A 576,716-nucleotide genomic window follows, 5' to 3' on the forward strand; every position below is an offset into this window, starting at 1 on the left:
ACGCACCGATGCCAGCGCAGGCCCCCTTTGCCGCAGCTTGAAATAAGAGGTCCTTAATTCTTAAAGGAATCACCAAGACTGAACTGGGTTCTCAGGATATCCAAAATGAATATGTATGAGATAAATTTGCATATTATGGGTCTTTACACCCATTTATCCCATGCATATTCATTCTAGATATGCTGTAAACTTCCCTATTTTTGCTGTCACCAGGACAGATTTGTGAGCCCTGCCCTAGGTTGGCATGATTCTAAGGGTGAAGTTGTCCCCTGACCCCAGAACAGGGAAAAAAAAGTTTCAATTAAAATGTATTGAGTTTGTGATTTAGGGGTTTTAGAATATCCTGCTCTTGAAGTTCTTCCCGAGCCTTGTGTGTGTGGGGGGGGGGAGAGTTGACATGTTCCCGGGGGCTGTATAGCACTCTGGTTTTATACATCCAGAAAGTACTACAGCTCAGACATATCCATTTTCCCTTCACATATCCAGGTTATTTTCCTAGGATTATGGGGTTTTTTTGTGGGGGAGGGAGGGGTGACAAAATGATAATAAGAATTGGATTTTAAATGGAAAAATGGGAACAAAACGTAGGAGCTGCTTCCCCAATGGTGTGCTGGAGCTGGCTCGCAAAGGCTCAGGGTACCTGTATGTCATATGTAAACCACTTTGATTATAACCACAGAAAGGCAGTATATCAAGTTTCATCCCCTTTCCCTTAATTTCATGAGACAGTTCATTCCAAAATTTTGGCAAATGGTTCAAAGCAGAAATAAGTCCGATGTCATTCTGTGATGGAATATTCGGCCACATCTCCATTTGCGAATTATGTATTCATCATGGCACATAATGAATACTTGTTTGCAAATAATACAGTCCAACGTTAGGTAAATCTTAAAAGCAAATGTCAGCAGCTTAAATGCTAGAGATCAGTGCGTGATTTAAAGCATTCTATACGTAGCATGTGTACGTGTAAGTCCTGCCCAGAATCCGCGCTTCAGTGTACCCACCTGTCAAATACATGCTATGTGAGATATGTGCATATTTGCAGAGAAGTGATTAAGTAGGTTTTCATGTGCACAGATATGCTACATAAGTGTAGCCATACTGGGACAGACCGAAGGTCCATCTAGCCCAGCATCCTGTTTCCAACAGTGGTCAATCCAGGTCACAAGTACCTGGCAAGATTCCAAAACAGTACAATACATTTGTTTTTAAGAATTTGGGAGCTGGTTGTTAAAGTAGGCCTCTTGTGGTTACTCTAACAACTGCCTCCCAAAATTTGGGCTTCAGCCCCCTCCTGAACTCCCTTTTACTTTGCTGGCAAAGATGTTGAGCCCCGCCAGCCAAATAAAGTGACTGCCGCTGCTCCCCACTGCTTGTTTCCAGCTCTGAACAGCATGCCGGGACTTCTTGCGCATGCTGTGAGCATGTGCGAGAAGTCCCAGCATGCAGTTTAGAGCCAGAAACAAGCAGCGGGGAGTGGCAGCAGTCCACTTAATTGGCTGGAGGGGCACTGCCAAAAAGGATATGCCTAGCGAGCCTGCACAGAGTGTGGGGGGGGGAAGAGAGTAATGTGTTGTGCTCCCCCCTCCTCAATTTGTAGAGCTGGCTATGCCCAGAAAGCCCATTGTTAAAACTTTACCAGCACACCACTGTGCTTCCCTGTCTTTTAAAAGCTTCTTCCAATATTTTAGAAATATAGGAGTCAATATTTAGAGGTCAATACCTGGTAGCAGTGGTATAGCTACGGGGGCCTGGGGCCCCCCAAATTGGATCTGGGGCCCAGGTTTCACTAAAACCGAGCATGCATGTGATATGAGGGTGAAGCAGGGCAGACAGGCAATGTGCAGAGAACAGTGCTGGAGAAAGGCTTCAGCTGGCGGGGGTTAGGGACCCCCACTAGCCAAGGTATGTGGGGTTGTGGTGCGGCAGGAAGGCAGGCCAAACTGTGTCCCCACACACACACTTTGGGCTCTGGACCCCCCCCCCCCCCCCCCCCCCCAACATTGAGGTCTGATTACACCACTGGGAAGCAGCCTCTGTTACCAGATAATGAGCACTCACTGGGACCAGGCAGTGTTTTTCAGCAGCATTACCTGGAAAATGTCACTGAATATTATATCTGCCTCAGCACTGTCTGAGTAGTGCTGGAGTGGTCTGAGGTTAGAGCTAAGGTGGGAACCAGAAGTTATCCAGGAATGGCTGATATTTGCACCACCGCTTGGCTAATTATCCAGGCAAATTAGCTCAGAGAAATAGCTGTCCTAACTTAGCTATCAAGGTACAATCCAGCATTGAATATGCAGGAATAGAAAACCCATGGCAGCCAGTGTTTAAAAGAAACACTGACCGCTGTGAATTTAATATTATTCACAGTCATTACCACATCCTCAACTGAAAAGGCTTTTCTCAGGGGTGTGCTTTGTTTTGGGTGTTTTATGTGCAGGCAGCTGTGGGGTCTCCCTTCAGCTCTTCAAGAGCTAGAATGATTCCTTCTGGTCCTTGTTAAGATGGCACTTAAAATGCTACAAGACCTGGGGAAACAGTCTGCAAATAATAAAGGTTTACATTTCTTCTTCCTGTTCACTCATTTTTACTCCTACAGGCGTGAGTTCTTCTTTTAAACATTTTTTTTCTCTTGTGAAAGCTAGCAGAGCTGCTCCAGAGTGCTAATAACCACTGTTTTAACCTACAAGGGATGTTTATTCTATATATGTTCGGTTTAAGTTTACAGGAAGTTTTGTCCAGTTTGGCTATGATTCAGTTTCATATCCCTAGTAAAGTAGCGGTGTGCTAGCAACTTTCCCTGCCACATTACACAAAAAGGCCAAGAAGAGACCATCCTCATCATTATATACTGATCTTAGACAAACAGCAGCAGCCCAGTGGAAGATTGCCTGTGTTAAAATGCTGATTCAGAAAAGACATAAGTACATAAGTACATAAGTAGTGCCATACTGGGAAAGACCAAAGGTCCATCTAGCCCAGCATCCTGTCACCGACAGTGGCCAATCCAGGTCAAGGGCACCTGGCACGCTCCCCAAACGTAAAAACATTCCAGACAAGTTATACCTAAAAATGCGGAATTTTTCCAAGTCCATTTAATAGCGGTCTATGGACTTGTCCTTTAGGAATCTATCTAACCCCTTTTTAAACTCCGTCAAGCTAACCGCCCGTACCACGTTCTCCGGCAACGAATTCCAGAGTCTAATTACACGTTGGGTGAAGTGTATAGTGTATAGTGTATAGTGTATAGTGTTAAAGGAAACCTACCCTATTCTCAGGCTGGAGCTAGTGTGTATAGTGTTAAAGGAGATCTGCCTTTCCCTCTGGCTGCAGCCAATGGGTATAGAGTTAATGGAAATCTACCCTGTCCTTGTGCTGGAATCAGTGCATTTAGATATAAAGGAGACCTGTCTTTCCCTCCAGCTGCAGCCAGTTTATATAGTGTTAAAGGAGACCTACTCTGTCCTCAGGCTGGAATTGATGTGTCTAATTATAAAGGAGACCTGTATTTCCTTCAGGCTGGAACCAGTGCATCTAGTCTTAGAGGAGGCCTACCCTGTCCTCAGGCTGAAGTCAGTGTGTGTAGCTATAAAGGAGACCTGCCTTTCTCTTGGACTGGAGTTGTTTTGTGTAATTATAAAGGAGACCCACTGTTTTTTTTAGGGTGGAGCCAGTGTGTGTAAGGTTTAACTATTGTTTTATATCTGAAGGACAGAATTTCAAGCTTAACAACATAGACAGGCAAATGACATTAACAGTACTGGAGTTTCTAAAAGACCTTTTTATTTTATACAAAAGAAACCAAAAATCAAACACATAGGAAAAGCAGCATACAAACAGCATTTGAATACCAGTATTAATAAATCAAAGTTTCTGATACACTATGGACCAGATTCTATATATGGCACCATAAAAATCGTCACTGAAAAAAAAATGCACCTAGGCGTATTCTACAAACTATGCCGAAAGTTAGGTGCGGTTTATAGAGTACGCCTAACGAATGTAGTCACAGGTGTATATGCTGGCGACTAAACTAGGCACAGAGCGGGTGTATTCTATATCAGCGCGCATAGATTTTAGAAACACCCATGACCCGCTCAGTCTGTGCTCATGGCCACGCCCTCTTTTCAGTTCTGTATGTAAATTCTACTTAATGCCAATTAGTGTCAGTAATTGCCTGTGAAGTGGCAATTACCGGCACTGATTGGCTTGTTAAGATAATTAAGTTGCGTACTCAAATCAGAATACGATCTAATTTGCGCACGCAACTCCAGTCACACAATATAGAATCTGGGGGTATGTGTGTTACAGGATACATATTTAAAAGAGGACATTAAATAAGTCTAGATTCCAAGTTCCAGGTTGGAGCTAGCTGGGATACAGCTACTTGGCTTTTACTGAGGTTAAAAGGGTAATTAGGCACAGAAATCCCAGAATACAACAAAAAACACTGACTTAGCCTTGGCTTTCATGGCCCAAGCAGAAGTTTCCAGAGTGCTTTGAAATGTGGGCAGGAAAATCAGAACATAGACTCACCTGCCCCTGCTGACCTGGTGCCAGGCAATCACTCAGGACAGTGGTTCTCATCCCAGTCCTCAGAGCCCTCCCAGCCATTCAAGTTTTCAAGATATCCACAATGAATGGTGCATGAGATAGATTTGCTTGCACTACCTCCTTATTTGCAAATCTATTTTGTGCATATTCATGGAGAATATCCTGAAAATCTGACTGGCTAGATGTGACCTGAGGACTGGGTTGAGAACCTCTGGTGTTCTTTAGATAAACCCAAATCCAGCATTTGGGATAGGGAAATGCAATGGAATCATTTTTTGGTTCTGGTTATTAGTGGGTTAATTGCATGAAAGCCAAACTTACAAAGATTTTTATTTTTAAAAAGCACAATTTAAACAGCAAAACACTAAAATAACAAAATGAATGGAGAGTTGAAAGAATAATAAATAAAAGTGGCAGTGTTGAAGTGTTCCTCCTGCCTCTGGGGTCCCTATATTTCTCATTGTCTTCTCCACAGCAGACAATCACATCACCTTCTTAAATATAATACAACTAATGAAAGTCAGCAAAATCGTCCTGTAAGCAGAGAGTATGGCAAGGCACATGTTAAAAGGATGCAGGGTACATGCACGGCTGCCTGCTCCCAGGGAGATGACTCCTAGGCTTGATATCTGCCTCCCATGCCAGCAGTGTTCCATGGAGGGGAAAAAGCCTGAGAGAGGAGAGGTGGAGGAATGGGGGGAGTCTGGATAGATGAGGCTTGCCATCATGATTTGCAACAGAGACTGCATCCCTTCTGGTTTATACAGCAATTGCAGCAGAACCGACATATGGAGAGATGGGACTGTCTCTTTGGGCGTAGCAATGACATCTGGGGGAGCAAATAAGAGAGAGAGAACCCAATGAGACTGCTTCTCTGCACTTATTTATTGCTTATCTATGTTCTATGAAGTTTAAAAGTCATCACATAAAAGAATAGTTAAGATAATACAATTATAAAAATTACCAATTTTAAACCTAATCAACAACTGCTGAAACCAAAATGTTTTCAAAATCCTTTTAGAATTCACCAACCTCCCTCACCCCAGCTGTTCTTCAAACCTATTCCACCAATGTGGTGCCATTTACTGAGAACAGGCTCAGGGTGCCTGGCCGATCTCATTCCTTTATCCTCGGTAGCTTTAAAGAAAATCTCTTTCCTGAGACCTTAGCACTGCAATATAATCACTCATTTTCTTTTCTTGCAAATACTTTGGGCCCCACGCAGTCCTGGCCTTAAAAATCACTAGCGTGATCTAAAACTGAACCCTGAAGTTTGCCAGTATAATTGCTTCACAACTGGTGAAACTGATCTCACTCAGACTGCTGTGGACAAACTGTAGCCTCCGCAGCCTGCACAGCGAATGGTCTACATAGACTGTATTGAAATAATCCAGGCAGGAGAATCTGAACACATGGGCCACTCAAATCCTAATAAAGGGACCCTTTTAATAAAAGGCTGCTGCGTGGCAACCCAATGCAGGTGATGGCGGGAGTTCCACCCGCAGCACACGCCATTTCTGGCGCTAGTGAAAATATTGAAAAATATTTCAGCAGGGGGCGTATACCGCTGTTACCGCCAGGTTAGCGCAAGAGCCCTTACCGACACCTCAATGGAAGGCGGTAAGTGCTCCCCACTGAAATGATTGTGTGGCAAGTGCAAACTTACCTAATGGCAATTTCATTTTGGGCTATTTTCACCTGTTGTGGTTAAAGGGGCCCTAGCGCACAGCAAAAATGTCTGCCGCCGCTAATGCAGAGCCCTCTTTACCACAGCTTAGTAAAAGGACTCCGGTGCAACTCAGTCCTCAGGACCCCTAGTATATTCCACTAATATGAGACGTTAACTCTGAATCCATCTATACCCTGAAGCTTCATGCAGATGTCTTAAGAGTGCTTCAGTGGGCTTCTCCCCTATAACCAATAGTCTAATAATGGTGTAACTAAGCATTGTACAACTGTTCTAAAGTTTGCTGTGGATAGAAGACTGTTCAACTATCTGATCAATTTTAATTTAAAGAGAATCTTCTGAATCGTACTGTTGAGGAGATGACTTCTCTGTACTTTCAAGCAATCAAGCTCATTTGTGAAAAATGAGGAACAGAGCTAAAGCCTTTTTGTGCTATGAAATTACAGTGTAAAAAGGTGTTATAGCAAAATGATAAATGAAGCTGAACTCAAGCGCTCTGTTATTGGACCTCAGAGTGGAGATTGAAACTAGACCTTTCAGAATTCAGCAAAGGCTGAAGACTTGGGCCCCCTTTTACAAAGCCACACTAGTGGCTGTCTGTGCTGGAATGCCGACACAGCCCATTCACTTTGCACAGCCTTGTAAAAGGAAGCCTTGGTTATTTCAACAAGCTTTTACTATTATTGACTAATCTGTTTTTCTGATCAATTATATTTCTGTTCCTGTGCTTTGCTGGATTGTGTTATTATTGCTGTATTTGTACATGAAATACAGTTGTTTTATATTTTATTGTTATGGGATCCTTTTTTTTTTTACTACGGTGCTCTAATGCATTTAGCAGGTGGTAAATGATAAGAAACCCATTATCCCCCCCCCCCCCCTTCTACAAAGCTGCACTAGCATTACCGCATCAGCAGCCAATAGCATGACTTTCTAAAAGGGGGTCCATATTCCAATGGATGTGAAATCCAATGGGGTCTCCCTGTGCAAGTTCATACCCTGCTCGCAACACTATTTCTTGTGGAGGAGTAGCCTAGTGGTTAGTGCAGCAGACTTTGATCCTGGTGAACTGGGTTTGATTCCCACTATAGCTCCTTGTGACTCTGGGCAAGTCACTTAACCCTCCATTGCTCCAGGTATCTGGTATACCATGTAAACTGCTTTGAAAGTAGTTTCCAAAACCATATCAAGTCCCTTTCCCTATGGGCATCTTGTCTTAGCGTGCACTAAATCAATTAGCACATCTTAGTAAAATTACCCTTATGTTATTTATGCTCTACCCTGCTTTGTGATAATCTTTTAGGCACTACAGAAATTAAATAAAATGAAATGAACTAAAAACTGTTAGTGTGACAAATCTAAGACTGAACTATAGAGTTTATACTCCTGAACATTACTACAGAAATATCATCATACTAGAATGTTTTGAACAGCGTATTATACAGCAGTGTAGCACTTTCATAAACAGTTATAAGATATATTTGAGTTTTAGCAAATGGTTCTGTTATCACCTGAATCATAGAGCAGTGGATGGAGAGATAAAAAATCAGGCTGAGAAGGGGCCAGAGTGCCATTATTATCAGCACAATCTGTGACTATTGATTAGGAATTGCACGTAGAGAACTGGCTGACCGTCTCATCGATCCAGAGAACTGTGTCACCCTTGTCACTTTTACCATGGGAAATCTGGAATCATTCCAGGCTCAGTCCCCCTCTTCCAGGGGTTCACTGAAATTGTACTACAGGTGTAGGACACCAGGTCTCAGTGGCAGAAGTTCAAATTCAGGGTCCCCCATATTGGAAAGGACACAGAGCAGGGGAAACAGATCCACATTCAACAATATGTGAAAGGTGGAAGGTAATAAAATGCATTAAATCAGATCAAATCATTATGGGAGCTGTTATTTGTCCTCCCTCCTTCCCTGGGCCCTGGGGCTGCTTGGGTGGAAGTTACTCCACTAGCTTATACCATCCCAGCAGTTACCTTACTGTACATTTGAAGTCCATCTCCTGTCAAACCCATTTGAATGGAAGGAAATAAGGGGAAAGAAGAGTCTTTCTTAACAAGCAACCATAAAAACATTCAAATGACATACCAGCTGGCTGGGCTTTGCCTCGATTGGGATCTGTGACAGACTTGTAGAGTGCTCCTTGGCTTCTTCCTGTAAAGTACAGAAAGAACAGGCGGTCAGTATCCTCCTCCCCTGCTAATCCCCACCACCAACCCACCGTGCAAAACCAGCTAGGGACAGGTAAAGAAAAGGAAGTCAGCTAACAAAGTGACTCTGCTTATTTCATGCACAGCTTTGGAACATTTAGATTGAGGAACGTTCCACACATCTAGAGAAAAGGACTCCAGACTGACAATATATTATTGCAACGTGTTTGATATGCAAACTAGAGTTATGGAAAAGAGGGATTTGGATTGAACTACTTGTCTGTTCCAAATCTGAGCTCAGGGCGAGTTACAAATTAGGTACTGCAGTTGTTTCCGTGCAGAACCGGACTTGGGACGGAAGCAGCAAAGTTTTCTTTTAGTCAGAGAAAGACTGACAGACGCAGGCCACAAAAAATGAATAAAAAGTGTGTGTTGGGGGGGGGGGGGGGGGGGGAACCGCAGGAAGAGAGAGAGTGAGAGTGAACATAAAGAGGCATATTTTCAAAGCACTTTGGGAGGCTAAGTTCCATAGGTTTCTATGGAACTTTGGGAGGCTAAGTGCTTTGAAAATAAGCCTATAGGTGATCCAAGTATGTACGTACAAGCGGACACATACAGGGGGAAAAAAGCATATACGCAGAGTCCCTGTTCATCTGAGAAAGACTTGCAAATGTTTAAATATACCTGAGTTCCAGCATCTGCAAAGCAGAAACTGAGAATGACGGAGGAACAGAGAAAAAGGAGACAAATTGCAGTTATGTTCCTCATTCTTGATGCTGTCTTTGCAGGGCGTTTGTCCTCGAGGTGTCTCCGGCTGATCTCTCCTCTCTCTTCTGCTGGATCTCCGCGTTGATGGTCCTGTACTTATAGTCCATTCAGGAAGGTCATCGAGATACAGTCACCCTTCTGGGAAGCGGCTGCCAGGGACTTATCGCTCCCGAGATCTCATTTAGCAATCATCACCTGTTTCTAACTTTATTCACCTCCCCCCTCCCCACCCCAAAGAAAATCAAATGTAAGCAATAGTTTGACAATTCTTCCCATAAGGAAGAAAACAGACTTTTACAGTAAATTTCAGTGAGGAATTGAAACGGGAAGTTTAAATCCAGCCGACTGGTCTGAGCCATAAGGTACAAAAACAGATCCAGAGAGCTTCGGAAACATTAAAAATGAGTAACAGAATAATCTTTCACCCTCAACTACAATTCTACAATATTATACGAGAGACTTTACGTTCAATTATGTATGGTCATTTATTATGATGATTATTGTGGTGTGAATGCAGCAGAAACCGTGTCCAGTTGGAAAGGATGGGGGGGAGGGGGTTCTATAAAATACATTTAGACTTCTCAGCTCCAGTAACACATGTGACTAATTGCTGATCTGTCACACGCATGTAACCAGTTGCAGCTACATCCCACGTGTAGCCACTTGCAAATAGTAGTTCTCGTTTCCAGTCATTTACCGGGTAATTTCTTTTTTTATTTTGCACGCGCGTTTGTGGCCTCATAAGGTTCTGACCAGTGTGAACAGAGTTTGCAACTGAGAGATTATAAAGTACAATAATTGATACATGCCCTTAAAAAATCTAGATATGAACATTTACACCTGCTCTTCTTTGAGGAGAAGGAAAGTTGAAGCATCGTTTCCTATTTATTCATCTCAGTATATTTGGGCCAGAAGGGCTTTACCAACAAGTGGATGGGGCATGAAGCCCTTGGGGGTAAAAATGACTGAAAGGCATGCATAGGCCAACAGTAGATGGAAAGTTAGGAAGTATGCCACTCATCTATCATCTGGCTTATGGGGTGGGGGTGGAGGGGGAAAGAGGGAAAAAGGACTGGGGATAAGAATGGAGGAAATAGTAGAAAGAGCAGGGGGGGGCTCAGAGTAGGGTGAAAATATGGTTATCTGGTTCAGATGCTAATATGCTTAGTTTTGGCTTTGCAAGGGGCACTGCATTGTGAGCTGGCCAAAGCTGGGGATGCTGTAAAAGGCAACATTTATAGCTCCTGAGGGGGAGGAGTTTCAGCTACTTCTGAACAGTGACCTCTACTGCCCAGACTCAGAATACACAGGAACCAAGTTCTAGCAGAGTGCAGTCTGTGGCCCCTGGTCAAGGACCAACACAGCAATGACTAGACTAACTGTGAGGATGAATGCTTCTAAATGGGGGGGGGGGGGGGGAGAGACAAGTAACTTACCAGGATAAATTAAACTAGAAGCCTAAAAAAGCAGGATAACTGTGTAAACTACTTTGAATGTAGTTGCAAAAAAAAAAAAAAAAACACAGAAAGGTAGTATATCAAGTCCCATTCCCTCCTCTGGGTTCCCTTTTAGTTTAGTGGCATGAGGGAGGAGTGATCCTCCTCTACTCTTGCCCCATCTAGATCAGGGTTTCAAAATGGTGCTGATGACCCCCCTATAGGTAATCTCATGGTACTACCTCTAAGAGTCACCCTTACAGATAAAGGCAATCATTCCTTATATGAAAAGATGACCTATCATGGTAGTACCACAAAACTGCTGCTAGAGGTCTTTGGTGTCATTTTGAAACCCTGAACCACACAGGGCAGGAATGAATGGGGATTCATCCTGCTCCGTACTGCAAGACTACCAGGCAATTCCAAGGGGATTGGGAAGGTTTGGGCTATGCTGTTGGGAGGTGTCCTGTTCAAGGGAATTGAGTGTGGGGGCTGCATTGTGGGGGCACATTTTTTGTTACATTTGTACCCCACGCTTTCCCACTCATGGCAGGCTCAATGCGGCTTACATGGGGCAATGGAGAGTTAAGTGACTTGCCCAGAGTCACAAGGAGCTGCCTGTGCCTGAAGTGGGAATCGAACTCAGTTCCTCAGTTCCCCAGGACCAAAGTCCACCACCCTAACCACTAGGCCACTCCTCACATTCTGTATGGAGGGAGGATACTTATGGTGGGGGAAGTGCTAGGGGGAATCAGAAAAGGGGAAGTATTGGGGGGATAGAAGAGTGCTGAACTGTTACCTTCACACTCCTTATTTTGTTTACTTTGAGCATCACTGGGATCCATGTTCCATGACTTGGCAGAAAGCAAGAGTGCACCTGCTATCTACTGAGGCATGGAATGTGAGCCCATGTGATCAGTATCTTCTCTGTGCATAAACAGGGCAATTCTATAACTTGGCACCAAGATGTAGGTTCCACAATAGGGCACACTCAGTGCCAATATTTTTATTTATTTTTGTTACATTTGTACCCCACGCTTTCCCACTCATGGCAGGCTCAATGCGGCTTACATGGGGCAATGGAGGGTTAAGTGACATGCCCAGAGTCACAAGGAGCTGCCTGTGCCTGAAGTGGGAATTGAACTCAGTTCCTCAGTTCCCCAGGACCAAAGTCCACCACCCTAACCACTAGGCCACTCCTCCACTCACTTCAGGGCAAGCCTAAGCTGTTATAGAATACTATCGTAAAACCTTGTTGGCCACCCAAATACAGGTAAGCCTGTTTACGACAGGTCAATGACTAGTGTAAGCTGGTGCACCTAAGTGTGCCATGCAATGTGCCCAACAGATAGTGTTCTTCAAGTGGCTCATATCACTTGGTGACACGCCCTTGGCCCACCAAGGCTCCACCCACTTGTACACCCCCTCGCAGTTATGTATTAACCCCGGGATTCTAAACATCATGCCTCTATTTCCATGTAGAAATTAAAGTATATTCCATAACAATGCGCATAACTTACCCCCTGTTTACTAAGTCATGCTAGCGGCTGCCATGCACTAACATTGCCATGTGGCAGCTGCTAGCGCAGCTTAGTAAATGGGGGGGGGGGGGGTTAATTAGTTAACAAGCTAATCAGAACTGATAATTGGATGTTACAAGCAATTATCAGTACTAATTGGCATTAATTTGAATTTACGCACAGTACTAGCTAATTGTATTCTGTAATGTGGTGTGCATAAATTCTAAGTTGTATAGTCGAAAAGTGGACAGGCTTATGAGACTGGAATGGGCAGCTTGTGGACATTTCTACAATCTATTCACATTGTTATAAAATACACCTGTTCCGCACCTAATGTAGGTGTCGGGATTTACACCAGGATTTAGTTGACATAATGGATCATGATTAAACTTAGTCATGTGGAACAGCACTTGGCATATTCTATATCATACACCTAAATTAAAGTGTACTTTATAGAATACGCTTTAATTTCTGTGCGATAATCGAGGCGCGATATATAGAATCTAGCCCTAAGTGACTGTGGCACATACATTATAGAATAATGCCTGCCTAGTATTTACACATGTAACTGCCCATTATTGATGCCTCTGACAATTTAACTGTTATTATAGCACTTGCCCCGGATTCTATATATGGCGCTTTGAGTTGTGCATGCAAATTTGGATGCACATCCAATTTGCATGTGCAATTTAATTGAACAACAAGTCAATCAGCACTGATAATTGAGCAAAAACAAGCAACTATTGGCACTAATTGGTAATAATTAGAAGTTACATGCACATCTTTTTAGGCGTATTCTATACAGAGGTGTGTGTAAATTTTAGTGCCCCCCCCCCCCCCCCATCCAACACTCTCACACTCAGTCATCAAGTCCCAGTCATCTTCTGCTCTGTTCCCCAACCCAGGTTGCATTCATCTTCTGCTATTTCCAGGGTCTCTGATCCATTAGAGATTTCTTCTCTCTCCATATTCCCTGTCATTCCCTCTGCGTCTCCATCTGTCCTGGCTCATATTCCCCCTCTGTATCCCTGTTCTTATCCCTTCCCTATGTTCAGAACCTGCCCTCTTTATCCCAATCTCTCTGACTGAGTTCAGCATTACTCTTCTGTCTCTCTGTCCCTCCTTGTCCAGTTCCCCCCTCTTCTCCTGCACCCCAACTCCAGGAGCAGTATCTCTCCCTCTTTCTACCCTGCTTCCCTTCCCACAGTCCAGCAGCTCTCTCTGTACCTCTCTCCATCTTTGGGTCCAAGTCTCTCCCATTCTTCCCCCCTCCATCCAGTCTTTCTCTTTTTCCTCTGCTCACACCCCCACCTTCATCCTAGCATCTATCTTTTTCTTTCTCCACCCCCCCCCCCCCCACCGCTGTGGCTCAAGCAGTCTTCCCCCCAAGTCTAGCATTTCTCTCCCTCTCTGCCACCCCCATGATCACCCCTTCCCTGCCGCATTTCTCTCTCTTCCCCCACCCTCCCCCTATCACAGACTGGCACCTCCTTTCATTTCCCTTCGCTATTGCATTTCTTCTTTCTCCACCCTCCCCCCATCATGGACTGGCACCTCCTCTCATTTTCCTTCACTGCTGCATCTCTCCCTCTTCCCCCACCTTATCTCTGCCATGTTCTGCCTATTCGGGAATAGGATGTAGCATCAGCATGGGCGGGATGCGACAGTGACAAAGTTTCTGAGATTGGCCAGTAATCAATAAGACTGCTTACCACAAGCTGGAAGGTTGGAGGACCACCGCAGTCAGGGCTGGTCCTAGGGTCTCTGGCACCCCCCAGCAGACTATGAGTTGGCCCCCCCCCAATCTCCTTTCTCTCTTCTCCCACTCTGCCCCTGTCCAGCGATTCTCCTTCGCCCCATCCTCCGCCATACCGCGCCACCCTTGGTACTTTAAATCTTTAATTTACCTCCATTCCAGCAGCCACATCATTTGAAAGCCCTGCCCTGTCTCTAGCCTTCCTTCCCTTCGTGAGTTCATTCCCTCGAGTCCCGCCCTCGAGGAAATGACGTCAGAAGGTGGGACTGCGGAACGAACTAACGAAGGGAGGGAAGGCTAGAGACAGGGCAGGGCTTTCAAATGACGTGGCTGCTGGAACTGAGGTAAATTAAAGATTTAAAGCACCAAGGGCGGTGTGGTATGGTGGCGCCCTTGAAGGCAGGCGCCCCCCTGCGGTACTTACCCCGCTTACCGGGTTTGACCGGCCCTGACCGCAGTGAGGGGGAGGAAGGGAAATGAGAACGAGGTGCCGGTCTGCTCTAGTAGGCGCATGAGGAAAGATGGCAAGATCCCTGATTTTGAGGAACAGTGGAAGATGCCAGGAAAAACTGGGGTGGCAAAGGGGTAATAAGCCATTTTCTTGTGGTGGCACTTGTCACACCTTGCCACCCTATAGTGACATCTATGCCTCAGGGCATCTAAATGGAGGATCCCAGAAATAGATTTGCCCCCTAATTGTGGGGAAGATGATTTGCAGACCTCCTGCATTTACCACATAGGCTTTATACTTGCCTTGGTGACCTGGTGGGAAAAAATCAGGAGCAGCACAAAGGTACCAGAACAAAACACCAGTATGGCACATTGTAAAATGTTTATTGGAGAAACCGAAACCCGACACAGCCACATTTTGGTAGATGCCTGTATCTGGTGTATAATGTCCCCAAAGCAATTCTTTGTGTTATCACAATAGGTTCTCAGTAGCATTTTACCAGTTGAATGAGCAGTTCTCCTTACAGAGAATCCAGGATCTCTCTACCTCTAGACAACACCACAGCCAAGATGTTCCATTGAACATCTTCCAGAGTGAAGTCATCTATCCATAGCACTTCCTCTTTCATGACATTATGAATGTCTTACATTAAATCTCTATTTCTTCTGCCTTTTAATAGGCCTGTAAATCACACTAGTGTAAATAGATGTTTATTTATTTGTTAGGATTTATTAGCTGCCTTTATGAAGATATTCACCCAAGGCAATGTACAGCATATGTATAGCTCAATATATAAATCTTGTATTCTATTAACAATATAACAATAATAAAATAACCACAGTTTTTATTTATTTATTTATTTTATTTATTGCATTTGTATCCCACATTTTCCCACCTTTTGCAGGCTCAATGTGGCTTACAATACATCATGAATGGTGGACATATATTAGAAAATAGACATTTAATGTTACAGAAGGATCTTGGGCAGTATGATGAAGAAAAAACATGATAATAGTATAACAAGCAAGTATTAAATAAGTAGTAATAAATAAATAAATAAATAATATTATAAGACAATTCAGAATATATGTGGAGTAGATGTGTATATTCACATTGGTTGGTCTTTGTGGTATGCCTTGTTAAAGAGATGGGTCTTCAGTAGTTTGCGGAAGTTCATTAGTTTGTAAATCGTTTTTAAGTTGCGGGGCAATGCATTCCATAGCTGTGTACTCAAGTAGGTGAAGTTTGACGCGTGCATTAGTTTGTATTTTAGGCTTTTGCAATTTGGGAAGTGAAGATTAAGGAATGTGCGGGATGATCTTTTGGCATTCCTGGGTGGTAAGTCAATCAGGTCTGACATGTAGGCTGGTGCGTCTCCGTGAATGATTTTATGAACTAGTGAGCATATTTTGAACGTGATGCGTTCTTTAAGTTCAGCTTAAAATACAAAAGAATGAGATAAACTGAGATGGACAAATTAAATTTTAGTAATAGCAATAATATGATACAGTGCCAGCAATATACACATTAAAACAGCACAGTAGAACATTCACATTATACTGTTCTCATATCATGTATTCATGCATTACTAAACAGCTAGCTAAACCAGCCCAACATCCAAAGGAGGACTCCCTTTTCTTAATTTTCAACTGTTTACTGAAAATAAAAGCAGCTATCTTACCTCATGCAAATAGTTGAAATAAGAGGTCTGTCAAGATGGGATGAGTGCTTGAAAACTGGACGCAATAAATTGGCTGACAAACTGCCAGACTAAAGGATGGATGTTGAGTAACTGGAAAGATGGATTCTGAATTATTGCGGAAGTGGAAGTTAAACTTTAGTGGGGAAAAGATGTCTGTTGATTGGATAGATGCAGGGTTCGTTGAAAGAAGAATGTTGGATTTTGGTAAAGAAAAAAAATATACTTTTTCCAGAGGAGATAAAAGGGTCAGAGCTGGGGACAGCTTGCTCTTGAGCGCAAGATGGAGAAATATGGAAATTCCCTCCTTCCAGATTAATCGACACTGCTTCCTCCTTACCTTAGTCCTGTGACTTTAATATTATTTTTTATATATAGTGCCACTCCTTCTCCAGTTATAGTTTTCTGTGTACCACATTTCTGTGACCACCACTAAATCCAAGTCAGCCTCCTGATTTGGAACTTTATTTCCCATTAGAATACACAAATTTCCAGACGTTGATCTTTTTCCAATTTCTATGCCAGTGTTAAATGCTTTACTTACCTAAAGCAAAGGGAGTATCCACTCAGGACTTAAGTGCTGATCCTACCTAGGAAGGTTTTCAGAGCAAAAACAAAAGTCTTCCAAGCTCCTGGAACTTCTTCTTGAAACCTTAGGCCTCCAGGACACAGAACTTCCATCCACTGAGTCTGGAGTTCAAACTGTGAGACCCCCAAATCCCATAAAGCCAAAAACTCCTTTTTCCTACATTCTGTGCCCTTTGTAACACAGAGTGGCAAAAAAATGGACAGAAAAAGACAAAACGCCCTCCCACCCTAAGGTTACTTACTCTTTCACTACCTCATCACACATTATTAGCTCCTCCTACAGTCTTCCAAGGAAGGGATCTACCTGCAGATACACTCACACGTTATCTCAGGGCTTCCCAAACTGTGGGTTGCAAAATCCACATTTTGGAGTGAAAATTGGGTGGGTAGTCTATATACACATCATCAGCCTCCAGATGATCTCATATTTTCTGTGGCTATGATAATAGAGTCACAGCCACTGAAATCTTGATAAACAGGAAGAAGAGTGATGCCAATAATACATTTTTCCAGCAAAGACAGAGAATTTCTGAGGCTGAAACAAAATTAATTTTGGAGCATATGGAGGGTAATTCTATACAGGGGCACCTAGTTTTAAGAGTCTATTTTAAGCCTATTCTATAAAGGAAAGTAGGTATTTACTTTCCTTTATAGATTACTAGCTTAACAGGTAAAATATGCAAGGAATAACAGTTCAGAATTCTCATGACTTCAGCTCATACAAAACTCTGCAGTAACATCTATTGACAAAGTCATGCAAAAATGATCATGTTAAACCCCATCTTAAGAATGAGTATTGGTTGCCAGTTACTCATTGTATTACACATAACTTATTCTTTTGAACTTTTAAGATACTGCACTCAGGACAACCACTCTATTTATTGAGGCTAGTAATACCATATGCACTGACTAGAAGCCCAAACTTTATTACTTGTACAATTGTTTAGGAAGATTCTTTTTTATACCATTCCCTCAAAGCTATTCAGTATTAATGGACCTGCACTTTGGAATTCACTGCCACTTTATCTTTGATTGGAATCACGGGCTTAGACAGACCTCGAAGTGGGAGAGGGCAAGAGCCCAAGGTGCAGGGGCGTAGCCAGACAACAGATTTTGGGTGGGCCTAGGCAAGAAGTGGGTGGGCACCAAGTGTTCTTCCCTTCTCTCCCCCCCCCCCCCCCATCAAAAAAATTTCAGCTGGCAGGAAAACGCTTCTTTCCACCTTGGCAGTCAGCAGTAGGCATGCCCGGAAACTGAGCATACACAAGTGCCAGTATCATGGAGAGTAGCATTTTTGTTACCATCAGGGGGAAGTCTTCAGATGGTGGAGAGATTGGGATCCCCACCAGCTACCGCTAAACATGTGCTACTGTTGAGTGGGCCTGAGCCCTAAGTGGATAGGCCCTGGCCCACCCAGGCCAACCTGTGGCTATGCCATTGCCAAGGTGGTGGGGCACATTTTGGTTGCCGCCCTGCCGCCACCCCCCTTCTCCGCCGCTCCCCTCTCAGCCTCGCCGCACCCCTCCACAACCCACTGCCGCCCCTGTAACATCTTGGCTGGTGGGGGTCCCCAACCCCCGCCAGCTGAAGCACCACCACTGCAAATACTCGGCTGGTGGGGGCCCCCAACCCCCGCCAGCTGAAGACTTCATCCAGCACTGGTTTCCATCGCCACCGCATTGCCTGCCCTGTTCTCTCTTCCCCTCACATCTGGCATGCTTCTTTTAGTGAAACTGTGCATATTCAGTTTCACTAAAAGGAGCATGCCCGACGTGAGGGGAAGAGAGAACAGGGCAGGCAAAACGGTGCTGCTACCGCAGACCAGCGCTGGATGAAGTGTTGAGCTGGCGAGGGTTGGGGACCTCCGCCAGCCAACCAGGGGCCCAGAGCAAATTTGGGGGGCCCAGGCCCCCATGGCCCCACCTAGCTACACCACTGATTGGAATGTAGCCTTGACAAGCTTAAATCGGGTCTAAAAGCATTTCTTTTAAAGATACTTATAACTCCAAGGCCTAGTAATTTTCCAACTGGCTAAAATAGAGGATTTTTCAGCATTCAGTTATTGTAAATCTCTGATCCCTTCTTCTTCTACCTAATTAACCTCTACACTAATTTTCTTTTCTATTTTTTATTCCTTTTCCTTTTCCTTTCCTAGTTCTTTTCCTTTTTCTTTGTCTATGATATTGTGAACCGCCCATAAGGCGCATGTTCTTGGTGCGGTATATACAAACAAATTTGAATGTGTATTTTAGAGGCAACCTCTTAACCAGTCATAGGGCTGGTACAAATGCTCATGACTAGACTGTGAAAGGTGCATGTAAATCATTGTATTCCTCTAATTACATGCGCAATGGAATGCTTTGGCCACAATCTACCCAGACTCCCCCCCCCCCCCCCCCCCCACCATATGAATGCTCACCTGTGAATTATTTGCCTTCCCACCCCCAATCCCATCCAACAGGCCAAAAATAAATCTCTGCTAGTAGAGGGGTCCATGACCCCCCCCCCCCCACACACCACCACAACCATGGTTTCACTGGGCCTCCTAAACTCCCATCATATACCTTACTTAATTACATTCACATTTATCACATAAATGTAAGGAAATACAGAAATTAATATAAAAAGGAAAACATTTTCTCTCAACAATATATATTTACATAATTGTCCACAATTCCATCATGTACCTTGAGCAAAAGACAGGAGTGATGCCCACTCACTCCTGCTTCTATGCTGCCGTCTTACAAAATGATGGCAACTAACCTCAAGCGGTGCATCCTGGGGGGGACTCACTGTCAAGTTCAGTCTGTCAAATAAGGGAATTTTCTCTTATTTGGTAGTCTCCACTCACTACCAAACAAGGGAAAAATTTCCTTATTTGGTAGACTGACAGTGCTTCCCAGAATGCATTGTGTGGGGTTATAGGTGTGAAACAATGCTTTATACACTTTTTGCTGTACACCAAGCAGAAGTTCTGAGATAGCTAAGAAGATTAGGGGAGATGAATCTAATGGTTCCTTTATTAAGGACAGAAGTAGTGGAGAAAGAAAATAGCATTGATGTTTGCTCATACATGAAAAATTAGACATGTGCTTTTCTAGGATTAAATTTCCCATTTCTTTTCTTTTAAGAAAAAAAAAACAAAGTTTAAAATAAACAAAATTTCATTCATTAAAATAAAATTATTCTAGTACAAAAATAAAATCCTCAGTGGCTCTACCCTGCATATGCTGGGTGCCAGTCTCAAAATGGCTGCCAGAAATCTCTGTGGCAGTCTTGTGAGGCTGCTGCAGGACATCTTGGCAGCCATCTTAATCCAGTGGTGGCAGCAGGCAGAAAAGGCCACTACACCACCAGGGTTTGTTAAGATAGGCCCAGGGAGGGCTTATAGGATGGTCGGGCAGACATTCACTGCTGGGGAGCAGGGGGGGCGGCGGCACAACTTGCTTTCTGTGTGGTGGGGGTAGGAGTGAATCAGTAGTGCAGAATGATTGCAGGTGGGGGGGGGGGGGGAAGAGCAGATTTTTGGCAGAAACCCCAAACCCATATTTTGGGTTGGTTTCGGTGACAAATCCGAAACCACAGCCAAAATTCAATCGGCTTCTACCCTTCTCTGTATTTTTTCTAATTCCACTATATATTTTTTTGAGGTGTGGCTATTGTTTGCACGCAGTTTATAGAACTACCCTTTTAATTTCTACTCCTCCAGACGTACCTGTCAGATGATGAAAGTGATGGAGAGGAAGTGACATCATCGCCCAAGATAGAATCCAGAAGAGAGAGAACCACTGTAGGAGCTTCGGATATTGCTACAAGAGATAAAACAAGATATCAAAGCGCTACAAGAGGAGCCAACAGCGCTAGCAGCGGACCTCCGAGGGGAGATAAGAGATTTAGGCCATCGAGTAGAGGATTCGGATATGTGTATTGAGGAACATCAAGAAGCCTTCACAGGCCTAGAAGCCTCATTTGTCAAGCAGAGCACAGACCATATCCTACTACTGGATAAAGTTGAATATCTAGTAAAATTGGAGCCATTGCTCGACTATTCGGATTCGTGGGGTCCCAGAAACGGAGGACTATAATAATTGTGAATTGGTGGTACAAAAGATTGCTAGTATGTTATTATCAGAGGAAGATCAAGCAGTGATGCCGGAACACATTAAATGGATAGAGCCCATCGTGTGGTAAATCGCCCAAGGGCAAATCTACCCAGAGACATCATTGCATGTTTTACCAATTACAAGACCAAGGAAGCAGTCCTGCAAAAAGCTAGAATGAAAAGTCTGATAATATGGGCTACATACAGCATGGAACTGTATCAGGACTTGGCAGTATTAACCCTATGCCGCAGAGGAGAACTTAATCCTCTAACTGCATACCTCAGAGAAAAGGGGTTGAAATACAGTTGACAATATCCCTTTGCATTAGCCTTCTATGTAGAGGGGAAGCGCTATACTCTAAAATCGCTGAATGAGGCAAACACCTTTTTTTCTGACTTGACGCTTTCTGCTTCATCTTCTAATTTGACAAAATCATCGTCACGTTATGCTCTGAAGTCACACAGTTCTCGTCCCAAATGGCAGCAGGTTACCAGAGGCAGAGGACGCCTGACACATCAGGAATCAAACTCTACGTCAATAGCTATATCTGGAACATGAGAAATATTGTGACTGTTCTGGGAAAAACTTATATGAATCAGTAGCAGACACTTGGCTGTGCTACATGAGGAGAGTCCGCATCTCAAGGATATCAGGATTATTATCGGAACCTAAAGTTGGACATGTTGGCGGTTTAAATAGTTGGAACTTGATATGGTTGTGTGAGTTGAAAAGTTATATAACATGGATAGTAATTTAGTGAATAAATTATGCTAGTCAGTGCTGGGGAAGGGAAAGACATTCTTATGGTTGAAGCGGTGGCGTTCCTAGCCTCGACGACACCCGGGGCAGATCGCCGATGTGCCCCCCCCCCCGGCGAAATGACACCCCCCCCCGGGTGCACGTCGCTAGGGGGGCATGCAGAGGCGTGCGCCTGTCGGCTGTGAGTTTGAATCGCTACGCTAAATTCTCTCATTCGCTGCAGCTCCCTCCCTCTGCCCCGGAACAGGAAGTAACCTGTTCCAGGGCAGAGGGAGGGAGCTGCAGCGAACGAGAGAATTTAGCGTAGCGATTCAAACTTGCAGCCGACAGGCACGCGCCGCGGCACCCCCCCCAGCGGCGTGCACCCGGGGCGGACCGCCCCCACCACCCCCCCCCCTTTGGTATGCCACTGGGTTGAAGGCAAAAGTATCATGGTATTATGTTCCAAGATTGCATCATATAACTGCCCTTATGAGGTTGGCAAGACAAGTTGCCGACTGCCCTATTTATGATACCAGTTCCACTAAAACCTCTTTCCCTGCTTGCTCACCATTGCTAGAGGCAGAAAGTGACGCTATTGGGCTCATTTTTGAAAGAGAAGGGTGCCCATCTTTTGACACAAATCGGGAGATGGGCGTCCTTCTCCCAGGGTCGCCCAAATCGGCATAATCAAAAGCCGATTTTGGGCGCCCTCAACTGCTTTCCGTCGCAGGGATGACCAAAGTTCCCGGGGGCATGTCAGAAGCATAGTGAAGGCGGGACTGGGGCGTACTTAACACATGGGTATCCTCGGCCGATAATGGAAAAAAGAAGGTTGTCCCTGACGAGCACTTGGTCGACTTTACTTGGTCCATTTTTTCTTGCGACCAAGCCTCAAAAAGATGCCCGAACTGACCAGATGCCCACTGGAGAAAATCAGGGTTGACCTCCCGTTACTCCCCCAGTGGTCGCTAACCCCCTCTCACCCTAAAAAAAAAAAGTATTTTTTGCCAGCCTCAAATGTCACACCCAGCTCCCTGACAGCAGTATGCAGTCCCTGGAGCAGTTTTAGTGGGTGCCGTGCACTTCAGCCAGGTGGACCCAGGCCCAGGTGAAGCCTGGGAAACACAGAGAACCCTGCCATAATGGTAGAGGAATGAGGGATAAAGCCTGGGATGGGCACAGATGATCCCCAGCAGTAGGAAATGAGGGGTACAGTCTGGGATGGGCACAGAAGATCCTCACTGGTAGAAGAGCCAGGGGTAAGACCTGGGATGGACACAGAGGATCTTCACTAGTAGAGGAGTGAGAGATGAATCCTCGGATGGGCACAGGGTAAAGCCTGGGATAGGTATACAGGATTCTCAGTAGTGGAGGAACAAGAAGGGGGAAAAGTATAGGATACACATGGAAGCTCCTCAGTGGTGAGGGAGTGAGGGCGGGTAAAGCCTGGGGCAGACATATCAGCTTCTCAGCAGGGTCTGTGAAAGTGATACTATAACAATAACATGAAAAGGTACAGACCAAAGGCACCTGTAGATGTTTATTGACCATTATATTCTTTCTTTCTAGTAACATTTAGCAAAGCAGGCTTCAGAGATATGTAATGTCTCATCAGTGCTTAAATTGAAGCAGGCAAACACCATGAAAATGCATAGCTGCTAAGGGAATGAAGGCTGGGAACATTTGGACCAAAAAAAAGTTAGTTCCTTATTTCAGCCCAGAGAAAGAGTGAAACAAATAATATTGTTACTCATTTCCTGTATGTTCAAGCACCTTTTTTCATTTCAGGGGGTGGTTTGGGGGTGAGGAGCTTTCCCGATACTAAATCCGACCTTGGGATGCAATACCAGCAGCATTGGTAACTGGTGACTGGTTTCCAGGATGCCTGTCCCCAGGCTCTTGGCCAGCCTGCATGTCGCCTGTCCCTGTGGAGAGGCGCCAGTCCGGCCAGCCTCTCTGTTTGACGTCTGTGAACCTTTAACTTAACTCCCCAGGTACCCTCCCCTTAGCCTTACACTTCTGTCATTTGTGATTGATCTTTCCAATGCTATAACCCCTTGCTCCACCATGCAAAAAAATATTCCAAATCCTGCATTTAGATGGATCTTGGCTTGTGCACAATACCAGCACCTATATTCAAAAACTCGGAGTGTGTCTGTGTATGTGCAGGTAGAAAACTGTATAAGTGAATTTGTGTGTTTTATTCCAAACACCAATAACATTTTTCATCAGATTACTTTTATTTTGTAAACTAATTTTCTTGATCTCTTCCGAGTTGAGTTTTGGCATGGTTTGCTTCCATCTCACTTAAATTCTGATTAAAAAAAAAAAACATCAATGCAGTTTACAATAAAACATACATATTATGTATTATAAGTCAAGAACAAAACTATTATAGCACTGTTTGTCAGGATAATAGCAATCAACCACAAAAAGAGCAGCATTTTATAAAAAGGTTAAATAAAACGTTATTAAGTGTGGGACAGGAATACAGTGATAGAGGAACGAAAACGCTCCTGTGAGCAGTCAGCTGTAACTAATGTCACTAAGGGGCCCTTTTACTAACCTGCATAAGCAATTATTTTTATATATTTTATTTGTTACATTTGTATCCCACATTTTCCCACCTACTTGCAGGCTCAATGTGGCTTACATAGTACCGTAAAGGTGTTCGCCAAATCCAGTATGAACAAATACAGTAATGTTGTGGTTGAATAAGGATTGTGTGTACAGACACATTAGGGAATTGTAGAAAGGAAGAGTTATTATATGTCCATTACGAGCTTTGGTTTCGTTGTGTTGCAGGGTTCAAGCATTTAAGTTGGGTCAGTAGGGTATGCCTTTTTGAACAGGTTAGTTTTTAATGATTTCCAGAAGTTTAGGTGATCATAAGTTGTTTTCACAGCTTTTGGTTATCAAGAGAAATCAAACAAAATAAAACATGGAAAAGAAAATAAGATGATACCTTTTTTATTGGACATAACTTAATACATTTCTTGATTAGCTTTCGAAGGTTGCCCTTCTTCCTCAGCGTTTGGTAATGCATTCCATAGTTGTGTGCTTATGTAGCAAAAGCTGGATGCCTAGGTTGATTTGTATTTGAGTCCTTTGCAGCTTGGGTAGTGGAGATTTAGGTATGTTCGTGTTGATCCTGTTGTGCTTCTGATTGGTAGGTCTATGAGGTCTGTCATGTATCCCTGGGCTTCGCCGTAGATAATTTTATGAACCAGGGTGCAGATTTTGAAAGCAATACGTTCTTTGATTGGGAGCCAGTGCAGTTTTTCTCGGAGGGGTTTGGCGCTTTCGAATCGCGTTTTTCCAAATATAAACCTGGCTGCCGTGTTTTGAGCGGTCTGAAGTTTCTTTATAATTTGTTCTTCGCATCCCGCATAAATTCCGTTGCAGTAGTCTACATGGCTTAGTACTTAGTTCACGAATTAAGGTATACTGTTAGCACATGAATGTGATAATTGTTACTGTGCTGGTATGACAAAGCTTGTTAATTCATGTGTTATCTGCATGCTGTATTAGGGGGGCCAGAACTGTGTTAGGGGCAGATAATGGGCACAGATTGGACACTGCAGCTAATGTACACTACATACCGGCATTAAGGAGGAGTTGTGTGAAGGGCAATTTTATAAACCAAGCATGCAAGTTTATGCATGCATTACCTGCATAAATGATCAAATTAATGTCATTAATATTCTGCCTAAGTGCTATGCTGTGAATACCCTCTTAAATTACATAGCAGATATTTGCAAGGGGGTGTACACAGGTGTGGAGCATGGGAGGGACATAGGTGAGGCTCCAGGAGCATCGCAAGCAGCAAATGTGCCCTGAGTGACACCCCCCCCCCCCCCAAGTGCTTGCATCATGGTCCTGCCCTGCCTACTTCTATTACATCAGCAAGGAAATCCAACGCATCCTGTTTGGCTGCACCAGCCATAAAGCTAGCCATGGACCTGTGGGGCTCCCAGTTACCTATGTAACTTACAGAACACTGTAAGTTACAAAACATCCTTTCTGCATTTAGGTGCCTTCATGTACCCCAGCGCTATGGATGCTATAAAACAAGTGCCTAAACGTAGGCACGTTAATACCATGTTGCACTGATATTCTGTAATAGAACCTGGGTACCCATATGTTATTATGAAAGTGCCAGATATAGAATGATTCCCTACCTGCATCCATACTAATTCTGAATAATCTTAATGTGAGGTAAAGTACATTTCAGTGTACTGCATAGCCTTTGCACTTACTGTACATTAATATTTGCTGTTACAACAGTATGCGTGCCAACACGTGTTGCACTTAAGCAAAAGAGCCCTTAACATACATAGTAAATGACGGCAGATAAAAACCTGTACAGTCCAAGACAGTATCTTAGCAAGTTAAGATCACAAAGACACTCTGACTGGACTTACATTAAAGTGTTTTGTAAATGAATAACTCCTGGGTTCTATGTATGGTGCCAAAATTTCAGCACAGCTTCAAGATGCACATGCAAACAAATTGGTTAACAAGCCATTAACTATCAATTAATTGATGTTAATTTATTGAAGTTATTTGGCACTAGCTTGTCTTTCTCCATGCATGCTATTCTGTAACACTGGGTGCCTAAATCCCATACTGCGTAACTCAAAAAGGGGGGTGGCCAGGGGAGGGGCATGGGCAGGTCAGGGGCATACTGAAAATAGCGCCATATATGTACCAAAATGCTTTGATTTGGATATTGGTATATACACCAGGTTTCAGCTGGCCTAAATACAGGCACTCAACTTTCAACATAGGAATCGGGTTCTATAAAGGGTGGCCATCTCAAAGTACTCTTTATAGAATAGTGCTTAACAATTTGTCCAGCACTGATTTTTTAGCACCATTTATAGAATTTTCCCCTTAAGCGTACAATACTTGGAATAAAAGATTAGATGAGCCCGAAAGATCATCTTGAAGGGCTCCCATTATCCTTGGGTTGGGTTCCTTACCTCTGACCTTGGCTATTGATTCTAGCAAGGCCTCCCAGTAGAACAGTGGTCACTGACGAGGGGTCGGCCTCCAGGAGGGGGTCTCGGGATTGCCTTCAAATGCAAATTCCAATTTCCACTGGACACCCATGCCCCCATTGGAGTGGAGGAGTGGCCTAGTGGTTAGGGTGGTGGTCCTGGGGAACTGAGTTTGATTCCCACTTCAGGCACAGGCAGCTTCTTGTGACTCTGGGCAAGTCACTTAATCCTCCATTGCCCCATGTAAGCCGCATTGAGCCTGCCATGAGTGGGAAAGCGCGGGGTACAAATGTAACAAAAAAAATTGCCAGTATGGGCAAGGCTATGACGGCTGTCACTGGTGTCAACCAGTCTTTTCATTCCCAGGGGATGGGGGGGGGGGTAGAACTTCAGCCCTGGGATCTGGATCGGATGTTTGGGCATGGGATAAGGATTTCCTGGCTGAAGGAGCGATGTATGAGATGGCGCCAGTTGCTCCTTTTTCTGTATAGGCTATGAACCAAGCCCAGCATTCACACCTACTGATCATCCACCTGGGAGGCAATGACATGGACAACTGGATGAGAAAGAGGCTTATTGATACAATCAAGGATGATTTGAGATTCATACTGTCCTGGTACTCATCTTCCCGGGTGGTGTGGTCAGACATAATACATAGGCCTCCTCATATATCAATGCAAAAATGGACTCATGATTTGGTAAAAGTCAATAGACAAATGGGTGTCTGGCTGTTGGCATGGGGGGTTGCCAGATGAATGGGTTGATAGGGAGTGTATGGGGTTATTTGGTAGAGATAAAATTAATTTATCTAACATTGGGATGGATCTTTCAAGGTTACAGTATTATAGGCCACAGCTCTGACTATTTTGGGGGTGGGAGCCTTTGACTCATATCAATTCCCCCCTCCCCCCCCCCCCACCACCACCACCGTCGTGGACACCCAAACTACAGGGGTTGTGACTCATGAAGTATGAGTCATAACAACATGCAAGGTACAAAATTGGTTTATTATGGTGGGTTGCAAGACCTAGTTATCGGGTATAGAGGCCCATGCCTGCTCCAAGGTTTTTGCTGCCAAGGTGAAGCTAAGGGGTAGGAGATTGGCAGAGAAGGAACAGCGATGGACTAACTACTTAGCTGAAAAGGCAAGTAGCTTGTGTGGGGGGGGGGGAGGAGCTTTGTCATAATATATTAAGTGTAGCTCAGGTTGTTACTGTTCAATTTTATGGCTACCAGTTTATAAAATTATTAAATAAACAAAGCTGTGGCCTACTGTTTATTGCCAATTAGTGTGTTGTGAATGATATTAAGCAGTTTCAATGAATAGAAGATATGAGTGGGGAAGGAGTTATGTGTGTAATGATAAGGATGGGGGGGAGGGGGAATTAAATAGTGGTGAGACAGTCCCAGCTCCAGTGGTTAATATTCAAGCCACACAAGAAATGTTAAGTATGTTTATAAACAAGTTTCCTGTGACTTATTCAATGTGAGGGAAGAATTTTCCTTTGCTAACTTGTTTGGTTACTTACAGATTATAGGAGTACTTCTGCCTCCACTCCTGATTGGTAAGAATGATTTGAAATACCAGCATCACAGTACCATTCTAATGCCACCAGCACCTGGGCAAGTGGCACTCCACTTATTTAATTTAGAAATGAGCCAAGATAGTGCTGTGCAGGCCCGTTCCCATAGAAGGACATAATATAAAGAGGTTCTTTCACCAAATTGTGATATGTTTTTGCACTTTCTGCACTTTAACAGCAAATATTAACAAGCGGTAAGTGCAAAGGCTGAGTGGTAATTGTTGGGGGCATGTCCTCCACAGTTATCATACTGAAGTTTTCTTTACCATGTGTTAAAATTGTTTGCAGTTAGGTGGATGAACTCAATGCCGCCTCAATAGACAGAGACTGGTTGAGGGCAAGAGAGGGGAGAGGAGTGACAGCATGTTGTATGTACCATGTGTAACAACAATATGCAGTCCATGCCCATTCTCCACCCATAAACTGGCCAGTTCATATCCCCTAACACAACATGCAGGTAATACATGAATTAGCGCACACACTATTATGCCCCATAGTTCATGTAAGACGAGCTGGAATCATTCAGATGACAAACATAACTAATTTTATTTCATGCTCAGTGTGCGGCAGCAACCAAAAAAGCAAACGGGATGCTAGGAATTATTAGAAAAGGGATGGTGAATAAGACTGAAAACACTATAATGCCTTTGTATCGCTCCATGGTGTGTCTGCACCTGGAGTATTGCATTCAGTTCTGGTCGCCGTATCTCAAAAAAAGATATAGTGGAATTAGATAAGGTTCAAAGAGTGACTAAAATGATAAAGGGGATGGAACTCCTCATGAGGAAAGGCTAAAGAGGTTAGGGCTCTTCAGCTTGGAAAAGAGACAGATGAGGGGAGATATTTTTGAGGTTTACAAAATCCTGAGTGGTGTAGAATGAGTAGAAGTAAATTGATTTTTTACTCATTCCAAAAGTACAAAGACTAGGGGGCGTTCGAGGAAGTTACATGGAAATACTTTTAAAACAAATAGGAGGAAATATTTTTTCACTCAACAAGTAGTTAAGCTCTGGAATTCTTTGCTGGAGGATGTGGTAATAGTGGTTAGCGTATCTGGATATAAAAAAGGTTTGGACAAATTCCTGGAGGAAAAGTCCATAGTCTGCTATTGAGACAAACATGGGAAGCAACTGCTTACCCTGGGATTTGTAGTACGGAGTGTTGCCACAATTTGGGTTTCTGCCAGGTACTTGTGACCTGGCTTGACCACTGTTTAGAAAACAAGATACTGGGCTAGATGGACCACTGGTCTGACCCAGTATGCTTACTCTTATTTTCTTATGTTATGTGGAGTGTGAGAAACAAAGTACATTTTGAGATCAAGTTTCTAGATCAATTGAATCAGGCTTCAATCCCAGCTCAGCTGTAATTAAATTCTGTTTTTTTGCTGTTAAAAATGGTCTCTGAAGTCAGCAGTTAAAATAGCAAGATGAGAAATCAAGGAAGCTAGAGTTCAAATCTTACATCTCTCACTGTTGTTCCTTGTGACCTGGGGCAACTCACATCACCCTTTCTTGTCTCAGGCACAAGCTTACATAGTAAGCTCTCTGGGGCAGGAAAATAACTATGCTACCTGATTGTAACTCGCCTTAGGGTTGGGTTCTGAAAGATAAGGACATTTAAACTTAAAATCCAAAACAATACCTTTCTGTGTTTCTCTTGCGTTATTCTGATTTCCCTACAACCTTTGTTTCTCTTTCTTAAATTTGTCAGTGTCTCTCTGACCCTTTTACTTCTCTTCTTTCTCTGTGTCTCTTCCATATCATCAATTCAAGAGAAGAACAGCAACAAAGATCTGTAAATCACAGCAGTCAAGGAAAAGAATGGATCACAATTAAGGTTAAAAAAACACACAACTTTATTAAATAATGACCCAACGTGGCCATGTTTCGCTTCCCAAGAGGCTGCTTCAGGGGCTTTATTTCACACTACTAGACTCCCTTAGATAACATAACAAGTAGCAGCACTGAATCACTCCCAGCAGCTGCAAGGGTTCTGACAAAGTTTCTCCTCCTTCTTTTACTACTAGGGACCTAAGGGATCCTCTTGGGAGGTGAAATGTGGCCATGTCAGGTCGTTATATAGCAAAGTTGTGTGCTTTCTGAACCTTGATTGTGATCCGTTCTGTTCTTTGTCTTCCATATCATTGCCAGCATCCTGTGTTCCTGCTAAATCTCCCCTATGGCATCTTCCTTAGCTTTGTGTATGTTTCTCTACCCCTGTTATGTCTCTCCGAACCTGTAATGGTCTCTGTGTCTCTTCTTTATCATTATCAGTATAATTTTGTCCCTGTTATATCTCTTCTATAGTCTTTTCCATACTTTTGTCAATGTCTCTCTGCCTCTGTTATGTCTCTCCTTCTTACCTTTGACAGTATCTCTCTATCCCTATTATCTCTCTCCTATATTGCCTTCCTTAACTTTGTCAATGTCTCTCTGTCCCTATTATCTCTCTCCTATATTACCTTCCTTAACTTTGTCAGTGTCTCTCTCCTATACTCTTTCCCTTGCCTTTGTCAGTCTTTCTGCTCCTGTTACGTCTTAACTGTACTCTTTCTTACTTTTGTCAGTGTCTCTCTGTTCCTGTTTTGTCTCTCCTGTATTCTCCTTATTTTTTTTCAGTGTCTCTGTCCCTGTTATGTCTCTCCTGTAGTCTCTTATTTTTTTCAGTGTCTCTGTCCCTGTTATGTCTCTCCTATACCTTCTTCCTTACCTTTGTCAGTGTCTCTCTGTTCCTGTTATATCTTTCCTGTAGTCTATTTGTTACTTTTGTCAGTTTCGCTCTGTTCCTGTTATGTCTCTCCTATAATCTCTTTCTTACTTTTATCAGTGTCTCTCTGTCTTTGTTATGTATCTCCTGTAATCTCTTCCTTATCTTTGTCAGTGTTAGTCTGTCCTATAGTCTCTTCCTTACCTTTGTCAGTGTCTCTCTGAACCTGCTACTTTTCTCTGATGGTTTCTGTGTCTCTTCTTTACCATTATCAGTATCTTTCTTTCCCTGTTATGTCTTTCCTCTAGTCTTTCCCATACTTTTGTCGGTGTCTCTCCACCGGTTTCTTTCTTACCTTTGTCAGTATCTCTCTGTCCCTGCTATCTCTGTCCTGTATTCTCTTCCTTAGCTTTGTCAGTGTCTCTCTGTCCCTGTTATGTCTCTCCTATAGTCTCGTTTTTTGTTTTTTTTTTACATTTTGTCAGTGACTCTTTGTCCCTGTTAGGTCTCTCCTGTATTCTCTTCTCCATTTTGTCAGTGCCTCTCCTGTAGTCTCCTTCTTACATTTTTTTTCAGTGTCTCACTGTCCCTGTTATCTCTCTCCTATATTCTTTCTTACCTTTGTCAATCTCTGTCTGTTATGTCTCTCTTAAAATCTTTTTCTTTCCTTTCTCATTAACTCTCTGTCCCTGTTATATGCCTCTTCTATAGCCTTTATTTTTTTCACTGTCTCTTTGGCCCTGTTATGTTTCTCCTATACTCTCTTCATTACTTTTGTCAGTATCACTGCCCTTGTTATGTCCCTAGACTTCTACAGTCTCTTCCTTACTTTTGTCAGTGTCTCTGTCCTATAGTTTTATCCAGGCTCTCTCTTCCTTATGTCTGTCAGTGGCTCTCTGACCTGCCAGGTCTCTTATATGTTTTGTGTCTTTTCTACTTTTTTTTTTCTCTCATATCCTGAGCAGTTCTATTGCCCAGTGTTTATAGATGAATCTCGAGGTTACTGATAGCAGTGGCGGCAATGTCGGGAAGATGCACAGTCTGGCGCCTGGGCATCTATGATGAACGCCTACCGGGAGTCACACAGGAGCTGAATTTCAGCCAGAGACACGCTGTATGCAGGAGAGACCTGAAGGTGATCACCAGGAAGGAGGGGTTAGAGCAAACAGAGCTCTCTCCATATGGCTTTCGATGTAGCAGCACAGTTCGTACCTGCACCATTCTCAGAGCCCAGTAAACAAGTCATGGCTACATTCCTAGTACAGAGCAACTTTAGACCCCTGCCCTACAAAAATAACAGCTCTCTACCAGTAAAAAAAAGCGCTGTCACTATTCATGTTTACTGATGACGTTCGGCTTTTCAGATGTTTTCACTTGGTTTAAATCGTACCTGACTGGCCGAACGCAGTAAATTCAGATTTTAAATCACCTGTTATTGTCTTATCCTTTAAAGGCTGGAGTGGCCCAGGGCTCAGCTTTACCAGCAACTTTATTTCATCTTCGAAATGTTGGAGTACAATACCGCCTTTATATGGATGATATTGTTATCCATTTTGACCTGCCTGACAGAATTGTGCAGTGTATCAAGTTTAAATAAATGATACATGAAATAATATACAGTTTTTCTTTGCCTTCAGTGGTGGCATTTCCAGGGCTTATTTTAGGGGGTACTGGTACTTTTTTTTTTTTTTTTCAAACTGCCTTCCAAAGGGGTCCCATCAACCCCATTACATTTCTCACGCAAAATCTCCCGATTTATTTATTTTTTTCCCCCCCGTTGGTGCACCAGCCAGTCTCATACCTGTGACCCTCATAATCCGAGGCCGCTGCCTTCTAGGTAGAGCCACTCTGGGCCACATGGCTACATATACCCTACCGGCTGGAGAAAAAAAAAAGCCCTGGTTAACCCGCTCCCTTCGGTTGGCTGCCTGTACCGACCCCTTGTTTCCTAGAAGGTGGGGGGGGGGGGGGGGGGGGGGGGGGGAAACCTCTGGTTATTTCTACGGCACTACTGAAGATTATGCCTTTTAAAAGTTGTACAGTGAGTGAAAACAAATGATTTGATACTGAACCAACAGAACACAGAAATGTTATATGTATGTTGGACATCTCTTGACTAGCGATGCACTTCATGTTTGAGGTATCAAGATGTGAATAAAAAAAACAAACCTCTTGTGAGATTACAAATCTAGGTATTACACCCGATTCCGATTGTACTTCAGTTCAGTGGTACAAGTATTGTTCTTTAAGCTGTTGTGCAAAGTATCATTTTGACTAAATTGGACTAATGATAATTCTTTATTTTAGACCTTCCAGTGTATAGGATTAAAGCACTTCAAATTATTCAAAATGCAGCAGCCTATACCACAAGATTTCAACATATTACAGCAATATTGCCTGAGATGTACTGATTTACCAGAAATGTTTAGAATGCAATTTAAAATTCGTTTTTTAATTCATAAAATGTTATAGAAATAAGCTCCATCTAACTGGAATGCAGCTTTATAGATTAGACAACCCGCTTCCTCGCTTAGATCAGATTGAACTAGGTTGTTGATGATTCCAGCAATTAGAAAGTTGCATTAAAACAACAAAAAAACTAAAAAGATGGCTCTCTCACTTGCAGCCTCAATTTAATGGGTGATGACAGAGATGACGTTATTCAAAAATATTTATAAGACTCATCTATGTCTACAGGCTTTTAACCATGTTTAATAGATGTGATGATAAGTGTGTTGATGTAACATCTCAAGAGTTGAAAACAGAGAAGAGAAATGTGTAATTTTTATATTTGATGCACAAATGTTTTTTTATTTTAATTTTTTTATTCATCCTTTTAAATTTTCAACCAAGAAATCCCTTGTACAGAAAAGTATAGCTATCCAATATAATTGATTGAAAGAAAAAGAAAAATTTCTTAGTATTGAAGATGTCCTCTAAAGTAGCTTAATTCCACAACTCTGGATCCAAGATTACATAGAGTATTAATTATGAAGGAAATTTAAAAAAAAATTAGAAGAATTAACACCTGCGATAGTAGAGGTAGCCGTGTTAGTCCACTCTTAAGGTTATCAATAGAAATCAAACAAAATAAAACATGGAAAAGAAAATAAGATGATACCTTTTTTATTGGACATAACTTAATACATTTCTTGATTAGCTTTCGAAGGTTGCCCTTCTTCGTCAGATCGGAAATAACAAGGATCTGGGGTTCCTAACCCATTATAAACCATAAAGCTGTATGTCTCTGTTGATCACCCCACCCCTCACCTATCCACACCCATCCTGTTAGAATATCAATGATATGCTTTAATGTCCCCATGCATACCTCCAACCCACCCCCATCCTCCCACCCTGTCAGACTGTCATAGTAATGCTTGAATGTTTTCACTTATATACACTGTCAGCTAGCACATTTGCTTATTTCCGATCTGACGAAGAAGGGCAACCTTGGGGATAGTGTGACCATAGAATCCTTGGGAGAAGTATTTGGGGAGATTCCTAAGTTAACACCTAATGCAGCGCTGCAAGATATTCAGTTCCGCATCCTCCACAGGGTACACATCTCAAGAGACAAAGGTCACAAGATGGGGCTTTGGCCAGATGCTATGTGTCTTAAATGTCAATCTAAAGTAGGAACATTGCTCCACTCCTTTCTGGAGTGCCCTAAGCTAGCAGCGCTTTGGACAGGTGCGCTGAAAGAAATAGAGCGCATTGTACGAGGAACATTCGAGTGGTCCTATTCAGTAGTGTATTTGGGCAGCTCTGCAGGATTAAGAGAACAGGGTTTGAATGAGGCACAATGTAAATTCATTTTAGTAGCTACGATGTTAGTGAAAAAAAGTATCTTGATGGCTTGGGTGGACAAAGCCCCTCCGCAACTGGGGGTGTGGATGGGAATTATGAAAGAAATGGCGAGCTGGGTGATAGCCTCCCTCAAGTTCTCTACTTCACTGGGACATGGTCAATATAGAGCCTTGTGGGAGCAGGTTGGAAATGTACCCTTATTGGATTTGTAACATGGGAAGGGCGGTGCAGCGAGTAGTAATGACTTTCCTAGCTCCTGATGGTACTAACTGGGGAATGGGCATTCTTGGTTAACTTATCCAAGGAGCAGAAATCTAGGCTCCAGAGTGGACGGGGGTGGGGAGAAAACAGTAAGAGGAGGCTTACTTTCTACATTAATGTTCTGGGGGGGGGGGGAGAAAAGAAAAAAAAAGGGGAGGGTCAGGGGTGGTTCTATTAAGTGTTGCACTGTTGCTGTTGGTTAGCGGTTTTTGTTGCACTTGAAGAAACGTGTAACTAAATTATATTGATGTACGAATAGCGTTGTATCCAGTTGTCTGAATAATGTTGTTACTGTAATTGCTATGCCTTTGACTCAATAAAGATATTCTCAAAAAAAAAAAAAAAAAAAAAGGTATCTTATTTTCTTTTCCATGTTTTATTTTGTTTGATTTCTATTGATACACCTGCGATACTAAGGAATTGCCTTTCTTAATTACAGCTATCATGAGGGTACAATCACACTCCCACAATCCATTTACCTGCAAGAAAAACAGTGAGTCATAAAAAACATTTTACAGATTGGTGCTTAACTGCACATTTACAGGGGTAACGTAAGTAAAATGTGGCTCCCATCTGAAGGACACCAGGTTTAAGTAGGAGAAACTGTCGACGTTTCCTCTGAGTTTCTCTTGTTACATCTGGAAAAATCTGGATTTTAAAACCCAAAAAAAGGTTTTTCTCTATTTTTGAAAAATAATTTCATCAACCAACTTTTATCTGGAGCAAGAGTAACAGTTGCAAGCAAGCAATGTTACAATTTCAGGAATAACATTTATAAAATGTTTGTACGTTTGGGTAGCTTGCCAGGTGCCCTTGACCTGGATTGGCCGCTGTCGGGGACAGGATGCTGGGCTCGATGGACTTTTGGTTTTTTCCCAGTATGGCATTACTTATGTACTTATGAAGGTGTTGCAGTTTCAGTGTCCGAGGACTCTAAAATATCTGAGACATCCAAATGTAAATTATCTTTAGCCAAATCTTTTTGTTGACCCTCCAAAACTTTTGCTGGTAGTACACCTGAGAAAATGAAGGTATATTATTTTCCAAAACCCCAAGGATTTCCTTAATATAAGGTTTTAACATCTCTCTAGGAGATTATAGATAAAACCTTAGGAAAATTCAGAAAACGTAAATTATTAGCTCGTTATATTCCCCAGTGTTTCTACCTTCCTGTGAAGATCAGTTGTATCTTTAAATATGACTGCCTGTATCTTCTGAATATTTTCCATTTCTTTCTCCTGTTTTTCAACTCATTATTTTAAATTCAGAGTCAACAGTTTCCAGCTTTTTCTCTTGAGGGGGAATTCATTGCTCCAATTTTTGAACCTGAGGACATAATTCCTTGCCCAAGTTTACAATTAGAGCCCAAAGACTATCCAAGGTCACTTCAGATGGTTTACTATACAAAAATGAAGGAAATTGTGAGGAAGGCACCACCTCCTGGACTTTAGAAATTACTTCCTGCTCACTATCTGCAGTAATAGGCTCACCCACAATAGTTGTAGTTCCCACTACCACAGCCTGGGAGTCCGGATAAATCATTGGTACCTTGTCCAACGTTGGCTGGTTCAGAGCCTCTCGGTGTCGAAACTCCTCCACGCTTCCTTGCAGTGGAATCTGTACTGCCGACAGCGGCAAACTGCTGGCTTGCAGCTCTGAGGGAGGGAGCTCTAAAGTCAGGGCTCAAGGTGATGTCCAGCCCAAAAGATGCCACAGGATCTCCACCTTCCACAGGCATCTCAAGCAGGCTTCTTCACAGCTGAACAGGAATTCCCGGCCTCACCATAAAGGACTCTATAGAGTCAATAGCCTGCAGGGGCAGTCGCAGCGAGGCTTCAGCCGCCGACTTTCCCCTACACTTCAGCATCGCGGTCACAGAAAGTTTGCAGAGAGGAGAGGCTCGGTGTATGTCAGGTGTGTGGCACCATCTTGAATCTTGCTCCCTCAAGTCGTGCTTTGTGTACATTATTTTTATTAAATTATATATATTACACATCTACAAGAAATTGGAAATGCCACTTAAAATATTCAAAGCTATCCATAACTGAAATAAATTCAACTCTTTCATCCACTATACATTAGGTAAATTGGATCCAAGAAAGGAAAAATAATAATAATGCTTAACATTGTATCTAGGAAATAATTAATAGATTAATGCTACCCAGGTAGCGTACTCCAAGCTGTCTTACAGTGTACATCTGTGTCTAGACAATAACATTAACCTCTTCTTTACACTGCAAAAAGTCTTCTAACTGCTTGGGGTCAAAGAATTGAAATTGCTTAGACTGAAATAATATACGACATATACAAGGAAATTTAAGTACAAAATTTGCACCTAATGCCAAAGTCCTTAGGCGCAAAACCAAAAAGGCTTTACGCCAAAGTCCTTAGGCGCAAAACCAAAAAGACTTTACGCCTTTTCTGTGTTTCTCTAGACAAATCTGGATAAATTCTTATTTTAGACCCCAAGAATAAAGAATCCAAATGACGAAAGGAAAGTCTCAGTACTGCATCCCTTGGGTGACTCCCAGGTCCACTCCGATCCACTCAGGGCCTCTGCTCTAGGTGCCGCGTGCCTCATGGCACGCGGGGCATTTCTCTCTTTACATTTATTTTTCTCCTATTTACTACTTATGGCTCCAGTACACTTTTTCTTCTTGGTACTGTCCCTTCCTAATCTGTTTCTCCATCTGAAACCACTGTACACTGCAGGAACACATTGTCCACCTTCTGTATTCATCTCACCATCTCTTTTTTCCTCTTCCTTTTTCTCAGCTCTCAACCTTCAACTTTTCCTTCCTTCCATTCATCCATCTCCTTTCTATCTGAGTACATCTCACCTTCGTCGTTGTCGTCATACCTCTCCTACTCTTCTCCGTACTCTCTTGCTCCTTCTCCTGCTCTCCGCTGGGGACATTAATCCCAATCCTGGTCCTCCACATCAGCTCTCATCCTATTTGTGCAGGTCACACCGTGATATCTCCAATCTAATTTCTGTTCCTCTCCGCCCCCCTTCTTCCCTGCCTTTCTCTTGCACTCTGTGGAATGCCCGCTCTGTCTGTAACAAACTTTCCTACATCCATAACCTCTTTATCTCTCATACTCTTCATCTGCTTGCCCTAACTGAAACTTGGCTTTATCCTGAAGACTGTGCTTCAGTCGCAGCCCTATGCTATGGAGGTTATCTTTTCTCCCATACTCCTCGCCTGGTTGGCCGCAGAGGTGGTGTCGGGCTACTACTTTCACCCACTTGTAGATTTCAACCTCTTCTTCCACCTCAGCCTCACTGTTTTTCTTCCTTCGAAGTCCACTCCATCCGTCTATTTGCCCCTCTGCCTCTCTGAGTAGCAGTCATTTATCGACCCCCTGATAAGTCCCTTTCTTCCTTTCTCACTGACTTTGATGCCTGGCTTTCCCTTCTTTCTTGAACCTCCATCTCCTTCCCTCATTCTTGAGGATTTTAACATTCATGCTAATGATCCCTCTGACTCTTATGCTTCTCAGTTTCTTGCTTTAACATCTTCTTTCAATCTTCAACTGTGCTCTACTGCCCTCACTCACCAGAATGGCCACTGTCCTCTTATCCTCTTCTCAAACTGCTCACTCTCCAGTTTCTGTGCCTCAACTCTTCCGCTCTCTGACCATCATCTGATAACTTTCACACTTAAACACCCTCCTCCCCAGTCCCATCCAATCTTAACCAATACATTTAGGAATCTTCAGGCTATTGACCCTTCTACTCTGTCCTCCGTGTTTCAAATCTCTTCTCTACCACTATGTTATCCAAGTCTGTCAATGAGGCTGTCTCTTCCTATAATACTATTCTCTCCTCTGCTCTGGATACTCTCGCTCCTCCCATTCCCCGTTCTGTAAAACGTACCAAACCCCAGCCTTGGCTGACCTCTAGAATCCGCTACCTACGTTCCTGTGCCTGCTCTGCTGAACGCCTTTGGCTGAAATCCCATGCCCATGCTGACTTCATACATTTAAAATTCTTGCTGACCTCCTTCCAGTCTGCTCTTTCACTTGCCAAACAGGACAATTACATCCAGTTGACAAATTCTCTTGGCTCAAACCCTCGAAGTCTCTTTCCCACACTGAACTCTCTCCTCAAAGTGCCTTCACCTCCAACTCCACCTTCACTTTTCCCCCCAGACTCTGGCTGAGTTCTTTCATGATAAGGTTCACAAGATTAAACTTGAATTCTCAACCAGGTCACCTCCACCTCTCCTTCCCTTAGTCCATTCTCTCAACCCTCCAACCCCTGCCTCCTTTTCTTCCTTTTCTGAAATCACTGAAGACGAAACTACACGTCTTATTTACTCCTCGAAACTAACTACGTGTTCCTCTGATCCTATTCCCACCCATCTACTTAACACTATCTCTCCTACTGTCATCCCTTTTATCTGTCATATCCTCAATCTTTCACTGTCCACTGCAACTGTTCCTGATGCCTTCAAACATGCCGTAGTCACACCACTCCTTAAAAAACCTTCATTGGACCCTACCTGTCCTTCCAACTATCGCCCCATCTCCCCTCCTCCCTTTCCTATCCAAGATACTTGAACGTGCTGTTCACCGCCATTGCCTTGACTTTCTTTCATCTCAAGCTATTCTTGATCCACTTCAATCTGGCTTTCGTCCCCTTCATTCAACTGAAACAGTGCTTGCTAAAGTCTCCAATGATCTGTTCCTGGCCAGATCCAAAGGTCTCTATTCTATCCGCATCCTTCTCGATCTATCTGCTGTTTTTGACAGTGTTAATCACAGCCTACTCCTTGATTCGCTGTCCTCACTTAGATTTCAGGCCTCTGTTCTTTCCTGGTTTTCTTCTTATCTCTCCCAGCGTACCTTTAGTGTATACTCTAGTGGATCCTCCTCTACTTCTATCCCACTGTCAGTTGGTGTACCTCAGGGATCTGTCCTAGGACCTCTTCTTTTCTCCATCTATACTTCTTCCCTTGGAACTCTGATCTCATCCCATGGTTTTCAGTATCATCTTTACGCTGATGACTCCCAGATCTACCTCTCCACACCAGAAATCTCAGCCGAAAACCAGGCCAAAGAATCAGCCTGCCTATCTAACATTGCTGCCTAGATGTCTCAGCGCCATCTGAAACTAAACATGACCAAGACTGAGCTTCTTATCTTTCCCCCTAAACCAACCTCTCCTCCTCCCCCATTCTCTATTTCTGTGGATAACACTCTCATTCTTCCTGTCTCATCAGCTCGTAACCTTGGGGTCATCTTTGACTCCTCCCTCTCCTTCTCTGCACATATTCAGCAGACTGCTAAAACCTGTCGTTTCTTTCTCTATAATATCACCAAAATTCACCCTTTCCTTTCTGAGCACACTACCAGAACCCTCATCCACACTCTTATCACCTCTCGCTTAGACTATTGCAACTTGCTTCTCACAGGTCTCCCACTTGGCCATCTCTCTCCTCTTCAATCTGTTCACAATTCTGCTGCACGACTAATATTCCGCCAGTGTCGTTATGCTCATATTAGCCTTCTCCTCAAATCACTTCACTGGCTTCCTATCCGTTTCTGCATACAGTTCAAACTCCTCTTATTGACCTATAAGTGTATTCACTCTGCAGCTCCTCAGTACCTCTCCACTCTCATCTCTCCCTACACTCCTCCCCGGGTACTCCGTTCACTGGGTAAATCTCTCTTATCTGCACCCTTCTCCTCCACTGCTAACTCCAGACTCCGTTCCTTTTATCTTGCTGCACCATATGCCTAGAATAGACTTCCTGAGCCGGTACGTCAAGCTCCATCTCTGGCTGTCTTCAAATCTAAGCTAAAAGCCCACCTTTTTGATGCTGCTTTTAACTCCTAACCCTTATTCACTTGTTCAGAACCCTTATTTTATTATCCTCACTTTAATATTCCCTTATCTTTTGTTTGCCCTGTTTGTCTGTCCTAATTAGATTGTAAGCTCTGTCGAGCACGGATTGTCTCTTCATGTTCAAGTGTACAGCACTGTGTACATCTAGTAGCGCTTTAGAAATGATAAGTACATAAGTATTGCCATACTAGGAAAGACCAAAGGTCCATCGAGCCCAGCATCCTGTTTCCGACAGTGGCCAAACCAGGTCACAAATACCTGGCAAGATCACAAAAATGTACAAAACATTTTATACTGCTTATCCCAGAAATAGTGGATTTTCCCCAAGTCCATTTAATAACGGTCTATGGACTTTTCCTTTAGGAAGCCGTCCAAACCTTTTTTAAACTCCGCTAAGCTACCCGACTTTACCAAATTCTCTGGCAACGAATTCCAGAGTTTAATTACACATTGAGTGAAGAAAAATTTTCTCCAATTCGTTTTAAATTTACTACATTGTAGCTTCATCGCATGCCTCCTAGTCCTAGTATTTTTGGAAAGCGTGAACAGACGCTTCACATCTACCCATTCAACTCCGCTCATTATTTTATAGACCTCTATCATATCTCCCCCTCAGCCGCCTTTTCTCCAAGCTGAAGAGCCCTAGCCGCTTTAGCCTTTCATCATAGGGAAGTCATCCCATCCTCTTTATCATTTTCGTTGCCCTTCTCTGCACCTTTTCTAATTCCACTATATCTTTTTTGAGATGCGGCGACCAGAATTGAACACAATATTCGAGGTGCAGTCGCACCATGGAGCGATACAAAGGCATTATAACATCCTCATTTTTGTTTTCCATTCCTTTCCTAATAATACCTAACATTCTATTTGCTTTCTTAGCCGCAGCAGCACACTGAACAGAAGGTTTCAACGAATCATCAACGACGACACCTAGATCCCTTTCTTGGTCCGTGACTCCTAACGTGGAACCTTGCATGACACAGCTATAATTTGGGTTCCTCTTTCCCACAAGCATCACTTTGCACTTGCTTACATTAAACGTCATCTGCCATTTAGACGGCCAGTCTCCCAGTCTTGTAAGGTCCGCTTGTAATTTTTCACAATCCTCCCGCGATTTAACGGCTTTGAATAACTTCGTGTCATCAGCAAATTTGATTACCTCACTAGTTACTCCAATCTCTAGGTCATTTATAAATATGTTAAAAAGCAGCGGTCCCAGCACAGACCCCTGGGGAACCCCACTAACTACCCTTCTCCATTGAGAATACTGACCATTTAACCCTACTCTCTGTTTTCTATCTTTTAACCAGTTTTTAATCCACAATAGAACACTACCTCCTATCCCATGACTCTCCAATTTCCTCTGGAGTCTTTCATGCCATTCAGAAATAGGATATCAAGCTTTTTAATAAAGATAAAATAAGACATTAGAACTGCCATATTGGATCAGACCAAAGGTCCATCTAGCCTAGTATCCTGTTTCCAATAGTGGCCAATCCAGGTCACCTGGTAAGATCACAATATAACAAGATTCCATGCTACTTACTCCCAAATCTAAGCTGTGCCTTTGCCCAGGTCTACTTTAATAATGGTTTTTGGACTTTTCCTCCAGGAATTTGTTCACCCCCCCCCCCTTTTTTTAATCCAGATACATTAACTGCTTTTACCACATCCTCCAGCAGTGAGTTCCAGTTCACAAAGTAATGCGCATCCTCTAACAGCTTGTCAGAGAGCCAGCACACCCCTTCCTATGGAAATATAGCCCGCGTTTTCTTCCTGCTCTCTTTTAAAACATTTCCTTAAACAAACCCCAAAATTAACAATTTAGAAAAACAAAAGGAAAAAGTGCCATTCTTTCCTATCCAGAAAAAACCCCAGATACTGTTCCCACAAGCATACACAAGAAAAAGCTTCAGGTTTTGCACAGACAAAACCATGTTTTGATTATGCAATTAAAAAAAAAAAAAAAAAAAAAAGACTATAACCATCCATGCAACCATCCCAGGCTCTTGTAAACTTCTCAAAGCCCACCTCTTCAATGTCACCTTCGGCACCTAACCATTCTACCCCTATTCAGGGAAACTCTAGACTTCCCCAATTTGATTGTCTGCACATATTGTCCATTAGATTGTAAGCTCCTTTGAGCAGGGACTGTCCTTCTTTGTTAAACTGTACAGCGCTGCGTAACCCTAGTAGCGCTTTAGAAATGTTAAGTAGTAGTAGTAGTATTAAGGTACACCAATTTCTCTTTAGGTGCTAACTCTAAACACAGCAGACATCCAGTCCTCTCCCAGTGGTGCACAGTGGCATCTCTACACAAAAGTACTTGGAGTGACAACAGAAGGGAAAGCTAGATATCATCAAGCTGATCCATCCTTGTCATTTTCAGGGTTCAGACTATAAAAAAAAGTCTGCCCTGCACTGGTCCTACAGTGAAACCTCGGTTTTCGTCGATAATCTGTCCAAAAACAATCGGCGAAATCCGAAACCGATGAAAACCGAGGCAATTAACGAGGACGCCCAAAATCAGGAGAAGGACATCCATCTTCCAATACAAATTGGGTGATAGACGTCCTTCTTTTTCGACGAAATCCAAGGCAACCGACGAAAACCGAGACAAATTTCTAGTCGAAAACATCAACGAAATCCAAAACCAACGAAAACCAAGGTTTCACTGTACTTCCCAGCTACTGGATTTGTCCTCAAAATCTACTCCAGCCCATCCTGATCTGTCTTGCCATATACAACATAACTGGCTTCCCATACTTTCTTCCAATCACCATCAGAAGGAGGGTCACTGCTGAGTGAGAAGAAGGTAGTTTCTTAAAAGAAAACAGCTGAGGTCAGTAGCTGTAAGAATTCTCCTTAAAAGGTTTTTCAACAGGAAATCCAAACCTAGGAAAAAATTCAGGACATAACACAGAAGCAACATATTCTGCAGATTCAGGGCACATGAAATGCCAACCCATTTTGAACAGGGGCAAACACATACCAGCAAGGGAAACGATCTATGTGCCAAAGTTACAGAGAGACACACAAGACATGCATGTACATACTGCTGTAACAAAAGCTTCATATTAGGAATCCACCATTTCCCCTGGAGCTGTTACATCATACTCTGTACAGAAGTATGCAGAAAAATTTGGTTGGAGAAAAATAGACCAAGTCACTGACAACTAGAATCAAAATATAAAGAGCAACAAATAGTTCAAAATTAACATCTCTTTTAAGACCTAACAATTAAATCATTCAATTATTTTTCCCTCTCTTTTTCCTTGCCCAAAGCACCTCTATCGGCAATCAGTGGCAGAATTCTCTGTTATCTTTTCCTATCATCAAAGTAGAAAACTATAACCTTAAAATTAAACTGACGTTTAAAAGTTTAGTATGAGCCCTCCCCTTCTTCTTTCCACTCTCTGGCTGCAGTTCAGGGAAAAGGAAGAAAAGACTTCCTCAAATCAGATCTAAGCTAGATTTTAGTTAGCAGACCCAGAAATAGGGAGAAAGGACAGACCAGGCAAATAAAACATTTTGGTGCTAGCAAAAGTGTGTCCGCTAGATTTAGTGTAGAAAACGTATGCGCAGATACATTGGGCATAATTGGAGGCCCAATCTCAGCAGAATTTTTGCAGTCTCAGAACTGCTCTTAATTATCAGACAGTTTGGGGACAGAGATGTTCAATAGTTCCCTAATTTGATAACATACTGGGCAAGTAACACTACTTGATAAAGTTAAACAGAAACAGGCTCATTTTCGAAAGAGAAGGACGCCCATCTTTAGACACAAATTGGAAGATGGGCGTCCTTCTCCCAGGATCATCCAAATCGGTATAATCGAAAGCCGATTTTGGACGTCCCCAACTGCTTTCCGTCGCAGGGACAGCCAAAGTTCAAGGGGGCGTATTGGAGGCGTAGCGGGTGGGACTTGGGCATGCCTAACACATGGACGTCCTATAATGGAAAAAAAAAGGGCGTCCCTGACGAGCACTTAGACGACTTTACCTGGTCCTGTTTTTCTTACGACCAAGGCACAAAAAGGTGACCAAAATGACCAGACGACCACCGGATAGAATCGATGATGCCCTCCCCTTACTCCCCCAGTGGTCACTAATCCACTCCCACCCTCAAAAAACATCTTTAAAAATATTTTTTTGCCAGCCTCAGATGTCATACTCAGGTCCATCACAGCAGTATGCAGGTACCTGGAGCAGTTTTAGTGGGTGCAGTGCACTTCAGGCAGGTGGACCCAGGCCCATCCCTACCTGTTACATTTGTGGAGGAAACAGCAAGCCCTCCAAAACCCACCACAAACCCACTGTACCCACATCTAGGTGCCCCCCTCACCCATAATGGCTATGGTAATGGTGTACAGTTGTGGGTAGTGGGCTTTGGGGGGAGGTTGGGGGGCTCAGCATACAAGGTAAGGGAGCTATGTACCTGGGAGCAATTTATGAAGTCCACTACAGTGCCCCCTAGGGTGCTCGGTTGGTGTCCTGGCATGTCAAGGGGACCAGTGCACTACAAATGCTGGCTCCTCCCATGACCAAAGGGTTTGCATTTGGTTCTTTCTGAGATGGTCGTCCTTGGTTTCCATTATTGCCGAAAATCAGAAATTACCAAGTCTAGGGACGACCATCTCTAAGGACGACCTAAATTTCAAGATTTGCACGTCCCCGACCGTATTATCGAAACGAAAGATGGATGTCCATCTTGTTTCGATAAAGCGAAGTTTCTTACCTGAAGCAGGTATTCTCCAAGGACAGCAGGCTGGATATTCTCACGTGTGGGTGACGTCACGTCGGCCCCCGGAGGATTTCTAGCAAAATAAAAGTCTCTTCTGGAGCGTTCCATCGCGCGTGGCATTCGTACTGCGCATGCAGGCACTTAGTTTCCTGCCCGTTGCGCGGTCACGCTCCTCAGTTGAATCCAATAGATGAAAAGAAAGATAACTCCGAAGGGGAGGTGGGAAGGTTTGTGAGAAAAACAATAACCATTGGTCCATTGGACCTCGCAACGGCGAGGGCATAACAAGGATTGACCTGAAACAAGAAATATCTAACTGAGAGTGTAGCCTGGAACAGAATAAAATGGGCCTAGGAGGGTTGGAGTTGGATTCTAAACCCCAAACAGATTCTGCAACACCGACTGCACAAACCGACTGTCCTGTCGACTGTCCTGCTGAAGGCAGTAGTGAGATGTGAATGTGTGGTCTCATGACCACATCGCAGCCTTGCAGATCTCTTCAATAGTGACTGACCTCAGATGAGCCACTGACACAGCCATGGCTCTAACATTATGAGCCGTGACATGGCCCTCTAAAGTCAGCCCAGTTTGGGCATAAGTGAAGGAAATGCAATCTGCTAGCCAATTAGATATAGTGTGTTTCCCGACAGCAACTCCCCTCTTGTTGGGATTAAAAGAAATAAACAACTGGGTGGACTGTCTGTGAGGGCTTGTCCGCTCCACGTAAAAGGCCAATGCTCTTTTGCAGTCCAAAGTGTGCAGCTTGCTTTTGCCAGGACGGGTATGAGGACGGGGAAAGAATGTTGGCAAGACAATCAAATGGTTCAGATGGAACTCCGACACCACCTTCGGCAGGAACTTAGGGTGCATGCGAAGGACTACTCTGTTATGATGAAATTTAAGATATGGAGCATGAACCACTAGAGCCTGAAGCTCACTGACCCTACGAGCTGAAGTAACAGCCACCAAGAAAATGACCTTCCAGGTCAAGTACTTCAGATGGCAGGAATTCAGTGGCTCAAAAGAAGCTTTCATCAGCTGGGTGAGAACGACATTGAGATCCCATGACACTGGAGGAGGCTTGACAGGGGGCTTTGACAAAAGCAAACCTCTCATGAAGCGAACAACTAAAGGCTGTCCAGAGATAGGCTGACCTTCTACACGTTGATGATAAGCACTAATCGCACTAAGGTGAACTCTTACTGAGTTGGTCTTCAGACCAGACTCTGATAAGTGTAGAAGGTATTCAAGCAGGGTCTGTGTAGGACAAGAAAAGGGATCTAGGGCCCTGCTGTCACACCAGACGGCAAACCTCTTCCATTTAAAGGAGTAACACCTTTCAGTGAAATCTTTCCTGGAAGCAAGCAAGACTCGGGAGACACCCTCAGAAAGACCCAAGGAGGTGAATTCTAAGCTCTCAACATCCAGGCCGTGAAAGCCAGAGACTGGAGGTTGGGATGTAGCAGTGTCCCCTCGTTCTGAGTAATGAGGGTTGGAAAACAGTCCAATCTCCACGGTTCTTCGGAAGATAACTCCAGAAGAAGAGGAAACCAGATCTGACAGGGCCAAAAGGGCGCTATCAGAATCATGGTCCCTCGGTCTTGCTTAAGTTTCAGCAAAGTCCTCCCCACCAGAGGTATGGGAGGATACGCGTATAGAAGGCCTGTCCCCCAATGAAGAAGAAAGGCATCCGACGCTAGCCTGCCGTGGGCCTGTAGTCTGGAACAGAACTGAGGGACCTTGTGATTGAGTTGAGTGGCAAAAAGATCGACCGAGGGTGTGCCCCACTCTCGGAAAATCTTTCTGGCTGCAGCCATGTTCAGCGACCACTCGTGAGGTTGCATTATCCTGCTCAAACTGTCGGCCAGACTGTTGTTTACGCCGGCTAGATAAATGGCTTGGAGAAACATGCCGTGTTGGCGAACCCAAAGCCACATCTGTACGGCTTCCTGACACAGAAGGCAAGATCCGGTACCCCCTTGCTTGTTGAGGTAGTACATCGCAACCTGATTGTCTGTTTGAATTAGAATAATTTGGTTGGATAGCCGATCTCTGAAAGCCTTTAGAGCATTCCAGATCGTTCGCTTTTCCTGAAGGGACCAAGCTCCTTGAGTATGAAGCCCATCTACATGCGCTCCCCACCCTATGAGGGATGCATCCGTCATCAGCACTTTTTGTGGCTGAGGAATTTGGAATGGGCGCCCCAAAACCAGATTGGATCGAATTGTCCACCACTGAAGGGAATTCCGAAAGTCGGTGGACAGCTGGATCACATCCTGTAGATCCCCTGTAGCTTGATACCACTGGGAAGCTAGGGTCCACTGAGCTGATCTCATGTGTGGGCGTGCCATGGGAGTTACATGAACTGTGGAAACATGTGCTCCAGAAGTCTCAACATCTGCCGAGCTGTGATCTGCTGAGATGCTTGAACCCTGGAGACCAGAGACAGAAGGTTGTCTGCTTTTGGCTCGGGAAGATAGGCACAAGCTGTCTTCGTGCACAACAGAGCCCCTATGAATTCCAATTTTTGAACAGGGCTGAGATGGGACTTTGGGTAATTGATTACAAACCCTAGTAGCTCCAGCACTTGAATAGTCATCAGCATGGACTGTAAAGCTCCTGCCTGGGAGGTGCTCTTCACCAGCCAATCATCAAGATAAGGGAACACATGTACTCCCAGTCTGCGTAGAGACGCTGCAACAACTGCCAGGCACTTGGTAAATACCCTGGGCACAGACGCCAAGCCAAAAGGCAGCACACAGTACTGAAAGTGCTGCGTTCCCAGTCGAAACTGCAGATACTTCCTGTGAGCTGGAAGTATCGAAATGTGAGTGTAAGCATCCTTTAAGTCCAGAGAGCATAGCCAATCATTTTCCTGAATCATGGGAAGAAGGGTGCCCAGGGAAAGCATCCTGAACTTTTCTCGAACCAGATATTTGTTCAGGCCCCTTAGGTCTAGGATGGGACGCATCCCCCCTGTTTCTTTTCCACAAGGAAGTACCTGGAATAGAATCCCAGCCCTTCTTGCCCTGGTGGAATGGGCTTGACCGCATTGGCGCTGAGAAGGGCGGAGAGTTCCTCTGGAAGTACTTGCCTGTGCTGAGAGCTGAAGGACTGAGCTCTCGATGGGCAATTTGGAGATTTGGATTCCAGATTGAGGGTGTATCCTAACCAGACTATTTGAAGAACCCACCTGTCGGAGGTTACAAGAGGCCACCTTTGGTGAAAAAATTTTAACCTCCCTCCGACAGGCAGATCGTCCGGCACGGACACGTTTATGGTGGCTATGGTCAACTGGAGCCAGTCAAAAACCCGTCCCTGGTTTTTTGCTGGGGAGCTGCAGGGGCCTGTTTCGGCGCACGCTGAACCAGCTGTCGAGAAGCAGGAGTGTACCTACGGCCCCTAGAGGCATAGGGAGCACTTCTCTTCCCTTTAAAAACTTCCTAGATGAGGAAATAGATGCAGAAGGTGCCCGGTGGGAGAGAGAGTCCATAGCGTTATCACGCTGATAGAGATGATCAATCAGCTCTTTGATTTTCTCACCAAAAAGATGATCCCCCCGGCAAGGATATCCACAATCTTCTGCTGAGTCCTTTCCTCCAGGTTAGAGGCATGCAGCCATGAGAGTCTGAGCATCACTATACCCATAGCAGAAAATCTGGATGTCACATCGCAAGTATCGTAAATGCCCCTGGACAGGAATTTGCAACACGCCTTCTGCTGCCTGACCACTTGACGAAAAGGCTCGGCCTGCTCCGGCGGGAGCGCGTCAACCAAGCTCTCAAGCTTCCTCACTGAGTTCCGCAAATGAATGCTCGTAAAGAGCTGGTACGATTGAATTTTGGATGCGAGCATGCCAGCCTGATACGCCTTTCTCCCAAAAGAGTCCAAGGTTCTATGTTCCCGCCCCAGGGGCGCCGAGGCAAAGTTCCTAGAACTCTTGGCCCTTCTGAGAGCGGAATCCACCACCGCAGAATCATGAAGCAACTGAGGCCGGACAAAACTGGGTTCCCCATGGATCCAATACTGGGACTCAGCCTTTTTTGGGGATAGTTGGACATGAAAGAGGCTTCTCCCAGTTCCTCATCAGCACTTCCCTGAGTGTATCATGAAAAGGAACTGTGGTAGAAGATATAGGTGGAGATGGATAATCCAGGACCTCGAGCATCTTGGCCCTGGGCTCATCCACAGTCTCCACAGGGAAGGGAATGGCCTCAGACATTTCACATACAAAAGATGAAAAAGACAAGCTCTCCGGAGGGGAGAGCTGCCTCTGAGGTGAGGGAGTTGAATCAGATGAAAGACCTAGAAAATCCTCGGCAGAGAAAACTCCATGCCTGCCATCCTCATCAGATGAGTAATCATCGGATGGGGCCAACAGCTCAGAAAGAGCAGCCCGGATCCGAGCCCGTCTCAACATGGAGGTGCGGTGACCTTGATGACGGTGTCGAGAAGTCGACTCCCCAGGAGACTCTGGTGAAGCTTCCTCCACCGATGGCAATGGAGAGTCGACCCGGGAGGCTGCCGACTCCGGTAGCGCAAGTGGTACCGGTGAAGGAGACCTCACCACCGGCAAAAGGCTAGATGCCACAGGAGCCTCTGGCACCGTCGGTACCGGTACCTCCGGTGCCGGGCGCAAATGGTGCAGCACCGCTTCCATAAAACCAGGAAAAATAGCCTTGATGTGCTCATCTAGAGAAGCTGTTGAGGAAGGCTGCGGTGCCAGTGTGAGCTTCGGAGACAGAATCTGCAGAGGCTGGGGAGCCGGTACCGGGCTGCCAGACGACCGTCACATTGACACCTCCATCACAAAGGGAGAGCGAACCTCTCGGCGTCGACGCTTCTTGGGTGCCGAATGCTTCGATGACCCGGAGCTCCCGGTACCGTGTCGAGAAGGAGAACGATGATGGTGCTTCTTGTCCTTCGCCCAACACCCGTCATCGAGACTCCTCGGTACTGGTGAGGAGGACGTGGAATCCACACGCCTCCTCGGGGCTGGGTCCGATACAGTTCGATGCATCACTGCTCCCAGCGTGCTTCGGTCTTTTAGCAGCCTTCACCTGGTCTCCCGATGCCAAAGCTGCCCTCAGTGTCGATGGTACCGATGTCAACGCCAACGCACCGGACCCAAAAAGTTTTTCTCTCTGGGCCTCTCTGGAGATCTGAGTGTGCTTTTTCATTTTTAGGCACAACTTACAGGTCTCCTGAAGATGGTCGGGCCCAAGGCACTGAAGGCACCAGGAGTGCGGATCAGTGCCAGAGATGGTCCAGTTGCAGCGGGCGCATGGCTTGAAGCCGCTGGGCGTCTTCGATGACATGGCAGGAAAAATAGCCTCCGCAAAATCAAAAGACGCGATTTTGTCAGAAAAATCAAGACAAAGCAAGGAGAAAAAACCCGACCGAGTTACCTAACCACGGTTGCAACGAAAAAATAAAGGAAACTTATAATGTGGGGAAAAAAACTGAAAAATAAAGGGAAAAAAATTTTTTTTGACAGTCCTCATAGAAAGGAACGGAAAAATGGTCTTCGACGAAGATGAGAAGAAACTTCACTCCGGGAGCAAGGAAACACAAAGCGCTCAAAAAGAACTCCGTCTCCTCAGACGCGGGGAAAAAAGAAACTGAGGAGCGTGACCACGCGACTGGCGGGAAACTACGTGCGCGCATGCGCAGTACAAACACCACGCGCGATGGAACGCTCCAGAAGAGACTTTTGGAGAATTTTGCAAGAAATCCTCCAGGGGCCGACGTGACGTCACCCACACGTGAGAATATCAGCCTGCTTGTCCTCGGAGAATACGGGTTTTCCCTCTCCTCCATTGGGACGTCTTGTGAGGACGTCCTCAACAAAACTTGGGCGTCCCTTTTGATTATGCCCCTCCATGTGTCCTTGTACTATGGCATAAAATTTAGTTATAGGGACTGCATATAAGGTTAACCACAATACATGTTAAAAATCATCTTGCTACTTCGGTTGAGATGTTCAACCAATATATTTAAAACCACAAGGCAGAGCACTGCCAGACATCCTAGAAAGGCATATATCCAGGGCTTTTTTTGAGGGGGTACTGAGTACCGGCACCTTTTTCATTGTCTGCTAAAATTGATCCATGGTCCCCAAGTTTTATTGAAAGAGCTCAGGCCCTACACACCAATTGTGCTTTGTCATAGGTTCTGTGACTGGTTGCAGGGGGCCTAGCTATATGTGGGGTGGGTCCCTCAGTGATCACCCCACCCCTGAAGGGTGGCCTGGTATTTGAGTACTGGCACCTTTTACGCTAGAAAAAATGCACTGCATATATCATTCTCTTAAATAACACCTATTTTTATTTATACATATTCTTTTAACATCGCCTGGTTAAATAATCAGGACTACATTCTCTACTCCAGTCAGCCCAGTCTTTATAGCTCCCCGACACATTCACACATACATTTAACAGCTAACAAATCACACTGACACAAGACCAACAAGACACTGTCTAAAATGAATATCTCAACTGCTAACATCCACTGTTTCTCTGCTCCTGGGGATTCAGAAGATCCCACAGGCAGATAAAACTGGAAACTTTGGAGCTATAGGACTAGATCTCATCTCCCCATAAATAGGATTTTTTTTATATCCCCCACTACAGAGGTCTCACTCCCAGGCTCTGTTTTCTCTTTTATTTTATCTAGCCCTATATCACAAAAAGGGCCATAATGTGGGACTTTGAATGAAGCTTTAATAATATAATCTTTTCTCAGTCGTCATTTTTATTACCAATCACTAGGCGTACAGGAAAATATATCTACAGGGGCTAGGAGTCTGGGGAAAATTGGCCTAGCAGCCCAATGGCAGTGTATAAGAATGGCTCTCTTTTATGAAGATGACAGACTTAGGGTAGAACAGGACAAACAATGGGGGTGTTCCGAGAGAGTGCTCGCATAAAGACCACAATCTAGAGTTATGTTGAAAGAGGGGTCACGTGATGCCGTGGTAGCGAGCGCCGGTAAGAGGAGAGCGCTCCCGGGCCCCATCCCGCAAATCGTTCTAAAACAAAGAGTTTGTCGAAGACCTTATCCTAATAAACAGCACATTTGGGATTATAACGTGACGAGGATACAAATTGACTTGTTCGAGGACGATGGGGTCGCGTGTGCCGAGAAAAGAGAAAGAGAAGCCGCGCCAGAACGAGAGTAAGATGGCGGAGGAGGGCGACTCAGGACAAGGCACAGTAGAATCCGTATGGGTCGCAGAGATCGTCAACGAAGTAAAAATGGCAATCGATGCATCGTTGGACAGGCAATTTCAAGGGGTCACCGACAAACTCGATATCATGGATGGTAGGTTGGAAGCATTAAATGGAGAATTCGCCACTTGTTGTCAGCGGGTGTCGGATCTCGAAGATAAGGTCCTACAGTTGACTACTGGGCAGGCAGAACTACAAAAAAAGGTACAAACCTTAGAAGACCAGCTAGATGATGCAGAGAACAGATCCCGGCGGGGAAATCTACGTCTAGTGGGTCTGTCTGAAAAAATTGCGGAACCGGAGCTTCGGAGCTTTCTGGAAACATGGCTCAGTGAGAGTTTACAGCTACAGTCGGAAGCGGGAGAGCTGCAAATCGAAAGGGCGCATCGACTAGGTCCACGGCGGTCTGCGGAGGCACATCCACGAGTGGTCATTTTCAAGTTATTGAACTTTGTCCATAAAACGGAAATTTTGAGAGCCATCAGAAGTAAAGGACCACTAATGTTTGAAAACCAGCGGGTACTATGCTTTCAAGACTTTTCTTCCAGGGTCTCGTTATTACGTAAGGCCTACGCTCCGATTTGCGGAGAGTTACATTGGAGACAAATTCAGTTTGCCTTGCTCTATCCTGCCCGTCTAAAAGTATTCATGGAAGGGAAACCGTAACTATTTGAAACGGCTGATAGGGCAAAAGCCTTTCTCCAGACTCTGCCCTCCCAATGATCTGGCCATGTAATACACAGAGGACGAGTTGGGAGTTGAACTAGAAGCAGAAAGAAGTAACAGCACCTTATGGATTATAGTGAGAGTCGTTAAATATCTGGTTGTTGGAGAATAGATGTAATGGAAGATTATAAAGATCCACGGTGATTTAGCCTATGTGCAGCCCCACTGGTTTCAACTGACTTTGCTGGGTGGAAATCTGGTGGAAGATACAACTTTTCTGAGCTGGAGCATTATTTGGTGGGACATCCTACTAAACTTTTGTGTGCTAACTCGGCTGGACTGCGACTAGACGATATCGATATTGGCCTAGAGGGTCAGAACATGGATCTGTAGTGGACTATTTATAACTGCGTGACATTCGGACCCAATCGAGCAGAGGCAGTCCGGCGGGCACTGAAGTTGTCGTGGGATGGTTTACTACACTATAACTTTCTTTTGAGAGTGAATCTGGAGAAGCTCCGGTGCAGTGGACAACACAAATGGCGGTAAAGGGATGAGACTATTCCACCACTGAAGTAGGGAATAAAATTAAGCTACAACAACATGGGGCCGGATGCTTAAGGGAGGGGTTTATGGGATGAGATGATTGAGATAGAGTGTTAGAATATGGAAGATGCACGAAGTAAAAGGGGTCTCTCCCTAGTAATGAGCAGATTAGCAGGTATAAATGTCTGTAAAAACTCTATTATGTCATTATAACGCTGCAATCACATTGTATGGTTATGCTATATAATTTAAGCTCTGATGGAGGATAATTATATGAGAGAGTACAGTTGTGACAGTCTAGCGAAAGCGCAAGCGGAAGAACAAATGGCTAGAAAGGTAAGGAGGGGTGACAAAAATTTCTTCAGGTATATTAGTGAAAGGAGAATGGCTAAAAAGGGAATTGTGAGACTAAAAGATACTGCAAACCACTATGTAGATAATGATGAAGAAAAGGCAAATTTGCTAAATAGATACTTTTGTTCTGTTTTTACTGAAGAAAATCCGGGAGAAGGACCACGATGGACTGGCAAAAGTTCATTTGAGAATGGAGTGGATATAGCACCGTTCACGGAAGAGAGTGTGTATCAACAACTAGAAAAACTAAAGATGGACAAAGCCATGGGACCGGATGGGATCCACCCCAGGATATTGAGGGAGCTCAGAGAGGTTCTGGCGGGTCCTCTTAAAGATTTGTTTAATAAATCCTTAGAAATGGGAGAGGTTCCGAGGGATTGGAGAACGGCGGAGGTGGTCCCTCTTCACAAAAGTGGTGATAGGGAAGAAGCTGGAAACTACAGGCCGGTAAGCCTCACTTCGATTATTGGAAAAGTAATGGAAGCGATGCTGAAGGAAAGGATAGTGAATTTCCTGGAAGAAAATGAGTTGCAAGATCCGAGACAACATGGTTTTACCAAAGGGAAATCGTGCCAAACGAATCTCATTAAATTCTTTGATTGGGTGACCGGAGAATTGAACCGTGGACATGCTGTAGACGTAATCTACTTAGATTTCAGCAAGGCTTTTGACACGGTTCCCCACAGGAGGCTCTTAAATAAACTGGATGGGCTGAAGATAGGACCCAAAGTGGTGAACTGGATTAGGAACTGGTTGACGGACAGGCGCCAGAGGGTGGTGGTGAATGGAGTTCGCTCGGAGGAGGGAAAGGTGAGTAGTGGAGTGCCTCAGGGATCGGCGCTGGGGCCAATTCTATTCAATATATTTGTGAGTGACATTGCCGAAGGGTTAGAAGGTAAAGTTTGCCTATTTGCGGATGATACTAAGATTTGTAACACAGTGGACACCCCGGAGGGAGTGGAAAACATGAAAAAGGATCTGAAAAAGCTAGAAGAATGGTCTAAGGTTTGGCAATTAAAATTCAATGTGAAGAAATGCAAAGTGATGCACTTAGGGAGTAGAAATCCAAGAGAGGCGTATGTGTTAGGTGGTGAGAGTCTGCTAGGTACGGATGGGGAGAGGGATCTTGTGGTGATAGTATCTGAGGATCTGAAGGCGATGAAACAGTGTGACAAGGCGGTGGCCGTAGCTAGAAGGTTACTAGGCTGTATAGAGAGAGGTGTGACCAGCAGAAGAAAAGAGGTGTTGATGCCCTTGTACAAGTCGTTGGTGAGGCCCCACCTGGAGTATTGTGTTCAGTTTTGGAGGCCGTATCTTGCTAAGGATGTAAAAAGAATTGAAGCGGTGCAAAGAAAAGCTACGAGGATGGTATGGGATTTGCGTTACAAGACGTATGAGGAGAGACTTGCGGACCTGAACATGTATACCCTGGAGGAAAGAAGAAACAGGGGTGATATGATACAGACGTTCAAATATTTGAAAGGTATTAATCCGCAAACAAACCTTTTCCGGAGATGGGAAGGCGGTAGAACAAGAGGGCATGAAATGAGATTGAAGGGGGGCAGACTCAAGAAGAATGTCAGGAAGTATTTTTTCACGGAGAGGGTGGTGGATGCTTGGAATGCCCTCCCGCGGGAGGTGGTGGAGATGAAAACAGTAACGGAATTCAAACATGCATGGGATAAACATAAAGGAATCCTGTGCAGAAGGAAGGGATCCTCAGGAGCTTAGCCTAGAATGGGTGGCAGAGCTGGTGGTTGGGAGGCGGGGCTAGTGCTGGGCAGACTTATACGGTCTGTGCTGGGGCTGGTGGTTGGGAGGCGGGACTAGTGCTGGGTAGACTTATACGGTCTGTGCCGGGGCTGGTGGTTGGGCAGTGGGGATAGTGCTGGGCAGACTTATACGGTCTGTGCCAGAGCCGGTGGTGGGAGGCAGGGATAGTGCTGGGCAGACTTATACGGTCTGTGCCAGAGCTGGTGGTGGGAGGCGGGACTGGTAGTTGGGAGGCTGGGATAGTGCTGGGCAGACTTATAGGGTCTGTGCCAGAGCTGGTGGTTGGGAGGCGGGGTTGGTGGTTGGGAGGCGGGGATAGGGCTGGCCAGACTTATACGGTCTGTGCACTGAAGAGGACAGTACAAATTTATCTTCTTGGGCAGACTGGATGGACCGAGCAGGTCTTTTTCTGACGTCATCTACTATGTTTACTATAGGGGGGGGGGAGTGAATGTGAAAGTGTGAATTGGTTGATATACATGTCTACAAGGTATGGGCAAAACTAGATGTTGTTCCAAGGACTGATGCAAATTATAATGGGAGGTCGGATAAAGGGAGAGGGGGGGCCTTGGGGGCGGGCTCTTCACACGGACCTTAGGTTAGACTGGGTGAAATAGGATGGGAGAGTAGGCAAGTAGGAGGGGGAGGGGGAAAGAAACGGTTCATCAAGGGGGTGGGGGGGATGGAGGGTGGGGTCTATGTTTGGTAAGGGATTGGTTATTTTTGTTGGGTTTGTTAATTTGTGATTTGTTTTGTAGTAGAAAGACGTGTGCGGCGGGGGAGGAGGTTGAAGATGGAACACTTTTGGAAAAGGATATGGGTTGGGGGGCCATATGCTGGGGTGGCCCTGAAGCCCGGCTTATAGTAATGGATAGTTGGATGTACAGTCATTTTTGTTACACATGACTCCAATTAAACTAATATCTTGGAATGTGAATGTAGTATCTTCACCTGTTAAGAGGCAAAAAATTATGCAGGCCTTAAATCGGCAGAGAGCAGATGTGGTGCTTCTACAAGAAACTCATCTATCTACACTAGAACATATGAAATTTAAAAAATGATGGTTGGGTGATTTAGTAGAAGCCCCAGCAATTAATCGCACGGCAGGGTTGATGATTCTATTTCGGAAAGGGTTGGAGGTACATAAATTACAAACATGGAGGGACCCTAAGGGAAGAATCCTAATTGTGAGAGCTATTATTTGCAAAAAAGAGATGCTCCTATGTAATGTATATGGACCGAATGTCTATGACCATAAATTCATACAATCTATCATGAATAGGCTTTTAGAGATGCCAGATATCCCAATATTAATGGGAGGAGATTTTAATATGGTACATGACCCAGGTATGGACAAATCTCTGGGCTCTGCACGAGAGGTGGGGAATCAGAACAGAGGGATCCCATTACTTTGCTCTACTTTGCACATTTTAGATGTTTGGCGGATGCTACATCCCAAGGATAAAGACTATACACATCTTTCAAGGGCTCATGGGTCGCAATCACGCATTGATTATTGGTTGGTGTCGACATCTCTTTTTTCAGTGGTGTTGGAGGCCGGAATTGGTACATATGGAGTGTCAGATCATGCCATGGTGTGGTGTTCGGTAAGAATAGGACCGGAAGAGGTGGGGCCCTATCATTGGAGGTTCCCAATTCAACTCTATTGGGATATTGAATTCTGAGAATATTTAGTTAAAAATGGAACGAATACCAGGTTAACAACGCTGAACATGCGCATACTCCAGTGCTTTTTTGGGAGGCGGCCAAGGCAGTACTTAGAGGGGATATTATAGCCTGTACTGCATTTAAGAGAAAGGCAAGTGATCGAGAAATCCTAAGACTTGAAAAACAATTGATCAAGGAACGGATACTCTATGGAACATCCCCCTCAGAGGATAGACGTAGTTCCCTGATAGCATTGCAAACTGCGTTGGGGGAGTTGCTTCACGCTAGGGCAATAAAGTCGATGCAATATTTTAAGTTTCAATTGTACTGACATGGCAACAAATCTGGGAAATTAATGGCAAACTTAGTTAAAGGGACAAGAGGTACTTCCAGGATTGTTCATATAGACAGAGGAGATGGGGTCTTGGTGAGGGAAGACTCAGAAATTGTGGAGGTGTTTGTGAATTATTATAAAAAAACTTTATACCAGGCCGGAGGAGGCGGCGATGGAGGGAGATGTATTCTTAAATAGCTTAGATCTCCCATGAATACCAGAGAAGGATCGGGATAAGTTAGACGACCCAATAACAGAGGAAGAGGTAGCCTTGGCCATCCAGCAAAGTGCACTGTGTAAGTCCCCAGGCCCAGATGGCCTACAAGTCGAATTCTACAAGCTTTTGTCTCCGTCTGTGGTACCTTTGCTACAATAGTTACTTACGCAGTTTGTTCAGGATAGGACTTTACCTGGATCTCTTAGGTTAGCTCAGATTATTTTGTTGTTGAAACCTGGGAAAGATCCCAAACAGGCTGCCTCGTATAGACCAATCTCTTTACTGAACACGGAAGCTAAGCTATTCGCTAAAGTTTTGGCGAATAGACTGGCCAGGGTATTGCCTGCTGTGATAGCTGAACCACAAGTGGGATTTGTGCGTGGATGAATCATAACCAAAAATATAAGAAGAATCCTCATTTCTTTAGAACAGGTGGAACGGACGAAGGTACCATCTTTACTAGTAAGCTTTGACGTGGAAAAAGCCTTTGACCGTGTTGATTGGAGGATTTTATTCAATACCATGCGACATTATGGGATAGGAGAGTTTTTCTTAAAAGCAGTGCAGACCTTGTATAAGTCGCCTCAGGCAATGATTGGATTAAATGGGACGCTTTCTACCCTGTTTGAGATCAGTAGGGGTATGAGACAAGGTTGTCCCCTGTCTCCTCTATCCTTTGTGCTATCCATAGACCCCCTGGTGCGAGAGGTTGTGGGCAATCCTGAGATAAAAGGGGTTGATGTAGGGAAGCAATAATTTAAAGTATCTGCGTTTGCAGATGATTTATTATTTCATATTACAGAACCCCAGAGCTCCTTAATGACATTGATGGATAGCTTGAGGGAGTATGGTGAGTTTTCTGGTCTTAAATTAAATTTCACCAAATCTTTGGCACTGCCAACCTGTACGTCGGTGCGCCAAGAGTGGAGGGGGGCATTCCCACTAAAGTGGGAAGATCTATCTTTCAGATACTTAGGGATCAGACTTTGTAATAGAAGTACCTTGTTATATCGGTATAATGTAGATAAGCTATTACAATCTACAAAAGACTGGCTGCTAAAGTGGATGCATTTACCATTATCAACTCATGGTAGAATACAATTATTTAACATGGTCCTATTCCCTAGATGGCTGTATGTGCTCCAAGTGTTGCCGATTAGGTTGTTGAAGTGGGACTTGCAAGCATTAAGGAAGCTAGTATCCAGATTTTGTTGGGCAGGGAAGAAAGCAAAAATGACATTTAAATATCTTATAGGTTCCTGGAAATACGGAGGCATGGGATTGCCCAATCTGCAAATATATAACCAAGCTTGCTTACTACGACATCTTGGGGACTGGTTTTTAGAGGAACATGAATATACACCCATAGAACTCGAAACAGAGCACTATAGTCCTTGGCATATTAATTACTTACTTCATGAAACTGGGAAGATGCTCCCAAGAGCGATGAGGAATAGTTTTCTTTTGAAGTCAGTGCGGGAGGAGTGGAAATATCTAGTTCAGCTGTTGGGAGGGGACCCGGGAATCTTGGACCAGATACCCATTCGAGGCAATATGCAATTTTCCCCAGGGCAAGAGAACATTAGTTTTAAAAGATGGGCGGACCAGGGCCTGACCCTTTTACAGCATGTGATAGATGCGGAAGGTAGATTGCTTGGCTGGGCTCACATGCAGGCAAAAGAAGGAGTAGAGGCCAGGGATGTCTTAGCTTATATGCAACTGCAACATAATTATAAGTCTTTGGATAGCGGGAAACTGGCTATTAAACTGGGCAATCAGTTGGAAGAATTTTTTGGCCAATTTCGAGAGGAGGGAATGTCTGTTTCACAAATTCATAAGGCAATACAACAAAGAATAGTGGCTAAACCCCGAATGGCGCTGTCAGCAAAGTGGAGTCGAGACTTGGGGGAGCCACTTACTGGGTCGGATTTATTGGCTTTGATAAGGAGAATCCCAGAAATTTCCATAAGTGCAGAGTTGAAGGAATGTCAGTATCGGGTACTGCATAGAGGGTACTTTACACAGGAACAGATGTTTCGTATAGGGGGAGTTGAAACACCAACTTGTCCAAAGTGCAAGCAAGATATTAATTCCTTTTTCCATGCCTTTTGGAAGTGCCCTATGGTGCAGGCATTTTGGTGGAAGGTTCTGAGATATATGGGGGGGCTATGGGGATGCTCTCTGCCGATGAAACCTGAAGGAATACTTTTAGATAAATATGAAAAATTTGGAGTTAACAAGAGGGAAATAAATTTATTTGTGCGGGAAGGGGTAATATTGGGGAAAAGAATCATCCTAGGTGAATGGATAGGAGATGGGAGACCTTCTTTTTGGGCGTGGAAAAATTGGCTACATACATTGATGTTACAGGAGAGGAAGAGTGCTGGTAACTCTCCTAAGCAAAAGAACAAGTTTCTCAGTATATGGGATGCACACATACGGGCCTTATCTCATAGGGCGAGAAGCCAGATTTTGAATACTATGTAACATACCTCCCATAAGATGATATAAGCTACATTGGATGATGTTGGATCAGGAGATTATGCCTGCTGCACACGTCTAAAAACATTTATTAGGTGAAAAATGTTTTTTTTTTTTCAGTTTAGGGAGTGTTAGATAAGGGAAGGGGGGGGGGGTATAGAGGATTAGATTTAGGACTATCCCGTTCATCGTCTCAGGAGGTTATCAGAGACCAAACCTCCAGAGGCATAGATGGGGGGAAGAAATACAGGGGGGAGATGAGAGATTAAATATGAGACATCAAAAAAAATTATTTAGTAATTTGTTGGGTCTTCTGTTTCCCAAAATGATAGTTTAACTCAGTGGAGCTTTAACTCTGCTGACAGTTATGTTCAAAGTTTGCAGTATTGGAAGGAGGTGGGGGGGGGGGGGGGGGGGGGGGGGGGGGGGGGTTTCGGGTGAAAAATGTATAAGTTTTCAGAAACTGTTTTGTATTTGCAAATTACTGTATTGTCAAGGTTGTAGTTGAGGAATACACTGCAAGTATTATCATTGTTCCTTTGTTGTAATATCAATAAAAACCATTTCAACATTGAGTTATGTTGAAAACTCAGAGAGGAAATATAATTAGGAAAGAGTCATGTTCAAAAGCATGTTTCACCAAGATACAGACTGATGAAAAATAGCAGAGTGAACTCAAGGTAAATTACACAAAAGACATGAGGTGACTGCTTAAACACTTGGTAACGAGTATATTCTGCCATATGTAATCACTAAACAAACAAAACATGAGAAGCAAGTAGCAATTGTACCAGTATTAAAAACTCTTTTGGCACTATCACCTTTGGCAGGTGGTATAGAATCTACAATGTTTGATAGTGGGGACCCTAGGGGTAACTCAACCTTCTTAGGCATTTTCTTAAAAAGATAGGAAGGACAAAGTAGTAGTAACCAGGATGTTAGGCACAGGAGTCCAGCATAAAGACCACACCCAGAATACTATCATTGGAGGGTTGCCTCCTTTATGAGAAAGCAGACTTAGGTACAATATTCAATGCTAGCGAAAAATGTCAGAAAGCCCTCCTACACTACAATGACCACTCTAAGCAAAAACAGAAATGAAAAAATTATATGTTACCACTGAGGTCTTCCTACAGAGTATCTACACCTCTGACAGGATCACTTACTTTCCAAAGTGCACAATCCAGAAGGTTGAGGGACCTTGTGATTGATCTGAATGGCAAGAAGATACACCGAGGGGGTGCCCCACGCTAGGAAGATCTTGCTGTCAACCTGTCGGCCAGACTGTTTACGCCCGCCAGATAAGTGCTTGGAGAAACATGCCATGATGACAAGCCCAAAGCCACATCTGGATGGCTTCCTGACAGAGAAGGCGAGATCCGGTGCCCCCCTGCTAGTTGGTATAAAATATTGCAACCTGATTGTCTGTCTGAATTAAGATAACTCGGTTGAAGTAACACTTGATTGCCTTTAGACACTTATAATAGATTTGGGCAAAGCCTTAATACCCCAGATACAGAAGGTTAAACAAGATGTTGATAGGGTGGAAGATAAAGTTAAACAATTGAACTTACAGGTCGAACAACAGGCTAAAGATATACAACAACTACAAGAAGTTCAAAATACAGTTTTAAAAGACTTAACTAACCTAAGACGAAAAGCAGAGATAATGGAAAACTTCTCTAGAAGCAATAACCTTGGGTTTGTAAATTTTCCCTATTTGACTACTATCCTGCTTATTTTCGAAAGAGAAAAACGCCTATAGTGCGACCTAACTCAGGAGATAGACGTTTATCTCACAAAAACGATTAAATCAGTATAATGGAAACAAAACTTTAAGTGCGTCTGTTTCGCTCGTACGCTCAGATACAAACGCCCAAATAAGGGGCGTGTCAGGGGCGTGTTAAGGGCGGTGTTACGAGGTGGGCATCTACAACGTATAACGGATAGCGAAATGACTTAGGGTGGGCGTGAACATGGGCATCATTGCTTAGACCCGAAATAAAAGCGACCAGAGCAAGGGGGAAATCGTCTTTAGACCCAATAGCGATTGTGTGCAGTTGGAGAGTGGCGCGATCGGTGTTGGGAGAGCTGAATTGGTGGTTGCAGAGAAAGCTGAGTGTGTGGAGTACCTGTAACGTTCGTATGTCTGCCCTAGTCGGAACGTTGTCACCCTCACCTGCCTCTTTTGTGTCTTACCTTTTGACCTTTCCCTACTCCTCCTCCTTGCTCTATCGGTCCCTTCCCCTTCCCTTCCCCCTATACCTCTCTTCACTGTTCCCACGTGTATATTGTATTGCCTGACTTCCCTTTGTCTCTGTGTTCCCTGTACTGTTTGGGGAGTGACTGGCCAGAGGGTGTGTTCGGAGTGAGATTCTGTGTGCTGCTGTTGTTTCAGTACTACTACTAATACTTGCACTGGTGGGGAAATGGATGCACTAAATTCACTGGTGGCTTCCATGTTAGAGGAACAGGCCACACACCACAGGAGCTATTCACGGCCCCGAGTGTTCAGGCCCCGCACCACCTTCCTACAACTCACTGACCAGCAGTGTCTGACAAGGTTCAGGTTTGATAAAGCGACCATTGTGCAGCTTTGTGAGCAGCTGAAACTCCTCCTTCAGCCCCAGACCCATAGGAATAACCCCATCCCTGTCCACCTCAAAGTCACTGCATCCTGGCCACTGGGAGTTTCCAATCCGTATTAGCTGCTAACACAGGGCTCACCCAGGCTTCTATTTCACACTGTCTCACCCAGTTCCTGGATGCCTTTCTAACTCACACCTCTCACTACATCACTTTCCCCACCACCCCCCAGGCCCTGCACAACAACATGGCCGCCTTCTATGCTGTTGCTAGATTCCCCTCGGTCATAGGTGTGATTGACTGCACACACGTCCCACTCAGGCCCCCCCCCGGCCACACGAAGCCACCTACAGAAACAGGAAGGCATTTCATTTGATGAACATGCAAGTTGTGTGTGATGCCCAGGGGGAGATATTAGACGTGTGTGCCAGGTACCCCGGTTCCACCCACGATGCCTACATCCTACAGCACTTGGGCATCTTCCGCAGGTTTGAGCGAGGGGAGTTCACCGGTGGATGGCTACTAGGTAAGTGCAACATGGACGTACCCATACTATATCTCCTCCACTGGGCAACCCTCCGCCCTGCCTTCCTCCACCTCACTCCACAACCCACTATCCTAATCCCCCCTCCCCCCCTGTACCTGCTCCAAGCAATACACACTCATCTATTTCATTCTGCTTCTCTCCAAAGGTGACCGAGGCTACCCGCAGAGGACATGGCTCATGACCCCCATGATGCATCCACAACCAGGGGCAGAAGAAACCTACAACAGGAGGCATCGGAGCACCCGGGGGATTATTGAGCGGACCTTTGGCTTCTTGAAAAACCGGTTCCGCTGTCTGGACCAGTCTGGAGGAGAGCTGCTCTACAGTCCAGAAAAGGTGGCCAAGATCTTTGTGGCGTGCTGCATGCTGCACAATTTGGCCCAGCGCAGAGGACAGGCCCTCCTAGAGGAGGGCTGCAGCACCTGGTTCTGGCCATCTACCAGGTGCTGCAGGAGGCGCACAACAGTCGCAGGGCCAAGGGCTGGAGGTGGCCCAGGGGACCCAGATGATGGCCCAGGGGATGAAGGTGGCCCAGGCGATGGCGCTACCTGAGGCGATGGAGCTGCCTCAGGGGATGGAGACGACCGAGGGGAGGGAGATGGCTCAGATGGAGCTTCAGGTGGGGAGGGATCTTCCTGAATGTCCTCATCAATGATGAGGGCCCCCTCCTCCTCCTCCTGGTGAGCCTCCTGGCCTGGCTCCTCCTCCTCCTCCTCCAGGTGCCCCTCCTGGCCTGCCTCCTCCTCCTCCTGGCCTGGCTCCTCCTCCTACAGGTGGCCCTCCTCATCAGCCTGCTCCTCCTGCTGGTGATGGAGCCCTGTGTATGTAAACAGAATATGGATGAGATGAGCACATGCAACATGGCTTGCATAGTGCTGTAGCTGGGTGACCTGAGCCAGGGGATGGGGGAAGGTGTGAGGAGGCGTGGCCTATACCCATGGGGGACTGAGATGCATCAAATGACATGACAGGGAACCCTGGAAGCTGCACTGACAGAAAACACACAGGACATGTTGGCAGACCACACTCATTGGGGACCAGCATGTTTGCATTGTGAGATGCGACGAGGGTTTGGTGACCTGTTTTTGATGTTTTTAAGGGGGGGCAGTGGGAAGGGTGTTTAGCACATTACTTTTATGTGAGGGAGGCCATGACATCCAGTAAAAGTAGGGCTTCAGGCAGGTCTACCAGGACACACTATCCACCCACCACAGAAAGGGGGAGACTAAAGTGAGGCATGTCATCTCATTCATCTGGGGGGGGGGGGGGGGAGATGGTCATTGGAAGTTGCAGCCAAAGTCATGGGAGGGCACCTGCAACCTGCATCCTTGATCTGGGACCAATAAATATGTTATTACTTATTAGTTGGCTATTAGCCACATATTGTACAGGACATTTGCATTAATCAATAAATATATTTACAAATCAGTACAGGTGTCCTGTTTTTGAATACTTACGGCGAGCCCTGAGGTGCCGTCGCTATGCCCGGATGAGCTCGGGCCTCTCCCGCCTCACACGGCGGAACCTCCTCCGTAGGGACTCGAGGTCCCGGTGAACACCGAAGCGTCTGTAAGATATAAGTTTGTAGAGCAGGAGTCAGGGGATGGTCCTTCTTGCCCTCTGCACACACATTCATTTGTTATTCAAATAGCAGAGAGAGGGTCAACACTGTTGGAGGGGGGGGGGGGGGATCACCTCCATTGGTCCACATTCATAGAAGCTACCTTTGTACAATTTTTGGGGGTGCTACCCCCAGTGGAGATCACCCCTCCCTGGATCCATACAAGGCATTTATTCTATATTGGGGGTGCTCAAGCACCCACAGCAGCCACCGAGTTGGCTCCTATGCAGATGATGCCATAGAGGTGGCCATGAGGCCAGAAAGTACCGTTTGTATGCATTATAATTTATGCTTGTAAAACTACTTTATATGTGTTATCATTACCCTGTTATCAAGTATAGTATACGTTTAATTGGTATAATGTTTCCACTATTCCAATGTGTTGTAAGCCACATAGAGCCTGCAAAGAGGGGTGGGAAAATGTGGGGTTCACAGGCAAGAAATAATTAAATAAGGAAATACATTATTGTAGGGATGTGGGAATAGTCGTCCTTTCAAGAACATACATTTTATTAGTGATTGTGTATGTACCCATAATACTCATTATCCTTGCATGCACACTCCAGTTACTGGCTACATTGATGAGGGAGGGAGCTGTTATATGTGTAAGTACAGGAGGGGGGGGGGGGCAAACACTTACCTCTTCAGCCTCTCCCTGATGCAGGACCAGGCTCTCATGGCCTGGAGCCTGGGGGGCAGGTGGTGGTGGGTGATGAAGAGCCTGTGCCGGTGCCTAAGGCATAGCCGCACCAGCAGCAGGTTCTCCTCCTCACTGAAATTTAGCTCCCCCCTTAAATGCGCCATTTTTTCAGTGAGAATAGGTGTGGGAAAACAAGTGCCTTATATGGACGTCCTTGCGTGATGGACGTCGTTTCATGCACAGCTCCATATATGGATGACCATCCCATATATGGCCCTATCAGCACGTGGACGCCGTCGAAAGCATAGACGTCTTTGACGTGCATGCCTGGTTGTTATGCGTGCGGAACTTGCCTTATATAGCTGAGTTTGAAGCACCCGACCCTTTTCACATATACACAATATGCATATAGCTGCATGCAGTTCCGGACATCCAGAAAGGTCACATATGAGGAATATTCGGTGGAGCAGCATGATCTTTCTGTAGTTGACGCGTATAAACGTTCCTCATATTTTCCCGTACCTGGATGTCCAGAACAGCATGTACTGTACTTGCGGGACACCTATGTACATTCTTTTACACACTTTCTGATTTGGTCGTTTGCACCTGCGATAATCGAACGTGTTAGGGCGCCCAATTTAGTCACGCTTATGTGCTCCTCGTTTGGTGGTTTTGCTACAGGGCTAATCGATTATCGAAAATCGCCCATACTATATTCCGATTATACATGCCTGATTTTTGACGTTTTCGTAAGGACGTCCTATTGCGTACCTGGACGCCCTTTCGATTGTGCCCCTCTATGGGTCCTAAAGAGATGTTAAAATTATACCTCAAAGAGATTCTTCAAATAAAGGAGGAGAATATAGCTCCTTTTGCACAAGTGTTCTATCTTCCTCCCAGGAATCAACAACAATCAGAAAATCAACCCTTGGATGTATCTGCGTTGTTAGAAATGTCTGATACAGAACAAGTAATACCTGCTACTTTGGTGGCTAAGGTGGTTTTGACGCCGGATAAGCTTTGGATATTAAGACTATTCTATAAAAATTCCGCAAAGCTTTTTAAGGGTTTAAAAATTAATATCTTTCCGGATGTATCTAGGGAAACACAGCTGCGCCAGAAAACATTTCTACAGAAGAAGCAAGAAGTGATTAATTTGGGAGCAACTTTTTTTCTGAAATTTCCCTGCAAGTGCTTAGTCTCCTATCAATCCGAAAAATGTGTGTTTTTTGAGCCTGCCCAACTTGAGACTTTTATAACTTCTAGAAGGACAGTTGGAATATCCCTTCCAACTAGTAATAACGTTTGATAATATAGTATGACGACCAATATGCATCCCCTTGCTCTCTTTATGTGATAATTGCTTGTTTAATTGCTTCAACTTTATTGTATTTTTGATCTCCTCTAATGTGGACTTATATTGGTTTGAGGAACATTTATGTGGATAATAGATTTTCCTGAATTATGGTAACCTCAATTTTCCAATTTTTCTTAAAACAGGTTTGTGTACTTGTAAAATGAAAATTGAATAAATAAATAAATTAAATTAAAAAGATAACTCGGTTGGATAGTCTATCTCTGAAAGCCTTTAGAGCATTCCAGATCGCTCTTAATTCCAGGAGGTTGATCTGCAGACCTCTTTCCTGAAAGGACCAGGCTCCTTGAGTGTGGAGCCCATCTACATGAGCTCCCCACCCCAGGAGAGATGCATCCGTCGTCAGCACTTTCCTTGGCTGAGGAACTTGGAATGGTCGTCCCATGGTCAAATTGGATCGAAACATCCATCACTGAAGAGAATTCCAAAAGTCAGTGGACAGTTGGATTACATCCTCTAGATCCCCCGTAGATTGAAACCACTGGGAAGCTAGGGTCTACTGAGCTGATCTCATATGTAGACATGCTATGGGCGTTACATGAACTGTGGAGGCCATGTGCCCCAGAAGTCTCAACCTCTGCCGAGCCCTGACCTGCTGAGACGCTCAAATCATGGACACCAGGGACAGAAGACTGTCCGCCCTTGCCTTGGGGAGATAAGCTCGAGCTCTCTGAGTGTTCAGCAGAGCTCCAATGAATTCCAATTTTTGGTCTGGGGTGAGATGGGACTTGGGATAATTTATGACGAACCCCAGTAGCTCCAGCACCTGAATAATCATTCGCACGGACTCCAGAGCACCTTCCTTCGAGGTGCTCTTCACCAGCCAATCGTCAAGATAAGGAAACACATGCACTCCCAGTCTGCATAGCGACGCTGCGACTACAGCTAGGCATTTTGTAAACACTGTGGGCGCAGATGCCAGGCCAAAAGGCAGTACACGGTACTGAAAGTGCTGTGTTCCCAGCTGAAATCGAAGATACTTCCTATGAGCTTGAAGTATCGAGATGTGTGTGTAAGCATCCTTAAAGTCAGAGAGCATAGCCAATCGTTTTACTGAATCATGGGAAGAAGGGTGCCTAGGGAAACCATCCTGAACTTTTCTCGGATAAGAAATTTGTTCAGGGCCCTTAGGTCTAGGATGGGACGCATCCCCCATGTTTTCTTTTGCACAAAGAAGTACCTGGAATAGAATCCCAGCCCTTCTTCCCCTGGTGGTACGGGTTCGACTGCTTGGGCCTGTAGAAGGGCGGAGAGTTCCTCTGCAAGTTCCTGCTTGTGCTGGGAGCTGTAGGACTGAGCTCCTGGTGGGCAATTTGGAGGCTTGGATTCCAGATTGAGGGTGTATCCTAACCAGACAATTTGAAGAACCCACCGATCGGAGGTTATAAGAGGCCACGTTTGGTGAAAAAATATTAACCTCCCCCCAACCAGCAAGTCGTCCAGTACAGACACGTTTACGGAGGCTATGCTGATGTTACAAGGAATTAATTTATACTTGGGGATAGCTAGAGCACTCTCTAATGTTTCTCCACCACTTACCTATAAGGTAAGAATGATTTACAATTGCAAGAATAAAAGGAATTAAGTGTATTTATTGGATTGCATTAACCTGCATTACCAGGTTTAAAGAACAAGAACACTATATATTTAGATTCAAAAGGTTTATTAAGTTACAATATGATTAATGCAATCATATAAGCGAGAGATAGTTCTTTTAAGAGATCTTTACAGATAATCTGTGCTTAAGTAAAGTAGCCAGTTTAAAAGTTAAGGTTACAGTTTAACTTACAGGAGTCTTTGTTACTGAGCATGCTGTGGTCCAGCTGATTGATAAGCACATGTTCAAGAGCAAGGCGTCTGCAGAGATGGATCTGGATTGCAGCTGAAGAGAGAATCTGCCTCTTGGGGAAACAACTTTTTCTTTTATACTCCTAGTTTGCAGGGAAGAATGAGTGCATGTCCTGTGTGCATTTTCTTCCTGGTTTTTGCACACGACCCGGAGTAGTTGCAAAGCATTGTGGTATTTTGGTCTCAGCTGACAAATGGTTTATTGTAGTGCAGGGCTTCCTGCTTGATTCTCTGTGAGATACTCCTCTGATAAGATTTGTCTGGGGCAGCCAGTAGGTGTCTTTTGTCCTTAGTAGCTGGATTTTACACCTTTCCTGCCTGCATGTCTCCTTGCCTTTACTGGTTACCTTTGATATTTGTTGTGTTGATCAGCCAGGCTTTTTGATCAGAGGAAGATAGTCAATTTAAAACTTTGAGGCAGTCTCTTACTTGAGAAGTCTTTTGTTAAAGAGGGAGAAAGGGGGAGGTGAGGTCCTTGCAGCAGTACCTTTTGTCTTTTAAATGTTCCCAAAGGGAGGGGGAGAGGAGCTTGGAGTTCTGCTGCAGTTTCAAATATATTTTTAAAGCTGTATTTTTGTATCTGATTCAGCATAATCAATATTATGCTACACATTTAATTCTGATGATTAGACTCATATCACGCTACACTGAACTAGAGCCAGTCAAAAGCCTGCCCCTTGCTTTTGCTGGGGAGCCCCAGTGGCCTTAGGCGCATGCTGTTGACGAGTATGAGCGCGCTGGGACTGAGCCTGGGCAGGCTGCTGAGAAGCAGAAGTGTACCTACGCCTAGCATAGGAATAGGGTGCACTCCTCTTCCCTCCAAAAAACCTCCTAGATGAGGAGGTAGTAGCAGAAGACGCCCAGCGGAAAAGAGAATCCATAGCATCATTGTGCTTCTTGATATGGTCAACTAGATCCTCTACTTTCTCACCAAAAAAGTTATCCCCCTGGCAAGGAACATCTGTCATCCACTGCTGGACCGAATTATCCAGGTCACAGACAGGCAGCCATGAGAGTCTGCGCATCACTATACGTTGGGCAGCGATTCTCGATGCTACATCAAAAGTGTTGAACGTACCCCTGGCCAGGAATTTTTGACATGCCTTCTGCTGCCTGACCACCTAGCAAAAAGGCTCGGCCTGGTCCGGAGGGAGTGCATCAACCAAGCTGGACAGTTAACTCACCGAGTTCTGCAAGCGGACGCTCGTGAAGAACTGGTATGTCTGGATCTTGGCAGCGAGCATAGCGGCCTGATATGTCTTCCTCCCAAAAGTGTCAAAGGTTCTAGAATCTCTGCCTGGGGGCGTCGAGGCATAGTCCCTAGTGCTCTTGGTTCTTCTGAGGGCGGAGTCCACCACCATGGATCTGATATTGGGATTCCGTTTTTTGGGGGGATCACAGGATTAGACAGAGGGAACGACCAGTTTTGCATAAGGCCTTCCTTCAGTACATTATGCAAAGGAGCCGTTGCAGCCTCTCTAGGCGGAGAAGGATAATCCAGGACCTCGTGCATCTCAGACCTGGGCTCATCCTCAACCTCCATAGGGAAGGGAATAGCTGCAGCCATTTCCCGGACAAAGGAGGTAAAGGATAGACTCTTCGGTGGAGAAAGTCTCCTTTCTGGTGGAGGGGAAGGCTCATAGGGAATCCCATAGGACTCGTCAGAAGAAAAGTACCTGGGATCTTCCTCTTTCTCCCATGAACGCTCATCTTCAGTATCGGACAAGACATCCCTCAGAGCAGTCCGAAACTGAGCCTGCCTCGACACTGAGGAATGATGTCCTTGATGGCGGTGCCGAGAAGTCGACGCCTGCCTGGACTCTGGTGAAGCTTCCTCCACCGATGTCGAAAGGGAGTCGACCTGGGTGGCAGCCAACACGGATGCCGCAGGCGGCACTGAGGTCGGGGACCTCACCACAGGTGAAGGGCCAGATGTCGCTGCAGCAGACGGTACGGAAGGCGCAAGCCCCCCCGACAATGAAGCAGACTGGTGCAGCAATCCTTCCAGAAGCTCTGGAAGAAGGGCCCTGATGCGCTCGTCGAGAGCCACCGTCGGACAAGACTGTGGGGTCGGTAAAGGAGCCCATGGCAGAATCTGTCGAGGCTCAGGAGCAGGTACCAGGCTGCCAGAAGACCGACGCATCGACACCTCCTGAATAGAGGGGGAGCAATCCTGTCAGCGCCGACTCTTCTCAGGTGCCGATTCCCTCGATGCCCCGGAGCTCCCGGCACCGTGTGTCGAAGAAGGATGACGGTGCTTCTTTGTCTATGCTCGACGCCCGTCATCGAGACTCCTCGGTACCGATAAGGAGGAATAGGAATCCTCACTTCTCCTCGGGGCCTGCATAACAGGAGGCCTCGAGGCAGGTGGAGACTCACTCGATGCCTCACTGCTCCCAGCGCGAATTGGTCTTTCAGCAGCCATTACCTGCGCTCCCGACGTCGATGCTTCCCTCGATGTCGACGCCACAGACCTCGGTACCGATGTCGAAGGACCTGACTGAGCCCCAAAAAGCTTTTCTTGTTGGGCTTTTCATGACGCTTGGGTCCGTTTCTTCATACGAAGACAGACAAGCAGCTGGGCTATGGTCGGGCCCAAGGCACTGGATACACCAGGCATGGGTATCGGTACCTGAGATGGTGCGGTTGCACCAAGTACAATCTTTGAAGCCGCTAGGTGTCTTCGATGACATGGAAGGAAAAATGGCTTCGGCAAAATCAAAAGACACGATTGTGCCTGTTAAAAGAAAAAAGGGCACAAAAAATAAGGGAACTCGGCTGCGTCGAAAAACATAGGAAACTTTAAAAAGTGAAAAAATCTAAAAGACACTACGGATTTTTTTTTAACTGCACAAAAAGTAAAATAAAGAACAAAATGAACAAATAGCGAAAAATTCACGGAGACTCTTTTTCTGGGCCTGAGAGGAATGGAGATAAAAACCTGCCACACCTCAACACGGAAAAAAAGAAAACTGGGAGAACACGTTCAAGCGACGGGCAGGAAATCAGTCCGCGCACATGTACCAGAAGACTCTGGCAAAACTTTTTTAAAATATTTTGCTTGCAAAATGCCGATTCCTGGGCCAACGCAGACATAGACCCACATGTGAGAACAAGCAGCCTGCTTGTCCTCAGAGAATAGATTATACAGTTAAAATACATTTTTTAACTCACGGATTGCAGGTTTCTGGTTCTGATATCCTCGGATGGTCCAATGTGATATCCTTGGATGGTCCAATTGATGCAGGTTGCTATAGGCTTTTTCTTTGTTGTCCAGGAGGGTTAGATGTAAATAAAGATCCAGCTCCAATCACAGGGCATGAGGAGAGTTATATTTGTAATGTGAAGGGAAGATAAAATTTCCTCTCTTTCTCCAGCCAAAATAAGTTCAAGTAAAATTGAAGACTAGTGCCTCAACACAGACTGAGCAGAAGTCAGTAAAAGTTTGGGTTGTAGAATAAACAGAAAATGTAATTATTTAATCTAAGTTGCAGAGTCTGATGTGAACCCAACCAAATTGTTGCATGGTCTGGAGCTTTTAACAAGCTTAAAAGAGTTTGTAGAGCATGAGACATGCATCATTGCGAATGCCTTCTTGCCCACCACAAAAGCGTGGTTACCACAGTTAAATACTACAGCAAGAAAAAGCCAAAAATAGGAGCCAACTCCAAGGGGAGGCGGGAGGGATTGTGAGAATATAAGGGCTACTGTCCTTGGAGAATACCTGCTACAGGTAAGTATCTTAGCTTTCTCAGAGGACAAGCAGATCATTAATTCTCACAAGTGGGGTATCACTAGCATCCAGGCTCACCGAAAACAATAAACATTGGTCAATTGGGCCTCACAAGCGAGGACATAACTCAGATTAACCTGAAACTATATACAAACTGAGTGAGAGTGCAGCCTGGATCAGAATAAAACAGCCCTAGGGGGTGGAATTGGATTCTAGACCCCAAACAGATTCTGTAACACTGTCTGCCCAAACCGACTGTTGCGTCAGATATCCTGCTGCAGGCAGTAATGAGATGTGAACGTGTGGACTGAAGACCACGTCGCAGCCTTGCAAATTTCTTCAGTGGAGGCTGACCGCAAGTGGACTACTGATGCAGCCATGGTTCTGATATTGTGAGCCTTGACATGACCCTCCAGAGTCAGCTCAGCATGGGCATAAGTGAAAGAAATGCAATCTGCCAGTCAATTAGAGATTGTGCGTTTCTTGATGGCTAACCCAATCCTGTTGGGATCAAAAGAAACAAAACGGGTAGATTATGAGGCCTTGTCTGCTCCACGTAGTGGGCCAATGCTCGCTTGCAATCAAAGGTGTGCAAGGTGCTCTCACCAGGATGGGCATGATGAGGTCGAGGAAAGAATGTTGGCAAGACAATGGACTGATTCAAATTGAACTCAGACACAGCCTTCGGCAGGAACTTAGGGTGTGTGCAAAGGACTACTCTGTTATGATGAAACAATATAAGGTGCATCCACTACTAGAGCCTGAAGTTCACAGACTCTACAAGCTGCAATAACAGCCACACACAAAAAAAAATAACCTTCCAGGTCAAGTACCCCAGATGGCAGAAAGTCAGTGGCTTGAAAGGAGTTTTCATCAGCTGAGAGAGGGCAATGTTGACCTCCTATGACACAGGCAGAGATTTGACAGGGGGCCTTGACAAAAGCAAACTTCTCATGCAGTGAACAACTAGAGGCTGTCCAGAGAATGACTCACCTTCTAAACGTTGATGACAATCACTAATTGCACCGAGATGAACCCTTATGGAGAGAGGTGTAGAAGGTATTCAAGCAGGGTCTGTGTAGGGCAGGAAACAGGATCTAGGGCCTTGCCCTCACATCACATGGCAAACCTCTTCCATTTGAAAGAGTAACACCTCTTAGTGGAATCTTTCCTGGAAGCTAGCAAGATCTAGAAGACACCCTCTGACAGACCCAAGGAAGCAAATTCTAGGCTCTCACCATCCAGGCTGTGAATGCCAGACAGCAAAGGTTGGAGAATGCAGAAGAGATCCCTCATTCTGCGTGATGACAGTCTGAAAACATTCCAATCTCCACGGTTCTTTGGATAATAACTCCAGAAGAGGAAACCAGATCTGTCAAGGTCAGTAAGGTGCAATCAAGACCGTGGTCCTGCAGTATTGCTTTTATTTCAGCAAAGTCTTCCCCATGAGAGGTATGAGAGGATACACATATAGTAGATCCATCCCCCAATGCAGGAGGAAGGCATCCATCGCTAATCTGTTGTGAGCCTCATCTGGAACAGAATCAGGGGACTTTGTGATTGAGTGGCAAAGAGATCCACTGATGGGGTGCCCCACACTTGGAAGATCTCTTGGGCAACACCCATGCTGAGAGACCACTTGTGTGGTTGCATAACCCTGCTCAGCCTGTTGTTTTTCCCTGCCAGATAAGTGGCCTGAAGGAACATGCTGTATCGACAAGTCCAGACCATATCCAGACCATATCCAGACCGCCTGCTGACATAGGTGTGATCTGATGCTCCCCTGCTTGTTGGTGTAATACATGACAACCTGGTTGTCTGTTGGAATTAGCAAAATTTGATGAGACGGCTGAACTCTGAAAGCCTTTAGAGCTTTCCAGATCGCCCGGAGCTCAGAAGGTTGATCTGAAGACCTGTTTCCTGGATGGACCAGGCTCCCTGAGTGTGAAACCCAGCCACATGAGTTTCCCAACCTTTTGAGGCTGAGGAATTTGGAATGGGAGTCCCAGAGTCAAATTGGATTGAATGGTCCACCAGAAGAGACAGTGACCAAGCTCTGGAGACACTCAGATGATATTTTCTAGATGTTCCATAGCTTGGCACCACTGGGATACTAGGGTCCATTGAGCTGATCTTATGTGAAGGCATGTGTGTTGGAGTATAATACTTATGATATGATACTTATGCTGACCCAGAATATTTGTTTTCTGACATGCAGAATGTTTGTTTTGACCTGTTGCTACCAGAATATTTGTTTGACAGGTTGCTACCACAACGCTCCGTTGCGGTGGGTAACTCACTACAGGATTGTGCTGAGAAACAAGTCCAAAGGCTGGTGTTTTCATCAGAGGGTGCCTGGGAGAGAGGAATGTAGATTGGCCACTCATTGTTCTGTTCCAGGCACACTTGTTTGTGAGCTGTTATAGTAGAGAGGTGTGGTAGCCGTGTTAGTCCACTCTTAAAGGTTATCAATAGAAATCCAACAAAATAAAACATGGAAAAGAAAATAAAATGATACCTTTTTTATTGGACATAACTTAATACATTTCTTGATTAGCTTTCGAAGGTTGCCCTTCTTCGTCAGATCGGAAATAAGCAAATGTGTTAGCAGATAGTATATATAAGAGAAACATCAAAGCATTACTTTGACAGTCTGACAGAGTGGGAGGGTGGGGGTATGCATGGGGACATCAAAGCATTTCATTGATATTCTAACAGGATGGGTGTTGGTAGGTGAGAGGAGGGTAATAAACAGAGAAATACAGCTTAATGGTTTATAATGGGTTAGAAAACCCAGATCCTTATTCCTGTAAGGAACGTAAGACCTTTGAAATAAAAATGATTGAATATTTTGACACCCAACAAACAGGACTTAATAAGGCTCTGGGTTTTCTAAACCATTATAAACCATAAAGCTGTATTTCTCTGTTTATTACCCTCCTCTCACCTACCAACACCCATCCTGTTAGAATATCAATGAAATGCTTTGATGTCCCCATGCATACCCCCACTCTCCCACTCTGTCAGACTGTCAAAGTAATGCTTTGATGTTTCTCTTATATATACTATCTGCTAACACATTTGCTTATTTCCAATCTGAGGAAGAAGGGCAACCTTCGAAAGCTAATCAAGAAATGTATTAAGTTATGTCCAATAAAAAAGGTATCATCTTATTTTCTTTTCCATGTTTTATTTTGTTGGATTTCTATTGAGCTGTTATAAAAAGAGGGGAGGCCCTGGCTGAAACAGAAGCTCTGTACCTGGTTGAGGGACGCCTCTCCAGTGTGGAATTGTCCTGCAGAATCTCTGGGCGGTCATCGGTGCTTCCCCGATTGATGTTGCAGCTCAGATGAAGGCTACAATCCTGTGGTGATGTATGTATACTGCATAAGAGTGTTATGTAATATGTGGGTGCCTATAGATGTGTGAACAGCATAAGAGTGTTATGTAATATGTGTGTGCCTAATGATGTGTGAATAAACAATCTTTAATGCAAAATCCGAACCCTTGATTTGCTACAGCATGTCATGGGTGTCACATAAAGTGCGGAAGCCACGTGGCCTAACAGCCTCAACATCTGCCAAGCCGTGACCTGCTGAGAGACTTGAACCTGAGAAGCCAGAGCAATTATAGTGGGTCCCAATGAACTCCAATCACTGGGCAGGGTGAAGATGGGACTTGTGGCAATTTAAAATGAACCCTAGTAGCTCTAGAACCCGAATAGTCCTCCGTATGGACTCCTGAGCACCGTCCTCTGATGTGCCCTTTACCAGCCAATCGTCGACGTAAGGGAACACATGTACCCCCAGTCTGTGTAGCGACACTGCGACTACTGCTAGGCATTTGGTAAAAACCCTGGGTGCTGATGAGAGGCCAAAAGGCAACACATGGTACTGGAAGTGGTGTGTTCCCAGCTGAAATCAAAGATACTTCTGATGGGCTGGAAGTATTGGGATATGTATATATCCCAATACTTAATGTGCATCCATTAAGTCCAGAGAGCATAGCCAATTGTGTTTCTGAATCATGAGAAGAAGGGTGCCCAGGGAAACCATCCTAAACTTTTCTTTGACCAGGAATTTGTTCAGGGCCCTTGGTCTAGGATGGGATGCATCCTCTCTGTCTTCTTTTGCACAAGAAAGTACCTGGAATTGAATCCCTACCCTTCCTCTGCAACACCTGCTTGTGCTGAGAGTTGAATGAGCCCTTGGTGGGCAATTTGGAGGTGTCTGAAGCTAATTTAGGGCATATCCAAGGCGGACTATTTGAAGAACCCACCGGTCGGAGGTTCCAAGGGGCCACCTTTCATAGAAAAACTTCAGCCTCCCCCCCCCCCCCACCTGGTACAGACTCTTTGACTGAGGCTAAGCCCCGCTGAAGCCAGTCAAAAGCTCGCTCCTTGCTTAGGCTGGGGAGCAGCAGTGGCCTTAGGAGCATGCTGTTGATGAGAACGAGCATACTGGGGTTGAGCCTAAACAGACTGGCAAGAAGAAGAGGCATACCTACATCTCTGGGAGTAGTAGGCAACTAGCCAAAAGACCTCCTAGATGAGGAAGCTGATGCAGGTGCCTGGCGGGAAAAGAGATGGTAGTGTGCTTTTTGATTTGGTCAGAGACCTCCTCAACTTTCTCTCCAAAAAGATTATCCCCCTGGCAAGTGGCATCCACTAACCTCTGCTGAACTGATTGTTCCAAGTCAGAAACACGCAGCCATGAGAGTGTCATAGGCACCCCTGGCCAAAAATTTACGACACACCTTCTGTTGCTTGGCCAACTGGCGTACCAACTCGGCCTGCTCCAGTGGGAGAGAGTCATAGTAGATGACGGCAGAAAAAGACCTGCATGGTCCATCTAGTCTGCCCAAGACAAACTCATATGTGTATACCTTACCTTGAATTTGTACCTGTCCTTTTCAGGGCACAGACCATATACGTCTGCCCAGCAGTATTTCCTGCCTCCCAACCACCAGTCCCACCTCCCATCACCGGCTCTGGTACAGACCGTATAAGTCTGCCCTCCCCTATCCTCGCCTCCCAACCACCAACCCCTCTTCCCCCCACCTGCTCCGCCACCCAATTTCAGCTAAGCTTCTGAGGATCCATTCCTTCTGCACAGGATTCCTCTATGCATATCCCACGCATGTTTGAACTCCGTTACCGTTTTCATCTCCACCACCTCCCGTAGGAGGGCATTCCAAGCGTCCACCTCCCTCTCCGTGAAAAAATACTTCCTGACATCTTTCCTGAGTCTGCCCCCCTTCAATCTCATTTCATGTCCTCTTGTTCTACTGCCTTCCCATCTCTGGAAAAGATTCGCTTGCGGATTAATACCTTTCAAATATTTGAACGTCTGTATCATATCACCCCTGTTCCTCCTTTCCTCCAGGGTGTACATGTTCAGGTCAGCAAGCCTCTCTTCATACGTCTTGGAATGCAAATCCCACGAGTCTGCCAAGTCTAGCACCTTGCGAACAGAGTCCTACAAGTACACGCTCATAAACAGCTGGTAAGATTGTATATGGGTTGCAAGCATTGAGGCCTGGAACATCTTCCTCTCAAAAGAGTCCAAGGTCCTAGATTCTCTGCCTGGGTGCACCGAGGCATATTCTCTAGAGCTCCTGGCTCTCTTGAGAGCCGATTCCACCACCATGGAATTGTGAGGCAACTTGGGCCAATCAAAACCAGGTGTGCTGTGGATCCAGAACATTATGTCGATCTTCTTGGGCAGGACAGGGCCCGGACAGTGGGGACTCCCAATTCCGTTCGAGGACTTCCTTGAGTACCTTGTGGAGAGGGACAGTCACTGCCTCCCTAGGAGACTCGTAGTCCAGGACCTCGAGCAACATAGCCCTGGGCTCGTACACCTCCAAACGAAATGGAATAGCTTCTGCCATTTCCTTCACAAAAGAGGGGAAGGAAAGGCTCTCTGGAGGAGACCTTCTCCTTTCCAGTGGTGGGGATGGTTCAGAGGGGATGCCATAGGAAACATCCTCTGAAAATTACCTTGGATTCTCCTCTGACTCCCATGAGTGTTCCTCATTGGTGTCAGTCAGAAACTCCTCGTGGGAGGGCTGAGACAGAGCCTGCCTCGACTTTGAGAAGCCACTTCCTCGACAGGGGTGTCAACGAGTTGGCTCCCACCTCGACTCCAGCACAGCTTCTTCCACTGATGTTGAGGGAAAACTTGCTTGGTATGGCAGTCGACACCAGGACCGCATGAGGCGCTGGCATCAGAGGCCACACGACAGGCTGAGGGCCAAGTGGGGCTGCAGGGTAGGTGCAAGCACCCCCGATACCAATGCACAGCATTGCAGTAGGCAATCTAGCAGCTCAGGGAGGAAGGCTTGGATATGCTTGAGGGCCAACACCAGGAAAGACTGGGGTGCCGGCTCCGAGACAGGCTGAGATATGACAGGCGTCGGGTCCTGGCTGCTAGGGGTCCAATACAGCAGCACCTCCTGAACAGAGAAGGAACAATCCTCCCGACGCAGACACTTCTCGGGTACTAAATCCCTCGATGCCCCGGAGCTCCCAGCACCATGCGTCAAGGATGACCGATGCTGATGCTTCTTGGCCTTCGCCTGAAGCTCGGCATCAAGGCTCATTGGTGCAGATGAGAATGACATTGAATCCTCACATCGCCTTGGGGTCAGGTCCAACACAGGCCGGTCCCAGGGGTCCTGTCCAGCAGTCAGCATCAAGGCAGATGAAAACACTCTTAACACACTACTGCTCCCAGTGTCTACAGGTCTAGAAGTCATGTGGGCCGATGCAGTTTTCAATGTTGATCCCGTCGCTGACCTTGACGTTGAGGACTTGGACCTGGCTCCAAAACTCATTTCACATTGAGCCTCTCTGGATACCCGAATCCTCTTCTTCATCTGAAGACAAAGGACACAGTAGGGCTATGGTCGGGCCCTAAACACTGAAGAATGGGTGTATTTTTCAGAGATGGTTCGATTGCACCGGGTACAGCACTTAAAGCCACTGGACATGGACGGAAAAATGTCTGCAGCCAAATCAAAAGACGTGATGGTGCCTGAAAAAAGAAGCAAGGCACCAGAAAAAAGGCAAGAGGAAAACCCAGCCGAAGTCAAGATCTAAAAGTGGCCTAAGACACGAGAAAACAAAGAAAACATAAAACTTGGCAAAAAATAAAACTAAGAGTATGGGAAGAAGGAAGCGAAACTTGAAAATAGGCACAGCAAAAACTTGCATTTAAAAAATTGCCAAAGGGAAAGAAAGAAGCTCTTCCAGACGAGCAGTGAGTAGACCACATACGCATCGTTCCCTCATTGTGGTAGAAAATCAACTGTGGTAACCACACTCTTGCAATGGGCGGGCATCGACTTGCACATACGTGATGGAGCATGTCTTACGCTCCACAAAGCTTTGTAAAACTTGTTTAGACGCTTCAAACCGGGCAACACAGGATTGCGTTACCTATTTGTGAGAATTAATGGCCTGCTTGTCCTTGGGATAGCCATTTACTAAACTCTTTTGTGCTCAATGCGTCTATCTTTTAGGATCATTTTTGAAGAAAAAAAAGTCCAAGGTAAAAACCCACAAAACAAGCCAATGGGATGTATTGGGGGGGGGGGGGGGGCAGCATTCTTACTAGATTGGCCACATAGACAACCCAGCAGAGCAGTGGGGCACCCTAGTGGGCACTGCAGTCCCAGGTACACATCTCACTGTTACCCCCATCATACTATATGGTGAATAATGACATGGGGACAGGGACCTGCAGTAACCACGGGGATGACAGAACTCGCAGGGACGGGGTGCAGATGGGGACAGATTCCACAGGGACAGGGTGGGGATGAAGACAGAGCCCATGGGGATGGGGACAAACTTTGTCCCCGTGTCATTTTCTACTGTTAATGAACTGGACTGTTATTTATGTTTAAGTGATGCAGATGACGATATTTTGGAAAAACAAGCAAGCTGGCCACAACTAGCAAAATTTGCATGGGGGATCCTGTACATCCTGCTACCAGCACATCTTCTACTGCAGGAAGGACTATGGAAGACAGGAGAGCTAGACTGAATCCTGAGATTGTTGATGACTTCTTACTCATCCACAGATTAAAAAATCATAACAGTGCTTCATAGGGCATATTTTTCCCCTCTAGGGCATACAGAATAGGTTGTATTTTATAACCCTGGACATTTTAAGTGTGAATTAAGATTCCATGGTGTAGTAGAAGTCAGCTATTGTTGGGGTTGGAAGGGTAAAGGGTGGTGGTAAAAAGGAGGGCTATTATAGCTGCTCATTGTTATTGTTTTCCATTTGTAATTTATACACAATTGCACAGCATACTGTTCCTTTTATACTTTAATAAAAAGATTTAAATATAAAATCATAAGTGTTTGAGGATTCTGCAGATGAGCCCACGGGGATGGGGACAGAGACAGAACCCACAGGGACAAACTTTGTCCCCGTGTCATTCTCTAATGGTTAGCCCACCATAAAACCTACTGTACCCAGCTGTACACCACTATAACAGTACTTATGCCTGGTGTCACCTCTTTGTAGGGATAGTAGGTTTTTGGTGGGATTTAGAGGGCTTACACTTTTCACAAGTGTACCAGTTAAGAGTGGTATATGGGCCTGGGTCCTCTTTTCAAGTCCACTGCACCGACCACTAGGCTTCTCCAGGGACCTGCTTGCTACTGTAATAGGGCTGGACATCATATCTGAAGCTGTCATTGAACCTCATATGTACTGTCACACCTTAGGGGGCTGGGGGGGTCAATGACCACTGAGAGAATAAGGGGGGGGGGGGTTTATGCCTTAATCCCTCGTGATCATTTTGCTCCATTATCGCAGAAAAATGTTTGTTTTGGTGACACTCATAACCCCCCCCACACACAAATGTGCCACCCTTGAAACTTGGGCACAGTGTGGAGCAAAACATCTAAACTCAGGGTGTTGAAAATTGCAACTTAGATATATATATATATATATATATATATATATATATATATATATATATATATATTTTTTTTTTAGAGAAAAAACATCTTTCAGCCAATAATGATAGCAGTGGTAAAGGTGGGGGCTCAGTCCATGCAGTCAGGTCCACAGAAGGTATTGGGGCCGAATCAGAAGCCTGATTCCAACCTTGATGAGGCTGGTGTGATGGCACCAAATCACTGGAGGAGGAACTACTCTCTTGGTACAGACACTGATGGAGTCTAGCACAGACCAATCTCCCAACTTCTTCTTGAAGCTTCTGGAGGAATTACTGCACATGCACAGTCATAAGCTGTGGAGAGAAAGAGAAGTGCATCTGCCCTGATCCATGAATAAGAAAATGACTAGTCCCAGGTGGTGGGCAAGAAGCTGGAAGATTGGTGTATGCTGGGCTCCGTCAGATGACTCACCCATATGTGAGAAATGATGTCGTTTGTCCTTGGAGAAAATTATTTACAGAAAGGGTGCCAAATGCATTGACCCCCCCCCCCCCCCAATGGAGGCAAGGATAGCATCGAGGGTAAAGAGTCATGATTTGGAAATGCTGCCTGTGGTACAAAGTGGTTTACACTTATTATATGCAGGTACTTTCTCTGTCCCTAGTGGGCTCACAATGTTTTGTACCTGGGATAATGAGGGGTTGACTGACTTGCTCAGGAGGCACAGCGGAAAATGATCCCAGTTCTCAGCCCACTGCACTAACCATTAGGTACTTCTCTACTCCTAACATCAAGAAAAGTACAGGATAGCAGAGGAACTGAGGGAGATAAAGGACTGTAGAAACAAACTGCTCATATGGATGGACAGACTAGATAGGCCTTACTGTTTTTTTCCCCTGCTGACAAGATCTATGTTTAAACAATAACATCACAGAAATAAGAAGGGCGTCCTGGGGCTAGTGATACCACAAAGCCTAAGAGGTAGTAGGAAATCCCGGAGACAGTGTAATATCACAGTGCTTTGGAACAAACAGGGAGTTCTGGTGATAGTGTGGCATAATAAAATGGAGAAGCAAAGCTTGACAAAATCTAAAATGGCACTAGCAAAAACACCTATGTAAACTTATGACAAAACCTTGAGAGAGAATAAAACAGTAAAACTCAATACTTCAGTAGTCAGCACTCTCTAAACACAGAAAAGTTGGCTATATAAGAATTGGTTTCCCTCTTAGAAAGACACATGCTACACTATCCCTGTAAAAATGAAAAGAAAAACTTCCTTCTTGAAAACAAGAGGGTCAAAGGGGGGGGGGGGGGGGGGGGGGAGGGAGCTGGAGAGAAAAAGAAAAAAATTATGTCTAATAAAGGAGAAGAACCAAAAGATTGTTTTTGTCAGGCACACAAAAAAGTACATGTATATATTAAACTTTTATTTTTTTTAAATTTATTTTATTTTCTTAAAAAACAGTAATTTTATAGCACATTAGCTTTTTATTCTCTCTTCAATCAATATTTACTAGTTTATACAAACCCAGATGGATTTCAGCTGTTGCTGTTATAACATGGTTACAATGTTCAGCTAACACTTTACTCTTACTTTTGATATATGCAATTTTTATTTCTCAACTGTTGTTGATTTTAGGTACATATTTCTACATGTAAGTCCACTTATCGTTCCCCCTTAATGGCTGAAAAGTGCATTCTTTTTTAAATATGACATTTCTTTTGCCCAAACAAACAAACCCCCCCCCCCCCCCCAAAAAAAAAAACAAAAAAAAAAAAAACTTCAAATGAGTAGGTGATTTCCTTGCACAGGGAAGCACTTAAAAAGCTGGCTTGCCACTTAAGTGGAACTCATTCTTTTCAAATCAAAGTTCTGAAAATTATTTTGACTTTTTTTCCCCCCCACACTTTTGAGTTCGTTCAAGCTGCATAATACATCAAATACTGGTGTCCACTTGGCTGGTTATTACTGTTCAGCTAACTGCAGCTCACAATGTATGATACAGGTGAGGCTACAAATTTGAAACCTGGACTAGTAACCACATTTAAATTGGATTTTCAATTATTTTTAAAGTATCTAGACACACACACATATATATATACACACATTTGTTTCCCTAGTCCTGAGAAACCTGGCAGCAAAAGAATCAGCTGGACAACAAACCAGAGTGGGGTGGAAGACTGCAGTCTCATTTGAATGTGACTAAGATGTAAGTACAAGTGCCATGGTGTTGCTATAAAAAACACAGGGAACACAGAAGCCCCTCTTTTGCTAACACACAAGTTACAAAAATCTTGCAGAAGGTACAACAAAACAAGATAAGTGCTACAGTGACAATCAAGTTACTTACCTGTAGCGGGTGTTCTTGCACAACATGATACATATCCTCACAATCAGTGACATCCTACAGAGCCTGACCAGGAAAAGCACCAACACAGGATAGATCTGGAAGTTTTTGATTGGCACTACTGCACATGTGCAGGATTACCTACTTTGTGTCATCACACCTCCTTAGTAATTCCAATAATTGGTTTTAGGAAAAAATGCCTAAGGGAGGTGGAAGAGTATGCAAGGAATTGTATCCTTCGTAGCCGGTAATTCCTATGGACAAATTACTAACTTTGTTGTCTCCAAAGAAAAGCTGGAGCAAGTCCTCAGAACGGGAGCTTCCTAGCTGCAGGTTGCCTTCGATACAAAATGGGGGATAAAGTGAAAGGCACTGGCAAAAACTTCAGGTGGCAATGAACATTTTCTAGCTTTATGTCTCCCCCCCTCCTTTTTTTTAATGAGGGTAACCTGGAAATGAAGAAAATAGGCCCTTGGAAGGATGGAGATGGATTCTAAACTAGAGGACCAACTGACAAAGTCTATTCTCTTGTTCAAAGTCCCTTTCCAAAAAATGGTTTACGAATGTCCGTATCACAGCTTTGTAGATCTCCTCCAGAGAAACTGACCTTAAGTGGGTTAACAATGCAGCCACAGCTTTGACAAAATGAGCCACTGACATGAACCTGTAAAGTCAAGTAAAACACAGCCTGCTAGCCAATTTAATAGTGTATGCTTGGTAAAGGCAGCCCCAGACTTTTGGAATCAAAATAAAATAAAAGATCGGTAGGCATAAGGGCTTCACTACTTGTAGAAGAAAAAGATGCATTTGCAATCCAAAGTGTGTAAGATGTGTTCATTATTGTGGGGTTTTGTCTTAGGAAAAATGTTGGAAGGCTGATACCACCTTGATAAGGAACTTTAGATGGGTGTGTAAAACCACTATAAAAAATTTTGATATATGGTGACTCAGTCACTGGGGACTGTAAAATACTAATTATGCATGCTGAAGTGATTTCCAACAAAACATAAGATCTTCCAGGTCAGGAATCCAGTGACTTGATGAGAAATTTCACCAGCTGTGTTAGAACAACGCTGAGGTCCAAAGACATAGCAGGTAGCTTGATGTGCTTACATTCTATATGATGATGATAAGCACTTATGACACAAAAATAAACCTTAACTGAATTACTTTAAATCTAACTCAGAGATTCACAAGGTATTCAAGCACATTTTGTGAGGAACAGAAGGGCAAGAATCTAGGGTCTATCCATTGCACCAAAGCAGAAGACCATCTACAGGAGTGTCTAGAAGGATCCAACATTCACAGTCAGGCAGATTTAGGGCAGCCACAGTTACCCTCTTGACATCTAAACTGGTAAGTCCATGGCCCTGATATAGGGATGCTACATTGTCCCCCAAGCCTGCATGATCACTGTTGGAGAATACCATGGTCTAATTGGCTTCTATAGGTATAGGTAAAGTCCTGAAGGAAAAGGGAATCACATCCTGTTTTACCAATAGGCAGCTATGAGACTCATAGCCCCCTGATTCTGTCTGGAGCTTTAGGAAAGTCTTCACTATGAATGGAATACATATATGGAAGACCCTCCCCCAGTTCAGGATAACAGTATCTGTGGCTAGTTTGCCATTAGCCCCTATTCCAAAGCAGAATTGCTTTCTGTTGAGAGGAGATACAGTTCCACCATGGCTGTGATTCACTTGCAAAACTCTTCACTAATCCTGAGGTCAGAGATCACAAGTGGGGTCAGAGTACATGGCTCAACTTGTTTACTAGTACACTGCCTTTCTTTTCAAGTAGTTCTGGAAATTATCCTGAGACATGGCCTAGGTTCCATATCCCAACAGCCTCCTACCACAAGACCCAGTTCCTCCATGCTTGCTTATGCAGTTCATGGCTATTTGGCTGTCCATCTGGACCAAGATTATTTTACTGGTCAACCGATTTCTGAACGCTTTTATAACATTCGATACTCCTCTAAATTTCAGGAAATTTATTTGATTTTCTTGAATGGACCAAAGGCCCTAATTTGAAGTCCATTTATATTTATTTATAAAATCTTATATACTATCCTCTCTGACCCAAACTGAGCGATCAAGGAAGAATTCACAATTGATCATAAAAACAAATCCAATAAACTTAAAAACATAAAATCTACTGCATCTACCTACCCCATCATAATTTCACTAATATGTTCCCTCAGCTCAGTTTGGATACATCTAGGATAAGGAAAATTTGTACAGAAAGAATATTTCTTTTCCAAATAGAATTGATCCATGCGTTAGGGATAAAGGGTCCCTGAGAGGTTATGTGATCCAAGCTATGTCCTGTATTATCTGAATGGTCTAAGAGCTCAAGATCCATTGGGCCTGTCTTATTCTAAGACATGCCAAGGGAGTTATTTGTATTGTTAAGGTGATTTGGCCCAATAACCTTAAACTGCCCATGCTGATGACTGGTGACCTATCAATCTCCTGACCAATGGAAAAATCAAGATGGTGATCCTTTCCTAATGACTTCAGGACACAGCTGGTTATTTGAATGAATCTGTTGAGCTCCTTTCTCAACCAATCAGCCAGACATGCACTCCCTGTATGCAGCCACCAAGGCTAGACACCTCAAACATGTACTGAGCTGATACCAGGCTACAGAGCAAACTATGATTCTGGCAGTAATGATTCCCTACAACTCCACAAAATTCCAGTTACTAGGATGGATCTCTATCAGTAAAATGTATCCTTCAGATCAGAGAATATAACCAATCTCTTTTTGGAAAAGGGGGAGAATTAAGGTGCCAAAAGAAAATCTTCAACTTCATCCAAACCAGAAACTTATTCAAGGCCATTAAGTCTAAAGGGACAGCAGGCCTATTTCCTTATGCCCCAGAAAATACTTAAAAGTAAAATCCTCACTATTTTTTTCTTGGTGGAACGGGTTCAACTACAGTGAAACCTCGGTTTTCGTCGATAATCCGTCTGAAAACAATCGGCGAAATCCGAAACCGACGAAAACTGAGGCAATTAACGAGGACGCCCAAAATCGGGAGAAGGACATCCATCTTCCGATACAAATTGGGAGACGGATGTTCTTCTTTTTCGACGAAATCCGAAGCAACCGACGAAAACCGAGACAAATTTCTAGTCGAAAAAAATCAACGAAATCCGAAACAGACGTCAACGAAAACCAAGGTTTCACTGTACATTTGTCTTTTAGAGGGAAGAGAGCACTGATGTTCTCCATGAGCAATATGGTAATTTCAAATAAGCCTAGTATTTCTAGCTTCCTTGCTGCACAATGCACCCTACTGTCTGAAAAAAAAAAAAAAAAAGAGCGAGATTGTTGTTGCTTTTGCCTGGAACATAAGGGAGGAGAATACTTATGCTTCCGAGAGTAGTAGGCTCTCCTTTGCCCTCCCCCCCTCAACCATTTGTATACCTCCTGGAAGGTGGGTCAGAGGTGGAGCAGGACTCAAGTGTTTCAAGTGCTTTTTAATAAGAGCAGCTACTTCCTTGACCTTGTCTCCGAAGAGCTTCTTTCCCTTACAATGAGATGTCAGTGATCCTTTCCTCACATAGGTCTGAACCTCACAACCATGAGAATTTGCAAGCTCCAATGGCAACTTTCAAAGTCATTTTGAAATCATCAAACAGCAACCTGACCATGTGCTTTCCACACCCATTTCCTTTGCCCACTCCTAACTGGAAGTGAGTAGATTCTCTCCCTAAGAACAAATTATTAACTCCTCAATCTTACATAAAGTGTTTTGCATATAGTGGTCTATGAAGGGCTGGGTAAGTAGTGATGCAGGAATGGAGCACAGCATTCATAAATTTTCTTCTCCCACTACAATCCTAAATCAAAGCATCTCTCCCTATACCAATTAGTAGAATTTGAAACATTTGGCCCTTTTGAGGATTTGACCACCCAAATGGTGTGGAAGTTTTTGCTTCTTGTAACCAGGAGCCCTCTATACATAGAGTCTGCTCTCTAATTAACAGAGTGAACAGATGGGGGGAGGATGCTACCCCATGTTCTCACTTGTACATCCTTCTGGCTCTTGAGAAAGAGCACCAACACACCTTCCTCTGGGCAAGGAATGGAGGCTTTTGAACATTTCTGCCTTTGGTCCTCCTACATGTCTGACTTTATCAGCAAAACATTTGATGTTTTTCCTTTTGAGTCAGGAAAAAAAAAAAAGGAGAGATCTTCTGGAAGAGGCTGTCTCCTTTTGTGTGGAGGAGAGGGATCTGAGGGCTGTATAGGCTCATATTCAAGATCCCTGAAGTGAGCTTTGATGGTACTACAGAAAGGCAGCATATCAAATACCCTACCCATTACATACTCTAATGGAGATCTCCACAACTGGCTAGAGATCAAGGCCTCTGCAAGGGCAGTCCTCGACTGTGGCAGTGTAGCTTGCTATGTACGCTGATGTTTCTGGCAAGTATCCTCACTCAATGCATGGGAGATGAACCATGGGAAAGTTGACACACACTCCAAAAGGTCCCAGTGTTGTTAATTCAGAGCATGAAGCTCAAGGTCTAGCTGTAGAATTCTATGCATTGATATCAATGTCAAAGCTGAGGCATCATGTCAAGCTAGTAATTGAGCAAACCATATATCAAGCCTCCTATTCATCTTCTCATCGAAGACTACTGATGCCAATGTTGAAGAGGGTGTTGCAGTTGAGGCAAAGTCCTTTTGAGTCACCCAAAAGGTATCAGAGGTCTGGTCTGGGGTACTTAGAGGCTGGAGCAACCTCTATGACATTGATGATGAGCAGTCCTCCATTCAGGAATGTACTGAGGATATAGCAAGCCAACGGTACCTTGAGGCTCAATATCAATGCTCTGGGCCTCCATCTGACATCTGTGGCCCCAGGTGTCAACAAAAATGATGAATCCTTTGTGTGGAATTGGTTGCTATTCATTCTTGATTGCCTCAGTTACTATTTAACGTGAAGAGCGATGTATCCTCAGCATTGCTTCTGTTACCCTCAGCACCAGTGCTAACGGATTGATCAAAGATGCCGAAGATCTTTTCTCACAGCTCTTAATTTTTTTTTTTTAATGGAAGCTTTTGGCTCCTTGCACCTTGGCTCTGATGATATATGTGTGTGTTCCTTAGTATGCTTATTTGGCTTAACAGCATTCTTTTATTGTGTGGCTTTTAGTCTATACACCGCTTAGGTCTTTTGTTAGGTAACATGGTATAATAAGTGACCTATTAAACACACAATTACAAATTTCTTTCAGTAATTTAAGAACACAAATATTCCTGAGAGGATTCATGATCAAGTCTAAAGCATTGCAAGCACAAACTGTGATTATGAAGCTGCACCACTTACACTTATTAAGAATCACTTGGGGCTCTTTTTTAGGCTCTTAGGTAGAAATTTGAAATCCAGAACCTCTAGGGTAGCAATTTCAGAAGTGCTCTCCGGTCCACACACAGAACGCAAGAGGCAGGCAGAGCTCCAGAGTCTCAATGCGTTGACAAGACAATGGTAGTGGGAGGAGGGGTTTAGATTTTTTAGGAACTGGGCAACTTTCTGGGGAAGCAGGTTACTGGCATCAACATTTAAAAAGGAGATAGATCAGCTTTGAAACTAGAAACTGGGGGAAGGCAGAAAGTAATTCAAAAGTGCATGGTTGAGATCAAGCATCTTTGAAGATATTACTAAAACAGGAAGACAGGGGCATCCCAATAGTGAGGCTGCAATAAAGGCCATAGCAAACCAGGTGCCCTTAAATAAAGGACAGACATGAAAGACTAATTTATCACCATCAACTGCTAAGCAAGTTGTTAATAAGAATAAAATGCACTGTTTGAAGTGCCTGTATGCAAATGCTAGAAGCCTAAAAAAATATGATGGGAGTTAGAATATATTGCACTAAATGAAGATAGATGAAATACGCATCTCTTCAACCTCATGGAAGGAAGATGGGACAAGTCCACAGACCGTTAATAAATGGACTTAGAGAAAATCCACTATTTCTGGGATAAGCAGTATAAAATGTTTTGTACATTTTGGGGATCTTGCTGGGTATTTGTGACCTGGATTGGCTACTGTTGGAAACAGGATGCTGGGCTCGATGGACCTTTGGTCTTTCCCAATATGGCAATACTTATGTACTTACCATACCAGGGTACAAATTATATTGTACTAGCAGGGTGGATCATATTAGTGGAGAGGTAGTGTTATATGTTAAAGACTGAAAAATACAGCTGCTGTGAAATCAAATCACTCAGTTTTTCTTTTTTTTTTTTTTTTGGGGGGGGGGGGGGGTGGAGGAGGAGGAACAGGATGCCAAGTATCCAAAAAGCAGTGAACTACGTAAACACAATAAAAATTAATGGCTGTAAACCTAAGGAAAAGATGTCCATGGGCGACAAGTATAAATTAAAACAAAATAACAAATTATGTATTTCCTGAAAGAACAGATACATTTTACCGGCTTCTGTGAATAAAGAAAGAATGAGATTGACACACAAACAAATGGGGTGGGAAGTCACGTACACATGCAGTAATCTCTCTCAAAAGCTTCTAGATCTTTTCTTGGAAATTCTTTTTCCTGTATATGCTCTGTTGGATGCCATCACAGGAGCCAGCTCTGTGGGTGCCAGTGGGTATCAAGCACCCCCAATATTGAAGAAGCTCCTTCACCGTATCCAGGGAGGCTTAACTGGTATTATATTTGCCACCTCCAATCATTTTGAAATGTTGTGGCCTATGTAATACATCACCCAGTTCTGTGGCCTTGCTATCCTTTTTGCCCTCGAAGAACTTAAAAATCCTCAATTTAACTCTGCAGTTTTAAGTTTGAAACGTGTTAACACCCTCACATTGAAACTGCAATACTCTCTACCTAGATAACTTGGAAGTGCTGACAGTCACCTACCACTATTCAAATCCTGATAGACAGTATGCATGCTGGAAATACTGTGTTTAATAACAGGGTTTGAGTGGTCTCCATAATCAAGAAGAGAGATTCACAGAAAACCCTTCTCAGCTGAGAAACATGGATACCCGCCCTCTCCTACCAGCAAAATTGCTAGCAAACAAAACTGTGACATAATTCAAATATTTCTGGAAAAGAAACAGAAGCAATAAGCACAAGGTACAGATAAGACAAGAAAAGAGCAAGGCCTGTAGTGACATGGTAAGCAGGAGCAACTGGGCAAGCCAACAGGTTCTTATCTACTGACACTAATTATGCTACTCTAAGTGTCCACTACCCAGTTCATTTTCTTACAAGGCTCTTCTCCGATTGCATCCTATTCAAAATGTACAAATCTGAAAGGAAAAAGAGTGGAGGAGGACGATTTCAATAAAAGTCTGGCTAGAGCTCAAACCTCTCTGAGAGCAGGCTACACAGATTATCTCCACCCACTTAGCAGGACATATTGGATTGTGCAAAAGGGTCTACTCTGTAGTTTCAGTGACAATAGAAGCATTTAAACACATATTTTTATGCATTTGTCTGCTACTGCACACAATCTCAGAATGAGGATTACTTTTGCACAGTATTATGGGATGAACACAGAAACCAGAAGGCAAAAGATCTTTTACAGATATGGAAATGCCATTAATTTGTAAAATTCTGACTGGCAACAGCATAGTTAAGACAGATAACTGAATATCACTGCAAGTATTACTTCCCTGGATCGGTTACTGTGCTTCTTTTAATGCTGTGGCTGCAGAAGCATAAGAAAGAGGGGAAACAGCAAGATGAATTATAGTAGTTGACAAGAGACCCATCTTACACACACACACATTTAAAATGATATAACAAGCAAAATCTATTTGTGACACAATTCTTGTATCTGAATTATCAACTTTGTTGTGCATCTAACGTATGCAAATCAAATATTGAGAATTAGATTGGCAGCTTTTATCTGACACCGATAAGTGAAAACCTTTGCTGCTGTCCAGCACCTAATAAAGCAAAAGCATGCCAGTGAAGTAGAGGAATACTTTGAAGAGTACCTTAGAATACACCAATAACTTTAGAGACAAAATTGCAGAAATGTCAACAGATATTTCCAGCCAGAAGTTTCTGCAGACATCGCTGCCAGACCTAATTTAGGGTTTATGTGCTTCTTAAAATCAAAGTTAGGAAAATACATCAAAAGCACTGTAAGCAAATTTGTACAAAACAGCTTTGGATTAATATGAGTGGGGTGTTACAGACAACCTTCTATCTAGTATATGTACAACATAATTGAGAACATACATTTCTTTAAAACTTTTTTTTTTTTTTTGCCAGATTGAACCCTAAAAATGCGACAGCCTAATCAAATACTGGGAGAGAAGCTTGCAAAGAAACTATGAAATGCCAGTTTCTTCTCATGCTGAGGATCTGAACCTCTTTCTGTGCTTCCTTCTTTCCTTCCCTCATGGCAGACCACAGTTAAGGGAGACCCAAACAGCAGCAAGAAGCAAAACTTCCAGTTTTCTTCAGCTATATTTCTTTTGAAGACATTCAATTAGTGCATTCTTAAATTAAGGAAGTGTGAGATAGTTCTTCTCTAAACTGATATCACACTGTGATGCCACAATTATTCTAATCAATGGCTCAACGAGTGAAAAAAGGAAATTTGTGTGTTTGGCTAAAAATCAACCACCATAATGAGCTAAACTTCCATTGCTGACATGGTCTGTTCCACATGCGCTGATTTTCCACATATGTCAAACTGTGCTGTATCACCAACTCTGATCTTCTGGAATGCAGTTTTATAATTAATTTCCATTTAAAAGAGGAATTTTTATAACTGCAAAGAAATAAAATACATTTTAAAAGGTGAAGAGAAACATGATAGGTTTTTCAAGGGCTATCTCGAGCAATAAGAATATTAGGATACAACCATTTCAGCAATGTTCCTTCCCAATCTATATAAAAAATATACAAAATAAATAATGACACGATGCTAATGGTGAGGTTACACACCTCTGTGTTAATGCAGCTGACATCACAATTAGAAGAGCACAGCATTCTGCCTGGGACAGATACAGAGAGCAATAGGGCATACGACAACAAATAGGGAAGGAACCAGGTGTGCTATGACACAAGCAGCAGGGAGCAATTAGGCGAACTAGATGGGCCAAAAGGACCATATCGGCATTGAATTTGCTGTTACAACAAAAGACTCTGCTCTTGGTTTCTGAAAGATTCCCAACTGCTTTAGGATACTGAACTCAGGGTAACCAATATATGCTACAAGCAACACAACTTACTTATATTTTTGTTTTAGCCCCTAGGAAGTGATCAAACTACGCAAGTATTGTCTGCCAATAGCTAGAATCATCTTGTATCCTGCTTCTATGGCCTAATACAGTTTGGGCCATGAAGATACAAGGCTGTTGTCCTGCTGCACTAATACACATGCCTCTGAAAAGGATTACATTCCTTTTTTTTCTTAAAAAAAAGTAAATAACAAATCCTTGCAGGGTGGAAAAAGATGCCTCGTAACAGCTGCTTGCTACAATATACACTGATGTACCTCTCTATACCAACATAGACCAAGTTCAACTTAAAATTATAGCTTCATTGCAAAAATGGGAAAAACTTAAGACACCATTCTCCTTAAAGCACAAAACAGAGAGGCTGGGGAATCAAAGTGATTAGCCAGTCACTGCCAAGCAAAACGCCAGAAGCTACAGACTAAATGTATTTTATGTGGTAGTCATGCATGTCATTCAAATTGCTGCTTTAGCCAGTGTGGAACACAGTGATTGGTTGTTTCCACTCTAGGTTTAAGGGAAGAAAAGGAAAGGAGAATGTAAAATAACCCATCTTTCTAAAAATGTTATATATATATATATATAAAAAAAAAATTCAGTTCCTTAATATAATCATACATGGCAAGGAGCCCAGCTGTTGGCTACAGCGAACATGGCTATTGGCTGAGATTTTCCATAAAGATGAAAAAATTGTTCTCTTGCATACACCCAATGTTTGCAATCAATATGGAGTTCACAAAAAAAAGGATCACAGAAGGTCTCCTTGCACTGCTGAAGGTGGAGAAGGCGAGGGTCTTTAGAACTTTTATATCCCAGGTTTTGAAGCAAGAAAGTCAGTGGAGGAGGGAGTTACTGTCCAGTTGCATCACCTACAATCTCAATACCGTGCTGCTGTAACTGTGCACGGAGCAGGGCATTTTCATTTTTTAATTCTTCAATCTGGAAGGAAAAAAAAAACAGAGCAGATATAGCATAAGCAAATAGTAGTGGTGACATTTCTTTTCCACATACACACAAAGTATATCTATTACCTGTTGCCGTAACAGCTCATTGTCCATCTGCAGTCGTTCAGCTTCCTTAAAGGTCTCCTGCATGCGCTGATTTGTCTGGCGCAACTCCCGGATGTAGTCACAGGCTTTAGAGAGAATGCCACCTTTACTCTGCAACAGAAAAAGTCACAGAAATACTGATGGACTCGTCCTTTCTCCCCTGGTATTTATGTAAATTAACTTTATGCAGAAATAAGGGTTCCAAATCCTATGTCAACTGCTTGACCATGAACCAGGGTAACCCTTCAGCTTTACCACCCCTCCCCCAAATTTGTTACCTTTCAGGTCCCTAATTTGCCTTCCTCTTCCCAAGATGGGAAAATTAGGTCCTTACCTGATAATTGTCTTTCCTTTAGTCACAGCAGATGAATCCATCAACTGATGGGTTGTATCCGCCTACCAGCAGGTGGAGATAGAGAACACTGAAAGTACACAGTGTGATCCTGGACGTCCAGCCCCTTCTACCTTCAGTATATGAAATTTCCAAAGCAGAGTAAAGAAGAAAGGCAAAATAACATGAACTTTCCTCACAGTAAACAAACGCTCCCTGAACTGGAGCAAGAACAAAGCAAAGGAGGGACCTTCTCAACCTCCTGCTATATAACAGCATATAGCATTTCTGAGAGCTTGTCTTCACGCACTCCTGATGAGACAAAACATCCGTACAAAAACAAAGTCAGACAGGGAGGGATCATGGAATCATCTGCTGTGACTAAAGGAAAGAAAATTATTAGGTAAGGACCTAATTTTCCCTTCCTTGTCATCAACAGCAGATGAATCCATTAACTGATGGGATGTACAAAAGCACTCCCTAAAATAGGGTGGGAACATGCAACCCCGCGAGCAAGAACTTGCGCCCCAAACTGTGCGTCCTGTTGCGCTGCGACATCCAGCCTGTAATGTCACACAAAGGAGAGCTGAGAAGCCCAGGAAGCCGCACGACAGATCTCTTGTCAGATCTCAGACACCCGTTTCAGCCCATGAAGAGGACATCGCCCTCGTGGAATGCGCTCTAAACGCTTCAGGCGGAGACCGACCTGAAAGCAGGAAAGGAGAAAAAATGATTTCCTTAAGCCAACGGGCCATAGAGGCTTTAGACGCCGGAAACCCGTGTCGTGAACCTGCCAACAAAACAAATAGATGGTCAGAATTCCTGAACTCATTTGACATCTGTAGATACTGTAACAGAGCCCTGCGGACATCCAAAAGGCGCCACTGCCCAAAGGATTCCGGAAAGTCTTCCTTACGAAGGGAAGGCAGAAAAATGGGCTGGTTAAGGTGAAAAGCTGAAACCACCTTAGGCAGGAAGGAAGGCACTGTTCGGACGGTTACACCGGACTTCGAGAACCATAGAAAAGGATCCCGGCAGGAAAGAGCCTGCAGTTCAGACACTCTTTGTGCCGACGTCATTGCCACTAAAAAAGACTATCTTGAGAGTCACATCCTTCTCAGAAGCACGGCTAAGTGGCTCAAAAGAAGATTGCTGGAGTGCTTTCAATACAAGCCCCAGTTTCCAAGACGGACAAGGCGACCGTAAGGGAGGACGGAGATGTAGCACCCCTCTGAGAAAATCGGGCAACATCCGGATGAGCAGCTAGGGACAAGCCGGAGACTTCCCCCCGGAAACAAGCCAACGCCACTACTTGAACTCGAAGGGAATTGTAAGCCAGGCCCTTCTGTAAGCCGTCCTGTAAAAAGTTCAACAATTGTGAGGCAGAAGCTAGAGTTGGAGTGATAGACTTCTTAGCACACCACGCCTCAAAGCTGCGCCAGATCCGTGCATAGGCCGCAGGGGAGGACCGCGTGCGAGCCTGAAAGAGGGTGGCAATGACCTTGTCAGAATAGCCCTCGTGTCTCAATTGCGCCCTTTCAAGAGCTAGGCCGTAAGACTAAAGCGGCAGGGATCTTCCATAGCCACCGGACCTTGATGAAACAAGTTGGGACTAGAGGCAGAGGAAGCGAAGCCTCCACCAGCATTCGCCTGAGGTCCGCGTACCACGGACGCCTCGGCCAATCCGGGGCGATGAGAATCACCAATCCTTGGTGCAGACAAATCGGAAGCAGAACCCACCCTACCAAGGGCCACGGAGGGAACACGTACAGGAGGCACGAAGACCAAGGTTAAGCCAGTGCATCCAACCCTGCAGCGCGAGGGTCTCTTCTTCTGCTGAAGAGAGGGACTTTGGCGTTTACACTTGATGCCATGAGATCCAATCCTGGAATCCCCATTTGGCACAAAACTGAGGAAAAACTTCCTCGGCAAGTTCCCATTCCGCCGGGTTGAGTTGATGCCTGCTGAGGAAATCGGCTTGCACGTTGCTTTGACCGGCAATGAGAGCCACGGACAGCAGCTCCAGGTGGCACTCGGCCCAGTTGAAAATCTCAAACGCCTCCGTGGCTAAGGCTCTGCACAGAGTGTTGCCCTGATGATTGATGTAGGTCACCACTGTCGTGTTGTCTGAAAGAGCTCGGACTGGGAAACCCTCCAGAGTCCTGTGGAAGGCCAGAAGAGCTTGGAATATCGCTTTCAGCTCCAAGAGATTGATGGACCACCCCGCTTCCACAGTTGTCCACTGACCCTGAGCATAGTGTCCCAGGCAATGTGCTCCCCAGCCTGATAGCCTGGCATCCGTTATCACCAGGCGCCAAGAGGGGAGAGCCAGCGGCATCCCTCATCGTAGCATGATGTTGGAGAGCCACCAATTCATGCTGCGCTGGGCTGCAGGGAGCCACGGAAGCCTGCATTGGTATTCCTGGGAAATCGCATTGCTTCAGCAGGGAAAGTTGCAGGGGTCTCATGTGTGCTCTCGCCCAAGGAACCACTTCTATGGTGGCCGTCATCGATCCCAGGAGCTGGACAAAGTCCGAAGCTCAACGGTGGGGCATCCGCAGGAGCAGTCGGACCTGATTCTGAAACTTGAGTCGCCTGTTGTCGGAGAGAAAGACGAACCCCGAGGCTGTGTCAAACCGGAACCCCAAATACTCGAGAGACTGAGAGGGGGTCAGGTGACTTTTGGGCATACTGACCACCCAGCCCAGAGTCTGAAGAAATGTTATAACTCTGGTTGTGGCAAGTCGGCTTTCGTTCACCGAATCTGCCCTGATGAACCAGTCATCGAGATAAGCACCTTGGAAAAGGTGCGAGGTGCTGTTGCCAGGCCAAAAGGCAAGGCTGGAAATGTCGGCTCAACACCGCAAACCGCAGGAACTGCTGATGCGGGGGCCAGATAGGATTATGCAAATATGCTTCCTTGAGGTCCAGAGACGTGAGAAACTCCCCTGGCTGTACCGCCGCAATGATGGAGCGCAGGGTTTCCATATGGAAGAGTCGCACTCTTAAGGCCTCGTTGACTCTGCATAAGTCGAGGATCGGTCTGAAAGCCCCGCCTTTTCAAGGCACCACAAAATAAATGGAGTAGCGGCTGCAGCCGTGTTCGGCGGGAGGAAGTGGAACCACCGCTCCGAGCTTCAGTAGTGACTGCAAGGTCTCCTCGATTGCTGCCCGTTTGACGGCAGTGCCGCATCGGGGCTCTAAAAAGGCGTCTCCAACCGGAGTAGCAAATTCCAACCGGTAACCTTCTCTGATCAGGTCCAGGACCCATTGATCAGAAGTAATCTTGGTCCACTCCCCGAGAAAGAGGGAGAGGCGACCCCCTACTGCAGGAACCGAAGAGTGGACCAGCGTCCCATCATTGTGGAGGACGCCCCTGAACTCCTGGGCGTTGACCGGATGTCGCAGACCGCCTGTCCGTACGAAAGGAGTTCCTCTGCTGAAAGCGGGAACGTTGTGAAAACCCCAACGAACGCCCGGGGTGGTATCTTCGAGCTTCTCGAAAACATGTTCTGGAAGAGGGGGGAAAAGAAGGGCTCTTGGAAGAAGGCCTCGGCCTATCCTCAGGCAACCGTTGGGATTTAGAGTCCCCTAGGTCCTTGACGATCTTCTCCAATTCCTCCACAAATAAAAGGAGGCCCCGAAAGAGTAACCTCATCAGCTTTAGTTTAGAGGCCATATCAGCCGCCCAATGACGAAGCCAAAGAAGGCGGCGAGAAGAAACAGCTAAAAACATCTGTTTAGCAGATGCTCTGACCAGATCATAAAAGGCATCAGCCAAAAAGGCCAAGGCAGACTCCACAAGCGGGGCGACCTCAGAGAGGGAACCCGCTCCATCCGTGGGATGTTCGACCGCCTGCTGTAGCCAGGAAAGGCAAGCCCATGCTGCATAGGAACTGCAAATAGCTGCCCTTAAGGAAAAGGCCAAGATTTCAAAGGACTGCTTCAAGGTGGATTCTAGCCACCGGTCCTGCATAACCTTCAATGCGACTCCACCCTCCACAGGAAGAGTAGTTTTCTTAGTCACCGCAGTGACCAACACGTCCACCTTAGGCATCCCAAAGAGGGACAAGTGGGATTCACCCACAGGGTAAAAGTGACACATAGCCCTAACCACTTTCAAGGGGCCATCAGGTTCAGACCATTGAGCTGTAATAAGCTCTTGGAAGGAGTCATGCTCCGGAAAAGCCCGAGAAGGCTTTCTAGTACTGGCCATCTTAGGGTTAATAGAAGAGGCTGTGGCCACGTCAGGATCGTCAATACTGAGGGCCTGTAAGGCATCAGAAATGAGAGTTGGCAGCTCGTCGTGGTGGAAAATCCATACCGCTTTAGGGTTATCCAACTCCTGTGGCAAGCAGCTACCCTCCTCTGCATCATCAGTCCGTGAAGGCCTGCCAGACCCATCAGGATCCCCAAAACCAGACAACGGGGGAGAAAGGGGTGACGGAGAAACACCCTCAGACGGTGTGGTCACTCGTCTGCGTTTAGCCTCAGCCAAGAGCTCGGGGGAAGAGATAAAGTCTCCAGCAGACACTGGGCTTTCAAAACCTGGAGGCAATACAGGTCAAGAAAATTTTCAGAAGGTTCAGGCAGGGCTCTTGTTTTAACATAAAGGCCCTATGCATCAGCAGCACAAATTCAGGAGCAAAAAACACACCCTGACCATCCGATGCTATATTCGGGGAAATGGAGGCATGAGCCTCTCTAGAAACCTCAAGGAGAGGCGTCCCCCTGTACTCAAGACTCCTCAGCCACAGCGAGGGTCGAGTCACGCGGCGCAACCAAAATGGCACCCGCTGCAAACTCTGTTGGATGGGAAGAATCACCGCCAGCCATGCTCATGCCAGCATTAGTGTCTAAGCAGCACGTGCTGCAAAGCCCCGCTGCTGTCCTGCGTTTTCCACATTGGGAGCAGTGCTTAACCGCTTCAGCAGCCATTGCCCTTCTTCGGCGGAAAATAGAAACAAAATGGCGGCGTTGCGCCAAAACTTACCCTCCACAGGAACGCTGTCAGCGGGAACCTCCCTGGAGGAGCTGGGCACCACACCTCTGGAGACCGAGTCAAACGAGCTCCGGTCAGGCTGCAAAGTTCCAGGAGTGCAGGAGAAAGCCTCAGAAGTTGCTGCGCTGTTAAAAGCGAGCTTCTTTTTTTTTCTTTTTAATACTGTGAGGAAAGTTGGAGGCAGGCAGCCACAGAGGGAATCCGGGAGGAGGGGGAATGGGGTAAGGCAGGGACAGGGAAAACCAAGTATGCCTTTAAAGTGGGCACCACCAGCCCTACACCCCGGCTCGACTGGCAAAGCACAGGAGCCACCCCAGGCAGAAATCCAGGAGCTGAGAAAGCGACGTTCACACCTGCTGGGAGATAGAGATATACTGAAGATAGAAGGGGCTGGACGTCCAGGATCACTGTGTACTTTCATTGTTCTCTATCTCCACCTGCTGGTAGGCAGATTACAACCCATCAGTTAATGGATTCATCTGCTATTGATGACAAGGAAATGATGCTTTTTGGTCTGCATATGCATGTATGTTCAATACATACACCCACTCCCCTACAAATAAAGGTAATTTCCAAAAGTCATTACACAAATAAATGGGTACTTGAAAATTAACCACCTCAATTTCAAGTAAAAGTATGCATTGGTGGTTCTCTGAGTTTGTGTGGTTATCAGGATCTACTGTTTTGCTTTTATTGTCGCTGCTCTTTGCTGCCTACCAGAGGCTGTTATACTAAGCTACTGCCTAGTCTTGTTTAATTATTGGACAGGCCCTGCTCTAAGCACTCTCTTAACATTCCCAAGTTCCTACTGTAAGTTCTTCAGAACACAAACAATATAAATAACCCTATATAGCACCATCAACTCTTCAGTTTTTAAGTTATGAATTTGATTTTCTCATTCTTTTTTTTTTTTTTTTTAATTTTTAGTATTTAGCGCAAGCCTTTCCAGTTGCAATTCAAGGCAAGTTACATTCAGGTATAGTAGGTATTTCCCTGCCCTCAGAGGGCTTACAATCTAAGTTTGTACCTGAGGCAATGGAGGGTTGAGTGACTTGCCCAAGGACACAAGGAATGCCAGTAGTATTCCAACCCTAGTTTCTTTGGTTCACAATCTGCTGCTCTAATCACTAGGTTATTCATCCACTCTAAAAGAAGGAAGGAGACACACTGCCACTGAAAGAGAACGAAGCCATGAGGCTGGATGAGATCCATCCCAAGATATTGAGGGAACTATGAGATTCTGACAAGACCTCTTAAAGATCTATTTAATAAATCCTTGGAAATAGGAAAGGTTCGGCAAGATTGGAGAAGAGTGGATGTGGTCCCCTCTTCATAAAAAGTCCCTTTATCATACAGGCCGGTAAGCCTCACTTCAGTGGTCGGAAAAGCAATGGAGACGACTCTCTTAGGAAAGGATAATGAACTTTTTGGACTCCAATAGTTTACAAGATCTGAAGCAATAAGGTTTTACCAAAGGAAAATTATGCCAAAAGCATCTGATTGATTCCTTGGACTAAGTGATCAGAGAACTGGATTGACACATTCTAGATATTGTCTACTTGGATTTAAGCAAAGCCTTTGACATGGTTCCTCATAGTAGGCTCATAAATTCAGTGGTGACCTGGATTAGAAACTGGTTGACTGACATAATAAAGAGTGGTAATAAACGGAACTTGCTTGGAGGAGTAGATGAGTGCATCAAGGATCAGTACTAGGACTGAATCCATTCAATATATTTGTGAGCAACATCGCTGAAGAATTAAAAAGAAAAAAAAAGTTTGCCTTTTTTCAGATGAAGATTTGCAACAGAGTGGACACCCTGGAGGAAGTGGATAACATGAGAAGTGATCTACAAAAACTATGAGAATGGTCTAATGTTTGACAGTTAAACTTCAGTGCAAAGAAGTGCAGAGTGATGCACTTGGATAGTAGAAATTCAAAAGAGTTGTATGGTACTAAGGGACAAGAGAGAGATGCATGGACAAGGAAAGGGACCTCGGGTGATAAGTGTCCAAGGATCTCAAGGCAGCAAAATGATGCAACAAGGCAGTGGCTGTAGCCAGAAGGATGCTATGCTGCATAAAAAAGGCCTAACCAAAAGAAAAGGTGTTAATGCCCCTGTACAAGAAGTTGGTGAGCCCAGCAGACTTCTCATGTCTGTGTTCTGACTGAAAATGGTAAAGACAAATCAGGATCAAGTATGCGTTTTATATCATATTCAGCTATGAGTGGTGGTGCTGTGTAACTCAAAGGATGAGGGGAAGACATCTTGTTGAAATTAATGAGTAAAACCTTAGTTGGTAATATTGTTGGATTGATCACATAAGACCATTTTTCAGACTACTGCCATGCTTGTGATGCCATTGTTTAATCATGAAGGAATATAGCCTGCATGTAACTGGAGTTACAGCTCCGGTCACCTTCTTGAGCAGACAGGATGGACCACACAGGTCATATCTGTTGTCATTTACTATGTTACTATTAGATCAGTATTTAGATTTATTATTTATAACCTGCCCTAACTCAGGGCGGCAAACAAAAATCCATTGCCTCAGGTACAAACTTAGATTGTGAGCCCTCCAGAGACAGCGAAGATACTTACCTGTAGCAGGTATTCTCTGAGAACAACAGGCTGATAATCCTCACAAGTGGGTCGGCGTTCTGCGCCGACCTGGGAACCGGCATTTTAGAAGCAAACAAGTTTGCTGGAGTCTTCTAAGTGCGCCACGCGTTCGACAGCGCGTGTGTGAAGTGCCTTCCCGCCCGCCACGCTTCTCAGTTAAGTGAAAAGTAAAAAGAAAAAGAGGAGACAACTCCAAGGGGAGGAGGGCAGGTTTTGTGAGGATTATCAGCCTGCTGTCCTCGAAGATTCACTTTCTCAGAGGACAAGCAGGCTGAAACAATCCTCATAAGTGGGGTATCCCTAGCATCCAGGCTCACTTAAAACAATAAACATCAGTCAATTGGGCCTTGCAATGGCAAGGACATAACATAGATTAACCAGAAACTATATACAAACTAGCTGAGACTGCAGCCTGGAAAAGAACAAAACGGGCCTAGGGGGTGGTTGGATTCTATACCCCAAACAGATTCTGCAACACCGACTGCCGCATCAGGTATCCCGCTAAAGGCAGTAATGAGATGTGAATGTGTGGACTGAAGACCAAGTCGCAGCCTTGCAAATCTCTTCAATGGGGGCTGACTAAGTGAGCCACAGAAGCAGCCATGGCTCTGACATTGGGCATAAGCGAAGCAAAGGCATTCTACTAGCCAACTGGAGATTGTGCGTTTTCCGATGGCGACTCCCCCTCCTGTTGGGATCAAAAGAGACAACTAACTGGGCAGACTGTCTGAAGGGCTTCGTCTGCTCCATGTAAAAGGACAATGCTCTCTTGCAGTCCAGGGTGTGCAAGCTGCTTTCGTCAGGGTGGGCATGAGGTCGGAGAAAAAATGTTGGCAAGACAATCGACTGGTTCAGATGGAATTCCGACAGGAACTTAGGGTGCGTGTGGAGGACTACTCTGTTGTGATGAAACTTAGTATAAGGTGCATGCACTACTAAGGCCTGAAGCTCACTGACCCTATGAGCTGAAGTAACAGCCACCAAGAAAACAACCTTCCAGGTCAAGTACTTCAGATGGCAGGAATTCAGTGGCTCAAAAGGAGCTTTCATCAGCTGGGTTAGAACGACACTGAGATCCCATGACACTGGCAGAGGTTTGACTGGGGGATTTGACAAGAGCAAACCTCTCATGAAGCGAACAACTAAAGGCTGTCCAGAGATAGGCTTACCTTCTACATGTCGATGATAAGCACTAATTGCACTGAGGTGAACTCTTACGGAGTTGATCTTGAGACCAGACTCTGATAAGTGTAAAAGGTATTCAAGTAGGGTCTGTGTGGGACAAGAAAGGGGATCTATGGCCTTGTTGTCACACCAGATGGCAAACCTCCTCCATTTGAAAAAATAACATCTCTTAGTGGAATCTTTCCTGGAAGTCAGCAAGACCCGGGAGACACCCTCCAAAAGACCTAAGGAAGCAAATTCTAACCTCTCAACACCCAGGCTGTGAGAGCCAGAGACTGGAGATAGGGATGTAGAAGCGATCTGAGTGTTGGAAAACACTCCAAGCTCCACGGTTCTTCGGAGGACAACTCCAGAAGAAGAGGGAACCAAATCTGTCACAGTTAGAATGGCGCAATCAGAATCATGATTCCGCGATCTTGGTTGAGTTTCAGCAAAGTCTTCCCCACCAGAGGTATGGGAGGATAAGCATACACAAGGCCCATTTCCCAATGTAGGAAAAAGGCATCCGATGCTAGTCTCTCGTGGGCCTGGTCTGGAACAGAACTGAGGGACTTTTTTGTTTAGTTGAGTGGCAAAGAGATCCACCGAGGGGGTGCCCCGCTCTTGGAAGATCTTGCGGGCTATGCCCATATTCAGCAGCCACTCATGAGGTTGCATTACCCTGCTCAGTATGTTGGCCAGGCTGTTGTTTATGCCCGCCAGATAAGTGGCTTGGAGAAACATGCTGTACTGGTGAGCCCAATGCCACATCCAGATGGCGAGATCTGGTGCCCCCCTATTTGTTGGTGTAGTACATCGCAACCTGACTGTCTGTTTGAATTAATATAATTCGGTTGGATAGCCGATCTCGGAAAGCGTTCCAAATCGCTCGGAGCTCCAGGAGGTTGATCTGAAGACCTGTTTCGTGGGGGGACTAGGCTCCCTGGGTGTGAAGCCCATCTACATGAGCCCCCCACCCCAGGAGAGATGCACTTTCTGCGGCTGAGGAATTTGGAATGGTCGCCCCATGGTCAAATTGGATTGAATCGTCCACCACTGAAGAGAATGTGCAAAGTTGGTGGACACAAGGATGACATCTAGATACCCTGTGGATTGATGCCACTGAGAAGCTAGGCTCCATTGAGCAGATCTCAGGTGCAGACGTACCATGGGCGTAACATGAACTGTGGAGGCCATGTGCCCCAAGAGTCTCAACATCTGCCAAGCTGTGACTTGCTGAGACGCTCAAACCTTGGACACTACGGACAGAAGTTTGTCTGCCCAGGTCTCGGGAAGATAGGCTCGAACTGTTCTCATGTTGAGCAATGCTTCAATGAACTCCAATTTCTGGACCGGAGTTAGATGGGACTTGGGGTAACTTATTACAAACCCTAGTAGTTCCAGCACCTGAATAGTCTGCATGGACTCCTGAACACCATCCTCCGAGATGCTCTTCACCAGCCAATTGTCGAGATAAGGGAACACATGCATTCCCAGTCTGTGTAGCGACACTGCAACTACCGCTAGACACTTTGTGAACACCCTGGGAGCTGACGCTAGGCCAAAGGGCAGAACGCGGTACTGGAAGTGCTGCATTCTTAGCCGAAATCGAAGATACTTCCTGTGAGCTGGAAGTATTGGGATATGAGTGTAAGCGTCCTTTAAGTCCAGAGAACATAGCCAATTGTTTTCCTGAATCATGGGAAGAAGGGTGCCCAGGGAAACCATCCTGAACTTTTATCGGACTAGGAATTTATTCAGGGCCCTTAGGTCTAGGATGGGATGCATCCCCCCTGTCTTCTTCTGCACAAGTAGCACAAGTACCTGGAATAGAATCCCAGCCCTTCTTCCCCTGGTGGAATGGGTTCGACTGCATGGGCCTTTAGAAGGGCAGAGAGTTCCTCTGCAAGTACCTGCCTGTGCTGAGAGCTGAATGAATGAGCTCTCGGTGGGTAATTTGGAGGTTTGGATTCCAGATTGAGGGTGTATCCTGACCGGACTATTTGAAGAACCCACCCGTCGGAGATTATGAGAGGCCACCTTTGGTGAAAAAAGATTAACCTCCCCTAAACCGGCAAGTGTTCAGCCCGGACACTTTTATGGCGGCTATGCTCTCCTGGAGTCAGTCAAAAGCCCGTCCCTGGCTTTTGCTGGGGAGCAGCAGGGGGCTTGGGCGCACACTGTTGACAAGAACGAGCGCTCTGGGGCTGAGCCTGAGTAGGCTGGCGAGACGCTGGAGTGTACCCATGCCTAGAATAGGAATAGAGAGTACTCCGCGACCCACCAAATTACCTCCTAGTTGAAGAGATGGAAGCAGAAGGCGCCCAGCAGGAGAGAGAAGCTATAGCATCAGTATGCTTCTTGATCTGATCAACCAGATCTTCCACCTTCTCTCCAAAAAGATTATCCCCCCTGGAAAGGAACATCTGCGATTCTCTGCTGGACCAAATGGTCCAGGTCAGAAACACGCACCCATGAGAGTCTGTGCATTGCTATACCTTGAGCAGAGATCCTAGATGCTACATCAAAAGTGCTGTATGCACCTCTGGCCTACAACATGCCTTCTGCTGCTTGACCAGCTGGCGAAAGGGTTCGGCCTGCTCCCAAGGGAGAGCATCGACCAAAGTAGACAGCTGCCACAACAAGTTCCGCAAGTGGATGCTCGTGAAGAGCTGGTATGACTGAATACAGGCAGCGAGCATGGCGGCCTGATACATATTCCTACCAAAAGAATCCAAGGTCCTAGCTTCCCTGCCTGGGGGCACCGAAGCATAGTCCCTAGAACTCTCGGCCGCTTGAGAGCAGAGTCCACCACCATGAAGCTGTGAGGTAACTAAGACTTCATCAACTCAGGCTCCCCGTGGATCCAGTATTGAGAATCTGTCTTCTTCGGGACAATGGGGACAGACAGAGGGGACGCCCAGTTTTGCATAAGGACTTCCTTGAGTACCTTATGCAAAGGAGCTGTAACTGCCTCTCTAGGTGGAGAGGTGTAGTCCAGGACCTCAAACATCTCAGCCCTGGGCTCACCTTCCATGTCTATGGGGAATGGAAAGGCTAGAGCCATTTCCCGCACAAAAGATGAGGAGAGGCTCTCAGCAGGAGATTGTCTCCCTTTCAGGTGGAGGGAAAGGTTCAGAGGAAATCCCAAAGGACTGAGAAGTACCTGGGATCTTCCTCTGACTCCCACTAGCGTTTATCCTCGGTGTCTGAGAGCACTTTCCTCAGTGACTTCCGAGACTGAACCCGCCTCAATACCGAAGACCCGTGGTCTTGATGGCGATGTCGAGGGGCCGACCCCCGCATGGACTGCAGCGAAGCTTCCTCCATCGACGTCGATAGGGAGTTGACATGCGTAGCAGCCGATACCGGAGCCACAAACGGCACCAAGCTTGGGGACCTTACTGTGGGTGGAGGGCCAGACACAGCTGCAGCAGATGGCAAGGTAGGCGCAAGCACCACTGACGCCGATGGAGAGTGATGCAGCAGTCCTTCAAGAAGTTCTGGAAGCAAGGACCTAATGCACTCGTCGAGAGCCGCCATGGGAAAAGGCTGCGGGGCCAGTGCAACAGTTGGTGACAGAGTCACTTGGGGCTCAGGAGCAGGAACCAGGCTGCTGAGAGACGCGTCGGCACCTCTTGTATGGAGGAGGAGCGGTCCTCCCGGCGTAGATGCTTCTCGGGTGCTGATTCTCTCGGTGCCCCGGCACCATGCGTCGAGGGAGAATGGTGTCGGTGCTTCTTAGCCTTCGCTTGATGCACCTTACCGAGGCTCCTCGGTGCCGACGAGGATAACGTCGAATTCCCACGTTGCCTCAGGGTCGGGTCCAACGATGGACGGTCCCAGGGGGCGTGCAAAGCAGGAGGCCTCGAGGCAGATGAAGACCCACTCAATGCCTCGCTGCTCCCAGTGTGTCGTGGCCTCTCAGCTGCCATGCCTACCTCCACTCCCGACGTTGACGCGTCCCTCGATGTCGACGCCACCGACCTCGGAACCAATGTAGATGCAGGCGTCGAAGGACCGGACCGAGCTCCAAAACGATTTTCTCTCTGGGCTTCTTGAGCCAGTTGAGTCCTTTTCTTCATACGAAGACAAAGGGCACAATGAGCTGGGCTATGGTCAGGCCCAAGGAACCGAATACACCATGAATGGGTATCAGTATCCGCGATGGTCCGGTTGCAGAGAACAGCGTTTGAAGCCACTGGGAGTCTTCGATGACATGGATGGGAAGACTGCCCAAGCCAAATCAAAAAATGTGATTGTGCTGAAAAAGAGAGCACAAAAATGGGAAAAAACCCCGGCTGAGCAGGCCTAAGGGTGGCCGCAACTAAAAGAAAATAAAATTTGACGCAGGTCAAAAATATCTAAGAAAAATAAAGGGGGCCACTTTTTTTTTTTTTTTTTAAACACAACGAGAAATTAAAGAAATTTAAAAAATACAGGCGAAACGCCGTGAAAAAGACACTTAAGGCTCTCCCGGACAAAGAAGCGGAGACAGCAACCGCTCCTCACGCGTGAAAAAAGTAACTGAAGAGCGTGGCTGCGTGGTGGGCGGGAAGGCACTTCACTCACGCAAAGTTGAACGTGCCGCTCACTTAAAAGGCTCCAGCAAACTTTTTTGCTTCTAAAAATGCTGGTTCCCGGGCCGGTGGGGAACACCAACCCACTTGTGAGGATTATTTCAGTCTGATGTCCTTGGAGAAAGCGAATGCTACATACCTGTAGAAGGTATTCTCCGAGGACAGCAGGCTGATTGTTCTCACTGATGGGTGACGTCCACGGCAGCCCCTCCAATCGGAAACTTCACTAGCAAAGCCCTTTGCTAGCCCTCGCGCGCCCGCGCGCACCGCGCATGCGCGGCCGTCTTCCCGCCCGAAACCGGCTCGAGCCGGCCAGTCCAGTATGTAGCAAGACAATACACTTCAAGGGAAGACACAACTCCAAAGGGGAGGCGGGCGGGTTTGTGAGAACAATCAGCCTGCTGTCCTCGGAGAATACCTTCTACAGGTATGTAGCATTCGCTTTCTCCGAGGACAAGCAGGCTGCTTGTTCTCACTGATGGGGTATCCCTAGCCCCCAGGCTCACTCAAAACAACAACATTGGTCAATTGGGCCTCGCAACGGCGAGGACATAACTGAGATTGACCTAAAAAATTTACCAACTAACTGAGAGTGTAGCCTGGAACAGAACAAACAGGGCCCTCGGGGGGTGGAGTTGGATCCTAAAGCCCAAACAGGTTCTGAAGAACTGACTGCCCGAACCGACTGTCACGTCGGGTATCCTGCTGCAGGCAGTAATGAGATGTGAATGTGTGGACAGATGACCACGTCGCAGCTTTGCAAATTTCCTCCATGGTGGCTGACTTCAAGTGGGCTACCGACGCTGCCATGGCTCTAACATTATGAGCCGTGACATGACCCTCAAGAGCCAGCCCAGCCTGGGCGTAAGTGAAGGAAATGCAATCTGCTAGCCAATTGGATATGGTGCGTTTCCCTACAGCCACTCCCCTCTTGTTGGGATCAAAAGAAACAAACAATTGGGCGGACTGTCTGTGGGGCTGTGTCCGCTCCAGATAGAAGGCCAATGCTCTCTTGCAGTCCAATGTGTGCAGCTGACGTTCAGCAGGGCAGGAATGAGGACGGGGAAAGAATGTTGGCAAGACAATTGACTGGTTCAGATGGAACTCCGACACAACCTTTGGCAGAAACTTAGGGTGAGTGCGGAGGACTACTCTGTTGTGATGAAATTTGGTGTAAGGGGCCTGGGCTACCAGGGCCTGAAGCTCACTGACTCTACGAGCCGAGGTAACTGCCACCAAGAAAATGACCTTCCAGGTCAAGTACTTCGGATGGCAGGAATTCAGTGGCTCGAAAGGAGGTTTCATCAGCTGGGTGAGAACGACATTGAGATCCCATGACACTGTAGGAGGCTTGACAGGGGGCTTTGACAAAAGCAAACCTCTCATGAAGCGAACAACTAAAGGCTGTCCTGAGATCGGCTTACCTTCCACTTGGTAATGGTATGCACTGATTGCACTAAGGTGAACCCTTACGGAGTTGGTCTTCAGACCAGACTCAGACAAGTGGAGAAGGTATTCAAGCAGGGTCTGTGTAGGACAAGAGCGAGGATCTAGGGCCTTGCTGTCACACCAGACGGCAAACCTCCTCCAATGAAAGAAGTAACTTCTCTTAGTGGAGTCTTTCCTGGAAGCAAGCAAGATGCGGGAGACACCCTCTGGCAGACCCAGAGAGGCAAAGTCTACGCCCTCAACATCCAGGCCGTGAGAGCCAGGGACTGGAGGTTGGGATGCAGAAGAGCCCCTTCGTCCTGCGTGATGAGGGTCGGAAAACACTCCAATCTCCACGGTTCTTCGGAGGATAACTCCAGAAGAAGAGGGAACCAGATCTGACGCGGCCAAAAGGGAGCAATCAGAATCATGGTGCCTCGGTCTTGCTTGAGTTTCAACAAAGTCTTCCCCACCAGAGGAATGGGAGGATAAGCATACAGCAGACCTTCCCCCCAATCCAGGAGGAAGGCATCCGACGCCAGTCTGCCGTGGGCCTGAAGCCTGGAACAGAACTGAGGGACCTTGTGGTTCACCTGAGATGCGAAGAGATCCACCAGGGGGGTGCCCCACGCCTGGAAGATCTGTCGCACCACACGGGAATTGAGCGACCACTCGTGAGGTTGCATAATCCTGCTCAACCTGTCGGCCAGACTGTTGTTTACGCCTGCCAGATATGTGGCTTGGAGCACCATGCCTTGACGGCGAGCCCAAAGCCACATGCTGACGGCTTCCTGACACAGGGGGCGAGATCCGGTGCCCCCCTGCTTGTTGACATAGTACATGGCAACCTGATTGTCTGTCTGAATTTGGATAATTTGGTGGGACAGCCGATCTCTGAAAGCCTTCAGAGCGTTCCAGATCGCTCGCAACTCCAGAAGATTGATCTGTAGATCGCTTTCTTGGAGGGACCACCTTCCTTGGGTGTGAAGCCCATCGACATGAGCTCCCCATCCCAGGAGAGACGCATCCGTGGTCAGCACTTTTTGAGGCTGAGGAATTTGGAAGGGACGTCCCAGAGTCAAATTGGAGCAAATCGTCCACCAATACAGGGATTCGAGAAATCTCGTGGACAGGTGGATCACGTCTTCTAGACCCCCGGCGGCCTGATACCACTGGGAGGCTAGGGTCCATTGAGCAGATCTCATGTGAAGGCGGGCCATGGGAGTCACATGAACTGTGGAAGCCATGTGGCCCAGCAATCTCAACATCTGCCGAGCTGTGATCTGCTGGGACGCTCGCACCCGCGAGACGAGGGACAACAAGTTGTTGGCCCTCGCCTCTGGGAGATAGGCGCGAGCCGTCCGAGAATCCAGCAGGGCTCCGATGAATTCGAGTTTCTGCACTGGGAGAAGATGGGACTTTGGGTAATTTATCACAAACCCCAGTAGCTCCAGGAGGCGAATAGTCATCTGCATGGACTGCAGGGCTCCTGCCTCGGATGTGTTCTTCACCAGCCAATCGTCGAGATATGGGAACACGTGCACCCCCAGCCTGCGAAGCGCCGCTGCTACCACAGCTAGGCACTTTGTGAACACCCTGGGCGCAGAGGCGAGCCCAAAGGGTAGCACACAGTACTGGAAGTGGCGTGCGCCCAGCTGAAATCGCAGATACTGTCTGTGAGCTGGCAGTATCGGGATGTGTGTGTAGGCATCCTTCAAGTCCAGAGAGCATAGCCAATCGTTTTGCTGAATCATGGGGAGAAGGGTGCCCAGGGAAAGCATCCTGAACTTTTCTTTTACGAGATATTTGTTCAGGGCCCTTAGGTCTAGGATGGGACGCATCCCCCCTGTTTTCTTTTCCACAAGGAAGTACCTGGAATAGAATCCCAGCCCTTCTTGCCCGGATGGCACGGGCTCGACCGCATTGGCGCTGAGAAGGGCGGAGAGTTCCTCTGCAAGTACCTGCTTGTGCTGGAAGCTGTAGGACTGAGCTCCCGGTGGACAATTTGGAGGTTGAGAGGCCAAATTGAGGGTGTATCCTTGCCGGACTATTTGGAGAACCCACTGATCGGAGGTTATAAGAGGCCACCTTTGGTGAAAAGCTTTCAACCTCCCTCCGACAGGCAGGTCGGCCGGCACTGACACTTGGATGTCGGCTATGCTCTGCTGGAGCCAGTCAAAAGCTCGCCCCTTGCTTTTGCTGGGGAGCCGCGGGGCCTTGCTGATTCGCACGCTGCTGACGAGAGCGAGCGCGCTGGGGCTTAGCCTGGGCCGCAGGCTGTCGGGAAGGAGGATTGTACCTACGCTTGCCAGAAGTATAGGGAACAGTCTTCCTTCCCCCGAAAAATCGTCTACCTGTAGAGGTAGAAGCTGAAGGCTGCCGGCGGGCGAACTTGTCGAATGCGGTGTCCCGCTGGTGGAGAGACTCTACCACCTGCTCGACTTTTTCGCCAAAAATGTTATCCGCCCGGCAAGGCAAGTCCGTAATCCGCTGCTGGACTCTATTCTCCAGGTCGGCGGCACGCAGCCATGAGAGCCTGCGCATCACCACACCTTGAGCAGCGGCCCTGGACGCAACATCAAAAGTGTCATAAACTCCTCTGGCCAGGAATTTTCTGCACGCCTTCAGCTGCCTGACCACCTCCTGAAAAGGCTTGGCTTGCTCAGGGGGAAGAGCATCAACCAAGCCCGCCAACTGCCGCACATTATTCCGCATGTGTATGCTCGTGTAGAGCTGGTAAGACTGGATCTTGGACACGAGCATAGAGGAATGGTAGGCCTTCCTCCCAAAGGAGTCTAAGGTTCTAGCGTCCTTGCCCGGGGGCGCCGAAGCATGTTCCCTAGAACTCTTAGCCTTCTTTAGGGCCAAATCCACAACTCCAGAGTCATGAGGCAACTGAGTGCGCATCAGCTCTGGGTCCCCATGGATCCGGTACTGGGACTCGATCTTCTTGGGAATGTGGGGATTAGTTAATGGTTTGGTCCAGTTCGCAAGCAATGTCTTCTTCAGGACATGGTGCAAGGGAACAGTGGACGCTTCCTTAGGTGGAGAAGGATAGTCCAGGAGCTCAAACATTTCAGCCCTGGGCTCGTCCTCCACAACCACCGGGAAGGGGATGGCCGTAGACATCTCCCGGACAAAGGAGGCAAAAGACAGACTCTCGGGAGGAGAAAGCTGTCTCTCAGGAGAGGGAGTGGGATCAGACGGAAGACCCCCCGACTCCTCGTCAGAGAAATATCTGGGATCTTCCTCTTCCTCCCACGAGGCCTCACCCTCGGTGTCAGACACAAGTTCACGGACCTGTGTCTGCAACCTCGCCCTGCTCGACTCCGTGGAACCCTGTCCACGATGGGGGCGTCGAGAGGTAGACTCCCTCGCCCGCATCGGCGAAGCTCCCTCCGCCGACGTAGTCGGGGAGCCTTCCTGGGAGGTGGCCGCGGTCGGTACCGCACGCGGTACCGACGTCGGGGACCTCAACCTGGGCGATGGGCCAGCCGGCGCCACGCTCGACGGTACCGGTGGCGCAAGCACCGCCGGTACCGGAGGGGTAGGGCGCAACAGCTCTCCCAGAATCTCTGGGAGAACGGCCCGGAGGCTCTCGTTCAGAGCGGCTGTAGAGAAAGGCTGAGAGGTCGATGCAGGCGTCGACGTCAGTACCTGTTCCGGGCGTGGAGGCTGTTCCGGGCTGTCCAGAGCGGAGCGCATCGACACCTCCTGAACAGAGGGTGAGCGGTCCTCTCGGTGCCGATGCCTGCTGGGTGCCGAATCCCTCGGCGACCCAGAGCTCTCGGTGCCGACACGGGGAGGAGACCGGTGTCGATGCTTCTTCGATTTCTTCCGAAGCATGTCACCGGAGCTCCCCGGCACCGACGAGGAGGACGTCGAATCCACCCGTCGCTTCCTCGGGGCCGAGACTGAAGAAGGTCGATCTCGGGGGGGCTGTACCGCAGGAGCCCTCAGGGTAGGCGGAGACCCACCCGAGGGCTCACCGCCACCAGCAGGGGAATGGACAGCCCTCACCTGCACTCCACCCGATGCACCACCGTCCGACGACATCAGCAGACGAGGTCCTGGTACCACCGACGTCGATGCAGCTATCCGATGTCTCGGCGCCGATGCAGAGGCCCGATGCCTCGATGCACTCGATGCAGGGGCGGCCGAGAAAGATGGTCTGGACGCTGACGACGTCGATGCACTCGAAGATCCCGGTGCCGATGCCGACGAAGAGCCCGAGAACAACACGTTCCACTGGGCTAGTCTCGCTACCTGAGTCCGCCTTTGAAGCAGGGAACACAGACTGCAGTTCTGAGGGCGGTGCTCGGCCCCCAGACACTGAAGACACGACGAGTGTCGATCAGTGAGCGAGATAACCCGGGCGCACTGGGTGCACTTCTTGAAGCCGCTGGAAGGCTTCGATGTCATGGGCGGAAAAATCACGCCGGCGAAATCAAAAGCCGAAATGGCGAAATTCGAAGCACCAAATTTAGAGGGAGAAAAAATCTCGACCGAGGCCGAAAAAAGGCCTACCCCGACGACGAAAGAAAACTTACCGGGGCAAAAAAGCTGGAAGTACGGGGAGGATTTACACGAAACCCGGCGGGGGGTTTGCGGAGCACTTCCCGACTAGGACAAAGCTTTCTCGAAGGAAAAGAACACGTTCAAACAAATTGGACGCGCGAGGTCGACTTTCCGGGGCTCGACACGGCGAAAACACGACCGTACCGAGTGCGGACAAAAGAAGACTGGCCGGCTCGAGCCGGTTTCGGGCGGGAAGACGGCCGCGCATGCGCGGTGCGCGCGGGCGCGCGAGGGCTAGCAAAGGGCTTTGCTAGTGAAGTTTCCGATTGGAGGGGCTGCCGTGGACGTCACCCATCAGTGAGAACAAGCAGCCTGCTTGTCCTCGGAGAAAGAGAAAAACCCAGTGTACCTGAATGTAACTCACCTTGTGCTACTACTGAAAAGGTGTGAACAAAATCCAAATAAATAAACATACCCAAACAATATGCTCTGGTGATAACTGGGGTAATCGCAGTTATTTTCCAGCATTATTAGTAGATTTTAAAGGACTTGCAATCTGTTCTTGTACACAGAAGTGTAGCCAGGTTGTGACGCCAGGGGGACCCTCACCTAGCTATGCCACTGCTTGTACAGTATTCAATGAGGAAAACAAAAGCAAGGTAGACTTCTAATAATGGATGAACAACTGAGTAAACTGAAGGCCTTGCCGGGAAGGATTGTGAAGTAATCTGCTAGCGCTATAAAAATGATTTATAGTAGTAGTAGTAATCAATCACAAGGTCTTTGGGGGGGGGGGGGGGGGGGGGGGGAAGGGAAGGATTGTAGGCTATCCACCAGCAAGTTTCCGCAACAAAATTGAGTAAAGTGGTGTGGTAGCTGGTAGCTGTGTTAGTCTACTTTTAAAGGTAATAAATAGAAATAAATCAAAACAGAGAAAAGAAAATAAGATAATACCTTTTTATTGGACTAACTTAATACATTTTTTGATTAGCTATTGAAGGTAACCCTTCTTCATATCATAAATATGCAAAATGTTGACAAATGCAGAAAAAGTGACAGTCAAAGCCAGAAGGATGCTTGGGTGAATAAAGAGAGGGATGACCAGCAGGAAAAAGGAGGCGATAGTTTCCTTGTATAAGTCTCTGATGAGGCTCCATTTAGAGTACAGTGTGCAGTTCTGGAGACCGCACCTATGGAAAGATATAGACAGAGTGGAGTCGATCCAGAGGTCGGCTACAAAATTAGTAAGCGGTCTTGAACACAAAAATTATAGGGATAGGCTTATGAACCTCAACGTGTTAGAGGACAGGAGGAAGAGAAAAGATATGATAGAGACATTTAAATATCTCGAGGGCATTAATCTACAGGAAGTAAGCCTTTTTCAACAGAAGAAAAACTCTGGAACGAGGGGGCATACGATAAAGTTAAGAGGGAATAGGCTTAGGAGTAATCTAAGAAACTATTATTTCACGGAAAGGTTGATTGAAGCGTGGAATGGGCTCCTGGTGAAGGTTGTGGAGTCGAGGACTGTGTCTGAATTTAAGAAGGCATGGGATAAGCACATGGGATTGCTTAGGAAAAGAAAGAGAGGAGTTACAGAGGATGGGCAGACTGGATAGCCATTTGGCCTTTATCTGCTGTCATGTTTCTAAATATCAGAATATATAAGTGAAACACAAAAGCATTCCAATGACAGTCTCACAGGAAGAGGGTGGGGTGGGTTAGGTAAGAAACAGGGAGAGCTGGGTGAGAGAGAGACAGGGAAAGATGGAGAGTGACAAAGCAGTATAATGGTTTATAGCCACCTACATTGAAACCCAAATTAGTGGAAAGCAAGCTCCTAATACAAGCTCAAAAAGAGAATGGCACACATCCCTGCAATATACCTAGCTGCAAATGTGCCAACACGCCTCACAGGAATCTACAGTCACTCACATGAGAAAACATTCAGCATAAGGGGATCCTTCACATACTCACCTTCAAATGTCATATATTTCATTCAATGCAAAAAGTGTGAAGCAATGGCATAGCCACAGGTGGGCCTGGGTGGGCCATGGCCCACCCACTTAGGGCTCAGGCCCACCCAATATGTTTAGTGGTAGCTGGTGGAGAACCCAAGGTCCACCAGCTAAACACGTCCCTCTGATGGTAACGAAAACACTACTCTCCATGATACTGGCATCTGCGCATTCTCAGTTTTCAGTGCATGCCTGCTGCAAACTGCCAAGGTGGAAAGAAGCGTGCTCAGAAATTTTTTTTGGTAGTGTTGGTGGTGGAGTTGAAAAGAACACTTGGTGCCCACCCACTTCTTGCCTAGGACCACCCAAAATCTGTTGCCTGGCTACGCCCCTGGTGTGAAGAATGGTGCTATGTTGGAGAAACAAGCCAGATGCTAAAGACAAGACTCAATTTACATAGATACAATATTCCAATGCCAAACAGGATGTCACCTCTGTGGGACAGTACTTTACAAAACCAGAACACTGCATCAATGATCTTATGGTGAGAATATGAAAAGGAATTTTTAAGACAATCCAAGAACGTAAGACCTTTGAAGTCAAAATGATGAAATATTCTGATACCCACCTGACAGGACTTAAAGTTCTGGGCTTTCTATCCTACTATAAACCAAAAAATTATGCTGCTTTGTCACCCTCTTATCAGCCATCCATCTCTCCCTGTCTCTCACCCACCCAGCTCTCCCTGTTCCTCACCTAACCCACCCCACCATTCCAGTGAGAAAGTCACTAGAATGCTTTTGTGTGTCACTTATACATTCTAATATTTGTCAACATTCACTTATTTCTGATTTGAAGAAGGGTTACCTTCAAAAGCTAATTGAAAAATGTATTAAGTTAGTCCAATAAAAAGAGTATCATTTTATTTTCTATGTTTTGATTTACTTCTATTTAATACCCAACTAAATTAAATTGTTATTTTTGCAAAACCTCACCAGTTGTCAGTAGATAACATAAGATCAGGAAGGCCTGAAAATGTACTGCTAGGAAAAAAAAGAGAGAAAGGGGGAAAAAAAGGCTAAACAAAATTAAGATCTAGTCATAAAAAAATATATATATGCATTTTGTTTAAAAATATAAAGCCATTCATTTCTCTAGCTCTTCATTCAATATCAGAGGTCAATTTTATGAGTTCAGAACTTTTGAAAATTTCTCCTAGTTAACCAATCTCTTTATTAAGAATTTAAGTAAACTGAGAGGGTGCCAATGAGCTGATCATTGTCAGAAACCCCATACATGGCCACATCAACACAAAGCACGAACACAGCACAAATGTGCATTTTCTTGCTATACACCAGCTGCAGTATTCTTATAATGAGGTGTTTACAATTTAAGAGGGAAATAATTAAAAATGCCTACACTGCTGCACACATAGGGCCAGATGCACCAAACTTTACGAGCCAATAACGAGCAAGTAGTAAACCCTGGCATGCACTAAATACTTTTTTCCGACGACGGTAGCAGCTAACGCAAACAGAATACAGATGAGCAAATTGTGTAGAAACTCTATTGAAATCTAACGAGAGGTCTGTACCTCTCGCTGGGGCTGCGCGGGCTTGGAAAACTTATAAAATGTAAAAAAAATAAATATATAAAAATTGGGAGGGGGCAAAAACGACCAAGCGCTCGTGAGGAACGTCCTTTATGGACGGCCTTGCCCCCCCCCCCGAAGTCGCCGCCGCTCCCCCCTGCATTGAAATCAGAACTTTACGCAGCCCCGGCCCCCCTCCCTTCCTTGGAATGACAGCTTCCCCGCCATCCTCCGCCCCCCATGGCAGGGGGGAGGGGGGAGCGGAGGCAGCCACCTCGGGCGGGGAGGGGGGGACAAGGACGTCCATAAAGGACATGTTTTTTTTTTTACGTCCTTGGCATGCGCAGAGTAGCCAGCATAACGCTTGGCTGCTCTGCGCATGCTCTAACTGGCCGATTATCCGACGGTTTTACGAGGGATTAGAGAATGCAAGTGAGCTGCAACGAGGAGCTCATTTGCATTCCCTTTCCTTCATGCATTGCCGTTCCCTACCGATTTGCTATGGAATTCGGAACGGCTCTAACGATGACTTTAGTGCAACCCCCCCCCCCCCCCAATCGTCTGTACATTTTACCTGTGGTATCTGCACCACTAATCAAAGTGAAACTACAGGCAAACTTCATTTGATTAATGAAACAGAGAAGAGAACCCAGAGAGTGGCATCTACTCTTCTCTGGGGACTTTTCTCACATATAATATGCTGCATTTATTTTTGAAAGTGCATTAACTATGAACATTGTTGCCTCCCTTGTCTTAGTGCAACCGCCATACAATGCAGTTTGAAGTATTTGCTTTGCGGGAACAATGGTACTTTTACCCACACTAAAGTAGGGCAACTTTCTAGCAGTTTTTTGTGGCTCAAAAGCTGTTGTCTCCATGGCAATGCCTCTAAAAACTGTCCTGCCCATTACACAAATATATGAAAGAAAGGATCTGATTTTTATCAACATCCCATGAAGATGTTAAAATGGATGTATGTAAAGCTAATGATACATACCTGTAGCAGGTATTCTCCGAGGACAGCAGGCTGATTGTTCTCACGACTGGGGGTGACGTCCACGGCAGCCCCCTCCAACCTGAAAAACTTCTCGCGGGAGGTCCCACGCACGGGGCACACCCACCGCGCATGTGCGGCCGTCTTCCCGCTCGTGCGCGACAACTCCCGCTCAGTTAAGTAAAAAGCAAAAGAAATAAGGATAAGAAAAACTCCTCCAAAGGGGAGGAGGGAGGGAAGGTGAGAACAATCAGCCTGCTGTCCTCGGAGAATACCTGCTACAGGTATGTATCATTCGCTTTCTCCGAGGACAAGCAGGCTGCTTGTTGTCACGACTGGGGTATCCCTAGCTCCCAGGCTCACTCAAAACAACAAAGAGGGTCAGAAGAGGAAGTGACGTCACGGAGGAAGAGGAAGTGACGTCACGGAGCTGAATGGCCGCTTAGACTACTAGCTCCCGAGCCTCCCTACCTTTTTACAGCTATAAGCACTATATTATCCTTTGATATTATCTCTGCACGACGCTCGGAGACTTACCCATGGACCGGGGTGCAAAATGAGTAAGAAAACCTCAGCGCTCACACGGGACAGCGAGCGGGCGACAGTCCGAAAATCAGTGCGGGGCTCATCACGCCATGCTTCCCCTAGGGCGCGGGAGTCTTCGGGGTCTGACTCTGGCTCTTCGCATGTAGAACGAGGCGAGCGTGCGGCTAAACCCAAGAGCCCACAGGACTTGACAAAGTGCTTAGAGGCAATACGTGCAGAAATTCGCGCCTCTAAAAATGAGATTCTGGAGCACGTGGATGCACTCAGCGTCGACCTGTGAGAACTTGGAGGCAGAGTGGAAGCGCTTGAAGAGCGAGCGGACGAGCAAGCGGACAAGCATGAGGCCATGGAAGTGAGCATGGCTAAATTAGCTGCACAAGCCGAAGATCTGCAATACAAATTGGATGACATTGAGAACCGCGGACGTCAGCAGAATCTTCGATTTCGGGGCGTGCCGGAAAATGGCGACAAGGAGAATGTTCCAGCTGTAGTGCAGGCCCTATGTACGCAACTCATGAGGGAGAACTTTGACGCTGAAAAGCTGGGAATAGAGCGTGCCCACAGAGCTTTGGGTAAACCCAAAATAATAAGCCGAGAGACATTGTAGTGCGCTTTTCTACCTATGCGTGTAAAGACCAGCTCTGGCAGAAAGCTCGTCAGAATCCTGTTTTACAGTATAATGATGCCCGCGTTTACATCTTTCAAGACCTTTCTTTGTTTACCTTAAACCAAAGGCGGGCTATGAAGCCAGTACTCGAGATTTTGTTAAAAGAAAAAATTGCATATCGCTGGGCTTTCCCCTTTGCAATCTGCTTCGACCTTAAAGGGGAGCAACATCGTTGTCGATCGGTAGGAGCAGCGTGGAAAAACCTGCACGAGGCTGGATTAGCCCCTAAGGAGTCTGTACCAGTGGTGATGGCCTCCTCTACTAAGAAACGGCTTCAAAAGTGGCAGAGAGTGGAAAAATCAGCAAAAAGCCATGGTACCCAATCTTGAGACTGGTAGTCTGAACTGGTTTGATAAGAGTTAGATGGCTGTTAACATGCAAAGGGTACTTGACTTTGAAAATTTGAATGTTTTCTTGAGTTGCTTTTGCAACACATATTGAAATGCATGAGAAAGGAGAAGGATAATATAAATGTGAAAACTAAAGGTACGAGGGGGGCAGTGGGTGGGGGGATTGAGGGGTATGAGTTTGGCTCCTGGGTCGCTGTTCCTCTGCTATCCCATTCAGTGGCTTAGTGCACTGTTTGGTGGGGGGTCGAAAGGGGGGAGGGGAGGATTGGGAGGGTGGGTTTAGGGAAGAAACGGGGGGATAGCTGGGGGGGGGGGGGATGTGGGGGGAGTTCAGGGGAGTAGAGGGGAAGGTAGGAAGCAAATTTTTTATCCAGCAAGTGTTCCATACATAGTGAGGTAGATGGTTGACTTTAAAATTCTCACATATAATATCAAAGGTTTAAACACTCCATTTAAAAGGCATTCATTATTTAGGGAATTACAGCTGATGTGCCCCCAAGTGGTATTCTTGCAAGAAACTCATTTTCATAAAAAGCATGAGCACCTGTTGACCTCTCTACAGTACCCAAAACTCTTTTGTGCTTCTGATGTTAAAGGTGTCAAGAAAAGGGGAGTGGCTATTATGTTCCATAAAAATGTACAGATGCAACTTCTGCACTCCAAGAGGGATTCTGAGGGTCGTTTTCTATTCCTGCATGTTATGTTGGAAAGAAAGGAATATACGTTGGCAAGCGTTTACGCTCCAAATGAGCGGCAGGAGCGATTTTTCCTGCACCTTCGGAAGGAGTTGCAGAACTTTGCCTGGGGCACGGTGATAGTGGCGGGAGATTTTAACGCCACTATGCAACCTAGGTTGGATAAGACTGCTGCACCCTCCTCCAATGATTACAGAATTTCTAAAGCTTTGGGGAATTTTGTAGAGGCTATGTGACTTTATGATGTATGGAGATTAGACCACTCGGGGAGAAGAGACTATACATTTCATTCACACGTACACTTCTCTCACTCCCGACTGGATTATGTTTTTTTGGACAAGGGCTTGTCAGAAGGGGGGGGGGGGGGGGGGATCATTCGTCGGACATACTACCATTTCAGACCATGCTTCTGTTTGGGCAATAATTCCTTCATTGAAGGAAGAGCTGCGAGATAGTAGGTGGACTCTTAACAATTGTCTACTACAGGACCCAGAGATTGTAGCTAACTTTCGCTCTGTGTTGAAGGAGTACTTTGACCTCAACTTGGACTCTGGGCTAGCTTTAGGTACAGTGTGGGATGCATTTAAAGCAGTATCTAGAGGCTACTTTATTAAATGTGCCAGCCAGCGCTCTAGAACCTACAAAGTGAGATTAGCCCAGTGTATGGAGCAGTTAGGTGCTCTGGAGGACAGGTATAGGGCCTTTGGCTCGGTATCTGACTTCCGGAAGCTACAGGCAATACGACTGGAGCTGGCAGCCTTACATGATGAGAGCTTGCAATTTGTTAACGCACGTTTGTGACAAGTCCATTATGAATTTACAAACAAACCGGGCAGGATGCTGGCCACTAAGTTAAGGAAGATGAGGGCAGACAGGCACATCTTGAGAATGAAGGATAATAGGGGTACTATATTGCACACCTCAGACAAGATTAGGGAGCGTTTTGCCCTTTTTTATGAGAATCTCTATAAAGAGGATGCTGCTGTACAGACTGAAGCCATTGACCAATATTTGGCAGACCTGGGTATGTCGGTGTTATCTGATTCACAGAAGAGAGATTTGGAAGCACCGATGACAGTGAAGGAAGTAACTCAAGTTATTAAAGCGCTGCCGAGACCAGATGGATTTACCAATGAGTTTTTTAAGATTTTTGTGGGGGAATTGGCGCCCTATTTGATGTTGGTTATTAATTCGGTACGGGAGGGTGCACCTTTCCCGAAGTCAATGATGGAGGCTTGGGTGGGGGTGATACCAAAGCCAGATAAAGATATTACTGAGTGTGCTTCGTATCGCCCCATTTCGATTCTTAATACAGACGTAAAAATCTTGGCTAAGGTGTTGGCAAACCGTTTGGGTGAGATGTCTCCAATGACCTATTACTGGCTAAATCCAGAGGTCAATATTCCATCCTCATTCTTCTTGATCTTTCCGCTGCTTTTGACACTGTCGATCACAGCATACTTCTCGATACCCTGTCCTCACTTGGATTCCAGGGCTCTGTCCTTTCCTGGTTCTCTTCCTACCTCTCCCTCCGCACCTTTAGTGTTCACTCTGGTGGATCCTCTTCTACTTCTATCCCTCTGCCTGTCGGCATACCTCAGGGTTCTTGGTCCCCTCCTCTTTTCTATCTACACTTCTTCCCTTGGTTCATTAATCTCATCCCATGGCTTTTCCTACCATCTCTATGCTGATGACTCCCAAATCTACCTTTCTACCCCTGATATCTCACCTTGTATCCAAACCAAAGTTTCAGCGTGCTTGTCTGACATTGCTGCCTGGATGTCTCAACGCCACCTGAAATTAAATATGACCAAAACCGAGCTTCTCATTTTCCCCCCCAAACCCACCTCCCCGCTCCCCCCGTTTTCTATTTCTGTTGATGGCTCTCTCATTCTCCCTGTCTCCTCAGCTCGAAACCTTGGGGTCATCTTTGACTCTTCTCTCTCCTTCTCTGCTTATATCCAGCAGATTGCCAAGACCTGTCGTTTCTTTCTTTACAACATCCGTAAAATCCGCCCCTTTCTTTCCGAGCACTCTACCAAAACCCTCATCCACACCCTTGTCACCTCTCGTTTAGACTACTGCAATCTGCTTCTTGCTGGCCTCCCACTTAGTCACCTCTCCCCTCTCCAGTCGGTTCAAAACTCTGCTGCCCGTCTCATCTTCCGCCAGGGTCGCTTTACTCATACTACCCCTCTCCTCAAGACCCTTCACTGGCTCCCTATCCGTTTTCGCATCCTGTTCAAACTTCTTCTACTAAGCTATAAATGTACTCACTCTGCTGCTCCCCAGTATCTCTCCACACTCGTCCATCCCTATACCCCTTCCCGTGCACTCCGCTCCATGGATAAATCCTTCTTATCTGTTCCCTTCTCCACTACTGCCAACTCCAGACTTCGCGCCTTTTGTCTCGCTGCACCCTACGCCTGGAATAAACTTCCTGAGCCCCTACGTCTTGCCCCATCCTTGGCTACCTTTAAATCTAGACTGAAAGCCCACCTCTTTAACATTGCTTTTGACTCGTAACCACTTGTAACCACTCGCCTCCACCTACCCTCCTCTCTTCCTTCCCGTTCACATTAATTGATTTGATTTGCTTACTTTATTTATTTTTTGTCTATTAGATTGTAAGCTCTTTGAGCAGGGACTGTCTTTCTTCTATGTTTGTGCAGCGCTGCGTATGCCTTGTAGCGCTATAGAAATGCTAAATAGTAGTAGTAGTAGTAGATGTTGCCTAGCTTGGTGCACCCAGATCAAGTTGGTTTTGTAGCAAATAGACAGGCTTTGGACAAAATCCTTAGAACGCAGGACCTACTTTATGCAGCTCGGTCGAGGGCCTGGCCAGTGGTATTACTGGGGTTGGATGCGGAGAAGGCCTTCGACCGAGTCCACTGGGGATATCTGGATAAAGTTTTGAATAGAGTGAGAATTGGCCCCTATTTTAGAACTTGGATTCAAGCACTATATACCTCGCCACAGGCCTGTGTAAGAGTAAATGGTGGGAACTCAGGGATGTTTGCCCTGGGCCGTGGCACTCGCCAGGGATGCCCTCTGTCGCCTCTGCTGTTTGCTCTGGCAATGGAGCCCTTGGCGGTTGCTATTCGGGAGAATGTCGATATTACTGGAGTGCGGGTGAGGGCCAAAGAATACAAGATTGCTTTATTTGCGGATGACGTGCTCTTATCATTAACTAATCCGGTAGTTTCCCTTCCAAATTTAATGAAAGAGATAGGGGCCTATTCCAGGATATCTGGCTATAAACTCAACACGAGTAAATCTATTGGGCTGGCTGAGGGGATGTTGCCGGAGCGATTGGAGGCGTTGAGGGCCTCCTTTGCTTTTAAGTGGACAGACCAGGACATTAGATACTTAGGAGTACAGATCCCAGGGAACCTATCAGATTTGTTTGCTGTGAACTACCCGGTTCTTCAGAAAGAGGTCCTGAGGGATTTAGATAGGTGGAATTCGATGGATCTCTCCTGGTTAGGGCGAATAGCTGCACTTAAAATGAACATTTTGCCCCGATTGCTGTACTTATTTCAGGTACTGCCACTGCGTGTCTCCATGGCATTTATATCTAAGCTACAGGACAGCCTGATCCGTTTTGTTTGGCATCAGAAACGACCGCGCTTGCCAAGAGCCTTCCTGTATAAAAGTAAGCGAGCTGGAGGTTTGGGAGTGCCCAATCTGTACTGGTACTATTGTGCTGCGCAGGCTAGATCAGCTGTGGAGTGGTTCCGAAGGGCAGATCATAAACTGTTGGTCCATCTTGAACAAGATCTAATCGGTTCTCGTAGGCTGGGGCACTTGATGTGGCTTACGGGTAAATATAGGGGACAAGTTGATCGATTTCCGCCTATGGTGCAGGCTACTTTTTATTACTGGGACCGAATGTTCCGGGAGCGCCGGCCTCCAGTATCTGGATTGGCCCCGATTGTTGACAATCCCTTGTTTGGTCCGGGAATGGGGAACACAATTTTCCGTAAGTGGGCTGCTTCGGAAGTGGAAATGTTGGGTCAACTACATGTAGGAGAGAAGTTAGTGCCCTTTGAGACACTGATGGCAGATTATCGGCTTCAAACCTGTGACGAATATGCTTATGGGCAATTGACATTTTCTGAAGGAGCCTGCTTATGTGGAGTGTCGGAGGCGAGAGGCTCATCCCCTAGAGGAAGTGTGTGTGGACTCTCGGAGTACGCGTGGAATGATAACTTTTTTATATGGTTATTTGGGGACGCATCTAAAACCCTCCCACTTGCATCGTAGACGATGGGAACAGGAGTTGAATTTTACTTTACCTGATGCGGATTGGTTGCAATTGGAGAAGTGCATTTTGAAATCCTCTATAGCAGTGGCTGTGAAGGAGAACTCGCTTAAGGTATTCTATAGGTGGTATCTTACTCCGGTACGTTTGCACCACATGTTCCCCAGAGTATCTGCGAGTTGTTGGAGAAACTGTGGAGGAGTTGGGACGATGGGCCACATCTGGTGGTCCTGTCCTAAGGCTATAGCTTACTGGAAAGGAGTTCGATCTCGCCTTCAGGCCTGGTTAGGCAAATCTGTGCAGTGGCATCCTTTAATTTTCCTACTGGGGCAGAGACCCGTGGGCTTAACGGGTAACCAGTGGTTTATGATGAGAGGGTCCTTGCAGGCAGCTCGTATAAACCTGGCAAAGAGTTGGAAATCTCCGCTGGTACCCTCATTAGTGGGTTGGATTACAAAGGTGCATTATATATGTGAGATGGAGCGATTGACGGCAGTTAAAAAGAAAACCCTGCCTAAGTGGGAAAATGTGTGGAGACCTTTTTTGAATGCTTGTTCTGGATAGTTAGTTGATTGAATTGGAAGGGGGGGGGAGGTAGGGGTGGAGGATGTGGAGGGAGGGGGGATGGGGGGATTAAGGACACAATAGGGTAGTAGATTAGGGGACTTATAATTCTAAAAACTGTTAAATCCTGAAGTATAATTGGATGTTGGAATAGTGTTGTTATTTCTTGTTATTGTAATGTACTTTGCTATATTTACTGCAAACTTGTTATGGTGTGAAATGTTTTGCATTGTTCTTGGCTTGCTTTGTCTTAACGATGCCTAATAAAGACTTCTATAAATCAAAAACAAAACAAACAAAAAAAAAACAACAAAGAGGATCAATTGGGCCTCGCAACGGCGAGGACATAACAAAAATTGACCTACAAAGAACAACTAACAGAGTGCAGCCTGAACAGAATAAAATTGGGCCTAGGGGGGGGGGGGGGGGGGGGGGGTGGAGTTGGATTCAAACCCCGAACAGATTCTGCAGCACCGACTGCCGCGTCGGGTATCCTGCTGGAGGAAGTAATGAGATATGAATGTGTGGACAGATGACCACGTCGCAGCCTTGCAAATCTCTTCAATAGTGGCTGACTTCAAGTGAGCCACTGACGCTGCCATGGCTCTAACACTATGAGCCGTGACATGACCCTCAAGAGTCAGCCCAGCCTGTGCATTAGTGAAGGAAATGCAATCTGCTAGCCAATTAGAGATGGTGTGTTTCCCGACAGCAACCCCCTTCCTGTTGGGGTCAAAAGAAACAAACAATTGCGCGGACTGTCTGTGTGGGCTTGTGACCATGTCGCAGCCTTGCAAATCCCTTTAATAGTGGCTGACTTCAAGTGAGCCACTGAAGCTGCCATGGCCCTAACACTATGAGCCGTGACATGACCCTCAAGAGTCAGCCCAGCCTGGGCATAAGTGAAGGAAATGCAATCTGCTAGCCAATTAGAGATGGTGTGTTTCCCGACAGCAACCCCCTTCCTGTTGGGGTCAAAAGAAACAAACAATTGGGTGGACTGTGTGGGCTTGTCCGCTCCAGGTAGAAGGCCAATGCTCTCTTGCAGTCCAATGTGTGCAACTGATGTTCAGCAGGGTAGGTAGAATGGGGAAAGAATGTTGGCAAGACAATTGACTGGTTCAGATGGAACTCCGACACCGCCTTTGGCAGGAACTTAGGGTGAGTGCGGAGGACTACTCTGTTATGATGAAATTTGGTATAGGGAGCATGGGCTACTAAGGCTTGAAGCTCACTGACCACCACCAAGAAAATGACCTTCCAAGTCAAGTACTTCAGATGGCAAGAAGCCAGTGGCTCAAAAGGAGGTTTCATCAGCTGGGTGAGGACGACGTTGAGATCCCATGACACTGTTGGAGGTTTGACAGGGGGCTTTGACAAAAGCAAACCTCTCATGAACCGAACTACCAAAGGCTGTCCAGAGATAGGCTTACCCTCTACACGATAATGGTAAGCACTAATCGCACTAAGATGGTTCCTTACTGAGTTGGTCTTGAGGCCAGACTCCGATAAGTGTAGAAGGTATTCAAGCAGGGTCTGTGCAGGACAAGAGCAAGGTTCTAGGGCCTTGTTGTCACACCAGACGACAAACCTCCTCCACTTGAAAAAGTAACTCTTCTTAGTGGAATCTTTCCTGGAGACAAGCAAAACTCGGGACACACCCTCAGGCAGACCTAAGGCAGCGAAATCTACGCCCTCAACATCCACGCCGTGAGAGCCTGATACTGGAGGTTGGGATGCAGAAGCGCCCCCTCGTTCTGCATGATGAGGGTTGGGAAACAGTCCAATCTCCACGGTTCTTAGGACGACAACTCCAGAAGAAGAGGGAACCAGATCTGATGGGACAGAAGGGCGCAATCAGAATCATGGTGCCACGGTCTTGCTTGAGTTTCAGCAAAGTCTTCCCCACCAAAGGTATGGGAGGATACGCATACAGGAGTCCGCTCCCCCAATGCAGGAGGAAGGCGTCTGACGCTAGCCTGTCGTAGGCCTGAAGCCTGGAGCAGAACTGAGGCAGCTTGTGATTGGTCTGCGTGGCAAAAAGATCCACCGAGGGGATGCCCCACTCCCGGAAGATCTTGCGTACCACACGCGAATTGAGCGACCATTTGTGCGGTTGCATGAGTCTGCTCAGTCTGTCAGCCAGACAGTTGTTTACGCCTGCCAGGTACGTGGCTTGGAGAAGCATGCCATGCTGGCAAGCCCAGCGTCACATCCAGACGGCTTCCTGACACAGGGGGCGAGATCTGGTGCCCCCCTGCTTGTTGATGTAGTACATCGCAACCTGGTTGTCTGTCCGAATTTGGATAATTTGGAAGGACAGCTGATCTCTGAAAGCCTTGAGCGCGTTCCAGACCAGATTCCTGGAGGGACCACAGTCCTTGAGTGTGAAGCCCATCGACATGGGCTCCCCACCCTAGGAGAGATGCATCCGTTGTCAGCACCTTTTGCGGCTGAGGAATTTAGAATGGGCGTCCCAAGATCAAATTGGAGCGAATCGTCCACCAGCAGAGTGAAGTGTGAAAGCTGGCGGGCAGGCGGATTGCATCCTCTAGATTCCCTGTAGCCTGGTACCACTGGGAAGCTAAGGTCCATTGAGCTGGCCTCATGTGAAGATGTGTCATGGGAGTCACATGGACGTAGAGGCCATATGGCCCAGGAGTCTCAACATCTGCTTCCCTCCCTCCTCCCCTTTGGAGTTGTTTTTCTTATCCTTATTTCTTTTGCTTTTTACTTAACTGAGCGGGAGTGGTCACGCACGGGCTGGAAGACGGCCGCGCATGCGCGGTGGGTGTGCCCCGTGCGTGGGACCTCCCGCGAGAAGTTTTTCCAGTTGGAGGGGGCTGCCATGGACGTCACCCCCAGTCGTGAGAACAAGCAGCCTGCTTGTCCTTGGAGAAAGCAGAAATACAGCACATAGATCTGAAAAGTGGAACTCAAGTTGTGGCTAGGCATACAACATGCATTCCAAAAGCACAGACATGAAAACTAAAAGTCATCTGAACAATGAGCAGACCTGACTTATGATTAACCTCAAAAGAGAAGCGCCACAGTCAAAAAACATTTGAATGGCTTGTGCTAAGATACACATGTACATTTATAGCTATTATACTTGCTGGCAGCCAACTGGGAATAAAACAGTGCATGAACATTTGAAAACGTCAACATACTACTTACTCCTTCAATATACCCATGGGAACACCTCTTTTTAACTTAAAGCCTATGCTTACTTTTAGCTACCTTGAAAGGAGTATTTTCTAATAGGCAATCTACTTGGGTAAATCACTGCAAGCTGTTACATCCTCGTTTAGCTTTTAAAAGTTTTAGGATAAATAAGACTGAAATAATTAGAAATTAGAACTCTCCAGAGATCTTGAGCTTTTAAAGTTAGTGTTATTTTGAAAATAAAATTGTATTACTTAAATTTATGACATACTCTGGTAGGCCTGCATATCTTTCTTCTTTAATTATCCCTTATACCCCTTCTCATTTACTTCACTCATTTGATGCTAACTGCCTGGTAATCCCATCCCCTAAGCAAGCTCGTTATGAGTCAACTCGGAAATCTGCATTTTATTTTTCAGCACCGTCCCTAAGGAATAATCTACCTGCAGTTATCAGGTCAGAACTTTCACTTACCAAATTTTAAAAAACTCGAAACTCACTTTTTTCATTTAGCCTTCCCATTTAGCGCTTCTTAGCTTCCCATTTAGCTCTTGCGATTCTGCTGGGTTTATTCCTGTTTGATTTGTACACATTGTAGCTTGGGACTTTTAACTGTATTTGAATGATTGCTTGTGCTTGAGTGACTGTTTTCTTTCCTATTGCAATCAGTGGCGTAGCCAGACCTGACATTTTGGCTGGGCCCAGAGCTAACATGGGTGGGCACTATATATATATATATATCCGATCTCTGCGACACATCAAAATTGAAGTACGTAATGGTCATATTCCAACTCCTCCCTGCACATTTCCCAAACCGTGGCTGCGCCACATGAACTTTATCTTACCACAATATCACCTTTTATTTGTTCACCGGTGCGGGCAAATGCCTCCCGGTACTATGTAAGCCACATTGAGCCTACAAATATGTGGGAAAATGTGGGATACAAATATAACAAATAAAATAAACAAGTTCTAGCTACCAGAACTTAAGGTTTTAACCTGTGAAATTAATGATGTCTCTTTCAAAGATCTGTTATGCTGTATTCTATTCTATTGCCCCCTGCCCCAGTTAATGGGTAGGGATTACAGATATTTTTATTGAACACTTAGGGCTCTGTTTACTAAGCCGCGCTACAGGCGCTTTAGTGTCTTTTAACACGTGCTAACCATGTATGCGCCTACAATATCCCTAATAGGCACCTACACAGTTAGGGCGAGCACTAATTGTAGATGTGTTAAAAATGCTAACGCAACTTAGTAAACAGGGCCCTTAGTTAACTGTGTGTTAAAATGCCATCATATTTTGCTGATAGGAGAAATGAATCTTCATTTAGATAATCTTTTAGACTCTAAAACTAAGGAATAGTTTTCTATTTTAGAATCATTAAATCTTGCTTTGCCCAGTCCCTCAAACTACTCACATGAAAGGACACCAATTGGATGTAATTGCATTTTCTAAACAAGATTTTCAAAATTCAATGTTTTTTTCTAGGCCAATGGAAATCTGTACCTTGGTCTGATCATCTTTTAGAATTCATCATTAGCTAAAAGGAACAGCAATGTTATATAGTTCAAAAAGTCAACGTATCCAATACAAAAGAAGATATATTTGGTCTTTCTATTATTTGTTCAAAATAAACTCTTTCTTCTTCAATTCTTGGTTCTCGGATTTGCACCAGGGAAGTTGTTGTTGAGCAGGGGAAAGCAAATTATTGTGCTACAATTTGATTTACTGAGCACTTTTGATCTCATGGACCATAATTTTGGTGTATCAGGAAGGGTTCTGTCTTGGTTTTGCGGCTTTCTAGCCAATAGATCACATCAGGGTAACATGAAAGGTGAATTATCTGATAAATGGATCGCCTGCTGTGGAATCCCGCAGGTATCTCCCTTGTTTCCCATATTGTTCAATGTTTTGATGCAATCACCGGGGGCTGGGCTGGATTCTATGGATATGAAATCTTTAATATATGCTGATGATATCGCAGTCTTGCTTCCAATAGCTAAGGACTGGGATAATACATTAAAACGAATGACTGTGTGGACTTTACTGATCGTTGGATCATCTGACACAAATTGAAATTAAATAGAGAAAAGAAAGTTTCTGTTAGCTCCTTTATGTCGCCCTTGGATTGATAGCAAATTTCATATAGATAATAATTCTCATCAATTTGAGTCCACTACAAGGATTACAGGAATACAAGTTGATAGTTATTAATGGAATGACAGGTTAATCACCTGGTCAAAGGTGAAAAATTTAAGATAGATCAGAAAATGTATTGATTCTCAGAAATTTATTTTGATATTCAAGCTCTATTACTTTTGAAATTGGACTAAATTGTGTCTATGCAGGTTGCTCTAAAACTTCACAGAAGAACTTATAGATCATTCAGAATGCTGAAGTTATGTTCTCTGCTCAAAGAAATGATCATCTAACACCTCTTCTGATCAGTTTGAACTTGTTGCCATTGTACGTTACAGAGGCCACAGCAAGATGAAAACCCTCTATATTTTCTGTCTTTTGGCTTCATATGGCAAACATAGTAGTCATTACAGGCAACGGTCAATCCAGCGACGAGTGAGAAAGTTGCAAATGTGCTTTTTTCTGGTAAATACCTTTCTAAGGCAGTAGAAATTTGTGGTTTGACACTTTGGCCTATGCTAACTTGTGATAAGTTGCTGGTCAGCAAACTAAGAGCCAGAGACTCCTATGACTAAGGACGCCTGCTGTATCCAGATAAACAGAGGGAGAAGTAAGGGGTGTGGGTAACACTGTAGGCTAAACCAAAGAGTGGAGGGGGCTGGTATGATGACTGGGCATACCAATGACATTGGGTCAACTCATATCAAATAAAAACTTATACTTTATATGACAGATTTTAAACTGTCAAAAGCTGGAAAAGGCTGGAACTGGATTTTTGCCATAAAAGGAAACAGAATATTTTGGAAAGATGCATATTCATTAGGTACGAAGGGTAATTATAATGAAGAAAGGAGAAAAAAAGTATTTAACAGGGAACAGAACTGAGGATGACGAGCCTCAATGTGCCTACACTAGCAGGTGCACATACTGACAACTCCCAGGTAAAACTCTGTTTTTATTTGCTACATATTATACTGTATTGGCAGTTCATTTGTTACTACTTCAATAATTACTGATTGGCTTCTTTGACAATTTGAATAAACATTATGTCTAATAGTTATTTAGTAGCCAGAGCTTTTCTTGCCTGGAAAGTAAAAGATTTACTCTTTCAGAAGGTAACCTTCTGTTGCAGAGGCAATACAGAAGTGAATACTATTGCGACCAGGATTAAATTCAAAATATATACCTGTATGTTGGTTTTTAAAATTTATCATGGACTGGCCCCACAATATATGATAGACCTTTTACAATCACCTGTTAGGACTACTGATTATGGCCTTAGGAACCAGTCAAAATTAAACTTCCTGCCTGTTAAAATTAAATCCATTAAAACAGTCACTTCCTCCTTCTCTTATCAAGCATCATTTTGGAATGATCTTCCCCTCTCAGTGAGACAAATAACTGATTATTTTTAGGACGGTGGTAAAATCAGATTTAAAGAACATCTTTTAACATCATCTTAAATCTCTGTTTTGTCATACCTCTTCTATTATGTATCCTCCTAAACTATTTCCAGCCTCTTTTATCCCCATTTACTAAGCTGCGCGACCGCCATGTGCTAATGCCGACACAGCCCATTCACTTTGAATGGGCTGTGTTGGCACTGCCATGCGGCTTAGTAAACAGGAGGGTTAATTTGTTATCTACATTGAGCTGTACAGGTATTATGCGAATTATAAGGGCTAAATTGTTGTTAGATTTAATAGAGTAATATTTTATTAAGACACGTGCCTCCAATCAGTTAAGAATGCTGTACAACAGATGCAATTCTGTAATCTAGGCCATAGTGCCCTCACCCCATGCTGCCTTACCGCTCCGGTCTTGCTGTTGTCTGTATTGCAGTCTGGAATAATTTTAGACAGCTGGACGATCCAGTTATTGATTTTGTCTCTTCTTCGTCGTTCCACTAAGTATATAAAAAATATTTTCAAACCTCCTTGTGTTTTTGACTAGTTTCACATTTTATACATTTTAGCATTAATAGCACTAAAGTTTTTCCATCCTAATGCACCTCAACTCTACCCTGAAGCACTTCTTGCTACTCCAGCATTGAATTCTTCCCCACAGCTCTGTTAAAACACCACACAATTGCCCTGGAACCTGTTCCAGCAGCACCTCCGCCAAGGCATCGATCTAAGATGGCCGCTGTCTGAAAGGTCACGGGAGCAGCTAGCTCCGAGGATCTAGGACCAGCCAAGGACGGAAACCTACTGAAACGGGACCGTAAAAGAACCGAACGGCAAGGTGTCTCAGGCTGTAGCAGCACCTAGACATTGCAAAAAACTCCTGCTGTCTAGAGCCGGGCGGTCGGCCCAAACCCTCTCTGGACATGAGGCAACCGGACCCCGCTCCGACGAGAGCCGCAGCACTGAACCCCGGGTCGGGGATCGAGGGGGAAGATAGACCTGCACCTCTACTCGCCGAATCTCTAACCGAGACCCTCCTGCCCTGCAGCAGACCAAGACTAGAAGGGATGGGCTTGGTACCAACTCCTTAGGCGGAGCCAGCAGAAGTGTGAAGCCGACTGAGGACGACTGCTCAAGCAGGTCAGGTGCCCGAGCCCGCCATGTCTAGAGGCAGGAGAGCTCGCTGGGCTACGAACCCCAGCATTCCACTTCCCCAGCACCCGGCACCGCAGCCATTACCTAACCAAAGCCCAACTTGGAGGGGTCTCAGGTGGAGCCTCAGAGCCTCACCTCCCCTTCAGCCGGTGACCCCCACCCGCCACGGTCCATGCAGCTCCACTTCCCTGCGCTCTGCAACCCCAGCACCCGACGCGGCCGACCGTAACAGCAACCTACCTGGAGCGTGAGACTGTACGGGTCTCGACTAGCGCCCCCCCGCCTCCTCACCAACCGGAACACCCTCACTGAATCTCAACCCCTTCGGCCTGACCTCGGTGCCCCACCAAAACACCTCACAGCCTCTGGAGGTCAGCATTCGGACTTCACCGCACTGGACCACTGGGGCTCAAACATCGTCGGGCAAAACGCAGGTGCAAAACCCCAACTCGGACAGCTGGCCAGCATCGTTCTCACAGATGGGACTTCACCGACAGGGAGACTAGCACCGAGGAGTTTGGCGCACAGCAGCAGAACAAAACCAAGGCTGCGGAGCCCTATGCCCTAACGCCGATTCCGGACACCAGACTGTGGTCCATGCATAGATACTGCACTCGTCTCTCCAACCACGCCAGCCAAAAGATCCTGCGACTTGGCTCCTGTCTCCATCCACAGACACAGCGCCACATAATTCAAGATCACTGCCCCCCAGGATACAAAATCGCTCACTGGACCAGAAAGGAAAAGAGAGGCAGAGGCATAGCATTAATCTATCAATCACAGTTTACCATCGAAACCACTGCCAAGTCCATAATACCCCAACTTGAAATTGCCTCAATCAGAATCCACAACAAAACCCTGCTTGATCACCTGAATTGTGTCTTGTTTTATAGACCATCAGGTAATTGGAACGATGGCCAATCTTCACTGACTTCATTTCGAACACATGTGCAACCAATGCCAATATACTATTATTAGGAGACATCAACCTCCACCTAGAAGACCCAAACTCTACAAACGAACGAGAATGTAAGGAATTCCTCCACTCACGGGATCTCAGATAGCCACAAATGCAAGTAACACATGTCAAAGGGCATACACTTGACCTCATCTCACACAAACTGTCAACAGACCAGAACCTAATAATAACAGATATCAAATGGACAGAAGCACCATGGACTGATCACTACAAACTAAACCTATCCCTAAAATGGTGGAAGAAGGGCTCAAACCGCACACAAGTACACACCACCTACAGCACCAGAGGCCAAACAGACCCGAAAACATTCTGGCTATAGATATACAATAATGAATGGACAACACAAACGAACTCCACACACTATCTCACAGAATGGGATAAAAGATGCAGAAGTATACTAGACGAAATAGCACCCTTACGAATAAGAACCTCACGTAGGCATAACTCTATACCATGGTTCAACAATGAACTGAAAACACTAAAAACACAATCGAAGAAACTCGAACGAGCATGGAAAAAGACAAAAGATGAACATACACTTATACTCAATGCATGAAAACAGATACAAAGAAAATACAAATACGCAATAAGACAATCCAAAAGGACATACTATAAACTTAAATTAGGGCCTGATCACAAAGACACGAAGAAACTATACCAACTCGTGAGCAAACGACTACACTCTACGGTGGTCACCACAACCAATACAGACATTCCATCAGCAGACAAACTTGCTAAATATTTCAACGAAAAAATTACAAACCTACGCAAAACGCTACCGCAGGGCAATACCGATATCGAAAACTTCATCAAAAGTCTGGATCCAACCCCCGGAGAATACCCAGCTGACTGAACTTGGTCAAACTTCACTCTCCTCACCGCCGAAACAGTCAGCCAGGCGATCAGAAGGTTCTTTAACACTCACTGTAAATTGGATACCTGCCCCAGCTACCTAATAAATCCGCCCCTGACCGCTTCATAACTGACCTCACATCCCACCTAAACTATATGCTTCAACATGGTCTCTTCCCTAAGGAAAACGGCAACATCCTACTCACCCCAATACCAAAAGCCACCAAGAAAAATACAAACGAAATCACCAACTACCGACCAGTAGCATCCATTCCACTGGTAATCAAATTGATGGAAAGCATGGTAACCAAGCAACTTACTGATTATCTAAACAAATTCTCAATATTACATGAATCACAATCAGGATTTCGCCCCCTCCATAGCACTGAAACAGTACTAATCACTCTCTTAGCAAAATTCAAACAAGAAATAGCAAGAGGAAGCATACTTCTCCTCCAATTCGACATATCCAGTGTATTCGACATAATAAACCATAATATACTACTAAGACTCCTAGATTACTTCGGGATCGGAGGAAATATACTTAGCTGGATCGAGGGTTTCCTAACCACCAGAACATATCAAGTGAAATCAAATTCAAACATGTCATCACCGTGGAAAGCAGACTGCGGAGTACCTCAAGGATCACCACTATCACCGATCCTCTTCAACCTAATGATGACCCCACTAGCCAAGTCCTTATCCAATCAAGGTCTTAACCCTTTCATCTATGCGGACGATGTCACATTATACATTCCTTACAAACACGATCCGACAGAAATCACCAACAAAATTAAGCTTGGCTTGAACATCATGGGCAAATGCATTTCAACTAAAACTCAATACAGAAAAAACACACTGCCTCATCCTCTCATCCCAATACGTGAACAACCCCACAAATATAAACACCCCAGACCACACCCTCCCCATCTCAGACAGCCTGAAACTCCTCGGCGTTAAAATCGACCACAACCTAACACTTGAGAGCCACGTGAAATCCACCACTAAGAAAATGTTCCACTCAATGTGGAAACTTAAACGCGTGAAACCATTCTTCCCGAGGAATATATTCCGGAACCTGATACAATCAATGGTACTAAGCCACCTAGATTACTGCAATGGAATTTACACGGGATGCAAAGATCAACTCATAAAGAAACTTCAGACCGCTCAAAACACGGCAGCCAGGCTTATATTTGGAAAACCGCGATTCGAAAGCACCAAGCCCCTCCGTGTAAAATTGCACTGGCTCCCACTCAAAGAATGTATTGCTTTGAAAATCTGCACCCTGGTTCATAAGATTATCTACGGCGAGGCCCCGGGATACATAACAGACCTCATCGACCTACCAATCAGAAATACAACCAGATCAATACGAACATATCTAAACCTCTACTACCCAAGCTGCACAGGACTCAAATACAAATCAACTTACACATCCAGCTTTTCCTACATAGGCACACAACTATGGAACGCACTACCAAAAGCCGTGAAAACAACGTATAACCACCTAAACTCCCGGAAATCACTAAAAACTTACCTGTTCAAAAAGGCATACCCTACCGACCCTACTTAAATACCTGAACCCAGCAGCACTACGAAACCAAAGAACGTAATGGACATAATGTAACTCTTCCTCTATACGATTCCCTAATATGTCTGTTCCACATGAACCTTATTCTACCATAACATCACTATGTAACTGTTTATACCGGAATTGGCGAACACCATTATGATTCTATGTAAGCCACATTGAGCCTGCAAATAGGTGGGAAAATGTGGGATACAAATGTAATAAATAAATAAATACATCTCTATTCCCCCTTCCCCACTATTCAGGTACTAAGAGTCTCCTATACATACCTTCATTGTGCTGTGCTCTTCTCCTTTCATCGCGTGGTGTTCTATTTCCATCCATTTTCCTAATTTTATGATATGAGAAAAAGGAAATAGAGAGGTGGTATTCTTAACTGTTGATTCAACACCAACACCAAGTACTGAAAAAGTAAATGCTATTTTATAGGTTGCATATGCATACTCAGTTAAAAAAAACAGGGTGAGAAGAATGACCCATTCAGAGATCTCTAAAAAGAGTCCTCCACTTGTAAAAAGAAAGCTTTAAGATTTTAAAATATTCATGCTCTGTAACACTACTCGTCATTGCTTCAACAGGAAAAAAAGTGCTTACTTTTAATGGTGGTTCTTTGTAGGCAGTTGGGGAATGCAACCATGCTTGTGGGTTATGACATCCCAACAACATCTCTCTGTTATAGCTCAGGCTAGGCACCACTTCCACTCACCCCTCCCCCTTCAGTCAATGATTTGGTTTTATAGGAGGGGAAGAGTGGTAGAGTAAAGCTGTGGCTCTCATTACAGCTTCTGCCTCTGTCCAGACTGAATGCTTGGATACACTCAGAATGCTTGGATGCACATTGAATCCCTCTTGAAAGAAGTAAAAGAACTAAGAGAGAAGGTGGCCAGACTAAGAAACATCTGTGACAACCAGAAATTCATCATAGAAATGCATGTTGAAACATTGGGGACTTCCAGCAAAGAGAGAGAAGGTATTGAGCAGACAAAGCACAGCTGGACATAGGCCACTGGATCCTGCAAGATCAACCCTCCAACTCTATTTTCTGTTGAACTAAAGAATCGGTTTGCAGCCCTAGAGGCAGAAGAGCTAGAAACATCTCAAAAAGAGGAGGAAACATCAAAAATCCCAACACCGCTGGACAAGTGGCCAGTAAGAAGCGAAAAGTAGTGGTGGTTGAAGATTCACTTCTGAGGGGCACCAGACATCCTCCAGAGAGGTGTGTTGTCTGCCTGGTGCCAAGATTCGTGATGTCACGGAAAGACTGCCTAGACTCATCAAGCCTACTGACCACTCTCCTATGCTGCTCATCCATGTTGACACAAATGATACTGCTAAGTATCCTACTGAACATATCAAACAGGACTTAGTGGCTTTAGGTCAGAGGGTGAAGCACCTAGGTGTGCAGGCAGTGTTCTCATCTATCCTCCCTATTGAAGGTAAAGGCCGAATGAGAGAAGCTCACATCCTGGAGCTAAATGTGTGGCTGCGTGGATTGTGCCGGCGTGAGTGCTTTGGTTTCCTAGACCATGGGATAATCTTCAAAGAGCTACTGAGCGGTGATGGTATCCATCTATCAAGGAAGGGACGGAGTGTCTTCAGCAACAGACTGGCTAAAGTACTAAGGAGGGCTATAAACTAAACTTGCTGGGGATGGGTAATAAAGGCCCCAAAGCCATAAATAACCACCAGGAAGGTAGGACATCAAATGCCTCTATAGAAGGGGCAAAAAAAGAGCAACACCTGGAGAGCCTTGTATATCAACGCCTGCAGTACAGGAAACAAACTTCTAGATCTACAGGCTAAAACGAATCAAGCAGATTTGGATTTAGTGACGGTCACGGAGACGTGGATCACAAAGAACCATGACTGGGATATAGCTATACCTGGCTATAATCTATTCAGGAAAGACAGGGTAGGAAAAAAGGGTGAAGGAGTGGCATTATATGGTAAGAACAATATTAAAGTGACAGAACTGCAGGACACGTGGGGTACGGAAGAAATGCAGTAATATACAGGTCACCGTCACAGTCAGAAGAAATGGACAGAGACTTAATTGAAGACATCCACAAGATTGCTAGGAAATAGGAATGATAGGTGATTTTAATATGCCAGATGTCATTTGGGGTGTTCCTGCTGCGGGGTCACCAAGAAGCAAAGGGATCTTTGATTCCTTACAGGAAGAATTATTTCAGCAGTGGGTAACAGAACTGACGCGAGATGGTGTTATTCTGGACATGGCGCTTACAAACGGAGAGAATGTTTCTGATGTCATGGTGGGAGACCATTTGGCATCTAGTGCTCACAAAATGGTGTGGTTCAGTATTAAGACAGAGCTTATTCGAGATTGAAAGTCCTGGATTTAAAAAGAACTAACTTTGCAGAGATGGGGAAATTTCTCAAGGAACAGTTAATCGGATGGGAACACTGAAAGAAGTAGAACAGCAGAACAGTTAATCGGATGGGAACACTGAAGGAAGTAGAACAGCAGTGGACAAGACTGAAAGAGCTATTTTAAAGGCAACTAACATTTATGTTAATAAATTACATAAAGGAAAGAGGAAAAGAAGGCTGCTCTGGTTCATAGTAGCCAAAAAAAGGTAAGGGAAAGGAGGTTAGCCTTCATACAATGTAAGATGACTCAGAAAGTAGAAGAAAAAAAAACTATTATGGTAAAATTGGGGTATAAGACTTTTTCAGATATGTAAGCGACAGGAGGAAATGCCAAATAGCATTGTGAGACTCAAAGCAGAGGGGGAGGAATATGTGGAAGCTGATAAGGATAAAGTTGAACTGCTTAACAATTATTTCTGTTCTGTGTTCATGGATGAAAGGCGGTAGGACCACAGAAAACAAATGAAAAAGGGGATGGATGGGAAAATTAGGTTCTTACCTTGGTAATTTTCTTTCCTTTAGTCACAGCAGATGAATCCATTAACTGATGGGTTGTATCCGCCTACCAGCAGGTGGAGATAGAGAACACTGAAAAACCACAGTGACCCTTGGACGGCTAGCCCCCAACTGCCTTCAGTATTTGAGATTTCCAAAGCAGAGTGAACCATAAAGGTATAACAACATAAACTTTCCTCACAGCAAACAAACGCCCCAGAACAGGAGCAATAACCATACAAAGGAGGGACGATCTCAACCTCCTGTAGTAGAACATCATGTAGAAATTCTGATAACTGGTTTCCAACTTCTCCCAATGAGATTTATATCTGCATGAAAGATCTGAACAAAAAAAAGTCAGCCAGGGAGGGATCATGGATTCATCTGCTGTGACTAAAGGAAAGAAAATTACCAAGGTAAGAACCTAATTTTCCCTTCCTTGTCATCAGCAGCAGATGAATCCATTAACTGATGGGATGTACAAAAGCACTCCCTAAATAGGGTGGGAACAGGCCACACCGCGAGCAAGCACTTGTGCTCCAAAACTCGCGTCCTGCTTCGCTGCAACATCCAGCCTGTAATGCCGGACAAATGAGAGCTGAGAAGCCCAAGTAGCCGCACTACAGATCTCTTGAAGAGAGAATGCACCTGTTTCAGCCCACGAGGAGGAAATCGCTCTCGTGGAATGCGCCTTAAACGCTTCAGGCGGAGACCGACCTGAAAGCAGATACGCAGAAAAAATGACTTCCTTCAGTCAACGGGCTACCGTGGCCTTAGACGCCGGGCCTCCACGCCGAGGACCTGACAACAAGACAAAAAGGCGATCAGAAGTACTGAAGTCATTTGACATCTGTAGATACTGCAACAGCGCTCTGCGGACATCCAAAAGATGTAACTGCCCAAAGAAGTCCGGGAACTCTTCCCTAAAAAAGGAAGGAAGAAAAATGGGCTGGTTCAGGTGAAACGCTGAAACCACCTTCGGCAGGAAGGAAGGCACTGTACGTACTGTTACTCCGGACTCCGAGAATTGCAGAAAAGGGTCCAGACAGGACAGCGCCTGCAGCTCAGACACGATCTAGCTGATGTAATGGCCACCAAAAAGACTGTCTTGAGAGTCACATCCTTCTTCAAAGCTCGCTGAAGCGGCTTGAAGGGCGAACACTGGAGAGCCTTCAAAACCATCCCCAGGTTCCAGGCCGGACAGGGCAACCGGACGGGAGGATGGAGCCTAAGCACCCCTCTGAGAAATCGGGCAATGTTGGGATGAGCAGCAAGGGACAAGCCAGCGACTTTCCCTCGATAGCGTGATAATGCTGCCACTTGCACCCGGAGGAAATTGTAAGCCAGGCCTTTTTTAAGCCCTCCTGCAAAACTTCCAGCACTGTCAAGACTGTAGCCCACGTGGGTGTGATCACCTTTGAAACACCCCACGCCTCAAACTTGCGCCAGATCCAAGCATAAGCTGCGGAGGTGGACCACTTGCGGGCCTGCAAGAGAGTGGAGATGACCTTGTTAGCGTAGCCCTTGTCTCTTAATTGCGCCCTCTCAATAGCCAGGCCGTAAGACCAAATTGGCAGGGATCCTCCATACACACCGGACCCTGAACCGACAGGTTCGGCACCAGGAGCAAATGAACAGGAGCGTCTACCAGCATCCGGCGGAGATCCGCATACCACAGACGCCTTGGCCAATCTGGAGCGATGAGAATCACCAGACCTTGGTGCTGTCGAATCCGCAGTAGGACTCGCCCTATCAAGGGCCAAGGAGGGAACACATACAGGAGGCCCGAGGGCCAGGGTTGAGCTAGAGCATCCCAACCCCGTCGAGTGAGGAGCTCTCCTTCTGCTGAAAAAGCGAGGTACTTTGGCGTTTGCACTTGACGCCATTAGATCCATTCTGGGAGTCCCCCATTTGGCACAAATCTGAAGAAAAGTTTCTGCCAGTTCCCATTCCGCCGGGTCAATTTGATGCCTGCTGAGAAAATTGGCTTGCACATTGCTCTGACCTGCTATGTGAGCTGTCGACAGACGCGGCAGGTGTAGCTCGGCCCAGTGGCAAATCTGAGCGGCCTCCGCGGCCTGGGCCCTGCACTGAGTGCCTCCCTGACGATTTATGTATGTCACCGCTGTCGTGTTGTCTGACAGAACCCAGAAGCAAGCCCCTTCAGAAACTTTTGAAAGGCCATAAGAGCCTGGAATATCGCTCTCAGTTCCAAGCGATTGATGGACCACCCCGCTTCCATGGGTGTCCACAGACCCCGAGAATAGCTTCCCTGGCAATGTGCTCCCCAGCCCAAAAGGCTGGCATCTCACCAGGCACCAAGAAGGAAGCGCGAGAGGCATTCCTTGGCGCAGCATTCTGTCAGAGAGCCACCACTCCATACTGAGCCGGGCCGCAGGGAGCAACGTTAGTCTGTGTTGATATTCCTGGGACATCGGAGACCATTGTTGAAGCAGGGCAATCTGCAGAGGCCTCATATGCGCTCTCGCCCAAGGAACCACCTCCAAGGTGGCCGTCATCAACCCTAGCAGCTGGACAAAGTCCCAAGCTTGCGGGCGAGGCATCCGCAGGAGCAGACGGACCTGATTCTGAAGCTTGCACCACCTTTGGTCGGGCAGAAAGACAAACCCCGAGGCCGTGTCGAACCGGACCCCCAAATACTCGAGACTGAGAGGGGGTCAGGTGACTTTTGGGTATACTGACCACCCAGCCTAGCGCCTGCAGGACTGTAACCACTCTGGCTGTGGCAAGACGACTCTCGGTTGCCGAATCTGCTCTGATGAGCCAGTCGCCGGGATAAGGGTGAACTCTGATACCCTCTCGCCTGAGGCAGGCAGCTACGACCACCATTACCTTGGAAAAGGTACGGGAAGCTGTGGCTAGGCCAAAAGGCAAGGCCTGAAACTGGAAATGTTTTCCCAACACCGCAAAGCGGAGGAACCACTGGTGTGGAGGCCAGATAGGAATGTGCAAATACGCTTCTTTTAGGTCCAGAGACGTGAGAAACTCTCCTGGCTGTACCGCCTCAATGACGGAGCGCAGGGTTTCCATGTGAAAATGTCGTACTCTGAGGGCCTCGTTGACTCTTCGTAAGTCGAGGATCAGTCTCTGAAAGACCCGCCTTTTCGAGGCACGACAAAATTAATGGAATAGCGGCCGCAGGCACGTTTGGTAAGAGGCACAGGGATCACCGCTCCGAGGTGCAGCAAGACTTGTAAGGTCTCCTCTACCGCCACCCGTTTTACAGCAGTGCCACATCGGGACTCCAAAAACACGTCTCTCACCGGGGCACCGAATTCCAGTTCGTAACCTTCTCTGATCAGGTCCAGGACCCACTAATCCGAGGTAATCTTGGTCCACTCCTCTAGAAAGAGGGAAAGACGTCCTCCTATTGCAGGCATGGAGGACGACGCCCCTGAACTCCTGGCCTTGAACCGGCTCCTGCGGAACGTTTGTCCGAGTAAAAGGAGTTCCTCTGCTGAAAACGGGCACGTTGCGAAAACCCAGCAGAGCACCCCGGGCGATACCTGCGAGCTTCACGGAAGCGAGGTCTGGAAGAGGAGGGAAACACAGAACACTTGGAAGAAGGCCTCGGCCTATCCTCAGGTAACCGCTGGGGTTTAGAGTTCCCCAGGTCTTTCACAATCTTCTCCAATTCCCTCCAAATAACAAGAGGCCCCGAAAGGGTAACCTCACCAGCCTTTGCTTAGAAGCCATGTCAGCCGCCCAATGCCGCAGTCAAAGAAGGCGGCGGGCAGACACCGCCACAGACATCTGTTCAGCCGAAGCTCTGACCAGATCATAAAGGGCGTCAGCCAAAAATGACAGGGCCGACTCCATCCGCGGGGCAACCTCAGAAAGGGGGCCCGCACCATCGGCGGGCTGTTCCACCGCCTGCTGTAACCAGGAAAGACATGCCCGGGCTGCACAGGAACTGCAAATAGACGACCTCAAGGCAAGGCCCACAATTTCAAAGGACCGCTTCAGCGCGGACTCCAGCCGCCGGTCCTGCATGTCTTTCAAAGCGATCCCTCCTTCTACTGAGAGTGGTCTTTTTTGTCACCGCCGTGACCAATGCATCCACTTTAGGCATCCCCAAAGGGGCCAAGTGCTCCTCACGCAGAGGGTAAAGCTGACCCATAGCCCTGGCCACTTTGAACAGCCCATCAGGGTCAGACCATTGAGCAGAAATAAGCTCTTGGATGGAGTCATGCACCGGAAAGGCCCGAGTAGACTTCTTAGTACTCGCCATCCTAAGATTAACAAAGGAGGCCTCGCCTTCAGCAGGAAAATCCGGACCGCATTGGGATCATTCAAATCCAGTGGCAAACAGGCACCCCCCTCTGGATCATCCGTCCCTGAGGGCTTGCCAGACCCCTCAGACTCCTACAGCCTGACCACGGGGGGGGGGGAGGGGGGGGGGGGGAGAAGGATAACCACCACTTTCAGATGGGGATGTTTAGCGTGTTCCCAACGCTCAGGGGAGGAAATAACATCTGAAGCCATCCCCGGGGCCTCAACACCCGGAGGGAACCCAGGATGTAAAGCAGTGTCAGATACCTGTGGCAGAGCTCGTTTCAGCATGAAAGCCTTATTCATTAAAAGCACAAACTTAGGAGAAACGGATGTAGGAGCTCCTCTGGCAGCCTCTAAACGAAGCGTTCCCCTGCACTCAGACTCCTCCGCAACCGCGAGGGTCAAGATATGTGGTGCTTCCAAAATGGCGTCTGCTGCCAGCTCCATTGAGCGGGAAGAAACATCGTTCGTCATGGTCATACTAGCGTGAGCATCTAAGGAGCACGTTTTACACAGCCCCGCTGCTGATCTGCGTTTACAACAACGGGAGCAGCGCTTAACTCCCTCAGCAGCCATCGCCCGACTGGACGGAAATATGGCAATAAAATGGCGGCTTCGCGCCAAAACTTACCCCATTCGGAATGGCGTCTGCGGGACCTCCCCGGAGGAGCTGGGCACCACTCTCACCTCAGAAGACCGAGTCAACGAGCTCCGGTCAAGCTGCGCAGAACCAGAATCCCTGGAAAAAGCCTAAGAACAGCCAAGCAGTAAAAGTGCGCTCGTTTTTTTAACGCTGTGAGGAAAGTTGGAGGCAGGCAGCAACAGAGGGACTCCGGGAGGCGGGCGGGGGGGGGATGGGTAAGGCAGGGAAAGGGCGAACCTATATGCCTTTAAAGTGGGCACCACCAGCCACAACACCCCTGCTCAACTGGCAAAGCACAGGAGCCACCCCAGGCAGTCTGAAATCCAGGAGCTGATCAAGCTACGTCCACACCTGCTGGGAGATAGAGAAATACTGAAGGCAGTTGGGGGCTAGCAGTCCAAGGGTCACTGTGGTTTTTCAGTGTTCTCTATCTCCACCTGCTGGTAGGCGGATACAACCCATCAGTTAATGGATTCATCTGCTGCTGATGACAAGGAACTATGATAGACCAAGACCTGTTCTCGAAGGACAGTGTTCGTGAGGAGCTAACTAAACTAAAAGTAGACAAAGCGATGGGGCCCCATGGGATGCATCTGAGGGTGCTCAAGGAACTCGAAGTTCTGGTGGCTCCGCTGACTGACCTCTTCAATGCTTCCTTACAGTCTGGTGTGGTCCCGGAGGACTAGAGAAGGGTGGATGTGGTCCCTTTGCACAAGAATGGAAGTAAGGAGGAGATTATTGTGCAGGGGAAAAAGGGTTTTTCACATTTATCTGTTTTTCTCATCTAGGATGAGTTTTTACGGTTAATGTTTTTTTTTTCCGTTTTTCTCCTGATTGGAACCTATGATAGTAATTGACTCCATAAACTATAGGGTTAGTGCTTTAATACATATGTATTTCCCTATGTGGAGATTTGAGGTTCCCATTTGATTAAGATATTCTCCTACAAACACCTGCAAACTGATTTTGTTGTTTTCAAACTTCTTAGAGAAGCTTAAAATAAAATCTGCCACAACTAGAGGCGAGTGGAGGAATGCAGTCAATAATTACAAGAAAGCAATCACTTTAGCTAGGCGAACATATTAGTCTCAGTTAATTCAAAAAGAAAATGATAATACAAAGCAATTGTTCTCTATTGTTAATTCATTTTTCAAACTTGTTGACTGCATCAAAACTGAGCAAGGAAAATGTCCTAGCACTAATCAGTTAGCATCTTTTTTCCAAGATAAAGTCTGTAAACTAAGATCTACTTTTTGATCAGGTAATAAATTTGATTCAGTTACTGTTGGGTCAAATTTCAGGACAGGGCATACCGGTAGATGGAGTATGGAAGGAGTTATTGACCGGACACTGTTTTATAAAACTATTCCATAGATATTGTTCTGTTCATTGTATATTGGATATCTGCCCCCTGTATTTGATGGAATGTGCCTGAACTATTTTTTTGTGTAAATATATATTTCTGGATTGAAAATCAACTGGCTCAGGGAATCTTTCCTGCCAGTTTGGCAGAAAAGCGAATGCTACATACCTGTAGAAGGTATTCTCCGAGGACAGCAGGCTGATTGTTCTCACTGATGAGTGACGTCCACGGCAGCCCCTCCAATCGGAATCTTCCTAGCAAAGTCCTTTGCTAGCCCTCGCGCGCCGCGCATGCGCGGCCGTCTTCCCGCCCGAAACCGGCTCGAGCCGGCCAGTATCGTATTGTAGCAAAAGAGAAACAAGGGAAGACTCAACTCCAAAGGGGAGGCGGGCGGGTTTGTGAGAACAATCAGCCTGCTGTCCTCGGAGAATACCTTCTACAGGTATGTAGCATTCGCTTTCTCCGAGGACAAGCAGGCTGCTTGTTCTCACTGATGGGGTATCCCTAGCCCCCAGGCTCACTCAAAACAACAACCATGGTCAATTGGGCCTCGCAACGGCGAGGACATAACTGAGATTGACCTAAAAAAATTTACCAACTAACTGAGAGTGCAGCCTGGAACAGAACAAACAGGGCCCTCGGGGGGTGGAGTTGGATCCTAAAGCCCAAACAGGTTCTGAAGAACTGACTGCCCGAACCGACTGTCGCGTCGGGTACCCTGCTGCAGGCAGTAATGAGATGTGAATGTGTGGACAGATGACCACGTCGCAGCTTTGCAAATTTCTTCAATGGAGGCTGACTTCAAGTGGGCTACCGACGCAGCCATGGCTCTAACATTATGAGCCGTGACATGACCCTCAAGAGCCAGCCCCGCCTGGGCATAAGTGAAGGAAATGCAATCTGCTAGCCGATTGGATATGGTGCGTTTCCCTACAGCCACCCCCCTCCTATTGGGATCAAAAGAAACAAACAATTGGGCGGACTGTCTGTTGGGCTGTGTCCGCTCCAGGTAGAAGGCCAATGCTCTCTTGCAGTCCAATGTATGCAGTTGACGTTCAGCAGGGCAGGAATGAGGACGGGGAAAGAATGTTGGCAAGACAATTGACTGGTTCAGATGGAACTCCGACACAACCTTTGGCAAGAACTTAGGGTGAGTGCGGAGGACTACTCTGTTATGATGAAATTTGGTGTAAGGGGCCTGGGCTACCAGGGCCTGAAGCTCACTGACTCTACGAGCTGAAGTAACTGCCACCAAGAAAATGACTTCCAGGTCAAGTACTTCAGATGGCAGGAATTCAGTGGCTCAAAAGGAGGTTTCATCAGCTGGGTGAGAACGACATTGAGATCCCATGACACTGTAGGAGGCTTGACAGGGGGCTTTGACAAAAGCAAACCTCTCATAAAGCGAACAACTAAAGGCTGTCCTGAGATCGGCTTACCTTCCACATGGTAATGGTATGCACTGATTGCGCTAAGGTGAACTCTTACAGAGTTGGTCTTGAGACCAGACTCAGACAAGTGCAGAAGGTATTCAAGCAGGGTCTGTGTAGGACAAGAGCGAGGAGCTAGGGCCTTGCTGTCACACCAGACGGCAAACCTCCTCCACAGAAAGAAGTAACTCCTCTTAGTGGAATCTTTTCTGGAAGCAAGCAAGACGCAGGAGACACCCTCGGACAGACCCAAAGAGGCAAAGTCTACGCTCTCAACATCCAGGCCGTGAGAGCCAGGGACCGGAGGCTGGGATGCAGAAGAGCCCCTTCGTCCTGCGTGATGAGGGTCGGAAAACACTCCAATCTCCACGGTTCTTCGGAGGATAACTCCAGAAGAAGAGGGAACCAGATCTGACGCGGCCAAAAAGGAGCAATCAGAATCATGGTGCCTCGGTCTTGCTTGAGTTTCAACAAAGTCTTCCCCACCAGAGGAATGGGAGGATAAGCATACAGCAGGCCCTCCCCCCAATCCAGGAGGAAGGCATCCGATGCCAGTCTGCCGTGGGCCTGAAGCCTGGAACAGAACTGAGGGACTTTGTGGTTCACTCGAGATGCGAAGAGATCCACCAAGGGGGTGCCCCACGCTTGGAAGATCTGGCGCACCACTCGGGAGTTGAGCGACCACTCGTGAGGTTGCATAATCCGGCTCAGTCTGTCGGCCAGACTGTTGTTTACGCCTGCCAGATATGTGGCTTGGAGCACCATGCCGAGACGGCGAGCCCAGAGCCACATGCTGACGGCTTCCTGACACAGGGGGCGAGATCCGGTGCCCCCCTGCTTGTTGACATAGTACATGGCAACCTGGTTGTCTGTCTGAATTTGGATAATTTGATGGGACAGCCGATCTCTGAAAGCCTTCAGAGCGTTCCAGATCGCTCGCAACTCCAGGAGATTGATCTGTAGACCGCGTTCCTGGAGGGACCAGCTTCCTTGGGTGTGAAGCCCATCAACATGAGCTCCCCATCCCAGGAGAGACGCATCCGTTGTCAGCACTTTTTGTGGCTGAGGAATTTGGAAAGGACGTCCCAGAGTCAAATTGGACCAGATTGTCCACCAATACAGGGATTCGAGAAAACTCGTGGACAGGTGGATCACGTCTTCTAGACCCCCAGCAGCCTGATACCACTGGGAGGCTAGGGTCCACTGAGCAGATCTCATGTGAAGACGGGCCATGGGAGTCACATGAACTGTGGAGGCCATGTGGCCCAGCAATCTCAACATCTGCCGAGCTGTGATCTGCTGGGACGCTCGCACCCGCGAGACGAGGGACAACAAGTTGCTGGCCCTCGTCTCTGGGAGATAGGCGCGAGCCGTCCGAGAATCCAGCAGAGCTCCTATGAATTCGAGTTTCTGCACTGGGAGAAGATGGGACTTTGGATAATTTATCACAAACCCCAGTAGCTCCAGGAGGCGAATAGTCATCTGCATGGACTGCAGGGCTCCTGCCTCGGATGTGTTCTTCACCAGCCAATCGTCGAGATAAGGGAACACGTGCACCCCCAGCCTGCGAAGTGCCGCTGCTACCACAGCTAGGCACTTTGTGAACACCCTGGGTGCAGAGGCGAGCCCAAAGTGTAGCACACAGTACTGGAAGTGGCGTGTGCCCAACTGAAATCGCAGATACTGTCTGTGAGCTGGCAGTATCGGGATGTGTGTGTAGGCATCCTTCAAGTCCAGAGAGCATAGCCAATCGTTTTGCTGAATCATGGGGAGAAGGGTGCCCAGGGAAAGCATCCTGAACTTTTCCTTGACCAGATATTTGTTCAGGGCCCTTAGGTCTAGGATGGGACGCATCCCCCCTGTTTTCTTTTCCACAAGGAAGTACCTGGAATAGAATCCCAGCCCTTCTTGCCCGGATGGCACGGGCTCGACCGCATTGGCGCTGAGAAGGGCGGAGAGTTCCTCTGCAAGTACCTGCTTGTGCTGGAAGCTGTAGGATTGAGCTCCCGGTGGACAATTTGGAGGTTTTGAGGCCAAATTGAGGGTGTATCCTTGCCGGACTATTTGCAGAACCCACTGATCGGAGGTTATGAGAGGCCACCTTTGGTGAAAAGCTTTCAACCTCCCCCCGACCGGCAGGTCGCCCGGCACTGACACTTGGATGTCGGCTATGCTCTGCTGGAGCCAGTCAAAAGCTCGCCCCTTGCTTTTGCTGGGGAGCCGCGGGGCCTTGCTGAGGCGCACGCTGCTGACGAGAGCGAGCGCGCTGGGGCTTAGCCTGGGCCGCAGGCTGTCGAGAAGGAGGGTTGTACCTACGCTTGCCAGAAGAATAGGGAACAGTCCTCCTTCCCCAAAAAAATCTTCTACCTGTAGAGGTAGATGCTGAAGGCTGCCGGCGGGAGAACTTGTCGAATGCGGTATCCCGCTGGTGGAGATGCTCTACCACCTGCTCGACTTTCTCTCCAAAAATATTGTCCGCACGGCAAGGCGAGTCCGCAATCCGCTGCTGGAGTCTATTTTCCAGGTTGGAGGCACGCAGCCATGAGAGCCTGCGCATCACCACACCTTGAGCAGCGGCCCTGGACGCAACATCAAAGGTGTCATACACCCCTCTGGCCAGGAATTTCCTGCACGCCTTCAGCTGCCTGACCACCTCCTGAAAAGGCTTGGCTTGCTCTGGGGGGAGAGCATCAACCAAGCCCGCCAACTGCCGCACATTATTCCGCATGTGTATGCTCGTGTAGAGCTGGTAAGACTGGATTTTGGCCACGAGCATAGAGGAATGGTAGGCCTTCCTCCCAAAGGAGTCTAAGGTTCTAGAGTCTTTGCCCGGGGGCGCCGAAGCATGCTCCCTAGAACTCTTAGCCTTCTTTAGGGCCAGATCCACAACTCCAGAATCATGAGGCAACTGAGTGCGCATCAGCTCTGGGTCCCCATGGATCCGGTACTGGGACTCGATCTTCTTGGGGATGTGGGGGTTACTTAGTGGCTTGGTCCAGTTCGCAAGCAATGTCTTTTTCAGGACATGGTGCAAGGGAACAGTGGACACTTCCTTAGGTGGAGAAGGATAGTCCAGGAGCTCAAACATTTCAGCCCTGGGCTCGTCCTCCACAACCACCGGGAAGGGGATGGCCGTAGACATCTCCCGGACAAAGGAAGCAAAAGACAGACTCTCGGGAGGAGAAAGCTGTCTTTCAGGAGAGGGAGTGGGATCAGAAGGAAGACCCTCAGACTCCTCGTCAGAGAAATATCTGGGGTCTTCTTCTTCTTCCCACGAGGCCTCACCCTCGGTGTCAGACACAAGTTCACGGACCTGTGTCTGCAACCTCGCCCGGCTCGACTCCGTGGAGCCACGTCCACGATGGGGGCGTCGAGAGGTAGACTCCCTTGCCCGCATCGGCGAAGCTCCCTCCGCCGACGTAGTCGGGGAGCCCTCCTGGGAGGTGGCCGCAGTCGGCACCGCACGCGGTACCGACGTCGGGGACCTCACCCCGGGCGATGGGCCAGCTGGCGCCACGCTCGACGGTACCGGAGGCGCAAGCACCGCCGGTACCGGAGGGGTAGGGCGCAACAGCTCTCCCAGAATCTCTGGGAGAACGGCCCGGAGGCTCTCGTTCAGAGCGGCTGCAGAGAAAGGCATAGAGGTCGATGCAGGCGTCGACGTCAGAACCTGTTCCGGGCGTGGAGGCTGTTCCGGGCTGTCCAGAGTGGAGCGCATCGACACCTCCTGAACAGAGGGTGAGCGGTCCTCTCGGTGCCGATGCCTGCTGGGTGCCGACTCCCTCGGCGACCCAGAGCTCTCGGTGCTGACGCGGGGAGGAGACCGGTGTCGATGCTTCTTCGACTTCTTCCGAAGCATGTCACCGGAGCTCCCCGGCACCGACGAGGACGTAGAATCCATCCGTCGCTTCCTCAGGGCCGAGGTCGAAGCAGGTCGATCCCGGGGGGGCTGTACCGCAGGAGCCCTCAGGGTAGGGGGAGACCCACCCGAAGGCTCACCGCCACCAGCAGGGGAATGGACAGCCCTCACCTGCACTCCACCCGATGCACCACCGTCCGACGACATCAGGAGACGAGGTCCCGGTACCACCGACGTCGATGCAGCTATCCGATGTCTCGGCGCCGATGCAGAGGGCCGATGCCTCGATGCACTCGATGCACTGGCGGCCAAGGATGAAGGTCTGGACGCTGATGACGTCGATGCACACGATGACCCCGGTGCCGATGCCGACGAAGAGCCCGAGAACAAAACGTTCCACTGGGCCAATCTCGCTACCTGAGTCCGCCTTTGTAACAGGGAACACAGACTACAGTTCTGAGGGCGGTGCTCGGCCCCCAGACACTGAAGACACGAAGAGTGCCTATCAGTGAGCGAGATTACCCGGGCGCACTGGGTGCACTTCTTGAAGCCGCTGGAAGGCTTCGATGTCATGGGCGGAAAAATCACGCCGGCGAAATCAAAATCCGAAATGACGAATTTGGAGCACCAAAACTTTAAGGGAGAAAAATCTCGACCGAGGCCGAAAAGAGGCCTACCCCGACGACGAAAGAAAACTTACCGGGGCAAAAACTGGAAACACGGGAAGGGGCAAACGAAACCCAAGGGGGTTTCCGGAGCACTTCCCGAACAAAACTATAACTTTTCCGAAGAAAAAAACACGTCTATTTTAAAACGGACGCGCGAGGTCGACTCTCCGGGGCTCGACACGACAAAAACACAGCCGTACCGAGTGCGGACGAAAGAAGACTGGCCGGCTCGAGCCGGTTTCGGGCGGGAAGACGGCCGCGCATGCGCGGTGCGCGCGGGCTAGCAAAGGACTTTGCTAGGAAGATTCCGATTGGAGGGGCTGCCGTGGACGTCACCCATCAGTGAGAACAAGCAGCCTGCTTGTCCTCGGAGAATTATAATTACGCCAATACCAAATAATTCAACTAAATCAAAAGAACTGGTCTCGAATTATAGGCCAGTGGCATCAATCCCTTTCTTTCTCAAATTAATGGAGAGATTAGTGACTGTTCAACTCAATCATTATTTAGACTTGCATGATGTGCTGCCTCCTTCACAATTGGAGTTCCATACATTTTTCAGTACAGAGACAGTATTGTGTTCTTTGTTAGATCATGTAGAGTTATTGTTGAGCTCAGGTAAAAACGCTTTGTTATTTCAGTTTGATTTATCATTGGCTTTCGACCTTGTGGACCACTCCCTTTTGCTGTATGAATTGGAGGACTTAGGGATTACAGGGATAGTGTTGGATTGATTCAGAGGTTTTCTGACTAATAGATCATATAGAGTAAAATCACATGGGGAATTTATTAGCTGCAGTAACCCTTGTGGTACTCCGCAGGGTTTTCCACTTTCTCCAGTATTAGTCAACATCTTTATGTGATCTTTAAGCCTTTTATTGGAGAAACATGACTTCATTCATTCATTGTATTTAGGCTGATATTTCAGTTCTAATTCCTATACAATTGATTACTGATTTAGATAATACAATTGATTACCGATATAGATAATACAAACATTCATTTATATATGAAATTGGTGGAAGTATGGATGCAGGACCATAAGCTAAAACTAAACTCAGAGAAAACTAAAGTTGTGTGTTTTAATTTTCATCCAGATTTAAATCTTCTGATGATTATAATCAACAATGTAGATTTCACTCTTTCCCCAATTATCAAAATTCTGGGTGTTTATTTGGATTGTTCTATCTCATTAGAATTTCACATAAACTCGGTTATTAAAAAATGTTTTTTATTATCTAGAAATTTTTATTGAATTTTTAGGAAAACATTACAATAGGGAAATAACAAAGAAAGGAGTCTTCAAAAGAGGATAGAAACACCACTAATCAAATACACTGCATCATCTTATACAATAAAGATACAAATTAGGAAGAGAACCCCCCCCCCCAAAAAAAATAAAAAAGTCAAGTCAGTGAAGTCAAAACACTGAGAATAGAGAGTTAAATATCTAAATTATTGGTTAATAGCCTACTATGAAGAGATCATATTTTGCAAATAATCATCAATAGGAGATCAGTTTCTTTTTAACAGGGAGAAAACCATATATTCCTGCCACAGCTAACTCTAGTTTTTGGTATTGTAACACTGAGTTGCACCAAAACAGAAAAGATACATACCTGTAGCAGGTATTCTCAGAGGACAGCAGGCTGTTCTCACGATTGGTTGACGTCCACGGCAGCCCAGGAATGGAAATCTTCCTAGCAATAAAAAGTTTGCTAGAGACTTTGAGTGCGTGGTTGCGCAGGCGCGGCCATCTTCCTGCCCGTCGTGCGAGAGTCCCACTTCAGTTAAATTATAAAGCAATAACAAAGAAAATGGACAACTCCAAAGGGGAGGTGGGCGGGTTTGTGAGAACAATCAGCCTGCTGTCCTTGGAAAATACCTGCTACAGGTATGTATCTTCGCTTTCTCCGAGGTCAAGCAGGCTGCTTGTTCTCACGATTGGGGTATCCCTAGCATCCAGGCTCACTCAAAACAACAAAGAAGGTCAATTGTGCCTCGCAACGGCGAGGACATAACAAGGATTGACCTACGAAGCAGAACATCTGAGAGTGCAGCCTGGAACAGAATAAAAATGGGCCTGGGGGGGGGGGGGGGGGGGGAGCTGGATTCTAAACCCCGAACAGATTCTGCAGCACCAACTGCTATCCTGCTGGAGGAAGTAGTGAGATGTGAATGTGTGGACTGATGACCATGTCGCAGCCTTGCAAATCTCTTCAATAGTGGCTGACTTCAAGTGGGCCACCGATGCTGCCATGGCTCTAACACTATGAGCCGTGACATGACTCTCAAGAGTCAGCCCAGCTTGGGCATAAGTGAAGGAAACGCAATCTGCTAGCCAATTACAAATGGTGCGTTTCCCGACAGCTACTCCCCTTCTGTTGGGATCAAAAGAAACAAGCATTTGGGCGGACTGTCTGAATGGGCTTGTCCGCTCCAGATAGAGGCCAATGCTCGCTTGCAGTCCAATGTGTGCAACTGATGTTCAGCAGGGTGGGTATGAGGACGGGGAAAGAATGTTGGCCAGACAAATGACTGGTTCAGATGGAACTCCGACACCACCTTGGGCAAGAACTTAGGGTGAGTGAGGAGGACTAGTCTGTTATGATGAAGAGGCTTGGAGCTCACTGACTCTACGAGCTGAAGTAACCACCAGCAAGAAAATGACCTTCCAGGTCAAGTACTTCAGATGGCAGGAATTTAGTGGCTCAAAAGGAGGTTTCATCAGCTGGGTGAGAACGACGTTGAGATCCCGTGACACTGGTGGAGGTTTGACAGGGGGCTTTGACAAAAGCAAACCTCTCATGAAGCGAACAACTAAAGGCTGTCCAGAGAGAGGCTTACCTTCTACACGATAATGAAAAGCACTGATGGCACTAAGATGAACCCTTACGGAGTTGGTCTTAAGACCAGATTCAGAGAAGTGCAGAAGGTATTCAAGCAGGGTCTGTGTAGGACAAGAGCGAGGGTCTAAGGCCTTGATGTCATACCAGACGACAAACCTCTTCCATTTAAAAGAGTAACTCTTTTTAGTGGAATCTTTCCTGGAAGCAAGCAAGACTCGGGAGACACCCTCCGACAGACCCAAGGAGGCAAAGTCTACGCTCTCAACATCCAGGCCGTGAGAGCCAGAGACTGGAGGTTGGGATGTAGAAGCGCCCCCTGAGTGATGAGGGTTTGGAAATAGTCCAATCTCCACGGTTCTTCGGAGGACAACTCCAGAAGAAGAGGGAACCAGATCTGGCGCGGCCAGAAGGGCGCAATCAGAATCATGGTCCCGCGATCCTGCTTGAGTTTCAGCAAAGTCTTCCCCACCAAAGGTATGGGAGGATACGCATACAGGAGACCCTTCCCCCAATAAAGGAGAAAGGCATCCGATGCTAGCCTGTCGTGGGCCTGAAGTCTGGAAAAGAACTGAGGGACATTGTGATTGGTCTGAGCATCAAAGAGATCGACCAAGGGGGTGCCCCACGCTTGAAAGATCTGACGTACCACCCTCGAGTTGAGAGACCACTCGTAGGGTTGCATTATTTTGCTCAGCCTTTCGGCCAGACTGTTGTTTACGCCTGCCAGATACGTGGCTTGGAGAAACATGCCGTGACGGCGAGTCCAAAGCCACATCTGGACGGCTTCCTGACACAGGGGGCGAGATCCGGTGCCCCCCTGCTTGTTGATGTAATACATGGCAACCTGATTGTCTGTCTGAATTTGAATAATTTGATTGGACAGCCGATCTCCGAAAGCCTTTAGAGCATTCCAGACCGCTCGCAACTCCAGGAGATTGATCTGAAAGCTGGTTTCCTGGAGGGACCAACGTCCTTGAGTGTGAAGCCGATCGACATGGGCTCCCCACCCGAAGAGAGACGCATTCGTTGTCAGCACCTTTTGGAGCAGAGGAATTTGAAAGGGACGTCCCAAGGTCAAATTGGATCGAATTGTCCACCAAAGTAGGGATTTGAGAAACCCCGTGGACAGCTGAATTGCGTCCTCTAAATCCCCGGCAGCTTGAAACCACTGGGAAGCTAGGGTCCATGGGAGTCACATGAACTGTGGAGGTCATGTGGCCGAGCAATCTCAACATCTGCCGAGCTGTGATCTGCTGAGACGCTCGTACCCAGGAAACAAGAGCCAGAAGGTTGTCTGCTCTCGCCTCGGGGAGTCCAGCGGAGCTCCTATGAATTCTAGTCTTTGAACTGGAAGAAGGTGGGACTTTGGATAATTTATCACAAACCCTAGTAGCTCCAGGAGTTGAATAGTCATCTGCATGGACTGTAGAACTCCTGCCTGTGAGGTGTTCTTCACCAGCCAATCATCGAGATAAGGGAACACATGCACTCCCAATCTGCGCAGAGACGCCGCTACAACTGCCAGGCATTTTATAAATATTCTGGACGCAGAGGCGAGACCAAAGGGTAGTACACAATACTGAAAGTGCCGTGTCCCAGACGGAATCGAAGATACTTCCTGTGAGCTGGAAGTATCGGGATGTGTGTATAAGCATCCTTTAAGTCCAGAGAGCATAGCCAATCGTTTTGCTAAATCATGGTGAGAAGGGTGCCCAGGGAAAGCATTCTGAACTTTTCTCGGACCAGGTATTTGTTCAGGGCCCTTAGGTCTAGGATAGGACGCATCCCCCCTGTTTTCTTTTGCCCAAGGAAGTACCTGGAATAGAATCCCTGCCCTTCCTGCCCTGGTGGAACGGGCTCCACCGCATTGCCGCTGAGAAGGGCAGAGACTTCCTCTGCAAGTACCTGCCTGTGCTGGAAGCTGAAGGACTAAGCTCCCGGTGGGCAATTTGGAGGTTTGGAGATCAAATTGAGGGAGTATCCTAACCGGACTATGTGGAAAAAATACCGATTGGAGGTTACAAGAGACCACCTTTTAACCTCCCTCCGACAGGTAGATCGTCCGGCACGGACACTTTGATAGCGGCTATGCTCAGCTGGAGCCAGTCAAAAGCCCGTCCCTTGCTTTTGCTGGGGAGCTGCAGGGGCCTGTCTGGGCGCACGCTGTTGACGCAAACGAGCGTGCTGGGGCTGAGCCCGAAAAGGCTGTCGGGAAGGAGGATTGTACCTACGCCTATTGTAGGCATAGGGAGCACTCCTTCTTCCCCGGAAAAAATGTCTACCTGATGAGGTAGAAGCTGAAGGCGCCCGGCGGGAGAGATTGTCCATAGCGGTTTCCCGCTGGTGGAGCTGTTCGACCACCTGCTTGACTTTCTCGCCAAAAATATTATCCCCCCAGCAAGGGACATCCGCAAGCCACTGCTGGACTTGATTGTCGAGGTCAGAGGCATGCAGCCATGAGAGTCTGCGCATCACTATACCCTGAGCAGCGGCTCTGGATGCAACATGAAAAGAGTCGTAAGCACCCCTGGACAGGAATTTACGACACGCCTTCAGCTACCTGACCACCTCCTGAAAAGGCCTGGCGTGCTCCACAGGGAGCTTGTCCACCAAGTCCGCCAGTTGCTTTACATTGTTCCGCATGTGGATGCTCGTGTAGAGCTGGGTATGACTGAATCTTGGACACAAGCATAGAGAACTGATAGGCCTTTCTCCCAAACAAGTCAAGAGTCCTAGATTCCCGCCCCGGGGAGCCGAGGCGAAATCTCTAGTAATCCTGGCCCTCTTGAGAGTGGAATCCACAACCATAGAATCATGAGGTAACTGCGACTTCATCAACTCAGGTTCTCCATGAATCTGATATTGGGACTCAGCTTTTTTAGGGATGGTGGGGTTAGTTAGTGGTTTCCTCCAGTTCCTCGAGACAGTCCTGGGCTCCTCCTCAGATACCACAGGGAAGGGAATAGCCACAGACATTTCCTGGACAAATGAAGAGAAAGAAAGACACTCCGGAGGAGAAAGCTTTCTTTCTGGTGAAGGAGTAGGACCAGAGGGAAGACCACAAGACTCCTCGGAAGAGAAATATCTGGGATCTTCTCCCTCATCCCACGAGCCATCCTCCTTGGTATTGGACAAGAGTTCTTGAACTGCAGTCCGAAACCGGGCCCGTTTCAACGCCGAGGAACCATGTCCCCAATGGCAGTGCCGAGAAGTCGACCCCCGTGCCGGTGGCGATAAAGCTCCCTCCATCAATGTCGACGGGGAGTCGACCTGGGTGGCAGCCAACGTCGATGCCGCAAGCGGCACCAGTCTCTGAGACCTACCACGGGGCCAGAGCCAGCTACCGCTTCCATCAACGGTGCCGAAGGCGCAAGCACCCCCGGCACCGGAACAGGCTGACGCAGCAACCCTTCCAGCAAACCTGGGAGAATGGCTCGGATGCGCTTGTCCAGAGTCCCTGTCGAGTAAGGCTGCAGGGTTGGTGCAGGAACCGGGTCTAGAATCTGTTGAGGTCGAGGCGGCGGTACGGCTGGCGTTGGCGCTTCACAGGTGCCGAATCTTTCAACGCCCTGGAGCTCCCGCTACCGTGCTTAGGAGACCGATGATGATGCCTCTTTGCCTTCGCTCGATGCACATCATCGATACTCCTCTGTACCGACGAAGAGAACGTGGAATCCACACGCCTCCTTGGGGTCGGGTCCAAGAGTGGTCGGTCCTGTGGGGCCTGCACAGCAGGAGTCTTCGAGGCAGGTGGAGACCCACTCGATGACTCACTGCTCCCAGCACGTGGTCTCCGGATAGCTACTACCTGCGCTCCCAAGGTTGATATCGACTCCGCTGACCGCGGTACTGATGTCGACGCCGAAGAACCAGGCGAAGCTTCCAAAAGACGATCCCGAGGAGCTTGTCTCGACGCCTGTGTCCACTTTTTCAATATAAGACACAACTTACATGCGTCTGGGCGATGGTCGGGCCCAAGGCACTGAAGACACCACGCGTGAGGGTCAGTACCCGAGATCGCCCGGTTGCACAGAGTACACTTTTTGAAGCCGCTGGGCGTCCTCGATGGCGAAATCAAAATTCTCGATGGTGCCAAAAAATAAAGGCACAAAAATGAGAGAAACGTGTACGCGCGGCCTGACGGGAGCGAAAGAAAACTTACAAGGACCAAAACTTAGAAATAAGGGTCGTCTTTTTTTTTTTTAATTTAAGGAATACAATGTAAAAGAAAAAGAAAATGAGGGAAAAGGAAACGAAAAAATACGCAAATGCTCTTTCAGGGCGAACGGAGAGAGACCGCAAGCAGTAACTCCCTTACCGCGGAGAAAAAAAGAACTGGGGCGGGAAGATGGCCGTGCCCACGTGCTCGAAGACTCTAGCAAACTTTTTGTTGCTAGGAAGATTTCCGTTCCTGGGCTGCCGTGGACGTCACCCAATCGTGAGAACAAGCAGCCTGCTTGTCCTCGGAGAATGCACATTTAACAGGTTAGCGGTGCTATAGTGAGAAGAGCATTAAAATGTTTTGCACCAGTGCTAGATAAGGATACAGAAGGAGAACATGATTTAAAGACCACAATGGAGAAAGATATAATCTAGGTGAAATATAGATTGAATTACAGACCATATTTGTATCCAAAAAGACTAAACTAAAGGACATTCAAATAACATATGCAGTAAAGTTCCTGTAGAACTCTTACAATGCCAACATTTATTATTTGTAGATAAACCTGCATTACAAAGTTTATTTGGAGCCCAAATGGATCTGTCATATAGGAAATAAAGAGATTGTTGTGATGATGCTGATGTTCAACGCCTCACTGCAGAGAGCCAAAAGGAACTCCAGACTTCTTCAGATAAATCGTGACCAACATCTATTTCCCATACTGAGCGAAGAGATGAATTAGTAACGCTTACAAGAACAATATCTTATAGAGAGCTGAGGCAGTATGTCCAGAGATAAGCAATGTCTCAGCAAGAGAAAATATAGAGGGTTCCTCTAAGGAGAGTTTTTGAATAGAATCCTTCTTGGAGAAGCATCCATTTAAATACATTTGTTTCTTTCAACTGATATTTTTGTTGTAATAAAGTAAAGGATACCATCGCTTTATCTTCCATAAGAATATCCTGCAGTATTCGTATGCCTTTATCAATCCATTCTTTCCACAGAAAAGGAGTTTTATTAATCTTTATAGAAGGATTGAACCATAATGAAGCAGAGGTAGTTGTATGCATTGGATGTTGCAGTGTGGAATCCAACTCTCTTAAACATTGGATAGAACACCGGAGAATGGGATTCAAACATTTGTTAGGAAGTGCCGAAGAAGTCAAAAGAGATTGTGGTAACAATGGAGAAACAAAGGACTCTTCAATATTTAACCATAGTGGTTTATATCCAGACTTAATGTGAAACCAAAAACATGTTTGTTGTAGTACAAAAGCCTTATGATTAAAAAAAAAAAAAAATCAGGAAACATAATACCACCCTGTGCTTTAAGAGTTTTAAGTTTCTTTAGTGCTATTCTAGGCTGCTTGTTTTTCCAAAGAAATTGAGATAATAATTTGTCTAATGTGACATAAAAGGAAAGTGGAAACAGCATTGGGATCATACTTAATATAAAGGTAATCTTGGGAGTAATCATCATTTGATTGTTGCCATTCTTCCCCACCAGGAGAGATGAAGAGGATGTCAATAATTCTGGTCGCGGCATCTCAAGAAAGATATAGTAGAATTGGAAAAGGTGCAGCGAAGGGCGACTAAAATTATAGCGGGGATGGGACGACTTCCCTATGAAGAAAGATTAAGGAGGCTAGGGCTTTTCAGCTTGGAGAAGAGACGGCTGAGGGGAGACATGATAGAGGTATATAAAATAATGAGTGGAGTGGAACAGGTGGATGTGAAACGTCTGTTCACGCTTTCCAAAAATACTAGGACTAGGGGGCATGCGATGAAACTACAGTGTAGTAAATTTAAAACAAAACAGAGAAAATGTTTCTTCACCCAACGCATAATTAAACTCTGGAATTCGTTGCCGGAGAACGTGGTGAAGGCGGTTAGCTTGACAGAGTTTAAAAAGGGATTGGACGGTTTCCTAAAGGACAAGTCCATAAACCGCTACTAAATGGACTTGGGAAAATCCACAACATGTATAGAATGTTTGTACGTTTGGGAAGCTTGCCAGGTGCCCTTGGCCTGGATTGGCTGCTGTCGTGGACAGGATGCTGGGCTCGATGGACCCTTGGTCTCTTCCCAGTGTGGCAATACTTATGTACTTATATGTGTAGTAATGCCTTTACAAGTTGAAGTATCAATGCACTGTTGTTATCAATAGTATCAGATAGTAAAAGTATACAAATCAATACCGAGAAATCTAATTTTAAGATTAGCCCATGTTAAATTAAAGGCTTTAGCTAAGTCCTTATTAGCAAGATAATTCAGGGGAAGGATGTCAGTCTTCTGCTGGTTAATCTTATACCCCGAGAAGACTCAAAAAGAATCAATAATTTGAAAAAGAATAGGGATAGTTTCCTCTGGGTTTGATAGGTATACAAGAACATCATCAGCATAGGCTGTGATTTTAATTTCACTGTCTCCAAACGGTATACCCATAATAAGGGGATGTTGCCTTTTTGCCATTAACAAGGGTTCCAATACAAAGTTAAACAAATATGGTGAGAGAGGGCAGCCTTGTCTTGTTCCTACATACTGAGAAAGTAAATTGTTGGATAAAATTCTTGCTGAAGGATTAGCATAAAGCACTTTGACTTTTTGGATAAAGGTGGCAGGAAAACCAAACCATTCTAAGACAGAGAAGAGGAAAATCCATTCAACTCTATCAAAGGCCTTTTCTGCATCTAAAGACAAGGCAATCATAGGCTTAAGTTGTGATTGGGCAATATGAGAGAGATGAAAAAATATACGAGAGTTATCTGTAATAAGATGGCTCGGCATAAACCCAACTTGATTGGGGTGAATTAAGGAGCCTTTAATCTTCTTTAATCTAGAAGCCAAGAACTTTGCAAAAATCTTATAATCTACATTAAGTAGAGAAATAGGACGATAATTTTGAACCAGTAAGGGGTTTTATGATGATGAAAAAATTGTGTTTTATAAGGAATTTTTTTAATTAGCTCAGTTTGAGCGGTTGGTTCACTCACTTGATTATTGTAATATGGTACACTTGGCCGGTACTAAACATTCATTTAAAAGACTCCAAACAGTGCAGAATATAGCAGTTAGATTGATATATGGCCTTTCAAGATTTGACAGTGTTTCTCCTTTCTACAAAGACTCCAATGGGTGCCCACAGAGGCTCGGATAAACTTTAAATTTGCATGTTTTCTTTATAGAACATTGCATGGTCAAATTCCTGGTTATTTACTCACTTACTTCTGTTTTGTTTAATTTCAAAGAGCCAGGAGAGGTGATATTTATTTTTTTTTAACCTTTCCATCAACTAAAGGAATAAATCGAAGATGCATACCTGTAGCAGGTATTCTCTGAGGACAGCAGGCTGATTGTTCTCACATGTGGTCGGTATCCACAGCGGCCCAGGAAATGGCAAATATTTTTACAGCAAAATTTAAGAAGTTTTGCCAGAGCCTTCTAGCGCGTGAACCGCGCATGTGCAGACGACTTCCCGCCCGTCACGTGAGCGTTCCCGCTCAGTTTAATCAAAAAGCTAAACAAAACAAACAACTCTAAAGGGGAAGTGGGCGGGTTTGTGAGAACAATCAGCCTGCTGTCCTCGGAGAATACCTGCTACAGGCATGTACCTTCGCTTTCTCCGAGGACAAGCAGGCTGCTTGTTCTCACATGTGGGGTATCCCTAGCAACCAGGCTCATTCAAAATAATGAACATTGGTCAATTGGGTCTTGCAATGGTGAGGACATAACAGAGTACAGCCTGGAACAGAACAAAAATGGGCCTGGGGGGGTGGAGTTGGATTCTAAACCCCGAACAGATTCTGCAGCACCGACTGCCCAAACTGAATGTAGTGAGATGTGAATGTGTGGACTGATGACCACGTTGCAGCCTTGCAAATCTCCTCAATGGAAGCTGACTTTAAGTGAGCCACTGACGCAGCCATGGCTGTAACATTATGAGCTGTGACATGTCCCTCTAAAGACAGCCCAGCTTGGGCATAAGTGAAGGAAATGCAATCTGCTAGCCAATTTTCCAATGGCGACTCCCCTCCTGTTGGGATCAAAAGAAAACAATTGGGCGGACTGTCTGAAGGGCTTTGTCCGCTCCATGTAAAAGGCCAATGCTCTCATGCAGTTCAAGGTGTGCAAACTGCTTTCGCCAGGGCGGGTATGAGGATGGGGAAAGAATGTTGGCAAGACAATTGACTGGACCAAATGGAATTCCGACACCACCTTTGGCAGGAACTTAGGGTGCGTGCGGAGGACTACTCTGCTGTGATGGAACTTGATATAAGGTGCATGCACTACCAAGGCCTGAAGCTCATTGACTCTACGAGCTAAAGTAACAGACACCAAGAAAACGACCTTCCAGGTCAAGAACTTCAGATGGCAGGAATTCAGTGGCTCAAAAGGAGCTTTCATCAGCTGGGTTAGAACGACGTTGAGATCCCATGACACTGATGGAGGTTTGACAGGGAGCTTTGACAAAAGCAAACATCTCTTGAAGTAAACAACTAAAGGCTGTCCAGAGATAGGCTTACCCTCTACACGCCGATGATAAGCACTAATCGCACTAAGGTGAACTCTTACGGAGTTGGTATTGAGACCAGACTCTGACAAATGTAGAAGGCATGCAAGCAGGGTCTGTGTAGGACAAGAAAGAGGATCTAGGGCCTTGCTGTCACACCAGATGGCAAACCTCCTCCATTTGAAAAAGTAACACTTCTTCGTGGAATCTTTTCTGGATGCAAGACTTGGGAGACACCCTCCGAAAGAACCAAAGAGGCAAATTCTAAGCTCTCAACATCCAGGCTGTGAAAGCCAGAGACTGGAGGTTGGGATGTAGAAGCGACCCCACGTTCTGAGTGATGAGGGTTGGAAAACAGTCCAATCTCCACGGTGTTTCGAAGGACAACTCCAGAAGAAGAGGGAACCAGATCTGATGCGGCCAGAAGGGTGCAATCAGGATCATGGTTCCGCAGCCTTGCTTGAGTTTCAGCAAAGTCTTCCCTACTAGAGGTATGGGAGGATATGCATACAGAAGGTCTGTCCCCCAATGTAAGAGAAAGGTATCTGACGCTAGTCTGTCATGGGCCTGAAGTCTGGAATAGAACTGACGGACCTTATGATTGATCTGAGTGGCAGAAAGATCCACCAAGGGGGTGCCCCATGCTCGGAAGATCTTGCAGACTACTCCCATGTTCAGTGACCACTCGTGAGGTTGCATTATCCTGCTCTACCTGTCAGACAGACTATTGTTTACGCCTGCCAGATGTGGCTTGGAGAAACAGCGAATGATACATACCTGTAGCAGGTGTTCTCCGAGGACAGGAGGCTGAGTGTTCTCACGACTGGGTTGACGTCCACGGCAGACCCACCAACCGGAACAAAACTTTGCGGGAGGTCCCGCACGCAGGGCACGCCCACCGCGCATGCGCGGCCGTCTTCCCGCCCGTGCGCGACCGTTCCCACTCAGTTGAATGACAAGCAAAGGAATGAGTAAAAACGCAACTCCAAAGGGGAGGAGGGAGGGTAGGTGAGAACAATCAGCCTGCTGTCCTCGGAGAACACCTGCTACAGGTATGTATCATTCGCTTTCTCCGAGGACAAGCAGGCTGCTTGTTCTCACGACTGGGGTATCCCCCTAGCTCTCAGGCTCACTCAAAACAAGAACCCAGGTCAATTGAACTTCGCAACGGCGAGGGCATAACAGAAATTGACCTACGAAGAACAACTAACTGAGAGTGCAGCCTGAACAGAACAAAATCGGGTCCTGGAGGGAGGAGTTAGATTCAAACCCCAAACAGATTCTGCAGCACCGACTGCCCGAACCGACTGTCGCGTCGGGTATCCTGCTGGAAGCAGTAATGTGATGTGAATGTGTGGACAAATGACCACGTCGCAGCCTTGCAAATCTCTTCAATAGTGGCTGACTTCAAGTGGGCCACTGACGCTGCCATGGCTCTAACACTGTGATCCGTGACATGACCCTCAAGAGTCAGCCCAGCCTGGGCGTAAGTGAAGGAAATGCAATCTGCTAGCCAATTGGAGATGGTGCGTTTCCCGACAGCGACCCCTTTCCTATTAGGGTCGAAAGAAATAAACAATTGGGCGGACTGTCTGTGGGGCTATGTCCGCTCCAGATAGAAGGCCAACGCTCGCTTGCAGTCCAATGTGTGCAACTGACGTTCAGCAGGGCGGGTATGTGGTCTGGGAAAGAATGTTGGCAAGACAATTGACTGGTTAAGATGGAACTCTGACACCACCTTTGGCAGAAACTTAGGGTGAGTGCGGAGGACTACTCTGTTATGATGAAATTTGGTATAAGGAGCATGAGCTACCAGGGCTTGAAGCTCACTGACTCTACGAGCTGAAGTAACTGCCACCAAGAAAACGACCTTCCAGGTCAAGTACTTCAGATGGCATGAATTCAGTGGCTCAAAAGGAGGTTTCATCAGCTGGGTGAGGATGACGTTGAGATCCCATGACACTGCAGGAGGCTTGACAGGGGGCCTTGACAAAACCAAGCCTCTCATAAATCGAACGACTAAAGGCTCTCCAGAGATGGCTTTACCCTCTATACGGTGATGGTAAGCACTAATCGCACTAAGGTGATTCCTTACTGAGTTGGTCTTGAGACCGGACTCTGATAAGTGCAGAAGGTATTCAAGCAGGTTCTGTGCAGGACAAGAACGAGATTCTAGGGCCTTGCTCTCACACCAAAGGACAAACCTCCTCCACTTGAAAAAGTAACTCTTTTTAGTGGAATCCTTTCTAGACGCAAGCAAGATACGGGAGACACCCTCAGACAGACCCAACAAAGCAAAGTCTACGCCCTCAACATCCAGGCCGTGAGAGATAGACTGAAGGTTGGGGTGTAGAAGCGCTCCGTCGTTCTGCGAAATGAAGAGTCGGAAAACACTCCAATCTCCACGGTTCTTCGGAGGACAACTCCAGAAGTAGAGGGAACCAGATCTGACGGGGCCAAAAGGGCGCTATCAGAATCATGGTGCCGTGGTCTTGCTTGAGCTTCAGTAAGGTCTTCCCCACCAAAGGTATGGGAGGATAAGCATACAGGAGGCCGGTCCCCCAATGGAGGAGAAAGGCATCCGACGCCAGTCTGCCGTGTGCCTGTAGTCTGGAACAGAACAGAGGCAGCTTGTGGTTGGTCTGAGAGGCGAAAAGGTCCACCGAGGGAGTGCCCCACTCTCGGAAGATCTTGCGTACCACTCTGGAATGGAGCGATCACTCGTGCGGTTGCATGACTCCGCTCAGTCTGTTGGCCAGACTGTTGTTTACGCCTGCCAGGTATGTGGCTTGGAGGAGCATGCCGAACTGGCAAGCCCAACGCCACATCCCGACGGCTTCCTGACACAGGGGGCGAGATCCGGTGCCCCCCTGCTTGTTGATATAATACATTGCAACCTGATTGTCTGTCCGAATTTGGATGATCTCTGAAGGCCTTCAGTGCGTTCCAGACCGCTCGGAGCTCCAGGAGGTTGATCTGAAGATCTTGTTCCTGGAGGGACCACAGGCCCTGGGTGTGGAGCCCATCGACATGAGCTCCCCATCCTAGGCGAGATGCATCCGTCGTCAGCACCTTCGTAGGCTGCGGAATTTGGAATGGACGTCCTAGGGTCAAATTGGTCCGAAGTGTCCACCAGTGCAGCGAATTGCGGCAACTGACGGACAGGCAGATGACATCTTCTAGATTCCCGGTGGCTTGGCACCACTGGGAAGCTAGGGTCCATTGAGCAGATCTCATGTGAAGACGAGCCATGGGAGTCACATGAACCGTAGAGGCCATATGACCCAGGAGTCTCAACATCTGCCGAGCTGTGACCTGCTGAGACGCTCTGGTCTGAGAAGCGAGGGACAGGAGGTTGTGCGTCCTCGCTTCGGGAAGAAAGGCCTGAGCCGTCTGTGAATTCAGCAGAGCTCCTATGAATTACAGAGATTGGACTGGCTGGAGATGGGACTTTGGGTAATTTACCACAAACCCCAGCAGCTCCAGAAGGTGAATAGTGCACTGCATGGACCGAAGAGCCCCTGCCTCTGAGGTGCTCTTGACCAGCCAATCGTTGAGATATGGGAACACGTGCACTCCCAGCTTGCGTAGATACGCCGCAGCCACCACGAGACACTTCGTGAACACCTGTGGTGCAGAGGCGAGCACAAAGGGCAGCACACAATACTGAAAGTGCCGTGTCCCCAGACGGAATCTGAGATACTGTGAGCTGGCAGTATCGGGATGTGAGTATAAGCGTCCTTTAAATCCAGGGAACGTAGCCAATTGTCTTTCTGAATCATTGGTAAAAGGGTGCCCAAGGAAAGCATCCTGAACTTCTCTTTGACCAGATATCTGTTCAGGCCTCTTAGGTCTAGGATGGGGCGCATCCCCCGTTTTCTTTTCCACAAGGAAGTACCTGGAATAAAATTCCTGCCCGGGTGGTACGGACTCGACCGCATTGGCGCTGAGAAGGGCGGAGAGTTCCTCTGCAAGTACCTGCTTGTGATGGGAGCTGAAGGATTGGGCTCCCGGTGGGCAATTTGGTGGAGTGGAGGCCAAATTCAGGGTGTATCCGCACCGCACTATTTGGAGAACCCACTGGTCAGAGGTTATCAGAGGCCACCTTTGATGAAAAACTTTCAACCTCCCTCTGACCGGCAGGTCGTCAGGTACGGACACTTTGATGGCGGCTATGTTCCCATGGATCCAGTCAAAAGCCCGTCCCTGGCTTTTGCTGTGGAGGCGCAGGGGGCTGCTTAGGCGCACGCTGTTGACGGGAACTAGCGCGCTGAGACTGTCCCTGTGCCTGAGGAGGCCTTCGAGCCGGCTGGGTGTACCTACGCTTGCTGTAGGCGTAGGGAGCAGCTTGCCGGGCCCGGGAAAAACGTCCACCTGCAGAGGTGGATGCCGAAGGCGCCCGGTGGGAGAGCTGGTCAAGAGCGGTTTCCCGCCGGTGTAGTTGGTCCACTAACTGCTCGACCTTCTCGCCGAAAATGTTATCCCCCGGCAAGGGACATCCGCCAGTCGCTGCTGGGTGCGGTTGTCCATGTCAGAGGCACGCAGCCAGGAGAGTCTGCGCATCACTATACCTTGGGCCGCAGCTCGGGATGCCACATCACAGGTGTCATAGATACCCCTGGACAGGAACTTTCTGCATGCCTTCAGCTGCCTGACCACCTCCTGAAAAGGCCTGGACTGCTCCGGAGGGAGCTTGTCGACCAGGTCCGCCAGTTGCCTCACATTGTTCCGCATGTGAATGCTCGTGTAGAGCTGGTATGATTGGATGTGGGTCACGAGCATGGAAGATTGGTAGGCCTTCCTCCCAAACGAGTCCAGAGTGCGAGACTCCCGCCCCGGGGGCGCCGAGGCGGTATCCCTCGAACTACGTGCCCTCTTGAGAGCAGAGTCCACGACCGCCGAATCATGAGGCAATTGAGGCCGCATCAATTCTGGGTCAGAGTGGATTTGTATTGGGACTCTGCTTTCTTGGGGATGGTGGGGTTAGATAATGGCTTCAGCCAGTTCTGAAGCAGTGTCTCCTTGAGGACATTGTGCAACGGCACCGTGGAAGACTCTCTAGGTGGTGATGGATAGTCGAGGACCTCGAGCATCTCAGCCCTCGGCTCATCCACAGAGACCACAGGAAAGGGAATGCAAATAGACATATCCCTGACGAAGGAGGCAAAGGAGAGGCTCTCAGGGGGCGAGAGCTTCCTCTCCGGTGAAGGAGTGGGGTCAGAGGGAAGGCCCACAGACCCCTCTGAGGAGAAATATCTGGGGTCCTCCTCCTCCCCCCACGAGGCCTCTTCCTCAGTGTCAGACATGAGCTCTTGCAGCTCAGACCTCAACCGGGCCCGTCTTGACTGCGAGGAACCATGTCCTCGGTGATGGCGTCGAGCGGTGGACTCCCGCGCCGGCGGGGATGAAGCTCCCTCCATCGACGTCGACTCCACCTGCGTGGCGGTCAACACCGGTGCCGCAAGCGGCGTCGGCGGCATCGAACTAGAGCACACTGGCGCCTCCATCAACGGCGCCGGAGGCGCAAGCACCCCTGGTGCCGGCAGAGCCTGGTGCATCAGCCCTTCCAGGATCCCCGGAGGATGGGCTCGGCTAGGCACTCCATCCCAGGCCCGCTGTTGGGAAAGGCAGAGAGGCCGGTGTGGGTGTCGGTGCCGAGAGCTGTTCGGGTCCAGAGACGGTACCAGAAGCACCCGCGGACTGGCGCAGCGACACCTCTTCAAACCGAGGGGGAACGCTCCTCTCGGCACTGCCGCTTCCTCGGCGTTGAGGTCCTCCCTCGAGGTGCCGGAGCTGGGCAGTTCCGTGCGCCGTGGGTGACCGATGACGGTGCTTCTTGGTTTTTCTTTCGGTGCCCGTCATCGGCGTTCGGTCCGGCAGAGATGAAGAGGAGGTAGAACCCTCCCGCCTCGGAGGAATCGGATCCGACAGGGTTCGGTCCCGATGGCCCTGGTTAGAGGGACGTGGCCGGGGCCGACTGCCCACGCTGCCGCTCCAGGCCAGCGGGCCAACGGTACCTGTACTCCTGAGGCACCAAGCGTTTCAGATCGCTCTTAATTCCAGAAGGTTGATCTGCAGACCTCTTTCCTAAAAGGACCAGGCTCCCTGAGTGTGGAGCCCATCTATATGAGCTCCACACCCCAGGAGAGATGCATCCGTCGTCAGCACTTTTCATGGCTGAGAAACTTGGAATGGTCGTACCATGGTCAAATTGGATAGAATCGTCCACCAATGAAAAGAATTTCGAAAGTCCAGCGGACAGTTGGATTACATCCTCTAGATTCCCGCAGCCTGAAACCACTGGGAAGCTAGGGTCCATTGAGCTGATCTCATATGTAGACGTGCCATGGGCATGACATGAACTGTGGAGGCCATATGCCCCAGAAGTCTCAACATCTGCCGAGCCTGACCTGGTGAGACGCTCGAACCATGGACACCAGGGACAGAAGGTTGTCCACCCTTGTCTCGGAAGATAAGCTCGAGCTGTCTGAGTGTTCAACAGGGCTCCAATGAATTCCGAAGTTTTGAACTGGGGTGAGATGGGACTTGGGATAATTTACACAACGAACTCCAGTAGCTCTAGCACCCGACTAGTCATTCGCATGGACTCCAGAGCACCCTCCTTCGAGGTGCTCTTCACCAGCCAATCATCGAGATAAGGAAACACATGCACTCCCAGTCTGCATAGCGACGCTGTGGCTACAGCTAGGCATTTGGTAAACACTCTGGGCGCAGACGCCAGGCCAAAAGGAAGTACACGGTACTGAAAGTGCTGTGTTCCAAGCAGAAATCGAAGATACTTCCTGTGAGCTGGAAGTGACCGAGATGTGTGTGCAAGCATCCTTTAAGTCCAGAGAGCATAGCCAATCGTTTTCCTGAATCATGGAAGAAGGGTGCCTAGGGAACCATCCTGAACTTTTCTCGGACAAGAAATTTGTTCAGGGCCCTTAGGTCTAGGATGGGACGCATCCCCATGTTTTTTTTTGCACAAGTACACGGAATAGAATCCCAGCCACCCTTCTTCCCCTGGTGGAACGAGTTCGACCACTTGGGCCTTCAGAAGGGCGGAGAGTTCCTCTGCAAGTACCTGTTTTGTGCTGGGAACTGTTAAGAATGAGCTCCCGGTGGACAATTTGGAGGTTTGGATTCCAGATTGAGGGTGTATCCTGACCGGACTATTTGAAGAACCCACCGGTCGGAAGTTATGAGAGGCCACCTTTGGTGAAAAAATATCAACCTCCCTCCAACCGACAAGTCGTCCGCACGGACACTTTTACTGAGGCTATGCTGAACTGGAGCCAGTCAAAAGCCCGTCCCCTGCCTATGCTGGAGAGCCACAGAGGCCTTAGGCGCACGCTGTTGACGAGAACGAGCGTGCTTGGACTGAGCCTGAACAGGCTGCCGAGAAGCAGGAGTGTACTGCGTCTAGCATAGGAATAGGGAGCACTCCTCTTCCCTCCAAAAAACTTCCTAGATGAGGAGGTAGTAGCAGAAGACGCCTGGCGGTGAGAAATCATAGCATCATTGTGCTTCTTGAGCTGGTCAACTAGATCCTCTACTTTCTCACCAAAAAGGTTATCCCCCCGGCAAGGAACATCCGCCATCCATTGCTGGACTGAATGATCCAGGTCAGAGACACACAGCCATAAGAGTCTCCGCATCACTATACCTTGGGCAGCGATCCTGGATGCTACATCAAAAGTGTCGAATGTACCCCTGGCCAGGAATTTTCGACACGCCTTCTGCTGCCTGACCACCTGGCGAAAAGGCTCGTGTCGGCCTGCTCCGGAGGGAGTGCATCAACCAAGCTAGACAGTTGCCTCACCGAGTTCCGCAAGTGGATGCTCGTGAAGAGCTGGTATGTTTGGATTTTGGCAGCGAGCATAGCGACCTGATATGCCTTCCTCCCAAAAAAGTCTGAGGTTCTAGATTCTCTGCCTGGGGGCGCCAAGGCATAGTCCCTAGTACTCTTGGCTCTTTCGAGAGCGGAGTCCACCACCATGGAATTGTGAGGCAGCTGAAACCTCATCAATTCAGGCTCACCGTGGATCCGATATTGGGATTCAGTCTTTTTTGGGATCACGGGATTAGACAGAGGGGAACGACCAGTTTTCGCATAAGGACTTTCCTTCAGTACATTATGCAAAGGAGCCATTGCAGCCTCTCTAGGCGGAGAAGGATAATCTAGGACCTCGAGCATCTCAGCCCTGGGCTCATCCTCAACCTCCATAGGAAAGGGAATAGCCGCAGCCATTTCCTGGACAAAGAAGGTGAAGATAGACCTTCTCCCGGTGGAGAAAGTCTCCTTTCTAGTGGAGGGGAAGGTTCAGAGGAATCCCATAGGACTCGTCAGAAGAAAAGTACCTGGGATCTTCCTCTTCCTCCCACAAATGCTCATCTTCAGTATCGGACAAGACATCCCTCAGAGCAGTCCAAAACTGAGCCTGCCTCGACGCTGAGGAATGACGTCCCTCGATGGCGGTGCCGAGAAGTCGACACCCATCTGGACTCCAGTGACGCTTCCTCCACCGACGTCAAAGGGGAGCGACCTGGTGTCAGGCGGCACCGACATCGGGGACCTTACCACAGGCGAAGGGCCAGATGCCGCTGCAGCAGACAGTACGGAAGGCACAAGCACCCCCGACACCGAAGCAGACTGGCGCAGCAACCCTTCCAGAAGCTCTGGAAGCAGGGCCCTGATGCGCTCATCGAGAGTCGCCGTCAGACAAGGCTGCGGGGTCAGTAAAGGAGCCAGTGGCAGAATCTGTCAAGGCTCAGGAGCAGGTACCGGGCTGCTAGATCGACGCATCGGCACCTCCTGATTAGAAGGAGAGCGATCCTCTCGGCCCTCGACGCCCTGGAGCTCCCGGCACCGTGTGTCGAAGGAGAACGATGATGGTGCTTCTTCGCCTTTGCTTGACACCCATCATCGAGACTCCTCGGTACCAATGAGGAAGACGTGGAATCCTCACGTCTCCTCGGGGCCGGTCCCGACGGTCGGTCCGGGGTGGGGCTGCATAACAGGAGGCCTCGAGACAGGTGGAGCCCACTCGATGCCTCACTGCTCCCAGCACAGTTGTTGTTTCCGCAGCCATTTACCTTCGCTCCCGACGTTGATGCGTCCCTCAATACCGATGTAGACGTCGAAGGACCGGACCGAGCCCCAAAATGCTTCTCTCGTTGGGCTTCTCGAGACTATTGGGTCCGTTTCTTCATGCGAAGACACAGACTGCAAGCGGCTGGGATATGGTCGGGCCCAAGGCACTGGATACACCAAACGTGGGGTATTGTACCCGAGATGGTCCGGTTGCACCGAGTACACGTTTGAGAGCCGCAGGGTGTCTTCGATGACATGGAAGAAAAATGGCTTCGGCGAAATTAAACAACGCGATCGTGCCAAAAAAGTAAAGGGCACAAAAGGGGAAAAACCCGACTGCGCGGCCTAAGGCCGGCCGTGTCGAAAGTAAAGAAAACTTAGAAAGTGCCAAAAAAACTAAGGGAAAAATATTGGGTTAAAAACAAAAAAAGAACGAATAAAGAAATAAGAAAAGAAAAATAATATATATAAAGAATCGTCAAGACTCTCTTTCTTGGGCCAGCGAAGAGAACAGGGAAAAACCTCTTTACCTCACCACGGACAAGAAAAAACTGAGCGGGAACGCTCACGCAACGGGCGGGAAGTCGTCCGCTCATGTGCGGTGAGCGCACTAGAAGGCTCTGGCAAAACTTTTAAAATTTTGCTGTAGAAAAATTTGCCGTTTCCTGGGCTGCTGTGGACGCCGACCACATGTGAGAACAAGCAGCCTGCCTGTCCTCGGAGAAAGATTTTCAATCTCTCATAGATTGCTGGCTGTTCAAGCAGCAAGTCAATGGAAGGATATTGCAGTGCAACTTTATTTTTCTCATTCGTATCTCTCTTTGAGAAAAAATCTAAGACTATCTTGTTTAAAAAATTCACCTCTTAATCATGATCCCTTGTTAATTGACATCCTAGGGAGAATGTCCTGGCTCTCTTCTTATATGTAACCCAACTTAGTGGTATAGCGGGATATAAAAACAGGTGTGATGTAATGTAATGAGCACTGCCAAGAGGATTTTCTTCTTTTTTGTAATGTCTCGTCTTTGTTTTTACCTCCCCCCCACCCCAAACCACTTTTTTTTTTTTTTTACCCAGGAATCCCAACACCTACCAGACCAGTTGAGACTACACAGACTTGCACCTCTACCAACTGCTGAGAAACAGAAATACTGACTTAGGAGGGCCTGCATAGCTATCTTACAGGCTCCACAAGTCTGCAGTTCTCAGTCTTAAGCTGTTGGTAAGAGTGTATAATCCTGGTCTGGAGGGATGCTAAGGAAAGTAAAGTTCTTGGAATCCAACAGATCACAGGATCCAAGGCAACATGATTTCACCAGACAGGATTTGACAGACAAATCTGATTAATTTCTTTGACTGGATGACTAGAGAGTTGGATTCAGGGAGAGCGCTAGATGGTGTATTTACATTTTAGCAAAGCCTTGACATGGTTCCACATACTCTACTAATAAACTGAGTGCCCTCAGTATGGGACCTAAAGTTACTAAGTTAAGAACTGGTTGAGTAGAAGACAGAGGGTAAATGGAGCTCACTCTGAGGAAATGGATGTTACTATTGGTGTGTTGCAAGGTTTGGTTCTTAGGCCGGTTCTTTTTAACATTTTTGTAAGCAATATTGCTAGAGCTGCCTGGTAAGGTGTGCCTCTTTGTGGATGATAGCAACATCTGCAATAGGGTTGACACCCCTGATGGGGTGGATAACACAAGGAAGGAACTAGCAACGCTTAAATAATGATCCAGAATTTTGCAGCTAAGATTTAATGTTAAAAAATGCAGGGTCATGCATTTGGGATGCAAAACCCCAAGGGAACAGTACAGTTTAGGAGATGAAGAACTTCTGTACACAAGAGGAGCGGGACTTGGATGTGATCGTATCTGATGATCTTAAGGTGGCCAAACAGGTGCGAAAAAGTGACAGTGAAAGGTAGAATGATGCTTGGGTGACTAGGGAGAGGAATGGCCAGTAGGAAAAAGGAGGTAATGCCCTGGTACAAGATTCTGGTGAGACCTCATTTAGAATATTGTATACAATTCTGGAGACTGCACCTTCAAAAAGATACAAAATAGAATGGAATTGGTCTACAGGGCAGCTACTAAAATGGTCAGTTGTCTTCCTCATAAAGCGTATGGGGACAGACTTAAAGATCTCAATATGTATACTTTGGAAGGAATGGAGGACAGGGGAGTTATGATAGAGACAAATACCTAGTTGGCATAAATGCACAGGTGAGTCTCTTAATTGAAAGGATGTTCCCGAATGAGGGAGCAGAAGATGAAGGTGAAAGGGAATAGACTCAGAAGTAACCTGAAAACACACTTGTTCATGGAAAGTGTGGTGAATTCATGGAATGGCCTCCTGGTGGAGATGGTGAAGACAAAAACTGTTCTGAATTCAAGAAAGCTTGGGATAAGTACACAGGATTTATAAAAGAGTGAAAAGGTGAGTAGATGACATAGATGGTCAGAATGGTACTACCTGCCTTCATTTTCTCTGTTTCTAAAAAAAGTTACTTTAGCACCATCCTATGCTTGGTAGTGGGTTGGCTGAGTCAGCTGCTGTGGTGCAGAGCTGCCTGCGCTTCCACCCTGAAAGGGACTGAGGAAGTAACTAAATGTCTCGAAGAAAAAAAAAATCCCACCATTTTATGTATTTGAGAATAAAAAAATATTCTACAAGAGATCAGTAAAGCTGATTTTATTACTTTTATTGTTGTTTTTCGGACAAAAATGTTAAATCTAACTTATCTAGATCCACACTCATCTGATTTGCGTTTGTTCCAAGCTTTCTTGTTTTCTGTGAGGGTAAAGATCCTGCATCTGGTAAGTGGGAAGTTGATGTCATCCTGACAGCTGTGTCTGGAACAACACCCATAAGTGTGCCTGCCATTGCCCTGATTGCCATGAAGATTCTTGTACACCCTTTTTTTTTTTACATTGTGACAATAAAATGCAAAGCCAAGATGGTGTCCTTTAACTGCATAACTACATAATGACTATACTGTGTAATAAACACCAGTTTCAAATCTTCATGTGTTTAACTAGTAAATGAAGAAATGAAAGCTGAAATCTCATGCTTAAAGCATTACCTAATCTGAATTTAGCACCATGACATCACTAGAGGGGTTCTTGATAAGGTTCAGCATAACCCTGGATAATCAGTCATTTTATTAAGGGCATAGTTCCTGATGCCAACAAACATTTTTTTGTTGCATGCACTGTTCAAGTTGTGGGCTACAGATATGTGCTACTGCCAGAATTCTCTGTGCTTATCCCATACCTTCTTGCATTTAGTATAGTCCCCCCATACCTACACACAACCTCCATTTCATACATTTTTTTCTTTTAAGAAATATGTCACTCTTAAAACTACTTCTTTCAGCTTGCTACCACTGCCTCTTGCCCTGGACCAACTTCTCCACTGAAATATGATTGCTATTAAAGCCATGTGTTAAGTTAACATTTATATCACAATAAAAGGAACTCCCATTGAGCTTTTGTTATTCAGAGGCAACTGTACATCAGTAAGTGAACTAGGTAGACTGAAGTATTTGCATCATATACTGCTGTTAACAACTACATACGGTGAGTAGGGGTGAGTACGGGGAGCAATGGTTCTCTGCGACCCAGCTGGCAACACATCTTGAGGTGTCATCATTACATAGAATTGTCCTGTGAAAGAAGAATTTCAATTAACTTTCTGGCTGAAGGAGGCACAAGGTGATCTATAGAATACACCTAATAAGAATTCCTGAAATAGTTTTCCCGGACTGATTTCAGGCAAAAACAAAACAAAGAAATACAGAAACTGGAAAATTGCAAATAGAAATAGTTCAAACATTTTGCCGTGCCTTGTTGCTGTATTATTTGTAAAAGAGCATAACTGCCATACTGGGCCAGAGCAAAGGTCCATCAAGCCCAGTATCATACTTCCATTAGTGGAAAATAGAGAACACAACTACCTGGCAGACCTCAAACACTGACAGATTCTATGTTACTTACCCCTAGGGATAAACAATGGATTTCCCCAGATAGCGAAGATACTTACCTGTAGCAGGAATTCTCCAAGGACAGCAGGCTTCACATTCTAACAAACAGGTAGACGATCCGCGCCACCCGAGATTCGGCATACTAGCTAGCATAGTAAAACTTCGAGAGCCATCTGGAGTGCAAGCCGTGTCCCCACTGCGCATGCGCGGAGTGCCATCCTGCTAGCAGCACATCCACTTCAGTTTAATACAATAGCATAAAAATAAAACAAATCAAGAAGAATCAACTCCAAGGGGAGGTGAGCGGGTTGTGAGAATGTGATGCCTGCTGTCCTCAGAGAATACTTGCTACAGGTAAGTACTGTCACTTTCTCTGAGGACAAGCAGGCTTCCAATTCTCACAACTGGGGAATCGCTAGCATCCAGGCTCACCCAACACAACAAACGGTCAATAGGGGCTTTGCAACGGCGAGGATTGAATGGAGATTTAACCTGAAACAAAACACCAATTAGATGAATGTGCAGCATGGAACAGAAGTAAAAATGGGCCTAGGAGAGTGAAGTTGGATTCTAGACCCCAAACAGATTCTGCAACACTGACTGCCCAAACCGATTGTCGTATAGGGTATCCTGCTCAAGGCAGTAGTGAGATGTGAATGTGTGGACTGAAGACCACGTCGCAGCCTGCAATCTTTCAATGAAGGCTGACCTGTAAGTGGGCCACTGATGCAGCTATGGCTCCTAACATCATGAGCCGTGACATGACCCCCCCCCAAGTCAGCCCAGCTGGGCATAAGCAAAAGGAATGCAATCTGCTAGCCAACTGAATGATGAGGTTTACCGATGGCAACTCCCTCCGGTTTGGGATCAAAGAAAACAACAACTAGGCAGACTGTCTGAAGGGCTCCGTCTGCTCCATGTAAAAGGCAACGCATCTCTTGCAGTCCAAGATGTGCAAGCTGCTTTCACCAGGGTGGGACATGATGTCGGGGAAAGATGTTGCAAGACAATCGGCCTGGTTCAGATGAAACCTGACACCACCTTCGTGCAGGAACTTAGGGTGCGGGCGGAGGACTACTCTGTTGTGAGAAACTTAGTATAAGGTGCATCCATTACTAAGGCTTTTGAAGCTCACTGACACTACGAGCTGAAGTAACAGCCACCAAGAAAATGACATTCCAGGTCAAGTACTTCATATGGCAGGAATTCAGTGGCTCAAAAGAAGCTTTCATCAGCTGGGTGAGAATGATGTTGAGATCTGATGACAGAGGTGGAGGTTTGACAGGGGCTTCAACAAAAGCAAACCTCTCATGAAGCGAACAACTAAAGGCACTCCTTGAGACGGGCTTACCTTCTACACGTTGATGAAAAGCACTAAGTGCACTAAGGTGAACCCTTACGGAGTTGATCTTAAGACCAGACTCTGATAAGTGTACAAGGTATTCAAGCAGGGTCTGTGTAGGGCAAGAAAGGGGATCTATGGCTTTGCTGTCACACCAGATGGCAAACTTCCTCCATTTAAAAGAGTAACACCTCTTAGTGGAATCTTTAGTGGAAGCCAGCAACACCCAGAAGACACCCTCCGAAAGACTCAAGGAAGCAAATTCTAGGCTCTCAACATCCGGGCTGTGGGAGTCAGAGACTGGAGGTTGGAATGTAGAAATGACCACGGCGTTCTGCGTGCTGAGGGGTCAGAAAAACACTCCACTCTCCACAGTTCTTCGGAGGACAATTCCAGAGGGAACCCAATATGTCGGCAGCCAACAGGGCGCGATCAGAATCATGGTTCCGCGTCTTGCTTGAGTTTTCAAACAAAGTCTTTCCTACTAGAGGCATCGAAGGATACGCTACAGAAAGGCCTGTCCCCCAATGAAGAGGAAGCATCTGACGCTAATCTATCGTGGGCCTGAAGCCTGGAACAGAACTGAGGAACCTAGTGACTGAGTTGAGTGGCTTTTTTGTTTAGTTGAGTGGCAAAGTATTCCACCAAGGGGGTGCTCCACGCTTGGAACATCTTGTGGGTTATGGCCATATTCAGAGACCACTCGTGAGGTTGCATTATCCTGCTCAGTCTGTCAGCCAGGCCATTGTTTATGGCTACCACGTCAGGAAAAAGAAGATTTTAAAACACATAACACTGAATATTGGGAGATATGGAGTAAATTTGACTCAGGCATCTACTCATCAAAGATAAGTGAAGAACTCTTTACCTCAGATATTAGTTGTGACCTGTTAATTGATATAGGATAGTCTACTGAGGCAGCGCAAGATTTGTTAGATTTGACAAACAAGGAAAGGCAGGAAGGACTTGTGCTGTGATGTTTGGAAGCTGAGGTCCTTACTTCATATCATATGGTTTTATGCACATCAGCACAACTGAGCACTGCCAAAATTTAAAAAATTAAAAAATTGAAATGAATGAATGTTTGGTTTTACATTCTGGTGTAACAGAGAACCGTTGTTTATGCCTGCCAGATAATGGCTTAGAGAAACATACCGCGATGGTGTGCCCAAAGCCACATTTGGACTGCTTCCTGACATAGAGGCGAGATCCAGTGTCCCCCTGCTTGTTGGTGTAATATATCGCAACCTGATTGTCTGTTTGAATAAGGATAATTTGGTTGGACAATCGATCTCTGAAAGCCTTTAGAGCGTTCCAGATTGCCTCGCGCTCCAGGAGATTGATTTGAAGACCTTGTTTCCTGGAGGGACCAGGCTCCTTGAGTGTGAAGTCCATCTACATGCGCTTCCCACCCCAGGAGGGATGCAGCCATTGTCAGCACTTTTTGTGGCTGAGGAATTTGGAATGGTAGTTCCAAGGTCAAATTGGCCCGAACTGTCCATCATTGGAGAGAACGCACAAGCTCCGGGGACACTCGGATGACATCCTCCAGACTTCCTGTGTTTTGATACCACTGTGAAGCCGGGTCCATGAGCAGACCTCATGTGAAGAAGTGCCATGGGTGTAGCATATACTGTGGAAGCCAATGTGGCCCAACAATCTCACATCTGCCGAGCGGTGACCTGCTGCGATGTCCTAACTTTGAACGCAAGGGACAGAAGATTGTCCACACACGTCTCCGGAAGATATGCTCGGACATTCTTCGTATTGAGCAGGGTTCCTATGAACTCCAATTGTCGAACTGGATGGAGATGGGACTTGGGGTAGTTTGTAACTAAACCCTAGTAGTTTCCAGCACCTGAACAGTCATCCTGCATTGACTCCTGAGCACCTTCCTTCGAGGTGCTCTTCACTAGCAATCTCTGAGATAAGGAACACATGCAGTCCCAGCCTGCGTAGCAACACTACGAGTAACCGCTAGGCATTTTGTAGAAACCCTGGGAGCTGACCCAATGCCAAAGGCAACATGAAGTACTGAAAGTAATGTGTTCCCAGCAAAAATAGAAGATACTTCTTGAGAGCTGGGAGTATCGGAATCTGTGTATATATGCATCCTTCAAGTCCACAGAGACAGCCAATTGTTTTCCTGAATCATGGGAAAAAGGGTGCCCAGGGAAATAATCCTGAACTTTTCTCGGACTAGGAATTTGTTCAGGGCCCTTAGGTCTAGGATGGGACGCATCCCCCCTCTTTCTGTAGAAGGAAGTACTTGGAATAAGAATCCAGTCCTTCTTCCCCTGGTGGAACGGTTTGACCGCTTGGGCCTTTAGAAGGTTGGAGAGTTCCTCTGCAACCACTGCTTGTGCTGAGAGCTGAATGAATGAGCTCTGTTGGGCACAATTTGGAGGATTTGGATAACAAATTGAGGGTGCATCCTATCGGACTACTTGGAGAACCCTGACACCATACGCCAAAGGAGATCATTGTTGGTGCTTCTTGGCCTTTGCCTGATGCACTTCATCTAAACTCCTCGGTGCCCGATGATGACAATGGAATCCTCACGTTGCCTCGGTGTCCAGGTCCGACAATGGTCGGTCCCGGGGGGTGGGGGGGGGGGGGGGGGGGGGGGGGGGGGGGGGGTGGTGGGGAGCTGCATAGCAGGAGGCCTCAAGGCAGGTGGAGACTCACTCGATGCCTCACTGCTCCCAGTGTTTCAGGGGTCTCGCAACAGCCATCTCTACCTCCAATCTCGATATCGAAGAACCGGACCGAGCTCCAAAAAGTTTTTTCTCGTTGAGTTTCTCGGGAAATTTGTGCCTTTTTCTTCATACAAAGGCAAAGGAGAAAATTTGCCAGACTATGGTCGGGCCTGAGGCACCAAATACACCAAGAATGTGTATCAGTACCCGAGATGAGAGCAACGCTTGAAGCCACTGGGAGTCTTCGACGACGTGGAAGGGAAAATGGCTCCAGTAAAATCAAAGTCGCGACTGAGCCGAAAAAAAGAGGAAAAGGCACAAAAGAAGGATAACCCTGGCCTAAATTGAGGGCCGTGACGAAAAAGAAAGAAAACTTAAATGCGGGCCAAACCTAAGAAATAAAGAAAACCTTTTTTCTTTTTTAATAGTGAGAAAAACAAGAAATAATAAAAGAAAAAAAACAAGAGAAAAAGCTCCAAAATGTGGTTAGGCTCTTCCTGGGCCTGTAAGGAGCGACCAAAAAAACACAGCCACTTCCTCTCATGGAAAGAAATAAACTGAAGTGAAGAGGATGTGCTGCAGGTGGGAAGGCACCCCGCGCTATGCGCGGTGGGACGCAGCTCGAACTCCAGAAGGCTCTCGAAGTTTACTATGCTAGTGTGCCGAATCCAGGCCGACGCGGATCATCTACACAGTTTTGAGAATTGGAAGCCTGCTTGCCCTCGGAGAATTACCCAAACTTTTTTTTTTAAATCCAGCTACAACAAAGCACAGGTATTTACCTGTAGAGGTGTTCTAGTGGGTGACGCCAAACCTGTGTCGCCGTCCAGGATTTACAAAGTCTAACGAGAGCTTTGTGGGAGTACGAGACATGCTCCACTGTGCATGTGTGAGTGGTTTCCTGCCCGCCGTGAGAACGCAGTCTCCTCAGTTTAGTACTATAGCAAAAACATAAAGTAAAAAACTACAAAAGAGACAACACCAAGGGAGGTGGGAGGGATTGTGAGAATATAAAGCCTGCTGTACTCAGAGAACACCTGCTACAGGTAAGTTGCTGCGCTTCCTCAGAGGACAGCAGGCTTATTATTCTCACATGTGGGGAATCCCTACCATCCAGGCTCACCAAAAAACAACAAACATTGGTCAACAGTGCCTCACAATGGCGAGCACATAACACAGATTAACCTGAAAATATATACAATCTGAATGAGGAATGCAGCTTGGAATAGAATAAAATGGCATTAGGAGGATGGAGTTGGATTCTAGACCCCAAAACAGATTCTGAAACACAGTCTGCTCGAACCAATATCATATAGGGTATCCTGCTCAAGGCAGTAGTGTGATGTCAATGCGTGGACTGAAGACCACGTTGCACCCTTGCAAATTTCTTCAATGGAAGTTGACTGCAAATGGGCTACCAAACAAGCCATGGCTCTGACATTATGAGCAGTGACATGACCCTCTAGGTACAGCTCAGCCTGGGCATAAGTGAAGAAAATGCAATCTGCCAGCCAATTAGAAATGGTGCATTACCCTGATGACGACCACCATCCTGTTGGGATCAAAAGAAACAAAAAGCTAGGCGGAATGTCTGTGGAGCCTTGTCCATACCATGTAGTAGGTCAATGCTCACTTGCAATCCAAGGTGTACAAGCTGCTTTCGCCAGGATGGGCACGAGGTTGGGGAAAGAATTTTGGCAAGTCAATAGACTGGTTAAGATGGAACTCCAACACCACTTGTAGGAACTTGGGGTGTGTGCAGAGGACTACTCTGTTTGATGAAACAGTATAAGTTGTATCCACTACTGAGACCTGAAGCTTACTGACACTACGAGCTGAAGTACAGCCACCAAGAAAATGGACATTCCAGGTCAAGTACTTCAGATGGCAGGAATTCAGTGGCTCAAAAGGAGCTTTTATCAGCTGGGTAAGAACAATGTTGAAATCCCATGACACTGGTGGAGGTTTGACGGGCGCTTTCAGAAAATCAAACCTCCTCATGAAGCAAACAACTACAGGCTGTCCTGAGATGTGCTTACCGTCTACACATTGATGATAAGCACTAAGTGCACTAAGGTGAACCCTTCGGAGCTGGTCTTGAGACCAGACTCTGATAGGTTTAGAAGGTACTCAAGCAGGGTCTGTGCAGGGAAAGCAAGGGATTCTAGGGCCTTGCTGTCACACCAGATGACAAACCTTCCTCCATTTGAAAGAATAGCACCTCTCAATGGAATCTTTCCTGGAAGTCAGCAAGACCTGGGAGACACCCTCCGAAAGACACAAGGAACCAAATTCTAAGCTCTCAACATCCATGCTGTGAGAGCCAGAGACTGAAGATTGAGATGAAGAGACCCCTTGTTCTGCGTGACGAGGGTCACAAAACACTCTCATCTCCATGGTTCCTCGGATAACTCCAGAAGTAGAGGGAACCATATCTGCTGCGGCCAGTACAGCGCAATCACAATCATGGTTCTATGGTCTTGCTTGAGTTTCAACAGTCTTCCTCATAAAGGTATGGGAGGATACACATACAGAAGACCTGACCCCAACTGAAAAGGAAGGCATCTGAAGCTAGTCGGTCGTGGGGCCTGAAGCCTGGACCAGAACTTAGGGACCTTGTGGTTGAACTGAGTGGCAAAAAGATCCATCAAGGGGGTGCTCCACACATGAAACATCTTGCGGGCTATGCCCATATTGAGAGACCACTCATGCGGTTGAAATATTCTGCACACTGTCGGCCACTGTATTGTTTTTGTCTGCCAAATAAGTGTCGCAAAGAACACACCATGTTGGCGAGCCCAATGCCACATCCGATGTCCTCCGGACACAGAGTGTGATCTGGTGCTTCCCTGCTTGTTGGTATAATACTCTGCAACCTGATTGTTTGAACGAGTATAATTTGGTGAAAGCCTTTAGGTCCACATCGCCCGGAGTTTGATCTGAAGATTTGTTTCCTGAGAGGACCAAGCTTCTTAGGTGTGAAGCCCATCTGTGTGAGCTCCCCATCCCAGGAGACATATATCCGTCATCAGCACTTTTTGTGGCTGAGGAATTTGGAATGGAAGTCCTACAGTCAAATTGGATTGAATGGTCCACCAGTGACAGGAGCATACAAGCTCTGGGGACATTTGGATGACATCTTCCAGACTCCCGTGGCTTGATGCCACTGAGAAGCAGGGTCAATTCAGCTGACCCTCATGTGAAAGCGTGTCATGGGTGTAAAAATACACTGTGGAAGCCATGTGGCCCAACAATCTCAACCACCTGCCGAATTGTGACCTACTGAGAGGCACAAACCTTTGACACGAGTCCAAGAAGATCGGTCCGCTCTCGTGTCCGGGAGGTAGGCTTGTACCAACTGAGTACTGAGCAGGGCTCCTATGAACTCCAATCGCTGAAACAGGGTGGAGATGGGACTTGGGGTAGTTTAAAATGAACCCTAGTAGCTTGAGCACCCAAGTAGTCATCCGCATGGACTCCTGAGCACCCTCCTCTGAGGTGCTCTTTACCAGCCAATCATCAAGATATGCAAACACATGGACTCCCAGTCTGCGTAGTGATGCTGCAACTACTGCTAGGCATTTGGTGAAGACCCTGGGAGTTGATGAGAGGCCAAAAGGCAAACGCGTTACTGAAAGTGAAGTGTTCCAAGCAGAAATTGGAAATACGTTTGGTGGGCTGGACAAATCAGAAATACTTTTGGTGGGCTGGAAGTATTGGGATGTGACTATATGCATCCTTCAAGTCCAGAGAGCATAGCCAATCATTTTTCTGAATCACTGGGAGAAGGGTGCCCAGGGAAAACATCCTGAACTTTTCTCGGACTAGGAATTTGTTCAGGGACCTTAGGTCTAGGATGGGACACATCCAGGAGTGTGCTGGAGCCAGCTCGCAAGAGCCAGTTGTTAAATTTTTAAAGATCTTGCTAGCCAGTTGTTCTGCAGGGCGAGCCGGCTCCGGTAAATGAGGTAAGCATGGCAGGACACCACAAGCCATGCTTACCCCATTTACCTCACCTCCTACCACTGCCCTCATTTGCCTGTACCGCCCTGGGGGGGGGGGGGGGGTTAAATCGTTGTTATTACCTCCATCGAAGCGCCACGTCATTGAAAGCCCTGACCGTCTCTAGCCTTCCCTTCGTGAGTTCGTTCCCTCAGAGTCCCGCCTTCTGATGTAATTTCCTCTTTCCGCGAGGGCGGGACTCTGAGGGAACGAATTCACGAAGGGAAGGCTAGAGACGGGCAGGGCTTTCAATGACGCGGCCGCTTCGACGGAGGTAATCAGGGGAGAGAGGAGAATCGCTGGGTATGGATGGCTGGGGGGGGCAGGGGAGAGAAGAGAATCGCTGGGTATGGATGGCTGGAGGGGAGCAGGGGAGAGAAGAGAATCACTGGGTATGGATGGCTGGAGGGGGGGCAGGGGGAGAGAAGAGAATCGCTGGGTATGGATGGAGGGGGACAGGGGAGACACGAGAATCGCTGGATATGGATGGATGGAGGGCAGGGGAGAGTTGCTGGGTATGGATGAATAGAGGGGAGGGCAGGGGAGAGGAGAGTTGCTGGACATGGGTGGATGGAGGGGAGGGGAGGGGAGAGGAGAGTTGCTGGACGGGTGGATGGAGGGGAGGAGAGGGGAGAGGAGAGTTGCTGGACATGGGTGGATGGAGGGGAGGGCAGGGGAGGGTTGCTGGACATGGATGGAGGAGAGGGAAGGGAGAGAGAAGAAATGCTGGACATGGATGAAGGGGTCGGAAGAGTGAGGAAGGAGATGAGGGAAAAGGAAGAGAGGAGAAAAACTGCACATGGATGAAGAAAATAGGTAGAAGCTGGATCCATTGGACAGTCAAGTCTACGGAGTAGAACCCAGCTTTTACTTACGGATGTAGGGCAAGAAATGAAGAAGAAAGGCGGAAAGTAAAGTAATAAATGGAAAGGAAGTCCTGGAAACTGAGTTAAGAGGACAGATAGCAGCAGAATCAGATACTGGGCCAGTATGATCAGAAAAACAAAGTCACCAGGCAACAAAGGTAGAAAAAAATCATTTTCATTATAGTGTTTGGAATATGTCCACTTTGAGAATCAGGTGCTCAACATTAAAAGTTTATATTTATTTACTTATTTATGGCATTTTATCCCGCATTAAACATGAATTAGATTGGAAACCTGGGATCATTTAATTTTTTTTTTCCTGGAGAGAGTAATGCATTGCCCCCCCCCCCCCCCAGGCTCTCTTCCCGACTATAGTCAGCTCTGCAATTTGGGAGGGGGCGCAGAGGTGGATTGGGGGGGGGGGGCACGCAGAGGTGGACCAGGGAGAGAGCCTGTTGTTAAACATTTATCAGCACACCACTGGACACATCCCCCCTGTTTTCTTTCGCCCAAGGAAGTATCTGGAATAGAATTCCTGCCCTTCTTCCCCTGGTGGAATGGGTTTGACCGCATGAGCCTTCAGAAAGGCAGAGAGTTCCACTGCAAGTACTTGCCTGTGCTAAGAGAGGAAAGAATGAGCTCTTGGTGGGAAATTTGAGGTTTGAGATACCAATTAAGCGCAAATCAGAGACGGACTATTTGAAGAACCCACCGGAGGTTATAAGAGGCCATTTTTCAACCTCCTCCAACCGGCAAGTCATCCAGGACAGACACTTTTACTGCAGCTATGCTCTGCTGGAGCCAGTCAAAAGTTCGCCCCTTGTTTTGTCTAGGGAGCAGCAGGGGCTTTAGGCGCACGTTGTTGATGTGAACAAGAGTGCTGGGGTTGAGCCTGAGTAGGCTGGCAAGCCAGGGTTGTACCTACTCCTAGGATAATAATAGGATCTCCTCCATGGCTTGCCAAAAGTCCTCCTGGCTGAGGGGCAGAAGGCGCCCGACAGGAGGGAGAAGAGATGTTATCAGTGTGTTTTTTTATTTTGTCTATGACCTCCTCAACCTTCTCTCCAAAAAGGTTATCCCCCCGGCATGGGGCATTCTCCAACCTCTGCTGAACAGAATGTTCCAAGTCAGAAACGTGTAGCCGTGAGAGTCTGTGCATTGCTATACTTTGAGCAGAAATCCTGGATGCCACATCAAAAGTGTCGTAAGTGCCCCTGGCCAAGAACTTTCAACATACCTTCTGCTGTTTGACCAACTAGCGAACTGACTTGGACTGCTCTGGAGGGAGCATCTCTGCCAGGTCAGACAATCTGCACACTGAGCTTTGCAAGTGGACGCTTTTGAAGAGCTGGTACATAAGTATTGCCACACTGGGACAGACCAAAGGTCCATCAAGCCCAGCATCCTGTTTCCAACAGTGGCCAATCCAGGTCACAAATACCTGGCAAGATCCCAGAAAACTCAATACATTTTATGCTGCTTATCCCAGAAATAAGAAGTGGATTTTCCCCAAGTCAATTTAATAATGGTCTATGGACTTTTCCTTTAGGAAATCATCCAAATCCTTTTTAAACCTCGCTAAGCTAACCGCCTTTACCATATTCTCTGGCAACGAATTCCAGAGTTTAATTACACATTGAGTGATGAAATATTTTCTCTGATTCTTTTAAATTTACTACTTTGTAGCTTCATCGCATGCCCCCTAGTCCTAGTATTTTTGGAAAAAGTAAACAGATGCTTCACGTCTACCCGTTCCACTCCACTCAATATTTTATAGACTTCTATCATATCTCCCTTTAGCCGTCTCTTCTCTACTACTAACTAACATTTCTAAAGCGCTACTAGGGTTACGCAGTGCTGTACAATTTAAACATAGAAAGACAGTCCCTGCTCAAAGAGCTTACAATCTAAAAGACAAGAGAACAATCTAAAGACAAGTGAACAATCTAGAGGACGAAGTTGGAGTGCTGGCTTAGGTGGCAGCTGACACTGGGGCCAAACCACAGGCACCCCAGATGTCAATGTACACCGTTGCACGAGGCCATCCAGCAAGGCCCAGATGCACTCATTGAGGGTCTATACCAGGAAAAGTCAGGCACATGTTGCAGAACTGCCGGGGTTGATACAGGTGAACTACAAAACCAAAGATCTTAACTCAATGCCTGCAAATAGCAGTACCTTTTACTTTCTTTCTTTATTTGTTATTTATATATATGCAAATTCTTATTATAGAAATTTTTTATTATTGTGTACTCTTTAAGAGAGCCCTCAGGAGACACCACTTATAAAGGCAATATCATTAGTTATTTTGCCTAGTGGCATAGCATCTCTTCATCGGGCTATCCCTTAATTGTGAATTTTTTGAAAGTGCTATTGCAAACACACAGGAGTGCTCCAACAGAATGTGCTCAATAAATAATAAACTTATCTTTAAACCATGTCCATGTCTCTGAAGTCTGCAATCCACATAGGCTTCCCCTGGTTACGCCCGACACCGCGGGTTTCAATGCTTTCCTCAGGGACTCGGGTTAATTGCCCACGCCAGGTCCACAAAAACCTGTAAGCTGAGACACCGACGCTAAATACTTTTTCTTCGGTTGATACAGGAGCAGGGTCTTGGCTGCTGGGAGACAGATGCATCGGCACCTCCTGTATGGAGGGGGAGTGGTCCTCCAGGCGCCAACAATTCTCAGGTGATGAATCCTTTGATGCCCCAGAGCTCCCAGCACCATGTGTCGAAAGCGACCAACGTGTCACAGAGGCTCCTCTGTGCTGACGAGGTCAACGTCGAATCCACACATCGTCTCGGGGTCAGGTCCAACAATGGACGGTCCAGGGAGCCCTGCACAGTAGGAGGCCTCGAGGCAGGTGAAGACCCACTCGATGCTTCACTGCTCCCAGTGTCTAAGGGTCTAGCAGCAACCATGCTTACTAAAGCTCCCAATGCCAGTGTGATGCTTGACATCGATGTCGAGGAACCGGACTTGTCTCCAAAAATCCTCTCTCGAGCCTCTCTGGAAACCTGGGTCATCTTCTTCATGTTAAGACACAGAACACAGTTAGTGGGGCTATGGTCGTGCCCAGGACACTGTAGATACCAAGAATGGGTGTCTTTCTCAGAGATTGTCCGAATGTACTGGGTACAGAGCTTGAAGCCATTGGGAACCTTCGTGGAAATGGAAGGAAAAACTTCCTTGGCTAAATTAAATGAAGCGATGGCGCCTGAAAAAGGGGCAAGGCATGACAAAAACAAAAAGGAAAGTTCCTGGCTGAAGTCAAGGCCTAAAAGCGGCCTGATGATGATGGGAACTAAAAGGAAATTTAAAACCGGGCAAAATCACTATAACAAAGAAAAAAAAATAAAAGGACGAGGGTTCCACAACAGGAACACAAAGGATGAAAAAATAAAATAAAAATAGCCGAAACACAAAAAAAGCTCTCTAGGATCATGTGATGTGAGGAGGGTAAAAAAAAAACCATGCCCTCTCTTCACCGCAGTAGAAAAAGAACTGAGGAGACCGCGTTCTCATGGCGGGCGGGAAGACACTTGCACATGCGCAGTGGGACATGTCTCTCGCTCTACAAAGCTCTCGTTAAGACTTTGGTAATTTTCTGGACCAGGCAACACAGGTCGGTGTCACCCACTTGTGAGAATTATAAGCCTGCTTTGTCTTAGGAGAACAGCTTTTACAACATCCTTCGACAATAAATTATAGATCTTAATTAAGCATCGAGTGATAAAAACATTTTTCCTGTTTCTTTTAAATGTAATGCTTAGTAACTTCATGGTATGTCCCCTACTATTTGTACTTTTTGAAGGAGTAAAGCACCCTTTGGTGGTGTTTGTTTGCACTATTATAGGAATGAAAAATTAGGAAGCCATTTTGCAGATTAAGGGGACTCACCATCTTAGTAAATCTTCTGTGATACAGAGGAGCTGTAAGTTATGCTCAAAGATCATATCATGAATAAGAAGAGACCTTTAATTTAAAATAAGAGGGGACCTTTGATTTAAAGTAAGTAGAAATTATTTGAAAATTTCTCTTTCCTTTAGTCCTACCAGACCTGTCCAGAAACTGGGGGGGTTATGTCTGTCAACGAAGCAGATAGAGACAGAAAAAGTAGTTCTATGTGATTCACCCCATAACAGCACCATGCAGCCTCAAACTGTTCAGGATTTCAGATGGCCAGTAGAGGTCATGTTCATCCGCCAGATCAAATAATACATTCATCCATTACTTATGCCAACAGGGGCACTATTATAGTATACTGACAAACTGCTCTCCAAATGTATCTGGACCTATTGTACTCTATTGACAGAGTACTCAGTCAGGAGATACCCGAAACCAATAAGAAGGTAGAAAAATCTCAAAATAGAAGCAGCTTGACGTGAAAAATGAACAGGTGAAGGATCCAGAAAGGAAGCAAATTTTGGTAATATTCAAGTAGAGTGGGTTTCTGGACTAGTCTGGTATGACAAAAAGAAATAAAATTATCAAGACAGATATGATTTCTCCTTCCTTAGCATCCATACCAGAACACAAACTGTGGGATCTAGCAAAGCAGTTCCCAAATAGGGAGGGGTTTCAAACATGTAGCAAAATAAGGCCTAGCCCAAAGTACATAAGTATTGCCATACTGGCACAGACCGAAAGTCCATCAAGCCCAGCATCCTGTTTCCAACAGTGGCCAATCAAGATCACAAGTAACTGGCAAGATCCCAAAACAGTACAATACATTTTACGCTGCTTATCCTAGACATAAGCAGTGGATTTTCCCCAAGTCCACTTTAGTAATGGTCTTTGGACTTTTCCCGTAGGAAGCCATCCAAACTTTTTTAAAACCCCGCTAAACTAACTGTGTTTACTAAATTCTCTGGCAACGATTCCAGACTTTAATTACATGTTGAGTGAACAAATATTTTCTCCGATTCGTTTTAAATTTACTACTTAGAAGCTTCTTTGCGTCCTAGTATTTTTGGAAACAGTAAACAAGCGATTCACATCTACCCATTACACTGCACTAATTATTTTATAGATCTCTATCATATGCCCCCTCAGCCATAATTACTCCAAGCTGAAGAGCCCTAGCTGCTTTAGCCTTTCCTCACAGGGAAGTCGTCCCATCCCCTTTATCAATTTAGTCACCCTTCTCTGTACCTTTTCTAATTCCACTATCTCTTTTTTGAGATGCAGTGACCAGAATTGAACACAATATTCGAGGTGGGGTCGCACAATGGAGTGATACAAAGGCATTATAACGTCCTCATTTTTGTTTTCCATTCCTTACCTAATCATACCTAACATTTTATTTGCTTTCTTAGCCACTGCCACACACTGAGCAGAGGGTTTCAATGTATCATCAACAATGACTGCTAGATCCTTGTCCTGGTGGGTGACTCCTAATGTGGAACCTTGCATTAAGTAGCTATAATTCGGGTTTCTCTTTCCCACATGCATCACTTTGACTTGCTCACATTAAACGTCATCTGCCATTTAGATGCCATTTCCCAGTCTCGTAAGGTCCTCTTGTAAATTTTCACAATCCTCTTGTGATTTAGCAACTTTGAATAACTTTGTGTCATCAGCAAATTTAATTACCTCCCACCTCTAGATCATTTATAAATATGTTAAAAACCAGCAGTCCCACTATCTTTTAACCAGTTTTTAATCCACAATAGGACACTACCTCCTCTCTCATGACTCTCCAATTTCCTCTGGAGTCTTTCAGGATGTACTTTGTCAAATGCCTTTTGCAAATCCAGAAACACAATAATGACTGGCTCACCTTTATCCACATGCTTATTCATGCCTTCAAAGAAATGTAATAGATTGGTGAGGCAAGTTTTCCCTTCACTAAATCTATGTTGGCTTTGTCTCATTAATCCATGCTTTTGAAAATGCTCTGTAATTTTGTTCTTTATAATAATCTTTACCATTTTGCCTGGCACCAACATCAGACTTACTGGTCTATAATTTCCTGGATCTCCTCTGGAACCTTTTTAAAAAACTGGCGTTACATTGCCCACCCTCCAATCTTCCGGTACCATGCTTGATTTTAAAGATAAATTACATATTACTAACAATAGTTCCGCAAGTTCAAGTTTCAATTCTATCAGTACTCTGAGAGGAATATCACCTGGTCCAGGAGATTTGCTACTCTTCAATTTGTCAAATTGCGCAATTACATCTTCCAGGTTTATAGAGATTTCATTCAGTTTCTCCGACTCGTCAGCTTTGAATACCATTTCTGGCAACAGTATCTCTCCTAAATCTTCCTCAGTGAAGATCGAAGCAAAGAATTCGTTTAATCTCTCCACTACAGCTTTGTCTTCTCTTGAGTGCCCCTTTTACCCCTCAATCATCTAGCAGTCCAACCAATTCTTCAACCGGCTTCTTTCTTTTAATATACCTAAAAAACCTTTTACTATATGTTTTTGCCTCCAACGCAATCTTTTTTCCAAAGTCCCTTTTTGCCTTCCTTATCAGTGCTTTGTATTTGATTTGCCATTCCTTATGCTGTTTCTTATTATTTTCAGGGTACAAAGGCTGGATTGCATTACATAGAACCAAACTAAGTTACAAATGCTAAAGAAAAACTCCAGGGCTATATCAGACATAAAAGTGGAGGGATCTTTACAAACATCTTCGATAACCAAGATTTGGTAGGACAGTATAGAAATTTTAGATGGAGAGAATCTGGGGGGTAATATGCAGCCCACAATGGTAAGCCGCTCACAGCTATGGGTTGAATTAACCCTGGATATTCAACGCTGGGACATACATGACTCCTAGCATTGAATATCTCATTATGTGTGCTGATCTGGAAGTTAACCAGGCCCTGGCTGATATTCCAACCGGTGCTCAGTTAACTCTGCACAAAGTTAGGACAGCCCTTTTGCTGTCTTAAGTTTGGCTAAGAAAGCACAAAATTAGTGAACTGACTATCTTTGCTAACCAGCTAAGTTGCAGCTCTGCCCCCATCCTAACCAGTTAGGGAATGACTGGTTAGCTGAAATATTTAGGGCCACTCTAGTTAAGTGACGCTGAATATCAGTGCCCGGCTGGCTCAGCATCGTTTAACTAGGCAGCAGTTTTTCGAGTGCAGTTAAATCCCTTTGAATATCTACCCCATAGAGAAGAAATGAAAAGATTCACCATAACAATGGTTTTATATGCCTTACTCTGATGACTTAAGGCACCACAGTAAGATCTTTGGAAACAAAGGTGGAAGGCCTGAAGTAGTAGCCGAACTATTAAAACCAAAAAAATAAATCCAGAGAGAAAGCCAATCAGAATATCATGGGCATAAACCAAGCCCTTTACGTCAGCCGATCCGGACCATGAGCAGTCCGGTTAGTAGAGTAGAATTTGAAGAGATTAACCAACTGGGAGCTTAAAAGCTGGTACCAGAGTAAAATGTTGAGGCAAGGCCACAACCTTACACAGCTAGGGAACAGGATTCCAGGGAATAGCAGACTCATAGATTTAGGACAGAATTTATAAACACACCACCTAAGCTGCTGAATTCCAGCCTAAGCTGTATTGTATTACCCCTAATACTTTCTAGGTAACTAAGAAGGGAGCAGACTACCCAATTTCTCGAGTACTCACAGACTAGGCCAAATATGAAGAACTGGCACAGCTTTCCCACTAGTGACATTCTTAAGTTTCCCAGTTAATTAAAGTGAGCAAAGAAAAGAAAAGTGTAGTTATTTAACTGGCATATTTAACTGGCACCTGATTGCCTTGGCTTTGGAGCAGGCAGGCAAATGGACAGCAGACACACTAGGATCAACTTACAGTGGACCAATTCTTTTTCTTTCACCTAAGGCAGCATTTTTCAATTGGAGTGTTGCGGTACCTCCCCAAGTGAGCCACGATCAACAGCTGAGCTGCGGGAATATTGCAAGAACAGGGAGGTGTGGTAAACCATGGTAAAGGCAACACATTTCACAGATCACTTCACCAATGGGCTTTGGCCTCCTCCAATTCAGCTGTCTGTCCCTCCTCTTTGATACACTGACTCCCAAAGTCCACTGCACACAGAGCACAGTGATACGTCAAAGTCTTACTCAAACATCTTTGGTCTAACTGCTTCCCTGTCCCCATACATGACATCACCACACTGAGGATGACCATGATTGGACTCTTTTGCTGCTACACTGCCCACCACTGCCACAACAGTTGAAATAGTGTGCCATAAGGGCGTGCCATTTTGTGGGTTTGAGAATATGTGGTGACAGTGGCGTGGCGAGTAGTAGCGAGTGTGAACTAGTGTAGTAGGGAGGAGTGTCATAAAGAGTGAGGACAAAGAGCAAGAAGCGGCTGGCAGCGTAGTAGCAGGACCCAATAAGCCAATGGTCGGAAGGCAGCCCCCAGCCCTACCCCCAACTTTGACATTTAGTTCTCCCTCTAGTGCTGGGACTGGCTGCATGCTGCCTTCCATCTCCAGCCATCTCTCTGACCCCTACTCAACATCTCTCCCCTTCTATACCCCCTCCCCCTGCCATTAACAGCACTTCCTTCTGCTCTCCCTCCCTGTGTTTTGCCTGTTGACCATCAAATTGCCTTCCCTCTCCAGCCATCTGTCTCCTTCCCCACACCCGAATGCCTCAGTCTCTCCTTCCATGCCCCTCCCCCACTGCCATTAACAGCAACATCACCTTCTTCTGCTCTCTCTCTCTCCAGGTCTGTGCCTTGCCGAATTGCCTTAACAATATAAGCATTGCCATACTGGGATAGACTGAAGGTCTATCAAGCCCAGCATCCTGTTTCCAACAGTGGTCAATCCAGGTCACAAGTACCTGGAAAGATCCCAGAACACCAAAACAGATTTTATGCTGCTTATCCTAGAATATGCAATGGATTTTCCCCAAGTCCATCTTAATAATGGCTTATGGACTTTTCTTTTAGGAAATTATCAAAACCTTTTTTAAACCCTGCTAAACCAACTGCTTTTACCACATTCTCTGACAACGAATTACAGAGTTTAATTACACATTGAGTGAAGAAATATTTTCTCTGACTCATTTTAAATTTACTAAGTACCTTCTTTGCGTGCCCCCTAGTCCTAGTATCTCTCCCTCAGCCGCCTTTTCTCAAAGCTGAAGAGCCCTAGCTGCTTTAGCCTTTCCTCATAGGGAAATCGTCCTATCCTCTTTATCATTTTCATTGCCCTTCTCTGTACCTTTTCTAATTCCAATATATCTTTTTCGAGTTGTGGTGACCTGAACTGCACACAGTATTTGAGGAGTATTTGAGGTGAAGTCGCACCATGGAGTGGTACAAAGGAATTATAACATTTTCCGATTTGTTTTCCATTCCTTTTTAAATAATTCATAACATTCTATTTGCTTTCTTAGCCTCTGCATCTAGCGGGTCCAACCAATTCTTTTGCCGGCTTTTAATATACCTAAAAAAGTTTTTACTATGTGTTTTTGCCTCCAATGCAATCTTTTTTTCAAAGTCCCTCTTTGTCTTCCTTATCAGTGCTTTGCATTTGACTTGCCATTCCTTATGCAGTTTCTTATTATTTTCAGTCGGTTCCTTCTTCCATTTTCTGAAGGTTTTTCTTTTAGCTCTAATAGCTTCCCCCTCATTTTGGTCTGTCCTTTGGTCTTCCGTTCTCCTTTTTTAATACATGGAATATATTTGGCCTGGGCTTCCAGGATGGTATTTTTGAACAGCATCCACTCCTGAAGAAAAGTTTTGACCTTCGCATCCGCTCTAAGTTTTTTTTTTTCACTGTTCTTCTCATTTTATCATAGTCTCCTTTCTGCAAGTTAAATGCTAATGTATTAGATTTCCAGTGTGTACTTACTCTAGAGCTGATATCAAATCTGATCATATTATGATCACTGTTATCAAGTGGCCCCAGCACTATTACATCCTGCACCAGATCACGCGCGCCACTAAGGACTAGGTCCAGAATTTTTCCTCCTCTTGTTGCCTCCTGAACCAGCTGCTCCATAAAGCAGTCATTGATTTCATCAAGGAATTTTACCTCCCTAGCATGCACTGATGTTACATTTACCAAGTCAATATCAGGATAATTGAAATCACCCATTATTATTGTGTTGCCCAGTTTGATAGCCTCCCTAATTTCTGATAACATTTCTACATGTCTGTTCATCCTGATCAGGTGGACGATAGTACACTCTTATCATTATCCTTATCCCCTTTACAAATGTAATTTCTATCTATTGGGATTCCAAGATGTGTTTTGTGTCCTGCAGATCTTTTCAATCCACACTATCTATGCAATATAATTTGTACCCTGGTATGAGTATCCCACTGATTATCTTCCTTCCACCAGGTCTCAGAGATGCCTATTATAGCTCTCTCTTCATTTAGTGCAATATATTCTTATTTCTTATAAGAATTTATTTCCATTTCTTCTGGAATTTGCATATAAACATTTCAAACAATATTTGTTGTTCCAATTCACAATTTGCTCAGCAGCTGACAGTGTTAATTGCAATCTTGAAAATCTGTCTGCTCTTTAAAGACAATTGATCTATTATGGTTTCAACTAGAACCTCATTATCGGGATGCCCTAACCTTCCCTGTTTTGGTGATATATTTTAAAGATACCTTGTTCCAAACTATGCACTTTTGAGTGACAGTCAGTCTTTCCCAATTTCTAGTTTAAAAGCTGCTCTATCTCCTTTTTAAATGTTGAAGCCAGCAGCCTGGTTCCATCCTGGTTAAGGTAGAGCCCACCCTTTCAGAACAGGCTCCCCTTACCCCAGAATATTGCCCAGTTCCTAACAAATCTAAATCCCTGCTCCCTGCTCCATCGCCTCATCCATGCATTGAGACTTTGGAGCTCTGACTGTCTACTGGGCACTGCGCGTGGAATGGGGATCGCTTCTGAAAATGCTACCCTAGAGATTCAGGTTTTGAGCTTTCTAAGAGCCTAAATTTGGCTTCTAGAACCTCCCTCCTACATTTTCCTATGTACCCACATGTACCAAGACAGCCAGCTACTCCCCAGCAGTATCTAAAATCTTATCTAGGTGATGTGTGGATCCTCACATCCACCAGCCACCCAGTTATCTACAGGCATAATAATTAATCACCAACTACAACTGTCATCCTAATCCTTCTCTCCTGGGCAGAAGCTCCTGGAGACACATTACTACTACTACTACTACTATTTAGCATTTCTATAGCGCTACAAGGCATACGCAGCGCTGCACAAACATAGAAGAAAGACAGTCCCTGCTCAAAGAGCTTACAATCTAATAGACAAAAAATAAAGTAAGCAAATCAAATCAATTAATGTGAACGGGAAGGAAGAGAGGAGGGTAGGTGGAGGCAAGTGGTTACAAGTGGTTACGAGTCAAAAGCAATGTTAAAGAGGTGGGCTTTCAGTCTAGATTTAAAGGTGGCCAAGGATGGGGCAAGACGTAGGGGCTCAGGAAGTTTATTCCAGGCGTAGGGTGCAGCGAGACAGAAGGCGCGAAGTCTGGAGTTGGCAGTAGTGGAGAAGGGAACAGATAAGAAGGATTTATCCATGGAGCGGAGTGCACGGGAAGGGGTGTAGGGAAGGACGAGTGTGGAGAAATACTGGGGAGCAGCAGAGTGAGTACATTTATAGGTTAGTAGAAGAAGTTTGAACAGGATGCGAAAACGGATAGGGAGCCAGTGAAGGGTCTTGAGGAGAGGGGTAGTATGAGTAAAGCGACCCTGGCGGAAGATGAGACGGGCAGCAGAGTTTTGACCCGACTGGAGAGGGGAGAGGTGACTAAGTGGGAGGCCAGCAAGAAGCAGATTGCAGTAGTCTAAACGAGAGGTGACAAGGGTGTGGATGAGGGTTTTGGTAGAGTGCTCAGAAAGAAAGGGGCGGATTTTATGAATGTTGTAAAGAAAGAAACGACAGGTCTTGGCGGTCTGCTGGATATGAGCAGAGAAGGAGAGAGAAGAGTCAAAGATGACCCCAAGGTTTCGAGCTGAGGAGACAGGGAGAATGAGAGAGCCATCAACAGAAATAGAAAATGGGGGGAGCGGGAAGGTGGGTTTGGGGGGGAAAATGAGAAGCTCGGTTTTGGTCATATTTAATTTCAGGTGGCGTTGAGACAGCCAGGCAGCAATGTCAGACAAGCACGCTGAAACTTTGGTTTGGATGCAAGGTGAGATATCAGGGGTAGAAAGGTAGATTTGGGAGTCATCAGCATAGAGATGGTAGGAAAAGCCATGGGATGAGATTAATGAACCAAGGGAAGAAGTGTAGATAGAAAAGAGGAGGGGACCAAGAACAGAACCCTGAGGTACGCCGACAGGCAGAGGGATAGAAGTAGAAGAGGATCCACCAGAGTGAACACTAAAGGTGAGGAGGGAGAGGTAGGAAGAGAACCAGGAAAGGACAGAGCCCTGGAATCCAAGTGAGGACAGGGTATCGAGAAGTATGCTGTGATCGACAGTGTCAAAAGCAGCGGAAAGATCAAGAAGAATGAGGATGGAATATTGACCTCTGGATTTAGCCAGTAATAGGTCATTGGAGACACATCCTCAGTGCGAGAGGATACTGCATCTCCTGGTGGGCTGGTCCTGGCTACAGGATTACTTCCAACTTCTCCAGGGTGATGCTCCCATTTTAGAAGAACTCCCTCCTCCAAGGCAGCACAGGGGCTGCCAGGCTGGAGGTGGGACTTCTCTACAACATCCCTGTAGGCATCCTCTATGTAATTCTATCTTCCTCAGCTCCTCCAAGTCTGCTACTCTAGCCTATTCTCCACACTTGAGTGGTCTTGTCTCTCCTCCTCCACGACCCTCCCCCCCGCCATGTTTTAACACCTTTTTCTGCTCTCCCTCTCTGGGCCAGATGCACTAAACTTAACGAGCCATTAACGAGCAAGTAGTAAACCCTGGCATGCACTAAATACTTTTTTCCGACGACCGGTAGCAGCTAACAAAAACGGAATGCAGATGAGCAAATTGTGTAGAAACCCCTATTGTGATGAGATGCACTAACCTTTTCCGATTGCCTTAACGCTGGAAAACGGTGAAAAATCTAACGAGAGGTCTGTACCTCGTCTGTGCGGGATTGGAAAACTTCATAACATGTTAAAAAAAAAAAAAAAAAAAAAATCGAGGGGGGGGGGGGGGGGGGGGGGCCCCAAAAACAGCCAAGTGCTCGTCATGGACGGCCATTATGGAAGTGCTCCACCCGAAAAACAGCCCAAGTGCTCGTCAGGAGCGTCCTTTATGAAATCAAACAGGCTCCGATGCTGCAGGCTCTTTTTTGGACCCCGGAATAATAAAAAAGTCTTTTTTTGCCGTGCTTCACTCAGCTGAGAGACCAGGACGTCTCTGAGCCAATTACAGCGCATTTAGCTCGGCTGAACGCGTAGTGATTGGCTCAGGGACTTTCAGGTCTCAGCTGAGTGAAGCACTGCCAAAAAAGAAGTTTTTATTATTAAGGGGGCCAAATGGACAGTTTTTTTTGGATAGGCATCCATTTTGGCCGCCTTCCCCACCTTGCAATAATAAAAACATCTTTTTTGGCAGTGCTTCACTCAGCTGAGACCTGAAAGTCCCTGAGCCAATCACAACGTGTTTAGCTGAGCTAAACGTGCTGTGATTGGCTCAGAGACTGCCAGGTCTCTCAGCTGAGTGAAGCACTGCCAAAAAAGACGTTTGAGCTGCGAAGAAGTTAAAGGAGATGTTTCTTTTTAGCTCATCCCAGCAGGCAGGCAGTCTGAGCAACTGCCTGGTGGGAGCTAACCATGCTTCTGGGACTTTTGAAAGGCTTTGAAACGGATGGATCGGGTGAGCGTGTCCTTGTTTGAAAGGCTTTGAAAAGGATCAGCGTTTTTTGTTGTTGTTTTGAGTGAAGGATGTCCATGGCATGCGCAGAACAGCCAGCATAACGCTTGGTTGCTCTGCGCATGCTTGACCGGCCGAGTGTTTACCGATAGAATAGAGAATGCAAGTGAGCTACAATGAGTAGCTCATTTGCATTCCCTTTCCTTAATGCATGCCTGTTCCTTACAGATTCGCTAAGGGAATCGGTAAAAGAAGGGCTGTAACAATTTTTTAGTGCATCTTCTCCTCTGTCTTTTGCCTTGTGCCTTACCGAATACCTCCATGAGGCAAAAGACAAAAGAGGGAGACCGAGCAGCATGTGCTGTGTTACACTGGGGGGGGGGGGGGGGGGGGGGGGGGGGGGGGGAGGGGCACAGAGACTATGAGCTTTCATTCACAACCCTCCCTAGAATTGTTTTCTCCAATATGTGCTACCTCCATAACATGCCTGAGCCTTGACAGTCTTACTGGACTGAAGGCTTGGACCAGTGCCATGCCTGGGACAGATCCTGAATGTCTCTTAATAGATCTGCTTCTTTAAGCATTCGAGAATGGAGAAGAGGACAGATGGCTGGAAAGGGAAGGCAGCAGCACACAAAGACATTTTCTTTTCATGAGTCTGAGAAGTTTTGAGTGAAGACATTTCTCTGTTTAAGTGAACATTATTTTGCTTTGTGCTTTCGGACCTTAAAGATTGGCGTCTAAAGAAGGAATTGTACGTTAACGATAGGCAGAATAAAAATATAAAAAAGCAAACTTTTTATCAACAAATCTCCATACTCTTTTCTCCTTAGTTTTAAAACTTGAACTTTGTACCACAGCATTAACAGTTAGCCTCTAGAAGGCACTGCAGGACCTAGTTTAGTCACCTAGATAGGATTTTAGGTAGTGCTGGGGAGAAGCCGGCTGTCTTGGTACATGTGGGTACCAATGACGTACGAAAATGTGGGAGAGAGGTTCTGGAAGCCAAATTTAGGCTCTTAGGCAGAAAGCTCAAATCCAGAACCTCTAGGGTAAAATTTTCTGAAGTGCTCCCTGTTCCATGCATAGGGCCTAACAGACAGACAGGGTTGCAGAGTCTTAATGCGTGGATGAGACGATGGTGCAGGGAGCAGGGTTTCAGATTTGTTAGGAACTGGGCAACATTCTGGGGAAGGGAGAGCCTATTCCGAAAGGATGGGCTCCACCTTAACCAGGGTAGGAGCAGGCTGCTAGCATCAGCATTTAAAAAGGAGATAGAGAAGCTTTTAAACTAGAAACTGGGGGAAGGCCGACAGTCGCTCAAAAATGCATGGTTTGGAATAAGGTATCTTTCAAAGATATCACCAAAACAGGGAAGATAGGGTATCCCAATAGTGAGGTTGCAAAACAGACCATAGTAGATCAGGTGTCCTAAAATAAAAATCAGACAAAAGATTGCAAATTAATACTGTCAAGTACTGAGCATGATGTAAATAGGAACAACAAATATAGTTTGAAATGTCTATATGTAAAATGCAAGAAGCCTAAGAAATAAGATGGGAGAGTTGGAATATACTGCACTAAATGAAAAATTAGATATAAAAGGAATCTCTGAGACCTGGTGGAAGGAGGATAACCAGTGGGACACTGTCATATCGGGGTACAAATTATATCATAGTGATAGGGTGTATCGAACTGGTGGAGGAATAGCATTGTATGTTAAGAAGGGCCTTGAATCAACTGAAAATTCTGCAGGAAACGACACACACCTTGGAATCCCTATGGATTGAAATTCCATGCGTAAAGGGGAAAAGGATAGTGATAGTAGTGTACTACCATCTGCCTGGACAGGATGAACAGATGGATGTAGGAATTTTAAAGGAAATTAAGGAGGCTAATAAACTGGGCAACACAATAATAATGGGTGATTTCAATTACCCCGATATTGACTGGGTAAATGTAACATCAGCGCATGCCAGGGAGGTAAAATTCCTTGATGAAATCAAGGACTGCTTTATGGAGCAGCTGGTACAGGAGCCAACAAGAGAAGGAAAAATTCTAGAGCTAGTTCTTAGTGGAGGACATGATCTGGTGAGGGAGGTAATGGTGCTGAGGCTGCATGATAACAGTGATCATAATATGATCAAATTTAATATTATCTTTGGAGTAAGTATACGCAGGAAATTCAATACGTTAGCGTTTAACTTTCAAAAAGGAGACTATGATAAAATGAGAAGAACGGTGAAAAAACCCCAAAACTTAGAACGGATGCGAGGGTCAAAACTTTACATCAGATGTGGATGCTGATCAAAAACACCGTCCTGGAAGCCCAGGGCAAATATATTCCGCGTATTAAAAAAGGAGGATGGAAGACCAAAGGACAGCCAGCATGGTTAAAAAGTGAGGTGAAGGAAGCTATTAGAGCTAAAAGAAAAACCTTCAGAAAATGGAAAAAGGAACCGACTGAAAATAATAAGAAACAGCATTAGGAATGTCTAAGTCAAATGGAAAGCGCTGATAAGGAAGGCAAAGAGGGACTTTGAAAAAAAACATTGCGTTGGAGGCACACACACATAGTAAAACATTTTTTAGGTATATTGGAAATCAGCAAAAGAATCGGTTGGACCACTAGGTGACCGAAGGGTAAAAGGGGCAATCAGGGAAGACAAAGCCATTGCGGAGAGATTAACTGAATTCTTTGCTTCGGTCTTCACAGAGGAAGATTTGGAAGAGATACCGGTGTCAGAAATGGTATTCAAAGCTGACGAGTCGGAGAAACTGAATGAAATCTCTATAAACCTGGAAGATGTAATGCAGCAATTTGACAAATTGAAGAGTAGCAAATCTCCTGGAACAGATGATATTCATCCCAGAGTACTGAAAGAATTGAAAAATGAACTTGCGGAACTATTGTTAGTAATATTTATCATTAACATCAAGCGTGGTACCGGAAGATTGGAGGGTGAGCAATATAATGCCAATTAAAAAAAAAAAAGGTTCCAGAGGAGATCCGAGAAAGTATTGAATGGTGAGCTTGACGTTGGTGCTGGGCAAAATGGTAGGGACTATTATAAATAACAAAATTAGAAAGCATATTCAAAAGCATGGAATAATGAGACAAAGCCAACATGGATTTAGTGAAGGGAAATCTTGCCTCACCAATCTATTACATTTCTTTGAAGGGGTGAACAAACATGTGAATAAAGGTGAGCCGGTCGATATTGTATATCTGGATTTTCAAAAGGCGTTTGACAAAGTACCTCATGAAAGACTCCAGAGGAAATTGGAGAGTCATGGGATAGGAGATAGTGTCCTATTGTGGATTAGAAACTGGTTAAAAGAGAGAAAACAGAAAGTAGGATTAAATGGTCAGTATTCTCAATGGAGAAGTGTAGATAGTGGGGTTCCCCAGGAGTCTGTGCTGGGACCGCTGTTTTTTAAACATATTTATAAATGATCTAGAGATGGGAGTAACTAGTGAGGTAATTAAATTTGCTGATGACACAAAGTTATTCAAAGTTGTTAAATTGCAAGTGGATTGTGAAAAATTACAAGAGGACCTTACGAGACTGGGAGATTGGGCCTCTAAATGGCAGATGACGTTTAATGTTAGCAAGTGCAAAGTGATGCATATGGGAAAGAGGAACCTGAATTATAGCTACGTAATGCAAGGTTCCACGTTAGGCGTCATTGACCAAGAAAGGGATCTAGGTGTTGTCACTGATGATACGTTGAAACCTTCTGCTCAGTGTGCTGTGGTGGCTAACAAAGCCAATAGAATGGTAGGTATTATTAGGACAGAAATGGAAAACAAAAATGAGGACGTTATAATGCCTTTGCATTGCTCCATGGTGCAACTGCACCTTGAATATTGTGTTCAATTCTGGTCACTGCATCTCAAAAAAGATATAGTGGAATTAGAAAAGGTGCAGAGAAGGGCGACAAAAATGATAAAGGGGATGGGTCGACTTCCCTATGAGGAAAGGCTGAAGCGTCTAGGGCTCTTCAACTTGGAGATATACAGCTGAAGGGAGATATAATAGAGGTCTATAAAATAATGAGTGGAGTGGAAAGGGTAGACGAGAAGCGTCTGTTTACTCTTTCCAAAAATACTAGGACTAGGGGGTATGCGATGAAGCTACAAAGTAGTAAATTTAAAACGAATCGGAGAAAATATTTCTTCACTCAATGTGTAATTAAACTCTGGAATTCATTGCCAGAGAATGTGGTAAAGGCGGTTAGCCTAGCGAGGTTTAAAAAAAGGTTTGGATGGCTTCCTAAAGGAAAAGTCCATCATTATTTAAATGGACTTGGGAAAAATCCACTGCTTATTTCTGGGATAAGCAGCATAAAATGTTTTGTACTTTTTTGGGATCTTGCCAGGTATTTGTGACCTGGATTTGAAACGGGATGCTGGGCTTGATGGACCTTTGGTCTGTCCCAGTATGGCAAAACTTACGTACTTATGACCTAAAAATGACAATGCCACATGCAACACTGACCCCCCCCCCCCCCCCCAACCCAAAAAAAAAAAAACCTCCTGCAACCTTATTGCTGCCAGAGAAAAAGGTAGAGGAAAATTGATTGGTTTGGCATTTACATCCCAAAGCAGTGTGGGATATGCAGTCCATGATTCTACCTGTTGAAAAGTGCTGCAGATCCCACAGGCTTAATATGCATGAGTATAAGTTTGTTAGAAATGATGAAGTGACTTAAAATCTCCCACTTGAAACTGGGTAACTTGGAGACCTGCTTCCCCACTGAACTAGTAGGAAGTTGCAATTTGTTTTCCAGTAAATCTGCTTATGTTGCCTTCTGTGCCTTGATTTTATTACTGTATTCAGAGTGTACCAACAATAAACACTATTACATCATACATTGTGGTCTCTTGTAAATAGTCCATGATTTCCACTATTAACAGTGGATGACCTAGACAGTGGTGAGAAGAAGCAAAGGCAGTACAGTAGCTAGAAATCAAAGTCTGATATCTCGTAATTGAGTTTCTATCTAATGTTTGCTGCAGTGTGTTTCTCAGACTGTTGGGTTTGGAGGGTGGCGGGGGGTTATTTCAGTTGCTCTTTGGAATTGGATCATTTGTATTCATGTGGCTGTGCTGGGAAAGGCTATAACAGCTCAGGCCCTTTCTGGCACCTTTGAAAGTAGGGCATTGGGGGTTGGGGTGGATTTGTTCATCACTGATCTGTATTATTTTCTATTTGTGATTTATAAACAACGTTACATATTGTTCCTTCTGATATTTTAATAAAAAGATTTAAATATGAAAGCATAACTGTAAAGCTTGTGTGGATGTGCATAGAGCTCATGGGGGCAGGGCTCTTTTTTGCCACTGATGTTGTGGAAGTGGAATGCATCAGGTGCTGGTGGGGCTCAACAATATGTATAGAGACTTGGACCCTAGATACCTGTACAGATTTTGTGTTGGAGCTTTCCAGTGCTTTATTCTGGTACAGATGGAAAAATTAGTTTAATTACCTGATAATTTTCTTTCCTTTAGTCCCAAAAGTTCAGATCAAACAAGAGGGTTGTGACCATCCGCCAGCAGGTGGAGGTAGAGAACTCTGAGTTATGTGCAGGAGCTTATGAGGCACAATTCATTAGAATTTTCTATCTCCACCTGCTGGCAGATGGTCACAACCCATTTGTCTGGACTGAACTTTTGGGACTAAAGTGTCACGATGGTGACTGTTTCCTTGGCTGTGCTCCCCTCGCCCTCTGGTGGCCAGAACCGGTGGCTGCTATGAACCGTCACCCGTTCCAGACTTCTGCCTAGTCTGGTCTGGATCTTCCGGGCTGCCAGACTTGCTTCTCTTGTTTGTGCCTGAACAGCATCCGTAGCTGCCTTGTGATTCCTGCCGCTGAGCTCCAGCTGCTGATGGGCTTTATTAATCACCTAGAAACTTCTGTGTTTGCCTTTGCATCGCCTAAGGTCTCTGGGTTGTTAGTGTGCTCTGTGCACTTCTGCCTAGTCCTGTTCCTTGCCTGGATCTAGTTAGCCTGTGTATAGTTTAGTTCTAGTTAGTCTGTGTGTAGTTTAGCTTTGGTTTTATTGCTTTTCCTAGTCTTGTTTCTGGTCTATATTCCTTGTCTAGTGTTTCTTTCTTAGTGGCTGCTTGGCAGCTTTCAGTCTTACTCTGTTCTTTGTCTGTGTTTGTCAACTACCAGAGCTTCAGCCATTGTTCTGTTCTTTGCCTGTGTTTGTCAGCTACTAGAGCTTCAGCCATTGTTCTGATCACTGTCTGTGTTTCTTAGCTACTGGAGCTTCAGCCATAGCCCTGCTCTCTGCCTGTGTTTAGCTACCGGAGCTTCAGCCATTGCCCTGTTCTCTGTGTTTCTTAGCTACTGGAGCTTCAGCCATAGCCCTGCTCTCTGCCTGTGTTTCTCAGCTACTGGAGCTTCAGCCAGTGCTCTGTTCTCTGCCTGTGTTTATCAGTTACTGGGGCCTCAGCCAGTGCTCTGCTCCCTGTCCTTGTTGGTCAGCTAATACCACTGCAGCCTTGTTCTTGTCTGGGTGCCTGTGGGCACCTCTGTCTTGATTCTTACCCTATCTGCATTCTACCAAGTGTGGTATTTGTCTGAGAGTCCTAGTCTAGTATTCTGCCTAGCCTACCTTGTGTATTCTAGACCCTGGGGGTATCCTGCTGGTATCCAGTTCCTGCCCTGTCCGGTAAGTCCTGCTGGCTGCCTGCACCCAGGGGCTCAACTTCTGGGGAACGGCGGCCAAGCACAGGTGAAGCCTAGCTGTTCCAGCTTGTTTGCCTCAGCTGTAACTCCAGTCCGGGGTTCCAGTCCTGCTCCGCCTCGTCTCTAGTTTGGGGGGTGGTTTTGCCTGCCGCTGCCGCTCCCCGGCAGTGGCCCAAGGGCTCACAAAACCAGTGTTTCCGTGAGAAGCCTGACATAAAGGAAAGAAAATTATCAGGTAAGTAATTCATTTTTCCTTCCATTACATCTCAAGGATCAGTTCAGACAAATGGGATGTACAAAAGCAATCTTTAAAAGGGGAGGGACTGTGATATCCCTGCAGTGAGAACCATGGCCCTGAAAGAAGCATCTACTTGAGCACACACATCCAAAAGGTATTGAGATTAACAAAGGAATGAGAAGACGACTACACCGCTGACCGATGGATCACTGCCAATGAAACTGCCTTAGACTCTACCAAAGAAGACAACAATGATTTGGCAGAATGAGCCTTGACATGCATGGGAGCAGATATACCCCTCAGAAAGTAAGCCGAAGAAATAGCCTTCATAAGCCATTGAGCCACTGTCGTTTTGGAGGCCAGCAAACCCTTTCGGAGTCCCGCAAAGACGATCAGACCACCTGAAATCGTTGATGGTCTGATCATCTTTGCGGTAAGAGAGCGCATAAGGACACACTTCACATAAAACAGTCACATCTAACAGTCGCAAGGAAGTACATTCTGCAGAATAGACCTCCCTGGAAAAAAAAGGAAGAAACACAGTCTGATTGACATGAAAAGGAGATACAATCTTCGGCAAAAAGGACGGAACTGTCTATATGGAAACTCCCCAAGTCAGAAAAGTGGAGAAAGGGATCCCTGCAAGAGACAGTTTAAAGCTCTGAAACTCTCTATTTCGACAAAATGGCAACTAGAAATGCTGCCTTTAAAGTGGGATCTTCGATAGTTGCTGAATCAAGGGGCTCAAAGGGGGCTGACTGAAGAGCCTTAAGAACTACCCAAGACTCCAATGAGGATAAATATTGCAGAGAGGAGGACGCAGATGAGTGACTCCCTTGAGTAATCACACTATATCAGGGTGAGCAGCCAATGAGACATTCTGTATCTTGCCTCTATGACACGCCAATGTTGCCACCTGAACCTTGAGCGAATTGAGAGCCAAGATTTTTTTGATTCCCTCCTGAAGGAAGGATAAAATTTGAGAAAAGCACAAAATGGAGAAACACCATTCCATGCAGACCAGCTCTCAAAAGTTCTCCACATTCTAGCACAAGAAGAAGTGAACCACTTTCGGCCTTGCAGCAAGGTATTAATATCGTCATCCACATAACCCTTCTCCCTCAATCGCTCCTCTCAAGATCCAGGCCATAAGATCAAAGCGGGAGGGATCCTCCATAAGTACTGGACCTTGGTGCAATAAACCTGTCTGTGGAGGAAGAGTCAACCGAGAAGCAATTTGAAGACGGATGAGGTCCGCATACCAAGGACGTTTGGTCCAGTCCGGAGCTACAAGAATGACCTTTCTGGGATGACTTGAAATCCTGTGCAACGTCCTTCCCATGAGAGGCCATGGAGAAAACACATACAGGCCATCTGATGGCCAAGGCTGTACCAGTGCATCCATTCCTAGGGAGTCTTTGTGGTCCAGAACCAGAAGGCTCCGCTGTGTGAAAATCAGGTGAAATACAGTTATTTGATGGTTGTCATTCCCCTAGGTCCAGAGACACTCTACTACTACTAAACATTTCTAGGAAATCCGTTTGCGAGTTCAGTGAACCCATTATGAGAGACGCCGAAATCATCGGAATGTTCAATTCTGCCCACTGAAAAAGAAGACATGTCTCTTTGGCTAGAGACTCACTCTTTGTTCATCTTTGTCTGTTGATGTAAGAAAGTTGTGACATTGTCCAAGAGCATGCACACTGGCCTCCCACGAAGAAGAGGCACAAAGGCTATTAGAGCTTTCTGAATAGCTCGCAGTTCCAATCTGTTGATTGACCAGGAAGCCTCCACTCTTGACCAGCGGCCCTGTGCAGAGTGGTGAAGACAATGGGCTCCCCATCAGAAGAGGCTGGCATCGGAGCTAAGAAAATACCAACTGGGAGTCTGTAACTTCCACAAACTACTGAAGACCCATCTCTTTAACAAGGCATACCACAAAGATCAACAAATGTGAACTCATACACATATATCCAGAACTGTATCACAATATTTGCTTGCTACACTACTATCATGTTTTATCATTATCATGCCACCCAAGATCCTTATGTAATACTAAACGTATATTTTCTTATATATTTCCACCATTCATGATGTATTGTAAGCCACATTGAGACTGCAAAGAGGTGGGAAAATGTGGGATACAAACGCAATAAATAAATAAATAAGGGCAACCCCGCCTGGGTGTGCACAAGGAGAAGCCACCAAGTCAGACTCTGTCTGACAACTGTAGGGGGTCACACATGGAACTTCACCCAAGGCAAGACATCCAAAGTTGCTGCCATAGAACCGAGAACCTGAGCATAATCCCATGCCCGAGGGCAGGGAAGAGAAAGAGGCCTGAGAATTTGCTGTTTGAGCTTGAGCCGATGATGCTGAGGCAGGAAAACTTTCCTTGCCTGGGTACTGAAGCGCACACTCCAAGAAAATCCAGGGGCTGGGTGGGGGTGAGATGACCCTTGCTGTAATTTACCACCCAACCCAGCGCAGAAAGAAGAGACAGGACTGTCTGTGTACTGCGAAGGCTCTCTTGATAAGAAGGCGCTCAAATTAGCCAATCTTCTAGGTAAGGATGTACCTGGATCCCTTGCTGGCGAAGAAAGGCTGCCACCACCACAACTTTTGAAAATGTGCGAGGTGCAGCGGCGAGGCCAAAAGGCATGGCCTTGAATTGAAAATGATCTCCCAGGATTGCAAAACAGAGAAATTTCCTGTGAGGAGGCCAATTTGGGATTTGAAAATAAGTCTCTTTGAGGTCCAATGAGGTGAAAAACTCGCTTGGCTGAACTGAAGCTTTGATAGAACGAAGAGTCTCCATGCAGAAGTGCAGCACTCAGACTTGTTCACCCCTCTGAGATCCAGAATCGGGCGGAAAGAATCTCTTTTTGGGACAACAAAATAGATGTAATATCAACCTGTGCCCCTCTCTGCTGGAGGAATGGGCTGAATGGTCCCCAATCACCTTAAAGAGGCTAAGGTAGTTAGCACTGACTGACTCCTTGCAGAGCTGCCACAAAGAAACAACATGAAAAGATCTGCGAGTGGCTTTGAAAATTCTAGCTTGTAGCCATGGAGAATGATATCGAGGACCCATTGGTCTGCAGTAATGGAGGTCCACTATTTGTGGAAGCGGGAAAAGAGATCCACCTATGTCTACGTACAAGGAGGGAACCGTGACCCCATCATTGCGAGGGCTGCAAAGAGGGAGAGGTTCTTGAGGAAGTGGAAAAGTGCTTCTTGCCTCCTCGAAAGGAAGACTAAGCCAGAGGAAAGCGAGATTTTTGAGCGGAAGCACTATCCTTCCCTGGTCTCCACCGCCACGCTTCTCAAAAACGAGACTTAGTCGCCAGAGATTAGGCTTAGGCTTGTCCTCTGGTAGCCGCTGGACCTTGAATTCTCCCAGGCCTAACAATTTTCTCCAAATTCACAACAAAGAGTAGTTTCCCCTGAAAGGGCAACCGCCAGATGAGAATTGGTGCCACATCAGCGACCCAATGCCTCAACCACAGCCAGTGTCGCGCCGAAACAGCCAAGGCCATACGCTTAGCTGACACTCAGAGAATATCATAAAGAGCATCTGACAAATAGGACAACCTTGCTTCTAGGGTGGGGAGAAAGTCTGGTGCTCAAGTTTCTGTTCCTCATGGCAGAATGGTATATCTGAGTTGCCAGGAGGTTGGATGGGAGTTAGTACCCTTGTTCTGCTCTGCAGTTTTGAACATTCTGAATTGTGACTTCTTGGGGTTACCAGTTCAATATTTGTTTTCATATTTCTATGTCTAATTTTCAACCTGTATTTGGTGAAGGTTTTTTCAGGATTTCTTAGACACGGATAGATTTGAAATTAAAAAAACGTTAAGTTAGATGACGACAATGAATTTGGTGTGGCTGGCACTAGTTCAGGTAGTAACGTACATAGTACCATCAGTGTTGATTCTAAAACTGCCACGTTCTGAGTAATGTTTCCAAGTAAGCTGAAAAAACACCTTCACACAATTCATTCATATTTATGTGAGAAACCAGTTGATTGTTTTAAAAGGGCTGTAGCTGATCAAACATGTCAGGCTAAACAATTTACCAAAATAACTATTTCTGACAAAGCTCAAGAAACAAGCAATGCCATTGCTGAAATCGTGGCAAAAAAGATGAAATCACATACAATTATTAAGTCACTAATTTTACCAGCGTGCTGTAAAATTGTAAATACAATGTTTGGTGAAACATATGAACAAGAGATCTTGAAAATCCCTATGTCAGATAAGACTATTAATGGGCGTATATACGACATATCTGAAGACAATGAGCCACAAGTGATAGCTAACATTAAAGAAGCTAATTTCTCTGCTATCCAGTTGAATGAGTTGACTGACATTTCTGGACAAGCTCAATTCCTAGCATTCAGCAGGTTTGTTTGTAAGGGGGGCATCATTGAACAACTGTTATTTTGCAAATCACTTCCAGAAATAAGAGGCCAAGACATTTTTAATGTTGTCAACCTATATTTCAAATTCTCACAATTTGTCATGGGAAATCATGTATCAGTATCCGCATGGATGGTGCTCCCTCTATGTCGGGAAGCCTAAGAGGATTCATCGTACTCGCCAAAGAAAAGAACTCTGACATTATTGCCCTCATTTCAAAATCAATAGTACCTGAGCTCCAAAAATTATTGGCTGAGGCGATCAAAATGGTTAACTACATCAAGAGTAGGCCATTAAAAATTGAGGTTGTTTTCAGCACTGTGTTCTGCCATGGAAACTGCTCACACCCATTTTCTACTGCACATGGAAGTGAGATAGCTATCTCAAGGGCAGGTGCTTTCAAGGTTGTACAAACTGAAGAAGAGCTTCTAATTTTTGTTTTTACCTCAGAACAGTCTGAGCTGGCTGACCTGCTTAGTGATGAGACCTGGTGCAATAGTGCTGCATTCCTAGCTGCTATTTTCCAAGTCTTGAACACTCTTAACAAGAGTATGCAGGGAAGGTATACAAATTCTTACTTGTATTGACAAAGTTCTCTCTTTTAAGGAAAAACTATCACTGTGGGGAGCCAGAAAAAAAAAAAAAAAAACCAAAGTTGAAATGTTTAAACTGACAAAAGTTGCAGACTGGATAAAAATCTTGTCAATTAACATTACAAAGTTTGTCAGTTCTGAATGCAAACACTGAAAAGTATTTCCCATCACTTGACATATCTTCCTTCGACTGGGTGAGAGATCCATTTGTGTTAAGTGTGTGTGAGACAGCATTATTAACTGGTGCAGAAAACAATGAGCTGATGGAAATCAGAAATGATAGAACACTGAAACACTCATCAACAGATATGGCCTCATTCTGGTTGTCTGTCAGAGCGGAATACTTCAACATCACAAAGATGGTGATTAAAAAAATTTCTTCCTTTTGCAACATCTTACATGTGCGAGGCTGGTTTCTCTGCTATGAACACAATGAAGAGCAAGAACAGGTCGTGGCTTCAAACACTGGAGAAGGACTTATCATCCGCCCTCTAACAAGGGACTAATTTGTTTTCATTTTTTTAAAGGTAAGAGGATGGTGGGTGAATGGATTTGCTTCAAAATTGTTGTTTCTGAATGCATGTTATTTGTGGCTATAAAGATAATACAATATTTAAAATTTAAATTATTAAACTTTTAAGCACAATCTTAATACTTGTTTGCTAAAATGATAAAATATATTTGTCCTTAAAATCTGATGGTGTGCCTTGACAATTTTTACTCCTTAAGTATGCCACCAGATGAAAAAGGTTGAAAATCACTGCATTAGCAACTTTGTAAATATTGTAACAATGCACCAGGAAAGTACTTGGATCAAAAACCCTAAGCGAATTGTGGAATATGAGGAGCTTGTGATCACCTGGGACATTACCATTCCAAATGATAAGCTGCTTGATGCAACAAAACCATAGTGGTAAAAGAGCAAAACACAAGAATGGCACTGATTACAGGAGTTAGTCCAAGTAATTATTCTGTTTATTGTGTGGAGAGAAAGAAGACCATCAAGTACCCATCAATGCAGTCAGTCAAAGACCAAGAAAATGTGGCAAGAAGAAAATTATTCCTCATGGTATTAGAAACCTCTGGCTTGATTAAAAATCATTTCCAAGCACATATTATTAAATTGCCTGTATGTATTAAATGCTATGAACTCTAGCTCTCTGACTGGATGCAAGTACTATGCCAAACGTTAGCAGTAGACTTAGGACATACTCCACATACCCAGGCTAGGAGTAAGATTCATTACTGTCATGGTATGAACAAAACTAATCATTTGAAGAGTCTATCAGAAACCACAGAAAGGTTACTAGAATAAAACAAGAAAAAGGTCCTGGACATGTGGGTTATGCCCGCTAACCAGCAGATGGAGACAGACTAAAAGCTTGTGGGCTCTTCCCTGTAAGGGCACCATACAGCCTGAAATGCTAAGGACTTTGAATGACCAAGCAATGGTGAACAGGAGATTCCAGACATTATCTGAGTAGCCTTTGTAAATAAAACATTCTATAAATTACCAATTTAGGTTATATGCAGATACAAGAGTTGAATAGACATTTCTAGGATGTACAATTATAATTAAGAATGAACATTTAAGGAGATTTAGCTCATGTATAAAGAAAAATTTTTAACAACTAATTTTATTCCTCTACTTCTCTCTTACCCTCTAGTCCAGTGATTTTCAACCTTTTTCATCTCACAGCACATTGACAAGGTGTAAAAACTGTCAAGGCATACCATCATTTTTTAAAGGATATATATTTTATCATTTAATAAAGCAAAAATACTTACCTGTAGCAGGTATTCTCTGAGGACATCAAGCCTTATATTGTCAGATGTGGGTAGCGTGATCTACGTTGCCTGGTCTGGAGCTTGAGACAAGCCTTTAAAGAGCTCTTTAAAGTGCTCCACTACACATGCACGAGTGTGCTCCCACCTGCTATGAGAGTGCAGGACCACCAGTACCCAAGGGGAGGTGGGAGAGTACATGAGAATATAAGGCCTGCCGTCCTCGAAGAAAACCTGCTACAGGTTAAGTATCTTTGCTTTCTCCAAGGACAAGCAGGCTTATAATTTTCACATGTGGGAATCACTAGCTACCAGGCTCACTGAAAACAATAACAAAGGAATGAATCCTCAGAAGCTTAGCTACAACTGGGTGGCAGAGCAGGTGGGGGGAAGAGGGGTTGGTGGTTGGGAGGCGAGGATAGGGAAGGGCAGACTTTTATACGGTCTGTGCCAGAGCCGGTGATGGAAGGCAGGACAGGTGGTTGGGAGGCAGGAAAAACTGCTAGGCAGACTTATACGGTCTGTGCCCTGAGAAAGACAGGTACAAATCAAGGTAAGGTATACACATGGGTTTATCTTGGGCAGACTGGATGGACCGTGCAGGTCTTTTTCTGCCGTCATCTACTATGTTACTATGTAATAACCAGTGGTCAACTGTACCACGCAATGGCGAGATCAAACACAGATTAACCTGAAACTATATACAATCAAAAGGGAATCACTAGCTACCAGGCTCACTGAAAACAATAACCAGTGCTCAATTGGACCACGCAATGGCGAGATTAAACACAGATTAACCTGACAACTATAAAATATAAATGATAGTGCAGCCTGGAACAGAACAAAATGGGCATAGGAGGGTGGAGTTGGACTCTAGACCTCTAACAAATTCTGCAGAACAATCTGTCCAAACCGAATGTCATTTCAGGCATCCTGCTCAAGGCAGTAGTGAGATGTGAATGTGTGGACTGAAAACCATGTTTCAGCCTTGCAAATTTCTTCAGTGGAGGCTGACCTCAAGTGGGCTACTGACGCAGGCATGACTCTGAAATTATGAGCCCTGACATAACCTTCAAGGATTAGCCCAGCCTGGGTATAAGTGAAGAAATGCAATCTGCCAGCCAATTGGAGATGGTGTGTTTCCCGAAGGCGACCCCCATCCTGTTGGGATCAAGAGAAACAAAAATCTGGGTGGACTGTCTGTAGGACCTATTCCGCTCCAAGTAAAAGGCCAACGCTCGCTTGCAAGCCCAAAGTGTACAGAATGCTTTCGCCAGAATGGGCATGAGATCGGGGAAAGAATGTTGGCAAGACAATCGACTGGTTCAGTTGGAACTCTGACACATTTTTAGGAAGGAACCTAGGGTACACGCGGACTACTACTCTGTTGTGATGAAACGTAATATAAGGTGCAGCCACTAATAAGGCCTAAAACTCATTGAACCTGCGAGCTGAAGTTACAGCCACCAAAAATATGATCTTCCAGCTCAAGTACTTCAGATGACAGGTATCAAGTGGTTCAAAAGAAGCTTTTATAAGCTGTGAGAGAACAACTTTGAGGTCTCATGACACAGGTGGAGGTTTGACAGGGGGTTTTGTCAAAAGTGAACAACTAGAGGCTGTCCAGAGATGGGCTTCCCTCTACATGGTGACGGTAAGAACTAATTGCACGGAAGTGAACCATTTCAGAGTTGGTTTTAACACCAGACTCGGAGAGGTGTAGAAGGTATTCAAGCAGGCCTGTGTAGGGTAGGAAACAGGATCTAGGGCCCTGCCCTCACACCAGATGACAAACCTCCTCTATTTGAAAGAATAACACCTCTTGGTGGAATCTTTCCAGTTTCCCCAAGGGTTCCATGTAGCACTCTGACTTAATTTAACCTCCCATCTATTACAAGTTTGGAAAGCCTTATTAAAGCCATGAAGATGACCACTGCCCCTTCTGACCCTCTACAGTATACTATATTCAAATCTTCCTTGATCTCCCTACTTCTAATTGTTCATACAATGATCTCTCTTAGCTTATCCTCCGGTTTTGTCCCAGATTACTGGAAGACCGCCACCATTCATCCAAAAATTAAAGATACATCTAAACCTCTTTCTGACCCCAATAATTATTGCCCAGTAGCGAACTTACCACTTACTGTAAGATTACTGAATTTGTGGTCTATGCCCAACTTGCAGATTTTGTTTATAAAACTCATGCACTCCATCAAACCAGACAGTCTTTAGACATCATACCACAGAAACCACACTTCTAAGAATTACAACTTTCCTTTACTGTTCGCTTGATCAAGGTAAATCTGTTCTCTCACTATCTTTGGACCTGTCAGCAGAATTTGATCTTGTGAATCATTCCATACTCCTGTCATGTTTGCACTCTATTGAACTGGCAGACTGCGCTTTAGAGTGGTTTGCTTCATACCTTTCTAATAGACATTACACTGTACTCTTTAATAATTCAACTTCAGCTCCTTTTCATATGATTTTGCGAGTCCCTCAGGGTTCCATTCTCTTTCCGATCCTCTTAACATTTTTGTTGCCCCACTTCTTACACTAACCCAGACACTAGGACTCAACATATTTGTATATGCTGAAGATATTCAAATCCTCTGTAGATTGGATAGCTGCACTACCTCCGAGATCAGTTCACTATCTCTCAAGTTTTCTAAAATAACTACTTGGCTACATGACCATCACATTGTCCTGAACCCTAGTAAGTTAAAATGCATTCTTTTATATGGAACTGAAAATAAAACTTTGACCATTTCTTCTTGATAATATATATCCCAGTACCACAAACTAATGTTATTCGTATTTTAGGAGCCCTACTAGACTCATTCCTATCTTTTAGACCACAAATCTCAAATGTAGTTTGCACCTTTTTTCAAACTCCAGATGATCCGTTCAGTTCGCTCCCTGATTTTTTCCTCTGTACTCAACATCTTGGTTCACTCTCTAGTTATTTCACAACTAGACTATTGCAATTCCCTTTATCAGAGGCTTAGAGTCAAAGAACTATGCCGTCTGTAACTTACCCAAACACTGCTATTTGGTTGATCTACAATGCTACGAAATATGATCTTGTCACTCAGCATTTCAAAGAGGCTCACTAGTTGCCCATAACTCACAGTACAACATATAAACTTCTATTACTTGTCTTTGAACCACTTTCTCTCTCCTGTTCTCTAATTCCTTATAGCCCAGCTTGTGTTCTCAGATCATCTTCCCAAAACTTGCTTATCATTCCTACTTATCATTTCAGCACTCACAAACAAACAAGAAATTCCATTTTTTTGGTACAAGGTCCTCGCCTTTGGAATGCTTTATCCAATTTTCTACGTTCCCAATCCTCTCTTGATACTTTTAAAACTGACCTTAAATCATATATTTTTACTGATGCTTACAATACTTGATGCAGTCAAGTCTGTCAGTTCTGGATTTCTATGAAGCTTCAACCCTTCTCCTGTCTTTCCCCACCTGCTATCCTATTATATTATTGTAGTTCTGCCCCTCTTCCCCTTATTCTTTTCCCTGTTATGTCCTCTCTCTCTCTTCTTCTCACTTCTCTTTTTATTAGATTGTAAGCTGCCTTGACGGTATCTCAACGGCGGGATAAGCAATTCTGAATAAACTTGGAAATATCTGGATGTGAGTGTAAGCATCCTTTAAGTCCTGAGAGCATAGCCAATCATTTTCCTGAATCATGGGGAGAAGGGTGCACAGTGAAACCATCCTGAGCTGTTCTTTGACCAGGAATTTGTTCAGGGCCCTTAGGTCTAGGATGGAACGCATCCCCTTATCTTCTTTTGCACAAGGAAGTACCTGGAAATTCTTCCCCTGGTGGAATGGGCTCGAACACACAGGCCTTTAGAAGGGCTGAGAGTTCCTCCGCAAGTACCTGTTTGTGCCGACAGCCGAAGTAATTTGCTGTTGGTGGGCAATCTGGCGGGTCTCTTTCACCAATACAGGGCTATATAACTGAGATGGACTATTTGTAGGACCTGTCGGTTGAATGTTACAAGGGGTCACCTTTCTTGAAAAAATTTCAGTCTCCCCCCCCCCCCCCCGACTGGCAAGTCTTCCGGGACAGTCACTTTTACAGCGGCTGTGCTCTGCTGCAGCCAGTGAAAAGCTCATCCCCTACTTTAACTGGGGAGCTGTCTGGGTTTTAGGCGTTCCCTATTGACAAGAACGAGCACACTGGGGTTGAGCCTGCTGAAACTGGCGAGAAGTGGTGTACATACGCCTCTGTGATTAGTAAGTACTCCTCTTCGATTTGATGAAAAACATCCTAGATAAGGAGGTAGTTGCAGAAGGCGCTCGGGTGGGAGAGAGTATTTATGGCATCAGTGTGCTTCTTGATGAGGTCAGCTACCTCCTCCACCTTCTCTCCCAAAAGAATACCCCCCGACACATAGCATCCGCCAACTTCTGTTGGACCACCGGGCCCAAGTCAGACATGCAGCCATGACAGTCTGTGAATCGCTATACTCTGAGCAGAGATCCTAGACACTACATCAAAAGTGTTGAGGCGCCCCTGGCCAATAACTTACGACATGACTTCTGCTGCTTGACCAGCTAGCGAACAGATTCAGCCTGCTTCAGTAGGAGAGAGTCTGCCAAATCAGACATACTACACACCAAGCACAGAGAGTACAGGCTCGTGTAGAGCTGGTATGATTGGATACAGGAGATGAGCATAGAGGCTTCATACGTCTTCTGCCCAAAAGAATCTAGCGTTCTAGCTTCTCTGCCAGGGGGCGCCAAAGTACAGTCCCTAGAAGTCCTGGCCCTTTTGAGTGCAAATTCTACCACTAGGGAATGATGAGGCAACTGAGGCCAATCAAACCCAAGGGAAGACTGAATCTGGTACAGTGTCAATCTTCGTGGGAAGGACAGAGAAGACTCCCAGTTCTTCCATGAACATGAAGCAGGACCATTACAGCCTCTCTAAGAGGAGACTCATAATCCAGGACCTCAAACATCTAAGCCCTGGGCTTCTCCTCCACTTCCAATGGAATTGGAACTAAATTCACCATTTCCTTAATAAAAATATAGGAAGGAAAGCTCTGAGGTGGAGACTCTCCTTTCCTGTGGCGGGATCAGACAGGATGCCAAAATACTCCTCCTCTGAGAAGAACCATGGATTCTCCTCTGACTCCCTTGACCAGGAAAGGGATCTGGGTGTCGTCGTCGATAATACATTGAAACCTTCTGCTCAGTGTGCTGCTGCGGCTAGGAAAGCGAATAGAATGTTGGGTATTATTAGAAAAGGTATGGAAGACAGGTGTGAGGATGTTATAATGCCGTTATATCGCTCCATGGTGCGACCGCACCTTGAGTATTGTGTTCAGTTCTGGTCGCCGTATCTCAAGAAAGATAAAATGGAATTGGAAAAGGTGCAGCGAAGGGCAACGAAAATGATAGCGGGGATGGGACGACTTCCCTATGAAGAAAGACTAAGGAGGCTAGGGCTTTTCAGCTTGGAGAAGAGACGGCTGAGGGGAGACATGATAGAGGTATATAAAATAATGAGTGGAGTGGAACAGGTGGATGTGAAGCGTCTGTTCACGCTTTCCAAAAATACTAGGACTAGGGGGCATGTGATGAAACTACAGTGTAGTAAATTTAAAACAAATTGGAGAAAAATTTTCTTCACCCAACGCGTAATTAAACTCTGGAATTCGTTGCCGGAGAACGTGGTGAAGGCGGTTAGCTTGGAGAGTTTAAAAAGGGGTTAGATGGTTTCCTAAAGGACAAGTCCATAAACCGCTACTAAATGGACTTGGGAAAAATCCACAATTCCGGGAATTGTATAGAATGTATAGAATGTTTGTACGTTTGGGAAGCTTGCCAGGTGCCCTTGGCCTGGATTGGCCACTGTCGTGGACAGCATGCTGGGCTCGATGGACCCTTGGTCTTTCCCAGTGTGGCATTACTTATGTACTTATGAGCACTCATCACTGTCAGGCAGGAATTCCTCATGGGAGGGCTAAGACCGAACCCACTCAACGAAGAGGAACTATGTCCCCGAGAGGTCCTATGCTGATTGGTCCCTGTGGGCCTGCATAGTGGGTGGTGCTAAAGCAGGTGGAGACCTTACTTCATTCATGGTCACTCCGTGTCCAAGGGTCTCGCAGCCATATGGACAGACGCACTGAATGTCCCAAAAAACAACAAGGCAAACGATCTGCAAAACCCAATATGGAAAAAGAAGCCAGCAGATCAATATAACATCAGAAAGATTTTATTGAAGATACCGCATGTAAACAAATTGCCCGACACAGGCCATGTTTCGCCCACCAAGGGCTGCGTCAGGGGCTACAATAAACAAACAGATTGAATTATAATAAATAAAACATCAAATTTAAAATATAAAAACAACATACTTAAAATATAAAAACAACATACCACCATATTTTCTCATATATTCATGAACAAATAGATAATGTATAAGGTATAAAATGATAATAAAATGTTATACATACATGTATATAAAATCTAACCATGAATAAATGTGGTGTACATAGAAAGGACCACTTAATATAAATAAATAAATAAATCATCCCATCACAAAAAACGCATTATACGTATTTAAAAATTAGGTATGTGTCCACCACTCCATTTTTATTATTTAACTATTAAAAAAGGCCCATTTCTGGAGCCAATGAAACGGGCGCTAGCAAGGCTTTCCTCTGCCCCCCTCCTACCCAACCAACCAACCACCCAACCAACGCACCTTCGTCGTCACTGACGCCATTGCGCCGCCCTGCTCGCCGTCGATGTGTGACTGAATTGCTCTGCCCTCAACGTCATAACGTTTGACGCGAGGGCGGGGCCCAGAGACTGGGTGATTTTCGTGGGTTCAGCGCCACGAACTTACGAACCTTGGCTTCAGTGACGTCAGAGAATAGAATGTTGAGGGTGAGTTTTACATATATAGATATGTTACACAATATTTTTACATATTTATATATGTTCAAGGTCTAATGCTGTATATATGTTCTTATATAGATATTTATTATTTATCATATATATGTTGGGAATCGTATACATGTTTATATATATACAATTTTTAAATACATATAATGCGTTTTTTGTGATGGGATGATTGATTTATTTGTATTAAGTGGTCCTTTCTATGTACACCACATATTTATTCATGGTTAGATTTTACATACACGTATGTATAACATTTTATCATCATTTTATATCTTATACATTATCTATTTGTTCATGAATATATGAGAAACTATGGTGGCATGTTGTTTTTATATTTTAAGTATGTTGTTTTTATATTTTAAATTTGATGTTTTCTTTATTATAATTCAATCTGTTTGTTTATTGTAGCCCCTGATGCAGCCCTTCGTGGGTGAAACACGGCCTGTGTCGGGCAATTTGTTTACATGCGGTATCCTATATAATAAAACGCACCTCCAACATTCTGAAGCCGAGAAAGTGAAGCCTTCAAGCCTTGAAGCATTCCTGTAATGTTCCGGAACTACGTGTCGTCAATTGAGGAGATAGAGCCTTCACTTTCTCAAACACACATACTCACTCTCTGTCTCTCACATACACTCTCTCTGACACAAACACACACACGTCTGTCTGTCTCTCTCTCTCACTCATTCTCTCTCACATACACACTCCGAGGAAAGGGGGGCATGGAACACGCTGGGGAGGAGAGGGAGGGGGGCATGGAACTCGGAGGGAAGGGGGGGCAAGAACTCAGAGGGGAGGAGAGAGCGGGAGGGAGGGGAGGAGAGGGAGGGGGGCCTGCACCTCGGACGGAAGGGGGGCCTGGAACTCGGAGGGGAGGAGAGGGAGGGAGGGAGGGAAGGAAGGAGGGGGTCATGGAACTCGGAGCCCCACACACACACACACTCACTCTCTGTCTCTCACATACACTCTCTCTCACACACACACATACACTCTCTCACACACTCTCTCTTTCTCTGACACAAACACACACACTCCATCTCTCACACACACTGTCTTTCTCACACACTCTCTCTCAAACATACACACTCTGAGGAAATCCTTGCTAGCGCCCGTTTCATTTTGTGTCAGAAACGGGCCTGTTTTACTAGTTTTCAATAAAATCTTTCTGATGTTCAATGCAACACTTGATGCCAACGTAGACACCAACGTCAAGGTTTCAGACCTGGCTCCAAAAAGTTTCTCTCTTTGAGCCTCTCTGGCTGTGTTCTTTTCTTCATATGAAGACACAAAAGACAGTTAGAAGGGGTATGCACTGGAGACACCAAGAATGAGTGTCTTTGCCAGACATGATCTTATTGCACCAGGTACAGCGCTTAAAGCTACTGAGAACCTTTGATGACATGGAAGGAAAAACAGCTGTGGCTAAATCAAAAAAGACTCGATGGTGCCTAAAAAGGGACAAAGCACCAGAGAAAAATGAAGGGAAGAACCTGACTGAAGCTCAGGCCTAAATGTGGCCTACTGAGCGTAGTAAAAAAAAAGAAAACCTAAAAAAGAGGAAAATAAACTAAAAATGTAAGGAAGAAGACATCGAACGAGGTAAAAATAAAACAAAGTAAAAGAGAAACCGGGAAAGCACAAAAAGCTGCTCTCGTAGAAAACCGAACCGGCAGCTGTGATGAGAGAAAACAAACACTTCTCACCATGAAAAAAAAAAAAAAACAGAACTGGTGGTCTTGCGCTCTCGCAGTGGGCAGGAAAGCACTCTCTCATGTGCGATGAAGTACATCTCTCATGTGCGAAGAGATCTGTAAAGCTTGTCACAAGCTCTGGACCGGTAATGCGTATCACATTATCCACAAGTGAGTATCATAGGCCTGCTTGTCCTCAGAAAAAATGTGCTTTACTCTTTAGGTTTTTGCCAGATACTTGTGACATGGATTGGACCTGTTGGAAAAAAAGATTCTTGGCTTGATGGATCTTCAGTCTGTCTCAGTATGGTGAGGATTATGTACTGTTTTGACCCCCCAAGATAACCCACTGATCCTCTGATCTCTCCTTCTGCCCTTGAGGTAACCATCCCCCCAATCCTCCACCTCAAAAGACTCCTCCCCCAACATTAGTGGAATCACCCCCTTCATATCTTGAAGAAGAGACAGAAGAGATGTCCACTCGTTCCTGCCTCTGTGATGCCATTTTCCAAAATGGTGACACCTGAGCCTGAGCCTCCTGGGATGCACCATATAAGGTAAGTCTGCCAAATAAGGGATTTTTTTCTCTTCTCTAGTAGTCTCTTGGCTACCAAATAAGGGAAGAATTCCCTTACTTGGCATAATGATCCCATGTGGGGTGTCCCAGGATGCGTGTTGGAAGATGGAGGGATGGAGGCAGGAGTGAGTGAGGGAGCATTGCTCCTGCCTCTTCCTTCAAGATACACAATAAGGTTTGGGGTGGGGGGGGGGGGGGGGGGGGGGGGGGGGTTGTCCACTAGACTACCAGAAATATTGGTTTGGGATGTCAGGGAGGATGAAGTCCACTAGACTACAAAGGATTTTTTGGTGTGTGTGTGTGGGGAGGGGGGGGGGGGGTATTTTTTGGGCATGAGGGTTTTTTAAAGTCTCCCTTTTGTCACCGTGTGACTCATTTTTGCAATGAGTTGCAGATTATTGCAGAGGTGTATACTGTTTTTTTTCTGACAGTACTTTGCATGCTCATTACCTACTGCATCAAGGTGCTAAACGTTTGTGTTACGTTTGTGTTAGATGCTGTGCCCCACTAACCATGGAGCCATAAGTACAGTGTATACATACTTAGCATTACAAAATCTTACTTTCTGCAGATGACGGCATTTTGTTCTTGGTAGAAGATCCAGTTAGAACCTTGCCTTATTAATAACCCTCTCTCTTTTTTGTTATGGAAAATTATCAGGTTTTTAAAACTGACATGTCAAAATCTGAAATTCTGAATATAAATTAGGACTGACAATTAGTGGGCAACACAGTGCATCCAACATTTAGGGGTCAATATCACAGTGAATTTATACAAGGTGAATTATCTGCCCTTGCTCAAAAGGTTATAGAAAGATTTGGAACGCTGGGAGGGTTTGATATCTTAGTGGGGCAGGATCAATGTGCTGATTATTCTACCTAAACTGCTGTATCATTTTACGGCATTGCCCATTCCACTCTCCAACATGAACCACCAAGAATCAGAAGAGAGATATCAAGTCTCCATCAGGCTCAGGGTTAGGGGGAGGGGGAAGAGATGGATATGCCCAACTTTCAGAAATATTATAAAGCTGCTCAGATTTGCTATCTGGCCTCCTGTGTGCAGGGGGACAACAAAACCTGAGCGAGATTAGAACAAGACTGTAGTGAACACTCCATTGTGGTAATCCTGGGGTTATCGCTTCAGGAACTGATGTCACAGTGGGAGATAATCCTTATAATTCAGAGCACTCATGTCTGGAGACAGACTTGCTCACTATTATTACAGGGGAGGCTCTTCCTTGGGTCCTCATCGATTCGTTACACAGAGGAATTCCTTGGGCAGAATGGATTTGGTGTTCTGCAGATGGGAGGCCACGGGGTTGGGGATCCTGGGTCAACTCACAGATGAGGGTTGCGTTGTGGACTGTGGAACTGGTGGAAGAATATTAGGAAACAATGACAGAGGTGGCATTTTGGGGAGGAGCTAATCGGAGAGGTTATTCTAGAATACCTTGCTTACTCAAGGAGCCCCCCCCCCAATCAAGTAAGTTGTAGAATGAGGAACAGGACCATAGGGAAGAGCTATGATCAAAAAACATAGCTGTTGCTAGCTCTATGGTTAGAGAATGGTTACAAAGTTTTATATATGTGGTATTATATGACAGAATGTCTGTGTCGTATGCATGGCTCGGGAAGTGGAAAATGTTGGCAGGAATGTAGGGAGCAAGAGACCTTTCTGCATATCTGATGTCACTGCCCTTAAGCACAAATATTTTGGGATCACGTAATTATTCTAGCCTCAGACATTCTGGGGACCAGGACCCCTGAAAACGTACACTACTGTCTCCTCAATGTGGGTCTGCTGGGACTGCATGCCAGAGAGCGTCGCCTACAGGCCCACATAGTCACAGTGGATTGAATGATATTGGTTGCTGCCTGGAAACAGTTTTCAACGCCCTCCAGAGCAGGGGCGTAGCCACGGGTGGGCCTGGATGGGCCTAGGCTCACCCAGTTTGGGTTCAGGCCCACCCAGCAGCGGAGCGGAGGGAGCAGGGAGCGCTGATCCTGCATCTGCCTCCTTCTCTCTGGCGGCAGCGCTTCTCAGACACTGCCTACCGCCGCCACGATCTACCTCCTCCCTCTGTCTCAACAGCAGCGGTAGCGTCGCGATTCAAACACGCTGCCTCCTGCCTCTAACCAGGAAGCGTCTCCTCTGCAGAGGTGGACCAGGGAGAGAGCCTGTTGTTAAACATTTACCAGCACACCACTGTCTAGTGCCCACCCATCCAACCTGTTGGCCCACCCAAAAATTGACTTCTGGCTACGCCACTGCTCCAGAGCTCATGTGATAGTCAAATTACAATATATCTACGTATCTTTGATTATAAACTGATTGCTCTTAGGTGTAAACAGATAGGCCCATTTCAGGCCTGGAGTCAGGTGACACTGGGACTACATAACTGATAGATTTGATGTTGGTTTGCTGTATAGCAGTGTTTCCCAACTCAGTCCTGGAGTACCCCCTTACCGGTCAGGTTTTCAGCATATCCACAAAAAATATGCATGGAAGATCTGCATACAATGGAGGCAGTGTATGCAAATCAATCTCATGCATATTCGTTGTGGAAATCCTTAAAATATGACTGCCAAGGGGGTACCCCAGGACCAACTTGGGAAACACTGCTCTATAGAGTTCTGCCCAGAGCCTATGTAGATTTGTCATACTTCTCTTTTTGTATGTGTCTTGGAAGTTCTTTGGGGTTTATTGGGGGTGGGTGGGAGGGATGTCTTAATTTGGGTACACTAGGGGAAGTGACTTTAGCCATGTACTGAAGAACAACAGTATGCAATTTGCTTATTATATAATATTAAAATTAAAAATAAAGTTTAAACAAAAAACGTTGTGCCCTCAGCCATCACAGAATGGCTACCTGTATTCATCTGCCTCAGAGGCAGGATGATGGGCTTGATGAATATATCTTATGTTCTTAAGTATGATGGCTCTTTGATGAGGTAGATGGAAGTGCATGATACCATGTAGAAAGAGAATCAAATATCCCTGCTTCTCTGGTACTTGATAACTGTTAGATGCATGCACATTTAGAGATCTGAGGAGATGCTTGGAAGCTGTCAGAGATAAATTCACTGGATACAAGTAAAAAATACATTCTATTTTTTTGCTCTCACATGTAAAAAAACAATACCTCCTGCCTGTGCCAGAGACGGATCTGTTGTCTGTACCGACACTGCCGTCGCATCTCCGACAGTGGAAGCAGGAAAATATGCAAACCTTGCTTCTCCACTAACAGCATCGGCCGATGGGCTACCGCCATTGCTGAAAGGATTCTGGATCACTGCCTGAAAGGAGGCAAGGTAAGCATTATGTCCTTTTCTCTATACAGATACAAAGGCCCTCAAGACACGTACTCACTGAGACATGCATTACCATTGATTTTCAAGATGTTATTTTAGATATCCTTAAAAAAAATATTTACAGTGACAAACAATGAAAACTTATCCTTTTGGCCTACGCATACCACTTTACCTGACTGACAATTTAACTTGTTTTCTTATCACTTTGGAGACACTTGAGGTTCTATTTACTGAGTAATGAATTCTAATACACTTCCAAGTTTAGAGTAACAGGCTCTCACAGCCCAACTTCAGCAATGCTTAGAGCAGGAAGAGCAAAGTTACTTACCTGTAAGCAGGTATTCTCTGAGGCCAGCAGGCCACTTATTCTCACATGTGGGTGATATTATCCACAGAGCCCGGTGCGGAAACGTTGTCCAGTGTACTGTTTCTTTAAAAGCTCAAGGCAGTACTCTTACAGCACATGCATGGGTGCATTCCTGCTCGACTTGCTAGCACGGGACCAATTAGTACACCTCCAAGGGGAGGTGGAAGGGTATTCATTTATTTATTTTATTTATTCTTCTATCCCACAATTATCCAAAAACAAGTTTCGGTTCAATGTGGCTTACATTTAACAGTCAAGAGAGATTACATTGCTGTTATACAATTATGAGCAGTATGAAAGTAATTAGCAGTATGATTAGCCAAGAAATTTCTTGAACAGATTAGTTCTTTTCTGAACTGGAGATAGTTAGTGATGCTTCTTATGACCTTGGAAATCGAGTTCCACCATTTGGAGCCCAGATAGCTAAATCCAGCTGTATAAATGGAATTGTAGGTTATGTTTCTGCATTTGGGTAGATGGAGCAGTAGGTACACTCTGGTTCCTAGACACGCATTTCTTGGTGATAGTTCAATCAAATATAATATGCAGTCAAGGAGACATACCAAATAGAATTTTGAAAATTAACATGCAATTTTAAGGAATAGTCTGGCCTTTATTGGGAGCCAGTGTAACGTGACTAGCAGTGGGGTTACTCTGTCGTATTTCGATTTTTTGAATAATAGTCTTGCTGCCGTGTTTTGAACAGTCTGCAGTGATTTCAGCATACTTTCTTTACGTCCTACGTATGCTGTGTTGCACTAGTCTAGTTGGGGTAATATTAAAGATTGTACTGTTAGATGGAATGTTTGTCATGGAAAATAGTCTCTGATCCTTCTCAACTTCCATAGAGTTTTGAAAGAATGAGAGAATAAGAGGCCTGCTGTCCTCGGAGAATACCTGCTACCGGTCAGTAAATTTGCTTTCTCCGAGGACAAGCAGGCCTACTAATTCTCAAATGAGGGAATCCTTAGATACTAGGCTCACCAAAATCAATATCAGGATAATAGAAACTTGCAATAGCAAGTTTAAAGAAATAATTAACCTAAAAAGCGAATGCTACATACCTGTAGAAGTTATTCTCCGAGGACAGCAGGCTGATTGTTCTCACTGATGGGTGACGTCCACGGCAGCCCCTCCAATCGGAAACTTCACTAGCAAAGGCCTTTGCTAGTCCTCGCGCGCCCATGCGCGGCCGTCTTCCCGCCCGAACGGCTCGTGTTCGTCAGTCCCGTATGTAGCAAGACAAACAAGGGAAGACACAACTCCAAAGGGGAGGCGGGCGGGTTTGTGAGAACAATCAGCCTGCTGTCCTCGGAGAATACCTTCTACAGGTATGTAGCATTCGCTTTCTCCGAGGACAAGCAGGCTGCTTGTTCTCACTGATGGGGTATCCCTAGCCCCCAGGCTCACTCAAAACAACAAACATGGTCAATTGGGCCTCGCAACGGCGAGGACATAACTGAGATTGACCTAACAATTTATCCAACTAACTGAGAGTGTAGCCTGGAACAGAATAAACATGGGCCTAAGGGGGTGGAGTTGGATTCTAAACCCCAAACAGATTCTGAAGTACTGACTGCCCGAACCGACTGTCGTGTCGGGTATCCTGCTGCAGGCAGTAATGAGATGTGAATGGGTGGACAGATGACCACGTCGCAGCTTTGCAGATCTCTTCAATAGTGGCTGACTTCAAGTGGGCTACCGACGCTGCCATGGCTCTAACATTATGAGCCGTGACATGACCCTCAAGAGCCAGCCCAGCCTGGGCGTAAGTGAAGGAAATGCAATCTGCTAGCCAATTGGATATGGTGCGTTTCCCCACAGCCACTCCCCTCCTGTTGGGATCAAAAGAAACAAACAATTGGGTGGACTGTCTGTTGGGCTGTGTCCGCTCCAGATAGAAGGCCAATGCTCTCTTGCAGTCCAATGTGTGCAGCTGACGTTCAGCAGGGCAGGAATGAGGACGGGGAAAGAATGTTGGCAAGACAATTGACTGGTTCAGATGGAACTCCGACACAACCTCTGGCAAGAACTTAGGGTGAGTGCGGAGGACTACTCTGTTATGATGAAATTTGGTGAAAGGGGCCTGAGCTACCAGGGCCTGAAGCTCACTGACTCTACGAGCTGAAGTAACTGCCACCAAGAAAATGACCTTCCAGGTCAAGTACTTCAGATGGCATGAGCTCAGTGGCTCAAAAGGACGTTTCATCAGCTGGGTGAGAACGACATTGAGATCCCATGACACTGTAGGAGGCTTGACGGGGGGCTTTGACAAAAGCAAACCTCTCATGAAGCGAACAACTAAAGGCTGTCCTGAGATCGGCTTACCTTCTACACGGTAATGGTATGCACTGATTGCACTAAGGTGAACCTTACAGAGTTGGTCTTGAGACCAGACTCAGACAAGTACAGAAGGTATTCAAGCAGGGTCTGTGTAGGACAAGAGCGAGGATCTAGGGCCTTGCTGTCACACCAGACGGCAAACCTCCTCCACAGAAAGAAGTAACTCCTCTTAGTGGAATCTTTCCTGGAAGCAAGCAAGATGCGGGAGACACCCTCTGACAGACCCAAAGAGGCAAAGTCTACGCTCTCAACATCCAGGCCGTGAGAGCCAGGGACCGGAGGTTGGGATGCAGAAGCGCCCCTTCGTCCTATGTGATGAGGATCGGAAAACACTCCAATCTCCACGGTTCTTCGGAGGATAACTACAGAAGAAGAGGGAACCAGATCTGACGCGGCCAACAGGGAGCAATCAGAATCATGGTGCCTCGGTCTTGCTTGAGTTTCAACAAAGTCTTCCCCACCAGAGGTATGGGAGGATAAGCATACAGGAGACCCTCCCCCCAGTCCAGGAGGAAGGCATCCGGTGCCAGTCTGCCGTTGGCCTGAAGTCTGGAACAGAACTGAGGGACCTTGTGGTTGGCTCGAGATGCAAAGAGATCTATCAAGGGGGTGCCCCACACCTGAAAGATCTGTCGCACTACTCGGGAGTTGAGCGACCACTCGTGAGGTTGCATAATCCTGCTCAACCTGTCGGCCAGACCGTTGTTTACGCCTGCCAGATAAGTGGCTTGGAGCACCATGCCGTGATGGCGAGCCCAGAGCCACATGCTGACGGCTTCCTGACACAGGGGGCGAGATCCGGTGCCCCCCTGCTTGTTGATGTAATACATGGCAACCTGGTTGTCCGTCTGAATTTGGATAATTTGGTAGGACAGCCGATCTCTGAAAGCCTTCAGAGCGTTCCAGACCGCTCGTAACTCCAGGAGATTGATCAGCAGATCGCATTCCTGGAGGGACCAGCTTCCCTGGGTGTGAAGCCCATCGACATGAGCTACCCACCCCAGTAGAGACGCATCCGTAGTCAGCACTTTTTGTGGCTGAGGAATTTGGAAAGGACGTCCCAGAGTCAAATTGGACCAAATCGTCCACCAATACAGGGATTTGAGAAAACTCGTGGACAGGTGGATCACGTCTTCTAGATTCCCAGCAGCCTGAAACCACTGGGAAGCTAGGGTCCACTGAGCAGATCTCATGTGAAGGCGGGCCATGGGAGTCACATGAACTGTGGAGGCCATGTGGCCCAGCAATCTCAACATCTGCCGAGCTGTGATCTGCTGGGACGCTCGCACCCGCGAGACGAGGGACAACAAGTTGTTGGCTCTCGTCTCTGGGAGATAGGCACGAGCTGTCCGAGAATCCAGCAGAGCTCCTATGAATTCGAGTCTCTGTACTGGGAGAAGATGGGACTTTGGATAATTTATCACAAACCCCAGTAGCTCCAGGAGGCGAATAGTCATCTGCATGGACTGTAGAGCTCCTGCCTCGGATGTGTTCTTCACCAGCCAATCGTCGAGATATGGGAACACGTGTACCCCCCAGCCTGCGAAGTGCCGCTGCTACTACAGCCAAGCACTTCGTGAACACTCTGGGCGCAGAGGCGAGCCCAAAGGGTAGCACACAGTACTGGAAGTGACGTGTGCCCAGCTGAAATCGCAGATACTGTCTGTGAGCTGGCAGTATCGGGATGTGCATGTAGGCGTCCTTCAAGTCCAGAGAGCATAGCCAATCGTTTTCCTGAATCATGGGGAGAAGGGTGCCCAGGGAAAGCATCCTGAACTTTTCCTTGACCAGATATTTGTTCAGGGCCCTTAGGTCTAGGATGGGACGCATCCCCCCTGTTTTCTTTTCCACAAGGAAGTACCTGGACGAATCCCAGCCCTTCTTGCCCGGATGGCACGGGCTCGACCGCATTGGCGCTGAGAAGGGCGGAGAGTTCCTCTGCAAGTACCTGCTTGTGCTGGAAGCTGTAAGACTGAGCTCCCGGTGGACAATTTGGAGGTTTGGAGGCCAAATTGAGGGTGTATCCTTGCCGGACTATTTGAAGAACCCACTGATCGGAGGTTATGAGAGGCCACCTTTGGTGAAAAAGTTTCAACCTCCCTCCGACCGGCAGATCGCCCGGCACTGACACTTGGATGTCGGCTATGCTCTGCTGGAGCCAGTCAAAAGTTCGTCCCTTGCTTTTGCTGGAGAGCCGAGGGGCCTTGCTGAGCCGCACGCTGCTGACGAGAGCGAGCGCGCTGGGGCTTAGCCTGGGCCGCAGGCTGTCGGGAAGGAGGATTGTACCTACGCTTACCAGAAGAGTAGGGAACAGTCTTCCTTCCCCCATAAAAACGTCTACCTGTAGAGGTAGAAGCTGAAGGCTGCCGGCGGGAGAACTTGTCGAAAGCGGTATCCCGCTGGTGGAGCTGTTCTACCACCTGTTCGACCTTCTCTCTAAAAATATTGTCCGCACGGCAAGGCGAGTCCGCAATCTGCTGCTGGATCCTATTCTCCAGGTCGGAGGCACGCAGCCATGAGAGTCTGCGCATCACCACACCTTGAGCAGCGGCCCTGGACGCAACATCAAAGGTGTCATACACCCCTCTGGCCAGGAATTTTCTGCACGCCTTCAGCTGCCTGACCACCTCCTGAAATGGCTTGGCCTGCTCTGGGGGGAGCTTGTCCACCAAGCCCGCCAACTGCCGCACATTATTCCGCATGTGTATGCTCGTGTAGAGCTGGTAAGACTGGATTTTGGCCACGAGCATAGAAGAATGGTAGGCCTTCCTCCCAAAGGAGTCTAAGGTTCTAGAGTCCTTGCCCGGGGGCGCCGAAGCATGCTCCCTAGAACTCTTAGCCTTCTTTTTTTTTTTAATTTGCATGAAGTCTTTATTGTCAAATTAAAGAATCAGTACAGAATGCAACAGGAAAGCATTATACACAAGTACATAATTCAAAGCACTACAAGAAACGCCAAGAAATAGTATTCCAAACTGCAAAGAACAGCACAATAGAACTTCATTATTTTATAAACTTTCAGATTTTCCCCCAGAATCCCCCAACTCCCTCCTCCCACCTTCCCCCCAGCCTATTCAGACCACCCAACCACCTTGTTACCAGTCTCTGTCCTCAGTTGTACTAAACATGTTTTAGGAAAGGCTCCCAGATCGCATGCCACATGCAGGTTTGGTTACGCCGCTACGCTAGAAGCCTCTCCATCTCACAAACATACCTTAATTTAGAAAGCCATCTCGCTATTGGAGGAGTCTTAGACACTTTCCAACAGGAAGCGATTACAATCCTAGCTGCACTTGTTGCATACCTCGTCAATATCTGCTGGTCATGTGAAAGGCTTGCCTCCTTAACCGAGAACAAGAAAAAGGCAGGGTTCCAAGGAATAGGGCATCCCATCCACTTCTGTAATCGATTCTGAATGGATTTCCAGAATGCCCGTATCCTTGCACACGCCCACCACATATGCCCCATAGTGCCCTTAACCCCACAACCCCTCCAGCACTCACCAGACGAGGTAGGGTATATGCGCCGGAGACGCTCCGGCGTCAAATACCACCGGAACAGCACCTTGATAGCATTTTCCTTGAAGGGTACATGAGTGGACACTCCCACCACTGCCCGTTCTATCCTCTCCCACTCAGCCTCCGAGATCTCCATGCCCAGCTCCCTCCGCCAGCCTCCTCTGTGAAGTGTGTATCGTGGCGCCTGCAGTCTAATACAACTGTATAAGCGAGATATTAAACCACTCGTCGTTGCATGCCCTTCACATATTGTTTCCATAGGCAACTTTTCCCTGGCCACCACCTCCCTGATTGCCCGTGTGGTGAGGAAATGGGTTACTTGTCGATATGCAAATTCGTCCCTTCCCACTACCGGGAATCGGGCCACAGCTTCATCGAAGGACAACAATGAATTGCCCTCAAACAACTGTCCCCAGGTTTTCAAACCCTCTCCATACCATCTGGTGAACACTCCTGTTTCAGTCCCAGGGTAGAACATTGGGTTAAATGCTATCGGGGATAGACGCGATAGCATACATTTTTTCCGGGGAAAGAGACTATCCCAGTATGAGAGCGTTACCTGAATGGCCGGACATGCCCCCTCCCCAATTGATCTAAACGGGCTAGGTAGCCACATTATTGTCCCAAGTGGTCTCGGGCCTGCAGACTGCTGCTCTATGTGTACCCATTGTTTATCGGGATACTCCTGGAACCATTCAATGGCTGCGCGTGCTTGGGCTGCTCGGTAGTACCAGACCAGATTAGGTACCCCCAACCCTCCCCATCTTTTATCCTGGTATAAAAGAGATCGCGATAGACGTGGCCTCTTCCCTGCCCAAATAAAACGTACAATACGATCTTGCAAGGTTGCAAGGAACTTTCTAGGTAACACTATCGGGAGGACTTGGAATAGGTATAGTAAGCGTGGCAACACATTCATCTTAACAGTAGCTATTCTGCCAAACCATGATAACTCCAAGTCCCCCCATCGGGTCCAAGTCAGCCGAAAGAACTCTAGCCAACCCTTTGTAGTTTGCTGTGAAAAGGTCAGATAGATTAGCTGTTAAATTCAGTCCCAAGTAACGGATTCCTTTCGGGGCCCATCGAAAAGCGTAGGACGATTGTAGGGATTCCACCAACCCTTCAGGTAGTGTTACATTCAGTGCCTCTGATTTCGTCATATTTACCTTAAAGCCAGAGACCTCCGAATATTCACTAATAGCTCTCATAAGATTCGGGAAGACAACCTGAGGCCGTGTGACAAAAAGCAGCACGTCGTCTGCGAACAAGGCCATTTTATGTTCTCTCCCTGCCACATTGACCCCAGGAATACCCCGATTTATTCTGACTCTTGAAGCAAAAGGCTCCATGACCATGGCGAACAGCATTGGTGATAAGGGGCAGCCTTGTCGCGTGCCTCTGTGGAGCGTGATCATATCAGAATTGCCCCCGTTTACCCTCACACATGCTTTAGGGGATTCATAAAAAGCTTGGATCCAGCCTCTAAACCTCGGCCCGATCCCAAATGTTTCCATTACCTTATACATAAACGGCCAATGTACTCTGTCAAAGGCCTTCTCAGCATCTAAGCTGAGAAGGCTCAAAGGCCTCTGGTTTCGCTTGGCCAAGTACATTATATCTATCACACGCCGTATGTTGTCCATTGCCTTCCTGTACGCGACAAACCCCACCTGGTCTGGGTGTATTATTGCCGGTAGTAAGGGCGCTAATCGATTGGCCAACACTTTGGCTAAAATTTTTACATCGGCATTTAATACTGAAATTGGGCGATGGGAGCCACATTCTGTGGGATCCTTATCTGGCTTTGGCAATACAGCTATCCATGCCTCCATCATAGACGGTGGCAATGGTTCGCCCCCTGCCAATCTGATTAAACAGGTCTGCCAGAAGAGGAGCCAATTCCAGAGCAAATTTCTTGTAAAATTCATTAGGAAGACCATCCAGCCCTGGAGATTTACAGGAAGGCAGGCCTTGAATAGCTTTTTGAATCTCGATTGGGGTCACTGGTTCTTCCAGCATGGCGCATTGCTGACTTGTCAGTGAGGGTAGCTCACTTCCCTCCAAGTACTCATTAATAGCCTCTTCAGAAGGGTTAATGTCTTGCGCGTACAAAGCTTGGTAGAACTCCCCAAAACGCCTGCGTATGCTTTCTGAAGTGGATAGCATATCACCCTTCCCATCACGCACATGTGTGATAGCACGATCCATTTTATGCCTTCGTAGCTGCATAGCAAGGAGACGGCCTGCCTTGTTGGTGAACTCATACGAGCTAACTTGCCTCCGCGATTGTAGAAAGCTAAGATGTTCGGAATATAAAGCATCCAGTTGCATTCTTGCTCCATGTAATTCCTCCAAGACTATTCGGGAGCCTCTAGCCTTATGCCGCTGCTCCAGATGCTTAATTTTCTCCAGACAACTCGCCAACTGCAGCCGTCGAGCCTTTGCTCGTTTACTAGCTGTTTGCAAGAAAAAGCCCCTCGAGACCGCCTTCATAGCATCCCAGACTATGTTTAATGGTGGTCCCGATTCAACGTTAAGTTCCAAATATTCCTTCAACACATGCCTACAGCCCTCTACCACCTCCGCGTCTAGCAATACATTAGCATTTAATGTCCACCTCTTATCCTTAACCTCAGCCTGGATGCCCGGCACCACCACCCATACCGGTGCGTGGTCCGATATAGTCATGCTGCCTATACCCGCCTTTGGGCCTTTCTCAACCAAAGCGAGGTCTAGGAAGATACAGTCAATCCGAGAGTAGGAGGCATGAACCGGCGAATAATATGTATAATCCCTTTCCGTTACGTGGTTCAACCGCCACATGTCCAACGCACCCAGGGAGTACACTAATGAGCCTAATGCTAATGACTCCTTGTTTTCCCTCTGTTGACCATTTCCTGATCTATCTAGGGTTGGGTTCATAACAGCGTTAAAGTCACCTCCCAGAATTAGTGAACCTTGAATGAATGTGGCGAGAGCATTTTTGATCTTAGTGAAAAAGGGTCCCTGATGATCATTTGGTGCATATACGGATGCCAGGGTCAAGTCCACCTGATCCAAAACTATGTGTAAAAACAAAAAACGCCCACCCGGGTCTCGCTTAATCCGCTTTACTTGGACTGCAAGCGACGAGTGAATCAACACTGCCACTCCACGTTTTTTGGAACCGTCAGAGGACGAGGCAAAGAATGCTGTCGGATAGCTAGAGTGAGAGAGGAGTTTTTCATGTACCCTGCGGAGATGTGTCTCCTGCACTAAAACTATCTGTGCTTGGAGCTGTGATAACTCCTTAAAAAACTTCTGCCTTTTCTGAGGCATGTTCAAGCCTTTGACATTATAAGATATAATTTTTAAATCAACACTCATATTTAGGTATGCATCCAGGTTGTGCCTAAAAGAGGTTCAATAGATCTGGCCTCTTCAGTGGTAGGAGCTTCCTCCTGTACACAGCAAATCTCCCCCCCCCCCTTCCTCCCTTCCACCAGCCTCCCCCCATCCCCCCCTAGCCCACCCTGACCCCCAACTTGAACACCAGCCAGAGGATCTATGTCCCCTGAATGGGATATGAGAAAGTGACCCACCAATTCCCCAGCAACCCAGCCCATCTGTCCCCCCGCCCATCCCGCACCCCTCCTTTATCTGCAGCTCTTTCCCTCCTCCTTTACATCCTGTCTCCCTTACTGCCCCATGCTTAACAGTGAGCATTTATTAAATCATCCTATTCAGCTCTTCCATCTATTTCTCCACACATACCTTCCCCTTTATTCTACCTGCCTTATGGCCTTATCCCCCCGCAATTCCACTACACCCTCCCCCTTCCCTCTCTTTTGAGCTACACAATTAGCATGATATACATTAACCTTAACTCAAATACTGACTATAGAGTCCATCTTGGCAAGCTATAGTTATACCACAATTGTCCAGCATATCCCATAGATCACCTCAGGGTGACACGTCTGGCACCAGCCGATCTCTCTGATCCTCCCAGCGTTCATTCAGGTCTCGGATGCCTCTCCTTTTCTTCTTGGGTTGCTCCGTTTGGCGGTCTCTGGAATCCGCTGCCATTTTTGTAATTTTTCTTTCGTCGCTGGCGCCAGCTCCCCTGGAGGCGCTCTCGTTGCAACTAGCCCCGCCGCATGCAGGATTTCCCAAGCCTCCGAAAGCAGTTGGACTCTGTGTTTGGTTCCCTACAGTTCAAAGTTCAGTGAAAACGGGAATCCCCATCTGTATGACGAGTGATGTTTAGTTAGCACTTCCAATGCAGGTTTCATCTGGCATCTCTGTTGTAAAGTATACTGAGACAAGTCCTGGTACACCGAGATCTTGGCTCCATTGTATTCTAATTCCTGCACCTTCCGTGCACGGTTGATGATCTGCTCTTTGACCTCATACTTATGGAATCGGGCGATAATATCCCGCGATCTACGTTCTTGTCGTTGGCCTAGAGCTCTGTGCGCTCTGTCCAATTCAATCATTATCGCCTCTGCGCGCTCTGTCCAATTCAATCATTATCGCCTCTGCATCGGGTCCCAGCAGGGTGGCGCACAGTGATTTTACTATCTGTGGGACATCTTCTATGTCTCCCCCCTCTGGAACTCCGCGAAAACGGAGGTTATTCCTCCTACCTCTGTTTTCGATATCGTCCAACTTATATGTTAATTCAGCATTCTTTACTTCCAAGGCCCGGAGTTGGGTTTCGTGCTGCTGCAGGGATTCAGAGTGATCATCAAGCTTCTGCTCGGCTTCTTCAACTCTGCCCCCCAGTTCCCGAAGGTCCACGCTCATCACCTCCATGCGTTCCAGGATTTCTTCCTTGGACGTTTTGATGTCATCCTGTATGCTTGTTAAAAGCTGGCGAAGTTCGTTAGAAATGCCTTTTTTTGCCGGGGGCTGTCTGGACTCTGCTAAGGAGAGCGCGGAGTCCGAGTCCGACGGTGAGGCTCGTGCCCGAGACTCGTGGCGCTTCGGCGTTTTACCAGGCCCGCCGTTCGCCTGTCTCTCAGCCTCTTTATTCCGCGATTGACTCGCCTTACTCATATTAATCTGCTGTGGGAGGTTGATTCTGCCCACTTTAGGTCGCCGATAAAGCCGCTTGCCGATTTTATTTGCCGTTTATGGGTGCTACGAGCGGGAGCTCTAGAGCTAGGCTACCGACATGGAAGGTGACGTCACTTCCTCCGAACTCTTAGCCTTCTTTAGGGCCAAATCCACAACTCCAGAGTCCTGAGGCAACTGAGTGCGCATCAGCTCTGGGTCCCCATGGATCCGGTACTGGGACTCGATCTTCTTGGGAATGTGGGGATTACTTAATGGCTTGGTCCAGTTCGCCAGCAATGTCTTTTTTAGGACATGATGCATGGGTACTGTGGACGCTTCCTTAGATGGAGAAGGATAGTCCAGGAGCTCAAACATTTCAGCCCTGGGCTCGTCCTCCACAACCACCGGGAAGGGGATGGCCATAGACATCTCCCGGACAAAGGAAGCGAAAGACAGACTCTCGGGCGGAGAGAGCTGCCTTTCAGGAGAGGGAGTGGGATCCGAAGGAAGGCCATCAGACTCCTCGTCAGAGAAAGGGTATGATACATACCTGTAGCAGTTGTTCTCCGAGGACAGCAGGCTGATTGTTCTCACGACTGGGTGACGTCCGCGGCAGCCCCCACCAACCGGAAATAAGCTTCGCGGGACGGTCAGCACGCAGGGCACGCCCACCGCGCATGCGCGGCCGTCTTCCCGCCCGTGCGCGACCGCTCCCGCCAGTTGAATGACTAGCAAAAAATATGAAACACACAACTCCAAAGGGGAGGAGGGAGGGAAGGTGAGAACAATCAGCCTGCTGTCCTCGGAGAACAACTGCTACAGGTATGTATCATACCCTTTCTCCGAGGACAAGCAGGCTGCTTGTTCTCACGACTGGGGTATCCCTAGCTCTCAGGCTCACTCAAAACAAGAACCCAGGTCAATTGAACCTCGCAACGGCGAGGGTATAACAGAAATTGACCTACGAAGAACAACTAACTGAGAGTGCAGCCTGACCAGAATAAATTCGGGTCCTGGAGGGTGGAGTTGGATTTACACCCCAAACAGATTCTGCAGCACCGACTGCCCGAACCGACTGTCGCGTCGGGTATCCTGCTGGAGGCAGTAATGAGATGTGAATGTGTGGACAGATGACCACGTCGCAGCCTTGCAGATCTCTTCAATAGTGGCTGACTACAAGTGGGCCACTGACGCTGCCATGGCTCTGACACTATGAGCCGTGACATGACCCTCAAGAGTCAGCCCAGCCTGGGCGTAAGTGAAGGAAATGCAATCTGCTAGCCAATTAGAGATTGTGCGTTTCCCGACAGCGACCCCTAGCCTGTTAGGGTCGAAAGAAACAAACAATTGGGCGGACTGTCTGTTGGGCTGTGTCCGCTCCAAGTAGAAGGCCAATGCTCTCTTGCAGTCCAATGTGTGCAACTGACGTTCAGCAGGGCGGGTATGCGGCCTGGGGAAGAATGTTGGCAAGACAATTGACTGGTTAAGATGGAACTCCGACACCACCTTCGGCAGGAACTTTGGGTGGGTGCGGAGCACTACTCTGTTGTGATGAAATTTGGTATATGGAGCATGAGCTACTAGGGCTTGAAGCTCACTGACCCTACGAGCTGAAGTAACTGCCACCAAGAAAATGACCTTCCAGGTCAAGTACTTCAGATGGCAGGTATTCAGTGGCTCAAAAGGAGGTTTCATCAGCTGGGTGAGGACGACGTTGAGATCCCATGACACAGCAGGAGGCTTGATAGGGGGCTTTGACAAAAGCAAGCCTCTCATGAATCGAACGACTAAAGGCTCTCCAGAGATGGCTTTTCCTTCCACACGATAATGGTAAGCACTAATCGCACTAAGGTGATTCCTTACTGAGTTGGTCTTGAGGCCAGACTCTGATAAGTGCAGAAGGTATTCAAGCAGGTTCTGTGCAGGGCAAGAACGAGGTTCTAGGGCCATGCTCTCACACCACACGACAAACCTCCTCCACTTGAAAAAGTAACTCTTTTTAGTGGAATCCTTCCTAGAGGCAAGCAAGACCCGGGAGACACCCTCAGACAGACCCAACGCAGTGAAGTCTACGCCCTCAACATCCAGGCCGTGAGAGCCAGAGACTGAAGGTTGGGGTGCAGCAACGCTCCGTCGTTCTGCGAAATGAGAGTCGGAAAACACTCCAATCTCCACGGTTCTTCGGAGGACAACTCCAGAAGAAGAGGGAACCAGATCTGACGGGGCCAAAAGGGCGCGATCAGAATCATGGTGCCGCGGTCTTGCTTGAGCTTCAGTAAGGTCTTCCCCACCAAAGGTATGGGAGGATAAGCATACAGGAGGCCGGTCCCCCAATGGAGGAGAAAGGCATCCGACGCTAGCCTGCCGTGTGCCTGAAGTCTGGAACAGAACAGAGGCAGCTTGTGGTTGATCTGAGAGGCGAAAAGGTCCACCGAGGGGGTGCCCCACGCTCGGAAGATCTTGCGTACCACTCTGGCATGGAGCGACCACTCGTGCGGTTGCATGACTCTGCTCAGTCTGTCGGCCAGACTGTTGTTTACGCCTGCCAGGTACGTGGCTTGGAGGAGCATGCCGAACCGACACGCCCAACGCCACATCCCGACGGCCTCCTGGCACAGGGGGCGAGATCCGGTGCCCCCCTGCTTGTTGACGTAATACATTGCAACCTGATTGTCTGTCCGAATTTGGATAATTTGACAGGACAGCCGATCTCTGAAAGCCTTCAGTGCGTTCCAGATCGCTCGGAGCTCCAGGAGGTTGATCTGCAGATCCTTTTCCTGGAGGGACCACAGACCCTGAGTGTGGAGCCCATCGACATGGGCTCCCCACCCCAGGCGAGATGCATCCGTCGTCAGCACTTTCGTGGGCTGCGGAATTTGGAATGGGCGTCCCAGGGTCAAATTGGTCCGGATGGTCCACCAGAGCAGTGAAGTGCGGCAACTGGTGGAGAGGCGGATGACATCTTCTAGATTCCCGGTGGCCTGGAACCACTGGGAAGCTAGGGTCCATTGAGCAGATCTCATGTGAAGACGAGCCATGGGAGTCACATGAACTGTGGAGGCCATATGACCCAGAAGTCTCAACATCTGCCGAGCTGTGATCTGCTGAGACGCTCTGGTCTGCGAAGCCAGGGTCAAGAGATTGGTGGCCCTCGCTTCGGGAAGGTAGGCCTGAGCTGTCTGGGAATTCAGCAGCGCTCCTATGAATTCCAGAGACTGAGTTGGCTGGAGATGGGACTTTGGGTAATTTATCACAAACCCCAGCAGCTCCAGAAGTTGGATAGTGCACTGCATGGACCGGAGGGCTCCTGCCTCCGAGGTGTTCTTGACCAGCCAATCGTCGAGATATGGGAACACGTGCACTCCCAGCTTGCGTAGATAGGCCGCTACCACCACGAGGCACTTGGTAAACACTCGTGGGGCAGAGGCGAGCCCAAAGGGCAGCACACAATACTGAAAGTGGCGTGCGCCCAGACGGAATCTGAGATACTGTCTGTGAGCTGGCAGTATCGGTATGTGAGTATATGCGTCCTTTAAATCCAGGGAACATAGCCAATCGTTCTTCTGAATCATTGGCAGAAGGGTGCCCAAGGAAAGCATCCTGAACTTTTCTTTGACCAGGAATTTGTTCAGGCCTCTCAGGTCTAGGATGGGACGCATCCCCCCTGTTTTCTTTTCCACAAGGAAGTACCTGGAATAGAATCCCTGCCCTTCCTGCCCGGGTGGTACGGGCTCGACCGCATTGGCGCTGAGAAGGGCGGAGAGTTCCTCTGCAAGTACCTGCTTGTGATGGGAGCTGAAAGACTGAGCTCCCGGAGGACAATTTGGAGGCAGGGAGGCCAAATTCAGGGCGTATCCGCACCGCACTATTTGGAGAACCCACTGGTCGGAGGTTATGAGAGGCCACCTTTGGTGAAAAAATTTTAACCTCCCTCCGACCGGCAGATCGTCCGGTACGGACACTTGTAGGGCGGCTATGTTCCCGTGGATCCAGTCAAAAGCCCGTCCCCGGCTTTTGCTGTGGAGGCGCAGGGGGCTGCTTAGGCGCACGCTGTTGACGAGAACGAGCGCGCTGGGGCTGTCCCTGTGCCTGACGAGGCCTTCGGGCCGGCTGGTTGTACCTACGCTTTGCAAAAGAATAGGGTGCAGCCTGCCGTGCCCGGGAAAAACGCCCACCCGTGGGGGCGGGTGCTGAAGGCGCCCGGTGGGAGAGCTTGTCGAGAGCGGTTTCCCGCTGATGCAGTTGGTCCACCATCTGCTCGACCTTCTCACCGAAAATGTTATCCCCCCGGCAAGGGACGTCAGCCAGTCTCTGCTGGGTGCGGTTGTCCAGGTCAGAGGCACGCAGCCATGAGAGCCTGCGCATCACTATACCTTGGGCCGCAGCACGAGATGCCACGTCACAGGTGTCAAAAATCCCCCTGGACAGGAACTTTCTGCACGCCTTCAGCTGCCTGACCACCTCCTGATAAGGCCTGGACTGCTCCGGCGGGAGCTTATCGACCAGGTCCGCCAGCTGTTGCACATTGGTCCGCATGTGGATGCTCATATAGAGCAGGTAAGATTGGATGCGGGTCACGAGCATGGAGGATTGGTAGGCCTTCCTCCCAAATGAGTCCAGAGTGCGAGACTCCCGCCCCGGGGGCGCCGAGGCGGTATCCCTCGAACTCCGTGCCCTCTTGAGAGCAGAATCCACGACCGCTGAGTCATGGGGCAACTGGGGCCGCATGAGCTCTGGGTCAGAGTGGATCCTGTACTGGGACTCTGCTTTCTTGGGAATGGTGGGATTAGTTAGTGGTCGCACCCAGTTCCGGAGCAGCGTCTCCTTCAGGACATTGTGCAGCGGTACCGTGGAGGACTCTCTAGGTGGTGATGGATAGTCGAGGACCTCGAGCATCTCGGCCCTCGGCTCTTCCACAGAGACCACGGGAAAGGGAATGCTTATAGACATATCCCGCACAAAGGAGGCAAAGGAGAGACTCTCAGGAGGTGAGAGCTTCCTCTCCGGTGACGGCATGGGGTCCGAGGGAAGGCCCGTAGACTCCTCGGAGGAGAAATATCTCGGGTCCTCCTCTTCCCCCCACGAGTCCTCGTCCTCGGTATCGGACATTAGCTCATGTAGCTGAGTCCGGTACCGGGCCCGGCTCGACGTCGAGGCACCGAGGTCTCGGTGTCGTCGAGCGGTGGACTCCCGCGCCGGCGGGGACGGAGCTCCCTCCATCGACGTCGACGGGGACTCCACCTGCGTGGCTGTCGAGACCGGCACCGCAAGCGGCGGCGGTGTCGACTGCCCCGGCGCCGGGCTAGAGCTCGCCGGCGCCACAGTCATCGGCGCCGAGGGCGCAAGCACCCCCGGCGCCGGCACAGCCTGGCGCATCAGCCCTTCCAGGATCCCCGGAAGGATGGCTCTGAGGCACTCGTCCAGGCCCGCTGCCGGGAAAGGCGGTGGGGCCGGTAAGGGTGTCGGTGCCGGAAGCTGCTGGGGGCCAGGAGACGGCACCGAGGTGCCGGAACCCCGACGCGTCGGTACCTCCACCACCGACGGAGATCTCTCCTCTCTGCGATGACGCTTCGGCGTCGACTCCTCTTCAGGGTGCACCGAGGGCTCCCGGTGACGGCGCTTCTTGTCTTTTTTCCGGTGCACGTCACCGGTGCCGGAGGGCATGGAGGAGGAGGAGGTCGATCCCCCTCGGTCTCGGGGTACCGGGTCCGACAGGGTTCGGTGCCGTGGCTCACGAGTTGAGGGAGTGACCGGGGCCGACTGCCCACGCGGTCTCTCTACCCCACTCTCGCCGGCGGACCGGCGGGCCGACGGGACCTGTTCTCCTGGGGTCGCTGCCATCGGTGCCGATGTCTCGGGCATCGATACCGGTACCGAAGAACCGGTCTTCGATACCGATGCCGTCGAGGTCGACGTCGAGCGGCCGGCGCAAGTTCCAAAAAGACGGTCCCGCAGAACTTGCCTCGCAACCTGAGTCCGTTTCCGGAGACCGAGACACAAAACGCACGACTTGAGATTGTGCTCCGGCCCGAGGCACTGGAGGCACCAAGCGTGGGTGTCGGTCTGCGAGATCGGCCGGCCGCAGCGACCACACTTTTTAAATCCACTCGGGACCTTCGAGGACATCGACGGAAAAATCGCGTCGGCGAAGTCAAAGTCGGCAATGGTGGCTAAAATCACACCACGAAAATTGTAACCGACCGAGCGGCCACTAGGCCGCAACGAGGCGTCCCCGCTAGAAAGCGAGGGAAAAGAAGGAGCGCGTGCTCCACACGCGCAAAATTCTTTTTTTTTTTTTTTTTTAATAAAAGAGAAAGAAGAAGAAGAAGAGGCCGAACAGGCCAAAAGCGACGATCCGCGTAAACGCGGTCGAAAAAATCCGGCGGCTGAAACGAGAGAGAGGGGAAAACACAACTCTCTCAGTCGCGGAAAAAAAGTAACTGGCGGGAGCGGTCGCGCACGGGCGGGAAGACGGCCGCGCATGCGCGGTGGGCGTGCCCAGCGTGCTGACCGTCCCGCGAAGCTTATTTCCGGTTGGTGGGGGCTGCCGCGGACGTCACCCAGTCGTGAGAACAAGCAGCCTGCTTGTCCTCGGAGAAATATCTGATGTCCTCCTCCTCCTCCCACGAGGCCTCACCATCGGTATCAGACACAAGTTCATGAACCTGTGTCTGAAGCCGTGCCCGGCTCGACTCCGTGGAACCACGTCCACGATGGGAGCGTCGAGAGGTAGACTCATTCGCTCGCACCGGCGAAGCTCCCTCCGCCGACGTCGTCGGGGAGCCTTCCTGGGAGGCTACCGCAGTCGGTACCGCAAGCGGCACCGATGTCGGAGACCTCACCCCGGGCAAGGGGCCAGCCGGCGCCTCACTCGACCGTACCGGTGGCGCAAGCACCCCCGGTACCGGAGGGGAAGGGCGCAACAGCTCTCCCAGGATCTCTGGGAGAACGGCCCGGAGACTCTCGTGCAGAGCGGCTGTGGAGAAAGACATGGAAGCCGATGCAGGTGTCGATGTCAGAGTCTGTTCCGGGCGTGGAGGCTGTTCTGGGCTGTCCAGAGTGGAGCACATCGACACCTCTTGAACAGAGGGTGAGCGGTCCTCTCGGTGCCGACTCCCTCGGCGACCCAGAGCTCTCGGTGCCGACACGGAAAGGGGACCAGTGTCGATGCTTCTTCGACTTCTTGGGACGAAGCACGTCACCGGAGCTTCCCGGCACCGACGAGGAGGACGTAGAATCCAGCCGTCGCTTCCTCGGGGCCGAGGCCGAAGAAGGTCGGTCTCGGGGGGGCTGTACCGCAGGAGCCCTCAGGGTAGGGGGAGACCCACCCGAAGGCTCACCGCCACCAGCAGGGGAATGGACAGCCCTCACCTGCACTCCAGACGAAGCACCACCGTCCGACGACATCAGCAGACGAGGAGGTCCCGGTACCACCGACGCCGACGCAGCCTTCCGATGTCTCAGCCCCGATGCAGAGGGTCGATGCCTCGATGCAATCGCGGTCGAGGATGAAGGTCTGGACGCTGGCGACGTCGATGCACTCGATACTCCCGGTGCCGATGCCGACGAAGAGCCCGAGAACAAAACGTTCCACTGGGCCAATCTCGCTACCTAAGTCCGCTTTTGTAAAAGAGAGCACAGACTACAGGCCTGAGGGCGGTGCCCAGCCCCCAGACACTGAAGACACGACGCGTGCCTGTCAGTGAGCGAGATTACCCGGGCGCACTGGGTGCACTTCTTGAAGCCGCTGGGAGATTTCGATGACATGGGCGGAAAAATCTCGCCGGCGAAATCGAAACTCGTAATTGCGGTAGGCACCAAAAACGAGGGGAAGAAAAAAATCGACCCTGGGCCTGAAAAAGGCCTACCCCGAAGACGAAAGAAAACTTACCGGGGCAAAAACTGGAAGTAGCGGAAAAGGAAAAAGACCGAAAAGGTCCTCTTCCAAAATCCTTTTTTTTTTAGTAGCGAAACCAAAAAGGAGACGCGCGAGGTCAACTTAAGGGGCGCGAACGGCGAAACACGACCGTACCGAGCGCGGACAAAAGAAGACTGGCTGGCACGAGCCGGTTTCGGGCGGGAAGACGGCCGCGCATGCGCGCTGCGCATCGGCGCGCGAGGGCTAGCAAAGGATTTTGCTAGTGAAGATTCCGATTGGAGGGGCTGCCGTGGACGTCACCCATCAGTGAGAACAAGCAGCCTGCTTGTCCTCGGAGAAGGCACTTAAACATGGCAAAAAATTACAGTCTAAACAATTACATTGAGAGGAGCTGCCTCAGACATGTCTTCCCCTTACCATGGATGAGAAAAGACTAATTGGCCCCACGCTTCTGAGTCAGGCAGGAAGGCACCTGTGCATGTGTGGTGGGAGTGTGCCTCGAACTTTTAAAGAAACAGTACGCTGGTCAGAGTTTCCACACTAGGCTCCGTGAATGACGTCACTCACATGTGAGAATTAGCTGGCCTGCTTGTCCTAGGAGAATTCTAGATGTACAGCTTATCTCCAACAAGTCATGGGAAACATAGATATGCAGGAAAGGTAGATGTTTGGCTTTCTTTATTTAAACCATCAGGTAAAGACTATAAATAGGAGGAAGGGCACACAACTACATTCAAAGCTCAAGCCGGTCTAAAGAACAATTGCACCTGTCCCACCATCATACCCTGTTATTGAAGGCTATACATTCAGGAGTAAATATTCAGCATGATTTAAGCTGGCAAGAAAGCCTCCAGCCCACTTAAACCACACTGAGCTGGCCATTTGCCAATATTCACCAGCACTTAATTGTGGAGTGCAGATGAATATCAGCTCCGACTGCCACAACACTGTCTGGGAAGTTACTGAGGCGATCTGGGGGCAGAGTCAGGAAAGTCACAGAAGTTATGCAGGTACTGGCGATATTTAATACGAGTGCCTGTATACCTAACTGGGCAAATTGGACCACAAAAATAGAAGTCCTAACATAACCTGGGTAGGTATGGAGGTATGGCACTGAATTTTGGCTGTATCTGCATACCTTCCGGGTGTCACTGCAGATCCAGATATTTAATGCTGGGGTCTGGACATGACCTGGTACTGAATATCTGGCTCTATTTTAGCTAATGGCGGTAAGTGTTTAGAAAAAAATCACTGCAGCTGGCTGATTATTGACCTGTCACTGTTTTAACTCCATGGTAAAAGAAATGCTTTAAGTGCACTACACAAATTGATTTGCTGATGCCCTTACCAAAAAAAGTGGGATATTCTGTGGCTACTTTCCCTCTCCACAGGCAGACTCCTAGAATCAGTGAAGTCATTTTAAGAGACTCTAACTATGACAATATGGGGGGAAAAAGGTAATAAACCACCCAGAAGGGAAAACTAATTTTAGTTACTACTACTACTATTTAGCATTTCTTGTTAGACTATCACACTAATTGCTGAGAGAATACTGAACTCTGATTTTAAAACAGAGAATGGAAAAACCTAAAGGGAACATGTTTCTCCCTAAGAGTCTCGTAAAGCCCTGCATCTTATACTTCCAGGGAGGTGACACCTGTTAAGCTCCTTAATTACAAAGAGCAACGTTGGATTTACACTTTAGACACTTTATCCCATAGGGGACTCAATAGCCAATTAAATTGTGGATCCTTATTGTGACAATAAATTTTTTGATCTTCTGATTAGCCTTTCTGTGTTCTTTTTGACTGGTGGGGAACTGTGGTTTCAGCTACTTAAATAGTACCGCCTTGCCGCCATGTTTAGAGAGATGTGTATCATGGCGAGTTGCAGTAAGTAGGTTATAAATGCATATTATGCTTATTTTTGAGTCAGGTTTTTCTTACTAATAAGCACCTTGAATTTGTTTTTTAGTGGACCGGATCCTGATGCAGCATAAGTGAAACATGCTGCATGTCAGCCAGCGGTCCTATCGACTATAACAGGAAACAAAAGCTAAGTTACATATCATTGGAATGATTTAATAGATATGAGCTAAGCAATTCAATGTTTGGATGTTAATCTGTTTAAAAGTTATAAATAAATAAAAAGAGTAAAAAAATAAAAATAATTCTAATAAAATAGCAAAAGTGAGTTTAAAAGAGAGTTTAAATTTAAAGTCATTATAGACCTGTGAAGAGGCAAAGCGAGCTAAGAGTTGATCTGGCTCTTATGAAACAAGTCGTGTAGATAATGAACACAGTTATGCACCCTGGAATACAGTCAAAGGGCAAAGGCCATAAATCGTGAGGCCCAGGAACTTATGATCTGATATGATATCCACGATATCGGATTTGACAGTCCTCCTGGCCTTTTCCATATTGAATAAAAGTGGGGAAGGACCCTGTATTTCTGAATCTATAGATGCACAGACCAAAGAACTGGCAGAACCCCTGTACGTTTAAACCTTGGATGCTTCAAAATCCCGTTCCATAAAAGTCCATATTATAACCTTTGTCTTATTTCTTCCTAACAGAAAAGCTGTGGTGGTGAAACCACATAGCAGTTTGGAAAAAATCCCAGAGCGCTACTTTTTCCCTGTAAATGTGTTGTTAGACTGAGTCAAGTAAAATATGTATTTCTGGACTCTCAACAATTAACATTTATATCAGCTAGAAGACCAATAGCTGGAGTTTACATTTATGCTCTGTTCATATATGCCGCATATTGGGATAAGCATAGAGGAATCCTGTGCAGAAGGAATGGATCCTCAGGAGCTTAGTCGAGATCGGGAGGCGGGGCTGGTGGTTGGGAGGCGGGGATAGTCCTGGGCAGACTTATACGGTCTGTACCAGAGCCGGTGGTGGGAGGCGGGGATAGTGCTGGGCAGACTTATACGGTCTGTACCCTGAAGAGCACAGGTACAAATCAAAGTAGGGTATACACAAAAAGTAGCACATATGAGTTGTCATGTTGGGCAGACTGGATGGACCGTACAGGTCTTTTTCTGCCGTCATCTACTATGTTACTATGATATCCTTACGGGCAAACAAGCCTGGGAAAGGAGGAAGCATAATCAAACATGAGAATGTGATCTAGCAGGTGAGGGAAACTAGATAGTTTTGAAAAAAGACCAGATGATCCCGAGTAAGATAACTTGCTGAAGCCTTGTAAATCATTGTTAAATACAAGTGTATAAATATAGCTGTTTCAGTTCAGTATGTTGGAGTGATAGATACAGAGAACATATGTATGCAGTAGTTCTAGCCTACCATGAGAAAATATTAATTGTATCTATGCTTGGTAAGTAAATAAATTACTTTTCTCATAAGCAGCAGCCTCGGTCTTTTATCTCTACAAATTGTGGGTAACTGGTATATTTGGAGAGGCGGTAAAAAGACCTAAACATTTACATTGAATTAATTCAGTCAGTCGATACTGAGGTCTATGATTTTTCATTCTAAAAAGTCTGTTCTAATTCTGTTTTTTGGACGTATAAGATGCTGGGCTATATGTTATTTGTGTATTCTGCCCCCCATCTACTGGAACTGAGGTTTTTATGTAGGCCTATTGAAGTTGATTCTCCCTAAAACAGAGAAATTAAATTCCTCATTACCACCTGAGCAACAGTCTGCTGTGTTCCCCCGAAGGCTGCTGTGGAGACCACACTGACTGCTCCCGTTGCATCTCCTTGCCCATCCAGTTGACCATCCGTCACCTGGACCACTCTGTATGTCACCTATAAGGAAGACAGTAAGAATAACCATTAGCCTCTCACTGAAGAAAGAAAAATCAATTTCTTGGAACAATTATTTCTATTTTGAGAACGGAGAGACAGAAATAGCTAACGTCAAGAACTTCAACTCATCAAATTGCAAGCTATGAATGTCGCACAGAAAAAAACAGGTGGAAAAATAACTTCAAGGGATCAATCCAAGACAAGAGGTGAGATGCTCCAAAAAAAACTTTATTAAGGACCCAACACGGTCCGTGTTTCGGTTTTTAGAAAAACCTTCATCAGGGGTCTATAACATAACAACAAAAGAACAAAAGAACAAAACACATATATAATAGGATGAAAAATAAATAGAAACAAATTAAATCGAATGTATTACAACAAATTTCAATATAATGTAGAAATTGAAAAATATTAAAAATATATTAAAAATCATTAGAATATTAAAAATATTAAAAATATTAGTTATTCCTAATATAAATTAAATTTTCTGACATATAATCTAATATATTACCAAAAACAATACTATTACTATACCATCAGACAAACAACCAAGTAGGTAAAAGATAAAAGGTAAATAGACTCTATGTAATTTAATTGGCAGTATAGGGATCTATTTCCAGTAAAATCCAATAGAACGATACATAGTTATGCATGATATGTGGTGAATTACTTTCAATAGGAAAGGTGATAATAGTTACCATGTTTCAAATAGTAACACATTAAACAAATAAATAACAGAACATCAATAGCAGAAAATTTCTTAATCCATACATATTAAATAGTAATAAAAATAAATATACACATAAAAGTAAAATTAGACATAAAATAAAATTAAAATTAGACATACCAATCAGTAGTTGCACAGAGGATATACTGACAGACAATGGAGCTCATGAAATGTGGTCTCTATTAAAATTGTATAAATGAGAAAATTATTAAATATTGAAAAGATAATGAATCATTAATAACCGAATTGTATTGTATTTTTATACTGTGGAAGGGTGATAGTGGTTTATTGCAGCAATTTTATGAATGGATCAATATATGTGATCCTAATTTGAAATTCAAAATGCAGTTTGACACAGATAGCATTCCTTTTCTAGACATCAAAATTAAAAAGGACACACATAGGCTAACCACTTCATTATACAGAAAACCTACTGATAAAAACTGCTATCTACATTATTCAAGCTATCACAATAGAGCACTAAAAGACAATCTACCATTTTGCCAATTTTTAAGATTGAAGAGAATATGTGCTGATGCAGATGACTACCATAAACATTCTAGAGATCTAAAGAATAGATTTAGACAACGAGGTTATCCGAACAGATGTATTACAGAAGGGTTTAAAAAGGCCGGTATGAGAACTAGAGAAGAATTGTTAAATACTGGTGTCAAATCTCACTCCACTCCAAATCTAGTCTGTGCTCTTAGATTTTCGTCTTTTAGCCATTCTTTTAAGAAAATCATTTTAAAACACTGGCATATCGTTCAGATACATTCATGTTTTAAAGAGATTGTTCCAATCTTTGCTCTTTCAAGAAATCCTAATTTAAGAAATCATTTAGTTCCATCTTTTCTTCCAATGATTACAGATAACGTGACTCAAAGATTTGGTGGACACAGACCGTGTAATTCTTGCACAGTGTGTGCCCACTCTCTTCAGCTAGATTCATTTATACACCCCACCACAGGTAAAAAATATGAACTGAGATTTGACAGTGACTGTAATTCTGAGAATGTTATTTATGTAATTTTATGTCCTTGCAATATGATTTATATTGGCAAGACTAAAAGGGAAAATAAAAACTCGCATTATTGAACACCGCAGCTGCATCAGAAGGCAGATCAAATCAGCTCCATTAGTTGAACACTGGATTGATGCTGAACACAGCACTGATGATCTAAAATTTTTTGTGTTACGTCTCATTAAACCAAATCCTCGTGGGGGAAATATTGATCAGGCATTGCTAAGAGCAGAACAACGTGCAATATACCAAGCCGAATGTGTAGCCCCAAAAGGTCTCAATAAAGAAATTGAATATTTACATTTTCTCTGAGAAAATTTTTCTGCTATTCCATTTTTAAAAATGTTTTTAATTTTGAGACGGTATATATATATATACATCTTTACATTTGTAATATCATCCATACCTCTACCGTAACGACCAGTATCGATTTTATATTACTTTTGACATCATGTTTACTAGTATCATTTTATAGCAGCAATTTCGCTCTATGTGTATCCAAATATCCTTTAAAACATTTTTATATTAGGATGGACTAGTTATTTTTGTTTATGCGTATCTAAATACTCACATGGAGTATAAACATTTTTTTAGAAAATAATGATTCCCTATTAAATCATTTCATCCTATAATGTAATCATATTACAGTGTTGGGTATTAAAATATTTTTCAAAATATACTTTTGATTTTGAATAAGATGGCAATCTTATCATTTCATTATTATCATTTTTATTATTTTTATTATTCTTCTCACTTTCTTCTTTTTCTTTTTATCTAATATATTTTTTCTCCACATGTCCTTAATAGCTTTTATATTTATATTTACTTTTCCAACTGAGAGAGACATTTAATGTAACATAATACGTTTTAGTCTATTTATCAATCTAAACGTTTTTATGTCTTTCAACGACTTTTTACTATATACCAGTTATTTATTTAAAACTCCTTTGTAAGATTTCATATAAGCAGTCAACTCACGGGTGTTATATATATATATCTATATATTACTATCATTTAATTTATCAATGAGGTACCGGTTGATTAAACATTGGATCAAATATTGGGCTGCTATATTATTTTAATTATTTAATTTATCGCTACCACCGAAACATATATATTACTATTATTTAATTTATCAATGAGATCCCGGTTGATTAAACATTAGATCAAATATTGGGCTGCTATATTATTTTAATTATTTAATTTATCGCTACCTCCGAAACATATATATTTTTTGGTGAGTTTTTCCAATTGGTTGTCTTAATTTTTATGACCTGTGAGCATTTTATCCAATGTCTTCTTATATAACTGGTTGATATAATTAGGACATAGTATTTTTATTTTTATTAATTTTATCCAAGTCATATTAACTTCAGTTAATTGGTCCTTTTAAATTACTGTGCGATGTTTTTGTCACTCAGTAATCTGATCTATTTCACTCACCAGCTGATACAACCGTCACCGGTATTTTACTAGTCAGCACAAATGTCAATCTTGATTTTGAGATTTGATGTATCCTATCAATGAATCCCACGATTCACCACAGCGCTATTTAGATCGATTGTATTTTGGCGCCTTTTTTTCGACACTATCTCATATTGAATCTGTCAGTACGAGGCAACTATTTCCAATTCATTCAAGGTAAGGTAGTTTTCCTTTTTTTTGATTTTACTTAGCTTATTATGAATGCCCGATATTACATCATTGATACATTCTTAGTCAGTTTTTATTCGGCGTTTTCTGTTAGGGAGATATATATAATTATATTCACTTATACTTTACATATTAGTATTGGGTACATCCCAGCGCCATTGTTTTTCAATTATTTTTTACTAAACTGTTATGTTTTTTTGATTTTTTTTTTTTTTTTTTTTTTGATTTTTTTGATTAATATATGCGCCACCACCCTCTCTTTGTTAGGATCTTAGGTGCTTTAATCGTTAAGGAGGTGTGCACACATATATATATATATATACATACATCCATAGATTTATCTACACCCTATACGCTAGTATATTTTGGAATATAAGATATACTATCACTCATGTTCACATGCAGCCTTTTTCTCCAGCGTTTTTTGTGGTATGTGTATGTATACTCCTCTTCCCTCCCCCCTCTGACGGCTGGCCTCCGCTTTATTATATATTTTTTTGAGATATTTTTTTTTTTTTTTTTTTTGATTTATTTCATCTACCAGCTGATATAACCGTCATTGGCAATCTACTAGTTAGTATATATGTCAATCCTTATTTTGAAATTTGATGGATTCCACGTTTCATTACAGCGCTATTGAGATCGATTGCATTTTGGCGCCATTTTTGACACTATTTCATATTGAATTTGTTGGTACGAGGCAACACTTTCTGATCTTATTTAACTTATCACGTTTGCCCGATATGGCTTTATAGAGATATATATCTAGTTAGTTTTCGTACAGTCATCTATTTCAGTTAATCCCTACGTCGTTTTTACTCAGAGACATATATATTTATATTTATTCATATTTTACACAGTAGTATTGAGCATATTCCGACGCCATTGTTTTTAATGACACAGTATTAGCAATATATATATTTTCCAATATTTTTTGATTAATTTGATTATTATACGCGCTATCATCTTATCTTTACTAGTACCTCAGGCGCTCCTATCGTTAAGCATATGTACATATATATAGAGAGATATATACATATTCATACATTCATTTATACCCTATATGCTCGTACATTTTGGAATATAAGATATACCACCACTCATGTTAACATATAATCCCGTTTTTCTAGCGTCTCTTATGGTATGTACACTCCCTTTCCTTTCCCTCTCTAACGGCTGTTTTTTGTTTTGTTCTGTTGTTTTTTCTGATGGCTAGGCTCTTGATAAATTTTGTAATGCCTTAAATCAATTATCTATTTATATGTATTTCTATATAGATATTTGGATACACAAAAAACTTTCTTAAAATTTTCTTAAAAATTTTTTTAAAAATTCTCTATCATTTGATTTCCATCTTATGATTTTGTATAGATGTAAGATTTACCACTTATTTTAAATCATGCATCTCCTATTTAATACGACTCTTTTAAATTCTATGCTGTGCTGTTATTGTGATAAATTTTAATATTCAATAAGTTTTTTGAGCAATAACTATTTGAACCCTTATGATATTGGTCGTTAAACGTTTTGATACAATTCGGTTATTAATGATTCATTATCTTTTCAATATTTAATAATTTTCTCATTATACAATTTTAATAGAGACCCACATTTCATGAGCTCCATTGTCTGTCAGTATATCCTCTGTGCAACTACTGATTGGTATGTCTAATTTTAATTTATTTTATGTTAATTTTACTTTTATGTGTATATTTATTTTTATTACTATTTACTATGTATGGATTAAGAAATTTTCTGCTATTGATGTTCTGTTATTTATTTGTTTAATGTGTACTATTTGAAACATGGTAACTATTATCACCTTTCCTATTGAAAGTAATTCACCACATATCATGCATAACTATGTATCGTTCTATTGGATTTACTGGAAATAGATCCCTATACTGCCAATTAAATACATAGAGTCTATTACCTTTTATCTTTTACCTACTTGGTTGTTTGTCTGATGGTATAGTAATAGTATTGTTTTTGGTAATATATTAGATTATATGTCAGAAAATTTAATTTATATTAGGAATAACTAATATTTTTAATATTTTTAATATTCTAATGATTTTTAATATATTTTTAATATTTTTCAATTTCTACATTATATTGAAATTTGTTGTAATACATTCGATTTAATTTGTTTCTATTTATTTTTCATCCTATTATATATGTGTTTTGTTCTTTTGTTCTTTTGTTGTTATGTTATAGACCCCTGATGAAGGTTTTTCTAAAAACCGAAACACGGACCGTGTTGGGTCCTTAATAAAGTTTTTTTTGGAGCATCTCACCTCTTGTCTTGGATTGATCCCTTGAAGTTATTTTTCCACCTGTTTTTTTCTGTGTTGGATTTTTGTGGAATTTTTGGACCTGTTCTTGCGGAAGCTATGAATGTCACCAGCTTGCTGGGTGAGCCTGAAAACCAGGTAAACTGTGAATGCTGTTAAGTTGCAAGCCTATGCTTCACGAACCTCAGGGAGTGGCACAGCCAGACCTGACATTTTGTGGGGCCCAGAACTAACATGGGGGGCACTAGGCATATAGGTGTAAGAAGTTCTTGATATACTAAATAATGCCGTAGAGTACACTTGATAAATTTCTACGTAAATAGTCTGTCCTGCATCAACAACCCCAAACACACTTATGGAAACTTTGGAAACACTAACATTTTTTTAATATAGTAGCTTTATCCCATAACTTAAACTTTGCCATTATAATAGACTTGTGTCTGGTAACATTTCAATACACATGCAGTATCTGGCAAAATAATTTCTACAATTTATTTATTCATGACATTTATACTCCACATTAGCCTGAAATAGACTCAGGTTCATGGCACATATCCTTCAATTTTGCTTTATAACAAATATAAATTTCTTATAAAACTGGTAAAATCACTTTGAAGTAGCAGTTTAATGTATGTAGCCTGAAAATCTAATATACAAAAAATATCAACCCCCGACACTGCACACTGGACCATTATGCTGATATTTTTTTTTCTTTTCTCTTGAACTTTGTTTTTTCAATATATCCCAACAAATGAGATAAAACAGAAATTAAGAAATATACATAACACTTAATGTAAATATAAATTGTTAATCAAAAAGGAGAAAAATAATATACTTTTGCCCACAGTAAATGCAAACGTGATCCAAAAATTAGAAATTAACAGAATACATTTACAAAAATTAATCCCAGGACTATCATATACCCGTAAAGCTCTCCCCAGCCTGCCCCAATAACGTGTGATATGAGTCTATGCAGTGACTTTTATTTCCTCTTCAGCCACAAGAAACTCTTCTAATTGCTTGGGTTCAAAAAATTGAAATTATTTACCCTGAAATATCACAAAACATAAAAAAAGAAATTTAAGCACAAAGTTGGCACCTAAAGCTAGTACTCTCGGCTGAAAGGTCAAGAAAGCCTTAGGCCTCATCTATCTCTCTCTTGAAAGATCGGGAAATACTCGAACTTGATCCCAAGAATTGTGTGTCAAAATGGCTAAAGGAGTTTCAAAACAACATTGCGATCTAACTCCAAAAGATACCACCATAGTAGTTCTCTGTGTAATTATTTCCAATGAAGATTCCAAAAAGGATGCAAGATTCATATTTTTTCGACCTCGCAGGGCATCACTGACAGATTTCTCCAAGACCAGTATATACTGGGCTTGTGTAATAGGAGGCAATGAATCTCCAGACATCCCCAGAACCTCAGTTAAATATTTCTTAATCATATCTATAGGTGCAATAAGAGGAAAACTGGGAAAATTGAGTAATCTCAAGTTATGTCTTTTGATTTTCTAAATATTCCAAACGAAGGTGAGTAAAATTCTTATATTTAACTGAGATTAAGCCCAAAGTTTCCAGTTTTTGGATTTTAATTTCTAAGGAATCCAATTTAGAGAACTGCAGAGCAGATGTCTGTGCTTGAAGAGCAGCCTCCGACAAAACTTTAAAATCCTTAGTATTTTCCAATGTCAAAATTTGTAAAGAGGAATGCATGTCAAATGCTAGGTCCCACAGTGACACCAATGTCACGATAGCTAGTTTAACAAAAATCTGTGAAGATAAAGCCGGAGTAGGCAAATTAGAAACTTGAGATAAAGAACTCACAGTTTGCTAAAGCAAAATTAAAGCAGCATTTTGCAGTAAATCTTCAGTAAAATACAAGCTTCCAGGTGCTGTGGATATGTGCCCTCCTTGAGCTCCCAAGTCTTCACTCTTTACAGAACCGGGGTCAAGATAATCCAAAGCAGCAGTACTTCCTGGCTTCAGGGGAGCCACCCACTCCACAGAGCTCAAAGAAGCCCCATCTATGCTGCTTACCTACAACAACGTGCCAGCACCGGCAGAAGGGGAGGAAGCCTGCACGGGTCCTGCAGGGACTCTGAAGTTGTCAAGTGTCTTTTGTTTTAGAACTGGAGCAGCAGCGGGAGTCAAGGGAAACTCCCACACCTTTCCTCTTCTCTTTCCCATGCTCAGCTAAGGAACAGCCGCTCCAAAACGCCAAATCAAGCCTAGCATTCAGAGAGCTGCAGGTATGATAAGTCTTCATGACGCCATCTTGGATCCTGCTGTTAATTTAAACACATTTTGCATCCACATAAAGTCCCATAATCACTCCTCTAAGAATGATATTAAAAAAATAAAAAAAAAACATATAGAAGAATTAGAAAAGGTTCAAAGAAGGGCAACCAAAATCATTAAAGGGAGTGAACTCCTCTCATATAAAGAAAGGCTTAAGCTTGCAGAGCTACTGTTAGAAATATGCAATCTATCCTTAAAATCGAGTGTGGTACCAGAAGATTAGAGGGTGGCCAATGTAACGCCGATTTTTTTAAAAGGTTCCAGAGGAGATCCGGGAAATTATAGACTGGTGAGTCTGACGTTGGTGCCGGGCAAAATGGTAGAGACTATTAAGAACAAAATTACACAGCATATTCAAAAGCATGCATTAATGAGACAAAGTCAACATGGATTCAGTGAAAGGAAATCTTGCCTCACCAATTTACTACATTTCTGTGAAGGGGTGAACAAACATGTGGATAAAGGTGGGCCGCTGGATATTGTGTATCTGGATTTTCAGATGGCGTTTGACAAAGTACCTCATGAAAGACTCCAGAGGAAATTGAAGAGTCGTGGAATAGGAGGTAGTGTTCTATAGTGGACTAAAAACTGGTTAAAAGATAGAAAACAAAGTAGGGTTAAATGGTCAGTATTCTCAGTGGAGAAGGGTAGTTAGTGGGGTACCCTAGGGGTCTGTGCTGGGACCTCTGCTTAACATATTTATAAGTGACCAAGAGATAGGAGTAACTAGTGAGGTAATTAAATTTGCTGATGACACAAAGTTATTCAAAGTCGTTAAATCGTAGGAGGATTGTGAAAAATTACAAGAGGACCTTACGAGATTGGGAGACTGGGCGTCTAAATGGCAGATGACGTTTAATGTGAGCAAGTGCAAAGTGATGCATGTGGGAAAGAGGAATGTCTGCACCTCGAATATTGTGTTCAATTCTGGTCGCCGCATCTCAAAAAAGATATAGTTGAATTAGAAAAGGTGCACAGAAGGGCGACGAACATGATATAGGGGATGGGACAACTTCCCTGTGAGGAAAGGCTAAAGCGCCTAAGCTCTTCAGTTTGGAGAAAAGGCGGCTGAGGGGAGATATGATAGAGCTCTATAAAATAATGAGTGGAGTTGAATGGGTGGTTGTGAAGCGTCTGTTTACGCTTTCCAAAAATACTAGGAATAGGGGGGCATGCGGTGAAGCTATAATGTAGTAAATTTAAAACTAATCGGAGAAAATTTTTCTTCACTCAACGTATAATTAAACTCTGGAAATCGATGCCAGAGAATGTGGTAAAGGCGGTTAGCTTAGCGGAGTTTAAAAAAAGGTTTGGACCGCTTCCTAAAGGAAAAGTCCATAGACCAATATTAAATGGACTAGGGGAAAATCCACTATTTCTGGGGTAAGCAGTATAAAATGTTTTGTACTTTTTTGGGATTTTGCCAGGTATTTGTGACCTGGATTGGCCACTGTTGGAAACAGGATGCTGGGCTTGATGGACCTTTGGTCTTTCCCAGTATGGCAATACTTATGTACTTATGGTTAGGACTCTCCAGCTTAAAGATGGCTGAGGTGGGACATAATGAGTTCTACAAAATCCTGAGTGGAGCAGAACATGAATTGATTGTTTATTCTTTCAATAACTATAAAGACTAGGGGATACTCAATGAAGTTACATGGTAATACTTTTTAAATTAATAGAAGGAAGTATTTTTTTCACTCAACGAATAGTTAAGCTCTGGAACTTGCTACTGGACAATATGGTAACAGCAGTTAGAGTATCTGGGTTTAAAAAAGGTTTCGATAAGTTTCTGAAGGAAACGTCCATAAACTTCTATTAAGGTGGAAATGGAGAAAGCCACTACTTATCCCTGGGGTTGGTAGCATGGAAACTTGTTACTCAGCATTCTGCCAGGTAAGCGAAGATACTTACCTGTAGCAGGTATTCTCCGAGGACAGCAAGCTGATTGTTCTCACATGTGGGTCGACGTCCGCATCGGCCCGGAAATTGGCATTTTGCAGAGCAAAAAATAAACAAAGTTTTGCCAGTCTTCTGGCGCGCGTACCACGCATGTGCGGACTGACTCTTCGCCCGCCGTGCAAGCGCGTCTCCTCAGTTAAATCAAAAAACGTAAGAAATAAATGACAACTCCAAAGGGGAGGTGGGTGGGTTTGTGAGAACAATCAGCCTACTGTCGTCGGAGAATACCTGCTACAGGTAAGTATCTTTGCTTTCTCCGAGGACAAGCAGGCTGCTTGTTCTCACATATGGGGTATCCCTAGCATCCAAGCTCACTCAAAACAATGAACACTGGTCAACTGGGCATCGCAACGGCGAGGACATAACATTGATTAACCTGAAACTATATACAGAATAAAAACGGGCCTGGGGGGGGGGGGGGGAGTTAGATTCTAAACCCCAAACAGATTCTGCAGCACTGACTGCCCAAACCGACTGTCAAGTCGGGTATCCTGATGCAGTAGCGAGATGTGAATGTGTGGACTGATGACCACGTTGCAGCCTTGCAAATCTCTTCAATGGAGGCTGACTTTAAGTAAGTCATCGATGCAGCCATGGCTCTTACATTATGAGCCGTGACATGGCCTTCCAGAGTCAGCCCAACTTGGGCATAAGTGAAGGAAATGCAATCTGCTAGCCAATTTGAGACTGTGTTTTCTCCAATGGCGACTCCCCTCCTGTTGGGATCGAAAGAAAGAACTGGGCAGACTGTCTGAAGGGCTTTGTCCGCTCCACGTAAAAGGCCAATCAATGCTTTCTTGCAGTCCAAGGTGTGCAAACTGCTTTCTCCAGAGTGGGCATGAGGTCAGGGAAAAAAAGATGGAAAGAAAATCGACTGGTTCAGATGGAACTCCGACACCACCTTCGGTAGGAACTTAGAGTGCGTGCGGAGGACTACTCTGTTGTGATGAAACTTAGTGTAAGGTGCATTCACCACTAGGGCCTGGAGCTCACTGATTGTACGAGCTGAAGTAAAATCCACCAAGAAAATGACCTTCCAGGTCAAGTGCTTCAGATGGCAGGAATTCAGTGGTTGAAAAGGAGCTTTCATCAGCTGGGTGAGAATGACACTGAGATCCCATGACACTGGCAGAGGTTTGACATTGGGCTTTGACAAAAGCAAAGCTCTCATGAAGCGAACAACTAAAGGCTGTCCAGAGATAGGCTTACCCTCTACACGCCAATGAAAAGCACTAATTGCGCTGAGGTGAACCCTTATGGAGTTGGTTTTGAGACCAGACTCTGACATGTGTAGACCCTCAAGTACAGAATAAGTAATCACAAACTAAAAGTAGAAATATGAAGACAAAATTAAACTGAACACCCAAGAAGCAAGACTTTGCATCCAGTGCAACACCAGAGAAATAGAAACAGCGACTCATATCCTTCTGTACTGAGCAGATAGAGTATGTCAATTTTTGAAATTTACAATTGCTGCATTATAAATTAACAAATAAACGCTGGGGTTTACTAAGCCGCTAGCGCAGCTGGCTGTGCGCTAGTGCTGACACAGCCCATTCATTTTGAATGGGCTATGCCAGAAATGCTGCACAGAAGCCACTAGCGCAACTTAGTAAACAGAACCCAAAATGAAAAAGGAAAGTAAGGTACTAACTTTTTTTTTTTTTTACTACTAAATACATTTGACAGGCTTTCTTATGCTAAAATCTCATTCCTCAGGTCTGAATAGTATACCGCTGATATGGTAAGCTTGTCTTGACTTAAGGTTTTAGCTTAAAAAAAAAGCTAGTCAAAAAATGTATTTAGTCCAATAAAACGGTATCACCTTCTTTTACGTATTTTCTTTTATTTCTATTTATTAATTTTTAAAGTGAACACATACAGCTACCACATTCTTCACCCTAAATTAAAAATAAAATTATTTTTCTACCTTTGCTCTCTGGCCATTTAATTTTTCTAATTGTGTTGGCCCCAGTCTCTTTTAACTCTTTTTTTATCCAAAGGTCTCCTGTCCATTTGTCATTTTTGTCTGTCTTCTTTGTTTACTCCACCTACATCCAACTCCAAATCTGTTCCTTCCGCTCAATCTGGCTCTTCCATTCTTCTTCCTCTTCCCCAGGCTTTCAATAATTCTTTCCTATTTCCCCCTGCCATCAAGAATCTTCTCTTTCTACCTCTTCCATCAAGTATCTTCGCCCACTATGTCCCTCTCTACCACCTACCATCTTCTCCCTCTCTATCTATCTCCCTCCTGCTATCCAGCATCCCCTCTCCTCTCTTTCCCACTTTGCCATCCAGTATCACCTCTGTCTTTCTCCCCTGCCCTGCCATCCAGCACTGCCTCTGTCAGTCTCTGCACCTGGAATACAGCATTGCCCCATCTCTCTTCCTTCCCAGCTCCCCCTGCACCATTCAGTATTATCCATATCTCTTTCTCTCCCCCACCTCACATCCAGTATTGCTCTGTCTCTCTCTATAGGGTATTGCCCTCTCTCTCACCTTGCCAGCCATCCATCATCTCCTCTATCTTTCCTACCCCCCCCCCAAATCCAGCATTGCTAGTCTTTGTCTCTCCCCTTAGCATGCAACACTGCCCCTGCCTCTCTACTCCCTGCATCATTCAGCATTGCCCCTGCCTATCTCTCCCCCCCCCCATCGAGCCTTGCCCCTCTTTCTCTCTATCCCCTTGCCATGCAGTAGTCTTTGCTGTCCATCCAAAATTGTTTCTGTGTGTGTCTCTCTCCCCCTATCCAGTATAGCTCCATGTTTATCTCCCCCATCTAGTATTGCCCCTGTGTTCTCTCTTTTTTCCCCTCTCATCCAGTCTTACCCCATTTCTCTGTTCCTTCCCACCCATTACCTGGTTCCTTTCTCTCTCCTCTTCCATGTACCCACATCAAGCAGCACAGTTTCACTCCCTCCCTCCTCTTGCAGCTCTGTGGGTTCGCGCTAATAAATAACCTAAAGACGACATGCGGGACCACGGCTCTTTGCCTGCTGTTACTGTTTCCTGTGCCAGTCCCGCCTCCTCTCACATAAACTTCTGAGACCAGCACAGGAAACAGTAGCAGCAGGCAGAGAAGTGGAAGGGAGGAAAGATCATAGTGGACCATTTGTGAAGGAAAGAGAAAAGACAGAGAGGCAGAAGTGGTGCTCTACTTGGGGGAGAGGGAAGCAGAATGATGCTAGGTTTATTTTCAGGGGGGAGGCAGAGGACAAGAGAGGGGAGGGGTTGATCAGAACAATGGAATAGAGACAGAAGGGAGATGGTTGTCTGGGGAGGAGGGAGGAGAAGAGAGAAACATACGGAAACTGATGCTGGAATAAGAACATAAGAGTAGCCATACTGGGTCAGACCAATGGTCCATCTAGCCAAGTATCCTGCTTTCCAAACAGTGGCCAAGCCAGGTCACAAGTACCTGGCAGAAACTCAAATCGTAGCAACACTCCATACTACAAATCCCAGGGCAAGCAGTTACTTTCCATGTCTGCCTCAATAGCAGACATGGGAAGTAACTGTACAAACCTTTTTTAAACCCAGATACACTAACTGCTGTTAACACATCCTCCGGAAAAGAGTTCCAGAACTTTGTGTTGAGTGAAAAAATATTTCCTCCTATTTGTTTTAAAAGTATTTCCATGTAATTTCCTCGAGTGTCCCCTAGTCTTTGTACTGTTGGAACGAGTAAAAAAAAAAAAAAAAAAATCGATTTACTTCTACTCATTCTATACCACTCAGGATTTTGTAGACCTCAATCATATCTCCCCTCATCCTTCTCTTTTCCAAGCTGAAGAAACCTAACCTCTTTAGCCTTTCCTCATACGAGAGGAGTTCCATCCCCTTTATCCTTTTGGCTGCTCTTCTTTGAACCTTTTCTAATTCTGCTATATCTTTTTTGAGATACGGCGACCAGAACTGAACACAATACTCAAAGTGTGGACGCACCATGGAGCGATACAAAGGTATTATAGTGTTTTCAGTGTTATTCACCATCCCTTTCCTAATAATTCCTTGCATACTATTTGCTTTTTTGCCTGCTGCCGCACATTGAGCAGAAGATTTCAGCGTATTATCTACGACGACACTCAGATCTTTTTCTTGAGCGCTGACCCCCAAGGTGGACCCTAGCATCAGGTAACTATGATTTGGATTATTCTTTCCAATGTGCATCACCTTGCATTTGTCCACATTAAATTTCATCTGCCATTTGGACGCCCAGTCTTCCAATTTCCGAAGGTCTTCCTGCAATATTTCACAGTCCGCACATGTTTTAACAACCTTGAATAGTTTTGTATCATCTGCAAATTTGATCACCTCACTCGTTGTTCCAAGAGGATAGGAGAGGAGAGGGTCTGATGCTAGAGATGGGTGAAGAGGGCTGACTAGTAGATCTTAGAGACTGGAGAACAGAGCTGATGTTGGGGCTGGTTTTTGAACTGAGAGAAGGGTCTCCTGATTAGGATAGGAGAAGAGGGATGAGAGAAGGGGGCTGATTCTGTCAGATGTTGGAGATTACTTTACATTACGGTAAACATTTATAAACTGCACATACGTCAATTAATTCAGTGCGGCTAACAACAGAAAAAGTTGGGCGTACCCAAGAATTAACAGTTACAAAAACATTAAAAAAAATCTAATCATAATATTCAGCAAGACAGAAACTTTTGAAATAACCAGGTTTTTAACAGTTTACGAAAAATCTTATAATACACATCGCAGCATCTGGCAAAAAAATCTTGTAATACACATTACCACAATATATTTATTCATGATATTTATACTCCACATTATCCTGGAATAGACTCAGGTTCATGGCACATATCCTTCAACTTTGCTTTATAATAAATATAAATTTCGTATAAAACTGTATTAAGAAAACAAGTAAAATCACTTTGAAATAGCAGTTTAATGACATATGGTCTTTGGCAGCATATTCCACCATTTCGCTGTCTAAGGCTAAAGAAAATTCCTTTTTATATAACAATTTTTTTTATTGATGACATAACAATACAAATAGATTAATCAAAAATAAACTCTATAATGACGATATCAAGACTTACAAAATAAGTTCTACGAAATGTGTTCCATCATCAATTTTTTCCCCAAATCCTCCTTCAATTCCACCCCTACTACTACTACTATTTAGCATTTCTATAGCGCTACAAGGCGTATGCAGCGCTGCACAAACATAGAATAAAGACAGACCCTGCTCAAAGAGCTTACAATCTAATAGACAAAAAATAAATAAAGTAAGCAAATCAAATCAATTAATGTGTACAGGAAGGAGGAGAGGAGGGTAGGTGGAGGCGAGTGGTTACGAGTCAAAAGCAATGTTAAAGAGTACATAAGTACATAAGTAATGCCATACTGGGAAAAGACCAAGGGTCCATCGAGGCCAGCATCTTGTCCACGACAGCGGCCAATCCAGGCCAAGGGCACCTGGCAAGCTTCCCAAACGTACAAACATTCTATACATGTTATTCCTGGGTTTTGGATTTTTCCAAGTCCGTTTAGTAGCGGTTTATGGACTTGTCCTTTAGGAAACTGTCCAACCCCTTTTTAAACTCTGCTAAGCTAACCGCCTTCACCACATTTTCCGGCAATGAATTCCAGAGTTTAATTACACGTTGGGTAAAGAAAGATTTTCTCCGATTTGTTTTAATTTTACTACACTGTAGTTTAATCGCATGCCCCCTAGGCCTAGTATTTTCGGAAAGCGTGAACAGACGCTTCACATCCACCTGTTCCACTCCACTCATTATTTTATATACCTCTATCATGTCTCCCCTCAGCCGTCTCTTCTCCAAGCTGAATAGCCCTAGCCTCCTTAGTCTTTCTTCATAGGGAAGTCGTCCCATCCCCGCTATCATTTTAGTCGCCCTTCGCTGCACCTTTTCCAATTCTACTATATCTTTCTTGAGATGCGGCGACCAGAATTGAACACAATACTCAAGGTGCGGACGCACCATGGAGCAATACAACGGCATTATAACATCCTCACACCTGTTTTCCATACCTTTCCTAATAATACCCAACATTCTATTCGCTTTCCTAGCCGCAGCAGCACACTGAGCAGAAGGTTTCAGCGTGTTATCGACGACGACACCCAGACCCCTTTCTTGGTAAGTAACTCCTAACGTGGAACCTTGCATGACGTAGCTATAATTCGGGTTCTTTTTTCCCACATGCATCACCTTGCACTTGCTCACATTAAAAGTCATCTGCCATTTAGCCGCCCAGTCTCCCAGTCTCGTAAGGTCCTCTTGTAATTTTTCACAATCCTGTCACAAGTTAACGACTTTGAATAACTTTGAGTCATCAGCAAATTTAATTACCTCGCTAATTACTCCCATCTCTAAATCATTTATAAATATATTAAAAAGCAGCGGTCCTAGCACAGACCCCTGAGGAACCCCACTAACTACCCTTCTCCATTGTGAATACTGCCCATTTAACCCCACTCTGTTTCCTATCCTTCAACCAGTTTTTAATCCACAATAGGACATTTCCTCCTATCCCATGACCCTCCAATTTCCTCTGTAGCCTTTCATGAGGTGGGCTTTCAGTCTAGATTTAAAGGTGGCCAAGGATGAGGCTAGATGTAGGGGCTCAGGAAGTTTATTCCAGGCGTAGGGTGCAGCGAGACAGAAGGCGCGAATCTGGAGTTGGCAGTAGTGGAGAAGGGAACAGATAAGAAGGATTTATCCATGGAGCGGAGTGCACGGGAAGGGGTGTAGGGAAGGACGAGTGTGGAGAGATACTGGGGAGCAGCAGAGTGAGTACATTTATAGCTTAGTAGAAGAAGTTTGAACAGGATGCGAAAACGGATAGGGAGCCAGTGAAGTGACTTGAGGAGAGGGGTAGTATGAGTAAAGCGACCCTGGCGGAAGACGAGACGGGCAGTAAAGTTTTGAACCGATTGGAGAGGGGAGAGGTGATTAAGTGGGAGGCCAGCAAGAAGCAGATTCTCCCATCTTTAGCATGTACCTAAGGTAAGATAAAATGTAACTATCATAACAAATCCACAGATATCAACACACTATTATGAAATTCTGAGATGTAGGCTAGACCACTTACTACTACTACTACTATTTAGCATTTCTATAGCGATACAAGGTGTACGCAGCGCTGCACAAACATAGAAGAAAGACAGTCCCTGCTCAAAGAGCTTACAATCTAATAGACAAAAAATAAAGTAAGCAAATCAAATCAATTAATTTGAACGGGAAGGAAGAGAGGAGGGTAGGTGGAGGCGAGTGGTTACGAGTCAAAAGCAATGTTAAAGAGGTGGGCTTTCAGTCTAGATTTAAAGGTTCTCAAGGATGGGGCAAGACGTGGGGGCTCAGGAAGTTTAATCCAGGCGTAGGGTGCAGCGAGACAGAAGGCGCGAAGTCTGGAGTTGGCAGTAGTGGAGAAGGGAACAGATAAGAAGGATTTATCCATGGAGCGGAGTGCACGGGAAGGGGTGTAGGGAAGGACGAGTGTGGAGAGATACTGGGGAGCAGCAGAATGAGTACATTTATAGCTTAGTAGAAGAAGTTTGAACACGATGCGAAAACGGATAGGGAGCCAGTGAAGGGTCTTGAGGAGAGGGGTAGTATGAGTAAAGCGACCCTGACGGAAGACGAGACGGGCAGCAGAGGGGGGAGAGGTGACTAAGTGGGAGGCCAGCAAGAAGCAGATTGCAGTAGTCTAAACGAGAGGTGACAAGGGTGTGGATGAGGGTTTTGGTAGAGTGCTCGGAAAGAAAGGGGCGGATTTTACGGATGTTGTAAAGAAAGAAACGACAGGTCTTGGCAATCTGCTGGATATGAGCAGAGAAGGAGAGAGAAGAGTCAAAGATGACCCCAAGGTTTCGAGCTGAGGAGACAGGGAGAATGAGAGAGCCATCAACAGAAATAGAAAACGGGGGGAGCGGGGAGGTGGGTTTGGGGGGGGGGAAATGAGAAGCTCGGTTTTGGTCATATTTAATTTCAGGTGGCGTTGAGACATCCAGACAGCAATGTCAGACAAGCACGCTGAAACTTTGGTTTGGATGCAAGGTGAGATATCAGGGGTTGAAAGGTAGATTTGGGAGTCATCAGCATAGAGATGGTAGGAAAAGCCATGGGATAAGATTAATGAACCAAGGGAAGAAGTGTAGATAGAAAAGAGGAGGGGACCAAGAACAGAACCCTGAGGTACGCCGACAGGCAGAGGGATAGAAGTAGAAGAGGATCCACCAGAGTGAACACTAAAGGTGCGGAGGGAGAGGTAGGAAGAGAATCAGGAAAGGACAGAGCCCTGGAATCCAAGTGAGGACAGGGTATCGAGAAGTATGCTGTGATCGACAGTGTCAAAAGCAGCGGAAAGATCAAGAAGAATGAGGATGGAATATTGACCTCTGGATTTAGCCAGTAATAGGTCATTGGAGACTTTAGTAAGCGCAGTTTCGATTCAGTGGAGAGGGCGAAAACCAGATTGTAGTGGGTCAAGAATAGTCCCGTCCTACCCAATGCTGAGTACATACACCCACACCCAGTGGACCCCTCCCCCCTTGCCCTACCATGCGATGCCTGATCCCCAGTTAACCCGGTCACCCTCACTGTCCCAATGAAAATCTATTCAAAATCAGACTGCGAGCCATTGGTGAGATTTTATTCAAGTAAGCCTCCCAGATCACGAGAAACCTCTGCTGCCTCTTTGGGGATAAGTCTGCATCCTGCGATTCCCATATCATTAGCTGATGGAGCCTATTCCTCCAATACCAAAAGGAGGGAGAGAGATCCAATACCCAATGATTGAAAATGCACTTCTTTCCCAAAATACATGCCTTGCCTAGAAACAGGCTCTCTCCCATATTTCCAGATCCCCACCAGACCAGAGTACAAAAAAAAAAAATCTCTTTTTCAAATGTGAGGGATACCTGGTGACCCAATACTGACTGGAGAAACTGTGCAACAGCCGCCCAAAATGATCCGATGCATCTACATTGCCACAAGAAAGAGGCTTCTGCCCCCACACATTTCCGGCAGATTGCAGTATCTACTGCACCCGCATTACAGGCCTGCTTTTGAGATAAATAGGCTCTATGCACTGCACGAAAATGGAATTCCTGTAACCCCGTGCTAGGTGCTACTCGGGAGCCCCTTTTGAGAGTTATCAGTAAAAGCTGCGCATTAATTGACCTTCCCACATCATGACCCCAATGATCTGCAATTGCCTGCAAACTCCACAGTGGCGAGCACCTTCCGAGTTCTTTATAAAACCAAGATACTGAAACTTGACCTAAGGCACCCCCTTCCAAGAATTTCCGCAACTGCCATCCAAAGGCTATCGATAGGCTACCCAAATGATGGGACAACTGGAGAGAGGCAAGAACAGCCGCAGGGGCCTTGTGTACATTGACTGAGAAATTCCTGAAAAGATGGACCCGTCTGTCCTGACTACGCTCTCCAGCAATAACACCACCTTCTCCCCAGCTGTCGAAATATACGATTCTCGCTATCTGGTGTAAAAAGTCTGCATTCCCCCTCAGTGGCAACAATATACTGCTGGATGGATCCTGCCCCCACAAAGGAAGCAAGTCCCTCCAGAGAGACCGGAACAAGATGCTCACGCAAATTCTGGCAGTTGTTTTAAAGGGGAATGAATTAAGTAGTTCAGGTGCCAGGGATGAAAATATGCTCGCTCTAAAACTAAGTCTGTATAAGAATTAGTACCCATGATCCAGTCCCGTAAATGTCGAAGTAGACAAGCCTGATTGTACATACGCAGATCTGGAATCCCATAGGCCTCCTTGATTCTGAACACTCACTAAAAATTGCCAATGCCTGCCCCCCCCCCCCCCCAAATAATAATACTGAATGGTGCAGAGGGAGTGACTGCAATACATATAGCCACCAAGGGAAAACTATCATACGGTAGAGCTGTATCCGACCAATAAGAGTTAATGGAAGCGCAGACCGAAGAGCCAGCTGTTGCCCAGTGTCCCCAAGCAACTTGGAGATATTGAGATCGTATAAACGGTTTGGGTTCATCGGTAATTGAATGCTCAAGTAACGAAACAAGTCCTAAGCCCACCGCAACGGAAAGGTGTTACCCCAAGACTGTCTCACCTCCACTGAGCCGGCCAACGCCTCCAACTTGGCTAGATTAAGCTGAAAGCCAGAGAAGTCTCCATACTCCTCAAGGCTTTCCATTAGAGGAGTTGCGGATCCAAAATGAGCAACAGTAAATCATCAGCAAAAACCGCGGATTTGAACACCTGGTCCTCAATCTGCACTCCCCGAATCCCTGCGTTACTTTGGATCTCGGAAGCAGCGGGTCAAGTGATAAAACAATAAGAGCGGAGACAAGGGCATCCCTGTGTAGTTCCCCGTTAATTGGAAACCATTCTGAAAGAACTCCATAGCAAACCCTGCACCCCTTGGTCTGTATACAGTGTTTGAATCGACTGGGTGAGAATCCAGTGATGCCATATGTTTTCAACTTATCAAAAGAACCCCCCCCCCCCCCCCCCCCCCCCCCCCCCCCCATCAAATGCTTTTTCAGCATTGAAATTGATCAGAAGAACAGGGATGTTCTCTGAACACACCTTCTCCAAGGCTGCCAATATACATCTCATATTCTTCGCTATCACTCTCCCACCCCACCTGAAGCTCTAAGACCAGCAACGGGAGCACCCTCACCAATCTATTAGCTAGAATCTAGGCCAAAAATTTGGTTTCCACGTTTAGTAAGAATATACGACGGTTAAGAATCTGCGAGATCAGGAGGCTTACCAGGCTTCGGCAGAACAATAATTTCAGCCATTTTAAGGTTATGTGGCAGTTGACCTTGTTGAATTGATTCATTAAACACTTCCGTCAAGATTGTTACAATTTCAGGTTGCAGAAGCTTATAAAACTCATTTCGCAATCCATCCGAACCTGAGGCTTTGCCTAGAGGGCTCTGTCTAATCACCCACTCCACCTCCTCCGCAGAGATGGGTGCATTTAGCTGTGCCAGATCCGAGGCAGCAACAACAGGCAAGTCTAAGCTCAAAAGACATACCTCTCCAACCAAGGATGGAGAGAGCTGCAGCCCATAGAGCCGAACAAAAAACTCCTTTAAGACTGCGTTAATGGTATCATCATAATGTGGCAATCTTACCAGGCTTAGAACTCCTATGGACCATTTTATAATACGCAAAAGATCTCTTTGCTCTGCTATGCAGCAATTCATTTAAGGCCTACTGACTCTCCAGCAGTTGCGTTTTAATCTTAACAGAGTGGCTTATCCCATATTGCTGGTGAAGAGGTGTTACCCGCCTCTCCAAGCGCAACACCTCACGGTGCCAGGCCTTCCGCTGAAAACATATGAGATCACCTCTCCCCGAAGAACAGCTTTCACAGATTCCCAAAGAAGAACAGGGTTCTCTCTATATGCTTCATTGTTGGTCTTATAATCCTGCCATTTAGATAATAAAAAAGGCAAAAAACAGCTATCCTTATACAGGAAGTGGGGGGGGGGGGGGGGGGGGGTGAATCTCCAGGAGTTGCCAATCTGCAAACGTAGCTCAACCCAGGCGTGATCAGGGATCATTATAGGCCCCAAGTTTATGTCCCCAACCGATGACAGATGATCTCGAGAAAGCAACACACAATCTATTCTAGACATTGTGGAATGTGCTCTTGATATGTGTGTGTAGTATTTTTCCAATGGGTCAAGTATCCTCCCCATGTCTATCAAATCCAGGGCAGAGCATAACATGGAGACTCCCCCCTGAGTTCTGGCCAACTCCCTCCCCCTCGGCCGGGAATGATCTAGAGAAGGATCAGCCACTTCATTAAGGTCTCTGCCTAATAAGACAGGTGCTTCTGCCAAGTCATGTATCTTGCGGATTAATTGAACAAAGAATGCCTTCTTAAAAGTGTTTGGGGCATAAACATTGCATAATAGAAAGGGCTGGTGTTCCAACACCACAGAAGCCAAAACAAATCTGCTCGCTGGATCAGTGACAACCTGTTTAGTTTCCAAGTGCAGACCCTTTCTAATTAGGATCACCACCCCCCCCCCCCCCCCCCCCCCCTACCGACTGCTGGGGAACCATAAATCTCCCCAACCCACCGTTTCAACTTGGCATGTCCCAAGGCAGAAAGGTGAGTCTCCTGCAGGAAAGCCACAGAGGCCTGTCGGTCATTGAGGGCTTTAAAAGTTTCTGTCGTTTAATCGGAGAACGGATTCCTCCAACATTCCACATGAATACTTGTATGCTATTCACACTCTAAGTGGGTAAACAAGAAAAAAAGGAGGCTCAATCCAATAGTATTAATACATATTTTATTCCAGGGGGGTATTCCAGCCTCCACCCCCCCTCGGAAGAAACTGAAATAGAAGAAAACAAAATTATTAAGACTTAAGAGGGCAACCAGATAAGCAATCAGGTATCACATTCCCGAAAACCTATCCCTCCTCCTCACACCCTTCCCAAGCACCCCCCCCCCACCCCTACAATATCTGCTTCCATTACTGAAGCACCCCCAGTAACAGAGTCCGGAGTAGCCCCGGGATCATACTGGAAATGCTTCCACCTAAACCCCCACCCTGCCTAGAACAGCTACGCAGGGCACCTGCATCACAAATTTCTCATTTTTTTCTATAAGTAACAAAAAGAAAAAATATCGTCCAAACCAACAACACCCCCAGTCTATGGCCAACAAGTGTTAGCTAAGCCCCACCTCCTCCCGGCTCATTGACCCATCAAACCATGGTGCACCATGGTCAAACGCACTGCTACCATGTAAGCCCCAGCATAAGTAACATAATGGCATGATCAGTCTTCCCAGATTCCAGTCTATTACAAAAAAAAAAAAATTAGCATATGGTTATAAAGTTTGACTGTTCAAATACATAAAGTTCCTGGTTGTTTTTTCTGTTCAGCTCCAGCAGCTCAAGACCTTCGGCCGCACGGCTGTATTCCTAAAGGACCATTTCCTGTCTGATCACACCTCCACGTGCCTTGGCTAGATCAGCGATTTCCAACTTAACTTAAGTTAAGCAGATGACTTTGGGGCATTTCCTCCAACACCTCCTGACTCCCATTGTCAGACCAGGCAGACAGATGGACAAACAACCTTTAAAAAAAAAAAGAATCCCTTCCTTTAGCTCTAATGATCCACAGTCCAGAGAGACACGCTGAGAGCCCCCAACGGTCCTTCATGTAACAATTCATGCCTGAATTCTGTTGTGCCACCACCAATCTGTCCACATAAGTGCGCGCTTCCTCAACTTTATCAAAAAATTGGACATGTCCATTGTCGACTACCTTAAGTTTCGTGGGGTACAGGAGCATAATCTAGTTTTCATACCAAACAGCTTGGAGCATAATGGGGCAAACGCTCTTCATGCCGCCAATACTTTGGCGGAGTAATCTTGAAAGCAGAGGACACGAGTGTTTTGGTATTCCATTTGTGCACCCACCCGCAAAGACTGCAATATCGCCATTTTAAGAGCATAATTCAGCACATTAAAAATGACCACTCGGGGTCAGTTGGCACCCTCTGTGCATTGCTCTCTCCACCAGAAAGGTGCCAACCAAATCTGCCAGCGCTAACATTTGCGGGGGGAGCAAGGGTTTCCAATAACTTTCACAGATCTCGATCAGAGAGCGTTTTTGGGAGGCCTACCAATCTGGGGTTATTACGACAGGACCTATTCTCTAGGTCCTCCACTCTCGACTCCAGTTCGGACAAGCAGGTTATTATTCGTGGCTGCTCCGCCGCCGCTTGTATGTTATTTTCGATGCTCCCCACATGCTGTTGAACTGCATGAAGCTCCGCCGTCAAAGTTGCACAGCACTCTTGCATTCCATCTAGCTTTTCTAGTATTAGCTGGAACTGTCTGCCTACTGTTTGTTCCACAGCAGATTTCACCTCTGCTGTAATCTCTGCAGCCCTTTGGGAGCTAGGCGTCGGGGAAGGCGGCATGCTTTTATCCACCATCTTTATCTTGTTCGCCCGGCTTTTCTCTTTGGTCTCTCTCCTCGAGACTTTGGAGGCCATCCATTCTCTGAACCCAGCTAAATAGTCTCAAGATGCTTTTCTCTCATACTTCTTGGAGGGAAAGTAAAATTATGTATCATACCTGATAATTTTCTTTCCCTTAATCATAGCCAATCAATCCATAGACTGGTGGGGTTGTGTCCATCTACCCACAGGTGGAGATAGAGAGCAATCTTTTGCCTCCCTATATGTGGTCATGTGCTGCCGGAAATTCCCCAGTATGTCGATATCAAAGCTCCATCCGCAGGACTCAGCACTTAGAGAATTACACCCACAAAGGGACACTCTGCCCAGCTCACCACCGCCGAAGCGGGGGAGGGGAAATATTCCAGCGCCCCACCGCCGGGGCGGTGGGCGGGAAACCACACCCGCTGACGTGGGGGGAACTGGCTTATCCTGCTACCGCAACCGCGGGAGGAGCTGGCTTACCTTAACACCGCCGAAGCGGGAGGGATACAAAGCTACCCTACAGCCACACGAAGCGGGAGGGAGCGCCGGCATAATTTAGTTATCAATCCAGCCACCGCCGAAACGGGGGGAGAGGAAGCAGCAGCTCACTGTAACACAAAATTGTCTCAACTCGAAGAAACCTCAATTGGAAGAACTTGAACACGAAGTCCTTGTGAACAGGAACTGAAGACTGAGCTTGAACCTGAAATATAACCAGAACACAAACAATACAGATATCTGGGAGGGGCTATGGATTGATCGGCTATAATTAAGGGAAAGAAAACTATCAAGTATGATACATAATTTTACCTTCCCTATCATCAAGCCGATCAATCCATAGACTGGTGGGATGTACCGAAGCAGTACTCACCCAGGGTTGGACATGGAAATCCCTGAACGCAACACTGAAGCCCCAAACTGGGCCTCGACCCAAGCAGCCACATCCAAGCGGTAATGTCGTGAGAAGGTATGAGCCGACGACCAAGTAGCCGCTCTGCAAATCTCTTCTAAGGAGACAGATCTGGACTCCGCCATCGAGGCTGCTTGTGCTCTAGTAGATATTGGAGCAGTGAAGGGCGATACAGAGCCTGCCTCGCACCACGACGCAAAGGTACGTCAAACCCTGGCGTAAGTGATAGAAGTAGAGCGCTTCCTCGCTCTCAGCATAGTGGCGATGACCTTGTCTGAGAAGACCGTCTTCCTCAGCCGCTTCCGCTCAAGAGCCAGGCTGTAAGACCAAAGGGGGAGGGATCCTCCATCACCACGGGACCCTGATGCAAGAGGCCCCGGTCCGCTGGCAGTCGCAGAGGGCCGTCCACCGAGAGTCTGATTAAGTCCGCATACCATGGACATCTGGGCCAATCCGGACCCACCAGGATCACCCGGCCCAGATGCTTTGCCACCCGGCCTAGCACCCTGCCCATCATGGGCCAGGGCGGGAACACGTAGAGAAGCTCCTGTGCCGGCCACTGCTGGAGAAGAGCATCGACTCCCAGAGATCGAGGGTCCCGTCCTCTGCTGAAAAAACGCGGCACTTGGCAATAGGCCGAGGACGCCATCAGATCCAGGCTCGGCCGGCCCCAGCGCTTCGTGATGTCCAAGAATGCCCGAGCAGACAGTTGCCACTCTCCGGGATCCAAGGTATGGCGACTGAGAAAGTCCGCCTTGACATTCAACTGTTCCAGATTCGCTTCCGCCCACAGGCATAGCTTCATGGCCTCCTTGGCTAGAGGGGCGCTCCTGGTACCTCTCTGGCGATTGACATAGGCCACAGCCATGGCATTGTCCGACAGGACCCGCACAGGCCTCAGCACCAGTACCGGGAGAAACTCTAGAAGCGCCAACCGAATGGCTCGAAATTCCAGGAGGTTGATGGACCATTTCGTCTCTGCAGGAGACCAGAGCCCCAGCGCTGTCCGTCCCAAGCAGTGGGCTCCCCAGCCCGTCAAGCAGGCATCCGTCGTGACGACAACCCACTCCGGGGTCGTAAGAGGCATTCCTGCGGACAGCTTGCCTGGCCTCAGCCACCAACTCAGCGCCTTTCGCACCGCTGGATCCAAAGGAAGGCATACAGCGTAATCTTCCGAGACTGGCGTCCACCGCCGCAGAAGAGAGTGCTGTAGTGGTGTCATATGAGCCCTGGTCCAGGGCACTACCTCCATCATGGCCGTCATAGAGCCCAACAGCTGCACATAGTTCCTAGCCCGAAGAGTAGAGGAGGCTAGGAACTGGTCCACCTGGGTCCGAAGCTTGACGCTCCGGTTGTCCAGCAGGAACACTCTGCCCACTTGGGTGTTGAATCGAACTCCCAGATACTCCAGGGACTGAGTCGGGCGCAGCTGGCTTTTCTCCCAGTTGATGATCCATCCCAGGGAGCTCAGCAGAGCAATGACCCTGTCTGTAGCTCTCCCGCACTCCGCATAGGAAGGGGCTCGGATCAGCCAGTCGTACAGATAGGGATGGACTTGCACTCCCTCCTTGCAGAGGTAAGCCACGATGACCACCATTACTTTGGAGAAGGTCCGCGGAGCCGTAGCCAACCCGAACGGGAGGGCTCTGAACTGGAAGTGTTGGCCCAGTACTGCAAAGCGCAGAAAGCGCTGAGGCGGCCAGATGGGAATATGTAGGTAAGCTTCCTTGATGTCCAGGGATGCCAGGAATTCTCCCTTTTTCAACGCAGCTATTACGGAGCGGAGAGTCTCCATCCGGAAGTGCCGTATCTTAAGGCCCGATTGACTCCTTTGAGGTCGAGGATAGGCCGCACAGCACCTCCCTTCTTTGGCACCACAAAGTAAATGGAGTAACGTCCCTTGCCAAGTTGATCTACTGGCACTGGGACCACCGCGCCCAGGCAGAGCAGGTTGTCCAAAGTCTGCTGTACTGCCGCCGCTTTGACTGGAGACTTGCAGGGAGAGTTTACGAACCCGTCTCTTAGGAGCCAGCAGAACTCTAGTTTGTAGCCGTCTCTGATGACTTCCAGAACCCAAGCGTCTGAAGTTACCCTGGTCCACTTGCCCAGAAACGAGGATAGCCGTCCTCCGACCTGCTCTGGGGCATGGACCAGGGCCCCGTCATTGGGTACGAGACCCTGGGGGAGGACCGGAGGGCGCACCTCCGGGATGGCGGTCTCTGCGAAAGGAATGCTGCTTGGGGGAGAAGTTCCTTTTGAAGGAAGAGGGGTCAGAGGAGCCCGACTTGCCCGGGCGATACCGACGGGCTTCCTGAAATCGGCCCTTGGAGGGACCAGGACGAGCACTGCCGGCCCGAGTCCTGACCTCCGGCAATCTCTTGCCCTTAGATGTGCCGAGTTCGGTCACGATCTTGTCCAGCTCGTCCCCAAAGAGCAGCTTGCCTTTAAAAGGCAACTTAGCTAGGCGAGATTTTGAGGCATGGTCAGCCGCCCAGTGCTTAAGCCACCGCCGGGCAGAAACTGTCTGAGTCATACCTTTAGCCGAGGCTCTCAAGACATCATACAGCAAGTCCGCCAAGTAGGCCAGGCCCGACTCCAGGGCCGGTCAGTCCGCCCTCAAGGAAGAATCCGAGGGGGAAGCCCGCTGCAACACGGTCAGGCATGCCCTGGCCACATTGGAGCCGCAAACCGAGGTTTGCAAACTCAGGGCGGCCGCCTCAAAGGTCGACCTTAAGGACGCCTCTAATCTCCTGTCCTGAGCGTCCTTCAGGGCAGTGCCACCTCCCACCGGCAGAGCCGTCTTCTTAGTCACCGCAGTGATTAAAGAGTCTACTGTAGGCCAGAGAAAGGCCTCCCGTTCACCATCAGGCAGAGGGTACAGACGGGACATGGCTCTGGCTACCTTAAGGCTCGCTTCAGGGGCATCCCATTGAGCCGAAATTAAAGTCTGCATGGCTTCATGAACGTGGAAGGTTCTGGGCGGGCGCTTAGTTCCCAGCATAATGGCAGAGCCAGCTGAGGCTGAGAGAGGGCCTTCCTCCGGAGAGGAAATTTTCAGAATGCTCAAGGCCTGCACTAACAGGTTGGGCAAATCCTCTGAGCGAAAAAGCCGCGCTGCAGAGAGGTCATCCGCTCCGTCCGAGTGGGGATCGGTCTCCTCCACAGAATCCCCTAAGAACCTTTGGGAGAACTCAGATACGCTGCCCTCATCCACATCAGAGGAGACCGAGTTCCCTAGGGCCTGGAGATCCACCCGAGGGCGCTTGATCATGGAAGCCTCATCACCCTTATCAGACAGAGGAGCAGGGGCAGCGTTTTGCATAAGGAAAGCCTGATGCAGCAGTAAAATAAACTCAGGGGAAAAAACCCCCAGTTTGTGCCCTTCTGCAGCCTGGGCCACGGCCCTAGAGGCACTCTCAACCTGCGCTCCCAAGAGCGGGGGAGAGGCGCGCTGCATGTCTAAAATGGCATCCGCCGCGACACTCCGCGAAGGAGCCGCTCGGGATGAATGGCGCTTTAATTTCGCTGACTTTATACCGTCGCCCGAGTCAAGGGCGACCATACCATTAACGTCTCTCACCTCAAGGGCGGCCCAAGAAGGAGCCGACTGAGCAGCGTGGCCAACCACAACCGGGAGGGCGGCCAGCGGGGGATGGGCGCCTAAGGCGGGAAAAACCGCTGCACTGGAGGAAAACCCGGGGAACTCTCCCGATTCCGAAAAGGCGCCCAAGAAAGGCGTTTCTGCCTTTGAACCCCCCCCCCCCCCCCCGCTAGACGCGCGCACGCGGTCCGGGGAGCGTCTTTTCGTGCCATAGCCACATGAAGACCATTCGGGGAACCCCCTGCCCGCTAGGAAAAGGTAAAATTACCTGCTCCGAGCTGCAACGATTTGGAGTCCCAGTGAGTAGCTGCAACCAAAGACGTCTTTCTCTCAAGGACGTCTATTTTTTTTTTTTTTTTTTTTAACGGAGCCAGCGGGAGGGGGGGAGTAAAGGAGGGACCTGGCACCACCAGGTTTGCACTCGCTCATGAAGAGCCCTCAACCCCAGGTACTCAACAAAACCTAAACAATTAGGCTTGGAGACCTAGCCAGAGCTGCTGCTGTGCAACCACACACCTGCTAGCATACTGGGGAATTTCCGGCAGCACATGACCACATATAGGGAGGCAAAAGATTGCTCTCTATCTCCACCTGCTGGTAGATGGACACAACCCCACCAGTCTATGGATTGATCGGCTTGATGATAGGGAAAAGGCGTTTTAGGTAGCAGATTACATCGGTTACTCACGAGCAGTAGTCCCGTGCTGCTTCACTACTCCATGAACCAACCGGAAGTATTCCATTTTATATATTAACTGCAAAGGAGAAGGATACTGAATTGTCAAATGGTATTATAAATTTTGTTAGATATACATATAAGATTAATCATGTATAATGGTGCTTGAGAGAAGAGGGCTGGTGCTAACAGTGCTAGGGCTGGGAGGTGAGTTGGGAGAAAGTTCTGATGCAGGGGCTGTGAGAAGTCGTCAAGAGGCTGATGTGGGGGTCTAATAGTGGCAGATGCGGGAATTAGAGATTGAGTTGTGAGAAAGGTGCTGATTTTGGGAGAAGGGTCTAATGCTAGGGCTGGGAAAAGAGGTAGATGTTGGAAGGAGGCAAAGGGAGAAGGGGTTGATGGTATAGGTGGCCAATCTGAGCAACTAGCAGTATAAGGGTGGCTGTATTACCTTGTGCAATACCCAAACCTTTCAGAGGCCACGGAGTAAAGATATAAAGAGGTTCTTACCTGGGCCACCTCTGGACCAGGGCATCTATGCCCATTGAGGATGGTTCCTTCCTGTGACTGAAGAAGCAATTCACCATGGCATTTCTTCGAGGCAATGAGATTGAAGACTGGCTGGACCCCACAGTCCAGGAGGAGCTGAAAGGCCACCTGTCCCAGCTTCCAATCCCCGATACCCAGCAAAGAGCAACTGAAGAAGTCTACCTGAATGTTGTCTTTGCTATGTGGACAAGGAAAGCAGGATGTGCTTCTGCCCAGCTACAAAGGGCTGCATTTTTCAGGGTCATCACCTAACTCCTGGTGCCTCCCTGCTCGTTGATATAGACCACCGCTGTTACACTGTCCACCATCACTTGGACTGCTCTCCCTTGAATCAAACAGGAGGAACTCTGAATGCCAATCAGATCGCTCAGGTCTCCTGGCAGTTAATGGACCAAGAGAGTTCCAGGGGATGACCAACACTCCTGTGCCACTGTGGCCAAACAATGAGCTACCCAGCCCAGGAGACTAATCATGACAACCACCCACTCGGGCAGACCCAGTGGGAACTCTTGAAGAAGGTGGCTGGGATTGTATCACCGGTCCAGACTGTACTGTTGAGTGGGAGCAGCAGATGCCAGTCAAAATCCTCACAGGCCTGAGCCCAACGAGATAAGATAGCCGCCTGAAGGGGATGCATATGAGCCCGAGCCCACAGCACCACTTCCAGGGTTGCCGCCATGAAGCCAGCAGCTAGAGATAGTTCCAAGTCCATGGAGCTTGAGGCTACACAGGTTGCACTTCTAAGCTTGTAGCTTGTCCAAAGATATAGAAGGTATTTAAGTAGTTTTTATGTGGAACAGATAAAGGGATCTATGGCCTTCCCATTACATGACAAGGCATACCTCTTCCATTTAAAATTAAAAGACCTCCTAGTAGAATATCTTCTGGAAGCCAACAAGATTTGAGAAACACTATCAGGAAAGCTCAGGGAAACCAATGTTAACCACCCAACATCCAAGTTGTGAGGGCTAGGGGAATCTGTTGGGATGTAGAATCATCCCCTGATCCTGTGCGATTAATGATGGAAAACACTCCAGTTTTATAGGACTTAAGGAAAGATCCAAACTGTAACCAAACCTGCCTTGGACAATATGGGGTTATTAGAATCATGGTTCCCCACTCATCTGAGTTTCAGAAGAGTTTTCGCCATTAGAGGTATTGGAGAATACACATACAGAACTTTTTAGAACTTCAAGTTCTGAAAGTGCTAGACCTCCGCTGTGTAGTCTCCACTGGTTGCCAGTGGAGACACACTCTATATTCAAATTATGTTGCTTTGCCTATTTGATACTCTAAGACCAGGCACTGCAATATATGGTACCTCTTGTCATTATGTTAGATAAGAACTATAATCGCATCTCAAGGCACTAAAGTTTCAATATCTGTCACCGCAAGGGATTGTTTACAAGAGAGAGTTAGAACTGACCTTTCCATACCAAATTACTAAGGGGCTGATGCTCAAAGCTTACCATACTAGCAACGTCTGATTTGAACTGGTTCTAGCCAGTCTAGCGATCACGTTATTCAGCATCTAATGCACAAAGGGGTTCTGCGTGGGTTTTACGGTTCGGGGTAGCAGCTAACAGTAATCCAATGTAAATGTATAACAAAGAGTTCATTAATATTAAAATCAGCACTCCGAGAGATACACAGAAGGGACCACCTACCTTTAAGAAGCAAAATTTTCTGTCAGGTCTGGAGCCGTCATTGTGTGAGGAAGACTTCTGGGAGGAACAGTCTGCTTGAATTTCTCAATAGCAAAAATTGTCAGAGAACAGCTTTAGAGGGGCAGAGAAATAGCTGGGGGGGGGGGGGGGACTTTCAGCAAGCAGAAGATTCTTTTCAATAGCAAGCAGTGTTGGAGAGCACAGAACAGCTTAGAGGTGGAGAGGAACAGCTTCGAAGGGGGGGGGGGGGGCTTTCAGCAAGAAGGAGATTTCTTTCAACAGCAAACAATGTCGGAGAGCAGAGAGCAGTTTAGAAGGGCAGAGAAACGACTGGGGGGGGGGGGGGATTTCAGCAAGGAGCAGATTTCTTTCAATAGCAAAGTGTCAGAGAGCAGAGAAGAGTTTAGGGGTGGAGAAACAAGTACGTAGCCAATTGGCTGGGGAAAGCCCCTGTGATGTCAGCTTGGGGGGGGGGGGGCTTTCAACAAGGAGGAGATTCCCAAGCAAAATCATCGGGGCAGAAGAAGGTGGAGCCAGCACCAGAGCACTGCAAAGGAAAGGCGACAGGGGAACAATGAAGCCAGCAAGTACTGCAGGGGAAAAAAAAAGAGTACACCAGTCCAAGCACATGCACAGAATGGGGACACTTACCGAAAGACTGTTCTGTGCATGTAATACAAAGTCTGCAATATTTATGGCCTCCAAGGCCTCTGAAATCAATGGCAGTTCATCACGATGAAAAATCCGAACCGCTGTCCTCTAGCCTAGAAGGCGCCCTGAGTTCCCCGAGCCCACCAAAATAGAGGACGAGAAGAATGTGGTCCCAAAGACCCTCCCCCAGGAAAGGACGCCAGTCTCCTGTGCTTAAGGGCAGAATCCTCTAATAGCTGCCACCAAGTCACCCTAGCTAGCAAGAAGTTCCATACCTTCCAGAGAGGCAGACTGAGAAAAAGGAGGCTGAACAGAAACATGGCCTCTCTTCATCAAATAGGCCTGATGCAACAGTAAAATAAAATCTGTAGAAAAGTCTACTCCTATATCACAACTCGAGGAAGAGAGGGCATTATATGTAAATATACAACAAAAAAAAGAACTCTCTCATGTAGTGGCAAAAAATAGTAATTTCAACAGTAGACTAATAGTAATTTCAACAGAATCCATAGTCTACTGTTGAAATTACTATTTTTTGCCACTACATGAGAAAAATCTACTCCTACCATGCCAGTGCCCGAGCATCCGAAATAGGGTCAGAGGCTGCCCCCTGCGCTGCTAGCACCCACGCCAGCAGAACCAGAAAGGTGGGAAAGTTCACCTGAACAAAAAGGCACAGGATCCGCAGCCGGTTTAAGCACGGCCAACAAGGCGCGTGCACCAATTTCAGATGAGTGGAAAGACTCCCCCACAGCCTCAATAGGCTCCTTGGAGCCACAGACAGCATCCAAGCACCTAGCTATGCAGGTTCCTGCTGAACAAAGGCAAGATCCGCAGTGGGAACATCTTTTTATAGCTTCCCTGCTATAGTGAGGTCCACCCCGCCCAGAGCTTAACGACCAAAACAAATATGAAAAAATTCACTGGGGCAGCAAGGGTATCCCGATGGCGGCGGCACAAACAGTGCTCCCACTCCCCACAGTCCAGCAGCCACAAACAGAGACTGTTGTCTTTTCTCTTTTTTGCCGGCTGGAAGCTACAGTGTTGTGAGGGCTTTTTTTGTTTTAAGGCAAAGCAGCTCAGGGACAGCACTCCGGAGAGCACTCAGAGAGAAGGGGAAGACTACTACTACTACTATTTAACATTTCTAAAGCGCTACTAGAGTTACGCAGCGCTGTACAATTTAACATAGAAGGACAGAAGGGAAGACGGGGACCTGGTGACCAAGAATGTCCTCAAGGGTGACACCATCAGCCACACGCCCCCTTGCTTAAATGGCCGAACAGCCCAGGAGCCCACCAAGCAGAATTCAGGAGCTGGAAGGAATCTGTCCACCACCTGTTGGAGACAGAGATATACTGAAGGGATAAGGATCTGGATGTCCAGGGTCACTGCTCTCTCTTCAGTGTTCTCTATCTCCACCTGCTGGTAGGTGGATATAACCCACCAGTTCCTGAATCCATCTGCTGCTGAGGCTAAGGAAATAACATTTTAATATCCTGATTTTCTCCTGCTCCAAAGTAAAAGAAACAGAGTAGCTTTATTTTTATTTATTCCAAACTTTCTATACCACTTTAACTGGCAAGAATGGCAAAGCGGTTTCCATACTAATGCATGAATCTCATCCTGAGATGTTTCTAAAAATTGTGTTAAATTCTGAGCATCCTTATCTCCTTGTTCCTGTTCCCTGAGATTGCTGGAAATAAACATAGCAATGAACACCATAGTTTCAACTTCTTCAATTAGCAAAACTTTCTTGAGGAATTTCCTCAGAAGTATTTTGGGAGCTAATAACCTATAAGAAAAATTCAAGAAACGTAAATTTTTTGCCCTAAGAGAATACTCATCATCACCTAAACACCTATGAATAAGCGACCTATTTTTTTTTTTATAGCAGATGTACTAGCTTCTTGCAGAGTTGTAACCTGAGAAACACACGGATTATCATTTTTATGCAAAATTTGACATTTATAATCCAAAACAGCTTGGAGGTACACAACCAGGACTCAGTCCTGGAAACTACCTGCCATACATCTGCCAAAGAGACTTCCTTACACAAAGAACTTAAATTGCAAGTGGTGATCAATTAAATATAATGGCAACAAGGTTTTTTGACCAAATGATAGAATTAAAAGCCCCAGTAAAGACGAAAGGTTTCTCTAGTGTCTGGGTGTTTAAGGTCTTTTTCCCTGTGTGCCTTAATATCATAAGTTCATAACAATAGAGTGTATTTGGCTCTGAGAATTATTACAAAAGTAATAGTCCAGTTCCACATTCTGATAGTCTCCCAAACACAGAAGGTAATGCCCCATTCCTCTCTGCTTGTTGATGTAGTACATTGTTATTTGGTTGTCTATCTGAATTAGGACAAATTTGTTAAACAACCAATCTCTGGAGTGTTCCATATTGCTCTGAGCGCCACGAAGTTAATCTGATGAATGTTAATCTGATCGTGAGCCCTTGTGCCTAGGCCAAGGTTTAGGAAGGACCTTGGCCTAGGGTAAACCAATCAGGCGCTAAGCAATACCACGGGCCACAAAGCCCCGCACACTCAGGACATTCAACAAGCACCACCAGAAAAGGGAGATAGACCACTAAGGTGGGCCGCAAGGCCAATCTGGAACCCACTCGTACAAAGTCCAAGCTTACGGGCCGCAAGGCCAAACTGGAACTGAATCATACACTAGGGAAGGGAAAAGAACAATGAGGGCTCCCCAAAGGGATTGGAGCTCAAGCAGCACACACAGCGCCAGCCAGTGACATAAAGGGTAGGGTGACAGACAAAACTGGCAGATACAGACTACGACCAGAGGGAGAGAATACAAACAAAAACTACATAGTAATTCAGGTAGTGGAGGGCAAAGCCCACAGGGAAAAAGGGAAAGCCGGGGTCAGAATGGAATACTATAGACACAGAACCTACAAGAGCGAAGCTCCACAGGAATGGCAGAACAGAGAAAAACAGACTGAAGGAAAAGGCTGCTTTCAAATATAAGGACAGGAAAGACGCAGGCTCACAAGAGTACAGAAAGAGATAAGGCAGATAGCAGAGAAAGGCTGCCTAAAAGAAGCAGGGCTCACAGAAGGCAACTACCAAGCACTGCCCATAAAGGGTTAACATTGAGTAAAGGGAAACTAAACAAACAAGCAGGAATGAGCTTACCAGGGACAGGCTGCCTAACAAAGGCAGGGCTCACAGAAGGCAAATACCAAGCTCTGCACATAAAGGGTTAACAGTGAGTAAAGGGAAACTAAACAAACAACGCAGGAACGAGCTTACCACAGGCAGAAAGGCTGCCTAACAGAGGCAGGGAGAAATTAGAGGACAGACCCATCTGCACTGCAGAGAAGCAATCAAGGACACGCTGGTTACAACCAGCACACACACACACACAGACCACAAACAAAAAGAAGAGGAAGTAAAACTCCTCAAAATACACACTGTGCCACGAGCACAGAGTAAGAGAACCAGAGCTCAGCTGACAGGTATTAAGCTAGAGCATCCGCTATATGGAGAGGTAAGTTTAAATAGGTCTGACTTCTGACGTCTGCTGCTTCAGCCGTCAGTTCAATCCCTAACAGGCCAACCAGAAGCGAGTCCCAGTCATTCCCCTGCCTGTATGAGTATAATCATAACAATGAATTTGTTCCCGAGTGGAACATGAGCCCTGAGTATGAAACCCATCTACCTGAGCTGTTCATCCCAGTCTGGACTAGAGAGCTGCACAGGAACAGGGTTTGCGGGAATCCCAAAGGGATCCCACCCAGGGCCTCGGGACTCCTACGAGGATCCCCTCGAGGTCCATGGGAATCTGCAGTAGTGCAGCACTACTCCAGCCTAACTCCCTATCCTCGGAGCAGCCCTACACTCCTCCTCTTTGGCGACTGGACTCTGCAGAGACTTGAGCCGCACGGTGCAAAACGTTGAAGAAGTTTTATGAGACTTCCACAAATTCATACACCACACGGCTCAAGTCTCTGCAGAGCCTGATTGCCGTACAGGGGAAGAGGAGGAGTTTGAAGCAGCGCTGAGAGTAATAGCTGGTGGGGGGGGCACGAGAGAGATTGTGAGAAAGATGGAGGGAGGCATGAGAGAAGTTGGGAGAAGATTGGGGAGAGGGCATGAAAGAGGCTGGGTGAAAGCCGAGGGGGGCATGAGGGGCTGGAAGGAGATGGGCTGGACCCTTTAACTCTCTGAACCTGCGCCCTTCCCTGGACCCTGCCTGCTGGACAATCTGCACCGCTCTGGACCTTCACTGAATCTCTCTGGGCCAAGCCAAGTTCCAGCATCAACTCTGCACATACAAGACTTCTTTCCCCAACAAAGGATCCACCATCCAGCTAGAGAGAAAAGACCACCTTCACCACTCCAGCCAGCAACAGAAAGAATACATCTGAGCCTCAATCAAAGTGAGTTATTATTAATCCAGCATAATCAATAATTCTGCCTTGCTAACAATATTTATCTTGTGGCACATTTCCCTTTTGTTAAATCCCTAAACTGCTTTCTAAAATCATTGCATTACCTGTATTTTAAATAAACTATTTATACCTGAGAATATGTTCTGAGCACGTCTTTAAATATTATACAGTACAGATTTAATGTAAACCCCCCCCCCCCCCAAAAAAAAAAAAAAAAAAAAAATTATATATACCCTTTACCACATCATCATTTTACACACCTACACCCAATAGTAGGATTTCTGTTGTCTGCTGCTGTGATACCTAATGAAAGAGGTGTCCATTTCGAAGACAAGTCTTATAGAGCGTCGTTGTGCTGCTTGAAAAGAGAGGCAGCTTCTTGCACATCATCTCCAAAGAGATTCTCTACACAGTAGAGCATATCAGCAAGCTTTTCTTGCACATCAAATTTAAGGTCTGAATCCCTCATCCAGACAAGTCTGTGGACACCAATCCTAACTGCAGAAGCTCTCAATGCTGTATAAAAATATCACAGGTTGCATAGACTATGTATTTTCCACACTCTCTTCCTTTGGCTACTAGCTGGTGGAGTTCTTCGATCATCTTCCTAGGAAGCATCAACAAACTCCACTACACTGCACAAAATGTCATGTAAGTATACAACCATAAAGGACTGATAATCTATGTGGGATGTGAGCACAGCATGCTGAAAAAATGTTTTCCCCAAAGACTCCAACCCAATGCCAAAGCCTGCCTCCTATGGGAGATCAAGGAGTGAGTCTTGGAGATCTTGGCTCTCTTGAAAGCAGATGATTCAACCACCATGGAATCGTGAGAAGTTGCCTCTCCTCAGATATGAGTGCCTTCTGGATTCTATACATAAAGTCAATGTTTTTGTTAATAAGAGAAACAAGAGAGGAAAATTTCTCACATTCTCATCTGAGCTTCCCTCAGGACTCTGAATGGGCACTCTCAGTCTCCTCAGGAGGATTGAGGAATTGAAACATATCCAGTGTTTCTATTCTGGGCTCTTCCTTTATCTTTAAATTAAATGGGATAACATGAGCCATCTCTCTTACAAACTCAATGAAATAGAAGTCCTCTGGTGGGAATTTATGCATGAGATAAGGATGGATCTGATGGAAGACCTCTGATTCAATCCCAGGAATGTTCTCACACAGGCTCAGAAAAATACTTCACGAGGAAAGTTCAAGTCTCTGCCTGTGTAGACCTACTAACCTTAGGGTCAGGTCTCGATTAAGGTTGTCGATACACTAAGGACCTTGATGAGTCAGTGAAGTATTCTCCCTCAATGGGCTACAGACCATCACCAGCACAGCCGACAATGACCGATACCCTTCAAAATCTTGGTGTCAAAGTGTTTCCTGCATGAGTCTTGAGGATCAGTTGGACCACCTCCATCCTATTTGTACAGAACAGTGGAACACACACTAAGGAAGAAGAAATGTGTCTTACCTGATAATTTTCTTTCCTTTAAAATCAGTTACACTGTTGTGCCACACACCCTTGGAAGACTTTGGCCAGGGTTTATGGGTGTGCTCTGTGCTTCCTTTCAGTTCTTTCAAAGGAAAAAAAAAAAACTAAACTAAATGGGAGAAATCTATTCTTATTGTGATTGGCAGCAATATAGGATTCCTGTTATATTGATATATCCTGGTTTATCCAGGGTTGCAAGTGCTTGCTTATCATTGCAGCTGCAGAAGTTTAGGATCACCACTCGTCTGGATTTCTCTGGACATGTCCTCCTTTTCAGGGTACTGTCGGGGGTCCGGACAGTTTTTTCCAGCCGTTTTTCCGGGTTTCTGGGCTAGCCTTCTCTCACTCTCTTGTACCTACCAGAGAAACGGCTACCACATCCAAGGAAGGCAGCAGGCGCGCAAATTATCCACTCCCAACTCGGGGAGGTAGTGACAAAAAATAACAATACAGGACTCTTTCGAGGCAATATGAACTCCTACACATTCACCCAGAATTGTCTTATAATATTTGATTGTTAATCTACTACTATGTTCTGTTATTATCATGACACCCAAGATCCTTCTGTAATACCAAATGTATATTTTCTTATGTATTTCCACTATTCATGATATATTGTAAGCCACATTGAGCCTGCAAAGAGGTGGGAAAATGTGGGATACAAATGCAATAAATAAATAATGTGCCCTAGTGGCCTCTTTGGGGCAGGAAAGACCGTTACTCTTTCCTGCCACTGACTTGCCCGCTGCTTCTTGAAAATGGATCTGCAGCCATTTTCAAGAAGCAGCGGCAGTTCAGCGACAGCAAAAAGTGGGGTTCTTTCCTGCCCCAAAGAGGCCACCAGATCAGCAGGGTGTGTTATGGTAGGTTCAGGGAGGATGGAAGGAGTCGTGTGTGAGGAGGGAGGGGTCTGTAAAAAAGGTGGATAGTGTGGGTGCAGGGAGGGGTGCTGGAAAAAAGATTGGTGAGGATGTACATGGGGGAGAGGGAAAAGGAGAAAATACAGAAAATGGATAGAAGGGGATGGAGAGGAGAGGGGGACATGCTGCTAATTGATGTTTGTTTTGGAAATATACATATTTTCTAATTTTGTATTTAACAGAATACAGAAGAAAATGCATATCTGTTACTTTTACCAGTATTTTCACTGCTTATAGTATCTGGCTTTCTTTTGGGGGGGGGGGGGGGGGGGGGTGGAGTCAAGATGGCTGTATGGAACGGCGGGTCAGGTCAGCATTTTATTTTTTTGTGCCCCCTGTCTCCGCAAATATGGTAACCCTACTGATGGGGCATGGGTGTATTACACAAAGGGAATTTTTCCTACTTGAGCAGATGAATACTGGATTACTCCAGAGAGCAACCCAGCTTATACTGGTGATGTCATTGGTAGAATTCAGTTTTCTCCACCTTCTCTTGCTGCTGGTAGAACGAATTAACACTCATTTGTGCAAAAACAGTGTAGCTGACTAAAGGAAAGAAAATCATCAGGTAAAAGATACAATTTCTTCATTGTTCTAGAAGCACATTGTCTTTCCCTTCCAGGCGTGTGGCCCTGAAGTGTCATTCTAGGAGATAAACCCTAGTTCCACATCCTTACAATCTCTCAACTTTAACAGTATATGGCTACTAATTTGTCACTGTACTCCAGCACTAGGATTATTTTATTTTGTTTGCCAACCAACCACTGAAAGCTCTTTACACATTCTACATCAGTGTTTCCCAAGTTCAGTCCTGGATGCAAATTTGTTTCATGCATATTCATTGTGGATATCTTGAAAACCTGATTGGCAAGGGGTACTCCAGGACTGGACTTGGGAAATGCTGTTCCTACATCACCCTTCGCTTCAGGAAACAGAGCTGTTGCAGTTTTCCTGAGCAGACCAAAGACCCTGCATGTAAAACCACCTATAGCCCAATTTGTAATGTAATATGATTCTTGTATCCCGCTAACTCCCACTGATCGTGTTTCAAAGCGGGAAACAGAAAGTAGCATCACAAAGAGGGATGCAACACTCCAGTCAGCCAGGATTTTTTTTTTTTTTTTAGAGAGAGAGAGAGAGGTCTTCACATTCTTACGAAATCTGTGAAGAAGAAATGTATATAGGAGGAACCTAAAAGGGTGCTCCTTTAGCTAAACTGAACTGATCCATCCATCAGAGTCCCTGAGAGATTTGGTGATGCAGAGTAGATCTTATAAGTTTTGAGTCCACTGAGAACACCAGGTACACCGAGCCTGTCTCATTCTTGAAATGTGCCAAGGGAATTACATGTACTACTGAGACCATATGGCCCAAACTCAACATATAGCGAATGCTACATACCTGTAGAAGATATTCTCCAAAGACAGCAGGCTGATTGTTCTCACAAATGGGTGACGTCCACGGCAGCCCCTCCGATCGGAGATCTTCCTAGCAACAGAGTTTGCTAGTCCTCGCGCGCGCCCGTGATGCGCACAAGCGCGGCCGTCTTCCCGCCCGAAATCGCTCGTGTTCGCTAGTCCCGTACCAAGCAAAAACAAGACAAGGGAAGACACAACTCCAAAGGGGAGGTGGGCGGGTGAGAACAATCAGCCTGCTGTCCTCGGAGAATACCTTCTACAGGTATGTAGCATTCGCTTTCTCCGAGGACAAGCAGGCTGCTTGTTCTCACTGATGGGGTATCCCTAGCCCCCAGGCTCACTCAAAACAACAAACATGGTCAATAGGGCCTCGCAACGGCGAGGACATAACTGAGATTGACCTAAACTTTTCCAACTAACTGAGAGTGCAGCCTGGAACAGAATAAAAATGGGCCTGGGGGGGGTGGAGTTGGATTCTAAACCCCAAACAGATTCTGCAGCACCGACTGCCCGAACCGACTGTCGCGTCGGGAATCCTGCTGAAGGCAGTAGTGAGATGTGAATGTGTGGACAGATGACCACATCGCAGCCTTGCAAATCTCTTCAATAGTGGCTGACTTCAAGTGGGCCACTGACGCCGCCATGGCTCAAACACTATGAGCCGTGACATGACCCTCAAGAGTCAGCCCAGCCTGGGCGTAAGTGAAGGAAATGCAGTCTGCTAGCCAATTTGAAATGGTGCGTTTCCCCACAGCCACTCCCCTCCTATTGAGGTCGAAAGAAATAAACAATTGGGCGGACTGTCTGTGTGGGCTTGTCCGCTCCAGATAGAAGGCCAATGCTCTCTTGCAGTCCAATGTGTGCAGTTGACGTTCAGCAGGGCGGGTATGAGGACGGAGGAAGAATGTTGGCAAGACAACTGACTGGTTCAGATGGAATTCCGACACCACCTTCAGCAAGAACTTAGGGTGAGTGCGGAGGACTACTCTGTTATGATGAAATTTGGTATAAGGAGCATGAGCTACCAAGGCTTGCAGCTCACTGACTCTGCGAGCTGAAGTAACTGCCACCAAGAAAATGACCTTCCAGGTCAAGTACTTCAGATGACAGGAATCCAGTGGCTCAAAAGGAGGTTTCATCAGCTGGGTGAGAACGACATTGAGATCCCATGACACTGTAAAAGGTTTGACTGGAGGCTTCGACAAAAGCAAACCTCTCATGAAGCGAACAACTAAACGCTGTCCCGAGATCGGCTTACCTTCCACATGGTAATGGTATGCACTAATCGCACTAAGATGAACCCTTACAGAGTTGGTTTTAAGACCAGACTCCGATAAATGTAGAAGGTATTCAAGCAGGGTCTGTGTAGGACAAGAACGAGGATCTAAGGCCTTGCCCTCACACCACACAGCAAACCGTCGCCAGAGGAAAAAATAACTCCTCTTGGTAGAATCTTTCCTGGAAGCAAGCAAGATGCGGGAGACACCCTCTAACAGACCCAAGGAGGCGAAGTCTACGCTCTCAACATCCAGGCTGTGAGGGCCAGAGACCCAAGGTTGGGATGGAGGAGCGCCCCCTCGTTCTGTGTGATGAGGGTTGGAAAGCAGTCCAATCTCCACGGTTCTTCGGAAGACAATTCCAGAAGAAGAGGGAACCAGATCTGACGAGGCCAAAAAGGAGCAATCAGAATCATGGTTCCCCTGTCTTGCTTGAGTTTCAGCAAAGTCCTCCCTATCAAAGGAATGGGAGGATACGCGTACAGGAGACCTTCCCCCCAAAACAGAAGGAAAGCATCCAACGCTAGTCTGCCGTGGGCCTGCAGCCTGGAACATAACTGAGGGACCTTGTGATTGGTCTGAGTGGCAAAGAGGTCCACCAAGGGGGTGCCCCACACTTGGAAGATCTCGCGAACCACTCTGGAACTGAGCGACCACTCGTGCGGTTGCATGATCCTGCTCAATCTGTCGGCCAGACTGTTGTTTACGCCTGCCAGATACGTGGCTTGGAGCCACATGCCGAACCGGTGTGCCCAGTGCCACAAGTTGACGGCTTCCTGACACAGGGGGCGAGATCCGGTGCCCCCCTGCTTGTTGATGTAATACATGGCAACCTGGTTGTCTGTCTGAATTTGGATAATTTGAAGGGACGGCCGATCTCTGAAAGCCTTCAGAGCGTTCCATACTGCTCGCAACTCCAGGAGGTTGATCTGTAGACCTTGTTCCTGGACGGACCAAGTCCCCTGGGTGTGGAGCTCATCGACATGCGCTCCCCACCCCAGAAGTGACGCATCCGTGGTCAGCACCTTTTGCGGCTGAGGAATCTGGAAGGGACGTCCCAGGGTCACATTGGATCGAATTGTCCACCAATGAAGGGAGAGGAGAAACCTCGTGGACAGACGGACCACGTCCGCTAGGCTCCCAGCAGCTTGGCACCACTGGGAGGCTAGGGTCCATTGAGCAGATCTCATAAAAAGGCGGGCCATGGGAGTCACGTGAACCGTGGAGGCCATGTGGACGAGCAATCTCAACATCTGCTTTGAGCAGGGACTGTCTTTCTTCTATGTTTGTGCAGCGCTGCGTATGCCCTGTAGCGCTATAGAAATGCTAAATAGTAGTAGTAGTAGTAGCTGTGATCTGCTGCGACGCCCGCACCGAGGAGACAAGGGTCAGCAGATTGTCGGCCCTTGTCTCTGGGAGTTAGGCACGGGCCGTCTGGGAATCCAGCAGAGCTCCTATGAATTCGAGTTTCTGAACTGGAAGAAGGTGGGACTTTGGATAATTTATCACAAACCCTAGCAGCTCCAGGAGTCGAATAGTCACCTGCATGGACTGCTGAGCTCCTGCCTCGGAGGTGTTCTTTACCAGCCAATCGTCGAGGTAAGGGAACACATGCACTCCCAGCCTGCGCAGAGAAGCCGCTACTACGGCTAGGCATTTGGTGAATACCCTGGGCGCAGAGGCGAGCCCAAAGGGTAGCACACAGTACTGAAAATGCCGTGTTCCCAGACGAAATTGAAAATACTGCCTGTGAGCTGGCAGAATCGAGATGTGCGTATAGGCATCCTTTAAGTCCAAAGAGCATAGCCAATCGTCCTGTTGAATCATGGGAAGAAGGGTGCACAGGGAAAGCATCCTGAACTTTTTCTTGACCAGATATTTGCTCAGGGCCCTTAGGTCTAGGATGGGACGCATCCCCCCTGTTTTCTTTTCCACAAGGAAGTACCTGGAATAGAATTCCAGCCCTTCTTGCCCCGGTGGCACAGGCTCGACCGCATTGGCGCTGAGAAGGGCGGAGAGTTCCTCTGCAAGTACCTGCCTCTGCTGGAAGGATTGAGCTCCCGGTGGGGAATTTGGAGGCATTGAGGTCAAATTCAGAGAGTACCCTAGCCGGACTATTTTGAGAACCCACTGATCGGAGGTTACAAGAGGCCACCATTGGTGAAAAAATGTTAACCTCCCCCCGACCGGTAGGCCGTCCGGCACAGGCACTGGAACGTCGGCTATGCTCTGCAGGAGCCAGTCAAAAGCTCGCCCCTGACGTTTGCTGGGGAGCCGCAGGGGCCTGAGGCGCGCGCTGCTGACGAGAGCGTGCGCGCTGGGGTTTAGCCTGAGCAGCAGGCTGGCGGGAAGGAGGATTGTACCTACGATTGCCGGAAGAATAGGGAACCGTCCTCCTTCCCCCAAAAAAACGTCTACCCGAAGAGGTAGAGGCTGAAGGCGGCCGGCGGGAGAACTTGTCGAAAGCGGTATCCCGCTGGTGGAGCTGTTCAACCACCTGTTCGATCTTGTCCCCAAAAACATTGTCCCCCCGGCAAGGAGCATCCGCAATCCGCTGCTGGATTCGATTTTCCAGGTCGGAGGCACGCAACCATGAGAGCCTGTGCATCACCACACCCTGCGCAGCGGCCCTGAATGCAACATCAAAAGAGTCAAAGACCCCCCTGGCCAGGAATTTCCTACACGCCTTCAGCTGCCTGACCACCTGCTGAAAAGGCTTGGCCTGCTCAGAAGGGAGCTTGTCGACCAAGTCCGCCAACTGTCGCACATTGTTCCGCATGTGTATGCTCGTGTAGAGCTAGTAGGACTGAATCTTGGCGATGAGCATTGCAGAATGGTAGGCCTTCCGCCCAAAAGAGTCCAAGATTCTAGAGTCTTTGCCCGGGGGCGCCGAAGCATACTCTCTAGAGCTCTTGGCCTTCTTGAGGGCCAGATCCACCACACCAGAGTCGTGTGGCAACTGAGTCCGCATCAACTCCAGGTCCCCATGGATCCGATATTGAGATTCGATCTTCTTGGGGATGTGGGGCGTAGTTAAAGGTTTCGCACAGTTCGCCAGCAACGTCTTTTTGAAGACATGATGCATGGGTACTGTGGACGACTCTTTAGGTGGCGAAGGATAGTCCAAGAGCTCCAGCATCTCAGCTCATCCTCCGTGACCACGGGAAAGGGAATTGCCGTAGACATTTCCCGGACAAAGGCCGCAAAGAGAGAGACTCTCCGGAGGAGAAAGCTGTCTTTCAGGCGAGGGAGTAGGATCAGAAGGAAGACCGTCAGACTCCTCGTCAGAGAAATATCTGACGTCTTCCTCTGCTTCCCACGAGGCCTCCTCATCAGTGTCGGACACCAGCCGGTGGACTTCGGTCCGAAGCTGCGCCCGCCTCGACTCCGTGGAAACACGGCCACGGTGGGAGCGTCGAGAGGAGGACTCCCGTGGCGGGGGCGACGGAGCTCCCTCCATCGGCGTCGCCGGGGAGCCCTCCTGGGAGGCGGCCGGCACCGCAAGCAGTACCGGGGCGGGCGCCCTCACCGCAGACGAGGGCCCAGCCGTCGCCTCACTCAACGGCAGCGGCAGCACAAGCACCCCTGGTACCGGAGAAGGGCGAAACAGCTCCTCCAAGATCCCCGGAAGGACGGCCCTGAGGCTCTCGTTGACAGAGGCTGTGGAGAAATGCGGTGGGGCCAGTACCGGCGTCGAGCTGCGAACCTGTTCCGGGGATGGAGGTGGTACCGGGCTGTCCACAGGGGAACGCATCGACACCTCCTGAATGGAGGGTGAGCGGTCCTCCCGATGTCGATGCTTGGGTGCCGGTGGACAGATGCCAGAGGGTGCCGGTGGACAGATGCCAGAGGGTGGTGGTAAATGGAGCTCGCTCGGAGGAGGGAAAGGTGAGTAGTGGAGTGCCTCAGGGATCGGTGCTGGGGCCGATTCTGTTCAATATATTTGTGAGTGACATAGCCGAAGGGTTACAAAGTAAAGTTTGCCTTTTTGCGGATGACACCAAGATTTCCAACAGAGTGGACACCCCAGAGGGAGTGGAAAACATGAAAAAAGAACTGAAGAAGCTAGAAGAATGGTCTAACGTTTGGCAATTAAAATTCAATGCGAAGAAATGCAAAGTGATGCACTTAGGGAGTAGAAATCCAAGGGAGACGTATGTGTTAGGCAGGGAGAGTCTGATAGCTACGGACGGGGAGAGGGATCTTGGGGTGACAGTATCTGAGGACCTGAAGGCGACGAAACAGTGCGACAAGGCGGTGGCCGTAGCTAGAAGATTGCTAGGCTGTATAGAGAGAGGAGTGACCAGCAGAAGAAAGGAGGTTTTAATGCCCCTGTATAAGACGTTGGTGAGGCCCCACCTGGAGTATTGTGTTCAGTTTTGGAGGCCGTATTTTGCAAAGGATGTTAAAAAAATGGAAGCGGTGCAAAGAAAAGCTACGAGGATGGTATGGGATTTACGTTCCAAGACGTATGAAGAGAGGCTTGCTGACCTGAACATGTACACCCTGGAGGAAAGGAGAAACAGGGGTGATATGATACAGACGTTCAAATATTTGAAAGGTATTAATCCGCAAACGAATCTTTTCCGGAGATGGGAAGGCGGTAGAACGAGAAGACATGAAATGAGATTGAAGGGGGGCAGACTCAGGAAAGATGTCAGGAAGTATTTTTTCACGGAGAGGGTGGTGAACGCTTGGAATGCCCTCCCGCGGGAGGTGGTGGAGATGAAAACGGTAACGGAGTTCAAACATGCATGGGATATGCATAGAGAAATCCTGTGCAGAAGAAATGGATCCTCAGAAGCTTAGCTGAAATTGGGTGGCGGAGCAGGTGGGGGGAAGAGGGGGTGGTGGTTGGGAAGCAAGGATAGGGGAGGGCAGACTTATACGGTCTGTACCAGAGCCGGTGATGGGAGGCGGGACTGGTGGTTGGGAGGCGGGAAATACTGCTGGGCAGACTTATATGGTCTGTGCCCTGAAAAGGACTGGTACAAATTCAATTCAAGGTAAGGTATAGACATATGAGTTTGTCTTGGGCAGACTGGATGGACCATGCAGGTCTTTTTCTGCCGTCATCTACTATGTTACTATGTATATGTGGAAATTTTTTCTAGTGGAAGAAAGGTTTTTGGCTGACTCATGTCTAGTACAGCATCCATGAATTCCAATTGTAGAGATGATGCAAGTACGATGTTAAGTAGCTTATAGTGTACCCTAATGATTCCAGCACACCAATGGTTATGCGCATTGATCTATTGAGCTCCCGTAACATCCATTTTTTCCAGCTCCCTCTCAGGGATGCAAGACAGCTTTTCAAGGAGTACCTGGCTAACAATTAATAATGAACTTTTGCTCTAGGAATTTGAACAAAAACTTTTTAAATCAAGCTATATTAGATGCCATCACCATATCTTCTGCAAACAATCTACAGAGAGAGATACGTCTGGCGAACAAGCTGAAGAACAAATGGCTAGAAATGTAAGAAGGGGTGACAAAAATTTCTTCAGGTATATTAGTGAAAGGAGAATGACTAGAAAGGTAAAATTATGTATCATACCCGATAATTTTCTTTCCATTAATCATAGCTGATCAATCCATAGACTGGTGGGTTGTGTCCATCTACCAGCAGGTGGAGATACAGAGCAAAGCTTTTGCCTCCCTATATGTGGTCATGTGCTGCCGGAAACTCCTCAGTATGTCGATATCAAAGCTCCATCCGCAGGACTCAGAGAATTACACCCACAAAGGGACACTCCGCCCAGCTCACCACCGCCGAAACGGGGGAGGGGAATTAACCCAGCTCATCCCCACACAAGTGGGGGAGGGGAATCCGTCCAGCTCATCCCCGCGGAGCGGGGGAGGGACACCACACCCGCCAATGCGGGGGGATCTGGCTTATCCTGCAACCGCAACCGCGGGAGGAGCTGACTGACCCTAACACTGCCGAAGCGGGAGGGGTACAAAGCTGCCCTACAGCCGCATGAAGCGGGAGGGAGCGCCGGCAGAATTTATGTCTCAATCCAGCCCCGTAAAACGGAGGGGAGAGGAATGCAGCAGCTCACTGTAACACAAACTCGTCTCAACTCTTGAAGAATTCAATTGAAAAAACTTGAACACGAAGTCCTCCTGAACAGGAACTGAAGACTAAACTTGAACCTGAAATGCAACCAGAATATAAACAGTACAGATATATCTGGGAGGGGCTATGGATTGATCAGCTATGATTAATGGAAAGAAAATTATCAGGTATGATACATAATTTTACCTTCCATATCATCATGCTGATCAATCCATAGACTGGTGGGATGTACCGAAGCAGTACTCACCCAGGGCGGGACATAGAAATCCCTGACCGCAACACTGAAGCTCCAAACCGGGCCTCCGCCCGAGCAGCCACAGTCAAGCGGTAATGCCTGGAGAAGGTATGGGCCAATGCCCAAGTTGCCGCCTTGCAAATCTCTTCCAAGGAGACGGACCCAGCCTCTGCCATTGAGGCCGCCTGAGCTCTAGTGGAGTGAGCCTTCAGCTGGATAGGCGGCACCTTCCCCGCGGCCACATAAGCCGCTGCAATGGCTTCCTTGACCCATCTTGCCACTGTAGGCTTAGCAGCCTGCAGACCCTTACGAGGACCTGCAAACAGGACAAACAGATGATCCGATTTCCGGAAATCATTGCTCACTTCCAAGTATCTGATGATGACTCGTCTCACATCCAGATATTTGAGAGCAGAGTATTCCTCTGGGTAGTCCTCCCTACGAAAGGAAGGGAGACAGAGCTGCTGATTCACATGGAAGCGAGAAACAATCTTGAGCAGGAAGGAAGGCACCATGCGAATAGTCACTCCTGCCTCAGTGAACTGCAGAAAAGGCTCTCGACATGAGAGTGCCTGGAGCTCGGAAACTCTTCTGGCTGAAGTGATAGCCACCAAAAAGACTGCTTTCAACGTCAGGTCTTTCAGAGATGCCCTCGACAAGGGTTCAAAAGGCGGCTTCTGCAAGGCTCTTAGCACCAGGTTGAGATTCCACGCAGGCACCACTGAGTGCAGAGGAGGGCGCAGGTGATTAACTCCCTTGAGAAAACGTACCACATCTGGCTGCGAAGCCAGGGAAGCACCCTTCAGGCGGCCCCTGAAGCAAGCCAGAGCCGCTACCTGGACTTTAAGGGAACTGAGCGACAGGCCTTTCTCCAGACCTTCTTGCAGGAACGCCAGCACTGAAGAAATTGGAGCAGTAAAGGGAGAAAGTGAGCCTGCTTCACACCACGCTGCAAAGGTACGCCAAACCCTGGCGTAAGCAGTAGAAGTAGAGCGCTTCCTCGCTCTCAGCATAGAGGCGATGACCTTGTCTGAGAAGCCCTTCTTCCTCAGATGCTGCCGCTCAATAGCCAGGCCGTAAGACCAAAGGGGGAGGGATCCTCCATCACCACGGGACCCTGATGCAACAGGCCCTGCTCCACTGGCAGCCGCAGAGGGTCGTCCACTGATAACCTTATCAAGTCCGCATACCAGGGACGTCTGGGCCAGTCCGGACCCACCAGGATTATTCGGCCCGGATGCTTTGCCACCCAGTCTAGTACCCTGCCCAACATGGTCCAGGGCGGGAACACATAGAGAAGCTCCTGTGTCGGCCACTGTTGGAGAAGAGCATCTACTCCCAGAGATCGAGGGTCCCGTCCTCTGTTGAAAAAGCGCGGCACTTGGCAATTGGCCGATGACGCCATCAGATCTAGGCTCGGCTGGCCCCAGCGCTTCGTGATGTCCAAGAACGCCTGAGCCGATAACTGCCACTCTCCGGGATCCAAGGTATGGCGACTGAGAAAGTCCGCCTTGATATTCATGACTCCGGCAATGTGGGCCGCTGACAGCTGTTCCAGGTTCGCATCCGCCCACTGGCATAGATTAATGGCTTCTTGGCTAGAGGGGTGCTCTTGGTACCTCCCTGGCGGTTGACATAGGCCACAGCCGTGGCATTGTCCGACAGGACCCGTACTGGCTTCAACGCCAGTACCGGGAGGAACTCCAAAAGTGCCAACCGAATGGCTCTGAGTTCCAGGAGGTTGATAGACCACTTTGCCTCTGCAGGAGACCAGAGCCCCTGCGCTGTCCTTCCCAAGCAGTGGGCTCCCCAGCCCGTCAAAGAGGCGTCCGTCGTGACGACAATCCACTCCGGGGTCACAAGAGGCATCCCTGCAGACAACTTGTCTGTCTTCAGCCACCAGCTCAGCGCCTTGCGCACTGCTGGGTCCAAGGGAAGGCGCACAGCATAATCCTCCGACACCGGAGTCCAGCGCTGCAGCAGAGAGTGTTGTAGTGGTCTCATATGAGCCCTAGCCCAGGGCACTACTTCCATCGTGGCCGTCATAGAGCCCAACAGCTGCACATAGTCCCAAGCCCGAAGAGGAGAGGCTACTAGGAACTGGTCCACCTGAGCCTGAAGTTTGACAATCCGATTGTCCGGCAGGAACACTCTGCCCACTTGGGTGTCGAATCGAACTCCCAGATACTCCAGGGACTGAGTCGGGCGCAGCTGGCTTTTCTCCCAGTTGATGATCCACCCCAGGGAGCTCAAAAGAGCAATCACCTGGTCCACAGCTTTGCCGCACTCTGCATAAGAGGGGGCTCGGATCAACCAGTCGTCCGGATAAGGATGGACTTGTACTCCTTCCTTTCGCAGGAAGGCCGCGATGACCACCATTACTTTGGAGAAGGTCCGCGGAGCAGTAGCCAACCCGAACGGGAGGGCTCTGAACTGGAAGTGTCGGCCCAGGACTGCAAAACGCAGAAAGCGTTGATGAGGAGGCCAGATGGGAATATGCAAGTACGCTTCCTTGATGTCCAAGGATGCCAGGAACTCCCCTGCCTTCACTGCCGCTATAACAGAGCGGAGAGTCTCCATGCGAAAGTGCCGAACTTTCAAGGCCCGATTGACCCCTTTGAGGTCGAGGATAGGCCGTACAGAACCTCCTTTCTTTGGTACTACAAAGTAAATGGAGTAACGTCCCTTGCCAAGCTGATTTTCTGGCACCGGAACGACCGCACCCAGGCGGATCAGATTGTCCAAGGTCTGCTGCACTGCCACAGCTTTGACCGGAGACTTGCAGGGAGAGAGTACAAACCCATCTCTTAAGGGTCGGCAGAACTCTAGCTTGTAGCCGTCTCTGATGACTTCCAGCACCCAAGCGTCTGAAGTTACCCTGGTCCACTCACCCAGAAACGAGGACAGGCATCCTCCAATCTGCACTGGGCCATGGACCAGGACCCCGTCATTGGGTACGAGACCCTGGGGGAGGACCGGAGGGCGCACCTCCGGGATGGCGGTCTCTGCGAAAGGAATGCTGCTTGGGGGAGAAGTTCCTTTTGAAGGAAGAGGGGTCAGAGGAGCCCGACTTGCCCGGGCGGTACCGACGGGCTTCCTGAAACCGTCTTCTGGAGTTACCGGGGCGAGCACTGGCCCGAGCCCTGACCTCTGGTAACCTCTTGCCCTTAGACGTGCCGAGATCGGTCACAATTTTGTCCAGCTCGACCCCAGCTTGCCTTTAAAAGACAACTTAGCCAGGCGGGACTTAGAGGCGTGGTCAGCAGACCAATGTTTCAGCCAAAGCCAGCACCGCGCAGAGACTGTCTGAGCCATACCTTTAGCCGAGGCTCTCAAGACATCATACAGTAAGTCTGCCAAATAAGCCAAGCCCGATTCCAGGACCGGCCAATCAGCCCTCAAGGAAGGATCCGAGGGGGAAGCCCGCTGCACAATCGTCAGGCACGCCCTGGCCACATAGGAGCCGCAAACTGAGGCCTGCAAACTTAAGGCAGCCGCCTCGAAGGACGACCTTAAGGCCGCCTCCAATCTTCTGTCTTGGGCGTCCTTTAGGGCCGTGCCACCTTCCACCGGCAACACCGTTTTCTTAGTCACCGCAGTGATTAAAGAATCCACGGTAGGCCAAAGAAAGGCCTCACGTTCACTTTCAGGCAAAGGATAGAGGCGGGACATAGCCCTAGCCACTTTGAGGCTCGCTTCCGGGACATCCCATTGAGCCGAAATTAAGGTGTGCATGGCATCATGCACGTGGAAGGTTCTAGGCGGGCGCTTCGTCCCCAGCATAATGGCGGAGCCAACAGAGGCTGAGGGAGAGACGTCCTCTGGAGAGGAAATCTTCAAAATGCTCATGGCCTGCACTAACAGGTTGGGCAAATCCTCTGAGCGAAAGATCCGCGCTGCAGAGGGGTCATCCGCTCCATCCGAGCGGGAATCCGTCTCCTCCAAGGAATCCCCAAAGGACCGTTGGGAGAACTCAGATACGCTGCCCTCATCTACATCAGAGGAAACAGAGTCCTCTAAGGCCTGGGAATCCACCCGAGGGACCTCAACCCGGGGACCTCAACCCCTTTATCGGACAAGGGAGAAGGGGCAGCATTTTGCATAAGGAAGGCCTGATGCAGCAGCAAAATAAACTCGGGGGAGAAACCCCCCAGACTGTGCACTTCAGCAGCCTGGGCCACAGCCCTAGACGCACCCTCAACCGGCGCTCGCAAGAGCGGGGGAGAAACATGCTGCGCATCCAAGATGGCGTCCGGCGCAACACTCCGCGAAGGAGCCGCGCAGGAAGAACGGCGCTTAACTTTAGCCGCTTTTTTGCCGTCGCCCAAATCAAGGGCGGCCATGGCATTAACGTCTCCCAGCTCAAGGGCGGCCCAAGAAGAAGCCGTCCGAGCAGAGTGGCCGGCCAAGATGGCGGAGGCGAGCAGCGGGGGATGGGCGTTTATGGCGGGAAAAACCGCCGCACCGGAGGAAGACCCGGGACACTGACCGGCCTCCAAACTGACACCCAACAAGGGCAAATCAGACTTTAAGACCCCTGCATCCCCGCTAGAAGCGCACACGCGGTCCGGGGAGCGATTCTTCGCACCCTCGCCCTCCGACGCCATAGGCCACGTGGAGATCGATCGGGGAACCCCCTGCCCGCTATAAAAAGGTAAAAATTACCTGCTTCTCGCTCCGAGCTGTAACGACCTGGTGTCCCAGTGAGTAGCTGCAATAAACGTTTAAATAAACGTCGAAAAAAACGCCCTTAAGGACGTCCAAAAAATTTTTTTTTTTTTGTAAACGGAGCCAGCGGGAGGGGGGAGAAAAGGAGGGACCTGGCGCCACCAGGTTTGCACTTGCTCAAGAAGAGCCCTCAACCCCAGGTACTCAACAAAACCTAAAAATTAGGCTTGGAGACCTAGCCAGAGCTGCTGCTGTGAGTGACCACCACCTGTTGAGATAGAGAACATACTGAGGAGTTTCCGGCAGCACATGACCACATATAGGGAGACAAAAGCTTTGCTATCTCCACCTGCTGGTAGATGGACACAACCCACCAGTCTATGGATTGATCAGCATGATGATATGGAAGGGAATTGTGAGAATAAAAGATACTGCGAACCGCTATGTGGATAATGATGAAGAAAAAGCAAATTTGCTAAATAGATACTTTTGTTCTGTTTTCACAGAAGAAAATCCTGGACCGCGATGGACTGGAAAAAGTACAAATGAGAATGAAGTGGATAGAGCACCATTCATGGAAGAGAGTGTGTATGAACAACTTGAAAAGCTAAAGGTGGACAAAGCCGTGGGACCGGACGGGATCCACCCCAGGATATTGAGAGAGGTTCTGGCGGGTCCTCTTAAAGATTTGTTTAATATATCCTTGCAGATGGGAGAGGTTCCGAGGGATTGGAGAATGGCGGATGTGGTCCCTCTTCACAAAAGTGGTGATAGGGAAGAAGCTGGAAACTACAGGCCGGTAAGCCTCACTTCGGTTATTGGAAAAGTAATGGAAGCGATGCTGAAGGAAAGGATAGTGAATTTCCTGGAAGACAATAAATTGCAAGATCCCAGACAACATGGTTTTACCAAAGGGAAATCGTGCCAAACAAATCTCATTGAATTCTTTGATTGGGTGACCGGAGAATTGAATCAGGGACTACTACTACTACTAACAAACATTTCTAAAGCGCTACTAGGGTTACGCAGCGCTGTACAATTTAAACATAGAAGGACAGTCCCTGCTCAAAGAGCTTACAATCTAAAAGACAAGAGAACAATCTAAAGACAAGTGAACAATCTAGAGGACGAGTGAACAGTTAATCTGATAGGGTGGATAGATTGGGGCATTTTATATTTCTCGAGCGGTTAGGCGCCGAAGGCAGCATTGAAGAGGTGAGTTTTAAGCAGAGATTTGAAGATGGGTAGGGAGGGGGCATGGCGTATGGGTAAAGGTTGTTCCAGGCATAGGGTGAGGCAAGGCAGAATGAGCGGAGCCTGGAGTTGGCAGTGGTGGAGAAGGGTACTGAGAGAAGGGCTTTGTCCTGTGAGCGGAGGTTGCGGGCGGGAACATAGGGGGAGATGAGGGTGGAGAGGTAGTGAGGAGCCGCAGACTGAGTGCATTTGTAGGTAAGGAGGAGGAGCTTGAATTGTATGCGATATCTGATCGGAAGCCAATGAAGTGATTTAAGGAGAGGGGTGATATGAGTATATCGGTTTTGGCGGAATATAAGACGTGCAGCAGCGTTCTGAACGGATTGAAGGGGGGATAGATGGCCGAGTGGGAGGCCGGTGAGGAGTAAGTTGCAGTAATCAAGGCGAGAGGTAATGAGAGCATGGACGAGAGTTCTGGTGGTATGCTCAGAGAGGAAAGGGCGAATTTTGCTGATGTTGAAGAGGAAGAAGCGACAGGTCTTGGCAGTCTGTTGGATATGCGCAGAGAAGGAGAGGGAGGAGTCGAAGATGACTCCGAGGTTGCGGGCAGATGGGACAGGGAGGATGAGGGTGTTATCAACAGAGATAGAGAGTGGAGGAAGAGGAGAAGTGGGTTTAGGAGGAAAGACGAGGAGCTCGGTCTTGGACATGTTCAGCTTCAGGTGGCGGTTGGACATCCATGCCGCAATGTCGGATAAACAGGCCGATACCTTGGCCTGAGTCTCCGCGGTGATGTCAGGTGTGGAAAGGTATAGCTGGGTGTCATCAGCATAAAGATGATACTGAAAACCATGAGACGAGATCAGCGAGCCCAGGGAAGAGGTGTAGATTGAGAAGAGAAGGGGTCCAAGGACAGATCCCTGGGGAACTCCAACAGATAGTGGGATGGGAGTGGAGGAAGATCCATGGGAGTGTACCCTGAAGGTGCGGTGGGAGAGATAAGAGGAGAACCAGGAGAGGACAGGGCCTTGGAACCCAAAAGAGGACAGCGTGGCAAGAAGTAAATCATGATTGACAGTGTCAAACGCGGCAGAAAGATCGAGGATGAGGATGGAGTAGTGACCTCTGGATTTGGCCAGGAGCAGGTCATTGCAAACTTTAGAGAGTGCCATTTCAGTCGAGTGTAGAGGGCGAAAACCGGATTGAAGTGGATCGAGGATGGCATGAGAGGAGAGAAAATCAAGGCAGCGGCTATGAACGGCGCGCTCAAGTATTTTGGAAAGGAAGGGTAAAAGAGAGATGGGGCGGTAGTTGGAGGGGCAGGTAGGGTCAAGTGAAGGTTTTTTGAGGAGAGGTGTGACAACGGCGTGCTTGACGGTGTCAGGGACAGTTGCAGTGGAAAGAGAGAGGTTGAGGATGCGACAGATGGCGGGGGTGACAGTATGGGAGATGGTGTTGAGTAGGTTGGTGGGGATGGGATCAGAGGAACAGGTGGTGCATTTCGAGAAGGAAAGAAGGCGGGAAGTTTCATCCTCGGTGATCTCAGGAAAAGAGGAGAAAGAGACCTGGGTAGGTTGGATGAGGGAGAGGGTTAAAGGGTGAAGAGGAGGTGGTGGCTTGGTCGTGAACTCAAGGTTGATCTTTTGCACTTTGTCGCGGAAATAGGTCGGCCAGTGATTGAGGAGAGAGAGAAGGGGGAGTAGGAGCGGGGGGCACTTTTAGGAGGGAGTTAAGGGTGGTGAAGAGACGACGAGGGTTGGAGCTGAGAGAATTGGTCAATTGGGTGTAATAGTCCTGTTTTGCACGGAATAGGGAGGAGTGGAGGGAGGATAGCATGAATTTGTAATGAAGGAAGTCTGAAAAGTTACGAGATTTCCTCCAGAGGCGCTCAGTGGATCGGGTGCAGGAGCGAAGGTAACGGATGAAAGGAGTCAGCCAGGGCTGGGGATTGGTGCGTTTTGTGGGATGGGAGATGGATGGTGCGAGGGTATCCAAAGCAGAGGAGAGAGCGGTATTGTAAGTGGAGACCGCTTTGTCGACAGTTGCGGAGGACGTGATGGAGGGGAGGAGATTAGAGATAGTAGATAAGGTGGAGGGGTCAATAGCCTGCAGGTTCCTGGAGGTGGTGGTTAAAGTTGGACGGGGTGGGGGGGGGGGGGGGGGTGAAGAAGTGTGAATGTGATCAGGTGATGGTCGGAGAGAGGAAGAGCTGAGACGTGGAAATTGGAGGGTGAGCTGGAGGAGGAGAGGACGAGGTCAAGACAATGGCCGTCACGGTGAGTAGGGGTGGTGGAGCACAGCTGGAGGTTGAAGAAGGATGTTAGGGTGAGGAACTTAGAAGCATGGGGGTCGGATAGGGACGAGCTATAGACGTAATCTACTTAGATTTCAGCAAAGCTTTTGACACGGTTCCCCACAGGAGGCTCTTAAATAAACTGGAGGGGCTGAAGATAGGACCTGAAGTGGTGAACTGGATTAGGAACTGGTTGACGGACAGACGCCAGAGGGTGGTGGTTAATGGAATTCGCTCGGCGGAGGGAAAGGTGAGTAGTGGAGTGCCTCAGGGATCGGTGCTGGGGCCGATTCTGTTCAATGTATTTGTGAGTGACATTGCCGAAGGGTTAGACGGTAAAGTTTGCCTTTTTGCAGATGATACTAAGATCTGTAACAGAGTGGACACCCGGGAGAGAGTGGAAAACATGAAAAAGGATCTGAAGAAGCTAGAAGAATGGTCTAAGGTTTGGCAATTAAAATTCAATGCGAAGAAATGCAAAGTGATGCACTTAGGGAATAGAAATCCACGGGAGACGTATGTGTTAGGCGGTGAGAGTCTGATAGCTACGGACGGGGAGAGGGATCTTGGGGTGATAGTATCTGAGGATTTGAAGGTGACGAAACAGTGTGACAAGGCGGTGGCCGTAGCTAGAAGGTTGTTAGGCTGTATAGAGAGAGGTCTAACCAGCAGAAGAAAGGGGGTGTTGATGCCCCTGTATAAGTCGTTGGTGAGGCCCCACCTGGAGTATTGTGTTCAGTTTTGGAGGCCGTATCTTGCTAAGGATGTAAAAAGAATTGAAGCGGTGCAAAGAAAAGCTACGAGGATGGTATGGGAATTGAGTTACAAGACATATGAGGAGAGACTTGCTGACCTAAACATGTATAATCTGGAGGAAAGGAGAAACAGGGGTGATATGATACAGACGTTCAAATATCTGAAAGGTATTAATCCGCAAACGAACCTTTTCCGGAGATGCGAAGGCGGTAGAATTAGAGGACATGAAATGAGATTGAAGAGGGGCAGACTCAAGAAAAATGTCAGGAAGTATTTTTTCACGGAGAGAGTAGTGGATGCTTGGAATGCCCTCCCGCGGGAGGTAGTGGAAAAGAAAACGGTAACAGAATTCAAACATGCGTGGGATAAACATAAAGGAATCCTGTTCAGAAGGAATGGATCCTCAGGAGCTTAGCCGAGATTGGGTGGCAGAGCCGGTGGTGGGAGGCGGGGATAGTGCTGGACAGACTTATACGGTCTGTGCCAGAGCCGATGGTGGGAGGCGGGACTGGTGGTTTGGAGGCGGGGATAGTGCTGGGCAGACTTATACGATCTGTGCCAGAGCCGGTGGTGGGAGGCGGTGATAATGCTGGGCAGACTTATACGGTCTGTGCCCTGAAAAGGACAGGTACAAATCAAGGTAGGGTATACACAAAAAGTAGCACATATGAGTTTATCTTGTTGGGCAGACTGGATGGACCGTGCAGGTCTTTTTCTGCCATCATCTACTATGTTATTACTCAGGAGCTTAGCCTAGAATGGGTGGCAGAGCTGGTGGTTGGGAGGCGGGGATAGGGCTGGCCAGACTTATACGGTCTGTGCACTGAAGAGGACAGTACAAATAAAAAAGTAGCACATATGAATTTATCTTCTTGGGCAGACTGGATGGACAGTGCAGGTCTTTTTCTGCCATCATCTACTATGCTACTTATTGAGTGAAAAAAATAATTTATCTATTTTTTTTTTTTAATCCTGCTACTTGCTAGTTTCAAGTGTCCTCTAGTCTTGGTACAGATTGAGAATAAAAACAGTTGATCCCTACTCACTTATTCCACCTCACTCATGTGTTTATAAGATTGTAACATATTCCCTCTCAGTCATCTCTTCCCCAGGCTTAACAGCCCCAATCAGTTCAACCTTTTTTCATAAAGAAGTCACTTCATCCACTTTATCATTCTGTCACCTCTCTGTACTTTTTCTAGTTCTGCTATATCTGTTGGGATGTGATGACCAGAACTGGACACAACATTGAAGATGTAATCATACCATGGATCAATACAACATCATAATATTCTCTATTCCATTATATGTAAAATGAAGAATCCATACGGAAGAAACATCTATCGTGCATTACTCCTGTGCTCCCAGTTAATTATAAAAATTAAGGAGGGATTACAATCTTCCCCTTCCCCTCACCTGTCCTCCATTGTTTTCTGTACGAAACTGGTACTGGATGTTATGGTCAGCAAAAGCGGCTTGCTGGACGCTGGCAATAGCCACTGCTGCCTGCTCCTCTGTGTTTGGCCCGTCTCCTGAAAACAAAAAGGAAAAAAAAATTAGCTGTAGTGGAGGAGCAACCTAGCAATTAGAACAGTGGGTTGAAAACCAGGGAAGTCAGAATTAGTATAAAGCTGATGGCTCTTTGTGATCATGGCCAAGTCACTTAACCCTCCATTGCCTTATGTCCAACTTGGACTACAAGTCCTCCAAGAACAGGAAAATATCACTTGAACCTAACTCACCTGAACTACTAATGTCAAGGTATAAGTTAAAAACCAAAGTAAAAAAAAAACGAACAAAAAACCTACTAGCGAATGTTTGGCTTAACTAAATGGCCTCCATTTCCACTGTGGAAATCCTCATACAAAAATGAAGCAACTACACGCAGAAATAACGACTGGGAGGGTTTCCCCTACAGTTTACTTCCACGTAATACACTGTTGATGGTAAGTACAAACAGCACCATCTCTTCTTATTAATTGGGAGCTGGGAACTGAAGAAAATATACCAGTGAGGCCCCCTGCTAGAAAGCAGTTACTCACCTGTGGCAGGTGTTCTCCAACGACAGCAAGCCAAGTATTCTCACAGTTGAGTGACGAAATTCAACGGAGCCTTGCAGAACCTGACTAGAGTTGTAGAACTTTCTAGCAGCATCCCACCACATATGTGTTGGAGCCTTCCCGCCTGATGCTCAAGCTCAGTCACTGTAAAAAGCTAAAGAATTCAACGCCAAGTGGAGGTAGGAGGGTATGTGAGAACATGTAGTCTGCTGTCCTCAGGGAATACCTGTTATTGCTAAGTAGCTTTGCTTTCTGTGAGGACAAGCAGGCCGTTGTATTCTCACATGTAGGAATTCCTAGCTGCCAGGATAATAGGGATGCAAAACATCAAGGCCTGTATTCAATCAACCTGAAACTATTTTTGTACTAGTTGTTGAGGTGCAGCCTGGAATAGAAGAAAACTGGGCCTAGGGAGCGGAGCTGGATTCTAGACACCGAACAAATTCTGCAGGACTGTCTGACCAAACCAGCTGTCACACTGAGTATCCTGCTCAAGACAGTAATAAGATGTGAATGTGTGGACAGAAGACCATGTTGCAGCTTTGCAAATCTCCTCTACGGATACTAACCTCAACTGGGCTACTGACGTAGACATGGTTGTGACATTATGAGCCTTGACATAATGCTCCACAATCAGCCCAGCCTGGGTATAAGTAAAGGAGATGCTATCTGCTAGCCAACTGGAAACTGTGCATTTGCCAATGGCTACCCTCTCCTATTTGGATCAAAAGAAACAAAAAGCTGTGTGGACTGTCTATGGGCTCTAATGCACTCCACATAGAAGGCTAAGGCTCACTTGCTGTCCAAAATATGAAGTAGTCTTGCCAGGATGGGCATGTGGTTTTGGAAAAAATGTTGGCAGGATGACTGACTCATTAAGATGGAACTTGGGATGCATGTGGAGAACTACTTTGTTATGATATTTAGTGTAAGGGGAGTCAGTTACTAGGCCCTGAAGCCCAATGACTCTGCAAGCTGAAGTGACTACCACCAGAAACAACTTTCCAGGCCAAATACGTCAGATGAAAGGAATCAAGCAGCTCAAAAGGCGCCTTCATTAGCTGGGTGAGGACGATGATGAGATCCCACAACACAGATGGAGGTTTGACTGAGGGCTCTGTCAAAAGCAAACCTCTCATGAAGCGAACAACTAGAGGCTGTACAGAGATGGGCTTACCTCCTACACGTGATGGTAAGCAGTAATTGAACTGAGATGAACCCTTACAGAGTTGGTTTTCAAATCAGACTCGGAGGTGAAGGAGGTATACAAGCAATTTTTGTGTCGGATAAATGAGAGGATCTAAAGCCTTGCTCTCACACCAGACTGCAAACTTCCTCCATTTACGAGTAACTCCATGTTTTGGAGTCTTTTTAGGAAGCCAGCAAAATGTTGGAGACACCCTCCAGTCAGCCCAAGTTTTCAAATTCTATGCTCTCAACAGCGAAGCCGTGAGAGCCAGGGACTGGAGGTTGGAATGCAGAAGAGACCCCTCTTTCTGCATGACAAGGGTTGGAAAACAATCCAAACAGATCTAAGGAGGATAATGCCAGAAGAAGAGGGAACCATATCTGTCTTGGCCAGTAGGGCACAATTAGGCTCATAGTTCCCTGATCCTACTTCAGTTTCAGCAAGGTCTTCTCTATAAGAGATACTGGAGGATACGAATGCAGGAGACTCTCCCCACAGTGCAAGAGAAAGGCATCTGACGTTAGTCTGCTGTGTGATCTGATCCCGAAGCAAAACTGGGCACTTTATTGTTGAGTGGAAAAAAGATCCATTGAGGGGATGCCCACACTCTCTGAAGGTCTTGCGGGCTACCTCCATGTTGAAAGACCACTCGTGCAGTTGCAAAATCCTGCTCAGTCTGTACGCCAGGCAATTTTCCTTTCCTGGAAGATATGTGGTTTGGAAGTCCATACCGTCTGCCACATCCTCACTACCTCCGTACCCCCCCCCCCCCCCCCCCAACGATTGTTCACATAAAACGTTGCAACCTGGTTGTCTATTTGGATGAGAATAATTTGGTTTTCTAGTCAATCTCTGAAAGTCTTTAGAGCATTCCAAATGTCCCACAGCTCAATGAGATTGACATAAAGATCTGTTTCCTGAGCAGATCAAATCCCTTGGGTGTGGAGCACATCTACATGCGCTCTCCACCCCAGGTTGGATGCATCCGTTGTTAATCCCTTCTGTGGAGGTGGAATTTGGAATAATCAGTCTGAGTGCTCCACCAGAGAAGGGCATGAGTGAAGCCTGGGGGAATCTGGATGGTATCCGCTAAGTTCCCAGCTGCCCGAGACCACTGAGATTCTCTCAACTGGAGATGTGTCATGGGAGTGACATGCAGTGTTGAGGCCATGTGGCCCATCCATCTCAACATTTGCCAAGCTCTGACCTGCTTCCTGCTTTGGACCTGCGAGACGAGCATTAATAAGGTCTCTACTCTGGTTTGTGGAAGAAAAGCCCGAGCCTGGCTCCTAGCAGGGCTCCTATGTACTCCAATAGCTGGTCTGGGAGCAAGTGAGACTTTGGGTAGTTTATAACAAACCCTCGTAACTCCAACATCCGCATAGTTAGGCACATAGACTGACACCCCCTCCTGTGATTTCCGCTCGACTAGCCAATCGTCCAGATAGGGAAACACATACATTCCCAACTCACATATACATGCCGCTACTACCGCTAGATATTTGGTGAATACCCTGGGAGCTGACACATGGAAAAATGGTGGTATGCTGTACTGGTAGTGGTGTTTTCCTAGGCGAAATATGAGATACTTCCAGTGATTGGGAAGTATCAAAATGTGGGTGTAGGCGTCCTTAGGTCCAGACAGAATAGTTTGCCTGAATCACGGAAAGAAGGGTGCCCAGGGAAATCATCCCGAACTTTTCTCTGACTAGGAATTTGTTCATGGGCCTTAGGTCTAGGAAGGGACAAAATTCTCCTGTTTGTTGAGGCACGAGGAAGTACCTGGAATAGAATCCCTTCTTTCCCTGGTAGCATGGGTTCTATCGCACTGGCCTGGAAAAGGGCAGAGATTTCCTCTGCAAGTACCTGCTTGTACGGAGAGCTGTGACAATGCTCTCAGTAGGCAATTTGGTGGTTTTTGCTGCTAATGGAGGGTGTAACTGAGACAGACTATTTGAAGAACCTGGCTCCAGGAGAAATTGCTTTTAAACAGGCTTTGATTGGGGCATCAGCTGGGACTTCTGAGTATGAGGATGGCCGGCCCTGGGATTGCTGGACAGAGTGGGAAGGCAGGAGTAACCTATGCCTTTGAGAGTAATAGGGTCGCCGCCTAGGACCACTGGAAAACCTTCAAGAGGTGGAGGGTGCAGCTGGCAGGTGCAGAGATATTTGGATCGTATTCATGTGTTTCTTGATTAGCTCAGCGACCTCCCCTAGCTACAAACAAGTTGTCCCCTCGGCATGGTACATCCACTAACCTCTCCTGAACCACCAGTTCCAGGTTAGACACATGCAGCCATTAGAGTCTGCGTATCTCTACACCCATAGTGGAGAGTCTGGACCCCACATCAAGAAAGTCATAAAGCTCCTCTGGCCAGATATTTTCTATGCTACAGCTGCATTTTGGCCAGCTGGCGAAGCTCAGCGGCCCGCTCCTGTGGGAGAGAATCCGCCAACTATGTGTACTGCGGACCAGGGACTGCAAGTTAAGTACAGGCTTGTGTAGAGCTGGTAGGACTGGATGCAGGCAATGAGTATCGAGCTCTGAATGTTTTCCTCCCACACAAATCCAGTGTCATGGCCTCTCTATCTGGGGGCGTTGAGTCCTGGAACTCCTAGCATGTTTAAGGGCAATTTGACCACCAGAGAGTGGTGTAGCAATTGAACCTTCTCAAATCCAGGAGCCTTTGGGATACGATACTGCGTATCCACCTTCTTTGGTGCCACCTGCACTGAGAGGGGAGAATCCCAATTATTCATCAGTGCATCCTTAAGGTACCGTGACCTCTTTCTTAGGAGCAGACTCATAGCCCAGGAGAGTCAGAATCTGTGCCCTGGGCTCTTCCTCAGTTTGCAACTTAAATCGGATGGCCAAAGCCATATCCTTAACAAAGCTGGTGAAATAGAGACCCTCAGATGGATATTTTCATCTCTTGAAGCAGGAAGGGATCAGACAGAATATCATACGACTCCTCCTCGGGCAAATCACTTCGTTTGGATGGCCTACCAAATGATTTTTATAAATGATTTGCAGTAGACTCAGTACATCTCTTGGCTGAGCTTCTCAATGAGACTTGGTCGGCGGGTGGGTGTAGGGGGGGGGGGGGGGGGGGTCGGGGGAGAGTTGCCTCCCTCCATGATGGAAGTGTGGATTGCTGTCATCTCCAAACCGGACAAAGACCGAAATGAGTGTGCCTCATATCATCCCATCTCTGTTCTCAATGCAGAAGTTAAGCTGCTTGCAAAACTTCTGGCTATTTGGCTAGCCAGGGTATTACCCTCTCTAATTCACCTTGACCTGGTGGGAATTGTAGCTCAATGTCAGGCAATGGACAACGTACACCGAATGGTAGACTTGCTCCACTTTGCTAAGCATGACCAGATCCCGATTGTCTCCTTGGTCTAGACGCCGACAAAACTACAGAGCACATCCAAGGACATGGATTACTGAGACCAAGTCAGCACGGCTTTTGTGTGGGGAAATCTTGCCCGACCAATTTACTTCAATTCCTTGAAGGAGTAAACAAACATGTGGACAAAGGGGAGCCGGTTGATATTGTGTATCTGGATTTTCAAAAGGTGTTTGACAACGTACCTCATGAAAGGCTACAGAGGAAATTGGAGGGTCATGGGATAGGAGAAAATGTCCTATTGTGGATTAAAAACTGGTTGAAGGATAAGAAACAGAGTGGGGTTAAATGGGCAGTATTCACAATGGAGAAGGGTAGTTAGTGGGGTTCCTCAGGGGTCTGTGCTAGGACCCCCCCCCCCCCCCTTGGTACGCCACTGGGTCCAAGGACAGATCCCTGAGGAACGCCAACAGAGAGCGGGATGGGGGTGGAGGAAGATCCATGAGAATGTACTCTGAAGGTACGGTGGGAGAGATAAGAGGAGAACCAGGAGAGGACAGAGCCCTGGAATCCAAATGAGGAAAGTGCAGCAAGGAGTAGATTATGATTGACAGTGTCAAAAGTGGCAGATAGGTTGAGGAGGATAAGGATGAAGTAGTGACCTTTGGATTTTGCAAGGAACAGGTCATTACAGACTTTAGTGAGTGCCATTTCTGTCGAGCATAGAGGGCGAAAACCGGATTGCAGTGGATCGAGGATGGCATGAGAGGAGAGAAAATCAAGGCAGCGGCTGTGAACGGCGCATTGAAGTATCTTGGAGAGGAAGGGAAGGAGAGATATGGGGCGGTAGTTGGAAGGACAGGTAGGGTCTAGTGATGGTTTTTTGAGGAGTGGTGTGACTACAGCATGCTTGAAGGTGTCAGGGACAGTTGCAGTGGAGAGAGGCTGAGGATATGGCAGATGGGGGGGGGGGGGGTGACAGTAGGAGAGATGGTGTTTAGTAAGTTGGTGGGGACAGGATCAGAGGAACAGGTGGTGCATTTCGAGGAGGAAAGAAGATGGGCAGTTTCCTCCTTGGTGATATCAGGAAAAGAGGAGGCGGCCTGGGTTGGTTGATTGAGGGAGTGGGTTAAAGGGTGAAGAGGAGGAGGTGGCTTGGTAGTGAATTCGAGGTTGATCTTCTGCACCTTGTCGCAGAAGTAGTCAGCCAGTGATTGAGGAGAGAGTGGGGGGTGGAAGCGGAGGGCACTTTGAGGAGGGAGTTGAGGGTGGCGAAGAGACGACGAGGGTTGGAGCCGACAGAATTAGTCAATTGGGTGTAATAGTCCTGTTTGGCAAGGAATAGGGAGGACTGGAAGGAGGATAGCATGAATTTGTAATGAATGAAGTCGGTATGGGTGCGAGATTTCCTCCAGAGGCGTTCAGCAGATCGGGCGCAGGAGCGAAGATATCAGATGCAAGGTGTCAGCCAGGGCTGGGGATTAGTACGCCTTGTGGGACCAGGGATGGATGGTGCAAAGGTGTCCAGAGCAGAGGAGAGAGTGGCGTTGTAAGCAGAGACAGCCTTGTCAACGGAAAACATGATGGAAGGGAGGAGATTACAGATACTAGAGGATAAGGTGGGAGGGTCAACAGCCTAGAGATTCCTGAAAGTAGTGGTTAGTGTTGGGCGGGACCGACGGGGAGGGTGATGAAGTGTGAATGTGATCAGGTGATGATCGGAGAGAGGAAGAGCTGAGGCGGAGAATTTGAAGGGTGAGCAGGTAGAGGAGAGGACGAGGTCAAGACAATGGGCAGTTTGGTGAGTAAGGGTGGTGGAGCTCAGCTGGAGGTTGAAGGAGGATGTCAGAGTGAGGAACTGAGAAGCGTAAGAGTCGGATGGGTCGTCAGCATGTATGTTAAAGACTCCAAGAATGAGGGACGGAGAAGAGGGTTCAAGAAAAACGGAGAGCCAGGCATCGAAGTTGGTAAGGAAGGAAGAGAGGGACCTATGGGGGGGGGGGGGGGGGGGGCGGTAAATGACTGCAACTCTGAGTGGCAGCGGGTAGAATAGACGGATGGAGTGAACTTCAAAGAATGAGAAGCAGTGATATTGCGGTAGGAGAAGGGGTTGAAAACTACAGGAGGGCGAAAGTAGAAACCCGACGCCTCCTCCGCGGCCAACTGGGCGGGGAGTGTGGGAGAAAAGATAACCTCCATGGCATAGGGCCGCGACTGAGGCAGAGTCATCAGGGGTGAGCCAGGTTTCAGTTAGGGCAAGCAATTGAAGGGAACGGGAGATGAAGAGATCATGGGTGAAGGAAAGTTTGTTGCAGACCGAGAGGGCATTCCACAGGGCACACGAGAAGGGGAGGGAAGAGGGGAACAGAGATGAGATAGGAAACATCCCAGAATCGTTTGCATGGATAGGACGAGGACAGGTGTGGAGGACCAGGATTGGGATTAATGTTCCCAGCGGAGAGCAGAAGGAGTAAGAGAGTAGGAGAGGTACGACAACGACGAAGGCGAGATGTACTCAGATAGAAAGGAGATGGATGAATAGAAGGAAAGAAATGTTTAAGGTTGAGAGCTGAGAAAAAGGAAGAGTAAAAAAGAGATGGTGAGATGACGAATACAGATGGTGGAAATTGTGTAAGATGGAGAAACAAATTAGGAAGGGACAGTGCCAAGAAGAAAAAGTGTACTGGATCCATAAGTAGTAACTGGGAGAAAAACAGATGTAAAGAGAAAAATGCCCCGGCACTTGGCACCTAGAGCGGAGGCCCTGAGTGGACCTGGGAGTCACCCCGGAGAAGGCTGTAAAGGATATGCAGATGAGCTGCAAGTCCTCCACAGCACCTGAAAGGCAGCCGGTGGTAGAGCTGGGCACCTCTCAGCTGAGGAAGGCTTACCAGGGGTTAGGCCAAAGCCTTAGTCAAAGTCGTTAACTCGCGACAGGATTGTGAAAAATTAAAGAAGGACCTTACAAGACTGGGAGGCTAAATGGCAGATGACGTTTAATGTGAGCAAGTGCAAGGTGATGCATGTGGGAAATAAGAACCCGAATTATAGTTACGACACACAAGGTTCCACGTTAGGAGTTACGGACCAAGAAAGGGATCTGGTGTCGTTGTCGATAATACTCTGAAACCTTCTGCTCAGTATGCTGCTGCGGCTAGGAAAACGAATAGAATGTTGGGTATTGTTAGGAAAGGTATGGAAAACAGGTGTGAGGATGTTATAATGCCATTGTATCGCTCCATGGTGCGACCGCACCTTGAGTAGTGTGTTCAATTCTGGTCGCCGCATCTCAAGAAAGATATAGTAGAATTGGAAAAGGTGCAGCGAAGGGCGACTAAAATGATAGCGAAGATGGGACGACTTCCCTATGAAGAAAGGCTAAGGAGGCTAGGGCTTTTCAGCTTGGAGAAGAGACGGCTGAGGGGAGACATGATAGAGGTATATAAAATAATGAGTGGAGTGGAACAGGTGGATGTGAAGTGTCTGTTCACGCTTTCCAAAAATACTAGGACTAGGGGGAATGCAATGAAACTAGAGTGTAGTAAATTTAAAACAAATCGGAGAAAATCTTACTTCACCCAACGCATAATTAAACTCTGGAATTCATTGCCGGAGAACGTGGTGAAGGCGGTTAGCTTGGCAGAGTTTAAAAAGGGGTTGGACGGTTTCCTAAAGGACAAGTCCATAAACCACTACTAAATGGACTTGGGAAAAATCCACAATTCCAGGAATAACATGTATAGAATGTACGTTTGGGAAGCTTGCCAGGTGCCCTTGGCCTGGATTGGCCGCAGTCGTGGACAGGATGCTGGGCTCGATGGACCCTTTGTCTTTTCCCAGTGTGGCACTACTTATGTATTTATGTACTACAGCTTTTGATTGGGTCCACTGGCAGTTTATATATAAAGTCATGGACCGCTTTGTCTTGTGTTTGTGTTAACGGGGGGAGGGGGAGAATTCTACAATGGTCTCTAACTAGAAGCACCCGACAGGGGTGTCCTCTCTTACCAATGCTGTTCGTGTTGGTTATGGAGCCCTTTGCAGTCTTGGTATGCTCAGACCCAGATATTTCTGGTATTATTGTAGCAGACAGGGAATATAAAGTGGCCTTTATTTTTTGTTTGTTTGCTTTTTTATTTTTATTTATGCAATTTTAACTTTACACAAGCATTAATCTTGTTACAGGCAAATCAAGATACATAAGTGAGTAGTATATATAACAAATATAATCTCTTAATGAGAAATTAAGGCATTCAAATGAACTCACTATAGTGTCTTCCTTAGACCACAATAATGGGGGGGAGAGAAAAAGAAAATTCAGGGGAATATAATAAGAAATAATATAGAAGAATAGGCTTAATGCCCCTTTAAGAACCACCTATTACATATTTCAGCTGTACTGATGCTATGACTTGACTATCCTTTTCAGATCTATGAACTCTCTCAACTGATTCGGTACAAAAAAAACATACTTAATACCCAGATATTTTATAATACACTAGTAAAAAAGGCCCGTTCCCGAAACCAATGAAACGGGCGCTAGCATGTGGTTTTTTTTTGTGTGTATGTGTCACAGAGTTATTTTGTGTGTGTGTGTGTATGTGAGTATGTGAGGGTGCGGTGTGTGTGCAGGTTGTTGATGTGTGTCTTTTTTTGTTTTGTTTTTTGCTTGGGGGTTGGGGGATGTGCTGTGCTGTGCTGGCAAAGTGGGTTGGATTGGTGTGTGGCTTTGAGGGTGTGTTTCTGTTGTATTGTGTGTGTGTGTGGTTTTGTCTGTCAAGGAGGTTTGTGGAGGGGGGTCTTTCAGTTGGTGAAATGTAAATGTGGTTGTAGGGGGTGTCAGCCTTTGAGTGTTTTTTTTTTTTTTGTGTTGTGCTGAGGCAGCAGTGTTGTTTTAGATGGGCGGAAGGTTGAGGAGCACGTTCTTTGTCGGTATTTTTTGGCCGTTTCAGGGCTGCTGTAGGGGAATGCTGGAAGAGAAATGTACTGTTGGAAGCAGCGCCTTCTTTTTCCATTGGGCTGGGGTTCTGGGCATCCTGGAGGTGGGTGACAGCTTGCCTGAGGACGGGGATGGTTGTTTTAAGTTGGCGGAAGGGAGAAGAGCACGGTCTCGGGCCGTCGGGGGGTGATCCGGTATGTTTGGTCCATTTCAGGCCGGCTGCAGGGGAATGCTGGAACATTTATGCGCTGCAGGAATCAGCGCCGTCTTTTTCCGGGTGCTCGGGGAATCCCCGAGGTGGGAGACAGCTTGCCTGAGGCTGGGGATGGTTGGGCACGTGCTTGGCCACTTCGGCAAAAGGGGAAGAGGAAGGGGGTGGGGAGTTACCTGCAGCCGCCTGAGAAACCATGTATTCTTTGTTTGTTTTGTATTATTAGTTTGCATTTCTGTTGAAGAAAGAGTGGATGCCTTTCTAATGATGGAGGTGGTGCGTCGGTGTGCGGTTGTTTCGTTAGTTTGGCAGCCAGTCTCCAGCGATTCCTAGGCAGGGAAGGAGTAGGTACTCCTCCCCCTTCCTTGGTCGCTGTTTGCTGCTGGCTGGGTCGCGGGTAATCCTTCCAGCTGGGCCGCAGCTTGTCCTTGTCCCAGATGGTGATGGGCATGTTGTTTTCCGGCTCCTCTGACTCCATGTCAAGCGATCCCAAATATAGTCTGTGCTATAAACCCTCTGGCACTCTTCAGTACTGGCATTAGGCATTTAAAAATTTCCCTCCCCCACTCTCCCCTGGTCTATTTTTGCACATACCCACAGCAGGAATATTCTTCTCTCGTTCCAGCGGTGGTTCTGTGCTCTCCATGCTGCACAGATGAGCCATTCTGCTGGGGAATGCTCCTCCCTTATTGTCACGTAGTTTCCTCTGATTGGTCCGTCTTACGTTGCCTAGTGTTGCCTGGGAACGGTGTTGTGATGGTCCTTTGTGTTTCAGAATGTTGAGGGTGTTTTTTCTGATTGGTCCGTCATGCGAGGGCGGGGCGGGTCAGTGTTCTGGCTTCACCACCATGAATCCATGAACCCTTCAGTGAGTGACTTCAGAACGTTGTCTTCAGAATGTTGAGGGTGAGTTTTATTATAGTAGATTTACAAGGATATGTAAGCAAAAATGTTGCACCCAAAGACCTCGTCTCTTCTCTCATTTCAAGAAATTTCTTTCTTCTTTCTTGTGTTACTTTTGTAACATCAGGAAAAATCCATAGTTTTTGACCACAGAATTTATGATGAATATTTTTAAAGAATAACTTTAAAACTGCATTATAGTCTTGTTCAAAAACAAATGAGATCAGAAGAGTAGCTCTATTTGTTACCTCAGTCAATGAGTCTTCCAAGATTAATGAAATCTTTCAGTTCCTCAGGTTTTTCTTGTTCCAAAACTTCCGGGAAGTCTCCTTGACTTTTTTTTGTAGGAAGAAAAACGATCTTATTTATTGGAGGTATATGTTGAGAAGAATATTTCAAGTTCTCTACCAAGAATTTTTTTAATAAATCCAAGGGTGACATTCCTATCCGTTTTGGAAAATTTAGGATCCTCATATTCAAACATCTATTATAGTTTTCAATTTGCTCAATTTTTTGGCGAATATTTATATTGTCTTTCATCAACACTGATACATTATCTTTAATTTTTACAGTTTCAACTTGGGAACTCTTTACTTGATCTTTAAAATCTTGTTCCAGCTTTTCCACCGACTTAGAGAGCTGGCTTACTGTAGAAACCAAGTTTTTTGTTTCTTGAGTTGATTCAATTATCAAGGCTTGCATTTTTTCCATAGCCTGCCAAAGGGCATCAAGCGTTATCACCTTGGGAGGGCCAGACAAACTTTCCCCTCTCAAATACATACCAACTGCCGATTTTCGCTCTGAGGGAGAACCCCCTCCGCTGACCTCAGTTTCCCCAGATTCCGGGTCTTGCAAGTCAGCTTTCTCCTTTCGTAGAACGGCAGGGCAAGGTGGATTTCCAGCTTCCAGAGGAGACAAAGAGATCTCCATGCCCCAGCGTCTAGTGGGTCTTCGACTCTGGTTTCTCCTGGTGGACGCCGGACAGCAAATCCGTCGAGTGTTCGCTGCCTCGGGGAAGATGTACGAGCTGGGGAGGGTAAGGCTCTAACAATCCCCTTTCTCTTAGTATGTGGCATTTTTTGGAGGAAAAGTAGTTATTTGGGGCAAACTCTCAGACCAACTTGCTGTGCTCGGCGTGACGGTGCCATCTTGAGTCACACCCCCTCTTCTAAAGTGGCCCTTTATGATGATGATGTCTTGCTCTCACTTTCCTATCCTCTTGTATCTTTCCCCATCCTTATGGGAGCCAGTGTGTGTTATTCGGCGGTCTCTAGCTTGAAGAGCAATATGAGCAAGTCAGAGGCCCTTAATATCTCCTTGCCCCGGATGCTCCTGGACTCTCTGCAGTCATCTTTCTCATTTGGTTGGGTTTCTTGAGGCATCCGGTACTTGGGGTTTCTCTTAACTACTTCTCTCTCGACTTGTTTTCTGCTAACTACCCCATTTTGGTCAAGAGTCTTTTTCGGGACTTAAGTGCGTTGACTGAGCTTGGATCTCTCTTGGTTTGAACGTAAAGCTACTGTTAAAATGAACAATCTTCCCCGGCTTTTATATCTTTTTCAGGTCCTCCCAATTCGATTGTGTAGAAGCTTTCTTGCTAACATACAGGCTCGGTTTCTTTGCTTCATCTGGGCTAATAAACGGCCGCAACTGCTTCATTCTTTTCTCTATAGAGACAGGAAGAAGGGGCAGCTGGGGGGTCCTGAATATTTTTTGGTATTATCAGGCTGCTCAGGCCAGAGCAGCCTTGGAGTGGTACCAGGCACCTCCTCACAAACTATAGCTACATCTAGAGTAGGTTTCTGTGGGACCGCAGTCATTGGGTGTCCTGATGTGACTTCCTCGTAAACACAGGTGTTTGGGGGAGGAGCAGTGCCCTTCAATTCTTACCACTATGTAATACTGGGATAGATTTTTATTTGCTTCTTCAGACGGGTTCTATCTCACCTTACTCCGATAGCTTCTAATCCCTTGTTCCTTCCTGGATTGATCGCTAGCTGGGCTTTACTTGGTCTTAAGACTTGGGGCCAGCTGTCTGATGAGGACTTTTGGTTCCATTTTCCACCTTGCAGGATGAGTACTCCTTACCAACCCAAAATAGATTTGCCTATACGCAATTGATGCATTTTCTCACCTCATCTGCTATTTGTTCTAAAATACTAAGAGAGGACTCCTTCTTAGAAGACCTCTGTGACAGTACACATGGACTGATTACTTGCTTATATAATTACCTTTGGGCTTGCTCTCCACCCTATACATTACATCATACAAACTGGTAGAAGGAGCTGGGATTGGGTTGACTGACGATGAATGGAGCGCCTTGGAAAGGGCTGTGTTGAAGGTTTCTGTTTCAGTTCCTTTTCAGAAAAACGCCATTAAAGTTTTGTACAGATGGTACCTTACCCCTGCACGTCTTCAACATGTTTACCCAGGTGTTTCTGTGCAGTGTTAGAGGGGATGCGGGGAGCCTGGTACTATGGGTCATATATGGTGGACCAGTATTAAGGATCAGGCCTTTTGGAGGGCGGTCCAGCACTGGTTGCAGTGCTGGCTGGATTGTCCGATACCTTGGTCCCCTGTTTTCTTCTTACTTCCCAAGAAGAGGCCTGGTTTTTAGCCACCTCAAGCTTTACTAGTGTGTCACACTGTGTGTGCTGCTCGAATCACTTTGGCTGCGCACCAGAAACAACAAACAGTGCCACCCTTGACTAAGTGGCTTAATAATCTTTGGTATATCTCTGATATGGAGAGACTATTAGATGTTAGATGCCACCTCTTGCACAAATGGGAGCTTGTTTGGGAGCCCTTCCTACAACACTGTTCAGCTCGAATGATGCATACTTCTCTGTTTCTGGTGTTCACATTTCCCCTTCCAGGTCTGGACTTACATGAGGGGGGATGGTAAGGGGGTTAGCCTCAGTGAAGGGTTTGGGTGGGGTATTCATTCTAACATGTACACCTGTTTCTGAAATATCTATACATAAAAACAAAAAAATATATTTTTTGAAGTTTCCTTTGTTTACCAATTGTAGCCAGGAGTGCGGATGGATAATTTGGCTGAAATATTCTCTGCTTTACATGATTGCACTGTTATGTTTTTTTTTTTTTAATCTTTAATACTTCTACATGATGTTCTGCACCTTTGGTTTTCAATAAAGACTTCCTGCAAATTTTTTAAAAAAGGAAAACAAAAAAAAAGAGAAAGGAAACTTCAAGTGCCGATGAACTACAAAAAAATAAAAGGAATTTGAAAGGAAAAATGGAATACTAACAAAACACTGAAAAAGATGTTAAAGTAAAAAGAGTCATACGGAAAGGCACTGCGAAGTCTGGGAAAGCGAATGCTACATACCTGTAGAAGGTATTCTCCGAGGACAGCAGGCTGATTGTTCTCACTGATGGGTGACGTCCACGGCAGCCCCTCCAATCGGAATCTTCACTAGCAAAGGCCTTTGCTAGTCCTCGCGCGCCAATGCGCACCGCGCATGCGCGGCCGTCTTCCCGCCCAAAACCGGCTTGTGCCGGCCAGTCTCATATGTAGCAAGACAAAGACAAGGGAAGACACAACTCCAAAGGGGAGGCGGGCGGGTTTGTGAGAACAATCAGCCTGCTGTCCTCAGAGAATACCTTCTACAGGTATGTAGCATTCGCTTTCTCCGAGGACAAGCAGGCTGCTTGTTCTCACTGATGGGGTATCCCTAGCCCCCAGGCTCACTCAAAACAACAACCATGGTCAATTGGGCCTCGCAACGGCGAGGACATAACTGAGATTGACCTAAAAAATTTACCAACTAACTGAGAGTGCAGCCTGGAACAGAACAAACAGGGCCCTCGGGGGGTGGAGTTGGATCCTAAAGCCCAAACAGGTTCTGAAGAACTGACTGCCTGAACCGACTGTCGCGTCGGGTATCCTGCTGCAGGCAGTAATGAGATGTGAATGTGTGGACAGATGACCACGTCGCAGCTTTGCAGATCTCTTCAATAGTGGCTGACTTCAAGTGGGCTACCGACGCTGCCATGGCTCTAACATTATGAGCCGTGACATGACCCTCAAGAGCCAGCCCAGCCTGGGCGTAAGTGAAGGAAATGCAATCTGCTAGCCAATTGGATATGGTGCGTTTCCCCACAGCCACTCCCCTCCTATTGGGATCAAAAGAAACAAACAATTGGGCGGACTGTCTGTTGGGCTGTGTCCGCTCCAGGTAGAAGGCCAATGCTCTCTTGCAGTCCAATGTGTGCAGCTGACGTTCAGCAGGGCAGGAATGAGGACAGGGAAAGAATGTTGGCAAGACAATTGACTGGTTCAGATGGAACTCCGACACGACCTTTGGCAAGAACTTAGGGTGAGTGCGGAGGACTACTCTGTTGTGATGAAATTTGGTGTAAGGGGCCTGGCCTACCAGGGCCTGAAGCTCACTGACTCTACGAGCTGAAGTAACTGCCACCAAGAAAATGACCTTCCAGGTCAAGTACTTCAGATGGCAGGAATTCAGTGGCTCAAAAGGAGGTTTCATCAGCTGGGTGAGAACGACATTGAGATCCCATGACACTGTAGGAGGCTTGACAGGGGGCTTTGACAAAAGCAAACCTCTCATGAAGCGAACAACTAAAGGCTGTCCTGAGATCGGCTTACCTTCCACACGGTAATGGTATGCACTGATTGCACTAAGGTGAACCCTTACAGAGTTGGTCTTGAGACCAGACTCAGACAGGTGCAGAAGGTATTCAAGCAGGGTCTGTGTAGGACAAGAGCGAGGATCTAGGGCCTTGCTGTCACACCAGACGGGAAACCTCCTCCACAGAAAGAAGTAACTCCTCTTGGTGGAATCTTTCCTGGAAGCAAGCAAGACACGGGAGACACCCTCTGACAGACCCAAAGAGGCAAAGTCTACGCTCTCAACATCCAGGCCGTGAGAGCCAGGGACCGGAGGCTGGGATGCAGAAGCGCCCCTTCGTCCTGCGTGATGAGGGTCGGAAAACACTCCAATCTCCACGGTTCTTCGGAGGACAACTCCAGAAGAAGAGGGAACCAGATCTGACGCGGCCAAAAAGGAGCAATCAGAATCATGGTGCCTCGGTCTTGCTTGAGTTTCAACAAAGTCTTCCCCACCAGAGGTATGGGAGGATAAGCATACAGCAGACCCTCCCCCCAATCCAGGAGGAAGGCATCCGATGCCAGTCTGCCGAGGGCCTGAAGCCTGGAACAGAACTGAGGGACTTTGTGGTTGGCTTGAGATGCGAAGAGATCTACCACGGGGGTGCCCCACACCTGGAAGATCTGTCGCACTACACGGGAATTGAGCGACCACTCGTGAGGTTGCATAATCCTGCTCAACCTGTCGGCCAGACTGTTGTTTACGCCTGCCAGATATGTGGCTTGGAGCACCATGCCGTGACGGCGAGCCCATAGCCACATGCTGACGGCTTCCTGACACAGGGGGCGAGATCCGGTGCCCCCCTGCTTGTTGACGTAGTACATGGCAACCTGGTTGTCTGTCTGAATTTGGATAATTTGGTGGGACAGCCGATCTCTGAAAGCCTTCAGAGCGTTCCAGATCGCTCGCAACTCCAGAAGATTGATCTGCAGATCGCGTTCCTGGAGGGACCAGCTTCCTTGAGTGTGAAGCCCATCGACATGAGCTCCCCACCCCAGGAGAGACGCATCCGTGGTCAGCACTTTTTGTGGCTGAGGAATTTGGAAAGGACGTCCCAGAGTCAAATTGGACCAAATCGTCCACCAATACAGGGATTCGAGAAAACTCGTGGACAGGTGGACTACGTCTTCTAGATCCCCAGCAGCCTGGAACCACTGGGAAGCTAGGGTCCATTGAGCAGATCTCATGTGAAGGCGGGCCATGGGAGTCACATGGACTGTGGAGGCCATGTGGACTAGCAATCTCAACATCTGCCGAGCTGTGATCTGCTGGGACGCTCGCACCCGCGAGACGAGGGACAACAAGTTGTTGGCTCTCGTCTCTGGGAGATAGGCGCGAGCCGTCCGAGAATCCAGCAGAGCTCCTATGAATTCGAGTCTCTGTACTGAGAGAAGATGGGACTTTGGATAATTTATCACAAACCCCAGTAGCTCCAGGAGGCGAATAGTCATCTGCATGGACTGCAGGGCTCCTGCCTCGGATGTGTTCTTCACCAGCCAATCGTCGAGATAGGGGAACACGTGCACCCCCAGCCTGCTAAAGTGCCGCTGCTACTACAGCCAAGCACTTTGTGAACACCATGGGCGCAGAGGCGAGCCCAAAGGGTAGCACACAGTACTGGAAGTGACGTGTGCCCAGCTGAAATCGCAGATACTGTCTGTGAGCTGGCAGTATCGGGATGTGTGTGTAGGCATCCTTCAAGTCCAGAGAGCATAGCCAATCGTTTTCCTGAATCATGGGAAGAAGGGTGCCCAGGGAAAGCATCCTGAACTTTTCTTTGACCAGATATTTGTTCAGGGCCCTTAGGTCTAGGATGGGACGCATCCCCCCTGTTTTCTTTTCCACAAGGAAGTACCTGGAATAGAATCCCAGCCCCTCTTGCCCGGATGGCACGGGCTCGACCGCATTGGCGCTGAGAAGGGCGGAGAGTTCCTCTGCAAGTACCTGCTTGTGCTGGAAGCTGTAAGACTGAGCTCCCGGTGGACAATTTGGAGGTTTTGAGGCCAAATTGAGGGTGTATCCTTGCCGGACTATTTGGAGAACCCACTGGTCGGAGGTTATGAGAGGCCACCTTTGGTGAAAAGCTTTCAACCTCCCTCCGACTGGCAGGTCGCCCGGCACTGACACTTGAATGTCGTTTATGCTCTGCTGGAGCCAGTCAAAAGCCCGTCCCTTGCTTTTGCTGGGGAGCCAAGGGGCCTTGCTGAGGCGCACGCTGCTGACGAGAGCGAGCGCGCTGGGGCTTAGCCTGGGCCGCAGGCTGTCGAGAAGGAGGATTGTACCTACGCTTACCAGAAGAGTAGGGAACAGTCTTCCTTCCCCCAAAAAATCTTCTACCTGTAGAGGTAGAGGCTGAAGGCTGCCGGCGGGAGAACTTGTCGAATGCGGTGTCCCGCTGGTGGAGCTGCTCTACCACCTGTTCGACTTTCTCTCCAAAAATGTTATCCGCACGGCAAGGCGAGTCCGCAATCCGCTGCTGGATTCTATTCTCCAGGTCGGAGGCACGCAGCCATGAGAGCCTGCGCATCACCACACCTTGAGCAGCGGCCCTGGACGCAACATCAAAGGTGTCATACACCCCTCTGGCCAGGAATTTTCTGCACGCCTTCAGCTGCCTGACCACCTCCTGAAATGGCTTGGCTTGCTCAGGGGGAAGCGCATCAACCAAGACCGCCAACTGCCGCACATTGTTCCGCATGTGTATGCTCATGTAGAGCTGGTAAGACTGGATTTTGGCCACGAGCATAGAAGAATGGTAGGCCTTCCTCCCAAAGGAGTCTAAGGTTCTAGAGTCCTTGCCCGGGGGCGCCGAAGCATGCTCCCTAGAACTCTTAGCCTTCTTTAGGGTCAGATCCACAACTCCAGAATCATGAGGCAACTGAGTGCGCATCAGATCTGGGTCCCCATGGATCCGGTACTGGGACTCGATCTTCTTGGGGATGTGGGGATTAGTTAAAGGCTTGGTCCAGTTCGCAAGCAATGTCTTTTTTAGGACATGGTGCAAGGAAACAGTGGACGCTTCCTTAGGTGGAGAAGGATAGTCCAGGAGCTCAAACATTTCAGCCCTGGGCTCGTCCTCCACAACCACCGGGAAGGGGATGGCCGTAGACATCTCCCGGACAAAGGAAGCAAAAGACAGACTCTCAGGAGGGGAAAGCTGTCTTTCAGGAGAGGGAGTGGGATCGGAAGGAAGACCCTCAGACTCCTCGTCAGAGAAATATCTGGGGTCTTCTTCCTCTTCCCACGAGGCCTCACCCTCGGTGTCAGACAAGTTCATGGACCTGTGTCTGCAACCGTGCCAGACTCGACTCCGTGGAGCCACGTCCACGATGGGGCGTCGAGAGGTAGACTCCCTCGCCCGCATCGGCGAAGCTCCCTCCGCCAACGTAGTCGGGGAGCCTTCCTGGGAGGCGACGGCAGCCGGTACCGCACGCGGCACCGACGCCGGAGACCTCACCTCGGGCGATGGGCCAGCCGGCGCAAGCACCGCCGGTACCGGAGGGGTAGGGCGCAGCAGCTCTCCCAGAATCTCTGGGAGAACGGCCCGGAGGCTCTCGTTCAGAGCGGCTGCAGGCGTCGACGTCAGAACCTGTTCCGGGCGTGGAGGCTGTTCCGGGCTGTCCAGAGTGGAGCGCATCGACACCTCCTGAACAGAGGGTGAGCGGTCCTTTCGGTGCCGATGCCTGCTGGGTGCCGACTCCTTCGGCGACCCAGAGCTCTCGGTACCGACATGGGAAGGGGACCGGTGACGATGCTTCTTCGACTTCTTGGGACGAAGCATGTCACCGGAGCTTCCCGGTACCGACGAGGGGGACGTAGAATCCAGCCGTCGCTTCCTCGGGGCCCAGATCGAAGAAGGTCGGTCTCGGGGGGGCTGTACCGCAGGAGCCCTCAGGGTAGGGGGAGACCCACCCGAAGGCTCACCGCCACCAGCAGGGGAATGGACAGCCCTCACCTGCACTCCAGACGAAGCACCACCATCCGACGACATCAGCAGACGAGGTCCCGGTACCACCGACGTCGATGCAGCTGTCCGATGTCTCGGCGCCGATGCAGAGGGCCGATGCCTCGATGCACTCGATATACTGGCCGCCGAGGTTGAAGGTCTGGACGCTGAAGACGTCGATGCACTCGATACCCCCGGTGCCGATGCCGACGAAGAGCCCGAGAACAAAATGTTCCACTGGGCTAACCTCGCTACCTGAGTCCGCCTTTGCAAAAGGGAACACAGACTACAGGCCTGAGGGCGGTGCCCAGCCCCCAGACACTGAAGACACGACGCGTGCCTGTCAGTGAGCGAGATAACCCGGGCGCGCTGGGTGCACTTCTTGAAGCCGCTGGAAGGCTTCGATGTCATGGGCGGAAAAATCACGCCGGCGAAATCGAAAGACGAAATGGCAAAATTTGGCACAGAAAAAAGGGAAATTTCGACCGGGGCCTAAGTAAGGCCTACCCCGACGACGAAAGAAAACTTAACGGGGCGAAAAAACTCGAAGTAGAGGAAGGAAAAACCAAAAGTGGTTAATCCAAACAATTTCTGGATTTCTCACAGAAAACAGTCGAAAAACGACGCGCGAGGCCGACTTTTCGGGGCACGAACGGTAAAGCACAACCGTACCGAGCGCGGAGAAAAGAAGACTGGCCGGCACAAGCCGGTTTCGGGCGGGAAGACGGCCGCGCATGCGCGGTGCGCATTGGCGCGCGAGGACTAGCAAAGGCCTTTGCTAGTGAAGATTCCGATTGGAGGGGCTGCCGTGGACGTCACCCATCAGTGAGAACAAGCAGCCTGCTTGTCCTCGGAGAAAAATATGCGCACTGAAAACACTGACACGCCCTCCCAGCTCCGCGGGAAAATGAAGCTTGAGGGACTTAGCTCATGTGTCAGGCAGGAAGGCACCATAGAATGAGCGGTGGGATGCTGCTAGAAATTACTACAACTCAAGTCAGCATCTGCATCAGGCTCTGTCGGATGATGTCACCAAAATGTGAGAATACAATGGCTTACTTGTCCCTCTGAGAATAAGGGGAACTAGGGGACCCCAAACAAGACCTTTCCTAAAATCACTTGTCCTCAAGAAGAGGGGACTTCTCTACACCAGAAAAGCTTGACTCATCCTAATAAACTAATGGGCTCTGACTTTTCCAGCTCATAAATGCCATCAATGCCAACAAAGAAATGAAGTTTATTCTCCGCATTCTAATTTAACACACTAGGGCAATAGCAGACAATAAAAAGAACAACATAAAAAAAAAATAGCAGCTGTGTGTGTGGCTGCTTCTTGACTTCCAGATTATGTGCATTCAGCTCATGCATAAAAAATAAAATTACTTTTTATGCAAGTGTGCCCTCTTTTTAAAAATGTTGTGTTTTTAATGTTTTTTGGGCATTTTTTGCTTATTTTGAAAACTTGACCTCACATGAGGACAAGCCACCACTTTGGCGCGCTTTTGCCATTTTTTAAGAGGTAAAGCTGCGCTTGACAAATTACATGCAAAACAATTAATTTGGTAACTAGAGTTGTACCGAAGGGAAAATTAGGTTCTTACCTTGGTAATTTTCTTTCCTTTAGTCATAGCAGATGAAGCCATTACGTATGGATTGTGTCCATCAACCAGCAGGGGGAGATAGAGAGCACTCAAATTTCACAGTGCCACATGGTCAGCTAGCTCCACTGCCTCTTCGGTATTTGAAGCTTCAAAGCAGTATAACAAATCACAATGGGAATAACATGAACTTTCCTCACAGCGAACGATGGCCCCTTAACAAGGGCATGAACTCAAAAGGAGGGAATGAACACATCCTCCTGGAGGGAATCAACTTGTACTCCTCTTTGTATTTATGGAGGGAATGAACTCAACCTCCTACACATGAACTGGAGGGAATGAACTCATCCTTCTATAAGTGAACAAGAATCCTGAAGACTGTTTTCCAACTTTCTCCCAAGGAAGGATTAGAACTTCAGGAAACAAGAACAGAACCTGAAACAGATTCACATCATATAGACAATCATACAGGGAGGGCTCATGGATTCATCTGCTATGACTAAAGGAAAGAAAATTACCAAGGTAAGAACCTAATTTTCCCTTCCTTGTCATCAAGCAGATGAAGCCATTACGTATGGGATGTATCAAAGCAATCCCTAGATAGGGTGCGAACAAGTCACACCACGCGCTAGCACTTGTGCTCCAAAACGCGCATCCCTCCTAGCAGCCACATCCAGCCTGTAATGTCGGGCAAATGAGAGCTTCGAAGCACTGCAAATCTCATGAAGAGAGAGTGCTCCAGTTTCAGCCCAAAAGGAAGAAATCGCTCTTGTAGAATGTGCCTTAAAGGCTACAGGCGAAGGCCGGCCGGCAAGCAGATAAGCTGAAAAGATAGCTTCTTTGAGCCAGCGGGCAATAGTGGCTTTAGACGCTGGAGACCCTCTGCGAGAACCTGATAGTAAAACAAACAAATGATCAGAGGTCCTGAAAGAATTTGTAACTCGCAGATACTGCAACAGAGTCCTGCGCACAGCCAACAGGTGCAACTGCCCAAAGGATTCTGGAAACTCCTCCTTAACAAAAGAGGGTAGAAAAATAGGCTGGTTTAGGTGAAACGCTGAAACCACCTTAGGCATGAAGGAAGGCACGGTACGAACCGTGACCCCGGACTCTGAAATTTGCAGAAATGGGTCTCGACAGGACAGCGCCTGGAGTTCTGACACCCGTCTCGCCGAAGTAATGGCCACCAGAAAAATGGCCTTTAGTGTCAAATCTTTCTCTGAAGCTCACCGTAGCGGCTCAAAAGGAGAACCCTGCAGAGCCTTCAAAACTAGCCCCAGGTTCCAAGCTGGGCAAGGTGCCCACACGGGAGGACGGAGCTGAAGCACCCATCTAAGAAACCGTGCTACATCTGGATGAGCAGCTAAAGACACGCCTGCAACCTTACCATGAAGGGAGGCCAATGCTGCCACTTGCACCCGCAGGGAATTGTAGGCCAAGCCTTTTTGTACACCATCCTGCAAAAAGTCCAGAATCGGCGAGACAGGAGCCCGCATAGGTGTGATCGCTTTTAAAACACACCAAGCCTCAAACTGGCGCCAGATCCTGGCATAAGCCACGGAAGTGGACCGCTTGCGGGCCTGCAGGAGAGTGGAAATAACATTATTGGAATAGCCTTTGCCTCTCAACTGCGCCCTCTCAATAGCTATGCCGTAAGACCAAAACGGCAGGCGTCCTCCATGGTCACCGGTCCCTGCGACAACAGGTTCTGTACCAGAGGTAAAGGAAGGGGAGCCTCCACTAGCATCTGTCAGAGGTCCGCATACCAAGGCCCCCTGGGCCAATCCGGGGCGATGAGAACCACTTCTCCTGGGTGAAGCCGAATCCGCAGGAGCACACGCCCTATCAAGGGCCACGGAAGGAACATATACCAGAGGCCAGGGTTGAGCCAAGGCATCCAACCCGGCTGAGTGACGATCTCTCCGTCTGCTGAAAAGCACAGGACTGTGGCAGTTGAGCTTGTCGCTATAAGATCCATTACGGGCTTGCCCCATTTGGTACATATCTGCAGGAATACTTCGCCTGCCAGTTCCCATTCCGCTGGATCGATCTGATGCCTGCTTAGATAATCGGCTTGCACGTTGCTCTGACCTGCAATGTGAGCTGCCGACAGAAACTGTAGATGCAGCTCGGCCCAGTGGCAAATCTGTTCGGCCTGCATGGCCAGCGCTCTGCACTGAGTGCCGCCTTGTCGGTTTATGTAGGCCACTGTTGTCGTGTTGTCCGACATCACTCTGACAGCCAATCCTTCCAGGGTCACTTGAAAGGCCAGAAGTGCCTGAAACACCGCTTTCAACTCTAGGCGATTGATGGACCACTCCGACTGGTCGGGTGTCCGAAGACCCTGGGCATGCTTCCCCTTGCAATGTGCGCCACAGCCCTTCAGGCTGGCATCTGTCACCACTAGGCACCAATCGGGGAACGCCAGCGGCATTCCTCGCCGCAGCATGCTGTCTGAGAGCCACCACTCCATGTTGAGTCGGGCCGCAGGGAGCCAAGAGAGTCTGCATTGATATTCCTGAGATACTGGAGACCATCGTTGAAGCAGGGAATACTGCAGAGGTCTCAGGTGCGCTCTCGCCCAGGGCACCAAATCCAAGGTGGCCGTCATCGATCCCAACAGCTGGACAATGTCTCAAGCTCGCGAGCGGGGCATCCTCAGGAGCAGACGGCCCTGATTCTGAAGCTTGTACCGCCTTTGCTCAGGTAGGAATACATATCCCGAGGCTGTGTCGAATCGTGCCCCCAAATATTCTAGAGATTGCGAGGGGGTCAGGTGACTTTTGGCTACATTGACGACCCAGCCCAGAGATTGCAGTACTGAGACCACTCTGGCTGTAGCTTGATGGCTCTCTGTTGTGGAGTCTGCTCTGATGAGCCAGTCGTCTAGGTACGGGTGAACCCAGATACCTTCTCGCCTGAGAAAAGCAGCAACTACCACCATTACCTTGGAAAAGGTTCGGGGACCTGTGGCGAGGCCAAAAGGCAAGGCCCGAAACTGGAAATGTTTTCCCATCACCGCAAACCAAAGAAACCTTTGGTACGGGGGCCAAATTGGAATGTGCAAGTAAGCTTCTTTCAGGTCCAGAGACGTGAGAAACTCTCCTGGATGTACCGCCGCACTGACGGAGCGCAGGGTTTCCATTTGAAAATGCTGCACTCTTAGGGACTTGTTTAATTCTTTTAAGTCCAGAATAGGGCGAAAAGACCCACCTTTTCGCGGCACCATAAAGTAAATGGAGTACCGGCCGCAGTCGAAATGGCGGGAGGCACGGGGGAAACCGCCCCAATGTGAATCAAGCCTTGTAAGGTCTCCTCTACCGCTGCCCGTTTGGCAGCAGAACCGCATCGGGACTCCACAAACACGTCTCTTATCGGGGCATCAAATTCTATTTGGTATCCTTCTCTGATCAGGTCCAAGACCCACTGATCTGAGGTAATCTTGGCCCACTCCTCGAGAAAGAGGGAAAGACGTCCTCCTATAACAGGAATCGAGGAGGGGGCCGGCGCACCCTCATTGAGAGGGTCGCCCTTGAACTCCAGGTCTTCAGCCTGCTGCTGCGGAACGTTTGTCCGAGCGAAAGGAGTTCCTCTGCTGAAAACCGGCCACGAGAAGTGGACCCAGCAGAATGCCTCGGGCGGTATCTTCTAGCTTCACGGAAGTGAGGTCTATAAGAGGAGTGAACCGCCTGACCCTTGGAGGGAGGCCGCGGCCTATCCTCGGGTAAGCGCTGGGGTTTAGCATCTCCCAGGCCTTTCACAATTTTCTCCAACTCCTCACCCAACAGGAGAAGGCCTTGAAAGGGCAACTTCACCAACCTTTGCTTAGAGTCCATGTCCGCCGCCCAATGCCGTAGCCACAGAAGACGGCGAGCTGCCACTGCTACAGCCATCTGTTTAGCCGAAGCTCTGACAATATCATAAAGGGCGTCAGCCAAAAAGGACAAGGCCGACTCCATTCGCGGAGCCACTTCAGACAAGGGCTCCGCTCCATCACCGGGCTGTTGCACTGCCTGTTGCAACCATGCCAGGCAGGCTCCAGCAGCATAACAACTGCATGCAGACGCCCGAATAGTAAGACCAGCAATTTCAAAGGACCGTTTAAGTGCCGATTCCAGTCTACGGTCTTGCATGTCCTTCAGGGCTACACCTCCTTCAACCGGGAGGGTAGTTCTCTTTGTCACAGCTGTGACTAGGGCATCCACCTTAGGCATTGCAAAGCGAGCCAAATGCTCCTCACTCAGAGGGAATAATTGCCTCATAGCCCTGGAAACTTTCAAAGGTCCTTCGGGGTCAGCCCATTGAGCTGAAATAAGCTCTTGGATGGAGTCATGCAAAAGAAAGGCTTGAGCAGGCTTTTTGGTACTTGCCATCCTCGGATTTCCAGAGGAGGCCAGCCACTCCCAGGATCTTCAATAGAGAGCACCTGTAAGACAATCTGAAATAAGCGCTGGTAGCTCCTCGCAGTGGAAAATCCTCACCGCGGACGGATCATCTGGATCCAGTGGCCCTTCTGCACCTTCCTCTGGCCACGAGGGCCTGCCAGACTCCTCAGAGTCACCACATCCCGACCACGGGGGGGGGGGGGGGGGGGGTGAGCCACTCTCTGAAGGGGAATTTACCCTTCTGCGCTTCTCTTGCGGCCAGCTATCAGGGAAAAACACCTCAGAGGGCAATCCCAGGCCTGCATCCACTGGAGGGGCAGTAAGGGGGGCCGTAGAAAACCCCTGTGGCTGAGCTCTTTTAAGCATATATGCATTATGAAGCAATAATACAAAGTCAGGGGAGAAAAACTCGCCCTGGGCACCCGGTTCCAGTCCGGGGCTAGTAGCTCTTTGGCCAGCCTCAATTCGAGGGCCCCCTCCAGTCTCCAGATCCTCCGCCTCAGCAGGGGTCGCGCCATGTGGTGCTTTCAAAATGGCGCCCGCTGCCAGCTCCACTGAGCGGGAAGAATCATCGCTCGTCATGCTCAGGCCGGCTCGTACGCCTGAACAGCACATTTTACAGAGCCCCGCTGCTGATCTGCGCTTGCCACACTTGGAACAGCGCTTAACACTCTCTGCAACCATCGCCGAAAAATGGCAGAAAATTCAAACTGGCGGCTTCGCGCCAAAAACGTCCCGATCGCGGGCCCTCCCCGGAGGAGTCAGAAAACACTCTTACCTCACTGGACCGAGTATACAAGCTCTGGTCACGCTGTAGAAACTCAAGAAAACCTCTTGCTTTTTTTTTTTTTTTTTTTTAAACGCTGTGAGGAAAGTAGAGAAAACAGCAAAAGAGGCAATCAAATCAACTCCGGAGGTACAAAACAGTGGGAAAGGCAGGGAAAGGCGAACCAATGTGCCTGCATCCACCAAGTATAGAGTGGGAAAGTGCAGGAAAAAGTGAAACTAATGTGCTCACATCCACTGGGGGGATGGGTAAGGCAGGGAAAGGGCTAACCTATGTGCCTTTAAAATGAAGCTGCTATAGCCTCTAACACCCCAGCTAACAACTGGCAAGCCAGGAGCCACCCCCAGGCAGATTTTTTTAAGGAGCTTGAACAAGCTGCAACCACCCTGCTTGGGGAGATAGAGAATACTGAAGAGGCGGTGGAGCTAGCTGACCATGTGGCACTGTGAAATTTGAGTGCTCTCTATCTCCCCCTGCTGGTTGATGGACACAACCCATACGTAATGGCTTCATCTGCTTGATGACAAGGAATAGCATATTTTACTATTCGGCCGAATGTGGCTAATGAAAAATATTATTTGGCCAAATACAAATAATGGGAATTGAGCTTTAACATCCTATATAATAAAACTCACCCTCAACATTCTGAGGACACTGACGTCACTGTCAGGTCCTCCGGGCACTTCCTTCCGGTTCGAAGCCTTCGTGGTGGTGAAGCCACCGAAAACACTGTGTTGGGACCCCGCCCTCGCGTCAAACGTGATGACGTCGAGGGCGGAGCAATGGCGTCAGTGGCTTGCCGAGGTCCGCAACAATGGTGGTCAGTGCCTTCAGAACGCCGAAGGGGTGAGTAGGGAGGGGGGGAGGTTCGGAAGGAAACCGTGCTAGCGCCCGTTTCATTGGCGCAAGAAACGGGCATGTTTTACTAGTAACAAATAAAAGAAGCAACATGAAATCTGAAATCAAGTATTTATTTCAGTAGGATTTAGCACAGCAGAGGCCCAGATTATTCGTATTCAAAGTTAAATCACTATTTGGCCAAATAAGAATATTGTGTTCAGGGCTGAACAAAATCCGAATATTCGGTGCAGCCCTAATTTAAAGCCTCATTTTGGTAAAGCTGCACATATTTACTCTGACTGGCACCACTCAATGCTTTGTTCTACTTTTGTTCTGTATGCAAGACCAGCATTACATGGCCTTACAAGCCGACGGAGTAGTTCTTCTGAAGATGCAGTGATTTGTTCCATGGTAAGATCAATACTAAACGTCCCTTTTAATTATAGATATTTTAAGTTACACCTTTTTTGTAACTGACTGAGCATTTTGGATTTTTGGGCTCCTTCTATGTTCACCTTAATTATAGATTTTTATAGCAGTGATAACTGTATATATATATATATATATATATATATATATATATATATAATATATTTTTTCCCCCCCCTCTAAAACACCACACTGAGCTCAGGGAGACCTCTGTAGGCTGCCTTTGAAACATTTACAGGTCTACAGTAAGGTCAAGCAAAGATACTTACCTGTAGCAGATATTTTCTGAGGACAGCAGGCCTTATATTCTCAAAATTGGGTAATGCGGTCCCGCATTGCCCGGTCCGCAGCTTGTGACAAGCTTAACAGAGTTTTGTGGAGCACAAGACACGCTCCACCCACCATCAGAGCAGTTACCGCTGTTAAATACTACAACATAAAAAAGAAAAATAGAAAACAACTCCTAGGGGAGGTGGGAAGGTTTGTGAGAATATAAGGCCTGCTGTCCTCGAAGAATACCTGCTACAGGTATGAATCTTCGCTTTCCGCGAGGGCAAGCAGGTCATTAATTCTTACAATTGGGGTATCCCTAGCATCCAGGCTCAATGAAAACAACAAACACTGGTCAACTGGGTCTTGCAACTGCGAGAACATAACTCAGATTAACCTGAAAGCATATACAAACTGAGTGAGAGTGCAGCCTGGAACAGAATAAAACGGGCCTAGGGGGGTTGAGTTGTATTCTAGACACCAAACAGATTTTGCAACTTTGTCTGCCCAAACCGACTGTTGCGTCGAGTATCCTGAGATGTGAATGTGTGGACTGAAGATCATGTCGCAGCCTTGCAAATTTCTTCAATGGAGGCTGACTGCAAATGGGCTACTGAAGCAGCCATGACTGACATTTAGGCTCATTTTCAAAGCACTTAGCCTCCCAAAGTTCCATAGAAACCTATGGAACTTAGCCTCCCAAAGTGCTTTGAAAATATGCCTCATTGTGAGCCTTGACAAGACCTTCCAGAGTCAGCCCAGCCTGTGCATCAATGAAAGGAATGCAATCTCCCAGCCAATTAGAGATGGTAAATTTCCTAATGGCGACCCCCATCTTATTAGGATCAAAAGAAACAAAAGGTTGGGCGGACTGTCTGTGGGGCCTTGTTTGCTCCTCGTAAAGGTCCAACGCTCGCTTGCAGTCCAAAGTGTGTTCTCTCCAGGATGGGCATGAAGTTGGGCAAAGAATGTTGGCAAGACAATCGACTGGTTCAGATGGAACTCTGAAATGATCGTTGGAAGGGTGAGTGCGGAGGACTACTCTATTGTGATAAAACTTAGTATAACGTACATCCACCACTAGGGCCTGAAGCTCACCGACTCTATGAGCTGAAGTAACAGCCACCAAGAAAATGACATTCCAGGTCAAGTACTTTCAGATGGTAGGAATTCAGTGGCTCTAAAGGAGCTCTCATCAACTGGGTGAGAATGACATTGAGGCCTCATGACACTGGTGGAAGTCTGACATGGGGCTTTGACAAAAGCAAACCTCTCATGACACGAACAACTAGAGAATGTCCAGAGATGGGCTTAACCTCTACACGGTGATAAGCACTAATTGCACTAAGGTGAACTCATGGATACAAATCAAGGTAAGGTATGCACAAGAAGTAGCACATATGAGTTTATCTTGTTGGGCAGACTAGATGGACCGTGCAGGTCTTTTTCTGTCGTCATCTACTATGTTACTATATGTTAAGACAAGACTCGGATAGGTGTAGAAGGTATTCAAGCAGGGTCTGTGTAGAGCAAGAAACAGGATCTAGAGCCTTTCCTCTCACACCAGATGGCAAACCTCCTCCATTTAAAAGAGAAACACCTCTCAGTGGAATCTTTCCTGGAAGACAGCAAGACCTGGGAGACACCCTCTGATAGACCCCAGGAAGCAAATTCTAGGCTCTCAACATCCAGGCCATGCCGATGCAGAAGAGATCCCTCGTTCTGCATGACGAGGGTCGGAAAACACTCCAATCTCCATGGTTCTTCGGAGGACAACTCCAGAAGAAGAGGGAACCAGATCTGCTGAGGCCAGTAAGATGCAATCAGAATCATGGTCCCCCAGTCTTGCTTGAGTTTCAGCAAAGTCTTCAACCCAGAGGAATGGGAGCATATGCATACAAGACCTGTCCCCCAGTGAAGAAGGAAGGCATCCGATGCTAGTCTGTCATGGGCCTGAAACCTTTAACAGAACTGAGGGACCTTGTGATTCATGTGAGTGGCAAAGAGATCCACCGAGATCCCCACGCTCGGAAGATCTCTCAGGCAACACCCATAGTGAGAGACCACTCATGCGATTGCATGACCCTGCTCAGTCTGTCAGTTAGGCTGTTGTTTTTGTCCTAATAAATTAATCTGAGCTCTATATGTCAATACTGTGTGTTGCTCAAAATACTACTAACTTGTCACCAGTATTTATACTTTCTCTAATCTTTAAAATTAATTTTATTTTTAAATTTTTTTGGTGCTCAGTCTAAATGAAGTGCATGCCACATGAGGTGCAATCACCTTTTACTGCACTATGTAATCCATCATTGCACCAACCCCCTACCTCCTATCTCTTGTCAAAGTATCAACTTTGACTTCTGAGATTTCCTTACTGATGTTTTCTATGAGCCAGTTATTTTAAGATGAACTTATACCACTTCCTTAGTCCACCCTTTATATTTCAAAAAAATTAACATAAATCACTTAGCTCAAATGTCCATAGGGGGGGGTTGTGTCTGTTGGTAAATAACTTTGGTGTAATATTATGAAAGAAGCAAGTTGGTAGAGAAACTGTTCTTTTGAATCACAGACCCACAGGAGGAGAAGATCACCAAAGTGGTATTAAGTTCATCTTAAAATAACTGGTTCATAGCAAACATCAGACCGCATGGGCCTTTAAGACATGTACCTGCTCATGCTGAGAGCTCTAGTAATGACCTCTCAGCAGACAATTTGGAGGTTTCTGAAGCCAGTTTAGGGCATATCTGAGGCAGAGTATTTGGGGAACACACCAGTTGAAGGTTATAAGGGGCCACCTTGTGAAGCAAAACTTCAGCCTCCCCCCCCAATCATTAAGTCATCCTGTACGGACACCTGAACAGCTGCCATGCTCTGCTGGAGCCAGTCAAAAGTTTGTCCTTTGCTTTGATTGGGGAGCAGCAGGGGTCTTAGGCGAATGCTGTTGACCAGAATGAGCGTGCTAGGGTTGAGCCTGAGCAGGCTGGCAAGAGGTGGTGGTGTACCTACGCCTCTTTGAGTAGTAGGCACCCCTCCTCAACTTGCCAAAAGACCTCCTAGATAAGGAGGCTGATGCAGAAGATGCCCTGTGGGAGAGAGAAGAGATGATAGATGGTATCAGTGTGTTTCTTATTTGGTTCGTAAAATCCTCAACATTCTCCCTAAAAAGGTTATACCCCCGGCAGGGGCATCAGACCTCTGCTGAACCCACTGTTCCAAGTCAGAAAAATGCAGCCATGAGAGTCTGCGTATTGCTGTACTTTCGGCAGAGATCCTGGATGTCGTAGGCGCCCCTGGCCAAGAACCTATGACACACCTTCTGCTGCTTGGACAACTGGCGCACCGACTCGGCCTGCTCCGGTGGGAGAGAGTCACCCAAGTCCAGCAACGTGCACACTGAGTCCCAGAAGTATATGCTCGTGAAGAGCTGGTAAGACGGTACACAGGACACAAGCACCAAAGCCTAAAACATCTTCCTTCTAAAAGAGTCCAGGGACACCAAGGCTCTCTTGAGAGCGGATTCCACCACCATGGAATTGTGAGGCAACTGGGGCGTATCAAAACCAGGTGTGCTGTGGATCCGGTACATTGTGTCGATCTTCAGCAGGACAGGCCCGGACACGAGGGACTCCCATTTCCGATCAAGGACTTCCTGAGTACCTCATGGAAAGGGACTGTCAAAGCCTCCCTAGGAGGATCATAGTCCATAACATCAAGCAACTTAGCCCTGGGCTTGTCCTCTACTTCCAAAAGAAATGGAATAGCCTCAGCCATTTCATAAAAGAGGGGAACAGAGGGCGGAGGGGAGGGTTTAGAAGGGATGCCATAGGATCCATCCTCCGTAAAGTACCTTGGATCCTTCTCTGACTCCCATGAACGATCCTCATTGATGTCAGTCAGCAACTCCTCAGAAGTAGATCGAGACAGAGCTTGCCTCGATGTAGAGGAGCCATGTCCTCAACAGGGGCATCGAAGAGTCAGCACCTGCCTCGACTCCGCAAAGCTTCCTCCACCAATTTCGAGGGGGTACTAGCTTGGGTGGCAGTTGACACCGGAGCCACACGCGACACCAGAGGCTGTACCACAGACTGAAGGTCAAGCAGGGTCACAACAGGTGGCAGGGAAGTCGCAAGCACCCCCGATGCTGATGGACACCATTGCAAAAGGCCAGCCAGCAGCTCAGGAAGCAAGGCCCGGATATGCTCATTGAGGGCCAATGCTTGCCCTCGGGAAAGACTGGGATGCTGGCTCGAAGACAGGCTGCAGAACTGTCAGGGGCCGAGATGGGAGTCTGGTCCTGGCTACTAGGGGACAAATGCATTGGCACCTCCTAGATAGAGTAGGTGTGGTCCTCCAGGCGCAGATGCTTCTCGGGTGCCGAATCCCTTGCCATCCTGGAGCTCCCGGCACCGTGCATGGAGGAAGCGCAATGCTAATGTTTCTTGGGCTTTCGCCTGAAGCTCCACATCGAGACTCCTCAGTGCCAATGAGAATGATGCCAGATTCCCCCACCACCTAGGGGTCAGGTCTGATGCTGGACGGTCCCTGGGGTCTTACACAGCAGTAGGCGTCGAGACAGGTGGAAACTCACTCAACACACTACTGCTCCCTATGTCACGAGGTCCAGCAGTAGCCATGCGGACTGAAGCTCCAGGTGACAATGCAGACCTCGACGTTGATACCGATACTGCAGATCCTGATGTTGAGGAATCAGACCAGGCTCCAAAAATCTTCACGCGTTGAGCCTCTCTAGGGTCCTGGGTCCGCTTCTTCATACAACGACAGATGACACAGTTAGCAGGGCTATGGTTGGGCCCTAAACACTGAAGATACCAAGAATGGGTGTCTTTACCACAGATGGTTCTGATTGCACCCGGTACAGCGCCTGAAGCCACTGGGAACTTGAGTGGACATGGATGGCAAAACTTCAGCAGCCAAATCAAATGAAGCAATGGTGCCGAGAAAATGGGAAAGGACGTACCAATCAAAATCAATAATGATCCAAGCACTTACTTACAATAATTACAAAGACAGAGAAAGCAACTTATCAGTATATAATTTATCTCAAGGATCGTCAGAGTTTACAGTCTCAAAGCAGCTGCAAAAACTTTCAAGCAGTGATGGGCAAATCTTCATAGATCCAGGTTTTACATTTTTTTCTTTATTTTTTCAAAAAAATCCACTTATTCCATACAATTCAAAAAATCCTTTGAAACTATGACCCAAGGTGCAACCAAATGTAATTATTTCAAAAACTTTTTCATGTTACTTAACTGGCAGGTGATTTCAAAGTTGAGGGAACCTCCACCGACATGGCCAGGTTTTGAATCTTCCTCAGGGAAGAGGTTCACTAAAAGACAATACAGAAAAGTAAAAACTCTCTCCAAGTGGATAATGTTCAAAAAATAACAAACTCATGTCACCCTCTGTCACCAAATACTCACATTACTAACACCAGCATATTCCTTCATACAAAGAAAATGGCTGCTGCGGGTTTTTTGAACGCTGGTGTTTAAATATGAAACAGCTAACTGATGAGTAATCCATTGTGACTGGTGTACAAAGCACATCCCCATAGCCAATCAGATTAAAGACCACCATTCTAATTCTGAATTCAGCCCCATAGGAAAAAGAGTATTAAGAAAAAAAATCCAATGCTGTCCTTTGTAGTTTTAATAGTCGTTTAATAGTTACAAAACTGCATGGTGACACTTTAGCATAATGCATCAATTGACATATGATGCCAAGAGGGTTACATTTACAGAAGGCATCATCTTTATTTACTTATGATAACAATTTTATTAAGAAATGGAATGCAATTCTGAATAAATGTAGCAGAGACCTCATGCTGTTAATAGTGGAAACTACATCCTCGGTAGAACAAGAGCTTAAGAATAATGCGTCTGAAATTTCTGAAAAATTACAACAGAAATCTTCTGCTGAAGAATATTCGAAACTACAGTTAGAGCTGTCAGCTAAATTGAAAGGGGAAAGGGAAATGGGACTTGATATACCGCCTTTCTGAGGTTTTTGCAACTATATTCAAAGCGGTTTACATATATTCAGGTACTTATTTTGTACCAGGGGCAATGGAGGGTTAAGTGACTTGCCCAGAGTCACAAAGAGCTGCAGTGGGAATCGAACTCAGTTCCCCAGGATCAAAGTCCACTGCACTAACCACTAGGCTACTCCTCCACTCTCGAGAGTCTATACATTAATTCAAAATTACAAAATTCAAGCTGGATGACAGAGATTATGCCACTAATCAAGTATATTTTTGGATACAGAAAGATAAATGAATTAAAACTACACCTGACACTGTATTTAATGGGCAAATGAGTGATAGCGACTCCAGTGGGGAAGACAGAGAAATCGACACAACCAAACTCGAATAGACCTTAGTTTTTTTTTTTTGGACAATCGCCGCCCTTACAATTGTGGGTGTCAAGGGCGCCAAGTTGCTTTTCAAGGCAGTCACAGTGATCAAATGCCTTTAGCATGCAATTATCAAACAAGAGCACGCACGGTCCAGAATCAAAGTGATAAATATATCCAATCTCGAATTATCAGTACCTCAACATCAATTACTTAATCTTGGGTTGAGATTTGTCCCCACATCTCCATATGACCCTTTTGCTACTCGTGTAGCGCTATATATATTTTTCAGGAAACTTCATTTGAAACTTTTTTTTTTGTTAACACCCACCGGCTCCTGATATATCTATTGTTAGACCTCATTCAGTATGGCTGCCATTTGAGAATCTGGATCCCTTGGTGTTAGCATTCCAGAAATGCATTTTGCATGATTTGGACACCTGGAGAAAAGACATGAACATACACAGAATCTTTCTATTCCATTACGTGATGCTCTAACTGCCTTGCAGAACTAAACAGAAATGTTGGTAATTCAGACTGATAAAGGAGGAGCAGTAACATTATGGTCCAGAGAGAAATATTTGAAAGAAGGACATAGGCAAATAGTGATGTCACTACATACAGAAAATTATCTATAGATCCTACTCCTCAGTTGTCAACTATCATCAAAGAATTGGTCACAGAGGCGTGTACCCAAGGTATGCTCATTTTGAGAGAAGCTAATTTTTTTAATTACAGAGCATCCTATCACTCCTAGAATTTATTTTCTTCCCCAAGTACACAAAGATATTTGTGATCCACCAGGCCGACCCATAGTGGCTTTGCAAAATTCTGTTTTAGAACCATTATCCCAATTTTTGAATTATTTCCTAAAACCGTTTGCTACTCAGGCTACTTCATATTTGCAAGATACTACTCACCTTTTGCGTTGTCTTCAGACTACTGGTCTTACGGATGAGTCTATTTTTGTTACTGTGGACGTTACTTCTTTATATACAATAATACCACAAGAGGAAGCTATAGCGCTAGTAGCTGAAGTTTTAGAGAAACGAGCTCCATCCCAGCATATTTCTTTAGAGTTCCTTATGCAGTTAACACAATTGGTGATCAAAAGGAACTTTTTTTTGGTTTCAAAATGCTTAGTATGAACAAATCCAGGGAGTTGCTATGGAGGCATCCGCAGCACCCTCCATAGCCACCTTATATTTAGCCAAATTTGAAGAAAAGTTTGTTTATACATCTGTTGGATTCAAAAACATATCTGTTTGGAAATGTTATTTGGATATTTTCTTCATTTGGAATGGATCTTTTCAAGCCCTTATGAGCTTTATGGATTGGCTCAAACTTACTACAATCTAATTTGAAATTCACAATGCATTATCACTCACAGGGACTAGACGTTTTGGATGTCTGGGTGTACAGAATGAACAATAAAATACAGACTACCTTGTCTCAGAAACTCGCAGGTCGTAATACATTATTACATTTTTCCAGCTCTCACCCATATCATCTTAAAGCCAGTCTGCCCATCAGTCAGTTTTTGTGGCTGAAACGAATCTGCTCAAATGAGGGTGACTTCAGGCTTCCAGAATGGCCATGAGGTTCTGTGAGAGGATACCCTTTCAAAGTTGTTAAAAAAGCGTATTTAAGAGCCAAATTTTCACAACATAATCTGTGGTTAAAGTACAAACAAAATGTTGAAGAAGACAAACTGGATGCTGCGTTACCTTTTTCCTATTTAAGTTCTAAAATTAATCAGTCTATTCATGCACATTGGAAAATGTTAGAAGTTCATGAATGTTTTTATTTAGTGAATTCCTTGCCACTACTGACCAATGTAATTCTCTTAGCTAATTTATTTTCAAATGTTGTTCTGATGCTCTAATGTTATACCTCTTATTGTCTTTTACTTTTGTTTAATCCTTATTGTACTTTGCTTTAAAGTTTGGTGTAAGCCACATTGAACCCAATCTTGTTTGGGATAATGTGGGGTACAAATGCTATAAATAAAATAAATCATCCTATTTGTGTGTTTCGCCACAGCAAAACTATTGGGAAATTGCTATCATATAAATGACTTGACTATGCCACTTTGGATACAGACAAATTGGGCCACTTCAAGTGTGGCGAGTGTCAATGGTGTTCTACCACCATAGAAGGGGGCAGATTGGAGACATCCGGTCACTTCACATTGTATAACTGCTCTACACGCACACCACTTGTCAAACCAGAAATGCTGTGTACATGATTATTTCCCCTTGCCAGTTAATATACATAGATTGCTCTTGTCACTCTATTAGAGTCAGACTTACGGAACATAAATCAAGAACAATGTAGTGTCAGCTCCGTTGGTACAACACTGGCAGATTTTCATCACCAAATTAGTGACATGAGATGGAATATTCTAGACAGTGTTGTGTTAGGGTGAGAGGGTGGTAATTTGGAACAACTATTGAACTACAAAGAACAGCATTGGATTGTTTTTCTTAATACTCTTCCTCCTATGGAGCTGAATTCAGAATTAGAATGGTGGTCTTTAATCTGATTGGCTATGGGGATGTGCTTTGTACACCAATCATAATGGATTACTCATCAGTTAGCTGTTTCATATTTAAACACCAGCATTCAAAAAACCCGCAGCAGCCATTTTCTTTGTATGAGAGGAATATGCTAGTGTTAGTAATGTGAGTATTTGGTGACAGAGGGTGACATGAGTTTTGTTATTTTTTGAACATTATCCACTTGGAGAGAGTTTTTACTTTTCTGTATTGTCTTTCAGTGAACTTCTTCCCTGAGGAAGATTCAAAACCTGGCCATGTCGGTGGAGGTTCCCTCAACTTTGAAATCACCTGCCAGTTAAGTAATATGAACAACTTTTTGAAAAAGTTTTTGAAATAATTACATTTGATTGCACCTTGGGTCATAGTTTCAAAGGAGTTTTTGAACTGTTGTATGGAACAAGTGGATTTTTTTGAAAAAAGAAAAATAAAATAAGAAAACAAAGAAAAAAATATAAAACCTGGATCGATGAACATTTGCCCATCGCTGCTTGGAAGTTTCAGCAGCAGCTTCAAGGCTGTAAACTCTGATGATCCTTGAGATAAATTATATACTGATAAGTTGCTTTCTCTGCCTCTGTGATTATTGTAAGTAAAAACTCAGGTGCTTGGGTCATTATTGATTTTGATTGGCACACCCCTGCACAAATAGTAAACATTCTATTGGTCTGGTTTATTAGATGAAAAAAGGGGCAAGGAACCAGAAAAAAGAAACTGAAAAACTCGGCCGAAGTCAAGGCCTAAATGCAGTCTAATGATGCAAAAAAGCAAAAGGAAACATAAAATTTGGACAAAAGCAACTAAAAATGTATGAGAAGAGGAAAAAGGGGACCTGAAACGGGCACATGGAAAAATACCCGAAAAAAATGCCAAAAGGCACAAAAAAAGGTTTTCCAGACCAGACTGTGAAGAGACACCAAAAAAACAACCCCTCTTCACTGAGGTAGAAAAAGAACTGCGGCAACCACCCTCTCACGCTGAGCAGGAAATCATTTGTGCATGTGCAGTGGCGCATGCCTCGCACTCCACAAAGCTCTGTTAAGCTTCGGACCAGGTAACATGGGACTGCGTTACCCAATTGTGAGAATTAATGGACTGTTTGTCCTTGTAGAAAATGTATTATAATCACGTGGTGCTTTATCATCTTCAGCTTTTTCTTTTTACTGTACTTGGTACCTTTTCCTTTTGATTTGATTTTGGATATAATTTTGTGTTTTGGTACCTAAAAATAATATATGCTTATATGCCCCATATTCATGTTTTTAGGTGTGATCCATACCCTAGGAGCATTATTAATTTACCCCTGATGCAGGCATTATATTTGCTGAAATATGATGAGCACACTCAAAAAGGTTTCCCACAATATATAATTTAATACTTTTGTGGACCATCAGAATACGGGGCAAAACACGTATGAGTGTGAGGCAGAACACTCCGGCACCTTGCTAACAATCTTCATCGGTCCCTTTATTTTAAATTATAAATATTCACTCTTCAATTTTCAGTTTTTCAATAAGTTCACTCTTTAATTATCCATAAATTCACAATTCTGTTCATCTATCTTCAGATAACAGGGTACTTATCTTAATGGCAGAAGATAAACGTAATCTTTTAACTTCTGTTGTTCCTCTCTTCTTACTGCCTCAGCACTTTCCAATTTAAAGATCAAACAAGTTTGCTCTCACAGACATGTCAGATTCTCTGCCAAACTACTTTAGTGTAGTCACTACAGCTTAAGTTGGGGGCTATATGTAGGAGCAAAACAAGCACTATGAAGCACTACATGTGTTCCTATATAGCAAAGATATATGGGATTATATAAAGCGAATGCTACATACCTGTAGAAGGTATTCTCCGAGGACAGCAGGCCGATTGTTCTCACTGATGGGTGACGTCCACGGCAGCCCCTCCAATCGGAAACTTCACTAGCAAAGGCCTTTGCTAGTCCACGCGCGCCCATGCGCACGCGCGGCCGTCTTCCTGCCCGAACCGGCTCGTGTTCGTCAGTCTTCTTTTGTCCGCGCTCGGGACGGTCGTGTTTTGCCGCCGTTTCGCGCCCCTCAAGTTGACCCTCGTGCGTCTTCGCTAAAAAAAAAGGGCCTTGGTCTTTGTCCCTTCCCATGTGTCCAGTTTGTTTCCCCGACGTAAGTTTCCTTTCGCTTTCGGGGTAGGCCTTTTTTGTGGCCTCGGTACGGGTTTTTTCTCTCTCCCTTATTTTTGGTGCCCTTCGTCACCATTGCGAATTTTGATCTCGCCGGCGTGATGTTTCCGCCCATGTCATCGAAGTCTCCCAGCTGCTTCAAGAAGTGCACCCAGTGCGCCCGGGTAATCTCGCTCACTGATAGGCACGCGTCGTGTCTTCAGTGTCTGGGGGCTGGGCACCGCCCGCAGGCCTGCAGTCTTTGTGCTCTTTTACAGAAGAGGACTCAGGTAGCGAGATTGGCCCAGTGGAACGTGTTGTTCTCGGGCTCTTCGTCGACAACAGAACCGGAGGCATCGAGTGCATCGACGTCGACAGCATCAAAGTCTTCGACGGCATCGACTGCATCGAGGTTTCGACCCTCTGCATTGTCGGTACCGAGACATCGGAAGCCTGCGTCGGCGTCGGTGGTACCGGGACCTCTGCTGTTGCTGATGTCGTCGGACGGTGGTGCTTTGACTGGAGTGCAGGTGAGGGCTGTCCATTCCCCTGCTGGTGGCGGTGAGCCTTCGGGTGGGTCTCCTCCTACCCTGAGGGCTCCTGCGGTACAGCCCCCCTGAGACCGACCTTCTTCGCCCTCGGCCCTGAGGAAGAGACGGCTGGATTCTACGTCCTCCTCGTCGGTACCAGGAAGCTCCGGTGACATGCTTCGTTTGAAGAAATCAAAGAAGCATCGACACCGGTCACCTTCCCGCATCGGTACAGAGAGCTCTGGGTCGCCGAGGGAGTTGGCACCCAGTAGGCATCGGCACCGGGAGGACCGCTCACCCTCTGTTCAGGAGGTGTCGATGCGCTCCACCTTGGACAGCCCGGAACAGCCTCCACGCCCAGAACAGACTCTGACCTCGACGCCTGCATCGACTTCCATGTCTTTCTACACAGCCGCTCTGCACGAGAGTCTCCGGGCCGTTCTCCCGGAGATCCTGGGAGAGCTGTTGCGCCCTTCCCCTCCGGTACCGGGGGTGCTTGCGCCACCGGTACTGTCGAGTGAGGCGCCGGCTGGCCCCTTGCCTGGGGTGAGGTCTCCGGCACGCGGTACCGACTGCGGCCGCCTCCCAGGAAGGCTCCCCAACGACGTCGGCGGAGGGAGCTTCGCCGGTGCTGGCGAGGGAGTCTACCTCTCGACGCTCCCACCGTGGCCGTGTTTCCACGGAGTCGAGTCGGGCACGGCTTCACACACAGGTTCATGAACTTGTGTCTGATACCGATGGGTGAGGCCTCGTGGAAGGAGGAGGAGGACATCAGATATTTCTCTGATGAGGAGTCTGATGGCCTTCCTTCTGATCCCACTCCCTCCCCTGAAAGGCAGCTTTCTCCTCCCGAGAGTCTGTCTTTTGCGGCCTTTGTCCGGGAGATGTCTACGGCCATCCCCTTCCCGGTGGTCATGGAGGATGAGCCCAGGGCTGAAATGTTTGAGCTCTTGGACTATCCTTCTCCACCTAAGGAAGCGTCTACAGTTCCCATGCATCATGTCCTAAAAAAGACATTGCTGGCGAACTGGACCAAGCCTTTAACTAATCCCCACATTCCCAAGAAGATCGAGTCCCAGTACCGGATCCATGGGGACCCAGAGCTGATGCGCACTCAGTTGCCTCACGACTCTGGTGTGGTGGATCTGGCCCTAAAGAAGGCTAAGAGTTCTAGGGAGCATGCTTCAGCGTCCCCGGGCAAGGACTCTAGAACCTTAGACTCCTTTGGGAGGAAGGCCTAACATTCTTCTATGCTCGTGGCCAAGATTCAGTCCTACCAGCTCTACATGAGCATCCATATGCGGAACAATGTGCGGCAGTTGGCGGGCTTGGTGGACAAGCTCCCTCCTGAGCAAGCCAAGTCATTTCAGGAGGTGGTCAGGCAGCTGAAGGCGTGCAGAAAATTCCTGGCCAGAGGGGTATATGATACCTTTGATGTTGCGTCCAGGGCCACTGCTCAAGGTGTGGAGATGCGCAGACTCTCATGGCTGCGTGCCTCCGACCTGGAGAATAGGATCCAGCAGCGGATGGCGGACTCCCCTTGCCGAGCGGACAACATTTTTGGAGAGAAAGTCGAAGTGGTAGAGCAGCTCCACCAGCGGGATACCGCTTTCGACAAGTTCTCCCGCCGGCAGCCTTCAGCATCTACCTCCTCAGGTAGACGTTTTTATGGGGGAAGGAAGGCTGTTCCCTACTCTTCTGGTAAGCGTAGGTACAATCCTCCTTCTTGACAGCCTGCGGCCCAGGCTAAGCCCCAGCGCGAGCTCTCGTCAGCAGCGTGCGCCTCAGCAAGGCCCCATGGCTCCCCAACAAAAGCAGGGGGCGAGCTTTTGACTGGCTCCAGCAGAGCATAGCCGACATCAACGTATCTGTGCCGGGCGATCTGCCGGTCGGGAGGAGGTTGAAAGCTTTTCACCAAAAGTGGCCTCTTGTAACCTCCGACCGTTGGGTTCTTCAAATAGTCCGGCAAGGATACACCCTCAATTTGGCCTCAAAACCTCCAAATTGCCCACCGGGAGCTCAGTCCTACAGCTTCCAGCACAAGCAGGTACTTGCAGAGGAACTCTCCGCCCTTCTCAGCGTCAATGCGGTTGAGCCCGTGTCATCCGGGCAAGAAGGGCTGGGATTCTATTCCAGGTACTTCCTTGTGGAAAAGAAAACAGGGGGGATGCGTCCCATCCTAGACCTAAGGGCCCTGAACAAATATCTGATCAAGGAAAAGTTCAGGATGCTTTCCCTGGGCACCCTTCTTCCCATGATTCAGGAAAACGATTGGCTATGCTCTCTGGACTTGAAGGACGCCTACACGCACATCCCGATATTGCCAGTTCACAGGCAGTATCTGCGATTTCAGCTGGGCACACGTCACTTCCAGTACTGTGTGCTACCCTTTGGGCTCGCCTCTGCGCCCAGAGTGTTCACGAAGTGCTTGGCTGTAGTAGCAGCGGCGCTTTGCAGGCTAGGAGTGCACGTGTTCCCCTATCTCGACGATTGGCTGGTGAGGAACACATCCGAGGCAGGAGCTCTACAGTCCATGCAGATGACTATTCGCCTCCTGGAGCTACTGGGGTTTGTGATAAATTATCCAAAGTCCCACCTTCTCCCAGTGCAAAGACTCAAATTCATAGGAGCTCTGCTGGATTCTCGGACGGCTCGTGCCTATCTCCCAGAGACGAGAGCCAACAACTTGTTATCCCTCGTCTCTCGGCTGCGAGCGTCCCAGCAGATCACAGCTCGGCAGATGTTGAGATTGCTGGGCCACATGGCCTCCACAGTTCATGTGACTCCCATGGCCCGCCTTCACATGGGATCTGCTCAATGGACTCTAGCTTCCCAGTGGTTTCAAGCTGCTGGGGATCTAGAAGACGTGATCCACCTGTCCACGAGTTTTCTCAAATCCCTGTATTGGTGGACGATTTGGTCCAATTTGACTCTGGGACGCCCTTTCCAAATTCCTCAGCCACAAAAAGTGCTGACTACGGATGCGTCTCTCCTGGGGTGGGGAGCTCATGTCGATGGGCTTCACACCCAAGGAAGCTGGTCCCTCCAGGAACGCGATCTGCAGATCAATCTCCTGGAGTTACGAGCAGTCTGGAACGCTCTGAAGGCTTTCAGAGATCGGCTGTCCCATCAAATTATCCAGATTCAGACAGACAACCAGGTTGTCATGTGTTACATCAACAAGCAGGGGGGCACCGGATCTCGCCCCCTGTGTCAGGAAGCCGTCAGCATGTGGCTCTGGGCTCGCCGTTACGGCATGTGGCTCCAAGCCACATATCTGGCAGGCGTAAACAACAGTCTGGCCGACAAGTTGAGCAGGATTATGCAACCTCACGAGTGGTCGCTCAATTCCAGAGTAGTGCGCCAGATCTTCCAGGTGTGGGGCACCCCCTTGGTAGATCTCTTTGCATCTCGAGCCAACCACAAGGTCCCTCAGTTCTGTTCCAGACTCCAGGCCCACGGCAGACTGGCATCGGATGCCTTCCTCCTGGATTGGGGGGAAGGCCTGCTGTATGCTTATCCTCCCATACCTCTGGTGGGGAAGACTTTGTTGAAACTCAAGCAAGACCAAGGCACCATGAGTCTGATTGCTCTGTTTTGGCCGCGTCAGATCTGGTTCCCTCTTCTTCTGTAGTTATCCTCCGAAGAACCGTGGAGATTGGAGTGTTTTCCGACCCTCATCACACAGGACGAAGGGGCGCTTCTGCATCCCAACCTCCAGTCTCTGGCTCTCACGGCCTGGATGTTGAGAGCGTAGACTTTGCCTCTTTGGGTCTGTCAGAGCGTGTCTCTCGTGTCTTGCTTGCTTCCAGAAAAGATTCCACTAAGAGGAGTTACTTCTTTTTATGGAGGAGGTTTGCCGTCTGGTGTGACAGCAAGGCCTTAGATCCTCGCTCTTGTCCTACACAGACCCTGCTTGACTACCTTCAGCACTTGTCTGAGTCTGGTCTCAAGACCAACTCTGTAAGGGTTCACCTTAGCGCAATCAGTGCATACTGTAAGAAATATAAAAAGTTGAAAAGTTCACAGCAGCAGGAAGTGCTGACAGTGATTGATTAATGCAACCTCCCCCCCATGTCCTGAGAGAGAGTGCTGCAAAACGGGCAAGGGCAAGACGCCTGTCTGTAAGAAAAGAAAAAGGAATGGGAACCAGATGCGGCATATGTTTTGCTTTAAGTTAAAGGATTTATGGTATGATATAGACTGCACGTGATGTTAGAAGAAAGAGCAGGGAAAAACAGTATTTAAGCAGGATGAAAGGAATATGTATTAAGCATTCTGACTGCTTTGTCTGAACATGCTTCCTGCATACCTCATAAAAGGTATCCAGTACAATTTTAAATAAACTTTTTATATGGAATATGAAATTCGTCTAGTCTTTTCTTCAAAGTGGCGAGCCAGCCAGGAGAGAAGATTTATGCCGCACACGGAAAAGAGAAGGCGAGACGAATGACAAATTAAGTGTTTGTTGTTAATTAACTTTTTTACAGGAGAGAGCAAGCGTTGTTTAAGCCTGATTTCTGTGTACCACTAATTTGGGAGTGATCAACCTACTGACGTGGACATACGGGTGACGACTCCTGGGCTTGCTAAAGAGAAATAAGAAGACGCGTGAGTAAGCTTACATTGTGGATTTATTAGTGGTATATTTGTTTAGCTTTGTAGTTTTCTTTTTTGTATATTTTCTTTGTTTAAGTGCATTAGTATATTTTTGTAGGTTGTGGCTCTATAGGAGAAATTGTAATAGTCAGAATAAAATGGAAGGGAAAGGGGCAGATAAGAAAGAAAAGCCTCCTGTATATGCTTTGTATTTAGATTTAGATAGTCAAAAAAAATGCTCCCCTTTGCAGCATGTCATAGAATTATTCCCGTTAGAAAAAAAACAGATTGAAAAAATACATGAGAAATGGGTCAAATATGATGCAAACTGGTCTCAGTATGGATCGTTTGATCGTCCAAAATTATCTCTCCTGAAATATATACAAGAGAATAAAAAAAAGAAGAAAAGCTTAGAGAAGCATCTTACAATTTGGAATTTATTTTCTGTAGCAGCAGATCTTTTTCATGCTGATGTAGATAGGATACAACAAGAGGCAGAAATGTATAAAAGAAATAATCCCCCGTCGTATGAATCTAGCAGGGACACGTTGTGCCCCCTAAGGGCGACTGATAAAATGAAGGAATCAAAGCCAAAGCGCTCTGTGCCATGCGCTGGGTATTCGGCTCTTGATGACCCCCCCCCCAGTGATTCAGAAAGTGAAAAGGGAGGGGATAATGAGGACAGCGATGTGGGGACTAGGGAACAGAAAAGAGAAGCAAAACGAGTAAGAAAAAAAGAAAAGGGGAAAGGTAGCACAGAGGAAGGCAAATATCCCGATTTGAAAACTCTGGCTACGTCTGAAATGTATGATTTGGCCACACGGTGTCATTGTTTGTCTATGTAGATGATATTCTATTGTCTGCTGAGACTGAAGCAGAATGCCTAGAAAGGACTAGAAAATTATTTTTGTTATTAGGAGAGTTAGGATATAAATGTAACAAGGAAAAATGTGTTATAGCTCAGTCTACTGTCACCTTTTTAGGACAAAATGTTTCAGCAGAACATAAGGTCATTATACCTGAAGTTAAATTTATTTTAAATGAGACTCCGGTACCGCAAACAGTTACCCAGTTACGTGCTGTTTTGGGAATGTTAAATTACTGCAGACAATGGATACCAAATTATACACAAAAAGTAAGGAGACTTTATAAACATTTGAAACTGCCCGCAGCCACACCAAAGAATACACTAATTGTGTTGGAAGAGCAGGATAAAATAGTGCTGGCTAAGATTGTGAGGGATTTGTTATCCCCAGGACCTTTAGCAATAATAGATATCCAATCACCTGTGCATTTGTGGGTAAAAGACATGGGAAATAGTTGGGCAGCTATGATTAATCAAAACAATGAAGTAAATGCACCAGTAGCTTTTTTGTCAGGCTCTTTTAATCATGTGGAAAAAGGAATGAAAGAAATACCAAAGTTATTGACAGCTATTGTGGCAGCAGTAGGCAAATGGAGAGCACAAATGCCTTTTGTTCCTATTGTAATACATACCAACCACACGATTAAAACGCTGTTGAGCCCTAGCCAGACGGCATTGACAGCCACTAGATTTGGAAAATATCAAGCAGTACTTTTAGGACAAGATATAAGAATAATACCATTAACTAAAGAACAGAGAAATAAGATAGATCTGCTTTTTCCTGTCGATCAAGAGGGTGAGATCGATACTATAGAAATCCCTACATTTCACTGTCTTACTTTTGAACCCTTATCTGATGGGTTAATATGGTTTACAGATGGAGCTTGTGAAAGGACTGTTGCAGGCTTTGCCTGCGTGCAGGTAGATGAGAATCTAAGAAAGATAATGCAAGTACAATATAAAACCCCTCCTGACCAGACTGCACAGCATGCTGAACTTTTAGCCGTTATTACGGCCTTACAACACACTGATATGACTCAAAATGTCACTATATATACTGATAGTGGTTACGTTGCAAGTTCACTACAATATCATATATTAAAATGGCAGCGTAGGGGGATGATAACCAGTGCAGGTAAAAATCTACAACATTACACATATTGGAAATTGCTGTTTGAAATTTTGGCAAGAAGGGAACGTGAAGGTAGAAAAACTGCAGTTGTGTGGACCCCGGCCCACACTAAAAGGCCAACCTTTGAGGCACAAGGTAATGCAATGGCTGATGCAGCAGCAACGGAGGTGGTTAAGCAAAGTGAAAAGATTTTGTATAATACTAGACAGACACAGGAAGGGCCACTTACGAATGTAGATAAGATTGAAATGTGGCAGCCAGAGGGACAGGAAAGTGAAAAATGGTTGAAGAGAGGATGTATGAAATTGGGAAGTGAATGGTTTAATGAGGAAGAAGGATTACCTTGCATGCCAATGAGCCAGGCGATTAAGGTATTGATTGGGTGGCATGCAACCATGCATTGGAATAAGGAAACAATGAAACAACAATCTGAGCAAAGATTTTGGACTTTAAAAATTGATAACTTGATTCAACAGGTTGTGCAAAATTGCATGGTATGCAATATTAACATACCTAAACGAGGTCCTAAAATATCGCCTGGGACACTTCCAATACCAGAAGGCCCAGCAAAAGAATGGTATATTGATTTCACTGATATGATTGTTCCAGTACAGGGAAAAAGATATTTGTTAGTTTGGGTGGATGCTTTTTCAAGGTGGATAGAAGCATTTCCATGTAAAAGGAAGACAGCACATGAGGTGGTACAATGCCTGGTAACTCACATTATGCCAAGCCATGGGTGTCCGTCTAGAATAATTTCTGATAACGGGACACATTTTAATAACAGTGTTTTGAAAGAAATGGAAACGATTATGGGTTTAACACACAGGAAAGTATCAGTGTATCGCCCCACCTCCAATGGTTTGGTGGAGCGCTACAATGGCATTTTAAAAACAAAATTGAGAGTTTTACTAAAATCTCTCAATAAAGAAATGGTGGGAAAATTATATACATGGCTTGATGTATTGCCATTAGCATTAATGACAATAAGGGCCCAACCTAATGGGCGTACTAAATTGTCCCCATTCCAAATTCAGACAGGACGTCATTTCTTCCCGATGCAGACAGCAAGTACTGATAATACAACTCAGTACTGGCAAAAGCTACAACCAATGTTGAACCTGACAAGTGATATGATCCGAACAAATGTAGCATCACAGGCAGGGACTACTAATGATGTTTGTGCTTTTAAAGTAGGTGATCTAGTACTGCGAAAGAACTTTACACATAAAACGTGGAAGGATCCTGTGTATGTAGGGCCTTTTGCTATTACGGCCCTTACTCAGACCGCTGCCCGTCTGGAAGGTCATACTTCTTGGATACACTTATCAGATATTCGACGAACTAATAATATTGAAATGGACAAAGAATAAACAAACATCATGTCCCTAAACATGATGGTATTGGGATGTTGTTGTTGTTTTGTTGTTGTTTGTTAATGGACAATGAACACATATAGACTTGTTACAGCGGCCAAGATGTTGAATTTGACTGATTGTATCATATGTGCCCACTGACTGACATCATCCTTGTCCTTGCCAGCTATGATATATGGGACTACAATGATAAAATCATGTCTGTTATCCCAATAATACCTGTGTAAGGGATGGTGGAAACCTTCATTGGACAAATGAGACTATTCATAAGCAAGCCTTGCTTATGGACAAGTACCCACAGACATCATTTTGGTGTCTAATTAATAGTATGACAACTGGAAACATTCCCCTGATAAAGTGCAATTACACGCACAATGTTGTAACAGGTAATTGGTCTATAGGAAAAAGTACAGTGATTGTAAATGTCACAGCCACCAAAGAAAAGTGTGGCAATAAAACAAGCTGCAATAAGACTGTAACTCAATAGTATGTAACAACTGATTCAATGAATGTTAATAACCTTGGAATATGCTTTTAATTTGTATAATTCTTAATGCCACATCAGTTAATGCAATTGGGCATTATCCTTATAATTGTTCTTATATGAAAAGTAAGAATGACAGGTATCTGTGGTGTGACTATAAGTTATAGTACAATTGAATCTGTTTAATGCTGTGTAACATGTGTATTAGCATGTTTGCAAAGATGTGCCAGGATGCTTTTAATGACAATGGTAACTGAAATCAAGAATGAATAGAACTTTAATATGTCAGCAGAAATATTGAAAGACGTATGATAAAGATGATGGAAAGACAGAGCTTGCAGGCATAGCATACCATAAATAATGAGGGGGTGGATTAGAAGAGGTGTGTATATGAATGTCCTATTTTCTAATCTCGCAGACAAAAGGCAGTACCAGACCCAAAAGAATACTTGCACGCACATAAGAAAGTGTGAGACCTGACTGACAAGTCAGATCTCAAGGGAGGATTGTAAGAAATATAAAAAGTTGAAAAGTTCACAGCAGCAGGAAGTGCTGACAGTGATTGATTAATGCAACCTCCCCCCCATGTCCTGAGAGACAGTGCTGCAAAACGGGCAAGGGCAAGACGCCTGACTGTCTGTAAGAAAAGAAAAAGGAATGGGAACCAGATGCGGCATATGTTTTGCTTTAAGTTAAAGGATTTATGGTATGATATAGACTGCACGTGATGTTAGAAGAAAGAGCAGGGAAAAACAGTATTTAAGCAGGATGAAAGGAATATGTATTAAGCATTCTGACTGCTTTGTCTGAACATGCTTCCTGCATACCTCATAAAAGGTATCCAGTACAATTGTAAATAAACTTTTTATATGGAATATGAAATTCGTCTAGTCTTTTCTTCAATACCATTACCGTGTGGAAGGTAAGCCGATCTCGGGACAGCCTTTAGTTGTTCGCTTCATGAGAGGTTTGCTTTTGTCAAAGCCCCCCGTCAAACCTCCTACAGTGTCATGGGATCTCAATGTCGTTCTCACCCAGCTGATGAAACCTCCTTTTGAGCCACTGAATTCCTGTCATCTGAAGTACTTGACCTGGAAGGTCATTTTCTTGGTGGCAGTTACTTCAGCTCGTAGAGTCAGTGAGCTGCAGGCCCTGGTAGCCCAGGCCCCTTACACCAAGTTTCATCATAATAGAGTAGTCCTCCGCACTCACCCTAAGTTCTTGCCGAAGGTAGTGTTGGAGTTCCATCTGAACCAGTCAATTGTCTTGCCAACATTTTTCCCCCGTCCTCATTCCTGCCCTGCTGAACGTCAGCTGCACACATTGGACTGCAAAAGAGCATTGGCCTTCTATCTGGAGCGGACACAGCCCAACAGACAGTCCGCCTAATTGTTTGTTTCTTTTGATCCAAACAGGAGGGGAGTGGCTGTGGGGAAACGCACCATATCCAATTGGCTAGCAGATTGCATTTCCTTCACTTACGCCCAGGCTGGGCTGGCTCTTGAGGGTCATGTCACGGCTCACAATGTCAGAGCCATGGCTGCGTCAGTGGCCCACTTGAAGTCAGCCACTATTGAAGAGATCTGCAAAGCTGCAACGTGGTCATCTGTCCACACATTCACATCTCATTACTGCCTGCAGCAGGATACCCGACGCGACAGTCGGTTCGGCCAGTCAGTGCTTCAGAATCTGTTCGGGGTTTAGAATCCAACTCCACCCCCCTAGGCCCATGTTTTATTCTGTTCCAGGCTACACTCTCAGTTAGTTGGATAAGTTGTTAGGTCAATCTCAGTTATGTCCTCGCTGTTGCGAGGCCCAATTGACCATGTTTCTTGTTTTGAGTGAGCCTGGGGGCTAGGGATCAACAATCAGTGAGAACAAGCAGCCTGCTTGTCCTCGGAGAAAGCGAATGCTACATACCTGTAGAAGGTATTCTCCGAGGACAGCAGGCTGATTGTTCTCACAAACTCGCCCGCCTCCCCTTTGGAGTTGTGTCTTCCCTTGTCTTTGTTTTGCTACCTACGGGACTGACGAACACGAGCCGGTTTGGGCGGGAAGATGGCCGCGCATGCGCCGTGCGCGTGGGCGCGCGAGGACTAGCAAAGGCCTTTGCTAGTGAAGTTTCCGATTGGAGGGGCTGCCGTGGACGTCACCCATCAGTGAGAACAAGCAGCCTGCTTGTCCTCGGAGAAAATACATGACACTATCCAGCATTAATAACCTGACTTCAAAAATGCAGACGAGCTTATTCCATCTTTCAATGCAAAGCCTAGTATTTGCTGAAGCTGCGACCTTGCATACAGACAAAGACTGCTGACAAAGACACAATATTTGGGGTAAATAAAGTTATGTTTGCGTCACCCCCAATGCCAGAATGTACGTCATCAGCACAGCTGCAGCCCATGATTTCTGCATAAAAAGGGGCTGCTGCTGTGTTGATATCCCATCCAAGGAGCAGACCTGCATTGGACCTGACTGACCATCTGAGGAACACGCCATCTAGAGGTTTGCATCAGGTTGTATGTTTGCCATGTACTTTTGTATAAGCGCTGTGGGATGTGACTCTTACTTAGGAATCTAGTTAGGGACTGTGACAAAACAGTGGGCTTTCAAGCCAGTAAAACTATTATTTCTTGAAGTGTATTTCTCTAGTTTGGCCAGCAGGTGGTGCATGTTTATGTTTAAAGCTGATACAGAGAACTGAGACTGTTCCTTCTTTATAGTTAACACAGATAAGAGGTAAGCTGCAGTGATGTGGCCAGCTATTTTTAAAACTTGTTGTTCTAGGTTGATTGGCCCAGGAGCTCAATTCATCTAGGATGTACTGGCTTTTTTCTCCAGTGTCAGCTTGAAAGTAGAGCAAGAAAGACCTCTTTACTGAGACCATTATATTCTGTAACCTGTGAGCAGCTACATTTCCTGTACTTCCCAGGCACTATTCAGGTAGTGAAAAATGTTTAGATAGTTTTATAATTGATCCATATTCAGTTACCTGCTATTATGTGCTGTTTTTGTTCCATCTGATTTATAGTTCACCATTCAATATTTTTCAGGACAATAAACAATTTTAGTTTATTGCCTCTTCTTGTCTGGACTAAGAATCCTGGTGGTTTGTGTGTTGGGTCTGTGAGTGCTTTCTGGGAACTGTGGGACCACTGGCCCCCAGTAATCTAGAAATCATTGGGGGATAATTTGAGAGCGGGAGACTCGCCAAGAGGCAGTTGGGACCCAGTTGGTGGGAGAAGGCTGCTAGTGTAGAACATAGTGGCAGGTGTAGGCGGACCTAAGCTGTGCTGGGGATTGATCCTCTAAGTGACCACAAGGGTAGCTCCAGGCGGGTGGCTAGGCGTTTCGTAACAGGAATTGATGTGCATTTACTCTAAGCTGTTTTTATAATAAGATTTCCTGTGTATTTATTCTTGTCTTCTTTGCACATTACCTTTGCTGCTCTTGTAAATAAACACACACTTTATTTTTACAATACTTGGTTGTGAAGTTAGTTCTTTCTATTATTTAGGGCGCAATGAGCTTGGATCTAAAGATAAAAGGGAACAAATTTGCTTCCGACACTTTACTCACTAAGGCTGGTATCACCAGAGACCTATTTCTGTTAGATTTAGGCTAAGTGTCAGGGACCCCAATAATACCCCAAAAAGGGTTCACAGCTATGTAATGAGGTTCTTTCCAGAACTCCACAATCATGGGCCATAAATCTAGTCACCAGATGTCACTACTGCATGATGACTAAGATTTCCATCCTCTTTCACACCCAGAGGCTTTTGTCACGTTTTCAAAGCTGGAACTGGGTTTGTGAGCCCTTAGGCCACTGCCGAGGAGCTGCAGTGGCAGGCAAAACCACCCCACACCGGAGACTAGGCAGAACAGGACTGGAACTCCGGACTGGAGTTGCAGCAGAGGCAAACAGGCAGGACTAAGCAGAGCAGGTGGTACCCTTAAACTTCACCTGCACTTGGCCACTTTTCACCAGGAGTTGAGCTCCTGGCTGCAGGTGGCCGGCAGGACTTACTGGGCAAGGCAGGACTGGATACCCCCACTAGGCTGAACCAAAACTGAGGGTCAGAGAGGAAAGGAACATACGGGGACAGCAGGGCAACAAAGGGATAAGCTAAAGGACAGGAACTGGAAACTGCAAGCAGCCACAAAAGCAGGAAACAAACACTGACAAACAAGGGAAAGAACTAAAATCTGCAAGCAGCCACTGAAGACAGACAACACAGAAACCTAAGCACTACACAAAGAACTACAAACAAGGAGCAAGACTAAGAAACAAGCAAACCCTAAACTAAACATAGACTGACCAGAAACAGGCAAGAACTTCAGGCAAGCAACTAGAACAAGGAAACAAACTCAGGCTGAAGTGCAACAAGCATCAACATACCAGGGCCTTAGACAATGCAAAGGCAAAGCCAGAGAGATTCCAAATGGCTAATAAGCCCAGCAGCAACTGAGGCTCAAGCTGCAGCAATCACCAGGCCACTACGGAAGCTGTGCAGGGTCAACAAGACAGACAAATCCGGAGGCCTGGAAGATCCGGATTGGACTGGGCTAAAGTCTGGAACGGGTGATAGTCCACAGAAGCCACCGGTTCTGGCCACCAGAGGGCAAGGTGAGCACAGACGTAACAGCTGTGAACATTGCCTCTGCAGCATTCCCAGCTCCAGGAGGTTCAAGGAGCAGAAGACTTGGCCTAGGAATTAAATCCAAGTCTGTCAGCAAGGCAGTGCATAGTACTGCCACTGAAGCATGAGGCTGGCACTATGCCATCCCTTTTTATGCCTTGAATAAACTATGGATACACTAATTAGCAAACTTTTAAAAATAAATGTATTCTCAGTCTCTGAGATGCGTATTCAATTCGTTTCAAAACTATGACACTTAATGACTAGACTGCGCGTACATATGCACGAGATTTGAAAAAACAAAATATGCTCCATGATTCCTGGCCAAGAGCATCACTGCAATGGCTAAGATAGATACAAAGTAAGCACCCCCAAAACCTATCAACTGGGGGTGGGGGTGGGCAGGGGGGGAATATTAATTGCTGTTAATCTTTGCCCCAAATTAACTACTTTTATTCCCAACACAGCTGCCATTTGCTTCTCCTTCCCTTCCTCTCCTGTTTCAGCCTGTATTCCTGTGATTGGCCGGGGAGTGCCATCAGGATTGGTTCCCTGGGCAAAGAGACAATGAGGAGTGCTGCTATTATGGAGAATGCTGAGTATCAGCGCATGCTCCCTCCGCCTGCTCACCCGCCACTGGGAAGTAGGACCTGTGGGTCCAGCATCCACTTAGGACCCTCCCTCCCCGCTGCAATCTGGCTATCTCCTTGGGGGCCCTCCCCCCCAAACTGCTTCCTGCCTGCATGCCTGATCTGCAACTCAGATCAGGCATGCAGCACAGTCTGGGGGTGGGGAGAAGCAAGGAGGTTTGATGAACAGGAAATAGCATGAGCACGAGTTTATCTGGCCCATTATCTGGGCTAAGCCAGTAGGCGGAGCTAGCCACCCTATCAATTACATTATTTTGGGTCTACCAAGATGGCGGCAGCTGCATTAGGGAGAATTAAAACCTTTGGTGGAGACCGGCTTCAGCTTTGTGACGTCACGCCATCTCCTGTTCATTAAACCTCCTTGGGGGATCGGGGGAAGGACAGAAGCGAGGAGAGATGCAGCCACTCACACTGTGTGACTGCATCTCTCTTCCCTCCTGTCTGCCCACCCCTCACCCAGACTGTGTGCTGCTTGCCTGTGACTCCGAGATCAGGGATGCGTGCAGGCAGCACACAGTCTTTGGGGGGGGGGGAGAGAGATGCAGTCACACAGGCTGTGACTATCTCCTCCCTCCTGTCCCTCCTCCTCCCCAATCACATGGGGTTGGGGGGGAAGAGATGCAGACACAGGGCAGGCAGCACACAGTGAGTGTGGGAAGGTGGAGGACAGGAAGAAAGAGAGATGCTTCTTCCCTCCTGTCCCCCTCCCCATCACCCCAAGATCTTGTGCTGCCTGCATCTCTCTCTTTCCCACAGTCCTTCAAACTTCCTTCCCAGATCTCACAAATAACCACTGGCTCACAGCAGCAACAAATATGTACTTGAGAGCTTCTGGCCATGTGCTTGCCGCCAGCTAAGGCCATGATGATCCAGCCTGTGCCTCAGACAGCAGGGCCTTTACGGGCTGCCTACAAGCTCATGGGCTGGCTCTCCTGCATATATTGGTGCTTTGATTAGAAGGAGAGAGGTAGAGATTTGAGGGAAATGCTGAATGGACCAGTCAAAGGGTAGGAGGGGAGAAAGGCTGGTTTGTGTTGAATGGGTTGGTGAGAGGGAAACAGTAAAATGGGGAGACAGAGGGGATGCAGGATCTGGGGAGGAAATATGGAGAGAGGATATGCTGGACATAGGGGAAATTGGGAGATGCATGATAGGGGCTGGAGACAGAGAGAAGGGGGGGGGGGGGCAGGGGAGAGATCAGACTTGGAGAAGGACTAGGGATTTAAGGCTAGGGAAGGATATTATTTTAAGTTTTCCTTGCTTCCTTTACTTTTAATCATGATTAAAAATTTTCATTGAAATGCAGCCCTAAAAATAAGGCCTATTGCAAAGTTGACATATGGCATTGCATATCCAGTAGAGGCCAGTTCTGAAGAGTTGAAAATACCAACAAATTAACAGGCATACACAACAGGACCAAAAATAAATTTCTTGTGGTTGGTTGTATTTGTGTTGCCATGTTGCCTATAAAATCGCTTCTAACAACAGGTAAGGGGGTCATTGTGTTTGCACAATTTCAAAGCAAGGCATGAAATTGAAGATGTTAAATCAGAGCAAGAAAATGGGAGTATCTATGTTTTATGTTTAACTGGAACAGGGTTACACAGCAAACCCCTTCATTAAAAAAAAACACAAAACAAAAGAATAATCCTGCTTAACTGGTGCATCGACATCATGCATGTTGTGTCACAGGTTACCAGAAGTGATGTCACAGGCAACATGGCAAAATAAATGAAATTCCTCTGGAATGCCAATAATTTAAAACAATAAAAAGAAAAAATGCTCAGTACTAACCTCTCCATCCCATGGGGATTTTATGCAACATTACTACAGGATTGATCAGGACACGAATAGTAGTAGCAGCCTATGCAGCAGCATCATATAGCACGCACAGCCATAACCAGCCGAAAAGCTGTTTGACTTTTAACTTGTTGAACAACCTTGGAAAGCCAAAGAGCCCTGCTTAGCAAGTTTCAAGCAGACTGCAACACTGAAATTTGCAAAATTTGAATTTATTCATATTTGTTTCAGTCCTACACCACCAGTCAGACCTATGGGTTCTGTACCTTCCCGACTGGCAGAAGGAGGCAGAGATACTGAAAGTATTTCAGTGACTTCACCAGTATGAGGGCTGGTGCAGGCTGGAGCTCTTCTGTAGTATCCAATGCCAAAGGGGAACAAGCACAACCCCTCAGCATTATAAAACCAATTAATAGTTAAAAAGTCTTTCGGGTCAATGTTCAGCCAGTGGTGGCTGGCTAAATTAGGCCTGGATATTCAGTGCTGGGCTATGTGTGGACACTGGCACTGAATATCTTGGGGCTAACTGTCCCAGTACTGGACACTGGAGCTTATGCAGATTCCAGCTGAAATTCAGCCAGGGCCAGCAAGACAGTTATGTGAGCCCTGCATAACAAAAATCTCCAGATTCTCTCAGATCACACAACTCCAACACCCTCCCCCTCCCACACCCCTCATCACCCCTCCAACATGCAAGAAAGGGCCCCAGAGAGGGTGATGGGGGCAGGAGTGAAGCCCATTCGCTCCTGCCTCTAGTAGCTGCCTTTCCAAAATCACTGCTGTGACCTCTTGCAAAGAGCACTGTGAGACTGCGGCTGCCTTTTGGCAGCCGCTAGTGGTTGGAGAAAATGGGCTTCGCTACTGCCTAAATTGGCCCATCAGGATTACAGGTAGGTCCATGTGGGGGGTTGGGGGGGGGGGGGGGGAAGGTCTGCATGATTGGGGGAAAAGAGCTTGGAGTCATAACAGGGGGGGGGGGGGGGGGGGAACAGGACACCAGAGGGAATCTGCACATTATTTGTTATGCGAGTCCTGGCCAATATTCAGCAAAGCACCAGACTTGAACACCTTCCGAGCTGTTCTAAATTCACTCGTTTAGCATGTGGGTGCCAGATTTGAATACTGTCGGCACCCACATAACTGCCAGCTCCTCCCCAGTGCTGCCCTCTGTACCACCACTAACCTGCCTACTTTTTTGATGGCAAGTAATAGCAGATAATCAGTGGCATTGCCCAGTTGTGCCACTACCGGCTGTTGGGCAACCCTCAGTGATTTAAACAGGCACGAGCCTCTTCTGCCTGTTCTACCTGTGCACGTAGCTTTTGAGTAATGGCTGGTTTGTTTACATATTTTTTTTTTTTTAATTCTAAGCACACACTGGAGAACAGAATGGTAAAATTATGCCTTACCTGATGCTAATTTTCTTTCCTTTAGTAGCAGCAGATAAATTCAGGAATTGGTGGGTTCTGTCCATCTACCAGCAGGTGGAGATAGAGATTACAAAGCTGAAGGCAGTGATACCAGACAGCCAGCCCCTCCTTACTACGACTACTTAACATTTCTATAGCGCTACTAGGGTTACGCAGCGCTGTACAATTTAACAAAGAAGGACAGTCCCTGCTCAAAGGAGCTTACAATCTAAAGGACAAAATGTCAAGTTGGGGTAGTCTAGATTTCCTCAATGGAGGTATAATGGTTATGTGCCAAAGGCGACATTGAAGAGGTGGGCTTTGAGTAAGGATTTGAAGATGGGCAGGGAGGGGGCTTGACGTATGGGCTCAGGGAGTTTATGCCAAGCATAGGGTGAGGCGAGGTAGAAAGAGCGGAGCCTGGAGTTGGCGGTGGTGGAGAAGGGTACTGAGAGGAGGGATTTGACCTGTGAGCGGAGGTTGCGGGTAGGAACGTAAGGGGAGACGAGGGTAGAGAGGTAATGGGGGCTGCAGATCGAGTGCATGTGTAGGTAAGTAGGAGAAGCTTTAACTGTATGCGGTACCTGATCGGAAGCCAGTGAAGTGACTTGAGGAGAGGGGTGATATGGGCATATCGGTCCTGACGGAAGATAAGACGTGCAGCAGAGTTCTGAACGGATTGAAGGGGGGATAGATGGCTAAGTGGGAGGCCAGTGAGGAGTAGGTTGCAGTAGTCAAGGCGAGAGGTAATGAGAGAGTGGATGAGTGTTTGGGTGGTGTGCTCAGAGAGGAAAAGGCGAATTTTGCTGATGTTATAGAGAAAGAAGCGACAGGTTTTGGCTCTCTGCTGGATATGTGCAGAGAAGGAGAGGGAGTTGTCGAATATGACTCCGAGGTTGCGGGCAGATGAGACGGGGAGGATGAGGGTGTTATCAACTGAGATAGAGAGTGGAGGGAGAGGAGAAGTGGGTTTGGGTGGAAAGACAAGGAGCTCAGTCTTGGCCATGTTCAGTTTCAGGTGGCGGTTGGACATCCAGGCAGCAATGTCAGAAGCAGACCCACAAGGCAGCATGTACTTTCAGGTCCCACTTCTGGACCAGCCTTTCTTCTGTGAAGAAACCAACCCCTACTTTGTGTAAACCTCATATTGAGATACTCAAGGAGTTACATCAACACAAACTGACTCAGCCGAATAAGTACGAATCCAGTAGCCCTGCTTGTGGAGGAGCACTGTAACCACCACTATCACATGGAGGAGGTTTGAGGTGCTGAGGCTAGATGAAACGGAGAGCCTTGAACTAGAAGTGTTACCCGTGGCATAAGGTGAAGGAAGAATTTGTGGGGCTGCCTGATCAGAATGTGAAAGTGGGCTTCAATCAGATCCAGAGGGGTGAGAAACCTGCCTGGTCTCACTGAGGCAAACACATGAGTACAAGGTTCCCATCCAAAAGTGGGGAACTCAGACACTGACTCCCTTTAGAACCATAATGGGTCACAATGAGCCCCCCTTCCTCGAGATCATAATCTGCAGTAGCTGCTTCCCCGTGCTCCCAGAATGGCACTGGCTCCACAGCCCCCAGCCCAAGTGGGCAGTGCTTTGATATCCACATCACCTCTCTTTTGATGGAGGACCCATACAGGGATACCATAAAAGCATCTGCCATGGTTATGCAAATTCCAGCATGTAATCCTGCTGAACAACCTCCAAAGCCCCATTAGCCTGAGGTGATACGAACAATCTCCTAGCAGAAGGCTGAGCCTGCACACTGTCATCTTCAAGGGGTCCTCAGCACTGGGCATTCCTGGGAGGGCCACTAAACTGGAGGAGGAGCCATAAACTCTGGTTCTACTTGCACCACTCAAGTGTTGCTCCTTTTGGTCTTCTGCACTAAGAGGGACCCACACAGCTCACCAGCCAAAGCAAGAAACGTCCATGTGAAAAGCAACCTGAGGCTTCACCTCCTCATGCCCTTAACACAGTTCTCCAAATCCTCTCCAAGGAGGTGGCCCCAAAGACCAACTTGCTCAGACGTGAATTAGGGCCAAGACTGCCATCTAGTAGCATAGTGCCATTTGCGGGTGACCACCCCCGATGTCACAGACCTGCCCCTGCCAGGTAAGAAGAGAAACACAGGAAGACAACTCCTGACTCAAAGCATGCCCCTTCTGGCTTGGCAATTTCTGGACCCAAGCAAGAGGAGCCCAGATGACCTGAAACCTCAGCAGCTGCTCAATCTTCCTATGTAAACATCCTACAAGGCTGTGCCCCCTTCCATCAATATGGGGGTCTTCTTGGTCACAGCAGTGACCAAGGTATCAGATGTGTCCAGCTTGTCCTGCTACTAGGGTACAAACTAAGGCACTTCAAACTTTTTTTTATCATTTATCATTTTTATTGATTTTTGCAACTTAGACATAAACTGTTAAGTGAAATACAGCCTTTAGATACAGTGCTATTACAGGAATTCCTTTTTTCATAGCGTAACATAACATTTGGCTTCCTTAGACCCCTATTAGTAAGTGGGTGGGGGGGGGGGGTAGGAATTTGTGAAGATTACGTTATTATTTTTTTACAAAACATATAAAAGAAAATATGTCGCCGTAATTCTCGTATTTATTCCAAAGTCTCTATTGTTGTTTTGAGTTCTGGAAAGATTTAAACTGATCAGGTATAAAACACACATATTTTGTCTGATTTAACCTTACAACACATTTACATGGATATGCACAGTGCTTTTTTTGTGCCGGTACGCAACGGTACAGCGTACTGGCACCTTTTTCTCCTGTCCTCCCCTCCCACTATTTCCAGCGATTCTCCGCCTCTCCCCTGCCCTCCCATCGACATGCAGCGATATTCCGTCCCTCCCCTGCCCTCACCTCTCCCATATCCAGCGATTCTTCGTCCCCCAGCCGTCCTCCTTCACTGCCTGCCAGCCAGCGTCGGACTCAGAAGCGAACGGTGCAGGCAGCGATTGGCTGGCAGCGTCGTAGCCTGCACCGTTCGCCTCTGAGTCCGACGCTGGCTGGCAGGCAGTGAAAGAGGACGGCTGGGGGACGAAGAATCGCTGGAAATAATGGGAGGGAAGGGCAGGGGAGAGAGAACTGCTGGACACGGGATGGGATGGGAGGGAAGGGCAAGGGAGAGAGAACTGCTGGACACGGGATGGGATGGGAGGGAAGGGCAGGGGAGAGAGAACTGCTGGACATGGGATGGGATGGGAGGGAAGGGCAGGGGAGAGAGAATTGTTGGACATTGATGGGAGGGCAGGGATGAGATCATTGCTGGACATGGAGGGGAGAGAGGAGAATCGCTGGACGGGGAGGGGAGGACAGGGAAGAGAGAATTGCTGGACATGGAGAGGAGAGAGGAGAATCGCTGGACAGGGAGGGGAGGACAGGAAAGAGAGAATTGCTGGACATGGATGAGAGGGGAGGAGAGAAGAAATGCTAGAAATGGAAGGAGAGAAGAGCAGGAGATAGAGGAGAATTGCTGGACATGGATAGAGGGGAGGAGAGAGGAGAAGTGCTGGACATGAATGGAGGGGAGGAAAGAAAAAAGAAGATGCACATGGATGGAGATGAGGGAAAGGGAAGGGGAGAAAAACTGCACATGGATGGAGAAAATAGGCAAAAGCTGGATCCATGTTATACCTCCTCCAGTCAATTCCATGGAGGAGGACCCAGCTTTTACTTATGGATGCAGGACAACAAAAGAAGAAGAAAGGAGGAAAGTAAAGAAATAAATGTAAAGGAAGCCCTGGAAACGGAGTTAAGAGAACAGATAGAGAGCAGCAGAATCAGAGACTGGGACCAATATGGATAGAAAAACAAAGTCACCAGACAACAAAGGTAGAAAAAAAATCATTTTATTTTCATTTTAGTGTTTGGAATTTGTCTTATTTTGCACTGGGTATACTGGAGCTGTAACAGCTTACAGAAATTATTTATAATGAAAAAAAAATCACATTATTTTTCTCCTATACTAGTATAATATTTTCAATGATGTCTGTTTATATGCGCCATGGCTGGTATAAGGAGTGTGGCTATAATAGGGGCGGTGCCATATGTGGTGACCCTGCCCACAATGAGTACCGGCACCTTTTTTTCTACAAAAAAAGCACTGGATATGCAAGAAGGAAAGAACCTCCTAATTCTGTTATTTTTGGCCTCATAGAAAGAAACAATTTTCTCTTTTGTTGTGTGACCTTGGTCACATCTGGATAAATCCAGATTTTCTGTCCTCCAAATATATGATTCGTGGATTTGAAATAAAGTTTCATTACTGAGTTCAAATCTTGCTGAAAAACAAATGAGACAATCAGCGTCGCTCTTTCAGTCACATCATCCAGTGACTGCTCCAAAATGGCCGTGATATTATGCATATCTATAGATTTCTCTCCTTCTGCTTTTTTTTATTGTTTTAGGTAAGAAAAATATTTTTTTTTCAATGGATGAATTGCTTCTTGTGGAAAATTTAGATTTTCTCTCAAAAATCTAGTAAACACTTCTACTGGGGAAACCCCCAAAGGTTTAGGAAAATTAAGCAGACGAAGATTTAATCTCCTATTAAAATTCTCCATTTGTTCGATCTTTCTTCTTATTTCTGTATTATCTTTTATTACTGCCATTTTAAATTCTGCTGTTTGAGTCATCTCTTACTGTAAAGCCTCTATCTTTAAGGAAAAATCTTGTTTAACAACATCTATGGAGTCTTTCAATTCTTGCACAGTAGAATTCAAAAGTTTTACCCCTGCTGCGGACTGTCACAAGGTTGTTTCCATATCCAATAACTTCAGCCATATCTGACCCAGGCTTAACTCCGGTTCTTTCCCCGCAATAGTTGTTGTTAGCACAGGTTCGGTAACCCCACTGGGTCCACCAGCATCTACCTTTCCAGTTTCCGATGGGTTCCCCTCCCGACTCACTACGGTTGCAGGGCACGGAGGAATCATAGAGTTCGGCGGGGGAAATAGAGATGTTTCCGCTTCCAGTGGAAGTGGCCGCTTCACCGGCTCCACCCGCTATGGAATCCGTCCCGTCAACTTCACGAGAAAGAGCGGGGAAAATGCGCTCCAAACCAGGCCTCGTCGGCGTGGACGTCCCGGTAGGTGTGGGAACTATCCGGACGACCCCTTTGCGCTTCCAATGAGGCATTCTTCCAAGAAGAAAAAGAAAATTTGGCAAAGCTTAGTTGGAGCTGCTTACAGAGCCTCCGCTCCCGGCGCCATCTTGACACGCCCCCGCACTTCAAACTTTTGAGAATGCCCAGCAGGGCCCCCACTCAGTCAGGACCATCTGCAAAGGTAAAATTATGTATAATCATACCTGATAATTTTCTTTCCATTAATCATAGCTGATCAATCCATAGACTGGTGGGTTGTGTCCATCTACCAGCAGGTGGAGATAGAGAGCAAACTTTTGCCTCCCTATATGTGGTCATGTGCTGCCGGAAACTCCTCAGTATGTCGATATCAAAGCTCCATCCGCAGGACTCAGCACTTAGAGAATTACACCCACGAAGGGACACTCTGCCCAGCTCACCACCGCCGAAACGGGGGAGGGGAATTAACCCAGCTCATCCCCACACAAGTGGGGGAGGGGAATCCGTCCAGCTCATCCCCGCGGAGCGGGGGAGGGACACCACACCCGCCGATGCGGGGGGATCTGGCTTATCCTGCAACCGCAACCGCGGGAGGAGCTGACTGACCCTAACACCGCCGAAGCGGGAGGGGTACAAAGCTGCCCTACAGCCGCACGAAGCGGGAGGGAGTGCCGGCAGAATTTGTGTCTCAATCCAGCCCCGTAAAACGGAGGGGAGAGGAATGCAGCAGCTCACTGTAACACAAACTCGTCTCAACTCTTGAAGAATCCAAGTGAAAGAACTTGAACACGAAGTCTTTCTGAAATAACTGAAGACTAAACTTGAACCTGAAATGCAACCAGAATAAAAACAGAACAGATATCTGGGAGGGGCTATGGATTGATCAGCTATGATTAATGGAAAGAAAATTATCAGGTATGATTATACATAATTTTACCTTCCATATCATCAAGCTGATCAATCCATAGACTGGTGGGATGTACCGAAGCAGTACTCACCCAGGGCGGGACATTGAAATCCCTGACCTCAACACTGAAGCTCCAAACCGGGCCTCCGCCCGTGCAGCCACAGTCAAACGGTAATGCTTGGAGAATGTATGAGCCGAAGCCCAAGTTGCCGCCTTGCATATCTCTTCCAAGGAGACGGATCCGGCCTCTGCCATCGAGGCCGCCTGAGCTCTCGTGGAGTGAGCCTTCAGCTGGATAGGCGGCACCTTCCCCGCGGCCACATAAGCCGCTGCAATGGCTTCCTTGACCCATCTTGCCACTGTAGGCTTAGCAGCCTGCAGACCCTTACGAGGACCTGCAAACAGGACAAACAGATGATCCGATTTCCGGAAATCATTGGTCACTTCCAAGTATCTGAAGATGACTCGTCTCACATCCAGATATTTAAGAGCAGAGTACTCCTCTGGGTAGTCCTCCCTACGAAAGGAAGGGAGACAGAGCTGCTGATTCACATGGAAGCGAGAAACAATCTTGGGCAGGAAGGAAGGCACTGTGCGAATAGACACTCCTGCCTCAGTGAACTGCAGAAAAGGCTCTCGACATGAGCGCGCCTGGAGCTCGGAAACTCTTCTGGCTGAAGTGATAGCCACCAAAAAGACTGCTTTCAACGTCAGGTCTTTCAGAGATGCCCTCGACAAGGGTTCAAAAGGCGGCTTCTGCAATGCTCTTAGCACCAGGTTGAGATTCCACGCAGGCACCACTGAGTGCAGAGGAGGGCGCAGGTGATTAACTCCCTTGAGAAAGCGCACCATATCTGGCTGCGAAGCCAGGGAAGCACCCTTCAGGCGGCCCCTGAAGCACGCCAGTGCCGCTACCTGGACTTTAAGGGAACTGAGCGACAGGCCTTTCTCCAGACCTTCTTGCAGGAACGCCAACACTGAAGAAATTGGAGCAGTGAAGGGAGAAAGTGAGCCTGCTTCACACCATGCTGCAAAGATACGCCAAACCCTGGCGTAAGCAGTAGAAGTAGAGCGTTTCCTCGCTCTCAGCATAGTGGCGATGACCTTGTCTGAGAAGCCCTTCTTCCTCAGACGCTGCCGCTCAATAGCCAGGCCGTAAGACCAAAGGGAGAGGGATCCTCCATCACCACGGGACCCTGATGTAACCGGCCCTGCTCCACTGACAGCCGCAGAGGATCGTCGACTGAGAGCCTGATCAAGTCCGCATACCAGGGACGTCTGGGCCAATCCGGACCCACCAGGATTACCCTGCCGGGATGCTTTGCCACCCGGTCTAGCACCCTGCCCAACATGGGCCAGGGCGGGAACACATAGAGGAGCTCTTGTGTCGGCCACTGTTGGAGAAGAGCATCTACTCCCAGGGATCGAGGGTCCCGTCCTCTGCTGAAAAAGCGCGGCACTTGGCAATTGGCCGATGACGCCATCAGATCTAGGCTCGGCTGGCCCCAGCGCTTCGTGATGTCCAAGAACGCCTGAGCAGATAGTTGCCACTCTCCGGGCTCCAAGGTATGGCGACTGAGAAAGTCCGCCTTGACATTCATGACTCCGGCAATGTGGGCCGCTGAAAGCTGCTCCAGGTTCGCTTCCGCCCACTGGCAAAGACTCATAGCCTCCTTGGCTAGAGGGGCGCTCTTGGTACCTCCCTGGCGGTTGATATAGGCCACAGCCGTGGCATTGTCCGACAGGACCCGTACAGGCTACAACACCAGTACCGGGATGAACTCCAATAACACCAACCGAATGGCTCTGAGTTCCAGGAGGTTGATAGACCACTTGCCTCTGCAGGAGACTAGAGCCCCTGCGCTGTCCTTCCCAAGCAGTGGGCTCCCCAGCCCATCAAAGAGGCGTCTGTCGTGACGACAATCCACTCCGGGGTCACCAGAGGCAATCCTGCAGACAACTTGTCTGTCTGCGTCCACCAGCTCAGCGCCTTGCGCACTGCTGGGTCCACGGGAAGGCGCACAGCATAATCCTCCGACATCGGAGTCCAGCGCAGCAGCAGAGATAGCTGTAGTGGTCTCATATGAGCCCTGGCCCAGGGCACTACTTCCATCGTGGCCGTCATAGAGCCCAACAGCTGCACGTAGTCCCAAGCCCGAACAGGAGAGGCTACTAGGAACTAGTCCACCTGAGCCTGAAGCTTGACAATCCGATTGTCTGGCAGGAACACTCTGCCCACTTGGGTGTCGAATCGAACTCCCAGATACTCCAGGGACTGAGTCGGGCGCAGCTGGCTCTTCTTCCAGTTGATGATCCATCCCAGGGAGCTCACAAGAGCAACTACCCGGTCCATAGCTTTGCCGCACTCTGCATAAGAGGGGGCTCGGATCAACCAGTCGTCCAGATAAGGATGGACTTGTACTCCTTCCTTTAGCAGGAAGGCCGCTATGACCCCCATTACTTTGGAAAAGGTCCGCGGAGCAGTAGCCAACCCGAAAGGGAGGGCTCTGAACTGGAAGTGTCGTCTCAGGACTGTAAAACGCAGAAAGCGTTGGAGAGGAGGCCAGATGGGAATATGCAGGTACGCTTCCTTGATGTCCAAGGAAGCCAAGAACTCTCCTGCCTTCACTGCCGCTATAACAGAGCGGAGAGTCTCCATGCGAAAGTGCCTCACTTTCCAGGCCCGATTGACCCCTTTGAGGTCGAGGATAGGCCGGACAGAACCTCCTTTCTTTGGAACCACAAAGTAAATGGAGTAACGTCCCTTGCCAATCTGATTTTTTGGCACCGGAACGACCGCACCCAGGCGGATCAGGTTGTCCAAGGTCTGCTGCACTGCCACAGCTTGACCGGAGACTTGCAGGGAGAGAGTACAAACCCGTCTCTTAAGGGTTGGCAGAACTCTAGCTTGTAGCCGTCTCTGATGACTTCCAGCACCCACGCGTCTGAAGTTATAGTGGTCCACTCGCCCAGAAACGAGGACAGCCGTCCTCCAATCTGCACTGGGGCGTGGACCAAGGCCCCGTCATTGGGTACGAGACCCTGGGGGAGGACCGGAGGGAGCACCTCCGGGACGGCGGTCTCTGCGAAAGGAATGCTGCTTGGGGGAGAAATTCCTCTTGAAGGAAGAGGGGGCAGAGGAACCCGACTTGCCCGGGCGGTACCGACGGGCTTCCAGCAACCGTCCTCTGGAGGTACCGGGACGAGTACTAGCCCGAGCCCTGACCTCTGGTAATTTCTTGCCCTTAGACGTGCCGAGATCGGTCACGATTTTGTCCAGCTCGACCCCAAAGAGCAGCTTGCCTTTAAAAGGCAATCTAGCCAGGCGGGAATTAGAGGCGTGGTCAGCAGACCAATGTTTCAGCCAAAGCCACCGCCGCGCAGAGACTGTCTGAGCCATGCCTTTAGCTGAGGCTCTCAAGACATCATACAGCAAGTCTGCCAAATAGGCTAAGCCCGATTCCAGGGCCGGCCAATCAGCCCTCAAGGAAAGATCCGAGGGGGAAGCCCGCTGCACCATAGTCAGGCACGCCCTGGCCACATAGGAGCCGCAAACTGAGGCCTGCAAACTTAAAGCAGCTGCCTCAAAGGACGACCTTAAGGCCGCCTCCAATCTTCTGTCTTGAGCGTCCTTTAGGGCCGTGCCACCTTCCACCGGCAACGCCGTTTTCTTAGTCACCGCAGTGATTAAAGAATCCACGGTAGGCCCCAGATAGGCCTCACGTTCACTCACAGCCAAAGGATAGAGGCGGGACATAGCCCTAGCCACTTTAAGGCTCGTTTCCGGGACATCCCATTGAGCCGCAATTAAGGTGTGCATGGCATCATGCACGTGGAAGGATCTAGGCGGGCGCTTCGTCCCCAGCATAATGGCAGAGCCAACAGGGGCTGAGGGAGAGACGTCCTCCGGAGAGGAAATCTTCAAAGTGTCCATGGCCTGTAAAAACAGGTTGGGCAAATCCTCTGGGCTAAAAAGCCGCGCTGCAGAGGGGTCATCCGCTCCATCCGAGCGGGGATCTATCTCCTCCAAGGAATCCGCAAAGGACCGTTGGGAGACCTCAGACACGCTGCCCTCATCTACATCGGAGGAGACAAAGTCCTCCAAGGCCTGGAAATCAACCCGAGGGCGTTTACCTCTGGGAACCTCAACCTCTTTATCAGAAGAGGGAGCAGGGGCAGCGTTTTGCATGAGGAAAGCCTGATGCAGCAGCAAAACAAACTCGGGGGAGAAACCCCCCAGACTGTGCACTTCCGCAGCCTGGGCAACAGCCCTAGACGCACTCTCAACCGGCGCTCGCAATAGCGGGGGAGAGACATGCTGCGCATCCAAAATGGTGTCCGGCGCGAAACTCCGCGAAGGAGCCGCGCGGGAAGAACGGCGCTTAACTTTAGCCGCTTGTGCCGTCGCCCAAATTAAGGGCGTTCATGGCATTAATGTCTCCAACCTCAAGGGCGGCCCACGAAGAAGCCGTCCGAGCCGCGTGGCCGGCCAAGATGGCGGAGACGAGGAGCGGGGGATGGGCGTTTATGGCGGGAAAAAACCGCCACGCCGGAGGAACGACCGGGACATTCATCGGTCACTAAACCGTCACCCATCAAGGGCGAATCAGGTTGTAAAACCCCCGCATCCCCTCTAGAAGCGCTCCAGCGATCCGGGGAGCGACCCTTTGCGCCCTCGCCCTCCGACGCCATATGCCACGAGGAGAAGAATCGGGGAACCCCCTGCCCGCTATAAAAAGGTAAAATTACCTGCTTGCCGCTCCGAGCTGTAACGAACTGGTGTCCCAGTGAGTAGCTGCAATGAACGTTTAAAGAAACGTCGAATTAAACGCCTTTAAAGACGTTTAAAATTTTTTTTTTTTTTTAAACGGAGCCAGCGGGAGGGGGGAGAAAAGGAGGGACCTGGCACCACCAGGTTTGCACTTGCTCAAAAGAGCCCTCAACCCCAGGCCTCAACAAAACCTAAGGATTAGGCTTGGAGGCCTAGCCAGAGCTGCTGCTGTGTGTGACCACCACCTGCTGAGATAGAGAACATACTGAGGAGTTTCCGGCAGCACATGACCACATATAGGGAGGCAAAAGTTTGCTCTCTATCTCCACCTGCTGGTAGATGGACACAACCCACCAGTCTATGGATTGATCAGCTTGATGATATGGAAGGCTCCTTTTTAACTGGGAAAGCGCTGAGCAGCTTCTGGGGGTCTTCAAGGATTGGATTCTCATTCAAATGTTCTTTTTTGACTGGAGGCAGAGATCTGCAGAGCTGAAGAGACCAAGCCAGAATAGCTCAGTTGCTCTCTTCTAAAAGGGTAACCACAGGGAGACCTCATCCTCCAAAACCCTGCAGCCTCTCCTGAAGGAAAGGTCTGCAGTGGGCTTCCTTTCACAGAACTTTGAAGCAGGCAGGATTTGGGTCCTGTCTGAGACCCAATCGCTCTCCCATCTTGGCCACCTAGGATTACCTGCTGGGACTACACAGGGACCCTGCCATCATGGGGGCAGGAGACCCCTAACTCCGAGCCCAGTCCCCTTACCAAAACGCTGCAGACATTGGCCACAATCAGATGAGTCCATTCAGATCCTAGGGTCTCCAAAGGAAAGGGGGGGGGGGTTGCCCCCAACTGAGCCATGTCCAAAGAGCAAAGGAAGGTTTCCTCTGATTCCCCCTCCCACCCAGAAAGGTGACTGCATAACCAAGTTTCCCCTCTATTCAGCAGGATGCCATGAAGTTGGCCACCACTACTGTCAAAGACTAGAGAACCTTCACTATGCTTTGCCCCCTACAGTGCTAGGATCTAGTGGGACCGCTTTAGTCCCAGATCCAATGCATGTTAGATAAAAGAGCCAGCAGTGCTGCTTAACTACTGCCCCTTGCCAGTCTTGCACTCTGAGCCTGCAGCAGCAAATGGCTAGAAGTCCTGGTGACTCCCCACAGGAACCTGGTTGTGGACTTACCCTCTGCTAGTACCAGGACAAAACCTTCTTTGATGCTGCTTTTACCAACCAGGCTTAAAAAAATTTTTTTTTTCAAGTAACTTGCTGCCCCCCCCCCCCCAGCAGGGGCTCCATGGGTACCTGTGCCAGCTCGCCAAGTGAGCTAGACTAGCTCGTGAGCTAATGCTCAGGGCAAGGATGCTGCAAAGTCCTCTTGGCTCAACTGAGCTGACCATGGTCCGAATCCCATGAGAAGATGGCCAAAAGAACCTCGCCCCAGGAATTTAGGTCATGGACTACAAACTGGGGGGGGGGGTGGGGGGGAAGGTCTATCTCACTTATGTTCTACTGCACCAGCCCATCAATACCATCTGCTGAAGACACAGAAAATACTGATGAACAGCTTGCACTAGCCCTTATACTGGTCTAGCCATCATACTACTGTTCAGGAAGACACACAACCTGTTGGCCTGGACTGGTCTAGTGGAATGATAAGGAAGTGCAAGTAGAGGACTTCGATATCGCAAGCAACCTCTGAGAATTTTATTGTCCCAAGCATTTGAACTACAAAATTGTTCTGTCATTGGAGTCTGCGAGTGCAACCAAAAATACATGACAAAATCTGATAATATAGCTTAGTTGGTGCCCCATGGGTTTACCCTGTTAACCAATGATCAAAACCGTTCAGAACAGAGATGTGAAATGGGTACAACTAAAAGATCATATGTACAAAATGGATAAATATACGGTATTTGCTCATTTTAGTTAAGGGGTTAGTCAGTAGTCTGTGAAAAAGTAGTACAAGAGTCTTCAGTATTGCCTGTTGCTGACAACACAAAACCAGAGCTAGGGTTCCAATTCTACCTCTACCTCTCACTGTATAACCTGTTACAAGTCATAACTTCCTCATGCTCAACATTCAAAAGGCTGTAAAGCCCATTAAACTAGGAATATTTTAACCAAGTGACTTCTGTAGCAGAATCCTGTGTATACTGCCAAAAGTTGATAATACTTAATGTATTTTTAACATTTATGGATGTTTATTGTTCAACAAAAGGATAACAAATTTGTATATTTTATTTTGCTTATTTTTTAACTTCTTTTATTATATTATGCATGTCTCTCATAACTATGTTTATTGTGCACCGCCTCAATGTGTAACAAAGTAGCTGTATATAAATCTTATGTATGCATGTACATAAATACAGTGAATAATTGTTACATGGTTCAGATTTCAAAGGAAGATCAAAAACTTGTGGAAACCAAGTCAAAGTAGGTAACTGCAGTTAACCACCATCTTTTGACATCAATGTTGTTGAATTTAAATTAATTAAAACAGCAAGGAGAGGAAGGAGAGAAATTACCTTTGTTATGGGAAATTATAATAAGTCTGCTGCAACAATGTGTTATTCTCACCTTCCTGTAGCTCTACTCCTTCTGTTTCTTGTCCTTTATCGTGGCTGGAAAAAAAAAAGAAAAGAGAAGAGACAGTAGTAGTAGTAGAAGAGACATGTTGTAATCTATAATATTGCCTAGCTTTAAAAATATAAAGATTCTGTAGACTAGGGTAAACTAATTGTGCTGTTGAACAAATAATGCAAGATAACATTTTTCTCTGTGGTACAGTAAGAAAACAGGTTTACATTCAACAAAAGAAATGCGTATAAGACTTTTGGTTTTGTTTCTTTGGCTGATATGTATGTTTCATGACATAGAAGTCCAGCAAAGGGCATAAGACATGATGTGTTTGAACACGTAATGGAAATTGATATCCATAGCTCATGTCTGGAACCAAAATACATAAAATTTATTTAAACTTCTATCTACTACTACTTAACACTTACTTACCTGTAACAAGTGCTCTCTGTAAACAGTTTCAATCATACATATACTAGTAAAAAAGGCCCGTTTCTCACACAAATGAAACGGGCGCTAGCAATGTTATCATGTAACTATCCGTTAAGCCCGTTAAAACGGGCGAAATTTGTAATTCTCACCTCCATGTCCAGCAAACCTCCTCTCTTCCCTCCCCTCCCCCAATCCATGTCCAGCAACCCTGCTCTCTCCCCTGCCCTCCCCCCCATGTCTAGCAACCCTCCTGTATTCCCTGGCCTCCCCCCGTCCATCAACCATCCTCTCTCGCCTGCCCTCCCCCCATATCCAGCAACCCTCCTCTTTCCCATGCCCTCCCCCCATGTCCAGCAACCCTCCTCTCTCCCCTGCCCTCCCCCCATGTCCAGCAACCCTCCTCTCTCCCCTGCCCTCCCCCCATGTCCAGCAACCCTCTTCTCTCCCCTGCCCTCCCCCCATGTCCAGCAACCCTCCTCTCTCCCCTCTCCTCCATCGATCCCAGCAACCCTGCTCTCTCCCCTGCTCTCCCCCCCCCATGTCCAGCAGCCCCTCCTGTCTCCCCTGGCCTCACCCCGTCCACCGACCCTCCTCTCTCCCCTGCCCTCCCCCTATATCCAGCAACCCTCCTCTTTCCCTTGGCCCCCCCCCATTCTGTTCTATCCCCTGCCCTCCCCCCATGTCCAGCAACCCTCCTCTCTGCCCTGCTCTCTCCCCATGTCCAGCAACCCTCCTCTCTCCCCCCTGCTCTCCCCCCATGTCCAGCTACCCTCCTTGCCGCCGCTCCCTCCCCCCTCCGTGTGAAAGCGCTGCAGGCAGGCAGCAGATCACTCTGCTACTACTACTACTTAACATTTCTAAAGCGCTACTAGAGTTACGCAGCGCTGTACAATTTAACATAGAGGGACGGTCCCTGCTCAAAGAGCTTACAATCTAAGAGACAAATGAACGGTCAGTCCGATAGGGGCGGTCAAAATGGGGCAGTCTGGATTTACTGAACGGTAAGAGTTAGGTGCCGAATGCAGCATTGAAGAGGTGGGTTTTAAGTACATAAGTACATAAGTATTGCCATACTGGGAAAGACCAAAGGTCCATCAAGCCCAGCATCCTGTTTCCAACAGTGGCCAATCCAGGTCACAAATACCTGGCAAGATCCCCAAAAAGTACAAAACATTTTATACTGCTTATCCCAGAAATAGTGGATTTTCCCAAAGTCCATTTAATAATGGTCTATGGACTTTTCCTTTAGGAAGTCATCCAAACCTTTTTAAAACTCTGCTAAGCTAACCACCTTTACCACATTCTCTGGTAACGAATTCCAGAGTTTAATTACATGTTGAGTGAAGAAACATTTTCTCTGATTTGTTTTAAATTTACTACATTGTAGCTTCATCATATGCCCCCTAGTCCTAGTATTTTTGGAAAGCGTAAACAGACGCTTCACATCTACCCGTTCAATTCCGCTCATTATTTTATAGCCCTCTATCATATCTGCCCTCAGCCGCCTTTTTCTCCAAGCTGAAGAGCAAAGACTTGAAGATGGGCAGGGAGGAGGCTTGGCGTAAGGGCTCAGGAAGGTTGTTCCAAGCATAGGGTGAGGCGAGGCAGAATGAGCGGAGCCTAGAGTTGGCGGTGGTGGAGAAGGGTACAGAGAGGAGGGATTTGTCCTGTGAACGGAGGTTACGGGCGGGAACGTAAGGGGAGATGAGGGTAGAAAGGTAGTGAGGGGCAGCAGACTGAGTGCATTTGTAAGTAAGAAGGAGAAGCTTGAATTGAATGCGGTATCTGATTGGAAGCCAGTGAAGTGACTTGAGGAGAGGGGTGATATGAGTATATCAGTTCTGGCGGAATATGAGACGTGCAGCAGAGTTCTGAACAGATTGAAGGGGGGATAGATGGCTAAGTGGGAGGCCGGTGAGGAGTACGTTGCAGTAGTCAAGGTGAGAGGCAATGAGAGCGTGGACGAGAGTTCGGGTGGTGTGCTCAGAGAGGAAAGGGCGAATTTTGCTGATGTTAAAGAGGAAGAAGTGGCAGGTCTTGGCTATCTACTGGATATGCGCAGAGAAGGAGAGGGAGGAGTCAAAGATGACTCCGAGGTTGCGGGCAGATGAGACGGGGAGGATGAGGGTGTTATCAACTGAGATAGAAAGTGGAGGAAGAAGAGACATGGGTTTTGGTGGAAAGACGAGGAGCTCGGTCTTGGACATGTTCAGTTTCAGGTGGCGGTTGGACATCCAGGCAGCAATGTCGGATAAGCAGGCTGATACCTTAGCCTGGGTCTCTGCTGCCTGCAGCGCTTCCATACGGAGGTGAGAGGCGCTGTCATGTCAGTGCAGGGGGCCTGATACAGAGGGGGAGGGAGCGGCGGCGATGACGTCGGGGATGGGGGGAGGTTGGTGCGCCGGCGATGTTCCTTTTCTTCGTCTCCAGGCTCTCCAGCAGCAGGCCGGCAGCGTCCGTTTCCCTCTCTGTTCCGCCCTCTGACGTCATCACGTCTTGACGCGAGGGCGGGACAGAGAGGGAAGTCTCTACTGCGTATTTGCGGGTGAGTCGGTCACTTGTCTTTTATATGTTTGACGGCGATTATGTTTTTAAGGGAACCGTTAGGAGAAATGTTCTATCATGATAAGTAATAATTGGGAAGGGTGTATAATGAGTAATATGCTCCAGGGGTATGATATACGGATTGTTTTATCTATGTTTTTTTTTTGTTTTAATCTTTTTTTGTGATTTTTATTTATAGTATTTTTTAAAAGATAAAGAGTACACAGACTCCATCCATGTCCAGCATTTCTCCTCTCTTCCCTCCCCTCAATCCATGTGCAACTCCTTCCTGACTTCCCTCCCCTCTCATCCATCCATGTCCAACAAATCTCCATTCTCCCCTGCCCTCTCCTCCATCCACCCATATCCAGCAAATTTCCTCTATCCCCTGCCCCCATTCATCCATCCATGTCCAGCAATTTTCCTCTCTTCCCTCCATCCAGCCATATCCAGCAACTCTCCATTCTCCCCTGCCCTCTCCCTATCCATCCATGTCCAGCAAATTTGCTCTCTCCCCTGCCCCCTCCAGCCATCCATGTCCAGCAATGCTCCTCTCTCCCCTGCCCTCCCCTCCTGTCCAGCGATCTCTTCTCCTCCTGCCCTCCTCTCCAATTCCAGCCATCTCTTCTCTCCCCCTGCCCTCCCATTTCCAGCGATTCTCCCTGCCCTCCCTCAGCTCCCTGACAGCCCTCCTCTCCGTTCCTTCCCCCCCCCCCCCCCCCCCCCAGCGTTTAACCCTTTTACTTTCAGGCGCAGCGATGGCAGTGAAGAGAACAAAAGAGCTTCTCCCTTCCCTCACACAGTGTCCCGCCCTCGCGGAAACAGGAAATACATCATCACAGAAGGCAGGAAACTGTGAGGGAAGGGAGAAGCTGGAGGCGAGCCTGCTGTGTTGTCCTCTTCACTGCCATCGCTGCATCTGAAAGTAAAAGGGTTAAACATACGCGAGGGAGGGAGGAACGGAGGAGGGCTGTCGATCAGGGAGCTGAGGGTAGGAAGGAGCAGAGGGACCGTCCAAGAACTGCCTGGCTGCAGCGCTGCTGTGCCAGGCAGCCCTGCGTTTGGGGAAGGCAGCAGCCAGGGGAAGGTCACGGTTGGGCTGGGGAGGTTAGCCTCTTATATGGGGCGCCTATGACTGTCCTCCCATCCATGTCCATCAATTCTCCTCTGCCCTGCCCTCCCTCCCCTCGATGTCCCGCGATTCTCTCCTCCTGACATCATCTCGCCTCCAGCATTCCCTTCCCCCTCATTGTTCCGCCCTCTGACATCATTACGTTTTGACGTGAGGGCGGGGCAATGAGTGGGAATGGATGTTACGAACCCAGGCTTCCAGACGTAGAATGTTGGAGGTGCAAATTATTATATAGAATGTGGATGATGTCATTACAGGGTGCTGTGATGAACAGCTCTCCCATAGCTCACGATTAGCCTAAAATTTTGAGCATGCACATCTGCCTCCTGAAGATGGAATGTAGCTCTGAGGAAAGTGGAACAGTTTATAGGACTGCTTAATCCTGTCGTCTGTGGAGAGCACCTGTCACAATTAGCATCTTTGCTTTCTCCGATGTCAAGCAGGATTGAATCAGACATATACCCAGGTCAGTCTATTTTGTAGATAGCTTCTTATTGTTGAAGAACAACCCAGTGAAAAGCAGGCAAGAGTTGCTTAGCTTATGAAGACAGGTTGCTCAATACTGCTTGTCTGAAAGCACTGAATCTAACTGAAGTTTGGTCCGGGTAGTAGTGCAAAGTCAAAGTATAAAACAATGAGCAGACTGAAGCTTTTCAAATGTTTCCAATAAAGCATACTTTAGAATAGCTAAAGTAGAAGTGGTTCATATCTGATGAGAACTGACCTTACTAGAAACTGAATACAGAATGCTATCCAGTTAGTATACACTTCACCACTGGAATTTTAAATCTATTGAAGCCAAAAGAGACCAACAATTGTGAAGACATCATGATAGATTATATCCTTTTAAGATTGTAAGTGAAAGTCCCTTTGCAGTCTAGAGTTTGGAGGGACCTCTATAATTGATGCTCATGCAGTTTACGAAAAAATGTTGTAAGCATTAGTTCTTCATTTGAAAAGATGTGTCACCATTGACACAAATTTAGGATATTACTAAGTTTATCTTATGATTGAACCAAATGTATGGGTCATACATGATTAAAGCTTGAAGCTGTTATTCTTCTGGCCAAACAGCTACTTTCCAAGGTAGGTATTTCAGACACTTGGAATCTAGCAGTTTGAATGGCGGATTTCTAAGAGAAGCAACAATGTTCAGGTCTTATGGAACAGAAGCTTCTATATAAGTGGTCTGACATGGTCCTTTCATGAAATCAGGAAACAATGGAACAGAGGGAAATTGGTGATCTGTCCATGAAGACATGTAGATGAAGAGTGCAGTGACGAGAATTCTAACAGACCAAGCTGTTAAAGGTGACAAAGGTACAGAAGAATAATATCTGGTATGATGTCCAGGAATGGCCTCCCTTCACTTCAGGAATGCTCAAACGACTGGAGGGGGGGGGGGGGGGGGGTTCAATCCAGAGCAGAAAACTAACCCAATTCAGGTTTTCCTTTTATCTCAGTTCACAAATAAGCAGCAAAAGAACTGGTCTCCAAAGTTCTATTTATTTATAATCCACCAAAGAAAGAAAACTCCTTCCAAGTATCTGGAGCTGCAGGATTACCATCTTAAAATTTCAGCCTTAGCATGAGCTCTGTAATCCTTAAGTTTGCCTTCAACAGAAATCCTTTTATCTCCGATTAGGAGAAGCTCTCCTCAGTTAATTAAGCATAGCCTGCTTTACATATCCATACATTACAATCTTTCTCATAAAACTCAAATATTATTTAAAGTTCATTTCCACTGACATGGCACCAAACAAGTTGGGCCTGCAGCATACTTTCCTCTTCCCATCTTCTAATAACGGTCAGCCTCAACTGTCTGAACTGTTTAATGCCAAAGTCCACTGCATCATCCTACATCTCCCCTCCAATAAATCCCACACTTTATTCTTTCAGAGGGAAGCCCTGGGCTCCCAAGTTCCTCTCTCTAGAGAATGACAAGGGGTCAACATTTGCCCCCATCGGCTCTGTCCCTGTCCCTGCTCTGTCCCCATCTGCACAAGCCTGAAACACTTATGATTTTATATTTAAATCTTTTTATTAAAATATAAAAATGAATAATCTGTACAACTGTTTATAAATCACAATATAAAACAATGAGCAAATGAAATAGCCCCCTCCCACCCTCTAGCCTTCCAACCCCAAATATATCTGACTTCTACTACCCAAAGAACTCTAATCCACCCTGTTAAAATGCCAGGGGGGGACAAAATACAACCGCCCTATGAAGCACCGTTATGATTTTTAAATCTGTGGATGAATAATAAGTCATCAACAGTCTCAGGATTCAGTCTAGTTCTCCCATCTTCTACAGTCCTTCCTGCAATAGAAAATGTCCTCTCAGAAGACGTGCTGGTAGCAGGAATGCACAGGATCCCCCATGCAAGTTTTACCAGCACGTTTGCTTGTTTTTCCAAAAAATCAAAACATTGTCATCTGCATCACTCAAACATAAATAACTGCCCAATTCATTAACAATAGCCTTCAAAAGTCACTCATAAAACTGCTAACATCCATTTTCATTCTTTTAGGGGGGGGGGGGTCTTCCACAGATATGATGCTTTCTGGGATGTGAACTGTGGGGGATCCTGAGTTGTTGACATTGATGGAGTCGAGCCTTCCATTTTGATCTTCTTTTGGTACTGTGTTTGACATCATCAGGAAAGATAATTGGATTGTCTTTCAGACATGGGTGTAGAAGAGAACCAGTACTACGTAGTAAATAAACAGGAAAATATCAATAAAGTGTTGGAAATGATCCTTGATGGCAACAATGGATGAATCTGTTGCAGTAACAGTAAGATGCTTGAGCAATTGGGCATGTGATGGAAGGACTTTGCAGATGGTAGGAGCATGATCAGCAGACAAGACTATTGTTGCCACATCAAAGGCAGACAAGACACAAATGATGTCATTTAACAGTACTTCATTTAAATCCAAAAAGCAGCTTCTGCAGTTTTTATCATTGTATTCAGTTGCCAGTTGTCCAAGATGTGTTTTTACATATTGATACTAGCATTTTATAGATGCTGTTCCATCTAGCTGGAACAGCCTATTTTAGGGTAGTCTCAAGCTTTTAGAGAATGGCATGGGATCCCCGCAGGTTCTGTCTCCGTCCTTGCGGTTAACTGTGTGTCCTCATCCCCGTGTCATTCTCTACCTCCCTTCTTCTGTCTGGGCATCTTCCTTAGATACTGTAAGGTGGAGCTCCTCCTCCCAGACTCTTTGGCTCTATCATAAATTTTTTGGTTAACCAAAGAACTGGCTATCATCCTTACCCCTCCTACTTCTGACCAGCATGTGGTCTGCCTGTTCTGACCCTAGCAGGTTGTTGCAAAATTATTCCTTTCTGGTGGCTAGCCCACATTTTCTTTTTCCCAAGGATTCTAAACCTATTCTGTCTAGGGCTAGAGAATTTCCTATTAGGGATATAGTACTCAAAGGGCATTGGCTTTGCCTTACCCTTGAACTGATAACACAAACCAGATTGAAAAGCTCTTCTGTTTAAAAGCATACGTACATTTTGTGGATGGTTTCCTTTTTATCACAAAGATGTCCTGAATTGGAGATAGCAAGCCAAATGAAGCAACCAGATATTCAATGTCCATGCTCTCAAGACCAGAGACTCGAGGCTGAAATGCAGAAGGGAAGGTAGTACAGAATCCTAAGAATAGGAAACCCATTGAGACTAGTAAGGTGCTATGCAAAAATCACTATGCTGGGCTTCCTTTGAAACTTGTATAGGATCTCAGCTATTAAATGTATGGTAGATAAGCGTAGAGGAGGGGCCCAAGTCCAGTTGATAGCTAGTACATCCTGTGCTACATAATTTAGATTTGGGTGTACTGAAGAGAGAAGCTTTGTGTTGTCGTTACTGGTAAACATGCCTATGTGAGGTATTCCCCAATTCTGAAAGATGTCCTGCAGAATTTGAGGATCTAGAGCAGTGGTTTTCAACTCAGTCCTCGGGAACCACTTGGCCAGTCGGGTTTTCAGGATATCTGCAAAAATGTGCATGAAACAGACTTGCATACTAAGAAGAAATTAGGTCCTACCTGATAATTTGTTTTCCTTTAGTCCCTCCGGATCGGCCCAGAATGACTGGTGGGTTGTGCACGCCTTCCAGCAGATGGAGGCTGAGAACATTGAAACTTGAGAGCCAATAAGCGCCCAGCTCAGCTCCTTCAAGCCTCGGTATATCAGTAGCAAAGCCAGAAGAAGATAGAAACTGAGCGTCTGTGCACTGCTGGACTGTACAGCCACGGACACTGACAGTGCAAACGCACACTGGATATGACCAATACTAACTGCATTGTTATATATATGCTTCTATAGAGACACATAAAAATGGAGCCACTCTCTATTTTTTTTAATTTTTTCATTAGAAAAAAACTGTTTCCACAAAGACATACAAGTAACCAACTCTTAAAAAGTCCATCACCAGGAGAAAACAACAGCTGCAGAGGGAAGGAGCTGGGTCTGTCTGGAGGGACTAAAGGAAAGCAAATTAGCAGGTAGGACCTAATTTCTCCTTCCTTATCATCCCTCTGGACCGGCCCAGCATGACTGGTAGGTAGTACCAAAGCAGTCACTTGAGGGACAGAAGCAGCCCCGCCAATAGGACCCTTCGACCAAACACTGCATCCCAATGCGCTTGCACATCCACTCTAATGCCGAACAAAGGAATGCCTTGCAAATGTCTGAGACACCAAAGAATTCTCTGCCCAGGACACATCTTGACCTCTAGCAGAATGAGCCTTAATGTCATCTGGAATAGTTTTACCTTTGAGAAGATAAGCTGAGGCAATAACTTCCTTAATCCACCTGGCTAAAAAGGCCTTAGACGCCGCCAAACTCTTGCATCCACTCCCTAGTAAAATGAAGAGGCAGTCCAACCACCAAAACTCTTCCTTTCCAAACATCGAGCTTACGTAACGAATGCTGATCCTTCGATCCCGTGGAAGATCACAGAGTAAGCAAAACTATGGACCGATTAACATGAAAGGATGACAAAACCTTCGGTAGAAAGGAAGGCACCAGCCGCAAAACCACACAATCCTCTAAAAACTAAAGGAAAAGAGATCTGCAGGAAAGAGTTTGCAATTCGGACATGCATCTTGTTGACAAAATGGCTACCAAGAAGACCGATTTCAGGGTAAGATCTTTAATGAAGATGGAAGACAGCGGCTCAAAAGGAGGACAAACAAGCACTGAGAGGACTAAATTAAGATCCCAAGATAGAAAAGCAGAACGCAGAGGGGGGCGGAATAGACCGACACCTCTCAGAAACCGAACCACATCAGGATGACCAGCCAACGACTTGCCCTTGAGTCATCTTTGGAAGCAAGACAACGCAGCTATGTGAACCTTCAGAGAAGTCAAGGCCAAGCCCTTTTGGAAACCATTCTGAAGAAATTCCTAGACTTGCGGAACAGAAAAATACAGAGAAGAGATCTCCCGATCTGCACACCAGGCTTCAAAAACACACCAGATGCACACATATGCCAAGGAAGTAGATCGATGGAAAGAACACAACACTGTATCAATCACGCTCGCCAAGTATCTGAGCTTCTGTAGCCTAGCCCTTTCAAGAGCCGTAAGAAAATATCAAGCTGGATTCGGCATGAGCACCGGTCCCTGAAATAATAGGCCGACCGAGTCTGGAAGATAGAGCTCAGGAACTACAAGCAGCCAACGGAGATCCACATACCATGGACGTCTTGGCCAATCTGGAGTTACTAGGATCACTCGACCTGCGTGTTTTTCTATTCTCTGAACAACTTGGCCTATCAGCGGCCAGGGAGGAAACACGTACAGAAGCTCCAATGGCCACGGACAGAGGACAGCATCCAGACCTTCAGAGATCTGTTCCCTTCTGCGACTGAAGAAGCAGCATGGTACTTTGGTGGTGTGTTGAGCTTTACACCCACTACATGTGATGCCAACAGATCTTCGAGATGACGATCTACCCATGCTAGGAGAATCGCCATCTCCCGTGCCACAGCAAGACTTCTTGTTCCTCCTTGCCAATTGACATACGCCACCGCTGTAGCGTTGTCTGACAACACTGACCGCCTTGTCCTCTATGAGGCTACAAAACTGAAGCAATGCTAGATGAATCGCTCTGGTCTCCAACAGATTGATGGAAAGAGAGGCCTCCTCCACCGACCTGCACCCTTGAGCTGACTGACCCATAAAGTGGGCTCCCCAGCCCAAGTGACTGGCATCTGTGGTCACTTCTGTCCAATAAGGAGGGTCCAGCATCACTCCCTTGGACAAACTGTCGCTGTTGAGCCACCACCGTAGATCCTGTCGTACTACAGCTGGAAGAGGTAGTTTGACACCCAAGGAATCCGTCTGAGGCAACTACCGGGAAAGAACAGACTGCTGGAGACTGCGCATGTGATCCCTGGCACACTGCACCGCTTCTATTGCTGCTGCCATAGACCCCAGAACCTGAAAATAATCCCGAGCATAGGAGGCCGATCGACCTAGGAGATCTCAGACTTGAGACTGCAACTTGACGACATGTGCCAACGGAAGATGCACGTGTCCTTTCAACATGTCGAACATGACCCACAAATATTCCAAGGTCTGAGTCAGAACAAAATGGCTCTTGAGCGGATTGATCACCCAGTCTAAGGACTCCAAGAACTGACCTACCTGTGCTGTCACCTGGCAACTTTCCTGATACAACTCTGAGCAAATCAACCAGTCAACCAGGTAAGGATGAACCAGAATGCCCTGCTTGCGAAGTGCCGCCACTGTCACTACCACTACCATAATCTTGGTAATGTTGTTAGAGCCGTCGCTAGACCGAACGGCATCACACAAAACTGAAAAGGGAGACCAAAGACAGCAAAACGAAGGAAATGCTGGTGTGCTAGCCTTATAGAAATATGCAAATAGGCTTCTGTCACATCTAGGGCTGTGAGATATTCTCTGGAGCGCATAACCACAATAACCGACTTTAAGATTTCCATGTGGAAAGGCAATATCCGAAGTGCTCGATCTTTCTAAAATGGGACGAAAGGAATCCTCTTTCTTTGGAACAACAAAGTAAATGGAGTACCTGCCTGTGCCTCACTCAAGATCTGGAACTGGACTAACTGCCTGTAAGCTGACCAGCCTTTTCAAAGTTTCTCTGACCGCTAGCATCTTCCCTCAAAAACGAAAAGGAAACTCTAAAAAGGCGTTTGGAAGAGAGTGAGCAAACTCCAGAGCGTACCCATCCCAAATAATCTTGAGGACCCCTCCAAAGTGATTTGGGCCCACCTCCCCAAGAAATCCTTTAACCTGTAACCTACCAGAACTGGAGGCTGGGCCCGTACACCTTCACTGTACAGGACTTTGAGCTGGAGAGGGAAACTCCCCATCTCGACCTCCACACCATCTCCACCCCCCACCCCCGAAAGGACTGCAAATGCTGATAGTAACAAGATCTCTGGAAAATAGCTCCTCTGCCAATACAATAAAGTCTAGTGTCACGTCCTCATCCCCCAACTTCTCTAACTCATCACCAAACAGCAAGGAACCACTGAAAGGGAACTTACTCATGAGCGGGACTCATGAGGTGGCAAAACTGGTAGAAAAGGCAACAGCAAAAGCTAGAAAGATGCTTGGGTGCATAGGGAGAGGAATGGTTAGTAAGAAAAAGGAGATGATGATGCCCCCGTATAAGAGTCTGGTGAGATCTCATTTAGAATACTGTGTACAATTCTGGAAACCGCACCTTCAAAAAGATATAAACAGGATGGAGTTGGTCCAGAGGGCAGCTAATAAAATGATCAGTGACATTCGTCATAAAGCCTATGGGGTCAGGATTCAAGATCTCAATATATATCCAAATACCCAGTGTACCAGAATGTAACTCACCTTGAACTACTACTGAAAAAGGCGTAAGCAAAATACAAATTAAAAAAAAAAATGTATACTCGCAAGTGGGAGAGGGGAGAAATGATAGAGACACTTAAAATACCTGCTCAGCATATGTTAAATATGTTTTCTTTGACCCTGCTCAGCTGCAGCTCTTTTTACAGGGGAAAGGAGCTCTGTGAGTTTGATTTCCATGGCTTTGATCTCACTGTGTACAGTTTATGTTTTTAGAGTACTACTCTGTACAGTTCTTATATATTTTTTATTACATATCTAGTTATCTTAGATTCTCCACTTGGTTTCGTCTTCTTGTGGACTGTTATTCCAGAATTGTTACTACTGAGAGTATATTTTGACTTTTCCCCCGAAATTTATGTTTTTCTGGTTTTCTATGCAAAGATTGCTTTTATTATATATTGAAATTAATTTTTTTAAAAACCCTATGCACAAGAGGCGAGTCTCTTTCAGTTGAAATAATTCTCTGGAACAAGGGGGTATAGGATGAAGATGAAAGGGGATAGACTCAGAAGTAACCTGAGGAAATACTACTGGGTGGTGGTGAATTCATGGAACGGCCTCCCAGTGGAAGTGGCAGTGATGAAAACTGTATCTCAATTCAAATGAGCTTGGGACAAGTACATGGAATTTCTAAGAGAGTGATAGGGAGAGCAGCTGGCATGGATGGGCAGAATGGATAGGCCAAATGGTCTTTATCTACCTATGTTTTTCTATGTAACTGGAGACCAGTTGAGGCTGAAAAGTGTGTCCATCCACTTTCTGGGGACAGAAAATACTGAGGAGTTGGACTGGAATCCATGAAATATATCTCAACTTAGAAAATTATCTCCACCTGCTGATTGATGAACATAACTATCCCACAGGTTCTGGAATAGTGGGAAGTTACATAATGGAACAGTCCCTTAACTGCTAACCTATGGAAGTATAATAGAGAAGCTACACCCCCCCCCCCCCCCAAATCCTATTCATTGAACTGCATTTGATAAATAAGCAGAATAACTTAAAAATAAAGACAGTGAAATTACCTACTGAAATCAGTCTACCTTCCAAGTTTAAATGTCTTCCCACCCGTATCGCAGCCGCGCTCCTCAGTTAATTGAAGAGTAAAAAGAAAAAGAGGAAACTCTAAGGGGAGGAGGGTGGGTTTTCTGAGGATTATCAGCCTGCTGTCCTCAGAGAATACCTGCTACAGGTAAGTATATTTGCTTTCTCCGAGGACAAGAAGGCTGAAATAATTCTCACAAGTGGGGTATCCCTAGCATTCAGGCTCACTTAAAACATCGGTCAATTGGGCCTCACAACGGCGAGGACATAAGGAGAAATTAGATCTTACCTGCTAATTTGCTTTCCTTTAGTCCCTCCGGACCGGACCAGGATTGGACTGATGGGTTGTGCTCGCCTACCAGCAGGTGGAGACTGAGAAAAAACTCTGACTCTAGAGAGCCAATAGGAGCCCTGGCCATGTGACCTTAGCCTCAGTATTTGAATAACAAAGCAGGAAAGAAAGAAAGACCTTCTGTGCCGTATGGAATCCTAGCAGCCACAAAGCACTCGGCAATGCCAAGTATCAGAGCTCACCAGCAACTCTCACCAGAGAAGTGGTATGGCCCGATATGTATTACAGCTCACCAGCAACTCTCACTAGAGAAGTGGTATGGCTCACTTGTACTATAGCTCACCAGCAACTCTCACCAGAGAAGCGATATGGCTCACATGTAATATAGCTCACCAGCAACTCTCCCCAGAGAAGTGGTATGGCTCACATATAATATAGCTCACCCGCAACTCTCACCAGAGAAGTGGTATGGCTCACTTGTCTTATAGCTCACCAGCAACTCTCACCAGAGAAGTGGTATGGCCCACTTAAGATTTTATATATATTCCATCAACTGAGCTTACCAGCAACTCTCACCAGAAAAGTGGTAAATCATATTTAAGGTTTTATAGATATTCCAGCAACTGAGCTCGGCCACAACTCTCACCAGAGAAGTGGTATGGCGTATTTAAGGTTTTATAGATAGATTCCAGCAATTGAGCTCACCAGCAACCACCAGAGAAGTGGTATAGACCACGTAAAGTTCTGTATATATATAGTATTGTTCCACGAATCGTAAAGGAATGAATACACTTCCTACTGAATACACTTCCTACTTAATAAAAGAAGCTAAAGAGTAGAGAGAACATGGGAGGGGCCTGGTCCGGTCCGGAGGGACTAAAGGAAAGCAAATTAGCAGGTAAGATCTAATTTCTCCTTCCTTAGCGTCCCTCCGGACCGGACCAGGATTGGACTGATGGGAAGTACCAAAGCAGTAATCTGAAGGGAGGGACCTTATGAAAACTGCAGAGAAATGTTCATGCTGCATAGGCCACCTGGCGACAACTAACATGTAGTGTGTCCCAATGAGCAAAATAAAATGAAACTAGGACTAAGTTGCCAACTTACCAATGTGCACCGAGCGCACCAAAAATCGCCGTAGTAAGAATAGAGCCCGCTTCTGAAGTTGTGGAATATGTTGTAATACGCTGTGGAACTGCCCTCTCAGCGAGAAGAGAAATAGACATTCTCATTTCCTTGATCCTTCGCGATATAGTGGGTTAGAAACAATGAAAAACTTTTACGCCTACTGGCTAGAAGGACAAAACCAATAAGAAAAAACCGATTGGGAAAGGTGAAAACTTTAAACTACAGCAGACCGAAAAGAAGTTACCAACCATAGAAGTATTCCACACATAGATCTACTTGCTGCAATGGCTACTGGGAAACACTGCTTGAAGAGGAAAACTTTATAGAAAAAGTTATGGCTACTAGAAAACAGAACTTTAAGAGTCTGTTCACCTAGTTCACCTAGCTGGTGGACGAAGCGGGAGGTACAGGTGCAGGACTCCTTTAAGAAACCGCTTTGACAGTGGATGCTGCATAAGCGTGCGGTTGTCAACAGTATCATGCATCACTGATAGAGCTGCCAAATGAACTCTAATGGATGAGTAAGACAGACAAGATTTCGCAAGATGCAGAAGATATTCCAAAACATGCAAAATGGATACTGTTTGTGGAATGAAGTGGCGAGAGGAGTACCACAGAGTGAACCGTCGCCACTTTGATTCATAGGACTTTAATGTAGATTTCTGTCTGGAAGCAATTAAAACTTGAAGTACTTCCTGCGAAAATATCAAAGATGTTGCAGACCCAGTAACCACGCCATAAGTTTGAGTGACTGGGGGTCCGGATGTAGAAGGGTGCCTTGGTTCTGCGTAAACACCTAGTGAGATGATGGAAGAAACGCATAAAGAAGGCTGAAAAACCCCTGCTGGACGTTGGCATCTGTCCCTGTCTCCGTCAAGACTGTTGCTGAACGGAAGAAGCAAGAAATGTTCGTGAGCCTGAAGGCAAAAAGAGATAGCCCTGAAGTGTCGCAGTGAGGAAGTAAGGCTGAAAAAATGAGAGTCCATTCACCTAAATGCAGGGTGACAACTAAGAAAAAATGAGTACAAACTCAAGAGTATACTCTTAACTCCTCCTTGGCGGATGACATAACCCATTGCCATGGCAAGGACCAACATAGCTCTCTCCGCCTTGTTTGTCAGTAGGGAAAACAAAATTCACCCGAAGGTAAAACGAATTGCTGAGGTCCCCCAGAAAAAAAAAATATATACAAAAAAGCTTCTGCCAAAAAGTGTACTGCACGAAGCATCCCAATGACAGAACTAAGGTTCTTGAGATAACTAGATGACACTTAAATAGCGCGATTGATGACCCTGAGATTCGCAATAGGATGAAGGAAAATTCCTTCTTGGGTATTAGAAAGTAAAATTGCATTCTGCAGAATAGAGCGAGGAAATGGCCGAAGGCCCAAGGTCACCAAGAAAAATATAAACTGGGATGTTTGCAGAGGAGACAAAAGACTGTGCGCCAACCTGACTAAACAAAGAGAAAATCAGAGATATCTGTTGAGAGATCAAATGAGAGATCAAATGAGAGGCCTGGCTACAATCACCACCCAACCTAGAGACTGTAAGAAATGCAACACCCGGTGCGTGACCTGAGAACTCTGCTGATAAGACTTTCTCCAATTAGGCAGTCGTCTAGGTAAGAATGAAATGACCCTAAGAGCGCAATGAACATCCTCTTAGATCTATAAAAGAACGGAAGAGAGAGTACTGCTGAAAATGACCGGTTAATGCATAAGCAAAAAACTAGCCATTCTCTGGATCCTGAGGAGAAGAGGAAGGGTGACCAAGGACACCAGTTAAATAGGGCTACAAACTCCAACCCTATCTCTATGGCGTTCCATAGTTGGGTAAGTTCTGAATATAGAAAGTTCTGAATATAGGAGTCCACCAGCTATGGTAGTACGCTCCGGACAGAAAAAAATTGTCCCAGTATGAACGTCTGATTCACCGGCCTGTAATTTCTTGGATCTCCCTAATCCACATACCACTAATCCACGTACCACGGTCATGCGTCCTCCCTCACTGAGATGTAGATTGTAAGCTCCTTTGAGCAGGGAACGTCCTTCTTTGTTAATTTGTACAGCGCTGCGTAACCCTAGTAGCGCTCTAGAAATGTTAAGTAGTAGTAGTAGTACCAGACTCACACCCAATAGATATGAATGTTGAACTTGTTTCAGGTTAAAACACCGAACCTAGGCCCAGGGTCCCCGGTGTTCCTAGTGGTGAACAGCCATGGCAAATATTGTATGCGTTAGTTTGCAGAATTACTGCAAAGCCTTGCTTTTGGAGCAGAGATTTCTGTTCGATACTCTCGTGAGAGGTTTTTTTTTTTTTTTTCTTTAATGCTGTTCTGGCTGTAGAAAGGTGGACATTTGAGCTTCCCCAGAATGGCAAAACTTATGTACCTGTGCCCATTAGATATGAATGCTGGACTTGATGGACTTTAGGCCTTACCCAGCATAACCATACTTATGTACCTATGGTATAAATACACAGGAAGTGAGTGAATCCCCTTCCAATTGAAAGAACACTCTGGAGTGAAGGCGCATAGAATGAAAATGAAAAAGGACAAACTTGGAAATTACCTGTAACGAAAAAAGTGAAGTTGTGCCACAGCCACTTGGTGAAGGCAGTGTAGACAAGACTGTATCTGAATTCAAGAAAGCTTGATATAACATCAGGTCTCTAAGGAAGAGATAGCAGATGGTATGTATAGGCATACTGGACCAAACCAGGATGTTTATAATCTGCCAATGCTGAACTGATAGAGTAGAGACAAACACGAGTAGATGGTTTGAGGACCGTCCACTATCTTTAAGTGAAAGGATGACTTTATTCTCTAAGTGACCATATGTCCTGTAAAAACCAGAAGAAAGCTAAAATGAAATACGAGAGGCTTCAAGGCAGTTGGAAAAGAAGGGAAGACATGAATAAAGCATGCCTGCTAAGGCAGCTGAGTGACTGGGAGCTTGGTAGACAGGACTGTCCCTCAGAGAATATGAAAGAGCTGATATATCCCCATGGCATCTGAACAATATACTGTATGCCTCTAGAGAAGGCTTCTTAAAGTCGGAAAAAGAAAACACTGTATAACACTACAGCCATTGAGAGTGTCTGTTAAGTTCTTAAAACACTATATTACATCATAGGCATGGAGTAAAATGCTTGAAAGGAACTAAGATATTATGGTCAGAATTGCAAAGTACCAATCAATTGACTCTTAGACAATGTAGTCCTATTCACCAGGGAATGAGAAAGACAGAAATTTACTCTATGCCTATAGAGAAAGTTTCTAAAGTTCTTAAAACACTGTATAACTACAGCTATTGAGGAAAATGCTTGAAATGAATTATGATATTATGATAAGATGTAGATTTTCCACCAGGCAATGAAAAATGACTGAGCACCAGAAAAAACTAGTGTTAACAGCCCCGTGATACATAGAAATTTAAAAGAAGAAAAGCTTGTTATATATCCATATATGAAAGGAGCCCCCTTTCAACCAAATATTGCCTGCTGATGTGAAGAGCATTTTAGAATACGCCGTTCAGCACATACAAAAGTGTACACATCTTGGAGCCGAACTGCTCTATGAACTGCAGCCTTACCTTCAGCAGAGAGATCCCCGACTGATAAGATGGAGGGAGAAACAAAATGGCCGCCGTTCGCTCCACTGGCCCTGTGGCGATCGTCGACAGCGCGCCCGACACCTCCGAACAAGCGGAGCCCAGTGGAACGGCGAAGAAACAACAGCCGGCGAAAAAGGCCCCGAAAAAACTGGAGGCAGCACCGGACCCGAAGAAACCTTGAAGGGAGAGCAAAATTTACACGTTCCGGCTGCGTGAACTGCGCGACGCTGGCCGACAGCAGCTGTTTGAACTTTTAAAACATATCGGAAAAAACAGGTGGCCGCGCTTACGCGGCTCGCACCTTTCTTTTTTTTTTTTTTTTCATTTGTTTAAACTGCCGCCGCCAAAACGCAAGAAAATGGAGGAAATTAAATCTGACGAGAAAAATCGCTGTTTAAAGTCACAGATACTGAATTATTTTCTTCTGTTTGTTTGTTTTTTTTTTTATAACCCCTCAATCATAATAAAACACTGGAGCTGCCTGCTCGTTAGAAGTCTGGGGAAAGAAAGGCTGCTTCTTTGAATGTCCTTTTATTTGATTTAATTCTTTTAAAGCAGCTACCTGTTAAAAGTGGCTGCCTCTCCCAAAGACGGTACACCTTTCCAGAGAAAGGGACGGCCCTTCCCTGCTAAGCCAGGGAGATGGGGAGGAAGGGGGGTGGACTCGAGACACCCGAGTTTAACACCCCCGAGGCTGTCAAAGAAAGAAGAGAAAGGAAACCCTGTCAAGCCTCTAAATAAGATTCCAGGCACAGAAGAATTATCACAAATATCTGTAATATCTAAAGAGAAAAGGAGAGAGACTAATGGGCTCACTTCCTACCTGCTGGGAGACTGAGAAAATACTGAGGCTAAGGTCACATGGCCAGGGCTCCTATTGGCTCTCTAGAGTCAGAGTTTTTTTCTCAGTCTCCACCTGCTGGTAGGCGAGCACAACCCATCAGTCCAATCTTGGTCCGGTCCGGAGGGACGCTAAGGAACACAGATTAACCTGAAACTATATACAAACTAGCTGAGAGTGCAGACTGGAACAGAACAAAACAGGCCTAAGGGGGTGGAGTTGGATTCTATACCCCAAACAGATTCTGTAACACTGACTGCCCAAACCGACTGTCACATCAGGTACAGTGGTGGAAATAAGTATTTGATCCCTTGCTGATTTTGTAAGTTTGCCCACTGACAAAGACATGAGCAGCCCATAATTGAAGGGTAGGTTATTGGTAACAGTGAGAGATAGCACATCACAAATTAAATCCGGAAAATCACATTGTGGAAAGTATATGAATTTATTTGCATTCTGCAGAGGGAAATAAGTATTTGATCCCCCACCAACCAGTAAGAGATCTGGCCCCTACAGACCAGGTAGATGCTCCAAATCAACTCGTTACCTGCATGACAGACAGCTGTCGGCAATGGTCACCTGTATGAAAGACACCTGTCCACAGACTCAGTGAATCAGTCAGACTCTAACCTCTACAAAATGGCCAAGAGCAAGGAGCTGTCTAAGGATGTCAGGGACAAGATCATACACCTGCACAAGGCTGGAATGGGCTACAAAACCATCAGTAAGACGCTGGGCGAGAAGGAGACAACTGTTGGTGCCATAGTAAGAAAATGGAAGAAGTACAAAATGACTGTCAATCGACAAAGATCTGGGGCTCCACGCAAAATCTCACCTCGTGGGGTATCCTTGATCATGAGGAGGGTTAGAAATCAGCCTACAACTACAAGGGGGGAACTTGTCAATGATCTCAAGGCAGCTGGGACCACTGTCACCACGAAAACCATTGGTAACACATTACGACATAACGGATTGCAATCCTGCAGTGCCCGCAAGGTCCCCCTGCTCCGGAAGGCACATGTGACGGCCTTTCTGAAGTTTGCCAGTGAACACCTGGATGATGCCGAGAGTGATTGGGAGAAGGTGCTGTGGTCAGATGAGACAAAAATTGAGCTCTTTGGCATGAACTCAACTCGCCGTGTTTGGAGGAAGAGAAATGCTGCCTATGACCCAAAGAACACTGTCCCCACTGTCAAGCATGGAGGTGGAAATGTTATGTTTTGGGGGTGTTTCTCTGCTAAGGTCACAGGACTACTTCACCGCATCAATGGGAGAATGGATGGGGCCATGTACCGTACAATTCTGAGTGACAACCTCCTTCCCTCCGCCAGGGCCTTAAAAATGGGTCGTGGCTGGGTCTTCCAGCACGACAATGACCCAAAACATACAGCCAAGGCAACAAAGGAGTGGCTCAGGAAGAAGCACATTAGGGTCATGGAGTGGCCTAGCCAGTCACCAGACCTTAATCCCATTGAAAACTTATGGAGGGAGCTGAAGCTGCGAGTTGCCAAGCGACAGCCCAGAACTCTTAATGATTTAGAGATGATCTGCAAAGAGGAGTGGACCAAAATTCCTCCTGACATGTGTGCAAACCTCATCATCAACTACAGAAGACGTCTGACCGCTGTGCTTGCCAACAAGGGTTTTGCCACCAAGTATTAGGTCTTGTTTGCCAGAGGGATTAAATACTTATTTCCCTCTGCAGAATGCAAATAAATTCATATACTTTCCACAATGTGATTTTCCGGATTTAATTTGTGATGTGCTATCTCTCACTGTTACCAATAACCTACCCTTCAATTATGGGCTGCTCATGTCTTTGTCAGTGGGCAAACTTACAAAATCAGCAAGGGATCAAATACTTATTTCCACCACTGTATCTTGCTCAAGGCTGTAATGAGATGTGAACGTGTGGATTTAAGACCACATCGCAGCCTTGCAAATCTCTTCAACGGAGGCTGATTTTAAATGAGCCACCAACACAGCCATGGCTCTGACATTATGAGCCGTGACATGGCCCTCCAGAGTCAGCCCAGCTTGGGCATAAGCGAAGGAAAGGCATTCTACTAGCCAACTGGAGATTGTGCGTTTTCCAATGGTGACTCCCCTGCTGTTGGGATCAAAAGAGACAAACAACTGGGCGGACTGTCTGACGGGCTTCATCCGCTGCATATAAAAGGTCAATGGTCTCTTGCAGTCCAAGGTGTGCAAGCTGCTTTCGTCAGGGTGTGCATGAGGACGGGGAAAAAATGTTGGCAAGACAAATCGACTGGTTCAGATGGAATCCCAAAACCGCCTTCACCAGGAACTTAAGGTGTGTGCAAAGGACTACTCTGTTCTTATGAAACTTAATATAAGGTGAATCCACTACTAAGGCCTGAAGCTCACTGACCCTACAAGCTGAAGCATAAGCCACCAAGAAAACAACCTTCATGGTCAAGTACTTCAGAAAGCAAGAATTCAGTGGCTCAAAAGGAGCTTTCATCAGCTGGGTGAGAACAATGTTGAGATCCCATGGCACTGGCAAGAGGTTTGATTGGGGGATTTGATAAGAGCAAACCTCTCATGAAGCAAACAACTAAAGGCTGTCCAGAGATAGGCTTACCTTCTACACGCTGATAAGCACTAATTGCACAGAGGTAAACCCTTATGGAGTTGGTCTTGAAACCAGACTGATAAGTGTACAAGGTATTGGTTGGATAGCCAATCTCTGAAAGCCTGTTCCAAATCGCTCGGAGCTCCGGGAGGTTGATCTGAAGACCTGTTTTGTGGGAGGACCAGGCTCCCTGGGTGTGAAGCCCATCTACGTGAGCTCCCCATCCTAGAAGAGATGCATCCGTCGTCAGCACTTTCTGCTACTGAAGAATTTGGAATAGACGTCCCATAGTCAAACTGTCCAACGCTGAAGGGAATGTGCAAAGTCAGTGGACACATGGATGACATCTTCTAGATTCTCAGTGGCTTGATGCCACCGAGAAGCTAGGGTTCATTCAGCAGATCTCATGTGCAGACGTGCCATGGGTATAACATGAACTCTGGAGTCTCAACATCTGCCAAAGTGACTTGCTGAGACTCACTAGGGACAGAAGTTTGTCTGCCCGGGTCTCGGGCAGATAGGCTCGAACCGTTCTCAAGTCGAGCAATGCTCCAATGAACTCCAATTTCTGGACTGGAGTTAGATGGGACTTGGGGTAACTTATTACGAACCCTAGTAGTTCCAGCACCTGAATAGTCAACCGCATGGACTCACGTGCACCGTCCTCAAGGTGCTCTTCACCAGCCAATCGTCCAGATAAGGGACAACATGCATTCCCAGCCTGCGAAACGATGCTGCAACTACCGCTAGACACTTTGTGAACACACTGGGAGCTGACACTAGGCGAAAGGGCAGAACGCGGTACTGGAAGTGCAGCATTCCCTGCTGAAAGCGAAGATACTTCCCTTTGAGCTGGAAGTATCGGGATATGAGTATAAGTGTCCCTTCTTAAGTCCAGAGAGCATAGCCAACTGTTTTCCTGAATCATGGGAAGAAGGGTACCCAGGGAAACCATCCTGAACTTTTCTCGGACCAGGAATTTGTTCAGGGCTCTTAGGTCTAGGATGGGATGCACTCCCCTTGTTTTCTTCTGAAAAAAGGAAGTACCTGGAATAGAATCCCAACCCTTCTTCCCCTGGTGGAATGGGTTTGACCGCTTTGGCCTTTAGAAGGACGGAGAGTTCCTCTGCAAGTACCTGCTTGTGCGGAGAGCTGAACGAATGAGCTTTCAGTGAGCAATTTGGAGGTTTGGATTCCAGATTGAGGGTTTACCCTAACTGGACTATTTGAAGAATCCACCGGTTGGAGATTATGAGAGGCTACCTTTGGTGAAAAAATTGTAACCTTCCCCCAACTGGCAAGTTGTCCGGCACGGACACTTTTATGGTGGCTGTGCTCTCCTGGAGCCAGTCAAAAGACCATCCCCTGCTTTTGCTGCGGAGCAGTAGGGGCCTTGGGTGCACGCTGTTGAGAAGAACGAGTGTGCTGGGGCTGAGCCTGAGTAGGCTGGCGAGATGTTGGCGTATACCTACGCATAGAATAGGAATAGGGAGCACTCCATGACCCACCAAAATACCTCCTAATTGAGGAGATGGATGCAGAAGGCTCCCAGCGGGAGAGAGAAGCCATAGCAGAAGTATGCTTCTTGATCTGATCAACTAGATCTTCCACCTTCTCTCCAGAAAGATTATCCCCCCTGGAAAGGAATATCTGCGATTCTCTGCTGGACCGAACGGTCCAGTTCAAAAACAAGCACCCATGAGAGTCTGCTCAATGCTATACCTTGAGTAAAGATCCTAGATGCTACATCAAAAGTGTCGTACGTGCCCCTGGCCAAGAATTTACAACACGCCTTCTGCTGCTTGACCAGCTGGGGAAAGGATTCGGCCTGCTCTGGAGGGAGGGCATCGACCATTGTAGACAGCTGCCACACCAAGTTCTGCAAGTGGATACTCGTGAAGAGCTGGTATGACTGAATACAGGAAGCGAGCATCACAGCGTGATACATCTTTCTCCCAAAAGAATCCAAGGTCCTAGCTTCTCTGCCTGGGGGCGCCAAAGCATATCCCCTAGAACGCTTGGCTCTCTTGAGAGCGGAGTCCATCACCATGGAGTTGTGTGGTAACTAAGACCTCATCAACCCAGGCTCCCCGTGGATCTGATACTGAGAATCTGTCTTCTTCGGGACAATGGGGACACACAGAGGGACGCCCTGTTTTGCATAAGGACTTCCTTGAGTACCTTATGCAAAGGAGCTGTCACTGCTTCTTCTCTACGTGGAAAGGTGAAGTCCAGGACCTTGAGCAACTGAGCCCTGGGCTCATCCTCCACGTCTACGGGGAATGGAATGGCCTGAACCATTTCCCACACAAAAGGTGAGAAGGAGAGGCTCTCAGGAGGAGACAGTCTCCTTTCAGATGGAAGCGAAGGTTCAGAGGGAATCCCAAAGGACTTATCTGAGAAGTACCTGGGATCTTCCTCTGACTCCCATGAGTGTTCTTCCTCGGTGTCGGAGAGCACTTCCCTTAGTGACTTCCGAGACCGAACCCGCCTTGAAGCCAAAGACCCGTGGTTTCAATGGCGATGTCGAGGGGCTGACCCCCAAATGGACTGCGGCAAAGCCTGAACCATGGGAAGGGTGTCCAGGAAAATCATTCGAAAAAACTGGGACATTGTTCAACAACATTCTTTGTTCAGTAAATCCGAATTACAGATAGCTTTTTCAAGAGAACGTAATTTAAAGGAATTACTATGTCCAGCTGATATTGTGGTCAGAAAAAACATTGAGGAAGGGATTCACAAGAAGTGTGGATCCTGTTTGTTTTGTGACATAATGATTGAAAGTGACAGTTTCTGTAATCCATCAGATAACAAAATATATAAATTCAGACATCTTACCACATGCAAGACCGACCATGTAATATATTTTCTCAAATGTCCGTGTGATAAACTATACATTGGCAAGACAGATAGAAGTTTAAAAATAAGATTGAGTGAACACAAGTCCTGCATTAACTCTTTGAAATTTGGAGCCCCTCTAGTTTCTCACTGTAAAGAATTTAAACATAATTTTGATCAGTTTTCATGTTCAGCGATAGATCATGTGGGGGAACATATCAGAGGAGGAGATCGCAGTAAATTGTTATTGCAGGCAGAACAAAGATGGATCTACAGATTACATACGTTGGAACCTCATGGTCTGAATTCAACTATACAATGGGGAGCGTTTTTATAAACACCATCTCATTTCTTACGAGTATAAACACAATCCCATTCTTTATAAACCCATTTAATAATGGAACATATTCGTAGATTATGTATTTCAGAGCATTTTTCCACTCACATTTTCATATCAGCTGTTCAGGGCAGTTAGCGTCCCTTTAAATGTCTCTGCTAGTCTTTTTCGATAGCAGATGACGTACTAGTTGGTAATTGGATGAAGTTATCAGCACGTCAGATGACGCTTTAGTCAGCGATAGGGTAAAGTTTTCTTTAATTCTCTATCGAAGGCAGGTGAGGACGCCGAAAAATCTTTTCTAGAAGATACAATCTTCGTTTGAAAATTATAGCGAATACAGGTAATAATGACATGAGTTGCTCGTGAGGGAGTATTATAATTCAAATTTACGTAATTTTAAAAGAGTAATTTGAAAAGATGTGTTTAAGTTTATTTGAACCTTTCTTGTTCTGATTCATTGATAGTTATGACGGCGCAGTGTTCCACAAATAAGCAGGTTCCCTGATGAAGACATTCGAAACGGGACCGTTGGAACCTTTGCATTTATCTATTTTTTGGATCTAGCGTCTTTTTACTAGACAATTTGAACATAACACAGCATTGAAAGCACTAAAGAACAACACCGTTCTGTATTTCTGGGCAAGATAAGTGATTCAATTTTTGATATTTTTGATTTATTTAGATATTGCCATTAAGTTTTAAGGTTGAATTAGTCATGCACAGATATTGATATAGTAAAATTTAATAAAAAATCAAATATTGAGGGTTTTTAAGTCGATGATGACTTTTTTCTATGGGCTACACAATGAATGTTCATGTGTAAACAATAGCCATAGCAGTTGAGACTTTTCCCTCATTAGCAATTTAACATCTGCTTCACAAACATTTGGTTTTTAAATTAAAAATAAAAACCCAAAAACTAGGGTCACACATTAAGAAATTAGAAAATGATATATGAATAATAATACCACCAACACTAAGTTACATCCCTAAAATGCATTACAACTTTTCCTTAGTCCAAGGATTATCATTTATTTCCATGGAAAAATCGAAATATTAGGCAGAAAGTAACATCTAGCTAACAATGATGAACACTTATACAACTCAAATCACCTTCTCTAAATCTCTTTTCCAAAAATTCTCCAATTCTTTTCATCCCAAAGTCACTGTATTACAAAACACAACTTTAGAAAAAGAGATTACAATCAAGGAGATACCAAGTGCAATAAAAACTCAAGGCGCCTGGAAACAGCAGTCTTGGTATAGAATTCTACTTAGCATTTTCAGATCTCCTTACTCCAAAATTATACCAACTTTATAAAAATCTGTACTCACAAAATCAAAATAAAAGCTCTTTTCTTGAATCTACAATTACAGTCCTCCCAAATCCTGACAGAGATCACACAAAAGTTGAAAAATATAGACCCATCAATATTGACAGTAAAATTTAAGTAAAAATTCTAGCCACTCGACTAAGTGTTATACTTCCCTCTCTTATCCATCATGACCAAACTGGATTTACACCCAGCAGACTATCAAATGACAAACTAGAATATTTTGGAATACTCTGTCATATGCTTTCTCCTGGATGTGGAGGAGTGTGGTAGCCGTATTAGTCCACTCTTAAGGTTATCAATGGAAATCAAACAAAATAAAACATGGAAAAGAAAATAAGATGATACCTTTTTTATTGGACATAACTTAATACATTTCTTGATTAGCTTTCGAAGGTTGCCCTTCTTCCTCAGATCGGATTTCCTGGATGTGGAGAAAGCATTTGACAGACTAGACTGGGACTACCTTTTTCATGTTTTACATTGGTTTGGCTTTAGTGACATATTCATTCAAAAGATCTGTCTATTATATGACTCCCCCGTTGTTTCCATCATGATAAATGGTAAACTACCTGAGAAATTCCAATTGCACCATGGCACCAAAACAGGGATGCCCACACTCTCTACTTCTCTTCAACCTACCTCTTGAACCCCTTGCTCAAGCTATAGGACCAAATCAAAGTATCCACGACGTCCAAACAAACAATGAAACGTTCAAACTATCCTTATACATAGATGACATACTTCTATATACTACTTTAAATTCACTCGCTACGTTACTTCAGGGTACAAAATTAATTGATAAGTGAGCCATCATGCCTCTATCCTCACATATAATGAAACATCACTTAAACAGCTATCATTTTAAATGGCGATTTGTATAGTAACACCACCAACCAAACTTAAGACAGACTACATTAAGGGAAAATTAGGTTCTTACCATGATAATTTTCTTTCCTTTAGTCATAGCAGATGAAGCCATTACGTATGGGTTGTGTCCATCAACCAGCAGGGGGAGACAGAGAGCACTCAACTTTTCACAGTGCCTCATGGCCAGCTAGCTCCACTGCCTCTTCAGTATTTGAAGCTTCCAAAGCAGTATGGCAAACCGCAATGGGAATAACATGAACTTTCCTCACAGCGAACGATGGCCCCTTAACAAGGGCATAAACTCAAAAAAGGAGGGAATGAACTCATCCTCCTGGAGGGAATAAACTCGTCCTCCACTTTGTATAAATGGAGGGAATACTTGCATCCTCCTGGAGGGAATAAACTCATCCTCCCAAAACATGAACTGGAGGGAATGAACTCATCCTCCTATAACTGTAATAAGAATCCTGAAGACTGTTTTCTGACTCCCCAAGGAAGGAAAATAACTTCAGGAAACAAGAACAGCACCTAAAATCAGAATCACTGCAATACAGACAATCATACAGGGAGGGCTCATGGCTTCATCTGCTATGACTAAAGGAAAGAAAATCATCATGGTAAGAACCTAATTTTCCCTTACTTGTCATCAATCAGATGAAGCCATTACGTATGGGATGTAACAAAGCAATCCCTAAATAGGGTGGGAACAAGCCACACCACGCGCTAGCACCTGTGCTCCAAAATGCGCATTCCTCCTGGCAGCCACATCCAGCCTGTAATGTCGGGCGAAAGAGAGCTTAGAAGCCCATGTTGCAGCACTGCAAATCTCATGAAGAGATAGTGCTCCAGTTTCCGCCCAGGAAGAGGAAAGAATGTGCCTTAAAGGCTTCAGGCGGAGCCCGGCCAGACAGCAGATATGCTGAAAAGATAGCTTCTTTGAGCCAACGGGCAATAGTGGCTTTAGACGCTGAAGACCCTCTGCGAGGACCTGCAAACAGCACAAAAAGATGATCAGAGGTCCTGAAAGAATTTGTAATTCGCAGATACTGCAACAGAGTCCTGCGCACATCTAGGAGGTGCAACTGCCCAAATGAATCTGGAAACTCCTCCTCAACAAAGGAGGGAAGAAAAACAGGCTGGTTTAGGTGAAACGCTGAAACCACCTTAGGCATGAAGGCAGGCACGGTCCGAACCATGACCCCTGACTCTGAGAATTGCAGAAAAGGGTCTCTACAGGACAGCGCCTGGAGCTCTGACACCCGTCTCGCCAAGGTAATGGCCACTAAAAAGACGGCCTTCAGTGTCAAATCTTTCTCTGAAGCACGCCGAAGCGGTTCAAAGGGAGCCCCCTGAAGGGCCTTCAATACTAACCCCAGGTTCCAAGCTGGACAAGGTGCCCGCACGGGAGGACGGAGCCTAAGCACCCCTCTAAGAAACCATGCCACATCTGGATGAGCAGCTAAAAATACGTCTTCAACCTTGCCACGCAGGGAAGCCAATGCTGCCACTTGCACCCGCAGGGAATTATAGGCCAAGCCTTTGCGGGCACCATCCTGCAAAAAGTCCACAATCGGCGAGACAGGAGCCTGCAACGGAGAAAGCGCTCTTGAAACACACCAGACTTCAAACTGGCGCCAAATCCTGGCATAAGCCACGGAAGTGGAGCGCTTCCAGGCCTGCAGAAGAGTGGAAATTACCTTGAGTAGCCTTTATCTCTCAATTGCGCCCTCTCAATTGCCATGCCATAAGACCAAAGCGGCAGGCGTCCTCCATGGCCGCCGGACCCTGTGACAACAGGTGCGGAACCAGAGGTAACGGAAAGGGAGCCTCCAACAGCATCTGTCGGAGGTCCGCATACCAAGGCCTCCTGGGCCAATCCGGGGTGATGAGCACCACTTCTCCTAGATGCAGCCGAATCCGCAGGAGCACTCGCCCTATCAAGGGTCACGGAGGGAAGACATACAGCAAGCCCAGGGGCCAGGGTTGAGCCAAGGCATCCAACCCGGCAGAGCGAGGATCCCTCCGTGTACTGAAGAAGCACGGGACTTTGGCATTGGAACTGGTCGCCATAAGATCCATCACTGGCTTGCCCTATTTGGCACATATCTGCAGGAATACATCGTCTGCTAGTTCCCACTCCGCTGGATCAATCTGATGCATTGCGTTCTCAAGGGCCTTGGCATCCTGTCAGGTCCTCGAGGCAGGACTGGAGTTCGTGAGCCCTTGGGCCACTGCCGAGGAACGGCAGCGGCAGGCAAGACCACCTCAGGACTGGAAACACGGAAGAGCAGTACTGGAACTCTGGACTGGAGTAGTACAATGCAGGCAACTAGAACAGATGAGATAGGAACAGCTTCACCTGCACCTAGCCACCGTTCCTCTGGAGTTGAGCTCCGAAGTGCAGGCAGCCGGCAGGACTTGCAGGATAAGGCAGGAACTGAAGATCCAGAGGACCCACCATGGGTCTGGGATACACGAGGGCGACAGGGCACGGAACTAGACTCAGACAGTGTGCTGCTGCACAGCCACTAGCAAGACCCAGAAGACAGACCAAGGAACACAAGGCGTACAGAAGCTAGCAGGAGCAAGGACTAGGGCAGCAACACAGTAGGCAGAACGGGGATCTGGGAATACCCACAGGGTAAACCCTCTAGCTATGTGGAGACAGGATACAGGAATAATCACCAAGAAAAACACACTAGCCAGACAGATACAGGATATACCCTCAGGATATACAAGCAGGGTAGGCACACAGGCTAGGCAAGGCAGGGTTCAGGGTAAAGAGAGCAAACCAGGAATAACAGGCCAAGGGTCTTGGGCAGGCAGCACAGCAAACAGAGTAACCAGGAAGAGCAGGCCAAGGGTCTGAAGCCACAGCCGTTCCACACACTAACTGGGGAACCCACAAAGGCTGAGGCTTCGCATACAGAACAGAGAACAAACCCGGACAAAGGCTTCACCCCAACCCAGGGTAAGCCAGGAACAGAGGCTTCACCCCAACCCAGGGTAAGCCTGGAGCAGAGGCTTCACCCCAAACACAGGGTAAGCCTGGAGCAGAGGCTTCACCCCAAACACAGGGTAAGCCTGGAGCAGAGGCTTCACCTCAAACACAGGGTAAGCCTGGAGCAGAGGCTTCACCCCAAACACAGGGTAAGCCTGGAGCAGAGGCTTCACCCCAAACACAGGGTAAGCCTGGAAGGACCCGCAGTCCACAGACAGACAGTGGCAGGGAAGACCCCCACGGAAGGACAACAGAGACACAGAAAGAAACTGGGCTGGAACCCAGAGAGAGGCTAAGCAGTAGTGCAGCAGACACACACTAACCTGACCTAAGAGCATAACATTTCATGTAATGGCCCAGAATGCCAGCACAGTACTTCCTTATGAAGGCTCTCACTGATGAGGTCACCAGCAGCAGGACAGAAACAGGAAGTACCTTGACCCCAAAGATAAGCTTGACACACATAGGAAGTGAGCCCACAGGAAAGACAAGCAGGAGCCATCTTGGAAGCTGGCACAGAGCCGGTGGCAGCCATCTTAGATGTTGGCTCCCTAGAGAGACATAGTCCCCACAGGTGGTCTAGTGAAGCAATCAGGTTAATGCTGGAGGCAGCCAGCACACCAGGACAGAGACAAGACTAACACAAACACAGACAGAAGCCAGCAGAACTGCTGACCCCCAGAAAGAAGGTAAGGCTGAGGGTGGTCACGGCCACAGATGTGACAGATGCCTGCTTAGATAGTCGGCTTGCACGTTGCTCTGACCTGCAATGTGAGCTGCTGACAGGGACTGTAGATGCAGCTCGGCCCAGTGGCAAATTTGTTCGGCCTGTGCGGCTAGAGCTCTGCACCGAGTGCCGCCTTGTCGATTTATGTAGGCCACTGCTGTCGTGTTGTCCGACATCACTCGGACAGCCAATCCTTCCAAGGTCACTTGAAAGGCCAGAAGAGCCAGAAACACCGCTTTCAACTTTAGGCGGTTGATAGACCACTCCGACTCGTCAGGCATCCACAGACCCTGGGCATGCTTCCCCTGGCAATGTGCGCCCCAGCCCTTCAGGCTGGCATCTGTCACCACTAGGCACCAATCGGGGAGCGCCAGCGGCATTCCCCGCCGCAATATGCTGTCCGAGAGCCACCACTCCATACTGAGGCGGGCCGTAGGGAGCCAAGAGAGTCTGCATTGATATTCCTGAGATACTGGAGACCATCGTTGAAGTAGAGAATACTGTAGAGGTCTCAGGTGCGCTCTCGCCCATGGCACCACTTCCAAGGTGGCCGTCATCGATCCCAACAGCTGGACAATGTCCCAAGCTCGCGGGCGGGGCATCCTCAGGAGCAGACGGATCTGATTCTGAAGCTTGCACCACCTTTGCTCGGGAAGAAACCCATAGCCCGAGGCTGTGTCAAACCTGGCCCCCAAATATTCTAGAGATTGCGAGGGGGTCAGGTGACTTTTGGCCATATTGACGACCCAGCCCAGAGATTGAAGGACTGAAACCACTCTGGCTGTAGCTAGATGACTCTCTTTTTCTGAGTCTGCTCTGATGAGCCAGTCGTCTAGGTACGGGTGAACCCGGATACCCTCTCGCCTGAGAAAAGCAGCTACTACCACCATTACCTTGGAGAAGGTTTGGGGAGCTGTGGCGAGGCCGAAAGGCAAGGCCCGAAACAGGAAATGTTTTCCCAACACCGCAAACCGCAGAAACGTCTGGTGCGGGGACCAAATTGGTATGTGCAAGTAAGCTTCTTTCAGGTCCAGAGACGTGAGAAACTCTCCTGGCTGTACCGCCGCAATGACGGAGCGCAGGGTTTCCATGTGAAAATGCCGCACTCTTAAGGACTTGTTTCGCTCTGTTAAGTCCAGGATCAGGCGAAAAGACCCGCCTTTTCGTGGCACCACAAAGTAAATGGAGTAGCGGCCTAGACCTTGTTCGGCGAGAGGCACCGGGGTCACAGCCCCTATCTGGCACAGACTGTGCAAAGTCTCCTCTACCGCCACCCGTTTGGCGGCAGAACCGCATCGGGACTCCACAAACACGTCTCTCACCGGGGCATCAAATTCTATTCGGTATCCGTCTCTGATCAGGTCCAAGACCCACTGAACTGCGGAGATTTTGGCCCACTCCTCGAAAAAGAGGGAAAGTCTTCCTCTGATGACAGGAAACGAGGAGAGGGCCGGCGCACCATCATTGAGAGGGTCGCCCCTGAACTCCAGGCCTTGACCCGGCAGCTGCGGAACGTTTGTCCGAGCGAAAGGAGTTTCTCTGCTGAAAGCGGGCACACAAAGTGAACCCAGCAGCCCCGGGCGGTACCTTCTAGCTTCACGGAAGCGAGGTCTGTAAGAGGAGCGGACCGCCTGACCCTTAGAGGAAGGCTTTGGCCTATCTTCTGGCAAGCGCTGAGGTTTGGAAACCCCCAGGCCTTTAACAATGTTTTCCAGCTCCTCACCCAACAGGAGAAGGCCTTGAAAGGGCAACTTCACCAGCCTTTGCTTAGAGGCCATGTCTGCCACCCAATGTCGTAGCCAAAGAGTGCGGCGAGCTGCCACTGCTACAGCCATTTGTTTAGCCGAAGCTCTGACCATATCATAAAGGGCGTCAGCCAAAAAGGACAAGGCCGACTCCATCCACGGAGCCACTTCAGATAAGGTCTCCGCTCTATCACCGGGCTGTTCCACTGCCTGCTGTAACCAAGCCAGGCAGGCTCTAGTAGCATAACAACTGCATGGAGACGCCCGAACAGTGAGACCTGCCAAATCAAAGGACCGCTTCAGAGCTGAATCAAGCCTGCGGTCTTGAATATCCTTCAGGGCAACACCTCCTTCAACAGGGAGGGTAGTTCTCTTTGTCACAGCCGTGACCAGGGCATCCACTTTAGGCATTGCAAAGCGAGCCAAATGTTCCTCACTCAGAGGGTATAATTGCCCCATAGCCCTGGCAACCTTCAAAGGTCCCTCAGGGTCAGCCCATTGAGCTGAAATAAGCTCTTGGATGGAGTCACGCAAAGGAAAGACTCGAGCAGGCTTTCTGGTACTAGCCATCCTTGGATTAACAGAGGAGGCTGTGCCACTCCCAGGATCTTCAATCGAGAGGGCTTGTAAGGCATCTGAAATAAGCGCTGGCAGTTCCTCGCGGTGGAAAATCCTCACTGCAGACGGATCATCAAGCTCCTTTGGCAATTCTGCACGCGACTCTGGCTCCTCAGCCCAAGAAGTTCTGCCAGACTCCTCAGAATCCTCATAGCCCGACCACGGGGGGGAAAAAGGGGGATGCGCCACACTCAGAAGGGGAATTAGCCCCTTCTGCGTTTATCAGGAGGATAAGAAACAGGCAAAGCCAACTCCAAAAGGCCAGGATCCACCGGTGGGAGTGGGGGGGGGGGGGGGGCATGCAGAGGGTCCGAAGATCCCTGTGGAAGAGCTCTTTTAAGCATGTACGCCCTATGCAGCATTAAAACAAAATCAGGGGAGAAAACCGCTCCCTGACCGCCTGGATCCTGCCCAGGGCTATCAGCTCTATTATTAGCCTCACTCAGAGGACCCCCCCCCCCCCCGGATTCAGGGCTCTCCGTCGCAACGAAGGCCGCGCCATGTGGAAAATCCAAAATGGTGTCCGCTGCCAGCTCAGAGCGCAAAAGATCGCCGCTCGCCATGCTTGGGCCAGCTCTACTGTCTGTACAGCACGAATTACAGAGCCCCGTTGCTGATTTGCGCTTGCCACATTTAGAACAGCGCTTTATAGTCTCCGCAGCCATCGCCAAAAACGGCGGTAAAATTTAAAAAATGGCGGTTCGCGCCAAAAACGTCCCGATCGCAGGCCCACCCTGGAGGAGTCAGAAAACATTCTTACCTCACTAGACCGAGTATCACAGCTCCGGTCCTGCAGAAGAATCTCAAGAAAAAAAACCTCTTTTCCAAGACCGCTGCGCTAAAGCGCGACGCAACTTTTTTTTTTTTTTTTTTTAACGCTGTGAGGAAAGCAGAGGCAAAAGAGGTAAATAAAAACACTCGAGGCTCAGATAAGTGGGAAAGCCAGGGAAAGGCGAACCAATGTGCCTGCATCCACTGAGTGGGAAAGGACAGGGAAAAGCAAGCTAATATGTCCACATCCACGGGGGCATGGGTAAGGCAGGGAAAGGGCTAACCTATGTGCCTTCAAAGTGAAGCTGCTATAGCCTCTAACACCCCGGCTAACAACTGGCAAGCCAGGAGCCACCCCCAGGCAGATTTTTGATGGAGCTCGAAGAAGCTGCAGCCACCCTGCTTGGGGAGATAGAGAATACTGAAGAGGCAGTGGAGCTAGCTGGCCATGAGGCACTGTGAAAAGTTGAGTGCTCTCTATCTCCCCCTGCTGGTTGATGGACACAACCCATACGTAATGGCTTCATCTGCTTGGTGCCAAGGAATAAACTGATCACTAAAATCTTCAATAAATGGTCCCCTTATATCTCAGCTGGTGGGGCAGAACAGAAGCTCAGAACCTAAAAAATGGTTCTAATCCCAAATTTAAAATTACATTCCAAGTATGATCCCGAAATACTTCCCTTCAAATTTTTATTAAAAAAAAAATAGACAATGCCATCAATAAATTGATATGGGGTAAGATACTACATGAAAAGCCTTGTATAAATTAAAACTTCCTAAAACTAAATGGGGCATCAACTTACCTGATTTTACAATGTACCACCTTGCCTTCCAGACGTCACAAATGATAAATGGTTTGAAAAACAAACACGCCACGACCCACCTAGATGGCTCACTTTTGAAAAACTATACTATACCCACATGAAATATACTTATTACTCTCAACTAACAAATACTCCCTTTCTAATGTTAATCTAATCATAAAATCCTCTGGTTAATGCTATAGACCAAGACTATATGCCCTTCCGTATCAGCTGGAATTAAAGAATCCTCTTTCCATACTCCATAAAGCATACTGGATGCCTACAAAACTGAGAAAAATCTCCGATGATTCCTCCTCAAATCTTTGCTCATCCTGTACCTTGGAACTAGGTAACTTGTCTCACTTACTGCTCCCAATGTGAAAATCTTCACCTCTATTGGAATTACATTTGGGAAAGAATCAATGTCATCATCCTGCAGGTCAACGCCATCCCCATCTCTTACTCTATAGTAATATTAAGATCCTCATCGACAGAAATAAACATTCCTGATTGTAAAATTATGCTTTACCTGATAAATTCACTTTCCTTTAGTCGCAGCAGATGAATCCAGAAACCTGTGGGTTGTGTCAGTCTTCCAGCAGGTGGAGATAGAGAGCACTGAACTGCACTGTGCCTAATGGGATGTAACGCTCAGTATCTCTCGTACAAAAGTAGAAAACAAAAAAACAATTTACCTATTCCTCATAGAAATGCAGCAGACAAAACTCCACATACCTAGTGGAGGAGTGACCTAGTGGTTAGGGTGGTGGACATTGATCCTGGGGAACTGAGGAACGGAGTTTGATTCCCACTTCAGGCACAGGCAGCTCCTTGTGACTCTGGGCAAGTCACTTAACCCTCCATTGCCCCATGTAAGCCTCATTGAGCCTGCTATGAGTAGGAAAGTGCGGGGTACAAATGTAACAAAAAAATAAAAATAAAGGCAAAAAGAGAGCACAAGAAACCCCAACTCCCCTTAAAACTTGCAGCAAAACTCCGTGCAGGAAGAGAGCACAGAAGAGCAGAATCAGCAAACTGAAAATTGTGGGACCATGGATTCATCTGCTGCGACTGAAGGAAAGTAAAGATACTTACCTATAGCAGGCCTTATATTCTCACAATTAGGTAACTCAACCCGGAGCTTGTAACAAGCTAAAAAAACAAAAACAGAGCTTTGTGGATCGTTGAGACTCACTCCACCACGCATGTACGAGTGCCTTCTCGCTCACTACGAGAGTGTGGTTACCACAGTTAAATACTACAGCATAATAAAATAAAATAGGAGACAACTCCAAAGAGAGGTGGAAGGGTTTATTTATTTATAGCATTTATACCCCACATTATCCCAAACAAGATTGGGTTCAATGTGGCTTACACCAAACTTTAAAGCAAAGTACAATAAGAATTAAACAAAAGTAAAAGACAATAAGAAGTATTAACATTAGAGCAACAGAATGGCATGTGAAAATAAACTAGCTAAGAGAATTACAATGGTCAATAGTGGCAAGGAATTCACTAAATAAAAATGCTTTCAATAATTTACGAAATTTTAGGCAATCAGAAACACGCCCAATTGACTTTGGAAGGGAATTCCATTGCTTAGTAGCTTGGTATGGAGAAACTGGCATCATTAATTGATTTGTAATGGAGATTCTTAGAATTCAGAAAATGGAGAAGTAGATAGCCTCTCAACGCAGGATAGACACTGCGTGATGGTAATTGCAGACAGAAGACCGAACAAAATTTGATAAACAAGGGCACACAGTTTAAAGGTGACTCTTGCATTTATAAGAAACCAATGCAACTTGATTAAAAGAGGGGCTGATTTGGTAAGCTGAGGGGTTCTGTATACAAACCAAAATAAAACAGAGATTCTTTGGGTACCAAACACAAGTGGACAAATACCCAACTTCAAAATACCTTTTGGGAAGTATGAACTCCCTCTAAAATCACGGGTCAAGAATCTTGGGATACTACTAGACTCGCTCATTCTGATCCCACAAATTCAAACAACCTTCAAAAATTGTCTCTATCACCTACAGCAGCTACGAATTCTCTCTCCATATATTGAAAAGACAAGTCTGATCACAGTGGTCCATGCCATGACAACATCACAACTAGACTACTGTAATGCCCTGTACACTGGCCAAACCAAAAAGTTTGAGACGTGTGCTACATGTAATCTACTTGGACTTCAGCAAAGCCTTTGATACGGCACCCCACAGAAGACTCATGAATACGCTGAAAGGGTTGAACTTTGGACCGAAAGTGGTGAACTGGACAAGAAACTGGTTGACTGACAGGTGGAAGAGGGTGGTAGTAAATGGAATCCGCTCAGAGGAAAGAAAGGTGAGCAGCGGAGTTCCTCAGGGGTCAGTGCTAGGGCCTATTCTGTTTAATATATTTGTGGGAAATATTGCTGAAGGGTTGGAAGGAAAGTTGTGCCTTTTTGCGGATGACACGAAAATAACCCATAGAGTGGATACCCTGGAGGGAGTAGAAACTTTGAGAAGGGATCTCCAAACGTTAGAAGAATGGTCGAGGGTCTGGCAGTTAAAATTTAATCTCACGTGATCTGGGGATGCAAAATGGAAAATTAGGTTCTTACCTTGGTAATTTTCTTTCCTTCAGTCATAGCAGATGAAGCCATTACGTATGGGTTGTGTCCATCAACCAGCAGGGGGAGACAGAGAGCACTCAACTTTTCACAGTGCCTCATGGCCAGCTAGCTCCACTGCCTCTTCAGTATTTGAAGCTTCCAAAGCAGTATGGCAAACCGCAATGGGAATAACATGAACTTTCCTGACAGCGAACGATGGCCCCTTAACAAGGGCATGAACTCAAAAGGAGGGAATGAACACATCCTCCTGGAGGGAATAAACTTGTACTCCTCTTTGTATTTATGGAGGGAATGAACTCAACCTCCTACACATGAACTGGAGGGAATGAACTCATCCTCCTATAAGTGAACAAGAATCCTGAAGACTGTTTTCCAACTTTCTCCCAAGGAAGGATTAGAACTTCAGGAAACAAGAACAGAACCTGAAACAGATTCACATCATATAGACAATCATACAGGGAGGGCTCATGGATTCATCTGCTATGACTAAAGGAAAGAAAATTACCAAGGTAAGAACCTAATTTCCCCTTCCTTGTCATCAAGCAGATGAAGCCATTACGTATGGGATGTAACAAAGCAATCCCTATATAGGGTGGGAACAGGTCACACCACGCGCTAGCACTTGTGCTCCAAAACGCGCATCCCTCCTAGCAGCCACATTTAGCCTGTAATGTCGGGCAAAAGAGAGCTTAGAAGCCCATGTTGCTGCACTGCATATCTCTTGACGAGAGAGTGCTCCAGCTTCAGCCCAAGAGGAAGAAATCGCTCTGGTAGAATGTGCCTTAAAGGCTACAGGCGGAGACCCCGATCGCGGGCCCACCCCGGAGGAGTTAGAAAACACTCTTACCTCATCGGACCGAGTATCACAGCTCCGGTCCCATAGAAGAATCAAAGGAAAACCTCTGTTCCTTTTTTTTTTTTTTTTAACGCTGTGAGGAAAGCAGAGGTAATAAGAACTCGGGAGGCTCAGATGAGTGGGAAAGGCAGGGAAAGGCGAACCAATGTGCCTGCATCCACTGAGTGGGAAAGGACAGGGAAAAGCAAGCTAATATGTCCACATCCACGGGGGCTTGGGTAAGGCAGGGAAAGGGCTAACCTATGTGCCTTCAAAGTGAAGCTGCTATAGCCTCTAACACCCCGGCTAACAACTGGCAAGCCAGGAGCCACCCCCAGGCAGATTTTTGATGGAGCTCGAAGAAGCTGCAGCCACCCTGCTTGGGGAGATAGAGAATACTGAAGAGGCAGTGGAGCTGGCTGGCCATGAGACACTGTGAAAAGTTGAGTGCTCTCTATCTCCCCCTGCTGGTTGATGGACACAACCCATACGTAATGGCTTCATCTGCGTGATGACAAGGAATATTTCGGTTTCTGCTGTGTATAAATACTTCTTTAAAATATGGAAACCTAATAATATCTATAAAATGTAAGAGGTACATATAATGGTATAAAAAAATTAAAAAAAAAAATTTTGACAATAGTGCTCAGTGGCTGTCTTATAGCTATACAGCAGCCCACAGCAGCACACTGGTATCCATACATCATTGCACTCCGGGTCCCTACCTCCCTTCCTGCCAGTGTTTAATGCAGCATAATGTGCTTAACAACTTAAGCAGTATTACTTATCTTATCGATGCATGCCCCTTCTTTCTTTTTTTCTTTGCTCATATAGTGCTTGCTTAACTCTAACTTATCACTCTCAATGTTCTCAACATGCTTGCATGTTTCGCTTAGAGCGTCATCAGGAGAACAAATATTCCAACCTAAAACAAACAGAGAAATATTGAGTCTTCTCTTTATCAACCATATATCGTTACTTTACAAAATTATTGTCTTACATAGTATTTAAAGTTCCAAAGACTTTACTCACAATTGTTGGAGACTGGTCGGTGCGGATTTAATGCCAAGAAGTGTAGAGAGATGCACTTGGGGTGTGGAAACCCGAAAGAGAGATACAGAATAGTAGGGGAGAGATTAGAAAGCTCGACTCAGGAGAGAGACCTTGGGGCATTGGTGTCTGAGGATCTAAAGGTGAAGAAACAATGCGACAAGGCGATGGCTGCGGCCAGAAGGATGCTAGGCTGCGTAAAGAGGGGCATAACCAGCAGAAGAAAGGAGGTGTTGATACCCCTCTACAAGTCATTGGTGAGGCCCCACTTGGAGTATTGTGTTCAGTTTTGGAGGCCGTATCTTGTTAAAGATGTAAAAAGACTGAAAGCGGTGCAAAGAAAAGCTACAAAAATGGTATGAGATTTGCGTTACAAAACGTACCAGGAGACTTGCTGACCTAAACATGTATACGTTAGAGGAAAGGAGAAACACCTTAGTAAGAAAGGAAAGAACCAGACATAAGACAACCCATTCCTTATAGAATTCCAAAAATGGGGACTGGCCAGAAAGAGCCTGTAGCTCTGAAACTCTGCAAACCGAGGAATTGGCTACTAGAAACACTGTCTTAAGCGTTAAATCCTTCAGAGAGCAGGAAGTCAAGGGCTCAAAGAGAGCCCTAGTAAGAACCAAAAGAACCAAAGTTCAAATCTCAAACTGGAAAAACAGCTCCTGGAAGGAGGACGGAGAAGACCCGCTCCCTAAAGGAACCATGAAATATCCAGACGGCTAGACAAAGCCTTACCCCGAATGTGCACCCAAAACACGAGAGGGCCACTACTTGGACCTTTAGAGAAGCTAGCGCTAAGCCTTTATCAAACCCCTGCTGCAAGAAATCTAAGATCTTGGGCACCAAAGGGAGAAATGTCTCGATCCGAACACCACGCCTCGAACACCTGCCAAGTCCTGATATAATTAAGAGAAGTAGCCGTGGCAATCACACTGGTGAATAACCTTGTTTTGTCAACCGTGTCCGCTCAAGGACCAAGCCCGTAAGGCAATATCGAGCCAGGTCTGGATAAACTACTGAACCCTGTACTAAGAGCCTGCGGGACTCCGGCAGCCTGAGACGAGAGTCAACAAGAAGGCGCATGAGATTGGCATACCGCAGTCTGCGAGGCCATTCTGGAGCTATCAAGATTGCACAACTTCTGTGTGTTTCAATTCTTTGAATTAGATTACCCAGAAGAGGCCAAGGAGGAAAGGCGTACAGAAGTCCCGACGGCCAGGACTGAAGCAGTGCATCCACCCCGCTCGCCCTGGGGTCTCTTCTTCAACTGAAGTATTAAGGCACTTTTGTGTTGAGATTTGAGGCCAAGAAATCCATGACCAGAGGCCCCCAGCGATCCACGACCATTTGAAACACTTCTGCCCCGAGAGCCCATTCTCCCGGGTCCAGGGAGTGATGGCTGAGAAAGTCCGTGTGAACATTCGCCATCCCTACTACGCCGAGATAGCCACCAAATGTTTCTCCGCCCAGGTCATAAGGTGCACTGCTTCCTGCTCCAGGAGACGATTTCTCGTTCCTCCTTGATGATTGACGTATGCCACTGCTGTGGCATTGTCCGACAGAATGCGCACCAACTTCCCTTCGAGCAGAGGGCGAAATGCTTCCAATGCCCAACAAATCGCCCTGGTTTCCAAGAGGTTGATCGAGCAGAAAGCCTCCTGGTGCGACCACAGGCCCTGAGCATACTAACCAAAATGGGAAAATTTGGTTCTTACCTTAGTAATTTTCTTTTCTTTAGTCATAGCAGATGAATCCATTACAAATGGGTTGTGTCCATCAACCAGCAGGGGGAGATAGAGCACTGAAAAACCACAGTGCCTCATGGCCAGCTAGCTCCATCTGCCTCTTCAGTATTTGAAGCTTCCAAAGCAGTGTGACATCGCAAAGTAGCATAACATGAACTTTCCTCACAGCGGATGAACGCCCCAAAACAGGAGCAATAACACAAAGGAGGGACGAACTCAACCTCCTATAACAGAACAGAAATCCTGCAGACTGTTTTCCAACTTCTCCCAATGAGGGAACATATCTACAGGAAAAACTGAACATAAAACAACATCAATCACACAATGAATCACTGAGGGAGGGCTCATGGATTCATCTGCTATGACTAAAGGAAAGAAAATTACGAAGGTAAGAACCTAATTTTCCCTTCCTTGTCATCAAGCAGATGAATCCATTACGAATGAGATGAATCAAAGCAATCCCTAGATAGGGTGGGAACAAGCCACACCATGTGCCAGCACTTGTGCTCCAAAATGCGCGTCTCTCCTGGCAGCCACATCCAGCCTGTAATGTCGGGCAAAACAGAGCTTAGAAGCCCATGTCGCTGCACTGCATATCTCTTGAAGAGAGTGCTCCAGTTTCAGCCCAAGAAGAGGAAATCGCTCTTGTGGAATGTGCCTTGAAGGCTTCAGGCGGAGGCTGGCCTGACAGCAGATAGGCTGAAAAAATAGTTTCCTTGAGCCAACGGGCTACAGTGGCTTTAGACGCTGGGGACCCTCTGCGCAGACCTGATAACAGCACAAAAAGATGATCAGAGGTCCTAAAAGCATTTGACATGTGCAGATACTGCAACAGAGCCCTTCGCACATCTAGGAGGTGCAATTGCCCAAAGGCTTCCGGAAACTCCTCTCTGGAAAAGGAAGGCAGGAAAATAGGCTGGTTTAGGTGAAACGTAGAACCACCTTATGCAGGAAGGAAGGCACCCTACGTACCATAACTCCGGACTCTGAGAATTGCAGAAAAGGGTCTCGACAGGACAGCACCTGGAGCTCAGACACCCGTCTTGCTGAAGTAATGGCCACCAAAAAGACCGTTTTTAGGGTCACATCCTTCTCTGAAGCTTGCCTTAGAGGCTCGAAGGGCGAACACTGAAGGACCTTTAAAAGTAACCCCAGATTCCAGGCCGGACACGGAGCCCGCACAGGAGGACGGAGCCGAAGCACCCCTCTAAGAAACCGTGCCACATCCGGATAAGCAGCCAGGGAGAGGCCAGCGACCTTCCCTCAAAAACATGCTAACGCTGCCACTTGAACACGCAGGGAATTATAGGCAAGGCCTTTTTGTAAACCATCCTGCAAAAAGTCAAGTATCGGCGAGACAGAAGCCCCCATAGGTGTAATCGCTTTCACAGCACACCAAGCCTCAAATTGGCGCCAAATCCTGGCATAAGCCACGGAAGTGGAACGCTTACGGGCCTGTAGGAGAGTGGAAATGACTTTACTGGAATAACCTCTCTCAATTGCACCCTCTGAATAGCCATGCCGCAAGACCAAAGCGGCAGGCATCCTCCATGGTCACCGGTCCCTGTGACAACAGATTCGGTACCAGAGGCAAAGGAAGGGGAACCTCCACCAGCATCCGCCGGAGGTCAGCATACCACGGCCTCCTGGGCCAATCTGGGGCAATGAGAACCACCTCTCCTTGATGTAGCCGAATCTGCAGGAGTACTCGCCCTATCAAGGGCCACGGAGGGCCTGAGGCCAGGGTTGAGCAAAGGCATCCAACCCCGCCGAGCGAGGATCTCTCCGTCTGCTGTAAAAGCACGGGACTTTGGCATTTGCGCTTGAGGCCATTAAGATCCGCTACGGACGTCCCCCACTTGGCACAGATCTGAAGAAACACTTCGTCTGCCAGTTCCCACTCTGCTGGGTCGATTTGATGCCTGCTTAGATAATCGGCTTGCACGTTGCTCTGACCTGTAATGTGAGCTGCTGACAGAAACTGCAGATGTAGCTCGGCCCAGTGACAAATCTGCGCGGCCAGTGCTCTGCACTGTCGCCTTGTCGATTTATGTAGGCCACTGCTGTCGTGTTGTCCGACATCACTCTGACAGCCAATCCTTCCAGGGTCGAGTGAAAAGCCAGAAGAGCCTGGAAAATCGCTTTCAACTCCAAGCAATTGATGGACCACTCCGACTCCTCGGGTGTCCAGAGACCCTGGGCATGCCTTCCCCGGCAACGTGCACTCCAGCCCTTCAGGCTGGCATCTGTTACCACCAGGCACCAATCGGGGAGCGCTAGCGGCATTCCTCGGCGCAGCATGCTGTCTGAGAGCCACCACTCCATACTGAGCCAGGCCGCAGGGAACCACGTGAGTCTGCACTGATAATCCTGAGAAATAGGAGACCATCATTGAAGCAGGGAATACTGCAGAGGTCTCAGGTGCGCTCTCGCCCAGGGCACCACTTCCAAAGTGGCCGTCAACGACCCTAACAGTTGGACAATGTCCCAAGCGCGGGGGCGAGGCATCCTCAGGAATAGACGGACCTGGTTCTGAAGCTTGCACCGCCTTTGCTCGGGAAGAAAAGCAAACCCCGAAGCTGTGTCGAACCGGACCCCCAAATATTCTAGAGATTGAGAGGTGGGGGTCAGGTGACTTTTGGCTATATTGACGACCCAGCCCAGAGATTGAAGTACTGAGACCACTCTGGCTGTTACCTGATGACTCTCCTCTGTCAAGTCCGCTCTGATGAGCCAGTCGTCTAGGTACGGGTGAACCGGAATACCCTCTCGCCTGAGAAAAGCAGCTACTACCACCATTACCTTGGAAAAGGTTCGGTGAGCTGTGGCGAGGCCAAAAGGCAAGGCCCGAAACTGGAAATGTTTTCCCATCACCGCAAACCGAAGAAACCTTTGGTGCGGGGGCCAAATAGGAATGTGCAAGTAAGCTTCTTTCAGGTCCACAGACGTGAGAAACTCTCCTGGCTGTACCGCCGCAATGACGGAGCGCAGAGTTTCCATGTGAAAATGCCGCACTCTTAGAGACTTGTTAACTTCTTTTAAGTCGAGGATGGGCCGAAAAGACCCACCTTTTCGCGGCACCACAAAGTAAATGGAGTAACGGCCGGAGCCATGTTCGGCGGGAGGCACCGGGGACACCGCCCCTAGGTGAATCAAGCCTTGCAAGGACTGCTCTACCGGGGCATTGAATTCTATTCTGTAGCCATCTCTGATCAGGTCCAAAACCCACTGATCTGAGGAAATCTTGACCCACTCCTCTAGAAAGAGGGAAAGCCGTCTTCCTATTGCAGAAATCGAGGAGAGGGCCGGCGCACCATCATTGAGAGGGTCGCCCTTGAACTCCAGGCCTTGAGCCGGTCGCTGCGGAACGCTTGTCCGAACGAAAGGAGTTCCTCTGCTGAAAGCGGGCACGAGAAGTGAACCCAGCAGAATGCCCTGGGCGGTACCTTCTAGCTTCACGGAAGCGAGGTCTGTAAGAGAAGGGAACCGCCTGACCCTTGGAAGGAGGCCTCGGCCTATCCTTGGGTAAGCGCTGGGGTTTAGCATCCCCCAGGCCTTTAACAATTTTCTTCAACTCCTAACCAAATAGGAGAAGGCCTTGGAAGGGCAACTTAACCAACCTTTGCTTAGAGGCCATGTGAGCCACCCAATGCCGTAGCCATAGAAGGCAGCAAGCCACCACCGCCACAGCCATCTGTTTAGCCGAAGCTCTGACCAGATCATAAAGGGCGTCAGCCAAGAAAGACAAGGCCGACTCCATCCGCGGTGCCACCTCAGTAAGGGGCTCCGCTCCACCCCCGGGCTGTTCCACTGCCTGTTGCAACCAAGCGAGGCAGGCTCGGGCAGCATAGCAGCTGCATGCAGACGCCCGTAAGGATAGGCCTGAAATTTCAAAGGACCATTTCAGAGCTGATTCCAGGCGTCGGTCCTGCATGTCTTTCAGGGCGACTCTTCCTTCAACTGGGAGGGTAGTCCTCTTTGTCACAACTATAACTAGGGCATCCACTTTAGGCACTGCTAGGCACGCCAAATGCTCCTCACTTAGAGGGTACAATTGCCCCATTGCCCTGGCGACTTTCAAAGGCCCCTCGGGGTCAGCCCATTGAGCCAAAATAAGCTCTTGGATGGAGTCATGCAAAGGAAAGGCTCAAGCAGGCTTCTTAGTACTTGCCATCCTTAGATTACCAGAGGAGGCTTCGCCACTCCCAAGATCTTCAATAGAGAGGACCTGCAAGGCATCAGAAATAAGCGCTGTCAGCTCGTCGCGGTGGAAAATCCTCACCGCGGAAGGATCATCTGGATCCGGTGGCAATCCTGCACCTTCCTCTGGCTCTTCAGAACACGACGGCCTGCCAGACCCCTCAGAATCCTCACACCCCGACCACGGGGGGAAAAGGGGGGTGCGCCACTCTGGGAAATTAACCCTTCTGCGCTTGATTTGCGGCCAGCTGTCAGGGGAAAACACACCTGACTGCAATCCGAGGCCGGGCTCCACTGGAGGGGGAACAGTTAGCAGGGCAGAATGAGACTCCTGCGGGAGAGCTCTTTTTAACATGAATGCTTTATGCAGAAACACAAACTCAGGGGAGAAGGGCTCACCCTGGCCTCCCGGTTCCAGTCCAGGGATAGAAGCTCCCGTTAGCCTCCACACAAGGCTCCCCTCCAGTTTCAAACCCCTCCGCTTCTGCGGGGGTCGCTCGTCCAAAATGGCACCCGCTGCCAGTTCCACTGAGCGGGAAGAAACATCGCTCGCCATGCTCGTGCCGGCCCTGACATCTGAAGAGCATGATTTACAGAGCCCTGCTGCGGGTCTGCGCTTGCCACAATGGGAACAGCGCTTAACAACCTCCGCAGCCATCGCCGAAAATGGAGGATTCGCGCCAAAAACGTCCCGATCGCAGGCCCTCCCCGGAGGAGCTACAAAACACTCTTACCTCACCTGACCGAGTCCCAGAGCTCCGGTCACGCTGCACAATCAGAAGAAAGCCTCTTTTCTGGAATCGCAGCGCCAAAGCACGACGCAACTTTTTTTTTTTTTTTTTAACGCTGTGAGGAAAGTTAGAGGCAAATTTCCAACTCCAGAGGATCAGTAGAGTGGGAAAGGCAGGGAAAGGACAAACCAAGGTGCCTGCAACCACAAAGGAGAGTGTGGGAAATGACAGGGACAGGGCAAATCTGTGTGTTTACATCCACATCGGGGGCCGGGTAAGGCAGGGAAAGGGCGAACCTATGTGCCTTTAAAGTGGAGCTGCAATAGCCCCCAACACCCCTGCTACCAATGGCCAAAGCACAAGAGCCACCCCAGGCAGATTTTTTTTTTTTTTTTAAGGAGCTGAATAAGCTGCGTCTACCCTGCTGGGGAGATAGAGAATACTGAAGAGGCAGATGGAGCTAGCTGGCCATGAGGCACTATGGTTTTTCAGTGCTCTCTATCTCCCCCTGCTGGTTGATGGACACAACCCATTCGTAATGGATTCATCTGCTTGATGACAAGGAAAGTGAGCTTCCCAACCTTTGAGACTGGCATCCATTGTGACTACTGTCCACTGTGGCAGATCCAGAGGCATTCCCCTGGTTAAGCTGGGCATCCAAAGCCACCAATGCAAGCTGCTGCGCTCCCAAGTTCTCAAAGGTAATTTTACTAGAAGGGGAGACCATCTGGACAGCAGAGACTGTTGTAGAGGCCTCGTGTGCGCCCTGGCCCACAGTACTGCCTCTATAGTTGCCGCCATAGAGTCCAACACTTAAAGATAATCCCTTGCACAGGGGACCTACCTGCAAAGGAATGCCTGAATCTTGGCCTGCAACTTGCGAATCCTGCTCTGAGGGAGAAAGACTCAGCCTTGAACCGTGTCGAAGGAAACCCCCAGATAGTCGAGTGACAGACAGAACTAGGCTGCTCTTTAGAAATTAACCACCCAACCCAGAGATTGCAGAAACTGTACCACTCAATCCGTGACCTGTACAATTTCTTGATAAGACTTTGCACTGATCAGCCAACTGTCCAGGCAGGGATGAACTAAAATGCCTTCCTCCCGGACAGCTGCAGCCACTACCACTATCACCTTTGTGAAAGTGTGAGGAGCTGTAGCAAGTCCAAAAAGAAGAGCCCGAAACTGGTAATGCCTGCCCAAAACCACAAACAGCAGAAAACGCTGATGCATCGGCCGAACAGTGATATGCAAGTAAGCTTCCATCAAGAACTCTCCGGACCTGACCGCCACTATGACCAACCAAAGGGTCTTCATACGAATGGCGGAAACCTTGAGGGCCCAACTGACCACCTTGAGGTCTAGAATTGGACTGAATGACCCCTCCTTCTTCAGGATGACAAAATAAATGAAATAATGACCCTGTGTGAACTCTATGGAAGGTACTGGGCAAATAGCCTGTAACTCGAGAAATCTGTTTAGTACCCCGAATCACACCCACCTCGAGACAACAGCAACAAGGAGACTCCAAAAAGACGTCTAGAAGATGCCACACGAATTCTAAGGGGTACCCGTCTCGAATAACCTCTAGCACCCACTGATCGGAGGTAATCTGGGCCCACCTCCAATAGAAGTGTGTTAACTGAGCTCACACAGGAATTAGAGGCTGGACCCATAAACCTTCATTGGGCAGGATGGGAGGGGGATTGAAAGGAAGCTCCCAAGTCCCTGTCCCTCTGTGGGTCCCCATAAAAGATTGAGTCTTCTGAAAAAAACAAGATCTCTGAGCCAGAAACACTCGCCCTGGCCTATATCTGTGAAAATCTCCCCCCCCCCCCCCCCCCCCCCCAGCAGGGAGCGGAGAACGACTTTAGTCTCTCCTAGACTCTGAACCAACTTGTCTAACTCTTCCCTGAAAAGAAGAGAACCATAGAACAGAAACTTACTCAACTTTGACTTAGAAGCCGCGTCCGCGGACCAACTCTGCAGCCACAGCGAGCATCTAGCGGCCAAACTCAAGCTGTTAGCAAAACATACAAAGAATCTGCCAAAAAGGCACAGCCCATCTCAAGCTTTGCCACTTCAGCATCCATTAAAGTCAGATCATCTGAAACTCTGCTCAGACTAGCAGAAGCATGTCCTAGCCACCAAGGAACCACAGTTGGCTGTTTGAACCGCCAAGGCAGAGACATCAAAACTGCTCTTTAAAAGGGCTTCAATACACCTACCCTGAACATCCTTCAGAGTCGTACCCTCGTCCACCGGGACCATATTCCTCTTAGTAACCGCTGAGACAACAGCATCCACTACAGGGGGTTTAACAAGGTCCTTGTCAGCATCTGGAACAGGATACAGTTCAATCCACTGATCTAGCAAGCCAAAAGGGAAAGTCTGGGGCATCCCACTGAGCTTGAATTATATCTCAAATGTCTTGATGCACAGGAAACGTCTTACCTGGATGTCTAATAACTTTCACTAGAAGAACCACCTTAAGGTTCTCCATGACTGGGGACTGGTCCTCCTTAAAATGCAAAGTAGAAGCCACCAAAGAAATAAGATATTGCAAATCTTACTTGTGGAAAATACAAACCACAGAAGGATCCTCTCCTGGAAGCGAGGGGGTCCGTCCCCCCCCCCCCCCCCCGTTCCAACATGCTTGGGTCCTCAGAAAGCATCTCCTCCCCCAAAATAGTCAGGCCCATCAAAAGAGGGCATGTCCTGATCTGGATCAGATACCAGATCCTCCTCCAAGTCCCAGGCCCCCCTGGGACGCTTTGTAGGCAGGGCCTGCTGCTTTATATTCTCCCTCAAAGGAGCTGAAAGGGGATTAGACTTCTGCTTATACATCTGTAAAACAAACTCAGGCAGGAAGCCGCCTTCTGAGGACCCTGAAGGCACAGAAAAGGCTAAATCATCCAGTTCAACGGCAGTGGCTGTACAGGAGCAGTTCTGTCAGTCGGCACAGAATAAGACAAGATGGTGGCGTTTCCTGCCACTCTGTACACTGGCGCTGCCTCCAAGCCACCCAAATCCCTGAAAACCACAGCTGCCGCCAGTGCTACAGAAACAACTCAGGAGGAATCGGAATCTACTGCACCATCCACTGCCATACAGAATTTGCAAACCCCAGCAGGCATGAAACCACACAGGAGACATACTGAACACCGCTTAAGTTTCTCAGCCATGGCACTGAGTGAAAACGATGGCACGGTCTTTTTTTTTTTTTAATAACTGAAAAGAGAAAAGAAAAAGCTGCCACCGACTGAGGCAGGCACAAAGCCACTTTGCTCGTTCGCGCCTGGGAATGACACTGCCTTTAGCTCAAGTGTACTTTTTTTTTTTTCAGCAGCTGCCTTTCCCAAAGCCTAAATCACTCTTCCCTCGAAAAGTTGAAGGCTGGTTGACAACCTGCAGGAAACTACACAACTAGGGAGACCAAGAGAGAAAGGGGGGGAGGGACCTGGCCACCCGAATGTGACATCCCCGAGGCTTAGAGAGACTCCCGCAGATATCAGCCTCCAGACACAGCAAGAGACACTGGGACACAGAAGAACTAAAATTTAAAACACCAAATGAGAGAAATATTTAAAGAAATAACACCCCTATCATGGTCAGACCATTTTCTAATTAAATTCTCCCTAAATGACCACCTGAAACAAATGGCACCTCCCAGAGTTTGGAAGGAAATCAGAGACAAAAAAAAGTTGACCACTGAGATTTTCCTAGAGGCCTTGGACTATCCGCATATAGATGAAAAGACAACAGTGGCATAACAAATTGACATCTGGAATATACACCTAGCCAAGACCTTAGAGAAAACAGCACCACTAAAAAAGGTCTTATACCCCACTCACAAACGCTCACCTTGGTTTTCTCCAGAACTTCAGATCCTTAAACGCAAAGGATGAAAACAGGAAAGGAGAAGGCGCAAATCTCACCAGGATGAAGACAGGCTAAACTGCAGGAAGCACATGGCAAAGTACCGCCAAGCCTTAACAGCAACCAAAAAACAGTATTTCTCTCAATGAATTGCACAGGCTGCCAATTCAACCAAGCAGCTGTTCAGTATAGTGAACAGCCTACTGCAACCCCCACAACAAAACCAGCCTGCCCAGTCTAAACTGAATTGCAATGATTTTGCTGCATACTTTGCCAACAAAATTAAAAGTCTCCACCAGGATTTACAGGCAATCCCACCCAGTGCCCAACCAGTCAACCAGGGGTCCACAAACTCGCCCCCTACTAACAGAGACAGACGAAACACTTTTAAACCTAATGACAGAGGAGAGCCTTGACAAAATCCTAAGAGACCTTCGACCAACTACCTGCTCCCTCGATCCCTGCCCATCAAAGATGCAGCAGGCAAGTATGGGCCTTATAGAAGGCGCCACAAAAATTGTGAACACCTCTCTAATGGGCAACTACCAACAGCATTAAAAAGGGCAGTGGTTCGCCCTCTGCTGAAGAAAACCAACCTTGACCAGGACAAACTTGAAAGTTACAGGCCAGTATCCAACAACCCGTTTCTAGGGAAACTCATAGAACAAACAGTCTGTGTTCAACTTAATGAATGGCTAGAAAAGAGTAACTGGATAAATCCATGTCAATCTGGATGCAGACCTGGTTATGGAACAGAAACGGTCCTCGTATACCTGCTAGATGATCTTCACAGAAACCGAGACAAGGGATTTGCCTCGATGTTAGTACTGCTAGATTATATCTCAGCAGCTTTTGACACTGTGGATCATGATATCTTGCTTGCACGACTGACAGAAACAGGTATCAATGGAACAGTACTTGCCTGGTTCAGATCCTATCAGACAGGCAACAATCCATAATGATTGGCAGCAACTCACCACCACCACAGACACTGACCTGCGGGGTACCACAAGGATCGATACTGTCACCTATTCTGTTCAATATCTACCTCAAGCCACTAGCTGAGCTGATTCGGTCAATGGACACTCAGTTCTACATCTACCCATTCAACCTGACTTACCTACAGCCTTGAATAAACTGATTACCTAACATCAAGAATGGGCTAAACACAACAAACTTTGCCTGAACCCAAGTAAAACCGAGCTTCTCTGGGTCCCTAACACAAATGGATACATACCTGACATCAAAATCCCTTTTGGGAAGTATGAACTCCCCCTCAAATCACAAGTCAGGAACCTTGGAATACAGTTAGATTCAACACTTACTCTGATCCCCCAAATCCAAGCAACCTTCAAGAACTGCTTCTACTATTTGCGACAGCTATGCTGCCTCTCACCTTACATCGAGAAGGTAAATCTTATCCCAGTTGTGCATGCCATGGTAACATCAAGACTGGATTACTGCAATGCACTATACAATGGTCTGACTACAAAGGGCCTGCACCAGCTCCAGTCGATTCAGAATGCAGCAGCAATACTCACAGAATGTTACAAGCGACGTGACCACATCACACCATTTTTGTAAAAAAAAATTAATTTGCTACCAGTACAATACATAGCTAAATTTAAAACTCTATGTCTGATCTTCAAGGTCCTGAAAGGAAATGGCCCCGAGTTCCTGAAGAATAGGATGATCCTCCACACACCGCCAAGGACACTAAGGTCCTCCCAAGGACTTTCACTAACTACACCCTCTCCAAAAGACATTACAAGATGTGATACCCGCAAGCGAGCCTTCTCCGGAGTAGCCCCCACACCCTGGAATGCATTGCCTGAAAGGCTCCGCTTAACACAAGACTACTTCTACTTCAGGAAGCAGGTGAAAGCTTGGCTCTTCAACCAAGCCTTTAACGGAAGAAGTAACTAACTTGTTAGTCTCACTCACACACACAAGAATTGACTGTGGCTGCACATACTGCAGCGGGACATGTTTAGCCACTCCTACCCTAGCTGAGATAATATTTAACCATCTCTCTGACCTCACGTGCAACTTTCTTCAAAATCACCTTACTATCTAATTCTTCCTACTTTCTTACTCATCTATATCTTACAAGTTTGCCTTACCCTTCACTACCAATTATAATGTTCTAGTACATATTGTGTTGTCATTGCAAGTAGTATACCATGCCATACTTTGTATTGGTCGAATATTTTTACTGCATATTCTTACTGTACACCGCCTTGAGTGAATTCCGTCAAAAAGGCAGTAAATACAGTAAATAAAAAAAAATAAATACACGTTATTTAAAAATTACAGAAGAAAAAGAAATAGAGAGAGAGACTGAAAGGGATCATCACCTTCCACCTGCTGGAGACTGATAATATTGGGTCTAGCTACAGTTAGTCAGGGCTCTTATTGGCTCTCTCTAGAGTCAGAGTTTTCAGTATCCACCTGCTGGAAGGTGTGCACAACCCATTAGTTGCATTCTGGCCCGGTCCAGAGGGGCGCTACGGAAGCTTTTAATATTCAGATTATTTTTGGTTTGAATCACACATTCTAATCTGATCTCACCTGTGGTCTTTCTCTTAATACCTCCTTGATAATCTGCTAACCTTACCTCCATCTATCCTATAAAGAAAAAAAAAAAAAGACCCAAAAACCTCCCTTTATTTCCACTTGAGGAGGGTTCTGGCCTCTAAAAGTTGCTATATCTCCATCTTCCTCCTTATAGTCCCTCCCTATCCTGACTGTATAGTCCCTCCCTACTGACCCTTGGGTTAACTCTCCCTATATAGGAAAATCAAGAGACAAGTATCTTCAATATACCCTACTTGGTCAATCCTACTCATTCATATCCCTCAACACAGTTCACCTTTTCACACTTGTGAATCACATCAATATGACCTTCATTCAATGCAATACATGTTGGGCTTTAGTCCTAAGGCAAACCATCTGAATCCTAGCATGCCCCATCTGTCTCCAAATATCAGCTATGAAAGATGACATCAACAACCTCAAGAAGGAATTGGGCAATCCTGGATGCTTCTTTAACTGTAGCCAATTCCCTGACAATTTACCACCACCAATGCCACAGAGAATAAAGCAACAGAGTTATCAGTGGCGTAGCCAGAAGGCAATTTTTGGGTGGGCCAACAGGTTGGATGGGTGGGCGCTAGACAGTGGTGTGCTGGTAAATGTTTTAACAACAGGCTCTCTCCCCGGTACACCTCTGCACCCCCCCTCAAAATTGCAGAGCTGGCTATAGCCAGAGAGAGAGCCTGGGGGGGGGGGGGGGGGGGGCAAAATGAAGATACATACCTGTAGCAGGTATTCTCCGAGGACAGCAGGCTCAATATTCTTACATGTGGGTCGTCATCCGCGACTTCAAAGCTCTGGAACCTTCTTGATCGTTCCATCGCGTGGGCCGACCCACCGCGCATGCGTGGACGGCTTCCCGCCCGCGACGCGAACGTGCAGCAATCAGTTTAATAAAAAGCAAAACAAGATAAATGTAAATTAACTCCAACGAGGAGGAGGGAGGGTTGTAAGAATATTGAGCCTGCTGTCCTCAGAAAATACCTGCTACAGTTATGTAACTTCATTTTCTCCGAGGACAAGCAGGCTCTAATATTCTTACATGTGGGGTATCCCTAGCCCCCAGGCTCACTCAAAATAAAGAACATTGGTCAATTGGGCCTCACAACGGCGAGGACATAGCTGTGTTTCTTTTCAGGTCAATCTAAGTTAAGTGAGAGTGCAGCCAGGAACAAAACAGAAATGGGCCTAGGAGGGTGGAGTTGGATTCTAAACCCCGAACAGACTCTACAGCACCGACTGCCCAAACCGACTGCCCAAACCGACTGTCGCATCGGGTATCCTGCTGAAGGCAGTAGTGAGATGTGAATGTGTGGACTGATGACCACGTTGAAGCCTTGCAAATCTCCTCAAAGGAGGCTAAGTGAGCCACTGACGCAGCCATGGCTCTAACATTATGAGTCGTGACATAGCCCTCCAAAGTCAGCCCAGCTTGGGCATAAGTGAAGGAAATGCAATCCGCCAGGCAATTAGAAATGGTGCATTTTCCGATGGCAACTCCCCTCCTGTTGGGATCGAAGAAACAAACGATTAGGCGAACTGTCTGTAGGGCTTAGTCCGCTCCACGTAAAAGGCCAATGCTCTCTTACAGTCCAAGGTGTGCAACTTGTCTTCACTAGGGTGGGTATGACGAGGAAAAAATGCTGGCAAGACAATTGACTGGTTCAGATGAAACTCCGACACCACCTTTGGCAAGAATTTAGGGTGAGTGCGGAGGACTACTCTGTTATGGTGAAATTTAATATAAGGTGCATGAACTACCAAGGCTTGGAGCTCACTGACTCTACGAGCTGAAGTAACAGCCACCAAGAAAGTAGAAGGGATGGGACTAGGGCAGGGGTAGGCAACTCCGGTCCTCGAGAGTCGCAGGCAGGTCAGGTTTTCAGGATATCCACAATGAATATGCAGGAGATAGATTTGCATACCATGGAGGCAGTGCTTGCAAATCTATCTCCTGCATATTCATTGTGGATATCCTGAAAACCTGACCTGCCTGCGGCTCTCGAGGACCGGAGCTGCCTACCCCTGGACTAGGGGGTGGGTGGGAGGGAGGGAGCAGAAGATGGATGGGACTAGGGGTGTGGGGGAAAGGGGAACAGAGCAGAAGATGAGTGGGACTTATTGGTGATTGAATGGGAAAGGAAGACAAGAGAGAGAAGAAAGGGAAAAGCCAACCTGGAAAAAAATTCAGAAGACTGACACATGGAAAGTGGAAGAGAGTGGGACCAGCCCAATCAGAAAAATAAAAATGCTCAAAAGTAGAAAAATATATTTTTATTTAATATTTTTTAAAGATTGAGATGTGCCTGCTTTGTGAAATGTACATTTTTATTTTTTAGTTTTGTATTTTGCAGAGTACAGGAGAAAAAAAAACATTTGTTTCTCTCTTACCAGTATTGCCCTGCTTGTAGAGTCTGGCTTTCTTAGGTGAAGGGGAAAACGGGGGTCTCCATTTCAGTTTTTGTCTGAATGTTTTTTTGTGGTCATATATATATTTCAGTGTTCTAGGCTTGTGTGTGTGTTTTGAATAACTATAATGAATATGTGTAAGATGTATATACACAAATGAATATGCTAATATGCTAGTGTGCCACGCCCCCCCCACCATGAAACTGTCAAACTACGCCCATGGGTGGACACCTCTTATAGAATAGTGCTTAGCACCGATTTTTTTCTGGCACTTATTTTTGAGTGCCATTTATAGAATTCCTCCTTCAGTGTGCAGATTACCATCAGTAACAAAGGTGCTGGCAGGAGGGGTAGGTGGTGCAGTTTCACCAGAGCAACACAGTGAAGGGGTTCTTCCCTGCTGTGTTCAGAAGTGCCTGCACTGTGCATTTACTGCTGACATAGCTGTTACCCTGCCCACTTTAGCATCCCTAAATATCCGGGTCAAACACCTATGGATCATCTCAAAAAATATCTATATATATAAAAGATAGTGAAACAAGAAAAGGTACAGAGCAGCAAAAGTGACCAAAGAAACGAAATGCCTTTTCTATAAAGAAAGGCTAAACAGGTTAGTACATAAGTAGTGCCATACTGGGAAAGACCAAAGGTCCATCTAGCCCAGCATCCTGTCACCGACAGTGGCCAATCCAGGTCAAGGGCACCTGGCACGCTCCCCAAACGTAAAAACATTCCAGACAAGTTATACCTAAAAATGCGGAATTTTTCCAAGTCCATTTAATAGCGGTCTATGGACTTGTCCTTTAGGAATCTATCTAACCCCTTTTAAACTCCGTCAAGCTAACCGCCCGTACCACGTTCTCCGGCAACGAATTCCAGAGTCTAATTACACGTTGGGTGAAGAAAAATTTTCTCCGATTCGTTTTAAATTTACCACACTGTAGCTTCAACTCATGCCCTCTAGTCCTAGTATTTTTGGATAGCGTGAACAGTCGCTTCACATCCACCCGATCCATTCCACTCATTATTTTATACACTTCTATCATATCTTCCCTCAGCCGTCTCTTCACCAAGCTGAAAAGCCCTAGCCTTCTCAGCCTCTCTTCATAGGAAAGTCGTCCCATCCCCACTATCATTTTCGTCGCCCTTCGCTGTACCTTTTCCAATTCTACTATATCTTTTTTGAGATACGGAGACCAGTACTGAACACAATACTCCAGGTGCGGTCGCACCATGGAGCGATACAACGGCATTATAACATCCGCACACCTGGACTCCATACCCTTCCTAATAACACCCAACATTCTATTCGCTTTCCTAGCCGCAGCAGCACACTGAGCAGAAGGTTTCAGCGTATCATCGACGACGACACCCAGATCCCTTTCTTGATCCGTAACTCCTAACGCGGAACCTTGCAAGACGTAGCTATAATTCGGGTTCCTCTTACCCACATGCATCACTTTGCACTTGTCAACATTGAACTTCATCTGCCACTTGCACGCCCATTCTCCCAGTCTCGCAAGGTCCTCCTGTAATCGTTCACATTCCTCCTGCGACTTGACGACCCTGAATAATTTTGTGTCATCGGCGAATTTAATTACCTCACTAGTTATTCCCATCTCTAGGTCATTTATAAATACATTAAAAAGCAATGGACCCAGCACAGACCCCTGCGGGACCCCACTAACTACCCTCCTCCACTGAGAATACTGGCCACGCAATCCTACTCTCTGCTTCCTATCTTTCAACCAGTTCTTAATCCATAATAATACCCTACCTCCGATTCCATGGCTCTCTAGCTTTTAGAACAGAGGGAATATGATACAGCAACATTTCTCAATCAGAGTGCCTTCAGATCTAATCAGGTTTGCCAAAGAAACCTCACAACAGCCTGATGATCAGGTGCAGAATAGTATCCAGACCCTGCTCACGGTATCTCACAATAACAAGAAAACACCAACGGTGGCTTTCAAAACATGCAAGACATCCTTTCTATGCATGTATAGTCGCACATGCCTATCTTTCCTAGGCAAAGAGCCCCCAGTATTAAAATTAATGGGCAGCATTGCAGACCCCATAGATAGCCACATCCCTCCTCCACAGTCCCGTAAGTATTTGCCAAGTCCTTATAGCCTCCAGTGGGGGGGGGGGGGGGGGGGGGGAGAAGGGGTTTTGGTGCTCTCCTACCTCTTCTTCTGGCTGTATTAGACCTCTCTATGTTTACACTTGACTGCTCCTTGGAGAATGGCGATGTTAATGTAGGTATGTCACTGGAAGTTCTAAAGAAGTTCCTCCACCAAAACAAAGCCTTTCAGGTGTACAGCGCTGCGTATGCCTTGTAGCGCTATAGAAATGATAAGTAGTAGTAGTAGTAATACAAATTCCTTGAGTTCAACAGATGGAAATAGCAACGTTTCATTTTCCTAAATACAGGAATTCTTACCTTATGTGTGTTTCATTTCTAAACAGTCTGACTCAAAAAGAAAGAGCATTTTTCTACTGAAATTTGTAGTTGTTCCTGTTCCATCCGAGATAAAACATTATAATAGTTTCAATCTCACTAAAATGTATTGTCAGTCAGCAGTTTGTTTCCTGCAATCTGTGGCAATGCTACCTGAATATCTTAGTTAAGATGTCATATTGCATCAAGAAAATAAATAAATAAATAGATCCCTTTCAAATTATAGTAACATAGTAGATGATGGCAGAAAAAGACCTGCATGGTCCATCCAGTCTGCCCAAGACAAACTCATATGTGTATACCTTACCTTGAATTTGTACCTGTCCTTTTCAGGCACAGACCATATAAGTCTGCCCAGCAGTATTTCCCGCCTCCCAACCACCAGTCCCACCTCCCATCACCGGCTCTGGTACAGACTGACTGACAGGGGCCAGCAATATGATGACCTAGTATTTTATAGTATTCCGGGCCCAGCCCATCCGGCCCCGGAGCTTTCACTAGTTTGAGGCGCTTCAATGCTTGCTGTATCTCAGGCCCAGTGATTGGCACATTAAGACTGTACAGTTGAGCCTGAGAAAGAGTGGGGGAGCTCCAACTCCCTAAAAAACTCCTCCCTTCTTTCCACATGACAATACCCTTTAGAGTTTTATAAAAATCAACAAATGCCTCTTTTATGGCCCTCTTCTTTAGTAGTCAGAGCATTATGCTAAGGAACATTCTATGAAACTCTTACGTGGCATGTTTAAAACAAATAAAATGTTTTCATTCAACATAATTAAGCTTGGGACTATATTACCCGAGGATGTGGGCATGGCTGTTAACATAACTGGGTTTAAAATGTATTTGGACAAGCTCTTGGTGAAAACTTGTGTTTACAATCTGTTATCCATGTAAAATTGAGAAAGCCACAGCTTGTACATGAAGCTAAAGGAAAATGGATCTACTCTTCAGCATCCTGCTGGATTAAACATTGTCCGAGATAGGCTTCTGGACACAAAGACCCTATGGTGCTTGCTTCTTACACTTGAATCGTGGAGGTAGGAACAACCTTATGGACCCAGGCTTAACAATATTAACATAACACCATGGTGCTCATTTTCAAAGCACATAGACTTACAAAGTAACCCTGTTATTATGCAAACATATATGAGCAAACAGTTTTAAGAACAATTTAGGACATTCAAAATATTCGAAAGCAATGTTTGCATGCATGCAATCTAAATCCTTCTTCCCTTGGCTAGGTCCGTGCAACCTCTTACTTAACTGTACTTGTAATTATTTGTAATTATCTTCCCCTCTGCCCTCTTTTACGTCCTATTCCCTGGCTGAGTTTCTACAGCCATGTGAATTCTATTGTGTTTTTTACATTAGATTTTGTGCGCTCTCAGATTCGCTGTCTGGAGTTACATTCTTCCATTTTTTTTTCCAAAGATAATTTCACACGTGTTATTTCTCCTCTTTGCTGGCTCTGTACCCTATTTTCATATATAGCAACTATACTTTATCTGCTCTCCGTATATTTATGATTGTACCTTTATATTTACATCGCTATCTCGGGCATCTTTTCAAAGCGATGGGGGGTATGGATTAAACTCCACATAAATGACCCCTCCCCGGAAAACATAAAAAAAAATTGTTCAATACTTCAGGTACCCGCTGGCCTATGTTGTCCGGATCGTTGTTACACTATTAAATATTCCTCCCCCTCTCTCTCTCTGCCCCAGACATCTCTCTGCCAGTCCCCGGTTGTTCTCTCCCAGTCCTCCATTTTGTGTGGCCTTCCGGCCCAAGTCCCGGTTCTGAACGACTAATAGTTCCTACAGTCCGGAGCCTGAAGACTACTTCTCTCCCAACATGGTCAGCGCTGCCGCTACTGCTTCCATCGCTTACCTGGTGTCAGTGTCCAGGCCAGGATCCAGCATATCCATCGGAGACGAAGGAAAGGAAGAAGGGAAGGGATGGGGGAGGGAAGGAGGAAGGCGACGGTGGCGGCGCACGGGGCCCAATCTCTCAGTCTCTCTTCGGCTCTGTCAACTCTGGGTCAAATCCTCTTTGAGGAAACTAACCACCACCGCCGCAGTTAGGCCTAGAGACACGGGAGCGCTGTTGATCACGGGGACAAACACACGGGTCATGTGAGGAGACTCCTTCCCCACCTCCCGCCGCCTCAGCCGGGACACGTGAGGAGGAGACACAGACAACAGTGTGGAGACCAGAGAAAGGGGAAAGAGATGCGCGGCAGCCCAGCGAGCCCAAACGGACGCGAAATCCTTCCCTTCCTTGTTCCCGGCGGAGGCCTAGACGCAGGACGAAGGGAGGGTGAGAGCGTAGGAGACCGCGAGCAAGGATACAACAGCTAAGCGTGAGACGCCACACCGTAAAGTCTGGCCGCGCAAGGAGACTGGGGACAGCAGCCGGGACGTGGGCGCAAGACAGTACGCAGCAGAGCCCGAGCAGTGCACGCGAAGCGACGGAGGGACAGCAGCTGGGAGAAGAAGCGGGGCGGAAGCGAGAAGATGGATTATTATTTTTAATTATTCGCACTGGCGGCAGATATAACCCGTGACGCTGTAAACAGAGAAAACAAAGCATTTAAGTGTTTGTTTTGTGAGGGGAAAAAATGGGCAGCGGTTGACCAGTGAGGCAAAAAAAAAACCAAACAAAAAATGAGCGCCAGCCGAATTGTTCGATAACGGCCCTCTTTTTTTTTTTTTTTTTGTTTCCCTTCGCCTTGACTCTGGGTGCCCGGGGCACGCCTGCGCCCCTGCCGGCCAGACGAGGTAAGAAGGGAGTAAGTCTCCAATGTTTTTTTCAACCTGGAAAAGTGTCCTCAGTCGTACTAGTGCTTTTATTTGCTTAATACTATTTTTCTCCTTTTTTATATTTGAGGGAGGAAGTACTCTTTATCCCTGCGTATTTTTAGGTATTTTTCTTCCCGATATTGTGGAGATTTGACTGCAACTACTATCCAAGATGGAGAACGAACGCAGCTGCGCTGATGCAGCGACAGGACGTATCCAATCTGGCCTCTCTAGCTAGCACCTGACCCAGCAGGCTTCCGTAGTGGGTAGGGAAGGGTACGTTAATAAAAGCGCTTGGGAGGAGGGTTAGGTAGGTTAGATCGTGAAGAAACAGGAAGTCTGTCTTAGCCTAGTCAGTCGGCGTGCAAACGTACTGGTGGGTGGTAAGTAACTGTAAGCAGCAGTGAGAGGTAGAACGTTTGAATTGGTAGAGGCTTATTACATTTTTGGTCCTAATATGGAAGTTTAAAACATAATATGGATATTTAGCAGGACCCTCAGCTTGTTATTGGGATGTCCGAAGTGTTTATTTAAACTGCTTTTATTAAGGATGTGCTTTCAGCTGGTTTGGGCACCTTAGACGATTTTTGTGTGTGCCGAATCAGTTGTACACCCATAAACCAATGAATTGTTTACATAATCAGTTTGCATGTATTAAAGTTCTAATGTGCATTGACATATTTCTATTAAAACAAGTATGTGAACCAGCTGAAAAAGAAATGTCAGTTTTGAAAATGTGTTTTCGGTCGTGTTCAGCATCTCTAGCCCTAATGGGTCAAAGAAGCTCCCAACTATTGTAATCCCCTCCCCCACTCCTGGGTGAAGCTGGAATACCAAATGTGTTCTAGTTCAGTTGTTAGGTAGTGTTGACCGGGTGGCACGGACACATTCCCCAGAAGCAGAGAGAGGATTCAAATAAAATTAGGGAGATGGAATTGATTTAAAAGTTTCTTTATTCAAAACAATTTTTAACTCAACAATTTAAGGAATTATAACAGACACTAAATATTACCCTTAGTCACTTAAAATACTATGTTTTTTCCTTCTATCAATAACTCTTAATTTTTTTCCTGATTTAAGAACTGTGACTATTAACAATTGTCTCTTTACTTTTGCACAGGATCACTTTATCAGCGGAAGTGTGCAACTACTATCAGATACGTATCTTTGTTTCGCTTTTGAAATTAGTCAATTTGTACAACACTGGTAAACAAACAAACTTTCTCTGAATCTGACAGTGGTTTGGTTTCTTGTCAGATAATTATCCCCTTCTCCAATACTGAACATGACAGTGGAGGAGTGGCCTAGTGGTTAAGGTGGTGGACTTTGGTCCTGAGGAACTGAGTTCGATTCCTACTTCAGGCACAGGCAGCTCCTTGTGACTCTGGGCAAGTCACTTAACCCTCCATTGCCCCAGGTACAAATAAGTACCTGTATACAATATGTAAGCCTCATTGAGCCTGCCATGAGTGGGAAAGCGCGGAGTACAAATGTAACAAATCAGAAAAGTATTCATTTGACTCCTGCACAACTTTATAATATATAAACATGCATGTAACCTTAAAACAAATAATGTCTAAAATGTGCCAACTTTCAAGAATTGATTCTTTGTGTTTTTTTTCCCTAGGTACCTCTTCAGGACAACTTTAAGGTAAGTATAGGTCCATGTTTTTATTTTGCTCTCTTTATCAAGTCTCTTATGACTCCTTTCTCACTGTGCTTTCAATGATGTTTTAAAGGATACTCTTTTCCAGCTTTCTTGCATTATCTTCTTTCTTCTTCTTTCTTTTATCGTTGGGTACCGTGTTGTTTGTGATGTTTACATGTATGAAGCTGTCCGGAACCAGAAACACCTCAGGGTACCTACTACTCTAGGCTTTAATCAACTCAAAGAAGAAAAACCCTACACCCTAACTATATAGTGGCACTGGTAAATGACACTAGCAGCTCTCAGGGATAATTGATTTTCCCCAGCTAAATACCCAATACAAAGAAATGGATAATTCTGTATCCCTATACTTTCCCTCCCGCTGTCAATTTAAATAAAAGGAGTGTAGGGAGTAATTTTCCTTTCAACAACTGGTAGCACAAAATTCCCTGAGATTAATATAACTTCCAGCTGTACTGCATGCACACTGCCACCTAACTGCAGTGTAATAACCTTTCTCTTTCAAATAATTGTTTATTCAAAACTTCAGTGAAGCTTTTCACTTTTAAACCTCCTTCTCAAACCAATTAGATTTGATAGAATCTTAGAGTACACTTCAGCCAGCACTTACATAAGTACATAAGTAATGCCATACTGGGAAAAGACCAAGGGTCCATCGAGCCCAGGATCTTGTCCACGACAGCGGCCAATCCAGGCCAAGGGCACCTGGCAAGCTTCCCAAACGTACAAACATTATATACGTGTTATTCCTGGGATTTTGGATTTTTCCAAGTCCATTTAGTATCGGTTTAAGGACTCGTCCTTTAGGAAACCGTCCCACCCCTTTTTAAACTCTGCTAAGCTAACCGCCTTCACCATATTTTCCGGCAATGAATTCCAGAGTTTAATTACACTTTGGGTGAAGAAAAATTTTCTCCGATTTGTTTTAAATTTACTACACTGTAGTTTAATCGCATGCCCCCTAGTCCTAGTATTTTTGGAAAGCGTGAAACGACGCTTCACATCCACCTGTTCCACTCCACTCATTATTTTATATACCTCTATCATGTCTCCCCTCAGCCGTCTCTTCTCCAAGCTGAATAGCCCTAGCCTCCTTAGTCTTTCTTCATAGGGAAGTCGTCCCATCCCCGCTATCATTTTAGTCGCCCTTCGCTGCACCTTTTCCAATTCTACTATATCTTTCTTGAGATGCGGTGACCAGAATTGAACACAATACTCAAGGTGCGGTTGCACCATGGAGCGATACAACGGCATTATAACATCCTCACACCTGTTTTCCATACCTTTCCTAATAATACCCAACATTCTATTCGCTTTCCTAGCCGCAGCAGCACACTGAGCAGAAGGTTTCAGCGTGTTATCGACGACGACACCCAGATCCCTTTCTTGGTCAGTAACTCCTAACGTGGAACCTTGCATGACGTAGCTATAATTCGGGTTCTTTTTTCCCACATGCATCACCTTGCACTTGCTCACATTAAACGTCATCTGCCATTTAGCCGCCCAGTCTCGTAAGGTCCTCCACTTTTGCTGAATATATTGAATATGACACTTTATTAAATAATCCCGTTTTACCAGCTCATCAAAACATTAACCTCCTGGGAGGATTTATTGTGTCATTTCATTTCTGTCCCACCCCCCACCCCCCGATTCTCAAACTTAGTCACCTCTCTAAAAACGCGTCAGGCTTCTTATGTAATTAAACTTGTTCACTCTTTCCACACTCACAAATAACCTCTAAAACACTCCCAAATCCATTTTTAAACAGATTTTCTCTAAAACTGTTCACAGACACCTAACATACGTCTGCACAGCTTTTCCCTTACCCCAACTGCCTAACTGTAAGTTTAGAACCCACTCCCCAGCTCGAGCCACCAGCATGAGCCTCCAACACTCTAAACCCCCCAGCACATAAACATAGCATGTTTGAATTTAAATGAACACTTTTTGAATCTATACATATAGACTACATTTCAAATTAATGTAAATAGTAGTACCCTTTTCCTCCTTAGAGCCCGAAAATCCTCCTTATTCTCTCTGACACGAGCCTCCTGTCAGCTCCGTCCACGAGCTAGCATCTGGCTTGTGCCCACTTCTGCACCCGGCTCCTCACACTTCCCGGCGCGTGCAGCGCCAACTTCGTGGTTAGCCGCCCTTAAAATACAATAAAAATGCTGGGAAAGTGCACCGGAGCACTTTCCCCAGCTTTCCCAAACCATCTCCGGTCGTCTTCTGCCTTCGGAACCGGCTCTGTAGCTTAAAAGAGCCGGTTCACTTTAAGAAAATGGAGATCCTCGGGCCCTGCGTCGAAAACGCGTGTCCGATGTCAACACGTTGATGTCGGACGCTGACGCAGGGCCAATCAGAGCCCAGACTCCCAGGCTTTCGCCGGCTCTCCTCCCATCTAAATCAGCCGACGCCGACGATCCCTGCAGCGCCGAACAGCTGATGCACACTGTTCCGGTGCTGCAGCCCCGAGCGCGCCACCAGAACGCCCCCTTTCCACGCTAAAACGGCCCCGTTTCCAGTGCCCCCCCCTGGCTGCACACGCCAACAGCTGAGGCTCCTTGCTCCCTCAGACTGTCTCTCCAAAATCGCCGCTCCCCAAGCTCACCGCTGCAGCCGGAAATGCGGGCAGACACAGCCTCAGCTCGCCTCAGAAACTGCCGCCAATGCTACCAACGCTCCGCCCCCTCGCACCTTCAAGGAAAAGCGTCCCTGCAAGCCTGGACCCGTCAGGATGCCCACAGACAACCCGCAGCCTCCCTCAATCAGTCTGCCCTGCCTCTCCATCCTCCACAAATGCTCTGGAGCCCCCCCCCCCCCCCCCCCCCCCCAGGTAAAGCTCAACAATTAAACATAATTTTAACCCCTAGAGTTACATTATGAATGGGATTGATGGTATCTCAAAAGAAGGTGTATATAAAAAGTACTACTTCCTGTCCAGAAATTCTAGATAATGGAAGGATTCCATTTGGCCAAAGCTGCATGTAGACGAAGTAAGGGTTAAACTAACATCTTTGAAAAATATGTAAATTCTCGAGTCAGGAATACTTATTAAATCCACCCAGTTGATAGTCTGTCAAGAAATTGTCACACAAGTGGCAGCTCCCATAAGTGGTTCATAATTTGTATAAGAGAGCTATCTTTTTTCTTGTTTTGCCTTTTTTCCTATTTTATCCAGAGTCAAATTTCAGTTCCTCATTTTGCTAAGATTGCTAATAATTTCTTATGCCAGATCAGCAAAGGTAGTATATAGTTATAGCAAGTAAAATATTTGCAGCAGAATGTATATTTATTTTGTAAATTTACATCCTAATCCACAGAGCAAGATACAAGTTCAATTACTTTTAATAAAACATACTACATAATTCAATAAAACATTGAAAAAAGGCAAAGTCAGACTGATGAAACAGCAATGTAACAGAGTATGAAAGCACTCAATAGGCCTTCACCTTCTTAAATCACTATCATTTTTCTAGAGGAGCTCTAAAAACTGTACATTCCTTAACATTAGGCCCATTAATGCGAGAGACTTGTTTATACGAGGCATTGAGATGTAGGTCCTTGAGCACAGAACATACCCTTCTACAGGACTTCATGGTAGTGTCTGTCACTACTACAATATGTGTGGTGACTGGTAGTGGTTGTGTGTGCCTACTACAGTTTATTTGTATCTGTGAAGAGAGAGTGTACATGTGTATGTGTTCGTGGGAGGTGTGTGCTTGCATGTATGTGGGGTAGATGGGAGGGTTACATGAACACCTAGCCTTTTGCCTTTTTTCCTCTTTCCCCAACCACTCATGTTCTATCTGCCCCAGCAGCCTTCCAGTGGTGTGGTTTGTGCCTTTTGTCTCTGTATGTGACTGGTTATCTCGTGGGCAATTTCTCCAAGTGGTCTTAGTTTTGCTCATACCATGACATGAAAGAACTTCACTCCTAAGCCACAAGGTATATGGAACATGAGGTTGCATTGATGTGCTCATTGTGTGCTTGGGTATTTGCCTAATTTTGGCATTGTGCACTGTGTGCTGGTATTCTGTGCTTGGATGTGCATGTAGCTCCAGTATTGTGCAGAGGTTGTTCTGTCTGTTCTGTCCTCTGACAGCCTTGCACTAGTTTATAATGTGACCCTAAAATGTGTTTAATGCTTTTACTGTTCTCATTTCTGAGGATTTTCATTGCTGCAGTTCTCACTGCAAAGATATGTGAGCAATGCATTGTCTGTAATGTAGTTCACAGGCAATGCAGCCACACTTGCCTGTCTGTATAGGAACTGTTACCATTGGTTGTGCTGCTGCCTATACCTCTTCTTTCTCAGCCAAGCTTGGCTCCTTTGTCTACCTGCTATCATTTCCTGGTCATTCTTACTATCTCTGTCCTGAGAGGTCAGACAGGTATGAACTTTCCCTCCAATCGAGGGCCGTCCTCTTGGACCACCCTTGCCACCTGGTGGCAGGCTCTGTCCCCTTTGGTCTTTACCCCTTCCTCCCTGGGCCTGTGTGAGCTTTCTTGACCCCCCTGTCTCTCTCTCCATGAGGCATTCACCATCTTGCTTCAGACAGCACTTGTCCTGCTTCATTCCTTGGAACGAACTTGGTTTTTTACCTTCAATATATCCTCCTAATGAGATATTGCACTCTCCAGTCACCCAGCTCTGAGCTACTTCTACCTTTTCAACTATTTCTCACCTCTGCAATAAAGCTGCCTCTCTTAAGATTTCTACCTCCAACCTCTGTTACAGCTCTCAGAATCACGGAGTCTCTGTGCCCTGGGGCAACACTTCTGAACATCTGACTGTGAGTAAATTATCTGTGTTTATTCAATAAAAGAAACTTCAGAAAAGATAGAGACTTCAGGTGTGCCAAGGTTATAGTTCAAGATATTGAGGCTTGACACTGTCCTCTCATGCATCAGAGTTTGCACCTTCAGCAGTTCAGAAGTACCTGGCAATATGAAAAGGCAAACAGAAAAGTGGGCACAAAACCAGGAGTCCCAGAGACTGGATCACAGTAAAGCTAAAACCAAATTTTATTAATTAGTATATTTGACTCGACACAACCGTTGTGTTTCGGCCAAAAGGCCTGCATCAGGAGTCTAAATACTAAGGTAGACAGCTAATGATGAGCCAGAATAAGAAATACTGGCGAATAATGTATAAATGGTCTTAAAAAAGACCTTTGTATTGAATTGTGGAACGGATCACTTGCGTGAAGGGTTCAGCAGTGATCCGTTCCACAATTCAATACAAAGGTCTTTTTTAAGACCATTTATACACTATTCGCCAGTATTTCTTATTCTGGCTCATCATTAGCTGTCTACCTTAGTATTTAGACTCCTGATGCAGGCCTTTTGGCCGAAACACAACGGTTGTGTCGAGTCAAATATACTAATTAATAAAATTTGGTTTTAGCTTTACTGTGATCCAGTCTCTGGGACTCCTGGTTTTGTGCCCACTTTTCTGTTTGTTTTACAAAGTATCCGTGGGTCTTCTTTGAGTTCTCCACGCTTTGTGGATTCTCTATTAATATGAAAAGGCACAAATCAGTACTAAAGGCTGTTTTAAATATATGTATGTATAGACTGGCTTAATTAGTTTTTCAACTACTTAATAATCAGTAAAAAAAAAAAAAAAAAAACAGGTACAGAAGACCCAGGAATGTAGGGTTTTGGGGGGGGGGGGGGGGGGGGTCAGTGTGGGAATCAACACTGGAATGTGTTGACATGGGATCTAGGATTAATTGGTCATACTGGTTTCTTGGAAACAGATAAAATGCTTTTTCCCCTATAATGTGGAGTGCATTTTAAAGTTCCTCCAAGTTGTTGCAAGAAACTTGTGAAGCAATGCCAACGGCTTAGTTTAGGTGCAGTTTTGATTTTATTGTTTATAAATTTCTACAAACTTTCAAGATAGTGGCAATTGCCAAATGTAACTAAATGAATTGCTTATTGCCGGTAAATAAGTTTCTCTTGTAATTTTATTTAATAGGTGAGCAAAATATCAAAGCATGGAATTTTGAAACCATTATCAGATTAGCACTTTGAGATTTACAGTTTCCTTCTAATAATACTCTGATGAAGTAGAACATAGATTCTTTTTCTGTTTTTTCTTTTTTAAGTTTGTACAGAATTTTACTTGAGAAGATATGTGCCTAAGCAGTATAGTGTTAGGTTTTTCTTTCTCTCTTCTCACACCGTTGACATACTTCAGATCTACAAGTGTTATCTATTTCTGATCATAATAGTATAGTAAATGATAACAGATAAAGACCAAAGTGACCTCTCTAGTGTGTCCAGTAAGATGGTTAGGGTTATAACTGCCACTCTGTACAGGTTAATTCCCCCATGCCTTTTTAGAAGTGCAAAATGTCATTTCATTGAGCTGAAATGTTCAATGTTTTGTTTCCATCCTCTTGCTATTCAGGGTTCCACTGTTTATATCCCACTTATTAGACTTTCATCACTATTTTTGTCTCATCCACCACTTATGGAAGCACGTTCCAGGCATCTACCACATTCTGGGTGTTTTTTTGTTTATTTGTTCTACAATTTCCTGATGTTTCTGAGTTTACTTCCTTGCAGCTTAATATCATGACCCCTAGTTCTGCAAGTTCTCCCCCTTTGGAAAAGGATTCATTTGTTCATTAATAACTTTCAGTTATTTAAACTTGATCATATCTTACCCTTTCCTTCTCTTCTCTAGTACATATGTAGTTGGGTCCTCAAGTCTCTTCTCATATTTCTTCTGGTGCAGAATCTGTACCTTTTTCATTGCATTTCATTGGAAATGGTTATGTGCATTACTTAAGGAGCTTGGAGGGGAGCATTACTGTCAGGACATCAAATATGAGTGTTCCCAATTACCAGTCCAAGTTACCTGGTAAAGACCAACTGAAGCTTCCTTAGCGTCTCTCCGGACTGGCTCAGAAAGATACTGATGGGTTGTGCACTCCTTCCAGCAGGTGGAGACTGAGAATTATAGAATGACACAGGGACAAAATTTGTCCCTGTCCCCTCCCCGTGGGTTGTGTCTCCGTCCCCGCCCCGTCTCCACTCCGTCTCCATGGGCTCTGTCCTCATCTGCAGAAGCCTCGGACAATTATGATTTTATATTTAAATCTTTTTATTAAAGCATAAAAAGGAACAATATGCCGTGCAACTGTTGTGTATAAATTACAAATAGAAAACAATAACAGTGAGTAGCTATAATAGCCCTCCTCACCACCACCCTTCTACCCTTTCAACCCCAACAATAGCTGATTTCTACTACCCCAAGGAATCCTAATCCACCCTGTTAAAATGTCCAGGGGTACAAAATACAACCCGTTCTGTATGCTCTAGAGAGGAGAAATATGCCCTATGAAGCACTGTCATTTTTTAATCTGTGGATGAATAAGAAGTCATCAAAAATCTCAGGATTCAGTCTAGCTCTCTTGTCTTCCACAGTCCTTCCTCCATAAGAAGATGTCTTCATAGAAGACGTGCTGGTAGCAGGATGTACAGGATCCCCCATGCAAATTTTGCTAGTTGTGGCCAGCATGTTTTCTTTTTTCCAAAAATTCATAAGTACATAAGTAATGCCACACTGGGAAAAGACCAAGGGTCCATCGAGCCCAGCATCCCGTCCACGACAGCAGCCAGTCCAGGCCAAGGGCACCTGGCAAGCTTCCCAAATGTACAAACATTCTATACATGTTATTCCTGGAATTGTGGATTTTTCCCAAGTCCATTTAGTAGCGGTTTATGGACTTGTCCTTTAGGAAACCGTCTAACCCCTTTTTAAACTCTGCTAAGCTAACCGCCTTCACCACGTTCTCCGGCAACGAATTCCAGAGTTTAATTACGCGTTGGATGAAAAAAACTTTTCTCCGATTTGTTTTAAATTTACTACACTGTAGTTTCATCGCATGCCCCCTAGTACTAGTATTTTTGGAAAGCGTGAACAGATGCTTCACATCCACCTGTTCCACTCCACTCATTATTTTATATACCTCTATCATGTCTCCCCTCAGCCGTCTCTTCTCCAAGCTGTATAGCCCTAGCCTCCTTAGTCTTTCTTCATAGGGAAGTCGTCCCATCCCTGCTATCATTTTAGTCGCCCTTCGCTGCACCTTTTCCAATTCCACTATATCTTTCTTGAGATGCGGCGACCAGAATTGAACACAATACTCAAGGTGCGGTCGCACCATGGAGCGATATAATGGCATTATAACATCCTCACACCTGTTTTCCATACCTTTCCTAATAATACCCAACATTCTATTCGCTTTCCTAGCCGCAGCAGCACACTGAGCAGAAGGTTTCATTTTATTATCGACAACAACACCCAGATTCCTTTATTGGTCCATAACTCCTAACGTGGAACCTTGCATGACGTAGCTATAATTCGGGTTCTTTTTTCCCACATGCATCACCTTGCACTTGCTCACATTAAACGTCATCTGCCATCTAGCCGCCCAATCTCGTAAGGTCCTTCTGTAATTTTTCACAATCCTGTCGCGAGTTAACGACTTTAAATAATTTTGTGTCATCAGCAAATTTAATTACCTCGCTAGTTACTCCTATCTCTAAATCATTTAGAAATATATTAAAAAAGCAGCGGTCCTAGCACAGACCCCTGAGGAACCCCACTAACTACCCTTCTCCATTGTGAATACTACCCATTTAACCCCACTTTCTGTTTCCTATCCTTCAACCAGTAGTTTTTAATCCATAATAGGACTTTTCCTCCTATCCCATGACCCTCCAATTTCCTCTGTAGCCTTTCATGAGGTACCTTGTCAAACGCCTTTTGAAAATCCAGATACATAATATCAACCGGCTCCCCTTTGTCCACGTTAGTTTACTCTTTCAAAGAATTGAAGTAAATTGGTCAGGCAAGATTTCCCCACACAAAAGCCGTGCTGACTCGGTCTCAGTAATCCATATCCTTGGATGTGCTCTGTAATTTTGTTTTTAATAATAGCCTCTACCATTTTCTCCGGCACCAACGTCAGAATATTGTCTGCATCACTCAAACATAAATAACAGTCCAGTTCGTTAACAAGCTTCAAAGTAGAAAATGACACAGGGACAAAGTTTGTCCCTGTCCCCGCCCATCCCCGCAAGCTCTGTCCTCGTCCCCATCCCTGTGGTTACTGCGGGTCCCCGGCCCGTGTGAATCTCTACTGAGGAATCTGACTCTTGTAAGAGCCCTGGCTAGCTATAGTAAGATCCAGTATTCTCAGTCTCCAGCAGGTGGAAGGTGGTGAGCCCTTCAGGCTCTTAATCTTCTTCTATTTTTTTCTAATTTTGACTCCTTTTTGGTTAAAAGAAAATCTATATTGTTTGTCCTTTATTCTGTGCAACAGTCTTTAAAAAAAAAAAAAGGGCCAATTTTCTTATTGAAGAATGCTGAGGCCCATGGGAATTCTCTTACAGCCTCGGGGGTGTCACACTCAGCTTGGTCTCTCCCCCCCACAACTACCTGCTTTCTGTTCTGCACTAACCTCAGAGGACAGGGGGAGGCTGCCGCATTGCATTGGTGTTGTGAAAAAAACAAACAAAAAAACCCCTGCCAAATAAGCAAAACAACTCATCTTCTAGCTTGCCGCGTCTGTATTACAGCTGGTATTTAACTCTCCTGCATTTTTGTGAGCTCTTTTTTTTTTTTTTTTAAACAAAAAAATCATGGTGGAGAAGCTACAGCATTGTGTGGTATGCCAGCGCAGGGGCCTCACGGCGTCTGGTAGTTGTACATTTTCTACCGCCAAAGAGGTCCCGACGCTCTTCTCAGTCGGGGTGTGTATCGGGCTCTCCGGTTTAAACTGCTGTTCCTTGTCATCAACAGCAAATGAATCCATTAACTGATGGGTTGTATCCACCTACCAACAGGTGGAGATAGAGAACACTGAAAGCACACGGTGTTTCTGGACGCCCAGCCCCCTCTGCCTTCAGTGTATCTCTATCTCCCAGCAGGTGTGAACGTTGCTTTCTCAGCTCCTCAGTTTGGTGGTAGTGGCCAGCTTCCTCTGTTCCTGGCCTGGCGAGAGTTGTTTCTTTCTCACTGCCTTACGGCTGCATTTTGCTCCCTATGGTCTGAGGATTCTGTCTCCGTGATGCTTACCTCCCTCTTGATGGGAGTTCTTTCTCTACCTTGACTGCTGCTCCGTATCGGTTGCCTAGGAGGGGGCAGTCATTGTGGCTTAGAGACCACTTGAGGGCCAAGAGTGTCTCTTGGGTAAGGGCTTTCTCTTCTTGTAGTTTTAGTCCCTCTGGGCCAGGGTAGTGCAGCGCCAGGTCTGCATTTCCACAAGTTGTGCACATTTCCTTTTGGCCTCCTGGCATCACCTTCTTCTCTGGTTGTTCCCCGGGACTCCATCTATTCATTTTGCTTGTTGAGCGTGGCTCCATCACTGCATGTTGAGCGCGGCTCCCATCGCTTTACAGTTCCATCATTGTATGTTGAGCGTGGCTCCATCACTGCATGTTGAGCGCGGCTCCCATCGCTTTACAGTTCCATCATTGTATGTTGAGCGCAGCTTCATTATTTCATGCAGTTCCACCGTTCCATGCTGAGCACAGTTCCACAGTTCCAGGTTGGCTTTAGCTCCACTGTTCCATGTTGGGCACGGCTCTATCATGGCATGTTGAGTGAAGTTCCTTCGCTGCTTATTCTGCAACATTTCATCTCTGCATGTTGAACACAGCTCCATTGTCACATGTTGATTGTAGTTCTTTCTCTGCAGGTCTCAGTGTCGGGCACAGTCCTGTGTCTGTGTGTAGAACACAGTTCTCCGAGGACAAGCAGGCTGCTTGTTCTCACGACTGGGTGACGTCCGCGTCAGCCCCCATCAACCGGAAGAAGCTTCGCGGGCGGTCCGCACGCAGGGCACGCCCACTGCGCGTGCGCGGCCGTCTTCCCGCCCGTGCGCGACCGCTCCCGCCAGTTCCTTTTTTTCCGTGCCTGGAGAGAGTCGTGCCTTCGCCGCTCTCTCTGTTTCAGCCCCGGAAAAACCGTCGCGTTTACGCGAACTTCTTGTTTTTTAGTTTAGTTAGTTGCCGCGCGCTCCACTTTTCTTTCTGTTAAAAAAAAAAAAAAGGAGCACGCGCTTTCATTTTCCCTCGTTTCTAGCGGGGGCGTCGCGTTGCGGCCTAGTGGCCGCACGGTCGATTTCCTTTTTCGAGGTGTGATTACCGCCACCATCGACGACTTTAACTTCGCCGACGCGATTTTTCCGTCGATGTCCTCAAAGGTCCCGAGTGGATTTAAAAAGTGTGGTCGGTGCGGCCGGCCGATCTCGCAGACCAACACCCACGCTTGGTGCCTCCAGTGCCTCGGGCCGGAGCACAATATCAAGTCGTGTTCTCTGTGTCTCGGTCTCCGGAAACGGACTCAGGTTGTGAGGCAAGTTCTTCGGGACCGTCTTTTTGGAACTTGCGCCGGCCCCTCGACGGCATCGGTATCGACGGCCGGTTCTTCGGTACCGGTATCGATGCCCGAGAAATCGGCACCGATGGCATAGAGCACAGGTCCCGTCGGCCCGCCGGTCCTCCGGTGAAGGTAGGGGTGAGAGGCCGCGTGGGCAATTGGCCCCGGTCACTCCCTCGGCCCGTGGCCCTCGGGACCGAACCCTGTCGGACCCGTGACCGAGGGGGATCGACCTCCTCCTCCTCTGCTCCACCTGGCGCCGATGACGGGCATCGGAAAAAATCAAAAAAGCACCGTCATCGGTCGCCCTTGATGCACCAGGGTTCCGGTGCCGGCAAGGAGTCGACGCCGAAGCGTCCTCGTCGAGAGGAGAGATCCCCTTCGGTTGTGGAGGTACCACCGCGTCAGGGTCCCAGTACTTCGGTGCCGTCTCCTGGACCCGAGCAGCTTCTGGCACCGACACCTCTACCGGCCCCACCGTCTTTCCCGGCAGCGGGCCTGGACGAGTGCCTCCGAGCCATCCTTCCGGGGATCCTGGAAGGGCTGATGCGCCAGGCTGTGCCGGCGCCGGGGGTGCTTGCGCCCTCGGCGCCGTTGACTGTGGCGCCGGCGAGCTCTAGCCCGGTGCCGAGGCTGTCAACACCGCCGCCGCTTGCGGCGCCGGTCTCGACCGCCACGCAGGTGGAGTCGACGTCGATGGAGGGAGCTTCGTCCCCGCCGGCGCGGGAGTCCACCGCTCGACAACACCGAGGCCTCGGTGCCTCGACGTCGAGCCGGGCCCGGTTAAGGACTCAGCTACATGAGCTTATGTCCGACACCGAGGAAGAGGCCTCGTGGGGGGAAGAGGAGGACCCCAGATATTTCTCCTCAGAGGAGTCTGCGGGCCTCCCCTCTGACCCCACGCCTTCACCGGAGAGGAAGCTCTCACCCCCGGAGAGCCTCTCTTTTGCCTCTTTTGTCAGGGATATGTCTATCTGCATTCCCTTCCCCGTGGTCTCTGTGGATGAGCTGAGGGCTGAGATGCTCGAGGTCCTCGACTATCCATCACCACCTAGAGAGTCCTCCACGGTGCCGTTGCACAATGTCCTCAAAGAGACACTGCTGCGGAACTGGATGAGACCGCTATCTAATCCCATCATCCCCAAGAAAGCGGAATCCCAGTACAGAATCCACTCTGACCCAGAGTTAATGCGGCCCCAATTGCCCCATGACTCGGCGGTCGTGGATTCTGCTCTCAAGAGGGCACGGAGTTCGAGGGATACCGCCTCGGCGCCCCCGGGGTGGGAGTCTCGCACTCTGGACTCGTTTGGGAGGAAGGCCTACCAATCCTCCATGCTCGTGACCCGCATCCAGTCATACCAGCTCTATAAGAGCATCCACATGCGGAACAATGTGAAGCAACTGGCGGACCTGGTCGATAAGCTCCCGCCGGAGCAGTCCAGGCCTTATCAGGAGGTGGTCAGGCAGCTGAAGGCGTGCAGAAAGTTCCTGTCCAGGGGTATCTATGACACCTGTGACGTGGCATCTCGTGCTGCGGCCCAAGGTATAGTGATGCGCAGGCTCTCATGGCTGCGTGCCTCTGACCTGGACAACCGCACCCAGCAGAGACTGGCCGACGTCCCTTGCCGGGGGGATAATATTTTTGGTGAGAAGGTCGAGCAGCTGGTGGACCAACTGCATCAGCGGGAAACCGCCCTCGACAAGCTCTCCCACCGGGCGCCTTCAGCATCCACCTCAGCAGGTGGACGTTTTTCCCGGGCCTGGCAGGCTGCACCCTATTCTTTTGCAAAGCGTAGGTACACCCAGCCGGCCCGAAGGCCTCGTCAGGCACAGGGACAGCCCCAGCGCGCTCGTTCTCGTCAACAGCGTGTGCCCAAGCAGCCCCCTGCGCCTCCACAGCAAAAGCCGGGGACGGGCTTTTGACTGGATCCACGGGAACATAGCCGCCCTCAAAGTGTCCGTACCGGATGATCTGCCGGTCGGGGGGAGGTTAAAATTTTTTCACTAAAGGTGGCCTCTCATAACCTCTGACCAGTGGGTTCTCCAAATAGTGCGGTGCGGATACGCCCTGAATTTTGCCTCCCTGCCACCAAATTGTCCTCCGGGAGCTCAATCCTTCAGCTCCCATCACAAGCAGGTACTTGCAGAGGAACTCTCCGCCCTTCTCAGCGCCAATGCGGTCGAGCCCGTACCACCCGGGCAGGAAGGGCAGGGATTCTATTCCAGGTACTTCCTTGTGGAAAAGAAAACAGGGGGGATGCGTCCCATCCTAGACCTGAGAGGCCTGAACAAATTCCTGATCAAAGAAAAGTTCAGGATGCTTTCCTTGGGCACCCTTCTGCCAATGATTCAGAAAAACGATTGGCTATATTCCCTGGATTTAAAGGACGCATACACTCACATCCCGATACTGCCAGCTCACAGACAGTATCTCAGATTCCGCCTGGGCGCACGGCACTTTCAGTATTGTGTGCTGCCCTTTGGGCTCGCCTCTGCCCCACGAGTGTTTACAAAGTGCCTCGTGGTGGTGGCGGCGTATCTACGCAAGCTGGGAGTGCACGTGTTCCCATATCTCGACGATTGGCTGGTCAAGAACACCTCGGAGGCAGGAGCCCTCCGGTCCATGCAGTGCACTCTTCAACTCCTGGAGCTGCTGGGGTTTGTGATAAATTACCCAAAGTCCCATCTCCAGCCAACCCAGTCTCTGGAATTCATAGGAGCTCTGCTGAATACCCAGACGGCTCAGGCCTTCCTTCCCGAAGCGAGGGCCAACAACCTCCTGTCCCTAGCTTCGCAGACCAGAGCATCTCAGCAGGTCACAGCTCGGCAGATGTTGAGACTTCTGGGTCATATGGCCTCCACAGTTCATGTGACTCCCATGGCTCGTCTTCACATGAGATCTGCTCAATGGACCCTAGCTTCCCAGTGGTTTCAAGCCACCGGGAATCTAGAAGATGCCATCCGCCTCTCCACCAGTTGCCGCACTTCACTGCTCTGGTGGACCATTCGGACCAATTTGACCCTGGGACGCCCATTCCAAATTCCGCAGCCCATGAAAGTGCTGACGACGGATGCATCTCGCCTGGGGTGGGGAGCTCATGTCGATGGACTCCACACCCAGGGTCTGTGGTCCCTCCAGTAGAAGGATCTGCAGATCAACCTCCTGGAGCTCCGAGCGATCTGGAACGCACTGAAGGCTTTCAGAGATCGGCTGTCCTGCCAAATTATCCAAATTCGGACAGACAATCAGGTTGCAATGTATTACGTCAACAAGCAGGGGGGCACCGGATCTCGCCCCCTGTGTCAGGAAGCCGTCGGGATGTGGCGTTGGGCTTGCCAGTTCGGCATGCTCCTCCAAGCCACATACCTGGCAGGCGTAAACAACAGTCTGGCCGACAGACTGAGCAGAGTCATGCAACTGCACGAGTGGTCGCTCCATTCCAGAGTGGTACGCAAGATCTTCCGAGAGTGGGGCACCCCCTCGGTGGACCTTTTCGCCTCTCAGACCAACCACAAGTTGCCTCTGTTCTGTTCCAGACTTCAGGCACACGGCAGGCTAGCGTCGGATGCCTTTCTCCTTCATTGGGGGACCGGCCTCCTGTATGCTTATCCTCCCATACCTTTGGTGGGGAAGACCTTACTGAAGCTCAAGCAAGACCGCGGCACCATGATTCTGATAGCGCCCTTTTGGCCCCGTCAGATCTGGTTCCCTCTTCTTCTGGAGTTGTCCTCAGAAGAACCGTGGAGATTGGAGTGTTTTCAGACTCTCATTTCGCAGAACGACGGAGCGTTGCTGCACCCCAACCTTCAGTCTCTGGCTCTCACGGCCTGGATGTTGAGGGCGTAGACTTTGCTGCGTTGGGTCTGTCTGAGGGTGTCTCCCGTGTCTTGCTTGCCTCTAGGAAGGATTCCACTAAAAAGAGTTACTTTTTCAAGTGGAGGAGGTTTGTCGTTTGGTGTGAGAGCAAGGCCCTAGAACCTCGTTCTTGCCCTGCACAAAACCTGCTTGAATACCTTCTGCACTTATCAGAGTCTGGCCTCAAGACCAACTCAGTAAGGAATCACCTTAGTGCGATTAGTGCTTACCATTATCGTGTGGAAGGTAAAGCCATCTCTGGAGAGCCTTTAGTCGTTCGATTCATGAGAGGCTTGCTTTTGTCAAAGCCCCCTATCAAGCCTCCCACAGTGTCATGGGATCTCAACGTCGTCCTCACCCAGCTGATGAAACCTCCTTTTGAGCCACTGAATTCTTGCCATCTGAAGTACTTGACCTGGAAGGTCATTTTCTTGGTGGCAGTTACTTCAGCTCGTAGGGTCAGTGAGCTTCAGGCCCTGGTAGCTCATGCTCCATATACCAAATTTCATCACAACAGAGTAGTGCTCCGCACCCACCCAAAGTTCCTGCCGAAGGTGGTGTCGGAGTTCCATCTTAACCAGTCAATTGTCTTGCCAACATTCTTTCCCAGGCTGCATACCCGCCCTGCTGAACGTCAGTTGCACACATTGGACTGCAAGAGAGCATTGGCCTTCTACTTGGAGCGGACACAGCCCCACAGACAGTCCGCCCAATTGTTTATTTCTTTCGACCCTAACAGGCTAGGGGTCGCTGTCGGGAAACGCACCATCTCCAATTGGCTAGCAGATTGCATTTCCTTCACTTACGCCCAAGCTGGGCTGGCTCTTGAGGGTCATGTCACGGCTCATAGTGTTAGAGCCATGGCAGCGTCAGTGGCCCACTTGAAGTCAGCCACTATTGAAGAGATTTGCAAGGCTGCGACGTGGTCATCTGTCCACACATTCACATCACATTACTGCCTCCAGCAGGATACCCGACGCAACAGTCGGTTCGGGCAGTCGGTGCTGCAGAATCTGTTTGGGGTGTAAATCCAACTCCACCCTCCAGGACCCGAATTTATTCTGGTCAGGCTGCACTCTCAGTTAGTTGTTCTTCGTAGGTCAATTTTCTGTTATACCCTCGCCGTTGCGAGGTTCAATTGACCTGGGTTCTTGTTTTGAGTGAGCCTGAGAGCTAGGGATACCCCAGTCGTGAGAACAAGCAGCCTGCTTGTCCTCGGAGAAAGTGAATGATACATACCTGTAGCAGGTGTTCTCGGAGGACAGCAGGCTGATTGTTCTCACCTACCCTCCCTCCTCCCCTTTGGAGTTGCGTTTTCATCTTTTTGCTTGTCATTCAACTGGCGGGAGCGGTCGCGCACGGGCGGGAAGAGGGCCGCGCACGCGCGGTGGGCGTGCCCTTCGTGCGGACCGCCCGCGAAGCTTCTTCCGGTTGATGGGGGCTGACGCGGACGTTACCCAGTCGTGAGAACAATCAGCCTGCTGTCCTCGGAGAACACCTGCTACAGGTATGTATCATTCACTATCTGTGTCTGCCTGTGGAGCGCAGCTCTCTCTTTGCGTATGGAACGCAGCTCCCTGTCTGTGTGCAGAGCGCAGCTCCACCACCTTTTGAGTGTAGCTCCATCTCTTTATGTTTAGCACAACTCTTCTCTGCAAACTGGGTGAAGTTCTAGGGTGGTATGTGGAGCACAGCTTCATGTCTTCCTAGGAAGCATAGCTCCTTGTCGGTGTGTGGAGCGCTGCTCCTTGCTGGCGTCTGGAGAGCAGTTCCTTGCCGGTGTCAGGAGCGCAGCTCCTTGCTGGCATCCGGAGTGCAGCTACTTGTTTGCATTTGGAAAGCAGCTCCTTGTCTGCGTTTTATACACTTCCATCGCTACTGCAGCTTCAGTTCTGCAGGTACCTCTAACATCCAGCTCTTTCAGTGGGGCACTGCTCATCCTCTGTCTGTTACTCTCAGCTTCTTCTCTGCTTGGTCAGTGCATTTCTATCTTTGTCAGAGGTGTGCAATTCTTTCTCTGCCCCTGGTGCATGGCTCAGTTTGTGTGCTTTGAGTGCAAATCCTTTTGTTCTCGTTGAGCACGGATCCTACTCTGCCTGATGAACGCAGCTTCTTTTCAGTCCCTTGAGCACAGTTCAGTCTCTGACTGTGGAGCATATTTTTACCGTTGCCTGTTGGGCACTGTTTCACCTTGATAGTCAACCCCAGCTTTTTTTTGCGGGTTGGATACAGTAACTTCTCAGCAGCTGTGGCTTACCGCAGTTAGACTGCTAAGACAAGGCTGTCTTGTCTCCTGTTAGCTACCATTCCTGTGACACCTTTTCTTGCCGTAGCCTCTTGGTGGCTGGCGAGAAGCTTCTCCATTGCTGGAGTTTGAATTAGTCTCTGCTCCTTTTGTGGCTACTTGGCAGCTTGGGGGTCTTTTCTCCACAGTGTGGCTTTCGACTTTTTTCTTTTTGTCTCCTTTTGTTCTCTTCGCTCTGGTCTTTCATCCCTAAGTCCAGTGCGAGCTCGTTGAGGAGTACTGTTTCTACAGTTGTACCCTGGTATGCTGCTGCCCTTTTCTTCATGGTTCTCTTGGAGAGACTAGCGCTCCAGTTAGTTAGTTCTCTCGACTCTGGAGTCTCTTCTTGTTCTGTGGAGTTTAATTCTCTCACTAGGCGCGTGTCTGAGTGGTTTCTGGGCCTTCTTTTCTTCTATGAAGTGTGGCGCACTGTTTGGGGTTGCGTATTCCTAGTAAATGTTAGGATCGCTTCTTCCGACCATCTTGGACTCAAGGCAGACCGGCAGGTTTGGGAGTTAGTCTTTGTCCTGCCAGGGTTTGGAGAAATGGATCCTAGTCTAGGAGAGACAGTTCTTCTCGTTGCTCGGATACGACTGTTGCCTTCCTTCTGGGGGGGGGGGGGGGGGGTCCTTTGGCATGAGTATCTTTTGCTGCTTCTTTTGCTACTCTTGGGACAGAGGTACGTAATTTTTCTTTTGCTCAGGACGTTTGTTTTACGTCCTAAGGCTTCACTTCCTTTTCTAGTGTCTAACTCTGTTCAATTTTTGTGGCCTGGTGGTTTGGATATTCGAATCCTTTTCTGCTGATCAGTTTTTTGCTCTGTGTATAGCTTTGTTGATTTTTAAACCTTCTGCATTCTTCTTTTCTCCCCCACCCCCCCACCCCTCTCTTTGGGAAACTGCTTTGCTACATCCCATTAGTCTGGACTGGTCTGGTATAGATGACAAGGAAAATTATGTTCTTACCTGATAATTTTCTTTCCTTTAATCATACCAGTCCAGATGCCCTCCCTGGCTAAAATCTGTCAGAGTGTTGTTTCGTTTAGGTATCCCTAGCTGTTCCACAACGCTTCAATACGCTGGGGTGTCCTACAGCACTGCCTACTTCATCTTCTCTATTGACTCTCCTGCCACTTGTTGTTGTGCCAGCTCTATATGACTCCTGTTACTTGGGATCACGGAGTTCTTTCCCTGGATTCAGAGGTAGATCTCTATGTGCTTGAGCAAGCTCAGTATGGACCATTCCCTCCCGCTTACTTTACTGTGAGGGGAGGTTGCAGTTGCCTTTGGCCAAGCAGGAACAGTGAGGTTCTGCACATTGGCTCCAAGAGTTTGCCTGTTTGGTATTAACTGTGTTTTCTTCTAGACTTCAGAGCACCATTGCACTGGTATGCAGCCTTAGAAACTGAAGAGGCAGAAACTGCCGAAGAACAGGAGGAACTAGAGCTCATAAACCAAAAACTGCATTATTGGTGTCCATCTGCCAGCTAGCTGTGCTTGACTGCCTGGTGTCACAATCTAAGATATTATGGAGAGACTTATCAAACATATTGATTATGTAATGCTGCTTGGTATAAATGATGGTGCTAGGTAACCCTCCTCAATGTATCAAGGGTGATATTGATCATTTTTTCCTCATCTCTCTCTGCCACTTTCGCTTGATGATCTATTCCTAAATGTGTTCCTTCCGTTTGTCTGTCTGACATCTGTCCTTCTTTCATTTTTTTTCTCTCTCTATCTGCCTTTTTATCTACCTATAGTTGTATTGCATTCCTCCTCCTCAATTGCATTCCTCCTCCTCATTCTCCCTCTTTTCACCTTTGACCTACTTAGCAATTTTCCATTTACTATTCTTACCTCTGTTATCTCATTCCTTCCACAACCTATTATTCCTCTTTTCACCTACTTTGTACCCCCCAATCCCCCAATTTTAATTTATACTTGGTGCCCTCCCCCAGCCCCTAATTTTAACGTATACTCTGGACCCTCCCCCAGCCTTATCTTTCTCTACCTTTCATCCCCTCATAAACACCAACTCATGCCCTGTTACTCGTACACTCTCCACCTCCAGTCCCTTTGTCTTGCTCCCAGTCCCCAATTTACCTTCCCCATTTCCAATCTCCCTCACTTTTGTTACAAGAAACCTGTCCCTTTTTTGTGTCTCATCTTCTGCATCTTTGCCAGCATCCACAGCCCTACCTCATCCCTTCTTCGGCATTCATCCATCTACCTCTTAGGTTTGTTTACTCTTCCTTTTTTTCCTTCTTAACCTAGTATTCCCTCTGGGTCTTCACTGCCTGTCCCTTTTACCTCTTTCCTCCCACACTCTGCCATCCAGTTCTTTTTCCTCAGCATTAATCCCCTAGCGCCAATATTGGATCCTTCTCCTGATCCCACCCCCAACGCCAGCCCCTATTCTCGGCCACCATCCCTCAGCCTCCTCCTATGTGACTTTCTCACAGCACCTCTGCAACCATGCTACCTACATTGTTTTCAAGGCAACACACAAAGCAGTAGGGGTAGGCCACAAACCGCCAGTAGCCAAATGTAGGTACATTAAAATTTAATTGTCAAAGCACCTTGCATAAAAGGACCCAACATGGAACTGTGTTTCGGTGGAAATCTGCCTGCATCAGGGGTCATAATCACTAAATTAAAAAGGAAATGTTAAATACTGCGATAAGGTGGGAGAATTCAAGCCAGGCAGGATGAGGTGCGGGGCCAAACTACACATCCCAGAAGGTAGTGGGAAAGGGAAGCAGGAAGGTGAATTCAAAAACCTGTCAGGGACTTCACATTGGGGAGGTGGAGGGAAAGACTGGAGGGAGCAGCAGCTATGGCACTCAGTGACCAGGAGGGGGATCAGTAATGGGAAGACTCAATTTCCCTGGGTCAAAAATCAATACAAGATGCCTTCCACCTGGGAGGCAGAGAGGGAAGCTAACAGACAGGCTGGGAAGGAGCCAGAGTTAATGGGGTGTGTGGAAGAAGGAGAGAGTGCAGTACTGCCAGGTTTGGATGAACAAATGGATGTGGACCGTGATTGTACTCTGGTGGAGGGTTGCGAGGGTTTGAAGGCAGTGGGGAGGTCACAGGAGTCCAGTTTGCTATGTAGAGGGAGGTGTGCTGCCATCCTACAACCACTCAGGAGGAAAGACTTTAACGTTAAAAAACTAGGAGGTTTAAACTTTGGAACTGGAATTCACACAGGGGGAGTTTTGCTGAGATTTTGGAATTTTTTTTTTTTTTTTTTTAATTACTGCGTTGGGGGCAGTGCTTTACATAAACTGCTTATGCAGACTGTGTTGGGGGAAGGGGACGTGGGTGCAGAGGAATAAACAGGCTTTCACTAACTGCCCGGTTGCCTTGAGAGACTTTGTGATTGGACCACTGAAGGGGAGAAAGCTGGATTGCTGATCACCCGGTTTCCTGGAGTCCTGCGGGGAGAAGCACTAGTGGGCTGACCACCATAAGTACATAAGTAATGCCACACTGGGAAAAGACTAAGGGTCCATCGAGCCCAGCATCCTGTCCACGACAGCGGCCAATCCAGGCCAAGGGCACCTGGCAAGCTTCCCAAACCTACAAACTTCTATACATGTTATTCCTGGAACTGTGGATTTTTCCCAAGTCCATTTATGGAACCGCCTTCACCACGTTCTCCGGCAACGAATTCCAGAGTTTAATTACGTGTTGGGTGAAGCAACATTTTCTCCGATTTGTTTTAAATTTACTACACTGTAGTTTCATCGCATGCCCCCTAGTCCTAGGATTTTTGGAAAGCGTGAACAGACGCTTCACATCCACCTGTTTCACGCCACTCATTATTTTATATACCTCTGTCATGTCCCCCCCCCCCAGCCGTCTCTTCTCCAAGCTGAGAAGCCCTAGCCTCCTTAGTCTTTCTTCATAGGGAAGTCGTTCCATCCCCACTATCATTTTAGTTGCCCTTCGCTGCACCTTTTCCAATTCTACTATATCTTTCTTGAGATGCGGCGACCAGAATTGAACACAATACTCAAGGTGCGGTCGCCCCATAGAGCAATACAACGGCATTATAACATCCTCACTCCTGTTTTCCATACCTTTCCTAATAATACCCAACATTCTATTCGCTTCCTAGCCGCAACAGCACATTGAGTAGAAGGTTTCAGCGTATTATCGACGACGACACCCAGATCCCTTTCTTGGTCCGTAACTCCTAACGTGGAACTTTGCATGACGTAGCTATAATTCGGGTTCTTTTTTCCCACATGCATTACCTTGCACTTGCTCACATTAAACGTCATCTGCCATTTAGCCGCCCAGTCTCCCAGTCTCGTAAGGTCCTTCTGTAATTTTTCACAATCCTGTCGCGAGTTAATGATTTTGAATAACTTTGTGTGATCAGCAAATTTAATTACCTCGCTAGTTACTCCCATCTCTAAATCATTTAGAAATATATTAAAAAGCAGCAGTCCTAGCACAGACCCCTGAGGAACCCCACTAACTACCCTTCTCCATTGTGAATACTGCCCATTTAACCCCACTCTCTGTTTCCTATCCTTCAACCAGTAGGTTTTAATCCACAATAGGACTTTTCCTCCTATCCCATGACCCTCCAATTTCCTCTGTAGCCTTTTATGCGGTACCTTGTCAAACGCCTTTTGAAAATCCAGATAAACAATATCAACCGGCTCCCCTTTGTCCACATGTTTGTTTACTCCTTCAAAGAATTGAAGTAAATTGGTCAGGCAAGATTTCCCCACACAAAAGCCGTGCTGACTTGGTCACAGTAATCCATGTCCTTGGATGTGCTCTGTAATTTTGTTTTTAATAATAGCCTCTACCATTTTCCCCGGCACCGACATCAGACTCATCGGTCTATAATTTCCCAGATCTCCCCTGGAACCTTTTTAAAAAATGGGCGTTACATTGGCCACCCTCCAAACTTCCGGTACCACGCTTGATTTTAAGGATAAATTGCATATCACTAGCAGTAACTCCGCAAGCTCATTTTTCAGTTCTATCAGTACTCTAGGATGGATACCATCTGGTCCAGGAGATTTGCTACTCTTCAGTTTGCTGAACTTCCCCATTACGTCCTCCAGGTTTACCGTGAAGTCAGTAAGTTTCTCCGACTCGTCCGCTTGAAATATCATATCTGACACCGGTATCCCACCCAAATCTTCCTCGGTGAAGACTGAAGCAAAGAATTCATTCAATCTCTCCCCTACGTCTTTGTCTTCCTTGATCGCCCCTTTTACCCCTCGGTCATCCAGCGGCCCAGCCGATTCTTTTGCCGGCTTCCTGCTTTTAATATACCGAAAAATGTTTTTACTATATTTTTTTGCCTCTAATGCTATCTTTTTTTCGTAATCCCTCTTGGCCTTCTTTATCTGTGCCTTGCATTTGTTTTGACACTCCTTATGCTGCTTCTTGTTATTTTCAGACGGTTCCTTTTTCCATTTTCTGAAGGCGTTTTTTTTAGCCCTAATAGCTTCCTTAACCTCACTTTTCAACCAGGCTGGCTGTCTTTTGAAGTGGGATTACTACCAGGCTATTACAATGCACATTCAGAATATAACACAATATAAATTAAAAAAAAACATATACAGTAATCCAAAAACAAAATAACATGGTAAAATTGGGAAGACATCATACAAACAAAATATTGGACATAAACATAAGTATACTAAATTCCTTCGCCTCAGCAGCAGATGAATCCAGAAACTGGTGGGTTGTGTCCATCTGCCAGCAGTTGGAGACAGAGATTACTAGACTGAAGACAGTGATACCAGATGACCAGCCCCTTCATCAGTTAGTATATCTCTATGTCCAGCAGGTGTTAGACAACATCTCACCAGCTCCTGAATTCATCTTCGGTGGGGCAGCGCCTGGGCCTTTGCCATTTGAATTTGGGGGTGATTGTCCAAGTTGTGCCATCCTTGGAGGCATACCTGGGCTCCAGGTACCTAACTCACCCAACTTTCCCTGTTGTCTTGGCTGTTTGTGGGCTATGCCTTCCTCACCAAATTAAAAAAAAAACAAATCAAGAACAAAAAACACGGTTTTAGAGGTTAGCCAAGAAAAAAAAAACTCAGAGGCAAACAGCACAGAAAGTGAGCACACAGTGCTGTGCCTGCACGGGAAAGCTTAGTCTGAGCTTGGGGAGTCTGTTTTTGTAGTGATGAGTGCTGGAAATTACCGCAGGTCCCTCCCGTGTGGTAAGCAACGCTGTGCCATCTTTTTTTCTATGCTCCGAGACGTGACTATGGTGGTGGAAGTGGTAAAGTGGTGTTCCGCTGCAGGACGAGAAGGGGGTCTTCGTCATATTATCCTCGCCTGCTGATGCGGTTCCCGCCATGCAGGGAATGACAGTTTTGGAGTCTAACTGCCTGCTGGAGAATATTGTGAAAGATTTGGGGGGCTCTAAGCAGCAATGGCTCTCTGAGGACAAACCAAAATTTGTGGTGTGGTGAGGCCCCATTCTTGGGAGGCTTGCCGGTACTGTCTGAGCAAGCTTCAATTTCCTTCCAGCACCCCAGTTTTTACAGCATTCTTCCTTTTGCGAGGATGTGACCCGCTGGTGCTGCGGCGCGACCAGGAGTGTCCAACCGATCCTCCCAACGATGGGGTGCCAGTCAGCTCTTTGTTTATATGGATAGGCGGTCGACAGACTCAAGAAAAATGTCAGGAAGTATTTTTTCACGGAGAGAGTAGTGGATGCTTGGAATGCCCTCCCGCGGGAGGTGGTGAAAATGAAAACGGTAACGGAATTCAAACATGCGTGGGATAAGCATAAAGGAATCCTGTGCAGAAGGAATGGATCCTCAGGAGTATAGTTGAGATCGGGAGGCGGGGCTGGTGGTTGGGAGGCGGGGATAGTGCTGGGCAGACTTATACGGTCTGTGCTAGAGCCGGTGGTGGGAGGCAGGGATAGTCCTGGGCAGACTTATACAGTCTGTGCCAGAGCCGGTGGTGGGAGGCGGGGATAGTGCTGGGTAGACTTATATGGGCTCTGCCAGAGCCAGTGGTTGGGAGGCAGGGCTGGTGGTTGGGAGGCGGGGATAGTGCTGGGCAGACTTATATGGTCTGTGCCCTGAAGAGCACAGGTACAAATCGAAGTAGGGTATACATAAAAAGTAGCACATATGAGTTGTCTTGTAGGGCAGACTGGATGGACTGTGCAGGTCTTTTTCTGCCATCATCTACAATGTTACTATGTTACTTGACCTTGAAGGTAATTTTCTTGGTGGCTGTTGCTTCAGCTCGTAGGGTCAATGAGCTTCAGTCTATAGTAGTAGATGCACCTTATACTAAGTTTCATCACAACAGAGTAGTCCGCACGCATCCTATGTTCCTGATGAAAGTGGTGTTGGAGTTCCATCTGAACCAGTCGATTGTCTTGCCACAATTTTTTCCCTGAGCTTATGCTCATCCTGGCAAACGCATCTTGCACAGCTTGGATTGCAGGAGAGCACTGGCCTACTACATGGAGCGGACCAGGCCCCACAGACAGTCTGCCCAACTTTTTTTTTTTTTTGATCCCAACATGATGGGCGTTACCAGGAAACGCACCATTTCTAATTGACTGGCAAATTGCATTTCCTTTACTTATACCCATGCTGGGCTGATCCTGGAGGGCCATGTCACGGCTCATAATGTCAGTGCCATGGCTGCATCAGTAGCCCACTTGAGGTCAACTTACATTGATGCAAGGCTGCGACGTGATCTTCAGTCCACACATTCACATCTCACTAGTGCCCTGAGCAGATGCCCGATACGGCAGACAGTATTGCAGAATCTGTTTGGGGTCTAGAATCCAACTCTACCCTCCTAGACCCATTTTATTCTGTTCCAGGATGCATTCTTCAGATTGTATATAACTTCAGTTAATCTGCATTATGTCCTCGCCGTTGCGAAGCTCTATTGACCAATGTTTGTTGTTTTCAGTGACCAAACTAAATCCAAAGGTAGAGGTGTAAAAAAAAAAAAAAACCCTATGTGTAGTCCAAACAGCAAACCAAGAAGTAGGGGTGGACCAAGAAATCTTCACAGCCAGGGATCAATAAAAACACCTTTTATTCAGCACCACAGTAGTGTATGACCTGACACGAGGCCCTGTTTTGACGGAACAACCATCTGCATCAGGGGTCTGACACTGTATATAAAATATAAAAACATATATATGTATCAAACATAGTTCAAATAAAAACAACCAAAAAGTTGATAAATGAACATGTGAAACACAAAGGACATAATGCATCAAAAAATGAGGAAATCATATCTGAAAGATATGTATATATAATATTGTACAGTAGCAAACAATGGTAATGGTGACTGTAACAACATTATAAAATATTAATATTACATAAAGATTGACCTTGCTGTAGAGAATCACACAATATGGGTGCAGAATGATACAACTGATGATCAGTAAGCCTAGAGGAACAATACAAAAAGAGCTAATGTGTACACAACAGCTGCACTGGAAAAACAGATATGTGAAATACTGATAGAAAAAGTCTTAAGTATTAGAAAAGATACTGCCTCCTGATTAAAAATTGTACAAAGAAAAAGATGCATCCAGAACTGCACATTGCAAAACTAATAATGTTCTATGGAATACAATGCTCATGAGGAATGTAGCAAGTGACAAAATTACCAAATAAAAAAACTGCTGCTTTAAGAAGAAAAGTTATTTTTCCAAATTGTGATTAACTTCTCAACATAAAAAACAATAAATTAAAAGCCAATAGATTAAAAAGGACAAAAAAGACTTCTCAGTAAACGTTAGTAGAAAAGAAATTAAAAAACAAAACAGAAAAAACGTTTGCATGTATAAAATACACTAAAAACTGCAACATTGGGGAAAAAGGGAGATGAATAAAAAATATATATATTTATAAATTGATGGCTGTGATGACACCCAAACTGCTCATATTGTGTATATCTCAAAAAGTTATCAATCCTTATAGAAAGTATAAAATGTACTTGCCTTTCTTCAAAAGAAATCAAAACCATAACTGGAATCCAAAATAATAAGGGATTGAAAACAATAATAAAATATAAAGTAGCGATAAAAAAAATAGATAAATCTACGCAACGAGCATTGCTGGTTCTTGAAAAAAGCACGTGCGCCAACATACCAAAAACAATGCAGCAAATAACAAATTCTGTTATATCTTGATTAAGTAAAAGGAACTTAAAAAAAAAAACATATAGGTACCCATTTTTGCTTAGATATGATACATAGTAAAGCAGAAAAGGATGCCGATGCTCTGAGAGCAGAAAAACAGGCACGAATGATAAAGAGCCGCCTACTAGACAAAAATCAGTAAAAGATGCTGATACTCTAAATAACAAGTACATTAAAAAAATAACCTGGTGTGAATTGAAGATAAAAGCAACTAAGACCAACATTCCTTAATACAGGATAAAATAACTCAATGTAATTACCTTGTGAAAAGCATATCAAATGTGCACCTGGGCGCATACCATGGTCTAAAAAAACTATGAAAAGAAAAATCGCCAAAAAAGCAAAAATCTAAAAATATTAAAAATTATAATAATAATCATTCTAATGAGATGTCAAAACAGCTGCAAAGAGAACGTATGGTGAGGTGATTATAAAATGAGTAAAGCAGCTCGGTCCGGTCCTTCGACATTGGCATCGGTACCAAGGTCGGTGACATCGACATCGAGGGAAGCATCGACATCAGGAGCAGAGGTAATGGCTGCTGAGAGGTCAAGTCTCGCTGGGAGTAGTGAGGTGTCGAGTGGGTCGATACCTGTCTCAAGGCCTCCTGCTATGCAGGCCCCCTGGGACTGACCATCGTTGGACTTGACCCCAAGGAAAAGTGAGGATTCCACTTCGTCCTCGTCGACGGGCATCAAGCGAAGGCGAAGAAGCACCATCACTGATCTCCTTCGACACACGGTGCTGGGAGCTCCGGGGCGTCAAAGGGTTTGGCTCCCGAGAAGCATCGGCACCGGGAGGACCACTCCCTCTCCATAAAGGAGGTGCCGATGCGTCGGCCTCTTAGTAAACCCAGTACCTGCTCCTGAACCTCAGCAGATTCTGCCACCGGTTGCTCCGCCGGCCCCGCAGCCTTCTCCGATTGCAGATCTCCTTCCATACTGGTTCCGATGCATTGGCCTCTTAGCAGCCCGGTACCTGCTTCGGAACCTCAGCAGATTCTGCCACCGGTTGCTCCACCAGCCCCGCAGCCTTTTCCGATGGCAGCTCTCGACGAGCGCAGCTGGGCCCTGCTTCCAGAACTTCTGGAAGGACTGCTGTGCCAGTCTGCTTCGGCGTCTGAGGTACTTGCGCCTTGCGTGCCGCCTGCTGCCGCAGCGTCTGACCCTACACCTGTGGTGAGGTGCTGTCGGCTGCCACCCAGGTCGACTCCCCTTTGCCATCAGTGGAGGAAGCTTCACCGCAGTCCATACGGGCATCGGCTTCTTGACGTCTCCATTGAAGACGTCGATCCTCGGCGTCGAGACAGGCTCAGTCTTGGGAGTTCCCTTAGGGAAGTGCTTTCCGATACTGAAGAAGAGTGTTCATGGGAGTCGGAGGAAGATCCCAGATACTTTTCCTCTGATGAGTCTTTTGGGATTTCCTCTGAACCTTCCCCTCCACCTGAACGGAGACTGTCACCCCCTGAGAGCCTCTCTTTTACATCTTTTGTTCGGGAAATGGCTACGGCTATTCCATTCCCTATGGAGGTGGAGGATGAGCCCAGGGCTGAGATGCTCGAGGTCTTGGATTATCCCTCTCCACCTAAGTAGACTGTGATGGCTTCTTTGCATAAGGTACTTAAGGAAGTCCTTATGCGAAACTGGTCGTTCCCTCTGTCTGCCCCCGTGATCCCGAAAAAGACTGATGCCCAGTATCTGATCCACGGTGAACCTGGTTTGATGAGGTCTCAGTTACCACACAATTCCGTGGTGGTGAACTCCGCCCTCAAGAGAGCCAAGAGTACTAGAGACTATGCTTCGACGCCCCCAGGCAGAGAAGCTAGGACCTTGGACTCTTTTGGGAGGAAGATATACAGGCCTCTATGCTCGCTGCCCGTATCCAGTCGTACCAACTCTACATGAGCGTTCACTTGCGGAACTCGGTAAGGCAGCTGTCTACTTTGGTCGATGCCCTCCCTCCAGAGCAGGCCGAGGCTTTTCGCCAAGTGGTCAGGCAGCAGAAGGCTTGTCGTAAATTCCTGGCCAGAGGCACTTAGGATACTTTTGATGTGGTATCCAGAATTACTGCTCATGATATAGCGATGCGCAGACTGTCATGGCTGCATGACTCTGACCTGGATCGTTCGGTCCAGCAGCGGATGGCGAATGTACCTTGCTGGGGGAATAACCTTTTCGTAGAGAAGGTGGAAGTTCTGGTTGACCAGATCAAGAAGCACAATGATGCTATGGCTTCTCTCTCCCACTGGGCGCCTTCTTCTACATCCTTCTCAGCTAGGAGGTTTTTTTTTTTTGGGGGGGGGGGGTGCGGAGTGCTTCCTATTCCTATGCTAGGCGTACGTACACTCCGGCATCCCGACTGCCTATTCAGGCTCAGCCCCAGCTTGCTCGTTCTCGTCAACTACGTGTGCCTAAGGCCCCTGCTGCTCCCCAGCAAAAGCAAGGGACGTTCTTTTGACTGGCTCCAGCAAAGTGTAGCCATATTAAAATTGTCCGTGCGGGACGACTTGCCTGTCGGAGGGAGGTTAATGTTTTTTTCACCAAAGGTGGCCTCTCATAACCGATCGGTGGGTTCTTCAAATAGTCCAGTTAGGATACACCCTCAATCGGGAATCCAAACCTCCAAATTGCCCACCGGGAGCTCGTTCATACTGCTCCCAGCACAGGAGCACAGGCAGGTACTTGCAGAGGAACTCTCCGCCCTTCTAAAGGCCCTTGCGATCAAACCCGTTCCACCAAGGGGGGAAGAAGGGCTGGGATTCTATTCCAGGTACTTCCTTGTGCAAAAGAAAACAGGGAGGGATACATCCCATCCCAGACCTAAGGGCCATGAACAAATTCCTAGTCTGAGAAAAGTTCAGGATGGTTTCCCTGGGCACCCTTCTTCCCATGATTCAAGAAAACGATTGGCTATGCTTTCTGGACTTAAAGGATTCTTACACGCACATCTCGATACTTCCAGCTCACAGGATGTACCTTCAATTTTGGCTGGGAGCACAGCACTTTCAGTACTGTGTACTGCCCTTTGGCCTGGCATCTGCGCCCAGGGTGTTTACAAAGTGTCTAGCAGTAGACGTAGCTTCGCTACGCAGACTGGGAATGCATGCGTTTCCTTATCTCGACGATTGGCTGGTAAAGAGCACCTCGGAGGCAGGTGCTCTGGAGTCCGTGCGGATTACTATTCAAGTGCTGGAGCTATTGGGGGTTCCAAGTCCCATCTCTCTCTTGTTCAGAAATTGGAGTTCACTGGCGCACTACTGGACACGAAGACAGCTCAGGCTTATTTCCCCGAGACAAGGGCAGACAACCTCCTGTCCCTGGTGTCCACAGTTCGAGCGTCTCAGCTGGTCGCAGCTCGGCAGATGTTGAGACTGTTAGGGCACATGGCCTCCACAGTTCATGTAACACCCATGGCACATCTACATATGAGATCAGCTCAGTGGACCCTAGCTTCCCAGTGGTATCAAGCTGCAGGGAATCTAGAGGATGTGATTTATTTATTTGTAGCATTTATACCCCGCTCTTTCCTGCTCGATAGCAGGTTCAGTGCGGCTTACAATGTATGGGTACAAATCCAGCAGCCAATGCCTCAGCAGCCAATGCCTCAAGGCTGCCGAGACAGTGCCTGCCGGTGCCGCGCTTTTTTTTTTTTTAAACCTTTCTCGTCCTACGGTCCTTAGCGCTTCTTCTTTTTGTAGCGCCGGCCCTGCTGCTCAACAGGAAAAGCAGCAGTGGCCGGCAATGGGAGCTGGCGCTGGCATGCAGGGTGGGCCTCGTCGAAGAAAAGAGGGAAAACATGGAAGGATGGGGAGAAAGAGGGGAAAACGGAAGGATGGCAGAGAATGAGGGAAAACATGGAAGGATGGGGAGAAAAGAGGGAAAACATGGAAGGATGGGGAGAAAGAGGGAAAACAGATGGAAGGATGGCAGAGAATGAGGGAAAACATGGAAGGATGGGGAGAAAGAGGGAAAACAGATGGAAGGATGGCAGAGAATGAGGGAAAACATGGAAGGATGGGGAGAAAGAGGGAAAACAGATGGAAGGATGGCAGAGAATGAGGGAAAACATGGAAGGATGGGGAGAAAAGAGGGAAAACATGGAAGGATGGGGAGAAAGAGGGAAAACAGATGGAAGGATGGCAGAGAATGAGGGAAGGAGTGATCCACCTAAGTGGATGAACACTAGCTCCCACGTAAAAATAACAGCACAAAAGAGGAGTGGGAAATGGACCAATGACTCCAGGAGAATGGGAGATAAATTTAAAGAACCACTTTATTAAATGACTCGACACAGACAACTGTGTTTCGGCCAGAAGGCCTGCCTCAGGAGTCTAAAAACAATAGATATTTGAAAACATCAAATTAAAATAAACAACAACAAATATAAATCAAAAAATATAATCAAAAATAATGTAATAAAAAGAACAATATATATAGAAAAAACATGATATCATATAAATATAAATAATACAGAGTGATAAAACAATATGAATCTGTATAATCTAAAAAAGAGATATAAAATGTAGTAAAAGGTACATATAATATAGTATAATTACATGTCCATATGAAAAAACTCTATAAAATATAGCAAATAAAAAGCAGAACATGCTTTCATATTATATTTCATTAGTGTGCACACATATAAATCTATGATTAAGACAAAGAAAGTCAGGAATATATGTGTACATAAATATACATACATACACACACATACACATGCATACACACATATATATACATATTATATGTATATGTATCTTTAAATCAAACTGAAAGTTAAAAAATAGAAAGTTAAAGAAATAGAAGATTAAAGAAATATATATATATGTATACTGAGGGTATTTAATTATTAAAAATTTTTTTTATACATATATGTATATATGGCCATATTCAAAGCACATTTAAAGAGAGGGTATAAGATCAGTAATTGCAGAAAGTATGGAATGCAGTGAGCATATAGGAAAATGATGAGATCAGGTGTTTCTATGAGAAAAATATATATAAAGACCGACCTTGGTGATCCTTGTATTCTCAAGTGAAAACTTGAGGTCGAATAGTCTATACAGAAAAAAGGAAAGAAAGGAGGAAAACGACATTACTCCAACTCAGGTTACAGCAGAAAATATATCGTACTTTAAAGATGTGTCCACGGGATCTTCCGTTGTGAAACGGGAAATATAGAGCAGAAAAGTATGTATGGTGTTGAGACCAAAAAATGGGTCCGTAAAGTATACACAGTGTTTGCACTACACTGTGTTGGTGATTTAAATAAGAAAAAGTATGCGCAGTACTGCAACTGAGTAATGTTTGTACCTTCTCACGGCGTTCACGGTACAAACGGAACAGCCAAATAAGACCGCAAAATCAATGACTATAACCAACTTCGAGCTAAAAAGTGAGCACAATCAAAGTATGCGAAAAAAATTTTTTTTATATATATAGGCACTGCCATATGACACTCTAAATGTCTTACGTAGGCGAACGAAAGAAAAAGAAAAAAAGATAGAAAAGGAAAAATATTTGCAGTTACTCATATCGCCCTGAGTATCTTCCATGAGCGAACAAAAGGAAAAAATATATTTACCTTGAGAAAGACCTTTGTAATATTCTGTTGGCGCAGCGTCTCGATATACTTATAATGACTATGGGAAAAACCATATACTCTAAATGCTGTGTTTGGCGCCAAAAAAAACGGGGGAAGGAAGACGTATTACGTAAGCGCGTTACGGGTGAGTCATGATCATGTAAGTGCGCTATTGGATGAGTCATGATCATGTGATATTCGATGTAATAGATTGACAGAGAAGGTACTCAATCAGGGTGTCCAAAAAGCAGAGGATTAGTATAAAGGTAATCCAATAGTGAGTGTAAGTAGGGAAAGGACGTGAAAATGACGTGTCGAATAAACGAACGTTGTCATAAGGAAAGGGAGTGTCATTATTGACGAACGATGTATCTTATCATAGAAGAACGCTGTAAATGTTAAATGACACATTGGATAAACAAGATTTGAAAGCAAAGCAAAGATTAAAGCTATGTTAATTAAAAGAGCAAAGTGCTCTGAATTTGTAAGGGTAAAAAATATTTTGAGGGAAGTATAGATTAGAATGGTTAAAGAGCAAAGTTTCTATGTGTTTGAGAAAAAGGAGGTTTGATCAATGAAAAAAAGAAAAAAAAAAAAGAAATACTAATGTGAATGTTGCAGTGTAAGTGTCTGTCTATGCATACGAACATATGCAATAAAAATAAATCTACTGATATTAAAAGGGTCAATTAATTAGGGTACATATACATATTTATCCCCACATCTTCATACATAAAGACATGGATTAATATATCTATAATAGAAAAATTTTTTTATAAAAATTAATAATAAAATAATAATAATAATCTAGACAAAATATATATATATATATGTGCGGAATGGGTTTACAAAAACATTATGTCATCAACGTATATACGTACAAAAGTGCAAAATAATGCAAATACATATCTGTATATATATATATATATATATATATATATACATGCATGCACAGAAACATGCACGTACATACATATAAGATTAAAACAGTGCATCAGTATAAAATATTTAATAGTCTATTTTGATCTTAAGGGATAATTAAATGAAAGAGACATAAAAAATAATAACTTCTCTATTGATGGGATGCTTTTATGTACATCATACCTGAATATTATAGAGGTGAGAGAATTATTATAGAATTTTATAAATAGACAGAGAGATCCAATTCACTATTGAGTCCTTCAGGCGCGAGGGTTTTTAATTCAAAAATCAATTTTTGTTCCTCTCTCAGAAGTTGAACATCTATATTTCCACCTCTCTTATTGATTTGTAAAGTTCTAAAAACCAGGAACTTAAGATCAGAGATATCATGGTTGGCAGTAAGCCAATGGGAGACCAATGGAGCACTTTCAATTTTTCTATTGATACAACTGCGGTGTTCTATCAGTCTTGTTTTTATTGCTCTAACGGTCTTTCCAATGTATAGCTTGAGGCACGGGCATTGTATAATATAAATAACGCATGCAGTATTGCAATCTGAAGTATGACGTAGATGGAAGGTCTGAAGGGTTGTGGGATGCAAAAAAACAGACGTATCCATAGAGTGTTTGCATACACTACATTTACCACAGGGTCGGTGACCATGATGAATTAGAGGTTCTCTTCTTTCTGGCAAACAGGATGGTATAAGATGTTCTTTAAGATTTCTATTTCTTGAATAGGCCACAACTAAATTTTTGTCTTTAAAACAGTCTAAATTATCTAAAATATGCCAATTCCGTCTTATTGATCTCTGTATATCTTTTGCCAAATGGGAATATCGTAAAGTGCATACAATGTCCGGTTTCTCTCTGTGCATGGTGGATTGTAGTAGAGCAGACCTATCTTTTGAGAGTGCTTTGGTATATCCGTCCTTGATACATTTTTCAGGATAACCCCTACTGGAGAATCTCTTGCTTAGTTGTTCTGCCTGCGTGTTGAAATCTTCAAAACTAGAGCAAATCCTGCGTAATCTCAAAAATTGGCTGAGTGGTAGGTTTTGTTTCAAAGATGGGTTATGATAGCTGGTGTAATGCAAAAAGACATTTCTATCGGTGGGTTTCCTGTAAATGGATGTCTGAAAAAAATATGTGCCTTTTGAGATATTGAGATCTAAAAAGTGGACTTGTCCTTCATTATACTCCATTTTGAATTTGAGATTAGGGTCTCGTGAATTGAGCCAAGTGTAGAATTGTTGCAAAGATTCTATACTACCATGCCACAGGATGAAAATATCATCGATATATCTTTTATATATTTTAATATGTTCTGAGAAGCGACATGCAGTGAGATGTTGTTTTTCAAAGTCTCCTACGTACAGATTGGCCAAATCGGGAGCCATGGTGGACCCCATGGCAGTCCCTTTAACTTGTTGATAAAAAGTGTTCTGGAATGAAAAGTAATTTTTAGTAAGTGCTAAAGTCGCACATGTTAGAATGAGATGATTTGGAATCCTTTTATGTGTAGTTCTTTTAAGAAGAGTTGATTCTATAATTTGTAATGCTTCTATCTGAGGTATATTCGTGTACAGTGATTCAATATCCAACGTGACCATAATTGTGTCTGTCAAAGTACCTTCATAATTTTCTAGTATGTTAATCATGTCAGTACTGTCACGAACATATGAGGGAATCTGAGGGACGAAGGGTCGAAGGAAGAAGTCTACAAATATTGATAATGGTTCTAGAACAGATCCATTCCCTGATACAATGGGCCTACCCGGTGGATTCTCTAGAGACTTATGGATTTTAGGTAACATGTAAATAGTAGGAATGACTGGATGCTTGACTTGTAGAAATTCTTTTTCTTTCTTCGTCAGAAAACCCATCCGTGAGGATATATCTATTAGTTCTTTAATATCTTCTTGGAGGTCTGGAGTAGGATCCTTGTCTAGAGGCACATAAAATTCCAAATCAGATAGTTGACGTAGGACCTCGCTTACGTATTGATGTCTATTCATCACCACGATCCCGCCTCCCTTGTCAGCTGGTTTAATAACTATTTCTTGATTACGTCCTAATTGTGCAATCGCTTCTTGTTCTACTCTGGTGGTATTGTAGTAGCGTAGATGTTTTTTCTTTTCGAGTTGGCGGACATCATTTTCAACACATGTAGAAAAAGCTTGGATAAGAGGGTTAACTGGGCCAGGAGGGATCCAGGTGGAAGTTTTTTTCACTATAGACATATCACTAGATGAAATTGTGGTATTAGAAAAAGCTTGAATAATTTGTAGTTTACGATTGAATTTAAATAGGTCAACCCTTGTTTGGAAAGCATTGTATTTGACCGTAGGTACAACCGACAGTCCTTTTTGTAAAACATCTTTTTCTATATTGGTCAATGTCTTACTAGAGAGATTGAAAATTGGGATCAGCTTCTCTAATGGCTGATTATTTACTAATCGTGTGGGTGTATTCTCTTCTGGTTTTGATAGTGAAATCTCCCTACTTGATATGAATGATCCTGATAGTTCAGTGGATAGTCCTGGTGATAGGACGATCCCCTGGGTCTGCCCCTGCCCCTGCCTCTTTGGGGGAAACTGTAGTTGGTTTGATATTGATTTGGGTATTCTCTCTCTTTGGATTGGTGATACATGCTCCTGGAGTTGGACATTGTCCTTGACTTCTTGAATTCTGTATCTTTGGTCCACAGTCTCTCTAAAAAAATACGTGTGTGGTCACCTTGTACATTTTCTGATGATGGGCAACTTTCATCTGTTGGTAGGTAAGATTCATGGATGTCATTCTTCGATGGTTGTTGAAAATTAGGTATTCCCGTAGGACTACAGATGGGTGATGTGAATTCATCATCTGATTCACTCCTAATTCTTTTTCGTCTCTGTTCGTTGGATGCCACTGTTTTCTGAAGTCCTGATGTAGTGGGCAAACTTTCTCTTCTAGTGCCGTCAGATGGAACTGAGTAACTGTTCTTATTCTTATGTATTGTTATATCATCTGAGGGAACTGTATAATTGTTCCTGTAAGATATTCTATTATTTTTATCTCTATGATGATAAACCCTAGCTTTCGCAAAAGGATATACATTACCTCTCTTATAATCCAACTCATCTCTTGAGAATTTATGATTTTTGGTTTCTTTAATTTCATTTCTAAATCTGGACATCTTGTGGTCAACATCTTGGGAAATTTGTTCATGATTTGGATCTGCAGAGTAGATATTATTAATTTTGGTTTCTAAAACTTCTTCTAATTTGGTACTTTTTTGTTTAGATGTTTCGGCTAATAGAATCATAAGGTCTAAACTACATTTGTTTAATATACAGCACCACTTATCTAAGAAAGATTGATCATCTAAAAACATGGTTGGTGCTTTTATCATTCTGAGTCCCCTAGGGATTCTTTTAGCTTTTACATAACTCAGCATAGTCTGAAAATGCATATCATTCCTGATAACATTTTTCTTTAACTGTATAATCTCTAGCCATAAGTCCATAATAGTAGAATTAGGTTGGGAAGGTTCATCTTCTTCTTCTTGTTGTTGTAGTAAATTGTTGACATATTCCTCACTATAACATAGTGTGTGTTCCCATGTCCGGGAAGTCATGGTCCGGTCCGAAACGAGAAGGAGTGATCCACCTAAGTGGATGAACACTAGCTCCCACGTAAAAATAACAGCACAAAAGAGGAGTGGGAAATGGACCAATGACTCCAGGAGAATGGGAGATAAATTTAAAGAACCACTTTATTAAATGACTCGACACAGACAACTGTTTCCCTACTTACACTCACTATTGGATTACCTTTATACTAATCCTCTGCTTTTTGGACACCCTGATTGAGTACCTTCTCTGTCAATCTATTACATCGAATATCACATGATCATGACTCATCCAATAGCGCACTTACATGATCATGACTCACCCGTAACGCGCTTACGTAATACGTCTTCCTTCCCCCGTTTTTTTTGGCGCCAAACACAGCATTTAGAGTATATGGTTTTTCCCATAGTCATTATAAGTATATCGAGACGCTGCGCCAACAGAATATTACAAAGGTCTTTCTCAAGGTAAATATATTTTTTCCTTTTGTTCGCTCATGGAAGATACTCAGGGCGATATGAGTAACTGCAAATATTTTTCCTTTTCTATCTTTTTTTCTTTTTCTTTCGTTCGCCTACGTAAGACATTTAGAGTGTCATATGGCAGTGCCTATATATATATAAAAAAAAAATTTTCGCATACTTTGATTGTGCTCACTTTTTAGCTCGAAGTTGGTTATAGTCATTGATTTTGCGGTCTTATTTGGCTGTTCCGTTTGTACCGTGAACGCCGTGAGAAGGTACAAACATTACTCAGTTGCAGTACTGCGCATACTTTTTCTTATTTAAATCACCAACACAGTGTAGTGCAAACACTGTGTATACTTTACGGACCCATTTTTTGGTCTCAACACCATACATACTTTTCTGCTCTATATTTCCCGTTTCACAACGGAAGATCCCGTGGACACATCTTTAAAGTACGATATATTTTCTGCTGTAACCTGAGTTGGAGTAATGTCGTTTTCTCCTTTCTTTCCTTTTTTCTGTATAGACTATTCGACCTCAAGTTTTCACTTGAGAATACAAGGATCACCAAGGTCGGTCTTTATATATATTTTTCTCATAGAAACACCTGATCTCATCATTTTCCTATATGCTCACTGCATTCCATACTTTCTGCAATTACTGATCTTATACCCTCTCTTTAAATGTGCTTTGAATATGGCCATATATACATATATGTATAAAAAAAATTTTTAATAATTAAATACCCTCAGTATACATATATATATATTTCTTTAATCTTCTATTTCTTTAACTTTCTATTTTTTAACTTTCAGTTTGATTTAAAGATACATATACATATAATATGTATATATATGTGTGTATGCATGTATATGTGTGTGTATGTATGTATATTTATGTACACATATATTCCTGACTTTCTTTGTCTTAATCATAGATTTATATGTGTGCACACTAATGAAATATAATATGAAAGCATGTTCTGCTTTTTATTTGCTATATTTTATAGAGTTTTTTCATATGGACATGTAATTATACTATATTATATGTGTATATATATGTACCTTTTACTACATTTTATATCTTTTTTAGATTATACAGATTCATATTGTTTTATCACTCTGTATTATTTATATTTATATGATATCATGTTTTTTCTATATATATTCTTTTTATTACATTATTTTTGATTATATTTTTTGATTTATATTTGTTGTTGTTTATTTTAATTTGATGTTTTCAAATATCTATTGTTTTTAGACTCCTGAGGCAGGCCTTCTGGCCGAAACACAGTTGTCTGTGTCGAGTCATTTAATAAAGTGGTTCTTTAAATTTATCTCCCATTCTCCTGGAGTCATTGGTCCATTTCCCACTCCTCTTTTGTGCAGAGAATGAGGGAAAACATGGAAGGATGGGGAGAAAGAGGGAAAACATGGAAGGATGGGGAGAAAGAGGGAAAACATGGAAGGATGGGGAGAAAGAGGGAAAACATGGAAGGATGGGGAGAAAGAGGGAAAACATGGAAGGATGGGGAGAAAAAGAGGGAAAACATGGAAGGATGGGGAGAAAAAGAGGGAAAACATGGAAGGATGGGGAGAAAAAGAGGGAAAACATGGAAGGATGGGGAGAAAAAGAGGGAAAACATGGAAGGATGGGGAGAAAGAGGGAAAACATGGAAGGATGGGGAGAAAAGAGGGAAAACGGATGGAAGGATGGCAGAGAGGGAAAACATGGAAGGATGGGGAGAAAGAGGGAAAACTTGGAAGGATGGGGAGAAAAGAGGGAAAACAGATGGAAGGATGGGGAGAGAAAGAGGGAAAACGGATGGATGGGGAGAGAGACTCTGGATGGAAGGATGGGGAGAGAAAGGGGAGAGACTGGAAGGATGCAGAGAAAGGTGAGAGACTGGAAGGATGTGGAGAGAGAAGGGACACTGAACAGAAAAGGGTAGAGTGATACAGAGACACTGGTTAGAAAGAGGGAGAGAGACATTAGATGGAAGGATCAGGAGAGAGGATAGATGGATGGAAGGATGGGGAGAGAAAGAGGGAAGACGCTGGATGGAAGGGTAGGGAGAAAGAGGTGACACTGGACGGAAGGATGCAGAAAGAAAGAGGGGAGACTACTGGAAGGATGGGGAGAGAGAGGGGAGACTGGAAGGATGGGGAGAGAAAGAAGAGAGCTGCTGGATGGAAAAGGAGAGTAGTGAAAGACTGGAGAATAAGAGGAAGGGGCATGGGGAGAACAAGGGTGAGAAAAAGATGAAAAGCCATAAGTAGATGAAGGAAATTAAAGAATGGATAGTAAGAATGAATTAAATCAGGACAGAGAGAGAGAGGCAGAAAAATATTGAAGAACGCAAAGAAAAAGGAGAGAAAAATGAGAAATGGCCAGGAAACCGTGGCAGAAGAGTTAAGCGAAAACGAAGGAAAGCAGAATCTAGAGACTGGGAGCGACACAATGAGAAAAAGTAAATGGCCATACAAGAAAGGTAAAGAAAATAATTTTATTTTTAATTTAGGATAAAGTAATATGGTACCTGTGTTAATGAAGTTTCAGAGACCAATACTTCCTTCCTTAGGTCAGGCGAGGATACCGTAACAGCATTATACTGACCTGAGGCAGGAGGTTTTGGCCTCTGAAAGCTCATTGAAAAGGGTGTTAGGCTATTAAATAAATTTTCTGAAGTCTGATGCACTGAGAAGCAGCACTTTACCCTGTGTGACAAATGCATCTGATTAGCGTGACTAAATTTTGTTGGGGGAGGGGGGTAGAGAGAAAATTTTTTGCCCACCCACTTTGGGTTCAGGCCCATCCAAAATTGGCAGTCTGGCTACGCCACTTCCGTGGAGGATCTTGTGGATCAGTGTGTGGACTTTGAAGTTTATTCATTCTTTGATAGGGAGCCAGTGGAGTTTTTCACGGAGTGGTGTTGCACTTTCAAATCGTGATTTACCAAAAATGAGTCTGGCTGCTGTGTTTTGGGCGGTTTGGAGTTTTTTCAGGATTTGGGCTTTACACCCAATGAAGATGCTGTTGCAGTAGTCAGCGTGGGTGAGTACTGTGGATTGTACCAGATCCAATTGTCCACCAACTTTCGGAATTCTCTTCAGTGGTAGACAATCCGAACCAATTTGACTATGGGACGATCATTCCAAATTCCTCAGCCACAAAAAGTGCTGACGACAGATGTATCCCTCCTTAGGTGGGGAGCTCATATAGATAGGCTTCACACTCAGGGAGCCTGGTCCTTCCAGGAAACAGGTCTTCAGATCAACCTCCTGGAACTACGAGCGATTTGGAACGCTCTGAAGGCTTTCAGAGATCAGCTGTCCAACCAAATCATCTTGATTCAAACAATCAGGTTGAGGTGTACTACACCATCAAGGAGGGGGGCACCGGATCTCGCCCTCTGTGTCAGGAAGCCGTCCAGATGTGGCTCTGGGTACGCTGTCACGGCATGCTTCTCCAAGCTACTTATCTGGCAGGTGTAAACAACAGACTGGCCGACAGGTTGAGCAGAGTAATGCAAACTCACGAGTGGTCGCTGAATATGGGCGTATCCCGCAAGATTTTCCGAGCGTGGGGCACCCCCACGGTGGATCTTTTTGCCACTCCAATCACATGTGAGCAAGTGCAAGGTGATGCATGTGGGAAAAAAGAACCCGAATTATAGCTACGTCATGCAAGGTTCCACATTAGGAGTTATGGACCAAGAAAGGGATCCGAGTGTCGTCGTCGATAATACACTGAAATCTTCTGCTCAGTGTGCTACTGCGGCTAGGAAAGCGAATAGAATGTTGAGTATTATTAGGAAAGGTATGGAAAACAGGTGTGAGGATGTTATAATGCCGTTGTATCGCTCCATGGGGCGACCGCACCTTGAGTATTGTGTTCAATTCTGGTCGCCGCATCTCAAGAAAGATATAGTAGAATTGGAAAAGGTGCAGCGAAGGGCGCCTAAAATGATAGCGGGGATGGGACGACTTCCCTATGAAGAAAGACTAAGGAGGCTAGGGCTTTTCAGCTTGGAGAAGAGACAGCTGAGGAGAGACATGATAGAGATACAAAATAATGAGTGGAGTGGAACAGGTGGATGTGAAGCGTCTGTTCACGCTTTCCAAAAATACTAGGACTAGGGGGCATGCGATGAAACTATTGTGTAGTAAATTTAAAACAGATCGGAGAAAAGTTTTCTTCACCCAACGCATAATTAAACTCTGGAATTCGTTGCCGGAGAACGTGGTGAAGGCGGTTAGCTTGGCAGAGTTTAAAAAAGGGGTTGGAGAGAAGATGGCGATCCGAGCTTGAGAGGGCGTCGGAGGAGTACGCTGTAATTCTCTGATAAGTACATAAGTACATAAGTAGTGCCATACTGGGAAAGACCAAAGGTCCATCTAGCCCAGCATCCTGTCACCGACAGTGGCCAATCCAGGTCAAGGGCACCTGGCACGCTCCCCAAACGTAAAAACATTCCAGACAAGTTATACCTAAAAATGCGGAATTTTTCCAAGTCCATTTAATAGCGGTCTATGGACTTGTCCTTTAGGAATCTATCTAACCCCTTTTTAAACTCCGTCAAGCTAACCGCCCGTACCACGTTCTCCGGCAACGAATTCCAGAGTCTAATTACACGTTGGGTGAAGAAAAATTTTCTCCGATTCGTTTTAAATTTACCACACTGTAGCTTCAACTCATGCCCTCTAGTCCTAGTATTTTTGGATAGCGTGAACAGTCGCTTCACATCCACCCGATCCATTCCACTCATTATTTTATACACTTCTATCATATCTCCCCTCAGCCGTCTCTTCTCCAAGCTAAAAGCCCTAGCCTTCTCAGCCTCTCTTCATAGGAAAGTCGTCCCATCCCCACTATCATTTTCGTCGCCCTTCGCTGTACCTTTTCCAATTCTACTATATCTTTTTTGAGATACGGAGACCAGTACTGAACACAATACTCCAGGTGCGGTCGCACCATGGAGCGATACAACGGCATTATAACATCCGCACACCTGGACTCCATACCCTTCCTAATAACACCCAACATTCTATTCGCTTTCCTAGCCGCAGCAGCACACTGAGCAGAAGGTTTCAGCGTATCATCGACGACGACACCCAGATCCCTTTCTTGATCCGTAACTCCTAACGCGGAACCTTGCAAGACGTAGCTATAATTCGGGTTCCTCTTACCCACATGCATCACTTTGCACTTGTCAACATTGAACTTCATCTGCCACTTGCACGCCCAATCTCCCAGTCTCGCAAGGTCCTCCTGTAATCGTTCACATTCCTCCTGCGACTTGACGACCCTGAATAATTTTGTGTCATCGGCGAATTTAATTACCTCACTAGTTATTCCCATCTCTAGGTCATTTATAAATACATTAAAAAGCAACGGACCCAGCACAGACCCCTGCGGGACCCCACTAACTACCCTCCTCCACTGAGAATACTGGCCACGCAATCCTACTCTCTGCTTCCTATCTTTCAACCAGTTCTTAATCCATAATAATACCCTACCTCCGATTCCATGACTCTGCAATTTCTTCAGGAGTCTTTCGTGCGGCACTTTGTCAAACGCCTTCTGAAAATCCAGATATACAATATCAACCGGCTCCCCATTGTCCACATGTTTGCTTACCCCCTCAAAAAAAATGCATTAGATTGGTGAGGCAAGACTTCCCTTCACTAAATCCGTGCTGACTTTGTCTCATCAGTCCATGTTTTTGTATATGCTCTGCAATTTTATTCTTAATAATAGCCTCCACCATCTTGCCCGGCACCGACGTCAGACTCGCCGGTCTATAATTTCCCGGATCTCCTCTGGAACCCTTCTTAAAAATCGGAGTAACATTGGCTACCCTCCAGTCTTCCGGTACTACACTCTCTGATTTTTCTTTGAATTCTCTCACAATATGCCTCATACTAAGAGAAAGGGGGTGGTTAAGGGTTTCCAATCGTCAGCCCTTATACCTACCCCCACTCAGCAAACGCTGCGACGCTTCTTATCGAGCACCCCAGTTGGAACCGGCGAGAGGGACCCCGCAGTTGGAACGTCAGGAGGAGCGGCGTCTCCATTAGGGGTTGAAACATCGCTATCCCCGCCGGAACTTAGTCAACCGCTTTGTCCTGCTAATCTTCGGGCTATGCAGGAGGTCTCAACGGAATCGGAAGTCGGTGACCGAAGGGGCCTCTGACGGTGGTGCACAGCCCCAAGCAGCAGAAGAGACGATCATGGAGCTCGCTGCTCCCCAAGTGGTAACCTTACAAACTATCTGGGCAGCGATACAAAATTTAACCAAGGCAGTTGCTAAAACATCCCAAGATACTGCTTTATTAATAAATAAAGTAGATTCTTTATCGCTGGCTTTGGAGACTGTTAAACAGGAAGCGAAAACTCAAAACATTCAGATACAAACTGATATGACATCTCTTAAAAATGTTACAGATATGTTAATAGTGGATAAAATGAAAGTTGCTTCAAAGCTGGAACAGCTAGAGAACTATAATAGACGACTAAATCTTAGGATTTTAAATTTTCCTATTTCTATTGGAATTTCACCAATGGATTTTCTTAAGAAATATATCTTCTTGAAATTCTGGCATACTCTGTCTGCTATTCCGCCAATTAATAGAATTTATTACCTTCCAGAATCTAAACAGTCTGAGGTGAATCCAATAGTTAATGATCAAAATCCTGAATTAAATCTTCAAGATATTTCAGCTTTATTGGAGGAATCTATTTCAGAAGTGTCTACTCGAAGGACTTTACTGATATCGTTTGTTTTTGAACAAGACTTGAAGGCTCTTTTGAAATTATACTTCAGAAATTCACAAAAAATATTTTGTGGACAAAAAGTGTGGCTCTTTCCAGATGTGATGAGAACTACGCAGGATCGAAGAAGAACTTTCCTAGCTTATAGAGAAGAAGTTAGATCTTTAGGAGCTACCTTCTTGTTAGCATACCCTTGCAAATGTTGTATAAAGTACAGGGGGAATAAATATATTTTCTTTGATCCAGATCAGCTTAAAAAGTTCATAGAAAATAAGAAATTGCCCAGATAGTTGGTGTAAAGGTTCTAAGGGAAATATAAAGATACAGGGGATTAGTGGATCAGGCCATTTTTCCTTTTACCTATATGTCATTAGACTCCTTATTTGAGTACTCCTCCCAAACTGATGGTGGTCTAAGGAAACTGAGTATTTGCCTTTAGTATATATATATTTTTTATTTCTTTACAATTGATACAAAGATTTTGTTGTTAATAATTCTGGCTATTACTACTTACTTTTGTAATTACTGCTGTGTTGCAACTTATAAGTTTATTTTGTAAACTGTAAGAAACTAATAAAGAATAATTTAAAAAAAAAAAAGGGGGGGGGGGGTTGGACGGTTTCCTAAAGGACAAGTCCATAAACCGCTACTAAATGGACTTGGGAAAAATCCACAATTCCAGGAATAACATGTATAGAATGTTTGTACGTTTGGGAAGCTTGCCAGGTGCCCTTGGCCTGGATTGGCTGCTGTCGTGGACAGGATGCTGGGCTCGATGGACCCTTGGTCTTTTCCCAGTGTGGCATTACTTATGTACTTATGTACAAGGTCCCTCAGTTCTGTTCCAAGCTTCAGGTCCACAACAGACTTTCTCCTACATTGGGGAACAGGCCTTCTGTATGCATATCCTCCCATACCTCTAGTAGGGAAGACTTTTTGCTGAAACTCAAGCATTATCGGGGAACGATGATCTTAATCGTTCCATTCTGGCCGAGACAGATCTGGTTCCCACTTCTTCTGGAGTTGTCCTCCAAGGAGCCCTAGAGATCGGAGTGTTTTCTGACCCTCATAACGCAGAACGAGGGGTCCCTTCTGCATCCCATCCTCCAGTCTCTGGCCCTCTGAGCCTGGATGTTAGCGTAATTTAAGCCCTTTAATCTGCCTGAGGGTGTATCCGAAATTTTGTTTAGTTCCAGAAAAGATTCCACTGTGATGTTCTTTTAAATGGAGAAGGCATGCCATCTGGTGTGAGGGCAAGGCCCTAGATCCTCTCTCTAGCCCTATACAAAAACTACTTGAATACCTCTTGCACCTCTCTGAGACTGGTTTGAAAATCAACTCTGTAAGGGTACATCTCGGTGCAATCAGTGCTTACCATTTTTGTGTGAGAACTAAGCCCTTCTCTGTACAGCCTCTAGTTATTTTATTTTATTTATTTATTGCATTTGTATCCCACATTTTCCCACCTCTTTGCAGGCTCAATGTGGCTTACAATACATCATGGATAGTGGAAGTAAGATGAGAATAGATATTTGATATCACAGAAGGATTATGGGTTACATGGTAATAGAGTACATGATAGTAATGTAACAAAAGGCATAAAGCATTTCTGGATATATGTGGGGAGTTTCGCATGTGTTGATCTTTGTGGTATATCTTGTCAAAGAGATGGGTCTTCAGTTGTTTTCAGAAGTTGGTCAGTTCATAGATCGCTTTTAGATTGCGTGGCAACGCGTTCCAGAATTGCGTGCTCATATAGGAAAAGGTTGATGCGTGTATTAATTTGTATTTTAGACCTTTGCAGTTGAGGAAATGGAGATTAAGGAATGTGCGAGATGATTTTTTAGCATTCCTGGGTGGTAGGTCTATCAAGTCTGACATGTAGGCTGGAGCATCACCATGGATGATTTTGTGAATTAGAGTACATACTTTAAACGTGATAAGTTCTTTGAGTGGGAGCCAGTGTAACTTCTCTCGTAGGGGTTTTGCACTTTCGTATTTTGGTTTTCCGAATATGAGTCTGGCTGCCGTGTTCTGGGCTGTTTGGAGTTTTTTGAGTATATGTTCTTTGCAGCCTGCATAGAGTGAGTTGCAATAGTCTAGATGACTGAGTACTAAAGACTGTACCAGATTACGGAGACAGTTCTTGGGAAGAATGGTTTTACTCTTTTTAATTTCCACATTGAATGGAACATCTTTTTGGTTGTGTTTTTCGCGTGGTTTTCAAGTGTTAGATGTGGATCGATGGTAACTCCTAGGATTTTTAGGGTTTCCGAGATTGGTAGGTTTAGTTTTGGTGTATTGATGGTGGTAAATTTGTTTGTATTGTGTTGAGAGGTGAGTATTAGGCATTGGGTTTTTTCTGCATTAAGTTTCAACTGAAATGCATCTGCCCAGGAGTGCATGATATGTAGACTTTGGTTGATTTCGTTGGAAATTTCTTTTAAGTCTTGTTTGAATGGGATGTAGATCGTTACATCATCAGCGTATATGTATGGGTTGAGGTTTTGGTTTGATAGTAGCTTGGCCAAGGGTATCATCATTAGGTTGAATATGGTCGGTGAAAGGGGGGATCCCTGTGGGACTCCACATTCAGGTGTCCGTGTGGCTGATGTAATCGAATTTGATGTCACTTGATATGAGCGTGTGGTAAGGAATCCCTTAAACCAATTAAGAACGTTGCCTCCGATACCGAAGTATTAAAGGATGTGTAATAGAATTCCATGATCAACCATGTCGAAGGCGCTTGACATATCGAATTGTAGAAGTAGTATGTTCTTGCCGGTTGCGATCATTTGTTTGAATTTAGTCATGAGCGTAACCAGTACTGTTTCAGTACTGTGGTTAGAACGAAATCCTGACTGGGAGTCGTGTAGTATAGAAAACTTGTTTAGATAGTCTGTGAGTTGTTTGGTCACTATCCCTTCTGTTATTTTGGTTATTAAGGGAATGGATGCTACTGGTCTGTAGTTGGTTAGTTCACTCACATTTTTCTTTGCGTCTTTGGGTATGGGGGTGAGTAGAATGTTTCCTTTCTCCTTTGGGAAGAGTCCATTTTGTAGCATGAAGTTCACATGTATCGTTAGGTCTGTTATAAATTGTTGAGGGGCCAATTTCATGAGGTTATTTGGGCATATATCTAGTTTGCAATGAGATTTGGCGAATCTTTTAAGCGTTTGGGCGATGAGATCTTCCGGTAGCATCTCGAATTCAGTCCAAATCCTATCTGCTGGGTATACTTCAGGGTTTGGGTCTAGACAGTCTAGGAGTGTAGTGTATTCGATGGGGCTGACAGGTATTTTAAGTCATAGTTGTACAATTTTCTCTTTGAAGTACTTTGCGAGGTTGTCAGCTCCTGATATGTCATTGCTGTTATTCGTTACTGGTGTTTAGTAGTTTATCCACTAGTTGGAAGAGTTTGTGTGTGTCCTTGTAGTTTGGTCCAATTTCTGTTTTGTAGTATAGTCTTTTGGTTTGTCTTGTGGTGTATTTATATTTTTTTCGGAGTTGTTTCCAAGCATTAAGTGTGAGATCATCTTTCTTTTTATTCCAGTTGTTTCATTCATGAGAGATTTGCAGTTAAAGCCCCTGATCAGACCTCCTACTATGTTATGGGATCTCAATGTCATTCTTACCTAGCTGATGAAAACTTCTTTTGAGTCACTTGACTGCTGTCATCTGAAGTATTTGACCTGGAAAGTTGTGTTTTTGGTGGTGGTCACTTCAGCTCGCAGGGTCAGTGAGCTTCAGGCCCTAGTAGCTCATCACCTTACACAAAGTTTCATCACAACAGATTAGTTCTTCTTTACTGGTGCTTCAATTGTCTCAAATATGGAATATTTAATGTGTTTACTATACGCTGTATTTTGTAAGCATATGTGGAGAATAAGAGGTGGTTTCCCTGAACCTATCCCATATTAATAAAGAGAGTTTTATGCAGGCCTGTCTAAATTCCAGCATTCAACTGGACAAGAATGATGAGAGAAGGGGGTGAGGAAGGGGGAGAGAGGTGATAATGTCATCTCTTTCTACCATACCCTCTTCCCTCTGTTCCTTCCTTCCTTCACTTCTTATCCTTCCCCTCTTATCTTCCATCCAGAACTTGATTTGGGACTTTGGTGCTCACAGGTCGCTCACCAGGGTGGTGGAGTCCTAGGCACTGGAGAAGGGGGTTCACTGGAGTGCCCTTGTCCACATTCTCACTTTTTGCACATGCACCCTCCTCCTCCTACTACTAAACATTTCTAGAGCGCTACTAGGGTTACGCAGCGCTGTACAGTTTAACAAAAAAGGACAGTCCCTGCTCAAAGGAGCTTACAATCTAAAGGACGAAATGTCAAGTTGGGGCAGTCTAGATTTTTTGAATAGAGGTATAGGGGTTAGGTGCCAAAGGCGACATTGAAGAGGTGGGCTTTGAGCAAAGATTTGAAGATGGGCAGGGAGGGGGCCTGGCGTATGGGCTCAGGGAGTTTATTCCAAGCATGGGGTGAGGCGAGGCAGAAAGGGCGGAGCCTGGAGTTGGCGGTGGTGGAGAAGGGTACTGAAAGGAGGTATTTGTCTTGAGAGCGGAGGTTACGGGTAGGAACGTAAGGGGAGATGAGGGTAGAGAGGTAAGGAGGGGCTGCGGATCGAGTGCATTTGTAGGTTAGTAGAAGAAGCTTGAACTGTATGCGGTACCTGATCGGAAACCAGTGAAGTGATTTGAGGAGAGGGGTGATATGAGTATATCGGTCCAGGCGGAAGATAAGACGTGCAGCAGAGTTCTGAACGGACTGAAGTGGGGATAGAAGGGGAGTAAGACCATTTTTTCCAAGGACCATCTTCCGCAATCTGGTACAATCATTGGTACTCAGTCATCTGGACTATTGCAACTCACTCTACGCCGGCTGCAAAGAGCAAATAATCAAAAAAACGCCAGACAGCCCAAAACACGGCAGCTAGACTAATATTCGGCAAATCAAAATAATGAAAGTGCGAAACCCCTATGAGAGAAACTACATTGGCTCCCACTTAAAGAACGCATCACGTTCAAAGTATGTACCCTAGTTCATAAAATCATCCATGGTGATGCCGCAGCCTACATGTCAGACCTACCATCAAGGAATGCAAAAAAAATCTTCTCGCACATTCCTTAATCTCCATTTTCCCAACTGTAAAGGTCTAAAATACAAATTAATGTACGCATCTACTTTTTCCTATATGAGCACGCAACTCTGGAACGCGTTGCCACGTAACCTGAAAATGACCTATTAATTGACCAACTTCCGCAGACTACTGAAGATTATCTCTTTGAGAAGATATACCACAAAGATTAACACATGTAAAAATCTCCTAATATATCCAAAATGTCTTATAATGTCTTCTGCTATTTCTCCGAGGACAAGCAGGCTGCTTGTTCTCACGACTGGGTGACGTCCGCGGCAGCCCCCACCAACCGGAAAGAAGCTTCGCGGGACGGTCGGCACGCAGGGCACGCCCACCGCGCATGCGCGGCCGTCTTCCCGCCCGTGCGCGACCGCTCCCGCCAGTTCCTTTTTTTCCGCGACTGGAGAGAGTTGTGTTTCTGCCACTCTCTCTGTTTCAGCCGCCGGATTTTTCGACCGCGTTTACGCGGATCGTCGCTTCGCTTCGGATTACCGTTCGGTTTTCCTTTTTCTTGTTTGTTAAAAAAACAAAAAAAAAAAATCTCTGCGCGTGTGGAGCACGCGCTCCCCTTTTCCCTCGCTTCCAGCGGGGACGCCACATTGCGGCCTAGTGGTCGCTCGGTCGTTTATCTTTTCGTGGTGTGATTTTAGCCACCATTGACGACTTTGACTTCGCCGACGCGATTTTTCCGTCGATGTCCTCGAAGGTCCCGAGTGGATTTAAAAAGTGTGGTCGCTGCGGCCGGCCGATCTCGCAGACCGACACCCACGCTTGGTGCCTCCAGTGCCTCGGGCCGGAGCACAATCTCAAGTCGTGTGCTTTGTGTCTCGGTCTCCGGAAACGGACTCAGGTTGCGAGGCAAGTTCTGCGGGACCGTCTTTTTGGAACTTGCGCCGGCCCCTCGACGTCGACCTCGACGGCATCGGTATCGAAGGCCGGTTCTTCGGTACCGGTATCGATGCCCGAGACATCGGCACCGATGGCAGCGACCCCAGGAGAACAGGTCCCGTCGGCCCGCCGGTCCGCCGGTGAGAGTGGGGTTGAGAGGCCGCGTGGGCAGTCGGCCCCGGTCACTCCCTCAGCTCGTGAGCCACGGGACCGAACCCTGTCTGACCCGGTGCCTCGAGACCGAGGGGGATCGACCTCCTCCTCCTCCATGCCCTCCGGCGCCGGTGACGTGCATCGAAAAAAGGACAAGAAGCGTCGTCACCGGACGCCCTCGGTGCATCCCGAAGAGGAGTCGACGCCGAAGCGTCATCGTCGAGAGGAGAGGTCTCCGTCGGTTGTGGAGGTACCGACGCGTCGGGGTTCCGGCACCTCGGTGCCGTCTCCTGGCTCCCAGCAGCTTCCGGCACCGACACCCTTACCGGCCCCACCGCCTTTCCCGGCAGCGGGCCTGGACGAGTGCCTCAGAGCCATCCTTCCGGGGATCCTGGAAGGGCTGATGCGCCAGGCTGTGCCGGCGCCGGGGGTGCTTGCGCCCTTGGCGCCGATGACTGTGGCGCCGGCGAGCTCTAGCCCGGCGCCGGGGCTGTCGACACCGCCGCCGCTTGCGGTGCCGGTCTCGACTGCCACGCAGGTGGAGTCGACGTCGATGGAGGGAGCTCCGTCCCCGCCGGCGCGGGAGTCCACCGCTCGACGACACCGAGACCTCGGTGCCTCGACGTCGAGCCGGGCCCGGTACAGGACTCAGCTACATGAGCTAATGTCCGATACCGAGGATGAGGACTCGTGGGGGGAAGAGGAGGACCCTAGATATTTCTCCTCAGAGGAGTCTACGGGCCTTCCCTCGGACCCCACGCCTTCACCGGAGAGGAAGCTCTCACCTCCTGAGAGTCTCTCCTTTGCCTCTTTTGTGCGGGATATGTCTATCAGCATTCCCTTCCCCGTGGTCTCTGTGGAAGAGCCGAGGGCCGAGATGCTCGAGGTCCTCGACTATCCATCACCACCTAGAGAGTCCTCCACGGTGCCGCTGCACAATGTCCTGAAGGAGACACTGCTTCGGAACTGGGTGCGACCATTAACTAACCCCACCATTCCCAAGAAAGCAGAGTCCCAGTACAGGATCCACTCCGACCCAGAGCTCATGCGGCCCCAATTGCCCCATGACTCAGCGGTCGTGGATTCTGCTCTCAAGAGGGCACGGAGTTCGAGGGATACCGCCTCGGCGCCCCCGGGGCGGGAGTCTCGCACTCTGGACTCGTTTGGGAGGAAGGCCTACCAATCCTCCATGCTCGTGACCCGCATCCAGTCATACCTGCTCTTTATGAGCATCCACATGCGGACCAATGTGCAACAGCTGGCGGACCTGGTCGAGAAGCTCCCGCCGGAGCAGTCCAGGCCTTATCAGGAGGTGGTCAGGCAGCTGAAGGCATGCAGAAAGTTCCTGTCCAGGGGTATTTTTGACACCTGTGACGTGGCATCTCGTGCTGCGGCCCAAGGTATAGTGATGCGCAGGCTCTCATGGCTGCGCGCCTCTGACCTGGACAACCGCACCCAGCAGAGACTGGCCGACGTCCCTTGCCGGGGGGATAACATTTTCGGTGAGAAGGTCGAGCAGATGGTGGACCAACTGCATCAGCGGGAAACCGCTCTCGACAAGCTCTCCCACCGGGCGCCTTCAGCATCCGCCCCCACGGGTGGGCGTTTTTCCCGGGCACGGCAGGCTGCACCCTATTCTTTTGCAAAGCGTAGGTTCAACCAGCCGGCCCGAAGGCCTCGTCAGGCACAGGGACAGCCCCAGCGCGCTCGTTCTCGTCAACAGCGTGCGCCTAAGCAGCCCCCTGCGCCTCCACAGCAAAAGCCGGGGACGGGCTTTTGACTGGATCCACGGGAACATAGCCGCCCTACAAGTGTCCGTACCGGACGATCTGCCGGTCGGAGGGAGGTTAAAATTTTTTCACCAAAGGTGGCCTCTCATAACCTCCGACCAGTGGGTTCTCCAAATAGTGCGGTGCGGATACGCCCTGAATTTGGCCTCCCTGCCTCCAAATTGTCCTCCGGGAGCTCAGTCTTTCAGCTCCCATCACAAGCAGGTACTTGCAGAGGAACTCTCCGCCCTTCTCAGCGCCAATGCGGTCGAGCCCGTACCACCCGGGCAGGAAGGGCAGGGATTCTATTCCAGGTACTTCCTTGTGGAAAAGAAAACAGGGGGGATGCGTCCCATCCTAGACCTGAGAGGCCTGAACAAATTCCTGGTCAAAGAAAAGTTCAGGATGCTTTCCTTGGGCACCCTTCTGCCAATGATTCAGAAAAACGATTGGCTATGTTCCCTGGATTTAAAGGACGCATATACTCACATACCGATACTGCCAGCTCACAGACAGTATCTCAGATTCCGCCTGGGCGCACGCCACTTTCAGTATTGTGTGCTGCCATTTGGGCTCGCCTCTGCCCCACGAGTGTTTACCAAATGCCTCGTGGTGGTAGCGGCCTACCTACGCAAGCTGGGAGTGCACGTGTTCCCATACCTCGACGATTGGCTGGTCAAGAACACCTCGGAGGCAGGAGCCCTCCGGTCCATGCAGTGCACTATTCAACTTCTGGAGCTGCTGGGGTTTGTGATAAATTACCCAAAGTCCCATCTCCAGCCAACTCGGTCTCTGGAATTCATAGGAGCGCTGCTGAATTCCCAGACGGCTCAGGCCTACCTTCCCGAAGCGAGGGCCACCAATCTCTTGGCCCTGGCTTCGCAGACCAGAGCGTCTCAGCAGATCACAGCTCGGCAGATGTTGAGACTTCTGGGTCATATGGCCTCCACAGTTCATGTGACTCCCATGGCTCGTCTTCACATGAGATCTGCTCAATGGACCCTAGCTTCCCAGTGGTTCCAAGCCACCGGGAATCTAGAAGATGTCATCCGCCTCTCCACCAGTTGCCGCACTTCACTGCTCTGGTGGACCATACGGACCAATTTGACCCTGGGACGTCCATTCCAAATTCCGCAGCCCACGAAAGTGCTGACGACGGATGCATCTCGCCTGGGGTGGGGAGCCCATGTCGATGGGCTTCACACCCAGGGTCTGTGGTCCCTCCAGGAAAAGGGTCTGCAGATCAACCTCCTGGAGCTCCGAGCGATCTGGAACGCACTGAAGGCTTTCAGAGATCGGCTGTCCTGCCAAATTATCCAAATTCGGACAGACAATCAGGTTGCAATGTATTACGTCAACAAGCAGGGGGGCACCGGATCTCGCCCCCTGTGCCAGGAGGCCGTCGGGATGTGGCGTTGGGCGTGTCGGTTCGGCATGCTCCTCCAAGCCACGTACCTGGCAGGCGTAAACAGTCTGGCCGACAGACTGAGCAGAGTCATGCAACCGCACGAGTGGTCGCTCCATGCCAGAGTGGTACGCAAGATCTTCCGAGTGTGGGGCACCCCCTCGGTGGACCTTTTCGCCTCTCAGACCAACCACAAGCTGCCTCTGTTCTGTTCCAGACTTCAGGCACACGGCAGGCTAGCGTCGGATGCCTTTCTCCTCCATTGGGGGACCGGCCTCCTGTATGCTTATCCTCCCATACCTTTGGTGGGGAAGACCTTACTGAAGCTCAAGCAAGACCGCGGCACCATGATTCTGATAGCGCCTTTTTGGCCCCGTCAGATCTGGTTCCCTCTTCTTCTGGAGTTGTCCTCCGAGGAACCGTGGAGATTGGAGTGTTTTCAGACTCTCATCTCGCAGAACGACGGAGCGTTGCTGCACCCCAACCTTCAGTCCCTGGCTCTCACGGCCTGGATGTTGAGGGCGTAGACTTCACTGCGTTGGGTCTGTCTGAGGGTGTCTCCCGGGTCTTGCTTGCCTCTAGGAAGGATTCCACTAAAAAGAGTTACTTTTTCAAGTGGAGGAGGTTTGTCGTGTGGTGTGAGAGCAAGGCCCTAGAACCTCGTTCTTGCCCTGCACAGAACCTGCTTGAATACCTTCTGCACTTATCAGAGTCTGGCCTCAAGACCAACTCAGTAAGGAATCACCTTAGTGCGATTAGTGCTTACCATTATCGTGTGGAAGGTAAAGCCATCTCTGGAGAGCCTTTAGTCGTTCGATTCATGAGAGGCTTGCTTTTGTGAAAGCCCCCTATCAAGCCTCCTACTGTGTCATGGGATCTCAACGTCGTCCTCACCCAGCTGATGAAACCTCCTTTTGAGCCACTGAATACCTGCCATCTGAAGTACTTGACCTGGAAGGTCATTTTCTTGGTGGCAGTTACTTCAGCTCGTAGGGTCAGTGAGCTTCAAGCCCTAGTAGCTCATGCTCCATATACCAAATTTCATCACAACAGAGTAGTGCTCCGCACCCACCCAAAGTTCCTGCCGAAGGTGGTGTCGGAGTTCCATCTTAACCAGTCAATTGTCTTGCCAACATTCTTTCCCAGGCCGCATACCCGCCCTGCTGAACGTCAGTTGCACACATTGGACTGCAAGAGAGCATTGGCCTTCTACTTGGAGCGGACACGGCCCAACAGACAGTCCGCCCAATTGTTTATTTCTTTCGACCCTAACAGGCTAGGGGTCGCTGTCGGGAAACGCACCATCTCCAATTGGCTAGCAGATTGCATTTCCTTCACTTACGCCCAGGCTGGGCTGACTCTTGAGGGTCATGTCACGGCTCATAGTGTCAGAGCCATGGCAGCGTCGGTGGCCCACTTGAAGTCAGCCACTATTGAAGAGATCTGCAAGGCTGCGACGTGGTCATCTGTCCACACATTCACATCTCATTACTGCCTCCAGCAGGATACCCGACGCGACAGTCGGTTCGGGCAGTCGGTGCTGCAGAATCTGTTTGGGGTGTAAATCCAACTCCACCCTCCAGGACCCGAATTTATTCTGGTCAGGCTGCACTCTCAGTTAGTTGTTCTTCGTAGGTCAATTTCTGTTGTACCCTCGCCGTTGCGAGGTTCAATTGACCTGGGTTCTTGTTTTGAGTGAGCCTGAGAGCTAGGGATACCCCAGTCGTGAGAACAAGCAGCCTGCTTGTCCTCGGAGAAAGGGTATGATACATACCTGTAGCAGTTGTTCTCCGAGGACAGCAGGCTGATTGTTCTCACCTACCCTCCCTCCTCCCCTTTGGAGTTGTGTGTTTCATCTTTTGCTAGTCATTCAGCTGGCGGGAGCGGTCGCGCACGGGCGGGAAGACGGCCGCGCATGCGCGGTGGGCGTGCCCTGCGTGCCGACCGTCCCGCGAAGCTTCTTTCCGGTTGGTGGGGGCTGCCGCGGACGTCACCCAGTCGTGAGAACAATCAGCCTGCTTTCCTCGGAGAACAACTGCTACAGGTATGTATCATACCCTACCACTATCATGTATCCTACTACCATGTACCCCAAATCCTTCTGTAAAACCAATTGTATATTCTCTTCTGATTTCCAGTATCCATGATGTATTGTAAGCCACATTGAGCCTGCAAAGAGGTGGGATAATGTGGGATACAAATGCAATAAATAGATGGCAAAGTGGGAGGCCAGTGAGGAGTAGGTTGCAGTAGTCAAGGCAAGGGGTAATAAGAGAGTGGACGAGAGTTCGGGTGGTATGCTCAGAGAGGAAAGGGCGAATTTTGTTAATGTTATAGAGGAAGAAGCGACAGGTCTTGGTTATCTGCTGGATATGCGCAGAGAAGGAGAGGGAGGAGTCGAAGATGACTCCGAGGTTGCGGGCAGATGAGACGGGGATGATGAGTGTGTTATCAACTGAGATAGAGAGTGGAGGGAGAGGAGAAGTTGGTTTGGGTGGGAAGACAATAAGCTCGGTCTTGGCCATGTTCAGTTTCAGGTGGCGGTTGGACATCCAAGCAGCAATGTCAGATAAGCAGGCCGATACTTTGGCCTGGGTATCCGCAGTGATGTCTGGTGTGGAGAGATAAAGCTGGGTATCATCAGCATAAAGATGATATTGGAAACCATGAGATGAGATCAGGGAGCCCAGGGAAGAGGTGTAGATTGAAAAAGAAGGGGTCCAAGCAGTGGCATTCCTAGGGGCGCTGACACCCGGGGCGTATCGTCGATGCGCCCCGCTCCCCGGGTGCAGCGCCGCTGGGGGGGGGGGGGGGGTGTGCCGCGCACCTGTCTGTTCTTCGTTTCCATGCTCCCTCTGCCCCGGAACAGGAAGTAACCTGTTCCGGGGCAGAGGGAGCATGGAAACAAAGAACCAACAGGCGCGCGGCACCCGGGGCGGACCGACCCCCCCCCCCCCCCCCCCCCCTTGGTACGCCACTGGGTCCAAGGACAGATCCCTGAGGAACGCCAACAGAGAGCGGGATGGGGGTGGAGGAAGAGCCATGAGAATGTACTCTGAAGGTACGGTGGGAGAGATAAGAGGAGAACCAGGAGAGGACAGAGCCCTGGAACTAGAGAGCTGCACGGGAACGGGGTTTGCGGGAATCCTGCGGATTCCCGCAGGCACGGAAGCAGTTCTGCGGGGTTCCCGAGGGGACGGAAGCAGTTCTGCGGGGTTCCCGAGGGGACGGAAGCAGTTCTTCAGGGTTCCCGCGGGGACGGAAGCAGGTCCTGCAGGGCTCCCGCGGGGATGGAAGCAGTTCTGCGGGGTTCCTGTGGAAGTGTAAGCTGCACTGCATCAGCCTCTCATCTACCAAGTACCTTGAGTGCTGTTTCCTCCTCCTCCTCCTCTTCGTCCTTGCTTTAACAGCACAAATGTGGAAAGTCTTCCGTTAAGGAGGTGGTAGAGACACAAATGATGATGGAATTCAAAAAGACTTGGGACGAACACAGAGGATCTCTAATTAGAAAATGGAAGTTATAAAAATCCTAACTTAAATGGCTGCATGTGTGTGGATGTGTCAAGTGATGCTTAGATGGCGACTCTGGCTGTGATTAACTAGGGCCGATACCGGGCAGACTTATATGGTCTGTGTCTAATATATGGCAGTCTGGTTTAGGATGGGCTAGAAAGGGCTCAAACAGCAACTTCAGTGGCTGGAACATAAGGACAGTGCTGGTCAGATTTTTATGGTCTGTATCCCACAAATGAGAAGACGAATAGACTGGAGTGGGCTTCAACAAGAACTCCAGCAGTTGGAACATAAGTATAGGGCCAGATAGACTTCTATGGTCTATGATCCAGAAACACGAAAGAAAGTATATATCACACTCGTTGATTTAATCATGAATTGATAATGAGTGTGACTATTGGGCAGACTGGATGGACCGTTCAGGTCTTTATTTGCTGTCACTATGTTACAATTAATCCTCTTTGCTCCCGGGCTGATGCGCAGACCTCAGGTCTGACACCTGACCTACTGGCACGTGCATGTGGTGACCTCTCAGAACACAGTGCCAGAAATCAGAGACAAATCTTACATGTGCACACCAGAGTGTTCTAAGTTTCAGCTTCCATTCCTTCCTTGCCTACAGTGATGTGGCTCAAATCTAGAGAGACTGAGGGAGCTGACCAGAATGTTCTTTTATGTGCCATTAAATTCTTGTGGGGATGGGTTAAATTCTTGTGGGGACGGGTTGTGATGGGTTAAATATTTGCGGGGATGGGTGGGGATGGGTAAGATTCCAGTGGGGACGGGTGGGGATGGGTGAGATTCTAGCAGGGACGGGCGGGGATGGGTAAGATTTCTGTCCCTGTGCAACTCTCTACCTGGAACCCAAATGAGGGTGACAGAAATTGAAAGACATTAGTACAGGGCCTGTTAGCAGCTGTGCACTCGGAGGTCATGTAGTAGTTCCACCCCAGCTTCCACATATGAAACATATGAAAAGGAGAAGGAGCTACCACAGGATCTGTGAGAGTGTGCCAGAAAAGAACATAGGCCTGGTTTTAATAACTTTTTTCCATCACTGTTATAGGCTAAAAGGGAAGATATCCCCACCATCTGGAATCCTGTTGATGTGCTGGTCTGGCACTGTGGACTGAATTGGCATAGCTGGGAAGTTTTGAGCTGTGGTCAGTCTAAGATTCCAATTGATAAGCATGGTATGGAGGGGTAAGGGATTGAACTAATATAAATGGTTCATGTCTTCCCTCCCCCCCCCCCCCCCCCCCCCCCCCATATCTTTCTTCCAGGGATGACTACAGTAGTTTCATCCCCTCCCCAATCTGAATAAGCAGAGCATAGATACTAGCTCTGTGCTTCAACTGCTCCCCCTATATTGTGCATTTACATAAGAATATAAGCATTACCATACTGGGTCAGACCAAAAGTCCATCGAGCCCAGCATCCTGTTTCCAACAATGGCCAATCTAGGTTACAAGTACATGGCAAGATCCCAAAATAGTACAATACATTTTATGCTGCTTATCCTAGAAATAAGCAGTGGATTCTCCCCAAGTCCATCTTAATGATGGCTTATGGACTTTTCATTTAGGAAGTTGTCCAAACCTTCTTTAAACCCCGCTAAGCTAACTGCTTTTACCACATTCTCTGGCAATGAATTCCAGAATTTAATACACGAGTGAAGAAATATTTTCTCTGATTTGTTTTAAATTTACTACTTTGTTGCTTTATTTTGTGCTCCCTAGTCCTAGTATTTTTGGAAAGAGGAAACAAGTGATTCACGTCTACCCGTTCTACTCCACTCATTATTTTATAGACCTCTATCATATCTCCCCTCAGCTGACTTTTCTCCAGGCTGAAGAGCCCTAGCTGCTAACCTTTCCTCACAGGGAAGTCGTCCTATCCCCTTTATCATTTTTGTCGCCTTTCTCTGTACCTTTTCTAATCCCACGGTATCTTTTTTGAGATATGGTGACCAGAATTGCACACAGTATTTGAGGTGCAGTCACACCACGGAGCGATACAAAGGCATTATAACGTCCTCATTTTTGTTTTTCATTCCTTCCCTCATAATACCTAACATTCTATTTCTTTCTTAGCCACCGCTGCACACTGAGCAGAGGGTTTCAGCATATCATCAACGATGACACCTAGATGCCTTTCCTGGTCGGTGACTCCTAATGTGGAACCTTGCATCACCTAGCTATAGTTAGGGTTCCTCCTTCCCACATGCTTCACTTTGCCCTTGCTCACAATAAATGTCATCTCCTATTTGGATGCCCAGTCTTGTAAGGTCCTCTTGTAATTTTCCACTATCCTATTGTGATTTAACAACTTTGAATAACTTTTTGTCGTCAGCAAATGTTACTCCTATCTCTCTATCATTTGTAAGAACATAAGAGTAGCCATACTGGGTCAGACCAATGGTTCATCTAGCCCAGTATCCTGTTTTCCAAACAGTGGCCAAGCCATGTCACAAGTACCTGGCAGAAACTCAAATTGTGGCAAAATTCCATACTACAAATCCCAGGGCAAGCAGGTGCTTCCCATGTCTGTCTCAATAGCAGACTATGGACTTTTCCTCCAGGAATTTGTCAAAACCTTTTTTAAACCCAGATACACTAACCGCTTTTACCACATTCTCCGGTAAAGAGTTCCAGAACTTCTATTCCTTGAGTGAAAAAATATTTCCTCCTATTTGTTTTTAAATTATTTCCATGTATCTTCCTAGAGTGTCCCCAAGTTTTTGTACTTTTGGAATGAGTAAAAAAATGGATGTATTTCTACGCGTTCTACGCCACTCAGGATTTTGTAGACCTCAATCATATCTCCCCTCATCTTTCTCTTTTCCAAGCTGAAGAGCCCTAACCTCTTTAGCCTTTCCTCATATGAGAGGAATTCCATCCCCTTTATCTGTTACGTCTGTGCTCACCTCGCTCTCTGGTGGCCAGAACCGGTGGCTGCTATGGACTATCCCCCGTTCCAGACTTTAGCACAGTCCAGTCCAGATCTTCCGGGTTGCCAGATTTGTCTGTCTTGTTTGACCCTGCACAGCTCCCGTAGTGGCCTGGTGACTGCTGCAGCTGAGCCTCAATTGCTGCTGGGCTTATTAGCCATTTGGAAACTCTCTGCCTTTGCCTTTGCATCGTCTAAGGCCCTGGTATGTTGGTGCTTGTTGCACTTCAGCCTGAGTTTGTTTCATTGTTCTAGGTTCTTGCCTGTTTCTAGTTAGTCTGTGTTTAGTTTAGGGTTTGCTTGTTTCTTAGTCTTGCTCTTTGTTTGTAGTTCTTTGTGTAGTGCTTAGGTTTCTGTGTTGTCTGTCTTCAGTGGCTGCTTGCAGCTTTTAGTTCTTTCCCTTGTTTGTCAGTGTTTGTTTCCTGCTTTTGTGGCTGCTTGCAGCTTCCAGTTTCTGTCCCCTAGCTTGTCCATTCCCTGCCTTGTGTTGTGTTGTCTATTCTGTGAGTCCTAGCCCAGTTTCCTGCCTTGCTGCCCATGTTTATTCCTTTCCCTCTGACCCTCAGTCCCTGTGCTGCCTAGCTGTTATCCAGTCCTGCCCTGTCCTATAAGTCCTGCCAGCAGCCAGGGGTTCAACTCCTGGTGAAAGGTGGCCATGTGCAGGTGAAGCCTAGCTCTTTATCAGACTTCTGCCTTGCCTCTGGGGTGGGGTGGTTTTGCCTGCTGCTGCCGCTACTCGGCAGTGGCCCAAGGGCTCACAACCCAGTTTCCAGCTTTGAGAATATGACATTATCATTTTGGTCGCTTTTCTAATTCCGCTATATCTTTTTTTTTTTTTTTTTTAGATACGTCAACCAGTACTGAACGCAGTACTGAAGATGCGGACGCACCATGGAGTGATACAAAGGCATTATAATATTTTCGGTCGTATTCACCATCCCTTTTCTAATAATTCCTAGCATCCTGTTTGCTTTCTTGGCTGCCGCCACACATTGAGCAGAAGATTTCAACGTATTATCTACAACGACACCCAGATCTTTTTCTTGAAAAACAGAATGCTGGGTTTTATGGACCTTCGGTCTATTTATTTATTTATTTGTATCCCACATTTTCCCACCAATTTGCAGGCTCAATGTGGCTTACATTTGCCGTAGTGGCGAAAGGTACATACATACATGGTAAAGAAGAATACATTATGGTATTGCATATAGGTTCCTGAGTGATATATTGGAATGTAACTTATGTTAGATCATCAATTATAGAGAAATCGTATTTGATTAAGGATTAAAGTGGTATTGCATTAAGGTGCGTACATAACATGGTAAAGAAGAATATGTTATGGTGTGTATGTATGTATATATATATATATATATATGTATATATATATATATATATATACAGTGGGGGAAATAAGTATTTGATCCCTTGCTGATTTTGTAAGTTTGCCCACTGACAAAGACATGAGCAGCCCATAATTGAAGGGTAGGTTATTGGTAACAGTGAGAGATAGCACATCACAAATTAAATCCGGAAAATCACATTGTGGAAAGTATATGAATTTATTTGCATTCTGCAGAGGGAAATAAGTATTTGATCCCTCTGGCAAACAAGACCTAATACTTGGTGGCAAAACCCTTGTTGGCAAGCACAGCGGTCAGACGTCTTCTGTAGTTGATGATGAGGTTTGCACACATGTCAAGAGGAATTTTGGTCCACTCCTCTTTGCAGATCATCTCTAAATCATTAAGAGTTCTGGGCTGTCGCTTGGCAACTCGCAGCTTCAGCTCCCTCCATAAATTTTCAATGGGATTAAGGTCTGGTGACTGGCTAGGCCACTCCATGACCCTAATGTGCTTCTTCCTGAGCCACTCCTTTGTTGCCTTGGCTGTATGTTTTGGGTCATTGTCGTGCTGGAAGACCCAGCCACGACCCATTTTTAAGGCCCTGGCGGAGGGAAGGAGGTTGTCACTCAGAATTGTACGGTACATGGCCCCATCCATTCTCCCATTGATGCGGTGAAGTAGTCCTGTGCCCTTAGCAGAGAAACACCCCCAAAACATAACATTTCCACCTCCATGCTTGACAGTGGGGACGGTGTTCTTTGGGTCATAGGCAGCATTTCTCTTCCTCCAAACACGGCGAGTTGAGTTCATGCCAAAGAGCTCAATTTTTGTCTCATCTGACCACAGCACCTTCTCCCAATCACTCTCGGCATCATCCAGGTGTTCACTGGCAAACTTCAGACGGGCCGTCACATGTGCCTTCCGGAGCAGGGGGACCTTGCGGGCACTGCAGGATTGCAATCCGTTATGTCGTAATGTGTTACCAATGGTTTTCGTGGTGACAGTGGTCCCAGCTGCCTTGAGATCATTGACAAGTTCCCCCCTTGTAGTTGTAGGCTGATTTCTAACCTTCCTCATGATCAAGGATACCCCACGAGGTGAGATTTTGCGTGGAGCCCCAGATCTTTGTCGATTGACAGTCATTTTGTACTTCTTCCATTTTCTTACTATGGCACCAACAGTTGTCTCCTTCTCGCCCAGCGTCTTACTGATGGTTTTGTAGCCCATTCCAGCCTTGTGCAGGTGTATGATCTTGTCCCTGACATCCTTAGACAGCTCCTTGCTCTTGGCCATTTTGTAGAGGTTAGAGTCTGACTGATTCACTGAGTCTGTGGACAGGTGTCTTTCATACAGGTGACCATTGCCGACAGCTGTCTGTCATGCAGGTAACGAGTTGATTTGGAGCATCTACCTGGTCTGTAGGGGCCAGATCTCTTACTGGTTGTTGGGGGATCAAATACTTATTTCCCTCTGCAGAATGCAAATAAATTCATATACTTTCCACAATGTGATTTTCCGGATTTAATTTGTGATGTGCTATCTCTCACTGTTACCAATAACCTACCCTTCAATTATGGGCTGCTCATGTCTTTGTCAGTGGGCAAACTTACAAAATCAGCAAGGGATCAAATACTTATTTCCCCCACTGTATATATATATACACACACACTTATGAGAATACTGACCATTTAACCCTACTCTCTGTTCTTTTTTAACCAGTTTTTAATCACAATAGAACACTGCTTCCTATCCCATGACTCTCCAATTTCCTCTGAAGTCTTTCATGATTTACTTTGTCAAATGCCTTTTGAAAATCCAGATGCACAATATCAACCGGCTCACCTTTATTCATATGTTTGTTTACCCCTTCAAAGAAATGTAGTAGATTGCTGAGGCAAGATTTCCCTTCACTAAATCCATGTTGGCTTTGTCTCATTAATCCATGCTTATGAATATGCTCTGTAATTTGTTCTTTATAATAGTCTCTACCATTTTACCCAGCACCGACATCAGGCTCACTGGTCTATAAGTTGTCGGATCACCTCTGGAACCTTTTTTTTTTTTTTAAATTGGAGTTACATTGGCCACCCTTCAATCTTTCTGTACCATTCTTGATTTTAAAGATAAATAATTACATATTATAACGATAGTACTGCAAGTTCATTTTTCAATTCTATCAGTACTGTGGGATGAGTACCATCCAGTCCAGGCGATTTGCTACTCTTCAGTTTGTCAAATTGTGCCATTACATCCTCTAGGTTTATGGAGATTTCATTCAGTTTCTCTGACTCGTCAGCTTTGAATACCATTTCTGACACTGGTATGTCTCCCAATCTTCCGTGGTGAAGATCGAAGCAAAGAATTCATTTAATATCTCTGCTATGGCTTTGTCTTCCCTGAGTGCCCCTTTCACCTTTCAGTCATCTAGCGGCCCAACTGATTTTTTTGTTGGTTTCTTGCTTTTAATATACCTAAAGAAAAATGTTGCTATGTGTGTTTGCCTCCAACACAATCTTTTTTTTCAAAGTCTCTCTTTGCCTTCCTTATCAGCGCTTTGCATTTGACTTGCCATTCCTTATGCTGTTTCTTATTATTTTCAGTCAGATCCTTCTTTCATTTTCTGAAGGATTTTCTTTTAGCTCTGAGCTTCCTTCACGTCACTTTTTGTCCATGCCGGCTGTCGTTTGGCCTTCCTTCCTCCTTTTTTAATATATGGAATATAACTGGTCTGGGCTTCCGGGATGGTATTTTTGAACAGCATCCACACCTGATGTAAATTTTTGACATTTGCAGATGCTCCTCTTAAGTTTTTTTTTTTTTCCTTCAATGTTCTTCTCATTTTATCATAGTCTCCTTTTTGAAAGTTATTTATTTATTTATTATTTGTTGTATTTGTACCCCACATTATCCCACCTTTTTGCAGGCTCAATGTGGCTTACGGAGTATGGAAATGAGAACGTCATTACATGATATAAGAAAACAGTTGATCGATCATAAGCTGAGGTGAAAGAGGAATTTAGGTAGAAGGTGTTAGGTAAGGTTGTGAAAGAGGTGTTTTGGTGTACTTGGGTGGTTTAAGGAATGATTTGTTTCATTGAGGGTGACTTTTGTAGGCTCTGTTGAAGAGATGCGTTTTCAAAGCTTTGCGAAAGCTGGTTAGATTGGTCATGGTTTTTAGGGCCATGTGTAGTGCTTTCCAAAACTATGTACTTTTGTACTCAAAGGTGGTAGCATAAGCCTACTTCATTCCTTTACAGCTGGGAAAGTTCAGGTTGAGGAATTTGCGGGCCGATCTTTTGGCATTCCTGGTCTGAAGTCCACTAAGTTTAGCACATAGATTGGGGCATCTGCGTGAATGATTTTATGTACAGTTGTGCAGATCTTGAACTCAGTTCGTTCCTTGAGCAGGAGCCAATGCAGGTTTTCTCTGAGGGGTTTCGCACTTTCATATTTAGGTGTTCCAAAAATGAGTCTGGCTGCGGTGTTCTGGGCTGTTCGGAGTTTTTTGATGGTCTGTTCTTTGCAGCCTGCGTATAGAATGTTACAGTAGTCCAAGTGGCTTAATACCAATGTCTGTACTAGGGTGCGGAAAATGTTTCTTGGGAAAAAAGGTTTTATTCTTTTGAGTTTCCACATCGATTGGAACATTTTTTTCGTCGTGTTCTTCGCGTGGGTGTCGAGAGTGAGGTTTCGATCAATAGTGACTCCAAGGATTTTCAGATTTTCTGAGATAGGAAGTGTGCAGTAGGGTGTGGTTATTGTGGGGTATTTGTTTTTATTGTATTGGGAGGTGAGAACTAGACACTGAGTTTTTTCTGCGTTGAGTCCGCCCAAGAGTGCATGGTCTGGAAACTCTGTGTTATTTCGTTTGTTACTTTTGAACGGGATATGGATCGTAACGTCATCAGCATATATGTAAGGGTTAAGGTTTTGATTGGCTAGGAGTTTGGCTAATGGTATCATCATTAGGTTGAAGATAGTTGGAGAGAGGGGGGATCCTTGAGGAACTCCGCATTCTGGTCTCCAAGGTGGCGAGCTGTCCGTGTTCGTTGTTACTTGGTAGGATCTGGTGATGAGGAATCCTTCAAACCATTTGAGAACTGGGCCTCCGATTCCGAAGTACTCTAGTAGGTGTAATAGTATTTCGTGATCCACCATGTCGAATTGCAGTATGAGTATGTTCTTGCCGGTTGCGATCATTTTTTTGAATGTGTTCATTGCCGACACTAGTACAATTTCAGTACTATGATTTGATCGAAATCCTGATTGAGACTCGTGTAGAATTGAGTGTTTGGTCAGGTATTCTGTGAGTTGTTTCGTCACTATGCTTTCCATCAATTTTGTTGTGAGTGGGATAGAAGCGACTGGTCGGTAGTTGGTTAAGTCCATTGTGCTTTTCTTGACATCTTTAGGCAGTGGAGTGAGTAGGATGTTTCCATTTTCCGTGGGGAAGAGTCCATTTATGAGTCTATAGTTTACTTGGTTCGTGAGGTCTTGTTTGAATTGTTTTGGTGCAGATCTTATTAGGCTGGTAGGGCAAATGTCAAGTTTGCATTGAGATTTGGCATATTTACTGAGCCAGTGTGTGAGTTCATTTATTGAAATCGGGTCAAAATTGGTCCATGATCGATCGGCTGGGTATTCCCCAGGATTTGGGTCTAAGCATTCAAGGAAGCTTGTATACTCAATGGTATTGCTTGGTATCATACGTCGGAGCTTTGTGATTTTTTCATTGAAATATTTCACTAAGTTGGTGGCCGATGGGGTGTCTGTGCTATTCGAGGTGACACGTGAGGTGTTTAGGAGGTTGTTTACAAGTGAGAAGAGTTTCTCCGAGGACAAGCAGGCTGCTTGTTCTCACTGATGGGTGACGTCCTCGGCAGCCCCTCCAATCGGAATCTTCCTAGCAAAGTCCTTTGCTAGCTCTCGCGCGCCCACGCGCACCGCGCATGCGCGGCCGTCTTCCCGCCCGAAACCGGCTCGAGCCGGCCAGTCTTCTTTCGTCCGCACTCGGTACGGCTGTGTTTTTTGTCGTGTCGAGCCCCGGAGAGTCGACCTCGCGCATCCGTTTTATATTGACGTGTTTTTCTTCGGAAAAGTTCTGTAAATTTGTCGGGAAGTGCTCCGAAAACCCCCTTGGGTCTCGTTTTCCCTTCCCGTATTTCCAGTTTTTGCCCCGGTAAGTTTTCTTTCGTCGTCGGGGTAGGCCTTCTTTCGGCCTCGGTCGAGATTTTTTTCTCCCTTAAAGTTTTGGTGCTCCAAATTCGTCATTTCGGATTTTGACTTCGCCGGCGTGATTTTTCCGCCCATAACATCGAAGCCTTCCAGCGGCTTCAAGAAGTGCACCCAGTGCGCCCGGGTAATCTCGCTCACTGATAGGCACTCTTCGTGTCTTCAGTGTCTGGGGGCCGAGCACCGTCCCCAGAACTGTAGTCTGTGTTCCCTGTTACAAAGGCGGACTCAAGTAGCGAGATTAGCCCAGTGGAACGTTTTGTTCTCGGGCTCTTCGTCGGCATCGGCACCGGGGTCATCGTGTGCATCGACGTCATCAGCGTCCAGACCTTCACCCTTGGCTGCCAGTGCATCGAGGCATCGGTGCCGAGACATCGGATAGCTGCATCGACGTCGGTGGTACCGGGACCTCGTCTCCTGATGTCGTCGGACGGTGGTGCATCGAGTGGAGTGCAGGTGAGGGCTGTCCATTCCCCTGCTGGTGGCGGTCAGCCCTTGGGTGGGTCTCCTCCTACCCTGAGGGCTCCTGCGGTACAGCCCCCCCGAGATCGACCCTCTTCGGTCTCGGCCCCGAGGAAGCGACGGATGGATTCTACGTCCTCCTCGTCGTTGCCGGGGAGTTCCGGTGACATGCTTCGGAAGAAGTCGAAGAAGCATCGACACCGGTCCCCTCCCCGTGTCGGCACCGAGAGCTCTGGGTCGCCGAGGGAGTCGGCACCCAGCAGGCATCGGCACCGAGAGGACCGCTCACCCTCTGTTCAGGAGGTGTCGATGCGCTCCGCTCTGGACAGCCCGGAACAGCCTCCACGCCCGGAACAGGTTCTGACGTAGACGCCTGCATCGACCTCCATGCCTTTCTCTGCAGCCGCTCTGAACGAGAGCCTCCGGGCCGTTCTCCCAGAGATTCTGGGGGAGCTGTTGCGCCCTACCCCTCCGGTACCGGCGGTGCTTGCGCCTCCGGTACCGTCGAGCGTGGCGCCGGCTGGCCCATCGCCCGGGGTGAGGTCCCCGACGTCGGTACCGCGTGCGGTGCCGACTGCGGCCACCTCCCAGGAGGGCTCCCCGACTACGTCGGCGGAGGGAGCTTCGCCGATGCGGGCGAGGGAGTCTACCTCTCGACGCCCCCATCATGGACGTGGCTCCACAGAGTCGAGCCGGGCGCGGTTGCAGACGCAGGTCCGTGAACTTGTGTCTGACACCGAAGGTGAGGCCTCGTGGGAAGAAGAAGAAGACCCCATATATTTCTCTGACGAGGAGTCTGAGGGTCTTCCTTCTGATCCCACTCCCTCTCCTGAAAGACAGCTTTCTCCTCCCGAGAGTCTGTCTTTTGCTTCCTTTGTCCGGGAGATGTCTACGGCCATCCCCTTCCCGGTGGTTGTGGAGGACGAGCCCAGGGCTGAAATGTTTGAGCTCCTGGACTATCCTTCTCCACCTAAGGAAGCGTCCACTGTTCCCTTGCACCATGTCCTGAAAAAGACATTGCTTGCGAACTGGACCAAGCCACTAAGTAATCCCCACATCCCCAAGAAGATCGAGTCCCAGTACCGGATCCATGGGGACCCAGAGCTGATGCGCACCCAGTTGCCTCACGACTCTGGAGTTGTGGATCTGGCCCTAAAGAAGGCTAAGAGTTCTAGGGATCATGCTTCGGCGCCCCCGGGCAAAGACTCTAGAACCTTAGACTCCTTTGGGAGGAAGGCCTACCATTCTTCTATGCTCGTGGCCAAGATTCAGTCTTACCAGCTCTACACGAGCATACACATGCGGAATAATGTGCGGCAGTTGGCGGGCTTGGTTGATGCTCTTCCCCCCGAGCAAGCCAAGCCTTTTCAGGAGGTGGTCAGGCAGCTGAAGGCGTGCAGAAAATTCCTGGCCAGAGGAGTGTATGACACTTTTGATGTTGCGTCCAGGGCCGCTGCTCAAGGTGTGGTGATGCGCAGGTTCTCATGGCTGCGTGCCGCCGACCTGGAGAATAGACTCCAGCAGCGGATTGCGGACTCGCCTTGCCGTGCGGACAATATTTTTGGAGAGAAAGTCGAACAGGTGGTAGAGTCTCTCTACCAGCGGGACACCGCATTCGACAAGTTCTCCCGCCGGCAGCCTTCAGCTTCTACCTCTACAGGTAGACGATTTTTCGGGGGAAGGAAGACTGCTCCCTATACTTCTGGTAAGCGTAGGTACAATCCTCCTTCCCGACAGCCTGCGGCCCAGGCTAAGCCCCAGCGCGCTCGCTCTCGTCAGCAGCGTGCGACTCAGCAAGGCCCCGCGGCTCCCCAGCAAAAGCAAGGGGCGAGCTTTTGACTGGCTCCAGCAGAGCATAGCCGACATCCAAGTGTCAGTGCCGGGCGACCTGCCAGTCGGAGGGAGGTTGAAAGCTTTTCACCAAAGGTGGCCTCTCATAACCTCCGATCAGTGGGTTCTGCAAATAGTCCGGCAAGGATACACCCTCAATTTGGCCTCCAAACCTCCAAATTGTCCACCGGGAGCTCAGTCTTACAGCTTCCAGCACAAGCAGGTACTTGCAGAGGAACTCTCCGCCCTTCTCAGCGCCAATGCGGTCGAGCCCGTGCCATCCGGGCAAGAAGGGCTGGGATTCTATTCCAGGTACTTCCTTGTGGAAAAGAAAACAGGGGGGATGCGTCCCATCCTAGACCTAAGGGCCCTGAACAAATATCTCGTAAAAGAAAAGTTCAGGATGCTTTCCCTGGGCACCCTTCTCCCCATGATTCAGCAAAACGATTGGCTATGCTCTCTGGACTTGAAGGATGCCTACACACACATCCCGATACTGCCAGCTCACAGACAGTATCTGCGATTTCAGTTGGGCACACGCCACTTCCAGTACTGTGTGCTACCCTTTGGGCTCGCCTCTGCGCCCAGAGTGTTCACAAAGTGCCTAGCTGTAGTAGCAGCGGCACTTCGCAGGCTGGGGGTGCATGTGTTCCCATATCTCGACGATTGGCTGGTGAAGAACACATCCGAGGCAGGAGCCCTGCAGTCCATGCAGATGACTATTCGCCTCCTGGAGCTACTGGGGTTTGTGATAAATTATCCAAAGTCCCATCTTCTCCCAGTGCAGAAACTCGAATTCATAGGAGCTCTGCTGGATTCTCGGACGGCTCGCGCCTATCTCCCAGAGGCGAGGGCCAACAACTTGTTGTCCCTCGTCTCGCGGGTGCGAGCGTCCCAGCAGATCACAGCTCGGCAGATGTTGAGATTGCTGGGCCACATGGCCTCCACAGTTCATGTGACTCCCATGGCCCGTCTTCACATGAGATCTGCTCAATGGACCCTAGCCTCCCAGTGGTATCAGGCTGCTGGGGGTCTAGAAGACGTGATCCACCTGTCCACGAGTTTTCTCGAATCCCTCTATTGGTGGACAATCCGGTCCAATTTGACTCTGGGACGTCCTTTCCAAATTCCTCAGCCACAAAAAGTGCTGACAACGGATGCGTCTCTCCTGGGATGGGGAGCTCATGTCGATGGGCTTCACACCCAAGGAAGCTGGTCCCTCCAGGAACGCGGTCTACAGATCAATCTCCTGGAGTTGCGAGCGATCTGGAACGCTCTGAAGGCTTTCGGAGATCGGCTGTCCCATCAAATTATCCAAATTCAGACAGACAACCAGGTTGCCATGTACTATGTCAACAAGCAGGGGGGCACCGGATCCCGCCCCCTGTGTCAGGAAGCCGTCAACATGTGGCTCTGGGCTCGCCGTCTCGGCATGGTGCTCCAAGCCACATATCTGGCAGGCGTAAACAACAGTCTGGCCGACAGACTGAGCAGGATTATGCAACCTCACGAGTGGTCGCTCAACTCCAGAGTGGTGCGCCAGATCTTCCAAGCGTGGGGCACCCCCTTGGTGGATCTCTTCGCATCTCGAGTGAACCACAAAGTCCCTCAGTTCTGTTCCAGGCTTCAGGCCCACGGCAGACTGGCATCGGATGCCTTCCTCCTGGATTGGGGGGAGGGCCTGCTGTATGCTTATCCTCCCATTCCTCTGGTGGGGAAGACTTTGTTGAAACTCATAAGTACATAAGTACATAAGTAGTGCCATACTGGGAAAGACCAAAGGTCCATCTAGCCCAGCATCCTGTCACCGACAGTGGCCAATCCAGGTCAAGGGCACCTGGCACGCTCCCCAAACGTAAAAACATTCCAGACAAGTTATACCTAAAAATGCGGAATTTTTCCAAGTCCATTTAATAGCGGTCTATGGACTTGTCCTTTAGGAATCTATCTAACCCCTTTTTAAACTCCGTCAAGCTAACCGCCCGTACCACGTTCTCCGGCAATGAATTCCAGAGTCTAATTACACGTTGGGTGAAGAAAAATTTTCTCCGATTCGTTTTAAATTTACCACACTGTAACTTCAACTCATGCCCTCTAGTCCTAGTATTTTTGGATAGCGTGAACAGTCGCTTCACATCCACCCGATCCATTCCACTCATTATTTTATACACTTCTATCATATCTCCCCTCAGCCGTCTCTTCTCCAAGCTGAAAAGCCCTAGCCTTCTCAGCCTCTCTTCATAGGAAAGTCGTCCCATCCCCACTATCATTTTCGTCGCCCTTCGCTGTACCTTTTCCAATTCTACTATATCTTTTTTGAGATACGGAGACCAGTACTGAACACAATACTCCAGGTGCGGTCGCACCATGGAGCGATACAACGGCATTATAACATCCGCACACCTGGACTCCATACCCTTCCTAATAACACCCAACATTCTATTCGCTTTCCTAGCCGCAGCAGCACACTGAGCAGAAGGTTTCAGCGTATCATCGACGACGACACCCAGATCCCTTTCTTGATCCGTAACTCCTAACGCGGAACCTTGCAAGACGTAGCTATAATTCGGGTTCCTCTTACCCACATGCATCACTTTGCACTTGTCAACATTGAACTTCATCTGCCACTTGCACGCCCATTCTCCCAGTCTCGCAAGGTCCTCCTGTAATCGTTCACATTCCTCCTGCGACTTGACGACCCTGAATAATTTTGTGTCATCGGCGAATTTAATTACCTCACTAGTTATTCCCATCTCTAGGTCATTTATAAATACATTAAAAAGCAACGGACCCAGCACAGACCCCTGCGGGACCCCACTAACTACCCTCCTCCACTGAGAATACTGGCCACGCAATCCTACTCTCTGCTTCCTATCTTTCAACCAGTTCTTAATCCATAATAATACCCTACCTCCGATTCCATGACTCTGCAATTTCTTCAGGAGTCTTTCGTGCGGCACTTTGTCAAACGCCTTCTGAAAATCCAGATATACAATATCAACCGGCTCCCCATTGTCCACATGTTTGCTTACCCCCTCAAAAAAATGCATTAGATTGGTGAGGCAAGACTTCCCTTCACTAAATCCGTGCTGACTTTGTCTCATCAGTCCATGTTTTTGTATATGCTCTGCAATTTTATTCTTAATAATAGCCTCCACCATCTTGCCCGGCACCGACGTCAGACTCACCGGTCTATAATTTCCCGGATCTCCTCTGGAACCCTTCTTAAAAATCGGAGTAACATTGGCTACCCTCCAGTCTTCCGGTACTACACTCGATTTTAGGGACAGATTGCATATTTCTAACAGTAGCTCCGCAAGTTCATTTTTTAGTTCTATTAATACTCTGGGATGAATACCATCAGGTCCCGGTGATTTACTACTCTTCAGCTTGCTGAACTGACCCATTACATCCTCCAAGGTTACAGAGAATTTGTTTAGTTTCTCCGACTCCCCCGCTTCAAATATTCTTTCCGGCACCGGTGTCCCCCCCAAATCCTCCTCAGTGAAGACCGAAGCAAAGAATTCATTTAATTTCTCCGCTACGGCTTTGTCCTCCTTGATCGCCCCTTTAACACCATTTTCGTCCAGCGGCCCAACCGACTCTTTGGCCGGTTTCCTGCTTTTAATGTATCTAAAAAAGTTTTTACTATGTATTTTTGCTTCCAACGCTAATTTCTTCTCAAAGTCCTTTTTTGCCCTCCTTATCTCCGCTTTGCATTTGGCTTGGCATTCCTTATGATCTATCCTGTTACTTTCAGTTGGTTCTCTTCTCCACTTTCTGAAGGATTGTTTTTTGGCTCTAATGATTTCCTTTATCTTACTGTTTAGCCACGCCGGCTGACGTTTAGTCTTTTTTCCCTTTTTTCTAATACGTGGAATATATTTGTCCTGAACCTCCAGGATGGTGTTTTTAAACAGCATCCACGCCTGATGCAAGTTTTTTACTCTGCGAGCTGCTCCTTTCAGTCTTTTTTTTCACCATTTTTCTCATTTTGTCGTAATCACCTTTTCTATAGTTAAACGCTAGCGTACTTGATTTCCTAGTTTCACTTCCTTCAATGCCAATATCAAAACCGATCATATTATGATCACTGTTATCAAGCGACCGAGGCACCATGATTCTGATTGCTCCTTTTTGGCCGCGTCAGATCTGGTTCCCTCTTCTTCTGGAGTTATCCTCCGAAGAACCGTGGAGATTGGAGTGTTTTCCGACCCTCATCACGCAGGACGAAGGGGCTCTTCTGCATCCCAGCCTCCGGTCCCTGGCTCTCACGGCCTGGATGTTGAGAGCGTAGACTTTGCCTCTTTGGGTCTGTCAGAGGGTGTCTCCCGCGTCTTGCTTGCTTCCAGGAAAGATTCCACTAAGAGGAGTTACTTCTTTCTGTGGAGGAGGTTTGCCGTCTGGTGTGACAGCAAGGCCCTAGCTCCTCGCTCTTGTCCTACACAGACCCTGCTTGAATACCTTCTGCACTTGTCTGGTCTCAAGACCAACTCTGTAAGAGTTCACCTTAGCGCAATCAGTGCATACCATTACCATGTGGAAGGTAAGCCGATCTCAGGACAGCCTTTAGTTGTTCGCTTCATGAGAGGTTTGCTTTTGTCAAAGCCCCCTGTCAAGCCTCCTACAGTGTCATGGGATCTCAATGTCGTTCTCACCCAGCTGATGAAACCTCCTTTTGAGCCACTGAATTCCTGCCATCTGAAGTACTTGACCTGGAAGGTCATTTTCTTGGTGGCAGTTACTTCAGCTCGTAGAGTCAGTGAGCTTCAGGCCCTGGTAGCCCAGGCCCCTTACACCAAATTTTATCACAACAGAGTAGTCCTCCGCACTCACCCTAAGTTTCTGCCAAAGGTCGTGTCGGAGTTCCATCTGAACCAGTCAATTGTCTTGCCAACATTTTTTCCCCGTCCTCATTCCTGCCCTGCTGAACGTCAGCTGCACACATTGGACTGCAAAAGAGCATTGGCCTTCTATCTGGAGCGGACACAGCCCAACAGACAGTCCGCCCAATTGTTTGTTTCTTTTGATCCCAACAAGAGGGGAGTGGCTGTAGGGAAACGCACCATATCCAATTGGCTAGCAGATTGCATTTCCTTCACTTACGCCCAGGCGGGGCTGGCTCTTGAGGGTCATGTCACGGCTCATAATGTTAGAGCCATGGCTGCGTCGGTAGCCCACTTGAAGTCAGCCTCCATTGAAGAAATTTGCAAAGCTGCGACGTGGTCATCTGTCCACACATTCACATCTCATTACTGCCTGCAGCAGGATACCCGACGCGACAGTCGGTTCGGGCAGTCAGTTCTTCAGAACCTGTTTGGGCTTTAGGATCCAACTCCACCCCCCGAGGGCCCTGTTTGTTCTGTTCCAGGCTGCACTCTCAGTTAGTTGGTAAATTTTTTAGGTCAATCTCAGTTATGTCCTCGCCGTTGCGAGGCCCAATTGACCATGGTTGTTGTTTTGAGTGAGCCTGGGGGCTAGGAATACCCCATCAGTGAGAACAAGCAGCCTGCTTGTCCTCGGAGAAAGCGAATGCTACATACCTGTAGAAGGTATTCTCCGAGGACAGCAGGCTGATTGTTCTCACAAACCCGCCTGCCTCCCCTTTGGAGTTGTGTCTTCCCTTGAAGTGTATTGTCTTGCTACATACTGGACTGGCCGGCTCGAGCCGGTTTCGGGCGGGAAGACGGCCACGCGAGAGCTAGCAAAGGACTTTGCTAGGAAGATTCCGATTGGAGGGGCTGCCGAGGACGTCACCCATCAGTGAGAACAATCAGCCTGCTGTCCTCGGAGAATACCTTCTACAGGTATGTAGCATTCGCTTTGTGCGTGTCCTTGTAGTTTGGTCCTAATATAGTTTTGTAATGCATTCTTTTGGTATGTCTGATTTTGTATTTGTATTTTCTTTGTACCTGTTTCCACTCTTTGAGTGTGTGATCATCTTTTTTTTTTACTCCATGCCCTTTCTAGTCTTCTAACCTGTGTTTTTAGTTCTTTCAGTTCTTCGTTAAACCATGGGATTGAGTTGTTGCTGTGTGAGGTTCTCGTTTGGAGCGGTGCTATTTTGTCTAGCACTGTTCTGCATCTGTAGTCCCCTTCTTGTAGAAATTGGGGTGATTCTGTAGTTGTGTTCCATTCCTCGGCATATATCTGTTGCCAGAATGTTAGAGGGTCTATTTTGCCTCTCGTAGTATAGGTTTTCTTTTCTTGTTTTTGTTGTTTCTCTTTTGTTTTCCAGAGGAGGGAGGTGGTTGCCTTGTAGTGATCTGACCATGGTGTGATTGTCCATTTTGTATCCCTGAATATGAGGTTCGCTTCTGATGAAAATTTATGAGTTATGATGTCTAGTGTATGTCCTTTTTTGTGGGTGGGTTGCATGTTAGGCCAGTGGATCTCCCATAGTTGGAGGAGTTCCTTGCATTCGTGTACGTTGTTTGAGTTGGTGTTTTCAAGATGGAGGTTTATGCCTCCTGCTATGAGGACATTTTGGGAGGACAGACAAGTATTTGATATGAAGTCTGTGAAGTGGATCTGTCCGTCTTGCCAGTTCGTCGGGGGGTCTGTAGAATAGGGTTACGTTTAGATGATCATGTAGGTTCGGGTGGGTGACTCTGACTGTGGCTATTTCGAATTGGGGGAGGATTGATGCAGCTGTTGTTGTAACTGTGAATTGGGATTTATAAATTATGGCTATACCTCCGCCTCTTTTTCCTTCTCTTGTCCAATGAGTGATTTTGTATCCAGGTGGACACAGCTCTATGATTATCGGGTCTTTGGAATTATGGATCCAAGTTTCATTGATGAGAAGGAAGTCAAGGTTATCTTCCGTTATCCAGTCAGCTATCGATGTAGTTTTTTTGATCATTGATTATTAAATTCCTATGTTTACGTACTCCTGAGTTGATATCAAATCTGATCATATTATGATCACTTATCAAGCAGCCCCATCACCACTACCTCCTGCCACCAGATCATGTGATCCACTAAGGACTAGATTTAGAATTTTTTCTCCTCTTGTTGGCTCCTTTTTACCAGCAGCTCCATAAAGCAGTCTTTGATTTCATCAAGGAAGTTTACCTCCCTAGCATGCCCTGATGTTACATTTACCCAGTCAATATCGGGGGTAATTGAAATCACCCATTTTTATTGTGTTGCCCAGTTTGTTAGCCTACCTAATTTCTGATAATCATTTCTACATACATCTGTTCATCCTGGCCAGGTGGACAGAAGTACATTCCTATTACTATCCTTTTCCCCTTTACACATGGAATTTCAATCCATAAGGATTCCATGATGGGTTTTGCAGAATTTTTAGTCTATTTGATTCAAGGCCCTCCTTAACATACAATGCTACCCCTCCACCAGTTCAATACACCCTATCACTACAATATTTGTACCGTGGTATGACAGTGTCCTGCTGGTTGTCCTCCTTCCACCAGGTCTCAGAGATGCCTATTATATCTAATTTTTCATTTAGTGCAATATATTCTAACTCTTCCATCTTATTTCTTAGACTTCTGGCATTTGCATATAGACATTTCTCCGAGGACAAGCAGGCTGCTTGTTCTCACTGATGGGTGACGTCCACGGCAGCCCCTCCAATCGGAAACTTCACTAGCAAAGTCCTTTGCTAGCCCTCGCGCGCCCGCGCGCACCGCGCATGCGCGGCCGTCTTCCCGCCCGAAACCGGCTCGAGCCGGCCAGTCTTCTTTTGTCCGCACTCGGTACGGTCGTGTTTTCGCCGTGTCGAGCCCCGGAAAGTCGACCTCGCGCGTCCAATTTGTTTTGAACGTGTTTTTTTTCCTTCGGGAAAGCTTTGTCCTAGTCGGGAAGTGCTCCGGAAACCCCCCGCCGGGTTTCGTGTAAATCCTCCCCGTACTTCCAGCTTTTTTGCCCCGGTAAGTTTTCTTTCGTCGTCGGGGTAGGCCTCTTTTCGGCCTCGGTCGAGATTTTTCTCCCTCTAAATTTGGTGCTTCAAATTTCGCCATTTCGGCTTTTGATTTCGCCGGCGTGATTTTTCCGCCCATGACATCGAAGCCTTCCAGCGGCTTCAAGAAGTGCACCCAGTGCGCCCGGGTTATCTCGCTCACTGATCGACACTCGTCGTGTCTTCAGTGTCTGGGGGCCGAGCACCGCCCTCAGAACTGCAGTCTGTGTTCCCTGCTTCAAAGGCGGACTCAGGTAGCGAGACTAGCCCAGTGGAACGTGTTGTTCTCGGGCTCTTCGTCGGCATCGGCACCGGGATCTTCGAGTGCATCGACGTCGTCAGCGTCCAGACCATCTTCCTCGGCCGCCCCTGCATCGAGTGCATCGAGGCACCGGGCCTCTGCATCGGCGCCGAGACATCGGATAGCTGCATCGACGTCGGTGGTACCAGGACCTCGTCTGCTGATGTCGTCGGACGGTGGTGCATCGGGTGGAGTGCAGGTGAGGGCTGTCCATTCCCCTGCTGGTGGCGGTGAGCCCTCGGGTGGGTCTCCGCCTACCCTGAGGGCTCCTGCGGTACAGCCCCCCCGAGATCGACCTTCTTCAGTCTCGGCCCCGAGGAAGCGACGGATGGATTCGACGTCCTCCTCGTCGGTGCCGGGGAGCTCCGGTGACATGCTTCGGAAGAAATCGAAGAAGCATCGACACCGGTCTCCTCCCCGTGTCGGCACCGAGAGCTCTGGGTCGCCGAGGGATTCGGCACCCAGCAGGCATCGGCACCGAGAGGACCGCTCACCCTCTGTTCAGGAGGTGTCGATGCGCTCCGCTCTGGACAGCCCGGAACAGCCTCCACGCCCGGAACAGGTACTGACGTCGACGCCTGCATCGACCTCTCAGCCTTTCTCTGCAGCCGCTCTAAACGAGAGCCTCCGGGCCGTTCTCCCAGAGATTCTGGGAGAGCTGTTGCGCCCTACCCCTCCGGTACCGGCGGTGCTTGCGCCACCGGTACCGTCGAGCGTGGCGCCGGCTGGCCCATCGCCCAGGTTGAGGTCCCCGACGTCGGTACCGCGTGCGGTGCCGACCGCGGCCACCTCCCAGGAAGGCTCCCCGACTACGTCGGCGGAGGGAGCTTCGCCGATGCGGGCGAGGGAGTCTACCTCTCGACGCCCCCATCGTGGACGGGGTTCCACGGAGTCGAGCAGGGCGAGGTTGCAGACACAGGTCCGTGAACTTGTGTCTGACACCGAGGGTGAGGCCTCGTGGGAGGAAGAGGAAGATCCCAGATATTTCTCTGACGAGGAGTCTGAGGGTCTTCCGTCTGATCCCACTCCCTCTCCTGAGAGACAGCTTTCTCCTCCCGAGAGTCTGTCTTTTGCCTCCTTTGTCCGGGAGATGTCTACGGCCATCCCCTTCCCGGTGGTTGTGGAGGACGAGCCCAGGGCTGAAATGTTTGAGCTCCTGGACTATCCTTCTCCACCTAAGGAAGCGTCCACTGTTCCCTTGCACCATGTCCTGAAGAAGACATTGCTTGCGAACTGGACCAAGCCATTAACTAATCCCCACATTCCCAAGAAGATCGAGTCCCAGTACCGGATCCATGGGGACCCAGAGCTGATGCGCACTCAGTTGCCTCATGACTCTGGAGTTGTGGATTTGGCCCTAAAGAAGGCTAAGAGTTCTAGGGAACATGCTTCGGCGCCCCCGGGCAAGGACGCTAGAACCTTAGACTCCTTTGGGAGGAAGGCCTACCATTCCTCTATGCTCGTGTCCAAGATCCAGTCTTACCAGCTCTACACGAGCATACACATGCGGAATAATGTGCGGCAGTTGGCGGGCTTGGTTGATGCTCTTCCCCCTGAGCAAGCCAAGCCTTTTCAGGAGGTGGTCAGGCAGCTGAAGGCGTGCAGAAAATTCCTGGCCAGAGGAGTTTATGACACTTTTGATGTTGCGTCCAGGGCCGCTGCTCAAGGTGTGGTGATGCGCAGGCTCTCATGGCTGCGTGCCGCCGACCTGGAGAATAGAATCCAGCAGCGGATTACGGACTTGCCTTGCCGTGCGGATAACATTTTTGGCGAAAAAGTCGAGCAGGTGGTAGAGTCTCTCCACCAGCGGGACACCGCATTCGACAAGTTCGCCCGCCGGCAGCCTTCAGCTTCTACCTCTACAGGTAGACGATTTTTCGGGGGAAGGAAGACTGTTCCCTATACTTCTGGCAAGCGTAGGTACAATCCTCCTTCCCGACAGCCTGCGGCCCAGGCTAAGCCCCAGCGCGCTCGCTCTCGTCAGCAGCGTGCGAATCAGCAAGGCCCCGCGGCTCCCCAGCAAAAGCAAGGGGCGAGCTTTTGACTGGCTCCAGCAGAGCATAGCCGACATCCAAGTGTCAGTGCCGGGCGACCTGCCTGTCGGAGGGAGGTTGAAAGCTTTTCACCAAAGGTGGCCTCTCATAACCTCCGATCAGTGGGTTCTCCAAATAGTCCGGCAAGGATACACCCTCAATTTGGCCTCTCAACCTCCAAATTGTCCACCGGGAGCTCAGTCCTACAGCTTCCAGCACAAGCAGGTACTTGCAGAGGAACTCTCCGCCCTTCTCAGCGCCAATGCGGTCGAGCCCGTGCCATCCGGGCAAGAAGGGCTGGGGTTCTATTCCAGGTACTTCCTTGTGGAAAAGAAAACAGGGGGGATGCGTCCCATCCTAGACCTAAGGGCCCTGAACAAATATCTCGTAAAAGAAAAGTTCAGGATGCTTTCCCTGGGCACCCTTCTCCCCATGATTCAGCAAAACGATTGGCTATGCTCTCTGGACTTGAAGGATGCCTACACACACATCCCGATACTGCCAGCTCACAGACAGTATCTGCGATTTCAGCTGGGCGCACGCCACTTCCAGTACTGTGTGCTACCCTTTGGGCTCGCCTCTGCGCCCAGGGTGTTCACAAAGTGCCTAGCTGTGGTAGCAGCGGCGCTTCGCAGGCTGGGAGTGCACGTGTTCCCATATCTCGACGATTGGCTGGTGAAGAACACATCCGAGGCAGGAGCCCTGCAGTCCATGCAGATGACTATTCGCCTCCTGGAGCTACTGGGGTTTGTGATAAATTACCCAAAGTCCCATCTTCTCCCAGTGCAGAAACTCGAATTCATCGGAGCCCTGCTGGATTCTCGGACGGCTCGCGCCTATCTCCCAGAGGCGAGGGCCAACAACTTGTTGTCCCTCGTCTCGCGGGTGCGAGCGTCCCAGCAGATCACAGCTCGGCAGATGTTGAGATTGCTGGGCCACATGGCTTCCACAGTTCATGTGACTCCCATGGCCCGCCTTCACATGAGATCTGCTCAATGGACCCTAGCCTCCCAGTGGTATCAGGCCGCCGGGGGTCTAGAGGACGTGATCCACCTGTCCACGAGTTTTCTCGAATCCCTGTATTGGTGGACGATTTGCTCCAATTTGACTCTGGGACGTCCCTTCCAAATTCCTCAGCCTCAAAAAGTGCTGACCACGGATGCGTCTCTCCTGGGATGGGGAGCTCATGTCGATGGGCTTCACACCCAAGGAAGGTGGTCCCTCCAAGAAAGCGATCTACAGATCAATCTTCTGGAGTTGCGAGCGATCTGGAACGCTCTGAAGGCTTTCAGAGATCGGCTGTCCCATCAAATTATCCAAATTCAGACAGACAATCAGGTTGCCATGTACTATGTCAACAAGCAGGGGGGCACCGGATCTCGCCCCCTGTGTCAGGAAGCCGTCAGCATGTGGCTCTGGGCTCGCCGTCAAGGCATGGTGCTCCAAGCCACATATCTGGCAGGCGTAAACAACAGTCTGGCCGACAGGTTGAGCAGGATTATGCAACCTCACGAGTGGTCGCTCAATTCCCGTGTGGTGCGACAGATCTTCCAGGCGTGGGGCACCCCCCTGGTGGATCTCTTCGCATCTCAAGTGAACCACAAGGTCCCTCAGTTCTGTTCCAGGCTTCAGGCCCACGGCAGACTGGCGTCGGATGCCTTCCTCCTGGATTGGGGGGAAGGTCTGCTGTATGCTTATCCTCCCATTCCTCTGGTGGGGAAGACTTTGTTGAAACTCAAGCAAGACCGAGGCACCATGATTCTGATTGCTCCCTTTTGGCCGCGTCAGATCTGGTTCCCTCTTCTTCTGGAGTTATCCTCCGAAGAACCGTGGAGATTGGAGTGTTTTCCGACCCTCATCACGCAGGACGAAGGGGCTCTTCTGCATCCCAACCTCCAGTCCCTGGCTCTCACGGCCTGGATGTTGAGGGCGTAGACTTTGCCTCTTTGGGTCTGCCAGAGGGTGTCTCCCGCATCTTGCTTGCTTCCAGGAAAGACTCCACTAAGAGAAGTTACTTCTTTCATTGGAGGAGGTTTGCCGTCTGGTGTGACAGCAAGGCCCTAGATCCTCGCTCTTGTCCTACACAGACCCTGCTTGAATACCTTCTGCACTTGTCTGGTCTCAAGACCAACTCCGTAAGGGTTCACCTTAGTGCAATCAGTGCATACCATTACCAAGTGGAAGGTAAGCCGATCTCAGGACAGCCTTTAGTTGTTCGCTTCATGAGAGGTTTGCTTTTGTCAAAGCCCCCTGTCAAGCCTCCTACAGTGTCATGGGATCTCAATGTCGTTCTCACCCAGCTGATGAAACCTCCTTTCGAGCCACTGAATTCCTGCCATCCGAAGTACTTGACCTGGAAGGTCATTTTCTTGGTGGCAGTTACCTCGGCTCGTAGAGTCAGTGAGCTTCAGGCCCTGGTAGCCCAGGCCCCTTACACCAAATTTCATCACAACAGAGTAGTCCTCCGCACTCACCCTAAGTTTCTGCCAAAGGTTGTGTCGGAGTTCCATCTGAACCAGTCAATTGTCTTGCCAACTTTCTTTCCCCGTCCTCATTCCTGCCCTGCTGAACGTCAGCTGCACACATTGGACTGCAAGAGAGCATTGGCCTTCTATCTGGAGCGGACACAGCCCCACAGACAGTCCGCCCAATTGTTTGTTTCTTTTGATCCCAACAAGAGGGGAGTGGCTGTAGGGAAACGCACCATATCCAATTGGCTAGCAGATTGCATTTCCTTCACTTACGCCCAGGCTGGGCTGGCTCTTGAGGGTCATGTCACGGCTCATAATGTTAGAGCCATGGCAGCGTCGGTAGCCCACTTGAAGTCAGCCACCATGGAGGAAATTTGCAAAGCTGCGACGTGGTCATCTGTCCACACATTCACATCTCATTACTGTCTGCAGCAGGATACCCGACGTGACAGTCGGTTCGGGCAGTCAGTTCTTCAGAACCTGTTTGGGCTTTAGGATCCAACTCCACCCCCCGAGGGCCCTGTTTGTTCTGTTCCAGGCTGCACTCTCAGTTAGTTGGTAAATTTTTTAGGTCAATCTCAGTGATGTCCTCGCCGTTGCGAGGTCCAATTGACCATGGTTGTTGTTTTGAGTGAGCCTGGGGGCTAGGGATACCCCATCAGTGAGAACAAGCAGCCTGCTTGTCCTCGGAGAAAGCGAATGCTACATACCTGTAGAAGGTATTCTCCGAGGACAGCAGGCTGATTGTTCTCACAAACCCGCCCGCCTCCCCTTTGGAGTTGTGTCTTCCCTTGAAGTGTATTGTCTTGCTACATACTGGACTGGCCGGCTCGAGCCGGTTTCGGGCGGGAAGACGGCCGCGCATGCGCGGTGCGCGCGGGCGCGCGAGGGCTAGCAAAGGACTTTGCTAGTGAAGTTTCCGATTGGAGGGGCTGCCGTGGACGTCACCCATCAGTGAGAACAATCAGCCTGCTGTCCTCGGAGAATACCTTCTACAGGTATGTAGCATTCGCTTTCAAATTGTTTCTTGTTTCTGTTGACATCTTGTTCAGCAGTTAACAGTGACAGTTTGCAATCTTGAAAATCTGTTTGCTTTTTATTTAAAGACACCTAGTCTACTATAGTTTCTATTGCAACCACCCTATCGGGATGCCCTATTTTCCCTGTTTTGGTGATATCTTTGAAAGATACATTGTTCTGAACCATGCACATTTGAATGACTGTTGGCCTTTCCCCAGTTTCTTGTTTAAAAACTGCTCTTTCTCCATTTTAAAAGCCAGTAGCCTGGTCCCACCTGAGTTAAGGTGGAGCCCATTATTCCTGAATAAGCTCCCCCTTCCCCAGAATGTTGCCCAGTTCCTAACAAATCAAATCCTTCTTCCTGTACCGTTGCCTCATCCATGCATTGAGACTTTGGAGCTCTGCCTGTCCCTTGGGCCCTGTGCGAGGTACAGGGAGCACTTCTGAAAATGCTACCTTAGAGGTTCTGGATTTGAGCTTTCTGCCTGAGAGCCTAACATTGGTACCTACATGTACCAAGATAGCCAGTTCCTCCCCAGCACTATCTGAAATCCTAATCTAGGTGACGCTTGAGGTCTGCCACCTTCGCACCAGACAGGCAAGTGACTAGGCGACCCTCACATCACTATATACATAACATAAAAAATACTGTGTCTCAATATATAGACATAGTATTTTTTTTGTGTTTTTTATGTATACAGTGTTTGTGACCTCTGAAGCAGGCTGCTGCGTCCGCTGAAATGTGGCCCCCTGTTGCGTCATTTTCCTGGTGCTTCAGTAAAGAGTTCCTGTTCATCTACTCCTGGTTTGGAAGTTGCTTTGTCATCCTCTACTTTCTCGTTTAAATCTTTGGATTTTCGTAGAGGTGGTTTCCTGTTCCTGCTTTGCATTTTAGTAGTGCAGGGAGTTAGCCAGAAAGTAATAGGTCTTTAAGGCTGTTATAAATTTTATATATGGTTTGGATACCACCTACTCCTCTTTACACATAGCCCTAAAGGCTTTTTTTTTTTCAAATTGCTGTTGAGACCTGATTACAGTTGTACCTGTGGTGAGGAATTGCCTTTAGGCTTGATTGATTTACCTTTGCTTTATATGCTTGATTTACTAGTACTAATGTAAGAGTATTATAGTGGGTGTGAATGTTCTGTATGATTGGTCTTTCCTATATTATAGTATGGAGTTCTTTTTTAGTTTTTATAAGATTTTAATAAGTGTAAACCGCCTTAATTTGCTTGCAAGCCAGGTGGTAGATGAAATTAATAAACAATGTCAAGAGGGGGTCTTTTCCATAGTGATAGTGATTGGGCAGGAGCATCTTTAGCAATCAAGGCAGATATGCAGGTGAGCTGTGCCTGAATCTGGGCCTGAGAGTAGGCAGCATGGGGCACTTCTGCTCCCACCTTTCAACTCCCTTATGCTCTTGGTGGAGCCCTACTGCACCTACACTAGGTGTCCCTGCAACTCCCTGTGCCCCTGTACAGATGCCAGCTCCATTTTCCAGTCCACATGACCATTTCTTTTTTTGTGCCTCTTGTAGGCCAATTATTGCTCAGAGAATTGGGGGAGAGGATTATTGCCCTCTTGTGCTCATCCCCCAAACTGGCAGAAATCTGAATGAAATTGGGTAACAGATTAATTAAGTTATAAGGGGAGGGGAGAGCATACACACACATAAACAAAAGTAGGTACAAGACAGGCGTGGTTTTATAAAGTTGGTTTCTCTGTAGGCTAACAATAAGAATTGTCCTTTCAAACTACTGACTTATTCAATTCCTGGTAGCTTGTAGTCATCCCTTGTACTGATATCTTACTAGAGTGTGATAACTTTTTAATTTTGCAACCTAGCAGTGCACTTAAATATAAGTTTACAAAACAAAGCTGATCGTGGAAACATTTTTTTGTTCAGAATACCAGCACCGCAACAACATGGAGACTGTAACCAAAGGGATATTCTTTCAGTTATTCCTTTCTCATAATATCTTTCTGAGTTTTTGGCCAAGTTGTGCAAGAAGGGAAAACAGAAGTTAAGAATCTGCTACTGGAAGTGTGTGGCTGAAACCTTTATTACAGTAGTGTTGGTAATGGTAAAAGTGTCATCAGCCTAGATCGATCTTTAGAAACTATGGAGTTGATATGCAAAAGAAATTATGGGGCTACTGCCTAATAATCTTTTTGTTCAGACAACTCAATCTTGTCAAAAGATAATCATTTAATTAAAGGAGTCAAGAGGCACATTATGGACAGTTTAAAACTTTAACCAGATAGTGTTGATGTTCAATGCTATCTGGTTAAAGGTAACTCGATTGCAAAAATCACTGTCCTTAAATTACACAGGTAAACTTAGGGCCTCTTCTACAAAGTCACGCCAGCGATTCCTGTGTAGTAAATGGGAGGAAGCCCATTCAATTCCTATAGGCTTCCTCTCATTTGTTGCATGGCTTTGTAAAAGAAGCCTTCAGCCACTTAAAGGGCAGTTCTATAACCTAGATGCTCACATTTATATGAATGTTATCGGGTAATTCCATTTAGAGGCATATTTTCAAAGCACTTAGCCTTCCAAAGTTCCATAGAAACCTATGGGACTTTGGAAGGCTAAGTGCTTTGAAAATGAACCCCTAAATAGTGTGCCAAATTTTAGTCACCTAACATTTGGCCCTCAAATGAAAGTTGTGTCAAAACAGGGGACAAATGGCAGTTAGGTGCCTAAATCCACTTAGGTGCTTTTCTGTAATTGGGCACCTAAGTATTCTAGCTTGGCACCTAACTTGTATCGCCTTTTATTGAATTGCCCACCTCCACCCCCCAATATGTGTGAACATTTAGAACACTAGCACTTGTATGCATATGTGTGCACATACAGTGCTATTCTGCAAATATCTGCGTAATTAAGTGTATTTCCAAGGGGGGGGGGGGCCTAAACATAGGAGGAGCATGGGCAGGACATAGACAGGGCTCCTGCTTATTACATGTAAGTTATATGTGTCCCTGCCACTTTTAGGCACCACACTTACGTCAGCTGTATGGTGCAAGTGTGGGCACCTAGATGTTAGGCACACAGATACTAGGTTACACTTGTATTCTATAAAGAAATGTAGGCAACTAGGTTCCATTATAGAATAGGCACCATGTGCAATTTAACTGGATAAGTCTCAGTATCCAGTTAAAGGTAACCAGATAATGTGTCTTAGGATCTTTACCAAACATACTGCAGTGGAATATTAACCCCTGTGCATTACCAAATATATGACCCAAAAATGTACACTTGTCTGTTGAACCACTGTAATTCTGAATATATTGACCTCAGAAGGAACAGCGCATATAGAATATGTGACCTCAGAATGGAAACATTGGTAGAACCAGTGAATTATTGAGGATGTGTAGCTAGAATAAATCTCTATAATGCATGTATTATCAAACATTTTAACATGTGTGCCCAGAATTCATCTCTGTCACATTTCCTTGCTGCTGTGGGGATGTGGGACTGGAGGACAGCTGGACAGTTCTGATCTCCTTTCCCGCCTGCAAATGAAATGAAGCAACAGGGGTGGAGACAGCTACTGGAGGTGCCCCAGCAAGCAGGACAAACCCAGGCGGTGGAGCTTTAGGGCCCCCTACTACCTCTTGTGAAGCAGAGCCTGGAGCCATCTTCAAGGTATTGGCAATGGAGGTAGTCCTAGAGGCATAGCTAAGTGCTAGCTGTTCTAGCCGTCGCTTCTTGAAATATGCTTGAGTGGTTGCATATAATGGCTGGAGGAGCCTGGGTATTGGCTTGCCTGGATGCAGGAAAAAATCAAAGTTCTCCTTGTCAGATGCATTGTAGAAAGTTGTTCTTTCTGATTGCTCATCCTCTGGTGGCCAAGCATATGGGAAGGGTAGAGTGAAGTCTTCTGTGAGCACACGAATGGCAAAGTCCGCATCCTTTCCAAACTCTTTGTAAGCACGCTGGATGGTGCGGAAATGTTCCTCCCACTTCTTGACGTCACCTTCGTAGATATCTGGGAAGGAGACTGAGCCACCAAAGTTCTGGAAGAGAATTGGGGAGGGTGGTGGTGCCACCCCCTGCATGGAGGGTCCCTCCACTAAGCTGTAGATGTAAGCTGGTGTGCTTCCCAGATTAGATGAGGCTGGCTGACTCTGCAGCAGTGTGGGGAAGGATGGGGAGGGGAATGCACGGTTTGCAGGCTGCTGCTGTGCTACTGGTGGAGGTGGTGTTGAGGTTGCTAGAAGGCTTGGATTAAGGCTACCTCCATCACCTGCAAGTCAACAATCAAAAAATGATCCAGTAAGAAAAACACAGCCATCAAAATGTGATAAAGGTGTCAATTTTCAGAAAGCACTTGTAGCTACCAAGTCCACAAGTACACTTTGGAACTCCAACCAAAACTATGTGGTTACTTCTCTTTGAAAGCTACCTCTGGATTCTGGGTACTCACAGCAGTTGCATTCAATGGCATAAGTTCAATTTAAAGGCCACTAACAACAGTTTCAGAAAAGGTCCACAGAGTAGGAATTGGGGGCCATCCAGCCCCTTTGTCTAATGAATGATCAGTCTTTCATCTTCCTGCAACCCCCTCCCCACATTAACATTCAGCCTGTAGCTACTCCCAGTCCAAGATATTAATAAGTAAGTGTAATAATGATCATCACCTCAACCCCACCCCTCCCATGATAATCTGAGTGTATTGTCCATTTTAAAACTGCTCAACCTCTGTTGATAAAAATGCCCCTTATCATTTCTTTGAGTTAGTCACAATGTATTATTTTGGTTTGACTGCAGCTACTCTTCGGTGAAGCCCAGAAGCTGCCTAGTCTACCCAATGGTTAAGCTGGCCCTGTGGCCACCTCAGCAGATCTGGGAACACCCAAAAGTTATCCACCGTACTCCTGGACCTCCATTCCCATCACACTCGGCACTGCAGGGAGCTGTTTATGGTTTGCACTGCCTTTTTTGTTTGTTTGTTTGTTTGTTTGTTTGTAATTCATCTTTATTGCACGTTTCCTTAACTTATGTGAGCTGACAAGGAAAATCTATAGCCACCTGCTTCTTCATTCTCATATTGTCCAAATTTGCATAGTTGGTTATATGACTCTAGGCCTTTCCCCCACAACCAAACATATTATTCAGGAGTTAAGATCCTATATTAGGCCATCTTACAAGAGAAACGACCAAACAGATAACATAACATTGAAACAAAGTAAACAGAAGCACTCTGTCTACCCATATACCATTCAGTTTTAGCATGTTTCTTATTTTGTCAGTTTGGGTTATAAATAGGGGCCCAGATCTTTACAAATTTATCCAAAGTTGCAAAGGTCTTCCCAAGGAGTATCCCTAACCATATCCTCTCCAAAGGAAATCACGTAGTTTGTTTATTAGATTCTTGATGCCCGCCAAATTCCCAAACTGGCTCATGGCAGATTACAATTAATAAAAAATAAAATTGGAAAGGAACACCATTTCAAGATAGGCCAGGGCACTTATACACACCACAGACATACCCAAATTTACTTAGAGAAAAAAAAAAAGAAAAGATAAAAACAATAGGTAAAAATTCTTCTTAGCCATACTTGCTGGGTGGAAAGCAGGTCAGCTAGGCTCCAGTACAGATAATTTAGTTCCAAATGCCAGTTCAAAAAATATGATTTAAGCAGAGATTTAAATCTTAAAAAGGAAAGTTAATTACGTAAGTAGGATGGTAAGCTATTTCAAAGAAAAGGTGCCAGAAAAAAATAAGCAGAAGGCCGGGCAGACTCATAGTGAGCATTCTTTGGTGATGGGAGAAGTAGCCTATGAGATTCCAGGGAACTAAGTGATCATGAAGGGATTGTAACTGAGGACAAATATAATGGGCATCCCTGGTGAAGTGATCTATGAGCCAAAGAACTGTAAAAGAGCATCTATACTGAACTGGGAGCCAATGGAATTGGATGAGAAGAGGGGTGACATAATCATAGCACTTGGCACGGCACAAAAAATGAGCAGCTGAATTTTGCAATGTTTGCACACATCAAAGAAGAAAAGCAGGGATCCCACAAAGAATAGTATTGCAATAATCAATACGTGAAATGACAAAGATGTGAATTAAAGTATGAAGTGATGAAAAATCCAAGCATCGGCTTACAGAGTGGAGACGACAAAGCCAAAAAAAACCTTTTTTAACCCCTAAAGAAACATGATTTTGAAAGGACAGTTTAGAATCAAACATAACTCCCAGATAGTGAAAGGAATTTAATGGGGTGACCAAAGAGTTAAACAAATTAAGCAGACTTAAGCAGGTTGGAAGCATACCAGTGATCCAGCATGTTGTAGTTTTTGAAGGATTAAGGACCATTTTTTGGCTTGACAGCCACTTAGAAACTTCTGGGAGACAGGTTTGTAAATGTGTAGTATCAGGAGAGAAAGGGGAAACAGGAAAAACTAATATTGTCTGCATACATATAGAACTTAATATTGTAATCGTGAATCAAAATGGCCAGGGAACTAAGAAAAATATTAAATAAGAGGGGAGATAGAACAGGAACACCAAAGTGCATAGAATTTAAAGAGAATATTGAGGAATCAGTTGTGACAGCAAATTTCCTATCAGCAAGAAAAGAAGAAAACAATTGGAGTACTATACCTGCTAATCCAATAGATTTTAATCGGGAGAAAAGTAAAGAATGATCCACCAAGTCGAAAGCTGAAGAAAGAGCAAGGGATATTAACAGAATAGCCATGCCAGAATCAAGAAATGAGTGTAATTTACTGTTCAAAGAGGTTACTGTAGTCTCCGTGCTTTGTAAAGCCCTGAAACCTGTTTGCCTTGGGTGCAAAATAAAATGATTCTCTGTGAATTGGAGTAGCTGTTGAAAAAACTTTTTCAGCAATTTTTGATAAGACACATAAATTAGAAATGGGACGGTACTGTTCAGGGACTGATGGATCCAAAGAAGAATTTTTTTAAGTATAGGACGGACGACTGCATTCTTCCAAGGTGAGGGAACTACTCCTGTCGAAAGACTACGATTAACCAAGTGAAGGATCAATGGGAGGAGTCCATACTTATCTGTCTTAATCCAAGAAGAGGGAAATGGGTCAAGTTGAAAAGAGGTTAAATGTATTAAAGTAACAACTTTAGATAATTGAATAAGTGATGGAAGAGAGAATGACTCCCAAGTATTGACAATCACGGAGGTAGAAGGGCTTTCAGAAGGGGCAATAAGAGAAAGCTGGAAAGGACAAGGTACTAGCTGGAGAGTCCATAGTGGTAAGTGAGGAGACCATGGCAAGAAGAGACTTAGCACGATTACTAGACTTGGTCCTTCTCTTCCTTCCTCACCGACTTTGATGCTTGGCTTTCCGTCTTTCTTGAACCCTCATCTCCGTCTCTCATTCTCGGAGACTTTAACATACGCGCTGATGACCTATCCGACCCTAACGCTTCTAAGTTCCTCACCCTAACATCCTCCTTCAAACTCCAGCTGTGCTCCACCACCCCCACTCACTGTGACGGCCATTGTCTCGACCTCGTCCTCTCCTCCTCCGGCTCACCCTCCAATTTCCACGCTTCTACTCTCCCTCTCTCCGATCATTACCTGATCACATTCACACTTCTTCACCCCCCCCCCCTCTGCCCCATCCAACTTTATCCACCACCTCCAGGAATCTCCAGGCTATTGACCCCCCACTTTATTCTCTAGTATCTCTAATCTCCTCCCCTCCATCATGTCCTCTGAGACTGTAGACAAAGCAGTCTCCGCCTACAATGCCGCTCTCTCCTCTGCTTTGGACACCCTCGCTCCATCCACCTCCCGTCCCACAAAGCGTACTAGTCCCCAGCCTTGGCTGACCCCTTGCATCCGTTACCTTCGCTCCTGCACCTGATCCGCTGAATGCCTCTGGAGGAAATCTCGTACCCATTCAGACTTCCTTCACTACAAATTCATGCTATCCTCCTTCCATTCCTCCCTATTCCTTGCAAAACAGGACTATTACACCCAACTGACCAATTCTCTCAGCTCCAACCCTCCTCGTCTCTTCACCACCCTTAACTCCCTCCTCAAAGTGCCCCCCGCTCCCACTCCCCCTTCACTCTCTTCTCAATCACTGGCTGACTACTTCCACGACAAGGTGCAAAAGATCAACCTTGAGTTCACTACCAAGCCACCACCTCCTCTTCAGCCTGTAGCCCCATCCAACAACCAACCAACCATGGCCTCTTTCTCCTCCTTTCCTGAGATCACTGAGGATGAAACCTCCCGCCTTCTTTCCTCCTCAAAATGCACCACCTGTTCCTCCGATCCCATCCCCACCAACCTACTTAACACCATCTCCCATACTGTCACCCCCTCCATCTGTCACATCCTTAACCTTTCTCTCTCCACTGCAACTGTCCCTGACACCTTCAAGCACGCCGTAGTCACACCTCTCCTAAAAAAAAACCATCACTTGACCCTACCTGCCCCTCCAACTACCGCCCCATCTCTCTCCTACCCTTCCTCTCCAAAATACTTGAGCGCGCCGTTCACAGTCACTGCCTTGATTTTCTCTCCTCTCATGCCATCCTCGATCCACTTCAATCCGGTTTTCGCCCTCTACACTCGACAGAAACAGCACTCTAAAGTCTGCGACGACCTGCTCCTCGCCAAATCCAGAGGCCACTATTCCATCCTCATCCTCCTCGATCTATCCGCTGCGTTTGTCAATCATGATTTACTTCTTGCCACACTGTCCTCTTTTGGGTTCCAAGGCTCTGTCCTCTCCTGGTTCTCCTCTTATCTCTCCCACCGCACCTTCAGGGTACACTCTCATGGATCTTCGTCCACTCCCATCCCACTATCTGTTGGAGTTCCCCAGGGATCTGTCCTTGGACCCCTTCTCTTCTCAATCTACACCTCTTCCCTAGGCTCACTGATCTCATCTCATGGTTTTCAGTATCATCTTTATGCTGATGACACCCAGCTATATCTCTCCACACCAGTCATCACCGTGGAGACCCAGGCCAAGGTATCGGCCTGCTTATCCGACATTGCTGCCTGGATGTCAAACCGCCACCTGAAGCTGAACATGTCCAAAACCGAGCTCCTCGTCATTCCACCTAAACCCACTTCTCCTCTTCCTCCATTCTCTATCTCAGTTGATAACACCCTCATCATCCCCGTCCCATCTGCTCGCAACCTCGGAGTCATCTTCGACTCCTCCCTCTCCTTCTCTGCGCATATCCAACAGACTGCCAAGACCTGTCGCTTCTTCCTCTTCAACATCAGCAAAATTCGCCCCTTCCTCTCTGAGCACACCACATGAACTCTCGTCCACGCTCTCATTACCTCTCACCTTGACTACTGCAACTTACTCCTCACCGGCCTCCCACTTAGCCATCTATCCCCCCCCCCCCCCCCCCTTCAATCCATTCAGAACGCTGCCGCACGTCTTATATTCCGCCAGAACCGATATACTCATATCACCCCTCTCCTCAAGTCACTTCATTGGCTTCCGATCAGATACCTCATACAATTCAAGCTTCTCCTTACCTACAAATGCACCCGGTCTGCGGCTCCTCACTACCTCTCTACCCTCATCTCCCCCTATGTTCCCGCCCGTAACCTCCGCTCTCAGGCCAAATCCCTCCTTTCAGTACCCTTCTCCACCACTGCCAACTCCAGGCTCCGCTCATTCTGCCTTGCCTCACCCTATGCCTGGAACAATCTTCCTCAACCCCTACGCCAAGCCCCCTCCCTACCCATCTTCAAATCTCTGCTTAAAACTCACCTCTTCAATGCTGCTTTCGGTACCTAACCTTTTGAGAAATATAGTATGCCCTATCAGATTGACTCTACACTTGTCTTTTAGATTGTACACCTGTCTTTTAGATTGTAAGCTCCTTGAGCAGGGACTGTCCTTCCATGTTAAATTGTACAGTGCTGCGTAACCCTAGTAGCGCTTTAGAAATGTTAAGTAGTAGTAGTAGTAGTAGTAACTGTTTGGAATAGTAAAAATTTTTAGCAAGTTTAACTTGTAAAGAGTAGTGGTGACTAGCAGATTTATAATTATTAAGGGAAACTGCATCACACAACTTAGGCCAGATAAGTTGTGCCCTAAACTTGCTTTCTATGAAGAAACAAGCCACTGTGATACCAAGTGCTGAGTGAGAAGAGTTAGACTTCTGAGTAGAAGGCATTGAGATATTGGAAAATGTGGAATTCCAGCAAGAAACAGCATGGTCAAGATTCATATCTGAAAAGTTTTGGGGAAGAAAAGAACACAGTGGAAGATGAGTAGTCTGGTTAGGAAACGTTGCATTTGTGAAGTATTCCTGTACTGGCCAGAGGGAGAAACTTGAATAGCAAATGCTTGAGGAGATTGGAAGGATAATGAAGCAGAAATAAGAAAATGGTCTGTCCAGGGAAGAGGTCAAGTATGAAGATTAGAAACAGAGGGGTCCTTTTACCAAGCTGCAAGAAAAAGGGCCCCGTGCTAGTGGCAGGGGCCATTTTTTCCACAGCCGGTAAAAGCCCCCAAAAAAATGGCCACATGGTGACAGAACTCTTACTGTGTGGCCATGCGGCGGGGAGTCCTTACTGCCACCCACTGAGGTGGTGATAAGGGCTCTCATGCTAACCTAGCAGTCTTATATGCACGTCTTATATTCCGCCAGAACCGATATACTCATATCACCCCTCTTCTCAGGTCACTTCACTGGCTTCCAATCCGTTACCGCATTCAGTTCAAGCTCCTCCTTCTTACCTACAAATGTACTCAATCTGCTGCCCCTCACTACCTCTCTACCCTCATCTCCCCTTATGTTCCCACCCGAAACCTCCGTTCACAGGACAAATCCCTCCTCTCAGTACCCTTCTCCACCACTGCCAACTCCAGGCTCCGCCCATTCTGCCTCGCCTCACCCTATGCCTGGAACAACCTTCCTGAGCCCCTACGTCAAGCCCCCTCCCTGCCCATCTTCAAGTCTCTGCTTAAAACCCACCTCTTCAATGCTGCCTTCGGCACCTAACTGTTACCTTCAGGATATCTGGACTGCCCCAAATTGACTGCCCCCATCGTATCGTCTACTCACTTGTCCTTTAGATTGTAAGCTCTTTGAGCAGGGCCTGTCCTTTTATGTTAAATTGTACAGCGCTGCGTAACCCTAGCAGCGCTTTAGAAATGTTAAGTAGTAGTAGTAGTAACTGGGCAGCGAGCAGCGATGCCCAATTACTGCCGGGTTAGCGCCACACAAGCCATTTTTCCCCCAGAAACGGCACACGCTGGGGACAGGACTACTGCCAGGGGCTGCGTTGGGCTGGTGGTAGTTCCAGAACAGCAAGAGGTAAAACCGCGTTGGGCTTACTGCCACTCTGTAAAAGGGCTCCAGAGAGAGAAATAGCTTGTTGTTGAAGCAGATCAAGAATATGTCTGGCATTGTGAGTTGAGATGTGCACGTATTACAATAGATTAATATCTTCAAGAAAAGAAAGGAATGCAGCAGAGCACGAGTGTGAGGGGTTATCGTGTATATTGAAATAGCCTAGCAGGGGCGTAGCTAGGTGGGGCCACGGGGGCATGGGCCCCCACAGATTTAGCCCTGGTCCCCTCTACTTTTGACCCTCCCCGATGACCCGCCGCCAGGTACCTTTGCTGGCGGAGGTCTCCAACCCCCGCCAGCCAAAGTCTTCTTCAGTGCCGGTCTCCGACGCATTCACTGATCTGTTTCTGTGAGTCCTTACTGACATCCTGCATGCACGTAACGTGCAGGACGTGCATGCAGGATGTCAGGAGTCAGGACTCGCAGAAACAGATCAGTGAACGCACCGAAGACTGGCGCTGAAGAAGACTTCGGCCAGCAAAGGTACCTGGCGGTGACGGGTGAGGGTCGGCGGCGGCGGGAGGAGGGTTGAAAGTGGTGGGGGAGGGTCGGCGGCTGGGGGAGGTGTTCTAAAATGTGCCCCCCCACACCTCGGTCTCTGGACCCCCCTCCCGCCGGGGTCTGGCTACGTCCCTGTTGCCTAGTACCATCAGATTTGTATAGCAGATAGAGGCATCAGCCAGAGATTGAAGAAGAGTTTCCCAAGAAGATTGAGAGTGGGCAGGAGGGCGATAACAACACAGAATAGTGATAGAGAAGGGAAAAGTGACTTTTGAAGCTAATAACTCAAGTACGAGAACTCAATTAGAGGAATTTCAAAAATTAAGGCAAGCAGCCAGACTGCCGCCCTTTTTAATATGGTGGGCTGAGTGATAGGCAACAAAATTTGGGGGGAAGGATCGGGTAAAGATTCTTTTCCCTCCCTAAGTCATGTCAAAACAACAGGAAATGAAAAGGTCATGTACCTGAATCATTTTTGAACAGAGTTCTGCAGTTAAGTAAACAGAGATGCAGTGAAGTCACTTGATTTGTAGAATGTGAAGGAAATTTGTTGGACACCCACCAATGATCCTTCTCTGCAATAGCCCCCACATGCTGGAACACACACCCAGAAAGGCTTCACATAAGACTATGGTGCTTTATTTTACATAACAACATAAAAGTAGCCATACTGGGTCAGATCAATGGTTCATCTAGCCCAGTATCCTGTTTTCTAAACAGTGGCCAAGCCAGGTCACAGGTACCTGACAGAAACCCAAATTGTGACGACACTCCATACTACAAATCCCAGGGCAAGACGTTGCTTCCCATGTCTGCCTCAATAGCAGACTATGAACTTTTCCTCCAGGAATTTGTCCAAACATTTTTTAAACCCAGATACGCTAACCACTGATACCACATCCTCCAGCATAGAGTTCCAGAGCTTAACTATTCGTTGAGTGAAAAAATATTTCCTCCTATTAGTTTTAAAAGTATTTCCATGTATCTTCCTCGAGTGTCCCCTAGTCTTTGTACTTTTGGAACGAGCAAAAAAAATCAATTTACTTCTACTCATTCTACACCACTCAGAATTTTGTAAACCTCAATCATATCTCCCCTCATCCATCTCTTTCCCAAGCTGAATAGCCCTAACCTCTTTAGCCTTTCCTCATACGAGAGGAGTTCCATCCCCTTTATCATTTTGGTCGCTCTTCTTTGAACCTTTTCTAATTCCGCTATATCTTTTTTTGAGATACAGCGACCAGAACTGAACGCCGTACTCAAGGTGCGGACGCACCATGGAGTGATACAAAAGCATTATAGTGTTTTCGGTCTTATTCAGCATCCCTTTCCTAATAATTCCTAGCATCCTATTTGCTTTTTTGGCCACCACCGCACGCTAAGCAGAAGATTTCAGCATATTATCTACAACGACACCCAGATCTTTTTCTTGAGCACTGACCTCCAAGGTGGACCCTATCATCAGGTAACTATGATTTGGATTATTCTTTCCAATGTGCATCACCTTGCATTTGTCCACATTAAATTTCATCTGCCATTTGGACCAGGGGTGTATCTGAGGTTTGGCGGTAGGGGGGGCAGGGGCTAGAGTGAGGGGGCACATTATAGCTCCCCGGCCACCGCCTCCCCCCTACCGCCGTCAACCCTCCCCCGCCTACCGCTGTCACCCCTCCCCCACCTACCGCCGTCACCTACCCCCGCTGAGGTCCGCTTCCTCCTGCCGGTGCCTTTAAAAATATTACTTCAGCTGGCGGGGGATCCCAACCCCCGCCAGCCCAGCCGAGGTCTTGTTTTAAGTTCTTCTTCCTCGTGCTGTTGAAAGCTGCAGCCTGCATCCCTTCCAGTTTCGGACGGAGACTGACGTCACAGCACGTTGACGTGCACGTACAACGTGCTGCGACGTCAGACTCCGTCCGAAACTGGAAGGGATGCAGGCTGCAGCTTTCAACAGCACGAGGAAGAAGAACTTAAACAAGGCCTCGGCTGGCCTGGTGGGGGTTGGGGTTCCCCGCCAGCTTAAGTAATATTTTTAAAGGCACCGGCAGAAGGAAGCGAACCTCAGCGGGGGTAGGTGACGCCGACGGCGGGGGAGGGTTGACGGCAGTAGGGGGATCCAGGGTGAAATCTGCAGGGGCCCAGGCCTTGTGGCCCCACTCAGATATGCCCCTGATTTGGACGCTCAGTCTTCCAATTTCCTAAGGTCTTCCTGCAATATTTCACAGTCTGCACGTGTTTTAACAACCTTCAATAGTTTTTTATCATCTGCAAATTTGATCATCTCACTCGTCATTCCAATTTCCATATCATTTATAAATATATCCCTGCGGCACTCCACTATTCACCCTCCTCCACTGAGAGAAATTACCATTTAACTCTACCCTCCATTTTCTGTCCAATAACCAATACCTAGTCCACTCCAGAACTTTGCCTCCTATCCCATGACTCTTTAATTTTCTCAGGAGTCTCTCAGGATGAACTTAATCAAAAGCTTTCTGAAAATCTAGATACACTACATCAACCGGCTCACCTTTATCCTCATGTTTATTCATGCCTTCAAACAAATGAAGCAAATTGATGAGGCAAGAGTGCCCTCAGTTGAACCCATGCTGTCTCTGTCCCATTAAACCATGTTTGTTTACGTGTTCTGTAATTTTATTCTTTTTACCCAGCACTGACGTCAGACTTACTAGTCTATAATTTCCCGGATCACCCCTAGAACCCTTTTTAAAAATCGGCATCACATTGGCCACCCTCCAATCTTCAGGTACTACGGATGATTTTAATGACAGGTTACATATTACTAACAGCAGATCAGCAATTTCATGTTTGAGTTGTTTGACTACCCTTGGATGTATGCCATCCGGTCCAGGTGAACATCTTCCAGGATCACTGAGATTTCTTTCAGTTCCTCTGCATCATCACCCTTGAAAAACAATTCTGGTACAGGCAGATCTCTTACATCTTCTTCCGTAAAGACAGAAGGAAAGAATTCATTCCGTTTCTCCGCTATGGCTTTGTCCTCCCTGAGCACCCCTTTTGCTCCTTCATGATCTAACGGTCCCACAGATTCCCTCGCAGGCTTTCTGCTTCTAATGTTCCTGAAAAAGTTGTTTGTGAGTTTTTGCCTCTACAGCAAGTTTCTCTTCATATTCTCTTTTAACCTTCTTTATTAATGCTTTGCATCTGACTTGCCTGTGCTTATGTTGATTCTTTTGGGTCTTTTTTCCATTCTTTGAAGGACAATCTTTTGGCTGTAATGGCCTCTTTTACTTCACCTTTTAACCATGCTGGCTGACGTTTTCTCTTCTTTCCACCTTTGCAAATAAGGGGAGTGCATCTGGACTGGGCTTCCAAGATGGTATTTTTGAATAACGCCCACGCCTGATGTGGAGGGGCATAATCGAACAGGGCCGGCCATCTATAAGGGCGGCCATCTCCAATGACGGCCCCGTTAAGCGGCGTACCCAATTGTATTATCGAAACAAGATGGCCAGCCATCTTTCGTTTCGATAATACGGTCGGGGCCGGCCAAATCTCAACATTTGGGCCGCCCTTAGAGATCGCTGGCGTTAGAGATGGCCGCTATTGGTTTTTGCCGATAATGGAAACTAATGGCGGCCATCTCAAACCTGGCCAAATCTAAGCCACTTGGTCATGGGAGGAGCCAACATTTGTAATGCACTGGTCCCCCTCACATGCCAGGATGGGCACCCTAGGGGGCACTGCAGTGGACTTCACAAAATGATCCCAGGTGCATAGCTCCCTTACCTTGGGTGCTGACCCCCCCCCCCCTCGAAAAAAAAAAAACTAAAACCCACTCCCCACAACTGTACAACACTACCATAGCCCTTAGGATGAAGGGGGGCACCTAGATGTGGGTACAGTGGGTTTTGGGTGGGTTTTGGAGGGCTCCCATTTACCACCATAAGTGTAACAGGTAAGGGGGGGATGGGCCTGGGTCCGCCTGCCTGAAGTCCACTACACCCACTAAAACTGCTCCAGGGACCTATATACTGGAGGCTGGCAAAACAATGTGTTGGGTTTTTTTTTTTTTTTTGGGTGGGAGGGGGTTGGTGACCACTGAGGGAGTAAAGGGAGGTGATCCCCAATTCCCTCCGGTGGTCATCTGGTCAGTTTGGGCACCTTTTCAAGGCTTGGTCGTGAACAAAAAGGGACCAAGTAAAGCCGGCCAAATGCTCGTCAGAGCCGGCCTTGTTTTTTCCATTATCGGCCGAGGCCGGCCATCTGTTAAACATGCCCCTGTCTCGCCTTTGGTGCACTGCCAACACACCCCCTTGAACTTTGGCCGGCCCTGCGACGGAAAGCAGTTGAAGCCGGCCAAAATCGGCTTTCGATTATACCGATTTGGCCGGCTTTAGGAGAAGGCTGGCCATCTCCCGATTTGTGTCGGAAGATGGCCGCCCTTCTTCGAAAATAAGCAGGTTAGTGTCCTAACCTTTGCAGCCGATCCTTTTAGTTTCTTTTTAACCATTTTCCTCATTTTATTATAGTCACCCTTTTGAAAATTAAATGCAGATACAGTAGATTTCCTTTGTGGGTTCATCCCAGATAGTAAGTATTAGACATGCAATTTGCATTTTGGCAGTCATAAATCCGCACTCAGGAGAGAGGTTATCCATGTGATCTACTGTTAAGATGTGTTATTTTAATGTTAACCCCATTGCTTAGTATCTAGGTCTCATCATAAAATGGGACCTTTTATTTTACTGCTAACTCCTGCTATTTTAGCACATGTCTTAGTGGTAGCCCGCATTGATAACTAAGCCCCTTAGACATCTATCATGGATAGATGTCTAAGTTCCAATTTTACAAATGGCAAGGGAGCATGGTTTGGGCAGGGCTAAGGCTTGCCCAAAAAATAGATATTTATTCCCCATTTCAGAAGGGGAATGAATATCAATGTCCAAAAAGATGGATGTTGGGAGTTATATCTGCTACCTGGGACATCTGGGTTTCAGAAGAGTGCTCCTATTGAGCAACACTTCTCTGGAGGGATTAGGGGAGGTCACCTCCTTCATCCCCCAGTGGTTGGTGGCCCTTCTAAAAGCAAAGCTAGCAATGGACACTGGGCTTTAACAGCCTCAGGAGAAATAGACATCTATGTTTCTAAAATGGCTGACTTCGAAACAAATTGTAACAATATGGTAGCTGTCATAGCCATCCACTGAAGTGTAACCTGCCCTATACTCAGTTTTTGAGAGTAAAGAAACTGTGTTCAGATAATGACGAATGCAGAAAACAAATGAAGGTAATGGCTAACAGATTTATACAAAGAGGGTACCCAAGGAAATACATTGAAGAAGGGCTGTTTAGAATGTCACAGAAACAAAGAAATGATCTCCTCCGTACTACCATTGATTTGAAAAAGGAAAGAGAAGATAAGATTGTATGTACATTATATTATGACCACATGTCATCTGATTTAATTAAAATATTTGGGAAGCATTGGTCATTGATGCAGAGTATTCCATACTTTTCTGATAAAGAATTATTAATAGCATTCAAAAGGAATAGGAATTTGAAGGATTGTCTTGCACCATCGGCTCTACCTGTACTCATAAGAGATGACCCAGTGTGGGGACATTTTCCATGTTTGAATTGCTCATTTTGTAATGTTAATTAAAAAACTAAATGGTTTATTCACCCCATGACAGGAGAGAGATATGAATTGAAGCAATACTCCAACTGTAAGACTACACAGGTGGTCTATGCAGTGATTTGTCCATATGGACTTGTGTATATTGGAAAACCTATGAGAGCATTTAACAAACGCATTGCTGAGCATAAAAGTGCTATAAAGAGAAATATACAGGAGAAACCACTAGTTGAACATGTATATGACTTGAAGCACTCTTTTGAAGAATTAAAGTTCCTTGTATTATTAAAAGTTAAAACATTTTGGAGAGGTGGAGATACAGACAGGCAACTATTACAAGCAGAGCAAAGAATGATTTTTAAATTCAACACAGTGAAACCCTTTGGACTGAATCAGGAGAATAACTACACAGTTTTTTAATAGACAATTTTTTACATTATTTTATATTATTTATGGGGTTATTGCTTTTATCTTGGTTTGAATAAATTATTTCTTTGTTTTAATATATGTGTATCGGTCTACTTTTTATAACAGACTTTTTATGTAGCAAGTAGACTGTTGCCTTTTTTGTTTTTCTTTTTTTCAATGTGAGAGATGGACAGATGTTGATATGGGGTGGAGGAGAGGGAGGGAGTTATGCACAGGAGATGGGGAAGGGAGATGCTGGATCGAGGGGCAGAAGGGAGTGAGAGAGCTATGCTAGATGAGGGGAGTGAAAAAGAGAGAGGGAGATGTGTTGGACCATGGGCGAGGAGGAGTGAGGAAGGAATGCTGAACCATGGGAGAGAAGGGAGAAGGCACAGGGACATGTCAGGCTTACAAGGGTGGGGGGAGGGGGAGAAAGAGGGAGCAGATGCTGGTCTCGAAGGATGAATGGAGGAAGATGTTGGGAATGGTAGAACCATGAGGAAAAGGTTAGGAGGGGGTGGCAAGGAAATGAGAGGAGAATAGTGATTACAGGGGGTAAAAATATGGTAATATGGAGTATAATTTTCAAGTATTGTCTTATCATCTTGCTCTGTATCTTGTGGAGTACCTCAGGGCTCCATCCTCTCTCCTTTGCTTTTTAACCTATCTTAGTCCACTACCTACCCTTGTTCAGTCTTTCAATATCAATTTTTGTAATGATATTTTTTCATTTATCTGACTTCGGTATGAACTGATCTACAACCTTTACAACATTGTGTTATTTCTCTAGCGCAATGGCTATCTAAACATTTGTTTGTCTCAAATCTAAACAAAAATGTAGTATGCTGGATTGCAGGGTCTCTCTCTCAACTGACCTTAAAGCCTTTTCAGCCTTTCTTTTGAGCCTGTTCGATGTTTTTGATACTTGGGTGTTTTGTTTCTTTTAAATATGTCAAACATTTATACTAAGAATCTTTTTGAAAGGAAAAACAGAGTGAGCTCTACATATTCAATAAAAGGAAACTAAATATACAATATACAAAAGCAACACCATTCACGGAAGAGAGTGTGTATGAACAACTTAAAAATCTAAATGTTGACAAAGCCTTAGGACGGGACGGGATCCACCCCAGGATACTGAGGGAGCTCAGAGAGGTTCTGGCAGGTCCTCTTAAAGATTTGTTTAATAAATCCTTAGAGACGGGAGAGGTTCCGTGGGAGTGGAAAACGGCGGATGTGGTTCCTCTTCACAAAAGTGGTGATAGGGAAAAAGCTGGAAACTACAGGCCAGTAAGCCTCACTTTGGTTATTGGAAAAGTAATGGAAGCGATGCTGAAGGAAAGGATAGTAAATTTCCTGGAAGACACTAAGTTGCAAGATCCCAGACAACATGGTTTTACCAAAGGGAAATCGTGCTAAACGAATCTCATTGAATTCTTTGACTGGGTGACCGGAGAATTGAATCGTGGACATGCTATGGACGTAATCTACTTAGATTTCAGCAAAGCTTTTGACACGGTTCCCCACAGGAGGCTCTTAAATAAACTTGATGGGCTGAAAATAGGACCCGATGTGATAAACTGGTTTAGGAACTGGTTAATGGACAGATGCCAGAGGGTGGTGGTGGTGGTAAATGGAATTCGCTTGGAGGAGGGAAAGGTGAGTAGTGGAGTGCCTCAGGAATCGGTGCTGGGGCCGATTATGTTCAATATATTTGTTAGTGACATTGCCAAAGGGTTATAAAGTAAAGTTTGCCTTTTTCCGGATGATACTAAAATTTGTAACAGAGTGGAAAACATGAAAAAGGACCTACGGAAGCTAGAAGAATGGTCTAAGGTTTGGCAATTAAAATTCAATGCGAAGAAATGCAAAGTGATGCACTTTAGGTGTAGACATCCATGGGAGACATATGTGTTAGGCGGGGAGAGTCTGATATGTACGGACGGGGAGAGGGATCTTGGGGTGATAGTAGCTGAGGATCTGAAGGCGGCGAAACAGTGTGACAAGGCGGTGGCCGTAGCTAGAAGGTTGCTAGGATGAATAGAGAGATGTGTGACCAGCAGAAGAAAAGAGGTTTTGATGCCCCTGTACCCCCCCTGTACAAGTCGTTGGTGAGGCCACACCTGGAGTATTGTGTTCAGTTTTGGAGGCCATATCTTGCTAAGGATGTAAAAAGAATTGAAGCGGTGCAAAGAAAAGCTACGAGAATGGTATGGGATTTGCGTTACAAGACGTATGAGGAGAGACGTGCTGACCTGACCTGGAGGAGAGGAGAAACGGGTGATATGATACAGATGTTCAAATATTTGAAAGGTATAAATCTGCAAACAAACCTTTTCCGGAGATGGGAAGGCGGTAAAACGAGAGGATATGAAATGAGATTGAAGGGGGGCAGACTCAGGAAAAATGTCAGGAAGTATTTTTTCACGGAGAGAGTGGTGGATACTTGGAATGCCCTCCTGCGGGAGGTGGTGGAGATGAAAACGGTAACAGAATTCAAAAATGCGTGGGATAAACATAAAGGAATCCTGTTCGGAAGGAATGGATCCTCAGAAGCTTGCTGAGATTGGGTGGCAGAGCCGGTGGGGGGAGGCGGGGCTGGTGGTTGGGAGGTGGGCCTTGTTCTGGGCAGACTTCTACGGTCTGTGCCCTGAAAATGGCAGAAACAAATCAAGGTCAGGTATACACATAAAGTAGCACATATGAGTTTAAATTGTTGGGCAGACTAGATGGACCGTGTAGGTCTTTCTCTGCTGTCATCTACTATGTTACTATCAGGCTTATTTTCTAAAGTGATTGCCGGTCATTTTCCGACATAAATCGGGAGATGACCGGCAATCTCTCAAAAGCGGAGAAATCCGTATAATCGAAAGCGGCTTTTTTTATAGCATCGACGCCTTCCTGTTGCTGCGCCGGTGAAATTCAAGCGGGCGTGTCGTCAGTGTAGCGAAGGCGGGCGTGGGCGTGGCTACCAGATGGCCGGCTTTCGTGGATAATGGAAAAACAAAAAGCGGCGTTCATCAGTATTTCGCCGGGTTTATTTGGTCCTTTTATTTTCACGACCAAGCCTCAAAAAGGTGCCCCAACTGACCAGATGACCACCAGAGGGAATGGGGGATCACCTCCCCGTAGTCCCCCAGTGGTCACCAACCCCCTCCCACATGAAAAAAATAAAAACCTTTTTTTACCAGCCTGTATGCCAGCCTCAAATGTCATACCCAGCTCCCTGACAGCAGTATGCAAGTCCCTGAAGCAGTTTTTAATGGTTGCAGTGCACTTCAGGCAGGCAGACCCAGGTCGACCACCCCCCCCCCTACCTGTTACACTTGTGGTGCTAAGTGATGAGCCCTCCAAACCCCCCCAAAACCCAATGTACCCACATGTAGGTGCCCACCTTCACCCATAAGGGCTATGGTAATGGTGTAGAGATGTGGGGAGTGGATTTGGGGGGCTCAGCACCCAAGGTACGGGAGCTATGCACCTGGCAGCTATTTGTGTATTTTTTAAGCATTTTTAGAAGTGCCCCCTAGGGTGCCTGGTTGATGTCCTGGCATGTCAGGGGGACCAATGCACTACAAATGCTGGCTCCTCCCATGACCAAATGCCTTGGATTTCGCAGGGTTTGAGATGGCCGGCATTTTTTTCCATTATCACTGAAAAACAAAACCGGCGATCTCAAACCCGGAGAGCTCTGGCATTTGGCCAGGTTAAACCGTATTATTGAAAAAAAGATGGCCGGCCATCTTTTTCGATAATACGGTTCCGGCCAGCTGTTGCGCCGCCGCCAAATAGATCACCGGTGAACTATTTCGCCGGCGACGTTCGATTATGCCCCTCTATGTTACTATGTTAACACTACCAAAAAACAGTCCACATAATGGAGAGAACCAACACCTTTGCCTTCCAAAAAGAACTAGAGCTGGAAGGGATTTTTTAAAAAAAACCATTTATTCAAGGAAATAATACACTTGCAGGGAACAGCGTAACTGAAAAGTAGCACTTAAGTCAAAAACCTTCTGATGAAATATCAAAAATGTTTTATGCCTCATTTGAGTGCATTGAGACACATCAGGAAAAATTTAAATCTTTCCCCCTACAAAGTTATAGTCCCTTTAACCTGAAGAAAACATAACAGAGCCTCCTTGTCCTGCTGAAACACAAATGAAACCAATAGTGTCACTTGAGATAGTATCTCTTCACCAGAAGTCTCCAGAATATTAGTAAGATTCAAACTATTAGATGAAAGTTCTTCATGATCGGGTCTCTCCAAAGTACTACTTCACTTCTTAGTTGGTAATGGAATAAAATATATCTTATTCAAAATTGGCATAGTTGTTTCCTCATACTTAAATACTTTCTTTGTAAGCAACTGGGGAAAATTCAGAACTCGAGTTCAGAACTTTAATGTAATTCTCAAAATTCTCCACTCTCAAGATAATCATTTTATATTGTAACATTACCTTTTGTGTAGATTTAATCTTAGACTTGAGTATCTAAAGCCTCCATCTTAACACCCAAAGCCACAGTACTTTCCTCCAGAACTTGAATCTTCCCCTTAGTCTGAAGAGGGATGATCTTTGTGGATGCGAAACAGAGGGCCTCTAGAGCCTACCAAAATGTGTATAGGGTGATTGTGACTGGTTTAAGCAGCGGCAGTAAAACCTCCTTTGGACTTGGATCCACCGTCTGTCCTTCCAGCGTTTGCCCAGCTGGCTACTCACCCAACAGCGGTGCCTGTGATGGTAATCTTCTGGAAGCAATTCCAGCACTCAACTCGCTAACATCCGGAAGGGATGCCATCTGTCACAGCAACCCATCCAGACCTGGCTGGGAATCCAATCCAGGGGGCAGGGGAGTTGTAGGTCCCATCCCGCAAGGCTATATTCCCGTGGCTTGGGCTGTTCTCAATCGCTCAAGCAGCCGGTTCGTCCATTGTGGCAGTTGCATGCGCAGTGATTTCAACCTGAAATAGCTGGGAAAAAAAACATCCATCTAGCAGACTGAAAGAATGGCCTCCTTCTGCGTTTACAGGATTAACATTTACAGATCAGGTTTCAGCTGTGGTAAGAGCAGGTTTCCTTACATAAGTACATAAGTAATGCCACACTGGGAAAAGACCAAGGGTCCATCGAGCCCAGCATCTTGTCCACGACAGCGGCCAATCCAGGCCAAGGGCACCTGGCAAGCTTCCCAAACGTACAAACATTCTATACATGTTATTCCTGGAATTGTGGACTTTTCCTAAGTACATTTAGTAGTGATTTATGGACATCCTTTTGGAAACCGTCTAACCCCTTTTTAAACTCTGCCAAGCTAACCGCCTTCACCACGTTCTCCGGCAACGAATTCCAGAGTTTAATTATGCGTTGGGTGAAGAAAACTTTTCTCCGATTTGTTTTAAATTTACTACACTGTAGTTTCATCGCATGCCCCCTAGGCCTAGTATTTTTGGAAAGCGTGAACAGACGCTTCACATCCACCTGTTCCACTCCACTCATTATTTTATATACCTCTATCATGTCTCCCCTCAGCCGTCTCTTCTCCAAGCTGAAAAGCCCTAGCCTCCTTAGTCTTTCTTCATAGGGAAGTCGTCCCATCCCCGCTATCATTTTAGTCGCCCTTCGCTGCACCTTTTCCAATTCTACTATATCTTTCTTGAGATGCGGCGACCAGAATTCAACACAATACTCAAGGTGCGGTCACACCATGGAGCGATACAACGGCATTATAACATCCTCACGCCTGTTTTTCATACCTTTCCTAATAATACCCAACATTCTATTCGCTTTCCTAGCTGCAGCAGCACACTGAGCAGAAGGTTTCAGTGTATTATCGACGACGACACCCAGATCCCATTTTTGGTCTGTAACTCCTAACGTTGAACCTTGCATGACGTAGCTATAATTCGGGTTCTTTTTTCCCACATGCATCACCTTGCACTTGTTCACTTGCTTTAAGGAAGCTTCATTATCTTCAGAACCTTGTAATTTTTCTGCTTTTCATACTTTGTCCCATACTTACCTAATTAGTAATTTAGATTATTGTAATTCCATCTATACTGGCATATCAAAATATAATCTCAAATGCCTTCATACCTTACAGAACACAGTGGCAAGGCTTTTATGCTGAGCCCCCAAATTTGATCATTTGTCTCCTTTATTCAAATGATTACACTGGATTCCAATGATTACACTATTGGTGTAATATCGTATTTTATTTAAAATTCTATGCCTGGTTCATAAGGCATACCATCTAGGAATCGCCATCTAAGAATCCCTTGGTACTTGTCTGCATTCACAATCCCACATGTTTCCTTAGATCTCTCGATGCTCATCAATTATGCCACCAAGCTCCAAACAAGCTTATTATGAGGTAATGCATCACTTTGTCTTTTATTTTTTGGCCCCAAAAACTTGGAACGATCTTCCGAAATCCATTTCAATGGAACCCTAAATTCAAATCATTGCTGAAGACCCACTTTTCCAGTTGTTTCGTGGTTCTTAATTCACAGTGGTGATTGTTCTGACCCAGCTCATCTTTGCACATGGTTCACAAATCTTAGTATACTTTTGTGATTGTTCTTTCCTATCTGATTTAATGGTGTTCCTTTCTAGATGATTTTATAGGTGTTATTTGTAAACCGCTGCAATTTATCTGTCAGCATCAGCGGTATATCAAGTTTGAATTAAAGTGAAGTAGATTAAAGATGAAAGAGAATGGAAGGTTGGGGAAGGAGTGAGATAGGGAATGAGAGAGCTAGTGGGTGAGGAGAAGGAGATGGAAATTTGATAGCTGAAAAGTAAAAAGGAGGAAAAAGGTGAAAGAGGGTGAAATTTGAACGGAAAGAGCTAAAAATGAAGAATCAGTATGTCAGAGGCAGGTGTAGTGAGGGAATGGAACAAGACAGGAGAGAGGAGAAAAGACAAAAGGACAGCAGCCACTTGAAAATTAGCAGAAGACAGACCAGAAAGCAGTAAAGGGAAACTGCAATCAATATAATTAAAAAATAAAATGTCCAGACAACAAAGGTAGAAAACAGCATTTCATTTTGAATGTTTTAAATGGAATATGTTAGCTTTGGGAAATGTGAATAGCAGATGTCTTTGTATTCAGTAGAAAAGGACATTTATGTTTTTATTTTTCCAGTGTTGTAATTCATGCAATATATAAATTCTTGGAGTTCCCAGTTGAATTTTTGTGTCTGTCTGTCTCTCTCTCTCTCTCTCTTTCTATATCTATCTATATATATATATATTTTTTTTTAATTTCTTATTTGTGATCCCTTGTTCTGTATTTGGTGAGGGTCTATTGGTGTGATAGGAGATCAGGAGGAGCCGCCCTTTATTTTCTGACCTGGGCCCTAATATATGTAACACTGGCCCTGGCCCTTGCTGCAGCTGGTAGGTATCCTCAAGCATCGCCAGCTGAGGACCTCCTCCAAAGGCGACCAGAAATCCCTTATACCAAGCTCTACAGTGGAGTGGAGGAGTAGCCTAGTGGTTAGTGCAATGGACTTTGATCCTGGGGAGCTAAGTTCAATTCCCACTTCAGCTCCTTGTGACTCAGGGCAAGTCACTTAACCCTCCATTGCCCCAGTACAAAAATAAGTACCTGAATATATAAACTGCTTTGAATGTAGTTGCAAAAACCTCAGAAAGGTGGTATATCAAGTCCCATTTCCCTAAAGTCGGTGGGAACAGCAGCATCCATGAGCTACTGACAACTAAGCATGCGTGGGATGCCAGAAATGGTGGTTTAGGAATGTTGCTACTGTCTGCCAAGCTTGGTATAAGGGAGTTCTGGCCGCTTTCGAAAGAAGTCTTCAGCCTACACAGCTTAAGGATCTTCATTAGCTAAATTTATTTATTTTCAGGTAGTGGTAGAGTGGGGCAGAGAAAATTTTGTGCCTGCCCACTTTCGGCTCAGACCTACCCAAAATTGGCAAGCTGGCTACGTCACTGCTTCATTGTATATTGATTTTATAGCAATATAGTTCTTTTTCACTTTCTTTTCCCAAATATGTATCATACTATAGGTAGTTGTCATTTCTTTTAAATATGTCCATCACTGTAGACATATTTTAATTCCATTTAATGTATGTCTTTGTTCTACGACATTTGTCCTTGTGTTGTTAATTATGTTTTGTTATATTTTCTAAACGTTAATTAAAAAGTTGGAACTAAAAAAATTTTTTTTTAGATTTCTATTTTTCTAAAATGGATGATCATGCTGCATGTCACCAGCACATAAATGTCCATTTCACCATGCGTTTTAGAACAGGCTCTATGTCAGCAGATTCTGTTCTAAGATACTAGCGGACATGGATATCTAAATTCCATTTTGAACGGCCTTTCTAAAATGCCACTTCACAAAGCAGATACATAAGTACATAAGTATTGCCATACTGGGAAAGACCAAAGGTGTCATCAAGCCCAGCATCCTGTTTCCAACAGTGGCCAATCCAGGTCACAAATACCTGGCAAGATCCCAAAAAACTACAAAACATTTTATCCCAGAAATGGATTTTCCCCAAGTCCATTTAATAATGGTCTATGGACTTTTCCTTTAGGAAGCCGTCCAAACCTTTTTTAAACTCCGCTAACCTAACCGCCTTTACCACATTCTGTGACAACGAATTCCAGAGTTTAATTACACGTTGAGTGAAGAAAAGTTTTCTCTGATTCGTTTTAAATTTACTACATTGTAGCTTCATCGCATTCCCCCTAGTCCTAGTATTTTCTCCAAGCTAAACAGCCCTAGCCGCTTTAGCCTTTCCTCATAGGGAAGTCGTCCCATCCCCTTTACAATTTTCGTCACCCTTCTCTGTACCTTTTCTAATTCCACTATATTGAGATGCGGCGACCAGAATTGAACACAATATTCGAGGTGCGCTCGCACCATGGAGCGATACAAAGGCATTATAACATCCTCATTTTTGTTTTCCATTCCTTTCCTTATAATACCTAATATTCTATTTGCTTTCTTAGCCGCAGCAGCACACTGAGCAGAAGGTTTCAACGTATCATCAACGACGACACCTAGATCCCTTTCTTGGTCCATGACTCCTAACGTGGAACCTTGCATGACATAGCTATAATTTGGGTTCCTCTTTCCCACATGCATCACTTTGCACTTGCTCACATTAAACATCCTCTGCCATTTAGACGCCCAGTCTCGTAAGGTCCTCTTGTAATTTTTCATAATCCTCCCGTGATTTAACGACTTTGAATAACTTTGTGTCATCAACAAATTTAATTACCTCACTAGTTACTCCCATCTCTAGGTCATTTATAAATATGTTAAAAAGCAGCAGTCCCAGCACAGACCCCTGGGGAACCCCACTAACTATCCTTCTCCATTGAGAATACTGAACATTTAACCTACTCTCTGTTTTCTATTTTTTAACCAGTTTTTAATCTACAATAGAACACTACCTCCTATCCCATGACTCTCCAATTTCCTCTGGAGTCTTTCATGAGGTACTTTGTCATAAGTACATAAGTAGTGCCATACTGGGAAAGACCAAAGGTCCATCTAGCCCAGCATCCTGTCACCGACAGTGGCCAATCCAGGTCAAGGGCACCTGGCACGCTCCCCAAACGTAAAAACATTCCAGACAAGTTATACCTAAAAATGAGGAATTTTTCCAGTCCATTTAATAGCGGTCTATGGACTTGTCCTTTAGGAATCTATCTAACCCCTTTTTAAACTCCGTCAAGCTAACCGCCCGTACCACGTTCTCCGGCAATGAATTCCAGAGTCTAATTACACGTTGGGTGAAGAAAATTTTCTCCGATTCGTTTAAATTTACCACACTGTAGCTTCAACTCATGCCCTCTAGTCCTAGTATTTTTGGATAGCTGTGAACAGTCGCTTCACATCCACCCGATCCATTCCACTCATTATTTTATACACTTCTATCATATCTCCCCTCAGCCGTCTCTTCTCCAAGCTGAAAAGCCCTAGCCTTCTCAGCCTCTCTTCATAGGAAAGTCGTCCCATCCCCACTATCATTTTCGTCGCCCCCTCGCTGTACCTTTTCCAATTCTACTATATCTTTTTTGAGATACGGAGACCAGTACTGAACACAATACTCCAGGTGCGGTCGCACCATGGAGCGATACAACGGCATTATAACATCCGCACACCTGGACTCCATACCCTTCCTAATAACACCCAACATTCTATTCGCTTTCCTAGCCGCAGCAGCACACTGAGCAGAAGGTTTCAGCGTATCATCGACGACGACACCCAGATCCCTTTCTTGATCCGTAACTCCTAACGCGGAACCTTGCAAGACGTAGCTATAATTCGGGTTCCTCTTACCCACATGCATCACTTTTGCACTTGTCAACATTGAACTTCATCTGCCACTTGCACGCCCATTCTCCCAGTCTCGCAAGGTCCTCCTGTAATCGTTCACATTCCTCCTGCGACTTGACGACCCTGAATAATTTTGTGTCATCGGCGAATTTAATTACCTCACTAGTTATTCCCATCTCTAGGTCATTTATAAATACATTAAAAAGCAACGGACCCAGCACAGACCCCTGCGGGACCCCACTAACTACCCTCCTCCACTGAGAATACTGGCCACGCAATCCTACTCTCTGCTTCCTATCTTTCAACCAGTTCTTAATCCATAATAATACCCTACCTCCGATTCCATGACTCTGCAATTTCTTCAGGAGTCTTTCGTGCGGCACTTTGTCAAACGCCTTCTGAAAATCCAGATATACAATATCAACCGGCTCCCCATTGTCCACATGTTTGCTTACCCCCTCAAAAAAATGCATTAGATTGGTGAGGCAAGACTTCCCTTCACTAAATCCGTGCTGACTTTGTCTCATCAGTCCATGTTTTTGTATATGCTCTGCAATTTTATTCTTAATAATAGCCTCCACCATCTTGCCCGGCACCGACGTCAGACTCACCGGTCTATAATTTCCCGGATCTCCTCTGGAACCTTTCTTAAAATCGGAGTAACATTGGCTACCCTCCAGTCTTCCGGTATTACACTCGATTTTAGGGACAGATTGCATATTTCTAACAGTAGCTCCGCAAGTTCATTTTTTAGTTCTATTAATACTCTGGGATGAATACCATCAGGTCCCGGTGATTTACTACTCTTCAGCTTGCTGAACTGACCCATTACATCCTCCAAGGTTACAGAGAATTGTTTAGTTTCTCCGACTCCCCCGCTTCAAATATTCTTTCCGGCACCGGTGTCCCCCCCAAATCCTCCTCGGTGAAGACCGAAGCAAAGAATTCATTTAATTTCTCCGCTACGGCTTTGTCCTCCTTGATCGCCCCTTTAACACCATTTTCGTCCAGCGGCCCAACCGACTCTTTGGCCGGTTTCCTGCTTTTAATGTATCTAAAAAAGTTTTTTACTATGTATTTTTGCTTCCAACGCTAATTTCTTCTCAAAGTCCTTTTTTGCCCTCCTTATCTCCGCTTTGCATTTGGCTTGGCATTCCTTATGATCTATCCTGTTACTTTCAGTTGGTTCTCTTCTCCACTTTCTGAAGGATTGTTTTTTGGCTCTAATGATTTCCTTTATCTTACTGTTTAGCCACGCCGGCTGACGTTTAGTCTTTTTTCCCTTTTTTCTAATACGTGGAATATATTTGTCCTGAACCTCCAGGATGGTGTTTTTAAACAGCATCCACGCCTGATGCAAGTTTTTTACTCTGCGAGCTGCTCCTTTCAGTCTTTTTTCACCATTTTTCTCATTTTGTCGTAATCACCTTTTCTATAGTTAAACGCTAGCGTACTTGATTTCCTAGTTTCACTTCCTTCAATGCCAATATCAAAACCGATCATATTATGATCACTGTTATCAAGCGGCCCTCGTATCGTTACCCCCTGCACTAGATCATGAGCACCACTAAGGACTAAGTCTAGTATTTTTCCTTCTCTTGTCGGCTCCTGAACTAGCTGTTCCATGAAGCTGTCCTTGATTTCATCAAGAAATCTATGTCCCTTGCGTGTACAGATGTTACATTAACCCAGTCTATATGCGGGTAATTGAAATCCCCCATTATTATTGTGTTGCCCAGTTTGTTTGTGTCCCTGATTTCCTTAACATTTCCGCATCCGTCTGTTCGTCCTGGCCAGGCGGACGGTAGTACACTCCTATCACTATCCTTTTCCCCTTTGCACATGGAATTTCAATCCACAGTGATTCCAAGGAGTGTTTGCTTCCTGCAGAATTTTCAATCTATTTGATTCAAGGCTCTCGTTAATATACAATGCTACCCCTCCACCAATCCGATTCACCCTATCACTACGATATAATTTGTACCCCAGTATGACAGTGTCCCACTGGTTATCCTCCTTCCACCAGGTCTCAGAGATGCCTATTATATCTAATTTTTCATTTAGTGCAATATATTCTAACTCCCCCATCTATTTCTTAGGCTCCTGGCATTCGCATATAGACATTTCAAACTATGTTTGTTGTTCCTAAGTACATCATGCTTAGTACTTGACAGTATTAATTGGCAATCTTTTGTCTGATTTTTATTGTTATTTAAAGATACCCGATCTACTACAATCTCTTTGCAACCTCACTATCAGGATACTCTATCTTCCCTGTTATGGTGATATCTTTGAAAGATACCTTATCCCGAACCATGCTCTTTTGAGCGACTGTCGGCCTTCCCCCCATTTCTAGTTTAAAAGCTGCTCTATCTCCTTCTTAAACGCCGATGCCAGCAGCCTGGTCCCACTCTGGTTAAGATGGAGCCCATCCTTTCGGAATAGGCTCCCCCTTCCCCAGAATGTTGCCCAGTTCCTAACAAATCTAAAGCCCTCCTCCCTGCACCATCGTCTCATCCACGCATTGAGACTCTGGAGCTCTGCCTGTCTCTTGGGCCCTGCGCGTGGCACAGGTAGCATTTCAGAAAATGCTACCCTGGAGGATCTGGATTTCAGCTTTCTACCTAAGAGCCTAAATTTTGCTTCCAGAACCTCTCTCCCACATTTTCCTATGTCATTGGTACCCACATGTACCAAGACAGCGGACTCCTCCCCAGCACTATCTAGAATCCTATCTAGGTGACACGTGAGGTCCGCCACCTTCGCACCAGGCAGGCAAGTCACCAGGCGATCCTCACGTCCACCAGCCACCCAGCTATCTATATGCCTAATGATCAAACACCTTCTGAAAATCCAGATACTCAATATCAACTGGCTCACCTTTATCCACATGTTTGTTCACCCCTTCAAAGAAATGTAGTAGATTGGTGAGGCAAGATTTCCCTTCACTAAATCCATGTTGACTTTGTCTCATTAATCCATGCTTTTGAATATGCTCTGTAATTTTGTTCTTAATAATAGTCTCTACCATTTTGCCCAGCACCGATGTCAGACTCACCGGTCTATAATTTCCTGTATCTCCTCTGGAATCTTTTTAAAAAATCGGCATTACATTGGCCACTCTCCAATCTTCCGGCACCACGCTTGATTTTAAGAATAAATTACATATTACTAACAATAGCTCCACAAGCTCATTTTTCAGTTCTATCAGTACTCTGGAATGAATACCATCCGGTTCAGGAGATTTGCTACTCTTCAGTTTGTAGAACTGCCCCATTACATCCTCCAGGTTTACAGAGAATTCATTAAGTTTCTCCGACTCGTCAGCTTCGAATGCCATTTCCTGCAACGGTATCCCACCCAAATCTTCCTCGGTAAAGACCGAAGCAAAGAATTCATTTAATCTCTCAGCTACGGCTTTGTCTTCCCTGATCACCCCTTTTACCCCTTGGTCATCTATCGGTCCAACCAATTATTTTGTCTGCTTCCTGCTGTTAATATACCTAAAAAATATTTTACTATATGTTTTTGCCTCTAATGCAATCTTTTTTTTCAAAGTCCCTCTTAGCCTTCCTTATCAGCGCTTTGCATTTGACTTGACATTCCTTATGCTGTTTCTTATTATTTTTAGTCGGTTCCTTCTTCCATTTTCTGAAGGATTTTCTTTTAGCTCTAATAGCTTCCTTCACCTCACTTTTTAACCACGCTGGCTGTCGTTTGGTCTTCCGTCCTCCTTTTTTAATACATGGAATATATTTGGCCTGGGCTTCCAGGATGGTGTTTTTGAACAGCATCCACGCCTGATGTAAATTTTTGACCCTCGCAGTCGCTCCCCTAAATTTTTTTTTCACCGTTCTTCTTATTTTATCATAGTCTTCTTTTTTAAAGTTAAATGCTAACGTATTTGATTTCCTATGTATACTTACTTCAAAGCTAATATCAAGTCCGATCATATTATGATCACTGTTATCAAGCGGCCCCAGCACCATTACCTCCCGCACCAGATAATGCGCTCCACTAAGGACTAGGTCTAGATCAGGTCTGACTAGGTCAGATGAAAGCCCGGCTATTCTCCTAAGCCTTTAATAGAAGAAGCGACTAACTAGCTAGTCACTTACAGAAGGAGAAACATTGGCTGCACTTACTGTAGCAGGCAGGACTTACTTATTGTTGTCCCACCTCCCCTCCGAAGGTAAATGAGATGTCTGCCCTGGGACTGTCTTGAGACACGACTCCGCTCTGTCTGCTTTGGTGAGTTTCCTTTATTAACTTGAAATCAGGACCATTAATAAACTGAAATATTTTACATCCATTCCTTGGTGCAGTCTTTTCAGGCTCTGATCATTCAGTCGTTAAGCTCATATAGGCTCCGCCTAGGGCAGCCTTGGCAAAAAGGGTTCAGCATAGCCCAAGGCAGCCCTAGCAAAAAGGTCCCAATTTAGCCTCCTTTTTCAGGGTTTGATTCTCTTCCAACAGGTTACACAGTCCTTGGAGGAAAATTGTTTCACATGAACAAAGCAGGATCTTGTACTGGCCCCACCCGGCACTAGTATATTGAAATAAGCCCCTATGGGCCCAAAGTTAATTTATCCCTCAGAATACAGTTCTTCTGGAGATGAAGTTCATCAGGGCTGGTGCTAGGGTTTCTGGCGCCCCTACCCATCCAGGGGCGGGATCACAGAGGCATATTTTCAAAGCACTTAGCCTTCCAAAGTTCCATAGAAACCTATGGAACTTTGGAAGGCTAAGTGCTTTGAAAATATGCCTAAAGGCTCATCCCCTACAGTAGTACACACACAGTAGCCACACCCCTTTTACCAGCCATGGCACATATAAACAGGCATCACTGAAAATATTACACCAGTATAGGAGAAGAAAAATAACGTGGGTTTTTTTGTTTGTTTTCATTATAAATAATTTCTGTAAGCTGTTACAGCTCCAGTATACTAAAAATGACACACCAAATTAGCAAACAGACCAGGAATTAGAAGAATATTCTTGCCAAATCTGAAAAACAATATGTTTTCAAAATCTCAGAACCTAACAGACAGATCCCTATTCAGACACTTGGCATTGCAGTCACACATGCAGCACAGAGATAGCCCCTCTTCAAATTCTTCAAAAATTAACCTGAAATCCTAAGAAGTTAGACTCTGCATGCAGCACAATACCAGAAAAAACAGAAACACATTGTTATACATTGCAAAATAAGACAGCAGATGTAAATTCTCAAAGTGGACATATTCCAAACACTAAATGAAATAAAATGATTTTTTTTTCTACCTTTGTTGTCTGGTTGACTGTGTTTTTCTGATCATGCTGGTTCCAGTATCTGATTCTGCTGCTCTCTGTCCTCTTAACTCAGTTAAGGGCTTCCTTTCCATTCATTTCTTTACTTTTCTCCTTTCTTCATTTCTTGCCCTAAGTTCATAAGTAAAAGGTGGATCCTCCGCTGACCTGACTGGAGGAGGTATAGAGTGGATCCAGCTTCTGCCTATTTTCTCCATCCATATGCAGTTTTTCTCCTCTCTTCCTTTCCCTCCATCCGTGTGCATCTCCTTTCTCTGTCTTTCCTTCCCTCCATCCTTGTCCAACATTTCTCCTCTCTTCTCTGTCCACCACTTCATCCATGTCCAGCATTTCTCCTCTCTCCCCTCCATGTGCATCTCCTTCCTGTCTTCCCTCCCCTCCATCCATGTTCAGAATTTCTCCTGCCCTCTCCTCCATCCATGTCCAGCAACTCTCCTCTCCCCTGCCCTCCCCTAAATCCATTCATATCCAGCAACTCTCCTCTCTCCCCTGCCCTCCCCTCCCCTCTCCTCCATCCATATCCAGCAACTCTCTTCTCTCCATCTGCCCTCTCCTCCATCCATCCATCCATATCGAGCAATTCTCTTCTCTCCCTCTGCCCTCTTCTCCATCCATTCATATCAAGCAATTCTCTTCTCTCCCCCTGCCCTCTCCTCCATCTATCCATCCATATCAAGCAATTCTCTTCTCTCTCCCTGCCCTCTCCTCCATCCAGAAAACAATAAGGCAACCAATCTGCAAAATCCAACGTGGAAAACAAACTAGCAGATCAGTATAATATCCAAAAAGGCTTTATTGAAGATACCCTGTATGAGACAAATGCCCGACACAGGCCTTGTTTCGCCCAACGATAGGGCTGCATTAGGGGCTAGTCTGTATCTTTCTTAATAAGAGCGGTATCAAATTATCAGAACAAGGATATAAGGAATTTTCTTAATAAAAAAACCAGCATGAGCAGCACAAAATAGCATATCCTGTGTGACACCAGATAATTGATAGAGTCTGCTATCCAGCCTTTGATAGCAGACTCTTTATCGATTATCTGGCGTCACACAGGATATGCTATTTTGTGCTGCTCATGCTGGTTTTTTATGAAGAAAATTCCTTATATCCTTGTTCTGATAGATAATTTGATACCGCTCTTATTAAGAAAGATACAGGACTAGCCTCTCCTCCATCCATCCATATCAAGCAATTCTCTCTCCCCTATCCCCTCCATCCATCCATCCATCCATGCCCAGTAATTCTCTCTCCCCTGCTCTCCCCTCCATGTCCAGTGATTTCTCCTCTCTCCCTGGCCCTGCCCTCCCCTCCATGTCCAGCGATTTCTCCTCTCTCCCCTGCTCTCTCCTCCCATCTATGTCCAGCGATTCTCCTTTGCCTCTACCGTCCCTTCCCATCCATGTCCAGTGATTCACCTCTACCCTCCCATCCCATCCATGTCTAGCGATTCTCCTCTGTCCTCCCCTCCCGCTTCCATCCATGTCCAGTGACTCACCCCAGCCCCCACCTGCCCCCCCTTTTCAGCCCCCGAGTTCCGGTTCCAACCTCAGCCCCACCTGCCCACCCTCTTTTCCCCCAACACCCCCTTTTTCATTCCTGCCGCCCTGTGGGGTTAAATCTTTTATTTTACCTCAGCGGCCCTCGTCAGTGAAAGCAGCAGGCAGGCTCGTCGTCTCTAGCCTTCCTCCTCTCAGTGTCCCGCCCTCGCAGAAAAAGGAAATTACATCAGAAGAAGGTGGGACACTGAGAGGGAAGGGAAGGCTAGAGATGACAAGCCTGCCTGCTGCTTTCACTAATGTGGCTGCTGCTGCTGTGACTGAAGTAAAATAAAAGATTTAAACCCCCCAGGGCAGCAGGAACGAAAGGAGGGCTGTCGGGGAGCTGAGGGTGGGCAGGTGGGAACCTAGAGCAGCCTGTAGGTGAGCGCCCAGGCAGCAGTAAGCATGGCTTGTGGTGCCCTCCAGAGGTCGGCGCCCCCCTGCCATGCTTACCACGCTTACCTTGTTCCGCCAGCCCTGAAGTTCATTTACATAGAACAGTTCCATTGGTTTGAGCTCCGATCCCTTTTCCTTCAACCCATATACATGTAGAGGATGAAAGGGACCCCCTCCCTTACTATACCAGCATCAAACGCCTGGCATCCACCTTCATGGGTCAGATTTGAGTTCTTCACCGAGTGTCCTTCCTTCAAGAAACAGTTCTTGCAATAAGCCTAGAGCTGGCTCTAACCTTTCAAACTCCAAGACTTTCTTCTATCAATCTGTCCTCCACCCCTGAACCAAGTTAGAGAAGTAGGGTGGCTATAAATCCTCTCTGCATCTCCCCTTTACCTTGACCAGTGCAGAGATATCCATAGGCTCAGGCTCAGCCACTTCACCTCCTTGAGAAAACTCCTGAACTCCCTCTAAGGGCTGCCAGTCCATCGGTTCTTCCCTCTGTGTCTCCCCCCAGCTGCCTCAAATCCCCCTGACTAGCCCTCCTGAACCAGTCACCACCCTACTACTACTACTACTATTTAGCATTTTTATAGCGCTACAAGGCGTACACAGCGCTGCACAAACATAGAAGAAAGACAGTCCCTGCTCAAAGAGCTTACAATCTAATAGACAAAAATAAAGTAATCAAATCAATTAATGTGTACAGGAAGGAGGAGAGGAGGGTAGGTGGAGTAGAGTGGTTACAAGTCAAAAGCAATGTTAAAGAGGTGGGCTTTCAGTCTAGATTTAAAGGAGGCCAAGGATGGGGCAAGACGTAGGGGCTCAGGAAGTTTATTCCAGGCGTAGGGTGCAGCGAGACAGAAGGTGCGAAGTCTGGAGTTGGCAGTAGTGGAGAAGGGAACAGATAAGAGGATTATCCATGGAGCGGAGTGCACGGGAAGGGGTTGTAGGGAAAGACGAGTGTGGAGAGATACTGGGGAGCAGCAGAGTGAGTACATTTATAGGTTAGTAGAAGAAGTTTGAACAGGATGCGAAAATGGATAGGGAGCCAGTGAAGCAACTTGAGGAGAGGAGGAGTATGAGTAAAGCGACCCTGGCGGAAGACGAGACAGGCAGCAGAGTTTTGAACCGATTGGAGAGGGGAGAGGTGACTAAGTGGGAGGCCAGCAAGAAGCAGATTGCAGTAGTCTAAACGAGAGGTGACAAGGGTGTGGATGAGGGTTTTGGTAGAGTGCTCAGAAAGAAAGGGGCGGATTTACGGATGTTGTAAAGAAGAAACGACAGGTCTTGGCGATCTGCTGATATGAGCAGAGAAGGAGAGAGAAGTCAAAGATGACCCCAAGGTTTCGAGCTGAGGAGACAGGGAGAAGGAGAGAGCCATCAACAGAAATAGAAACGAGGGGAGTGGGGAGGTGGGTTTGGGGGGGTAAAATGAGAAGCTTGGTTTTGGTCATGTTTAATTTCAGGTGGCATTGAGACATCCAGACAGCAATGTCAGACAAGCACACTGAAACTTTGGTTTGGATGCAAGGTGAGATATCAGGGGTAGAAAGGTAGATTTGGGAGTCATCAGCATAGAGATGGTAGGAAAAGCCATAGGATGAGGTAATGAACAAGGGAAGAAGTGAAGATAGAAAAGAGGAGGGGACCAAGAACAGAACCCTGAGGTACGCCGACAGGCAGAGGGATAGAAGTAGAAGAGGATCCACCAGAGTGAACACTGAAGGTGCGGAGGGAGAGGTAGGAAGAGTACCAGGAAAGGACAGAGCCCTGGAATCCAAGTGAGGACAGGATATTGAGGAGTATGCTGTGATCGACAATGTCAAAAGCAGCGGAAAGAGCAAGATGAATGAGGATGGAATATAGACCTCTGGATTTAGCCAGTAATAGGTCATTGGAGACTTTAGTAAGCGCAGTTTCGGTTGAGTGGAGAGGGCGAAAACCAGATTGTAGTGGGTCAAGAATAGCATGTGAGGAGAGCCTGGGAATCGTAGTTCCTACTATCTTCCCTGGCAGGGTCAGGTGTTCTATCTTCGGGCAGCTGGGAACTGTAGTCTTCCGGGTTCTCGGAGGATCTATTCCTCGGGTGAAGGGCAGGTAATCTGCCTCGGGAAAGCTGGGATTTGTAGTCCTTAAAGGCTTCAGGGTAAAACTTGCCATTCTGGTTCCTCTCCCTAGAATCTTTCCTGACTATTTCCCCAGGCTTTTCACACTTATTCATGCTACTCTATCTGAGATAAGACTGTGTGCAATTTTTCCTTAAATTAGTCACCCATATTTTTATCTAACGCCTGTTAATCTGTTTTATCTTATGTCCCACCTCTGCTTGTTTCTTGTGCTATTAAGAAGTTTTAATATTTACAGTGTTAATGTAAGTAGTATACTATGCTATAATGTATACGGTTTTAATATTTTACTGTTAGTACTTGTCTATATCCAGATATACTTGCTGTATACTGCCTTGGATGAACTCTCTTTTAAAAAGGTGGCAAATGAATCCTCTTACTTAAATACATGCATACATTCCCCCTCACCCCCCTTCCACACACATACACACTTCCATTGACTGTGTCAAATTTTCCCAACGCATTGATTCTCCTTTGAGCTTCAAATCTAGAACACTGGGCGTGCTTCCACTTTCATTTCTTTTCTATCACCAGCAGGGCTGTCAGTAGCACCTGTTCAGCCAGCCTAGAGTGCACATCTTTCTCAGTCAGTTCTCCCAAAAAGCCACCATCTCAGGTTCATCGTGAAATTGTTCCCCAAGTATCTCATTATGCAGCTTTGTGTCTCTAGCCAAACTCTTTGCATAAACACCAAAGTACCATCACATATGGAATATGAGCCATCTGAGTTCCACATTTCAACATTTGGTAATTTTAACTCCTGAAACTAGTATAATTTTAATGGACTTAGGTATAATCTTCAAACCAGCTTGTATTGTGTTTGCCTGCAGGCTATACCGAAGGAGCATGTGTAACAATAATTATGGATTTGTTTTCATTGTACTTCTTCCGGAGGGATGCTAAATCAGCCATTCCATGCATTAATATCACCTCTGTGTGGTATTCCCTCAGTAATGTCTTGTAGAACCTAGACAGCAACTCTTTTATCCCTCCCCCTTCATCTCTATACAACTACCCCCTCCAATTTATGCAGTAATAACTTAGTTTGAAATTCTGATAAAGGAAACATTTTGCCTTGCCTCTGTCCTATTTTCCAATTTTTTTAGAAGGAGAAATGCATCATTCTCAGTATGCCTGATCTGCTTGCACAGCTCTTCCTATGGGCTAAATCTTTATGGAAAATATTTTGTAAGTTTGAAAAGTATCAGATTAAATCATCAGGGATACCTTCCTTCTTCACCAGCCTTCTTACCCCTTACTTCTCAGCTAAGACCTTCCACTCATCCTAATAATGCCTCTTATCAAATGTATCTGGACACTAATAGATCATCATGCTTTAGTGTTGTAGCCCCCATCTTCTGGAATAGTCTTCCTCTCTATCCTTAGGCTTAAATCCTCTTTCAACAAATTTAAGTTCCAGCTTAAGGCATACTGTTTCTTTCTCATCTTTCGAAATACCTCCCTGGATCAAATATTGTAGCACGGCTTTCAGGCTAGTACTCATGGAAAACAAGAAGAACCTTGTAACCCTCTCCTGTATACCTTCCTCCCCATCTCTCCTTGCATTTAGTTGTATTCTTCCCTTTCCCCCCTGTACCAGGCTACGCATTTGATTTGCTATTCGCTAAAACAACTTATAAATATTATAGAAAAATTGTACAGGAATTAGAATTAAAGTCTTTTTAATTACCTCACCCACCAGCACAGCATCAGACATCAGTTTCAAGTTATAACAAAACTTACAAAATCTAACATCAGTACCTCTGGTAATTATAAGTAATTAGACTAATTAAATGAAGAAGGAAGAAAGGTTTGTTCCTCATACAAAGGTCACAGAACCACAGAGAGGAGAAAGAAAGAAAGAATAAATGAAAGAAAGATTCTTAGATATAGAGAATTAGATTCTAGAAGGTACGAAAGGAGGGAAGCAAACCCCCTACGGGAAAAAACAGGCCATTTGGACGGATCTGAAACACTCTCTACAAGCATGCCTGGTTTTTCAGAGTCCTTTTGTCTGCAGCATGGTAGGCTTTCAATGGTTCTTGCCGTACCTTTTCTCAGTAAATAACTTTAACAGGATATACCAGGTATCTGAGTTGCCTTAGCAACAAAAGGCCCCATCAGAGCATGCGACCAGCCAGAAATTCCTTCATGTGGCTGATAGGACAAGAGAGATGGGGGATGGGAAATAGTGCAGTATACCTGAAGTAAAACTTAATTATAGACACCCCTTTGCCATCTTGTGTCCATAGTCTATTGACTACTTCTGATATTATTCGTCTCCTCCCCAACATACATATATTTTTTAACATTGACCACTTAGACTTCCATTTGTATAAGCAGTATATCAAATAAGTTCAACTTGAAATTGAATTTCCAAACTGCTCACCCTCCTGCAGAGTCCACTGCTAAGGTGTGTACTTACATTTTTTCCTTAAAATACTTTAAAAGTGAATCTGTGAAGCCGTGCATCTAATTTATTTCACATGTGCATTTATGACTCAAGCAATGCATGCAGTTTTTAAACCTGACCTAGGACAGCCTCCACTGGTTGTGGATAATAGTAGGCACAATGTGGAAAATGCATGTTTTTTCCAGCTACACATCTCTTCAATCTGGCTAAAATTGCATAAATTGTGAAAGTTTGTTTGTACTTTGAGGGGCAATTTACAGGCAGGAAAATGTATGTATTTATTTGGCTATTTCTCATGCTCTTTCAGAAAACTCAAAGCAACGTACAATTAAGAGTGCAATGTAAAATTACAATATATTGTACTAAAACATAATACTAATACAACATTAATACTAATTTCCACTCATATCATTCTTACATTTTTCAGCACTATAATTTCCACTCATATCATTCTTACATTTTTCAGCACTATAATAAAGACAATCAATGGTCTGTAGAATGATAGAATTGAAATAGACAGGTCTTTTTGTGTTTGCTAAAACATATTAGACTTTTCTGTATCCAGAATTTTTCAGGAGACTGTTTCACATCCTTGGGGCTGTACAAGAAAAAGCACAATTTTGAGTTCCTACTAGATAAATAGTTGATAAAATTGGAACTTCAAGTAATTCCTTCTGTGAAGGTCATAAATGACTGCGTAGGAACATATAGATAAGGGTCATGCTTCAAATAATTTGAAGACAGCAAGTCTTAAAGGTAATAATAACCTGAAATTTAAAAAGTGCTTCAGTAGGAAGTCAATGTAAATTTTTCAACATTGATGACACATGAGCTCTTTTAACGATAGCAGATAAAGACCATGTAGCCTATCCAGTCTGCTCATCTATACCAACTACTGAGCTCTACAATATCTTCCTCTGCCTTAGAGACCATTTATGTTTGTCTCACACTCTTGAATTCAGATACAATCCTTGTCTCTACCATCTCCACTCAGAGACCATTCCTCGCACCCACCACCCTTTCTGTAAAGAAGTTTTTCCTTAGATTAATCCCGAGTCTGTCCTCTTTTCTCCGAGAACAAGCAGGCTTCAATCTTCTCACAAGTGGGTGATGCCGATCCGCGTCGCTTGGTCCGACTTTTGCCATAGTAAAAAAAAGAGCTTTGTGGAGCGCAAGCTTCTTCCTGCCCATCGCACGAATGCGGTCTCCTCAGTTCTCTTTTTTCGGTGTGAGGAAAAGGTGCGCATTTTTGGTCCTTTCCTCACTTACCAGGTTTTTGAGAGCTTTGAAGTGCCTCTTATTTTTCTTTTGGCTCTTTTATTTGGGCCTTTTTCAAACCCGTCCTTTATTTTCCTTAGTTTCATTTTGCCTGGGTTTGTTTTCTTCTTTTTTGCATCGTTATCGGGCCATTTTTAGGCTCTGACTTTGGTTTGGTTTTTCCCTTTCTTTTTTCTGTGCCTTCCCTTTTTTGAGGCATCATCGAGTCGTTTAATTTAGCCGATGAGGTTTTCCCGTCCATGTCCACGAAGACTCCCAGTGGCTTCAAATGCTGTACCTGGTGCAGTCAGACTATCTCAGGAAAAGACACCTATTCTTGGTATCTGCAGTGTCTTGACCCCAACTATAGCCCTGCTAACTGTGTTCTCTGTCTTCGCATGAAGAAGAGAATCCAGGTTTCCCAAGAGGCTCAACAAGAGAGAACTTTTGGAGCCAAGTCTGGTTTCTCAACGTCCGCATCGGCATCAACGTCAAACATCACACTGGCATCAGAAGCGTCGGTAAGCATGGCTGCTTCGAGACCCTTAGACATGGGAGCAGTGAGGCATCAAGTGGATCTCTACCTGTCTCGAGACCTCCTGATGTGCAGGGCCCCTGGGACCATCCATCATTGGACCCGACCCTAAGGTGATGTGAGGATTTGACATTGTCCTCAGCACCGAGGAGCCTTGGTGACACGCTTCAGGCAAAGGCCAAGAAGAATCGTCATCGGTCACCCTTGACACATGGTGCCGGGAGCTCCGGGGCGTCGAAGGATTCGGCACCCAAGAAGCGTTGACGCCAGGAGGATTGCTCTCCCTCCTTAGGGAAGGTGCTGATGTGTCTGTCTCAAAGCAGCCAAGAGCCTGCTCCTGCATCGAACCCAGAAGTTCTCAACCTGTGCCTGAACCTGCACCCCAGATTTTCCTGGTGTTGGCCCTCGATGAGTGCATCCAGGTCTTGTTCCCAGAGCTGCTGGATAGCCTTATGCAGTGGTGTACATCAGTATCGGGGGTGCTTGCACCTGCCATACTTCTCATCATGGCCCCGCCTGGCCCTTAGCCTGCGGTGCTGCCTCCACCGCAGCTTATGGCCTCAGTGTCAACTGCCACCCAAGCCGGTACCCTGTCGACATTGGTGGAGGAAGCTTCACTGGAGTCAAGACAGGAGCCGGCTTCTCAACACTACTCTCGAGGTCACGATTCCTCTGCATCGAGGCAGGTTCGGTCTTGGCAGTTCCATAGGAAGATACTGCCCGACACCGAGGAGGAGCGCTCAGGATATTCAGAGGAAGATCCCAGATACTTCTCCTCAGATGAGTCTTATGGGATTCTCTCTTGTCACAGAACCCGGGATGGTGAGCCCTTGGGCTGCAGCCAGGCTGCAGCAGATAAGTCCTCTGGGGAGGCACAGAGCAGAGGTGAACCAGGCACTGAATACAAACAAGATACCAGACATGGCAAATAGACAGAGCACACTCAAGACAAGGTGAAACTAGAGCCTGGCTAAAGCGAAAACCAGGAAAGGAACTTAACAAAAGCAGGAACCAGGAACAGAGGAAGGACACTCATACGGGCCGCAAGGCTGAACTGGAACCCACTCATACCAGAGGAAAGGGAAAAGAAACAGAATGGAATCTCTTGAGCAAGTACTACTCAAGCAGTGCACACACACTGCACTAAACAGAGGCACAAACAAGGGGTCAAATGACCCTGCACACAGGCACAAAGAAATTGAAGGGTAAAGTCAGCCCCACTTAGACTCACATGGTAGAAACCACAAGTAAAAGATAAGAAAACCACACAGGGAGGCAGCACAGGGCTGTGCTTAGAACCACAGCTATGCACGAGTAGTCCTAACCAAGTCAAACAGAAATCACACAGAGAAGTAGCTCAGGGCTGAGCTAGTAGTCGCAGCTAAACGAAAGAGCTGTCCACTCGTGCCACACAGAGAACCAGCTCAAGGCTGAGCTAGTAGTCACAGCTAACGGAAGAACCACCCACTCAAACAGAACCAAACAGAGAGGATGCTCAGGGCTGTGCTAGTAGACACAGCTAAATGGAAGAACAGCTCACTCATGCCACACAGAGAAGCCAGTCAGCGTGGCGCTAGTAGTCACGGCTAAACAGAAGAGCAACCCACTTAAACAGAAACTAAACGGAGAGGCCACTCAGGGCTGTGCTAATAGTCACAGCTAAACGGAAGAGCAACCCACTCAAACTCAAAACAGGAACCTCACAGAGAGGACTCAAAGAGAAATCACACAGGGAAAACTCAAGACAAGGCCACATGGCCATAGTAAAGGAACACTCATGGCTGTGCCACACAGCACTTAATGGAAAAAGAAAATCATTCATAGGAACACTCTAAGTTGTACCGTATAGCTCTCAGGGAAAAGGGAAGCCACTCATAGGAATACGCAAGGTTGTGCCACACAGCACTCAAGCATAAGGGAAGTCACTCATGAAGGAACACTCTAAGCTGTACCATACAGCACTCAGGGAAAAGGGAAGCCACTCAAAGGAATACTCAAGGGTGTGCCACCAGACACTCAAGGAAAAAGGGAAGCCACTCATAGGAATACACAAGGCTAGCCACACTGCACTCCAAGGGTAAAGGGAAGCCACTCATAAGAATACACAAGACTGTGCCACACAGCACTCAAGGATAAAGGGAAGCCACTTATAGGAATACACAAGGCTGTGCCACAGAGTCAAATAACAGACACTAGAGACAAAGGGAAAAGCAAGCAAACAGGGAAAGCTGCCTTTACATACACAAATCAGATCAGGAGCAATGCTCACAAGTATTAGGAGACAAACACAGCAGCCAAATAGTTAAAGCAGGCTAAAGTGAAGGACTACTTGTAATACACAAGTCAGAAAGAAGCAGGGCTTACACTGCAGTCAAAGGTTTAAAGCAAACAAAGAGAAAAACAAATAATGTTCTTACCAGAGCTCAGCTAGCACCCACAGCCAGGTAGGGAAAGGGAAGGCAGACAGAGCACACACAGTTGCATGGAAGTAAACTAATCAAGGAAAGCAGCTGCCAACAGCTGGCTCTCTGAACAGTGAAAGGTAACAAGGGAAACCACACAGGGAAACAGAACAGGCTATGCTGGAGAGCCTAGTTAACAGGGAAGTAATCCATTCAGGTTCAAACCAGAACCATGCACACAGAAAAACAGAACAGGGCTTTGCTTGGGAGCAAAGTTAACAGGCAAGTAATCCATATAGATTCAAACCAGCACAACATACACAGAGAAACAGAAAAGGGCTTTGCTTGGAAGCAAAATAACAAGCAAATAATCCATACAGGTTCAAACCAAAACCACACACACTGGGCTCAAGGCTGTGCCCAGAGACACAGCTAACAAGACCACCAGTTTCCTCAGAATCAAACAACAGTACAACAAGAAAAGGGAAAAATAGACCTGTTACAAAGACAACGCAGGAAATCTCCCTGGGCCCTTATAAAGGAGTAGGCTGATGATGTCACAAGTAGGAAATGAAGCAGAAGCAGGGAGACCAATGCGAGGCTTTGCTTCAGGGACATCAAAGTGAGGCTTGGCTAACAGGAAGAACAACAACAGGAAAAAAGGATGACTGGAGAGGTCTCAGAGCTAGATACAGAGAAACAGTAGGTCTGGACATAAGGGCACGGCCACAACCATGACACCTCTAAACTCGCCCCTCCACCTGAAAGGAGACGGTCTCCACCGGAGAGCCTTTTATTTCAATCTTTTGCTAAGGAAATGGCTGATGCCATTCCATTTCCTTTAGAAGTGGAGGATGAGCCCAGGGCTAAGATGCTCGAGGTCCTGGACTACACATCTCCTCCTCCTGTGACTGTCCCTCTCCACGAGGTACTCAAGGAAGTCCTCATCTGGAACTAGGAGTCCCTTCTGTTAGTCCATGTCATGCCCAAGAAGATTGACACCCAGTATCGGATCCACAGTGAACCTGGTTTTGTTATGTCTCAGTTACCTCACAATTCCATGGTGGTGGAGTCTGCTCTCAAGAGAACTAGGTATACTAGGGACTATGCCTCTACACCCCCCAGGCAGAAAAGCTAGAACCCTGGATTCTTTTGGGAGGAAAATGTACCAGGTGTCAATGCTCATCTCTCATAATCCTACCAGCTCTTCACGAGCATCTGCTTGCAAAACTCGGTGCAACAGCTGTTGGACTTGGTGGATGCACTCCCTCCAGAGCAGGCTGAGCCATTTTGCCAGTTGGTCAAGCAGCAGAAGGTGTGTTGAAATTTCTTGGCCAGGGGCACTTACAACACTTTTGATGTGGCATCCAGGATCTCTGTTCAAGGTATAGTAATGCACAGACTCTCATGGCTGTGTGTTTCTGACTTGGAACATTCTGTTCAGCAGAGGTTGGAGGGTGTCGCTTGCCGGGGGATAACCTTTTTGGAGAGAAGTTGAGGCGGTCGCTGACCAAATCAAGAAGCATATTGATAAAATCTCTTCTCTCTCCCACCGGGCACCTTCTGCATCTACCTCCTCAGCTATGAGGATTTTTGGCAAGCCAAGGAGTGGTCCCTACTACTATTCTAGGTGTAGATACAATCCTTCGGCTCATCAGCATGCTCGTTCACGTCAACAGCATGTGCCTAAGTCTCCTGCTACTCTCCAGTCAAAGCTAGGGACAACCTTTTGACTGGGTCCAGCAGAGCATAGCCACAGAAAAAGGGTCCATACCGGATGACTTGCTGGTTGGGGGGAGGCTAAAATGTTTTCACAAAGGTGGCCTCTTATAACCTCCGACCGGTGGGTTCTTCAAATAGTCTGTCTCGGATATGCCCTCAATTGGCATCTCAAACCTCCAAATTGCCCACCGAGAGCTAATTCATTCAGCTCTCAGCACAGGCAGATACTTGCAGAGGAACGTTCCGCCCTTCTAAAGGCCCATGCGGTTGAACCCGTTTCAGCAGGGGAAGAAGGGCAGGGATTCTGTTCCAGGTACTTCCTTGTGCAGAAGAAGACAGTGGATGTGGGGGGGGGGGGGGGGGGATGAGTCCCGTCCTACACCTAAAGGGCCCAGAACAAGTTTCTAGTCCAAGAAAAGTTCAGGATGGTTTCCTTAGGCACCCTTCTCCCCATGATTCAGGAACATGATTGGCTATGCTATCTGGACTTAAAGGATGCATATACTCACATCCCAATACTTCCAGCCCACCGAAAGTATCTTCGATTTCAGCTGGGAACACATCTCTTTCAGTATCGCGTGTTGCCTTTTTGCCTCGCATCAGCTCCCAGGGTCTCCGAGTGTCTAGCGGTAGTTGCAGCGTCGCTACGTACATTGGGAGTCCATATGTTCCCATATCTCAACGATAGGCTGGTGTTTGGGAGTCCATGCGGATGACTATTCGGGTGCTAGAGCTACTAAGGTTCATTTTAAACTACCCCAAATCCCACCTTTGCCAGCGACTGGAGTTCATAGGAGCCCTGCTCGACACGCAGAGGGTTTAAGCCTACCTCCCGGAGATGAGAGTGGCAATCTGGTCTCGCTGGCATCCAAGGTTTGTGTCTCTCAGCAGATCAGCTCTGCCAATGTTGACGTTACTGAGCCACATGGCTTCCACAGTGTACGTTACACCCATGACACATCTTCATATGAGATCAGCTTAATGGACTCTGGCTTCTCAGTGGTATCAAGCCACAGGGAGTCTAGAAGATGTAATTCAAGTGTCCCCAGAGCTTGTACGCTCTCTGCAGTGGAGAACAATTCAATCCAATTTGACTCTGGAACTTCCATTCCAAATTCCTCAGCCACAAAAAGTGCTGCTGATGATGGATGCATCTCTCCTAGGATAGGGAGCTCATGTAGATGAGCTTCACACTCTAGGAGTTTGGTCTTCCCAGGAAATGAATCTTCAGATCAACCTCCTGGAGCTTCGGGTTATGAACGCTCTAAAGGCTTTTAGGGATCGGCTATCTCATCAAATTGTTCTCATTCTAACAGACAATCAGGTTGCAGTGTATTGCACCAATAGGCAGGCGGGCACCAGATCACGCCCTCTGTGTCAGGAGGCCATCCAGATGTGGCATTGGGTTCGACAGCACAGCATGTTGCTTTGAGCCACTTATCTGGCGGGCGCAAACAATACCCTGTATGCGTATCCTCCAATACCTCTTGTGGGAAAACCTTTATTGAAACTCAAGCAAGACTGCAGAACCATGATTCTGATCGCGCCATACTAGCCACGGCAGATATGGTTCTCCCTTCTCCTGGAATTATCCTCTGAAGAACCGTGGAGATGAGAGTGTTTTCCTACCCTAATTACACAGAACGAGGGGTCGCTTCTACATCACAGCCTCCAGTCTCTGGCATTCACAGTTTGGATGTTGAGAGCCTAGAATTTGCTTCTTTGGGTCTTTTGGAGAGTGTCTCTCCAGTCTTGCTGGCTTCCATGAAAGATTCCACTAAGAGGTGCGACACTTAAATGGCGGAAGTTTGCCATTGTTATGACCCGGTAGTAGTGTGAGCCCCTGTGCCCCGACTGAGCACGGCAGAGATGGAGTGACGCCGCACTCGGTCAGGCAGCCAGACAACCCCTAGCTTCACCTGGGAAGCGACCACCATTCACCGAGAGTTGAGCTCCCAGCTGCAGGTGGCCACCAGGACTTCTGGAACCGGCGGGGTTGCACAGCTGCTGACCAGGCTGACAGGCAAGCAGACACAGTCCAATAGCCAAGTAATCCGTAGGGCAAAGAATAGTCAAACCAGTCCAAGGTCTAGGCAGGCAGCAAACAATCGTGGTCAGGAAAACAAGCCGAGGTCTAGTACACAGGAAAACAGGAACTGAGGAAAGCCAGTGAACAGAACTCCAGCGTGGACCTCTGAGACAATTGAGGCCGAAGCAATGAAGGACTGAAGGCAGGGCCTTAAGTAGTGGAGGAATTAGGCTCAAGCATGTGCAGCTGATTCAAGATGGCTGCCCCCATCAGCAGAGGTGCCAACGTCCAAATATTGGCTTCCTTCCTGACCTCGTTACTCCAAGATGGCTGCCCCCTCCTGAGCTAGCCAAGATGGCTGCTGTCCTTGATCCAACCAAGATGACGGCTGCCAGAAACAGGAAACAGAAACAGACCCATACTGGAGAAACCACATCCAAAATAGCCGGCTATCTCTGCCGGACCGCACCTCACCGGCGAATCGGCCGCGCAGGCCTGGAACCAGGTGAGGAACGTAACAGTATCCCCCCCTGACGCCTCCCCCTTCTCCCCGGCCCGAGGCGAGTAGGATGGAGAGAATGGAACTCACAGACCAGGTCTGGAGCATGGACGTTGGTTGCTGGCTCCCAGGAGTTGTCTTCTGGTCCAAAGTGTTTCCAGGACAGCAGGTAGAACAGCCTTCCTCCACGCAGCTTTGAGTCCAGGATGCGGTCCACCTTGTACTCGGGATCTGGATCACTCTCAGGCACAACCACCTTCTTGGGTTCAGGATGCCACTTGGACCTGCGGAAAGGCTTCAAGAGAGACACATGGAAGGCATTATGCACCCGGAGTTGACTGGGTAGGTGCAACTGGTAAGTGACTGCTCCTATCCTGAAGTGTACCACAAAAGGGCCAATGAATCGTGGGCGCCGCTTGTCTCCTGCGATCGTAAGTCTCCTTGGCCTTGACCGCTGCCTGGCGCAACTCTCCTGCACCTTCTTCCAGGCCTCCTGAAGCAAACGGACCGTGGGCTGTACCTGCGGTGGGACCTCCACGGGGGAAATAGGTGGAGGTAGACGTGGATGGCATCCACAGATGGTGCTGAACGGTGTAGTCCGGGAGGCTGAATGCAGGCTGCTGTTATAGGCAAACTCAGCCCAGGGTAGTAGAGTGGACCAGTCATCCTGGCACTGATTGGAGTAGGCCCGGAGGAACGCCTTCACCGTCTGGTTGACCCGCTCCACCATTCCATTAGTCTGAGGGTGGTACGCTGATGAGAAAAGAGTGGTTACCCCAAAGGCTGAACACAACGCTTGCCAAAAGCGGGAGGTGAACTGTGAGCCGTGGTCACTAATGATCCTTTGGGGTAATCCATAGAGCCTGACGATGTGGGTTATGAAGCTGGCGGCAAGGCTGGCAGCAGTGGGTAAGGCCCTCATAGGAACAAAGTGAGCCATCTTGGAGAACTGGTCTATCACTACCCAAATGACAGAGTTGCCCTGGGAGGCTGGTAGATCAGTGATAAAATCCATGGACAGGTCCTCCCAGGGACCTTGTGGTACCGGCATGGGCTGCATCTAGCCCCACTGCCGCTGACGGGAACTCTTAGTTCGGGCTCACACCGAACAGGTGGACACATACTGCAGCACATCCTGCACCATCCGAGGCCACCAGTACGACCGGGCGATCAGATGGAGGGTCTTGTGGAACCCGAAGTGTCCGGCGAATTCGGAATCGTGCCCCCAGCGTAGCACGTTCCTACGGAGACTCACTGGTACTGCCTTCTGGCAAGCGGCACCAGCTCCAGGTATGGAGGGAATACTGGCCGGGTTCAGCATGGGGTAGGGCTCCTCCTGGTCCCCGGGAGCCTAGAAGCTGCGGGACAGGGCATCTGCCTGGACGTTCTTCTCTCCCGGCCTGAAAATCAGGCGGAAGTCGAATCTAGCAAAAAACAGAGACCACCGAGCCTGGCGAGGATTCAGTCTGGTGGCATTTTGGAGGTATAGCAGGTTCTTGTGGTCGGTGATCACCGTCACCGGATGCGCTGCCCCCTCCAGCAAGTAACGCCATTCTTCAAAAGCTAACTTGAGTGCCAGAAGCTCCCGATCCCCCACCATATAGTTCCGTTCCGCGGGGGTGAACTTGCGGGAGAAGAAAAAACAGGGGTGCTTTTTCCCGGCAGCAGACGTCTGAGAGAGCACAGCCCCTACTCCCAGGGCTGAGGCGTCCACCTCCACCACGAAAAGCTGGGTAGGATCCGGACTGCGGAGGACTGGTGCGGAAAGGAACGCCTTCTTCAGGGTGGTAATGCAGCAACCGCCTCCGGCGTCCAGTTCTTGACATCAGCGCCCTTCCTCGTGAGGGCTGTTAGTGGAGCCATGATGAGGGAGTAGTCCTGGATAAACTGCCGGTAGTAGTTGGCGAACCCTAGGAACTTCCGCAGACCCTGGGGAGCCGGCCAGTCATGAATATCAGTCACTTTCCCGGGGTCCATTTGCAATCCGGTGGAAGAGACAATATACCCCAGGAAAGGCAGACTCTGTTGGTGGAACGAGCAGTTTTCCAATTTGGCATATAGCCGATGTTCCTGGAGGCGCTGAAGTACCGTGCGGACGTGGGAAACATGCTGGGGCAGCGAGGAAGAGAAGATCAGAATGTCGTCTAGGTACACAATCACCGAAGTGTAGAGCAGATCCTGGAAAATGAAGTTGACAAAATTCTGAAACACCGCAGGGGCATTGCAGAGGCCAAACGGCATTACCCGGTATTCAAAGTGCCCCTCATGTGTGTTGAAAGCTGTCTTCCATTCATCTCCATCCCGGATCCACACCAGGTTGTAGGCTCTGCGCAAATCCAGCTTGGTGAAAATCTTGGCCCCCTGCAGACGGTCAAACAACTCCGGGATAAGTGGAAGCGGGTACCGGTTCTTCACCGTGATCTTGTTCAACCCCCGGTAGTCCATGCAGGGACGGAGAGACCCATCCTTTTTTGATACAAAGAAGAACCTGGCTCCTGCTGGTGACGTAGAAGCTCTGATAAACCCCTTAAGGAGATTCTCTCGGATATACTCCCTCATAGCATGGGACTCCTCACGGGATAGGGCGAAAAGACGCCCCCGGGGAGGATCGGTTCCTGGCAGGAGGTCTATGGCACAGTCGAATGACCGATGCGGAGGCAGCGTGTCAGCCACCCGGGCACTGAATACATCGCAAAAGTTCTGATAGTCCCTAGGCAGCCCGGGCAGCTCCTTCAGCGGGGGTCTGAAGCTGAGCCGAGCAGAGCGACAGGGGAGGCTTGACTTGCTGTAGGCATTGCTTGACACACCGGGCGCCCCATTGCCCAATCTCACCGGTGGACCAGTCGATCACTGGAGCGTGTAGACGGAGCCAAGGCAGTCCAAGAATCACCGGATGAATGGCTTGGGTGAGGACCAGGAACTGAATATCTTCCTGATGTAGTGCCCCTACCTGCAAACGCAGAGGCACAGTGATCCGGGTGATGGTCAGGGGAAGACTCTCCCCCTGGATGGAGGTCAGTCGGAGCTCCGGTTGGCAGGGTACCGTGGAGCCACCCAGCTGGGACAGGAACTCAGCATCGATAAAATTCCCTCCGGCCCCGGAGTCTAGTAAGGCCTGAGCATGAACCTGGCCGCCTCCACCTTGAAGTAGTACAGGAACGGAGAGCAACTGGTCGGGAAGGGCAGACAACCGGCTCAGAGCCACCCCCTTCATAGGGCTCGGGCCACAGCGTTTCCCGACTTCCCAGAATTGTTTGGACAGGTACATGTGAAATGGCCGTCCTGCCCACAATACAGACGTAGCCGATTCTGGAGACAGTGGACCCTCTCCTTCTTGGACAGACGATGGCCGGGCATTATCATGGGTTCCTCCTTGGTTCCTTCCGAACCCTCCTCACGGGACCCAGGCACTTCTGAATGATGAGACGGACCTCTGGATCTCTGCCCTGACCGCAACATGCCCCTTTCCAGGGCTCACTCCTGGTACCGGATGTCAATCCTTGTGCAGAGAACAATAAGGCCGTCCAAAGTGGCCGGAATCTCTCGGCTAGCCAGCTCATCCTTGATTCGCCCGTCCAGTCCTTGCCAGAAGATGGCCGTCAATGCCTCCTGGTTCCACCGGAGCTCCTCGGCCAGCGTGCGAAACCAGATGGCATACGCCCCGACCGACCCGGAGCCCTGCTGAATCCGCAGCAGTTCTCCCGAGGCAGAAGATGGTCGGCAAGGTACGTCGAACACCATCCTGAACTGTCGTAAGAACTCCTCCAGGTTAATCAGTATCAGACTCCGCTGTTCCCAAACGGAGACGCCCAAGCCAATGCGGCCCTGGACAGCAGGGAAATAATGTAAGTTACTTTAATTCTGTCAGATGGAAAAGCCTCCGGCTGTAATTCAAACAAGATCTGACATTGATTAAGGAACCCCCTGCAGGCTGCCGGGGTCCCATCAAAACGCGGTGGCTCTGGGAGACGCAGACGTGCGGTGGAAGCCTCCGCTCTAGATCATGGCGGACCCGTAGCAGCCTGCTGCTGGGCTGCTGGAAGTTGATTGCAGATGTTCTGCAGCACACAGGACAATCGTGCTATTTGTGCTTGCTGCTCCTGTACCACTTGAGCCAGCTTAGGAAGCTCGGAACCGTCTGGCGAGCTCATGGCTTCGGCCTACTGTTATGACCCGGTAGTAGTGAGCCCCTGTGCCCCGACTGAGCACGGCAGAGATGGAGTGACGCCGCACTTGGTCAGGCAGCCAGACAACCCCTAGCGTCACCTGGGAAGCGACCACTGTTCACCAAGAGTTGAGCTCCCAGCTGCAGGTGGCCACCAGGACTTCTGGAACCGGCGGGGTTGCACAGCCGCTGACCAGGCTGACAGGCAAGCAGACACAGTCCAATAGCCAAGTAATCCGTAGGGCAAAGAATAGTCAAACCAGTCCAAGGTCTAGGCAGGCAGCAAACAATCGTGGTCAGGAAAACAAGCCGAGGTCTGGTACACAGGAAAACAGGAACTGAGGAAAGCCGGTGACCTGAACTCCAGCGTGGACCTCTGAGACAATTGAGGCCAAAGCAATGAAGGACTGAAGGCAGGGGCCTTAAGTAGTGGAGGAATTAGGCTCAAGCATGTGCAGCTGATTCAAGATGGCTGCCCCCATCAGCACAGGTGCCTACATCCAAATATGGGCTTCCTTCCTGACCTCGTTACTCCAAGATGGCTGCCCCCTCCTAAGCTAGCCAAGATGGCTGCTGTCCTTGATCCAACCAAGATGACGGCTGCCAGAAACAGAAACAGACCCATCCTGGAGAAACCACATCCAAAATAGCCGGCTATCTCAGCCGGACCGCACCTCGCTGGCGAATCGGCTGTGCAGGCCTGGAACCAGGTGAGGAACATAACAGCCATCTGGTGTGCGAGCAAGGCCTTAGATCCCCTTACTTGTCCTACAGAGACCCTGCATGAATCCCTTCTACACTTATCAGAGTCTGGTCTCAAGACCAACTCCGTAAGGGTTCACCTTAGTGCAATTAGTGCTTATCATCAACATGTAGAAGGTAAGCCTATCTCTGGACAGCCTTTAGTTGTTCACTTCATAAGAGGTTTGCTTTTATCAAAGCCCCCTATAAAACCTCCACCAGTGTCATGGGATCTCAATGTCGTTCTCACCCAGCTGATGAAAGCTCCTTTTGAGCCACTGAATTCCTGCCATCTATAGTACTTGACCTTGAAGGTCGTTTTCTTGGTGTCTGTTACTTCAGCTCGTAGGGTTAGTGAGCTTCAGGCCTTAGAAGTGAATGCATCTTATACAAAGTTTCATCACAGCAGAGTAGGCCTCCACACGCACCCTAAGTTCCTGCCTAAGTTGGTGTCAGAGTTCCATCTGAATCAGTCAATTATCTTGCCAACATTCTTTCCCCAACGTCATGCCCATCCCGGTGAAAGCAGTTTGCACACCTTGGATTGCAAGAGAGTATTGGCCTATTACATAGAGCAGACAAAGCCCCACATATAGTCCGCCTAGCTTTTTGTTTCTTTTGATCCCAACGGGATCGGGGTCACCATCGGGGAAACATACCATTTCAATTTGGCTGGCAGATTGCATTTCCCTCACTTATGCCCAGGCTGGGATGCCCTTGGAGGGTCATGTCACGGCTCATAATGTCAGAGCCATGGCTGTATCGGTAGCCCATTTGAGGTCAACCTCCATTGAAGAAATTTGCAAGGCTGAGACGTGGTCTTCAGTCCATGTGGATGGATGGATGGTCTCTCCATGAGCTCCTGGTCTCATCTGGTTGCAGCTTCTATTCTGGGTCTCCTGGTTTAGTTGAGCTATGGGGTATGCAGCTGAGCAGTTCCACCTTTAGGGGGTGCACCTGGTCACCCCAGTCCACATTCACATCAGGCTATTGCCTTGAGCAGGATACCTGATGCAACAGTTGGTTTGGGCAGTCAGTGTTGCAGAATCTGCTTGGGGTCTAGAATCCAACTCCACTCTCCTAGGCATGTTTTAGTCCGTTCCATGCTGCACCCTCATTCATATTGTATATAGTTTCAGGTTAATCTGTGTTATGTCCTCGCCATTGCGAGGCCTAATTGACCAATATTTGTTGTTTTGGGTGAGCCTGGATGTTAGGGATTCCCCACGTGAGAAGTTTGAAGCTTGCTTGTCCTCAAAGAAAGCGAAGATACTTACCTGTAGCAGGTATTCTCCGAGGACAGCAGGCTTCATATTCTCACAATCCCGTTCACCTCCCCTTGGAGTTGTCTCCTTGGTTATTTTTACTTCATTTTTTTGTTTTAGTATTAAACCGAGAATGACTGCGTTCATGCAACAGGTGGGAAGACACTCACGCATGCACTGTGGAGTGCGGCTCACACTCCACAAAGCTCTTTCTTTTTTACTATGGCAAAAGCTGGACCGGGTGACGTGGATTGGCTTCGCCCACTTGTAAGAATATGAAGCCTGCTGTCCTTGGAGAATACCTGCTACAGGTAAGTATCTTCACTTCATCTTCATCCCATTCCTCTTCATTCCAGAGTTTCCTTTGTATTGAAAGAAACTTGCCTCCTGTGCGTTTATGCCACGGAGGTAAATAACTCTATAATATCTCCCCTGTCCCACCTTTCTTTAGTAGCTGCCTTCTGGACAAACTCTGTCCTGTTAGTCTTTTTGAAGGTGCCATCTCCACAATTGTTCACAGCACTTTTAAAGGCCTCTTCTATCAAACCGCACTAAAAATTCCCGGTGCAGCAATGCTGACAATGCCCATTCACTTTGAATGGGCTTTGTCAGAATTGCTCTGTGGGAATTGCTAGCATGGTTTGGTAAAAGAGGCCCTAAATGAGGTCTCACAAGAGACTTATACAGAGACACTGTTGCCTCCTTTTTCTTGCTGCATACACATATCTTTCTGGCCTTTGTCATCGCTTTTTCCTATATAGCCACCCACCAAATTTAAAAATATATATATTTTCCTATTTTTCTTTACCAGCAATCAGACCAGGGCCCCTTAGCAGTTCACAGTGCTATTCATAAAATTAAACACATCAATAATATAAAAAAAACAAAAAAAACAACCTAAGAACCAACTACTCTTCTAAACCAAAAGACTGAGTGAGTTTTACGGTTTTTCTTACATTTTTGCAACATCTACTACTGTTACATGAAATAATTTAAATG

The 576,716-nt window shown here is 46.7% G+C and overlaps 1 protein-coding gene across 2 annotated transcripts; it reads right to left on the bottom strand.

The window, feature by feature from the left end:
• Nucleotides 1-92,577: 92,577 nt before the first annotated feature.
• USF2 (upstream transcription factor 2, c-fos interacting) lies at nucleotides 92,578-436,814 on the bottom strand. 2 transcript variants are annotated; one of them, XM_030212692.1, is made up of 10 exons: nucleotides 436,014-436,814; nucleotides 377,019-377,062; nucleotides 306,954-307,069; nucleotides 248,670-248,789; nucleotides 225,699-225,852; nucleotides 176,516-176,603; nucleotides 137,442-137,500; nucleotides 132,998-133,092; nucleotides 94,586-94,714; nucleotides 92,578-94,493 (listed from the first exon to the last, which is right to left on the bottom strand). In XM_030212692.1, the coding sequence occupies exons 1-10, from the start codon at nucleotides 436,049-436,051 to the stop codon at nucleotides 94,404-94,406; spliced, it is 933 nt and encodes a 310-aa protein (XP_030068552.1). In that variant the 5' UTR covers nucleotides 436,052-436,814; the 3' UTR covers nucleotides 92,578-94,403. The 2 variants fall into 2 exon arrangements, with proteins under 2 accessions (XP_030068552.1, XP_030068551.1); XM_030212691.1 differs by having other exon boundaries at nucleotides 132,983-133,092.
• Nucleotides 436,815-576,716: the final 139,902 nt, after the last annotated feature.

Source organism: Microcaecilia unicolor, chromosome 8, assembly GCF_901765095.1.
Source record: "Microcaecilia unicolor chromosome 8, aMicUni1.1, whole genome shotgun sequence".
NCBI classification, from domain to species: Eukaryota; Metazoa; Chordata; class Amphibia; order Gymnophiona; family Siphonopidae; genus Microcaecilia; species Microcaecilia unicolor.

Bases quoted from the DNA above. Each gene is read 5' to 3' on its own strand.
- USF2 (XM_030212691.1), bottom strand. From the start codon at position 436,051: ATGGATATGCTGGATCCTGGCCTGGACACTGACACCAG. The intron at 248,790-306,953 runs GTGAGGGGAAGG...TCTTCCTTATAG, and splicing joins CAGAAAACAATGGAGGACAG to GTGACATACAGAGTGGTCCA. The intron at 137,501-176,515 runs GTATGTAGTTGT...TCATAAAATTAG, and splicing joins CGTACTCACCCCTACTCACC to GAAAATGGATGGAAATAGAA.